This window comes from Pezoporus flaviventris, unplaced genomic scaffold, assembly GCF_033815535.1.
Source record: "Pezoporus flaviventris isolate CSIRO_AGI_PZ_B2104156 unplaced genomic scaffold, CSIRO_AGI_Pfla_v1 ptg000010l, whole genome shotgun sequence".
NCBI classification, from domain to species: Eukaryota; Metazoa; Chordata; class Aves; order Psittaciformes; family Psittacidae; genus Pezoporus; species Pezoporus flaviventris.
The window spans coordinates 3825539-4402254 of record NW_026892558.1 but is presented as its reverse complement, the minus strand read 5'-3'; the positions used below and the strand labels follow the sequence as shown (position 1 = coordinate 4402254).

Below are 576716 nucleotides of genomic sequence, written 5' to 3'. Positions count from 1 at the left end.
AATTTTGCCTGACATCCTGAGGAAGGTGAATAATCATTTGGCCATTAGTCCATGAGTTCCTATGCTAACTCCATTATACTTTAGCAGTTCCTAAACTATTCTCTTTTCAGCTCAGGCATATGTACAAAAAACCATTGATACACACCAAAAGTGAGAACACTTCTTCTTAATGTTGTTTACAAATTCCAGATATGTTAATTTTAGCCAAACTTGTCAGTTAAATCGTATTTGTTTCTTCATTGTTGTGCTCTGTTGAAAATACTTTACCAGAAGAACACAGCCTAGTGACAAACCCAATTTTAAACCTGCCATTTATAGAGAGCAATGGCAACTTGCTAGTACAGTATCATGCCTATGTCAACTGATCAGAGATGTAGTTAGATGTATCATTTTGCCTGTGCTCCCAGTGAGCAAGGAACCACAAACCCATTTTAATTTTACAGTTACAAATTAAAGAGTCAGGCATCTTCATTACTGTGCAGCTGTCGTAAAAACTGAGATCAAAAACAGAACTGAAAGTATCATCAAATCACATCCATATTGGCATCTCACAACTGCAGCCTGATTGTATTGTTAATTAATTCTCTAAATGCACAATAAGCCAAAGAGACAATTTATAAAGCATATTTCTCATTTAATTAGTAAATTAACTTTTTATCTCAAACATTTCTCCATTTAATTAGTAGGTACTGAAGTCCAAATTCACACCAGCTGGAGTTTGCAGAAAGAAAAAATATTTCATTTATCTAGTCAACAACTTTTAGCAGAGTGGTCTATGAGTTCTCTTCTGTTTAGTTATTTATGCTTTGCCATTATAAAGCAGAATCTGGAAATAAAATTTCAAAGATGAGTTAATATTGTAATTCATAAGATCATCTTTGTAATTATTCATGTCTTTAGTTTTACTTAATTATACTCAACTTTTGTACTGCCATGTTACTCACATGAAGTCAATTAAATGTACAAGTGTTTTGTGGACCAGACCCTCTCTATAAATTGAGATTTGGAAATTGCTCTCTGAGAAGTGACTTGTTACAAGATGCTCTGTACTGAGCACATATGGAAATGAAATGAAAATAGAAATTACTAGCTTGAGACACTATAAATCATAAAAGGCTCTGTAGTTTTGCAGACTTCTTTAAATACAGGCAAGTTGCTAAGGGCCAACTTTAACCAACACATTAGATGACCCAACGATATTAGATGCTGGATAGACAACTTTTTCGCACCAGAATCAGGAATAGTTTTATGTTTCCATCATTCTCAGCCTTCACTTGCAGTTACTGTTTTTCTTCCAAAGAACTCAGTTTGTTTCAAACTTACTTTAAAATAAGCTATCTAGGGATTGAAATGGCAGCAGCTTTCTCATACGGAGAGTTCACAGAGCACTCTCCTAGGAAATGAGCAGTTTTCTCCATGGACAGAAATGATGCAAGTCTCTGTCTCTATTTCAGCAGAAGTTTTTCTTAGTCACAAGGGGAGGCAGATCTAGATAACTCTGAGGGATGAGAAATGCTCCACACTTCTCTTGTTGAAGTTGTGCCAGAGCATAGGTTTTCAGAATTTCAGGCTTGCTGAGAAGCACATACATTTTATTTAAGTATCACTTCAAGGGTCTAAGTATTTCTGGATGCTGTTCTAGTTGCTTTTCACTCCTATGAAGTGAGGATGATAGCACTTCCCTATCTCACTGGGTGTTTGAAGTATTCTGGAGTGATGATAGTTATATAGTGTACCACTTTTCCATGCATATTAGGTAGAACTTACTGAAAGATCTTGTATTTCATATATAACAATTTTAAAACATATTTCATGTTCTTCTGACCTTCTTTTTACTCTCTGAAGCAAATAATAATACTTTGGTCCTAATAATATTGTCTAGGAACTCCTGGTTAAGAGGAACCTGCAGTTTCTGACTAGTTGACCTTAAAAGTTGATTTTGCCAGCCATGATTCAAGCTGAAGTAAAAACAAAAAAAAAGCACACTATGAAAGAAATACAGGATTCTGAATCATTCAAAAATATGGAAAGGAAAATGCAAATTTTTTGAGACACACTGCCAACTTAGACTAATTCATTGCTTCTATTTCAATAATAACAAATCTTCAGAATATGGTGTCATGGCTGTTGCTTTATCTTACAACAGATTCTTTCCCTTACAAGAGAAGGATCATGATGATCAGTTCTTTAATGGATATTGACCAAGTCAAGGATTCGTGTTCTTAAAAGTCAAAAGTGCCATAAGAGGAAAATCTTCAGCTATAAGATATTCAAGTCAAACAAACAGAAGAATAAATATTTACAACCCTAAGGCAATCAGACGAAATGCAAAACTACACATCATATTGATTTGTCCAATTCTACAGAGAGAGAGAATACTCTTGAGATTTGAAATACATTTGTCTCTACACATCTACATAGCTTATTTTTTCAGAGAACAGTCAGGGAGTACGGCAGTTGACACACTCTCCAAAATTCAAGAAAGTCAGAGATATCAGTTCAGATCTGCCTTCTAGTTGTTTTCTAATTCTGCTTAGATATGCATCTTACAACATACAAGTTGTGAGAGCCAAGTTTTCTTCTCCCATCTCTATGTGCAAGCTGGAAAGACTGCCCAGGGTCAAACCTGGCACAGGAGTCTTGTGATGTTTCAAGTTATGCTACTTTTGCATTATTCTGATAAAACCATGCAATAGAATTTCAGATTGTACTATAAACGTTATTTTGGCTTGTGTTTTGGTTTTTTTTTTTTGGCCTGCAGACTACTCTGCAGGGTAATATAAAGTAACTAAGTAAAGTAAATTGCTGAGGTAAGTAGCTCGAGAGAGGACGCCTTCAACATCTGAGCGGGGGGCAGATCAGCGTCCAGGAGCCTCAACTCAGAGCGGCGAGAGCCACCGAGGGAGCCTCAAGTCCGCGACAGGACCTGCCCAGGAGCCGGCAGCTCAGCTGAGGCGAGCAGGGACTCACAGGGGGCGGAGCCTGAAGCAGCGGCACCAGCCCTGACTAGTTAAAAACCTGCCCCAGGGAGCGCGGCAAACAGAGCGGGTCGAGGCAGTTTGCGCGGGCAGGCGAGCGGGATGGTGAGCACTGTCGTATGAGCAGGGCCCCGTCTGGGGGCTCTGCTCTGGCTGCCCGGCGGTGGCCAGCGTAGGCACCCAGACAGAGCCGATAAAAGGGGAGGCTGCAGTGCAGAGCTCGGGGTGTAGTGGTGAGGGGAGGGTGCACAATGGACAGGGCTGCACTCGGTGCTCCCTGGTGGAGGCGCTCCTGCAGCAGGGGCTGAGCTGCGGGACGCTGTTAATAGGCTGCGAGATGTCAGGGAAGCTGAGGGGAAGCAGGACTGCTTGCTCCAGGCCCAAACTGTGCAGGGGCCTCGAGCTTCACCTCTACCTCATGAAGGAAAGAAGGAGGCCGTTAACCTGGGAAGCTGGGAATTAGTGACAAAAAAAAAAAAAACACAACAAAAAAAAAGAAGAAAAAGGACAACCAAAAGCAAGGGGCTTCCCCCTAAATCGCCTGTCCCCACGCAGAACCGCTTTGCTGTCCTGCAGGGGGCTAATGAGGAAGCGCACTTGAGCCAGAAACAGCCGGCTGATGCACTGCTAAGGAAGATCTCTACTGGTGCTGCTAGGAAAAAGTGGCTGGTCGTAGTAGTAGGGGACTCTACACTGAAAGGGACAGAAGCACTCGTCTGCCGGCCAGACCCCGTCTCAAGGGAGGTGTGTTGCCTACCAGGGGCATGGATCAGGGATGCGGCAGAGAGGCTGCCTGCTCTAGTAAGTCCCACGGACTAGACCCACTCCTGGTGATACATGTGGGTGCTAGTGAAATAGATAGTAGTAGCCTGGGGAACATAAAGAAGGACTACAGAGCCCTGGGGGAGGTGGTTAGGGGCTCTGGAGCTCAGGTGGTCTTTTCATCAATTCTACAGGATACAGAGGAGGACCTAAAAAAAGCTAGGAGGATTAGCCAGGTTAATAAATGGTTAAAAGGGTGGTGTCATAGTCAGGGGTTTGGGTGCCTTGAACATGGGACTGAAGCTTGTAGGCCAGGTCTAGTGGGGGCTGGTGGAGCTGGTCTGATAAAGAAGGGAAATAGCAGTTTTGGTAGGAGGCTTGCCAGACTGGTCAAGGAGGCTTTAAACTAGATGTGTTTGGGGAGGGGGGCATCATTCCATTCCAACACACCCAGTCAGTTGCCAGAACCTATAATAAATGCTTGGAGCAATGTAGGGATATCCCAGCTGCTCCAGCCAATGAGCCAGCTTCAGTTGGAGCTCGGCTCAGATGCCTCTATACAAACGCCTGTAGTATGGGGAACAAACAAGAGGAATTAGAGATGTGTGCACGTCTACGGGGGTATGATATAATAGGCATCACAGAAACATGGTGATTGGAGTGTTGGAATGGAAGGTTACAGGCTCTTTAGGAAAGACAGGCCTGGCAGGCAGGGAGGGGGAGTTGCCCTTTAGGTTAGGGATAGGCTGGAGAGTATGGAACTCTGTCTGGGGACAGGTGAGCAGTCCACAGAGAGTTTGTGGGTCAGGGTTAAAGGGAATATAGCTATGGGAGACATTACTGTGGGGATCTGTTACAGACTGCTTGATCAAGGAGAACCTGCGGATGAAGCACTCCATAGACAGATAGGAAAAGCCTCACGCTTCACAGGCCCTTGTTCTCATGGGTGACTTCAACCACCCTGACCTCTGTTGGACTGACGGTACGGCCTGGCACGAGCTATCCAGCAGGTTTCTTGATTGTGTGGAAGACAACTTCCTTCTGCAAGTAATAGAGGAGCCAACAAGGAGACGTGCCATGCTTGACCTCGTGCTCACCAACAGGGAAGGGCTGGTTGGAAATGTGACTCTCCAGGGCAGCCTTGGATGCAGCGATCATGAGATGCTTGAATTTGAGATCCTTAGGACAGTGAGAAAATCGTGCAGCAAGCTCACTGCCCTGGACTTCAAAAGAGCAGACTTTGGCCTCTTCAGGAACCTGCTTCAGAAGGTTCCATGGGATACAGCCCTAGAGGGCAGAGGGGCCCAAGACTGTTGGTTAATATTGAAGGATCACCTGCTGCAAGCTCAGGAGTGTTGTATCCCAACCAGAAGGAAGTGGAGCAGGAGGGCCAGGAGACCTCCTTGGATGGATAAGGAGCTCCTGAGGAAAATTCAATTGAAAAAAAAGGCTTATAATAAGTGGAAGCAAGGACAGGTGGTATGGGAAGAGTACAGGGATGTTGTCCGGGAAGCTAGGGACCAGGTTAGGAAAGCTAAGGCTCAGTTAGAATTAAACTTAGCTAGAGGTATTAAATATAACAGGAAGGGATTCTACAGGTACATAGCAAATAAAAAACAGACTAGGGAGAATGTAGGCCCCCTCAGGAAGTTCTCGGGAGAATTGGCTACCCTGGATTTAGAGAAGGCTGAGGTTCTGAATGACTTCTTTGCCTCAGTCGTCACTGTCAAAGGCTCTGACCGCACCACCCAAGTCTTGGAAGGCAGATGCAGGGACTGTGAGAATGAAGACCTACCGCCCACTGTAGGAGAGGAACTGGTTCGAGACCATCTTAAAAATCTGAACGTGCACAAGTCCATGGGTCCTGATGAGATCCATCCACGGGTCCTGAAGGAGGTGGGAAATGAAGTTGCGAAGCCGCTGGCCATCATACTTGAGAAATCATGGCAGTCAGGTGAAGTTTGCGATGACTGGGAAAAGGAAATATAACCCCCATTTTCAAGAACGGGAAAATGGATGACCCGGGGAATTACAGACCAGTCAGTCTCACCTCTGTGCCTGGCAAAATCTTGGAGCAGATTCTCTTGGAAGGCATGCTAAGGCACATGAAAATCAACAAGGTGCTTGGTGACAGCCAGCATGGCTTCACTAAGGGGAAATCCTGCCTGACCAATTTGGTGGCCTTCTATGATGGGGCTACAGAACTGATGGACAGGGGTAGAGCAGTTGATGTCATCTACCTGGACTTGTGCAAAGTGTTCGACACTGTCCCACACGACATCCTTGTCTCTAAATTGGAGCAACATCAATTTGATGGATGGACCACTCGGTGGATAAGAACTGGCTCAATGGCGGCACGCAAAGAGTTGTGGTCAATGGCTCAGTGTCCAGCTGGAGACCAGTAACGTGTGGTGGCCCTCAGGGATCGGTGTTGGGACCGGTCTTGTTCAACATCTTTGTCGCTGACATGGACAGTGGGATTGAGTGCGCCCTCAGGAAGTTTGCCGATGACACCAAGCTGTGTGGTTCGGTTGATACCCTGGAGGGAAGGAATGCCATCAAGAGGGACCTTGACACACTTGTGAGGTGGGCTGATGCCAACCTCATGAGTTTTAACCATGTCAAGTGCAAGGTCCTACACCTGGGTGGGAGCAATCCCAGCCACAGCTACAGGTTGGGCAGAGAAGAGATTCAGAGCAGCCCTGCAGAGAAGTACTTGGGGGTGTTGCTCGATGAGAAAATGAATGTGAGCCAGCAGTGTGCGCTTGCAACCCAGAAAGCCAACCGTATCCTGGGCTGCATCAAAAGGAGCGTGACCAGCAGGTCAAAGAAGGTGATCCTGCCCCTCTACTCTGCTCTTGTGAGACCTCACCAGGAGTATTGTGTGCAGTTCTGGTGTCCTCAACATAAAAAGGACATGGAACTGTTGGAACAAGTGCAGAGAAGGGCCACAGGGATGATCAGGGGACTGGAGCACCTCCTGTATGAAGACAGGCTGAGAAAGTTGGGGCTGTTCAGCCTGGAGCAGAGAAGGCTGTGTGGAGACCTCATAGGAGTCTTCCAGTATCTGAAGGGGGCCTATAGAGATGCTGGAGAGGGACTCTTCATTAGAGACTGTAGTGACAAGACAAGGGGTAACGGGTTAACACTTAAACAGGGAAAGTTTAGGTCGGATATAAGAAGGAAATTCTTTCCTGTTAGGGTGGTGAGGCACAGAAATGGGTTGCCCAGGGAGGTTGTGAATGCTCCAACCGTGGCAGTGCTCAAAGCCAGGCTGGACGAGGCCTTGGGTGATATGATTTAGCGTTAGGTGTCCCTGCCCACAGCAGGGGGGTTGGCACTAGATGATCTTAAGCTCCTTTCCAACCCTAACGATTCTATGATTCTGTCATTCTAACTCCAGCCCATGATTTAGATCAGCTATACCTGTGAATGAGAAAGTCTCCTAAACATCATGAATGAAAGTTGGAGAGTTATCAGTTATGAAGCTTGTACCCAAGTACCCCCCATAACATATGGCAGGCTAGCTACATGAGTGTTATGATCATTTAATTTCACTCTACTGATGTAGTGATTCACTTGAAGTGGCAGAAACACCATTTTCAGTTTCCTAAGTGAAAGAAGTTGCAGTAGGTGCAGAGACAGAACTGATTTCTCAGCAGTTCAGGAAACCGACAGTCCTTTCTCCTCTGAAATGCACTGCTCCAAAAATGAAGGACTAGCAGGAAGTTCCTGAGACGGGGAGAGTGGAGCCAGAAGGGAGGTGTGAGGAGAGAGCTGGATTTACTTCTGTTCTCACCAAGAAGTACATAAAGAATGTGTGAGAAGCGACGACCACTTTTAGTATGGCCTTCTCTGAACACCATAAGTTTTCAGTGATAGTGCAGTGATCTTGGAAAATCTCCAAGGAGGATAAGGTGTTCATGGTGCAACATGGGGTCACTCCCTGCTTTGGCTGAAGAGAGAAGGAGAATGGAGGGATGAGAGCATGAGCGCTTAGGATTATTTTGAAGTTCTCACAGTTGCAGAGGAATACTGGAAAATTGTAAAGCATTGAAAAAGATGTAAAAGAAATTATTCAGGAAATGGAAAACATGGCTAAATTTATTAGACTTTAGAGGTTTATCAGAGAAATTTTAAAGAGATTCAATGTGACCTGTATAGACTAACATGCATAGGAAAGCTATGAAAAGTGAATCTTTAATATATACCTGTCATTTGAAGCTTCATCAAATAAGAAATAAATAAGATGGACTGGTGCTTTTATCTCAAAGGAAGTTTAATGTTAGAACAATACATGTAGATGTGTGCTTATTGTTTAAAGTCTTTAAATCATGACAGAAGGCTTTTATTTTGCCTTATGAAACTGGCACAGAAGCGTAAAGAGAAATCACAGGCCTGAAGAGCAAAGTTTTGGGAGGTGTTTGAATGAACAGTCTTTTTTGGCATTTTAAGTCTTAATTTCTATAAAGCAATAAGTGAGATTTTGATAAACATGCAAGTTCATCTACAAAACTTCCTACACCAAAATGAAAACTTTTCTTGTCCATTGCTTAAAGAAGCTCCTGAATTCATATGAGAGAAAAGGGAGGAAACATTTGTCCATACTTATTCCACAGGGATGATTGGTAATGCCATACATGATCCACCACCAACATCAAGATTTTTAGCTCCCCATTGCAGTGCAAACTTTGTATCTCCAACTCTCCTGGTCTGCAAAAATTATGATACTGTTAGAGAAGCTAAGTGATTTAGTTACTCAGAAGGTACCTGTATCCCTCACCCTGCCACTTTAGACGAGGTTTATATGTTGATGAGACTTTATGGAGCCTTTGAAAGCTTTTGAAAGTTCAGGACCCAGAATCGTACAACTGTGAATGTTCAGAACCTTATTTATGGATTACTATCAGATATTGGGTGAAGGTATTTGTTTTAAAGTTGTGGTTCCATAAGAGTGTAATTACAAGTGTATTTATTTATGTATTTGTTTTATTCCTTAACACGTACCCAGATGGTGGTTTCTTGAAATCACATCTGTTATTGCTAATGATTATTAATTTGTCTGATTTCTATATTTTGTTTTTTCTCCCTTTTTGTATATGCTGAAAAAAATTCTCTTTATTTCTATTTCAGAATGAATTATTGTCGTGGTTTAAGCCCAGCCGGCAACCCAGAACCACACTGCCACTCACTCACTCCCCTGCGAACCGTGCCCCACCCCCTCCCCGCATCCCAGAGGGAGAAGAATCAAAAGAATGTAACTCCCACAGGTTGAGATAAGAACAGTCCAGTAACTAAGGTATAACACAAACCACTACTGCTACTACCAACAATAATAATGATAAGGGAAATAAGAAGGGAAGAGAATACAATCGCTCACCACCTGCTGACTGATACGCAGCCCGACCCGAACAGTGATCTAGCCCTTACAGGTAACTGCCCCCAGTTTATATACTGGGCATGACATGCTGTGGTATGGAATACCTCTTGGTTAGTTTGGGTCAGGTGTCCTGTCTCTGCTTCCTCCCTGCTTCCCATCCTCCCTGGCGGAGCATGAGACTGAGAAAGTCCTTGGTCAGAGTAAACATTATTTAGCAACAACTGAAAACATTGGTGTTATCAGTGCTGTTCCCAGGCTGAAAGTCAAAAACACAGCACTGTACCAGCTACCAAGGAGGAGAAAAATGACTGCTACTGCTGAACCCAGGACAATTATCTAAAAAAAAAGTCAGAATTTCCCATGCAAAGATTTTCCTGTGGGATTTAAACCTAAAGGACTGTTCCAGCACTCAATCACTTTCCTTCCCTGTAAGACTTAGAACATGTTACAAAGTAGAATAGTACATCTCCTCTCCCAGGAAGTTTTTGACTGGAGGAATAAATGACCAGTATAATGCTTATGGTAAATTTGCAAAGTATTTGTTATACAAAAAATGATTTGAACATGGATTCACATGGATTTTACATTCTCTTTTCAAACATAATTTTTTACCATATATATGATGAAGAGGGAGAGATCACACTACTTAACTAACTGGTTAACAAAGTGCACAAAAATGAATTTTAGTTTTCAAGAAATATCTAAACAAAAATGGGCACTATATTAGTACAGGGCTTGGAAATAAGTGAATTAGATATCAAGCACATAATCCTATTTCCATAAATTATTCTTAAATATTTAAACCTAGTAACTGGATTTATGATCCAGTTTATGTGTTGATTTTTCATGGCTTGCTATTAGCGGATAAGAGCCAAAACCAATTTGAGTGCCAGAACCTAGTATAGAATAAAGGTGGAATTTCATTGCCTAAACAGCCAAAGCAAAGCATGTGGGCAGCCGTACTCATCTGCCACCTAATATCAGAGGCATTTTAGCATTTTCTGAGCCTCTTTTTTATGTAATGTAAAATTCTCTTCAAAAGCTTCATATGTAGCCTTTTAATTTGCAACCAGCTGAGGAAAAAACAAGTCTGACAAAGGGCCACTGAACACCAGAACCAAAATCTACATTGCTCAGTCTTTGTGGTCTTAGACATTTGGCACTTTGTTTTGAACAGCAGACCAGCTGAAATAAAAAAAAAAAACATCAAAAAAGGAATACTTAAGAAGGGTTTATAGCTTGATATTTAGGGCATGTTTGAGGTAGATGACAGCTGTGGTTTAAAAGTCTCCCTTATAGAGACACAGTTGCTGACCCTGACTACAGAACTATTGATTAAAAGAGGACATGATCTGGCAGTTTGGTGACTAACCTTCAAACAGAAAAGAAGGGCATGCAACCCTCTGAATTAGGAGACTTGCTGAACATTTTCAAGACAGAGTTCCGAACTTTGGATTACAAGTGAGTAAAGCTGTACTTATGTACTTATCTTGCTTTTTTAGCTATTTGACCAGGGTTGTTTTGGATGCCTTCTTTTATCTCTCCTTTTGCTACATGTGCCCTACTGAGGATTCTGGATTACACTCCAGGACATGGCTTCAAAAAACTACTATGCAGATTTTATGCTACAAAGACCTTTCAGAGTGAAATGATAAAGGATTAAATATTAAAAATCTTAAGAATCTACAAAGGAATCTGCATAGCATGTTACTCTATAACTTTCACCCTGAGGTACACAGTATATGGATCTAAACCCAGGTAACATAGAATCATAGAATCTTAGACATATTTCTAAACTCAGTAACTGCTGTACAAGTAGAAGCAAATGAACTGCTAATAGTGTAAGTTATTATGTAAGCTTAGTAGAGATAGGATAACAGAGCTGACAGAAAAAGTTCTGTTCTTATTTTTCTTTGTCATTCTTCTGCTTGTTAAATTCATATTATATTAACTTTAAGATTCTTATATGCTGATTTTCCTGTATTTTTAAAATCATAGAATGATAGAATAGTTAGGGGAGGAAAGGAACTCAAGATCATCTAGTTCCAACCCCCCTGCCATGGGCAAGGACACCTCATGCTAAACCATGTCACCCAAGGCTCTGTCCAGTCTGGCCTTGAATGCTGCCAGGAATGGAGCATTCACAGCTTCCCTGAGCAACCAATTCTAGTGCCTCACCACCCTTACAGTAAAGAACTTCTTCCTTATATCCAGTCTAAACCTCCCCTGGTTAAGTTTGAACCCATTATCCCGTGTCGTATAACTACAGTCCCTAATGAAGAGTCCCTCTCCAGCATCCTTATAAGCCCCCTTCAGATGCTGGAAGGCTGCTATGAGGTCTCCACACAGCCAGGCTGAACAGCCCCAACTTCCTCAGCCTGTCTTCATATGGGAGGTGCTCCAGTCCCCTGATCATCCTCGTGGCCCTCCTCTGGACTTGCTCCAACAGTTCCATGTCCTTTTTATTTTTGAGGACCAGAACTGCAGACAATACTCCAAGTGAGGTCTCACAAGAGCAGGGTAGAGGGGCAGGATTACCTCCTTCGACCTGCTGGTCACACTCCTTTTGATGCAGCCCAGGATACGGTTGGCTTTCTGGGTTGCAGGCGCGCACTGCTGGCTCATGTTGAGTTTCTCATCGATCATCACCCACAAGTCCTTCACCACAGGGCTGCTCTGAATCTCTTCTCTGCCCAACCTGTAGCTGTGCCTGCGATTGTTCCAACCCAAGTGTAGGACCTTGCACTTGGCATGGTTAAACTTCATAAGTTGGCATCAGCCCACCTCACAAGTGTGTCAAGGTTCCTCTGCATGGCATTCCTTCCGTCCAGCATGTCAACAGAACCACACAGCTTGGTGTCATCGGCAAACTTCCTGAGGGCGCACTCAATCCCACTGTCCACGTCAGTGACAAAGATGTTGAACAAGACCAGTTCCAACACCGATCCCTGAGGGACACCACTGGTCTCCAGCTGGACATTGAGCCATTGATCACAACTCTTTGCATGCAGCCATCCAACCAGTTCTTTATCCACCAAGTGGTTCACCTATCAAATTGATGTCTCTCCAATTTGGAGACAAGGATGTCATATGGGACAGTGTTGAACGCTTTGCACAAGTGCAGGTAGACAACATTAATTACTCTACCCCTGTCCATCATTTCATAGCCCCTTCATAAAAGGCCACCAAATTGGTCAGGCAGGATTTCCCCATAGTGAAACCATGCTGGCTGTCACCAAACACCTTGTTGATTTTCATGTGCCTTAGCATGCCCTCCAGGAGAATCTGCTCCAAGATTTTGCCAGGCACAGAGGTGATACTGACTGGTCTGTAATTCCCTGGGTCATCCATTTTCCCGTTCTTGAAAATGGGGCTTATATTTCTCTTTTTCCAGTCATTGGGAACTTCACCTGACTGCCATGATATTTCACATATGATGGCCAGTGGTTTAGCAACTTCATTCGCCAGCTCCTTCAGGACCCTCAGATGGATTTCATCAAGTTCCACGGACCTGTGCATGTTCAGGTTCTTAAGACACTCTTGAACCAGATCCTCTCCTATAGTGGGCCTAGGGTCTTCATTCTCACAGTCCCTGTGTCTACCTTACAAGACTTGGGTGATGTGGTCGGAGCATTTTCCAGTGAAGACTAAGGCAAAGAAGTCGTTAAGAACCTCAGCCTTCTCTAAATCCAGGGCAGCCAGTTCTGACAGGTTCCAGAGAGAGAGAGACCGCATTGTCCCTAGTCTTTTTATTTGCAATGTACCTATATCATCCCTTCTTGTTACCTTTCACATCCCTAGCCAAGATTAATTCCAAGTGGGCTTTAGCATTCCTAACCTGGTCCCTAGCTTCCTGCACAACGTCCCTCTATTTTTCCCAGGCCATCTGTCCACCATTTATAAGCCCCTTTTTTCCTTCAAGTTTTCCTCAGCAGCATCTTATCCATCCAAGGAGGTCTCCTGGACCTCCTGCTGCACTTCCTTCTAGTTGGGATACAACACTCCTGAACTTGTAGCAGGTGATCCTCAAATACCAACCAACAGCCTTGGGCCCCTCTGCCCTCTAGGGCTATATCCCATGGAACCTTACTAAGCAGGCTCCTGAAGAGGCCAAAGCCTGCTCTCTTGAAGTCCATGGCAGCGAACTTGCTGCACTCTCTTCTCACAGACCTGAGGACCTCAAATTCAAGCATCTCATGGTCACTGCAACCAAGGTTGCCCTGCAGCGTCACATTTCCAACCAGCCCTTCCCTGTTGGTGAGCATGAGGTCAAGCATGGCACCTCTCCTTGTCGGCTCCTCTATTACTTGCAGAAGGAAGTTGTCTTCCACACAATCAAGAAACCTGCTGGATAGCTCGTGCCAGGCCATACCGTCAGTCCAACAGAGGTCAGGGTGGTTGAAGTCACCCATGAGAACAAGGGCCTGTGAAGTGTGAGGCTTTTCCTATCTGTCTATGGAGTGCTTCATCCGCAGGTTCTCCTTGATCAGGCGGTCTGTAACAGATCCCCACAGTAATGTCTCCCATAGCTACATTCCCTTTAACCCTGACCCACAAACTGTGGACTGCTCACCTGTCCCCAGACAGAGTTCCATACTCTCCAGCCTATCCCTAACCTAAAGGGCAACTCCCCCTCCCCGCCTGCCAGGCCTGTCTTTCCTAAAGAGCCTGTAACCTTCCATTCCAACACTCCAGTCACAGGAGCCATCCCACCATGTTTCTGTGATGCCTATTATATCATACCCCCATAGACGTGCACACATCTCTAATTCCTCTTGTTTGGTCCCCATGCTGCGAGCATTTGAATAGAGGCATCTGAGCCGACCTCCAAATGAAGCCAGCTCACTGGCTGGAGCAGCTGGAATATCTCTACATTGCTCCAAGCATTTATTATAGGTGCTGGCAACTGACTAGGTGTGTTGAGATGGAATTATGCCCCCCTCCCCCAACACATCTAGTTTAAAACTTCCTTGACCAGTCAATCAGCTCCATCAGTCCCCAGTAGTCCTGGCCTACAAACCTGGGTCCCATGTTCAAGACACCCAAAACCCTGAGTATGACACCACTGTTTTAACCATTTATTAACCAGGCAAATCTGCCTAGCCTTTTTAAGGCCTCCCCTTTATCCTGGAGACTTGACTAAAGGACTATCTGAGCTCCAGAGTCCCTAACCACATCTCCCAGGGTGCTGTTAGTCCCTCTTTATGTTCTCCAGGCTCCTGCTATCTATATCAGTAGCACCTACATGGATTACTAGGAGTGGGTAATAGTGGGACTTACAAGACCAGGCAGCCTCTCTGCAACATCCCTGATCTGTGCCCCTGGTAGGCAACACACCTTCCTCGAGACTGGGTCAGGCTGACAGATGGGTGCCTCTGTGCCTTTCAAAGTAGAGACCCCTCCCACTATGACCCACCGCTTTTTCCTAGCAGCACCGGTAGTGATCTTTTTTATCAGTGCATCAGCCGGCTGTTCATGGTGAGAGTGTGTTTCCTTATTAGCCCCCTGCAGAACTGCAAAGCGGTTCTGGGTGGCGACAACAGATTTAGGAGGAAGCCCCTTGCTTTTAATTGTCCTCTTCCTCCTTTTTTTTTTGTTACTATTTCGAAGCTTCCTGGGTTAACGGCCTCCTTCTTTCCTCCATGAGCTACAGTGGACGCATGAGGCCCCTGCACAGTTTGGGCCTGGAGCAAGCAGTCCTGCTTCCCCTCAGCTTCCCTGACATCTCGCAGCCTATTGACAGCGTCCCGCAGCTCAGCCCCTGCTGCAGGAGCACCTCCACCAGGGAGCACCGAGTGCAGCCCTGCCCATTGTGCACCCTCCCCTCACCAGACCAGTGCAGGCACTTTCTACACCCCGAGCTCTGCGCTGCAGCCTCCCCTCTCATCGGCTCTGGGTGCCTACGCTGGGGCAGCCAGAGAAGAGCTCCCAGTCCGGGCTCTGGTTAATAAAGCGAGCACTCACCGTCCCGCTCTCCTGCCGGCACAAACTGCCTCAAACCACCCTGCTCGCCGGCGCTCCCTGGGGCAGGTTTTTACCCAGTCAGGGCTGGTGCCGCTCCTCCTGGCTCCGCCCCCTGTGAGTCCCTGCTCGCCTCAGCTGAGCTGCCGGCTCCTGGGCAGGTCCTGTCGAGGACTTGAGGCTCCCTCGGTGGCTCTCGCTGCTCTGAGTTGAGGCTCCTGGACGCTGAGCTTCCCCCGCTCACGTGCTGAAGGAGTCCTCTCTCGAGCTACTCACCTCAGCAAACTTTACCGGCTCAACGTTTCAGATTTTTTTTCATTTACCTACTGTTTTGCCTAATCCAAGATAATTATCACATAAAGGAAATTGGTGTGCTCAAACTAGTACCTGCTAATTTAATTAAACAGAGCTCTATTTTTTCAACCTTTCACTTAGCACACAAAATAAAACACCATTTGATTTTAAGGGTAACCTTGTCAGAAAAACAGTTATCTGAAGCGTTACATTTTTTACAGGCAATTCAGGAAAACCTCCTTCATTTGAGCAACTGACAGAGACAATATGGTTTCCATAAAGAAATATCTTCCACCTCCTGTCATAGGAAGCCCAGTAGTGTGTACATTGCTGCCTCCAGGAAAGCATCCTAGATCTCGTGGTGGTTGTAAACATCATATCTCTCTTTCCAGAATAATGACATTTCCCATCTTGTGACTACAGCCCAAAGACTCCCCAGAGCACTGTGTGGTTCCCATGCACCCCAGACCACCAAAATTAAATTCCCAGGAAGATGAGAAAGCCAGTCAGCAGCCAAAGTGCATCAAAATGCAGGAGGGCTCCATTAGATCACTTGTTTCGTGTAAAATAGCCAACTCTAATGCAAAAGACCAGTTTTTGTACTTAAGGTCAAATATATTGCAAAGTGTATGGGGGAAAGGAGACTAAGCATTTGCCATTAATCTCTACTATTAATCTAGTTTTCAGTATTGCAAAATGGATGTTGACATTACTAAATAGGTAACTGCCAGAACAAGTAACCTACTGGACTAAGGACTTGCTCAGATTACACATTCTTCCTCAGGAACCAGCATGCATCTGGAAGTTCCTTAACTAAAAAAAAAAAAAAAAAAAATAAAAAATCTGAACATTTGTTATATTAAGCCCCCTCTTTTTTAGAGGCTTAAAGAACTCTACAGTAATTTGAATGCAGAAGAAGATCACTGGTGACTTATAGCAGTCATCATAGATAACGGAGCACAACGGAGCAGAGTAGTTCCTGGAGATTAACATACTCAACCTACTCTGATACTGCATGTAATGACCCCAAAAATAACATAGGTCCTTTTGTGAGACCTATCCAATTACCAAGATTTCTATCCAAAATAGATTTTTTTTTTCCCCTTTCAGCAGAGAGGAATTTCCCTCTATGTCTCATCTCATTACTATTGGATGTATTTGTTTGTCATTAATAGTTTTTGATTTTTCCATCAGGAGATATCTGTCTTGATTGATCAATAACATCATTTTTCTCATGATTACTCCATCTGCACATGAATATTGTATCAGCCCAATTCACAAACTCTCATATTCAAACCCTCCTCTATTCTTCAATGACTTGTACGACAGAAGGGGAAAATAGTTTTGTAAACCCTTTGTTCTACCAAATATGGGCTGCTTTTCATTTTTCCTCCATTTCTTCCCATGACAAAGAACTTTTCATTAAAATCTTTTCCTCACAGTAACAACCTACAATTCATTCAAGAACAATAGCGATTTCAGCGCATTACAGTCCCGTCGATTGGCCTCTCTGCTTCATGGCTTGCACAAGAAATAATTTCCTGTGCAAACAAATTACAACAAAAGGAGAGACAAAAGGAGAAGAAGGGACCACAGAAATTTCCTGTGAATCAACCTTAGGTCAGAGCTACATTCAGGTTTCCTGAGCTTTAATACAACCAGCCTCACTGGTTATAATGGTAATGGGGTAGATTTCTGTTTAAGAGAAAATATAACACTTTGACTATGTCCTGATGTTCATGGGTGCTAGCTAACAGATGGTTGTCATCTGTGAAAGTCCAGACACTTTTTCTTATACATTCATGCTGTTAAGTATAAGAAAATTAGGATTTGTGTTTTTTTCCGAAGTACACAATGATTTACAATACATGAATGTAATTTGTTTGCTCAGAAATCTGGACTAAAACATTCCTTTATGAGCGGTCACATCATATTTAAATATATTTCTGTATTTTGCGTGGTTCTAGTACATGCTGTTTATGAACTGGTTTGGAGTTCCTTGCAATGAAAAGTGCCATGAAAGAGTGAAATGTTATAATATTGGACTACTAGTTTACATATCTTACTTTCTGAGAAGTTTTTCATTTAGTGTAATCTGTGTACTGATAGTAAAATTTATGATTTGTGGTATTTTCTGTAAGTGAGCTTCCTTGACATCAGAGACATAGTTGACTTGATCTGTTCACTTCATGTAAGTGTCATATCAGTAGCAGCAAAGGAAAACAAAGCACAGTTTGTGTTAAAGTACGTGGATACAAACAAGATGATCTGAGTTTTGCTACTCTTATTTCAATTGCCAGAGGCTGAATACATGGAGTATTTTTACATTATTCTGAAGAAACAGTGTAATTAGAGGATGATCTTCTTCCCTTGAATATAAAAGTGCATGAGCTTCAATAAAACTGTTATCCACTTCTATGTATGCTGTTACCACAGGAGATCTGTACTGTCTGCTTCTAAGAGGTTGATATGAGTGGAATAGCTAATGGGACATTAGCTCTGCTGAAAAGGACCTGAGAGTTATTGAGGATAATAAAAAATTCTTGATGATGTGAATGTGACATACGATTTTGTAACATGTAAATAGAAATGACATCTGTAGCGTAAGTAATTACTCTAATCTACTGTACACTGCTAGAGTATTGAACTGAAATATTTGATACAGCTTTGGATTCTACACATCAAGAGAAACATGAATAGTCCAAGGAATATTGATAACCAAGATCCCAGGTCTGAAGACCATAGTCCTAGTTTCCTGATGGTATGTAACCTTCCCAGTGGGTATAGCTGATGTGCTATATCCTGGAAGAGGACTGTATGATCCACTGAGCTCTTCAATTCCAAAATCTGTGGTCTCATGTTAAATTCTCTTTATATGTTTTCAGTTTTTTTCTGCATATTCTGATGATATCCCTTTGGTTTTTATTAATAGCTATGTTAATGTTCTTTTGAGGCATCTCTGAAATATTTTTGCATTAAGGAACATCTTGACTACTCTTATTTTAAAGCTTTATTATCAAGTTTACCAATATGTCTTCTAGATTTCATAGTTAATGTGTTCATCAGCAGCACAGACATTTCAATTTCATGATAGAGATGAAATATCTATTTAGCCAAAGGTTTCAGGTACTCAAAGAAAGAAAGAGATGAATGTGGGATTTACAGATTAGATCTGATTACCGAATTAAAAGCAAAACCAGAAAAAAAAAAAACCTCCAACATGTTTTTCTGTTTTCTTGCAGGGAAAAGTTGACTTCAGGTAATTTCCAGTGTGAGCAATTTTTTTTTTATTTTTATTTGTATTTTTATTTCTTTTTCTTTTCTTTTTTTTTTTTCTGTTACATTTCAGTTTCTGTACTTTTTTTTTTCTGAAATTGAAATACATTACAAATTAACAAAGTATAGGAAAAAAAAAATTTAATAATATAGAATATTAGAAATGCTTTAACCCACCTGAAAACAATGATTTCTTTTACATTTCTCAATTCATAACTTCTTCTAAGATTTCAGGGTCTTTCTTCCTGACTTAAAGTTAGCAAGAAAAAGAGAAAGATAGAGGGTGGAGGGAAGAAAAATATAGGTATTTTTCTTATTCATATAATTTGAAATAAGTTTTCCAACCAGTCTTCACCAGACCATCCAGTGATACCCTAAGTAGCTTGGCTTTCTTGATGAGAAATAGGCATCTGAAATCATGAAAATTAACAGATCTGAATGAACTCATGGCTTCATGTGTTGCTTATTGCTTTTGTTTATTAAAGGTAAGCCAAATGGAGAAAATCCCCAAATCTGGGCAATGTGATAAAATGTCTGAAATTTGTTTCTTGGCTTAAACCTTGAAAAATTGCCCTTGAAAAAGGGTGTTGCTACAAGATGAAACACATCGTGGCCTCCTGACTCTCCAAAGAACTTGTAACCATTATAAAATTTCATCAGCTATAGAGCCAAGATTTACGTAAAGTCAAAACTACCATTCTTATTTTATATACTACTATTGAAGTACTCAGGATAGATGCAAACAAAGGTTTTAAAATTTCATTTGTTCCTTTCTAATGCAAATGTTATAGTTATCCTTGTAAAAGCAGATTTTATGGTACATGAACATGAATAGACTGACTTGACTTCGCTAGAAATGTTTGGCACTGAGCCTTATTCATCACACATCATCTGAGGAGTACAGCTTTGTTAACCTCATTGCTCACTATGCCTTATTTTTTCATGTAGTTTAACAGAAGTATATGAAAAGGGAGCAGTTGGTTAAGTTAGGATAATTTTGTTTTCAACTTTCACAGAAATAAAAAAATAAATAATTAAAAAAAGGCAGCCTAGGAAGCAAAGTACTTGATCATATTTTCCCCTTGGAAATAAAACTTTATTAATATTAATATAATATCTTCTTGTTAGCTCTTTTCTAAAATGACGCCCTTTAGGTATATATCAGAAGCTTTGCAGCTACTGCTTGTCAGTTAAATCTGAATATCTCTGCTGGTTTCCCACTGGGTTACCCATTTAAATTATTATTTTATAACCCTATATGTATATATTTATGTAGGGTTGTCTGTGTGCAAGTGTGTGTGTGTGCATGCGCTCTTTTTTATTACAAAAATATTATCTTGCCATGGGATATGAATAAAGATATACATTAATAGCTTATAAGGCCTTCAGTATTTTTTTTCTTTATATGTTTTAATCTTGCATGCTGACACCTCATTCCCTCAGTAACCATCTTGCATGTTAGCTTCTCATGTGCTTTTTAAAAGGCAAATTCCTTTCTGCTTACGGACATTGAGAGTTCTTCTCTATTACTTCTTTGGAAGACAGTGAAAATATTAAAAATGTAGAGCATGAATATAATATCCATTGCTGCATCTTTTTTTTTCCATGAATACAGCTTATTGAAAACTTCACATGAAAACTGTTGACATGTGAAGCTTCGTTGTTTTGGTTCTTTTTTCCTGGAAATTGAAAAAGAAAGAACAAAGATTTCAGCAGGAAAAATTAACCTCTTATGATAATAGGATCCTTGTAACATGAAAAAAAAAAATTCTATCAAGACCTATCTATAGAAAAGATGCTATTTTGAGGTTTCCATGCAAAACCATGTTTCCTTCCTCAAGATAATAATGTGCTGTCAAAAGGTATTATACAATTCATTTCACAAATGTGTAAGATATTAGGTGTGGCAAAGCATTTCTGCTCAGAAAATGCCTCTAACATCAGTGTTTTCTTATTTACATTCTGTAATACTATATAGAATAAATAAATCATTATGAAGACATTAATGAGTAATCTTATATTTGTAAGCATTTTGATGGTTTTGGTTTTCTTTAGGTAGTTGTGTCTTTAGAGTATCTCTATCTGGGAAATGAACAAACTTTTAAAACTAGTAAGTAGGAGAATTAATAATTATCCAAATCTGTTGAACAATAGAAGACTTTAATTTCCCATGGTTCTCTAATAGGTTTCCTCAGGATGCTCTCTTGAGTTTCAGGGAGCAAGGCCAGTAGGGAGAAAGGCTTCATTAAAAATATCAGTTTCCACAAACTGGGTGAATTCTGTGTGGACTGGCTGATGTCAGAGCAGTCTTAACTTGCAGTTTATATACAGTGTACTTCCTGTAGTAAGATCTTCTACTATTGTCAAGGCATCTGAGGACACAGTGAAATTGCTATGAATGTCTGAATGGACTTCACTATGTCTGTGTCATTTCTTCCACTCCAGGATCAAAATTTGGCTTGGTAGTGTGCATAAAGCTTCCCACAAGGTTTCTTCTGCCCCTTACGGGTGTGTTTTCCTCTGTATTCACGTAAAACCTGCATCAAGGTTGACATTTAGTGTGAAGTATAAGCGGAAATTAACCTTAAGGCTCTAATTGAGGTAGGAAAGTGATTCCATAATAAAATCTAAACTGCATCTTGATTGTAATCAAGAAACAGGGGAAAAAAAGATAATACCATTTGGTATTTAATAAAAAGTGACACATACAACTTTAGGTATGTAATTTCCTTGTTTGGTATTAAAATGAAATGCAAAGCATATAAAAAAAAATCTATTCATGTGCCTTATGGAATCATAAATTGCAATGACATTCCAACAAGAGCAGCATGATTTGCCAAGTCAAAAGCAATCATTTTAGGTAAAGGGGGAAAACAAAAGAACTGTGGTCATCATAAACATTGTCAGCCTAAATCTGCGTCTTTCTGCCTCCTAAGTCAACTTGTCTTACTATTTTACTTGCATCTCAAAAAAATTAATCATTTTTATTGATGAAATGGGCCTACCACATCTGCAAAAATGTTTTTCTTTTAGAAGTTATTATATTATTTCCTTTTACTTCATCCTTGAAATGTTCCTGTTGATTGCTATATACCATACTGCAGATAGAGGCGCAATTTCATAATCAACTGATATAATCTAATGAGCATGTTAACCTTCAAAGTAATAAAAAGCATATTTGTATTTAACACATGCTATATCTACTGTGCATTGAGTTTCTTCTTCACCTGTACTTTTGGTACTGGTTGTGTTTTAATTGAGCATGTAATTAATAGGACAAGACTTCTTTTCCCTTTCAACACAATTGCTCATATACGTATCAGTTTGAGTGGTGCCACACACCTTTAATTGGCAATCACTGAAACTTCAGAGTGTACAGCATTTCACAGAAGTGCTCAGCACCTTGAAATTACTGATAAATAATAAAGGACTATGGGAAGGTAACAAAATAAAATGCTCTGTCCATTTGATCACAGCAGGAAGACAAGAGGTGAGATACCCAGTTATGAGCATACCCCAGAGTCTCTGGATAAAAATGTGAGATATTTTGCTACTGTGTTTATGGTGGGAACTAGCCTGTCCTCATGCATGAGGCCAGAACTCCAAAATCTGTTCACCACCAAGGCATGCAAATCACCTACCTTCCAACACTGAGAAATATTTGTTGTTTCAGAGGTGGTGAGGTACAGTGACCAGGATAACAGCCTATGTGCCTGAATGTCTGAACTCCTCTTTCCCCAGTTTGCTACTGACAAACGTTGTCTATGACCCAGGACAAGGGTCAGAAAGTTGTCATGCTTTCCACCTAGCAAGACCCTCGGTGATCTGTGTTGGGACTGATCCTGTCCAACATCTTTGTTGGTGACATGGACAGTGGAATTGATGCTTCCTAAGCAATTTTGCTGATGACACCAAGCTGTGTGGTCCAGTTGATACATTGGAGGGAAGGAATACCATCCAGAGGGACCTTGACACACTTCAGAGGTGGCCAATGCCAACCTTATGAAGTTCAACCAAGTACAAGTTCCTCCGCCTGAGTCAGGGCAATTCCAAGCACAGCTACAGGTTGGGCAGAGAAGTGATTTAGAGCAGCCCTGCAGAGAAGGACTTGGAGATGTTGATTAATGAGAAAGTTATGATCCAGCTTCAGGATATGCTTGCAGCCAAGAAACCAGCCGTATCCTGGGCTGCATCAAAAGGAGTGTGACCAGCAGGTTGAAGGATGTGATCTTGCCCCTCTATGAGACCACGAGGATAAGGGGGCTGAAGCACCTGAAGACAGGCTGAGGCAGTTGAGGCTCTTCAACTTGAGAAAGAGAAGCTGTTTGGTGATCTCATAGCAGCCTTCCAATATCTGAAGGGGGGCTACAAGGATGCTGGAGAAGAACACTTCATTAAGCAGGGACTGTAGTGATAAGACAAGGGGTAATGTGTTTAAACTAAACCAGGGAAAGTTCATGATAGATATCAGGAATAAGTTCTTTACTGTGAGGGTGGTGAGGAGCTGGAACAGGTTGCCCAAAGAACTGGTAAATGCTTCATCCCTGGCAGTGTTTCAGGTCAGGATGGACTGAGCCTTCGGTGACGTGGTCTAGCGTGAAGCTTCCTTGCCCATGGCACAGGGGTTGGAACTAGATGATCTTAAGGTCCTTTCCAACCTTAGCCATTCTATGATTGTATGATTTTTAGACTGCAGGCATCATGGCCTGGCTGTGGTGATTGTGTTGGTACCAGTAATTTTTACCCCTTGCTCTTCCCAAGACAGCTGCATGGGCTGATATGAAGGCAATAAGGCAACATGAAGATAAGGTTATGGCAGCTCTAAGGACTACTTCTATAAAACTGTTAAAACACAGGCACTGGATTCCTAGTATAAAACAGAAACTCTATTCAGTATCCAGCATTTTTCTATATATATATATAATAGTGAATCCACCTGAGGAATACCTGTGCTGAGGTCTCATCCTCTTCATGAAAAAAAGCACATCTTCTATTATACGATTGCTATAAAACTGAGATTATTGAAACAGGAATGTAGAAAGGAATTATACACAGAGTATCTCCTGGACAATTAAGTACAACTCTTCATGAATAAGAAAGTTTCTTACAGATGTTGTTCTTACATACTGAATATGATGTCATTCAGTGTTAGTAATTGCTAAAGGAAAGAGTACTGCATTGAAAAATATCATTCTGTGCTAAAGATGTTGTCAACCACTAGAGGAATATTATGAAATGTAAGAAATAACTGTTACTACTCTCTTCTCTTGTAAGGCCTCTCCATGTTGCACTGATGTTGTGGTATATGGAAAAGATTTTCCTCGTGGTCACCAAGTGTCACGGCCTTATTCATTGCTCCTTCACATTCTGGACATGACTTTTTCAAGATTTAGAGAATATGTAAGATGTCACTATTGCCCGTCTTTTTCTTAAAATGTAGTTTATTGCTTTGAGCCGAATGAAAAAAAAACAAAACAAAACAAAAAAACCCCAAACAACAACTGTAGTGTTTTTCAGGCCTTTAGTGCTAGGAAAAATAACTCACTGAATAATAAATTAACAGGACATGCTGATAAGGTTGGGGCATACAGGGGTTTCTTGAAGAACATTCATTGGTTAGCAGGTTAGATGGAGACCAGTACTAAAATTCAACTGGTTTGAGCTCTGCACCTCTATCTGTCACAAATATATATCCTCTCAGGTCATCTCCATATTTTTTAGTTTCTTAAAGTTTCCTTAAGAAAACAAAGATTATAATACCTAATTCACAGAGGTCTTAGGAGACTTCTGCATGTGATGGTGACACATAGATTTTCATCCCATGGTTCTGGGATGAAAAGTTATGCCTGTTCTGGAAATCACAGAGCTGTTATAATTAACATGAATAAATGTGGTGTTGATTTTAGCATTTCTGTTGCACGCATTGTAATATTTTTATTTGCTTCAAAACTGTGGTTTCAAGAATGAAAAAAGATTATCTGTCCTCTACAGCTTTCACTGCAGTGAAAAAGCAGGGAGAGAAGCAGATAAAATGAAAGTCTAGGTAGCATCGTCTGAGAGAAATGCTTGCATGCATAATCCAAATGTACCCTATAGGCTCAAAAAAAAAAAAAAAAAAGGGGGAAGGGTGTGAGAAAAATCTCAATTCTTATTACTTTAGATGTGTTAAATGTGACAATTTTGGAGGGACATGACTATGAATTTTGAATGCCTGAATTTGGCAGTAAGGTCACACTGCTCCTCCCCTCCAAATGTTGACATGCCTAAGATGAATAATGGTACAATTTTTCTCCATAAAGTCATTAGCACATCACTGTAGGTATCAACTATATTCGCCCCTGTCCTACAGACACCAATTTCTGGACAAATTCCTAAGGGTCCACAGCAGCTGAGAAATCAGTGTACCTCTTGACAGACACTGAGCTGTCAGATTTTGAAGTTACAAAATACTTTCAGATAGGTACTAGCTTTTTCTTCTTATGTATGGTAAGTCTTGCACTCTTTGATCAGTGACCAAACAACAGCACCATATTATAGCAGTAGTGAACACAGATAAAACTTCCAATTGATAAGAATTAGCCAAAACCCAAAAGTTTTCTGGAGGAGAAGAGGAAAAGCCTGTTCCTCTGGTACCTCAGTGGTTTAAGCAGGTGGGAGGAAGTCAGACTTCCTGCAGTTGTTTCAATGCGCTGTCTGCTAAGGTGATGACTGTAGACCTCTAATAGAGACTCACATCCTCCGTCAAGCGAAGCCAACCTGCCATGCCATCTAACATCTATATGGAGTCTCCCAAACAGCTAGCAATTTTTCTCCACTCACAAAGGACAAAATAAGCTATAACTACTGAGAGGTTTTAGTGAGTTGATGTTACTTACATTTTCTTTCTCAGGGGCAGATTAAAGCTGCATTGACCAATTTCTTAGTTGATGGAGCTATCGCTGACCATCATCAAAGGACTGCAAGTAGGCAAGTACCCTGTCTTTCTCTTGAGAGCTAGATGCACACTGCTTTATTCCTGAGTTGTTTTGCTAATCATAGGAGTCAATCAGCACATTTCAAATGTTTTGTGGTAGTTACTAGAGGGAAACTGTGAAAGTACACATTTGGCCTTGAAAACAATATTTCAGAGGCCAGAAGGCATTTAATTCACATCATATTGCAAGGGCACCACATGTTTTGACAGGCCCTCAGAGAGGTAATTCAATGAGCATCAGTTTAATGATATATGATTTAGACAGCTATTTTTCCCTTTTGTCCTCTCTGTGACCCTGCTCTTTCCCCTTTCTTTTCAGTGCTGACACAGACTCACTGTCACAAAGATGTCAAATCTGGAGCCAATTGTGTCCTTGCTCAGAAAATAATATGCAAAGGATAGAATTAAATGTGCCTATTATTGCATAGTTTGCAAAAGGAATTAATTCAGTTTCCTAATTCTATTTCCTTGTCCAAGGCATAGGTTAGACACGCAGGGCCAGGTTTATCTCTGCTGAAAGCCCATCAAAATCAAGGGAGTTTAACATGAAATTTCTTCTATGTACAAGCAGCTATTTAAGAGGACAGAGTAAAGTGTTTTATCACTTAAAATTTTTTCGAACAGTGAACTGGGTGGACAGGTAGATCATGTATTTAAATGTGAGGAGAAATTCTATTTCTAGTTCTTGCCTTACCTCACTGCTGGAAGCCAGAATGGCAATGTGAAAGGCCCTGTGCAAACACAGAACAAAAGGGAACTTTCTTATGCTAGCAAATTCAAAATCTAACTAGTAATAAAAGAGACATTGATTTTGGTTTACTTGAAGTTCAAACAACTGTGGTTCTTTCTTCTGATATGTGACATCATCCAAGGCATAAAAAATTTGAGAGAGGTGACAAAATAACAGAGGAGGAGCTTTCGAATCCTTTCCAGAAGACCTGTGGACTTTGCAGAGTTGAAACAACTACATTCCTATCCTTTCACAGCTCAGCTGCCATCTGTAAGGTGCTGCTCAACCCAAATAAAGATGCTGAATCACGTCTCAGAGTGCAGGCCAGTCAGGATCCAGTATGTTCATACAGGTCTCCAGAGAATCAGCCCTCCTATGAAAGAAAATCTGTAGGCTTGGGAATGCCACACTAAATGATACTATTGTTTACTGTTGAAAGAACATTTGGAAGGAATGGATTGCAGCCACTTCTAGTGGATCTACTGAAAAGCTAAAATAGAGAACCTTATAGATTATGTCCTCAAAACTCTGGCTGCTGTTTTGCTTCTTCTCTGAAATAAATGCATTTAAATGAAACATGAACTGCTCATGCAACCCTGCACTTTTCTTCATTGCCATTGAAGAAAGCATTTGGGCAATTTAATGTTGGTTTACATTGGGTAGCTGACACACCTAAGTATTAATGAAACAGCAGGACGTAACTACAGAAACCTGTGAAAAGAGCTTGTTTGAAGCAGACAAGAAAATGCCGTTTGTAATGAGCTGTGTTCCACATCTTGTCCTTGGCTAGCTTTAGCTCCCAAAATGCCTCCCTCTCTGTATGGCCAATGTTAGCCCTGCTAATCAAGAGTGATAAGCAGCTGCAGTAGAGCCAAAATGTGGAAAAAATTGGAGATTGCACAGAAAACTTTATGTGAGCTTTAATACCAAAAAGGATAACAGTCCTTACAACTGTGACCAGTTTCTCAATGCTTGGTAGGACTTGCAGTGTTTTGTATTAGGAGGTTGTACATTAATTTATTTATCCTCATTCCTGGATACAGCAGATTGCAATAGCCGTGCCAGGAGTTATCTCACCTGGCAATTGAAAATAACATTTCTAAACTCCTTTGACTGTACCAAGTAACTCTCCTTTTAATGATTAAAACACTACACTGACAGATATCTGCATTGACACCCATATTTATTTATATGAATCTCATTTCTAATCTAAAGGCTTTCCAAGTGTTGGTTATTTGATAGACATCTCAGTGTTAGGCCCTTGACTTAGCATTGTAGGAGTTGCCACTTCATCAGCTAGCTGGCACTAGAGTAACAGCAAGCTACTCTGAAGGTGCCTACTTTACCTTAGCTATCCCTTAAGAGGTCTAGACCTGAAAAAGACCACTAACTGCTCAGCCTTATAGTTTCTAGCACCAGGTGATGTCAAGGATGTAATTGTCATCCTTATATTTTCAGGAATTATTGTACCGGGAACTATTCCTAATCTTGTGTTTATCAAGAAGGGATGGAAACAGAGATTGCTCAAGTGTTGTGTCTGCTATGTATCTGTACAGCCTACAGAAGTGTAGGATCACGGACTACAAAATCCTTAATCAGTGTCTGGGAGATACAATCTCAGTGCAGACTGCAAGAGGACAGTCAAGCAATGATTTAAAAATCTATAGATAGACTTGATCACAAGGAATGTTATAGATTTACTATAAAAATAATACAGTGGTATAAATTCAACTATCTTTCTTAGTGGTATATTTAGATAATTATCAAGGAAGCTGGGATAAACTTTACTCTGTTTTCTTGCAGTGATAGTTTTATGGACACTCCAGACTAGGTTTTTATAATCTCTCTCATCAGCTTCGTACAGCAAAGAAGTAATAGCAAGGAAAGAACTGGGTTGTGTGAAAACATCCAAGGCTTTGGGAATGGAGGGAAACAACTACTCTTCATAACTCGTGGGTTTCACCCACAGGAGAGGATGAGGAAACGTATCTCTGTACCTACTAGGGTAATTAGAGATGGATGAGGAACAGGAGACCATAGGAAATTTTTTGACTTCTGAAGGTAAGATGGAGAGTTTTCACTTCTGCCCTTCTGCACTTTTTTCTTCTTTTTTTTTTTCTCAGACTGTGTCAGTGCTCTGTGAGATAGATGCCCTGCTGCAGCTGTGTTGTTTTCAGAACATTTCCTCAGGAGAAAAAAGGGAAGAAAATTAAGGACAATTAATATCCCTCTAAAATTTTAAGTATTATCCTTGTTATTTACTGTGCCTCTGTGTGTAACCTTCTCAGTCTTGATTACAATTTTAAATCTTTTTTCCCTGATATTTGTATCTCCACTGACCTCTGAAAATGACACGCTAATCCACATTTAAAATAAGCTTCCAGGTATCTGGGGAGTAGTGGGAAATAATACTCAAGCACTTCTGCTGAGCTAGATTATGATTTTGATGGCGTCAATGCAATTAATAGTTTCAATACCTAGATACAAAATGCTCTTGCCTTGTGTATCAGTCCACAAAATAATCACTGTGGGGACCCATAAAACCTTATTGTTTGTAGAAGCTAAATTAATGATGCAAAAGCTACTGGCACATGTGATTACATCAGTATGGTGTATGTCAGTACAGCTGGACTAAGATCAAATTAAAGGCACCTCATATCTACCAATTTTCACAAGGTTGGATTTTTTATTAACATCTGTGTTTGTTTATCCTAGGAATAAATATTTAAAAAGCAGGGGCAGGATCTCAAAATTTGCTTCTTTTCCCCCACAGTTTGAAACAAATTCACGCACATTTCCTTTTCGCATAGATTATAATTTTGTGCAAGTTCCATGGACGGGTTAGTAATTAGATGTTTACAGTCCACAAATTTAATGTAAGCAATTACTTTGTGTGGTTTTGATACCTAAAACTAGGCAGAAATCATCAATAATTTTATCATTAGCTTATTAAAAAAAGAATGAAACATTTTTTCTTATTGTTCTTCTTTGTACTGCTTTTTTATCAGCATAAAGGGTAATGGTCAACACCAGCCTCAGAAAGTGTATATCAAATACTGCACATATCTAGAACAAGACATAGTCCTTGTCTCAATGGGATTTCTGTCTGAAAAAAGAAAAAAAGAAGACAGATGATAGAAACAGGAAGGTGCTTTTTACATTATTTTTCAGGTGTAGAGTGGAGGAAAAAACTGCAGTAGCGATACAAGGTAGCAACAAGGTTACTAGACTAGAATCATGGAACATAGAATAGTTAGGGTTGGAAAGGACCTTAAGATCATCCAAGTTCCAACCCCCATGGACAGGGACACCGCACACTAATCCATCTCACCCAAGGCTCTGTCCAGCCTGGCCCTGAACGCTGCCAGGGATGGAGCATTCACAGCTTCTTTTGAAAACCCATTCCAGTGCCTCATCACTGTCACAGTAAAGAACTTCTTCCTTATATCCAATCTAAACTTCCCCTGTTTAAGTTTTAACCCATTACCCCTTGTCCTGTCACTGCAGTCCCTAATGAAGAGTCTCTCCCAAGGCCCTCTTCAGATACTGTAAGGCTGCTCTGATGTCTCCACACAGCCTTCTCTTCTCCAAGCTGAACAGCCCCAGCTTTCTCAGCCTGTCTCAGCTCCACCCCCCTGATCATCCTCGTGGCCCTCCTCTGGATTTGTTCCAACAGTTCCATATTCTTTTTATGTTGAGGACACCTGAAGTCAGTAGTGCATCCCTGATTTTATAATGACCTCAAAAGGCCCAGAATATTAATTTAAAATTAGTTTCAAATGTCATAAGATTCTGATGGTTTGATTTTTGTTGTTGTTTTTGTTTGTTGTGTCTATGTGCATTGGAATACTGGAAAAAAATCTAAGACATTTTCAGCTCCTTAGATATATCTAAATTAAGCAGTGTTAAATCCCCACTGAATCTAAACACTCACAAGAATATGTCTGTCAGAAACAGTGCTCAAAGTTTGATTTTAAATGTCTGGGTCTTATTAGTTTCATTTTTTTCAGGAAACAAAGCTACTTCAGGTTTTTATATCACAATTTTTGCTGCATTTGACCTTTCACCATTTACATTTTCAGCCTACTACAGCCATCCTTATCAGTTCTTCCTAATTGCATTTGCGATACTATCATGTCACAAAAGTTTGCAAATGTCATTCTGGTACCTGCCAGCACTTCAGAACAGCATAATTATTTAATAGCAACCTAAGCAAATTTAGGAGTCCAGCCACTGAGCAATCCTAAGACATACATGCTCCCTATATAATTATACTAGCACAGGCGTTTGTTGTTCTTATGACCGTGAATTATGTAAAAGTCAAAAGTGCATTTGAGGCTAGGCAGGATGGGGCTTTGAATGCTCCTAAATCAAAATAAAAATGCTTCACATGTTTTTAAAGGGAATAATAAAAATGATTCACTTGCCTGCAGTAACAGAGAGCAAGAATTGGTGACCCATGTCCTCTTCAGTCCTATGCTGATATGATTTGGAAAGCAAGAATGAATTGAACTTGGTTCTCCTACACTACTGGACAGCATGTTAACCCTTGAAATGCTGGATAAAAGATGGAACAAAACTTCCATCTCTTCCTCTTCCATTTCAAAACTAGTCAGTCTTCACTTTAAGACAAACTCAAAAGACTGCTCTTTGTGTGGGTGACAGCCATCCCATATGTCGCATGTGAAGGTTGCTGTGGTTCCTGCTGCACCTAATCTTTCAGTCCCCAAACATAAACAGATGATGTAGAATGGCCAATGGGCAGATTAATTTTCCTTAAAAAGGAACATTATTCAAGTTGTTCTGATCAGTCATGGTGGGGTGGCTAAAGGATCAAGAAGAATAAACAAGAGCACATAAACAAAACTTTGGATAGCTGTCATATCAGTCAAATTCAAATGAAAAGCTGCTGAACTGATGTTGGAAGCAGCTAGGACAGAGCTAATAAGGAGTATAAGTCTAACTGTAAAATTGATCCCTAAAAGAGACAGAGAGATCCCAGTCCAAGGTTGAAAATAGTATTTCAAAACCAGGTAGAATAATATGACCTAATGCAGGTGTCATGGGAAATGGACAGGTCTCACCCAGCAGGAAAAGCTCTTTTGTACTCTTCTATTGCACATGCCATGTAATTTCATTTAGGGGTATCTATTTTTATGTGAACTTGCTATTGCTACTCCCAGACAGGATAAGGCATTACTGCTACCATGGGAAGAGCGATATTCACTTTCTCCCTTATTTTATTTTTACTCTGTTTATGCCTGTATAGGGTGAGACTAAAAGTTCAACCATTACAATTTAAACATCTTAAAAATTATGAAAATGAGAACACAACTTTCAGAATAGTGAAAAAAGCAAGACTTAAACATTTCTAACCTGATTTGAGGATGCTTTTCAAATCAGAAAACAGCCATATATATATATATATATATATATATTGACTATTTCCTTGGCTACAAAGTTTAAAGACTCTATAAGCTTCCTTTATTCAATACATGTATTAATTTCCAAATGAGAAAATAACAGGACAGCCATCTCCTATCTCCTCTCCTCTCCTTCTCTCCTCTCTTCCTCTACTCTCCTCTCCTCTCCTCGCCTCGCCTCGCCTCGCCTCTCCTCCCCTCCCCTCCCCTCCCCTCCTCTCCTCTCCTCTCCTCTTCTCCTCTTTTTTTTATCCTGTTCTCTACTCTCTCCTCCTTTGCCTTCCAGTAAATTTATGCCTTTTAACAGTTAAAGGAAAATAAAAGTCTGTTTTATGATTTTTCATCTACATGGCAGACCTAAATGAAACATTCTTCATTTGCACTTTGTCAGAGGATAGATGGAAAGTGCCATCTGTAATAACTGTGACCAGCCTCAGAAGCCTGGCAATGTATATCAAAGGTAGAGAATAAGAGGTGTAAAAATGCCATTACATAATCATAGAATCATAGAATAGTTAGGGTTGGAAAGGACCTTAAGATCATCTAGTTCCAACCTCCCTGACATGGGCAGGGACACCTCACACTAAACCATCTCACCCAAGGCTCTGTCCAACCTGGTCTTGAACACTGCCGGGGATGGAGCATTCACAACTTCCTTGCGCAACCTATTCCAGTGCCTCACCACCCTAACAGAGAAGAATTTCTTCCTTATATCCAATCTAAACTTCCCCTGGTTAAGTTTGAACCTGTTACCCCTTGTCCTGTCACTACAGTCCCTAATGAAGAGTCCCTCCCCAGCATCCCTACAGGCCCCCTTCATATACTGGAAGGCTGCTATGAGGTCTCCATGCAGCCTTCTCTTCTCCAGGCTGAACAGCCCCAACTGTTTTATTGTGTTTAATCATTTTGAAAGAACAACACCATTTAAAACTTCAACTATGAAAGTTCTTAACAGACTTATTATGATTCAGTTCAAATCGTAAGTTCTAGAATAGAGAAAAAACCTCTACTGAAAGCATAAGTGTATATAAATAAAAGATTTGGCCATTTTTAAATATTAGTGACTTCTAACCAAATTTCTAGAACATAGACACGTTCTCTCCATAGGTTTTCTTTTTAAAATAAGAAGAGAGAGAAATAAGCAGGCAGAAATAGACTCAGAGAGGAAGATACTTCTAAAATAAATCCCAAGTTGTATTATTTCATGGCTGATTCTTCAGCCAGTACTAGATGATGTTACAAAATTAGAATAAATGGAGCTATACCAGTTTCCACCATCAAAAGAGCTAGTTCAATGTGTCTTTACACCTTCACTTTGTTCTCCTGGATTGTGAAATCATCTTTTAATAGCTTCAAAAGCCACAGTGCTTGAACTACTGTAGGGTGCATTTGCATTAGAATTTGTCAGAGTTGCAGATTTCCACAGAAATATGGTCCTTGAAGGGGAATATAGACTTGCTTACAACAGAATAACATTCCATGAGTGCATTTAAGTCATTGTGGACTCACTGCAAACTTGCCAAAGTGATCTCTGAGCCAGGAGCGTGTACCTCTGTAGGGGGCTGCATAATCCATGTTGTGTAAGTGGCTACAGAGCTATTGTGGTTTAACTTTACATCTTCCTCCTGCTGAATATCAGTTGCATTTGAAAAAGCAGCATAAGGCCCTTACTCAAGGCTTTTAATAGCAGACAATATACACCACTAGCAACTATCCTCTAGGGAGCAGTGGTATACTTACAGAGGACTAAACTAGGTCATCTTCTCCAGTCACCACCCATAACTTCTCTGCTTCTGTGGAAGGAGTGTCTCAAGGGAAATAGATAAAATTTCAGTATGGAGTGGGCAACTTAAAATGAAATGAAGTCTTGAGAGAGGGTCGTTAGTTGCTTCTTCAGATAATTATGCATGCTTAATAAAACCTGCCTATAGCAAGACTTCCACTATTCCGCATAATCCAGCTTTCCTTAACTATAGACCCTCTGAGAATTAGACATTTTTATATAATCTGATATATAACCTACATATAAGAGAGTTCACTTTCCCCCTTAGTAGCTAGTGAATGGAAAGTGAATGGAAAATAGGAAAAAAGAGCTTTTGTCAACCACATACGTTTAATTATTACGCCATTATTGTGTGCCATGACAATGAAATCTCCAATGTTTTCTCTTTTCACCAGAAAGATATATCAGCTTTTGATTGCAGTATAAAGCTGCTGCAGTATTGTGAAAGACTGCTTAGTTATCCTGTGAGTTACAGGGTAGCTAGAATGCATCTATCGAATACTATCTCATATTATGAAATTTAAACTTATGCCATTTATTTATCCATATTGTTGTATATGAGCAGAAGATGAGTAAGTGTTATTTGCTCTGCAAAACTCCATGGTGTGATATCCAAGGTAATAACTTGGACAGTCAGTGTTCTCTTGGGAGTTATTTCTGTGAACCAAAGTGCAGTTCATGTAAGGTAAATTGTTCCTTTTCACTTTGTGCTGAGTTAGAAAGTTGTTACTTTGGAAGACAGTGTCATAAAATTTAAATATTACTGGCTTCCTTGACATCATGATTCATGAGGCAAATAATGGCACCATTAAAAAAGAGTGAAGTAGTTAGCCCATTCACATGCAGATTCTGGGATTAGGAATACTTAAAATATGACCATCAAACATCAATGAAAATATCTGACTGCCTGATGAATGGTGGGGGGCACCAGAGGTGGGACACACTGTTATCTTCTGTAATGGCATTACAGAAGTTGTCCAGAGGTTAACACATGAGGTGATGTGATGCCTACTGTGGCAGTATTAGGCAAGCTGATGTGAAGTTTCTAAATTCTGAGTATATCATGAAAAATCACAGAGACCTATTCCACTGTTGCCTGCAGCAGTATGTGAAGCAGACATTTCATCAGGCTAAAACCTTTATACTGAGGTCACCATGTAAACAGTTAATGAAGCAGAAACACTCCGAGGATTCATTGACTGAGCACAGTTAGATGTGTTCTGTATAAAAGTTCAATTTCAAAGCACTGAAATTACCTCACTGATGCTTTAACGAAACTGCGGACATTGTACTCCTCCAGCATTAAATGGGGTGTTCATGATTAATTTCTTATTTTCTAAGCGAATGTAACAGTTTGAGTATAACTTTTATTAAGCATTACAAAGTTAAAAGGGGAGGAAAAAGCCTAGAGGTCATAAACTACTTCATACAATTTAGAGTGCAGTTAGGAGTTATTGCTGCACTAGTGCCTGTTAATGTATCTTCAATTTTCTATGGAGTTAACTTTTTTGTCACAGGAATTGCCTTATAACTGGTTTCCACCAAATACTATATCACTGTGATACAACCTAACACCAAGATAGTTTGAGACATAATTCATGAGCCTAGGAATGGATGTTGTATCTCTCTGCAAAGCCACGAACAGCACTGAAGCTAGTGCAGTATTTCACAAGCCGTGGTAACACCATACAGCGCCTGAACAAAGTCATGTCCTTAACACTTCTTTAAGCATGTTAGTATTTCCTGGGAAGTCAAAGGTTAAGAAATCCTCTACCACATTTCCTTTTGCTCCTAAAACAAACAACAAAACCCACAAAAACCTAGTAAATGGAGCACTACTATGAACAGCTAGAGTGAAACTGTTAAAGCCTTTGTGGTACTGATTTGTATTATGTAAGTCACCCTGTGAACCCTCAGGTTGGCAATGAACTGCTTTCTTTCACCATCTTCTCTCCATTACAGAACTAGAAACACACATCCCACAAGAACAGTTCTTTGGGAATAAATGCCAGATGTGGAGATTTTAAGACCAGGAGGAACTACTATGACTTCTGCATAACAAGCCATCAAATTTTTAGAAAATGTCAAGCCGTTAACTTGGTTGTGCTAAAAACACACATTATGCATGTAATCTATCTTCCACTGTGGAGCATGTGAACTGTTTCCATGGTTTTATCACTTCTATTACTCTTCCTAGGAACATACCAAGAGATCGATCCTCACACTTAGGTTCATCTGCCACATTCCTCCTGGGCGCTTGAGTATTATGTGGCTGTGCTCCACTTGAGATTGTTTCTTGAATGTACATTATTACAACAACAACTTCTTTGAGTTTCTCTCCATCTCCAACAGCAAAATCCTTGATGCGCTCTTTCATGAGTAAATGACATTTCCTCATATGTGGTATATATTATACATACGAAAAGTGCAAAAAAAAATTAAAAACATTCTTTAGCTTTAGGGTTTACAAGGAGTGCCTTTGAAATTTGTGAGATGTGTTCAAACAGGTAGTTTCCTGAACTCACAGAGACAATAGAGAAAACTGGCATTCCTATGACTTTGTAAAGACATCCATTAGGTGAAGTACTGCATAAGTCTTAGTGGGATGGAAACTTTAATGATACATGTGTACCTAACAATTTGTTTAAATGAATACTGCTACTCCAGTTTCACTTTGCATGAGTGCACTTCTCTACACAGTGAACAATAGCTATTGTGCCACGATAGGTGTTTTAAGATGGTAGATTCTTTTTCATTAGATCAAGTCAATAACCTTATAATGAAGGCTCTAAATCTTCAATAGATAACACTTCATACTCATTTAGAGAATATAATTCATATATAAATGAATTGACACAGTACAAATTCCAGTATTCATTAAAGGCAACATGAACACAGATTCTACAACAATTTGTTGTAGAAATTAAAATAAAAAAATGATTTTTACAATGACAGTGTAATGTATATGTCTATAATGATGTGTATATATATATATATGTACAAACTTGTACACACATGCCACATCCATATTGCTAAGACATAAAATCATCCGGTAGATAAGTCTCTTATGAATGCTCAGAGCCAAGGGGCAGAAGATTCATTCAGGTCTAGTTAATCAGCATCTTGCTATCCAGCTAGTGCTATAAGAGAAGTCTGTCTCATCTGTTGGTTTTCAACAACGGGAAGGTTTTGATCCATCTGTCACACAATTGCTCTCATTTCTATTTGGAGAAATATGCAATCTGTTACATTAATAAAATGTCTCAAGTAGTTTCCTCCTTCCATGCAGCTCTAAACCCACTTGACAGGTGGATATTTTGACCTGTACATGGTGCAAAGCATTGAGTCATTTTAGTAAGTGTATGTCTCTTCAAAGAAAAGAAAGATAGACACTAATTAAAACCTGGGTAAGTCATCTGGAAGACTGGTAGCACACTCTGGCATTTGTTAACACAATACAAAAGTCAGTAATTATAGTAGTATTGTTACTGCCATTGAAGTTATAACAGCCTGTCAGAGGAGACATTATAAACCACTATATTCAGGTGTTCATAGCGACAACCATAAAAATTAAAATAGAGCTGAAACTTGGCATGCAAGATCTTGGTTTGGAGCACTTTTTTTTCCTTTAACAAATTTGGGTAGGGTATTCTCGTGGCTGCACGTATTTCTATCTAACCTTGGTGTTTTAAATACCTTACTTTGAAATGACTTACAAAATAAGTGGTGATTTTGCTCAGAAGATAAATATTTCAGAATTAAAATTGTTTGAGTTCAAATCCTGTTTCATCTGTTTATTCTGGTCCAAGACATATGCCTTCTGTTTTGGTCAGGTACTTAAATAAGTATTTATCTATCTAAATGTTTGAAGAATTTATAGAAGTAGTCAACTGGGAAAGGTACCAGTTTAGATACATTTGTGCATCCGGTTGTTAATTTCTCAGTTCCTTAGGTCCTTTTTTCAAATCACCACTTATAAAACTGAGGAAGAAAATAATGTCTCCTTTTCTTGGCTCCCTTTTGTTCTTTTACACTGTCAGCTACTTGGAGTAGAAGTTGTTCTTTGCCAGGGTTTATACAGTGCTTGTCCCAGTGGGATTTCAAGCCCCAGTCAGATAAAGCACAACAGGAATGAAAATACCATATAATGGAATGTTTGCAAATATTCCTTGTAGTGGTGGCTGCTTTTAGGGTTTTACTCTCTTATTGTCTGCTAAAATAGGCCAATTCAGCAATTTCTGGCAAAATTAAAGATCCCAGCCCTTAATTTCTCATGGCATGTTAGTTCATAGACTTAATGAAAGAAAACTGTTTACATGTTGTACTTATACCTACATTAGAATGATTAGATACCATAAATTATGCAGGACACCATTAATAAGTTTCATTATGCATCAGATTACAATGTCCTCATTCCAGCAGCAGTCTCTGATTAATTACACAGCAATCACTGCAGAACTGACATTTCTAGAGATGGGGGATTACCCTGAGTGTCCCTTGGTGCAAGCAGTCATTAATATGATGGCACAAGGATTTGGGAAAACAAATCACCCCTGGCTAGAGCAGACCTAAACTCATTAAAGATTAAGTGTTGTATGGATTTAATCTTTTGTTTAAAAAAGTAAACACAGGGAGAATTTTCTTGATAATAGTACCTTGGGTTTTATTTCATCCAAAGAAATATGCTTGTTGCAGCAATGCAAGAAAATAACAAAGTGACTTAATAAAATGCATCAGGTGAGTATAAGGCACTTGACTTCAGACGTTTTCTTCATTGATTGCTTTTCTTCTCCATCCCTTAATACAAATGGAGAGAAGAAAAACTCTTCCCCCCACATGACTCGAAAATCAAGAGTCAAGAGTGAGCCTGGGCCAGGCCGATTATGCCTGTGCTATCTCTGTTATACATGTCCTACAAAGCATCTTGGTTCCTAGCCTAAACTGCATCGACTAGCTTGCATCGATGTGATCCCTAGGCTATGGGATCTGAAGCATGCCATTCTGTTTCATGCCTGCATTTGCCAGCCACAGGAGCTAATTGGTTCATTTTAGATCAAAGCCAATCTGAACTAGCACATATGGATAATTTTCACGCTGGAGCACTGATGTGAAACAGGAGTGCAGATGAAGTCAGTAGTGTGCATGTACCCACCATGTTTTCCTGACATAAAATCTGTGTCAAGTTTCATTTGTTTAGGAACACATTAGGGTGTTCAAATGTTTTTCTGTTTGGCTTTGTTGAATACTACTGTGAAAGTCAAAAGACTGCCTATTTTTTATGTTCATGGTAAAAGCAGAAAGTGAAAAAAGGAAGTAAACAAGTATGAGGTAGAGAAAAAATTTACTGAAAGATTTATCCTTCCAATACTTAGACTCTCAGCTGAATAACCTAAATGAGTATCTTACTCATTGGAAACTGCTTGCATGGGGAATGAAGAGTAAGAGATATCTCTATACGGCAGTTTAGATCTTTGGTGAGTTAAATCATACCCTGGGAATACTTATTTCCCCACATAGCTGCATACTGCGCTAGCAGTGAGTTAAGTGGGATGACTTAAAGTTAGTGACTGAACAAAGAAGACAGTTCATTTTGTCTTCCTAGTGCAGTATTCAATTGCCTGAGCCACTCTTTTATTATGGTATCAAGAAGTGTTAACCCTGTTTGTGTAAATGGACTCTTTATCTGCACTAGTCAAGAGGTAGTACCAAAGGCCTTTCTATTCTGTTTCCTCTGTGGAGAAGAGGGACTTAGAGATATCTCCTACCTTATTTCAACAGTTAGACGTCTTCCATAAAGAAGAAACTTATGTTTGACTACACATCTATAGACTTAGATCAGTCTTATAATTTCTGGAACCCTGATCTATGCTATTTGAAAGCACAGAACCTGTATACAGCAAATACAGCTAGTGATCCTGCAACGGAAAAAAAAGTATTGATTTACTCTTGGTCGTGTGCTAAGTCTTACCATCTTCAGTGAGAGTCAGTTGAGATGACCTGAGTGTTCTCACCTAAATTCTTCAGGAAAGAAAAATGCCACATCAAACTTAAAGTAGATGCTGAGGTTGAAATTGCCAGGGAAACAGACATATTTTAGGATCCTGAAATGCTGCCAGAACATTTAATCCATTACATTTATTTCTTGAAAGATTTTACATAACCCTTTACTGGCCAGAAACTTCATGCATCTCCTGCAGATCACTGCCTTTGCACGCTGTTCAGGAGGAGTGAATTAATACGAAACCGAAAGAAGCATATAAGTGTGTGGGAAGTACTTTATTCCTTGAGAGACCTTTTTTTTTTAATGTAACACAACCAACTGAACCAGGAAACATACCTTTAAATGTTAGCATCTGACACTTGCTAGAACGTCAGGAAATGTGTCCTAAACACGTGTCAGACACGCGTCGGATTTTCGTATTTGTTACCTGTGCTTTTTTAAAGAACTCTTCTTAAATCTCAGGATGTTCTTGATCTTGTTCCTAGTCTTGGCCTGATTTTTTTTTTTTTTATTATTCTTTATATATTCATATTTGTGACCCTTACACATCTCCCAAATATTTTAAAGGCTCTGCTGCATCATATTTGTGGTGGGACTGAAACAGGAAGAGAGGTTTCTAAACAAGCAGTTATTGAAATCCGTGAAGCTCAATCTCAAAAAGAAAGGCTTAACTTTTAAAGTGCTGGTTTGGACACAGAGATAATCTGAGTCAGGGTCTGGCTCATAGTTCCCCAGGATGCCTGTGGCAAAGGGAGGATTTGGAGCCTGGCGTCTTTCACACCAAATGGGCGCAGGGATCCAGGGTGTCCTTTAGTGTGCTAGATTACACTTTTCCTAAGTATAGGTTCAAATAATACTTATTTCCAAACTATCTACTCCATAAACCACAAATAATTGCCTGAAACTGCATTTATAAGCCCTTTCTGAGGTTACAGAGAAGTAGCCAGCAGCGTGGACTTACTTTCCTTTGCAACTTTAATAGAAAACAGAGTCAAACACAAACAAAACTGACAATGAACAAGCCTGAAAAGCTTCAGGATAAAAACATCCTAGGCTACTAGTAATGTTTGTCAAGGATACCAGAGTTCTTGAAAAAAAAGGATCTGCCCTACGCAAAAACTCCTTCCCAACATACCCTGCACCAGCTTGCTGCTGCTTAATCTACCCTCCTGTCTTTGCTTTCGTCTTCATGCTTTCCCTTTGTCTTGTACTTTATCACAGCTAAACAACAAACAATTTTCTTCCCAATAAAAACCTAACAGTAACTCATATCTGGCTTTTTTTTTTTTTTTTTCATTTCCACAGAGTTAGTACACTTTAAATCTTTGCTGCCATCCTGGTTTCATAAGAATGGCGTGCCATTCCTGCTGTCACATTAAACCCCCAGGTTGTCTGTGGGATTTAATATGGGATTTTCTGTGCCAGAACTCATCTAAGCAACCTGCACCATTCATTCCTTTGTAGCAGGCGATGAGTGAAGCTGCTGAGCATCATTTCCCAGCACAGAACAACATTGGGCACCCAGCATGCTGGTGAGAAGTGCAAACTCCCTACTTCTACTTGTCCATAACCATTTCATGTTCGTGGATCTTTTCTCCATGATAACCTGAGAGAAGCAGGCTTCCTTACATCCTGCTGGATACTGACATTGAATGAAGGTAAAAAATTATCCTGTTATTTCTAACAGCTGATGCTGCCGGCCTTGTAGATTGTTACAGTACTTGTAGTTTAGTGGCAATTATGTTTCTGAGACAAACAGCCTTGCTATCTCTATTTCTGTACCCTCACACTGAAAAGGCTCTCAAAGCAAGCTCAGTACCTAAATTTTCACATCTCCACTGGGTGGATGTAATTGCTGACTTCACTACATGCCTCTGTCTTGCTGTGTCTGTTAAGATTTCAGCTTAATCCTTGAATAAGTTTCCCCCTGCTGCCTTCACTTCTTACTCCAGCTCTCAAGCTTATATCAAACATCAATTCAGCCCCCTTTTTTAAATTCATTTTTGAGAGTTCCTGCCTTCTGAGCATTTTTATTGTGTCTCCTATAAATTGGCTTCTCTACAAAATAATGAGTAAGACCACAGTCCTAGCAAAAAAGAATGCAGTAGTGCCCCTACACTTACAGAAAGAGATATAAACTACTGAGGGAGCACTTTGAACTCATTCATAAATTGGAATTTGTCCTTTGATAGTTAGATGTGGTCACTACAAAGAAAAGTTTCACAGGCAAAATGTGGGCTAAGAACACAATAGCTTTTATGTTTCAGGATAAGAACGTCCAAAGGAAGAACTAAATAGACCCAGTGGTGGCAGCACTATTCAGGTCTGCAGTTGCATCCAATCTCTATTCAAACAACACTGGTAATATTAAGCAGGTGACCTCATTATTTTGTGAGTGCCTATATACATATTTTTTCTTTCTATAGGGAAACAAAAGTGTAAGGTTTGTTACAAAAAAATGTTTCCCCTGGATGATGGTAGAGAAATCTCTTTTTAGACTGCATCTTAACCTTTTACTTCTTCAAGCATAAAAGAGATATAAGAGCACTCCCCTGTCTCTCGGGGGTGTTGTGGAGATAAATACATTAAAGACCATGAGGTGTTCTCCTCCCAGATAAGTATTTTAGTCAGTGCCTACAGAACTCCCAAATGTTTGCTTTCTTAAGCTCTGTGAAATTACTGGGCCAAATGTTTCCTGCTGTAAGTTGTCTTACCATTTTCACCTGCTCAAGTGAAATGGGAGTAAAACACTGTGTGTTAGATAGTGTAGTATTTTATGACATCCCCCTGAGGACACTCTCAGTGTCCACTGCAGTGTATGATACGATAGTGCAGTAAAAGTGATGATAAAGAAAGCATACCCATGAGAAAAAGGCTTATCACTACTTCTTACTTGGACTCAGAGAAATGACTAACAGATTGCCCCAGAGAAGCGATATAGGACTTAAAGACATTTGTGTGATGTAAGCTTGAAAGGATCAGAGATGACATCTTCATTGCTTCGATTTTCATTAGCTGCAGGTCGTTAAACAGACATTTGCAGGAGTAATTCTATATGCATAAAACAACTGAAATATTCATTACACACAAAATGACTCAAAATACACTCCAATCATTTCTGGATATGATATTTTTAATGTATAAAGATACAGATGACCAGGTCTTTCTGTCACTCTCTTCTCCCATTACAATACCGAAGTGCACTAGTACTTACAGCCAAGCCTATAAGTGTTGCAACTAAGTTCCTTTTTATCTTTTATGATGTACGAGAACTTCCTGAGTGTACCTGCAGCTCACATACAGGAATCGGCATCCAGGCAATGGTAAGGTTTCAAAATCAATCTCTGAGCTATCAAAAAATAACTTTTCATGAATATACATGTAACCCAGCTTCAATTTTCTTGTACATTTACACTACAACTACAAGCTAAATAACCCTGTACCACTTCTTTCCACATGACTCTTGCCTTAGTCAGTCCAGCTGTAAGCAAAGGAAACTAAAAATTTGCAATGTTTAAATATTCAGTATTAGTGCTACAATTTCCAGCCTGCATTAGTGGAACTAGGGAAAACATGTATGGTGGTAGGGCATTGGGAAAAAATCAAAGATTCAAAAAATTCTTGCAAACAACATATTTATGATTATCAGCTTTCTTCCAGAGCAGCACATGGAAAAGGCAGAGCTGATGATGCCTGATTCCCTACTGAGAGCTACAGACCTTGCACAACAAAGTTAGATCCAGTTTACAGAGCTGTCAGGCAGCAGTAGCAGAAGTTTGTCATGAGGAAGGGAGTGGTATAAATAAAGAGCTTCTGGGTCTCTAATCTCAGGCAGAAATAAGCTCTTTGGGCCAATTTTTTAAATAAGCAGCTAAAGTTAGCAAGTGAGACCTCTATTTAAGCAATTAGATAAAGTGCTAAGAATTCAAAAAGTCTCAAATATATACAAAATGTCTTCAGTGAGAAATTCCCCCGTGTAGTAGCTACATAAATCAGAGTTTTGTTTGGTGGATGGATGTTGAAATATGCTAAATAGGTCTTCTCAATGATGAAAGGACCTAAAAACTTTTGAGGTCTTTTTCCCCCTTTTATTTTTCCAGTGACAGCAAAATGAGTCTATAGAAAATATGATTCCTCTGGTCTGCTTTGGGGGGCTCTAGAGGACTGCAGAAAGTTGTCTTTCCAAGGACTTTCTTAGTGGAACTGGAACAAGTCCCTAACATTTCTGGGGCACAGTTTCCCGTCTGCAAACAGTTCCATCCATTCACTATGAACTTACCAAGGCTACAAGTTCCATACCTTCACTATGAACTTAGAGGCTTCAGGCCTTCTGACATCTAAAACATAAGACAATAAAAACAATAACGAACAGTTTGGTGGTGAGAAGGAGATGCTGGTGCTCTGCCCAAGGAATGCTACATACAGAATGATCTTTGTATACCTCATGTGACTTCAGATAGCAATAAGAAAACCTTTAGTACTCAGTGTGTTGTAATCTGTTAAAAGGTAGATTTGAAGCTCGTGAACTTGGGCGATATGTATTGTATTCATTCGATGCTTGGAATTCTATATACAAGACCAATAATTTCAGATCTCCATCTAATAGGCCTTCTGTACTCAAAAATTGTGATCTTAAAAGCACTTTAGTTACAATGTGTAAGTTATTATTTAGTAACAGAGATAAAGAGAAAATAACACATTTTACAAGTATTAATTCTTAAGTGTTTTCAATAAAGGAGTGTGGAAGAAGTCAAGCAATTACTTCCTATCCTCCTGGGATAAGAAAGCCCAGCACCTCACAGCAACAGCCCACTCCCAGAACAAACCAAAACATAACCTAAATTGAAACGGAAAAGACAAATGAAGAGGGGAAAAATAAAATAAAATTAAAAAAAAAAAATCACATTCCCAGAAGTATTACACTAAAAAAACATCAGGAAGAAAATGACATGCATTTCTATACTGCACAGTGCATGGCTGTGATTTTGCTGTGAGGCACAAAAGACTTGGAGCCTGCACAAAAATGTAAGGACATCAAAGCATATTTCAGCATCCAAATTAGAAGTGATCCCTCTCAGTGTCAGCTGGCATTTGGGTAAGCATCAGCAGCCAAGAAGGGTAAAATAAAAAAAGGAGCAGAAATGGCAGGAGGAGTTTTCTGTTCACTCCTAGAGGAATATAAGACATTACTCTAACTGTGGTACTGGCCAAGCAAAGGCATTTTTCCTCCACAGGAAATATTTCATGTTTCCTGTATATTCCTTTAATAACGGTATTGTCTTACATAACAGAAGCACAAAAACTGCAATTAGAAATGGTGCCTTGGTTCAGTTGGAAATATGGAGAAGACCCCAAAGTTTACTCTGGTGAAATAACCAAGTGTGATAATACCAAAGTGAAGGCACACACCACACCCTGGATAATGTCTAGTGGTGCTTCTATCTGCAGCCCATTCAGAGTATAGGGAAGAGCTTATCAGAGAGCAGTTCTCAAATGCTTAAGATGAAGCAGGGTATATTCATTTAGAGTTGATGAAAACAAAAAACACACAACAAAAAATCCTTTGGCAAGTTGCTATTAGCTGAAGGGCTCTGCCCTTAATTGGTATAAATAATTAACCGGCACTGTGCATGGACGACTAAGCATGATAATAGAGATATTTCCAGTTGAGGTGGAGATTATACTCTTTGTAATACCAAATAAACCAGGCAACTTGTAAGAGCAGGTTGCTTCTTACTGAATTGGACTGGAAATGTTCACAAATCATATTCTGCTAACCAAGACCCTCAGGGCAGATTTTCAAGAACAGAAAACGGTTTCCAGGGGAGTAAAGTAGAAGACTGCCCAGCGTGTGTTCTTAGGACTGGTTATCAGCAGAGCATGTGAATATCGCCAAACTAAAAAGGATGCCTAATCTGGATTTTTCCTGTAATCTGCAGGTAAACACTGTGTGTCGTACAATTCAAAAAGAAAAGTTTTAGAAAAAGATCACAAGACAAACACAAAATCTGCCTTGCATTATGTATAACTCATTCAGATGGGGTTGTATTGTTCTTGTATGAAAGCAACCAGCCTGGTCAGGAGGATTTCCTGTAGTAGCTAGTATTAAAAGTGTACTAGGTCCAATTTATAAAACACAGACAGAGCAGGGACCTCAAAACAAGCTCTGTGAGTTTCTTCCGCAGCCTACAGTGTAACTGCACCAGTGTCTGCTTCCCTTGACTGTGTTGCTCAGTGCTGCACGTCCAGCACAAATGGCTGCAGAAAAAAATCCTACCACTCTGTAACATGCAGGAGTATTTTCCACATCTTGGAAAAAAACCCAGTGTGTTGTTAAATTTTAATCTCATTGTACTGGTTTGTAATCTTTCGAGTCTTCTGAACAGACCTCACTCTGGGCAGAGCAGGTGTGTACACAAGAACATGCACGTTTGTTGTCATGTGTGATGGCTTCTTCATTTCCCAGGTGAAGACAAGACATTGACTCAATGGCATTTAATTAGCCAAATTAACAGTTCCAAGGGCAGTTGCGAAAGCGTAAGATTCTGCCTCAGTGAGTAAATCTTCTTTTCAGAAAACAAGATGTGAGCATTCTCTGTGATATTTATGACACCGAATTTCAACTTAATTTAAATGGGCCTGCAGCTGTTGAAAATTGATTAATGTTCCTCATGCAAAATGGAGTAAAACAATAAGGTGGATTCTGCACTGCATCCAACTTATCCCAGGTAGTGAGAGGCTTTTAGAAAGCTGTGTACTGCTCCTCAAGTCCCTGTGCCACTTCCGTAATGGTTTTGAGACACCTAAGGGCTGCTCCAGATTTCACTTTGTGGCTTCACTCTTTGTGTGAAGTTCATAACATTGACAACCTCTCATGTTATGCACATGTAGAGGCTGGAGAATGTATGGATATTATATAGTGGATTATCTGTTCCAGCTTCGACCAGGTTACAAGGAGGTGCCTTGTGTCTTTCTGTTGAAAGCTGAGGTAGTGCCTGGTTACGTGGATTTCCTTCTCTTTACTTGATGAGCTAAATACCCATGGTTCGTTCACTAGCATTCTACAATTATGTAAGCTAACATGAATTCTCTCTGATCAGCACCATTGTTCACACCCGTACTCCACTTAACTAGAGGATCAGGTATTTCCTAGCTTACTTGAGTTTCTGTGGTGCAACTCATAACTACAATTTTTCATGCATTTCATGGAAATTGATTTTTCACTGTTCTGCAGAATTGTGATACACAGCTTTGTCCTCTTTTTCTTTAAGGAGTTCTCCTTGTTGCTTTGCTTCATTTTTAATTTACATGGTTTTCTTGGGCTATTTGTAATATTCATTCAACACACCCTGTAAGTCATCTCCTCCACTTCTAATGTCTGTCTTGAGTCCACATTTTTCAGTGATCTTCTGAACCTTCCTTCTAACAATTCACAAATAAATAGATATCATTGCCAGTTTATGTTTTCTCTAGACTATACAAGGTAAGCCCCTAAAATCTTGGTAAAAGTGCAATATCACAAGAATGTGGGAAATGAAAGGACCAAAAGCGACCAATGTATTCTGTCCCCACCAATGGAACACAGTCAAATGTGCATCTCCAAAGAGTTTTTGCTTTGACTGTTCTTAAGCACACCCAAAAGTACATACAAAAGAGTAACCTGTAGCCTGTTGCTATATATACTACACAAAACCATGATTTTTTTATTATTTTATTTCCTGTTGTCTTTGCTCCCAATTGGATTATTTTTAGCCTTTTTTATCTCTAAATGTCTATACTGCCAAATTTATGAAAAAGAATTGAAAATAAATATCAACCTTCTCTTCTTCAACCTAAAAAATATTTTCCTACCTTTCCCATATCAGTAATGTTTTCTAAGTTTTTTTTGTTTTTTTTTTTGATTTCTACAGCTTCTCAAAATCTGCTTGAATTCTTATCCCATTGTAGAAAGTATTTGCTTTGTGCTTTTCTGCAGAGCTTCCTGGTACCTCCTATATGACCATTCATACTGAAATAATTCATAGTAAGATTGAATACTCTCTTGGAAGAGACTTCAACTAGACCTCTGGATGCATGGTTTAATGGTGGGCTTGACAGTCCTGAGATAATGGTTGGACTTGGAGGTCTTGAAGGTCTTTTCCAAATTAGTTGATTCTGTGCAATCTTCATGGCACTGCGCTACTGATAGATGAACAGAAGAATATGACTTTTTAAGAACAGATTTTTACTTAAACGGTACTTGAAATGTTCTTATGTGCTTGTGAGAATGCCACAAAGGACTAAGTTTAAAGACATATTGAAATCAGTGTGCCTCATTATGTACTATAAGGAGATTATTTGATGTTTTTCCAAATTTGCTAAAATTGTTGCCATCTAACTTCACAGAAATGTAAGCATTAAAAAATATATTTTGAAAAAAAATTCTGCAATTTCTTTGGTAAATCAATGTTAATATTCTCCAAAACACCTCCATTTTTTCCTTTCAAGGGTGATCAGTATGTTTTACTTTCTTAGGCCACCCAGACTTTCCTGTTTTCTGTAAGTTATTATAAATTATTTAGTGCAGAGATTGCTCTGACTGGTCTCCTTAGTATTGTAAAAAAATACTTTGATTACATTCGGTCTTGAACATCAAGCCATCAAAAATCATTGACCACTGAATCCTTTCATGAATGCTTGCTTTCCCTATAAAATAGCCCTCATCTCTGCCCTTCATCTTTTTTTTTCTAACAAATTCTCCTTCCTATTACTCACTCTCTCACACAGATGTCCTATGTCCTCCATGAAGCCTTACATACTGAGTCCTCTCTGAACCAACCCACGAGGCTGTTGCTGCCCTTCAGGTTTCCACCTGGGAGACACATTTTTGAGATGATTCATACAGAAAACTGACCAATGAACATTCACTTAAGGAAAATATGAGTAGATATTATGCTTACCAGTATCAATAACAGCTTTTCATCATTTTACCTAATAACATGTGTTACAATTGCTGTGGATGTAACATATATCACACTGACATTCAGAAGGAACTGAGTTCCTGACAAGGGTGGATAAAGTTGCCAGTGCATCTTTAAAAGCTGCAATTTTTAATTTGTTTTTTTTTTTTAATGAAGTCTGTAGTCACTTGTCTTTCATGACGGATATTTAGAATGAGATTATTAAGCAGTTAAATTGACTTTCATCTCATGGTACAGCATTCAAATTTCAGTTTGTTTACAGTTTTTCTTATTGCACTTGAAATGATATTTTATCCTCTGTTGACAACAAGCTATTTCTATTTTTGCAGCTCAGCTTCCATGTTTAGAATCATAGAATAGTTAGACTTGGAAAGGACCTTAAGATCATCAAGTTCCAACCCCCCTGCCGTGGGCAGGGACACCTCACGCTAAACCATATCACCCAAGGCCTCATCCAGCCTGGTCTTGAACACTGCCAGGGATGGAGCATTCACAACCTCCCTGGGCAACCCATTTCAGTGCCTCACCACCCTAACAGGAAAGAATTTCCTTCTTATATCCAACCTAAACTTCCCCTGTTTAAGTTTTAACCCGTTACCCCTTGTCCTATCACTACAGTCTCTAATGAAGAGTCCCTCTCCAGCATCCCTATAGGCCCCCTTCAGATATTGGAAGGCTGCTATGAGGTCTCCATGCAGCCTCCTCTTCTCCAGGCTGAACAGCCCCAACTTCCTCAGCCTGTCTTCATATGGGAGGTGCTCCAGTCCCCTGATCATCCTCGTGGCCCTCCTCTGGACTTGTTCCAACAGTTCCATGTCCTTTTTATGTTGAGGACACCAGAACTGCACACAATACTCCTGGTGAGGTCTCACAAGAGCAGAGTAGAGGGGCAGGATCACCTCCTTCGACCTGCTGGTCACGCTCCTTTTGATGAAGCCCAGGATACGGTTGGCTTTCTGGGCTGTGAGCGCACACTGCCAGCTCATGTTCATATTCTCATTGACCAGCACCCCCAAGTCCTTCTCCGCAGGGCTGCTCTGAATCTCTTCTGTGCCCAACCTGTAGCTGTGCCTGCGATTCCTCTGACCCAGGTGTAGGACCTTGCACTTGGCATGGTTGAACTTCATGAGGTTGGCATCAGCCCACCTCACAAGCATGTCAAGGTCCCTCTGGATGGCATTCCTTCCCTCCAGCGTATCAACTGAACCACACAGCTTGGTGTCATCGGCAAACTTGCTGAGGGCACACTCAATCCCTCTGTCCATGTCAGCGATGAAAATGTTAAGCAAGACTGGTCCCAACACCGATCCCTGATAGACACCACTCGTTACAGTTCTCCAGCTGGACATTGAGCCATTGACCACAACTCTTTGCATGCGGCCATCCAGCCAGTTCTTTATCCATCAAGCAGTCCACCTATCAAATTGATGTCGCTCCAATTTAGAGACAAGGATGTCACGTGGGACAGTGTCGAATGTCCAGGTAGATGACATCAACTGCTCTACCCCTGTCCATCAGTTCTGTAGCCCCATCATAGAAAGCCACCAAATTGGTCAGGCAGGATTTCCCCTTAGTGAAGCCATGCTGGCTGTCACCAAGCACCTCGTTGATTTTCATGTGCCTTAGCATGCCATCCAGGAGAACCTGCTCCAAGATTTTGCCAGGCACAGAGTTGAGACTGACTGGTCTGTAATTCCCCGGGTCATCCGTTTTCCCCTTCTTGAAAATGGGGGTTATATTTCTCTTTTTCCAGTCATCTGGAACTTCACCTGACCACCATGATTTTTCAAATACGATGGCCAGCGGCTTCGCAACTTCATTTGCCAGCTCCTTCAGGACCCGTGGATGGATCTCATCAGGACCCATGGACTTGTGCACATTCAGATTTTTTAGATGGTCTTGAACCAGTTCCTCTCCTACAGTGGGCGGTAGGTCTTCATTCTCACAGTCCCTACATCTGCCTTCCAAGACTTGGGTGGTTTGGTCAGAGCCTTTGACAGTGACGACTGAGGCAAAGAAGTCATTCAGAACCTCAGCCTTCTCTAAATCCGGGGTAGCCAGTTCTCCCGAGAGCTTCCTGAGGGGGTCTACATTCTCCCTAGTCTTTTTTTTTTTTATTTGCTATGTACTTGTAGAATCCCTTCCTGTTATCTTTAATACCTCTAGCTAAGTTTAATTCTAACTTGGCCTTAGCTTTCCTAACCTGGTCCCTAGCTTCCCGGACAACATCCCTGTACTCTTCCCATGCCACCTGTCCTTGCTTCCACTTATTATAAGCCTCTTTTTTCATTTGAATTTTCCTCAGGAGCTCCTTATCCATCCAAGGAGGTCTCCTGGCCCTCCTGCTGCACTTCCTTCTAGTTGGGATGCAACACTCCTGAGCTAGTAGGAGGTGATCCTTCAATATTAACTAACAGTCTTGGGCCCCTCTGCCCTCTAGGGCTGTATCCCATGGAACCTTACTAGGCAGGTTCCTGAAGAGGCCAAAGTCTGCTCTTTTGAAGTCTAGGGCACTGACCTTGCTGCACGCTCTTCTCACTGTGCTAAGGATCTCAAATTCGAACATCTCATGATCGCTGCATCCAAGCCTGCCCTGGAGAGTCACATTTCCAAGGACCTCTTCCCTGTTGGTGAGCACTAGGTCAAGTGTGGCACCTCTCCTTGTTGGCTCCTCTATTACTTGCAGAAGGAAGTTGACTTCTGCACAATCGAGGAACCTCCTGGATTGCTTGTGCCAGGCCGTACCGTCCTTCCAACAGATGTCAGGGTGGTTGAAGTCTCCCATGAGAACAAGGGCCTGCGAGCGTGAGGCTTTTCCTATCTGTCCATGGAGTGCTTCATCCACAGATTCCTTTTGATCAGGCGGTCTGGAACAGATCCCCACAGTAATGTCTCCCACAGCTATATTCCCTTTAACCCTGACCCACAAACTCTCTGTGGACTGCTCACCTGTCCCCAGACAGAGTTCCATCCTCTCCAGCCTATCCCTAACATAATGGGCAACTCCCCCTCCCTGCCTGCCAGGCCTGTCTTTCCTAAAGAGCCTGTAACCTTCCATTCCAACATTCCAGTCATAGGAGCCATCCCACCATGTTTCTGTGATGCCTATTATATCATAACCCCGTAGACGTGCACACATCTCTAATTCCTCTTGTTTGGGAAAGAAATTCCTCTTGTTTGGGAAAGAAATTCCTCTTGTTTGGAAAAGAAAACCTAAATTCTCTGCTATTTCAGCACTTGCTACTAAATGATCATAAGAGCATGTGCCCAAAGGTTTTTCTGTATGGCGCATACCTGGCAATTGCCTTTTTGAGCAAAATTTCCAGTCCCAGATTTGATATTTAGATTCCCCACCAGTATTACAGCATTTCCTGCTGAAACCAAGATTTCCTTCCTCCTAGATGTCACACATATCAGCTTTTTGCCAGGCCTCAATCCTTCCTGTGCTCTTTTTCACTTTCTTGCTGTTAGTCATCCAGTTTCAACCAACATCCGCTTGTCTTCACAAAAATGCAGGCCTTCTGAACTGGCTGTTTGGAAGGCTCAGAACTATGATGAGTCATATAAAGAGCAAGCAAACATTCAAAGTTCAATTACTGATAAGGTCTAATTTCATGAGGAAATAAAGCTGAAGTGTTATTGTGCTGTTTAGAATCATCAAATCATCAAATTATAGAATCATAGAATAATAGAATCATAGAATCATCAAATTATAGAATCATAGAATCATAGAACCATTGAATCATAGAAACATAGAATGGTTCAGGTTGGAAAGGACCTTAAGATCATCTAGGTCCAAACCCCTGCCATGGGCACAGATGCCTTACACTAGACCAAGTCACCCAAGGTTCTGTTCAACCTGGCCTTGAACACTGTCAGGGATAGAGCATTCACAACTTCTTTGGGCAACCTGCTCCAGAGCCTCACCAGCCTCACAGTAAAGAACTTCTTCCTGACATCTAACCTGGACTTTTCCTGTTCTGAGCCCATCACCCTTGTCCTATCACTACAGCCCTTGCTGAAGAGTTCATCTCTGCCATTCTTGTAGGCCCCCTTCAGATACTGGAAGGTTGCTATGAGGTCTCCACGCAGCCTTCTCTTCTCCAGGCTGAACAGCCCCATCTTTCTCAACCTGTCTTCACACGGGAGGTGCTCCAGCCCCTGATCATCCTTGTGTCCCTCCTCTGGACTTGTGTCTACTGCTTCAGGTCTTTCTTATGTTGAGGACACCAGAACTGCACATAATTGTCCAAGAGGGATCTCACAGGAAGAAAATAGAGGGGCACGATCACCTCCTTTAACCTCCCTTCATTCATCAAGCTCCCTTCATTTATATTTATATTCTATTATTCACCTTTGTCTAACCTTTGTTCCCTGTCTGTCCGGGGCTAAATGTCAAGCTTTTTGGTCAACAGAACTCCCTGCCTTGACTTTTAAGAAAGTGAATTGTAGGATAGCTGTAAATAAAGGGATAACACAAACATACAGACATTCATAAAGATGTAGGTGTAATAATACTCTAAGAAATATTCTGCAGATGTATACCAGATGTAATGAATTGTCCATGATAATCCTTCCAGTTATTAAAAGAGATTTCATCTACTTATTTATTTTTCTCCAGGGCAAATGAGCCATTATAAAGGTAACTTGTTTTGTGGTTTAATGTTTTCTTCATTGATGTTACTTACAACCTGAAGCCATTATAATGAATCACACGCTCTCAGACTTCAAACATACAGGATAAGACAAACATACAGGATAAGACAAACTCATCCTCTGTGTACTAGAACTTGGTATATGTCAGCCTCATCCTAAGTTGCACACCTTGCAAAAAAGACCCCTCAAAAACCACCCGAGAGAAAAAAAAAGAAAAATAACACAAAAAAATCCCAAAAGCAAAGCAAAGCAAAGCAAAATGACAACAAAACCAGAAAAGACAAAAAAAAAGTGACTGGTCTCCAGCAGTTGAATTCTTGAGTTCAAAACCTAAAATGCTTTGTAGTGATGTAATTGTTCTTTTATAGAGCTGGCTAATTTTGTTGTGGAGAACAAGCGCAGGAATATTGTCTTACTGGGGAGGGACTTGGGTTTCTCTACATGTATTGAGCAGCATGGCCAACTAGGGTTTTTTTCTGTGAAATTATAGGTTATTTTGTGAAAATGTCTATTAGCTAAAGCCCACCAATTTTTTATTTTTTTTTTTTTCCATGTAATGAGGCATTTTCAAAGAAAATTTTCAGCATGAGAGATCAAGTTTGGAATTCCTGATCTTAATGATCAAGAATAAGAAAATAGTCAAACAAAGCAATAGCTGAATAGTTGGGTTAGAAACTTTGGGAAGATATTCACAGTTCTACATATGGTTAACTTCAAACATTTCAGGATTATAGTATGTGTGACTGCTACAACTCCGAGCACCCAAACTAGAAGCCTAAAAGTAAGCACAACAGGCTTCATCACTCACTCAATCTCTCATTCTCATTCTTATGCTTTCTCCTCTCTTAGTACACTGGTTGGAAATCTAGACAGCTTCTCCAACTAGCTGATAACAGGCCATTTTTTAGTGAGAAACTTCATTTTTAAAATAGAAATAGCAATGATTATCAACATGTAGGTATCACAGAAACATGGTGGAATGGCTTCTATGACTGGAGTGTTGGAATGGAAGGTTACAGGCTATTTAGAAAAGACAAGCCCAGCAGACGGGAGGGGCAGTTGCTATTTATGTTAGGGATAGGTGGGAGAGTATGGAATTCTGTCATGAGACAGGTGATCTGTCTACAGTTTGTGGGTCAGACTTAAGGGGAGACATGGGACAGGAGACATGCTTAAAGTGATGGAAGACATTACTGTGGGGATCTGTTACAGACCGCCTGATCAAAAGGAATCTGTAGATGAAGTGCTCTATAGACAGACAGGAACATCCTCATGCTTGCAGACTCCTGTCCTCAAGGGGGACTTCAACCACAGTGATATCTGTTAGAGGGATGGTATGGCCTGGCACAAGCAATCCAGGAGGTTTCTTGATTGTGTGGAAGACAACTTCCTTCTGCAAGTAATAGAGGAGCTGAAAAAGAGAGGTGCCATGCTTGACCTCATGCTCACCAACAGGGAAGGGCTGGTTGGAAATATGATGCTCCAGGGCAGCCTTGGTTGCAACAATCATGAGATTGTCAAGTTCGAGATCCTCAGGACAATGAGAAGAGCGTGCAGCTAGCTCACTGCCCTGGATTCAAGACTTTGGCCTCTTCAGGAACCTGCTTAGTAAGGTTCCAAGGGATATAGCCCTAGAAGGCAGGGGAACCCAAGACTGTTGGTTAATATTGAAGGATCACCTGCTGCAAGCTCAGGAGTGTTGCATCCCAACTAGAAGGAAGTGCAGAAGAAGGGCCAGAAGACCTCCCTGGATGGATAAGGAGCTGCTGAGGAAAATTCGAGGTTAAAAAGAGGCGTATAAAAGGTGGAAGCAAGGACAGGCATCCTGGGAAGAATACAGGAATGTTGTCTGGGAATCTAGGGACCAGGCTAGGAAAGCTAAGGCCCAGTTAGAAATAAACTTGGTTAGGGATGTGAAAGATAACCAGAAGGGATTTTATAGGTACATTGCAAATAAAAGACAGACTAGGGACAACATGGGCACTCTCCGGAAGCTCTCAGGAGAACTGGCTACCCTTGATTTGGAGAAGGCTGAAGTTCTTAATGACTTCCTTGCCTCAGTCTTCACTGGCAAATGGTCTGACCACACCACCCAAGACTCGTAAGGCAGATGCAGGGACTGTGAGAATGAAAATCTTGGGCCCACTGTACTAGAGGATCTGGTTCAAGAGCGTCTTAAGAAACTGAACATGTACCAGTCTGTGGGATCTGAGAAATCCATCCACAGGTCCTGAAGGAGCTGATGAATGAAGTTGTGAAGCCACTGTCCATCATATTTGAAAAATCATGGTGGTCAGGTGAAGTTCCCGACGACTGGAAAAAAGGAAATATGACCCCATTTTCAGGAAGGGGAAAATGAATGACCCAGGGAATTACAGACCAGTCAGTCTCACCTCTGTGCCTGGCAAAATCTTGAAGCAGATTCTCCTGGAAGGCATGCAAAGGCACATGAAAAACAGCAAGGCGTCTGGTGACAGCCAGCATGGCTTCACTAAGGGGAAATCCCGCCTGACCAGTTTGGTGGCCTTCTATGATGGGGCTACGGAACTGATGGACAGGGGTAGGGCTGTTGACATCACCTACCCAGACTTGTGCAAAGCGTTCAACACTGTCCCACATGACATCCTTGTCTCTAAATTGGAGCAACATCAATTTGATGGATGGACCACTTGATGGATAAAGAACTGTCTGTATGGCTGCACGCAAAGAGTTGTGGTCAATGGCTCAATGTCCAGCTGGAGAACAGTAACGAGTGGTGTCTATCAGGGACTGGTGTTGGGACTGGTCTTGTTCAACATCTTTGTTGGTGACATGGTCATTGGGATTGAGTGCACCCTCAGTAAATTTGCCGATGACACCAAGCTGTGTGGTAAGGTTGATACACTGGAGGGAAGGAATGCCATCCAGAGGGACCTTGACATGCTTGTGAGGTGGGCTGATGACAACCTTATGAAATTTAACTATGCCAAGTGCAAGGTTCAACACCTGGGTCAGGGCAATCGCAGGCACAGCTACAGGTTGGGCAGAGAAGAGATTCAGAGCAGCCCTGAGAAGAGAAGGCTGCGTAGAGACCTCATAGCAGCCTTCCAGTATCTGAAGGGGGCCTATAGGGATGCTGGAGGGGGACTCTTCATTAGGGACTGTATTGATAGGACAAAGGGTATTGGGTTAAAACTTAACCAGTGGAAGTTCAGATTGGGTATAAGGAGGAAGTTCTTCACTGTTAAGGTGATGAGGCACTGGAATAGGTTGCCCAAGGAGGTTGTGAATGCTCCATGCCTGGCAATGTTCTAGGCCAGGCTGGACAGAGCATTGGGTGGGATGGTTTAGTGTGAGGTGTCCTTGCCCATGGCAGAGAGGTTGGACCTAGATGATCTTAAGGTCTTTTCCAACCCTAACTATTCTATGATCCTATGTTCATCAGAAATTGTGCAGTTTCAGATGAAAAAAAGTAATTAAAATAAAATCACAGAATTACTGGAGATCTATTGCTTACCTATAACACAATAATGCAGTGAAAAAATTTCCTGGATATATGTCTGGCTTGCTTCAATGTAGGTATCTTCTTGCCTGCTCAGATCCTCGATTCAGGCAAAATTTATCAACACTTTTTCATTTACGCAATTTTTTTTGCTAGCTCACTCTTAATTTGTAATTTGAAAAGTTCTGTGACCATTTGGCACTTTGTTCTACTGAGCTACACCACAGATGTTGAGTACTACCCCTACTATCTGGGACGTCACCTCAACCTGGTCAGTAGAGACAAGAAGATGGATTTACTAGTTTATTTTATTAGTGAAAATAAAAGAGTGGCGTAGACAAGCAAGAATGTTAATGCTAGACTGCTGGCACCCTAAGCAAGGAAAAAGATGTTATGGTCTGAAAAACATTCATTGCAATAGTGTCCTTTGTTTTAAACAGTGGAGCTAGTTGGGTAATTTAATGAAACTAACTTCCTCAAAGTCTTAAGTGCAAACCAGACATAAAAATTATCACTGCCTTTGTAGGAACCTATGACTATGTGAGAGATATTTATTACTATTTTTATTATTTTTGCTCTTGTTATCTAATGCCAATCCCGAGTATTTTTTGGTTAAGTTTTTAATACATGAATGTTACTCCTGCTACTAACAACATTACTGTAACAGAAAGAACTCTGAACATCTGAAGTGTAACACTGTATCCTTTTCTACAAAATCTGAAAAAGCTTTTTATATCACTTTGAATAAAGGCAGGCTATCTTTCTTGCTTTGTACCAATCATGCAATGTATTTACTTTGGGATTAGTAGGTCTAGGGCAATGCCTGGTGGCTGTCAGCCCATTTAAACGTATACTTACTGAAACACTGGTAAGCTTACGAAGGAAAGCCAAATATGGGAAGAAGCAGGCTCAATTGAACAGAAATCCTGGAGTGCTCTGTCCAGTGCCCATTCTGTAAAAAAATAACAACATGTACTTTCATTCCTTTTACCTGTTTTCATAGGTTATGCTCAAGAATGAAATGTTGTCATTTGGAGTAATAAATACTGCATCAAATTTGTCACCTTTAAAGATCAGTGAATGAAAATGAGATTCGTATTAATGTCAAACTTTGAAAAGGTTATTTTTTTAACATTTCAGTGTAAGACCTAATTTAACCTGCCCCAGTCTCTTCAAATGCTACAAATGGAAACTGCAATGTAAAAGCATTCAGTTTGGTGATCTTCTGTATTTGCCTTCATTAAAAGAGCAGAGAAGATGTTCACCAGAAAGAAATATACCTTGCGGATATCTTTCTGGCAGGCTAATTCACTCAAATCTCTTCTCCTGTAAGGACAAGTGGTTTAATGTTCTGTTCAGTTTAGTTCCAGAGGGGTAATTAGTAGGGGTAATTACCAGGGGTAAAACAAAGATAGTAAATGACTAAGAATACCAAATTCCTCCCCCTCTTTAAGGAAGACTTACTCCCTGGAGGCAGGTATGCCTTACATGAAAGCACAAGGAAGATATTTCAGAGACACAAAACACCTGTAAAACTGTTGAATTCAGCCCCTGGAGGACTTCTTCTGCAGAGGATGGTCCCTGAGTAGCATCATGCACTCCCAGCACTTTCTGTGCCAGCTATTCCCAGCCCTCCCATCCACAGCACAGCACCTGCTGGAAGTGTGGGATGTGTTAAATCCTGATATACCTAGACCACCAGGAAGGCTTTCAGCAGTAAACAGTGAGCCACAATGTCTTGAAAAGTGCTATATCTTATTCCAGAGGTATGATGGCTGCTACATGCAGAAGGACATGTAGATAGATTTCTGAGCAGAGGGAGTTCTTGCTGTCACTGGCTAAGACTTTTCTTTGTCTTTTATTTTTCCTCTGTATTTCTTCAGTGGCTTGTAAGCCAGTTCAGAAAGCCCGTGGATAGTCTTATGTGACTTCTGGAAATCAAGCAGAACGGTATTTGTTGTCAGTTAAATAAAAGATAAGCTTTTCATGCACACATTCCCCCCTTCCCTCCTTCCTCAACACACATCACACTTCATCATTTATTTTTTGAAAATTACAGTCATGAATGTTTTTCAGTCTCTGTTTTATAGAACCTGAAAACCTTATTTACTCAAAATGATAGGATTACATTGATTTCAGATGGCATGATACCCATCTTTGTTGTCTGCTTTCAAGCTATAGCTCGAAGGATAATTACTAAACTCGTGTGTTTCAGAAAAATAACCTCATTTTTTTGCCCACTGTCTGCTACCTTATTCTCCCAGGCCCTAGTTCCTTTACTTTGTATTTTGAGCTTTTCTTATATATTTGTCTTCCTGTCAAGATCTGAGGGTTGTCTCTTAACTGATGTTTTAGCATAAAAGTCCCTTCAGTGTCTGGATTACTCCTATGCACTGACACATGATTTAGAGAAACAAAGAGAAGGGCTTTTTGGCTTGTAGCATGAGAACAAGAATTTACCAATTGCCATGCAGCTGCAGTTGATTTTTTTTCTGTTGTGCCCCTGGGCCTCAGTAGATGTTTAGGAAGAATGACATTTCCTGACTTCAGTTTTTTAAAGCCTGTCTTGACTTGGCAGCTCTTGACTTCTAGGCAGCTTTGGTGGCATCTTTCCTGCCCCTTCAGCTTTTCAGAACATTTTCTGTGGTCTTGAAGAACGTTTTCCATAGCTTCTTTGAGATATTTGTCCTGAATTCTTTCCTCACTCACTCACTCCTCTCCAACTTGTTCTTTCTTGCTTATGAATAGGCTCTTTTTTATCTTAATCTTGGTCTTTACCTCATAAAAATCTCCTCCATTCTCATTTCTTGTAAGCAGCACCATGCTCTTCCCCACTCTTTCCTTCTTTAAGGAAAATACCATTGTTTTTGCCTATGTTTTGGTTCTAAGTTTTTTTTTCCCCAACAACATTTAAGCCATTCATGCAGATGTTTCTCATGTTGTAGCTTAAGACACAAGGAGTCAAAAATGAGGAGCCAACACAGCAGGACAGAGATCACACCTGACCTGAAACTGGGACACAGCCACAGTGTGTCCCCAGGATTTAAATCTGCAGGTACGTCAAGGAACACAGTAGAGGCACCCTTGGCCTAGGCTAAATTGACATCAAAAATTGAAATATACATGTAAGGAGAAATTAAAAAATTATAATCTATTTAACAGCAAAGAATTAAATACAAGTGAAAATGAACAAAACCCACCCAAATCCCAACAATACCACATCTTAGTTGAAGTTTGTATTTTGAAATTAACTACATTAAACATTTTTACAGCAAGGAAAACTGTAAAACTGCAAAGTGGAAACTTCTTGAAGTCAGTCCAAGTTAGCTGTAAATCACATAAGTGCTAGAGTAATCAGGAATCGGCAGGAGGAGAAAGAAAACAAATTATTATGCATTTATATTTCACCAGCTCCTTGACTATAAAACAGGCACACTTTTGACCCAATCAGAACATAATCTTCTGTCTTATGCAAAGTTCAAAGATTTTGGAAAATGCTGTTCAAGGAACGAGGTCTGAGGACCAAAGGGATTCTTCATTACCAGAGTGTCATGGAAGATTTGGGTCAGCCAAAGAATTAAACCCGCATGGAATAATACGAGAAAATTGCTTCTGAATCATAAAGTCCATGAACCACTGCCGAGAGAAATATATTGGGCTTTGGCTTCAGTATTTCTCTTGTGTGCCAGAATATTCTGGTATTCAACCAAAGGCTGGAAGATTTCCATTTTCATGGGTTCATAAAGTTTCTTGTTTGTTATTTTGTTTTAATATTACACATTTCCACAAAGCAGAATCTTGTTACAAAAAAAAAAAAAAAAGCCAACCTTTCTAAATACCTTTATTAACTTTACAGTCTTTAGCCATAGTAGACTCTTTTTTGACTTCACTATCCCAGAATTTTATTGTTGTTGTTGTTGTTCATTTTTTCAGCTGTCAGCTTCTGGTTGCTATTATTTTGTTTGCTTTTCTTTGGTTTTTTTTACTATGGAGTTGTTGGAGGTGTTGTGTCATTTGACTTGATAGGCCTGATGAACACCAGAAGTCCTGTGCTTATGGAATACATATATATGTGTCTACAAACACACACTCTGTCTCACATACACGTATCTGTATATTTTTATATAAATACATGTATTTACATGCATATTTCAATTAATGGTATTCAATCTGTTCCAGGGACAAATACCTTCAAATATTTCTTCTGATGTCTTTCTTACCAACAAAACCATCGTAAAAGTCCTAAAATTAAAGGACAAGCTTCAGGCAAGAAGATGCGTGTGCAGCAAAAACTATTACTTACAAGACTGTACCTGCTGGAAGGCAAATGCTCCCACGTTAAAAGGCAGAACAGAGAAGACAATGTATTTCAGTTCTGAGCCCTTTTAACATATCTATCTCCCTTACACACACAATAAAGATTTTTGGATCAAGCTGACTGCTTTCTTTCTACCAGAGTAATCAAGCTCTACATCATTAACCTTTCTGTTTGCCTGGCAGATAATCTGTGAGAGTAGCAAGAGACTACTCCTCCAGGCTTTGGAGGCAAGCCAACACAATTACTCTCACCCTGTTCTTTGAGGTGGCAGCTGCAGTGAGATCAGGATGCAGAAAACAACCATGAAATCAAAGGGTTACAGACTTTGGAGCCAACTCTTCATTCATCTGCCTATCAGCAGAGCTCCTAACTTGGATGACAAAACCTCGCAGCTCACTGTCCATGCTGAATGGTTATGAGCCATCAGTCAAGCAAGGAATGCCCTCACCGAGGTCTAATGATAGCCTCGCTGTCCTTCCACCTGTCTTTATTTGCTGGTGGTGCTAGTAATAGTATAGTATGAATATGTAACAAAGTATGCTGTCTTGCAGATTCTGTTCTCCTAATATGTCTCATTGGATAGTGTTATTGTATAAAGTCTACTGACTTTCTGCCAAATGCCAGCTTCAATTTCTGAAAAAGGTTTTAAGTTCATAAATTTACACACACGGAGGAAAAACACTTCCCCACTGAAATGCCTCCGTTCCTACACAGAGAATATGGCAGCTCTGTCATGTTGGTGAGGGCATAGTTAAGGAGGAGGTAGTTACCTGTGAGAGACAGGTAGTGAGAAGAAGTGACATTTAAATCTCTTGTCCTGGACCTGCAGTTTTGTAGGAGAAGAATAATTTAATTACTTGAAGGCTGTGATATATTCAAAAGAGTTGCTGAAGCATTTGGTAAGAGACAGAATAAATAAATGTATAAAGGGAAAGAAGAATACAGAAAGGTGAAGCAATTTATCCAAGTCATGCTAATCGTGTTGGGCAGAGAAAAGATCCCAGATTCTCTGCATCCTCAGCCTGTAACCCAGTTGCTAAGCAACTCCCCTGAATATGAGGGTGCCCAAAGCGCAGTGTATCAGATGCTGTAACACTGGCACTCTGACACCTTCTGCTTTGATTCATGCTCTATCTGAGGTCTAATAAAGAAAATAAAGACTTACTCATCTGTCTGAGACTTCAGCTCTTTTCTATTTAGGCGCTTAAATGACACACCCAAACTAAGAGGCCAGTAGTACTGTCAGCTCCTTTACCAGCAGAAATTCCAGACCAGTCAGTCTCTCCTCTGTGCCTGGCAAAATCTTGGAGCAGATTCTCCTGGAAGGCATGCTAAGGCACATGAAAAACAACGTGGTTGGTGACAGGCAGCCTGGCTTCACTAAAGTGAAATCCTGCCTGACCAGTTTGGTGGCCTTCTATGGTGGGGCTATGGAACTGATGAACAGGGGTAGGGCTGTTGACATCACCTACCCGGACTTGTGCAAAACGTTCGACACTGTCCCATACGACATCCTTGTCTCTAAATTGGAGAGACATCAATTTGATGGATGGACCACTTGGTGGATAAAGAACTGGCTGGATGGCTGCTCGCAAGGAGTTGTGGTCAATGGCTCAATGTCCGGCAGGAGAACTGTAACGAGTGGTATCCCTCAGGGATCAGTGTTGGGACCGGTCTTGTTTAACATCTTTGTCACTGACATAGACAGTGGGATTGAGTGTGCCCTCAGCAAGTTTGCCTATGACACCAAGCTGTGTGGTTCAGTTGATATGCTGGAGGGAAGGAATGCCATCCAGAGGAACCTTGACATGCTTGTGAGGTGGGCTGATGCCAACCTTATGAAGTTTAACCATGCCAAGTGCAAGGTCCTACACCTGGGTCAGAACAATCCCAGCCACAGCTACAGGTTGGGCACAGAAGAGATTCAGAGCAGCCCTGCAGGGAAGGACTTGTGGGTGATGATCGATGAGAAACTCAACATGAGCCAGCAGCGTGTGCTCACAGCCCAGAAAGCCAGCGATACCCTGGGCTTCATCAAAAGGAGCGTGACCAACAGGTTGAAGGAGGTGATCCTGCCCCTCTACCCTGCTCTCGTGAGACCTCACTTGGAGTATTGTGTGCAGTTCTGGTGTCCTCAACATAAAAAAGACATGGAACTGTTGGAACAAGTCCAGAGGATGGCCACAAGGATGATCAGGAGCACCTCTCTTATGAAGACAGGCTGAGGAAGTTGGGGCTGTTCAGCCTGGAGAAGAGAAGGCTGCGTGGAGACCTCATAGCAGCCTTCCAGTATCTGAAGGGGGCCTATAAGGATGCTGGGGATGGACTCTTCATTAGGGACTGTAGTGATAGGACAAGGGGTAATGGGTTAAAACTTAACCAGGGGAAGTTTAGATTGAACGTAAGGAAGAAGTTCTTTACTGTAAGGGTGGTGAGGCACTGGAATGGGTTGCCCAGGGAGGTTGTGAATACTCCATCCCTGGCAGTGTTCAAGGCTAGGTTGGACAGAGGCTTGGGTGACATGGTTTAAAGGGAGGCGTTCCTTTCTATGGCAGGGGGTTTAGAACTAGATGATTTTAAGGTCCTTTCCAACCCTAACTATTCTATGATTTTATGATTCTATGAAGGAAAAATAACTGGAAAATTTCCAGTGGAAAGAAATGGATTCTTAGAATTGCCAAATCAAAGTCTGGAATCCTTCAGTGGTAGTGTAATTACATGACATGTCTACTATAGCTGACTTCTGGTGATTTTCAGTTGGCAATGAGGAGGCATCCACCAACCTGCAAATATTGCTCATGGGCCCAAAATGACAGCCCAGCCTGTTCTGCAAGACATATAGATCAGGAAGCTGATCTACAACAATGAATTCCACAAGGATTTGTGAGAAAGTTAAAGATCTGATCATGAAAAGGGCTGAAGGGCAAAGAGCAAAGTGGACCAAGCTGCCCTGCTCCCACTAATCGTTCACCAAATGGCTTTTGCTTGTACAGTTTCCATGTGCTGCACTTCTGAATTAGAGATCAGAGATTTCCAGGGCACCATGCTTGCAAAAAATTGAGGTGAGTTAGAGATGAAGGAAAGAAATCATGAAGGCAGAATATGCACTGACAAACTAAAGCTGAGAAATAAGGAATTCCAAAGAGAAGATCTGTCAAAGTCTGGATGAAATCTGGTCTTTGTAAATCTAAACTATTTCATATCTTTTCAGAATTACCATAACTTATGGGCACCTAAACTCAATAGGCATTTTCCTACTCAGCCTGAAAACACAACTCTTTATACTTCTGTATATACTAGCATACAGGCCTGTCCTGAAGAAATAAATACTTGCCTCCCACCAGTTCTCTGATGGCGGTAAGGGTTCTACCATTCATTTTGGACTTGATCTTAGGCTGATGGTCCAGCTGACGCTGAGTGAATTCTGAATGTTATTTCTTGCTCCAGTAGTTATGCATATGCTTACACATGTGCATAGACATGTACCATAGAGGTAGGCCTATATATATATTTGTGTTATTAAGTGAAGGTTGAAAAGAAAATACAAATATTGCACTCATGGGGCTGAAGCTTGAATCCTGCTCTACCTCTTCCCAGATGAAAGCTCTAACTGTCAAGGTGAGTCATGCTTTTTTTTTTTTCTTTTTCTTCCATGGGTCTCAGTACTGCTCAGTACTGTTACTAAGATTCACAGGGACAAAGGCTCAACACATTAGACAGGGCTTGCCAATATCCTTATGGTTAAAGAGATTTTTAAGGCACTGAAGGTTCAGCAGAGCCCAGAATTTGCATTGCCTACTTCCTGGGATGATGATGTGAATGGTGTGTAGTTTTTGCATGCTTACTGTACAGGGAATATGGGCAATTATGTTCCATAGACACACTGGATTATAGCCATCTAGGATCAGGTACCCAGAAGACCAAAGTGCATGCCAGCATTTTAGCCAAGTTATGCCCCATTCAGTGACATAGAGTCCCTCTTTGTGTTTTGAAAAATGTCTTCTCCATTTACCATGAGAATTTTTCAATTACAAGATTAGCTACAAACGACTAAGTGTTGGAATAACTTATCTAGGGTCTCTATCTACTCTACTTGAGCCTCTAAGTAGAAACTCATTAGCTCATGAGGAAGTTAATGGCTTGATGCAAGATTCTTCACCATTTGTCATGGAAAAAGTTCAGCAGACACTGGGAATAATTCCATTTACTTTTAATCTGCTTATGTACTTGACCTTAATCATGAAAGAGCTAATTGTCAGCTTCAGTGAAGCTACACCACTTTCATCAACTGAGAAATCTATCCATGTGCTATATATATATCAGACAGAACAAAATAAAAAACATAAGGCTGAAGGTCAGAAAAATCTTGCAGAAAAATTGTGTAAAAAATAATTTTGTAGAACTAAATCAGTAAATTAACAATTATAAATGTGTTTTATTATTACTGAACTTTTAAATAGTGTTAAAGTGGGGTTTTATTTTTTTTATTTAGATCTGTTTTTAAAGGGTTGCCTTCTTTGTTGTTTGTTGTTTTCTAGGGTCTGCTATTTCCATCCTGATGCAGCAACAACATAACAACGTTGGCTGAAAGCCATCTTGAGAATAGACTGAGCCTTCAACGGATTTTTCATGCATGAATATTTTGAAGGGGCATTTAAATGATGTTTGTGATTCTCACAGTGTGAAAAAACAACATTATCAGGTTTCTTTGATCTCCTGGAAACGGCCATAATACAGAAAGAGTTAAGTGAAATAAGGTAGCTTCTTTCTACTCAACTGTGTATCATTTTCTTCTGTGTTCACAAAGGAGATTTTCGTTCAGCTGGGGCAAAGTGCACACAGTTATTGATGGTTCAAGTATTTATTCTTTAAAATGACAGTTCTGAAAAGTTATTTTTCTCACCACACAGAGTGGGAGAGGAGTGGAAAGGAGGAGATAACTGAAGAAGATGGAAGTGAAATGAAGTTCATGGCTGTTAGACACCATTTCCATTTTAATGACTGCAAAGAGGAGTCTCAGCGGCCAGACAGCAAAGGCTTGGGTGACCATTTGCAGTGTCAGATATTGGGGTACTCTGAGTTGGTGTTCATGATTTGAAGGAAGGAATATGTCTCTTTTGCTCCTTCCCTGGGATGGAATGATACTGCTCCAAGTTTCTGATGTTTCACAATTTTCCTGCTGCTGCAACCTAAGGCTCCAATGAGGTGGAAGCTGTATTGTGTTTGACAGCCTACAAACACAAAAGCTTTCATCATACCTCCACTCCATAAACCTGTAAGTCTGAAAGATAAATATTGATGATTTGGTGAAGGAAACAGTCCAAGAGAGGGGGAGGACAAGTAATAACAGGCTGTGTCAGTATAGACAGCCTGGTTTTGTATGTAGTTTACAGGAATGTGTATGTTGCCATGCTGGGTCAGATCTTTAATCCATAAATTCATAGAATCATAGAATGACACCATCCACCCCAGCATGGCTCTGTGACTTGCCACCACCATGTCTTAAAGAATTTGGGACAGTAAACATAGAACATCACACAGATCCTTATTATCCCTACTAATCAGTCATGCTTATGCCAAAAAACTCTGCAGAGCCTGTACTTCAGAATCCGAGTCTGAGCCTCAGTTAATGACTGCGTTTACTGGTACGTATATTTGTCTCTAGATACATGGCAACCCAGACTGCTGATTGTCTGTAAACAAATATGTGGTGTACAGATTCTGTAATATTCTGTGTGCAGAACATGGAGATGGATGTTTAGCATGCACAACTCTCTACTATAGAAATCACATTACAATGAACTAAACCCAACATGAGCAGCCATGTCCTCAGGGTCTTTTTCCTCCAAAGGTTGTGCAATTTGGGCACAGGCTTAGGAGTGCTCTTCAAATGAAATTTCAAGAAATCTGGTTTTAAAGAAAAAGCTTTCAAATACTTCCCAACAAATATTTGGCTTCTTTATTTGAACTTCAGCAGTTCACATTGTCTGTTTAAATGTTTATTTGAAGTCTCCTTTAGTTTTCACTTTCAGTGTGTCAGAAAGTTCCCTGGCTTAATCACTCATTGTAGAAAAAAAAAAAAAACCACTGTTGCCTTTTATCTGTTTTGAACTTGCTACCCTCCTTAGCTTGCTACCCTCCTTGCACATTCTCTTGTCCTGCCACAAGCTGAGGAGAAGGGAAGCACCTAATCTATCTTCTCCAAGTCATTTATTTTTATCCTTTCATTATGTCCTTTTGTCCCTCTCCTTTCTAAGGTAACTCTTTCCAATCTTTTCATTGTACATGACAGATTTTTTCCCCTTTTTTATTTTAAGGCATGACCAATTTCATTTGTCACAGGTGAGCCTTTTCTGACTTTGATAGAATTTTTTCTTTTTTTTTTTTTTAATTTTGTATTTATGGTACTGTAGTAATACGTCACAAAATTTTCTAGCTGAAATCATGTTTTGATTTATAGATTGGCTGTGTAGTATTTACTGCATCATTCCCCATCTCAGTTCTTATGAACACTCACATCTTGTTTGAATTTTTTCCTTAAAACTACAGCTGCATATGGTGTAGAAATCTGTCTTCATTGATACCCAGACCCCTTTCCTGGGTTGAGACAGTAAATGTAGACCCCTGTCAGATGTACAAGCAGTTTAATTAATTTTTTTCCCCTCAGAATGCCTTACTTTGCATTTATTGGCATTGAACTTCATTTGCCCTCACTTTAGTCCTCACATGGTTTAGCTAAGTCTCTTTGAAGTTCCTCATGGATCTATCTGGTCCGTGCTAGCTAAATAACTTTGTGTCATCTGCAAGTTTTGCTAACCTGAGTATTACCCTATTTCAATATCATTAATACAGATTTCAAACACAAGATCTGATGCAGAACAATGAGGCGAGGCATCCCACTGTTCACCTTGTGCCACTGACTATTTATTCCTACCCTTTGTTTCCCATCTTTCACAGATTTTCAGTCCATGTTTGATGTACTCCATGAGCCCATCAAATAAGTGAAACCATAAGTGTGGTTAAGTGTCAGCACGCTCAGTTTTTCTCACTGCTTTGAAAAAACTTTGTGTAGTAAATACAATGCGTTTCCATCCCTTTCTCCAAGAAATCACCTTTTTATTTATTTATTTATTATTTTTTAACAGCTCTAGAAATCCCTTTGGTAGGCCTAGGTTATTGAAATGTCTGAAAAAGAAACATGTTTGTAGCTATGTAAGTAGTTCAGGATGTCAGAATTTTTCAGATTTCTACTTATAGAGGGACTGTGTTACTTTTCTCTTTGAGTAGTTTAGGATGAGTGGACTACATACAAGATTTTGCACCAGTTCTCATTGTAAGGATGTCACTACTGTCTCCAGAAACAGCAGCACATGAGAAAATTGCCTATTTTTGCAAAAAAAAAAAAAAAAACAACTTTTATTTCAGCCCTTATCTTAAAGAAGTATATAAGAGAATTTTGCAGCATTCCAGACTGCTTTTGCCTAGGAAGGATGCCAAGGAAGGATCTGTGCAGCATGGCTTCTGCTGATGTTCAAGCTGATTTCAACTTTACCTTGGGCTCTGAGGTCCAACGTTATGCACCTGCTTAGCAGGAGGACCTTTTCTGAGCTTGCTCTTTATGTTTCTCAATATCTATTCATTCTTCTATGTGAACTAATGGAATCAAGCTCAGCAAAGGCAGAGGGTCCTGACTTTGGTCATGTAGAGCATCTGGACTGTGGAACCTGGTGTAGATAATGGAGATAGGGTCTACGTCCCACCATTTCAAGCCTCTCATTTCTTTCAGTTTGAACACCTCTGTGCTGCTGCACTGTTTGAAAGCTTATTCCACAGCTAAATTGTTTAGATCAAGTTCATAAAAGCAAACCTCCTACACTGTGGATACTCTTCATAATGAATATAATTCCCCCCTGCTGCCCCAAATGGTTTTCAGTGTGAGCTTAAAAATAAACTGGTTCTGCAAATAACCTTTCCAGTTAAATAAGTTGCCATAATATCAAAAGAAAGTGATGTATGAGCATGGTGAAATCAAATGTGCTTACTACTTGAAAGGGACACTCATAGAATATGTTTAGCTGAGTTCAAGCATCTCTGCTCAGGAGCCTTTGCAAAGTTCTGAGAGAAAGGAGAGTTATTATCATTTGAGCATCAGAGCACTGACACTGAGACTGATCCTACTTCTTCATCTTGGACATCTTATTTTACAGTAGCATTTTACATTCCATTCCATTCCATTACATTTACATTCCATTACATTAAGGAATTGAGTGAGTTCCTCTGATGCTCCTTGGGAATGTGGCTTTGCATGTGATGATGCTTTGACTCCGTAATGTTCATTAACACAGAGCTTACTTTTTAGGTTTGTAGTCACTGTAGCAGCATCTATAAGAGTGGGTTTAATATGTGGGAGGAGAAGTGGTAAGTTATTATGGCAATCTGTAGGAAATGCTGAGGAATACCCCTGTCATTTCAGGTTTTGTCAATTTAACTTTGCCCGTAAACAGGAATGTACTTCCAATTGGGATGTTTAATCATAATACCTCTGTTTCTTCTTTATGAAAACAAGCAAGCTCAGGCAAAAGTCTTTGTATTTTAAAGATGGAATGATGGGAATTAACTGTGTTTTTATGACTAATCAAGTCTTAGATCTACCTTCCAGCATGTGGGGGATCTGAGTTCAGCTCACTCCTGTGCCTGAGGAGGTTCAAAAGTACACTGCTTATCTCCTGAAGGAGAAAAATGTCAACAGCAGTGATTCAGAAAGTCTCATGTTCAAATACCCAATATGTCTGTCGTGTCGACACTTTGCTAAAAAGACAGAACCGATTTTAAATCCCTGCTTCAAAGTAGGCAGGATGAGCTTTCACTAACAGATCTCCTCACTCATCTGAGTGCACAGGCAGTTTTCCTGTCATTTGCACAGGACAAGGAGCATCTCTGGTTCTTTCCTATTTCGGTTGACTTCTTTAAGATGTTCCGCTGAAGGAGAAGGTTAGATGTTTAGCTAACTATTTATAATTGGGTTTAATTTCTGATTTTTCCTTTGCATTTCCCACTAGAAAATTTCAAACACTCCTATATAAGCCTTGTGGCTTCCCTGAACCTAGTTTTAGTAATTTATATCTTATGCCTTCTACAAGGAACCTAAACACTCCAACCCCAGTGAAGTATAAAGCTTTCTTTAAAATTCAGGAAATGTGATTTGTCTTTGGAAACTTAGTGCTGGGTTCCCAAATCACACCTTCAATCACAAAGTAATATAGTGACTTCTAAGACCCTTTTTAGTTTTAGGAACATGTGCTTATCTCTTATCTTGGACATTATGAGAAATGAACGATATATCTCCATTCAGTTTTTGTTGAGAGTGTACTTTTGAATCAAACCCCCTGACTGTCCCCAGTTATTGCATGTTGTTTTTCATCACAGAGGGGTCTCAAAAAACTTTCAGATGCAGCAAAACTGAGTGATGCTTTTCGGGAGCACACTTGGTGCACTGCAGCACCTATTGGGCCCTAATTCACAGGTCCAGACTAAGGCTAATCTGAAAAAAATGCCTTTAAAATCGAAAATGGTTCTCAACAGTAGCAATTTCACTCTGCAGACCTGTTCCTATTGCATAATACTCTTTCATGTATAGACATAATCTTGAAATAGAATAGGTACCTTAGTTTATGTGAAGTGTACTTCATCTTTGTCCTGGTCTTGCTGAAATATGGCAATTCATCTTTCAAGAAGTGGATGACCATGTCTTTCTCAGTGAAAACATGATTACACATCACTCGACTGTAAATGAAAAAAGTTTCTTGTGCAGCCTAGAATGCAAAAATCCATTTAATCTTTTTACTGGGGGGGGGGGGAGGGGAGGGTGGTGGAAATAAGTGCCAGATGTGAAGTTTTAACCAGGTAGTTAACCAATGCTAGTTCATTTTCTATGGGTTGAGAAGTCACTTAATAAAGAATGAATAGAACCAATAAGATTGGCAAAATTGGAAGAATTCATTCTAGAGAAGCTTCATAAATACTCTTTTTTCTTCAGATACTCTTTTTCATCACAGACCTCTTGCCCAAGCTACAATTCCAAAATTAAGAAGCCTAATAAAACATATATAGTCATCTCTCCTTTCTCTTTTATGAGTGAAACAAACCTCTGTGGGATTTTTTTATTTTTTTTCTTTTGGAGAGAGAGAAATTAGACTGAACTAATCAGCATGAATTGTATGGGGAGCATTATGAGTCATCACGAGGAAATTCTGCTTCATCTTGGTTTAAAAAGAAATAAAAAATGAGGATTTTTTAAATTATCAAAAGAAAAGGAAGATTAACTGTGCTCTGAATGCAAAAGCTTTCCAGGAGACCAAATAAGTCTTCTATAAACTGATTTGCCTTTCTGACTGCGATTTAGTAGAGTGACACCTAATTTGTTCTGAGAGTCATTGATGCCTCCAACACAATGGAGGATGACAGCTTGCATAACCTCTCTTTCAGCTTTCATCTCATTTATTCTGTTTGAAGTCGAGTTCCGACAAGAGAGAGGCACAGAATTAATATTACCTTAGATCAGCTCAGTCTCCAGAGGGAGCAGCAAAAGCTTTTCTGGAAACAATAAACCCTTTAAACATGACAGGAGGAATAGGACCTTAGGAGGTATCTGAAAGTATCCATTATTAAAGAAAGAAAAAATATATATATATCTATCTGGGTCACTTTGATTGTGGGGTTGCTTTTTTTTCTTTAACAACAAAAGATGAACTACTGCCAGTTTTACATATGAGGTTTTGGATATTTTGTGGTTAACATCTATATTATACATACATATATACATATGTTTTCTTTTTTGTCATTGTAGCAGATCCCTAGCCATGCATGGTATTTGTTTTGACTTTGAAATTCCCTGCTTGTTTGATCTGGTTCCTTTCCAATTTAAGATAAAAAATCAGGAAGGGAAATTCCCATCACATCTGATAGTTTATAAGGTCAAATTTAATTATTGCAATTTGCATTTAAAATTAATGTAACACTTTAAAACTAAATCAGAGGAAGCCAAAGAGATAATTTGTGCAGACAGCTTTGTAGAAGGAACAAAAATAAAGAAGCATAATTTCTGTGTAGCTGTATACACTTTAATCTGTGGTCTACAGAAGATCAGCAAGGATAAATTGACACAATTCCAATCAAACAGTAAAGCTACACTGAATTATGCTAGCTAGATTCCAGAACCTTATATATGTATATATGTGTCTTGTGTGTGATTGACAAATCAGACACTTGAGGGGAAAACATGTATAGAAAGACAAGAAATGTTGCTGTTTCTCTAAAACCTTCACATCAAACTACAACTAAAAAGAAAAAAAAATCCCTTGGCGTTTTAACAACTAAGAGTGGACAGACTTAATAGAGGAGCTATCCATTAATAAATAATCTATCCAATGGATAAACCTTGCAGCATTTTCTTTTTGTGAATTCTCAGTGGACTTCAGATTTCTATCAGCAGACGTCCAATTAACATGTGAATCATGATTTCATCATATCATATCCTGTCATTCCACTAGGAATATTTTCCTGTCATTCTACTGTGAATAATTTCAGGAAAGTACAGATGACTTAATAATTTACAATTAAATAGTTCGTGTCATGCCGGAGCAAACCATGTGAAAAGAATCAGCGTATTTGCCACACAAACGCTAATACCTCTGGGAGAATGCAGGATGGAGCAGAAAAAGAAAGCAAGTGAGAAGGAAAAGAAGAAGAAAAGGCTATAATTTAATGATAGGACAGTAGAATGGTGACATATAGCAGGACTGTTGAAAAGGAGGCTGATTTTAACAGAAGTCAGAAAGGTAGCATATAAATGAGGATGAAATTGGATAGAAGACAGCCCAAATATGGTTTTGTTGAGAAGGGTGATGTAAAACTTTCCCATTCTGCTGAATACAGGAGAACACTTAACAACCTCAAGGGATGAGCTATAGGCCTGAGATTACACTTGCCTTCTCACTGAACAATTTACTAAATGAATGTCACCTGTCTTCCTGACACCCCCATCTCCCACATCTTCCCACCCCCATTCTTGAAATGCTTTTTTGAATAGGCTTTGATTTTCAGCTTTTTGTTAGAAGTCCAACATTATTTGTGAGCAGCTTTGAGCAGTTCTACATATGGCTTTGTGCTAATCTATTCACTTTGGCTGTGCCATTTATCTTATTTGTGAGGTGTGACCAGCTCCACTGTATTCTTCTCTGACTGGAAAAGCAGAGAGGAAACATATTCTTGTGATCTTAGATATGCTACCATTACTTCTTATTTCTGGATAGGATTCATCTTCCTTAACTTTAGACAGTTATAATACAGATGTTTCCACTGGAGATAGTTATCACTGGCTCTCTTTATGATCTATGAAAAAAAAAAAGTGTTTCAAAGCAGGACTATTCTGTCCTACTGTCTAATTCAAGATGAGGTTAATTTCATTTTAAAACTGTCTATTTTGTCTGTAGTCTTTTAAAAATAAGTATATTAACAGCTCAGATGGAAACATACACAAACTAGATGTTCAAAATTGGGTATTATTTATGCTACACTTCAGGTTGGTTTATTTTGTTAATCCAGGTACTGGCATGGATGCTGAAAAGGATTCTTGAACACAAAAATGAATATATCTCTGCAGAGCGATGTAAACAGACAAAAGGTGACTTTCTAACTGAGATCTGAAATAAAATCCCTCACCTACTAGACAAACATCCCTTGGGAAAACATTCTTCCAGGGTGAGTCATCTTGGAAAAGGTCAAAACTTAGAACGCAAACCCAGTGGAGGACAGATAGGAAAACTTAGTCATTCGACAGCATGTTACAGTCAGGGTAAATCAATTCCTTCCATTGCATTAATTCACTAACGTATGATAAAGGCAAGGCAAAAGATGCCATACATCTCTGCAACCATACTTTAATCTTATTCTTTAAATAAGCATGGAGTAAAAAAGGAGAAATAATGAAGAGTCAATGAAAAAGCAGGGTTTCACGAAGACAAGCTTTATTTCATGGTATGTCTCTGGCTTGTAAGGAAACCTGAGCAATTCTGTGTGTATATTAACAATTCATCTCAGGAGTAAAAGTCACATGAAAAAGTGATGCCTAGTTAGATACTTTCCTGAATGCAGGCTACATTGTTTAGTGGAAAGGTAAATTAAATCCCATGGGAGTTAACTTCCAGTTTACTCCATGTAATGCCTCAAAATAGACAAACAAGTTATGTGAGTAAAAGCATCTTTATATCAAAGGTTATGCAGTAATTAATACATAACAATTACTTCTTATGTCACTCTGAGACAAAATTGATAAAAGCTATTTAATCTGTGGGTGGACTCACAGCCCAGAACAAAATAAAATAAACCCCCTGGCTTCCATGGTTGCATTTCAGAGTACATACAGTGAATCCAAGTTGCATTCTCTAGTCTTTCATCTAGCTTCCCTCCAGAGAATGAGATTGAAAAAGTAATGATAGACTCTGTCTTTCTAGCAGTAACTCTGTGGTTATAGTAGCTCTACAGGACTGGGAAAGCTCGTTCAATTCCTCCCTGCAGGAATTTAGTCTCTTTTCTCTCCTTACTTATGAAGAATTTTGAAATTTTTTTGTGCTAAATAACAAAGCTTCAACAGGGCACCATAAAGTGATCCTGCCCTCCTCAGTTTGTAATAGAAAAGTATCCTATCTGCTATGTTACAAATGAGATTTAGGTAGAAGCATTCTCTGCTCTGTAATCATTTTAACTTTATAAGAAGAAATTAAAGATTAAATTATTGGTCCCAAGGAAAAAAGAATAAAACTGAATGGGTGGATATGTCCTAGAATGTCCAGCTAGAAATAGACAAGCTCTAGCGCTTGCTTTTGATTCTTCATCTAATCCAGTTAGTAAAAAAGTTCAAGTTTATCCTATTTATTATAAGGGTCTCCCAGGAAGCTGAGATGACATTGAAATCGTTATGAAAAAAAGATGAAATTAATATTGGGCCACCCACTTTTTAAGGCTTGTTCTAATCACCAAACTCATGTGAATGTCAAAAAATGACATCTAATTCCTTTTGGGGGGGAAAAAAAAAAAGGAAGTCATAAATAAATATGTTCCAGAGAGATTTGGGACTATAATCAAGATGTGTTACGGTACATCCCAGAGACTGCACAAAGTGCCTAAGATTCAGAGAAGAACAAGATATGAAATGTATTTTCCTGTCTTTCATGCTTCTTTCAAAGCAGTTCTCCACAAAGCGTGTTGGTTGCTTTTGATATGATGACGACCCAAATGCAATACGCAGACACCCCCAGTGCATAACAAACAATTTCAGTTTTTACTGCTGTTATAGGATCTACCTGCAAGATCTGCAGGTTTTTTTTTGGTGGATCTTGCCTTTGCAGTTAGGTAGTCCGAATGCCAAAGCTTCTTCCCAGTTCCTGTATATGAGTTGTTTTTTTACCAGAGAGAAGAGATATAGTCTGAGAATCTTAGGTACAGAGATAGCAACTCACTTGTCCAACATGACAAAGGGAGATAGAAACTTGTGCCTCAGCTTCAACACCATTAGTGTCTATTCTATGATACGAATCTGTATCACTAAGCATTATTCTCAACATCTCTAGCTGGAATGTTAACTCATTACCACCACATGTTGCACGCAGGCTGGTTAATTTTATTTCCTTCTCTTGGCAAAACCTTGGACATACTATTTGTCTCAGAAAATATATGTAATATTAATTATTGGTAGTATTTCATGTCACTGTTCATTTCCTCATTGTGGGGTGAAATGCTTAAATGCATGTAGCCACATTAATTTTTGTTAATGATGTCAATTAGAAAGTGGTTATAAACTTTTAATAACACTGTAACTATATAAATCTTATTGGGGTATTTTCATTAATTTTTATCAGCCACATAATCAGCTAAATAACCAAATTCTTCTGCTGTAAATTTGTCACTTCTGTCACAAGTTCATTAAATAGCATTTAAGGTCTTAGGTAATTTTTCTCCCAAACCATAGAATTAATGACAATCTCAGCCCCTCCCATTTGCATTGAACTGTATATGCCCTTCATAAAATCCTGCCTCAAGTAACCCACAAGTAGAAGGCATCCGTGCCTCTAAGGCTGTTTTTCATTTCACCTCAATTTAGCTGGCTGAATGTTAGGCATTCAACCATAGTTTTTCATCTAGATTCTCTTTATATCCATGCAGAAATGAGCAGCTATAACTCAGTTCTTTAATACCTGTTTTGGAAGTAGGTGATCCATATTTGGGAAAACTGGAAGTATTCGTAAAGGGAAAAGTAAATTAAAGGTTTGGTTTTTGTTTTATTTTGAAAGACAGGAAAGAGTAGGAGTGTTTTATCTGCTGAATCCCAGAAATACCCTTTGGTAGAACAGAATTTTTCAGTGACCTCAACTGTGGTGATTTTTTTCACTTTTTGTATTTTTTTTTAATATTTTTGTTTTACGATACAGAAAATCCCTCAAAAACGCCAAACAAACCCCCCCCAAACATTCTGAAACCAAGACCTGAGGTACTGTGCATGGAATTATGCTATGCTTTTAAATGCTTTGGGCTTCCCTACCCAACCTGCAGCTGTCATTTTGCAAAGGTCTTCAGTGACTTCTCGGCTGCATCTGTCAGGCACGTGTAGATGTGTCAGACACTCTAAAGTGGGTAAAGGGATTTAGATATATCTGTGCTCAGGTATCCAAATTGTTGTAATGAAATGAAATATTTTAACTATCTCAGTTAAATAGCATACTGTGGAATTCTTTGAGAATTCTATTTTTTTGGTCAGACTTCTGTTTTCAGCTGATCAAAATATGCCTTTTAAGGAGGGGTTGGTGGGGAGTTTAACTCTGAGATTTCATCTACCTCTGATTCTGAGAACATGTGGAATGACTCATTTCAGGTGTGTCTGTCTAAAAAGTATGCTCCAAAAGTAGGTGCTGGTGTTGGCAGAGAACTTATGAGATAATGGCTCACAGGAGGACAGATTAGAAAATTACTAGTCTCTTTAAAGCTTAACATGCAGTAACCACCATAAATTAAACAATGCTTTTCTGTGAAAACAAAACCCAGCAACAATTACTCATCAGGTAAAATCCCATAGGAATCCGAGAACTTATAGAAATGAAGGAAAACCTTCTTCTCTATAAAGTATGCGAGACCAAAAATGGTGTTCAACAAATGCAGAAGACAGCTCTGCTTTATCTAACAAGCACTGAAGCAGCAGACTAGTAAGCACAGATATTCATGTCAGAATAAGTGTGGAGAGATTTATGGAAACATGCATTACACGGATGTTGCCTAAAGATCCTCACACAACACTGCCATATCCATGCAAATATGTTATAGACTTAACCTCTCACCACAAGAAGAGCACAGAGACATGTTACCATTATTTTTAACCATGACAACATTCTGTCCATTAGCTAGGTTTCCTCTTTTCCACTCCCACTATCCCATATAATCGCCACATGCAGGCTTTGCATCGTCCTACCTTCAACTGAGAAAGCAAATTATCAAAATTATTCAGCTATTGACACTGTTTTGCATTAATTCAGCCAATCCATTTAACACCTGTAATATGTTTTCACCCTGTGGCATTGTAATATCTTTGTTTGTTAATGGAACAGATATCAGCTTCCAAACACCCCTAGCTCAGCAAAGAGAAATGGAGATATCACAATTAGTATGAATCACAACATCCAGCACTGTTCTGTGTGCCTTGTTTTAACCCAATAGTAATTTTAATAATAGGGTTACATCTGCCTCAAGCAATTTGAGAGATCCCTGTGTTAGTGCCAATTGAGCTGATGTATCCACTCAGATGAATGAAAAACCATACACTAGTATCCATTTATGCCCCTAAAGCAGGGAAGCTTCATTAGTGAAGGTTTCCAACAGATAGAAGGGTTCACTGGTGTGTCCACAGTGTGTCTAACTCCAAAGGTTGCTCTGCCCACACTGCCCAGTAGAGTGACTGTTCTATGGGGTTCTATTGGAAGTTGTATGTTTTTGATTATATCTGTGATTAGAATCATGGAATGGCTTAGGCTGGAAAGGACCTCAAAGCTCATCCAGTTCTAACCCCTTGCCATGGGCAGGGACCCCTTCCACTACAGCAGTTTGCTCCAAGCCCCTGTGTCCAACCTGGCCTTGGACACTGCCAGGGATGGGGCAGCCACAGCTTCTCTGGGCACCCTGTGCCAGCGCCTCAGCACCCTCACAGGGAAGAACTTCTGCCTAAGAGCTCATCTCAATCTCCCCTCTGGCAGTTTAAAACCATTCCCCTTGTCCTGTCCTTACAGGTCCTTGTCAAAAGCTGCTCTCCATGTTTCTTGTAGGTCAACTTTTGGTATTTGAAGGCTGTTAATTAATTAATTAATTAATTGATTGGTTATTCTTCTGAACACATCCTGCAGTAACAAACATTTTAAGTGAGGTATTGGATAGGGAGCTTGGCCAGTGGAATGAGAGCGAGAGAGAGAAGACAGAGTTTCCAGAGCCTGAGTCGAATCTTGGATGGAGCATATTATCCTGGCCATGCTGAAGTGACCTCTCTCTCATCATGACTGCAAAGGAAGCCTGTGATGAACAGGAACACAAATTGGGGGCCTAAATTGAGGTAAATGAGTCCAGACAATAATTACTGAAAGAGCTGCCAGCTCTCAGACTTCTGCTTTCTTTATGTGACCAGGATGTTTATTTGTTTGTATTTGCTTGTGGGTTATCTGGCTTTAATTCAAATTTGGTAGTTTAATATTAATGAAAGAACATATAAAATGTCTTTTTGTGCACCCTCACATTCTGTAATGGGGCACTGACTGTTTACCTCATTAGGAAGCTATATGCATATTTTTTAAGCACCATCAATTACAAATCGTAAACGACTAGCACATAATTGTGCATATTTTCAGATCAAAGCAGAAGTGCATGTGTAAGTACCTGTAAGGTTTGATTGAACAAAGTCACATAGAAGAACATTACAGAACTGAGACAGAGATGTCAAAGCATTTCCAACGGCAACGGCAACCGCCCCACTCATATCAACAGGGGGGAAATGGAAGCATAAACCAAATTGCATCCAAATGATTGCAGTTGAAGCACATGTGTTATGGGAAAGGTTTGAAGTTAACACATGTGCTGATATAGCAATATGATGATGAAGGGAAAAAAATTCCAGCATTCAGTGTCTTTGCAGCACAGATGGTCTGGTTTGCTTTTCTGGCCTAGTTGTTCATTAAAATGAATCAGATGAAGCTGGCTATCCCGTACTGTTAGTATATGTCTCAGGCTTATTATTCTGTGCTTTGCAACAATGATGATACTATACTGCTCACGGGCCAAATAATGCTTTGATATTGATTGCATGATACTCTGGTGGTGGGCTGTCAATGTCTTAACAACATTCAGCAGTGAAATCTAGGAGAGGGTACAAAGCATCAACTGGATCACATCTGTGCCCTTAACATGTTTTACAAAAGCACTTAGTAGATACTACACAGATTCAAAGCAATTATGTGTGATTAATTCAGGATCACAAACACCCAATTTTGGGCACTTCTTTGCCTTTCACATTTTGACAGTATTGAGTGATAAACACTAGAAGAAACATTTTTTATTTTTATGGGTTTTTTTTCTTTTTTTTATGTAGCAAAGGATCTGTATGATGCAAAGAACACAAGAGCTTTCCCTTTTTTATTTTTTTTCTTATTATTTTTCTTTTCCTTCCGAAGAATGAATAACAGTTATGAAGAGTGTGGTGATATATGGTCCTACTAGACAGCCATAAAGTGTAAATTTCCAACATGAGATGCCTGTGGGAAGGGTAGATTTTCCTTCAGCCTCACAAGTCCTACTGGCATTAATGAAGGAGGCATGTCTACAACACCCCTCACTGAATAATTTACATCTGCACAGACAGAAAGTCAGAAGGCAAAGCTGGAGACACATCAGAGAGCTGGCTTTAAATCAAGTCAAAAGTTTGCCTCTGTTTGTGGGTGGTTTATTATTATAAAAGCAAAGCAATGCAAAGTGAAATTAAAGCTATCTTTTCAGCTTTGAGGGCTTCAGGATAGGGGGATTGTGTGGGGTTTACTGGGAGCAGTGGGAAACTAAAATGTATGAGACATGACTGAAAGATAAAGAGAAGTTTAAGAAAGCAAATTAATTGTAAAGTTTGAATGAACACTAAAGAGTACCATGAAGTGAAAAGCAAAGTCAGAGTTTTGGAACTTCTTTCACAATTATTTTTTTTTTGTCAATACAGAGCAAGAAAATACAGGAAGGTAGCTGGAAATAATGGAGATTTGAGAATCAAGTATTATTTTGTGTTAATGCTTGTGATTTGGACCAGCAATTGGAACTAAGCTTTCAAAGGAATTTAGATGCCAAGAGATAGACATAGACAGTCAATGGCATCTTACCAGATTAGGTTCCCAAAAGCATACAACATAAACTGCCCTGGTGGAATAGCTAAGGTGCAGAAGGGGTATTACTCTGTCAATACAGCTAATTCTTCCTGAGCTTAAGATGCACTTTCACTGAGTAACTAGCATTAGCATTATGGCCAAACCTTAACTAGTTTCTTATGGGTAACTTAAAAGTGAATATGAAGCACTCTAGATATGAGTTTAAGGTCCATAGGTGCATAAGGTCCAGATCCCCACAATGTGGCGGATTCTAAGGTTTTCTGAATAAATAACTACTTCCTTCCTGGTTAAGGGGTGAGTGACCTTGGACCTGGAGTTTCTCAAAAGACTTAGGAATCCACCCTTTACAAAATCATTTCCTCACAGTTTGAATAAATGAAAAGAACTCATGACAATACTTATGTAAGCCAAGGGGAAATGAAGCTTGTGGCCACTGTAGATCAACTGACTATTCACATGACAGTTTCAACTAGACCTAGTTTCTGGGCTGCACCCTTTTTATCCACTGAGGAGACTCGATATGCCAGAGGGCATATTGATTGACCAATCTTTGATGCCTGCCCTTAAGCAAGATGAATCATTCTCTACAGCTATTGTTTTTTCCACTGATTGTAGAAGAAATTTTCCATAACTAACTTGATTTTGAATACCAAACCTCCAAATGCCTTTGCTAGAAAAAGAGGTCCCAGGCTGAGGAATCTTTTTGCAGCCAAACTGCTGTGTCAAGGTAGTGTTTAGTTATATTTGTAGGTCTTAGACTTTGTACTGTTGTCCCTTGCTCAGATCTGTTTTTTTCCTGGGTGCTACTGTTTACCCTGAGCTAACTGAAAATCTGTCTGGTAAATAATGAGTCTCTTCCAATTGAGTTTCTGCTGTGTTGGCTGGTTCAGATTTGAACTGTCTGACACAGTCCTAGAGCAAGTTGTCTGCCCTGCATCCCCTATAGTGTTGGTGGTAGAAACAGATCTGTGACAATGATGTACATTTCCTCTGAGGCTTTGTTTCCACTACTCTGTCCCTATTACTCACCTTGCTCTAGCAAAGCTGTGTAAAAGTTTCCATGGCCTTTAATTTCACCATGAAGAAGGGTGAGTTCTATGACTTCTGTTCTCTTTCTACACTGAGAAACAAGAAAAAGTGCCTCAATGAAAAATGGAAGAAGTGACCACTGTTTTGCAAAGCTGACACATCCCACATAGCTCTTTTCCTGTGTTAAGCAAAGAGTCATCTGTTCCCCAGCTAAGTAAGCCACAAAGTGATGCTTTTTTTTTTTTTTTAATACATCTTTTATTTTTTTCTAAGTTACCAAGCTTGGTGATAGTTTAGTTGGAAAATTCACCATCTGAACAGATGGAGGTAAAGTCTTTCACTGAAAATATATGCCTATTGCTTTAACTGATGTGTAAGATGTTTCATTGCTAGATAGGTACCTGCTGAATATGTAAAAATATCATTGTTCTGCCATTATCACTACACCATTATGAAATTATAGAGTGATTTTGAATAAAAGAAAATAAACTTCACAAATCTGTTGAGTGGATGCTTGGCAAATTGTCTGTTCTTAAATCAGCTGCTTTCAATAGGAAGTGGGCTGCCTCCTCTCCATGCAATCCTCTGGTTCTGAGCCAGGAACTGTGGGGAAAAAAAAACAGAAAAGAGGTTTTCAATAGGTTCAGGAAAATGGGGAGGGACATTAAAGTTAAAAAAATAAAACAAAACAAAGCATGAAAATATTGTTTCTTTATTACTCCCTAATTTACTGTTTATTTTTGATGTCACTGTCACATAAGCTTGTCTTCTACGAGGAAAAAAAAAGTCAGTGATAAGGAATCTGTGTGCATTCTAAGTGTAATTTGTGTTATTTTAAAAAGCCTAGCACAAAACAGTCATGCAAGATAGTCTATTCTTGAAATCTTAACCCTGTGTTAAATTCCTTGGAAACAATTTAATAGCCAGAGATAAACGTAAGCAAGACCCCAAGAAGGAAGGCAATCCTTCCTGACACTTTTATGTCTTCTTGCTCCTTGAAGTCCTGCTATGATACATCTCCATAATTCTAACCTCAGATATTAACACCTCTTCCTGAGAACTGAACTTTTTGTCAACCAAGTGCAGGAATTTGGAAGAGTCTGCAGATACATGCCTTCTACTTCAGTTTAGGTATCTTCAGTGTACATAGCTACACTTCATCTAATCACTTTAGATTCCTGCTACAGTTTATGGAGAAAAATAGCTATTTGTAGGAGTAATCTGTCTCAATCTATTTAGTTGTCAGGATGAGGGGGGGTGGCTGAATAGAATGCAGTTTTGCAGAAAAATAGCTGTGAGTTCTGATGGACAAAAGGTTGGACACGGGTCACCAGTGTGCCTGTGCGGTCAAGGTGGCAAGCTGCACCTTGGGCTGTGTAAGCAGGAGAGGGAAGTTTGGGAGTTGCAAGCAGAAGGTGGGAAATTTGATCTATTTAACTTTAAAACAAGGCCATGTTTATTCTTACTGTTTTCTGTAACTGGCTGATGGAAGTGTGTAGGAAAGTTGGAGTCGCACTTCTTGAATGTGTACCGGAGTAGGACTGAGAGTAATAGATACAGGTTGGATGTTGTAAAATTTGGTTATGTATTTGGTAAATATTTTGGATGTTTATAAGGCTGGTCAAGCACCTTTATAGGTCGTCCAGAGTGGTGGTGTAATCTCCTTTGCTGGAAATCTCCAAAGCTCAACTGGGCTATGCACTCAGCAACCTTGTTTAGTTGGGTATCTTGGGAAATGGTTTGGGGTAGAGACTCCTAGAAGTCCCTTACAACATGCCTGAATCTATGATTTATGCCCTAAAAGTATTTGCAACTATACAGAAAGCCAGAAGGCCACAAAGATAATTACTTGCTTTTGTATAAATCTCTCCAAATTCCAATTTTTTAACATTGGCATTTGGGACCACCTTCATTGCTGTGTCTTTCAAAGACAAAATTAATTACATTTTTGTCTCTACATTTATTGATATGTTATCTAAACATCTGCCACTGTACATACAGGTTAATAATATCACTTGTTACTGAAGTATTATAGCAAGACTACAAATAGATATATCCTATTGTGGTTGAGATATAGCCATTTTTCTTTAACCAAGAAAGAAACAAAAGCCTCAGAGCTAAAAATAATGATTGTCTGATATGGCCTCAAACCCCAAGAAAGAGCACACATCTTTGTGTGGAAAGAAACAGTTTAGCTTCTCATTCTCCCAGTGATGAAGAGACGAAGCTATAACTAAGAAGGAAATTTTGATTTTGCTAACTGTTTGGGTTTTTTTCTGAGCTTTTCTTATTGATAGAATCATACAATCATGAACTGTTTGGCTTGGAAGGGACCTTAAAGATCATTTAGCTCCAAACACCCCCTGCCCCCATCCCACCACAGGCAGGGACACCTTCCACTAGACCAGGTTGCTCCAAGCCCCATTCAACCTGGCCTTTAACACTGTCAGGGATGAGGCAGCCACAGCTTCTCTGGGCACCCTATGCTAGAGCCTCACCACCCTCATTTCTTCCTAATATCTAAACTAAATCTACCCTCTTTCAGTTATTAAAGTGAAGGAAATTAAACCAAGTGGGGGGGGTGGGGGGGGGGGGGGGGGAAGTTTTAATACAGTGGCATATTTGTGAAATGTTTTTTCCACTCAATGTAATAACAATACCTAAATTGAAAACATCTGCAGTGAAAATCCTGTCAGCTGTCAGGAATAAATTGTCAGGGCTTGACACAACTTGCAATACCACAGGAATTGTTGTGCTGCTTTAACATTGTTCTTACTGTGTCCCAGAATCTCATTACTCTCAGTGTCTCAGTGAAGGGGGATCAGATAATAGTGGTCAGTTGGAAGGTGGACAATGGGTTTCACTTATGGAGTCATTGAGGTATAGGGGAATCTTCAGCCTGAAAAGTGACAGCCAAGGGGAACTAGCACAGAGGTCTGAAAGCTGTGAGTGGCACAGAGAAGGTGAGAAGGGAAAGACTTTTATGATATCTTCTAATACAAGTAAGGGTATCATATGAGGCTGTCAGAGGACACATTTTGAAGAAACAAAAGCTGTTTCATCATTGGACAACATGCGGTTAAGATGCCATGGAACGCTGTTGGTGCTGCAAGTTGATGTCAGATCAAGGGGAGACTGGGCTCCACAAAGTGCTGGAAAAAAAATATGGCTATTAAATACAAATATCTAGCTCAAGAATTCCAAGGTTCTAAGTTTCTTATAGGGTCTGATATGTTGAAGAAAGTCTCAGTAAAGGCTTGCCTAATCTTACAGCCCTTCCCTTGGTTTCTGTTTTGCCGTAATTGTTAGCAACAATAGCCAGATGGACTAGAATGACTCATTGATATGACTAGCAAGAGGTGCTTCAAAGAAAATAAAATAAGCTTCTGGAAGACCATTATTTGTCTCAGAGACAAATTATGCTGATGTGGAACAGATATTTGCCTTCATACTTTAAAGATTTGATGCATCCTTGAAACACAGCTTCAGTTTTTTGAAAAGTGACAATTTCAGTTATTTCAAAATTAGACAGCAGAGAGAAATATTTACTTGAAAAGTTATAACAATGTGTTCTCTTTCATTTTCTGATTACTGTGGCTTCTTTTCATAAAATAAAACTATTTTAGTGAACAAATGTATTGGGAAATTAACATTAATAGCAGAATATATTTACAGATTAGTGTGTACTCAATTGTTAGCATAAATGGTAAAAAAAGACTTTATTCTATTGGTTGTGGAAACAACTTCAATACTATATCGGCATACTGTTGGTATTCAAAAAATGGGATGAAAAAAAAAACATCCCTAAAATTAAACTTGTAAATCCATATTTACAAGCCTTTGTATACTCTAGAATTTTTCAGCACTGCAGAAGTTCCCAACAGAGTTGAGAATAGCATTCTAGAAACTGGTATGGTACAGGTTTGAGTGGGTTCCTTGCTTTTTAAGCAGGCCATACCATTTCCACAGTGAGTCTATTGGATGGCTTTTCCACAACAGATACCCTGAAACATTCACTTGTTTTTAAAACAGCTAGATATTTTTTTTTTAAGGAGCAGTATTTTAAGGAAAACTCATCAACACTTGTATTCCAGTCATGCCATTTTCTTCTCAATGACTTTTAATTATTATTACTTATTTACTTTTTTATTAATTTTTAAGGTCAGATTCAGATTTTATGGCGTTTCATATAAAATCCCTGACCCCCCCCCAAAAAAAAAAAAAAGCCTGTTTTTTCCATTTTCCCCTAGATATTTCTGTTACTAATGGCTGGAAGTGAAGCCTTTCTTTTGGGGGGGATTTAGCTCATAAAAGGAAAATCTATATGCCTGCATTAATTAACTTAGTTCCCTCTGTTGTCAGTTTAGGAACAGGCAAGCTAGGGCGCAGCTCACTTCGTCCTCTCAGGACACTGAAAATAGATCAAATTAACCATACTTTTTAAATGTCCATTTCTCCCCATTAGCTCTATTAGTTAGACATTAGAAGTCACTGTAGCATACTGAAATGGTGTTTGTTCAATCCCTTGTTATGCTGTTCAGAATGAAACACTTCCACATTTAAAATGTATCTAATTTATTCTACATAATTTTTTATGTGGCATTACAACTGGAAGAATGGGCATACAAAATCCCAAATTGCATTGGAATTATGCTTTTTTACCCCATTTCAACAGTACAATAGCATTCTTTTCACACATACAAGTAATTCAGAATTCGAAAAGAAGGCAGTTGAAGCACAGAAGTTCTCTTAGAGCAGGTACAAGTTAGAAGTAACACAAATAAGGTCTCCAATTTTTCTGTTAATCTGAAAAGCAGTTCCTTTGCCAGAAAATATTATTTAACACCTGCCACCTGTTGGCTTTAATTTTTATAGATTTTGAGTGAAAATCACACTGGCTGTAAAGGATTGATGCTCTAATTTAGCAATACAGAACAGCCCGGACTTCAAACTGGTTCTCTAAAAAATGACTTTTTTCTCTTTTTTTAGTCACTGGATGCAAATGTTTTAATGGACTTATTAAAACAAAGTCAAACACTTCTAAGTAACTTTTTCATGAGTAAGAGGTGTTGAGTTCATGAATGCAATTTTTTGCTTTAGCCAGAGCAGTAAATGACCTGCACTTCTGAAAGTCAAGCTCTGAAGTCTGGATTTAATTTAGCCTTTGCAAAATAAATAGATGAATTGCTTTGTCGTTTCATAAGCGTTAAAACAAACAAACAAACAGATGTTGTTTTAAATGAAAAATAAATAAAACATAGACTCTAAAGGAAACACTTCAAAGGGAATCCCAACTATTTTTTCAAACATCAAACTGGTTCTCTAAAAAGTGGCTTTTTTTTTTTTAAAGTCATTGGATGCAAATATTTAAATGGACTTATTAAGACAAAGTCAAACACTTCTAAGTAACTTTTTCACGACTAAGAGGTGTTGAGTTCATGAATGTGATTTTTTGCTTTAGCCAAAGCAGTAAATGACCTGCACTTCTGAAAGTCAAGCTCTGAAGTCTGGATTTAATTTTGCCTTTGCAAAATAAATAGATGATTTTGTTTTTTTGGAATTTCATTAACATTAAAACAAACAAACAAACAGATGTTTTTTTCAATGAAAAATAAAGAAAACATAGACTGTAAAGGAAACATTTCAATGGGAATCCCAACTTTTTTTTTTTTTTTGCTGTTGAAAACTCAAAAAAAGCTGTTTACTTTTAAATGGGAGTAAAGTGGCAAAATTTCCAAAAAAAAAACTGAAGAAACAATCCCAAGCTGACATTTCCAAAGAACAATTAAGAATACTTAAAAAGAGGAAATAAAATTGCGTCATACCAATTTCATTTCTTTCAACACCCTTACTCATCTGCTGACCACACAGGACTCCACTGTAAATCCATAACAAACACAGCACAAACCAGAAGAACAGCATAACATCCTAAAATTCTTGTTTAAACTGGGCAAGAGGGAGCTGCAGGCTTGCCTTCCGCTTTGGATTTTGCCATTCGAAAATCAGTATGCTAAGCAAGTAATTTTGTTTCTTTGTGTTCCACTGATAAAATATGTTTTTGTTTCCAGGACAGGTGTAACTTCTAGGTCTAATTAATGATTGTAGAAGATATTTTGAACACATTTTCTTTTAAATGTTTCAGTATGACTTCCTAGTATTGCTGCTATTCATAACATAGCCCTTTAATAGCTGCTTTTTATTTTACCTGTTTCACACATCATGTTCTTAATGAAGCCTGTTTTTCAACATCCTACGTACTTGGAACCCATGAGGGCAGATCTGATCTTTTAAAATTTCTTTTCAATAATACAAGCTAATTCAACGAATTATTCTAAACACAGAAAGAGTTTTCAAGATCCTGATTCAGGTGGTTTTTAAGAACACATTATCAAATTCCTTAAACTGAGAGTTAGGGTGTTCCTAAGATGGTTATCTCACCTAAAATATGGTGGATCAAATGACTTGCAGGTAGTGACATAGGTCACATTCAAAAAGGACACAAAAAGTCAAAACTATTGTTGTCCCTCATAACTCAGCCTGCCTAGTAGCCAGCCAAATAAAAATGAAGATTTTAATGAGTAGCTCTTTAGAATTATTGTGGGCTTTTTTAATAGCTAATACCCGCAAAACACTGTCAATATTAAGGTCTAAATAATTTTTCTGCACCAAGATGCTGGTTGAATGCCTTGCATTGATATAGCTTAGTCAGAGCCACAATCCAATTGATATTGGGAACTATAGTCTGTGGAAACTGCGTATTTCAGCACTAAACCAGAACTATTTGTATCAATGAAATGTGGCATGCTTTCACCAAGGATGTCTCACAGCTGACTGTGATTACAGTAATACATATTATCCGACTGGAGACCAGGAGCGAGTAGTGTCCCTCAGGGGACCAGTCTTATTCAACATGTCAGTGACATGGACAGTGGGATTAAGTGTGCCCTCAGCAAGTTTGCCGATGACACCAAGCTGTGTGGTTCAGTTGATATGCTGGAGAGAAGAAATGCCATCCAGAGGAACCTCGACACGCTTGTAAGGTGGGTTGATGCCAACCTTATGAAGTTTAACCATGCCAAGTGCAAGGTCCTATACCTGGGTCAGAGCAATCCCAGGCACAGCTACAGGTTGGGCAAAGAGATTCCAAGCAGCCCTGTGGAAAAGGACTTGGGTGTGTTGGTTGATGACAAAATGAACATGAGCTGGCTTCAGTGTGCACTCACAGCCCAGAAAGCAACCGTATCCTGGGCTGCATCAAAAGGAGTGCGACCAGCAGGTCGAAGGAGGTGATCCTGCCCCTCTACCCTGCTCTCGTGAGACCTCACCAGGAGTATTGTGTGCAGTTCTGGTGTCCTCAACATAAAAAGGACATGGCACTGTTGGAACAAATGCAGAGAAAGGCCACGAGGATGATCAGGGGGCTGGAGCACCTCCAATATGAAGACAGGCTGAGAATGTTGGGGCTGTTCAGCCTGGAGAAGAGAAGGCTGCATGGAGAACTCATAGCAGCCTTTCAGTATGGGAAGGGGGCTTTTAAGGATGCTGGGGAGGGACTCTTCATTAGTGACTATAGCAATAGGACAAGGTGTAAGGGGTTAAAACTTAACCAGGGGAAGTTTAGGTTGGCTATAAGAAGGAAGTTCTTTCCTGTGAGGGTGATGAGGCACTGGAATGCGTTGCCCAGGGAAGATGTGAATGCTCCATCCCTTGCGATGTTCTAGGCCAGGCTGGACAGAGCCTTAGGTGACATGGTTTAGTGTGAGATGTCCCTGCCCATGGCAGGGGCGTTGGACTTAGATGATCTTGAGGTCCTTTCCAACCCTAACTAATCTATGATTCTATTCTATGATTCTATCTCAGTCCAGGTTACATGTGCAACTTTACAGAAATCCCTATATTTTGGGGAAGTTTTCAGTCATTAGTGGGCTATTTATCTATGTTCACTTATATCAGATTAGTATTTGCAGACAGTTGATAAATTTTGAGACATTCCTTCTAGTCATAAATCTAATTTCCTTGGACACCTGTGGATATTTGTACAGAAGCATTAGACACATAGAAGAATGTTTTCCCAGGATGAAATTCCACCTACCTAATTTGAGCTACTTAAAAATCAAGTATTTAATCTAAATTAACTCTTAAGTCTCCTTCTTTAGTCCCTTCTTGAGAGCAATTTAGGCCATGTGGAGATCTGTCTGAGGAACACAGGAGGAACTGACCACTCAAGGTCTTCTTGGTGAGAAAATGTACTCAGCAAACTCCTGGATGCATAACACTAAAAGTTTTCCACTCCCAGCACTCCAAGGGCTCTCTCTGAAAATTTAGTCCTAAGTCACCTTGGAACTTGCAATCAACCTACTTGGTAAAAATTACCCTTTCTTATAAATTCAGAATTTTTAACAGGACCCACTATGAGGTTTTTTGTCATTAGGAAGTAGGCTTCACAGGAAGCCACATAGATAACATTTTCATAAAGACTGAGTCAAGAATTCTGACCAAAATTAATTCCAAGGCTATAAAACAGCAAAACAATTTAGGCAAATCTGCCTAAGCATTTGTATTTTGCCAAAAGAGGGATTTAAGAGGGTGCAACTTCAGGCTCAACTTCTCTGTAGTGGAGTAAATATAGATTGGAAAAAGGCTTTGCAGGAAGGAGGAGAAGGGAGCTCATTTGTTTGCTTATTTGGTTTTTAAGCCAATTTTTTTATAACTGAAAACTGTTTGATCACTTTGCATACTCCAGAGGTCCTCTTTGAATATTTAGCCCTAAAAGTTTACTCGGAAGATGAAACCAATTTGCAGGGTAGATAGCACACAAAAATAACTTATTTCTAATACATGCAGTCTTTTAAATAACATCCTCTATGAGGCACTAAAGCTTTAATATCAACAATATCCCTGAAATGAGGGGAGTGAAAAAACAAAACATGAAGTGCAGAAACTGCTATCAATTCCATTCACAGTGGCAGAATGACTCTAATAGCAGAGACGTTTATGAGTCATAAATTACCATTTATAAATGCAGTGTTTAGCATTCATTTCAATGGACAACATATGGTAGCAACATTTCTGAATAGCTTGAACTGATAAATAGGACAGTGAAGTGGCTCAATTTGTTAAAAAGCTAGCACATTAACTATTGCATGTGGTGGTGGCATGTTTGCATCCCTAACGCTGTCTGTCTGCTTGGGCTTTACGGAAATAGACACTTGCTTTGAATTTATGAACAGGCACAGCCAGTGTATTTTTCATAATGATTTATGAGGAATCACCGTTTGCAGACTGGGTGATCCATCTATGGCTGTATTAACCTCAGTCTTATCATGGCCACATCCCCCGATTTTTAGTCCCTGGTACCCTATCTTGAGAGACTGACTGATTTCTTAGAAATGTTTGAATCTTATTTTTTATCTTTTTAAAGGAATTATATAATGATTTAAACCTGTTCATTATTCCAGTGAAAGTGATTGACAAAAAGAAACTGAAAACTTAAATGAGTTTGCCTCTGGTCTAGTCAAAACTGTAGTGTTGCATGCACATCATTAACAGCTGTTCCCTCTTACCTTATGTAAGGACAGAATTAATTTTCAGTTTAAAATAAAAATCAAATAATAAATATTTTCTTCAAGTCTGAAGAAAATGGAAATGCACTAGTGACTGCACATTGCAGTAGTACAAACTTTGAGTAACCTTTATAGACACTTTGGATTAGTTTGTTTCTACTTCAACTGTATCTAATAACTTTTTTTTTTGTCCTGTCAATTATTTTTGAAAACAGCCTTGACATTTTTATAAAGCCAAGGTACCCCCTTAGGCCTTCAAAATACAGTGCAGATTGGTAGGTGCATAGGCTTTAGAACAGCTGAACAAAAATTAACTTGGAAACTCAATAATTTTTGGGTTTAGTTGTTGTTTTTTTTTTTATTTTTTTGTTTTTTCTTTTTTATTTCCTTTTTTTCATTTTTTAATCTTTCTTTTTCTCTGCTTTTTTCTTTTCTTTCTTTTCAGCTTTTTTTCTTTTTTTTTTTTTTTCCACTGCAATGTACAATCACCTTAACTGTATATGGCCAGTTATTTTAAAAGAAGAGGATGGTCTTTTATATGCAGTTTATGAAATCAGAAACACAGCATAACAGGTTTTTGCATCCTGATAACTTTACAAAAAACTCGTTTACTGTGTTGTATGTGGGGTTTAAATAAAGATTTCTGAGACTGCTTTGAAAACAGACTATCACATAGAACTGATGGGTGGGATTCCTTCCATCCAGCAGAAATATCTACGGGGGAAACCTCTGTCTTCAAGCTTGGTAGGAAAAGATTCATTCTGAAGTAATTTTATAAATCACGTCAGGTGAATTTCTCTTTATCAGCTATAAAAAAGTCTAAAATTTAGGTCAGGCACCAACTATGCACCTATTTATCCTTAATAAGATTATTATGCTTATAGGTGTTCTGTTTTGGATAGAGCATGAATTAATGACAATGACAGATGCAACAATAATAATAGGAATGATGATGATGATGGTGATGATGATGATAATGATAAAAAGAAAGACACAGTGATACCTAAAAATCATAGGCAGACTAGATGCCATTATATTATATATCATGGGAACTTTTGGGGTTAATCAGACATGCTAAGCTAAAACAGTTATGCAGCCCTCCCTCCCCCCACTAAAATGTGAGTTTATTCTTCATATTTCAGGGAAAAGAATAGAAGTGGATTACATGTTTGTAATCACTTGGTAAACCTTCTTGTTCCATTTAGATTTTTAATGGTGAAATTCTTGGTATCTAATGTCAAGATGAGTCAGTCAGAAGACACCTGCCCATCTTTGCAGAGCATCCTTCAAGAAAATCTGCTCCGATAAAGCTGACTTTTCCCCAGGAGGAGCTGAAAGGCTAGGGTTTATTGAATGTTTACATCTTCAAAACCTAGAAATATGTAAGGATTGGATGGCTATTGATTTTGAAGCTGTAATCATTTGAGGAGCAATACTGTGCAACAGTTTAAGGAAACAGCTTAGATAGCTTTTGAATCTCAACTGTTAGAATAAAATGTGCAGAATTCAACGATTCGCATTGTAATTAGTTAAAAAAGCAACGAAGATACGTATTTTGCACTGCAACTGTCTGCAGACTGCTCTTTGTGTTTTCTCTTACGTTTTAAATAGTTTGTGTTGAAATACCAGTCTTTCATGAATGGTAAAAACATGTGAATAAGCCAAAACTTGAGGAAGAAAGTTTCCTAGTGAGTCTGTGTCTGGCTGTGTTAAATTTCAAACATGATTTGGAAATCACCAATATATGCCAAGGTACTCCAAAGGAAATACTGTATTTAAGTACAAGCTTCTCAGTGTCCAGATACACTCACTGGCTTGATTTCCAGAGAAGCTGACCAGATCTACATTTAAACAAAGCCTCTAAGAGATCCTTGTCAGGAACAAAAAGATCAGATACTGAAATACTGATCTAACATCTGACAGAATGAAGGGTTTGGAAGTGTACTTTTTATTTAAAGAATCTGTAATTTTTATTTAAAGAATCTCTATGTCCCTTCACGTTATATTTTTTCCTTCTTGGTTGCCAAACAGTCAAGACAGTATTGTCTCTGCTGGACACATATGCTTCAAGGTGGTATGGAGCTGAGCTCAACCTAAACGTGTGACAAGTAAAAGTCTGTGGAAATGGGACTTTTCTCTCTTTTGTACTTCAGAGATTGCCCTACAGAGTGCTTTCACATTGGCTTAACAGATTTACCACTATACAGCTCATTAGTTCTTGCTATTTCTTAACTGAGCAGCCGGGTAAAACATGTTTAATTTATGATCAGCTTAGGACTGAAATGTATTCTCCATAAAACTTTAAAAAGGAAAAAAATACCATAAAAAATTTTCCCCTCCAGCATAGCCGTTACTAACGAATAATGAACTTGTTTATCATTCCTATTTTATGTCTGACACTTCAGGCATTTCAGAGCCCTCTTCAGACTATTATCTACTGCCCTTCAAACCCTTCATGTTGTTATCCTCTCTTTTATATCAGTAATAGGTTTTAAGACTCATAGTAATGAATGCAAATATAGTGCTGTTTTAGGGCAATAAAATTGTTCTCTAGCAGTTAACTACACTATTTGCAACAGTGAAAAGCATTTTAAATTGGCATTTGGAGAAAACTAGGACATTGGAGCAGAGAGACAATATACGACTGCAGCAATCTATTGGCTGTTACCTAATGGAAAAGTTAGTTCATTAATGCTCAAGTCAGTTGTTGATTACTAAGGGTTGCAGTGTGAATTTTGACTCCTGTCTAATGTCTTCTTTGCAGATAGAATCCCTGTCTAGTTTTATCCACAAGTTTTAAAGAAACATGAAATTTTTTTTTCTCCATTTTTCAATTTTTTTTTTTTTTTTAGTGGCCCTGAGATTGTTATTTTCAGGAAATTCAGCAAGTGTTTTTTTTTTCTGTTTCCCAGGAATCACAATCTGTAGTAACATCTCAGCCCCAGTTCTGCGAAGCATCTGAGAATGTGCTTATTTCTAAGCAAATATATAGATAAGCCTGGTAAGGCCAAAGGAGCTATCCATCCACCTCCTTAGAGACAAGTATTCCATCCATTAGGATAATAGTGTCAGAGTCATAAAGCTGGATTCGGTCTTGCTGAATGCTGGGAAATTGATGGGTAACCAATGCAGATATTTAAATCTACACTGCTTAATGGAGCACAGCACTCTCCCAGCTGGCATTATCCTGAGCTGGTGTGCCCATGAAAAAGAAGAAAAAAAATCAAGCTTCACGATGCAGGAGCTCTGTTTCAGGGCTGGAAGCAACATAAGAGCATTAGAATGGTGCTATGCTCACACTAATAAGCCTCCTTACAATCAGGCTCAGTTGGCAGTGATTCAGATTTCTCTGTACTGTGCTTCATCGCACTGTGCAGATCTATAGTCCCAGACCCTCAAAAGAACTGAACTCTGTGGGAATTAGAAACCTGCCCTAAATGTGTTTAAGCTCCCTCCTGTAAATCAGGGATAATAAATAGCACTGTCAACATCATGATGGCAAGAATAAATACATTAAAACTCAGGAGCTACTAAGTTACTATCACACTGAGGGTTATTTAGTTCTGTTTCTGTGATGGATGGATGAAGTTAAGCATATGTTTTAGTGCTTTCCTCGACCATAGTCAGTGCAATTGAAAACTCTCCTCATAACTGATCTGTCAGTGGACAATTTGTTTCCTGGATAGTAATGTTCATAATTTTGTTAGTGGGAAGATGCGTATGAAGCAGCTTTTCCTTCATTTCCTTTTGAAGATATCGTGTTGATGGATGATTTAATTCAAAAGCTAGTTTGTTCTTGAGGAAGAACTCCATATTCAGATGGCAAATCCTGTCATTTATGCATGTTTAATATCTCTAAAGTGTGTCTTTGTTTTTCCCTCTACCTCTATTGCTGAAATACAACCAGCTTAGTCATTGCTTCTATTGATTATTATCTTGCCTTCCTTGTTGGTCTTTCAGTTCTTCCCTTCATACTACAAAAGCAATCATCCATCTCACCCTGTGCTCAGACTTAACTCTGCGTAACAGCATATCTATTCTGTGTATACTTTCATTTGAAATGTTGCTTTCAGTAAAAAATGTGGTTTTCATTCAGACAGACCTTTCCACAGGAATAAAATATTTTATTTAGATTTTACTATGATTGAAAACACTACTTGCTCTCTGTTTTGCTCACAAATTTACTAAATAAGAGGGGCAGAGAGAAAATGTATCTTAGCTGATGAACATTCTCTAAAAATGTTTAGTAGCTAAATATTTAAGAAACTGAAGCTTTGTAAGTTTGGGCCTTGCAACAGCAAATTCATACCAAAATGTCAGCAAAAATGAAAAATTATTCATGTTATTTTTTGAAATATTTCTTGACACATTTATGATACAATTAGCAACCAAGATATTTCAGAACAGCATATATGGCGGAAATTCTGGTTCTATCATCTATTTAAAATTCAGTGTTTAATTTTGGGCAAGTTATTTGTTTGAGCAGTAACATTGTTGGAAATTATAGAGGAAAATAGCCTTCACAGTATGATTGTTGAGAATTTGGAATTACTATTGATGAAGATAAGGGTATGTATTTCATATGAATTGTGATGTTTCATATGTTTTGTAATGTTTTGGGTTTCTTTTCTTGTAAATTTTATCTGTAGATTTTGGAGTTCCCTCCAAAGCTTGATTGAGATGAGCCAGCAGTGTGCATTCGCAGCCAAGAAAGCCAACCTTATACTGGGCTGCATCAGAAGGAGCGTGACCAGCAGGTCGAGGGACATGATCCTGCCCCTCTATTCTGCTCCCATGAGACCTCACCTGGAGTATTGTGTGCAGTTCTGGTGTCCTCAACATAAAAAGGACATGGAACTGTTGGAACAAATCCAGAGGAGGGCACGAGGATGATCAGGGGACGGGAGCATCTCCCACATGAAGACCAGCTGAGGAAGCAGGGGGTGTTCAGCTTGGGGAAGGGAAGGCTGTGTGGAGACCTTAGAGCAGCCCTCCAGTATCTGAAGGGGCCTATAGGAATGCTGGAGAGGGACTCTTCATTAGGGACTGTAGTGATAGGACAAAGTGTAAGGGGTTAAAACTTAACCAGGGGAAGTTTAGATTAGATATAAGGAAGAAGTTCTTTCCTGTGAGGGTGATGAGGCACTGGAATGGGTTTCCCAGGGAAGCTGTGAGTGCTCCATCCCTGGCAGTGTTCAAGGCCAGGCTGAACAGAGCCTTGGGTGAGATGGTTTAGTGCGAGGTGTCCCTGCCCATGGAAAGGGGGTTGGAACTTGATGATCTTAAGGTCCTTTCCAACCCTAACCATACTATGATTCTATGATTCTATCATGGCAGAGAGAATTCTAGGAACCAGATTAAGGTCTATTCTGAAAGTCTAGTCCATCTGGCAGGTCTACACACTCTAAGAAGAGATCAGCTGACTATTGCTCAGTCATGACACAATGTCAGTAATTTTATTCCAGACCCAAGTTTTCTTGGATTCCCTTTAGAGAAGAATGTGCTGTTTGTGCATGAATTATCTATGACATTTCTTCATGTGCAGTAAGGTGGGCATAAAAATGGACCATTCATCCTGTTTAGACAGGTGGTTCAAGTAATAGGGTCTGGCATAATATAGACAACAGAGAAAATATATATGAAAAACATTAATGCCTCCAGACTTAAGCTGGCTGCCACAAACTCAGTTCTATCAACTCTCTATAGATTTAAGAAGCAAATGTAACTATCACAGACATTCTGCTGCAGAAATGCATAGAGCATCATGGTTGCTTTACAATCATAAAAAGAAGACACCCACAAGATGCTCTGCTTGGAGCCATCTCATGCACAGCAAGGTCAATATTACACTGGAGCACAAAGATCATGTTAAACTTAACTTACTTTACCCAGCTCCTACTTTACCTAGCTCCTGTACCAAACTCCCCAGAACTGCTTAATTAAAGAAAAACATGCAGAGATACTCCAGCTTGTGTCCTCTATGATAATTAAACTGTCCTCTCAGCACCATGAGAAGGTGGCTATTTAGTCTCAAAAAAGCTTTGGAAGCAATATGCTTTCGTGTAGTGCTGTGCCAGAGCCAAAGCTGTGCTGGACCCAGCTGGCTGTCACCGTTTCTGTCAGACTTGATCTAGCTATGAGTGTGGGATTCATCTCACTTAACGTTAGGTGTCTGTGCTACAGACAACTATGCCTCGATTAGTCACCCTTGTCTCCCTTTATAGTCAATGGAAAGAAACAGGCATGATTCACCTCATCCTAAAACAGACCTCAAATGTGAATGAATCATACCTCTACAGTGCCTGTTTTGCTCAGGCAGTGAGAGGAAATGGTGGAAACACAGGCCTTGTGTCAGGAAAAAAATTAGAGCTTGAATGTTATTAAGTCAGGGGAGTTGAAACTAGATGATCTTAAGACCCAAACCATTTTATGATTCTGTATGTTACTAGTACCTTATGGGAAGGGTTCCTGTGGGACATACAGGTAAACAAAGACAAAAAAAAACAAACTACTTATTTATGGTCACATGGCAACTGATTTAGAAACCCAGGAACAAGAATATTACCCAGTTGGGAACAAAGATAAACTCATTGTTCTTGATTTCAACACTAATGATAAACCCCACTGTGTTTCATCAATGAACTGTGCATGTTTACCTACTGCTAAGGAGGAGACCGAGTGTGTCGCATCTCTCTAGTATCACAAAATTAATTGAGCTGAATGAGGTACGAAGAACTTTGTAGGCTTTAACGATTAACCTTAGCCACATCTCTTGTTAATTTTTAATTTTCTTTCTGGTGGTCTATCAAAACAGTGAAGCCTGGTGGTAGCAGTGTCCCATGGCTCCTACAATTTAAGCAAGTTACTTCATTTCTCCATTCACTCATTTTATAGCCTCAAAAAGTGAAATTAAAATTTTCTTTTCTTATGTTGCACTGTGATTTTCACATTAAAACAAGTTTTAGAAGAAAAGGGTGTTATATAATACTATACTGCAGCTGCACTTTCACACCAAATAGGGATAAAGTGCAGCTTTGTCCCATTCAAATGAGGAAACTTATGTAATTAAGTTTGGATATTCACAAACTTCAAGGTTTTTGCAAAATGTTTGCTTCTAACTTATGTAGTATCCACAAGAAGCCTGGGGAGTCCTGTGGTCTAAAATAGTGAAAATCGATGTGTAATGAAAAAGCATCTAAATGAAGCATTCTTCTAAAGCCTGAAACATGAGCAGTTCATCAGGGATATGCAATGTGGTGCCCTCATTTTCTCAAGCTGGAGCTCTTTAAAGCTTGTATCCCCTGCCTTTGCTGTTGACACTCAAATTGACTTTGCATTTCATAATGGTAGTTCCTGTCTTTCTTTCTACTTTATCTGCCGAACCCACTGCTGGGTCTTTCTCAGATGCACAAGAGTCAGGGATAAAGCTGACTTAAAAGGCATCAGTCATTTTGCTAAAGTACACTCCAGTATCAGCAAAGCAAGACAGGAAATTAATAGAATTGGACTGCTGTCATCAATTGCTTTCTTATCAGACAGCTATTTCTCAATTTCATGACAAGCCCCAGTTTTTCTTAGCTTTCAGCCATCAAAATAGCAATAATAATAATAATAATAAAAAATAATAATAACATCAATTACATGGCCCACTCAGAGAAAAACAAGGCCACCCCACAGCACTTTAGACAGGAAAGTAACATTTTATTGTCAGTGAAGGCTATCATCTACATGTAACCTACAGAAATAACCCCAACCCACCACTCCCAAGCTACAGCAGCGCAGGGGCTCTTTTCTGTTGTCCAGTGTCCTTATTTCTTCAGGATTGGCATGGTTTATCTCAGAAATTGGTCTCTAAGTTCACTCCTGTCTATTGAAGAATCAGACACTGCACACGAACTTATTTGAAATGTGAGTGATTTGGGAGGAAAGGCTGCCGTCTGACTCCCCAAACACAAGTGCTAAAGGAGCAGATTTCTACTTTGCAGCTTACAGCAAATTTTATTGCTCTAAAGAAACACCCATTGGTATTCCAGTCCCTGTCTCTGCACATCTACCAGTCTGCCCTACAATATGAGTTCTTCAGGCATTAAATATCCCCCCTCGTGTAAACAGAAAACATCTAGCCTGCATGGCTCTATAACAGAAATAAGTAGATATATTTGGGAGCAGAAAACTCACATGTTCTGTTTTTTGCAAATGAACTGGGCCAAATTGTCCTGCTAGCACCACCATCCTGTATCTGAATAATTCCATTGACCTCAGTTGAGTGTAAGAGGAGAATTCAGTTTTAGCTCATATTCCCTACGGCTGTAACACAGTACATAATTATTGCTGTTTGTTATTTCTATTGCAGCAGAACCTACAGGATCAAATAAGGATCAGGATCCCAGCTGTGCTAGGTGCTATGCAAACATATAAGCAGTCATGGTGCCTGCACTGAAGAGCTTACAACAGTGTCTCTTAGGAGAACATTTCTTCGTCTAATAGACTTTTGCATTAAGAACTGGTAATTACTTAATTCAGCCTAATTTTTTTCCTCTGCTTAGTTTCTTCTATTTCTGCTGCCTAGCCCCCTAGACCATCTTCAATAATTTTCTTTCCTTTACAGTATCAACAGATTTTCACACTGTGCAAGCAATTATTATTCCCCCTCTTGCTTCTTGATTGTCTCTTCCGATACTTCTCTCCCTGTCACTTCCTGCTTTTCAATCAGTTTTGTTGAAAAGAACCACTTCTCTTCACTCTTTTCATTGTTAACAACATTTTCAGATCATTATCATTCCAGCATAGCATGTGAGTTGTGCCTCCTCTCTGGGCCATGATATCATGTTTCCTTGCAGGACTTCCGAAAAGCACATTCACACTCTCTGCTGCAGGTCTTGCCTGCCTTTTGCTATCAGAGAAATGGCTTATTGTCACCCCACAGGTTTCTTTCACTATTATTACAACCTAAATATCACATCTTCCATTTATTGAATGCCTGTTTCAGATTACCTCTTTGCACACCTCTCTCCAGAGGCATTAGATGAGGTTTTTTTCCACTGTTCCAGACTGAAACTCATTTCACTGTTTCCTGCTCATATTTCTAAAGTCTCCAGGTCCCTTTGCATAACTTATCCATCTCTGCTGTAATTCTGCAATGCTCTGCTCAATGGCTGGCACTGGCCTCCACTCCTCTGGTTTACAGACAGTACTGCTGTAGCAGCACAGTGTCATAAGGGAAATTTTTAGAAATGGAATGCTCAGGTTGTTTATTTTTTATGTCACATATAGTGCCGATATAGTGGTCACACTAGCCCAAGAATAAGTTAAGATTCTGTTAAACTAAATTTGCCCATAAGAATTTATTAGAGAAAGAATATACTCCAAATGCAACTGCTTTCTCATCCCACACTTTGTCAGTCTAGAGCAGGGCAGGATAGGAATGGTGAGTTTTTTCCCTTCTTTCTATACATTTTTAAAAGGTTGAAAATTCATCAGACAACTTTTACCTTGTAGGTCATTAATCATATGTTATTGGACATCTCCTGACCAACTGACTTTTCAAGAAGAAAACATGAAACAGCATGCCCAGAGGCAAATGGTTAGAAATCAGAAAGGAAACTCTTGAACTACCTTCAGACAAACTAAAAAGTTTTCTAAAAAACTAAAAGTTTTCTAGGAAAACTAAAAAGTTTTCTTACCTGTTTACTTCTAGCACAGTCTCTCCTCAATAGTCCTTTTGAAAACATTGGATAATGTTCAGTTCGTTTCACATACCTGTTTGAAAACAAGTCATGAATGGATTGGGCATCAGAAACCCTCTTTAGACAAGAAAACTATACCAGCTTTCAGAGATAATAATGGCTTGACTTGCCTCCACAATTTGTCCTGTTAAGAAAAGTGTAGGTGACACTATTACATCAGATGATACCTGAATTTAAGACAAGGAAATGTCACAGTAATGATGTTGGCTAAGTGGAAAGCATTGTAACTTACCATCATTAATACTGGGTCTTTTAATACCAAAATTCATTTGCTAATTGGGCTGCTGTTGTATTTCAGCTCTTTCTAATGAACCATCAAAGAATCAAAGACACTGTGAATGAATAACTTCAGGAAATATAATCTTCTTTTATTTCAGACTTTTGATAAAGTTGCTCCAGTTTAAGAGATCCTCATTCTGTAATTTAAACTTATCATCTAAGCAGACTGTCTTCATATATGTAGGCTTTAACAGCAGTAAATTTAAAATTTGTCAGCTGAGATTAACACCTTCCCTTATGTGGTAAATCAAATTACATCCTAGCTCCTGCAGCGTAAGGGTATGAACATGGATTGTGGCTCAGCTGATGTGTGGTAGTAGTTAAGATACAGTTACTTAACCATGAACGTCATCTCTCAGAGTTTCTTGGCTTCTGGAACACCTGGGGAAAATAATAGAGAAAGCCAAATGACTGCTAATAGGCAGGCAAATTTATTACAGTGCATGGAAGTGGCAAGGGATTGCCAAGTTGTTTTCTCCTACTCTGCAACACACAAAAGTAATGACTGGAAGCAAGTCTCACCTTGTCTGTCTTCAAACATTTTAAGGATGGTTATCTAAGTCAGCTATGTTCTCCTTGCTGTCACTGGGGGCAATTGGGTGTGTTATTATGTAGCTGTGCTATTTTAAAAAAAAGGAATAGATTTGAAGTAATTGCTTAGTGGATGGACTTGATTTTTATTTTAAGTTAGTAGAGTTAAATAAGTTTGTACTTTTGAAAGAACTGGTCATCATTGTGCAGCTGCCCTGATCTTTGGGCAAAATAATATAACTTCTTTACTTTGGGATAGATTAATCAGTTCTATATGTCATAAAGGTATCTTGAAATGATAAAAAAAAAAAACGTTATGAATAGTGCTTAGTGAGAGGAGGTCTTTCATTATCTCCAGACTCTTAAGACACCAATGCATTATTATGCTAGAAGCAGTTTTGAACATATCACTTCAAGAAAGGTCTGGGTATAGTGAATTCAAAAGATAAACAAGAAGGGAGGTCAGAAAAGGTCTAACAAAATGACCTAAACAAAAGATTGAATGAATTCAGGTTGTTTAGTCTACAGAAGATAGCCTAGGGGTGCTGCCGATAGTAGTCTACACATTTGTAGCAGATTGCTGCTGAGGAAGACGGAACAATCTGTTCTTGAAGTTCCTGGCAGATAATTTCAGCAAGAAGAAGTTAAAATGAGAGTTAACGAAACTTGCATCAGTAAAGATCACAAAGCAGTGGAAGACGCTGTCTTGGAAATTTTGGAGTTTCCCACACACTCATCAAGAATGGGTTACTCGGACCCCAGGACTGATATATGTGTATTCTTACTTTGGTAGGAATGTAAAGGAACACACAAATAACAGTCCAAATAATATTAAATATTTTAATGCATAAATAATCTCATGATCTCATCAAAATCAAGATCATTCACACCACAATGCATTGTATAATGTGAATAACACTTCCAAATCTGTTCCGAAGTCAACTGAACCTATATCTAACTCTGTGCATTGTTCCCTGATTGTAAATATCACTATTTTAGTTGCTTGTTCATTTAAATCCAGTCACATTAGGCCTGACCACCTTTTGCCACAATGCTTTTATAGAAATGTTAACCTTCTTTTCTGATCTTGCGTATCATTTGATTTAGCAGGTTTTACTTATTTTTGAACAAAAGCAAATGAAAAAAATTGTTGCAAATACAGTCTTCTCCTTGCCCTGGCCCAATGCTATCACACTCCCATCAGCCTGTTTTTTTGAAGATAAAATCTGAAAGGGAGAAACAATGTGCTCTTAGCCAAGGAGCTGACAGAGAGCAATTGAACCAACCTACCCCCTAACAGGTTGTTTCGGGTTCAAGGTCAATCAGATATTTTCTAGTCAAAGCAGATTCTGAGTCCCTATGTGTAGCTGATCAAATTGCTCAGGATTCTTATCTTCCTTCTGCCTCTGCTTTAAACAGCATGTTTATGGATACTGCAGTGGCCCCTTTTGCATCTAAACTCAGGGGAAGAGTGTCCTTCATCACAACGTCCCAAACTCATTTGTTTTGTCAACAAACCAGGGTGGTTTTGAAACCATTAGGGGAACCGCAGGGAAGATGCTACAAACACAGTAATGTATTATCTGGGGAAGCATTTTAAAGATAGCAAAGGAGTCAGATGTCACTGGGAGATGATGCTTCTTGTTTCTACGGTGAGGGTGAGCTAAAGGGAATAATCCATGAAAAACACCCAGGTACACTCTTTCCCTTTCATTATTCTATTCATCAGATATATCAAGCAGGGATTCAGTTGTTTAAACCTGAAGAGTTTCAAAAATGGCTTGCAGCTGAAAAATAGCATTATATTCTTAGCGTCTGCCTGCGTTGATAAAGCTTGCATTTTTTGTGCAATATCTATTTTGCCACCTCTGTATCAACAGTAATGGAGAGTGATAGTTATTTGCAGAGGGTGTGGAGGCAGTTCATTATTCCCTGTTGTCTTGCCAGCCCAGTTAGATCAGACTTGAAGTAGACTGTAAGAGGAGGCAGCATCTTACTTTTCACTGACTTTCTGTATTTGACCTCTTCTCTGCTCCTCTTGATTTTTCATAATTTATATCTCATTAATGAACACAGTCAGTGAAAGAATGTAGCACAAGATGCAGTTCTGTTATGCCTCCTAACATCTATCTTCTTGATATAAAGTGTAGGTCTTGAAGCAATGATGATTTTCTCTTATTTCTGCTAGGCTTTGCAACAACTCTGTCACCTACCAGTGGTAAAAATTCAGAATAATACTTACTTAAAATAACATCTGAACTTCAGCACCAGAAACAATTCTTCATGGACAGTTTTATAGACAAAGAAAATCTTTTCAGAGGAATGAACAACCTTATATGAGGCAAAGTTTTATAGTCACAAATTCCTTTTTCTGGGACAGATCTTCAGCTCAAGTCATCAGCACTCTTGTAATTAAACACAAGCTGAGCATCTGGTCTGTAAAAATAGTGTTGCTGGAGTTTGATATCTGCTGCATTAAAATAGTTTTCCCCCAAATTCTGTGTAGCTACTTTGTGATCTGAACGTCACACTTTTATTTTTTTCATCAGAAACATAGACTTTTCTTGCCCTTGAATCATATCCCAGATCATGTTCTGTAAGCCTAATACTCTTACTTAGTTTGCACCATAAAATGAAGGACAAACTGTTCAAATTACCAACCACACAATTTTTGATGATGCCAGAGCTAGTAAAAGTCCCAGTGCTGACTGTCACTCATGAGTGTTGGTATTGCAGAGATGAAAAGAATGAAAAGATGATAATTCTTAGTTTTTGCCCAAGACATAATAGGGTATTTCTGTGTATACCATGAAAAAGCCCCACTCATCAATGGATACTGCTCAATTTAGTCACTTAAAATTGCACACATACAAAATCACCCTAGCTTGGAAGCTGTATGTGCCAGACAATCATGTCCACTTGTCTTCTTTCACTATTTTTTTCAGAGTATGTCATTACTTTCATTGTTTATAAAGTTAATTACTTCTCAGCTGAAATGAATTATTGTAATATGTCCAGTCCTCTCCTGTTTTTAGGTAATTCCAGTTAGATCAGAATTTAAGAAACTCTGAGTTCACCAGGCTGCATCTGTGAGCTTACCACTTAATATGCAATGCAGTTTAATTGATCTTTACTTCTAGGATGTTTCATGGTCTGATCCATATTATTTAATATCTGTGGTCAGTACTTCACAAGCTCTACCTTTAGGTACTATTTTACATAATGACCTCAGAAAAGCAGTATCCACCTCATTCCTTCTTACTCCAAATGCAAGGAATGCTTCTTGGACCTTAGGTTTCTCTGCTCTTAAAAGCTGCAAGGAAATGGGTATATTTATATAATATAAATAAATTAAAAAAAAAAAGTTTTTGACATGGTGTGAAAAGAACTCAGATTAATAAGTATTTTTTGGCTCTGGCACTGCATGATAATCAGAATAGGATAAAATAATACAGGGTAGGACAGAAGAGAAATCAGGTGCACAAGAATTTTTTTGGCTTCCCAGCGGCGCAAACATTTCCATCTCACATTCATTAATCTTTCATGAACCTCAAAAAATTGAGTTTATTAAACCACACTGAAGTCAAACCACCCATGGATTTTCAGCATGCTTGTGATTCAGTTCAGCTTTTTCACACAGTTATGAAAAACTTAAATACCTTGCCATGTCTGTGAAAATTTGTAAAGAAATAGAATTTATCATTTTCTGGTAAACATAGAATTAATTTCACAGAAATCAAAGGTTAGTGTTTCATTCTGCTCAGGGTGGTAGAAGTGATGGACTTCTATAATTTAGAAAACATTTAAAATAAGTTGTTTGATTGCTTTCAAAGAATGGGGTGAAATTTGTCATTGTTTCAAGACTAAATATTAATTTAAACTATAATTCCCATTGGTTTTGTACTTGGTTATTAATACAATCCTTATCAATGCTAGGACACTGCAGGAGTTAGCTTTTCTTGGCTTATTTATGTACTCTAAATATATCAGTCATGCATCAAATTGCAAGTACCTTTATAAATAATTTATGGCGGATGAATAATGGATTCTAGATGTCTTAATAAATGACTAATCAATCGTTATAGAATCCCCAGGTCAGAGGTTACTTCTAAATATGGGAAATAAACCACATGAATAATAAGCTGTCCAGAAACCGTCATCCTGGAAGTTGCTTGTAACTGTATAGATAACCATTCATACCTATAATATGCATATAACTAGACTTGATGAATAATACAATAAGAAACAAAATTTAATACAGAGACATTTATTGTGTATGCTTCTGCAAACAATTCATCCTATTCTTCAAGAGGTTCTAAGTCTGGCAAAAACAATGGGAACTTGAAAATTGTCAGTGGACGTAGGGATATAGTTTGCTTCAAACACATATTTCTATTTTCAACTGGTTTATGGAAGACACTGATAAGTTAAAAATCTTTTATAAGCAGTTTCCTGGAATGTGATTAGTGTGAGAAGTGATACAATTTTTTTTTCTTTTTTGCACTGTTTTACTACTCAGGTTTGCTTCAGAGCTCATTTACATTTGTAAATAAGGAAGCCTTATTTCCTCATAAGCAATTTCTTATACTCTATGATACTTATTCTTTAGCGCATATAACTGCTTGATGCACAGATCTACTGCTATTGAAAAGACTGTAAAGAATCAAAAACTTCCAATAGTGTCATATGACTGCAGTCTGACTCCAGACTTGGGTGTCTAATTCATTGGGTATCTAAGGAATATCTTACATGACCATCCTGTAAAACTATGTGATCTTCAGTGTATTACTGCCCAGCAGAAGAAAGGACCAATATTACACTCTCTGGTGACCTTCAAAACCTTGTCCCTGAATTGCAGGTCATATATATTGCATAGCATTCATTAACTACTTTTGAAGGTCTCATAAGAACTCAATAATGAAAAGACAGATATAAGCAGCAAGCTATACGGTTTTGAGGAAGAGGGAAATTTTAAGATTATGATTGGTTGATCGTTTTTCTTCCTAAAAGAGTAAAGCATCTATAAGAATAAATCATTTCCATCATGTTTTTTAATAAGATGACAGAATTAATTCATTGTCCATCTTCTTTTTTCCTTTTTTTCCCTCCAAAATCTGAGCTGTTTCTGAGAGTCTTTAGAAGTAGAGAATTCTTTAAGACTGTTTCAGCACACTAAATAATCCAAAGAAAAAACCTGAAAGACTACTGAATGTGTCAGCTAAACAGTTTAAGCTCTCCAGCTTCAGTCTCTATAGGCAGCAATTACATTTCGAAAGAAAATGTTTTACAATTGTAATTACACATAATAGGAGGAATGCATTTTTTCCCTTTATCTTACTCCCATGGTGAGTCAATTTAATTTTTAAATACAAGAGACATAATTGATTTTAGCCCCAGATTAGTACTGAAAATGATCTATATGTGCTTTCACTAATGGAACAAGAGAATTGGCATTCCTTGGGGACCTTAACCCAACCCCATTCATGGCAACAATTATTAGACCCTGACAGGTTAGCTACTAGGAAGAGGGGGGGCATGGAATACCCTGCTGATTAACAATCTAGTGAAATAATTAATTTTATGCTCTTCTTATTTAATTATGTATTATTCACAAATATATTATTATTAGAGACCACAAAGGGAAGTGGCTGTGTGGAGTTTTGACTTCATCTGTGCTGCTCAGAGGACTTTTGTAAAAGGTTCATGGGAACCTCTTACTTTGACTTGTTTCTGAACATATTTCAAACAAATTGAGAGCTTTTACAATTTCATTAGAGCCTGATTCAACACCCTCAGAAATAGACAGTTTTACACTGATTTTGGTAGGATTATATCAGGCTTCAATGTATAAGACTGCATTTCAATATCGAGACTATGTGTTTGCCTGGTAGATGAGAAAAATGGATGAACAATTGGCAACAATGCACCTTGTTCTGTTTCTAAATTGTTTTTCTTCTTGTGTGTCATGATAGTTTATATCAATCAAAACATGTCTTTTTACAGGCTGTTATAAGAAACAAGAATAGGGAAAGGACTTTAAAATTCAAGTGTTTTGGTTTTTTTTTTCCTAGCTGCCATATCTCCAGTCATTTTAGATGTCAAATAGCTTACTTTAAATAAAATGAAAGTGAAGTGAGTGGGAAAATATTTGTGGCATATGGAAAATGCCAGTCCCCGTGGTTCACTGACCAGCGGCATTATTTATGGGTAATTTGACCCACCTTTAATTTCAAGTGACATACACACATTGGCATATAGACTAAACTACCTTGCTTTAATAATGAAAATATACTTAGCGCTGCTGAATATTTGTCTGTCTGCCAGAAAATAAGATCTCCCAGATATCACCTGCGTTGCGGTTCTGTTAGTTTCCAGTTGGATGATTTCTGGGTTTCAAGATTTGTTTTATACCCTTCACCCTTTTTGCACTAAGGTTTAGATATGCCAGGACTAGTGAGAAGAAACAGCCCAGACTTTCAAGCATTCAGAGCTCAGAGTCAGACTTGTTGCTACTGAGACTTGGTATTTGTGATGAAATGCAATTGTGTTGTAGATTTCCAATCCTTTCCACCATCCAGAGAGTAAGACAGGAAAAGAGGCCTAAAGAAGGTGCACTGTAGCCTTCCCAGTTAAGTTGTGGTTCAGGATGTTCTTGTCACTCTTGTTTGTTGTCCTTCATGCTGCACAGATTTTTGTGTCAACAAATTTATGCAGAATCCTGCTGACCTTGGGCTAGACATAGCATTAGCACTTTGTTCAGCATGAAACTTGTAGACTACATCCTAACTGCTTTCCCTGTGTAAATCCCTACTCTGTTTATACTTCATTTGTTGTTACTGCTTGACTTTTTAATGGTGAATATTGGTATTCTTACAGGCACTTCCTGAACAATGAATGTAATAGTGCAAATCTTTATTCCTTCAGAGTGATGAGACCTGTTATTTGAGAAAGTTCATGATGTTGATTACAGAACTCAAGAGTGAGTAATCTGACATGAGCCTGACACATGAGAACCAATGATGATTGACCGAGAATTGGTCTAGATAACCTTTAAAAGTCCCTTACAACTCCAACCATTCTATGATTCTGTTATTTTATAAAGCTGCAAGTACCATCCTTTAAATGCATTCTGCGTTGTCAGTAAGAACATACATGCAAAGAAAGTGTAATATGTTGGTGAAGGGGTAAATAAAACTGGTTTACACCAAAGACAGCACCTGAGAACCCCTTTGGTTTGTCCTTAAGTGAAAACTCCCTAAGAACAGGAAGTTGCATTGCAAGCCTCTCTTGAGGTGTCTTGAGGTTAAAAAAGCTATATACGGCACTTTCATTCAGCACTATTTTATACCCCTGCTATGACTTTACAATTGTAATTTTTGTGCTGTGTCTCATAAAGATCACTCTGCATCTTAAAGTTAGTAAAACCAACATGAAAAATATGCTTCAGTCTGATCTGGAAAAGGAGCAACACTGTTTCTAGACAAAAAGAGCCAAAACACTGTTCTGACATGTGAGCAGCAGAGATTTGGGAATAAAAGCAACAATACAAACTTATTCCCAAGGTAATGATCTAAGATAGCTTCCTTGAACTGCCGACTTTGGTGTCTGTTTAGCTGTCCTTATCACTTCAGGTGTACTGCAGGACTAGTGAAGTTTCACTGATTTTAGACTGGACTAGACCATGCCTGACCTCCTCAGAGCACAGGAGGAACAGAAGGAAAAGATGTCTTTTCTGTAAGAGCTATATCTGTATAGATAGTAGACCACAGATGTTTAGCATCACTGTGTAAGACTACACAATATTGGCAAATGATAGTGCAGTCTTATATCTGCCCAGTATTTTGAAGGCTGTTGAGGAATAGCCACTGCTAACCTATCATATTCAAACTTTGTCCTCTCAACATGCATTCTAATTGGAAGCAAGCAGCTCCACAACATACATAGCAGCCAACATGTTCAACTCGGCATAAACGCAGCAATTATTAATTCATGGTACTGTCAGCTATTGGTAAAACTCCGAATCAGCTATACGTAGAAAGAGGTATATGCAATGGGCATTTCCTAGATTGAACCACAGCATAAGAGAAGAGGCAGGACATGGAATTAACTAAGAGAGAAATTTCTAAAAATCCAAATATTACCTAAAGAAATGTGGGGATTTTAAGCTAGTATTTATTTTGGGAAATGAAGTGAAAGATTGGATATTTGATTTTGTTTCACTTTTTTCCTCTTACACAGTTTCCATCTCTCCATTACATAAACAGGGAGGAAGTGTTTTTCTATGTGACCATTTTGTTGACTCCTATTGGTTACTTCAAACAGTCACACATTGAGTGTGGCTGTCCTGCCATTCATTTGTTTGTGAAGTTGGTGACTTCATCTTGGATAGATACAAGTGCAATGTTCTGCTTTACAAAGCAGTACATACTGTGGCATCTTTTCTGTTGCCATGGGACATGGAACACTTCCCTTCTTAGCTGGATTTACAGACTCATAGTAAATTTTAATTCTACAGAAAATTAAATGGCTCCTAGAACTGGTGCTGTTTACTGTATTCCCATGTATACATTTGCACACATATCTGTCTGCCTTGACTTCCAAATAAATGCAAGCTTCCTGTGGCATATTAAGGCTGACCAGCAGAGTGCAGCAACCATTTAAGGAGAAGCACTTGCATATTAATCCTTCTACCCGTTGCTTGGACAAAGAGGAGGCCCCTTGAGGCAGATTTCAAGCCAACCTGCACACATATCCCTGTCACCAGGACAAGAAATTCCTCAGTGTAACACTTCTAAAATACTGCAATAGCAAAGAAATGCAGTGCTCTTCATACCTAATTGTGCACTGAGGAGTCTAAAACATAAAAATATGATGATTTTGCAGAATTTGAGAACACAGACAGTGATTGCACATTTTTATATATGTGTAACAATTAAAAGGTCTAGGTGTCTTACTGTGTAGCATTTTTCATCCATTTTTTTATAATGACAATGATGAAGGTAATGATGGTAACTTCAGTACAGTTCAAATACGTAGAGACTCCTGCAATATCAGGGAGACTCTGCTGCTAGGGTATGGCTTCTGCATTCCGGGTGAATTGGACACACCAAGATAGAAGAAGCATGCTGAAAGCATAAGGGTACCAGGCTATTGATTCCAGCCAATGCATGGTAAACAACATGGATTAAGTAAATTCAAATTTAGTAGGTTACTGACTCTTTTTTCTGTGACTGAAAATGACTCTGTAAATAATGTATGCAAGCTGAGAAAGGTTATATGAAGACTGATACCATGCCCTTATAGCAAGACAACTGTCCTAGCTTTTAAGAATTCATTTTGTGTAGTATTTAAGGTGAAGCACAATATTGAGCTAAGTGAAGGTGACTGGTTTGGTGAATCCAGGTGGATGCATACAGCATGATTTGCTGGAGTGGTCACATGTATTGTGAGAAAAATGGGATTTTCTCTGCCCGGTTCTGCAGGCTTGCCTAGAGCAATCCTCCAAACTGGAGAGGACTTACAGTACTGTAGACAGGCCATAAGATTTAAGTACCATTTTCCTTCATATTTGTTTACTGATTGAGTTTGATGCAAGTTTAACAATTGGAAGGAATATAAACGGGCTTTTCAGCATATTATGACAAAGCTGAAGCCATTTAGCAATTCCCAGTGCATCTTACATATCGGTTTCTGTGGAACTCTAGATAAAAAGGTGGAGAATATTTAAAGCTTCCAGTTCTTAAAATGCAGCCTCTGAAATGTATGAAAGCAAACTAGCTCTTTGGTATAAAAAACTTAATAGACATTAAGGTACCCAAAATTTATTTTCTCAAATGTGGGTACATATTATGGACAATGTTAATGAGTAAAGAAAGAAGCTCTCAGATCACAAAGCAACAGGTGAGAAAAAGAGTTTAAGTATCTAGATTCTTTATGCACTCCTTTTCCTTAAAATAGATTGCTTCCATTTACCTAGTGTGTATCAGTTTATCAGCTAAACTTGTAGCTGAATTTGTTCAGAACCCTTCTAGAGGTGTTCATGTTTCAAATTCAAGTATTTGGACTGGTGGTTATTCTTGTCCTCCCTATCTAACAACAGCCTGGTAGTTTTTCTTCCTGTTTCTACCTTATTTGATCCTAACTCCACTGGAAAGTTTCACAGAAGCCATTTCACATTCAATCTGCTGAGAATCAGGTACTTTTTCAGTAATGTGCCCAACTGGATGCAGATAATAGGTGAATGCTGGGCTGACCATAAGGTCACAACTCCAGAAGCAGATGCACTACCAGGAAACTCCGAAGGAGGTCCTCTCCCCTTTTTTCCTGTCTTACATGTTTCCCTGTCACATTATCAGATCTAGTCTAGCATTTCTGAGTGAATCCTGGAGGGGTATATTGCCACCTTCAGGACAAAAATCTCAGAATTAATCCTCTATCATAATCGGACACCATGAGTGTGAAAGAGTTTGATTTAGAGCAATAACGGTACCTATTTATTTAGGACACAAAAGCCTTTATCTAAGATTCAGTAAAGTCCTACTGAATTGTGACTCCTCAAGTGACTTTCAATTATTCTCTGCCTGGTACTATTGGAAATATTTTGTGATAGCATCACCTAACCTAGTGATTATCTGTTGCATTTATTTCTAAGTAGTACTGCATTCTGTTTGCCCATTGATGATTTTTAATTATAATCAGAACTCTCTCACAAGCTTTGATCAATAAAGTGACGGGAAACCTCAGAGGCTGAAAGAGTGAGAAATAATCATTAGGTGTTATTAAAGTGATGGCCAATAGAAGCACATTTCTTCGCAAAATGGCCAATGTTTCGAGTGCTTATTGATTTGCTATTACAACAATTTTGTTGCACTCAGGCAAGCTGGAAAGGAGGAGGAAGAAGAATTAAAGTCAAGGGAAAAAAAAAGAGAAACAGCAAATCTGCAGCTGCTATTCATCTCTTGGAAGGCTCACTTAGATAATAATGCATTCTACTGGACCTTTAGAAAGAAGCCACACTTTCTGAATGTGTTTTCTTTAAGAATTCAGGTTAAATATTTTATTTTAACACTGCCATTGCTTTCCATGGGCTTAGGGAACACAGTGCTAGTCCTACCATGGCATTCCCATTCTGTTCAATGTGATAAGTCTTCAGACAGCTTTGCTGTGGAAAAAACACTCCTCACGCATTATTTATAATAGTTTGATAAGGTGAAGTAATTACATTATCAGATATCCCTGATGTGTTTGAGCAATAAGGCACCTTCATAATAACATATGACATCTTATAATTACCACAAGGCAATTACACTCCTAGGGAAAGAAGGAGGCCAAAATACATGTCTTACTTATACAGTGCCCCCAAGGATGTTATTATCAGGATATAAATAAATAAATACAATGGAAAGAAGAAGAAGGACAAAAAAGCTGACACTGAATAGTGTTGAGCTGTGTTATAATGTAATTCAAGATTTATAAGAAAGGGCAAAGTGTGATTTCATGCTAGGATATGATGTGACAGTTCGAATATCTAAACAGCAACTTCGAATGAGCAAAGCTAATCACAGAAGTTAACCCATCTCCTCAAAAAATCTCGTTGGTCAATCAAAGTAATTTTGTAAATAATCAGACTGGTCTGAGAAATACATTAAAACTGCAACATGCTTTTATTACTCATGAATTGTTGCAGAATATATTTCTAGGTGATTTAGCACATTCATGGTTCTTACTTCAAGGTTTCTCCCTCCTTCCTAATGTTCTTACAGGCCTGTTAATGCAATCCTGGGCATATGATAAACCTGCTACAGTTTCTTTTGTTTTGTTCTGGTTTGGTTTGGTTTGTTTTTTTTCTCCCAGAAAACAATGGAGGAAAAAAACCTTTTCTGTCATTAGTATATAGCATGTTATTTGTCTCTGGTTTATTTCTTGTGCAAACTCTTTCTAAAGAGATCTCTGGCATCTGTTATACTCAGAGGTCCCTCCAATTATCCTCCATTCTCCATGTTGAAAAGCTAAAGAAGTTCCACTGGGGAGTTAGCATGATGATCAGAGTCTTAAGTTACATGGCCTACAACAAGCTTAGTAGCTGGCTTGCTTATTTTGGCAAAGAGGAGGCTGAAAGGGGATCCAGCAGCAGCCTATTTGATGTGAGTTACAAAGATGATGCTGCTATACTCTTTCCAGAGGCAACAAATGCTAAGTTAGCCACAGGTTGTGGTGCAGGAAAGTATTGCAGCACTTGAACAGGCTGTGCAGACCAATTTAAATTCCCCAAGGACTCATTTTTCTGTCTTCTTCCTCTAGTGTTCCACATGCTTCTGGCTGAAGTCAAAAAGCACAGGACATAGAAATCAATTTTGTGCCATTTCCCACCAAATATAGACTGTGTTTTCTCTCAGCTCAAAAGGTTTATGTGTCTTATGTTTCTGTTTCCATTTTACAATTGAACTGAAGTGCTTAATTAGAGGAAATCATGCATCAGCAGGAAGCCAAAAGTAGGTAAATAGGCTGGAGGGGGGAAGGGAGAATCCATAGTGTTACCTAGCAGTGTATGTTGTTCAGACATCACCCAGATAAACAGTAAATCAGAGAGGCTTGTCTGCTTCTGTGCATCAGGCAGAGCATGCCATTAACTTACTCAAAATGACAAATGGGGATAGATGGATTTCAGTTTCAGTTTTCATTCACGAGATGCATTTCACAGCTGTCTCCAGAGTTTCACAGAGTGCTTTGTTTCCCATCAGAACTTCCCTGACAACTACTACTAAAGCTATTTGCACTTCAGGAACTTTAATACTGAAGCAGTTTAGCCAAGTTTCTGTGCAGCATCAGAGCTACATGACCAGTTATGAGTGTCACATAAAGCTCTCAGGGATTTGTGTGAAAACACATGAAATCTGTGGTTGTATGTTAAAAGAGGAATTTCGTAGTTTATATTCATCCAGTTCTCCTTCCTTCTTGATCCTTCTTTCATTTTTTTCTTCTGTCTTCTATTTTCTTTTTCCTCTTTTCCATGCCTCCTCTTTATTCCCCCAGTTCTTCCAATTTCTTCCTTTTTTATTTGTCCTTTTTTGTTAGAAAGTATCCCTGCATTTTATCCTAAACAAATATCTTCCCGAAACAAAATTATTTCTAGAAATGGTAACAAAATCCACTAATGCTTGCTGAGTGCTAAGCACATTGAAAGGCACAGATTGATTACCCTCTACTCTGATTTTAATTTGTGGGTCCAACTAGTGGTATGATTCAACTTATTTGTTAAAGTACATAGACATTGGCATATAGATGACTAAATGTGACCTAAGTGTGCAAGTTCCTGTTGCTATCAGGGCATGATTCAGTAGCCTTAACATAAGCACTGAGTGTTCTTTGAGATGTCCGAAGGCATCCTTCACAACCAGGAGTATCCTATAGATCCTGTGTAATGTCTGGCATGAATAAATCGGATGCTCAGCATGTTTTGAATAGAAATTGGTGCTGTGTACAGGACAGAATCAAGCCCCAAAATATTCCATAGACACTAGAGATCAATCTGACCCCCAGGCTTTCTGGGCTGCAAGCACACACTGAAGCCAGCTCATGTTCATTTTCTCATCAACCAACACCCCCCAAGTCCTCCACAGGGCTGCTCTGAATATCTTCTCTGCTCAACCTGTAGCTGTGCCTGGGATTGCTCCAAACCAGGTGTAGGACCTTGCACTTGGCATGGTTAAACTTCATAAGGTTGACATCAGCCCCCCTCACATATGAAGTAAAGGAATTTAATTATCTTACCTTCAGCTAATTTTTCTAGCAAATTGGCAGATATACACAAACAGTGGGTATTTGCACTTGTGTGAGTAGGAAGACCAGATTCATTTGACACCACTAATAATTGCAGGCATGTATTAAGTATTTGTGCCTATTTATCTATCAGTTGTTTTACAAAATTTAACACTCCTCTGTTTTTTCAGCTTTCCTGAAATGTACTGGTCTTGCACATACACCTACACACTTGGTCTTAATAAGAACTAGAGCCTGAAGATAAAACATTTACATTTTCTTATGCATTTTTTCTCTGGTTCCTTTATCTTTCGTGTTCTTGTAAAAAGAGGGTATCGGTGCCAGTTTAGTAGAAATTATTTTGCGTTATTTTTCAGCTTCTTGCAAATTACTTACTGCAAGAACACACAGCCATGGAAAATATAATTAAAACATTGATGTGAATATGTCTATTAAAGAGGTTATGTGAGGAAGTATTTAGTTCCTTCAACTGACAAAGCTTGAGAGAGGTGGAAATAGTACAGAAGAAATCTGTATGGATGCTCATAAGACTTAAAATGCCTCATAGTTAAGACAACAAGGGTTCTCACAGTGTACTCTTAAAGAAAACAGATGCTGGATTCAATATTTAGTCAAGGAGTTATTTATCAAGTCAAAGGCAACATCTTAAAGGGTAAAGTGTTCTCATAAAACTCTAATAAAAGCCTCAACCATGACACAAAATCCATTACTTTTTTTTTTTTTTATCTTACTACATCTTGTCAGGAGCTTTTTTTATCCAAAGGAGCCTGAAGTTTCTTGCTCTACATATTATTTTCCCTGCTAAAATTTATTCTTACTATGATATGAAAATAGTGTTACACAAATAAAACATCTTTCAAAAATCCCCTTTAAGAATGTTATGTTACTATTAAATATTGCATAAAATTAATGTCAATTAGATTCTATTAAATTTAATAGGTTTTGAGTTATTGAGTTTAATTCAATTTCAATAAATTTCAATTAAGCTCAATTTATTTCAATTTTTTATTAATTCCAGTCAATATCAATTATCTTCAATTAATTTCGTCTACTTGTGCTACATTTTCAGGTAATTCTTCATTACTTTCAACTAGTTTCTATTAATTTCAAGGGGTTTTCACCACTGTTAACTGATTTCATAAGGAATGAAAGTCCTTCTTTAATGTGGGTCTGTACTATTACTACTTGCCCTCCTGCTCTAAATGTCTAAGACAGGGCCAAATGCTCCTATGGTACTTAGTAGCATAGTCCCAACAGTGTCAGTGTAACACTGCTGAGCAAGAAAACGTGGTTTCCAGAGAACTAAAGAATTTCTTGGAAATAAAGTCAGTACAGATTTCACTTCAAGCTACCATGAAGTCAAGATTTTACCCTAATCTTTACAGACTAGTTAGCCTGCCTTTTATTTAAACAATTAATGTTCTCATTTCCCAATAATATTGCAAAACAGAAACATACAAATTGAATTTGATCCTTCAGTGACCAGAAGACTAGCCTGTACTAGTACAGGACATAGTTTAACCTTGTGATGACTGTAATTAAAACTTTCAGGTTTCTAAGTACGTCGTTATTTTGGGTAAAAACAATGATTAGGAGGGAAAAAGATCATATTGGAGTAACATGTATTTATGTTTATAAACAAGATTTATGTTGGACTTTATATAGATGTATTGATGTATTGTACTGTCAAAGTAGCAGTTATCTTCAAGCAAGCTCTGCAAAGTAAGCCTTGCAACCAATCAAATCTTGCAACCAGCATCACCCACCACAAGCTTTTAATTTGTGGCCTTAAAGTTAAATATTCTTTTTAACATTTCTCCAAGACATGATTAATGAAAAATATCAGCAGGCTTTATACCCTAGAAATAAAATATCTACAATATCCAAAGTGGGAGAACATTGTAACATAATTTAGCATCTGGAATACATATCTGTAGCTCAACTAAGTTTGAGTCTTTTCTATCCATAAGATATCCTACCCATAAGATTTTCTATCTCTGTTGTGATGTAAAGCCAGACAGCAAAATCTGGCGAAGAGTCAAGGCTGGTTGGAGGCCTCACATTTTACTTCACTAGGAGACTTTTGGAGAAAGTTCTGAAGCACAAGCATTCCAGTGTTTTAGTGGTCAATTTTCTGTGTTTATTTTAGCCAAGTAAGATAATTCCAGGAAGATACTCCAAAGCTCTCTTTGAGCACAAAGGGGCTGATCATGTTGTACACACTCAGTAACACTTCTGCAGGGAGGGTCGCTTATTCTCACCAGAAACATAAGCCAAACACTAACATCTGGAGCTAGGAAAAAATTTCTCTAAGCAGCCTTACAATTACACAGTTTATTGTCACTGACATCAGTTCTCACCTCCTCCACAATCACCATCAGTTACAGATTCCTGGGTTTGGTGAACCACACCAAAACAGTTCAACCTGAAGTTACTTCATATAGTAGCACAAGCTGCAAAAGATGCGTTAATAGAACTCTCTTTTCAGTGGCTGAAAATTTGAATTATAAAAGCACTTTTCTGCACTATTATATTCAACAAAGATAATAATATTTTTTGTTTATGCAGATCGATGCTCAGAATAAGTTACCCTATTTAGAGCAACTGAGGTAGATCTGGCTCAGTGCCGTTTTTTTCTGAAAACTCTTCCTTTGGACAGTCCAACTCCATGATTATTTCAGAATGCACACATCCAAGTATGGATTGGAATGAAAAATAATTAGTCAGGTACTGGAAATTTGCCTTTCTTTCCAGATAAAGTTATGACATTGGACTGCTACTGAGAAATGGAAGAATGATTTTGGAATCATGGGGAAAAACTCTGCTTTTCAGAACATTTCTGCCAGAAACAAATAAATCAAAGCAAACATGTTTAGAAGGATACTCATTAAAAACAAAAATAAACGGAGGAAAGAAAGCATGTTATCCACTACTGACACTCAGGAAGCTGGTGGGTTTTATTGAATATACACTGGTTTGGAAAAACGTATATCCATTTGCACTATAAAAGCCAATATACAAATGTACTTTGGGTTTAAAATCCCATATGTTGGCTGCTGTACTAATATTGTTTCAAGCAAATTATGTCTTGGCTTCACTAAATGCACATATCTATTTCAGTTAGACTGTTCTAATTTGGCAGCAGATACTGTATTATTTATTTCTGTGGCATAGATCAGGTTATATAAAATTAATAGTTGAACTTCATTCATATGGACTGAATTAAAATGTGTTGGTCAGAATGAAAAGAAGGAGAGAGAAAGAAAGAGACTTGGGTTTGTTTATATTTATGTCTGTTCCAGTATGAACACAGCCCAGTGATGAACAAGTGCTGGCTGCAGCTAACACACATTAATTAAAAAAAAAAAAAGGAAGTGCTGGCATATTTTTCCTCATGAAGGTTTTAATTCACAACATATTGGTTTGTGGAGATACCAGTTTAAGTTCAATTTTGTTTAAAATATCAAAAAATATTTACGGATTTTTAATATCACTGGTTTGCTTTGTTAAGTATGCAAGTTTTAGGCAAAAATTCTGGATTACCTAGTCCTGCTGCCCCAGTCCATACAAAATGTTAATGTTGCCCATGTGCATAATAATCTTGCCCATGTACATCATTTAGAAATCTTTTCCAGTGCTATAACCAACTCTGCCCAGTAATAAAGTTCTTTCCCTACAGATACCCCATCCTGTCCTCACCACCATGGCAGAAAATTTACCAGTCAAGTCAGGATTCTGGCTTGGAAGACAGACAGGAATGCCTATGGAAATTAGTTGTATCATTGATAATTGTTTGCCCTTTCTTATGGCAAGTCATGGATGGCAATCAGTTATTGCACAGCTATGTGGTGCCTGGGACTTACTGCAAGTCTTTGGAGTGGCACTGTAGCTGGTAGTGATTGCTATCAGCAATTGTGCTGGAAAGCCTGAGGCTTAACATCTGTTCTTCCAGGGACCTGATATATACACTTACATTGTCTGCATCTCTGCATGGTGTAAGTGAGCTGAGATTCTGCTCTTACCTTAGATGGTAGAAGACCATAACTTGGCCATTCCTCATGCCTTCTCATAACTGCTGTTTGCCTCTTTCTTTCCACACAACATCTGGGCACACTTGCACTTGGGGTCTACTTTCAGTGCCATCCTGTTCAACATTCAGCCTGTGAAGACTCTCAGATACCGTGGACAAGACTGCCAGAAACACATGAACCAATGTCGTGGTTTAAGCCCAGCAGTAACTCAGAACCATGCAGCTGCTCTCTCACTCCACTCCTTCTTCCTTCCCTGGCTCCCAGAAGGATGGAGAGGAGAATCGAAAGAATGTAACTCCCATGGGTTGAGATAAGAACAGTCCAGTAACTAAGGTATAACACCAAACCACTACTGCTACCACCAATAATAATAATGATAAGGGAAATAGCAAAGGAAGAGAATACAATTGATCACCACCCGCTGGCCAATACCCAGCCCAACCCAAGCAGCGATTTCAGCTTTCCAGGTACCTCCCCCCAGTTTCTATACTGGGCATGACATGCTGTGGTATGGGATACCCCTTTGGCTAGTTTGGGTCAGATGTCCTGTCTCTTCTTCCTCCTGACTTCCCCTTGTCCCTAGCAGAGCATAAGACTGAGAAAGTCCTTGATGGGAGTAAAGATTACTTAGCAACGACTAATAACATCAGTGTTATCAGCATTGTTCCCAAACTAAAGTCAAAAACAGAGCACTGCACCAACTACTAAGGAGAAAAATGACTGCTACTGCTGAACCCAGGACAACCAGTTTTCCCTCTGGATAGCTTTATTCAAATACTACCATTTCCTAAATATACTTCTGTAACTGTTTATTTTCTCAGCTTCACAGTTAAACAAAGACAATTTGTTCTGTCCAGGGATGAGAAAAAAATGGAGGCAATACTTCCTTTCCAATGGTATTCCCATTCCACTGAAGATTACTGGTATTATCCACATGTCTAAAAAGACGGTGTTTCATCATACTTCCCATGTACACTGTGGGCCTACAAAGTGACCTACATGTTTTAGGCTCAACCAGGGTATTATTGCATTTAGTCTTCTGAGCTCTATCTGCACCTTCAAAGAGTGATACATCTGCTTACTGACCTCCACACCTTCTGGCTTTGGTGCCTAAATCAAACTGTAGATAGGTAAGCTACTGCCAAGCTTAAAAACAAAAACCCAAAACAAAACACACCCTCCAGCTGGTGGAAAGCACAACAGGCCATCTGCTGAATAAGCAACTGCTGAAAGTAACCCAGTCTTTGCCGACAGTTGACGTTGATGACTTCTTACATAAAATCAAAAATCTGCTCCATAGTTTCCAAGATTCCCAGTTTTATTTACCCATGTTATCTCAGAGATCGTGCAGGGGAGCTCCACTCCTTATGAACAACTGCTAGAAGGAAACTTGTGAAAGCAGGAGGCAGAGTTTTCCTGGCTACTGGTCCACATTGTAATAGTTGCTTCTGGAACACATCAGCAATGTAAACCTCATCACTTTCAGAGCAAAATGTAAAACATTCTTCCATTGACCTCGCTTTCCCACAATAACACCACATAAAATAACAGAGCAAGGAAAAAAAGTACAGAGAGCTTTATGAGCCCACTTTAATAAATCAATAGGGGGTTTAGATACCACAGTGGTAGCTGCTGTATAAATATCCAGACAGGAAGATCCTGTCCTGGAAAATTAGAATAGGCAATTCCTGAACCTGTTATTGTCCAGCTTCACTTGATGTAGGAGAAAGTCAGTGTTACTTTTTCCCCATTGGCAGAAAAAGTCCTGATGTCTAGCTCTCAACTGTTATAAATAAATAAATCTCTGTGTCACTGATGCTAGCTTGATCTATACCACCCGAGATGTTGCTTGTGTGATCCAGCCAAGAGGAGAACCACAAGTTGCTTGTATTTCTGATTATGAACAGATATAGAAAGAGCACAGTAGAGTTGAAACAATTTTTCATGTCTGCATATAAGTGAAGAAAACATAGGAAAATAGGCAAATGGTGTGAAAGATAGCCAAGAATTATTTCTAGTTCCATGGAAACATTCAGAGTTGTTTTACGGAGTTGATGAGTTCTCCTCTTTTACGGCTTTTGGTTTGTTGGGTTGTTTGGCTTTGGTTGTTTGGATTTTGTTTTTGTTTTTTTGCTTGGTTTGTTTGTTGTTTTTTTTTAATATGTTACACTGATTTTCTTCATTATCCTCTTCTGGGATCATACCGCATATGTAGCTAAATTAACAGGTTATGGGCTAAGACCTAAGGACTAATTATCACATCAGGCCTACAAAACCCATCTCAGAAAGTACAGCAAAACCACTGCATTTCTAATGCATCTTCTCATTACTGTACAATGCCAACTTTTAACTTTGTGAAGGAGTGGTGAAATGAATGCATTTGCATATTCAAACTCAGAAAAATAGCCTTTCCTTCTAAAAAGGGGTCAAGATTAAGATGAGTAGAGGGGATTCCAGGAAGGCAATAAATGATAAGGAAGACCACCGAAGTGAGGGAAAATAGAATGTGAAACATGGAGCATAGAATGGTGTGGGGAAGGTAAGATTGCAAACAGGCAAGACAAAGTGGTGTGGGAATGACAAAAACATGATGGAGCAAGGACAAGGATTCTTACAAGAGTGGGTGATAATGTCAGGAAGGCACTAGGAGAATCACACTAGAAAATAGAAGAGCAATAGTAGTTGCCAGGAATGGAAGCTGTGAAGAACTGAATATAATTGAAAGTAGAAATAGAGCTGCAGTGAATGAAAGGGGGAAAGAAATTAAAATTATGCAGAAGGTCTCAGTCAATGGATTAGCCAAAGTCCAACTTTCCAGGCTGAAAGATGAAAGGACAGAAAAATCTAGTCTTGGGCTTAATTGCCACTGTCATAGCTAATGAATTATTAACAAGTAAATTAAGAAGTGGAGTAAATCCTGTCTCTGTTTCAGCCAGATCCCACTTCTGACAGTCACCAATGAAATTTAAAGCTGTTTTTACAATTCCTTTCCCTTCCCTTATGCAATGGCACACTGTGGTTTGATGGTTTTCTTAAATTTGTTCAAACCTCTCCCATGGGTCCTTTTGGGTGAAATTCTCCCACCACAATCTTCCACTTAATGAAGGACTTGTGGTAAAGCTGTGCTGATGATATACCCACAGCAGTTGCTCCAGTCCTTCCAGGGACCAGCCCAGGCTTAAAGATCATCATTGTTACTATGAATTTATTTGAAGCCAGTGCCCTAAAGGTAAGCTCAATGATGTCAATAAGTGGGTGTTTCCCACTGTCGTGGTTTAAACCCAGTCAGGTAACTTGTTCACTCACTCCCAGTGAGTGGTGCCGAGCTGACAACAATCGAGGTCCGTGGTCCCCCCCCCACCGGGGTTCTTCCCTTCCCCACTCTCGGAGGAACGGGGAGGAGGATCGAAAGAGTGCAACTCCCACGGGTTGAGACAAGAACAGTCCAGCAACCAATGTACACAAATCACCACCGCAACTATCAACTACAACAATGATAAGGGAAAATAACAAGGGAAGAGAATACGATACCACCGGCCAAGAAAACGAGTTCCACCCGGAAGCCCCTGTCCTTCCGGATAACTCCCAGTCACCCCCCACCCCAGGCATGACGTGCTGTGGTATGGAATACCTCCCTGGCTAGCCCAGGTCAGGTGCCCCATCTCTGCTTCCTCCCAGCTTCCCCTCCTCCCTCCTCCCAGGTGGCCTTTGGTAAATGTGTATCCCAATGCTTGAAAGTTCCCCCACCCATCGCTCTCAGTGTAGTTTTTACAGCCCATTGTACCGTTCGATTTTCCCAGAGGCTGGTGCATGGTAGGGGATGTGATATACCCACTCAATGCCATGCTCTTTGGCCCAAATATCTATAAGGTTATTCCGGAAATGAGTCCCATTGTCTGACTCAGTTCTCTCTGGGGTGCCGTGTCACCACAAAATCTGTTTCTTAAGGCCCAGGATAGTGTTCCGGGCAGTGGCATGGGGCACAGCGTATGTTTCCAGCCACCCGGTGGTTGCTTCCACCATGGTAAGCACATGGCGCTTGCCTAGGCGGCTTGGTGGCAGTGTGATATAGTCAATCTGCCAGGCCTCCCCGTATTTATACTTCAACCATCGTCCTCCATACCAAAGAGGCTTTAACCGCTTGGCTTGTTTAATTGCAGCACATGTTTCACACTCATGAATAACCTGGGCAATAGTGTCCATTGTTAAGTCCACCCCTCGATCACGGGCCCATCTATATGTTGCATCTCTGCCCTGATGGCCTGAAGTGTCATGGGCCCACCGGGCCAAAAATAATTCACCTTTATGTTGCCAATCTAAGTCCATCTGAGCCACTTCAATCTTAGCCGCTTTATCCACTTGTTGGTTGTTCTGGTGTTCCTCAGTGGCCCGACTCTTGGGTACATGGGCATCTACATGACGTACCTTCACCACCAGGTTCTGCACCCTGGCAGCAATATCTTTCCACAGTGCAGCAGCCCAGATGGGTTTACCTCTGTGTTGCCAGTTGCTCTGCTTCCATTGCTTCAACCACCCCCACAGGGCATTTGCCACCATCCATGAGTCAGTATAGAGATAAAGTACTGGCCACTTTTCTCGTTCAGCAATGTCCAGGGCCAGCTGGATGGCTTTCACCTCGGCAAACTGACTCGATTCACCCTCTCCGTCAGCAGTTTCTGCAACTGGTCGTCCAGGACTCCATACAGCTGCCTTCCATCTCCGATGCTTTCCCACAATACGGCAAGAGCCATCAGTAAACAAGGCATACCGCTTTTCACTTTCTGACAGTTTATTATATGGTGGGGCCTCTTCAGCGCGCACCACCTCCTCCTTTGGTGACATTCCAAAATCTTTGCCCTCTGGCCAGTCCATGATGACTTCTAGAATGCCTGGATGTCTGAGATTTCCTATTCGAGTTCATTGTGTAATTAGTGCAGCCCATTTACTCCATGTAGCATCAGTTGCGTGATGTGTAGAGGAGACCCTGCCTTTGAACATCCAGCCCAGCACAGGCAACCGGGGTGCCAGGAGGAGCTGTGCTTCAGTGCCAATCACTTCCGAAGCAGCTCGAATCCCTTCATAGGCTGCCAGTATCTCTTTCTCAGTTGGGGTATAGCTGGCCTCAGATCCTTTGTATCCCCAACTCCAAAAGCCGAGGGGTCGACCTCGAGTCTCCCCTGGAGCTTTCTGCCAGAGGCTCCAGGTAGGACCGTTCTCCCCAGCTGCAGTGTACAGCACATTTTTTACATCTGGTCCGGTCCGGACTGGTCCAAGGGCTACTGCATGAACTATCTCGCGTTTAATTTGCTCAAAGGCTTGTTGCTGCTCAGGGCCCCATTTAAAATCATTCTTCTTCCGGGTCACATGATAGAGAGGGCTTACAATCGAACTGTAATTTGGGATGTGCATTCTCCAGAACCCCACTGCACCCAAGAAAGCTTGCGTTTCTTTCTTATTAGTTGGTGGAGACATTGCTGTTATCTTGCTGATCACATCTGTGGGGATCTGTCTACGTCCATCTTGCCATTTTATTCCCAAAAACTGAATCTCCTGTGCAGGTCCCTTGACCTTACTTCGTTTTATGGCAAAACCGGCTTTCAGCAGGATTTGGATTATTTTCCTCCCTTTCTCAAAGACTTCTTCCGCTGTATCGCCCCACACAATAATGTCATCAATGTATTGCAGGTGTTCTGGAGCTTGCCCCTGTTCCAGTGCAGTCTGGATCAGTCCATGGCAAATGGTAGGGCTGTGTTTCCACCCCTGGGGCAGTCGGTTCCAAGTGAACTGGACACCCCTCCAAGTAAAAGCAAACTGTGGCCTGCACTCTGCTGCCAAAGGAATGGAGAAAAATGCATTGGCAATATCAATCGTGGCATACCACTTGGCTGCCTTTGACTCTAGTTCATGCTGAAGTTCTAGCATGTCCGGTACAGCAGCACTCAATGGTGGTGTGACTTCATTCAGGCCACGATACTCTACTGTTAGTCTCCATTCTCCATTAGACTTTCGCACTGGCCATATGGGACTATTAAAGGGTGAGCGGGTCCTGCTGATGACCCCCTGACTCTCCAGTCTACGGATCAGCTGATGGATGGGAATCAGGGAGTCTCGGTTGGTGCGATATTGCTGCCGGTGCACTGTTGTGGTCGCAATTGGCTCTTGTTGTTCTTCAACTTTCAGCAACCCCACAGCAGAGGGATCTTCTGAGAGACCAGGCGAGGTGGACAGCTGCTCAATTTCCTCAGTCTCCAAAGCAGCAATACCAAAAGCCCATCGGTACCCTTTTGGGTCTTTGAAATACCCTCTCTTGAGGTAGTCTATGCTGAGGATACATGGAGCCTCTGGACCAGTCACAATAGGGTGATTTGCCATTCCCTCCCAGTCAGGCTGATTTCAGCCTCCAGCACAGCCAACTCTTGGGATCCTCCTGTCACTCCAGAAATATGGATGGGTTCCACCCCTTGACAGCTTGATGGCATCAGGCTACACTGTGCACTGGTATCTACTAGAGCCTTATACTTCTGTGGGACTGATGTGCCAGGCCATCTGAGCCACACAGTCCAGTAAATCCGATTGTCCCCTACCTCCACCTGGCTGGAGGCAGGGCCCTTCTAATGGTCATCACAGCGTTAGACACTTAAGTTGTGGTGAAAGGGATTATTCTTCGTTATCACAGGAGCTGGAGTAAAATCAGCTCTTCCATTCCATCTGGGAAACTGCTCACAGAGACTGAAGCCGTAGCTCTCATGGGACGATCAGTCTTCGCCCTTGCTCCCCTCTTCAGTTCACTCACCCGTTCCTCCAAAGCTGAAGTAGGTTTTCCATCCCACTTTGTCATGTCTTCTCCGTGATCCAGCAGGTAAAACCATAGGGTACCCCGTGGCGTATACCTTCTGTATCTCCTCTCTTGAACAATAGGACGCCTTTTGTTAATAGCTGAGACGTGTGGTGGTACACGTGAGGAGCTGCATAAATCAGATACATCGTCCCTCAATTGTTTGAGGTCCTGGGACAGTTTTTTCACAGCTGAGATGATGGAAGGGGTGAGGTTGTCTTCGAACTCTCGGAGTTTATGAACCATTTCATCCACTGTTAGTGGTACTATGTCATTCCAGGTCACTGTTGCCAATGAATGGGCACCATTCACCTCGTGCCCCACGTTGGGCGCCAAAAAGAACTGTCGTGGTTTAAACCCAGTCAGGTAACTTGTTCACTCACTCCCAGTGAGTGGTGCCGAGCTGACAACAATCGAGGTCCGTGTCCGTCCCCCCCCACCGGGGTTCTCCCCTTCCCCACTCCCGGAGGAACGGAGAGGAGGATCGAAAAAAAAAGTGCAACTCCCACGGGTTGAGACAAGAACAGTCCAGCAACCAATGTAGACAAATCACCACCGCTACTATCAACTACAACAATGATAAGGGAAAATAACAAGGGAAGAGAATACGATACCACCGGCCAAGAAAACGAGTTCCACCCAGAAGTCCGTGTCCTTCCGGGTAACTCCCAGTCACCCCCCACCCCGGCCATGACGTGCTGTGGTATGGAATACCTCTCTGGCTAGCCCGAGTCAGGCGCCCCATCTCTGCTTCCTCCCAGCTTCCCCTCCTCCCTGGTAGAGCATGAGCCTCACAAAGTCCTTGATCAGGGTAAACATCACTTAACAACAACTGAAAACATCGACTTCACCAACACTGTTCTCAGGCTGGAAGTCAAAACACAGCACTGCACCAGCTAACACAAAGGAAAAATAAACAAAAACATGACTGCTACTGCTGAACCCAGGACACTCACAGATCCCAGTGAATTTTCTTTTCTTCTCAGAGCACTTCCCATACAGATTAAGGAAAGGACACTCAACTAGGATCCCACTTTCAACACTTTTGCCAGAAATTCATCTAAAACTGCCGAAACTCAACAAACTAGTACAATATCCTTATCACGTTTTGAAACACAACTGTTCATAACATTGTTCTAATTTCAGCTATGGGCACCACATAGCCCTCTGTCTTTTGGGTGATGCTTCTACGTAATTTTCCAGAGGAGACAACGACAATCCCTTTCCTCATGCCTCTAAGAAAGAAGTAGATGGCATCTTCCAGGGTTTCAGAAGGTAAGAGATGAGCATACAATTATTTTCTTCTCCCTCACTTCTACTGCATGATGAACAAAGTCTCAGTCACATGACATAAAACTGAGAAATCCCATCCCATCCCCTGCATCTCCAGCCACAATTTGGTTATTGATCCTGCAGAAGATAAGGAAACAGATTATAATTTTTATATTTTTTTAAATAGAGAAAAAAAAAGGCAAAAAAAAAAACCACAGGCTCCCCTGATCTTTTTAGAAGTTTCCCAGAAGAGAACTTTTTATCTAAACACCAAAAATGTTCAACTGAAATAAATATCTTCTGTCTACATTTCATTTTGCTCATTTTAGTCAAAACCACTTTTCAATTGGTGTTTTCAACAAACATTTACTGATTATTTTTGGCTTATCTGTACGGCTGCATATCCCTGCTCCCATAAGCCTGGTATATACATTATGTGTGCTTGGCAAATAGTTTTCATTGAAAAAGTGCACAGAAGATATTGTTCAGCTGGTCCTTGAGGTAATTCAGGCAGGAAAAAAAAAAAGAGAAATCTGCAGAGTCTACCACACAAAGGCAACCAGAATATACCACAAAGAAAAAAAAGATGCACAGCCAGATTTAGAAAAGATGTTAAACATGAAGAGGTTCTGATGGATGCATAAATATGACATAATTAACCCAGAATAAGATCAGCACTTATGGATCAGCAAACACCAAAGAGAAGAATCAGAGAGTCTGCTACTTCTCTGTTTAGCCTGCTGGGATCTGTTGCAGCTTGTGAATGCTATGTGTTTTCTTCAAAAGGGGAGAACACAGCCCTGAAGCAGTCACTATCTGATTATGCTGACCTGAAACAAAGCATTGCTGTTGTCAGCTCCAACTGTTTTGTATTTCGGTTTTCTCCTTGCCAGCTTTGAGAGCAGCTGTTTTCTCTCTTCCCTGGTGTAAATCAGGAGCAGCTTCAGTCAACATAATGCCGTTTCTCTGTCCATCATGTGGTAAAGATCTAATACATTCTTCCTCATGGGATAGCAAAATGCAGCCAAGAGTATATGTTGGCCTTGTTTTCCTTCCTTTTATACCAGCATATGACTGTTAACATACGAATTATTCTTTTTATGAGTAGCAGCTCCCATCTAGATGAAAATAAAGAAGAATCATCCCTGTAGGGCGCATTTTTACGTAAGCACTCTAATGTGAAAGTAATTGAGAAATAGAGTAGGCAGACATGGATTTAGGTATTTAGGAGCTAGGAATATTTTTCTTGCGTATCAGTGGGACTGCTGGTATTGATTGAAGCTAAGGGGGCTAGCTTACTCCAGGATTGAGGAGAAGACTGCTCTGCTGAAAGCCAAGCAGAGCTGACCGTGTCCTTAGGCCCTCCTGCAAATGGACTAATCAGTGAAATCTCATAGCTGACTCAAATACACATATTCTGCAGCTCAGGTAAAGCTCTCTCAGACAAGACACTAGTCTGCAGCTCTAGTATGAAATTAACACCATATTAAACACCTCTGCATACTGCCATAATGCATAAAAATGTGTCTTCTGGTTTGGAAGACTTGAAAAATCTGAAGCTTGAAACTTGTCCTTTCTGAACTGATTTCACAACACGGTATCAAGTCCAGTCTGATCTTTTATCAGTTTCTCAAGTGCTACTTAAGAACTTTTCAGGGGCAACCAATTTCTGGCCAGCTTCAATGCTCATTTACAGCTGGGTGAGGGAAGTCATCTCATCCCCTATGCATTAGCTAGTATACATACACAACTAATGGTAAGGATATAAGATGAAAAGACGAGTATTGACCAACTCAGCTCACATTTCTGCCATCCCTCCTATGTCAGGGTGACAGAAGACCTACTGTGCACCAGAAGACCTAACAGTAAGTGGTGCGAGCTGTCTCCTGCCCTGTCACACATAATTCTGCTCTTGCTTCTGTTTCTTTGCTGACCCCTTCCCAGGGTATGAGGCCCTGCTGCTTGCATCACCTCCATTGCAGGCGGGATGGCGGCTTGCTGTGCGGAGCAGACACCAGAGGGCAGCGCTGCTTAAGGCATCGGCTCATTATGTTACTGTGGGCAGCTGGGGCAGAATTGGCAGCATGGGCAGCACGGGTAGAATGGGTAGAATGGGCAGCAGGCACTGATGGAGAGAGACTTCTGCTCTCCCTAGGCAGAATCATGAGGTGAAGACGCACTGTGCCAAATTGCAACACAATAATTTCTTTGCACATCAAAGAGCTGCTCTTGCAAGGAACCCGTTGTCATGGTCTGACATGGTACAAAAAAGATTCATTTTAGGGATGGCTGAGATAAAGAAACCACACATCACTTAATTTTGCAGTGGGGGAAAGCTAGCAGATGGTTTGTGAGCCACATACTGATCCTGCTATTCTTCACAGTATCCACATGTAGTCTGAAAAGGGAACAACATTCACAGGTGTTAAAAATTATTCAGTATAGTCAAATCTAATACTGGCTGCAAAGAGTCATGGGATTATCTTGCACTACTGTCTGACTAGGTAATAGAATGGTTGAGAAAATTTAATTTCTACTAATAAAGAATAAAGCACATGCGGAAAAATAAAACTGTACATAGCGATGGCTTCAAATAATCTTTGTATAACTGTACTTCATTCATGCATTCTGAATAGCATGTTCAATTCTGATCACACTCTCTTGGAAAAGATATAGTAGAAATGGAAGAAATAGAGAGAAGGTGGCAAAGATAAAGACATGAAGCACCCTCTAGAAAAGTAAAAGAAACAATTACGGTGGACATAACAGAGATCTCTGGAATCAGGAATGGTGCGAAGAAACTGAAGAGGGGAAATAATTCAGCTTTTCATGGTACAATATCTGCAAAAGACCCAAGGAAATGATCACAGGAAACGTAAAAGCTGGGGAGTTTTATTGCTTGTTCCGGTTGGTTGGTTGGTTTTGATTTGTATTTGTGCGGGCTTTTTTTTTTTTTTTTCTATACTGCACATTGAACTATGAAACTCTGCCACATAATTTTCCAGCAGTCAAGAACTACACATGAGTTCAAAGAGTAGATTAGACATCCATGGAAGTCTGCACATCAAGCAGCTATTAAACACAGCAGCCCATATGCGGTTGACAGCCCAGTATCCTTATAGTATTTACTGCTGGAAAATGGAAAGTTGTCCCAGGGAATCACGATGCCTTTTTCTCACACCTGTAGGCTGTTCTTACACTCTTCTGGGCATCTGTTGTAGCTACTATTGGAAACACTGTCCTGATGAATGTTTGTCCTGATCCATATCTTACATCTTTGTGTTATGGGGACAAAAAAAATCTGACTAGTCTAGCATATTAATTTAACCTGGATCCTGCTGTTTGCTTCCTACAGAAATCATCTGGTCCCGCAAAATCCTGTGACCAACTATAACTATAATTTGCATAAATGATCATACTAATTTGCATACAGTTGCTTCCTTTGCTTCCTTCCCTCAGGGACTGACAATCTGTTCCCACTGCAGTAAGTTTGGGATTGGCTTAACACCTCGCACTCTGAATTATATAATTTCACTTCTCTTCTGCATTATTTATTTCTTACATTATATCACACTGCTTTTAAGGCTGAGTCAAGTCCCCACCTTACCAAAGCTCCAAGTCTTGTTTTATAGATACTTCAATAGTCCTTACAAGGTGTAGTAACATCAGCAGAAAGGATTAATAACTCTTTATCCTTCTGATATAAATCAAAGCTTGCTTTAACTCAAAACTGTAAAATACTTACAAACAAGATGTGAAAATATTGGGTATAAGGCAAATATTCTCTGGCTTAATCTACCCCTTCATTTTTTAAGTTGCCTCAAAATTACTCAAATGAAACTTTTAGGAAAATGAACATGGCAGGCACATTAGGTTATTTAAGCCACTTCTCTCCCTAAAAAATAAAACTTCCCAATTCAAGTGGAAAATATATGCAAACCAGATCTAGCCCCTATTTCAGTTTATATTTAACTTCCAGTAAAACACAGAATTTTTTAATGGGGCACTACTAAGACTACTGCAAACAAACAGACCATTATTGGTCTGTTCTTTAGGGTGCATAGATGGCTGAGGAGGATCAGAGCACAGATCTGTCTTCTTTACGTCAAGATGTGGCTAGTCTTTCCTCTGTGACTGCTGTCTTTTACTCAGCATGATTTTAGACCTCTAATACCAAGATTACAGAAGCTGCCCCAAAGGGTATAATAAAACCCTATAATAGGTTGAATTTCAGACTGAAAACTCTAAGATTAGAGCTACCTGTGCTTTCTTGCTGCACAGCACTATCAAGAAGCATTTACCAGTAACATGGATATCAACACTCAACTGAAGATTAAAAGCTCCTGTCATAGAAGACTGCTCTGTATCACTGCAGCTATTTTCTGGTCATCAAACACCCATCATAGAGGAGATAAAGTCATTACAGGGGTGGGTACAATTAAAGGGCATTTCAACAATAGCAATAGAAATTTTCTGGCTTCTTTCCTGATGAGAGGAGATTATGTAGTTCATGCGACTTCCATACAATGTCTGAGGGATATTATGTGAAGCTGTAATTGAGGGATGGACTTCTATTAAATTACTGTTTCTGTGTTCCCATTCATTCCCTTCCAGTAACACCAGATTTGGGACTTTTGGACTGATTTTTCATTGTTTCAAAGCACATGCAATTGTCTTCAGTGGGACTGCCTTCTATGATAAGAATATTGTGGAGTATATATCCCAAATCCCTCCTCTGCAGGTATTCAAGCACCAGTACTGAGATGTGTGCTGGCGTAAACCATGTGAAAGAACAGAGTGAGGCTTGATCCCCTTCACAGGCAGCGTGAGTGAGGCATGAAGTCACTGGTCACACAAGCCTATGAAAATGTATGGAGCAAATACGATTTGGTTAACAGCCAGCTGTATATTTTAACCACCAGGCAACCCCTCTCTCCCATTAGAAGGTACAGTCATCACCTCTGCAGAGCTAGAGTATCACTAAAAAGAGACCAGCTGAGCTTCCCTTCTGTTTCTTTTAGATGTGCGATGCTGTGAAAATACTACAGGCAGTGTGAGCTGGTGCTTGAACAGAGCTCACAGAGCCATGAATTAAAACATGGCATTCATTTTAGCTCGTGTGCTACAAGCCATTGCATAAAGAAGAAACCCACAATGATAAATGGACTCCCTCTGTGGAAATTTCTGTGACGGGGGAGAGAATATTAAAATGTAGTAGCACTTTGGGATAGCATGGTCAAAATGGGACAATGATTGGTCAAGTGCAGTACTAGCCACATGAACCATAGTCTCACTTTAGGTCATCTCCAATCTGTGCTGCATATCTTCTATAGGGTGCTTTTAGTTCATGATAATCACACTCTCTGCAGTTCCTTTACTGCTATTATAAAATGCTTTTATGTTGGGTAGATGTGTTATTTATTATGTGCTAGGAGGAAATGAAGTTGGTAGTTCTGAATGTTGAACAGCAGTTGGAGCTGAGCTGCACAGTTCCAGGTCCCAAGAACTCTGTCTCCTGTTTCATAATAATAATAGTGATTTATCCCCTGTGCTATTAAGCTGTTTGAATGACTCCATGCAGATCTTGGGGCCAGCATTTTATTTCTGTCATGTAAGCTGAAGCTATAATAACAAGGGCTGACTTTCTCCCTTCCTTTTCTTTCTTTTCTTTCTTTCTTTCTTTCTTCTTTCTTTCTTTCTTTTCTTTCTTTCTTTCTTTCTTTCTTTCTTTCTTTCTTTCTTTCTTTCTTTCTTTCTTTCTTTCTTTTCTTTCTTTCTTTCTTTCTTTCTTTCTTTCTTTCTTTCTTTCTTTCTTTCTTTCTTTCTTTCTTTCTCTTTCTTTCTTTCTTTCTTTCTTTCTCTTTCTTTCTTTCTTTCTTTCTTTCTTTCTTTCTTTCTTTCTTTCTTTCTTTCTTTCTTTCTTTCCTTCTTTCTTTCTTTCTTTCTTTCTTTCTTTCTTTCTTTCTTTCTTTCTTTCTTTCTTTCTTTCTTTCTTTCTTTCTTTCTTTCTTTCTTTCTTTCTTTCTTTCTTTCTTTCTTTCTTTCTTTCTTTCTTTTTTTCTTTCTTTCTTTCTCTCTCTCCCTTCCTTCCTTCCTTCCTTCCTTCCTTCCTTCCTTCCTTCCTTCCTTCCTTCTTCCTTCCTTCCTTCCTTCCTTCCTTCCTTCCTTCCTTCCTTCCTTCCTTCCTTCCTTCCTTCCTTCCTTCCTTCCTTCCTTCCTTCCTTCCTTCCTTCCTTCCTTCCCCTCTCTTTCTTCCTTCTTTCTTTTTCTTCTCCCTTCCCTTCCCTTCCCTTCCCTCCTCTCCTCTCCCCTCCCCTCCCCTCCCCTCCCCTCCCCTCCCCTCCCCTCCCCTCCCCTCCCCTTCCCTTCCCTTCCCTTCCCTTCCCTTCCCTTCCCTTCCCTTTCCATTACTTCTTTGCTTCCTTCCTTGCTTTCTTCCTTCCTCTCTTTCTCTCCCTCTCCCCACATGTTAAATGATTCAATACGTCTCATTGTTATAAGAAACAATTGCCATATTTGCAGTTCACTGAAACTAATCAAGGTGTTAGGCTGCTTCTGACTACACTGCACTGATTTTTTCTTGCTTATTTGTACCACACTGTCCTGGGTTCAGCTGTAGTGGTCCTTTTTTCTCCTTCTCTGTAGCTGGTGCTGTGCTGCATTTTTGGCTTTTGGCCTGGGAACAGTGCTGATAACACTGATGTTTTTAGTTACTGCTCAAATGTTTACTATGGCCAAGGACTTTCTGAGCCTCATGCTCTGCCAGGGAGTAGGGAAAGCTGTGAGGAAGCAGAGACAGGACACCTGACCCAAACTGACCAAAGAAGTATTCTGTACCACAACATGTCATGCCCAGGATGTAACTGAGAGTTACCTGGAAGGGCTATTTCACAGCGAGGTTGGACTAGGTATCAGTAGGTGCTCGGTCGGGCAGGGTGGGGCGAGTTATCGGTCGGCAGGTGGTGAGGTGTTGTATTCTCTTCCCTTGTTATTTCCCTTATCATTATTATTATTGGTGGTAGCAGTAGTGATTTGTGTTATACCTTAGTTACTGGACAGTTCTTATCTCAACCCATGGGAGTTAACATTCTTTTCAATTTTCCTCCCCATCCCTCCGGGAGCAGGGGGAGGGCAAGAAGGGGGGAAGTGAGAGAGAAACTGTGTGGCTGACAGGCTGACTGTTTAAACCACAACATGATGTGATCCTGCCCATCATTTAAACTCCACTTTTTTTCTGTATTTGGGATGTATGTTTACCTCAAAAATACAACAGAATTAGCATCTTTCTAAAACATTTCTGTGCAAAATTTAGAAAATTTACATAACTCTGAAATTTTCCCAGAATGCTTCAGACTGTTGCAGTTTTCCTTGTCTGACCTAGTAATTTACTGCATTTTATTTTAATTATTTTACTTTAAACATTTAAATTTTATTTTAAACCTCCTTCAGGATAATGTCCTTAGTTGGACACTTCTTACAGCTACATATTTGTTGGCTCATGCCCCTCTCCTAGTGACCCTTTTGAAGCTACTATTATGGACCAATTGAAAACTTATTTTATAATTGTTTGGGTATATTTACAATAATAAAATAACCTGGTGTAAATTTTGTTCATTTCTGGCATTACACTAATGCAGCTCCACTGAAATGGGACTTCCTCCTGAACAGCATTTTTTCACATTTTTGAACATATATGTTATACCTATTGTCCCACATATTTTCTGAGTATTGAAAATCTGTGATGACGTCAATGGTTTCAAATACAAAACAAGAAATATAAGACAAGACTGCAACTTTAAACTTACCAGTGAGATGTTCTGAGTCTAAATTTCCAAATTCACTAAAAAGAAGTTGAAAATTATTAAGAAAAAAACCTAGCATGCTCCCTTCATATTAAGTCTTCTTTAGTATTTAATTTTGAAATGTCCATAGATAATTTATAAACATATTAAGAAAATATGAATAGGTCGGTTAATTAATAGTTAACTCTGGCCCAGAGTCAAACTGGTTACTGTTAGCTATGATGCTAACTACACCTGGGTGGTGTTTTCTGCATCAGTCCTTTTTTCTTTCTGTTTTCTTTTTTCCACAGAAAAAGGTGAAACTGCTGAAAATTGGAAATGTATGATGATTTTACAGGGAAGGGTTTTTTTTCTTAAACTATAAAAGTAAGGCTCTTAAACAAACCCGGACACAGCATTTTGTACATGTTTTCCAATGGCTAGAAAGAGCTTTTGGTTTCAACATTTATACATTTCTAAATCTTTTAAGATAAAAGATGTTCACATTTGAGCATCAATCAACCCGATGTACATTGGGTGGGTTTCAGCTCATCCTAACTTCAGAAGCAGGATTCAGCTGAGGTCTAAACAAATCTGTATCTGTGTACGTAAGGAAGTTCCTGATTCAGTAAGGAGAAGTCTGGGGTTTCATTTGGTTGCCCAGACTCCACAAGAAGGATCTCATGGTGATATCTGGAGATGTGAGTGAGACAGCTTCCCCTTTTGTAAAGATTGTTTTCTCCATAGCTGAGGAATACAGATTACTTCATTCTTGCAATGTATATGCCACCAACTGTGCAATGAAATTCCTTAAATTATGATAAAATTGCTCATTTCCTGAAGTGAACACAACAAACTAACAGGCACAGTAATTTTTAGTAGATCTGGATTCAATTCAATTTTCCAGATGTTCGCCTGTAATCAGCTTAGGAACTCAAATCTCAGAACGGTGCTATTCACACAACAGCTGTTGCAAATTTTTCTTTTGAATCACACCAATCTATGAGTGGATTTGTTTACAGGCAACCTCAGTGTTACATGAGCAACTGAATGATTACATTAGAAAAAAAATAAATTTCAGAAATGTTCTTCTGACCATTTACGCAGTTTTACTTTTATCATATTATAGCTCCATTTTTAAGGATATTTTCTCATGAATTAGTAAATTTAGGTTTTTTACCAGTCAGTGAATTTTGCCATTGAATTTCATTTTAAAAGGCTTTTCTTTTTTTTTTTTTTTTTTTTCAGGCAGCTTCCTTATCAGAAGGTACTGGAAAGAAACAGAAAAGCTATCCTGCTTCAAAGGGTATAATTAAGAGACTCACTCAGTCCAGCAAAGACTAGTACGAACTTTAGTCTGACCCTGTATAGTTCTGGCCCTTAAATTATCCCCGTATACAGAACTCTGTAACCTTTATCTGATTTCAGAAAAAAAAACCAAACCAACAAATAATCCAACTCTTCTCTTGATAATTATTCCAGGGGTTATGTATTTTACCTGTGTCCAACCTCCTGTTTGACTTCTGCTGTGTGTACATACATTTCATTTCTTATGCCTGGATTTGTTTGACTGAGTGGCCATCTAACCTTTCCTCACTCATCCACCTCATGTAGCTGGAGAACAATGCAATTCATGGGTGTTTGGTTTTATGCATGCAATTTTTGTCTAACATTTGCTGCCTAAAAGTGTTTCATCTGAACTCCATCTATATTCAATGGAGAGAAAGGTAAGATAACTTCTTTTCAGTTTTAAATATACTCTTTGATTCCTTTAGATTCACCTGCATTTGTGTCCTGGGTATAGGAGTGTAAAAGCTCAGCTTCAACCGTCTTCAGGCAGCTACATCTGGATCAGGTTAATTCCTACTTGGGTTTGTATGACTCAGACTTGCATTTTCTAAAACTTCAATTCCTGCTGCAGCCAGAAATGACTCCCCTCGGGTTTCCAAATCTAGGCTGTCATGTATGAGCGGACGTGGACACGTGAAAATAGTACACAAAAAAATACTGCTGAACAAATATCATGCATGGAAATACAGAATCATAGAATCATAGAATAGTTAGGGTTGGAAGGGACCTTCGGATCATCTAGTTCCAACTTGCTTTCCATGGGCAGGGACACCTCACATTAAACCATCTCACCCAAGGCTCTGTCCAACCTGGCCTTGAACACTGCCAGGGATGGAGCATTCACAGCTTCCCTGGGCAACCCATTCCAGTGCCTCACCACCCTAACAGGAAAGAACTTCTTCCTTATATCTAATCTAAACTTCCCCTGGTTAAGTTTGAAACCCGTTACCCCTTGTCCTATCACTACAATCCCGAATAAAGATACCCTCCCCAGAATCCCTATAGGCCCCCTTCAGATACTGGAAGGCTGCTATGAGGTCTCCATGCAGCCTTCTCTTCTCCAGGCTGAAAAGACCCAACTTTCTCAGCCTATCATCATATGGGAGGCACTTCAGCCTCCTGATCATCCTCGTGGCCCTCCTCTGGACTTGTTCCAACAGTTCCATGTCCTTTTTATGTTGAGGACACCAGAACTGCACACAATACTCCTGGTGAGGTCTCATGGGAGCAGAGAAGAGGGGCAGGATTATCTCCTTCATCCTGCTGGTCACACTCCTTTTGATGAAGCCCAGGATACGGTCGGCTTTCTGGGCTGCGAGTGCACATTGCTGGTTCATGTCCATTTCCTCATTGACCAACATCTCCAAGTCCTTCTCCACAGGCCTGCTCTGAATCTCATCTTTGCCCAACTTGTAGCTGTGCCTGGAATTGCTTCGACTCAGGTATAGGACCTTGCACTTGGCATGGTTAAACTTCGTAAGGCTGGCATCAGCCCACCTCACAGGCGTGTCAAGGTCCCTCTGGATGGCATTCCTTCCCTCCAGCGTATCAACAGAACCATACAACTTGGTGTCATCGGCAAACTTACTGAGGGTGCACTCAATCCCACTGTCCATGTCAGCGACAAAGATGTTGAACAAGACCGGTCCCAACACCGATCCCTGAGGGATACCACTCGTTACTGGTCTCCAGCTGGACATTGAGCCATTAACCGCAACTCTTTGTGTGCAGCCATCCAGCCAGTTCTTTATCCACTGAGTGGTCCATCCATCAAATTGATGTCTCTCCAATTTAGAGACAAGGATGTTGTGTGGGACAGTGTCGAACGCTTTGCACAAGTCCAGGTAGATGACATCAACTGCTCCATTCTTGTCCAGTTCTGTAGCCCCATCATAGAAGGCCACCATATTAGTCAGGCAGGATTTCCCCTTAGTGAAGCCATGCTGGCTGTCACCAAGCACCTTGTTGATTTTCATGTGCCTTAGCATGCCTTCCAGGAGAATCTGCTCCAAGATTTTGCCAGGCACAGAGGTGAGACTGACTGGTCTGTAATTCCCAGGGTCATCCATTTTCCCCTTCTTGAAAATGGGGGTTATATTTCCCCTTTTCCAGTAATTGGGAACTTCACCTGACTGCCATGATTTTTCAAATACGATGGCCAGTGGCTTCGCAACTTCATTTGCCAGCTCCTTCAGGTCCCACGGATGGATTTCCTCAGGTCCCATGGACTTGTGCATATTCAGGTTTTTAAGATGGAACCAGATCCTCTCCTACAGTGGGCCTGTTTTCATTCTCACAGTCCCTGCGTCTGCCTATCAAGACTTGGGTGGTGGGGTCAGAGCCTTTGCCAGTGAAGACTAAGGTAAAGAAGTCATTCAGAACCTCAGCCTCCTCCAAATCCAGAGTAGCCAGTTCTCCCGATAGCTTCCAGAGGGAGCCTATGTTGTCCTTAGCCTTCTTTTGTTTGCAATGTACCTATAAAATCCCTTCTGGTTATCTTTCACATCCCTAGCCAAGTTTAATTCTAATTGGGCCTTAGCTTTCCTAACCTGGTCCCTAGATTCCCAGACAACATTCCTGTATTCTTCTCTGGCCACCTGTCCTTGTTTCCACCTTTTATAAGTCTCTTTTTTCCCTCGAAGTTTCCTTAGCAGCTCCTTATCCACCCAAGGGGGTCTCCTGGCATTCCTGTTGCACTTCCTTCTAGTTGGGATGCAACACTCCTGAGCTTGTAGCAGGTGATCCTTGAATATCAACCAACAGTCTTGGGCCCCCCCGCCCTCTAGGGCTGTATCCCATGGAACCTTACTAAGCAGGTTCCTGAAGAGGACAAAGACTGCTCTCTTGAAGTCCAGGGCAGTGACCTTGCTGCACGCTCTTGATCAGGATCTGCTGCAAGATCTGAGGGTCTTGAATTCAACCATCTCATGACCGCTGCAACCAAGTCTGCCCTGGAGTGTCACATTTCCAACCAGCCCTTCCCTGTTGGTGAGCACGAGGTCAAGCATGGCACCTCTCCTTGTCAGCTCTTCTATTACTCGCAGAAGGAAGTTGCCTTCTACACAATAAAGGAACCTGCTGGATAGCTCATGTCGGGCCGTACCGTCGCTTCAACAGATGTCAGGGTGATTGAAGTCCTCCATGAGAACAAGGGCCTGTGAGCGTGAGGCTTTTCCCATCTGTCTATATACTGCTTCATCCAGAGTCCTCTTGATCAGGCGGTATGTAACAGATCCCCACAGTAATGTCTCCCATAGCTGTTCTCCCTTTAAGTCTGACCCACAAACTCTCTGTTGACTGCTCATGTGTCCCAAGACAGAGTTCCATACCCTCCAGCCTATCCCTAATATAAATAGAAACTCCCCCTCCCTGTCTGCCAGGCCTGTCTTTTCTGAAGAGCCTGTAACCTTCCATTCCAACACTCACAGTATCACAGTATCACAGTATGTTAGAGATTGGAAGGGACCTCGAAAGATCATCTAGTCCAATCCCCCTGCCGGAGCAGGAACACCTAGATAATGTTACACAGGAATGCGTCCAGTCATAGAAGCCATCCCACTATGTTTCTGTGATGCCTATTATATCATACCCTGGTAGACAGTGCATCATCTCTAATTCCTCTTGTTCTTTCCCCATGCTACGGGCTTTTGTATAGAGGCATCTGAGCTAAGCTCCAACTGAAGCCGGCTCATTGGCTGGAGCGGCTGGGATATCTCTACATTGCTCCAGGCATTTATTATAGGTGCTGGCAACTGACTGGGTGTGTCGGGGTGGAATGATGCCCCCTCCACCCACACATCCAGTTTAAAGCTTCCTTGACCAGTCTGTCAAGCTTCCTACCAAAACCACTCTTCCCCTTAGAAACAAGCTCCGTCAGCCCCCAGTAGACCTGGCCTACAAACCTGGGTCCCATGTTCAAGACAGCCAAACCCCTGACTATGACACCACCCTTTTAACCATTTATAAACCTGGCCAGTCCTTCTAGCTTTTTTAAGGTCCTCCCTTGAATCCTGTAGAATTGATTAAATGACTATCTGAGCTCCAGAGCCCCTAACCACCTCTCCCAGGGCCCCGTAGTCCTTCCTTATGTTCCCCAGGCTGCTACTACCTATATCACTAGGCCCCACATGGATCACTAGAAGTGGTAATAGTCCATGGGACTTACTAGAACAGGCAGCCTCTCTGCAACATCCCTGATCCGTGCCCCAGGTAGGCAATGCACTTCCCTTGAGACTGGGTCAGGCCAACAGGTGAGTGCTTCTGTCCCATATGGAGATGATATGGATATGTCTCATATGGAGATGATTGTATTTGAGGGATTGTCATGTTTGGTACCAACCTCTGATTTATAGTCATCTCACTACTAAGGATTTACAACTAAAAGTCTAGCTAAATGTCTAGCTAAATGATCGTAAGCTTTTTTGTAAGGCAGAAGAAAGTTAAGTTTTTGGACATACAAGGAAAATACCACATGGTCCCTGTTAATGGTATAATCCAAGCAATTAAGCATGCAAATTCACTATATGCTAGGTATGCAATCTTTGTATGAAGTAATGGAAAAGTTTTCATATCAAGTGGTCTTATGAGAGATTAATGAAGTTAGGTGAACTTTCCAAGATGCCTGGAGAGTTAGTGCTTGACAGCATTGTGTGTCTGGTGATATTCTAATGCAAGTGTCATACTAATAGATAGACAAAAGTAAATTAAGTAGAATGTGAAGCGCAGAATCAGGGGAGTTGTTGGAAAGGGCTGTATACAGAGTGAAAAGATAAAGCTATCTGAGCTATAAAGTATCTTTAATTTATCTAAGTCAAAGGTATATGGAATATGATAGTGAATTACTCATATTTGTTAAGATTCCTACTATTTACACTATTAAAACTGTGTGAAATATAATAACAAAGAAGGTCAAATTTGTATCATGTGAGTTTTGCTGTGTCAGTGTTGAGTATTTCCTCTAGTATTTTTCTAAATTTTTGTGTGACTTGCTGGAAGGTTGAATCCCCTTCAGAGCAAACATTTAATTGACTCATCCCATCTACTTAAACAAGACCACTCTTTTCTCACATTTCAAAGCAGTGAGAACTCTTTTTCTAATACATTCAAACATAATAGTGGCTTTTCTTAAAGGTTATTAGGGTTTTGGTGTTTTTTTCCAGGGCATTTTTCCTGTTTGACAAATTGTGTTATTGAATGTCTTACCTGTTGACCACTTCCTTCTGCTATGTGGAACTACCTAGACTTTTCTAGATTGTTTCTTCTGTCCTTCAGACCTACTGTTCATGTGGACAGCAATTCTTTGTTCTGTTATATGAGACCACAGAAATTTGGTAAAGGACAAAGACTTCCTGCTTTTTGAATGAGTGCTCCTGAATAATCTTCACATGTAGGATTATACATACACACAAGCTTCTACATACATGTGTGTTACACTGAGAAAACTACAGAAAAATCTGCAGCTGATAATAACATTCCTCCCATGTCTGCAGAATAAGACTGAGACTAGAGAAGAAATACACTGCAATTAAATAGACCTGATTAATTTTCACAAGGAGAATTTTTCACCATTGAGGATTTTGGTTACTGTTGGTATAGCTTTAATTTTTAACACATGAAAGTATATAGAAATAACTGGAGCCTGCTTTAAAAAACACTGGAGTAATTAAATGAGGCTGATTTGATGAACGTTATCATAGGCACCGTGGCTGCTGGGGACTGAAGTTGTATCTTCCTTTAATAAATTGATGAGATAAAGGGATGTTAAGCAGAATATGATGCATTCAGTTCAGTAGGCAGTAACTGGAGCAATCAAAACTCATCCAACAGATAGAGAAAACTGTATGGTGTGTGTAATACACATGTTGAACTCACATCATACTCCCTCCATTCAATAAAAGTTGCCTGGAGACATCATCAGTGAAGTAGCTTAGTGTCATTCAGATGTGACATAGCTGACACACATAACCATTTGTGGCTACTGGCGAAGACTCATTACAGCTGCTAGGATGTGCCCATGCCTCACAAGAAGAGATATTTCTGTCTTCTGCTTTTTTAACTCTTTTCCCCCTTCTTCTACTTCTCGAATTCTCTAGCTATATTTCCATCATCAGATCTCTTCACTTATGCTCAAAATCAATCATTTTCCATTTCCCCCCATATATTTTGCCTGACATCTTTCCTAAAGATGCATTCTTTGCATTGTGACCATGAAGCTGCTTTTCCCACTCCACATCCTGACCTTGTTCACAGCCCCACCCCTGACTTCTTACATTTGCTTTTGTGCTGTAGAATGACCATTACAGTATAACCAAACAGTATGATTTTTACAACAGAAATGTTGCTTAGATAGTGAATACAGTTAAGTACAGCAAACTGTGATTACAGTCAGTATCTTCCCTTCCCCTGATTAAATGTTGGAAATGAATGGAGCCAAATGAACCCTCTTTGTCTAAATAAAGCCGTGTTAAAAGCACTGATTTATTGAGCTATCAGAGGGCTTTGTTTGTAAGATTTGGGGGTTGACCGACTTTTGCTGTATCCCACATACTGTTTCTGCCAACTGTGTAAACCCCTGGTTGAAAGCTACAAAACCTGAAATCCTGCTTTCTGGTATTCTCTGCTCTCTGACAGGTCTACTGAAGGATGACATACCCTGGAACCCGATTTTTCAACATGGGATGAACCCATGGCAATGCACTCTGAGGCTGAAGGGTCTTCATCCTGTTTTTAGTTATGAAGTCAAACCACCAAATAGATAAACTGGTTGAGGTCTCAAATGATGGAGAAACCCTGTCAAGGCCCTTCAACACCTAAATTTGGTTTGGGTCATTGCCAAAACCCAAATAGTCAAAACCTGCCTCAACGTAGAAATTGCCAAAATCCAAATAGTCAAAACCTGCCCCAAATAGAAATCTTGCCACCTCTGGTGTACTCTCATTTAAGATAGCTTGTATTATGTGCGCAAAATGGTTATTTTGTCCATATGGTTGATGCATGCAGGTGCCATCTACAACAACTAAGTGGTTAGTGGGTGCAATTTAAGGGCTGAATTGAAAAGCCTCTGACATGAATGAAAAACAAATTCTGACAGGAATCAGCAGTTTTGTCTTTTCTTTTTTTTAAATCAAATTAATACTCTGATTTTTCACTGAAGAAAACTGGCAATTTTTTTCAGGATTCTACAGTGCACAATTTCATTTGAAAATCACAAGGTAGAGGGTATTTAATGAGCAGCTAGCCTAATGTTATAGACTCCCTCTCTTCCTTGAATAACCATTAAATAATTCAATGTCTCAGTTTTCCCTTGTGAAACAGAGATAATAACCCTTCCCTTACTAAGATATGGAGAGTTGCAGTTAGAAAATACATATTATTCTTAAAATGCTACGGGGGTATAAGGAAATATTTTGGGTAAGCTAAAACCCTGTCCCAAGCTATAAAGTCTAGTGCTTCATCCTTAAGTGGCATTGTTCCAGTGGAAGACTATTCCTTTGCACAAAATGGCCACCAGAAATACCTTAGACGACCATTCTCAAATCTAGTGGTAAAAAAATACAAATAAATCATAATGTCATTCCAGACAAATCTACTGTTTTTCTATAGGAGTGGCTTTCATGAGAAATCAGAGCAAAGGGAGGTGTGTAATGTATTTCTCAGTATTAATAACTGCTTCTTCTGCTTACACATAACAAAGGATATTTTAATCACTGTGGTAATCTCTTTCTTTGAAATGAGCATCTTATATTAATCTTTGGACAAAATTGTAGCAATTATTCTAAAAATCTAGAATATAAAAGAGTTATTAGAATTACTATTGAAAACAATAGGAATCCTTATTGAAACTATCATATTAAAGCTTCCATTTGTTTATTTCTTTTTACAGGAGCTCTTTATTTTATATCTGGAATAGTATTTCCCCAAATAAAATTGCACCATGCAAAGTGCCATAATGATTTCCTACATTCATTTCCAGAGGGGCTCCTGCTAGTCCATAGCTATAACTATGATGAAAAGGGCCTGTGGACAGCCTGTTGCAATAATGCCATCTCCTCATCTATCAACCCAGCAGATTATATGAGTAGCATCTCCTTTAGAATAGAAACTCAGAGATGTAATAATCAATGAGATCTGGCATGCTGAGTGCCCACATGAAACCACTGCTATAAAGGATGCCAAATTGTTATTGCTGTACAAAATCTATGGAATTGTAGTCAGCAGGCCTGAGGAAGAAAGGCATTAAAGGTTGGCTGATTATTTCATTGATGGTCTCTGTTTTTAGAGTAATATATGACATTATAGTGTATGTTTCAGAATTTCCTGTTAGTTTTATGCTGTGATTTCATAATGCAAAAACTTTAGGGACCAAATCAGGGACAGAAGCACAGAAACAACCTAGTCCTTTCCACATTGGTTTTTCCTCCCTCTATACCAGCCAAATGTTGACAGTACAGTTGTGTTTGAGATGGATCAGGAAATTCAGCTTTCTCCCTCTGGATCTGAAGGCATATGTCTTTTTATTGTGTTAGAGTTGTTTGTAGTACTGGGGTTTTTAAACCAGACCAGTTTCTTCCTGCAGAGTGGGTATAAGAACAAGCAGTCAAAGGTGGAAAGGAGCAGCTGTAACTCCTTAGTCCGATATTTCCTCCAGAAGTCTCAGATTGAAAACCTACAGAATGTATTTTGGTCTGTTCTTAATCAACCTAAGAGCAGACTCATTCTCAATAAGCTCATGTCACTCTTCAGTGACTTTGGAAGAGACAAAGAACAAATAAGATCTTAATTTAGCAATGGCTTTTGGGGGCCTTAATGAGGTGAGATGAGATATATCTGGCTCTTACTTGCTGATGTTAGAGATACCAAGGCTTCCCAGCTACCCAAATTCTAGGAACAGGATCACATAGGCTGGATAGAGTTAGCTAATCAGCAGTATAATAAAAATAACAACATTCACACATTGGAAGGTTATAGCCTCTTCAGCTTACTGTATTGTTTTTATAGAGAAGACAGTTGAATACTTATTAGCTAACTTACAATTAGTAACTTCTCGTAAGTATGAGCTTAGGTCTTTGGCTAGCTGCAGTGTATTCGTTGTTGTAGGCGTGCCTTATATTTTGTCCCAGTGTTCCTGTAAACTTAGATCTGTTTCAATTGTCTAAACAAAGCAAGTGAAAGAGGTTTCATAATTATACCCAAGAGTGCTAAGATCTGTGAAAAAAAATTCTTTTATATATTAACTGCATTGTTGACTTTTATGTATTCTAAAGTATTGCTTACCTTTCAGCACATGAAATAATACTAGAAGTAAGTTAGGTGATGATCCAAGATGAGTCCTATCCCAGTGTTTAACTTAAATATGTCTGAAGATACCATAATTTCCTGAATGGACAGATACAGCCCCCTGTTGCAGCAGACACTAAAGTACATGTCCCACAAAAATGACCATCGTTGTTGAAGGCTGTAATAATTTGTGTTAACATGGCACCTACTATTTGTATCCTCAGAGATACAAATACAACCTGCAGTGTTTTGTCTGTAAAGTAGTTTTTGGACCAATAGCTCATTCACTGACCCACATTGGCTTTTATGAGGAGCAAACTATTAGAAGACATTTCAGTTCCAGCTTCATAGTCTAATATTAGATAAGAATATTTAAAATGGCTAGGAAAGGCTTATGTTCATAGTCTGAGGTTGGGTTTTGAAATCTATACAAACTCTCTCTCCAGGGAGGCTGTGTAGAGAGCACCATCCTTTCAGCTCACCCTTGAATGCACTTTGTGCAAGCACCTGCTTTTACTGTAAGCATGTTATTAATGGTCTCTTTTCAAAAGCAGAGATAGTACCATGGAAAATGTTCTATTGATTTTTTCCCTTTCCCGGTCCCTTGTTTCAATCACACTCGTTTGAATGGCTTTCATTTTTAGCAACAACAAGAGGTTCTTCGAAGAAACGTGGTGTCTGGGTGCAGCCTTAAATAAAATCACTGCTCAATTTAAGCTCTGAAAAATACTATTGATATTTTAATAGAAGATTGGAGAACCGATTGCTAGTTCAATAGTAGCTACAAGGAGTTTATACATAGGAATCCTGCACAAGGATCATTTTATTTCTCTTGCTGTACATTTTAGCAGAAAACAGCAGTCTAAATCTTGACTCACTTATTACATGTCAAGGATCTCAAGAACATGGAAATATTTCATTGTAATTCTCTAAAGTGGAAATGCGCACTGAGATACATGTGCACAGAGTGCAGAACATAGAACTGCAAATACTATTCAACTATATATTTCAATGTAATAATATTCATGCAGAAGAATCTGCAAGTCATAGAATGTGCATATCTGGAAATACAATTTCTCTTCTGACTTTGGTTACCATTGTTATCAATTACTTAATCTTGACTTGGAGTCAAACATATGTTTTCCAAACATTTTTGCTTGTGACCAAAAAAAGAACTCATGCCCACTGGTTTGGAAGCCTCTAAACTGAGGATCCAAGTGACACAAATGCTACACTGAATTTAGTGCTACATCAGCATGTAGTAAGAGCTTAGTAATGTCAGCCATGAGTGAGTCTCACAGTGACTGATATTTCATATGACAGAGCTCCAGGAACTACGGGATGGTGTGAGAAGTTCTGCAGAAAGGAAAGGCGCACAGGCATTCATAGAAAGGCAAGATAAGGCAAGATGGGTTTGCATTTGTGGAAAGGAATGTGAAAATATATCATGAATACACTTGCTTTATATATATATATATATATATATATATATATATATATATAAATAACTCCTGTCTTCTAAGGATTCATCATCTTTTCATGGTGGTGTGAGTTATATCAGAGTGATTCGTGTCAGCACCTCGGGGGTCCTAGTGATCATTGCAGTCTGTGTGGAGATGGAATCCCTTGTGATCATTGTGCTATGTGCAAAGGATATGATAAGGGTACCAGTCAATACCACAGTGAGGAGGAAGAAGAAAGAAGGGAATAATACCCCTGGGTCAACCGCAATATTCTGCAAAGAAATGTTTTGTTCATTGTTTAAATTGCATGAACGTTCTTAGAAAGGGGGGGGGGTAGGTAACTTAGAGATATGTCCTGTTACAGAACATTGTGAAATCTGTGCGCTGAACAAATAAACACATAAGGAGTGGAATTTATGGGGCTAAGATGGCAGTCAGACTTCTGATAGACATAATATTTCTTCACCTGGAGACAAGACCCCAACAAAAGGTGAAGAAGCTGGAGAAAAGAAGACAACAAGATTGGCTGAAGAAGCCCGGGAAAAGAAGACAACAGGATTAGCTGAAACCCAAGAAGCCCAGGAAAAGAAGACAACAGGATTGGCTGAAACCCAAGAAGCCTGGGAAACCAAAAAGTATAAAAGACTATCCCCGGAAGTTCTCCGTGTGCGTCTCGGGTGGAGCGGAGACTCCCCGGCGCACCCAGCACTGCTTGCTTATTGTCTCTCGATATTAATTATAATAAAAATCAATTAAAACAGATTGGATAGGTTTTTATAACAGTGGTAACTAAAAAACTTTACCTCTAAATAAATGGTATAATTTTTCAGAGACTGTGAATAGAGAAAATGACTGTAATACATACTAGAAGCTGTGATATGAGCCAGAAGAGCAAATTTAAGTAATTGAGCCAGAAGCACAATTATATTATGCATAAAATTTACCCAATATTGCTCATATATACCCATTTGACAAATTCTTTGGTTCTCTAACACCAAACAGTTGTTTTGGACTGAATGCTGAAAATTTAAGTTCCTAGTTGGAAGCCAAGGCACAAATTGAGGTAAGGGCAATTACGCTGGCTTGACTTTCCAAATTGTTTTCAACCAAGAATATTGATTTTTCCTTTCATTTCTAGGAAAAGCATCAACTAACTGAAAAAAAACAAACAAACAAAAAAAATCCTCCATGAAGTGCAGTCTTTGTATTTTCAACCCTTTGCCTATAAAGACATATATTTATCTGATGGCTGCTTGCCTTCTTTAACTGCCTATGGTTACCAGTGTGAGCTTTGACCAAGAGCTGTTACATTTTTATTTCAACACTATGTCCTACATTAAAGTTGGCCATAAGAGAAAGAGCTGTATAGGATACAACTCCCACATGGGCTCCTCCTTCACACCCTGGCATTTTTCACATGTCAACAATGCTCAAGTGAATGTATCTTATTAAAAAAGAATCAACACCCCCTTCCCAAAACACAGAAAGTTAAAGAGGAAGGGAAAAGATGGGGGAAAAGGGGATGGAAGGCAAATAAAACAAGCTCATGCCTCTTCTGGTCACAATAGGTGATTCAGATGTTCTTCATGGCTTTAACTTAAAGATCAGTTTATGAGAAATTGATTTAGACGTAATATGTAAAACAAATATATGTAAGGAAGCCTGATAGAGGTATAAAAATTTAGTTCCTTAGCAACACTCACTGCTTAAAGCCCCTTTCCTTTGCCTTGAGTATGCTCTTGCCAACCTGATCATGCCCCAGATTTGTTCCCTTACTTCACTCATGGTCGCATGGATGTTTACAGCCATAGTTGTACACTGCTTCCCTTCTCACTACTTGCTTAGCATGCTGAAGCTCTAACACTGATGACGAAGAGATAGTTTCAAGTAAAAATGCTTCTTTTTCACATTTTCTAACCTAGTTTCCAATTTTACAATCCCAAATCTTATTCTGCACTCTACTACAACAGGTTCAATTTCCCCTGTGCCTTAAATCATGTTCACTTGTTTCAAGAACATACGGTAGGAACTGTCCTGCGTCTCCTCAGAAAGCAGTGAATTAATGCACAGTGCAGAGCAGTCAGTGCTGAACCTCTGCTATTCAAAACATATTTCAAAACTCTCAAATTAGGATAGCAAGTCACAGCTGCAAGGATCAACTTGAGAACTGGTGGCAACAAGTGCCAAATCTGTAGGGAGCTGCTGCCTTCAGCAGATGAGTACAATTCTCTGTAGAAGTTGAGACTATTCAGATATGCTACAGTAACTTATTCCATGCTCCTAATGAGAACTTCTTTTCTTGCCTTTCATTGGCAAATGACTTTTGGCCTGTTAGACAGGCTTATTTACTTCACATAACTCTTCAATTTCTCACATCATTCAGATCGACAGTTTATCTTTGCTGAAAAGCATGTTCAGGTCTTCAGAAAATTATTTTTTTTTTTTTTTAGCTCTTTGGTTCTGCTTAGATTTTGTTCGCCTGCACTTTAAAGGACATATACTCAGCTGTAAATTACTCAGTGTAACTGTAATCTGTGAGCAGACTAATCTAAATTAGAGTGGCTGCATTGAGTACAATGCAATGGTGTTTCCTTACTTCTCCTGAGTGTCTGTCTGAATATTTCAAGCTAACAGTGTTAAACTGATTTATGTTAGCTGAGGCATTTATCACCTGGGAAATGCATTCCATTGCTGCCCTAGATTTACGGGTTTCACCTTCCTTACTGTAAACTCCCAATGTGCTCCATGTTCCTTACCTTGTTCATATCTGTTCTCTTGATGCAAGAGACAAAACCACAACTTCTTACTCAAGCTGGCAAATATTCTAGTAACATCCTATAACATTTAATAGAATTCTATTAAATGGCATGGCACTTTGGACCTGTGAAAGAGTTTTCCTTTTCTCTTCATATTCTTTTCCAGGTCCCCTTATGTGTTTGAAAAATACATAAATGAGATACAGTTTTTCTAAAGATAGGCACTATTAGTGTGTGCTGCTGAACTCCTTTTGAGTGCAACAACCTAGGAATAGTAGGTCTCTGAAAAAAAAATATATGATTCTTGGTTGAGCTTCCACAAAATCAGCAGTGGGTCTATGATCCATGTAAATACCAGAAAAAAACAGTTCTGTAGTTTTATGATCAACAACTTTGCTACAAGTTGTCAGGAACCTGAGGATACTAATAGATCTCAATTGTCCTGACCAGGCTTACAGAGGACTCCACTTATCACAGCTCACAGAGCACCCCACTTATCCCAGCCTCAAACCCTTCTTCCTTTAGTAAACTCAGACCTGCACTGTAGTTAGCTCATCTCCTCCATGGACACTTTGTACATAAACCATGGCTTCCCTCCAGCCCCAGGCCAGCCCTTTCTCTTTTATTCCTGATGAACCCTGGCTGAACCCTTGACATGGTTCATCTCCTCTCCATGTCCATGGTTGGTGACAGACCCTGTCACTGGTCCCCAGTTCTGCTTGCTATGAGGGAGCCCATGAGACTCCCTTATCTTCCACTAGACGGGCTTGCTCAAAGCCTCATTCAGCCTGGCCTTGAATACTGTCAGAGGTGAAAATTAAGTTAGAAATTTAAACAAATTGTTCTGCTATGAGAAAACTGGATGTTTTCACTTTATATTAGTTGTTTCTTCAAGGCACTGAATCTCCTTGAAAGTTCTTCACATCAACCAGAATTTCTGAATCTTGCAGTTGTCATTGACAAAAAGAGATTCTTTCACAGCTTTGAATATAAAGGTCACCATCCAGTAAAGGACATCTTTCAGTCTTCAAATGTAGAATCTACCACTTTGCTTGAAATGCAAGCATTTCATTTAACTTTTACTCTAGGCACTGAAAAAGTATCTGAATCCAGCTACAACAGCTACTAGCATGGAGGGGAAGGCACCTCACTGCCAGAATGAGGGGAGGACAGGAAGAAATACCGGAGCAAGGCTGGCCTTGCTCTGTCCACTAAGAAAGAAGTTGAGTAAAGTACGCAGCAGCCCTTGGGAAAGGTGAAGCAACTTGGGAGCTCTGAGAAACATCTAATACTGGATTCACTGGTTTGTGTTGCATCACAGGGGTGAAGTGAGAGGTCACAGGAGCTGCTGAGGGCTTGTCATTGCCTGGATAGTGAAGAAAGAGGATTGTTTCAAAGGTAAGGGTTAAAAAGCAAATGTAAGATTTGCTTTGCTGGCTTTGCTGTTCCCTAGTGAGAGATCTTTCATAACAGAAGTAAACAGTGTCAGTCATCACTGATAGTGATCTGTGTCTTTTCACCTGTTTCACATTTAATTGCTGATAGAGGAGTCAGACTCTCGGCCATTGGGCCAGAACTTGCTTTCATTTACGTCAGTTGAAAACTGGAGAAAGTCCACCAGAGTCAATATAAATTCCTCCAACTTTGCAAGAAAGGTCTGCAAGGTGTATTTGGCTTACAAACACAATAAGTGAAGGACCAGAATTGTTGTGTTTTTACATGTATTTTCATCCTGAATAGAATAAGCAGTTGAAATAGTAAATATTCCATGGGATGAAAGCTTCTTAGAAATTATATGGAAGTGAAAATATTAATTCCTGGTAGTTTTGATGTTAGCTTTCATCTGTCCAAGCAGTGTTGTTCTTCATGGGAGTTCTATACCAACAGCTGAACATCTCAAATACCATGAAGTCTGGGGTCCTCCTCTGCACCATATCTGTCTGTAGGTGCACACCCATTTATACTGCCTAATTAGAGCTGAAAAAGTGGAACTCTGGGGATAAAAAACATTAGTAACCAAAATTATCCACCTTTACTGGAGTTATAGGATAGTAATTGTTTATGCTGAATTACATTCAGGCTGGAGGAATTTGTCAATGGCAATTTTTTCTCTGGACCAACCCTATTTGAAAGGGCAATCCCAGTGGCTCAAGAACACTTCCTTCCCTTTCTCCTTCCAATCCATGCTCTGCTAACCTTTGTGAAGGTGGCATAAATCACTCTGTGGTTAGATATGGGAGCTGCTAATAGGGATGGCCGTTAGGATGACACTGAAGAGCTACAATATGGACAGATAACACCTCAGGACTTCAATCTCATCTGAGCTCATCAGCTCATTTCTGAGGCAATTTCACTTTAATTAGGTGTGTGAGAAGAGTCTCAAAGCTTTTACATGTAATACTGGATGAAGGAAAAGCCTTTAATAATGGAAATTATAACACTTATTAGCGGAGCATGTTCATGAAGAATGGAATTGTAACTGTTACTGACCATTTTACACTATTTAATCCTCACTTGTGTAACTTGGCAATGCTGAGCTGAGATCAGGCTGGTGTACAGGATGTCTGGTACTTTACAAGTCATCTTTGGAAGGATGTTTCAGGCCCATCAAGAAAAAATACCAGTCAGCTATATGAAGAGTGGGAAAAATTCTGCCTCTCTAGGCAGTAACAAAACACACTCTAATTTCAGCTGAGCCAGAATTTTGACTGTTAGCTTTTAAATCTCTAAACATTAAGTTTGTTTCTGTGCCTACAAGCCCTATCAACACCAATAGTGAGCCTATGTTTTTGCAGTCAGAGGAGATGCTAATTTTCTTCAGCCACTCTTATCTGCTGCCAATACTTCCCAGAATAACAAAGAGCTCAGGAGAACTTATGTTTTACTTCTTTCTAGTTTCATTGGGAAAAATTGGTCTTATAAATTTTTTATATGCATGTGCAGCAATATCGACTTTGACTGGGTTTGCTCACTGACACATGATCTTATAAACTTATGATCTCCTGGCAGATTTGACCAGAGAAGTTGTTACTGCTTCATCCCTGGCAGTGTTCAAAGATAGGTTGGATGAGGCTTGGAGTAATCTGGTCTAGCTGAAGGTGTCTGAGAGGAACAGAGGAATATAGTCATGGAGGGCTATGTCCTTTTCAGGAAAGACAGGCCAGCCAGGCGGGGTGGTGGGGTTGCTCTTTATGTGCGGGAGCAACTACAATGCACCGAGTTCTGTCCAGGGACAGATGACGGGCGAGTTGAGAGTCTGTGGGTGAGAATTAAGGGGAGGCTGGCAGGGGGGATACTGTTGTAGGTGTCTGTTACAGACCACCGGATCAGGGTGAGGAAGTTGACGAGGCCTTCTACAGGCAGCTGAGAGCGGCCTCACAGTCACAGGCCGTGGTCGTCGTGGGGGATTTTAACTTCCCTGATGCTTGCTGGAAGGACCACTCGGCAACCCAGCCACAGTCCAAGAGGTTCCTCCAGTGTATGGATGATAACTTCCTCCCGCAAATGGTGGATGAGCTGACCAGGAGAGGAGCGCTGCTGGTTCTCATCCTCACTAACAAGGAGGGTCTGGTCGAAGCAGTAAGGGTTGAGGGCTGCCTTGGTTGCAGCGACCACGAGGTGGTGGAATTCAGGGTCTTGTGTGGTAGGACTAGTAGAATAGCAAGTAGAATTGCAACCCTGGACTTTAGCAGGGCAAACTTTGGCCTTTTCAAGCAATTGCTAGGGGAAATCCCATGGGCAAGGCTGCTTGAAGGTAAAGGGACCCAAGATAGTTGGTTGACATTCAAGGATTGCTTTTTCCGAGCTCAAGATCGGAGCATCCCGATACGTAGGAAGTCAAGGAAGAGGGCCAGGAGACCTGCGTGGCTAAATAGGAAATTGCTGGGTATGCTCACGTGGAAGAGGAGAGTTTACAGGTCATGGAAGGAGGGGCTGGCCACTTGGGAGGAATATAAGGCTGCTGCTAGAGGATGTAGGAAGGCAGCTAGGAGGACTAAGGCCTCCTTAGAATTAAACCTGGCGAGAAGGGTCAAGGACAGCAAAAAGAGCTTTTTCAAATACATGGCAGACAAAACTAACACCAGAGGCAATGTAGGCCCACTGATGAACGGGATAGGTGCCCTGGTGACAGAAGATACAGAGATGGCAGAGTTACTGAATGCCTTCTTTGTCTCTGTCTACTCTGCCGGAGGCAGTCCTGAGGAGCCCTGTACCCCTGAGACCTTAGATGAAGTCAGGTCAACGGAGCGGTTTGCCTTAGTCGATGAGGAATGGGTTAGAGACCAGTTGAGCAATCTGGACAGCCATAAAGCCATGGGTCCAGATGGGATGCACCCGCGGGTGCTGAGGGAACTGGCGGAAGTCATTGCTAGACCACTCTCCATCATCTTTACCAAGTCTTGGGAAACGGGAGAGGTGCCTGAGGACTGGAGGAAAGCAAATGTCACTCCAGTCTTCAAAAAGGGCAAGAAGGAGGACCCGGGTAACTATAGACCGGTCAGCCTCACCTCCGTCCCTGGGAAAGTGATGGAACACCTTATCCTTGGGGCCATCTTAAGGCATATCAAGGATAAGAAGGTTATGAGGGGCAGTCAACATGGCTTCACCAAGGGGAAATCATGCTTGACCAATCTCTTAGCCTTTTATGAGGAAATAACACAGTGGATGGATGATGGCAGAGCGGTGGATGAGGTCTACCTTGACTTCAGCAAAGCATTTGACACAGTCTCCCACAGCATCCTCACAGCTAAATTGAGGAAGTGTGGACTGGATGATCAGGTAGTGAGGTGGACTGTGAACTGGCTGAAGGAGAGAAGCCAGAGAGTTGTAGTCTATGGGGCAGAGTCTAGTTGGAGGCCTGTAACTAGTGGAGTGCCTCAAGGGTCAGTACTGGGACTGGTATTATTTAATATATTCATCAATGATTTAGATGAGGGAATTGAGTGTACTATCAGCAAGTTTGCTGATGACACTAAGCTGGGAGGAGTGGCTGACACGCCAGAAGGCTGTGCTGCCATCCAGCGAGACCTGGATAGGCTGGAGAGTTGGGAAGGGAATAACTTGATGAAATATAACAAGGGAAAGTGTAGAGTCCTGCATCTGGGCAGGAACAACCCCAGGTTCCAGTATAGGTCGGGGAACGACCTGTTAGAGAACAGTGTAGGGGAGAGGGACCTGGGGGTCCTAGTGGACGACAGGATGACCATGAGCCAACACTGTGCCCTTGTGGCTAAGAAGGCCAATGGCATCCTGGGGTGTATTAGAAGGCAGGTGGTTAGTAGGTCGAGAGAGGTCCTCCTTCCCCTCTACTCTGCCCTGGTGAGACCGCATCTGGAATATTGTGTCCAGTTCTGGGCCCCTCAGTTCAAGAAGGACAGGGAGCTGCTGGAGAGAGTCCAGTGCAGGGCAACTAAGATGATTAAGGGAGTGGAGCATCTCCCTTATGAGGAAAGACTGAGGGAGCTGGGTCTCTATAGTTTGGAGAAGAGGAGACTGAGGGGTGACCTTATAAGTGTCTATAAATATATAATGGGGGAGTGTCACGAGGATGGAGCCAGGCTCTACTCAGTGGCAAACAATGATAGGACAAGGGGTAATGGGTACAAACTGGAACACAAGAGGTTCCACTTAAACTTGAGAAGAAACTTCTTCTCAGTGAGGGTGACGGAACACTGGAACAGGCTGCCCAGGGAGGTTGTGGAGTCTCCTTCCCTGGAGACATTCAAAACCCGCCTGGACACATTCCTGTGTGACATTATCTAGGTGTTCCTGCTCCGGCAGGGGGATTGGACTAGATGATCTTTCGAGGTCCCTTCCAATCTCTAGCATATTGTGATACTGTGATACTGTGATACTGTGTCCCTGACCATGGCAGGAGGTTGGAACTGGATGGGCTTTGAGGTCCCTTCTAACTCAAACCAGTCTGTGATTCTATGAAATGTTGCTCACCTTTTTTCTCCTACATTCTTGAAAATTTTCCCTTGAGTCACTGTAACTCTGGGGAATTGTATATAGTGTATTTGAATGAAAATGTTATCCATTTTAGTGAAGGTATCAAAGACTAACTGCTGAGCAAAAGCAGCAGATGGAAAGTGTGCATCTTGAAGATATGTTTTTCCCATAAATGTCATTGTGATTGTGGTACAGTCAAAACTCATTCCTTACCAATAAGAATAACTGAAGTGAAAGTCCCTTGGTCCCGCCAGATTTTAGAAAACTACTTGATGCTGCAACGTGTAAGTTCAAGACATTCTGGAAACTCATATGGGAAAACATCATTTCTTTTTTCCCCCAAACGACCTAAACTCTAGATGACCAAGAATCTATGTGGCAAGTTTTCTTCTATGCAGGAAGACTGAAATCAAGGTGCATGGGAAAACCATAGTTCTTCACGTATGACAGCTGTCTAGTCTTAGGGGTACAGTGAATTACATACTTATACAAAGGCCCTGCAGCATCTCTGTGAAGTGCTCGTATTATTGAGCAACATCAAAGAGGATGAAGCATAGCACATATAAAACTATTTTTGTTTGTTTGACTCTGTCCTGTAACTGTATTACTTGGGTGCAAAAGTGCTGTTTTAACATCACAGAAACTCGCTCTGGATCAAAATCAAAATTGATCTTTCACCTCTAGGAAACTCCAAATAAAAAATAAAAGGAAGTGGGATTTACATTTAATCACTATGCTGTTCCTTAGTGTCTCTTGCTGTCAGGCCCAAGTATCTGTAGTGTTAACTGGGGAACTGCCTGCATACCTATAATATTTTTGATGTACTTTGCCTTAACGTTTTCTAAGCGCTGTGCTTGCTGCAGAACTAAGCCACTAGTCTGGCCTCAGTTCAATGTAGCCATATGCACATACACTTTCCTTGTATCTTTTACTTTCACAGCTTGTCTACATGGAGAAGTTAGATTAGCGTATGAATTTACAACACACTAGCTACTACGTATGGTTGAAGCAAAGGCTACACTGAACCCCATGAGATACAACTTTGTGTTCACTTTCCTGGCTGCCATGAGAAGCTAAAATTAGGGATAACTACAGCAAAACTGCTCCGTTTTACATTTGGTATTGCTCAAGCCTGGTTTATCAAGATTGTATGGAAGATGGCTTTAGCTCCTGTTGAGATGTTCCCCTTTCTTGAGAAAACTCAAGTTACACCTGTAAATGTCTGCCAAGACTTAAAGAGGGTTTTCAAATGATGTTGAGGACAGTGTTGGAAATAAAAGTGCCATTTGCACTTGTTATGCATAGAAAATGTGATAGTTGCATTACTCTGAGCCTGTGTTGACTGTAGAAACTACAGAGGAAGTACTGCAAAGACTCAGGAGTGGCACTTTTAGAAAGGATTATATGCCAGAATTATGTACTGAGGCATTTTCCATTTGAAACAAATGGGAGTATCTTGGAGTCATCTGAGTTTAATGATGCTAAGATCACCAAAAGGTCCACTTGGGCAGTGTTAACAAACTAGCCTGGAACAAAATATTTCTCAATTTCCAGCCATTCTAAAATATACATATCTTCCATACTCAATCATGAAAACAAAATCAGATCTGCTTTTAAGGGACTTAAATAACAAAAATGTCAGGTTTTATTGTTTTCTTTTAGTTAATTTCTACTGTCCCAGATGGCAATTCAAAAGCCCTGTTGAGTCCTATTTATGCTACAGCCCACCTAGGAAGATCTGTGTAAGCACGCCTGCAGAATCAGTACAGTGTAACACTTCGTTCTGGTCCATTTTCTGTGAAACCATGAAAGTGAGAAGAGATGTAAGTCTCTATTTGTATGTTGAGCAACATTTCAGCTTCATTTCTTGAAGTGCTGATTCAATAAAGCTCCAGGCTGGATGCACAGAAGCAGCTTAAATTCCTGTGTCTGTTATCACAGGCTGCATTCCTGTTGAACTAGTGGTATGATTCCAAGTAGCCATGGATTTTCATGGCAGGATTGAGTCTCGTTCTGATATTCTAGATTTTTACCTTTTTCATTAGAACTTCCTGAAGTTTTCAGAATCTTATGGCTTTGTCTCCAGGCCTTCCCCCTCTTCAGCTTTTGATTCTGTCATGACAGGGGGGGAAGATGACAATATTCCTTAGAACAGTTTAGGTGCCATATACTCAAGAATTGGCAAAGTTCTTCATTCCTTGGAGACGAAGAAAGGGACAGCTGGAAGGACCTAGATGGTTTCTGACAAAGGTTTTTCTGTACCAAAAACTACTTCTTGAAGAAAAAACCAAAAACATCCAAGGTAAGTTCTGTAAAACACATGATACCGTGGTTAAATGGTTTAAGGCCAGGCAAAGTAAATAGATGAGAGATGGGTTAGCTCTACTGCTGCAGATGGGATGTGTATTATCTACCCCAGTAATGGATTGAACTGTCCCAGACACACAAATTCTGGAGAGCTACCAGTGACAGCCACTGAAAAGTTGGCTGTAGCAAATCTGTTCATACTTGAGAGCATTTACAAGCAGTTGAAGGACATTACAGTCAATTGATTTGTATAGTGTAGACAACACCTGAAAATAGCCTTGGCTGTCTGGAGTGAGTCGTTCTGTGTTTGTTAGTTTTGTCTTTAGTTACTGCCTCTTTTATATGCCTTTTGTGTATTGTTCATCTGGAAGTTGAGTACTTTCTTGCTTACTCTGCCAGCTTTTTTTTTACCCCATTACAGGGTCACCTACGAAATGCTTTGAAGGCTTGACTCACAGGCATGGAACGAAATTTGTTTCAGGTGATAATGTTTCCCAGTAGGAGAGTGTTTGGATTGTTGGAAAAATAGTTTGTTATGAGAATACAAAATCAGTTTCCAGGATGAACAAGGGAATTGTTTGTTCCTTTGCAGTGCAGAGTGAGCGAGCAATAGCCTAAGGGCATCAACTCTAAATCAGGCTGAATAATTCCTTACTTTCATTTCAATGTCTTCTTGTCTCCATCCAGCCCACCTCTGAAAAATTATTTTCCTTATTATATATATAGCTGGTGTCTGGAAAACTAAGATCAGATCGCAAGTGTGTGTCCTGGAGATTTAAAATTGGGTAGCCATGTTATATGAGCATCTCTTGAAACTGCAAGGATGGATCATAAAGAAAGAGTACCTCCTCAATGAGCACAGCATGATCAGGACCAAGTGGTAAGGGTGTGACAAACCTCCGAATGAGGGACAGTGAGCAGCAACTTCCCATACTTCCTGCAGCTGAATGTGATAAATCTTATCTCTGGGATGGTTCCTTTAACTAGATACCATGACTCCTCTACTTATATGGGTCATATGTGAAGCATATGCCTACTGATACAAAAGGCCACCATTATTAGACTTACACTAATGTTCTTTTTTAAAAACAACATATTGAAGTTGGGGTTATACTCAGCTAACTGAAGCTTACCCTTTTTGTACTCTGGGCATTAGAAATTTCACCTGCTTTTTTTTCTTATTGACTTGACTGAAACACTTATTTGGTAAGCTTACTCACCTTTCAAACTTGCCAATGTCTACTTCTGCTTGCCAGGGGAGATAGACTGATTTTTCGCAATATGCACAGCTCAAATCAAAAGCATACTGCAATAACAGCTGCTACTAGACAGTGAACTGGGGCCGTGTGCAGAATCACTCGTAGCCCACTCAGAATTTCACCTCCTCCAGCACTTGAGATTAAAAGCAGAGTCTGAATCTGCAACTAGCCTAAACTTTATTTAAATTGACGGAATTTATTTGGGACCAATACATGCAGTGGACTAGCTATCGCCTCTGGCATAGGTGCCTGAAATTGAGTAATAGTGTAACAGATGTAGTAGTAACTTTCCTGTGTCCCAGCTGCCCCACTATAATCACCTGGCAGCTCCTTCAGCCAGAGCACTTGTGAAGAAAATATCTGAGATATTGAATCAATTTTACATATTTTTCCAGAACATAATTTCCTCCCTAGATATTGCTCAAAAGCAAATAGCCTCTTGTTAAGTAAGAAAATAGGAAAGAAGGTGGCAAATGCTGGCATTGCTGAGACAGCAAGTGGCATTGCCTATCAACCAATAGGAGAAATATTCACCTACCTTTAGAATTGTATGGTACAGCTGTTTATAGCTGAGCTAATTACCTCTTGTTAAAGCAGAAATAAATATACTTATGGTATAATTCATCTCAGTGACGGCCAAAAAGCCTAAGTCAAGTTAATTAGACCCTAAAATTTTCCTTTGATGAAATGTCAAACATAAACCATACTGAATCTGAAAAGCTCATTCAACTTCCAAGTCTATCCTGCACACTTTTCTATACAACCTTTCACGTTCTTCCAGCAGAGATTCACCAAGCAACTTCTCCCCTTCCATGTGAGTTTCCAATATGCGACTAATTGATAACTACAAACACTGTTATCAACTTTGTAAATCACATAGCAACCATGTGCAAGAGTGAGTTTGAGAAGATTGTTAGACTTTCAGGCAATATTGCAAAAAAGATGTATTATCAGGGCCCTATTTACCTATAAAATATAAGGGATGAACTGAGGTGCTTATTAATCTTCATGGTCCTACTTGGACTCACTTAAGATGTATCTTTCTCCACTTCTTCACATTTTCTGGATCTGGATTCTTTGAGCCTTCTTGGTTACTTAAAGAGATATGAGTCCTACATGTCTTGCCTGAGACAGACTTGATATTTGACCCTTCAGCAGATGGAAGGGAAAAGTCAAAAAGTTAAATGATATTGTTAACCACGCAATGATTTTCTTTTTCAGAATCTACAGAGGTTTTTTTAAGAGGACTGTTTGAACTGCAGTCCAAATCATTATAACTTTTCACAGAAAGATATGGCACAGAAAAAAATTTTGCACTGGGTCTGTGTTGCAAGGTTTTGGTAGCAGGAGCCTACAGGGGTGGCTGCTGTGAGAAGCTGCTAGGAGATTCCCATGTGGCCTACGGAGGCAGTGTCGGCCGTCTCCAAGAAGGACCTGCTGCTAGCCAAGGCCAAGCCCATCAGTGACAGTGGTAGTGCCTCTGGGACAACGTAGAATCATAGAATCATTAGGGTTGGAAAGGACCTTAAGATCATCTAGTTCCAACCCACCTGACATGGGCAGGGACACCTTACGCTAAATCATATCACCCAAGGCCTCGTCCAACCTGGTCTTGACCACTGCCAGTGATGGAGTATTCACAGCCTCCCTGGATAACCTATTCCAGTGCCTCACCACCCTAACAGGAAAGAATTTCCTTCTTATATCCAACCTAAACTTCCCCTGTTTAAGTTTTAACCCGTTACCCCTTGTCCTGTCACTACAGTCTCTAATGAAGAGTCCCTCTCCATCATCCCTGTAGGCCCCCTTCAGATACTGGAACCCTTAACATAGTTAAGAAGGGGGAAAAAACACAACTGTGCCACGCCGGTGACAGCCAGAAGAGAGGTTTGAGAATACATTAGAAATCAACTGTGCAAACACCAAGTTGCTCCAGGTGCTGGAGAAGAGATTCCCATGCAGCCCATGGTGCAGCCCATGGTGCAGCCCATGGTGAGGCAGGCTGTCCTTCTGCCACACAGGAAGGTCCATGCTGGAGCAGATATCCATCTGCAGCCCACAGAGTCTGTTTTGCCTGTAAAAGTAACTGGTGAGTGATCTCTTCCTGAACTTATCTTGACCTATGAGCCTTTTGTTATATCATCTGATCATCTAAGGAACCTGAATGTGTGCAAGTTCATGGGACCTGAAGGTCCTGAGAGAACTGGCAGATAAAGTTGCTAAGCCACTGTCTATCATATTTGAAAAATCATGGCAGTCAGGTGAAGTTCCCAACAACTTGAAAAGGGAAATATATCTCTCATTTTTAAAAACTGAAAAGTGGTGACAGACGCTGTGAGGCACAGGCATATTTTGCTCACAGAAGTTGTGGATGCCCCATCTCTGGAAGTGTTCAAGGCCGGGGTGGATGGGGCTTGCAGTAACTTGGTCTAGTGGAAGGTGCCCCTGCCTGTGGCAGGGGGGATGAAACTGGTTGATTTGACGGATGGACCACTTGGTAGATAAGGAATTGGCTGGATGGCCACATGCAGACAGTTGTGGTCAATGGCTCAATACCTGTGTGGAAACCAATGTGAAGCAGCGTCCCTCAGTGGTCAGTGTTGAGACAGATCCTGTTCAACATCTTTGTCAGCAATATGGACAGTGTGATTGAGTGCACCCTCACTTGCATGATCTTTTTCTGGTACCCTACAGGAATAAATTTGACCTTGTTTATGTTTAGTTCCATTAGGTATACCAACAAAGCACTTGAAAAGGACATTTTATAGTAAATATTTTGCACGTCCCAAGTGTAACTGGCAATGAAAATGGAAATTATGGTGACAGATGGAAAATCCAGGATAAAGTTTACTAGTACATAGCCTAAAGTGTTTGTCTATGGACATATATACACACTGTAAACAAAGCAATATATACACATAAAGTAGAGACTCACATAATTTATTGACATAAATTCTGCTCCTGAACCTTCATGTTGAGGATGCCGGTACATTTATGTTTCTTTACTGACTAAACTCATATTTCGGTATAGTTCTGTACAATACTATATAGACTGTGCATTCAGGTGGATGTTAATTGGATGTTAATACAGATTTCAGTAGTTTCCATTGCACCAATTAGATGTGACCTTTTTAACTGTGTTCAGCAATAAATTCATTACAGGCCAAGCCCATATTTGTTAGTCCTCTGGGGAAATGAAGCTATAATATTTTTTGTGGAAAGGCACTGGATTTCTAATGTAATGTCTGTAGAACTTGATGCATCTAAAACTTCTTGAGCTTCGTTCATCATTTCAAGGAGGAAAAACACTAATCAAATCTCACAGCATTTGCATATATAATCCAGTAATTAGATGAAAGATTTCTCTTTGTAATTCTAGAGGGCAATAAGACAAATTATTAAAGAAATTTGAGAGCTGTCTGACTAAACCATCACCAAGATAAACAGCAACCCTATTATTCAGAGATTTAATTTACATATATGAATGGCTATGAAATAACTTCTCAAAAAATTCAAGATCTAAATTAAGAAGCCTTTTATTCTGGGCTTGAGCCAGAGCTTACAGGAGTTAGTGGATTTTTTTTATATTGACTATAATGGGCTTTGAATCGGGTTATAATAAAAATTTTCTCCAAAAGTGAATGAAATGACTGCAAATTGTAAAAGCTCCTCATAGTTTTTCTAGAAAGGCCTCCAATATTTATACATTTCAACATCTTCATTCAAAGAGAATCTCTCATTATTGCTTTTCTTCTAGACTTTTTTCATTAAGGTGATTAAAGTATGGCCAACATGCAATTTCTGAGAAAAGCAAGTCACAATTTCATTTTGGCTTGAGACCCTGGTCCTTATAGGAATCTTCATGATGGCAAACCAGAAGAGGCGTGACTAGATCCTCAATTAATATATCTCTACTGTGGAAGAAGAGCAATGCTGTAGGAGAGAGATTACACATACATATCATTATTTGCTTTGAAATCCTCTAAGCCTTGAAGTTTCTTTCAATAAATTGTTCTTTCATCACGGCAATTTTCACCAAGTTTGTGCAGCATTATATGGCCTGAATAAAATATTGCACTATCACAAATTTTTCAAAGCACAACAATACATCAGTGGATAGCAGTGATTGAAGATGATTTTTAACTTGTTATAAATTAATGCTGCTTTTCTAATGCTCCATACTGAATGGCACAACAAGCCTTACTGCTTACTCACTTACTTACTTGCTTACACTTTACAGTGCAAACTCAGAATGACTGTTTTTACCAGAAATCCTGACTGAAACTCAAAATGATGACATCCTCGCAGCAAAGAGTACCAAAAAAAAACCTGTGGGAATGCCAAACTAACACCTTTAGGCTGTGTGATGTGAGTGGATCTGGGTGATGTCTTAACACAGTGCCTGATAGTGGGTGTAATTACTCTAAGCTTTTCCTACCTCAGTTCACAGTGGGACTAGCAGCAGTGATTCCAGTGTGTCACGAGGCTCCATTAATGCATTGCAGTTATGTGTTGCGGCAATTGCAGACATGGAAAACAACAGGGAGATGCTCTATCCATGCTATTGCACACTTCAGGTAGATTAATTTCAAGTATTTATGTATAAACATTTTATTCCTTCTCAGCCATTGTGATTTTAATGCAGACGTGTAAAAGATACATATAAAAATGTATGAAAATGAAAAGAAACAAAATGTTTTCCTGCCACTTCCCAGAAGGAATAGTGAGAACTTCAGCAAAAAAAGGATTCCTCATAAAAACTTCAGCAGAACAGCACAGACTTAAAAAGATAAAGTTGAGAAGCAAGAGCAATAAATCCTAGTACAGGTGTTGACCCAGGCAGTAAGTCTGCTTCTGTCTATCTATCAGCTGTATACACAACAAGGCTTCGATGGGGCTGAGGAGGAAGCAGCCTGAACTGTCTGTCACCCTCTTGAACTGCGACTTAATAGGCAAGATTTGTCTACTTAGGCTGTTACAAGTTAAGTGTTTAAAGTCAGTGAGTAGATCCCTCAGGTCCATTTACATTCTGTGGAGAAAAATAGGCATCTTCAGAAAGCAATTCATTGCCATCTTCCAAGATGAAGGATCAGTCACCCGCTGGGTGTGCCGATTTCTCCCTATTCAATTTGAACACAGCCTGGACTGACTAGCTCACACTTGCATTTTTAATACTCATACAATCAAATGTACGTAAAGAGTTCTCTATCAAGGTAGACTACAGTACCAACAGTGTCTAAGAACCATCAGGAGCCAGACTGAACTTATCCAATAATTACTAAAAATATTGATCTCATCTGAGAATCTTCTTTTGTACCACTACAACATCTGAAGTTATTAACAGCCTGATGTTTTAAAAAATCACAGGGTTTTAAACTTGGATTTTTACTTCAGTGCTGGTTGGGTTTAGGGCTGTTGCAGATTCTAGGGCTTTTTTCCACAGCCCACATCCTGAATCTTTATTTTTTTCATAGAATCATGGAATGGTTTGGATTCAAAAGAACTTTAAGATCATTCAGTTCCAAACCCCTGCCATGGGCCGGGACACTTTCCACTAGACCAGGCTGCTCCAAGCCCCGTCCAAGCCTTGAACACTGCCAGGGATGGGGCAGCCACAGCTTCTCTGGGCAATATGTTGGAGGGACTCACCACCCTCACAAGGAAGAATTTCTTCTTTATATCCAACAAACATTTCTTTTTAAAATTACCTTCTTGGAGGTAAGAGACCAAAAATAAAAAAAAGCCAAACACAAAAAACACTAACAAAACCCCAAATCAACCCCACTTTTATTTCATATGACACTCAGGGAAATGGTACGAATTAGCAATAAGAAAAATATCCACCTCCAGTATGCATGAAGATTTCTATTTCCCCATTAGTTGTACCTGTTTTATGTGTGGACTTCACTATGTAAATCAATTAAGAATCTAGAATTCTACATCAAAAAACACATTTTTCAGGAAAAAAAAAGAGCTTAACAAAACCAACCAAACAGACAAAAAACCCAACAGTGGAGGTTTGCCAAAAGGAGGTTTATTCCCATTTTCTGAAGATCTTAGTAATTAATCAAATTATAGTAAATGCTTACTTAGATACGCTGGTTACTATAATGCATCTAATATCTGCAAATTTTCCTTTAAGAATATGATTACTACGTTTTAGTGCAATTATGAGTGCCTTGGAAACATAGTATTTTCATTACCTCTTCATCTCTCTGATCACATACATGCATTTCGGGATGCCTGTTAAGAAAATCTAAGCAATATCTTTCAAAAGCAATAACCTTTTGAACAAAAAAAGTGCTCATGAAAAAGGCACTTAAAAAGCCAACTTTCTAAATACTCAAAACAAAGCCAGTTAAAAAATTACGTTGAAGGAACCTGGCAGGGTTTGAATAAAGCATCCTATTTGGGGGAACTATTTATTCCTCTGTACTTTCTCTACTAGATTAAAATCTTGGATTAAAATTTTACTTAATGAGAGAACAATTATAATTATTCTTCAGATTAGTTCAAGCAAACTTCAGCTTTGTCCTGGGTTCAGCAGTAGCAGTCATTTTTCTCCTTCTTGGTAGCTGGTGCAGTGCAGCGTTTTGACTTTTGGCCTGGGAACAGAGCTGATAACAAGGATGTGTTGGTTTGGCCAAGGACTTTGTGAGCCTCATGCTCTGCCAGGGAGGAGGGGAAGCCGGGAGGAAGCAGAGACAGGACACCTGACCCAAACTGACCAAAGAGGTATTCCATACCACAGCACGTCATGCCCAGGATGTAACTGGGAGTTAGCCGGAAGGGCTGGGGGACTGCAGGGTTGGAGGAGGTATTGGTCGGTGCTTGGTCAGGCTGGGGGGGCGAGTTATCGATCAGCTGGTGCTGAGATGTTGTATTCTCTTCCCTTGTTATTTCCTTTATCATTGTTATTATTGGTGGTAGCAGCAGTGATTTGTGTTATACCTTAGTTACTAAACTGTTCTTCTCGATGCTCCTCTCCATCCCTCCGGGAGTAGGGGGAGGGAAAGAAGGGGGGGAGTGAGTGAACGAGTTACATGACTGGGTTTAAACCATGACAAGCTTCTTTCAGTTTTAGGAGTTTTCCTTCTGCAAGTTCTGAAGCTGCTGTAAGAATCAAGTATTATTTCAAGGCAGTCACCTGGGGTGATTGTTTATGTTGGTATCGTGGTCTTGATCTGAAGAATCAAGATGACTGATAGGGCTTAAACACTTAACAGAACACTGAAACAGAAGTGGGATTCAGGTACAGAATCAGAAAACTAAGTTTTGGTGTCTATTTGTAAAGATAGTTATGTCTAAGTTCTATGTCATATCTGTAAGTGGCAAGCAATTCAGTTGATTAAATATAGGTTTAAAGAGCCTGTCTTGATGATATCTTACTGTATGTTAGTTATCTACAAGTTATTGCTAGATGCTTCAAATTACATTCATACACCCATTCACTCCTAGAATGCCATTTGGAGATCATGCAAAATGTCCTAGAACTTCTGAAATAGTACAAGATGCCGGTCTGCATGAGAAACTGAGATGGTGTCCTGAGATCTGTGCAGTCCAATGGACCATTGACCAGCCACTAGGGACAAGAGTAGTGCTCAAGAATTATTGTCCAGTGTCAACTGATTCTTTCTCTAAGCTCTATTGGCTTTATTGGTTAGCTTTCCATCAACTCCAGACTTCTAAATAGATGGCACATAAATTTCAACCATCTAAATTTAGTTTCCTAAATCTGCTTTTGAAGCCTGCCCCATGAGTCTCTCTTCTGGAATAATCCAGAAGGAACACCTAGTGCAAACACTAGCAAACTCATATTCCCATGATTTAGTATCTCACCCCTGTGAAAGCAGGTTAAGTAGCTCCTGCATCTGGGCAAGCTTGAAAAGCAAGGCAGCTCCATTTACACTGCATTGCATTTAGCAAAAATTCACACTTTGACCCCATCTTCACAGAGCCATCCCAGTCTCCGCTACTATGGTCTGATTAGTGTGACAAAGCCAACCAGGGAGTTCTTTCAAGGTCAATATAAGGTGAGGGTAGGGTTGTCAGATATAATGGCCTTTTATATTTGCATTTCTGTACCTATGGCTCTCTCTCACCCATATTCTGAAAGTGAATTGTTGCTTCTTACCTGTTTGTAGGAGCCTGGATGGATGACTCAAGATCCAGTAACAGGGTCATATTATTAACGAGAAGAAAGAAAGCAAAGGACAGGAGTGACAAAAGGAGACAGATTGAAACTCAGGAAACAGTCTATTAAAACTTGGGATTTTTTTTTCTTATTTTTTTTTTCCTAGAACTCTAGGCCCAGGTTCTAACATCAATTTTCTTTTATATTGCATTTATTATCTTTCTGGAAGCACCTGAAAATAAAATCTTACATATATACAGTCCCTAAAATAGGGTTAGAGTTGTTTTTAAAGAATGCTTTATACCTTCCAACACTAGTCAAGTAAAAGCCATGCTTCCCCCCATGATTCATGGTTAATAGCATACTTGCTTTAGACAGCTTTATTTATCCTACAATAACATGAAAAATGTGCCCCAACTGGCTTTATTTTTAGCCAGTTTTATGTTGGCGTTTCTTTAACAGCGCAAAGAAGGAGGGGTACAGGGGCAGTCAATAAAGAAGAATGTGAAAATGTGTCCCTCTATAAAAACCAAGCCTGAAGTTGCAGTTGGACTTTGGCATATGTGTGGCCTATTATTGCCTTCTATCGTAATCAGCCTTCTGGCAGAGCAATAACATCAAGGTGTTGTTTATACACTATAAAATTCTAAAACGGCATTGTAAAGATTAGCTGGAAGGTGAGGATTGTTTTCAGGGCTTTCTTTTTTTCCTTTTCCTTTCTATTCTTGCAACAAAGAAATACTGCACATGAAAATTGTTTCCCTCAGTACTTTCAATTGCTCTTTAATGGAAAAACTATTACCTGCAGGGATGCAGTATGGCCCATGGCCTAAAGGGACTAAAAGATTTTGGTTGAATACTCAGTTCTGCCACAAATATGTTTTGTGATCAAGGTTCACATCACCTCTCTGTGCTTCTTACCCCAGGCAACGTTTGATGCAATCAAGAGTTCAGGCACTGAGAATCCCAACAGCATTCGTAAGATCCAGTGCTACAAACAGTTAAAGACCGCAACATAAGGCCATCGAGTAGTGTTACCAAAGTCACAAGTGTAGACTTCCTAAATTGGAAATAAGTTCAATGTCTCTGAGTAAGTTCAGTCCCTTGTGTATACAAGGTATGTAGCTGTTCCTTACAACAAATTAAACTGACAGTGTTCGGTACCTCCTTCAATTAACAGACGTCACCATGATCACAGGGGCAGAAAGATCATTACACATGAGCATGGAAAAGATATTTACTCTGTGCTTAACTCAGCTGCCCACAGATTAATTCTATAGTGCCACTTTAGATAAATTACGGAGCTTAGGACTTTGCAGAGCTCACAAGTACAGTGCAGAAATTATGGGAATTCTTCACACTCCTGGCGTGACAGGCAGAGGAAAACCATGATACAGACATAAAACAACATGAAATTAAATATATATGAGTCAAGTCCCTCACTTCTTCTCCAGCATTTCATACATAGTGCCTGCTGCTTCTGTCATTACGATCACTTCTTAAGATGAAGACATGAAGCTCACTTCAAATCCGGCATTAGAATTTTTAAATTGACAGGTTGAAGGGTCTGAGTTATGTCTTCCAGATCACTTCACCAAAATCTAGAACTGGGGGGGAAGAAATAGAGTTGGAAAGTCACAATTTTAATTTTCTTAACACTGAGTACCATTTTCCCAGACTTCCTCAATATTTTCAACCATCCCTAAAATACTTCCTGGGTCCGAGCTGGCTTCTGAAGAGTACTAGAGAGTGGGAATGTATTGAAAACCTTAGTTGTTTTGTTGAAGAAGAAATTAAGGATACCTTTAAATAATCTTATAGGAAAAGATGGTTTATTAATTCTTTTATATTAATTATCATTATTACACTTCCTTGTGTTAAACGTATAAAATGATTTATAGCACATGGTGCTAAGACACTGGTTTCAAAATCTGGGTGCTTCCCCTGCCTCTAAAAATCCCTCAGCTGCATACCGCTGAGTGCTGGGAAGATGTACCAATTAAACAACCACTCAGCATTTGTTCTGTTTATTATATTCTCTCCCAGAACAATTGTTACTGATCACTGTCAGATGCAAGATACTGGGTTAAAATTAACTTTGGTTTGGCCTAATGATTTTGTCCCTGTGCAATAAATAACTATTTCCATGACACGAAGCACATTAACATGAGCAGGCTTTATTCCTACCACCTTCTTCTGACCAGGTTAGCAACTAACCACCTTGCAGGTTCTTGTTTACTCCTCCCCTCGTGGTGGGATGGGGAGGAGAATCAGAAGAAAAAAAGGGAAAATCCTTGGATTGAGATAAGAACAGTTTAATAATCGAAATACATAGCAACAACAACAAAAATAACAACAACAACTTTTTTTTTATTCAGTGAAAAGGGAGACAAGGCAAAGAGATAGAGAAATAAAACCTAAGAAGCACAAGTCATACACAGCATACTGGACATGATTTGCTGTTGTATGGAATATCCCCTTGGTTAGTTCAGGTCAGGTGTCCTGCCTCTGCTCCCTCCCTGTTTCTTGTGCCCTTTTCCTCACTGGCAGAGCATGAGCAGACTGAAAAGGCCTTGATCAGGGTAAGTGCTACTGAGCAACAACTACGACACTGGTGTGTTATCAGCATTGTTCTCAGACTAAAGCCAAAACACAGCACTTCACCAGCTACTAGGAAGAAAATTAACTCTATCTCAGACAAACCCAAGGCATGGGGAAAGGATTGGGATAGAAGAAGTCTCAAGAGGTTATTTAGTTAGGTCCTACTATTTCTAAACTATTCGTGGTAGTTGTTTGTCTAACCAGTTTGTAACAGTCTTCAGCAGCATGCTGGTGTTCGTTGCCCTAACAGCTGAAACATTTTCCTCACCACAGAGCTATGTCTCCTTTCTTACAATTTAAGACCAGGCTAACTCTCCTACCCTCAGTAGACATGGAAAATGGTTTATTCCTGCCTTCTTTCTAACTGCTTTTCTCCATGTTTTAAAGCTTTTGCAGTTCTTTCTTGTAATTCCCTCTATTATCCAGCACTCTTATGCTCATCCATCTTTTCTGATAGGTCATACCTATAGCTCTCTTCTTGGTTTTTTATGGGGAGCTGCTTCACTCTTCACGCAATATCTGAAGCCCCGAAATGGTGACAATACCATGGCTAAAGATTTATGCCATTTGAAGGTTGTAGGGGAAGATGGCACTGTTTGCATATTTGAGAATCGGGGTTGCTTTTTTTTTTGAGTAGATCTAATTGAGCCACTAATTTCTGTGGGATTCTTTCCTTCAGCAAAATCAAATCATGCTAATATTTTTAGATGAGAAAAACCAAGTAAACAATAGCCAGATCAAAGAAATGGACTAAAACATTAAAGAAATTACCAGATATCTTATATTTTATTATCACCACCATCACAGGGCATTAGATTTCAGCTCACACATTCATGTTGTAATGGGTGAGTTATGTTTTGCAGCTTACATGTAGTCCAAGCAGTAAACACCAAGAGAGATGGCAGCATTTTAATTAAAATTGATAAAGCCTCTCTGAAAATTAGTCTGGGGAAAACACAGCCTGTAGAATACAGAGCTGCCAAGTTTTAGCTGGAGGCTGAGGCAGGGTTTGCAGGGACTGGAAAGAGCCTGTACAGGGCCAGTGGGAGACTGGAAGCAGAATCACACTGGTACAATCAGTTCTGCTTTATGAAAAAGCACTCAAGGAGAGAAAACATCTTTAATTACCAAACTGCCATCATGTGCAAACAAAAAGGCATTGAAGAGCTGGCTCCCATGTCATATCTACAAGGTACAAAATTCCTTAGCTCATTCTGCATGATGATGAAAGGTAGCTTGGCTTCCTGTCCCTTCTGTCTTCTGAATACTGGACACTGTGTTCTCTAGAGCAGGAATAATCCCCCATATAGTATTAATGTGGCCTAAACTGTAACTTGTGTCTACCTGCTCTATGTCCTAATAATAAGTGGTGAGGTTTGAACCTAGTGGGGAAGAATGAGATGTCATGTGATAGGACTGTAATGAAAAGGAGTTATAGAATCATAGAATCATGGAACGGTTTAGGTTGGAAGGGACCTTAAAGCTCATCCAGTTCCAAGCCCCTGCCATAGGCAGTGACACCTTCCACTACAGCAGGTTGCTCCAAGCCCCATACAACCTGGCCTTGAACAAAGCAAGGGATGGGACAGCCACAGCTTCTCTGGGCACACTGTGCTAGTGCCTCAGGACTGTCACAGGGAAGAACTTCTGCCTAAGAGTTTATCTTAATCTCCCCGCTGGCAGGTTAAAGCCATTCCCCCTTGTCCTGTCACTACAGGCCCTTGTAGTGACAGCTTTCTTGTAGGCTCCCTTTAGGCACTAGGAGCTGCTCTAAGAACTTCCTGGAGCTTTCTGGCTGAACAGGCTGAACAAGTTGTGTGGGAAGGTCTCATAGCTATGGATTAATTTACTCAGCCCTGGACATAGCATCATAGTCTGGAGATTTTCCCAGCCATATGACTGTCTCATCTCTTCTCACCCTCAGTGTTAGCTGCTCTGAAGATATTTCCTTGTCGGAAACATCCTCTAAACTTACTTCAACTCTCATCAGTGGGAAAGGACACTTTTGTTATCTTCTGCAAATGGAAAGCTTAAGGACATGAAGAAATTTACTGCTCTATGTGTAATGCCACCTCCCGCCTTTTGTCAAAGCTGGTTCAATGGTTGCGGTACACACCAGGAGACATGTAGGGACTGGGGTGGGAAGCAAGGAGAGACATGTTTTGCCATCCCTACTGCCTTCGAATTTCCACTCATGTGAAACATCTCTTTGGCAGAAACTCACAGTTGCTGTGCAGGAGCTTAAGGCAGGAGATGTGTGCAGGAGGCAAGAAGATTGGCAGTCCAGAAGCATCAGCTGTGCTATAAAAATTATGCTAATGTACTAAAATGGCATTTATTTGGAAATAACTTCATCATGTAATGGAGGACTGAATTTCTTGGACTCTTTAGCTTTTTTTGGTGTGTGGGTCTCTTTCACTTACCCAGCTCCATCTTGACCTAGTTCTCAGCCTTCACCTACAAACATCCAGAGCCAAGTGCAGAAGATGGGAGTTGTGTTAACAGCAGCCACCAGTTGGCAGGAATAAACTACCTGCCCCATTAAAAGCCTGCCACCTCTGCCATCAGCTTTACAGAAACTATAAATCCCAGTAAAATGAAACACTAACAGCTGCCTGTTATTGCATATTGTGTCCTGTATTAATCCGTCTGTGCTGTGGTGAAGTTTACTGGGAAAAAAAAATAATCACACTTTACTCCCTTGCCAGAAGCAACATGTGCATCTGGAGAAGTTTTCCCAATGAGCAAAAATTGGATATAAAGCCATATTATGAGGAAATCGCATTTTATCTCATGTTTCCCATTCTTCATGAGCAATTATTCATGTGTATGCATGGGTTCTTTAGACAGCATGTGCCTGTGTTCTTGACTGCTTGTGACTTCAGACCAGTGCTGGCTTTGCAAAGAAACTGATTGTAGAAAAAATTCTAAATAAATAAATAAATGAAAACACATTCACCCAGAAAAACTACACCATCACCAAAAGAAAAGCCCCTTCTGTCATTACATACACAGTAGCTCTGCAGAGAATAGCCCGTCCTTTGTTGCTATCCAAAGAGACATTATTTTATTTGACACCCATGGAGCTGCACAAATGAGAGTCAGCAGGCATCAAGCCTTCCTCTTGGAAAAAGTGTTGGCATCTCCCTCCCTGGCACATCTGGTGAGTTTGAATGGCATTCATTGGCATGGCTTTGCAAAATTAATTACATTGCAAAGCCTTGTCACAAACAATAAACCCTTGTGCCAAACGCTGATCTTTTGCTTTCTGCCAGATGTAATGCATCTGCTTCTCTTTATCAGGTTTAATCCTATTTGGCATCAGCAGTGCAGTAAACAGTGCTGTGGAAGTTGGAAACTAAAAGTGGAAGTATGCAAGAAGGCACTGTGAACAGAAGTAGAGGCAGAAATGCTATGTGGTTAAGACACTTGGCCTGGAGCATCTGGAAACATGACTGCGTGAGAGCCATTCCTCCTTAACTGTCTTTCAACAAGCAGCAATGTGGGATAGACCTACAGCAAACCACTACAAATCCTACTGAATGGACTTGGTGTTAAGTGTCCTCATTTCCATACCTAGTTCTCTCATTGATTTTACTGTATAATCTGACGTAGAAAGATACCTCTCAATGCTGTCCCACAAACCCAAGGAGGACACAGTCCTGAAGGAGAACTGAGGTGCAGACAAACTCCCATCCCATTTTCCTTATTAGAATAGTTAGGGTTGGAAAGGACCATAAGATCATTTAGTTCCAAACCCCTTGCCATGGGCAGGGACACCTCACATTAAACCATATCACCCAAGGCCTCGTCCAACCTGGTCTTGAACACCACCAGGGATGGGGCATTCACAACCTCCCTGGGCAACCTCTTCCAGTGCCTTACCACCCTAACAGGAAAGAATTTCCTCCTTATATCCAATCTAAACCCCCCCTGTTTAAGGTTTAACCCGTTACCCCTTGTCCTATCACTAAAGTCCCTAATGAAGAGTCCCCCCCTAGCATCCCTATAGGCCCCCTTCACATACTGGAAGGCTGCTATGAGGTCTCCACGCAGCCTTCTCTTCTCCAGGCTGAACAGCCCCAACTTTCTCAGCCTGTCTTCATATGGGAGGTGCTCCAGTCCCCTGATCATCCTCGTGGCCCTCCTCTAAATTTGTTCCAACGGTTCCATGTCCTTTTTATGTTGAGGACACCAGAACTGCACAACAATACTCCAGGTGAAGTCTCACAAGAGCAGAGTAGAAGGGCAGGATCACCTCCTTCGTCCTGCTTGTCACGCTCCTTTTGATGCAGCCCAGGATATGGTTGGCTTTCTGGGCTGCAAGTGCACACTGCTGGCTCATGCTCATTTTCTCATTGAGCAACATCCCCAAGTCCTCCTCCACAGGGCTGCTCTGAATCTCTTCTCTGGCCAACCTGTAGCTGTGGCTGAGATAGCTCCGACCCAGGTGTAGGACCTTGCACTTGTTATGGTTAAACTTCATAAGGTTGGCATCAGCCCACCTCACAAGCATGCCCAGGTCCCTCTGGATGGCATTCCTTCCCTCCAGCGCATCAACCAAACCACACAGCTTGGTGACATCAGCAAACTTGCTGAGGGTGCACTCAATCCCAGTGTCCTTGTCACTGACAAAGATGTTAAGACTGATCCCTGAGGGACATCGTTCGTTACTGGTCTCCAGCTGGACATTGAGCCATTGACCACAACTCTTTGTGTGCAGTTCTTTATCCACCAAGTGCTCCACCTATCAAATTGATGTCTCTCCAATATAGAGACAAGGATGTCGTGCAGGACAGTGTCGAACTCTTTGCACAATTCCAGGTAGATGACCTCAGCTGCTCTATCCCTGTCCATCAGGTCCGTAGTCCCAACATAGACGGCCACCGAATTGGTCAGGCAGGATTTCACCCTTAGTGAAGCCATGCTGGCTGTCACCAGCCACCTTGTTGTTTTTCATGTGCCTTAGCATGCCTTCCAGGAGAATCTGCTCCAAGATTTTGCCAGGCACAGAGGTGAGACTGACTGGTCTGTAATTCCCCGGGTCATCCATTTTCCCATTCTTGAAAATGGGGGTTATATTTCCCTTTTCCAGTCATCAGGATCTTCACCTGATTGTCATGATTTTTCAAATATGATGGACAAATTATGCTATGTTTGTGGCTAACAGACATTAAAAAATCCCTCAGTGATGCCAACAGTGCCTCAGGCTGTGCTCAGGTATTTGTCTCAAAGCACTACCACTTCTACTGCTGCTGCTTAATAACCAGCCAGTATCAGGGTCTCACCTCCAACACAAACCTGAGGTGCCTCATCTTGCCCTCATCCAGTAAAATGCCCAAGTGGGCCTCTAAGATACAAAAAAAGAAAAAAAAAAGGAAGAAACCAAAAGCAAAAGTGAGAGCCAATTAAAACCCTTATTTTGGGGCACATCAGAACTCTATTTGAGCAATTATTTAAATTATTTGTTAAACCTAAGCCAGAACTGGATGGGCTCAAAACCAAACTGGATCTCCCTGCCACTGTCACAGGCAGTGGTCTTGAAAAGAGCTGTGATTCTGCCATGCTGGAGTACTCAGTGTTGTTATTGCTGTTACTCCCCTGCAGCTCATGAGGGCTTTTATTTATAGAAATGTACCTTACTATAGAAATGACCATGTTCTTCTGCTTCTATGCTAAGTATATTTTCAGTGGTGCACATGAGTAAGCCTGTGACCCCCCTTAGTCATTAAACTTCATCTTTCACTGTCCTTGCTTTTGCTGTAGTGCAACTGGGATTTGAGGTCAACAGCTCAGTTTCTCTTAAATTCCTTAAATTAAGCAAGCAGTGGTATGGTTGGCACTACTGAGAACACAGAAACATTGGTTGGATTTTGACAGCAGACCAGGAAAAGTATTCTAAAGTCACTTCCTGGTGGGCTTTGTGGTTTCTAGTGATGTCTTTGTCAAATGGACTTTTCACTTTCAAATATATTTTTCGAGAGGAATAATTTATAAACAGTTCAAGGTTAGCAGTTTGTGACTGGTGTGAATTCGAGCTAAATCAAAATAGCTTCAGTCACAGATGAACTGGAACTGAAGTAAAATTTACTGGTTCAATGGTCTTCCCTCCATGTGCATTGAAATCAAACCTGTATGACTGACTGAAAAAGCAGAAAGAAAGAAAGAAGGAATGAGGAAGCAGGAGACTGGATTTTAATTTGCCTGCCTAGTCTGAAATTCTTCCTCTATCTCAGTTCAAGGACATTAATAGCCTCAACTGCATGATACCTCTCTCCCTCCTACCTGAGTCAAAACTGTCTGTAGGACTTCAGAGTGTGGACCGCAGTTTGGACTCATAATTGCTATGTAACATCACAATCTTACCTTTATTTAAGCTTTAACAATGACAGGACATTTAGGAAGTTGATAATTGTTTGAGATACCCTTCTTCTCTTCCCATGTTTGAGTTTCAGGGATCAGTCACACCTTGGGGGTATCTACAACAGTTGTTTCTGGTAAGCCAATCCAGACACTTTGGGAACAACCCAGGCTGAACTCTGTGCCCTAGAGGACAAATAGGGCTGAATAAAGTATCTCTAAGGGCCTCCATCTTTGTTGTCAAAAGGAAAGTGCCAAGTTAAGGGATAGCAGAAATTAGAAAAGAGAAGTTTCCAGAAGCTGCAAGAAACAGCTTATTATAAGCATCTTAAAAAGCACATAAGACTGTCTTTAACTTTGAAAAGTTTAGTTTTGGAAGCTAGCCAGAAGTTTGCCAGTGATTATTGCAAATCAACTTCTTTGCTCACCGTATACAATTTACTACCACCTAAATCCTCTATTCCCTTGACAATTTATGTTTGGTTTGGAGTAAAAGAGTTGGTAGTCTTCAAGGCCCAGTCTAAGCCTCCAAAGGTCTGAACTCTACTGTCGTCTGTGTGACAAAGTCAGCAAGGAGCAGTCACTTGTAGCAGTCATGGTCATGACCTATGAGGGTTACCCAACACAATGGTGTGTAAAGATCTTGACTGTAGGGTTTTGAGATTCTGCAATAAATACACATGACACTGAAATTTCTGTGAATTTGTTTATTACAAATTATCACAAAACTACTATTAGTAAAACCATATATATATAAAAATATATGTGTATGTATTGTAAGCAACTGCAAAATTACTACTAGGAAAACAAGTATATATATTACAATCATAAAGCAAATGAAAGTATATTGCAAGTTATTACAGAACTGAACTAGTAAAGTGGCTATATAGCTATGAACCTTTGCCTGTGTGCATGCCTATAAATATATGATGTGGAGTGTTACTGGTACAAAACGCACCAAATGGCTCCCAGAATTTGGGCTAATCAACAACAGAAAAGTTTCACTTCAAAGATGACCTGCATCATGGAGCCTGGAGTCTGCAGGTATCCCCATTGGGGGTCAGGTCTGTCTGAGCGATCTCATGCAGGGTCCTTGCAGAGAAGCTGATTATGGGTAGGTAGGAAGTGGATTTTTATACTTTTTGGTGTAGATATACATGCTGGTGTAGGACATTAGCTAGAACAGTTGCTGCTGAATCGTGTTTTCCTGGAAGGTCAGTTTGTTGTTAGTTTCTTTGTCCTGTACCTATCAAGGCTTCTTTGTCCTGCCAACAACTCCCACATCAAGGAGGTTTCTGCTGAGCTTAGCAGGCAGGGGGCCTGGCTAAGGATACATCTTTCTTTGTCAGTATGTCTACCTGCTAGTCTTTGTAGTGGCTCCATCAGCACTCTTCTGAGCCTGTGGCACACAGTAAAAACCACTTTGATCTCTTTCCTGTTAAGGAAGTGTTTTCTGGGCCTACTCTTCTTTCCCCTGACTTTTGTGAGTTTTGGATATAACCTTGCACAACTTCCTAAAGTCTTTTTGAAAGCCCAGATCTTGCTGCAGAGCTCTGTGGCAACTGTGTTCAGGGATTATGGGCACAAATAGAATTTTGGGATGGTTCATGTTTTCTCTCTCACTGGCCTTCCGTAAGGAATGAGCAGTCATGAGTTTCTGGGGGGAAGGTTAGATTTTTCAGTCTAAATTCATATTGTATCTACAATTGTGAGTTCATGAACTACCACCAGAACTGATAAAGGTTAGTACAACTTAAAAGGGAAATCCTTCATACTTTTACTGATATTATTAAACAGACAGATGAGGAAGCTGCAACCCACTTTGTGACTTTTTTATTTGACTTGTGTTAATGTGCATGCAAATTGATTATGGCAATTGCACAAAAATATTAACTCATCCTAAAACAACAGGGTCGTTAAAAACAACAGACACCCGCACTTGAGATCTGCTTCCAAGGAGAGAAAGTGAAACATCTTCTGCATAATCTGACGAGTCATAGTCCCAGTTCTTCACACTTCCATTTTTTCTAACACAGTCTGTTCTTATTATATATTTTTAAATGATTGCATCTGTACCCAGCTGAACTGTGGTATTTTCCTCTTTATTAAGTCTTTTCTGACATTAACCAGGGCAAGATAATGAAGAAAATCAACACAAAATAATTGCAAATAACTAATATATTCTGTCAGTGGCTTTCTTCTGTCTGCCATTCCCTTCATGGACTCTATTTATTCTCTGATTGTCCTTATTTTTCCACCTTCATTTCTAAAAGGTTTTGTCCAGGATAGCCTGCTGCTCCTGTCAGTTTTACAAGTTAATGAAGAACATAATAAATAGTTTTTCTCTTCCTTTTTTTCCAATTTTTCGTCTTCCACCTTTACCAAATATATCCTACCTTTGCACTAGAAGGAAACAATTCTGAAGCATTCTTAATTTCATCCAATTTTTTCCCTTTACCTTCATTTAAATTTTGATTCTAAATCCATTGAAGAGCATGAGGATACAACTAAATCTCACTGAAGTCAGTAGATATTCATACTCTGTAAATTGCAGGTTGCAGTAAGCTGTATAACTCAATGTATCAATACTTGATTTCCCTGTTGTCACTTTTAGACCTCTATATTTCACTCAGCATTGTTAGCTATACAATTTTGTTGCAATAACCGAATACCTTTAGGAGCTACATGGCACAGCACTTACGAGGTTTAAAGATTTCCTCTTCCATTGCAGAAAAGTTAATTGCACTGGGGCTCTGCTTTGCCAGCAGCAATTAACACAGAAGCTGAAAATACAGCTTAACATTCTGGTCCTGTGCATGTAGTCTGATTTGTTGACACCTATTCAAGTACCTGCTCTCCCACATCTATTGTTCCTTCCTGAAGTGCTGTAGAGGTTGTTACAACAGTTTGCAAACACCAGAGTTTTATTTCATTGCTATGAAGCATTGCAAGTAGAAGGCGAATTTAGAGTTATAGAAACATGTTTACAACCGGGCAAACTCCACCTAGTTCAGTTATACTTGAGGAGCATTAAAACACAAGCCTAATCCCTCAGTTTACATAAAACTGCAGATAGGTATCAATTACTCTACCTTGCAGAAAACAAATGAGCCTTTGACATTTGCATCTGTATAATTAAAATAGTACTTTGAGAAAATAACTTTCTTGTTATTGTGATATCCAACCATCAGTTTCTAAACAAGAGACTAAAGAAAGTGGCAGGAAGAAGAAAGGAAGAGTGTTGGGATCCCTTATTCTTGATGGTAAAAATAGAACTGATTTTTTTTTTTTTTCAGCTCTAATCCAAAGAAATCTTTGACACAGATAGCATGGCCAAAACCCAACAGCATTGCATCTGCCTTGGGTAACCATTAGAATCCACATCGTACTGCTGTGATCAAATTCAGAGGAGACATGGACAATACAATAAAGTATCTTTGATGTTTTTTTTACTTTCTTACCAGAATACATATTCTGCTTTCCTGAATAGAGTTGATATAATCTTGCACTTTTGTACTCACAAAACAACCTCTTTCAGGCAGTATCTGTATCTTTGCCTTCAAAACCTCTTGGAGAAAACTTCAATGGTATTTGCCCCATACTAGAGACAGAGAACTGTTGTATAAAGAAAACTAGGGATAGATTTACAAGGAAGGCTTAGGTTTCACCACTGTAATAATTAATTTTAGGCCATCCTTAACCTGTTCCATCCATTTGCAAAAGCAGAGGTTCACCAGATTAATGTAGCTTACCATGTAGGATGCTAGGCAGGTGCATAAAGAGAACTGTACTCTCCTACAATCCATACTCATATGTTGGCCTTTATGCCTTAATCCTTGTTTTAACTTTGCTGGAAAAAAAAAAAAAGAAAGTGAAACACAGTCCCCATGTTTTAAAAAAATTCACATTATCTCTCAAAAATATATACATATATGTATATATTCTTATTAGTCTTGTTATTTGTGCAATAACTGCTACCTAGCTATCACAACAGCTATAGTCCTAACCCCAAACCAAACATTAGCATTATCGCACCACTAGCCCCTGTGGAAGTTTCACAGATTTTAACCTGTTTCATATTGTTTAACTTACAGTTTTCTAAGTCCAACATTTATGAAATACATGCCATAGATTCTGTTATACTTTTCAACTCCATAAGTGTTTGACTCCTTAACTCCTTTAACTCTTTACATTCCTAACACGATGTGTCTGATTTCCTTTGCATTCAGCATCCAAAATCACTACTAGCTAAACCTCAACATAACAGTAAACTAAGGAAGTGTTACTTCTTTCTGAGAAATAGGTTAGTGATGTAGGTTACTTCACAGAGCAAACTAAAATGGCAGAAAAAAAATGGGAAATTTGACTACAAAGTCTTTATTTAACCTATAAGAATATTCTTCAGGAAAAGGTGAGTAAAATGAATTAGCTCCATGAAAATAAGAGCACAGCCTCTGATGGCTGGAGTTAATAATCAGTCAGGAAAATGTGGGACATTGAAATAAAAAGTCAGCATTCAAATGTTGGTAAAATTCAATGGAATCAAGCTGCTAACTCTCACTTAAGCTTTTGTAAATATTCCCTGAAACTGCTCTGTAAGCAGCAACATGTCAGATAGCTTTTACACAAGACAGAGGCAAATTCAGGACAATGCCAACTGGGCAATTGCAGGGTTTCAGTGGCATAAAACTGGGGTAAAATATAGAACCTGGTGTTCTGAACTTAAGACAGGATATAATATCAATATTTCCACTGAACAAGCCATAGTTTCACCACTTGCACCTAAAAATGTGAATGAAAAAATAAGGCTGCAGAAATAAAGGGATTCTGTGGGCAGAGGAGTCATATGGGTTGTTGAGGACTCCTTGATGATTAACAATCGCTGGACAGACCCAAAGCCTGAAATGACCAGACAGACCAGTGTCCAGTAAGTGACAGACCATATAATTACCAAATTACAGAGCATAAAAACCACTGACTGCTTCCAATTATAATGTGAAAGGGCAACTTCACAGTTGTGCCACTTAGTAGTGCTGGGAGAGGCAAAGGAAAATGTGTTAAAGGCCTAATGAGGTGTGTGGGTGGAAGTTACTGCCATAGTTTATGGCTGTTCAGGTTGTTAGTTCCTACAGTGTGTCATTATTCGAGAGAAAGAGGGAAAGGGAAGGAGGCATGGATGGGAGGATTTGTGTGGGAAGGCATTTTCTCACTGGGCTAACTACAAGATTTGTTTTCCCTTACTTCTTCCTGAGCAGATCTGACAATATATTTTAAAACAGCCATTTAAGTTTCCCAGACAGTTTCAGTAATTGATTCAGCATTTTTACAATCCAGAAGACATACTTGTTTATTTTAGCAGGCTGGGGAATTGTTCCCTCGAAGCTCTTAAAAAGCACAACAGGGAAGAAAGAGATAGAGGTCTCAGTATACCAGCAGGAACAGACAGCACAGGAGGACTACTATATAAAACGCTATATGAAACTCCAACCCCAATGACAAAATGTCTTCCCAGAATGGTCAAATTTTATCCATTCAGTAGTGGGCTTGCACACCTGTCCATTTGCAAGCTTCCACCTTCAGAGGGTACCTCATGCAATGGGGTGCTTTGGGACCACTCACCTGTAGAGCTGGGGGGTACAATACCAACTGAATTCCTGTGTTTGAAGGAGCCACATTGCTTGCAAGCTCCCAGGACTCACTTAAACCATATAACCTCTCTTCTTGCATGGCCCACTGCATCCTCCACTTTATTGCAGCCCACAGCACCTTGTCACGCATAGTTTACATCTGAAATGATAGGGAATTAACCATAACATCCATCTTATTTGACAGTCCTTAATTTGGAAGACAAACCACCTCCTGAGCAGATTCATTGGGCTTTCCAAGAGATATTTGCAGTTTATTCTGTGGACAACGGGACTCTCAGCATTGTTTCTGTGTCTACCCTCAAGAGGTGCAGAGGTCAGCAGCCTGACTCTGCAGAGGCTGTGCACTTTGTAGAGAAACAGTCATAAACAGCTATTTGGTAGTTCGTGAGGACACGACAGTATCAGCCACTTGAGACACCTTTTAGACTATTCAGCCCCACTTGGGCTTCCAGGTCTAATGTACTGGGGAGCCTCTAAACCCTGAGTTAATAAGAAGTATCTGGCATTAAAGAGGATAGCAGCTGTAAAAAGGCACATAGTTATTGTTGCCATTTTCTTACTTTTCAAAAAAACTGAGACCCTGCAAACCCATAACTGTATGTTGGATGGGGGAAAGTGTCTTGTTTTTACTGAGGAGCAGTATTAGAGATTTTCTACTTTTTGTAGAAAAAGAAAGAATGTGGTTTATTTCTGGTTTGGACTCAAAATACTCAAGTTTCTGTGAGATGAGCCAAGAAGAGAAGTAAGCACCCTGCAAAAAATTTAGATGACATTTTAATACAATACCAACTCAAAAAGCACTTTTACAGCTAGCTTTCAAGTTCTACAGACAAACATCTCCTTGCCCCTTCGATCCTTACAGACAACGTTGACCCCAAGGTAATTACTCATCAGGTTTTAAAAGGGAAATCCATACATTAGGCCTTCCCTTCCCCTACAACATCAAAGTGCCAGGATCCAGTAGCATTCTCAAATCAGTACTAACTGACAGGATCAGAGCTCCGGACACTACAATTATAGTCACATTTCTTTGAGGGAGAGGTGGGAGAGCTCTTTGTGTGCATTGTGGACAAGGATTACAGCATTCAAACCCAAGGTATCCTACCGGATTCAGACATGTTTTTACCACTTCACACCAAGGTTTCTTAAATACATGGTTATAGTGGGCAAACTCTTGCTCCCCTGCTTTCTGCTGCATGAACAAAAGCACAAAAATCAGTAGGCCCCAGACACCCTGGAGTCTCACCCAAGGATGATCCAGGGACCAGTGCCTGCTTCAAGAATACTTATTTTATCACGTATTATATGTACAATGCATTAAATATTCAAAAATAAGAAAAGCTTATTTCCCCCACCTGCAGTGAGTATGTAAATCACTCTGCTGGAGAACTGTACTCTTATTTATTTTCTGAACAGCTGAACAGCTCAAAATCCTTCCCTTGAGCTGTAAGAGGAATCATCATACAAAGCACAGTTCAGGAGTCCACCGAAGATGCTTAACCTGGATCTGCCAATGCCTCTTCTGTGTTTCTCCACCAGTCAAGTATATTTTATTTTCCACTAATATAAATGGTAGATGTTTCCCTAATTAATACACAAACTGCATATTCTTTTCCTTGTTTGAAGTGTCACAGCTTAATTCCTACACAAACAAGAGATTTCTTGATTTAGAAAAATTAGATTTTTAGTAAAAAACAACTGTGTTCATGCAAACCTTTCCTGCTTATGTCATTTCACAGTATGCTACAGCATATAATTTTGCATGATGTGGCATATCATTTTGCACACTATGGCTATCAATATGCCATGTTGTGATACCATGAACAACACTGGAACTAGTGTTTTCCTACCAAGAAATCATGTCAAAAGAAAAAAAATAAATCATGTGAAAAAGTAAACTAAAGTGAATTTTTAAAGTTCTGAGCTAATTTCTGTCTCTAGGTTGTTGTCCTCTTGGAAAACTCTTTCCATGGAGACAGTGTGAAATTATTTTTATTCTTAATTTGATAAAATAACTATGTCTAACAGAAAATTATCAGGAGGAGGAACCATTCACTAAAGTCAGACAGAGCATACTTGTACCTCTGGAAGCCATCCTGGAAGAGGAGGAGTAAATACTTCCAGGACAGTTGCTAAGTATAATTCGGAGAAGCAAACGAGCTAAGGGAAATATTTTGCTTATGGTGCAAATTCTTCAGATATAGTTGAATGTGGCTTGCTTTTAGACCCTGATGAAAAGTGGTCTGAGACTTTTGTTTATCTTGGCTTTGGAGACAGAGGTTAGGTAGACGCTTCTACATGTAGTGACATACAAGGGTCTAAGAAATGTTTGTCTTGAAGAGAGGGTGCTTTGGAAACAGGTTTAAGTTTAAGTCCTAGTTTCAGTTATAGCACCTACACATGATACTTTCTTCTTGTTTGACTGACCTTCTTATAGTACACGACATTGTGACTGTTCACCCTGCAGCTGGGGAAATGGTGCCATACCACACACTTGGAGAAAAGGTGTTTGAATGGCCTTCATGTACTTTCTGAGGAGAGAGGGGGGATTTTCTGTTGTCTGAAATCCCTGAAGAAGCATATGATCTGTTCTGCAAAGATTTTGACATGGATCAGAATTCTGAGGTAAAGCACTGAAAAAGCAAAACCCATTACAGCTGTGAAGGAAAGATTTTGTCATGAGATTTGAATTACACAGGGATGCAGTATAAGTCATTCTTTCCCCAGTTTTTTTTCCTTTCAAATGCTATAATCCCAGAGGAGCAGTGGTGCAGGGAACGGAGGTAGCCTTGCGGTCATGAAAACCTTTTTATTGGATAAGGGAAGAAACTTTTCATAAAGGAGTGTCTTCAAGAGAAATTCTTCAGACCCTTTGAACTACACCAAGCCACTATATTTTATTTTCCACAGGGAAAAAAAAATGCAGCTGCATGTACGAGTTAATCTGGATTTACTTTTGCTTCTACAGGAAACTCTCCTGTTGGATGTTTGAAAGGGCTTGCATATGGTGGTATTTCACACTAGTATTTCATAAAGGAATACAAGTAATTCTTTCAAACAAAAAAAAATAGCAGAAAAATAACCAGTTTTTTTCTTTCTCTCTTACCCACACTTCAGAAATCTCACTTTGACAACACAGGAATATATCACAATTTGCACCGTCTAGTATCTACTGTTCTTCAGTACACTAGTCTTTAAAATCTCCATACTACTGAAACACACATCACAGCTCACATGGCCTAATAAAACAGCATTACACTGAAGTGGAAATCATACCACACCACAGTTATGTGTATGGAGGACAGGCTGCTCCTAGACCATGAGCCAGAACAAGAACTGGGGCTTGTAATTTACAATGAGTCCTGAGTGTCAAAGATGAAGAAATGTTGATCTCTTTAAAGTTAGAGAAAATGCTGCCTATTGAAGTCTGTTTATCTTCCTCTTGTAGATTAAAATTGTATGTGTGCCTTCAAGACAGGCTATTGTCTTATCTACTTTAAGCCACAGATAATAAGATTGTTTATAAAGTACATGTACAAACTCTCCTCTGGTTCTTTTTCTTCTTAACTCAGTGATATGTCACATTCTTTCCAAAATAAATGCCGTGAGGTATCCTCACATCTCTTGCCTCCAATGTATACATGTACCACAGTAATAGTCAGATATTTTGGCTCCAGTGTGCCAAGCAAGATTTAGCATTCTTTACAGAATAGATAAAATTAACTTTTCCACTTTTTCAAAAGTCATATAGCTATGATCAAGCAAAAGATGCTCTTTTTTTTTTTTTGAGACATATTTTTCCTACCATAGACAAAAGTATGATAAAAAAAATTTATTTATTTTCTCTTTGGCAGAATATTGAACACTTCTTTCTTAATCTGTACACAACACTGGGCAACACCAGCCATAGATCATAGACTCTTTAACTTATTCCTCTTTAACAAATCTGAACACTTGCTGATCACCAGTCCTGTGTGCACAAGGGAAATTATAGACTCTGCTCATAATGCATATTTAGACAGGAGGGATTGTAATGTCACTTTTTCCTCTTATATGCAACTTCTCCTAATGACTCTCAGGAAGGCATTGTTTAAAATACAGGTATATCTAGGTTTATTACTGCATAGAGCTGAAGCAGCGACAAGTTAATGCTTAATTATTTTGGTGGGATGCAATTTTAATTTCATATGTGACATAAAAATTAGACCTGGAAAAGTCTTACTGAGCTATTCAGACACTCTTTTATTACAAGCAAGAAAAAGGAAAAGAAAGGAACCAAAACAAACCACATGAAGTTTCCACAGGAAGCAAAGAACAATCCAAACTGGAGCAAGCCTGCCAGGAGAGACTCAAAACATTTGAAACAAAATAAAGATAAAACAAAAGGTGAAAATTCACTTAAACACAAGTGCACCAATTAATTTCCAAGAAGTCTAGAATTCTCCTGAAGCATACCAACAACTCAATTAAAAGGAGTGGCAAACAGAAAACACTGCACTGTAGGTGGGCTTAGACAAAATGTGTTTGACTACTGCTTATGTCAAAGAATACGTAAAACCAAACAAGCCCCAGGCATTTATTTTTAATAACATGCTTAGAAATTAAGGTATAGGAAAAACAGAGAGAGATAATCTTCAAATGGTATTAGGTTTAGACAAGAGAAAACTATCCTGTTTCCACCTCTGACAAGCAGCCTTTGAGGTTGCGGGTGAAGAATTAACCCTAACTGTGCCTCAGTTTCCCATATTACAAGCAGATAATACAGGGTTTAACATCTGACTTTTAAAGATATGTCTCTGAGTCATTTGGAATGATAGATATTGTCTATGCTGCAACTGTACAGTGCCAGGGACATTGAGGAATTCAATCATCATTATTGCATCTATGCAGTACCAAAAAGAAAAGCAAAATATATGTTCAAATTTCCTATGTCCAAATCTCTACTATCAATATAGACCATTCTTTTCCTTAAGGCAATGCATTACTTTTACAGTCATCAACATACTGCAGTTGAGCTAAAACCCCCAGGAGAAAATAGTGCCTCTGTGGCACTTGTTAGCATTGCTTTTCAGATATCAAATAAAATTATCAGGAGTGCTGTCAGCAATTCTAAATAAACTTCAGCAAAGCTGGAAAAGAATGGTTAAAAGAAAATTAAAACTTCATAACCTGCTGAATTTGAACTAATGTCATCACCTGCTAAAAATATACACTTGCTCTAAATAGAGTGGATTTGTTTCCTACAGCTCTTCAACACATTAGCATTTCTAATGGTGTATGCATATTTGCATAGCTGATACTCCCCACCCTTTTCTAAGAAAAAGATCCCAATTTCACATTCTGGTCTGCTGGCAAAATGCATTCTGTAATAGATAAACCTACCCAGATTTCACTAGAAGGCAGAAATCCATCTCATCCTAAACACTGGGCTCCATTTGGGGGTGCAATTCCTCTAAGTTTCTATACTTTTTTCCCCACTTCTCACTTCCAAGAACACATTAGAAAATAAGGTGCATGGGCAAGATGATAAATAAAGCAAACTTGCCTCAACACACTTGTTCATGCTTGAGCTCCTCATGTCTCTCTAGCTTGACAGTTCCTACAGTCCTTCTTTCCTGTGCAGTTTCAGAAAAGGGTAGATGATTGCCCCATCTTTAGCCAGCACCACAGCCACTTAGCTGTTGCCTAGGTAAAGGAGCTGACAGTCTGACACTCCTCAACTCACAGATACAAAACTGTGCAAAGTGTTCTACACTGTCCCGCACAACATCCTTGTCTCTAAAATGGAGGGACATTAATTTGATGGATGGACCACTCTGTGGTTGAAGAATTGGCTGGACAGCCACACACAGAGTTGAGGTCAATGGCTCAATGTTCAACTGGAGAGCAGTAACGAGTGCTCTCCTTCAGGGATCAACGTTGGGACAAATCCTATTCAACATTGTCGGTGACATAGACAGTCGGATTGACACTCTCTCAGCCAGTTTGCTGATGACACCAAACTTTGTGGTTCAGTTGATACGCTGGAGGGAAGGAATGCCATCCAGAGGGATCTTGACATGCTTGAGAGGTGGGCTAATGCCAGCCTCATGAAGTTCAACAAGTTAAAGTGCAAGGTCCTTCACCTGGGTAGGGGCAAACCCAGGAGCAGCTACAGGCTGGACAGAGAAGAGATTTGGAGCAGCCCTGCGGAGGACTTGGGGGTGTTGGCTGAAGAAACATCAGCCAGCTTTGCAGCCCAGAAAGCCAACCATATCCTAGGTTGCATCAAAAAAAGCACGACCAGCAGGTTGAAGGAGGTGATCCTGCCCCTCTACTCTGCTCCCATGAGACCTCACTTGGAGTATTGTGTGCAGTTCTGGTGTCCTCAGCATAAAAAAGACATGGAACTGTTGGAACAAGTCCAGAGGAGGGCCATGAGGATGATCAGGGGACTGGAGCACCTCCCGTATGAAGACAGACTGAGAAAGTTGGGGCTGTTCAGCCTGCAGAAGAGAAAACTGCGTGGAGACCTCAGAGCAGCCTTCCAGTATCTGAAGGGGAGCTACAGAGATGCTGGGGTCGGACTATTCATTACGGACTGTAGAGACAGGACAAGGGGTAACAGGTTCAAACTTCAACGGGAGAAGTTTAGATTGGCTATAAGGAAGAAGTTCTTTACTGTGAGGGTGGTGAGGCACTGGAATGGGTTGCCTAAAAAGTGGTGAACGCCCCTTCCCTGGCAGTGTTCAAAGACAGGTTGGACAGAGCCTTTGGTGACATGGTCTAGTGTTAAATGCCCCTGCACATAGCAGGGGTGCTGGAACTAGATGATCTTAAGTTCCTTTCCAGCCCAAACCATTCTATGATTCCATGATTCTATTCCTCTCCTAGGGATCTTTGATGCCAACATACAGGAGAGCTGTTTGCAGCACCTTCCCTAGAAGTTCTGTTTTAAAAGAAAAGCTGTATCCTTATTCTGGTCTTTGGAAGAGACATAAACACCCATCACCGAAGAATGGACCTAAGCTTTGAACCAGCAGCAGAGGTAGATAGATGTCTGAAGGCCTGAGCAAGGCATCTGCAACTTGATCCTGGCATCAGGATGCTCCTGGCATCACAGCGGTGGCATCAAGTGCAGGCTCTTCCCCGTTCTCTGAATGACATCAGTGTGTCGAAGGACCTACATCTGCCAGGCATTATATAAGCAATTCATGATGTAAATGACCTATGTGGTTAGAATCAGGTTTCATGATGCTGATCATGTTAATTTATGGTTTGGGTGTTGCATCTGTCCTCTCTTCGGTTCTATGTTTACCTATGCACAGGTCTAATGCCAGGGTTTGAACTTCTCTCCAGGGGACCAGGGCTGAAATACGAGACTTGCACAGCATCAAGTGTCTAATTCCACAAAATGGGAATTTTTTTCCTAAACTACTGAAAAGTAGCTGGCTTGGACTTTTGGTTTATACATAAGATCCATTTGCAAATGCTGGAAAGGTACTTACACTTGAATTACATTCTCCTTCATGAGTTGTGCTGTTTGAGTTGCCTAGGTGTGTTGCTTTTTTAAAAATAAATCTCTTTTACTGAAATTAAGATAACTACCAAGACCATGAAATAAGAAAGGAGACTCTAAAGATACTTGGAAGTGATATATTGCTAATGGTATGAGGTATGTAAACTTTTACAGAAGTGCTTTCACTCAGACATGAATTATTGATACCTGCTGTGGGTAAAGTGAAAAAAAAACAGATGTGATAAACAGTGAAACTGTGACAAAAAAGAGTTTTATTGTTTGTTATTTTATTGTTTATTATTTCCCCATTTACAAAGATGATGGAAACAGCTGCACCCATCTCTCAACTTCAGTAGAAATTAGCCTGAAAAATAATTAGAATAATTTAATCCTGGCAATGTTTACTGAAGCTATCTGTAGAAAACTGAGCTGAAACTAGGTCTCTGCAACCTTCCTATATCTCCAACTTTTCCCACATTGAAAAAATACCATTGGGTCATGAACCAGGAATATGAACTGACAATTAAAATGTAGAAACCTCAATTAGAGCAAAAGCTGCATTCCTGAACATTCTGCAAATATGTAAAGAGAGACAATTCAGGTCTTTGCCTGCATATCCTCTCTTCTTTCCTCTTTAACATGAGATTAAGGGAATACCCACTAAAGGTGGATTTAGAATCTAAAACATGTTAAAAGAAAGTGTATTTCCATACAGTGCTCTGAAAACGGTGGCGAAAATTCCCTCGTCTATTACTAAAGTCAAGAATTTCAGAGGTTTGCAAAGGGTCTGTCATGTATTTATATAAAATATTCAGAGTTCTGAAGGGGTCAAAGCTCTTGCGCTCCTTTGTGTGCACCAACTTTTAAACACTGAGAATCAAGAAGAAACTTTCTCTGCCCTCTGAGCAGATTTTGCCTTAATTGCAAGGTCTCTGGCCTTTCAGAGCAGGTGGCCCTGGCCCCCACTGGATGATCATACAGCTGCTGCTTCTGCTGTTTTTCAGTTTTATCGTCCTTAGAGAATAAATTGTTTGCTTGATGAGCTTCAGCCTTTTAGAGCTGCATGTATAAAAATGCTTGAGTATAATATGTTCTTCTTTACTGCAAGAATTGCACAGGCAAATAATCAGCTGGAGCACTGATGAGGTATTTGCATGCATAATTAGATCACTTGTATGCACAGTTTTACATGCAGCTTGAACCTGAGCCTGGCAACTATAAAACTCCAGGTAACACCATTTTAGTTGAGTTCCTTAGGACTGGTATCAGCCTTTCTCTGTTTAAGATCATTATCTGCACATCAATCTTTTTAGGAAAGATCAATAAAGACACAAAGATATATTCAAGAGACATGTCTGTATCTGGTGCTCCCAGAATGATGGGGTCTGGGAGACTCTTAAATCATTAATTAAACCTTTGAATTCTCAGATATGCCTGTATTCTGCTCTGCCTAAGCCTAAGGGTTATAGTGGACATTAAACTGTCTAAGACCCTTTAAAGTATAACCTTTAGTGTACTGCCCTGATACAGACTGAACATATGTTCTGGACAGTCACACTCCACAGAAAATATCTGTTTTTTGTAGGAAAGCTTGCACTTTACTGCAGTGTTAGGTTTTTCCAGTGTGCCTTACAGGGAACTGGCCCTTTACATCTGGAAACAGCCTTTTAATGGCTGCTTTGCAAAGAGCTACAGTGTCTGGTTGGTTTATTTATTGTAGTAATTTTTTTATACTTGCTTACCATCCTTTTTCCTTCTGATTTCTTTAAGAAATGGCACACATTGGCTTGGGGAAGCAATGCAGCCTACAGGGCTGAACACTAACTGAATGAAATGGAAATCTTGATTTTCTTCCAAGGCTTCTGTGTGTTGTGAGTCATTTCACTTCTACATGCCTCTATTTCTAGCAGTGGAATGGATGATGTTATATCATTTTTAAAGCACTTTTGAGATATCTTGATGAAAAGTGCTGTGCAAGAATTAGGTAATATTTCAGTTTGCATCTGCAAGCACTTAATGGTGTAAGATGCAAGTTGACTGTGACTGTATTTGGCAAAATCCATTCTTAGCAGTTGTTTCTCCTCCTCAATTAGGAAAACAATTAAAGAAAGTGATTAACCTCCCTTATGCCGTTGATTTTATAATGTGCTCTAATGTTCCCCTTTCTTACTGAGCTGAATTATCCTAATAATGTTTAATTTCTTTTTATATGTGAACTGTACTTATGGGTCGAAGCATTTGTATTGAACCTTTAGAGGTCTGATACAAAACATGCTTAGATTAGTAAGAAGATTCCAAATATTTCAGTGGGCTATTTTTTTCTTTTTTTTTTTTTTTTTGGTGCTGGGGGAGGGATGTGGTGTTGACTTGGTTAAATGATCTAAATGGAGTTATAGCCATACTGGAGTTTCTAAGATTATTTTGGAGATTTTTGTGAATAACATTTGGGCAGAGCAACATCCTGCTTCTTCACTTTCTATCCATTATTTGAAAAATTTTCAAGAAGATTAAGAATTTCCTCCTGTAGATTAACAAGCACTTCAGTGTGGGAAAGAGGGAAAGTCTGGTTTTGTATAAAATATGAGATGTCTATTAATAAAATTGCATAAATAGCAGGCAACACTTCCTTTCCTTAACAAAAGTGTTCAACCAAATTTTAAATTATTAACTTCTTCTCAACTGTTTTCTTAATCCTGTCCATCTCACTCAAAAATCCTGTCAAGTAATCCCTACATCTATGATTTACTTGGAGCTCAGCTAGAAGTGTAACTTGACTTTGTTGAATTCAACATTAACTTTCTATTTTCAGTGAAATAAGTATTTATTTTTATTATGGTTATTTATTAATGTTTTGGGGGGTCTGATCAACTTCAATGTATTTCCTAACATCCCAAAGCCACAGTGGTTGAAATAGATATAATCTTGTCATGGTTTAAGCCCAGCCAGTAACTCAGAACCACGCAGCCACTCACTCACTCTCTTCTCTTCTTCCCTCCCCGGCTCTCAGAGGGGTGGGGAGGAGGATTAAAAGAATGTAACTCCCAGAGGCTAAGAGAAGAACAGTCCAGTAACTAAGGTATAACACAAAACCACTACTGCTACCACCAGTAATAATAATGATAAGGGAAATAACAAGGGGAGAGAATACAATTGCCCACCACCCACTGACCGATACCCAACCTGACTTGAGCAGCGATCTAGCCCTTCCTGGTAACTCCCCTCAGTTTCTATATTGGGCGTGATGTGCTGTGGTATGGAATATCCCTTTGGTTATTTTGGGTCATGTGTCCTGTCTCTGCTTCTTCCCAGTCTCCCGTGCCCCTCCTCACTACCTTTACCTGTGTGGGAATAAAATTTGTGAATGTAAATAGAGGAATGCACACTCACTGTAACTTTACGTATAAATTCAACAGTCCAACAGAACTAATTATTTATTAAAAGTATATAGAAATTTTCTATAGGAATTATATTAAAGGTGTATGCTTTCTTTATACTGTAGAGCGACAGCAAAAATCCTGTGAAAAATGAAAGAGTCCTTAGGTATGTGTTTCTTTCATATGGGTATGTTTTTAGGTTCCTAATAACAGTTCACTTTAACAGTTAACATGTATATCGACCCATGTGTTCCACAGGTTGGTATGTTGTAAAATAATCTTCTTCAAGGTCTCTTTTCCTCTTTTATTGCCTCTATCTAATGAAGAAATAGGTATTAGTAACAGAAGCATGCATCAGCATTTCTGTCATTCTCAGTAGGCTTCCTCTCCTACAGAAATATCTCATGGATTTAACCGCTGTAATGCTACTGCATCATCTTTTCTCTTGACGCTGTTTAATCCCCTGACTTTTTCAACGTCTCTTCTGTGTCATGTTTTGGAAATTCCTTTGCTTCCTGTATCTTAGAAATTGGTGAAGGTGTCCTCTGTTTCTTTTGAACGTTTTTTATTTCCTACTCCTTTCATCAAAGCAAATCTGCACTTAAGTGGCTGAAATGTTTTCACTCGTGATCATCTATCAGTTTGATTTTTACAGTAATGTACAGATTCCCTGTTTTTAACATAAATCTCATGATGGGGAAGCCTAAGTCCAAATTTTCTCTTAAATAATGTTTTAGCTCACATATGTCTCCAGGATGCTGCCTTGTAATTTAATGGTGGTAAATATGGATCAGAACTTCACTCCTAAGTCTGCTAAAGCATCTTTTTAACATCTTTTAAAAATTATTTTTTCATCATTCTTTTAGAATGTGGTTAAGGCTCCAAGTAAGTTTTAATATCACACCATCTTGCAAAACATTAAAACTTGCAGCAATCAGATTATGGTCAATCATTGCTATGATTGGTAGCAAATACAGATTTTATGTCTGAGATTACATGTTCAGCTGTATTCTCTAACATCGTAGACCATAGATCTAATTTTACACATACATTTAATCTTCAATGTAAGAAAACCTTTTTTCCTTTTTTATTTCCCAGCTATTTTCATAATATTGCTCTCCTTATGGGAGCTTGGCTTACTGACTTGTTTCATTTGTACTTCCTTTAGCTTTTCTTCTAGCTTATATTTCTCTCTCTTCATATGTATTTGATTATATTTTTGTTCTACCTGAATGGTCATAGCATCATATGCTCACGTATGAATTACGGTTTGTGTATATAGCCTTTTGCATGTATGTTCAATATCAACAAGTTTTTAATATGTGAATAAACCCTACAAAATCAAATTAAGTTTGTACCATCATTATTTAAAGGCCAGGCTGAACAGAACCTTGGCCAACATGGTCTAGTGTCAGGCATCCCTGTGGTGGTGGGTTGAAACTAGGTGATCATAAGGTCCTTTCCAACCCTAACCATTCTATAGTTCTATAATTATTATTTATCTGCAAATGCTCAGCCTAAAAGTTGTAAGATATTCACTAGTGGTTAAGGGAATGTTTTGGTCATTGGATGTGGCTGTCTTGAAAAACAGATATGGTGTAACATCTTGTGGGAGTTCTACTGATCATCTCAGATGCTTTATGTGCATTGCTTCTGAAATCTTTTCATTAAGCATATGTGTGTCTGTGAGTGTGTGTGAACACTCCAGTTTTTTGTTACTTTTCTGCAATGCATTTGCTTTACAAATAAATAAAGATCTGTCTAAAAAAAAAGCACTGCTTTGATATATTTGCTTCCTCACTATATTTGATAGTTCACATTACTTGAATTTTATTTGCATTTTTGAAATTTATCTTTGAATATTTTGCATGTATTTTGTCTCCAGGTATATCTTTTGCTCCATGTTTCAATATAAAAATTTGTATTTGTTCTGGCCATAGTGTGCATCTATGACATAGATTTTTAAACATTTACATCAGAAACAAAAGACAAATGTTTTCTTCCTTTTGGGGATCTGATCTGATCAGGAATTTCACAAACCCTGAAGAGTTGCATGGTTTACTTAGCTGTAGGGAATATATTACAAATCTCAAAAGTTTCTTCATTATTTACATTTTCAGGTCAAACTGTTGCTTTTCAGACCTTTTTTTAGGACTGCAGTACTCTTTAAATGGATTTAATGCACTCAGGTAACTTTTTGGTCTTCAACAACTAAGTACAGGCTACTGAATGCATCCAGTGCTCTAACCCACTGACAGCAAAATAAGCATCTGGAGTTTTAAGTCAGACTTTATAGTGATCGATGTTTATAACCAAACTGATTAACTGGGTTAATCAGTTCCGGATGAAAGTAGGCTTATGATAAGGACAGAAAGATTTTTTTCACAGATAAGGTTTCCCTGAACCCTATCGTTTTACATGGACTTGAAGATTTCACTCTTGAAGCAGTCCTTCTGTAGAAACTTAAGGTTTTTGTCAAATGTCCAGAGCATTTGCATGCTTCATTTGCGAAGTAAAAGGTCTACCTCTTGAACTACAGCTTTGAAATCCTGCAAACATTTCAGACTGCTGTTTTGAGAGATTTTGTCTCTTATGCAAAAAACTTTTAAGTAACCAAAAGTCCCTACACAATGCAGAGGCTGTCCTCAATTTAGAAAACAAAGACGCCCTTTCCACAGCTGTTACAGAACGTACAGAGAGGCTGAAAATAGATCTACAAATGGATGTGGAGATAAAGCAACTCGGTTCTATTAGCACTAAAGGGTTGTTTGGAACTTCTTTCATTTATTAATAAACCCACCATCTTACAAAGCAGAGCTTTGATCATTTTTCTGACAGACTGTAGATTTCATTCATTTAGACTTCATTCATTCTTGTGAATTTTACAAACTAAAAATTACAGGTTTATGCAAAAAAAAAAAGTCATTGCACTGATATTCACAAATGAGCTGGTATTCAGGTAGAAACAATATACCTCTTGTCTTTATTTTGGTTTCGTAGGAATTAAATTGTGCAATTGCTCCTTCTTTTGCTGATAAACCTACAAGGAGAATCCAGTTCTTGGTAAAAGCACTGGATACATATGCCATTCCAGGTTCTACAGTAACATCCCACATTAACTTTGGATAATCCCAAATCTGTAACATTTGATCTTCTGATAAATCTTTTACAAAGCTAAAATCATTAGTGTTTGTTCTGTATCTAGGTAATGCATGAATTATGGAAACATAATACTAATAGAGTTATTAGCCTTCTTACAAAATTTCAAAGCCATCTGGAAAATGTATTTTTACATTGGATTAAAATGAGCTCAATCTCCCTCTCCACTGCTGGGAGAGGCAAATGTTTCATAGAAATAAATCAATACTTGTTGGTTTAACTGTTTCTGCAGTAGGGGTGACATTCCCTGGAAAGAGGGAAAGCAGGAACTTTGGTTTCCTACACCAGGACAAGTTTCAGAACTATTTGTTATTTTACAGGGATCTTACTTGTACTTTATTCAACTTTGCTATCAGGGTAATAAGGACAGACAGACTTTCAGCTGAGATAACTCTGCAGAGCTCCACTGAATACTGAAATTTGGTCTTATGCCAGTTTACATTAACTTGAAGATAGGGCCTTCAGGTGATAAGTTTTTAGTGGTACCTTATTCCCACGGTACAAGGAGTCCTGGCCATTAGCAGGATCTTTACCGCTATTGGCTGGTATTATATTTCCAAAATTATATTCCTGTTACAACATTAGTTATTATAACTAATTTGAAACATCAATATAAATACATCTGGAGTGGTATGCTCTGGAAACCTAATCAATATGGTATCACATTAAACAGTGACAGAGAAGCAAGAGAAAAGATATATAATTCTGTGTAAACAAGTGTGGTGGATGTCACATAAATAACTCAATCAGAGGTATAAAATGGCACTACCTTTTCTTCCAAGTTGTCAAGAGGCTGTGCTGTCCATGGATCTGGCCTAATTTTCACTCTCAACTTGTTAGACCTTGTAGTTAACGCTGCTCCTTTTCTACAAGCCAAAAAACTGCCTTGTATTTATCAGACACCATTTATGACACCACTACCTACTTTAGCTGCCTTTCAGCAGGCATCTTACCTTAAGCTGTTTGTCTTGGATCATCTGCAGATGAGGTGGCAAGTCCTCTGAAGGTAAATTTGTGTTGTGTCACCCTCAACTATAGAAAGCATCAGATGCACGCCTGTGGTTAGCAAAATCTAGCTGGAAGATGCATCAGCTGTACTCAGACTGTATTCAACTGCTGTGTAAATTTAGGATGGGGATAGACATGGTGAGTGCAGAGCAGAACTGACCAGACTCACTGTCCCCATTCTGCCCCTTCACCAAATAATTAAAAACTCCATGTTATGCAAGTATGACAAAAAGGGAACCCTGAAATCCCCTTTAGTCATAGAATCATAGAGTTGTTTAGATTGGAAAAGACCTTTAAGATCATTGAGTGAAACCTTTAACCTAGCACTGCCCAGTCCACCACTAAACCATGCCCTTAAGCACCGCATTTACACATTTTCTACACATATCTGTGACGCCACCTCTTCCCTGGGCAGCCTGTTCCAGTGCTTGAGAACCCTTTTGGGGAAAAAATTTTCCTGATATCCAATCTAAATCTCTCCTGGTGCAACTTGAGGTCATTTCCTCTCTTTTTACCACTTCTTACGTGGGAAAAGAAACTGAAACCCACCTCAATACAACTTCTTTGTAGAGAGCAATAAGGTCCCCCTAGAGCCTTCTTTTCTCTAAACAACCCCAGTTCCCTCAGCTGCTCTTCATAAGACTTGTTCTCTACACCTTTAACTAGGTCATCCATGATATACATGCCCCAGCCTCCACGACTACTAATTTAGTGGATCACGTTTCTCCTCTTATACAATCTTTTCATTCTTCCCACCAGTTCATTATTTCCCCAGCTGTCATTTTCATGAAACCCACAGTTGTTAAGCACTGCTTTGATAGAACTTGTTTTCCTGTGACACCAAGGAATAGCATGTGGGATCAGTCTCCCTCTGGCCATGCGTGACATCAAGTAAGCAACACCCTGTAAGAGATACAGAGTTTATGTAAGGACCAGTGAGATGTGAGTTCGACCTGAAAGGATTATCTCACGCTCACATGCTCACCCCTCTGACAGTGTTGAGATCACTGGGTCTCAACTATCCTTCCCCACAGGGAGGTGGCTGCTGGCCCAACAAGGTCAGGCAGAAAGCCATGCTGATCCATGCTGTTCCTCCAGTTACATCTCAGATGACCCTGGCCAGGTCCTTGGACATCACTCTACATTTATCCCCACACATCTCCCTAATCTCCAGGATCTTCCCCCACTTCATGGATCTTTCCTCCCACCAGGATCTTTACCTTCTACTTTCTGAGTCTGCTTTTTCTTTTCAGGAACACTTACTTTTTTTTTTTTTTTGGCACCACCTCTTCTTTCCAGGCACCCAACTTTTCCGCTCTAAGCTGTGTGCAGAAGTACATCCCTTGAAAAGCCTCTAAACTGGTGGATCTGTCTCATGTCTCCTTATAGAATCATAGAATAGTTAGGGTTGGAAAGGACCTTAAGATCGTCTAGTTCCAACACCCCTGCCATGGGCAGGGACACCTCACACCAAACCATATCACCCAAGGCCTCGTCCAACCTGGTCTTGAACACTGCCAGGGATTATATACTGGAGAACTCAAGAAATGCCACTTTTGTTTAGTCTAGCCTGTACCAGGTGCAGCTAGCAAGCAGTCTTCTGCCTGTGAGTTCAAAGCTAACTTTGGACATTACCAGCACATCCATGATGTGTATACATATATATATAAACCTAATTATTTATCATCTGTATTCACACTGGGAGCTTATTCCTTGGAAAAAGACTGAATGGATATAGATAAATATGAAGTAGAGTAAAATGAATCAGTATTTGAAATCACAGAAGTTCAATTTTCTACCCTGGACCAAATAGTAAAGACACTACAAACAACAAATGGAACAGGTTAAATCCCTTAAAGAAAAACAACAACAACAAAAACCGCAGAAACAAACAAAAGAAAGAGGCATGTTTAATTATCTCATCTAGATGCCTCTGGTCTGAGCCATACCATAACATTACAAACTGGACTCAGATCTGCAAAGATGCTGTGTACCAGCAGTATCCTTGGGTGCTAACAAGACAATTTGTTAGTGCAGAGGCTAGAAATATGTGCATATTCACAGATTTGGAGCCATATGCACCAGTTCCTTTTGTTTTGCTTTGTTTTCTCCCCAAAACTACAATCTTTCCTTCTCTTCTACTCAGCCATTTTTACTGATAGAAGTGGCTTATTTTCTGCTCTGATCTCTCCTTCCAGTTTCAGAGCCTTTCTTCTTGAGGTGTCACAGCAATGCAAAGGTTAAGTCCCCTCCCTAGGCAGAGAGGCACTAGAGGTGCTTGAAAGCTGTCAACAATTTCACTGGGAATCTTCTTTTCACAGTGAAGGACCCTGCATGTCAAAGCAAGCTGTTCAGCAGCTTGGATTCAGCCTACTTGATCCAGTCTGTTTACCCTTTAGGATCGCTTGCAGGGTGGGTGTTTTCTCTGCACTTAATGCTGGCCTCCACTTAAAATGTTACCAGTCTGGTAGAGCAGGTGTGTAATTCATTTGATTGTTGCACTAAAGATAACACCAAAAGGCTCAATGTAAGTGTGATTCTGTCAGCTGAAGATGCCTTGCTTCTCTATATGGCTTATTTTGATTTCCACAGCAGCCCTGTTCAAGCAATTACCACTATTATGCTAAGTGGGAGCCCAATTACAGAAACCACTGCACTCCCTAGCATCAAGATGACTCTTTCTCATTTTACTCTCACATTTGATCCAAAGGGTTTTAGACCCTGATCCAGCACAAGAATATTCTTCAAGTTAAGTATGTGAATAATTGTGTTCCATTTTGGGAACTCAGACCGTAAGTATTTTCTTGGATAATAACCCCCAAGATACACTCAGTGGTACTGTTTTTCCATTATAGAGCACTGCTGTGTGACCAGGTATTATTTCTTCAACAATAAGCAACCACTTACACAAGCAGCTTAATAAAATAAATTAATTAGGCTATTTAAATTTTGCATTTTGAATTGCAACAAAAAATTCTCCTTGAATTTTAATATCATCCATTATGCTTTATTGCTAGAATAGTATCATCTCAACTACCTTCTTTATTACAATCTTAACATGGAATCGCAGAATCATAGATTCATGACATTATAGAATCACAGAAGAGTTTGGGTTGGAGAGGACATTTAAAGGCCATTTAGTTTGCCCCCCTGCAAGGAGCAGGGACATCTTCAACTAGATCAGGTTGCTCAGAATCCTGTTCAGCCTGATCTTGAATGTTTCCAGGGATGGGGCATCTACCACTCCCTGGACAACCTGTGCCAATATTTCACTGGCCTTCACCCTCATTCTAAAGAATTTCTTCCTTATATCTAGTCTGATAATATCAGCTAATACAACCATACAAGTCATTAATTCAAGCACAAATAATTTTTGCTAGATGTAGGTGGTCGTGGCAAGGTGGGAACCTTTTTTTCTAGTACTCTGTATCACTGGTGAATCAGCAGAGCTTAGGCCCTATTGTGCCATATACCTTCTGTCTTGTCTTGATTTTACATTCATGTCCATGTTAAGCGTCGAATTTGAGTATCTATTCTGTCACATGCGAGCTAGGAGACAGTCTCTCCCTTAGTGGAGACCTGAAGCTCAACTCTTCTGCTTCAAATTTCCAGAACCATTTTAGATGTCTTAAGATATCTTTCTGAGGTGTTTCCATGGTTTTATTGGATATTAGCACAGGTTCCAGGTGACAAAGCTTTACTGAGCCTTTCCTTAGCAGCATCACAAAAGATGTGATCCTCCTCCCATCTCCACAAACAGTTTATTTTAATCTGTGCTTTTCAGGTAAAACGTTACTAACTGTGGGTACTTAACATGGTTGCTGTTAGAGTAGTATAGTGTGTGCTTCCCTGAGTGTCTCCATCACATGAGGTAAGAGAGTAAAAGATGGAAAAGATGAAAGTCAGATTTCCCTTCCATTGCTTCTTGTCCTCCTCCTCCCCAAAATATTACAGTGTCAGACTTAATTTTCTGCAGACTGGGACTTAGATCGTAAAGTAAGGTCCCAGTGTTCAATGTATGGGGCAAAAGGAGAGTTGAGACACTTTAGAAGGAGATTTAAATCAGCCAGCAAGCTGAGCAGTACGTAGCCAAGAGCTTCCCAATGGTTCTTCTACATATTGAGCAGGTAACAAATCTCAAATTCTCCTTCACAGAAGCTTTTCTTTATATTTCAAGGAGACACTTCTGCACACCAGGAAGCTGCAGTTCAGAGCGTTCTTCTGCTGGTAGATGCCTCTGATCTTTCCTTCAAACAAGTGAACCAGATACCTATCTCCTCTTTCTAAGCATGTAAGGGAGAAGGGAAAGAACAGCTTGTGAGTTAGAGACTCTCAGAGTGAGAAGGGAATGTCTTAGTCTCTGATTCTGCCCATGTCTAGCCTGTTCTTGGAAATAGATGTCCCTGTCAGCTGCTAACTGTTCTGAGAAAAGACAGTTCCCACCCATCAGAAAATATAATTTTGGCCCAGAAAGAGCTTAAGGGTTAACAGTATTCTCCTTTGAGGGAAAAGAGAAGTTTATAGCTTATGTTCCAGGAAACAGGATTTTACATGCAATAGTCATGTCATGAAGAAACATATTTGAGATACTAATGCTACAAGAAGAATTTCAGACTGTTATATTATATAAAGCACTTTGAGATGGGAGAATACACGTGCTAGCTTAGATAGAAAAGCTCTAGATTATTGATTGAGACACTTGGGTCTGTCCCTAACTCAGAAGCCTTGGTGATTGTGATATTCCTGCTTCAATTCTCATTCAGTGAGTAACACAAACATAAATCCAAGCCACACTGAATAATAAATCATAAATTCACAAAGTCAGTTGAGTGCTCTGATAGAAAAATTGTTAGAGTCAATCCCCTGTGCAAGCAGTCTCAATAGCTTTTCAGACTGTTCTACTCCCTACCAATGTGTTTTCTGAACAGGAACGAGAGATAACTGAAGGCACATCCCTTGCTTCACACTACAGCTACTTAAAACACAATATTTAGAATATTTAGAATATCCATTCCCAGTGAGTATAGTGATTTTATTATTGCAGTACACGGTATCCATCCTTGTGCCTAGAAACAGAATTCCTTGCTTGTGTTACATACTCCATACTGATAACAGATGGTGGCAATTTTTTCTGTAGCCTCAGTTGAATAGTTTCATGTTTTGGAGAGGGAGTTCTGTAGTGTTATTTCTGAAAAAAACAAAGTTGTGAAGTTGCTTTGTTGTTTTTTTTTTTCCAAGCTGAATGGAAGATATATTTTTTTTTTCTGCCTTGTAAATTCTACATTTTTTGAATGTAGAACTCAATAAACCTTTTCTGACAGCTATTATGGTTATTTTTTAACTTAAGCAGTCATTTATTAACTGAATGTATCTGGCCAGCTCAAATGACATTCTTTTGATATTGTTTGCATGTGTTCTAGTCTCTTTTTTAATATGTATCCTAAGAGATAATGGTGGTCTATAAGATTTTCAAAATCAGGTCATGTTATATATATCACATGGGAAACATTTATGGTAGATGGCATGATAGAAAATGGACCTTGTTAGAGCATCACGTTAGGTGATTACAGTTCGAAATGCATACAGTATTATCCCCCATAGATGATTAACCCACTTTTAAGGGGTGAAAGGTGTTACTAATTGACCTGTTCACTGAACTCTAGAAGGTGTTTGGGAATGTGCATATACTACAAATTATGATTCTACATCATTAATCATCCGAATCTCCTTCATAACTCAGTAGAAGTGGAAATCAAAAGGGAAGAGGCTAACAGATGACCCATTCTTTTACAGGTCCACAGACATATTACAATAAGTAAAATTGTTCAGGGCACAATTCAAAAAGAAGTGACCTTTCTATGTGTTTCCTGTCAGATTTAACCATTTCTCCCTTTCCACCACTGTTTTCTTCACTGGAGCTGCAGTTCTTTTCATTGCTTAGGTTACTTACCAACATCCTATTTCCCCATTTCAGGTCTCTCCTTCCTTTAACCCTATTCATCCTTCTCTGCATTGTGTTTTAATTTCATTCTACCTATAGCATATGCCACATAAAGCTGACTGGGGTGGCTGTACTTGTGCCACTGTGATTTCCAACCAGTTTCATTTGACAGTTCTCAATATGCAAAGCAGCGTAGGTAAAGGGATGAAGAGCAAAGAGTGTACATCCACATACAAGTGGATAAGAGGTCTTCATCAGCTCGGGAAGCTTGGTATAGGGTGCCCATATACTCCCCCGTGTACTGTTACTTTTTTAATGCATATCTATCCTTGTGCACTTTCAGAAACAAAGTATAACCACTCAAGCATATAATAGATAAGGTAAAAACAGCAGACTGAAACTAACTGAGCTATTCCTCCAACAGAAATGCAAGAGAAGGGGTTATTAATATTCTTCCTAGAGGCTTTGGATGTGCTCTGATATGTTATGAGAGATCTGCACCTGTACCCTTTGTGAATATTTAAGTATATTTTATTATGGTGTCAGGACACAGACTTTTGTTCTGTTTGCTCTGCTAATGGGATTTAGCTTCAGCAAGTAATGTTCAGCATGAGTTCTTCTAAAAGATGCCTGTATGGTTAAACTATGTTAACTCAAATGATGAGTTAAAGACTTGACTGAACACTGAGTGTTTCTTATGAAATAATCATGACTTTGAGATGACAGATAGACTTGATTTCCTGAATTTCCAGCTGAGATTTTCAGCAGGAGCTTCATTAGACAGATATGAGTTGAGCCTGTTGTAATCCAGATACAAATGAATTTGAAAAACTGTTCTAACTTAAAACTTTCATATCTGAATAATTCAGATTGCCTGATTGCTCCCCAAACTAACATCTTCATTTTTGTTTTGATGGCAGAAAAGAGTTGAAGTGTCATATTGTTGTACTGCGTTTAAATAATTTCAAGAAACTTTCCCATCTAATCAGAGAAAATCAAATTCATATGTTTTGAAGATGAACAAAACTGTACACTTTTGGCAGGCGAGTTTGTTTGAAGACTGATTCTTTCCTCCAAACATAGCACAGGAGATAGATTTGCATAGACAGGATTTAAGAGAGGATGGGTGACTGAACCCTCTGAATTTTTATAGTATACAGAAATGAAGTATCTAAAGTCATTAACCTGGCTTTAGCCAATATTTTGGAGATGGGGAAATCAAATTCATGGGTCTCTGAAGGATCTGAATCTTAAATGTTGCTTAGAAAGTTGATAGTACCTACAGTACTCTTCCGCAGATCTTGAGCCATCCCATTAACCTTGATTCCAAACAGCTTAGAATTTAGGAGGCAAATTAGGGTATACAGCTCTGGTAGATCATCACCCCTCCACACCCCACTGAGTATTGCCCAGTGCAAGGTTTATCTTGACTCACAAGATACATTAGTGGGTGCAGCTATGGTTCTTACCACACCATCCTCAGCAACATTTTCACATCTTGCTATAAATTCTATTGTCATAGGTAATTTAAATGTATATTTAAAAAAAATTGTTTTAAAGCACAGTCTTATTTAACTATGTTGGTTCGTATACACATATGTATATTTGATAGGACAAGGGGTAATGAGTTAAACTTAGGAAGGGGAAGTTCAGGTTAGAGATAAGGAAGAAATTCTTTACTGTAAAAATGGTGAGGTGCTGTCACAGGTTAACTAAAGAAATGGTAAATTCTCCGTACCCTGGCAGTCTTCAAGGCCAGGCTGGACAGAGCCTTGGGTGGTGTGGTGTAGTGTGATGCATACCTGCCCATAGCAGGGGGTTGGAACTAAATGATTCTATGTGCAAGAAAGGACACAGTATATGCATCAGTTTAGAAGTTCATGCCAGAAATCCTATGAGATGGCTGTATAGAAACATTTTACTTAGTAGTATACCCAAAGAAGGTAAAATGGAAATCTTATCAGGTTGTCCAAATGTGTGATGTAACACAACTATACATGGAGCTAAAAGAGACCAAGATCCTTCCTACAAACACTTGCCCTTCTCTCTCAGATGAGCAGCAGTTAATGACAGTCCTGATAGATCCTTGTTTAGATGCTCTTCAAGACAAGCAATGATGAAGACTTACAGATCTCCTAACTAATGCATGCCAGCATTTCACCATCTAGAGCTTAAAAGCTTCTTTTTTGTGTGTGTCTCCTACATGTCACTTTCTTGTTTAAATATATTTGAAATATTTTGTTATTTGACTTTCTCATAACACCCCAGAAAAACTCATTAAAAAACCCAGCCAGATCTGTACCACACTAATTTTCTTATTTCACCTTCTTTATCTAATGATCCCTTAGCACAACATAAACAGATTGCCCTCACCATCTACAGCTTCTCTGGAAACACTCCCTTCACTGGTGGGCTGCAGTCAGCCTCCACCTAACTTATTTTCCTCCTGTCTCTTTTGCAAAGAAAAGAAGAGGAAAATGTCATCTTGTTTCACTTTTTTACTACTGATGCCCTTCTGAGGACAGGTGTGGTGATGTTCCATAGCCTTCTGCTGTCCCAGTCTGGATATTTAACTAAAGCAGAATTGACCTGATTTTAAGTTTGGGAGAATACAGCAATTCTAAATGTCTGTCCTGTGATGGGCAAAAGTATTTCAATTTTAAGAGGGAGATTGACCATCAAACCACCTCATCAGTCATATACAATACATGCCATAGAATTACATACACCTTCATACATTGAAGAACCCAATTAATTGTATATGGTTAAGGCATCTTCTGCGTTTGAAGCAATTCAAACATGGAAATATCTCTTTTTCAGCTAGCAGTTTGTTAAGCACAAACTGTGGGATATACATAAGTGTGTTTCTTGTATCTAATTTCAAATCTATTGTATTTTAACCTCAGCTTTATTTCTGCTCACACAAGCCTGTTTCTTGTGAGGCACAAAGCAATGTAACGTAAGCTTTGAAAGGTTCAGACAAAGCTTTTCTAATGAACTATAAATCATCACATAGCTCTGATATTTCTACAGGAGAAATCTTCCTGATGGGAAGCAAAAACACAAGAAAAAGAAGCCTAAAACCAAAGACATTCTTAGACACTTACACAATATTGCTGTGATTTTCTACCTTCTCTCTTTCTTCCACTGCATGTAGTTGTATAACCCTACTTTAGCCCCAGATTTCTGAAGCACTTCACAGGAAATGAGGTCCATAATTATGCTTATCTTTGTACAGAAAGACTTAGGGAAATGGAAGTGAATGAAAAATCAAGGAGTTTGCTATCAGTTAGATGGATTTTTCTAGAAGGAAAGATTCATAAATTCATAGGATATCCAGTCTGTATTTTAGCTGGATGCCTGTTATCCCTTGTCCTCCTGATCTGCACCACCAAGAAGAGCCCTAATCTTTGAATTTTTGGTAGTAACTTTTTTTTTAAATCACATTTTATAAAAATTTTCATATAATGGATCTAAAAGCACACTGCATGTGCAATCTTAATGTGAGATCTAGCAAATACATAGAGAAGGAAACTAGGTCTACCTAAGACTCCTATGAAGTGCTTGAAGAGTGTTTTCATAGAGAATATTGATGATGACAGGGTTAGAGCTAGCCCTAGACTCATATCACAGTTAAGATAATGGGTGTGTTTGTATCCTCATTCCCTGAAACTGAGTGATCATCACATCCCATTTTTGAGATATATAGAGGAAGAATGAGTAAGGGAGTTCCTACTATTGCCCAGCATATCTGATGCCTATGAATAAAGGTATTCTGACATGGCAGATCCTGTCACAGCTCCTGTTTCATGAGACTGGGGGAGACCTATGGGTAGGACAAAATGTGTGATGTAACACAACTATATGTCATAGGTAGGACTATATGTCCTACCTATGGGTAGGACAAAAGCTAGGTATGGTCTTTGCAGTGAAAAACAGAAGGAAACATAGCTTGCAGGTAGTTTTAATAGAATTGTTCTCTATCAGGCTTGAGAAAGTGTGAAAAGCTGAAAAAGAACCAAGAGGAAAGAGCAAATAATAACAAAAAAAAAAAAGCAAAAGAAAGAGGAACAAATGGAAAAATCTGGGGGAGAAATGCAACAGACAAGGCTTCCAGCCACGTCAGACATTGCGTATTTTGCATCTCACCCTGAACACATTGCTATAGACCCTAGAGTACCTTCCCAGAAGAAAAGCCTTTCTAATGCTACCTAATTAGAAACCACTTTCTTTTCTTCTCTGTTCCTTGTCTTTCTCTGGTGTCTTTATCCCATTGTCCAACACCACCTTCCACAGCTGACTGACTCTACAAATTCTGTTGCAATGATATTTGGCATCAAGCTCAAGTGAATAAAGAGAATGCACGAGGTTATTCAGGCAGGTTGTCAAACTACTATGAATGTCATATCACAAAAGAAACAGGGTTTTATATTGAAAACGTAGATTTGGCCTACTCTCTAACTTGTTTATTACATTATCTTCTTCAGATAAGGAATTTTTGTTTTATCTTTGCAATAAATTCCTGCGCGCTGAGTAGTCTAACTGAAGTTATGCCATTTAAGGTATGGAAATATGTAGGTTGAATCCAAAAGAAGAAAGAAAGCCAAACAAAAAAGTTTTTGGTTTGGTTTGGTTTGTTTTTTTTTAATCTGGTTTGGTTATAATTTTCTAATTTAATATTTCTAGTACCTGTTCAGCTAAAATGTCATAATCAAAACCTAAACTGTTTTGGAAATATAAAGTGTAAATTTAAAAAATCCTGTACACATTGATGTAATAATTTCAAGGGAGATAAAAACACTTCTTAATTTCAGTCTATTCACCCTTTCAGTAGATACTTCAGTGTGTACAATAAGAGAAGCAAAATGAGCAGGAAGAAACTATATTTTAGTTGGAGTAATTAATACAGTCCAAAAAAAGTGAGTCAATCTGTAAGCACACAAGCCTTCTTTCAAAGCTAAAATAGAAGCAAAGTACTTCACTGATTACTATGATATTATTTGCTAGGTTACCTGAACATTTGTTCATTCCTAAATCCCAAAATTCTATGCTGAAAGATTTCTCAGAGAGTATGGTTTCATTTTAATTGTGTTGTCACCGCTGAGTGTATTTCAAAGTCTTGCTTATTTTAATACTAATAACGATTTCCATCTCACAATTCTTCTCTTTAGCTTGAATTTAAATTAACTCTCAAGAAAATTAAAAAAAAATAAGTCAAACTTTGAGACCTATTCTAAAAAGCATCAGCATACATTCCATACTTTTTCTGCTGAAAGCATTTTCTGAGTAAAAAGGGAACCATTTTGCAAAACTGTGATTTCAATAAAATGAGCTAACTCCATGGAGTATTTTCATTGAATCATAGAATAGATAGGGTTGCAAAGGACCTTAAGATCATCTAGTTCCAACCCCCCTTTCCATGGGCAGGGACACCTCCACTAAACCATGTCACCAAAGGCTCTATCCAACCTGGCCTTGAACACTGCCAAGGATGGAGCATTCAGAACTTCCCGGGGCAACCCATTTCCATTGCTGTCACTGTAAAGAACTTCCTCACAGTAAAGAACATCCTCCTAATATCCAATCTAAACTTCCCCTGGTTAAGTTTTAACCTATTACCCCTTGTCCCATCACTACAATCCCTACTGAACAGTCCCGCCCCAGCATCCCTATAGACCCCCTTCACATACTGGACGGTTCCTCTGAGGTCTTCATGCAGCCTTCTCTTCTGCAGGCTGAACAGACCCAACTTTCTCAGCCTATCTTCCTATGGGAGGTGCTCCAGTCCCCTGATCATCCTTGTGGCCTCCTCTGGACTTGTTCCAACAGTTTCAATAGTTCCATGTCCTTTTTATGTTGAGGACACCAGAACTGCACACAATACTCCAGGTGAGGTCTCACCAGAGGAGGGTAGAGGGGCAGGATCACCTCCTTCAACCTGCTGGTTACGCTCCTTTTGATGCAGCCCACGATACAGTTGGCTTTCTGGGCTGCGAGCTCACACTGAAGCCTGCTCATGTTCATTTTCTCATCGACCAACACCCCCAAGTCCTTCTCCACAGGGCTGCTCTGAATCTCTTCTCTGCTCAACCTGTAGCTGTGCCTGGGATTGCTCCAAACCAGGTGTAGGACCTTGCACTTGTCATGGTTGAACTTCATGAGGCTGGCATCAGCCCACCTCACAAGCATGTCAAGGTCCTTCTGGATGGCATTCCTTCCCTCCAGCGTATCAACTGAACCACACAGCTTGGTGTCATCAGCAAACTTGCTGAGGATGCACTCAATCCCACTGTCCATGTCACCGACAAAAAGATGTTGAGCAAGACTGCTTCAAACACCGGCCCCTGAGGGACACCACTCGTTTCTGGTCTCCAGCTGGACATTGAGCCACTGACCACAACATTTTGCATGCAGCCATCCAGCCAGTTCTTTATCCACCAAGTGGTCCATCTGTCAAAATTATGTCACTCCAATTTAAAGACAAGGGTGTCATGCGGGACAGTGTCAAATGCTTTGCACAAGTCCAGGTAGGTGATGTCAACTGCTCTATCCCATCCATCAGTTCTGTAGCCCCATCACAGAAGGCCACCAAATTGGTCAGGCAGGATTTCCCCTTAGTGATGAAGCCATGCTGGCTGTCACCAAGCACCTCATTGATTTTCATGTGCCTTAACACGCCTTCCAGGGGAATCTGCTCCAAGATTTTGCCAGGCACAGAAGTGAGACTGACTGGTCTGAAGTTCCCTGGGTCATCTATTTTCCCTTTCTTGAAAATGGGGGTTATATTTCCCTTTTTCCAGTCATTGGGAACTTCACCTGACTGCCATGATTTTTCAAACATGATGACCAGTGGCTTAGCAACTTCATTTGCCACCTCCTTCAGGACCCATGGATGGCTTTCATGAGGTCCCAGGGGCTTGTGCACATTCAGGTTCTTAAGATGATCTTGAACCAGTTCCTCTCCTACAGTGGGCGCAAGGTCTTCATTTTCACAGTCCCTGCATCTGCCCTTCAAGATTTGGGTGGTGTGATCAGAGTATTTGCCAGTGAAGACTGAGGCAAAGAATTCATTGAGAACCTCAGCCATTTTCAAATCCAGGATAGCCAGCTCTCCCGTTACGTATCTTCAGTAGAAGCCATAAAAAGAACCTATAAGAAACTCTTGCTTAAGACATTTTCATTGCCTAATTTTGATGTCTTTGCTTCTTCCTCCACATTCCCACTAATCAATCATTAAAATGGTGGTGTGTGGATGTCACAGTAACCATTCAACCTGTTTTTATCAAGTATGCCCCCTCATGAAACTGCTCATTTCTGCGAGATTTGTGTGGATCAATACAGCAGAAAGTTCACAAAAACACTAAAGAGAGGCACCAATCAGAGAGATGTCAAAAGAGAAAGAAAGTTTGACAACATCAAGATCAATCAGGGGCTGTTGAGCAGAGCTTGTCAGCTGTGATTCATGGCACATTGTGTGTTGCTGTCATCTGAAAAGTGCTTTAGAACTTTTTAGATCACTGTGTTAGAAATTTTGTTTAGACTCTTTTGTTGTCTTGAAATTTAGTAGTTACATGGCCCAGAGTGAGACCGGAAATTTTTTTATTTTTTTTTAATAGGAAACAAAGACCTGGTGGTGGCATGGCTAAGTAAAACTCTTACATGTCTACATAAAGAATGGGATGCGCTTCAAAAAGCTTTAGAAATCTCTGTTTCTCAACTCCCTCATGCAATGATTAAGCTGGGCCACTGAAAAAGTGATATACATGAACGAATGTTCTGAAATATGGGTACATTGCTATGTAATGGAGAGGTGGCATTTAACAAGTTCCCTTCCCTAGCTGGGGCTTCCCAAAGCACAGAACCCTCTTCAGTGGGGGAGACTTCAGTGCTGTAATAGTGACCTCTGCAGCTTCAAACATTCTCAGAGGAACTCCTCAAGTATCATAGAATCATAGAATAGTTTGGGTTGAAAGGAACCTTGAACACTGCCAGGAATGGGGCAACCACAGCTTCTCTGGGTAAACTGTGCCAGCGCCTCACCACCCTCACAGGAAAGAATTTCTGCCTAATATGTAATCTAAATATACCTCATCTCTACTTACCCTTGCCCAAAGCCCCTCTCCAGGTTTCTTGTAGCCCCTTTAGGCACTGGGAGCTGCTCTAAGTTCCCCTGAAGCCTTCTCTTCTCCAGCTAACAAGCCCGGCTCTCTCAGCCTTTCTCCAGAGCAGAGCTGCTTCAGCCCTTGCAGCATCTCCATGGCCTCCTCTGGACTCGCTCCAACAGCTCCACATCCTTCTTGTGTTGGGAGCCCCAGAGCTGAATGCAAGACTGCAGGGTGGAGTCACTTGGCTCCTCATCCATGACCAGGCAAAGCTCCATAAAAGTTGGACTGTCCATAAATCATGCAAAGGAGTACGTCAGTGATACTGGCAGTTTTACACTGGGTATAGAAGCATCTCTCAAAGTGGAAGGAAGCGCCTTCAGAAAAGCCAGAGGGATATGTTACCAAGATACCTTTGGGAACAGACAGAGAAACAGAGTGAGAGGATATGTGCCACTTCTTCAAAGCCTTTTCAGCACTTCTTTATTCTCCTAATGTTGTTTTGTTTTTCTTTTTTCTAGGGAATGGAGTACCCAAATTTTGTGCATGGAGAGTCTGTGCCATGGTTGCCAACAGAGACAGGCTGAAAGTATCAACTGGCAGCATCCCAGCGAACATGTCTTCCCACTGCTTATTCAGCAGTTCTGAAGTAGGTCCTTTTGCTACTGGAGGAAAAATGTCTGGAAAACTCTGATGTCTTTTTCAGTTAGGCTATGATAAATTATGGATTTTAATTGAAAATATTAATAGCTGAATTATCTATATCAATCTGGACAAAGGTTTTACATCTGCTGTGCTCTCTAACATGCGCATGATGGTAAAACAATGTTGCATAGACAGTGTTGGTAAACAGACACTTGTACTTTTAGACCCACTAGTCATTGTCCTGATACTAACAAAGAAAGAGATTGTAAGGTAGGGGCATTTCTGAGCAGAGAAACCTTCTTTCCCAACTGACCTACAAAAGACTGTCACTTTCTTTTGCTTCCCTGGGTAGTCACTAAAGTGATCTTTCCTAAACCTCCTTAATTTGTATCCAAAGTAAGTGAAAGGCTTTGTATGCTGTGTTCAAGATACGTACATTAGTGTAAGATCAGCTCATAAAGGTAACCCAGGCAAACTTGCTGTAAGTACTGTACCTTACCTTCTTTGCCCCAGTAAAAGCAGCTTCTTGTTATCATTGGTGTCCTTGGCTTTCTCATGAGTCTGGAAAAGTATTTCTAAAAAATCATATCTCTTTTAAAGTACTATCTTGCTCACACGTGGTAGGAAGCCATTCCCTTTGTTAGTGTGGTGACAATGAATTTCTGCTTGACCAGATGACTCAGAGTGGATAGAGACATCCTGAAGAGATGCTGTCCTTAAATCTATAGAGATGGGGTATCCACAACTTCTCTGAACAACCTGCCTCACCACTCTCATGCTAAAGAACTTTTTCCTTATATCTAACCTATACCTACTCTTATTCAGTTTAAAGACATTACCCCTTGTCTTATCACTACCTGCCCTTGTAAGAACGACTTGCAACAAATGATAACATAATGGTCTTTAAGAAAGAGTGGGAAACTTGGCCAAATATGCATGCCCAAGGTAACCCTTGGATGATGGCAGCATCACAAGTTACCTGCTCTCGGCCTCAGGCCTCAGCAGGTAAAAGTTTGTGCCAATCTGCAGCACAGAGTCTCATTCACTGCCTGCCTAAAACTTCCATAGAGATTTGTCAAACTAAGTTTAAAAAAACATAGTTTAAATCAAAATAATCAGGTCACAGAAATCAGTTGTTATTCAGCTATTGATTGTCACTTTAGTTTGGTGTTACTTTGAACAACGTCCTGACATTCAAAGTGATGGTTGTATTCAAATTTCCATTAATTAGATCATATAATGTTGTAAGTATAGTTGCATACAATGACATCTCCTTGTTGCATTGGACAGAGACTCTGTAGGCTACCTTCTGTTGTTACATCTCCAGAAGTGGAATTTTCTACAGCTATGTGTCTTCCACTGGAGAAATTTGTGCTCTGAGATTGGAGAGTGCAGTCTTAGATGCAGAGAAAGGGCAGAAAGTGTTCATCTGCATCAGATTCCCAACTAATCTCAGTTGATCATCCTGAATATAATCACTGCATCTGTGGTATATTCAACTCCAGCTATATGTGTGTAGCTGTCAGATTTATTTTTTCTTTTATGCATTACATAAGACACATTTTTTTCCCCATGCTAAAATTGTAACACAACTGGGCTTCTGCTTGAGGTGTGGGTGGCAGTATACCAGGTACGTGAGACAAATGTCAGATTAGCTGACAGTTGTATGCAGTTTAACACATTAAATACACTAATTTAGATTTAATGTGCATATCAGAGGACTCTATAATATTGGCACAGGAAATTGTCAAAAGAAGATATTCAGGTATGCTGTACTGTTCTAGCTAGACACTGATCAAAGAATAACAAGGTTTTTTTAAAAAAGGCAAGGATTACAGAGGTTTTGATTACAGGGGTCTGTGTCAGAAATTAATCTTCCTAATTCTCGCTAATTTTTTATTTTTCCCAGCAGTGATGTAGAGTTGTAAAGCAAAGCAATGTTGCAAGAACAAAAGTGCTCCATAGGTCTGCACATCACATCCCTGTTGGCAGGTTTGTCCAAACAGGTGCGCCACACCAGTGCACTCTGTTGAAAAAGACCGTTGACTGGGACCTGTGGCTTATCCTTCTGCCAGAATTTACAGCAAATTAAGTCAGGCTGGTAGTTTCAGTAGTTGCAGTAGAATGGATGTGGGAGAGAGTACTGATTTAAGCTTTAGATACATCACCCTTATTTGCTCAGTTTCTTTGCCATTTTAGTACCTTCCTCTAATTACCTTCTAATTAAGCTCTCCTAGATGTTACACAGAAGCTGTTCTTCTCTCTTTGACCGTACTCTGGTCAACACGATTTATGGTGGCCATCTTTACATTGTCTCATGATCCTCTCTGCTGTGTCTCAGTTATTATCCTCTGTTGTGAGTCACATATGCCCAAAGCCCACTGCTGCAGGCAGTTGTCCTGGTAGGCTGCCATCATATTTTGGGATGTGTTATTAAACTTTTATGTTTTATTGTGCCCAAAACAGGAAGATGAACCTTGGGTTTGTCATAACTTTTCAGACTCTGGATGTTTTTCTGGGTGTAGACGTCCTTTGTTTACAGATAACCCAAATCTCTCCTATGAGACCTGGTTCTGTCTTTTTAAAAAGTACAGTTCTTTGAACAAAACTCCTAATGCAAAGTATAATTAAACGGTAATTTGAAGTGTTGATTTAAAGCCTCAGGGTAGCTCAGCTATCCTAAGATTAGGTTTTAGGCTATAAATTTCATTTTAAACTACTGTATTTTTATCTAAAATCTCAAAGTCCTTGAGCAGGAACAGGCAGGGCTGTTTTGTTTTTTGCTTTTCATTAGACTTTAAATTACATTGGGAAGGAGGACAGTTATAGAAGGTGTTCGTTAAAAATGGAAACACAGGACATGGAAAGGTGAGAGGGCTATCCCAAGATCATGAAGCAGAGCAGTACCAGGTCTTGCAGCAAGCTGGTTGCCTCAGATGTGCTCTCCTTTATTATGCTGTTGTGACTCAAAACTTTCCCTCTCATCAAGCTCCATAATTGTCACTTCTAACCTAAGGGTTTATTTAAAATCAGCTTCCATAATCATTTTGATTTAACGAAGTGAAGAGCTGACAGGAACTTCATCAACCCTCTACTTGAATGAAACCTCTCCATTAAATAACATAGGGATTTATGCTGAGTTCAGCAAGTGACGGGGCAACACAGAAAATCTAAAGTTTTCCCTTTCCAATGGATCTGTTTTTAAAAAACCATCATCAGTATATTGACAACTATTTCAGATTTCCTTCCCAGCTTTGGCAGTTTCTTAGCTTTCTTCATCAGAGTTGCTTGGTCAAACCTGCTTCTCCTTTCCTCTGAGGGAAAGTCATGTTACTTACAGCTATAAGAGCACATGTGCACCGCTGCGAGAGGGACTTGACAATAACACCACACTGCTTTGCTCACTTTCCTATTTAGTGTAAGGTTTCATAGGTTTCTGTTCATTGAGCTAGATCCACAGCAGGTGTAAACCCCATTCACTTCAGTGAATCTCTGATGATTTGTGCCAACTGGAGATAGGGTTTCACTGAGTTTTGTGTGCAGATGTTTCCAAATAGGAAAGAAAGTGTTCAAAGCAAAATGAGCAAAACACTGCTTGCCCTTTCTTTGCATTGGCTGTGCTTGGTTTTGTTTCATTTCAAAAAGCCTTTCATACCTAAATGTCATCAGCAGTAGCAAAAACATCCTTCAAAAACTAAGATGACAAATTGCTAAAACGGAGCTAAGGATTGTCCCTATAATTGCTGTTATTCTTGGGTTTAACTCAATTTTATCCTTACTGACTGATACATAAATTAGAATAACATATATACAGGAAGGAAAATGTGAAAATGGATAAGGTTTTTCACTTTTCTTGGTAATGTGTATCTCTGGAAAGCTAGAGTGCTTGTACATGGAGACGGGACTGGTCAATACAGCTATCTACAATATAACTAGTGCACTTTATTCTCATATATATATTGCCATTCCTTATAGGGCCTCAGACATTCCTGAGGCGTCAGGCTCCTGAACAGTACTGGGCCATAAATGTTTTTACTATTTCACTTCTTCCTTTTGTTCTGTTTTGTCTGCTTAGACTGGAAGGTGGAGGATTCTCTCTTGCAAGGTGTGTATAGGATCCTAATATCACATCAGGGTCTGAGACACAAGACAGAATAAGGGATTCTAAATAAATTTAGATAAGTCCATTGTAACCCTTCTAATCTATTTTCCCTCCACCATCTACCCCCATGTTGTTATAGTTATTTCTTTTGCTGCTTACTGTTTCCTCTGCCTACAGATCTTAGAGCAGCTCCTCTGATTCTTTTTTTGAATCACTAATCATAGAATCACAGAATGGTCTGGGTTGGAAAGTACCACAAGATCATCCAGTTCCAACACCCTGCCATGGGCAGGGCCACCTCACATTAGACCATGTTGCCCAAGACTCTGTCCAACCTGGCCTTGAACACTACCAGGGATGGAGCGTTTTCCACTTCTTTGGGCAACCCCCTCCAGTGCCTCACCACCCTCACAGTAAAGATCTTCTTCCTTCTATCTAACCTGAACTTCCCCTGTTTAAGTTTGAACCTCTTACTCATTACTGATCCCTGGTCTCACTATTCTCTGCAGCTTTCTTCTCTCTATTTTAAGTCAGGGAATGGAGACGAAGTGGGGGAGGGACAGGAAAATCATACAGTCCAACTTCTATAATTTCATGTTTTTACTGCTTGGAATGTATGATTCATGCACTTCCACATTTTGTCCTCTTTCTTTTTTTCTTTTTTTTTCCTAGATAGACTAGCTTTAATGATCATAAACCACTGCAGCTAGGAAGGGAGCAGGGCCTTGCCAGCACTCAGCAGTCCCAGCCAAATCTCCCCTTGATTGTTTAGATTTCTTTTCAACTGTACAAAGTTCCTAGGTAGGGTGGAGGGAGGAAAGCAGAGGCCCAGTAGTCCAGGTTCCTACAGCAGTCTGGAGAAAGGTTTTTTTTAAGGTGAAATTGTCTTTCCCAAAAGTCTGCCCTATCACCATTCATCATTAGACTAGTTTTACAGCACAAGAGAGTAAAACAGTTTTCTTCCGAACTTCTAAGACAATTCCTGTCTGGACTAATTGAGCTTTGCTCCCAGTGAATTAAATTTGGTGACTGCTGCTTTTGGGTGGTCTCCAGCTTCCTGGCTATTCCCCAAAACAGCCTGAGCTGACCTGGTATGTGAACACAAACACTTAGAGGTGCCACTTTTCAGAATGGATACTTGTGGTCACCACCCTCTGCTTGTTCTTTATTCAGTATTGCCCTTATGCCTGGAGCAAAGAGTCAATATAAAGCCGCTGTATTCAGTAAGGACAGAATGTCATCTATTTTTCTCTGAGTCTGCAGAGAAAAAGTCCTTTCCTTCTTAACATGCCTTAGAAATCCCCATGAACACTCCACATCACCTGCAGTTTTAGTTTGTGTCTGTCCTCAGAAGGCCAGGAGTCTTGCAACGATTCTAGCATGCAAGAGGAAAAAAAAAAAGCCCCAAACAGACCAAATGCCCTTTCTCTCAGGTCTGTTTTTATCCTGCTGCATGCACATTCCAAAGGGGCATATGCTTTTGCTTTTCTCAGGAAATGTAGGTTATCTTCACTTTCTAAGTTTTGTTCTCACTGCTTTCCTGAAGATGTATTTTGTATTAATATCATTAGAATCTTATCCTATGGACATCTTGTTTAATACTTCCTATGAACTGTTTGTTACAAAAAAAGTCACCTGGATTCAGATTTCTTCCTCCCCTCACAGAAGATTATGCCCATGAAAACCTTTTTTCTTTCTTCTGCTTTCCTGTGGGCTCCCAGTGTGTAGGAGGCTGGACCTGCCATGTATCTGAGTATATACTGTATAGGGCTTTGACCTAATTCCACATGGGTCTTGCCATGCACATTCACCTACATACCACTCTAGCCGATCCATTTAATTCCTCTGGTGTACCAGATGTTCCCTGCATTGTGTTCTCCCTGTGTGGATTTTAATGCAGAGCTCTCCTTCCTCCCAGGCTCAGACGCAGCTGTGAGCTGATAGAGCTGCCTCTCCCCACTGCTGTGAGCTTTAATCGGGTTCTAAAGTTTCATTATCAGAGTGATCCATTCTGGAAGTTATTTTATGCTCCCCAAGCCCCAGGCAAGTCCTAACAACCTTTTTTAATATTCTTTTCTTTTTTCTTTCCTCCTTTTTTATTTTTTCCTTTCCCTTTGATGATGTTCTGCAGGTGCTTGAGCAAATACAAGGCTCCAAGGTCTGCATCTCCTAGGACTGCTGCAGCTTTTAGCTCTCAGCCACCATTCCAGGATCCATTCTCCTTTTCATGGCCGACAGCTGGTCTTTTTCAGGAATCGCTGGCTCATAGTCAGGGAACTCTGATCATATGCCTTGTAAGATTCTTAGTGACTGACATCATTTGCCAAACACCAGCTTTCATTGACAGCTCTTTCTGGTCTTTCCAGCTCCACAAATACTTGGCTGCCAGGTATAACTCCCCGTCACTAAAATACAACTTTGGGCTCCATCATCACAAAAGTGGGTGCCTGAGGATGTAGCTGGAGAATGTAAAAAAAATATTATTTGAAATTTTCCCCACAATTTATGTGCATGTCATCTCCCTGAGGTCTTCAATAGCTCTTATATGCTACGCTAATGCAAGGCATCATTAATGAATGCATGCTAGCTAATGAAAATGTAGTGATAATACTGTAGCTAACCCTATCACTGCAATTATTGTCTATAATAATTAGTTTACAGATACAGGACTATACTAGGAAATGTGACTGCCACTCCATTTGTCTCAGAGGATGGAAGAAAACTGTAACTCTTCTTTATGTGGTATAGATTCTAAGAATTTGCTGCCAAAGGACACTGGTAGATGGTTATTGTCTCCTGAATGTCATGATTTCAACATGATGACCATGTATTAGGGCAAAGTTAAATCTCTATCGTTTCACAGTTTGAATCTCAGCAACCTCTTAGTTAAAAAACAGAGGCCATTTAGCAGAAGCAGTGAAAGGTCGCTATTTCAAAGATGTCCTAAATTTAGTCCTTGCTGCTGTGATGACTCATCCAGTCATATTGCACTGCAGGAAGTAATGAAAAAACATCAGAATAATACGAAGTAATTCCCTGCTCTTGTAACATCTCTCTGGCTGCCTGTTTTCCTCAGCTCCTTGGCCTATAGACTCCAGCCTTGACTTCCTTCTGTTCTTACTGTTTATTTGCACCAAAGTATTCACAGATGACCACGCCAGTGTGAATAGGTAGGTAACAACCAGATGGCCTTAGTCCCTACCTACCCAGTGAATCATCATGGTCTAAGCACACAATGATAGACAACAACTAAGTATACAAAACACAAGGGGGATGAACAAGAGGTAGCAAAACGGTTCATGCTCACTCTGCAGGGCTTAGATTTTAACAAGAGGAAACCAGCTTGTCATGGTGGAACATGTTTCCCAAATCAACACTGACCAGGGCCAAGGCATCCATCCATACCATGACATAGAAGTGCTGCATGGGCTCTGAAACTTCTCCAGCTATGTTTATGCATCGTTGATCAAACTCTCAGTTAACGTGTAAAGCAGCATGGCATAAGCATAGCCAAAATTGCTGGTTTGATTCACACTCTCTTGATATCTCTGAAAAAAAGATCTATCCTGTGTAAAGATAAAGAGCCAAAACATAAGTAGACACCTAGCTTGCAGCAGGTGGTCTATTTCTTCCATATTTTGCCAGTAGACTAATTACTGTTGCTCAAAAGCATGGCATTAATTCAATTTTTTTTTTCCCTTATTGGAATAAAAATCTAGAATGTTATAATTTTCCAGATAATTGCATTGGAATTTACAAGGAGAAGGAAGCCATTAAGACATAGTTTGCCTCATCCTGTAATAAGATCATCCAGAACCTGCTGGTACTTCTCAAGAGTCAGTTGAGTAAGAAGTTGAGGTACCCACTCTTACATGCTTTAGCTGGGTAACACTCTTCCTTAAATATTAGCTGCCTAACTTCATTTTCTGACTTTGTAACCAGAGCTGCCCATGGAGACAGAAACCATTCAAAAAAGCTCATTAGGTAGATCCATTTCTGTGCAATAAAACATAACAGTGTTCACCAATATTTTTAGTAATGTTCTGTGAAGGAAGAGCAATGGTTCAGAAAATATTCTGCAGAACAATTACAGCTGTAATTACAACAATCATTCTTGAGAACAAAAAAACTAGTAAAATTTTCTTATTTGAATTAAATTTAGAATTTTTTTTCTTTAGCCAACTTAAACCACATCCAAGAAAAGACTATTCACTGTTAAATTTCTAGTATATTACACTGCAACTACCTAAAAATAACATCTCTTTCCTGGAAAGGGAACCTGAGCTCTGAGCATCTGTGACCAGTTCTCACCTAAATATGGCTGAAGACTCCTTAAGATGTGAATTCTGGAATAAAAGGGAAATTAGAATAGCAAATTTATCCCTAAAAACTCTGGCATGCTGTTTCTGCTGTGCTGTCACCAACCCGAAAATTCGTTACGATGTTCTTTTTTATACTTCAGGTTAAAGTCATAGTGCATGTCTGACCAGCTTTAAATGAGATGCTCTTGGTTGAATAGGCTTGTTTTCTGAGCAAGGCAGATTTCTGTTAATCTAAACTTATTTATTTCTGCCAGATTCATAAAGCCATAGAATATTTTTGATTGGAAAGAACCTCAGGAGACCTCTAGTCCAAGCTGCCCAAAGTAGGGTCAACATTTAATTCAGTCCAGTTTGTCAGGTGTTTCTTCAATTTGGTCTTCAAAAACTCCAGAGACAAAGATTGCACAAACTCTTTGGGGAACTTTTTCTAATATTTCACTGTCCTTCTGCTGGGAAATAATTTATTTGTATCAAGACAGAACCTGTCATTAGCTGACATCCGTGCATCATGCGGCTCCATGAAGACTCTGGCTCCATCTTGATAAATTCCACAGTTTTTGAATTAGCAGTTCAGTGTGGAGAGTGATAAACTTCTGCATAAACCATTTAGTAGTTGCAAAGCAAAATGTTTTGATACTTCTTTTCCAAAATGGCATATTATCACTAAGCATATGAAAAAGAAAAGGCAATTGTACAGTTTGAGTCATGTGAAACGTTTAATTTAGCCCAAAAGGGAGTGTTTTGTTTAGCTGTTTTTCTGTTGGACACTAAATTGAAAAAGTATATATCCAAAAAACTCTAGGTAAGATCTATGTTTATGGTGATTTAGGAACTGCTGGTGGAAAATTGGTAAAGTTATTTTCTGTTAGCTAAACAGAATAATACAACCTTCAATCTACAACTATGAAGAGCTGTAATTTGGAAAGCACAACATGTGATAGAAATGGATTATGATGCTTTTCCATTCAGATGGATGACTTCACTGTTTCTGTAAGCCTTGCCCTTTTAATGTGGATTTAATCATGTTGGGCATCTAAAAGAACTAGGTTCTTTTCAAATTGAAGAATGCACAGTGTTTCCATAACTGACTCTCTTAATTGCTGAACAAAGGGTAAAATCCTTTCCTGCTTTGGATTGGCAAGTGCTTTCATTTTATGTATGTAGTGACAGAATGTATAGACTTCATGTCTGGATATAGGGATAGAAAGTAAACTCTAACATACTTTGAAGTTTATAATAGTGGCACTGCAGAGGTTCCTCTTTCTGTACCACTGCAAAACTGCTTCAGTTTCCTCACACTCCTTCCTTTATCCTGGAATTGAAGCATTTTTGCTACAAGTATCTGGTAGATAATTAATTTTTATTTATCTTTATTACATATTACAAGGTCAATGGATGATTTATTTTTCAGAGCTGGAATTCTCCACCTTAGAAAATCTGATAGAAATTACTTTCCTGGCCATTTCCTTAGTATAGTAATGGCAAAGGGAATATAGTAGCCATTGGCTATGGAAAATAGTGAAGCAAATAACATTGTCTGGATTTTTAAGAAATTCTTAGAAAGAAGACAAATGTTTGGCTCACTTTTGGTGTTCCATTCAGGGCTAATACTGAAAGAATCTCCAGTCAACAAAGAAAATAAGTGAAATACCTAAATTGATTCAACTCAGAAACTGATATGAAGAGGTGAGAAGTAAGGGAAGGTTAAGGAAGGATGTGTGAGTGTCAGGAGCACTGCTGGAGTAACTTGGCAGGCATAGCCTCAGTTCCTGGATTTTTCCTGAGACTTCTTTTCCCTTTATGGCTACCTCAGGAAGTTACTACCCTCCTTGACTTTAACTATGTGCAATGTGGAGACAAGAAGACCTGGAGGATAATCTACCCTATCCAAAAGTAAATATGGTAGATCAGATCATGGAGAACTCTTCACTCCTTTGATTACAGTGGAAACTTCAGTGATTGCTCAGACAGGTCAACTCACTTTTAGGTGGATGCTATAGCTACCCTCCCTCCTTTGTTTTCTCAATTACTCAGAAGGTGAGAATAGCACAGAGGAGGTATGACAGAATAAACATGAAAAATTAAGATAGGTATGTCAATAAGGGCTTATTGCTGTGGAAAAGACATACTGTCTCTCTCCAATGCCAGTCTGTGTTGAAGGGTACAACAGAAGCACTGTTATTCACACTTGCTCTTTAGGGTAAGGGTACTACTTACTCTTCCTAGTTTAAACGTTACAGCCACAAAATGAGCTAATAAATTTCTGGCTGACAAGTCTGACAGTGCAATAAGTAAAAACAGGAAAGCATCTATTACATATTACCCTGAATTTATCAGCTCTCCTTCAAAAGGGGAAATAACACAAGGCAAATTGTGGGAAGTTTTTTATCTGCTAGAAAAATATGCCCTGTGCCCCAGTCAAAAAACAAGCTGTTGTGAAGTAACCACATTATTTAAAGATACAAGTCGAACAGGAAGAGGAAAACCAAACAAACATGGCTTGAAAATTTCCCATAAGTGAGTTCTGACAGTCAGAGTGTAGTGATGGACTTGCTGACAGAGCTGGGGCTTTGGGGAAACCATAGGCTTTTCTAGTGCCAGAGGGCTGGGAAGGGGAATGAAAGGGACTCTCTTCTCTTTCAAATATTTGTCTCTAGCCATATATTTCTGGTGTTTGCTTTATTACTGTTTTTCAAGCCAAAGCAATATGTCATCAACTGAGATTTCATCTCAGATTCCAATGTGAGGTCACTTCCAAACATTGAAGTGTGTTTGAGATACCACTAGTTACCAATGCAAGAAACCACAGGCAGGATATCTTGGTGTGGGCACACACATTTAAGCCACGCTCCTTTGAAGCACTTCAGTCCATGCATAACTTTAAGCAGGTGGAAATTTAAAACTGAATACCATGTAGGATTAATGTTTTGATCACTGTGGGCCTGGCAGCTGGTGAAATGGGTGATGTGGAAAACCTGTTGGCTGAGGCCATTGTGCACATAAACCACATAACATGAACCCTGTCCTCTCAGAGGTTTAGTGATGGAAAAGGCGCCTGGGTTGCTAATATGCTATAGGGATGGCACCACCTTTCACTCCACAGTCTATTTTCAGGGTGACTACTGAGCTCATATTTGAAGTCACACTCCTTATTGCAACGCTGAGGGTTATTTTTTATCTTTTCAAAACCCAGCCCTCAGAATAGAAACGTTCATAAGCATCAAGCTGACAAGCACTAGCACTTGTTTGCTTTCTTTTACACAAAGACATCACTTTGCAAATCTCAAAGATTTGCAAACCGTTCTTGATGAATCATCCTTCTCCAAAAGAATGAGATGCTAAAAAGTGTTTTCTACAGCACCATAGTCGCCAGTTCACTTGCTATACATTTTCCTGCATGCACAAGCCTCTAGCATACCTTATTTAAAGTTAATTAAAATAATATTTTATGAAATTTATAGGCTTTCAGGTCAGAAAAGGCTCTTATAATAATCACTTATCTAACTACATAACATTACCCAGAGAATCCTGGATTAGATGAGGAAAATTCTTCCCACCTGCAAAAGAAATAAAAAAAAAAACAAATCAGCTACTTGTCAGTGTAGCATATCTTATGTAAAAGAACCAGTCCTGATTTTAGAGTAAAATGATAGGGCATGAACTAATTCTTGGCAAATTACACTGTTTCAATAATTTAGACTAAACTTAGTTCCAAACTGAATGTCAGATTTCCATCCAAATTCCATGTTGTGTTCCCATTTTACTTCCATCTTTATAATGTTGTGATTTTGGTATCCGGTTTACTATGCTTTTCTGTGTCTGTCAGACTATCATAACATTTATGCATTAATACAAAAACCCTTTTCAAATTACTGCTAGGATTATAGTCCTTCACAGTAAAAATCCCAGCTCTGTAACACAATGAATATAAACTAAATATGCAAACAGGTATTTGGCCCAGGAATTGAGGACCTAATCAAGGTCTTAAAAACACAGTACGTAACATGAATGCTAGATTATATTTTCAAAAGGCACTGGAAATCTCGGTTTACTTTAGAACTGATTTTGCCAACAAATTTTTTATAAGTCTATTTGTTTCTAGGGAGTCTTTCTGTACTTTGCTTCTAAACAGAGGTAAAGCCATGCAACACAGAACAAAAGATCATCAACCTCCTGACATAATTACTTTACTGAGAATTCTCTTATTGTATGTTTTCCCATTTGTTAGACTGCTCTGACAAGATGTATTGTCATGTAGGACCAAATTAATACACAGGGAGACTTTGTCACTGAAGAAATACAAGCTGATTTCTTTTATTATGACCAGCAAGAGAGCTGCATTTGCAGTACAAACAGCTACAGTGTTCTCTGAACTAATATTCCTGTGGCACATGGCTAGCTCGTAGTAACCTGGATTCTGAAACTGGGGCAATGCACTTATTTAAATCTTCAGGGAAGAAACTACTTCAAATCCAGGTGCTTAATGGTAGAACCATGTGTAAACTGAAATGCACAATATACATTCATCCTGTTATTAAAGCAGCACTTTAAAAGGAAAAGAATGAAGAAAGAAGGTTGTAAGAAACCTCAAGAATTTTCATCTTACTAACAATTCAAGTACTGTGGATGATGTTACTTATGACCAGGATTTTGCTCTTGAAACTAAGCTGATACTAAAACACTTCTTAAAGGAAAGATAAACTCAGACCCCAATGTTAAGAAGCCAGAATAAAACAATCTAGTCCAGTACCTCCACTCTGACCCTGCCTCAGGAAGAGATGTAAACACATGCTTCACTATCCCTGGGTGCACTAAGTGCCCTTGCTGCATGTTTTCCTGTCAGATGCTGCAGAGCAACACATGGGCAGAAAGTCAGAAGCCACAGAATAATATACTCAGAGCAAGTCTACCTTCCCTGCAATCAGGTGGGAAGAACATAAGAGAATTAATAGTTAAATTCTGTAAAATAGCATAAGGTTATCTTGATATTATTGATATAATTGATAAGGTGCATCAATTATACCTAAATGGAAAAGCAATGGAATTCTGATTAATTCCAGCCTTGTGATACTTGCCAAATTTTTCAGCAGCAGTGCAAAAACACATAAGCATTTGTACAGTGGTTAATGCTGTTTGAATCCCAGTCTCAGTGATTCATCCGAGATGAACTACTTTACGTAGTATTTATCTCAGATTCAGAAGCCTTGGAGAAAAACTGCTGAGACAGATCTGATAACATGAGATTATCTTAAATAATGCGTCTGCAGACTCTGATTAGAGGTGAAGCTGTGTCCAGACCAAGCAAATCTCTACTTTCTTTTTCACTCTTTTCATTGCTTCCTTCTCCTTCTGACAGAGGAAAAACAAGATAAAAATATTTTTTCATGGTATTTTGGCACTTCTGTTTCCTGTTGTGGCCAGAACCTAGAAGTTAAGAAATTTGTGATTAAACCAATTGAAGTAGTACAGGAAAATTCAAACAGGAAGCAAGATGTAATTTTTTAAACAGTGAGGGCAATTAATCATTGCAGCAGCTTTGCCAGTGGATGTGGTGGATTTACCATCATGCAAGTCTTTGAATCTAGTCTGTCTTTTCTTCTAAGTGTGATTGCTCTAATTTAAGGTATTGATTTTAACACAAGAAACACTGGGTAAAATACTCTGGTTTAACTGGATTGTTGCAATGATCCTCCCCAGTTTTAATGTTATGAAAATCTTTAAAAGATGTATTTTAGGACATGCTCTTTTGCAGATAGAGGTGAATGTATGGGATGGGAAGAAGAAAGGTAGATATGCTTTCAGTATCTTCAAGGGTAGAGCACTCCACTAAGATAAAGACTGACAGGATTCAAGACTTGGCCTCAGGTCAAGTATGGGTAAGGACTGAAAAGAGCTCACTTGATAAACAAGCATTCTCATCCATGTTCAATTTACTGGATTCACCTTTGCCCAGGTGCCCAGGTGGCACTGACTTCAGGACAGAGTCACAGAATCAGAGTTACAGAATGACTGAGGCTGTGAGGGACCACTGGAAGTCATTTAGTCCAACCTCACTGCTCAAGCAGGGCCACCTGGAGCACATCGCTTAGGATTGTGTCCAGAGAGTTCCTGGATATCTGTGGGAAAGAGGCTCCACAACCTCTCTAGGCAGCCTATTCTAGTGTTCAGTGATACTCACAGTAAAGAAGTTCTTCCTTATGTTCAGGCAGAATTTTCTGGTTTAGTTTATGCCTGCTGCCTATTGTCTTATTTTCTGACACCATCAAGAAGAGTCTGAACTCATCTTCTTAACATACTCCCTTCAGATACTTATACATATTGATCAGTTCCTCCTGATCCTTCTCTTCCCTCCCTGGCAGTGTTCAAGACCAGGTTGGATGGGGCTTTGAGCAGCCTGGTCTAGTGGAAGGTGTCCCTGCCCATGGCAGGAGGTTGGAACTGGATAAACCTTAAGGTCCCCTCCACCCCAGCCCATTCTATGATCTCATATCTTGAACAAGCCCAGCTCCTTCAGTCTTTACTCATAGTAAGAGATGCTCTACACAATCATTCTAGTAGCCCTTCACTGGGCTTGCTCCAGAAGCTCCATGCCTCTCTTCAAGTCATGTTAAGAAATGCTGAATAAAAATACACTTTGCTTTCGGATCCATAGCTAGGTGCCTGGCTGATTCCTCTCCTGGGCCTTTACCACGGCTAGTTTAGGCAGGTCCTTGCTGGTGGCTCCTATAGATTTCATAGGCACCTCTTTCTTCAGTACCTGATAGCAGGATCCTGAGCTTCTAAGTCATGGTTGTATATCCCACAGGATACTGGGCCTTGGATAACTGATGCAGTTTTTAACTTTTAGGTCAATAATTACTAGAACTATACTTTTGGAGGTATTTAAAAGTCAGTTACTTCAATAGCAGTTAAAAGTCTTAGCTTTGACACTCCGTGTCTTAAAAGTTATAAAAAAATACACCTTCTGGTCCATAGAATACTGACTTTTTATCTTGTTATAATCTGATCTCTTTGGGTGGGAACCTATCTGCAAATACACATGGAGTTTGCATGAATTGTACATCTATAGTTAGCTCATTGTGAATGAAAGATTCACAATGAATTGCCCCTCTACTCTGCTCTTGTGAGACTTCACTTGGAGTATCGTGTCCAGTTCTGGTGTCCTCAACATAAAAAAGACATGGAATTGTTGGAACAAGTCCAGAGGAAGGCCGCAAGGATTATCAGGAGACTGGAGCACCTCCCATGTGAAGACAGGCTGAGAAAGTTGGGGCTGTTCAGACTGGAGAAGGCTGCATGGAGACCTCATAGCAGCCTTCCAGTGTCTGATGGGGGCCTATAAGGATGCTGGGGAGGGACTCTTCATTAGAGACTGTAGTGACAGGACAAAGGGTAACAGGTTAAAACTTAAATGGGGGAAGTTTAGATTGCATATAAGGAAGAAGTTCTTTACTGTAAGGGTGGTAAATTACTGGAATGAGCTGCCTAAAGGAAGTTGTGAATGCTCTATCCCTGGCGGTGTTCAAGTCCAGGTTGGACACAGCCTTGGGCGACGTGGTTTAGTGGGACATGTCCCTGCCCATGGCAGGGGGGTTGGAACTAGATGATCTTAAGGTCCTTTCCAACCCTGACTATTCTATGATTCTGTGATTCTGTGAAAGATGTGTTGGGATAGAAAGCCTCCCCAGGTCTTGAAGACAGTTCCAGTAAAGAAATGCACACCTGCATAAAAGCACCCCCACCCGTGCTATTTAATAGAGGAAGGAAAGACTTTCATTTTTACTAGAAAAAGAAATACCTGTGTCTACTCTCAGGGAAAAATAAGAAAAGAAAGAAAAAGTTTTGTGCTACTCCATGGAAACATCTGGGTAAAAGAGAACAGGAGGTGTCAACAGAAGTCAAAATAACAACTTGTATCACATGGTTTTGATGTGAATGTTTTTGACACATTTATCATACTTGCCATTCTGAAGAAGCAAGGTTAGTTGTATGCCAGGTAAAAAAAGAAGCAGTTAGAGACCTTTCTTTTTAGAAATAGTCAGCCTCCCTTAAGGAATCTAAATTGCATTTTTGAGCATAGTAAATTAGCTGTAAATGCAATTTTATGGTTGTTCTAAGGAGAAAATGTCGGTGGAGCAGGCTGTAAGAAGAGAGAAAATAAGCAAACTGAGAAATAAAGACACAGACTAGTTTTAACAGGAGCTGAAGAGCTCTATAGTAAAAGTTTCCTCTCATCTTTCTGATCTTGCATGAAAGGCACAACATTTATTTTCCACCAAGACTTTCTTTGTGGCTGAATGTTTCTTTTTACCAGCTTTGAAGCCCAACATTTTTGTGAGAACTCAGACCAGAAATATGAGCCAAAAGCTTTCAGAAGGGCAAACTTTTATAAAATTATTTGCACACAAATCTATATAGTACCTATCTTCGAGGTGTCTAAACAGCAGGCAAAATGCAGAAATAACAGTATATTAGTGACACATGGGGAAAGAAGTGTTTTCAGACTTATGGTCATGAGCAGAGAGTATTGTAGCCAAATGTTGTGCGTCTGCCTATAATCTAGGTTTAAAAATCCATGAGATTCTTCATAGATGAAGAATAGAATCTTGCAGATAGCTTGAGTAAGAAACACAAGTTACAACATTACCATGAAATAAACAAAAATGAAAGTGTAAGAACTAAAGCCACCTAAGTGATAGCTCTCCTTTGGCTCAGCTTTGGACCCAGGCAATGAACTCTCTCCAAGACAACTCTGCAAAACAGAGCTCTCTAAGCAGCAATGTGGATGTGAGCCAGTCACTATTATATAGCTCCTGGGCCAGAAACTGGTCCTTGACTTCTTTTGTTCAGCAGTATAGACTTATCAATGACTCACTCAGGTATGAATAGCTCTCAGAATCATTATTAGCTATGTTTCCTTGCATGCTTTCTGTTTAGAACTGCCTTTTCATTACTAAGAAGAAAAATGAGTTCCTGTGAGAGATCTCCAAACAGGCTGAAGGTTAGCATGATAAAAAGGCTTAGTAAAAGCAGTCCCTGAAAGGAGACACTGTAGAAAGGGGCAGAAAACTGAATGAAGGGATATAATGGCTAGTGTCAGAGATGGAATGGGGGAGAGAGGATAAAAGGAGAAAGCATTAAAATTCAAACCTCTGACACCGGAAACTATTTAGCAATGAGTTTTTCTTGGTAATGTAACAAGTCCAGCATTTCATGTGGCATGTTTCTATATTTTCCATCTGGCTACTATTCTACTTCATTAAACTTTATTTACCTCATTACTACAGTATCCAGTGAAGAACTACACATTTCTCATGATCAAAGAAGGAACTATACCTTTCTCATGATCAAAGAAGGAGCTTAACTCCTTAACTCCTTGTTGTTTCTTTCAAGCTCTTTTGTGAAAAATACTTCCCTTTTACACTACACTCCCCCCTTTTTTTTCTTCTATTAAAAATGGCAAAAAGGATGCATTTCAAAACTGAGTAAGTTTGTTTTCCATTTTTTATTTTACTTTTGATTTCATTTAAAGAAGTGGAGTTTAAACAAAATTCATGACAGTGAGTTCTACTTTGTAAAATATTACATTTGGCACCTGGGAGATTTTTTGTCAAATACCTCTCTCTTCACTCTGATGTCCACAATGTTGGTGCTCACATTCAAGTCAGTTGCTCTAGAAATGTCGTCCATGCAGTCAGTGGAGGTTGCAGTGTCTTTCACATGACCTGAGTTTTGCATGTATTTCACAAGAAGAGTAATGACTTTGTTGACTGTACTGACCAACCTTCTTCCAAATAACAGTGCAGTCTAAGAGAGATGTAAAAACCTACAGGTGACTTAGGTACCTGAAGCTAAGCCAGATGAGTCCAACCCCCCCTTCTCTTAGGTTTCCCTCAGGAATCAAGGAGAAGTTAGAAAGATATTTGGAGTCCTATAATTTGATCTGGAGATGCTTATATCTTCTTATAGCATGTATGGAGGTCCTGCAGTGACTATTCTGCCTTTACAGACACCCTTTAATATTTGTTTCTCCGACAACTGCAGAGGAAGGGCCTTGATTCAGTTCATTTAAATGTGTGAGATACTCATTTTAGTTGTCAGCAGAGAGGAACATGTATTTCTGAGGTAGTTCAGGTCACAAGTGGATTTGTGTGTGGTAGTATATGGGGAACTAAGGAAAGATATACACCAGGGAAAGCAGTTCCTAGTAGTGTCTGAAATGCTCAAGTTCAGGTGTGCACTGTGCCAAACAGGGCTGTGTAGCCTGTCACTGAAGCAAAACACCCTGTCCAATAACTGTTTTTAACAGCAGCCAGCAGAGGAAACTAAACTTTCAGACAAATCTGTCTTAGAATCATAGAATCACAGAATAGTTAGGGTTGGTGAGGACCTTAAGATCATCAAGTTCCAACTCCCCTGCCATGGGCAGGGACACCTAACGCTAAACCATGTCACCCAAGGCTCTGTCCAACCTGGCCTTGAACACCGCCAGCATTCACAGCTTCCCAGGGCAACACATTCTGGTGCCTCACCACCCTAACAGGAAAGAACTTCTTCCTTATATCTAATCTAAACTTCCCTCATTTAAGTTTTAACCCATTACCCCTTGTCTTATCACTGCCGTCCCTAACGAATAATCCCTCTCCAGCATCCCTATAGGCCCCTGTCATGGTTTAAACCCAGACAGGTAATTCGTTCACTCACCCCCCCCCCCCCTTCTTTCCCTCCCCCTACTCCTGGAGGGACGGAGAGGAGAATCGAAAAGAATGCAACTCCCACGGGTTGAGATAAGAACAGTTTAGTAACTAAGGTATAACACAGATCACTACTGCTACCACCAATGATGATAATGATAAAGGAAATAACAAGGGAAGAGAATACAACACCTCAGCACCAGCTGACCGATAACTCGCCCCCCAAGCCCGACCAAGCTCCAACCGATACCTCCTCCAACCCTGCAGTCCCCCAGCCCTTCCGGCTAACTCCCAGTTACATCCTGGGCATGACGTGCTGTGGTATGGAATACCTCTTTGGTCAGTTTGGGTCAGGTGTCCTGTCTCTGCTTCCTCCTGGCTTCCCCTCTTCCCTGGCAGAGCATGAGGCTCACAAAGTCCTTGGCCAAACCAAAACATCGCTATCAGTTCTGCTCCCAGGCCGAAAGTCAAAACACTGCACTGCACCAGCTACCAAGAAGGAGAAAAATGACTGCTACTGCTGAACCCAGGACATTATCCACCCCTTATTCCATACCATTCACGTCATGCTCAGATCCCACATTTTCAATATACCATCACTCTTATCTTAGTGCACTCTTATCTTAGTGCACAGACCAGTCCCTATAAAGCTGCTGTGTCCATCTGGTCCATGATGTCAGGCTCCATCTCTTGTAACAGTCTTCCAAAGCAGGAGAGACTGTGTGCAGTGTTCACACTCATGAATAACTAGGGCAATAGTGTCCATGGCTAAGTCCACCCCTTGATCATGAGTCCATCTCTATGTTGCATCGGTGCTCTGATGGCCTGAAGTGCCATGGGCCCACCAGGCTCAAAATAATTCACTGTTCCCTTCAGCAGTTTCTGCAGCTTGTTGCTGGGGACTCCATACAGCTGCCTTCCATCTCCGATGCTTCCAAAGCACTGGAGGGGCCCAGTGGACTAGATACTTGCCCATACTGTTCCACATGCCCTGCCACTCATGACTGTCCAGCCTTGGGGAAAATCTCTTGGTCCTCCTATATTGTCGTCTAACCCCAGACAAGACCCAAACCCGACTCTGCTTAACTTTTGAGATCAGACAAAACGGTTGTGGGTAAAACACAGTTTGTATGTGTGCCAACATGCTGATCCCCATCACAATCAGCAGGCAGGTCCCAAGGATACCCAAAGGCCATTCAGAGCCTTCAGAACTCTCAAACGATGCTGCTGTACTTGTCACTGGGGCTGGTGTAGCTGCTGTGCTTGCCGGCTCTCCCACCACCGGCTTCTCTTTTCCTGAGTCCAGCTCTTCCTCCTCTGCCTTGCTGGGAAATGCTGCGTGGTCTCCTGCATCCTCCTGGGGCTCGGCGGGCGGCTGCCGGGGAATGCTCTCGGCCGTCGCGGGGCTCGGCTCCTCCGCGGGGCTCGGCTCCTCCGTGGGGCTCGGCTCCTCCGCCGCCTTCTCCCGCTGCTCGGCAGCCGCCTCCTTCCTCTCCTCGACCGCCCCGACCTCCTCCACCGGCAGCCGTCCCCTCGCGGCCTCCGGCCCCGCTCCCGCCGCCGCTTGGTCCCTGGGGCCGCTCTCCCGGGCCGGTTCGGCTGCCGCCGGCTCCCGGGACCGCTCCCCCTCGGCTCCCCGCAGCCTCAGGAAGATGGAGAGTAGGGTGAGGGCCAGGACGGTGAAGAGCAGCCGGACGGCCAGGTACAAGTCCACGGCCACGTCCGTCCCGCCCTGCTGCTGGAGCCCACCCATATTACAAGCCATTGCCATAAAGCACAGTGAGACAAGAACCTTAGCCCAAGCCCCACGCTTGATAAACACTAACACAGCAAATACCGGCTCTAAGTAAGTTACAACGGTCTGAAGCTGTGAGATCAAGAGAAACAACTCTGAGAGCCAATAAATCAGCATTGTGATGAGTGACTATTAATCTGGTCAGATCTGTCGTTATCTCAACCCTTCGAGCCCCACGCTGGGCGCCAAAAACAACTGTCGTGGTTTAAACCCAGACAGGTAATTCGTTCACTCGCCCCCCCCCCCCCCCCCTTCTTTCCCTCCCCCTACTCCTGGAGGGACGGAGAGGACAATTGAAAAGAATGCAACTCCCACGGGTTGAGATAAGAACAGTTTAGTAACTAAGGTATAACACAGATCACTACTGCTACCACCAATGATAATAATGATAAAGGAAATAACAAGGGAAGAGAATACAACACCTCACCACCAGCTGACCGATAACTCGCCCCCCCAGCCCGACCAAGCTCCAACCGATACCTCCTCCAACCCTGCAGTCTCCCAGCCCTTCCGGCTAACTCCCAGTTACATCCTGGGCATGACGTGCTGTGGTATGGAATACCTCTTTGGTCAGTTTGGGTCAGGTGTCCTGTCTCAGCTTCCTCCGGACTTCCCCTCCTCCCTGGCAGAGCATGAGGCTCACAAAGTCTTTGGCCAAACCAAAACATCGCTATCAGTTCTGCTCCCAGGCCGAAAGTCAAAACACTGCACTGCACCAGCTACCAAGAAGGGGAAAAATGACTGCTACTGCTGAACCCAGGACAGCCCCCTTCAGATACTGGAAGGATGCTATGAGATCTCCACGCAGCCTTCTCTTCTGCAGGCTGAGCAGACCCAACTTTCTCAGCCTATCTTCATACAGGAGGTGCTCCAGTCCCCTGATCATCCCCGTGGCCCTCCTCTGGACTTGTTCCAACAGTTCCATATCTTTTTTAAATTCAGGACACCAGAACTGCACACAATACTCGAAGTGAAGTCTCACAAGAGCAGAGTAGAGGGGCAGGATCACCTCCTTCGACTTGCTGGTCACGCTCCTTTTGATGCAACCCAGGATATGGTTGGCTTTCTGGGCTGCAAGTGCACACTGAAGCTGGCTCATGTTCATTTTCTCATCCACCAACACCCCCAAGTCCTTCTCCACAGGGCTGCTCTGGATCTCTTCTCTGCCCAACCTGTAGCTTTGCGTCAGATAGCTCCAACCCAGATGTTGAACCTTGCACTTGGCATGGATAAACTTCATAAGGCTGGCATCAGCCCACCTCACAAGCATGTCACGGTCCCTCTGGATGGCATTCCTTCCCTCCAGCGTATCAACCGAACCACACAGCTTGGTGTCATCAGCAAACTTGCTGGGGATGCACTCAATCCCACTGTCCATGTCAGCGACAAAGATGTTGAACAAGACCAGTCCCAACACTGATCCCTGAGGGACATCATTGGTTACTGGTCTCCAGCTAGACAGAGCTGCTGACCACAACTCTTTGCGTGCAGCCATCCTGCCAGTTCTTTATCCACCGAGTGCTCCACCTATCAAATTGGTGTCTCTCCAATTTAGATACAAGGATGTCGTGTGGAACCATGTTAAACCCTTTGCACGAGCCCAGGTAGATGACATCAACTGCTGTACCCCTATCCATCAGTTCCGTAGGCCCATCATAGAAGGCCACCAAATTGGTCAGGCAGGATTTCCCCTTAGTGAAGCCATGCTGGCTGTCACCAGCCACCTTGTTGTTTTTCATGTGCCTTAGCATGCCTTCCAGGAGAACCTGCTCCAAGATTTTGCCAGGCACAGAGGTGAGTCTGACTGGTCTGTAATTCCCTGGGTCATCCATTTTCCCCTTCTTGAAAATTGGGCTTATATTTCCCTTTTTCCAGTCGTCGGGAACTTCATCTGACTGCCATGATTTTTTAAATACAATGGCCAGTGGCTTAGCGACTTCATTCTCCAGCTCCTTCAGGACCCATGGATGGCTTTTATGAGGTCACATGGGCTTTTGCACATTCAGGTTCTTAAGATGCTCTCGAACCATATCCTCTCCTACAATAGGCGCAAGGTCTTTATTCTCACAGTCTCTGCGTATGCCTTCCAAGATTTGGGTGGTGTGGTCAGAGCATCTTGCTTCACAACAGATAACAAAACAGCAAGATGCATGTTTCCAGTCTCTGACTTTCAGTATGATGATGCCTCTCTGTAGCTGGGATGTAATTCAGGGAAAACAGAAGGAAAAAATTGCTCTATTAGACTTAAAATGGTGTCTTAGAAATATTAGTCATTAAATAAATAGCAGTGAATATTGGATTTTACTAGAGAAAAGAAAACAGTCCCACTTGCAACTATTTAGGTCCCAATCCCAGTATTCATTCTGTGTAAAATGTATATCTATGCACATGATCCTATATATGTATATATGTATAAATTACATATTTTTAGAATTAATAAATAATATATATTAATGTGTACTGCATACAAATAGTTACTGATAATAATACTACTATATTAACAGATCTCATAATATATTAAAAATGTTTTAGCAACAGCTGCCGGTTTTAAAGTGAAGTATGGATTGCCAAAAGAAAATAACTAGCAATGTCAAATGTAATTCGAAATACTGAAAAATAGAAGATTCATTCTCATGATACTTGAATCCTTATGAACTTGGTTATGGTCAAGTGAGCAAAAAAGAAGATGAGTCTCTTGACATTTCCTTGGAATAAAGTCAAAGTTGTGTTTTCCAGTGAAAAAAAAAAACAACAAAACAGAATAAATGATAAATTAAATGTATACATTATCAAGAGGTGGCAGAACTGGAGTCTGGAGATATCTATTCCATCTCACATTGTGGTGTGGATCTATTTTCTGTGCCACTTCATGTCTGAGCTGAGTTTTTGTATTGCTATGGCTACCCTGCATGAGTTTAGGGTAGCACCTATGTTCTGTCCCACCAACTTCCTTAGCTCTCAGCAGATCAGAGCAGACAACAAGCATCAGGCAGACATAAATGTTATAGGGTGTTACCCTATTAATGCTGCTAATTGCTAGAGGGAAAGGTATTCCCAATCTGGAAGTTTCGCTGTGAGATCAACACTACTGCATTTGAACATCCACTATTTTTGTTCCCCAGACCTCTTAAGCATCAGATAACATGAGTGACCAGCTATACAAAGCCTTTTGATTCCTTTCTCTCTCTATAGGAAGAAAACCTCCTAAGAAATAATATTTTGAACTATTACAAAAGGGTTTTGTTTACTGCTGATCTACAAAGACAGGTAAAGAGAAGTTTTGAGGCTCCTTGACTGGGAGAGGGACTGGAAAGGTTGTGATAACTCTCAAGGGTGAGCTCTGTAGCTCAGAGCCAGCTCACTGTGGTAATCTTCCATTTCCAGCATGTTTGTGCCTTTTGAAGGGACCTCTTCTGAGGTGTGTATCACTAATACCTGGGATCTTTCAAGATGGTAGTTAGAAATGTACAGCCTCTGGCCATGAAATATACCTACCTCGATCAAACTTTTAGCCTTTCAAAAACTGAATTAAGCATGTGCCAACTATTGTAGTCAAAGTTCCATACAGACCCACCACTCCCCAAGGGGAAGATATCTTCATGTTATTTCTGTGAATTGTTGCCACAGAACATCTTTTTGCCTTTGTCAATCAACATTTGTATTAGTTCACTGAACTCTTTTTCAGGCATTCCCAGATAAGATTCTTGCTTCAAAATGATTAGAAATGAAATCCATTTAACTTAGCTTTAGCCAAGAGTGAGCTTTCCATGTCAAGTTAACCAAGGCTTCCAGCTGGCTTCCTGAGACATTCGAACATTTTGAGTAAGAATACACACTGTTGTGCACATGATCTTTCTGGTTCTACATTAATAAAGAAAAATATTTAATGCTAGAGACTAAAGGTAAACATAAATTCCTTTTTAGGGCTGAAAAAGAAGAATCATTTCCTTGTTACAGAATACTAACAAACCTTTGTTCCTGTGGATGAGGCAGAATTTTGTCTAGAAAAACACAGGCGACATATGCAGCTAGAGAGCAAAACCTCTTTTTTTTTCATAATTACTTGATACTTGAGTAAAACAGCTTGTTTCTAACGGGATGCTCAGCCATGCAAGGGTTAATGGCTTTTCTCACCACCTTCCTTTACAACTTAAAACTTAGGAACATGTGCACACTTATGCATGCAACAAACGAAGCCACTGCTTGCGTTATAATCTCCTTAGGGATAGCCAACTGAGAAAGACAAATTTAGCAGTGTACTTTTGGCTTTTTTACGTAGTGTAATGCCATTAAACTCGTTATCATGTAGGCAATGAACATTACAACAAAATAGTGATGCACTTTATTAGCTGCCTGACTTTTTTTGAGAGGAAGCACATGTCACATTTGTTTCAGACAGCCGCATCGGGGTCCCACAGCTATGATTAAAAATGTATCCTTTGTTCAGCTGCATCGGAGTCAGTTTTAGCCTATATACACATTTCGTTAATATTTTAAATAGGAAAAACAACAAAGAGAGCAGAAATTAACAGTTGCTGAACTTCTCCAATTACCGCTAATCACATTTACACCCTGGGGTTTGCAGAATTAGAAATCAATTGGTGGCTTCCCCTTTCTACAGCAGGCAGTAAATGTGGCAATTTAGAAAAAAGGACTAGAAGACATCTCAATTCAGCCTGGATACCCTTGTAAATATCCCCCAGTGAATATATTACTCTGGTGTTTAATGTGACAAAGATTATACAGCATCATTTACTAAAATGACAAAGCATTATGTGTGATTGATACTGGAAAAAAAAATGTGGCATCATTCCTTTTTATGAATAAACATATTTTTCTTTGCATTGAAACTGACACTTTCAGAAATTATGTCCTAAACAAAACTCTGCAGTGAAGTCTTCCTGAAACATTTGATGGAAAAACACTTTTTCCTTTCAAGGTCATGAAAAATGAGTTCTGAGAAAGAATGCTCCAAAGAAGATAGCCTCTGATTTGTTTAGTGAAGGCAAGAGCACTTTTCACAGCATTTGATGATGATTTAGCAACACCATATTGGTTAGAGGGTTACTGTCAGTGTCACTTAGTATGATATTTAATTGAAGAGTTTCTTCTTAAGTGTTTAGATGATAAACTCAAATTGGCCATGTACATGTTTTGAACATCATAAATGATGAACCAGCAGGGTCAAGCAGTCCAAAGCTCCTTACAATTCCTTAATCTGGGAAAATCCTTAGCAGGGGGCTGTCAAAGCACATTTTGCAACGAGTGCACCTAAACACACATGCACTCATAAACATATGGCTGCGAAGTTAAGCTCATATCGACTGTTTCTAATTGAAGGTGGAAAGAAAGGAGATCATCTTAGCAGAAATCAGTATTTGGGGAGAGAAAATAACCCTGTGGATATAAGGGCTATTGAGCACACAAGCAGGAGGCAGGAGAATAAATTATTGTGCCCAGCAGAAGGCTGAAATGGAGAAAAATCCTCATCTAGCTGATCTTTCTGTTTTTTTTCAAAACAGGGGTGAAAGTCCTATGCATTTTAAGAGAATATGCAGTCTGAAAGATTTTTACAAAGTTTATCTGTGCATGTGTTTTCACTCTTTACTGACACCATGAAGGAGAGTAAAGTGAAAAATAATGCTGAGGTGAGGAGGAAGAATGAGCCAACCAAAACTTTCTAAGCTTGAAATTCAGTTCATGTTCACATTGACTTTAAGCATAAAACTGCAGAAAACTTCATTTGAGCCATTTAAATATTGCTCAAAAATAAAACTTCATCATATTGCTTCTCTTACACTACACCATTAATATGCTCATTGACAAAATTCAAGGGATTTGATCTACACATGAAGCCGTAAAGTATTAAGCTAGTTACACGGTTTTAGTGCTTTTTATCAAAGCAGTTGCTCAATGAACAGTAGTGACATCTCCAATAAGGTAACATGCATTGTAGGTATTCATCTGCATTCAAGGAAATATTTATCAAGAATACTCTTATTTTGAAGGCTGAGATTTTATGTGATATCTGAAAAAAAAAAAATATATAACTGACCTTTTGTGAACTCACAGAATTTGAGGGTCAGTTTCAGAAAAGCAAAAAATTCATCAGCACACTTACTGACTTTCTACCCCTATGTTATGCAAAAATAGTGCTTTTTCCCCCCTTAAGACCAAAATGAGATTCTTGAAAAATATTCTATTTTACTTTTTAATAGGAATTGAATAAACTGCCACTGAGTGTACTGAGGGATTCTCATTTTTAAGACTAGACATTGGATCCATGATAACAGTTTAATAACATGCATAGTTACCTGACTTTTCTTAATCATGTGCAAAGTATAAATAAATCTCAGAGAAACCATTAAGTAGTTTAAAGTTAATGATGTGACTGAAAGTTCAGAAGTTTACTCAGTCTAATATGTAAGACAGTTTACGTTTTTATCCTTATAATGTCGTCTCCATATGTCTCTTTTTGTATTTTTTTTAAGTCTCTTTCATACTGTCTGTGACTCAGGAATGCGATCTAAAATTCAGGTGTGAACCATTTTGATGATACTAAAATTAAAATAACTAAAGGAACAGTTGTGAGTTTATTATATTAAAAAATTATGAGGAAATATGGATGTTTTGAAAAGTATATCTATGTCAGCCCACATTAGCTGTTTCCACGATCTTTGCTCTCAGAAGAGGTCCCACATTCTACCTTAAAATTTGGGCCAAGCTCTGTTAATACATTGCCTGTATTTGAGGAAGAGCTCATGAGTCTTTTTGAATCTCTGTAAATCTAACCTCTGCAAGAGATTTCTTAACAGAATTTTAGTTTTCTAAGAAATATCTTATGCTGTTAATTCAATTTTCACATCTGATATTGACAAAGATGAGGAGAATTTTTCTTTCTTTTAAATTACCACTTGAAATCCATCTTGTATCTGTATTTATTTCATCAGCCCAGATGACACTGAGGTAGTTGCTCCTTAGTAGTTCAGCACCTGCTGTTAGTAGTTCACCTAAATATTCAAGATGAGAAAATGCCTCCAGTAGCCAGCTGGTTTATATGACACTGTCATTTTTGCAAATTTAGAGAGAGTTCTGGATGCATGATCTGATACATCCAGATCATGTATGTTCTGATACATGGAATGATACATCATGTTCTGATGTATGATTCTGGATGTATGATGTATGATACACATATCATTTATGCTGGTCATCTAGAACCTTTGTCTGGTTGTTTTGCATAGCAGCTGAAGAGTGCTTTGCAAAACAAATAAATACCATGAGGTCATGTGTGGGACAAACTTCTCCTTCCACCCCAGTATTTATATGAAGCATTGCTTATAGGCTGGGATTCATCTCACTTTGGATTAAGTATCTAATTGTCTAATTCAGAGTTTGACATCTAGGCTACCGCTGTCATCATGGAGGTAAAAACATCTGAAGTCTTACAGGCATCTTGCTGACATGGGATTAACTGCTCCATAAATGTGTCCTTTCTAGATGTCAAGAAACTGGATGAAATGAATTAATGCATATAAGTACCTTACGGTACATACACGGAGGGGGTTTTTAGTTGCATTTCTGTCTCTTACGAGAAATTATTAACATTGATTCTGGAAGCATGTCCTGCACCATGTCTGAGAGCACTGAGATGTTTGGCCATTCTTACCTAGGAACAGGAGCACTGGAATCGGCAGCCAATTATCAAGAAAAATCCTTTGAACTCGTGAGTTTGATCCTGGAAACTGGCAGAAGTCTGAATGAGCTCACAATCCCTGTGGGAGGAACACTCTTTTACAAAGCTTGGGCTGATGCCATTGAGGACCATAGACATGATGACTGTGTTTTGTTAATGACCCTACTATTCTCTTGGGAGCAATACTTAGTGAGTATTTTAAGTCATTATTCTTTCTAGTAGTAGCCTTATTATTCATATTTGGAGTTACAGAAATAAAATGCTCAAAACTTTAAACTTCAGTTAAGAAAAGCTTGGGAAAAAAAGTTTTAATCCAAAACAAACTTTTCTTTTTCATCAATACAAGGTGGTGTGCTGTTCACAGTGTGTCTCTAATTCAATATTTTCATTTTATGATACTGTGTCCCTGACCAGGGCTGGCACTTTGGCAAGATTTTTCTGTTCTTTTTGAAGGAGGTTCCAGAATGGTCAATAAATAAAGCTAACTATTCTCCAGAGATATTAGACTGGCAGATTTTACAAGCAGTAACTTCACACACGATCAGAGCTAGCTCATTGCATGGAGTACTAGCAATCCTTCTTTTATCTTCAAATCTTTTGAGCCAAGTTTCCATTATTGTGACACACATCCCTCTCCTCCCTTTTGCAGCTTTTTCTTCTACTATATACCTTGAGAAAGTGCCTGGAGGCACAGAAGGTGTATGCACACAAAGTGATGGAATGAAATACAGATAACGTTCACACCAGTGCCAATCTCAGCAAACACATCCTTGGGGGTAAAGGAACTTTATGAACTTGTCCCAGAACTGTGTAATTGAGTGATTGCAGATATATTTTAGCATTTCTAATTTTTATGAGGCCAGCTTCTGTGTTTGTGCTGCTGTGCATGAGTTAGACAGCACATTAAAAGGTACGATCCATATCCTATTCATCTCATAGCCCAAACAGATAGGTCACTTGCAGGATAAATCAGTACCTTGCCCTCTTCTTTATGGAGTCAACCTCTTTTCCTTTAGTAAACTGGGAACAGATTTCTTGCTTGGCTAATTAGCTTTAGACTGCCTTCTACCATCACATCTTCAAGCATGCCCCTCACATGTTAGGGAGATAATGAGTACAGACTTCAGATTCTCTGTGTTTTCTGGGTAAAAGAGCTGAGATAGAGAAATATTAAGGTTAGAGTTTGCTATACTAGCTTTAAAAGTCTCAGAGTTAGATCTCTGAGCTAGTAATTTCAGGCTACCTTTATGTTCATAACGCAACTGCAGAAGGAAATTATTTGACCTACATTATGGTGGGATAAATATTCTTCCCTCATTTTATTAATTATACAAATTTATTATTGATAGAGTGTAAATACATAACTATACCATGTGTATAAAAAAATGTCATCAAAGCAAGTGTGCAAGTGAAATGGTAGTTTATATTGCTAGAGACTATTTCAAAGTAGACCCTTCCTGATCTAACTATTTCTGTTAAATTTTACCCGTCATTGTTCTATGAGTGGAAAAGTATACTTCTGAAATGCATCTTAAAGTGGGGTAACTTAATCCATTAGGATTAAGACAAGCCAAAATAAAGTAGGTGGGATATTTTTTGGTGTTGCTATTATGATTAGCCATTACAAAGGAAAGGAAATGTTGGCAGGTGCCTTGGAGAAGACTTGGAGAAGTCTAAGTGCTTGCATGAAGCACCTGCACTATAAATGACAACACAATAAGTACTATGGGATTCACCTGCACTGGAAAATGAAGCTCAGTCAGGACCACATGGGCAAGAAAGGAGGATGCCATGAAGAGCCTACATACTAATTGTTATGGTCTTTTACCCTCCAAACTAGGAAGACCACTAGCTCTCTTAAGAATTGTCCCATAATATTTAAATTCCAAAATTCTTCACAGGAAGTACTTGAGACAGTTTTTTGCCAATAGTCAGTATCACATCAGGGAAAATTTTAGTGTGCCAGTACAGTTTTCACTTGACTGAACCTGAATTAGCATAAACACACTAATGAGAAAGAAAAATTAAAATGCAAGCATGTTTTGGAAAGATTTGACTTATCTACACAAATTCGTCTTATACTTTTCACTATCAATTTAAAACCTTATATTACGTCTCCAATATAGTCTTACTATTAGTGATATACTTCTTGGAGATAAGAAAATGACGACAAAGATATGATGCAACCTCAAAATGAAGTTTGGAATTGAAATAATTTCTCTTTCAAAAAAAAACATATTTTAAATCAAATTCCTTCCCTTTATCCACAGGCTTTCTTTAAATTCATTATCAGAAATTAGTCATTCTTGAGGCACAGCACACCCTGTACTATGTTGACTACTTGTCTAATAAAGCATGAAACAGACGGAAACAAGGGAACTGAAAAGTGGAAAAAAGCCGGTAAATAAGGAAAAAATATGAGACATGGCTAGTAGAAAGTGAGCGTGATCAACCCAAAGATTAAAAAAAAGAAAGTAAATCATAAAACTGAGGAAATAACTGATTCAATGAGAAAGAAAAGCTTAGGAAGTTTGAGTGAAGGAACAAGTGATTGAATACAACTAAGTAGCTACAAGCATCCTTAGGGTTAGTCTGGTTGTTGGAAGAAGAGACCAGTATATGGGACATTAAATAATATTACAGAGGGAACAAAGTAAAAAAAGAGTAAAATGAGAAGGACGGAGAAAAAGATCATGTTGGAAAGCCACTGACTGTAATCCTTGATGATAATATTAACAGAAAATGAGAGGTCATTATTCATTTGGAGGTTAAAGTAGCTGACTTCAGAGATTCACAATCTCATATTTCTAACTAGCAGTATTAACTGGTAAAAATGCTTTCTAAACCATTACTTTTAAAGTAAAACATGTAAAATATTCACAAGACACTATCAGAAAAATCCAGAAGCCGCTGTCTTTGCTAAAGGAAATGTAGACAAAAAACTGACATCATTATGATATGTGAAGACAGAACTATGTTATGCTACTGTGTTAGAGATACATAACTAAAGCACAACTTCTTTGAAACCTGATGATTATAGGCATGGGCCTAAAATCAACATGAGACATGTTTAGGTTGAGACCTAAATTAATTTGGCTTCCAAGTTTCTCTAATGTTAAGCTTCATTAGAAATCGGGTGAAAATTAAAATTAACTGGTGATGGAAACTCTCTTTTTGTCCCCCCCTCAGCTCAGTTCTCTGTTGGATAATATGTACTCTTCTTTGAATAAACAAAACCAGGACGCTGTGAAATGGTTTGCCGCATGTGAAACACAAAGGCCAGCTACGTATTAAATCTGCAGGGATTGAAGTGACCAAAAAGGCCACTCATCTTGAACCTTCATCAAAATCTTGTAATGTTTACAAATGTAGACAAAGGAGCTTTGTTGCAGGCTACAGAGGAAGAAACAGGAGCCTGTCTAACATGCAGGAGTCAGGGAAATGAGAGACCAAATGGATTGCTAAATGTTACCATGAAAAAAAAAAAACAGAAATATGGCAGCAATAAAAAATGCAATTTTAAAAATTATAACAATAAAAAAGCAAATTTCTTTCAAGTTAATTCATAGAATCATAGAATAGTCAGGGTTGGAAAGGACCTTAAGATAATTTATTTCCAACCCCCCTGCCATGGGCAACACCACCTCACACTAAACTAAAAACTAAACTAATTCAAACAAAATCTAACTTAAATCTAGATTCAAGAGTAGAGACTTCTAAGTTAGGTCCTTGGTGTCTTCATTCATTCCAGCAGCGTATTTTCTATGCCCAAGCATTTTGTAAAGGGCCAGAAGTGGTGTTAACTGGCTGGTGGCCTGCTTGAAATGGCTTTGAGGCAATTATAAAGTTTCCTTAAAAATTAATATTGGAGCTTCTAGGTCCCATAGCTCCTTTCTGCTTCCTTGTTGAAGAATTGTGCCAGAAACCAACTGCACCATCCCCTTCAGAAGCAGGTGCAACAGCCCTACAATAATCCAATAAAAATCCTATTAGCTGTGTCTCCATGACATTCCCGGTATCCATGGGACCCACAATATCTTTAACGCAGACAATAAATCCAGACCACTTCCTCCTTCAATTGCTCCCAATATGGCTCCACTCCTAGCACTGTTCAGCTAACCTTTTGTTGCCACATTTTCTCATGAATGCTGAATCACTCTCTAATCTTTACAATGAAACAAGTGGAGTCCCCACTAAGTGAAACACATCAGTCAGATTTAGTTATCCAAGCGCAATCGCATCCAGGTGCATTGCAGTGGATTACAACCAGCAGAGACTTGGCACGGACTGTAAAAATATCAGTTCCATGCCTGCTAAGGTTGGGGAAAGCTTTGTGGCAATTACTGTCTGACCAAAACATCCCAGGTTAACCCTGAAGTGGCCAGAGAAGAGAGTATATCACCAGTTTAAAAGGACGTATATATGTGGATAAGGAGGCATACAGGGAGTTAAATCAAAATGGTGTGACACTGATGCCAGCAGAAAGTCTTAACCAAAAATCCAAACAAAAGCAAAGTAAGGATAAACACACAGAGGAAGTGAATTGACAATGCCTGGTCTTCCTGGACCCCTTAGGAGCTATGGATGCTGATGGAGGTTTGGTGATTTACTGCTTTGTTAATCACAGTAGCTGAATCCAATCCATGAGTTGACTTGTGAGGATACAGGACAGTGTGGTATTGTTAACTGAAAAGGAAATTTATTGTTTGAATCTATCCCTGCTGGTGGTCCAGCTACCATCTCTGCATGGCACTGTGGCAATTCTCAAGGCACCCCCGCTGCTATTAGAAGGGCCTCAGTGAGCAGTTCCCATGCACACCAAGATCAATACACCACCAGCTGCCTTCATTACTGAGTCCTCAGGTTATCTGAAAGGCACCTGTATGAAAGGGGATAAGAAGAAGAGCCTAGAGTGTTTACAGACTATTTCAGAGGCTGCTCTTCCAGAGCAGCAGATTATAACCCTTCATCCCTGCAGATCCTGAAGACCCAGTGGCTAGCAATAGATTTGCTGGTATGGAAAGTAAAGTTGCAGCTCAGTTATTTGCAGCATCATCTCATCCTCTCAGAAAGTTTAAAATGAAGAGTGCTGGGATAATGGATTTGATCTCTGTGTTTATATTGATGCTTAATATGTAGGAGAGGTGAGTTTTAACATGTAATTAAAAGAACCAACAAGTGATTGTGAATGACTTAGCTAAAGGACAGCAATACACATAGACAGGCTATTCAAAATTCTGTGCACTTTGTTGTGATTTAGACTACCTGTTTAATTACTTTTTTATGGCTGGCTGCTTAGAAATGCACATTGTTTATAGGCCTATTTCCATACAGGTCATTAGCAGCAGCTCAGCATGAGAACAACCACCTATGCATGCAGAAAGGGTGGAGGGGTACCTCCTGGGGCAGAGGTATATTCCCCTACTACCTCTTAGGTGTAATAATGCTCCTAGGTGTAATAATGAGCATTGTTAAATATGCTCATTATATATGGTCAATGAAGTTGTATCTGTGACTACAGGCACACAGGCTGTGATTATTTATCCAATGGGACTACCTTGTGGTGCTACCTATCCTGCTCTTACCTAAACCAGAAAGAAGAACCTGCAGCAAGAAGGTCATATGGTTCCTTGAAAATAAGTAGATGGCTGGCTTTGTGGGCTGCTTGTATTTTCTGTTTGAACACAAACATGTATGCAGAACAAAGAATATATAAATACCACCTCAGTGTGGAACATCAAGTTTTCCCAGGTTCAGCAACAACGTGATTATTGTCATTTGTCAAGCCCATCTATAAAATGGAACAACTTGTTGGTTTAGCAAATTGATTTTTTTTTTTTTTTTTTAAAAAGCATGGAGACCTATAATTTAAAACCTACTACACATTTGCACAGGAGGTCAGAATAGATGTCACATGGAAAAATTGAGATGTGGTTTTCTATCATTACAGCAGTAACAGCAGTTTTCTTACAAAATGCTTAAAGCAAAAGTAACTAATGGACTAGGCGCTGCCTAGGCATCTAAGGGGACAGACTCAATTCCAAAAACCTTCACAAGCTGAGACAGACAATCAGAGGGAGTGAAGATGAAGAGAGATGTCAGCAGCAAAACTGGTTTAAGCAGATACACAGTGCCTGCATTGCTGAAATGCTAGAAGATGTTCTCTGTGGATCAGAAGACAAGATCAAACATACTTGGTCAGAAAGGCCACAATTCTCATATTGCCAGCAATCACCTCAGCAAGTCCTTTCTGAGGGTGTGTGGGTTCCATTTTTCTCCTGTTAGAGGGTACTCCTGGTCTTGTTTTCTTATCTGTAGTTCCTGTTATATCTAGCCAAAACTTATATGTGGTCAGCTCTTACATATTTCCCTTGCAACTGTTGCCTTTTCAGTTCTCTTTCTTTGCTCCTTAGAGACTGCAGTCATTTTGCTGCCACGTTTGTTTTTACTGGGCTAAGCAATCCCATGAGATTTCACCTCTGCTCATTCAGTAGTTCCTCTTTCTGAGAGCTCCTCTGATCTCTTTGCTAGTCCTGAAGGCCCCCTCTGCATCACTTTTGGACTTGGATCACCTTCTTTGATCACAGATAAACCAGAAATACACATCACTCTAGTCCAAACTACACTGACATCTTGAATTTACTGTAATCCAAAGATTTTCCAGGATCCATTTCAGCTTTTAGGAGAGTGTTTTCTACCACCCTCTAGCTGCAGCATGTGCTCTGTATGTTGGGAAGGCAAGAAGAAACTGAAGGAAACTGCGTTGGAATATAGGGTAATGGGAGGTCGAAAGTAGTTCCACTTTTTGCTATTTTTACAGATAACAGCACATTTTTAGTGAAACCCAGAAAATAACTCAGGAGGGAAGAGGCAAAGGCTCTTCCTGGCAGCTTGTTGAGTGGTGTAGTTGGGTATCTTCACGTTGAAAGAGGAAAGGATTCTGTGTTTCTTCCTTCCTTCTTTGCATGCTTGAATGTGTGTGTGTACGCATGTGTGCCAATGATCTCTTATTAGAGGCACTGACAAAACATGTTTGGTTTGTTCTATATTACTTTGCTGAGCTGTGGGGTTACTCATTGTTCTGCCATTTATGCTGAGGGGACAGTAAATCTTGGCACCCAGTGGGTTTGGAATTCATGGGGAGAAACAGTTTGAGTATTGTTCGGGTAAGGTCTTCACATGTCAGTCAGTCAGCATAGTGTTTGCTCAGGGTTTGTGCAATATGGACCATTTTCGTGCCAGCTGAAGAGTACACAGGGACATCCATGGGTGCATGTGACAAGATTTCCAAGCACGCACACAGTTACTGTGTGAAGTTCTTTGAGAAATCTGAGTATGAAAAGTATTGATTTGTTGGAAAATATTACATACCTAGCATGTGGAATGTGCACATGTGCAAAATTTAACTGCTTTCATGTCTTCCCATCATGCACAAAGATCAGTGATACTTTAATGCTGACATGTTTACTACAGCTTTTAAGTACGTACACATTAAAAAATAAGAAAAGCTCTTTGATTATAGAGATTTGCAAAAGTTGTCAAATAATAATAAAAATTCCGTATCTGAAATTTTACATTCACAGTATCATTCATCCTGATGACTTTTCAAGTTCATAGTTCTTTTTTTTTCATAGCTGGCTTCTCTGAGTCCCATCTTTTCCCTCCCAGACACACAAAAAATTAATATCCCCACAAGACATTTCTTTAAATATCCTGCCAAATGTTCTTCAATACTGTTCTTTCATTATGCATTCTTTTAAGCTTAATATAATCTTAGAACTCACCATTTCCTAATGGGTCACTAAACCCACCTCTCTGACACAGTTCGCATCTAGTGAACCCTTTCTGGCTTTCCAATGATGAAATTTTTGTGCTATTCTGCTCTGCTTGCAGTAGAAAGTTGTTTCCTATGGCTGTTCTTGTCTGTACTTAAACAACAGGAAGATGAAAAGCAACTAAACTAGTAAACACAACCAAAAGATACAGGGGATCAAATATTTTTATCTGCTGCACAAAAAGAGTATGACATAACCTATTGAAAATAGGCCAGAAGTTGAATTGTTCAGCTCAACATCTCATTAACTCTTGACTTGTCAGGTAACATCAGGCTCCCTAAAATCCCTAGTTAGCACCTTTGGGAACTCACCAAAATTACCAACAATAGGCTTTGGAATTGAGTTCCACTGAAAGAGGGTAGACACATTTATTCAAAACACCTCCAGGGAACCGATGTACCTTCCAAATCATATTAAATATTTAAGGACTCAGTTTAGATTGGAAAAAAAATAAATTGGTGGTTGTCTTCTCTGACTGAGGACATTAAAACACATAGAAGTAATGAAAATAACTTCTGAGAGAAATATTATTTTCCTTTCACTTACTCAGGATGTTCCTACTAAACATCTTCCTCAGTCAAATACATTTTGGTCCCTTTTACCACTGTATTACATTCATTCCTTTGCAGCCGTCTAACAACTAAATCCTATCACATCCACCCTGCTACATAATGCATGTTCTTATGTCATGGTACGTACACAGTTAGGTCTGGGATATCCACACTCTTTCCTCTTCCCATTTGAGTGGAGGTCTAGATCTGGTAGTCAGGGCATAAGAATATAACATGAAATGTAAGAATATGAGGTCAGTCCAAAGGCTTATCTAGACTATTATCAATCTGCTTATGAAAATATTTTATATCTGAAATATGAGGCAGTAGAATAGTACCTTCCTTTTGGTATAACCCCTATTTTCCACTATCTTATGAACTTTCCAAACAGCAGCTTGTTTCTCAATGACTATTTTCCTCCATTTCATGAACTCTTTCCTTCAGAGGGTGAACTTAGAGTAAGTCAAGAGAGTCACCATCATCAGATTGGGATTTTCCCATGCATACAAAATGAATCCACATTTACATTGCAAAATAACTGGTCACTATACATATCACAGGAAAAACCTGGCAAACAAAACCCATGGCAAGATTCTTTCCTCCTGACTGAAAATATCTGTGGCATCGGTATCTATCTGTACAAGTTTTCTCATTTCCCATTACAGGTAAATAAAATCTAACACTATTGTCAGCAGTGTTCAGGGGCAAATTCCTCTGACCACATTTAGGCATAATTTCTGATGAGATGAATTACACCCTCAATTTCATATTGCACTCAGATGGTGGCTAGATAATGGGAACCTAGACAGACATATATGCACCATAGACACCTCAAGGCAGGAGAGAGAAACTGCAACCCTAGTCTCTAAACACAGTATCAGCTCCTCAATAAACATGAGATTTTTGAAGACCAACCCTTGGTGGAAAAATGGAAAGTTGAAGGCTTCACTTCCTGAAGTTGTTACACAGGAAGGGGTGAACAGAGAGGATACTGAGGTTCATCTCATGTCACCATGACACACAGCATTTAACCAGCCCAGTAACAAGCAAATCACCTTCAATTCTCCCCTATTAAAAATAAGCTAAAGTGAAATGACTATTCACACAGTGATTTTAATGTGTGGCTAAATAGACAGACATACACTGAGGAGCCAAGAATTCCCTTTGATGAAGCCCTGATTTCCTGAAGTTGGCTATGGAAAAGTTTATTTTAACCAGCAGCCAACAGTACTAGTAGTTTAAAACATTTGGTTTAAAATATATAGTATTCCAGCAACAAGTATAAACTATCGAATGATGTATAAAACAAATGGAAGGAGCCAGATGTATATTTCCTCTGTTTACCCAATTTACTCACTGTTCCCTGAAATTTGTTAATAATAAAGCCCTATTCCTCTCCCTCTTCCCATATGCCCCATTACTAACAAATAATGAGACTTTAATACTTTAATTAATAACTTCTGGTAAGTCATTTATCATAACATTAAGTAGCACAAAGACCTAATTAAGCTGCTTAGTGAAATTCCACCATAACAGATGCCTACCTGTTCATACCAAAGGCACCCAGGTCCTTAAGATATAGCCAAACGTCTTAAGCATCTTCCCTTAAACAGCAGTCTTCTTCTGGTGGGATTTTTGTGCTTTGTTGTTTTTGTTTTCATTGGTAATGCTGCAGTCATAAATAAAGCTGAATGAGCTCAGAAGAAAGCAACTGCTGAGCAAATTTGCTTTTATGGAATAAAAATACAGCCCAAACTTCTACTTTAGAATGGTGTCTCAGCTTCAGCTTCAGTTTTCTTTCACCAGGAAGTGAAATTTGGCAGCATCCTATGATGTTCTATTTAAAATCAGTTCAATTTGTGGGAGGTTTGAAAGGCAGACTCATAGCTTCAGCTTTAATAAGGTGGTTCTTTATCTCCTTTTGGTTTAACCTGAAATTCTTCTTTTTCCACATTCAAAACCAACATACTCAGAAGGGAATCCTTTGCAATTTTTCCTATTACCATACCAAGGCAATCCTTCCTACTCCATGACTTAAACTAATCTTTTAAGTATTTGGATTTGAGGAGCAAATACTCCTCAGGGCTACTGCTGTCAGAACTACTGTATCATTTTTGCCTTTTCCCTGAAATAAATGTCACCTTGGTCACTCTAGAAAAGACTCCATGAAAAGCAATCACTATGTTCTTTAGAGTTCTTCATATTTATTAAGGACAAGACGGTAATTCCTTCTATGATTAACTGAATTGTGTCTACATATTCCAGTCACTGGAAGCAACTGTAATATTTTAGGAGTGGAACTGAAAAAACATAACAACTGAGAGTGTTACAGTGGGCTGTTTCTTATCTCATCCATGTTCTGGACTTTCTACAAGGTCTTCCTGTTTATTTCATTGGGAGTTAGTTCAGTCTTTAACAGGTTCAGTACTTGAACATAAACATTAAAAAGTATTCCTGAACAAGTTATACAGCTCAAATAGCATTTTCCTAACCAAAGCTATCAAGCTTTTTTAGTAAGATATCTATCTTGGTTGCAAAGTTCAATCTTGGCTATTTAAAAGACATTTGTCTGAGTCAGTTCTTGAGTCAAACTATAAAGTAAATCTTTCCTGGACCTCAGCAAGTTTCCAATTGTACAGCTTGGAATATATCTGATCAAATTCAGGTACTGAAAATTGAATTAACCACTTAATTTCATGTATCTGCATTTACCATTTACTTTCTTGTTGGTGGAGATCTAACCATTATAGGTTTAGGCAGTTCATCTTCCTGTGCAGACATCTTCTATAGGATGAGTTGAATCATGCCTTTTATTCTGCTGACTACAAACTGAGCTAAAGGTGGCTGGCTTTGTGGATGCCCTTATGTAATCAGATGGATGTCCCTGCTGCATTACAGGTGCCACCCCAGTATTACCCCTCCAGCCAGTGGAGAGAAAGAGGAGCTTTAAAATGCAGTCCATCAAATCTTAAAGACAACATTTAAAGTAGATCAGATGGATCAGGTTTTAGAATGACCTGTGTCTCTTCATTGACTGAAAAGGAGCTTGAAGAAAATAGTTTAATTACAACTTAATTGTCTAAAGCTGACTTTTTTGAGGGAGCAGTGCTAGGGTAGCCCAGCAATTTCTTGTGCTGAAGGCAACATGGAGCTGACTGTCAGAGCCAGCGCTGGTCTCCTGCTCCTTGCTAAGGCAATCTCAGTGTTGGCACCAAACAGACCTCCATGATACCAAGTGACGCTGGATTCTGGTTCAGGGATCATGTGCAAATTAAAGTAGTTTGAGAGGGAAAGGCCTACTGATTTTTTTGTTACCTGAGTAGAGATTTCGGCAATCTGATCTGATTAGATCTTCCTCTGAGCTGAAGATCTGAATTCCAGAGATTCCTCCTAAATTGTATTACCCTATAACTGTAGATTCCAGTCCACTGTTAATTGTGTGCACCTGAAAATTTTGCTTCTTCTAGAAAGGATTATAGTTGATTACATATATCTTTTTCATTGGCTGTATTAATTAGGTTAAGAAGCTCAAAAATACCCCTGTTTTCCTCCCTTGGTGCATGAAAGACAGTTTGCTAAAACACAGATTATTACTTTTTAAGTTGAAATTTATGTTTGTTTTCTTTCCTTTTCCATCTCTGTGACTAAATACATGTCTATACATCTGAAATGTATATTCAGCAATTTACAGGGCATTAATACTTTGTGACTGTTCATTTTAAGTTTGAGATAATTTTACTCATACTCATGATTGTGAAAAACATGCAGCAGTAAGTTACTTAGACCAGTTGACAGCCTATTTGAACATTAAAAATACCCACTGCTTTTGCAGTAACTCCTTCAATATGCAGAGAACTTCTTGTTTTGTTTAGACCATCCCCTAATATTTCAGTGATAATAACTAGACCGGTGACACAGTCAGTACAGTAACACATATCATTCTTGCTCTCATACAATTGTTTCAGTATTATTAGTGAAAGGAAAAAGCAATCTGCACATATAGAAATCTCAGTTACGCACACAGTGTGGCGGAGACTCACAGTTGTTACCGGCTACACATCATTTCACTTGCTCTTTACACAAAGTAGGCTTGGGGTCATACATCCATAGTATTTGCAATATGCATCCATAACTTTTCTGCTCTACAAGACTGAGGAATATGTTCAAACAAAAGGTAGGAATCATTTTTTTTCTTTGATGTCATGGACAAGAGTGCTTTAATAGCTTTAGGCTGAAAGAGGGGAGATTTAGAGTAAACATTAGGAAGAAGCTCTTCCCTGTGAAGGTGGTGAGGTGCTGGCACAGGTTGCCCAGAGAAGCTGTGGCTGCCCCATCCCTGGCAGTGTTCAAGGCCAGGTTGAATGGTGTTTGGATCAACCTGGTGTAGTGGAAGGTGCTTCTGCCCATGGCGAGGGGTTGGAACTGGATGAGCATTAAGGTCTCTTCGTTCCCAAACCATTCTGTGATTATATGATTCTATGAAGAGCAAAGAAGAGTCCCTTCACAAGCTCTCAGCTTCCTTGCTTTAGGACAAAAGTATGGGGATGACCTCCTGCTAGGTACATGCAATAGATCTTTTCAGCTATAACCTTTTGTGGCAGCACAATAAGGAATAGGTTGTTGCCTCGATCCTGGTGGTTGGATATATGAGAGTGTGATCCAAAGAATCCAAGATTTGCACCTCTAAAATCCAACACTGCAGAAAATTTGCATCAACTTTTCTTTCCTCCCTCTTTCTTTAAAACATAAGGAGAAAGGGAAAATTAAATTACTATTTCTCAACCTTTGAAAAAGTTGGATGATATTTTCAAGTTTTGTTACACAGGAGGTTGAAAAAGCAGATATTTTAAGGTCTGTTTCTGGTCTTAAAATCTGGTATTTTCTGGTTCTGTCAGAACTGTAAATGAAAACTTGGATTCATTCTCACATTTTCTTGACTATTCAATTAATGTCGAATCTCTTTTTTTTTTTTTCTACACCTCATATTAGATTTCTTACATTTGGCTATTATTCTTTGTTACCACTACAATATTATTTAATAATAAGAAGAACTGTTGGAATTACTATCCAATCAAGAGATGTTACAAAAGCAATCAAGCCCGAGACCTTATTTCTTACATACCTAATTATATTTTATGACATCAAAAATCAGAAGTCTGCAAGGTCTCTTGTCACAACCCTTAAAAAAATAACTTGCTGCTAAGCTCAGAAAAGACGGGGAGGAAGGAGGGCCAGGGGAGCAGGAGGAACACTGACCTTGGGGGGGTGGAATCACTTTAATTGAAAACAGGCTTGAAAATTGTCCCAGGACAGTCCCCCTTCCCCCTTCTTTTTTCTCCTTGATGTGTGTGATCAAATATATTGAGTACAAAAGAGAAAAGTAAAAAAGAAAAAGACCTTTTCCCTTCCCATGGGGTGAGTTCCTGACTTTGTTGCACACTTGACAGCCAGCCACCTATGCTCAATAGGGCTTGTCATCACTGAACCTCTGAATTAGCTGAGACCACATTTCTCTCTTTTGGCTGGAGCCAGATTGATTCCTCCACACTTTAAAAGGCTGTGTTTCACTTTCTGGCACCACTGGCCGGGTTGCAAATCATAAGCACAGTAATTAAAGAGCAAGTTTCTGGATATTAAGCATGCTGGGGAGGAAGAGTCAGATACAGTCAGATACAGTAGGAAAGCATGAGGGGCAAAGAGAACAAGGCAGAGACCAAATGGGCTTTGAGAAGAATGTGACCATGGGACTGCTACCTCCTGTTGAATAAATGCTAATAATGTCACTGTCTTATTACAGCATGTCTGCTGCACTACTGTGGAGCACGTCTTTGTTTTACTCCTTTTGGGGTTAAGTAAATGCAATAGGTTTTGGAGGGAGTGACCCACATCTGCATTAGCAGGGCTGCTTACAGAAATAGCATCTATATAGATTCTGCCCATTACCTAAATGCACAGGGGAAAAGCCTCCTTTGTGTGTTCTGGTCTTTGCAGCAAGAGGCGAGCCAGCCTCCGTGTTCTCGGTGTGTCCAGCAGTAGGAAATCATATTCCATCTCGCAGTGTTGTTTTATTTTGATTATGATTATTATGGGTTCAGAACACACTGGCAGCAGCTGGCCTTTCTCCTCTAATTACCATGCATGCATGCTGCTCCCTGTGCTTGCAGAATAAAGAGCACTTTGTTCAAGAGCTCCTTCAGCCTTCCCCTGCTGCTTGCTGCAAGCCCAGGGAAGTGTCTCTATTTCTTATTCTCATTTACCTTGAAGGTCTACACCTTAGATTTGTCCAGGCTCCAGAAAGACTGAACGCACTCCCCAGCAACGCAGCTCCCTGTGGAGGCCAGTGGTAGTTAGTTAACCCGTTTGTATCCCACCTTCCCTTTTTCTCATTTAGAGAAAATTAGTATGGACCAGACTGAAAGCCAAAAGTCCAGCAGGAAGGGGAAAAAAAAACAAAAACTTATCTCAGGAAAAGATAACTAATAATTACAAAAAGCTTTTAGCTCATTGGAGAGACTAATTTTATTTTTTTTCCCTCCCATGAATAAAGAACTCTATTTTAAGGAGAAGGAGTGCTGAAAGGTTACTGAGTGACTCCAAGAGTAATCAGTGTCTGCTTACACTATTGACTTGCATCAGGCTTACAGAGCTCCTTAGCTCAACTGCAGACCGGAGATAGCTATGTAAACTCCCCTCCCAGGTGTTCCTCAATGCTATCAAAGGCTAAAATCCAGCCCTGCCCCCCCATCATGCCAAACACCGAAGCTCCTTTTGGGAGGACTTTTAACCTCTTCTTTCAAGGTAGCATCGTGTCTGCAGTGGAAGACAAAAAACAGTCATGCAAACCCAGTTGTACATTGGCAGAACAGCCTCAGAAGTTCCTGAAAGATTGTTATTACCCATATTTCACAGCACTTTGTATCACTGTGACCTAGAAGCTCAGATATTCACCTTTGACCCAAGCATGATAAGAGGCATAGACAGCATTCCTCTGATTGTTAAGGTGGAAGAGTTACGATGGTGCACTGAGAGCAAAAGAAGGGGTAGCCCCACCATGATTTAGGATTTGTAAGCTCCTTATGATGAGAAGAATTTACAATGAAAGATGTTTTATCATTGGGAGCTAAATCTTCCTGACAATGCCAGCTTTGTGCAGCAGTGGAATGGGCTTCCTCAAGAATAAACCTAGCAGGATGTGTCCCCTTGGGATCCTAGTACTGGGGAGGAAAATCAATGATTATCACAAGAGCTCTTAATTTACATGCCAGGCAAGGGGCAGCAGCTGAAAGAAGAAAGATGATCTAAATGCTGAGTTGCCTTTGTTTAACTAAAAAATATGATGTGACCCTGATTTAGTTGTGTTAGAATAATAGTTTTGGTAGGGATTCTTGACCTGTGCTAGTGAGGTAGGCTGATTTACTGAAGCCTGATTTGAAGGAATGGAAGGGATGCCCCTAAAAATAGTAAACCCAGGGTAATAAAAATAGTGTATTGCACACAGACAAATCAGTGTAGGGTCGTTGGGATCCAGCACTTTTGTACAAGAAGATGTCTTGTACCTGTTCTTACCAACATCCAGAATACAGTCCTTAACCCTGCAAAAGACACAAACCCTTCAAAGTCCTTGAGGAATCTGTATTTAACTTCTTAGTATCCTCCATTTTGACCCTAGAAAGGAGGAGGTAATTCAATTATCTGTGCCTTAACTTCCCACTCTACTATTAATAACAATCACAAATTAATGTGATATTTTGTGCCTGAGATTTGAATTGTGGGTCTTGGGGCCAAGGGAGAGCAGTAGGTGTTATACAGCCTGACTTGAGCAAGATCATGACACTGTCTCCCAGAATATACTTACAGCCAAATTTCTAAGATATAAACTGAATAAACAGTCTATGACAGTTGTGGAAAATTAAGTGGATTGCCAGGCTGACTGGATAGTGGTCAGTGGTACAAAGTCCAACACTGGCCAGCTGCCAGTGATATGTTTCAGGGATTGCTACTGAGGACAATACTGTTCAAGCTCTTTATTAACAACCTAGGCAAGGGGATAGACAAGCTTGATGATACCAAGTTAGATTCTGATATGCTGGAGGGCAAAGCTTTTATTCAGAGGCATTTTAACAGCTTGGAGAAACAGGCTTGCAGAAACTTCACAAAGTTGAGCTTATCTGGGATAAGCTAACCCCATGCAACAGGACAGATTGGGAAGATGACTCTCAGCAGTCTCTTCCAACCTGAATTATACTGTGACCTAATCTACAGGTAGCCTTTCGACCAGTAAAAAGAACCTGGCCAGGAGTGGACAACCTCTTTTTCCATCCAGATAGCTAGTTCTAATTTTACTAATTCAGCTGCCTGAATCCTTTTGCCCTTTCAGAACGTTCAATATAAGAATAATTACCCCCCAGGTACCACACAGCTACAAGTAATAACCATTAATGTGGATAAAGGGCATTGAGTTTCAGGCAGGGTTTAATCTGTGAGTGCAATGTATAGTGTGTTATAAACCTCTGCATTTTATCATGAAACAGATTGTATCTGTACGGTAATTATTGTAACTGATGGGTGGTAATACATATTGTGCTGGAATTTAACCATATCGTGCGTATAATTACATCTGTGACAATTTCCTGTCATGAGCATAAGCTTTATTGCCTTCAAAACACAGCTTCAAACACTGGGTGACAGGAACAGTTACAGCTGGTAGGCTGACACCTGAATTTTCTGTGGTTTATGCAGCAAGCCTGTCTTGGGAAAATACATATTACATGTTTCCGAGTTCAGTGTCTTCCCCAGTTAAGCATGAAGCCTCATTCCCAAACCTCAAAGTCAAGCTTTCTTGCTCAGGTTCACCGTAAGTCACACATCTTCAGCTACATTCTCTCATCTTACCTGTAACTGTCTTGCACATAGTATCATATTACAGAATCATGGAATTGTTTGGGTTGGAAGGAACACAAAAGATCATTTAGTTCCAACTTTCCTCCCATGGACTGGGACACATTCCATTAGAGCTGGTTGCCCCAAGACCTGTCCAACCTGGCCTTGAACACTGCCGGGGATGGGGCAGCCACAGCTTCTCTGGGCACCCTGTGTCAGTGCCTCAGCACCCTCACAGGGAAGAACTTCTTAATATCTAACCTAATCTCCCCTCTTTCAGTTTAAAGCCATTCCCCCTTGTTCCATCAATACATGTCCTGTTAAAAGCCCCTCTCCAGATTTTTTGTAGGCCCCTTTAGGTATTGGAAGCTTCGCTAAGGTCTCCTCATATCACCACCCTAATTGGATGAGTCTGATTCACCCAACTGTACTGCATCCCAACTAACCAGATGGATGGTTCCACCCAACTTACCGTATGCTTGACTGTAATACAGAACAAATACTCCACTTCATATACCTTGTAAAAAATCCCCAACCCAACAGTTCCTGTCTCATTTGCAGTCCCTGAAGGCATGGTGTGTGGTATCACTATGCTCTGGAGACAGATGATGTTCATTAATGACAGGCAGTTTTCCATATGGCTTGGGGTACACCTTTTTCTTTTCAGCTTCCAGAGGCCAAGCCAGGTTTAAACTTATATATGACCTAGCCCTCCATCTAGGTCATATATGGGATAATAAACGAGGTCTTGCAAAGATCTGGGTCTCATGGTGCCAAGTCAGGCTGCAGCAGAACCAGGAGCACAAGAGCTTTCTGTCCTCTGTCCTGGTCACTTCTCCAGTTCCAGGCTCCTGCAGAGCCGTCATGAGCAGAAGAGGCACAATGAAAGAGCGAGCATTTAGAGATACAAATAATCTACATGCAGAAATAATGCTGTAAAAATATTTTTCTTTTCTCTCTCCTGAATGATGGTATAATTTTAAAAATTGAAATGAACAAGACTTCAAAAATATTTTAGTTGGAACCACAAAATAATTCATTTTTGATGATGTAAGAGACAGTATCTGGCTTTTACATAGAGAAGGTAAGAATGTACGAATGAAATATATGCATGTACAGGACATAAGATACCATATTGGCATTGTTAAAAAAAAATAGTATTTTGTTTTGAGTAGTCAAAAATCTATTTAAGAAAAAAAGTCAGTGGAATATATTTTTATATTCTTGAAATGAAAATTTTACCTGACAACTGGATATTCCAACCCCTGGAATATTTATTCACTTTTGGTGAAACTGTATTTTCCAGGAGACACTATTTGGTTAATAAATTGTCTGAGAGCAGAAAAAAGCAGGTGGCAGGAAAATGGTCGTGAAATGGGTGAAATCATGAAAGATGAACATCTGTATTTTTGTTGGAACCGAGGCTTTTTCTACCCAGCTTAGTCCTGTTCACTTAGGTACACTCCTATAGGTATATAGGGGTTTCTTTTTTAATATTGTGGGTTTTTTTAGCAGTCTAGAGTTTCAAATGCACAGTCCTTTCCTGGACCTGACTCAAAAGATCAGGTTCAATTCTTGTACATGTTCAAACCTGGCTGTGTGTTTGTGCAGCTGGGGATTGCTCACTTCCCGGGCTGTGCACCATGATCCCCTCCTCACTGATGTCAACAGCTCCCTCCACTGCCTTCACCAGGAGGTAAAGGTGTCCCTCGCTTCATTCAAGGGCAGAGCTCCTTATGTTCAGACATGCAGACAAACATCTCACAGGCTTGTAAAAATGTGTGTTTAACTATTCAAGGCAGACCAGCCATTTCTCAGTACGAATGCACAATTTGACTTATTGGTTATTTAATTACCAGAAAATTGTGGTTTCTTTATTAAAACATTAACTTTGACAAGGATGTTATTATATAAATAATCATGTAATTAAAGTATTTGCATTGTTTAAACCCACAGAAAAAAAAAAAGACCGAGCTAGCAACTGATAATTATTTGCTATAATTTGCCCATTAGGTTGCTGGGAAATCTTTAAAGTTAACATAATGTCATTATAAAGATGGGTCTGAGCCATAAACCTTAGCTATCAGAGCAGATCTGAATCCCATCATCTGTAAAGCCTGATGGTTTTCAGATTCTGCTTTTATAATTCAAGTAACAATAGATCCAAGTCCAGCACTGTATATTCATCTGAACTTCTGAGGTCACAACAGAGAGGAGAATTTGCATTCTAATAAACAATTTTAATACGTAGCAGAGCCTAGATAATGTTTTTAGGTATGAAATAGTCCTTGAGTGACAGTATACATTAAAAATGACAGTAAATTTAGGAGATTACTTGATACAGAATCCTAAACGTAAAATGTCTATTAAGCCACAGAATTAGTGCAAGGCAACAAGTTAAGGTCCTCCCTCAGGCGTCTTCATGTATCCCAGTTTTGAGGCTTGTTCTAACCTCCATTGAAAACAGTCATACTCTAGTACCAGATTCACCACTGCAATGGAGAAAGGCTTTACAAAAAGAATAAAAATAAAAGAGAAGAAAAAAGAAAAATAAAAATTCCCACTGATTTCCTCCCCAGATTGCCAGGAAGAGGAATAACCTCATCAGCTGCAGACACTCATCAGAAACATTTGACTCTTCTGCAGATATTGAACAGCCATCTGGTGTCAATGGCATTACTGTGTCAGTGGTTTGGAATAAAGTACATATCTGTACCAGTCCAGAAGTCGTGTTTACCCTTTCAACCTGAGAATATTTTGTACACAAAATGCTCATGTGGAAAAGCCAGCTTTAAGCTCCCCTCAAAACATAGCTTTAACCACACTTTACCTCAGCACCCATCTTTAGGACTTAAGTAAGAAAATAGATAGTTTAATATATATATGTGTATGTGTGTATGCATATTTATATAAGAATGTATATTTCTATAAGTGCACATGTATAGCTCATAAAACATCAAAAAAGCAAAAGTCTGGAAAACATGGGGAAACCACTAATCTTTGTCAGAAGTAGTGGAAGGAGGTTTTGCTAATATTAGGATTTGGGGGGGGTTCTTTTCATCACTATTTTTATTTTTCTTCAAAAACAGTATAACAATCAAACAAAACCACAGTTAACCAGCCTTCAGCACAATATGTCATGAACTTAAAAATTAAATTAAGCTAAAATAACCCAAAATGACCTATGATGGCTCCCTGGTCACCTGCAATAAATTACTTGCACACACAAGAGCCTGCATGATCACGTTATAACAAATAAAGCTGGCTGGAGCCTGGAGAAATTGTCCTGTGTTTCTCAGCCTGTGGTATATGGACTGCTGAGTATTTGGACAGTGTCAGGATAGGGTCTGTGAAATGACTGCTAAAATTCTTGTAAGATCACACAGTCTTATGAAAATAAGAAAAAAGAAAAAATAAAGAGCAAGAAAAAAAACAAGAAAAAGAAATAACTGAGTCCTCAGTATCAAACCCTCTTCGTAAAATTTTTCTGTCATAAATAGAGCCTGGTGGAGTAATAATGCTGCACAAGATGATCCTTAGATATGTTATTTATTTATTTATTTATTTCAGGTTTTTTTTTTTTCAGACAGATTATTTGACATGGATTTTTAAAGTTTGGAAAATACTGATCTATCCTGCCCTCAAACCAGCTTCGTAATTATGTGACTCAGAACCACTTTTTCTCTCTGCCAGCCATGACCACTGAATGCTTCTGATCTTTTCTTGTTAGTACTTGTCAGGGGATCCTCAGAAGAAAGTTTCATCTTTCTTTTATGATCCTTACCCCAGAATTATACCACCCTGAGATAAGAGCTACCAACTGGGTTGTTTTTTTTTCTGTCAGTCTTCGTGGTTTTACCCTTTAGAAAATAGAGCAAACATGAAAACTATTACCTTTCACTAGGAAGCTTCAGAATATCTGTAACATCATTATTATCATGTATGAAATGGAAACTATCAAATACAGCAACTGACTTGTGATACAGAGTAAGGGCTTCCTGTTCTTCTCCCAGATTTAGTAGCAATGTGGAAGGGAAAGAATGTAGATGCAAGAATGAAACCTACACAAAATAAGGTTTGTGATTGCTATTCTAGCTTAGTCTGTGATGGGAAACACGCTCTCTGCATTTTTTGCTATCTTCCAAAATGCCTTTGGAAGCAGGGATGTGAATCTGAAATAATGAGAGGTTTTCTTGAGAAATCATGTTTTAAATAAATTATTAGATGCCAGTGAGGAAACATCACTTCACAGCTAGTAAATCAATGGTCTTTTGATTCAGGCTTCGTTGAGGAAGGTCATGTTATGCTAAGGAACAGTAACTATGAGGATCTAATAAAAGCCACTGGTGTCTCGTTGGTTGACTTGGCAGCTGTGGAAACACAGTGACCTTGCAGTAGAAGGTGAGAGCATGAGGCTGCACCCCCACAAAGACTTAGCCAAAGGTAGGTTTATTCACATGAATGTTTCATTGTTGACTTAGCAGCATTACTCACAGGAGCAACATTATTCATGTGCTTAATGACTGAAAAAATCACATTTTCATAGCCTAGCTCACACCTTTAACCAACAGCTTGCTCCTTAGAGTCCAATACTTCCAGCCTTTCTTTTTGCTCGATTTTCCAAAATGTAGAGACATTCCAGTATTAACTGGAAAAACTCCAGGTATGAGAGCCAAATTTAAAAGGACATATCATTACCAACCAGCAGGACTACAAGTGTGTTAGTAAGTAAATATATAACTAACCTTAACCTGAAGTCTGAAATTATCCCAAATGAAGTCCATGGGGCTCCCTGAGGGTCTGCCAGGCTGGAAGCTGTGACTAGATGGACTATGTTTATGGATGTGGCTGTACATCCTCTGCACCAGGAGTGCTCAGGTATTTGTTACAATTAATGGCTTGCTCTTTGATGGCATCTGTCTGTTTCCAAGGTGAGAATCACTTGGAAAGCCAACATAATGTGGTACCCAGTGTTTCCTACCATCCCCATTGCAAGAAAAGTCCACTGTGATGGTATCCGCCTCAATCACACTAAGAAGCTCAATCAAAAAAGGTGGTGAAATTATTGGGAAAATTCATGTTGATTTTCCTTGACTTTGGAGCAGGCTGTTAAAATGCGTTAGAGCTCAGAACAAGACTGTCAAATGATATACTTCCAGCGGGTGCCATTAAAGCAGAGCAAATACTGCTTGTTACCAAGAGCTGACACAAATCTTCCCATTGAATTTAATGGGCTTCAGATCAAAAACCTTTCTTCACTGTTTTCCATTTCAGCTACAGCAAGGTACTACAAATACAGTCTTATCTTGAGAGTACCTATTTTTTAGCACCAATACAGGTAAGTCAGTGAAAAGTTGCTCACTTCCTTCCTTTCAATAGGAAAAGTGCAGGGAACATTGCTTTATCCCAGTATTAAGCAATGTAATTCTCTTGGCTTCTATAAACAGATGCAAGTTTACATTAGATAAGCTTTATTATTTAATCTACCTAGCTGGAACAGCTCCTGTACCCCCCCCCCCCAAAAAAAAAAAAAAAAAACAAAACCAAAACAACAAAAATCACACCACCTCATAAAGAATACATTCAAAAAATTCCCTGCACTGATGGGTATATTTCTATGAGCCTTCCTCCATTTTCCATACAGATATGTACATTGTGTAAGTTATTATTTTTCCCATGATGTCTTGCGTGTAGAAAATGCAAATCTCAGGTATTAATAATAATCATAAAAACACCAAACCCTACAATAATAATAATTATGGAACCAATTTGACATGATGGCAGCAATAATTGCTGTTGATACCTGGTGAGTGTAAAAGTCTTGCTTGTTTTATGAGCCTGCACACAGTGTTAGTCCTAAAAATAAGAAATGTTCTTTCCAGCTCAGATTTCATAAAGAAAAAGAATTACATATTTAATTAAGATTTATGGCATTCAATAGGACTCAGCAAGGATAGAAAAACTGCTTCAGAGTGTAAAAAAATAACAGTTAAAAATGGGGAAATATGATTAAGTGTCTTTAATTCCTACTGCCTCCTTTACGGGGTTTCCGATGGCCTTAGGCAGAAATAGGCACTTATTGTCTTTAAAATGGCATTATTCTTGGCATAAAATGTTTATAGATCAAGATGAAACTCGTTTTTAGAAATAATAACACTGGCATGACTTGAAAGGACCTTGCCTTTGGATGAGAAAAAAAATAAACATATATTTAGTTTAATGGAAAAATATACTTACAGGGAAACACTTCAGAAAAAAGAGAGTTTCATGATGAAATATATGAGTTAGACATATAATACTTATAAGACCAGGATGATTTGCATCTTGATAATGTGAAGATAAATTTAAATCTCAGTTCAGCCTTAAAATGGAGATAATGATGACCCTTAAATGGAGAAAGAGACTTTGCAAGGAGGTCCGTTAACTATTTCTAGGCAATTGCATTGCTTGGGTGGTGAAAAGCTAGGAAAGGTAAAATCCTTTTAGAGCTTAGACTGCTAAGCACCTTTTTCACAGTTTTAACTGCAGGAAGCAGTAGATGCTCCTAATTACTGATAGTCAAATCCTGGGCTGATTCTTTGCAGCCACAGTCTTGATAGCACTGCAAGCCAAGCCTGTACTGAAAACTATAGGATTAAATACATGACTCCTTCATTAAAGCTTTCCCATAGCCCAGGTCCATCAGCCAATTTGAGGCAGAGATTTGCGTGGTCTCACATGGTTCTGTTGCCCCAAGGGAAAAATTACATGAATCCACATCCCGTCACCTTTGTCAAAGTTTGGCACTGGTCAGGGGTTTTATAAATTGGGCTTACAGCCCAGGTCTGTCTCCTGTGAGGGAAAGAGTAACAAGAACTAGTATTTTTGCTGGGCCCTTGATCCTGCAGCTTTAATATCACAAGGAACGGCGTTCGCTTGAATACAATTGCTCACACAGCTGCATGCTGAGAGATGCAAACCTGGATTAAAATACAACGAACCTCAGCCAGGAAACATGGTTCAACATGATTGAACTAGGAGGACTGATGAAGCGCTAACCAGTTCCTTTTGATCTTGCTAAATCTTTAAACTGCAAGTGGTATTAAGGTACCCTCTAAAGCTCTACATCGTTTCAGAAGCATTTGTTAGACCCCTTCAGCTCAGGAACTGTTAACCATTCTCCAGCGATGTAAGATGGCAACTTTGACTAGGTTTTGGGATTGGATTATGGCAGTAATACAGATGGAGCCTGAGGAAATGCAGAAAAATAAAATAGCAGCAAGAGGCATATTTTCTCCCATCTGGCAAAAGTGTGTTCCATTAAAAAGTATTTCATGCAAATTGTTAACATCTAACTTCATCCAAAGGACATCATAAGATCCTAACGAACTACATTCTTTTAGCACCTCTTTTCCTAACCAATAAGGATGAAATACACTGGATGTTCAATTACTTGCCCCAGGAAACAGGCCGGAATACTATTTTATAGCCTAAAAATGAGATCCAAAATAAGTCCAATTCCTTGGGTAGATATCATCCCAAAGCCTTCAAAGCATCAACTGAGACCTCAGGAAGGTTTCTACATCTCAAACCATCAAGATCCCAACGCCCAACATTCAAAACTAGCATGGCAAGATTCTCTAAGAAGATCTTCTCAAATGTATTTCATCAAGTGGACAGTCTGTACTGAACCTCAAACAAAAGTTCAGGGGTAGGCAGACTCTGAAAATTCAGATCTCCTTTTATGTGAAGCACAGCTCATCTGAAGTATGATGCATTAAAGGGCCATTCCAAACTCCTTAGCCGCACCCTAGAGCATGACTACTAATTTGGTTATTGTTGTCTTTTACTGATAAACAAGTCAACCTTTTACTTGACTTTCACCTTCTTTAAACAGTCGTCTAAACACTGACCTTACTCTGGCTTGCAAATGTACATTTAGCTCGTGAAAATCCCTGTAGGATCATGCTGCTCAGTACCTAGCACTTACTAAGGTGACAATTAGATATTTCTTATTTATCAAGAGACACAAATTTCTAAGGAAGGAAGGTCTGGAGAAAAAGGAAGTGGGTGAGCATGTTTTCTTTTGATCTGTAACCTCAACTCCATCACCAAACTAAACTTCCCGTACCAAGAGCAGACATGACTGGCACAATGAGCTCTAGAATCTCAGAAACAGATTTGGAAACTCCAGAACTTCAGCTTTCTGCCTCTCAATAACACAAGACAGACAGCTTCAGACACCTATCTGAGTACTCAGTGGGACGAGGCACTGAAAGCAGAAGATTAAATAAAACTCATGTTTTCTATCTCTGCCTCTGCAATATATCCCATCCTGTTTTTCCCACAATGTTTTATTCCTGCTTTTCCCACTGTTTATGTCTTAGAAATGATTAGAGGTGAGTTGTTCATCCCTCCCCTTTTTTTCTTTTTTCCCAGTTGATCTACTGACCATAGAGGAGACTTAAAAAAAAAAAAAGACAAAACCCCCAAAACTCCCAAAACACAGAAGTACACAGCACAAGATCATTGCTACAAGCTAAAAATACAAGGAGACTACAAAACAGCCCAGCTCATGGGCTTCTGTGATCACACATCTAAGGCAGATCATTAGCATTTTAAGGAGTGGGTGATTCTTGCAGCCTCTCAGTTAAGCATTGTAACATTAACTGACAGCTTGTGGGAATCAAGGCATTTTCCTTACATATGTAAAAATAAAAGTCATGTAATAGTTACAAGTTCTGCACTCCAGGGGAAGTGGGCGACATTAGCACAGGATAATCATATGGCTGAGACTAGGAGTCTTATCTTCTCCTTTAGAGCTGGCTTTTCTGGAAGCAGCAGTAGAGGCAAAAGCATTGTTATAAACCTCTTAGTAGCCTCCTTCATGATGAAAGGAGCAGAGCCTGAAACCAACGTGGGCACTAATTTGATAACTACAACAAATGATAGAAGGAGATAGAAAGGATGCTGCTTCAGTCTGCCAGCATCATGGTCACTTTGAAGTATCTGCTGTGCCACCCTCCCCTACTTGTGATGGGAAAGGAGGCTCAAAGAATAAAGTGTTTTAAGCAAGGTGTTAGTGATGGGCATTGGAAATGAAACTGTCAAGTCACTATGGAGAGAAATTCACACTGAAGATGCTGGTCCAAATTCCTGCAAGTGCATATATTTTTTACAAGTTCCTGTAAGTATGGGATTTGAAACTTTCGGTTTACTGCATTTTTGAAGCACAACACCTTGCTACACATACATTGTATTAGGCTTTATTGGTGAATTCCTTTCACTTAAAGCTGACATTTGGCTTCATCCTTCTGATATGAATAATACAAATTTACACCACTTAGTTGTGACACAAGATCATACTGACGTGGGTGGGATATTCAGCTAAATCCATGGTTAATTTATGAGTTCATGTTTGTGTGAAAAGGGAACTTTTAAGACATTTCCAAAGTCTGACTTTATTTTGGACTCTTTTTGCTAACATATGGCTGCATCTAAACTTTGAAAATACTTCAGAATTTATGACCAATTTCCTTTAAATGTACACTTTCAGCAATTTACATTGTATTCAGCAAAAGATACTACTTTTTTCTGAATTTTACCTTTCTACTATATTCACGTATACTTTCTCAAAGTGATCACCATCCTCAACATCTTCTATGGGGACTTAAGCTTGCTGATAACGGAAAAACTGTTTAGCCTTAGTGCTAAGGTCTCAGCAGAGATTGCAACTAGGAGGTGCCCCAAGATAAGCTGGTGCCTTTTCCCCAACTCTATGCAAGGAGATGAAGCCACAACTAGATCTTATAATACAACTATGCTCTCATGAAGGTCTCTGCTGCAATGTTCACTCTCTAAACTTGCCCGTATACAACAAATATTCAAACCAAAGGTGTTTAGAAAAATGTCACATACCTTTCCCTGATATTTAAATGATTGTTTATGTCCAGAATGCATTTTTAACGGATATGATTTTATTGAGCAACTCAAATATTTGAATTTTTTTTAGAAATTTGTTTCTTAAAAAAACCCCAAAACTCATCAGCCCTGTACAGAAGGTTGGAAAGTTGATTCCTGATTCTCAGGGTGGTGGGGAAGAAAAATAAGGAAAAAAGAAAAAAAAAAAATTACTTGTGCCAAAGAATACGATCTAGTTTTCAGCCCTCAAATGGGAAAATAACTTTCTAAAAACTATGGTATATGAAAAAGTGAAGAAGCATCTCTTTTAATAATAACATTTTTGTATTGCAACATTATTAGTATTCCAACAGCAGAAAGGTCTTACACAAGAATTATATTTATTTCTCTTGCCTTTCTTGACCTTCCTAATTAATAGATCAAATCAACACAACCCTGCTCCAACAAGATCACTCCACAAATAGCTTCTGTTTCCTGTATCTCCTTTTTTCTAGCTTGTAAGCATTGTCTCTTTTTTTCTTTGCTTGTAAAAGACAACCATGCTCCAACAGCATGCAAACACACAGAAAATAAATGTACAAAATTTAGAGTGATACTTATAGGTTTGTCCCTTCCCATGTGATTTTGCTGAGAATTGTACTTCTGCGATTCTCAGGTACTGACTGCTGTTTACCCATGGAAATGATATAGAGGAGAGGAAAGCCCTCAACTCCAGAGACAGTGATATCAAATGATACTAAGTACATGTTATTAGGAAAACTTGGGTTTGTACATCACAGATGAAAGGATTTTGCATGTTCCACTTTTGAAACTGAAGTGAAAATCACAAACAGCTCCTAACTTTGATTTTTCTGTGATAAAGTAGAAACTGAAAAGAGGAAAATGGAAATCAAGAGCTGATCACAGGAGGAACAGTGAGAGGTGAGAAAGCCTTCACAGAGGCTCTCTTGAACCTGTTTTTCCCAAACAGAGTGAAAAGAGCTCTGAATTGGCCTCTGAGGGCAACTGTGTTGAGCACGGCATGCAGAGAGAGCCTGGGAGAGCAACCGCACCTCATCTATATTCACATTTCCGGCAGTCTCCCCACATCATGTGACTTGAAGTAGAAAAGCTCCTTCTAATCCCTCCCAAGCCTTGCTGCCCTCTTTCTGCACAGCCACCCAACATATGCATCTTCTACCACCCACTCTCTCCCCAGAGAAGGAAAGGAAAATCACTGCATTGCTGCCATACAGAATGAAAAATATTCTGCGATTATTCAGAGAAATGAATTTGTAGTCAGTTTTTCCCCTGGAAAGCTTCTTTGTGTCACTGAGGACCCTAAGAGGATAGTCCCTTCTTTGTTTTTGCACTCACTTTTAGGAAGCTTTAGCCTGTTGAAAAGCAAACCTGCAACGTAAAGTCACAGACACTCACTGAAGGAAAAATCACATTCTTATAGGAGGCTAGCTATGAGCCATGCCCTCTTCTTGAACTGACTTGTTTATCTGTGCCTGGGTTCAAGTCTTCTGGGACACTGAATATCCCCAAGATCAACCATCAAGCTACATACAGGGGTGCAGTACTCAAAATTCACACCGTTGGTGAATAATGAAGTAATGCAATCAGGAAGCAGGTGACTAGTGTAAGTAATAGATGCAGTGTGTGTTTTGAAGTCTTAGCAATGAATGTCCCCCACAGCCACTATATGAGCTATTCATTACTTCACAGATTGTTTTCAATAATGAATGCATGTGAGAATATTGTGACTGGCCCATTAACATTTCACAAAACAGAAAGAGCATCGTACAACTAAATAAACTATACAGCTTAAATGATTCATTCTGATCAGTTATTTTCTATAGAAAACTTTAAGCAGCTGAGATCACACCTTGTTTGTATAAATAAATACCTCAGTACACAGTTGTTAGGTTTGATTTATTTAAATATGAAAGAAAACTTTTGAGAAAATGAGGTAAAATAGGAAGGTAAAGGAAAAGCATTTCAGGTGATGTATAGTAATTGAGCAGAATTACATGATTCTGCTCAACAAACATCCATACATCTAGTGCAATATGTTTCACAAGAAGATCACTCCTAACACTCGAAGTGTCTCTGGCAGGCTGTGCTTCTCAGCCTGGATGCAGTGCTCCAGCAAATGATGACTGACATTTACATAGCACCTTTCACCTCTAGATCCCAAAGCACCTGACAGATTGCTTAAACTGGTTACAGGCTCTGGGCTAGGTTCTGCTCTCTGATGCATCAAGGTAAAAGGAAGGACCCTGCCTTTATAGCTTGGCCGTAACCTCAGTTACGTTAGTGAAACTCCACTGACTCCGGCATTCTTTATTCAAGGGTAATTTTACCAGTCCATGAAACTCCACCAGTTTTACTACTTTTTGCTTCTGCACTGCAAGTATGCAGATGTCAAACAGACCAACCTCATTTGTGGATGACTTTTGGCAAAGAAGTAACAATGACTGTACTTTTGCAAGGATTTTGAGTTAATAACATTGATCTGCTAATCAATAAATCCAGCTTACAGGCGATAAAAGTTACTGAGAACATCAACACCTTATAACTGGACCCTTAAAATATGTAGGTTCAGTCTAATCTCAAAAGGTAAGAGCCCGCAATCCTGAAAATTGACAAATGTCATAACTCCCATCACCATCAATTGACATGAAGATCTTGAGGATCTTATTCAACCCTGCTTTTTTGTGGAGAGGTGTGAGTATTGCAAAACAAGAAGAAGATCTATTGACATCTCTGCACTCTGAGATTTATGCTGTGCAATCTTGCACACAACGTGATTTAGTCTTTCTTTCTGCAAAAGTACAGAGCATGTTGTTATAACATAACAGATTGCCCAAAAGTTGACCTTAGACATTAACTAGAAACCTGAGGACTAAGCCTTGTGCCAGACCACCTGACAGAAACAAGCATCTATCCAGGCACAGAAAGATCTCATAATATGGAGTAAGATGCAACTAGATGCGTGAACAAGGGTACAAACATTTTGCACAAGAATTTGTGAGTGTAAGTGCCTAGATTCATAACTCACTTGTGGGAACAATTCACTCACATCCCAGAGATGGATCAATGAAATCTGTCTCCTGTTGTTTTCTTACATTTAAATGACATCTACGTAGAAAACGTATCTGATTGCTTGCACAGGACAATATGCATGCCATTTACAAGGGATGTAGTGATAGAACAAGGGAGAATGGCTTCAAACTGAAAGAGGGGAGGTCTAGATTAGATATTAAGGTATTAAGAGGAAGTTCTTCCCTGTGAGGGTGGTGAGGCACTGGCACAGGGTGCCCAGGGAAGCTGTGGCTGCCCCATCCCTGGCAGTGTTCAAGGCCAGGTTAGATGGGGCTTGGAGGAACCTGCTCTAGTGGAAGGTGTCCTTGCCCATGGCAGGGGGTTGGAACTGGATGAGCTTTAAGGTCCCTTCTAACCCAAACTCTCCTATGACTCTATGATAAGAGGATGATTTCAGAGCCTTTAATATGACTTATAGCCATGCTTCCAAGTGGTCCAACAGAAAGAGTGGTATCAGTATTCTTCCAGGCTTGGTCTTGACAGGAGTATTTGTCATACATTGCAAGTCCTCATCAGGGCTGTATAAGTAAAAACTTCCCTGCTAATATTCAATACACACATTAACTGTTGCTAATCATCATTGCTCTGCATATGACAGCGATTGATATCTTTGTTACTCTGATCACTGAGAGATAAACCACACAGCTGCAACAACACTTGCTTGGAATCCCCGAGTGCCTTCTAACAGCTATGGCTGAGTTAGCCAGTTGTGCGTTTAGTCATATTGCACTAAAATTTCTTCCTAAGATTAAGAAAAAAGACCAAGGGATCAACTCCAAAGGGCAAAAGAACCTTAGCAGGTAAGGGCAGATGGCACTTAAGCCTCTTTTCAAAGTTGCCTATTTACTTTTGGATGCTGCTACTTAATAACATTGATGGAGAAAGAGTTAACAGAGACAAGTGATTATTCAGTGGGTCAAAGGCCATTTCCACTTTGCTCCTTTTATTTACCTGAGACAAGATCAAATCAAATTGGAGCTCCTAGAAGAAGACTTCTAAGGGAAGCTGTTATTCACAATTCACGTACTTGGTATTCACACAGTCTTCTCAAAATCTGTAAAAAAATGTTTGGCTGAACGGACTGCAACAAGCCATGCAATCTATTGTAAAAACAGGGGCTCATGGCTAGTTTTCCTGGAAGCTTTTATTCCTTGAATTGGAAAGACCTTATGCCATGTTTTAAGCCCAGACGGTAACTCAGAATCACTCAACATTCACTCACTCCACCCTCCGGCTGATACCCAGCCCAACCCAAACAGTGATCTACCTTCCCAGGTAACTCCCCCCCAGTTTATATACTGGTTATAATGTGCTGTGGAATACGCCTTTGGTTTAGGTCAGGTGTCCTTTCCCTGCTTCCACCCAGCTTCTTGTGCCCCTCATCACTGGCAAAGCATGAGAGACTGAAAAGTCCTTGATCAGGGCAGGTGCTACTGAGAAAAAACTAAAACATCGGTGTGTTACCAGCACTGTTCTTAGACTAAAGCCAAAACACAGCAGTGCATCAGCTACTAAAAGGGAGAAAAAAATAACTGCTACAGCTGAAATAAGGGCACCTTATTGAGTCTAGAGTCCCAGAACTCAAGCAAGTGAAATAAAGCAAAACATTTGTTGCCAGAACTGTATGTATTATATTTGACAAAGAGGAAAGGTAGCCCACTTTCACATAAACATGTACCGAGGAATAAGATCAATTGATTCATAGCATTTCCCAACAGGAAATATCCTCTATTCTATTAACATATTCCACCCTCTTAACGAAACATTGGATTTACAGGTCCTACTCTCAGTTTTCTAACATATTGTCTTATAACTTTGAAAATGTTAGCAAACCTGCTGTAATATCAGATTTTTTTTTTCCTTTTTGGGTTGAACAGCATGCCTTAGCTCAGAGCAAAAAGGGGCCTCATTCCTATTAGTGCTCCAGTAAGACTTAGAAACCCCATTATATTTACAGGCATTAGTGAAATATTGGAATACTAGTGTTTGTGCTGGATGCAGAAACGGATGTTCCCGTGAATCCAAAACCTCTCTTGAACGACTGGGAATCATCTGTTTTCCAGATGCACATTTCTAGGGTGACTTCATGTCTACAGCAGGCCGAATAATAGAAATCCTGGACTCAGTCATGCTTGGAAATTCAAATCTTGATCCAAAACCAAGTGATGTGGTTTGGGACCACCTTCAGGTTTTACAGGATTTGGGCACTGCAGGTATCTGCTGCCAGAGTAAACATGGGAGGCGTGGGAAGCGGTTGAGAATGAGAGCAGAAGCCAGGCTCCTTTGGGCTGGGCTGCAAACGCAGCTCAGGACCAGGTTCACTGGGAAGCACATCAGGGTCTCTCACTGGGCTGGTGTGCAGTGATGTCGCTATGCAAGCAGCCAAGCCGAGCTGTGAAACTTACTCAGTGTTGAAACTCCACCCCAAAAGAGTAGGCACTGAAAAACTGAGCTCAATGAACCACAGAGATTTAGCCATGCTCTGGAAGTATTTGGACAATGGTGTTTCACTCACTGGAAAGAGAGGCGGTTCTCTGCATGCATTGCTTGGACTTTTAAAATCCTGGACTGAGAGCAGAAAGATGAATTACAGACGAGGAGAAGGCCTCTGTGGGCCAGGTAGGCTTCAGGTTTATTTTCTGTCTGTAGCAGATTTGCTATAGGATATGGGTAAATCCAACAGAGATCACCTAGTTCTCTATGCCTTCATGTTTCCTCTGGAAATAATGCAGTTATCTGTATCTGTTTAAATATGAAAGTTATTGACATCACAGTGCCCAGATAAGTCCCTCAGGCTCCAAGACCTGGGTGCAAGTCTGACCATGTGTCTTTCCAGACTTCGAGAAACTTATGTTCCATCACAGTTAGGTGGAGAAAACCACTCAGTTTAACCGACAGTGAGAGGTCTCACATATCTTTGGTTCATAAAAGCATGCTTTAATAGCTTGGAATTTCCTTTTTATTAGATTTTTTTTTTCCCTCCTTCCCTTGTTTTTCTCTCTCCCAACTCACTTAGTAAATTAAGTCTTATATGCTTCTGGATGTAATGGTTTTAGAGATTAGCAATACAATGACTAAATCGAGTTCAGGAAACTATACTGAGATGGATCTTTAATCAAGCTGTCCTGAGGATAAGGTTTAACTCTGATGTGCCATGATAAATATGGCTTGAAACATGACAGGGACCACCAGCCAGGAATAACAACACTGGAAAATAGTCCACGAGTCTTTTGTTTATTTGGCCTGGTTGTGCCCTATGCCTTAGTTATATACCCGTCTGGTTCCAGGCATACCCAGATTTCCAGCCCAAAGAATCACAGAATGGTTTAGGTTGGAACAGACCGTAAAGCTCTTCCAGTTCCAACCCCCTGCCATGGGCAGGGACACCTTCCACTAGAGCAGGTTGATCCAAGCCACATCCAACTTGGCCTCAAACACTGATAGGGATGTTGCCAGTGCCTCACCACCTTCACAGGGAAGAACTTCAGCCTAAGAGCTCATCTCAGTCTCCCCTCTGGCAGGTTAAAGACATTCTCCCTTGTCCTGTCCCTACAGGCCCTTGTCCAAAGACCATCTCCAGGTTTCCTGCAGCCCCTTTAGGCACTGGAGCTGCTCTCAGGTCTCCCCTTCAGGAGCCTTCTCTTCTCCAGGCTGAACCAGCCCAGCTCTCTCAGCCTGGCTGCGGAGCAGAGCTGCTTCAGCCCTCGCAGCATCTCTGTGGCCTTCTCTGGACTCGCTCCGACAGCTCTATGTCCTTCTTAGAAGACTTGAACCATGTGACACCTAGTTTCTTGGCAATGACAGCACCAAGGAAGCTCTCAGCATCTCTACTATTGTTTCATAGCCTCATGCTTTTTTTGTGCCTGAAGAGCACTAGAAGTTATTTTCATGGAAAAAGTTTAACCAGATAACTGTGATAATGTTATTAGCCTCTAACTGGTTCCATAGAAGAAAATGTTATTACCCCACTTAGCCCCAGGAATCCCGTAGCTGTTGATAGACTGAGGTTTCCAAGAAAACCAAATGTTTGAGACAACCTTGTCACAGGGGTGTTTGTGTTTTACACCCAGAGATATCAGTCATTAGACGAAGGGTCATGAAATGGATAGTGGGGACAAATCACCTGAGAACATGTGTATCAGGAAATTCTTTATAGGGTAGAGAAACATGGCCATGGGAAGAAGCAACTATGTTTCAACCTCATTTTTCTACCTTGAAAGGTCATGTTAGACTGACAATGGCATTTTCTATCCTTCCAAAGCACATGTAGGCTGAAAATGGCATCATCTTGCCTGAGGGAGCTTTATAACACTTCGCTGGTTTTGTGGCACTCAGTAGTACATAGTGGGAAAACTGAATCAGATGAAGACTTACCCATCACCAACAAAACATCAGGCCTTCCAGACCCAACATGAGGTACAACCTGTGGTGTTTTCCACAGCCTTTTTCTCACCCTGTTTCCACACCAGAGGCCAGCAGAAACCATGAGAAGATATTATTCAGACAAGGAACACTTTCCTACGTAGTGCCCTTGCTCATCCCATGCAAAACTCAGCACATGCACCTGAGACAGGGTGATACTTCTGCTGCAATGGTAGAGAGAAGGTATGGATGGTACAGCTCTGCTTTCTCCATCACTTTTGGGTTCAGCAGATCTCCAAATTGTACCTTTTCCCTGCAGCTGTAGCGATGCTTTGCAACACAGCAGCTCTGACTCCAAATGATCACAGCTGGTGCATCGCTTTGAGCTGAATTGGTGAAAGACAGAGTAAATAACAGGTTATTTCAATGCATCTTTTAGGAAGAACTCATGAAGATTATTATGAAGGAGCTGGAAAGACATCACTGGAGTCTGCTTGTGGAGCTGACAACTGAGCGATTGCTTTCTTTGATAACTTTTAATCACTGTGTTTTCTACTTATGCAAATTGCAATAATACCCTTGATGCTCTGGATTTCTTTAGCATTCAGGTTTGTGGCAATGACATGAAGATTCAGAACTGGATGTTCATCTGCCACTAACTTATTCCTGCATTGAAGATATATTACATTTGGTAGTGACATACATTGATTCATGTCGTACATGTGTCATCAGAACATGCATTCAGGAAGAAACATATCAAAAATGCCACTCTGGGAGGCTTCATCCTAGTTTCATCATGCTTTAGGATTTGCTTGTACTGCAAATTGCAGGTAAGCCCCTGCTCTGTGTCTTCCCCTTTTCTCCTGACCAAAAAAAAAAAAAAAACAAAACCATCATAGCAGCCTAATTTATCCTTTATCAAGCTTTCTGTTAGTCCTCTATTGTAGAGAACAGGCAGAGCAAGCCTGTGTCTGCCTGCAGTATTCCACATAAATATGAATCTATGTGTCTAGGTGGGCATTTCAAACCCAAGCACTTTCAAGAGAGGAGTTTTATAAATCTCATACTCACTAGGTGGTACAATAGGGTTTAGATGTCTAAATTACCATGCTGGTTTCCGAAAGAGGATTAGAACTCCTAAGTCACTTAGGCAGTTTTGAAAATGCCATGAAAGATCTTTGCACAGACACAGGTGGATATCATTACATGGTACAATATCTTCTCATGAGTGACATGGAAAGTACCTATTTATTCCACTCTGGCTCCATCATGGGATTAGTCCTTATATTACAGTTACTGGTGGTTTATCCAGTTCAGCCTTCCATCGGTTTTCTTTGAAAGATGATTTAATAGGCCAAGGGACCATAATGCTGTCAGTAACTGTGGTGCTATTAGATCATACTGCCACTAATTGAGACTTAATACATCCCCTTGCCTAAAAGAATGTATTGTGGGTAATTTTATCTTGATATTCAATCTAAACTTTCCATCTCATTACTCCCAGCCTTACCTACTTTAGCCACCCTAAATGATTACTCTGCCTGTTTTCACCTATGATAAAGATGTGGATGGTTATCATATTCCACCCTCTGCTCCTCTGGCTGTAATTAGCCCAAGGTGTAAAATGAGCTGGATTAGCTCAGGTCACAAGCTTGGCCTAAAAGAGAAGGTCAAAAGGGGAAAGGGGAGCACTCTAATGCAAGGCTGGACTCTGAGTAAAAGTCAATCCAGCATCTGCCCTGCCCATGGCAGGGTGTTGGAACTAAATGATCTCTAAGGTTCCTTCCAACCCAGACCATTCCGTGATTTTATGATCCTATACCCTATAATCTGTAACACTGACTATTTTAATCTGCTCTGTTTTTTTCTATTTATGTGTCTCTTTCATTCCCAGTTACTTGAACTGATAGTAGGGCATATATATTCAGCAATGAGGATGTTTGTCTGGCCCAGGCTTTGCAAGGTTTTGGGAAACACAGTATAAACTGAATTTTTATGGTGTGACACAAGAGCTGTCAGTGCTAGCAGTGTTACAGGAATAAACATGTCAAACTTAAGTCAAGGTTCGTACTCAAGCATACACTCTGAGATTTGCGCTATGCATTCAGGCAATCTTCACAGGTCTACACCCTGGTTTGGAAACACTGGCATGCAGGGGATTTAGTGCATCATCTCTCAGACATGGGCAGAAGGTGCTGAAATCAGCAAGTGCTGATACTGAGTAAAATTAATTAGATCAAACTTCAGCAAAGAGGTAGAGTTAAGACTGAGCTCATAGACTATATCCCCCAAAACAAGGGCTGCACAATTTCAGGGCTCAGTTTTCTTACCCACACACTGATGTCTGTTGGCATCTGAGATGTCCTTCAAGGCCAGGTTGGACCGAGCCTTGGGTGGCAGGGTTTAGTGGGCGGTGTCCCTGCCCATGGCAGGGGGGTTGGAACTAGGTGATCTTGAGGTCCTTTCCAACCTTAACTATTCTATGATTCTATGACTATACCACCATTTTTTTATGATTTGTTCCAGAAAAGCAGAAGTCCTGTCCCATATCCTTCAGGTCCCTGGAGATAGCCCAGACACTCTTTAGCATCTCAAAAAGCATTAGAAATCCGTATGTGGATAACTATATTAGGATCACTGTCACACTACTGCTACAATAATAAATGCACAGCTTGAATTCAAATCCTGGATGCAAATCCTTTCTTGTCTGGAGCTTTTTAATGTGTTGTGGGTGGAGTTTTTTAACCAGAGTTTTTATTCCATGGAAAATTCTGAAAAGACATTTTTCTAGAAACTCAATTTTGAGTCAGAACAGATTTGAAAAAAAAAAAAACCAACAATATTTCTTCCTGTACAGGAAATGTGTTATCTGACACTTCTATTAAGTATAAAACTACTGTTGGGTCTAGGAAACAAGGTCCTTCACTCAAGAAAAACAACCAAAGTTCCACAGTGAAATGTCAGACTAGATTGAGTGCTTTTGTTCTGTTTTTACATACCACAGGTGCTCCTGTGAAAGAAAGCAAATTTAAAAGAAGCAGAAAAGCAAATATGGGAATGCAAGATGTTGGATCCAAAGCAACTGGAGAAAAGATGAGCCAGAAACAGTATCCAGAATTCAAACCAAAGGATACAAAGGTCACAGAGAGCCAGTCCTCAGGGTGATGTAAAGACCAAACTTTATAAATCTTTGCAGCTTGCAGTGTTCTTTTCTGCTTCTCATGAAGCTACATCCCTACCTAAGCATGAGATAAATACTACTGTGACCAGCAGCAGTGTTCCTCTTGACAGGCGATGAGCTGGTGGTGCAGCATAGTAGGCTGGTGATAGTGTGGGTGAAACAGTTTTGTTTTATGAAGTAGACACTTTCTATCCCCATCAACAGAGTTTTGGCACTGTCCATATGCGGAAAGATGATGCCCAAAGCACACCAACAGAAACTAAGTAGGAGGAGATACAAGGTTAGATCATCATAGATTGCACAGCCGTAATGTGGCAACCAAGGACGCCTTTAACCTCACAAATAACACAGAGGAGAAAAAAACAATTTCAGCAGGGTTTTCCTCAGATGTGAATTTAGAGACAGTACATCATTAAACATCCATAGACTGGTGTAATCGTATGTGACTATCTGTGGATTCACACCAATGAATATGCTGCTACCTCAGTTTTCGCAACCATGCTGTTTCATAGCAGGATCTCAGAGGTCATGGGTGTGGCTCTGCTTGTGCTCCAAATGTCTCAGCCTTGGATGCTGAAAAGGGGTGTGAGGAAAGAGAAGAGATATTGGCACATGACATGGAAATCACCCAACTTCTCTGAGCTATGAACATCTGTTGAAGAACTCCAGCAAGCAAGGTTTTACATTTGATTCATAGTTATGGATAAATAATGAAGGAGGTGAGATAACCTGGAGGTTGGACTGTCCAACATTCACCAGATCTGGAAATAATAATGTTCATTCTGCTTCTGTAACCTTAATCCTGCCCTTAAGACGATGGCTGCCATTCCAAAGGTTTTCATCAAAAAAAGTACACATTTTAATTGTAAATCCTGTTATAAGATTATCTTTTTATTCTGTGGCTAAAGGTCAGAGTATATTCTGGCAGATACAGGATTGTGAGAAACAAGGGTGCAAGCAACAGATGCAGTGAATACCTAATCAGTAAATTAAGGATAAAAAAATCCTACTCTTCCTTTTGTGGGCATGATTCCTAGCACAGTCCAAATCCACAGTGGTTCCTTTGGAATCCCAAGAGAAATGCAACAAAAACAATAGAAATTATTAAAGAAGACTAATTAAATGGTACAAATTGTGGTCCATTTGTCACTAACCTGGGACAGTCAGGAAAAGACACTGGGTTTAAAAAAAGGTCCTTTTTTTGAGGCATCTGCACCCATAGGAAATTCCACCCTTCCTCCCACAGGATCAGGCTGCATGGTATCACATGTTTGTCACTTCCAGAATGGGTTACTGCAGCTCCTGGCATTCAGTGACAAATGAGAAAACAATGTACAGGGTGCAGCTGATACACATCACTTCTCCCCACTTCCTGAGGGGTGAAGAAACCCTGAACACATGAAGCCCATGTACCAGACCTTCCACTCAAGTTTTCAATGACATTTTGAAAACTAGTATGTCCTTTCCTGAAAAACAAACAAACAAACAAAAACACCTAAACCCAAACAAAAAGAAAAAACCCAACAGAGTCATACCTATTGAAACTATGTATGAATTCGTATTTCACTCATTTAATTGATTTGATTGCTTTGGTCAGAAAAGGCTTATCTCTTCAAATAAAAATCTCTCATTTTCATATTCTCTAATTTCCAATTTGTCAAAAATTAAGTACTAACAAAAAGAAACACACACACTGAATTGAAGTTAATCCTCCCCTCCTGGTTTACCATTTTGGTGGGAAAAGAGCAAGAAAAAAATTAATAGCTGAATAACCTCAAAGAAAAACATTCATATTGTTTTGAGAGGTTTGGCTAGCAGATCACGTTGATTGCTCACAAAGCTGTAAGCCAAATGTAAAACGCAAATAGTTCATCAAAACCAGATACCTCAAAGACAAACTCCCAAATTTTTAGCTTTTTAAACTGCATATCCCTATAAAGGTCTAAGGCAGGAAAAGAAATCAAGTACTACTTTTCTTCTTGTTATACCCAAGGTGTAAAATGCCTCTTTTTAAGTGCAAGGAGAAGACTTACTATGAAATAAGAGATCTGCTTCCCCACAGCAGATGAGGACAAAGAACCTCAGGTTTGGGCTCTGCTGTTGGATTAAAATCAGATAGGCTGGATTCCACTATGGATCAGGTCAAGGGAAGGAGACAACTGGAATTCAGGCTGTTGCAAACCTATATTTCACATAAGAAAAGCGTATTTGTACACCTACGACTAGTACACGTCTCCTCATACCTTGTCTGTATTTGGATCTGGATCTTGTGTATGTGGTACACAGGATTGCTGAGCTCCTCGCTGAGGCATATCTTCTCCCTTCTCTTGGAAGATTCCATGTTCTTGTGAAGAGTGTTGCTTAACGTGAAAGCCACATCTGGTGACCACCCTGACAAAGAACCTGACAGCAGATTTTGTGACCTACTAAAGAGACTTCAGGAAAATGAACCTCTAGAAAAAAAATGATTGAGGACCTCTGAAGCAATGCCAGCAAATTCAGCTTTGAGTGGGGAAAAAAGCCAAACAGCAAAAAAGATTGAAATACACCACTGAGATGCCTGGAGGCCATCGCTGCTAAATCACCACTTGCTCTTAGCTGGCCATATTAGAGCAGGAAAGGAGTTTTTTGTCTGGCTTTTTTATTTTGTTCCTGCCTTTGTCTGCCCAAGGGGTTTCAAAACTGTCCTCTCAGATCTGGCACTTGCTGTATACAGTGTCAGCGGGTGGTGGAGGTGGTGACAGTGACCTCTCATGGTCCCTCTGAGCCCTGTTTTTTGAACGCACTCCACACAGGGCTCAATAGAAACTGCTCTGGAGACAGAATGATGCTGGGAGCAGCTGCTGGCTTATTAAGGGGTTTGTCGCGCTGAGAGCATGACACCGCAATGCTGGAAGCAGCCTCAGCTGCCGGCAGCCTTTGTGGAGGTGTCGCTTCAGACATCCCCAGCTCTCAGAGGGATGAAACCAACCTTTTTCTTCTCCTCGGGCCATGGTTTTCTGCTGATGATCCTGCCTGTAAGTACTCCTGTGCTCCCTTTGCGCCAAAGGCAAGCCTGTTGCCGCCAAGCTAAAAGCTCTTGGCACTGATTATAACAGGTCATGCTCTTCAGTCCGGAGTTCACTGGTGCAATTATTCATGTTTTAGCCAGGATGGTGCCTGACACATGAATGCCCCAGCTCTTCACAGCCAAAACGCAAAAAAAAACAAATCAAGGGAGACTCCTGAGGGGTCCCTGTCCCTTGAGATTCTTGTCCATGAGTTTGCTGTCCATCCAAAAGATGGATTTTTCTGAACTGCTGCAAAAACATCAGCACCAGCAGCAGTTTCTGGGCTTTCTGAGAATCATGAGCTTATTTGTTGCTGGAATGTGCCTTTGAGAAGGATTTCTACTGCTGGTTACTGAGTTTTTTAGGAGCTTTTTGTTGGGTTGTTTTTTTAACATGGGAAAGTTTTCCAGTATTGCTGGAGAGGTTGTTTCTTGAAAGGCTTGTTGTGGTAAGAAATGGCTACAGCTGGAATTAGAGCACCTAAAAATAGCAATGATAGAAATAAACAAATACTATCACTCCAGCCACATGACAAAGTAAGCTTAAGATAGAAGATCCAGGGACTTGACCTTAGACTTCTCTCTTCAGCAGAGTCTAAGCACTGACCAGTCATCGTCATAGACTTTGTGTGGGACACTGCATTGTTCTGTGGGATCCTCTCCCCACTAAAATTCCTAAGAACTGAGTGCTGTCTCAGCCAGCCAGACGTGCCTGTGTTTGAGAGACTCTCCATTAAGCATCCTTGTTTGCATATGCTCTGATGAATAAGAGCTTTCCTGTTCTGTCTCAGTGGGAACTGCATTAAAACCTTTTCTGTGACGTTCTCCCTGGCCTCATCCACATACCTGATTAGGCAAGCAAGAGAGCACTTCAGGCTCTTTAAGAGACATCCACTGAATATATGAACTAGCCTAAAAGCATTTTGGAGGCCATATGGGCCTTAATATTAAGTTTCACAGGCCAAGTCCTCATCTTTTTGACATATCTGGCCCTTCTCCTAGTATTCTTTGCCAAAAATCATTATTCATCTAAAATAGCTTCATCTCCACAAGGCTGTATAATCAATATTGCCAGGTGCTACAGGGGCTAATAGTGCATAATAACTTCTGGGACTGTTCTAAAGTCCATTGGGACACTAGTGAAATAAGATCTGATTTGGTATAAACAAGGATTCTGCCCTGGATTTGCCGTATTTGTGGAGATGAAATGTGTGATGTCCATGTACAATTGTTTAAAGTAATCTCTGTGCAGTATTGATCATGGGTCATTTGTCATGTGGGCTTAATGAAGGCACAAGACACCTCCCAGAGACCAAGGAGGCAATTCCACACACATAACCAGACAACAAAGCCCATGTGACAACCGCCCACTAAATTAACTACTCCTATTCTTCTTCTTCATGGTAATGATGACAAAAGATGCACATCTCCAGGGAATGAACTCTCCACCTTGCTTGACCCATCTGACAATCATAGGACTCAGAAAGTGTCTTCTCAATAAGGTCTTCTCAAATAAAAGCCAACATCTGACTAAAGGTTGAGAGAAATCAGGCATAAAAGACTCAAGTGAAAGATTTCGTCTAGCAGAGTTAAAATAAAACACATCGTGTCAGGCACATAGGAACAGGCATATTATACACTCAGGAGCACACACAGGCATCTCTCTGTTGCACACCTAAGACATGAAAAGCTATCACATAAAACGATGTATTTTTATCAGCCATCCCCATACCTTGCAGGAATTTCTGCAGGAAATCAACTTTACGCTGCATGAAGCTCCACCCATCCAGATGATGTTGTCATTTCCATGGTAACTAAAGTACCTCAAAGGCAAAAGAACAGATGGTGACTGGAGAAAAAAATAATCCAAGGACCAAAAGTGAACATATGCAGTGCAAGAAAAGATATTAAGCTGTGGGCAGCTATTAGGTTTATTATCACTTTCAAAGAGAGACCTCGATAAACTCAGTCATGGCTCTGCAGTGAGGAGTTGTATAATCAAATCAGCTGTGCGACAATACCAGTCTTACAGCAGCCCATGTTCCCTCTCCCTTCCCCTTATACAAATTTTGAGAAATAATTGTCCTTGGTCCCTTAATGGCTTGTTTTGCTTTAAGGACAACAACAGCAAAAAGAGGCAGAAAGAAGGTCTTGCTCGACTGACCAATGCATTGAGATCAAAGTCTCCAGAAGGGAGCAAGGAGTATGTGGTTATACTTTCCTGACACAGGCTGCAGTAGCCAGGGGAACAAAACTGCACATATACAACCTGTAGCCCACAACATCCAGCTCACGTGTACTCTGTCTGGCTCCTGTACTTTGGATTTACATGCGCCATTACATGAAGGATGTGCTGGCAACTCAGCAGCAATTTGGAACATCTTTAAAATTAGGTTAATAGTTATGACACAGTCTTTGCTTGAATTCCTCTGGAATTAGTCCATCTTTGTGGATTGCTGTCAATCAGAAGGGAAACTTGCAATTTACATAGGACAATTTGTTCTGTGTCAGCTTTCTAAGACTCTGAGCAAGGCAAGTGTAATTTGGGAACAGGAGCTGTGATGGAGAGAAAAAAAAAAAAAACGTATATTTTTAGCCTGCTCTCACTAGAAGTTTTCTGCTCTATATTATATAATTTATTTGAGATGCAAAGTTTTGTCAAAGTGAAGAAAGTTAAAAACGCATTCTGTTACCTAAACTCCTCACAGCTTAAGGTGCACAGAGCTGGAGTAAACTTACAAGTGACAAAAATTCATCTGTGAATCTCCTTGCCTGTAAAATAGGAGCTCCTCAAGTCCTGCAGATTGTGTGTAAACATTTTCCTGTGAGACTATGAGCTGCTCAGACCCCCCTGTAATCAAGGACCAAGGTAACACCCAAGGTAGCTGCCTGCTCTTCTCAAACAATTTCTTATTGTCGGTGACTTTTTACCACACACGCTGTTAGTCTGCATTTCACTCTTAATGAACAATGGGACTGCACAAGCCTCTCTCAATCACACATGCTGCTGTGTGAGCACAATGTTGCGCAGCTGGAGTAAGAAACGCTTCGTCACTTAATATTTTAAAGCATAACCAAAGAAATAGAGGGAAAAAAAAAAACCACCATAAAACTGTGTTAGTATATTAGATTATACGGACACAAGCAAGGCTGTTGGTGCTGCTGATTTCTTTCTGACTTTCCTCTCCTTTCTTTTCCAAATTCTAAATATGGAGCTTCAAATCTCTATTGCTGTTAATCCTTTCTCCAGCCTAAGGAGCCCTTGCAGACAGATGCACGGACATCACTGCGCTCGCAGTCAGCGTGAGACCTGCCGGCAGAGGGCAATGCTTCATGGCTATTCAACCAAAACCACTGGAAAACCTTCAGAAATCACAAGGGGTTCGTGGGGAAAAGGGATAAGAAAAAGATGCTTCTGTGCAAGAGAGAAGGGAGCACTATAACCGTGCAGCAAAACCCATCCATGCCAGTCCCACACAGCCAGGAATTTCTTCCCAAATTTAACTGGCTGATAAATTCTGAGATAAGAAAACACTGATAAATGGCCAAGGTATGAATTAAAAAGTTGCACTGCACAGTCCCTGGAGCACGGGGAATCAATCAGCCATCGGTTCTGCAGGCCCAGCACTTCTGGCCTGATTTTCCCAAGAGATGGGGAGTGAGAGTCACTAGGGCTGATGCCTGACACTGCTCCTTGTGACTCAGGGGATCTCTGCACCACCTGATGCCAAAGCTGGTTATCATCAAGAGGGTAGCACGGAATAATAACGAACAGGAAAAAAGGGAGAAAAGGCAGAATTAAGTATCCTGAGGTTCTGCTGAGCATTATAAATATAATCTGCTTCCTACTGTGTGTGCTACTGCTTACTGTGTAGAGGCTCAAGCGTTCCATAAACACATTGACCATACTGATGCATAAGTTGCCTGTCCCTTAGAAGAGACCAAACACAGATGACAGAGGCTTAATATCAGCAGTGATTCTTACCTAATAGTGCGCCCTGGCTTTGTAGGTTCACATTCTCACTGTGCATGGGCTGGCAGAGGTTAGTTCACACACACGATGCCAAACACCCTAAGTATATTTGCAAACTCTTATTCAGATAGAGCTTCACACTGAAAAGCGATACACCTTGTTCCTCATGTTTCTGTCTTCAAAAGTTTCAGGTGTCCCACAGCAATGATAAATAATTTAAGGATATAAAGCTTCCATATGTGGAGTTTTGCAAAGCCCTAGGAGGAAAGGAGCAGCTAAAATGATTTATGTTTTAGATAAAGAAGGCATAGATACTGAGAACTGGATATTCTCCATATGGATATTATCCATGGATGGATATCCATATGGATATTATCCATTGCCATCTGAAGAATTTTACACATTACTAATAGCATGTGAGCATGCTCATTTTTTTTTCCTCAAAATGATATCTGAGGCCAGCCTCAGCTCACCTGTGAAATGGACCCTCTGACTTCTGACAGTACCTCATGTTCTTTGTTTCCTACTGTGTGACTGGCCCGATTAAATCATACAGAGCAAAGGAGGAAGACATTTTCATATTCTCTGAAGGGTTTTAGTATGGGGTTTCTTTAGAGAGGGGAAGTATACTTCATATTTTAATAAAGCCAAGGTCATTCTGTCGTTTTTCTTTGTTTTTTTCATGAGAAATAAGAATTATTACCCTTTCCATGGGACTGAGAACATACTTGGACAAGACAAATAGAATATTTCTGGTCCCATTAATGTTATCCATGCCTAACAAAGCATCCCAATAAAATGCGATGGCAAACCCATCCAAGAACAGCCAATTCTGTCACACTTGGAGTACTGACCTGGAAGATGTGGTTCAGGTATCTGCTGTGATTTGGACAGGCTGGAAATGGTAGTGATGATATTCCACAGCGCCAGTGGGATCTTACCATGAAGGTGAGGCTCTGTACCTTCTTATGCCAAGAAGTCCATTAGGGTTGGAGAAACTTTCTGAGCTAAATCCAGTCAGACCAAAAAAAACTCCAATTTCAGTGATTCAACAATTTCTCAGGAAAATTCATTATTTGTCCTCACCTTATGGCAATGTTTTTTCAGCCATTGTATGGCTGCTTTCAAGAAGGAGTAGTGAGATTTTGCTTGGTACTCTAAGGCACCTTTAGTGAGAACTGTACTGTGTACATGCTGGTCTCAGTCAAAGTTCATGAGACACATGGCTCTTCTGCAAACTAATCTCAAAGCTACCCAAGCCAGGAAGGACAGTCTAGGCTGTTTAGTCTGGCTCCAGCCTGTCAAGGTTATCAGTGTTTCAGCTCGGCTTACATTAAAAAATACTTTTATTTAATTCAGTTGAACTTTGTCACCAGCAAGGAACAAGTCAAATGTAGAATTGCACCAGAGCAACACCTTGCCCCAAGGTGGACCCCAAAGCTTTAAGTGAGGTCTTTCAATTACAATATGTGGACAGAGTTAGAAATTAGTTGGATTTACAGTCAGTGGGGGTCACTTAAACTGTTATGTAAGCAATGCTGAAGGGAGAAATGTCCTCTGCCCTGTTCCCTTGAGAAATTAGGTGCCTAACTCTGGTCCCTTGGGTTCATGTAATTTCCTCGCCTACACAGCATGTTTCCCCTAGAAGCAAATCTATTTCTGATAGCTAGGCATAATTCTTCAGGCATATGTCCTGCAAATAATTTTCTCCAGCCCTCAATCATTTTTTGTGGCTCTTTTCCGTACCCTCTCCAATTTTGTCACCATATGTTTTAAACTGTGGCTGTCAGACCCATAAACAGCCTCTCAAGTTCAAACTTACTAGTGCCATACGCTACAAGTCACCTGGCTGCAGACCCAAGGTTTACATCAGCACTTTCAGATGTGAGGGTCCAACTCAAAGCTGGCACTGCATTGCTGGTCCAGGCTTTTGTCTGTGTTTGCAAGAAGCATCTAATTGCTACTAGCATCTTTGTGAATTAAAATGCATTTTGTTTGGCCAAGCCAGGCAGTGCAGTTTGCTAAATCAGGACTCCTTTTCTTTGCTGCTCCACCAACCATAAAGTCATCTACAAATGTCATCAGGAGTAGATGCGTATTTGCTTCCAGATCACTGATGAATAGCATAAAGGAAAACTCTAGTAACACTCCTCTTCAACAATTACTTTCAAAGGTCTGTCAGTTAGGCAATTCTTATTTCTTGTCTGCTCTTGTCTTGAACTCAATTACTTTTGCTTGGCTAAAACATATCTTCTAGGAAGTTACCCAGACTCCAACCTGAAAATGTCATGAGATGGTGATTTTTACCAATCCTCCCATTAAGTTTCTGCAATGATTAATCACTATGAACCATGTAAGTCTCCATTGCAATGTGTTTTTTTCCTCTGAATTTGACTTCTAGTTATCAATTCCTTTTATGACTTTCCTAGCTAGATTAAACAATTTTTTATACCTGGAATTCCCAGGCAGATACAGTATTTCCATTCACTCCTTATCCTAAATTATGTAGCTTTAAATTACCTCCTGCTGGTCCTGGGCTTCATTGACTGATGTTATATTTCTGCTAATGTGTTGTGCTTCTTATTCATGTTACTACTTCTATATTATTTTATATACCCTTATATATATATAGGTACGTATATTCAAGGCTATATATACGTATATATATGCAAAATTGAAATCAGTATGAAAACTGTGATTGAAATCCAGACCACCATGTATCAGCAATGCACGTGAGAATCCAGGATAGGCTTAAATGATTATTATTAATTAATTTCTTTGAAGTTATTATGAGGGAAAGGATTTTGTGTGCCTATGAGATCAGAGTTACTTTTTTGCTCTGGAAAGACTGTGAAATACAATCACAACTGTAAGAGCAGTAACAAACTGGTGGATGTTGAAAGAGCTACAGCAGGCAAACATTCAAAGGTTTTCGAAAGGACTCTCATGTCTGAGCAGACTGAGCAAAGGGCAGGTCTCGGTCTTCTGCTGGTGTGTCAGCAAGCACTGCATCACTGAGCCTTACAACTTTTGTTTGCTGCCTGACTGCAGAGAAATGTTTAGTCACTGGCTCCATAGGGGCAAGAAAGCTGCAGAAAGATCTGGTATGTAAAAAAATCTGGACTTGAACTTGATGCTCCCATGCGGTCATCTCCCACGCTGTAATACAACGCTGCTAAGATACCAAGGTTTTCTTCTAATTGTCTTAGTTGAAAAATTGGAGGCAAAATCTTTTTTCTTTTGTTCTTGGGTAGTGATGAGCATGGCAGTCTTTGTCAATATCAAAAAGAAGCTGAGATATGGATAACAGTAGTCTGCTAGCAAAATAATATATAGGAGAAATTGTTTGGGGATGCTGAGGGAATAAATATCATAAACACATGAACAATCAACCAAAGGAGGGGGTTTGTATCTTCTAAAATTGATTTTGCACTTGGTTTCCAATCCCTTGGCCCTGAATTCTGATTCTTGCCTGCCATTGTTCACATAACAGTGTTGAAACTCGATACTACATGTCTGAGGGATTTACAAAATAAAAGGGCAACTCTAAAAATCACTGTTATTTCTATTTTGGGGGCAATTGTTAAACAGTTTGACTTCCAGTTCTTGAGCAAAAAATGGGAGGCTTGGCATACATTTGCATTTTGCCCTGTTTTCGGCTGTCTTACGGCTCACCTCTTACATTGTAGTGGGATACAATGAATTGCTAACAACTGTATGTCTGAGTTTACATGTGTGTACATAGATAAAAAAGTAGTTGATTCATAAACAGATAGATGTATATATAGGCAATCTTCTATGTAAAGCTCAGAAGTGTGCTAGACAGCCAACACACTACAACACATAAGAAAATTGATCTGATTTGTGCAATCAAAACAATTGTAAATGATTGCTTTTAATGATTTGTTTGTAATTTTGAATCATATTAAGTGTTCCCAGTGTTTTACTGGGCGCTTTTCAATTCATACTTTCTTTCACATTAACTTACAAATCATCCAATAATTCTGCCTAACTTTAATTTATACCTTGAACCTAGAAAGACATACTTAAGACGTATTTAACTCAATATGCTATTCATATAAAAAAAAAACAACAGTCTCATGGCCTTCATTAAAAAACATCTGCCTGTCTCGTGCAGTCAAGGTTACGTACAGCTTGTTACACACAAATAGAAAACTCATATCAGGTCTGCTGCAGGAACCAAACCAACTTTATGAATACCAAAGTATTTTTTAAGTGAAAAGAACAAAGAGAAGGAAATTTTCTTTTTCAGATTATCCACTTACATTGTATGAACCCCCTGACACACAGAGACTCTAATGGAAGAGATTTTTTCTTACAAAAGAAAAACATTCTAGATCTAGAAGATAAAACCATAGCTAAGAAAACCTTTGATGTAAACCCTGATCCACAATGATTTATGCACACACAAGGTGACCATACAATGAAATGGGTCTTTTTCTGCTTATGATAAAGTTTATCCTGACAGGTCTTTTCAGGGTTTGAGGTGTACAGGTAACCAGGTGTGAATTTTTTGCCTAGTTATACATATTTTAGGCAATATACATTTCCTAAAAATAATTTTGGGCCACTCAAAACTTCCTTTAGTAGGTTTGAGGCTTTTTTTATGATTTTTTTTCTACTCCCCCCCCCCATTTTAAAAATAAATGAGCATTAAATAAGTCATTATTTTGATTGCTTCCCAAATTGAACTTCTCAGTTTGAAATTATTTAAGTGGGGCTGCTTAAATACATTTGTATATACGTATACTTTCCAGAAGAAAATAAATAAAAGAAAATGAGCAAAAGCTCACAAACCACTTTTTATCCCAAGCTTATTAAATTTAAACAAAACACTATTTTCTAAAAAAGGAAAATAAAAAGTGATGTTTTTTCTTTTTTCTTTTTTTTTTCCTTTTTATATTTTCACCCATAATTTGTTCTTCTGTGTTAATCCAATCAAACTAACTATTTCATAATCATGTGTTGGCTTATTCCAAAGAGGAAGACGATGGCCAATGGAGCTCTTCAATGCACAGAGTTTACCTGGTGAGAGTTTTTGAAACCAAAAGCCAGAAAAATGTCACTGGCAGCTCTGCCACGAAACATTGAAACTATTTCTTTTTGTTTCATTCAGATAGGAAATGACACAATATAGCTCCAGTTGGGTGATTTAATTTAAACAAACAAGCCTCCCTCCCATGCCAAATCACTGATTCAAAATGACAATTCTTATTTGGTTTCAATCAGAAACATCAACATTTTCAGTGTGACATTTCTGATTCAGAAGTTTTTGAGTTGTGTGTTTGGGATGGAGGTGGGGGTGATCTGTTGGCCATTTGAGCTTTTTGGTGTATTTTACTGATTTGTTTGTGGAGGGAAGTGGGAGGAAAGGACCATGAGAGAAGGATGGGAAGAGCCTGTTGCCTCTACCCATCAGTCTGGGATTTGTAGGCATCATGGCAGACATATGCAGAGATCCAAAGGGAGTTAACGGTTTGGTGTGTTCTTTACCTAGGAGCTTTACCCAGAAAGGATGAGGAAGCATGGTGGGGCTAAGGGGACAGACTCACCCATGTAGCTGAGTCTGCTGAGGGTTGATGAGGGCTATGCTGGCATCCTGTGGGCTGCGTAAAGCTCTCCTGCTCAGTTAGCCTGAAAATGGGATCTGTGTCATAGATCTGTTGCCACACTTTTGAGGGATTGTGGCACTATGGCTGGTGGGGTTCAACCTAGGTGGTCCTTGCATCAGGTCAACCCTGAATTCAGGTCACTTGGATAATGGCCTGCAGTTACCAATTGCTCAGTGCAAAGGGGAGAAACCTGGTGTGCTTTGAGCCTCCTGCAACACTGCGGGACAGGGATTCCTGTGGCACCGTGGGATATACTCACCATATATCGAAGGGGTGCTCTCTGCTTCCCCCTCAATACGACCTTCACTTGTAAGTACACTTCCTCAGCTTCACCCCACAAACCCTCCCTTTCCTGGGGGTTTCTCCTCATCCCCTGTGTGATTTAGTCTCCCCAGAGTCTTAATCAGGTCCAGAAAAGGGCAACAAAGCTGGTGAAAGGCCTTAAGCACAAGTTTGATTAGGAATGGCTGAGGTAACTGGAGGTATTTAGTCTGGAGAAGAGAAGGCTTGGGGGGGAACCTTATAGCTCTGAAAGGAGAATGGAGCCAGGAGGTGTCTGGTTTCTTCTCCCAAGTAGAAAGCAATAGGATGGGAGGTCATGGCTTCAAACTGTGCCAAAGGAGGTTTAGATGGACGTTAGGAAAAAATCATTCACTGAAAGAGTGGTCAGGCATTGGAACAGGCTGCCCAGGTCAGTGGTGGAGACACTGTCCCTGGAGGCGTTCAAAAACTGTGTAGATCAGGCCCTCAGTGACATAGTTTAGTGGGGTCTTGGCAATGCTGGGGTAACAGTTGGACTCGATGATCTTAAAGGTCTTTTCCGACACAGTTGACTCTGTGACTCTGTAACTACTCAGGCAAGACAACAATTTACTCCTGTGAATAAAAGGTCTGCCAAATCAGCAACCCAGGTGGCAGCATGATCTAGACCACTGGCAGAGCAAGGGTGGGAGAGCAAAAGCCCAAGGACTTGTATTTTGCACAGCTCCACTGGCCAGGAGCTGAATTTGTGCTGTATTTTGGGTACTGTTACTGCTTCATACTGAAAGGCTGGGGATAAGAGTGGCCTTTAATCCTTAAAATAGGTGTTGGAAGTCCTTGCTTATGTCCCTTAGCCCCAGAGAGGGATTCCTCACCTCTGCTATGAATAGCACTCACTGGACCCCCAAAATCTCCCACACAGGTCATGAGCCTGAAGGGGCTGTGCTGTGCAAAGGGTATTTGTTCTTTTGGGGGGGGGGGGGGGGGGAATAAGGGAGGAAAACTGAGATTGGAGTGGGATAAATTCCACTAACCTGAATTTCACCTTCTTTGCCTTTTCTCCCCTGCCCCCATCACTGCTGCTGTTGTGTCAGGTAGTGGCACTGTTGAGTACATTAACCCAGGGCTGAGCATTGCAGCCGCACCGAATGTGTGGCTGTGCGGCTCTATGTGTGTGTGTGTGCGCGGCTGATCATTACCATTTATTCCCCCCCTCTGTTTCCCTCTTTCCCTCCCTCCCCAGTGCTGCAGGACTCCGTGAGAGAAGCAGAGGAAAGAGACACGGACCCATCAGCCCCCAGATCTGCTTAAACAAATCGCCGCCCCTTGCAAGGGAGGGAGAAGGAGAGAAAGGGCAAAACCAGATCCAAAGACAAAATAAGACAGAGAAAGGAAAATCCAGCGGGGAGCAAAAAGCAGCCCCCGGACGCACCCTTTCGAGGCTGTACTTTCAGCGAGGAGAGAAGGGGGGGTGTGTGTGTCTGTGTCTGTGTGTGAGCACCGATCCCGGCCCGTTAGAAAGAGGGGGTGTTTCCCCCGCCTCCCCTTGCCCTCCTCCCCTTCTTCCCTCCCTTTTTCCCTCCCTCTCTCCCTCTGCGCGGCCCGGCGGGGGGAGCGGGCGGCAGCAGCCCCGCATCCCGCCGGAGCTCCGGCACCAGCTAGGGCCCGCTCCGGAGACCAGAGAGCAGCCGGAATAAAGGGAACAGCTTCCTCGCCGCCAAACCAGCGCTGTTCTCGTCGCGGGGTTTTGCTCTTTCTTTCTTTTCTTGCTATTTTTTTTTCTCCCCATTTTTTTTTTTTTAAACTCCCCGCCGGGAAAAGCAAAACCGAAAACGCTTCTCCCCCTTCTTCTTCGCCCCGCTTCAAAAGGCACCCAAACAACCAACAGCAACAAACAGAGAGCAAAAAATCCCCCTCCAAAAAAAAAAAAAAAAAAAAAAAAAGAAGGAAAAGAAAAAGCGAGAGAGCTAGAGACGAGCTCCATCGATTTCAAATCCAGGATTTTATCCAGTGCATTGATTTTTTTTTCTTCTTTTTTTTTTTTTTTTTTCTCCTTCCCCCCGTCCTCCTTTCTTTCACCCCCCTCCCTCTCTCCTTCTCCTCCTTCCCACCTTCCCCCCTTTTCCTTTTTAATTTTATTTTGGATCCTGCTAAAATTAGCCGGGACTGCTCTGGGTGTTGCGTGTTAATTTGATTTACTCCGGGATTCCGGCTTCCAAGACGCCATTTTCCCCCCTTCTCGCTCTATCTCGCTCTATTTATCTATATCTATCTATCATCTATCTGCCGAGCTATCTATCCGTCTGTCTGTCCGTCCACCTTCCTCTCCCCGAGTGCCTTCCCTCCTCCCCCTCCGCCCTCCTCCCTCTCTGCTCTGCGTGTGCTGCGCGGCCGTGCGCTCCCCTAATCTGACAGATGAACACCGCCATGGGTTTGCCGCAACACAAGCAAAAGCACCTTTGGGGGCTGTGGCGAGGGATTGAAACCGGGATCTAAAGAGAAGACACAAGAAAAGGGGGAATCCGAGGGAAAAGGAAGAAAGAAGAAGAAGGGGAAGCTGCTAAGAAGACCCCAGCTGCCGTTTTGGGGATATGGGTTAGTAAAGGGGGGGGGGGGAAGGGGGGCCACAAAAAACCTGAGCCATCGAGGAAAGGTCTGTCTGATGATCCGGATTGCGGGAGGGTCTCACCCCTCTCTCTTTCTCTCTCTCTTTCCCCCCCTCCTTTTTCTCCTCTGCATGTAAAAGTTAATGTCTTCTCCTTTTTATCGTGTTGTGACTTTGCAATGGCGCGGAAAGGGCTTTATTTATTGGGGGGGATATTTCTCCGCTGTGCAATACATGCGAGTTCTCTTCCTCTCCGACCCCTTCTCTCCCCATGCTTTGTGGCTGGTGCTGCTGGGGGAAGCGTGTTTGTGTGGTTGGGAGGGTAGAGGGGTATAAGCCCGTGCTGCTTGGAAGGGATTGCAGTATTTTGTAGGAGTTTTCATAATGTATTTACCCCCTGCCCCTTCATCGAGGCCGCTTTGGTAGCCGGTATGTTTCCCCGACAGTGCCGGGGGTAGGTGGCAGCGATGTGTGCGTGTGGAAAGGCGGGGGGGGGGGGGGGGAAGAGTGTCGTTCACCCCCCCCACCGCCCCCCCCAGCTTCTTAAATTGCAGGTTAAGTGGAGCTAGAGAGCAACATTGAAACCTTATGGGGATTTGTGTGCGTGTGCCCGAGTGTGTGTGAGTGTGCGGGGTCTGCGCTGGGGGAAGTGGGGGTGCTCCTGGGCGGCCCCGCGCTTGTTTTGACATTGAAAAGGGCACACAGCTCCGAAGAGCGGCAATTTGCAGGAGGCAAGAAGTGTGTGGGGGTAAAGGGTGGAAAAAAAGGGGGGGGGGGTATTATTAACGCGGAATCCCCCCTCTCCCCCGTGCTCGGTAAGGCGCGTTAATAATGATCATTTATAAGCTGGTGATTGCCGCCCCCAGGACCCCGGTGTCCTCTATATACCCCTACCCGCCCACCCCCCCAACGGGTGGAAGTGGAGTTCAGCTTTGGGAGGTTTGAAAATACGATCTTGGGGAGGGGTGTAGTGTTGGATATTATTAGGGTTGCGGGGGAGGCAGCCTGCAGCTGCGGGTGGCTATTGTCACCTCCAGCCCCAGCACAAGGCTCGCTGCCCACCTTCGTGCTCACACTCACGCCCGGACCTCGCTGGGCTCCCCCGGGGGGCATTGGGAGATCGCGTCCGTCCGTAGAGTCAGGAGCCCCCTCCCGCCCTTTTTTCCCTTGTGTGTGAGTGTGAGTGAGCGTTCATCACACCGGTCACTGTGTGTCCCCTGCGCTGCCTTGCCTCCGTCTGTGTGTATTTATGTGTCTAAAAAGGCAGTTGAGAGAAGGATTTCCGATTCGTTTCCGCTTCAAATAAACGGCGCTGATAATCTCGGGCCTGACGGCTGATGCTAAAAGGGCAATTCGCCGCCTGGAGACGGACCCTGCGGGGGTAGCTGTGCATTGGGTACCCCCACAGCCCTGTAACTCCCTCCCCAGAGGACAGGTTCTCCGTCTCCGGGAGGGTTTATGGTCCCTAGGGGTCCCCATTGGGGTGACGTGAATGCGCACTGGGGGTGCATGGGGAGGGGATGGGAGGGTTAAAGGAGAGCACTGCCCTTCATGCTGCTGCTGAGGGATGCCTAAAAGGGCCGGAGGTGCTGGGAGCGCGGCGAGCAGAGCCGGGCACTGGGAGGAGTCCGCCACAAGCAAATGCGGCCGGCGGGGAGGGAAGGAGGGAAAAAAGTAGGAAGGGAAAAGGAGGGGTGGGATCGGGGGGAAGCCGTGCAGGGCTTCTCCCCCCGCCCGCGGAGGTGTTTCATTAGCCGCCTTGCCGCCTTGTGCCCCCATCTGTCAACCCGCGAAGGGCGAGCGGAGAGTTGAGCCCGCTAGTCCTGGGCGAGTCACCCGGACCTTCCCCATCAGCAGGAGCATGCCAGGGGCAAGGGGCAGCTGGCAAATCCAGCCCGGCGATGGGGATTATGGACCCAAATGGGAACAATTATTGATCAGGCTGCCCCTGCAGCCAGGACTAACTTGGTGCAGGCTACAGTTGTGATATAATCAGCTGTCTAACGCTGGGCAGCGGTACCACGAACTGAGGAAACAAGTGTCTAGGACCTTTTATCCCGGACGGGAGGGCAAAAATGCCCATCACGGAAAGCGTGCTAGCGGTCGCCTTACGCACACACATCTCTGACCCTCGCTGAGATGACTCCCCTCAGTCAGAAGCTCCTTCCACTCAAGGGTGAAACTTTTCTTTCTTCTCCATTTGGTTTGTTTGTTGTTTATTGTTGTTTTTGTTTTTTTTTTTAGATGAAAGGAGTTAAAAAAACCCGCACAAAACCACATTCTAAACAATGAAGTTGTACTTTAATCTCTGCTCTGAAGGGTTATGTAAAACCAGGGTAAAAAAAAAAAAGAAAAAGCAGGAACACTCAGTGAATGAAGGCTTCTCTTCAATCTCTTATTGGCTTTGTTTGGTTTTTGGTTTTTGTTTTTTTTTTTTTTTAACTTCTCAAACTTTTAATTGAAACCAGATATCTATTGAGAAGTAACTGAGCCAAGAAAACCTCTGTTTTCTCTGCAACGAAGGATGGGGAATAAATAATTTTTTGCTGATGTTATTTCAAGTTGTTTGAGCTCTTTGGTTTCTGCCAAAAAGCCCAGCATAGATTATTAACACATTATCATTTTAGGAGGATGCACTCTGAAATGTAATAAAGTGGTGTGTTAGGTTTGTGCAGAGCCATAAACTATGCTAGTTGTTGGCAAACAAAAGAAACAGTGGCCGTGATTTATTATTAATAATAACCTAACTGAGCTATTTAGCTTGACTTGATGTTTACTGTGCTTCTCTACTGAGGTTGCTTAGTATAATTTTCAATAATGTACTGTGATTAAGTTGGGAACTGTTCTTTTTTAACGGCTCCTTTTGCCACGTGCTTAATTAACTCAAGGACTTAAATGCTTGAAAAGGTCCAACCGTCATCTCTTGGCTTTAGATGCTGCTTAATCACCTCTTCTGGTCTGTTTTGACCCAGCCTTTGAGCTCCTTTTCCCCAGCACTCACATCTCTTAGGTGTAAGTGCCAGCTTACCAACAGGACTCTTGTTTTCCATTACAAGATTTGGCTAATCCCAGTTTCAGTGACTTTTTTTTTTTTTTTGCCCTCTCAGTAGGACTCAATTGCGCACACATAATCTTTCCCTTCTGTTTTCTTTCCCCTTTGGACAACACCCTCCAGGACTGAAAAAGTCTTGCCTTGTGCTCCAAGACTTGCAATTACACAGCAATTTTGACTCTTGACCCAAGTAGTAGCAAGAAAGGCTATTGTCTAATGAACCACGTAAAAACAGTTCTGGGGTCCAGCAGATTGCTGTGATGGAAATGAAAGCTGTCCCACTGAACTGATGACTGATTTGTTTAGCCATATGCCTAGGCGGTTCTTGCTCCCTGTTAACTACCCGTCTTTGGAATATCCGTGATCTGTGGGTCTGTGATGATGCTGAAAGGCAGCTTTAATAACTGCCAAAATGTGCTCCATGAAGCATGGTCTGCAATAAGGCAGCTGAATAGGATTTCAGAAAATTCAGCGTGCCATTTTGGCCTACTATAACATGTAGGTACACAAGGTTTCAAGCAAGTGAGTTTCGCAATTAAACATGCATTTGATTGAGAGACAATGGTAGCAAACCTGTGCGCAAAAGAAAAATAGGTGGTCAGATAAAATCCATGGCAAAATCTAACCTTATTGTTGGGAAGTCCAGGCACTCTTAGGGCAGCAGCAATCCAAGGTTTAGGTTAGTCCAAAGCAATAAACATGGGTGTCTATGGGAGAACTTTAGCTGAGAAGATTCCCAGTGTTTTGCTGCAGGTCTTGTGGTTTCTACTGGGACTGGTTTTGCTGCTGTTTATAGGTTCTTTATTTTCTCTCTTTCTAACTTGTTAAAAAAAAAAAAAATACAGTTTCCTTTCCCGTTACCTTTGTTGAGGAAACAAAATGAGTCATCCTTTTAGGAAATTGTCATCTTGATTAAAGATGGGCTTTAAAACCCCTCAACTGCAGTTTTTAGCCTGGAGGGACTGTCAGAGATGAAAATTATTTCCAAACTGCTTTGCCTCCTGATAGAGGCAAGAAATCAGGTTGCAAGCATGCATCATTAGCACAGGGCTTCTGAGATGCTCTCAAACCCTTAGTGACAATTTAATTCTCCTTCTCCGAATGTGAAGGCTTCACTTGATGTGGCTTTTAAAGTCCATGAAGTCTTCAGACCTGCTTAGGGATCTGCTGGATGCTAGGAACAAGGGCAGCCCCCCCAACAGGCACCTGCATTCTGCATTCACATTTAGTGGATCATGGAGAGAGCAAAGAGAGGAGAAACACAAAATCATTACTTAAATTGAGTAAAAGCAGCCAGAAAATAATGCAGCTTGTCTTTCAATGTGTGAAGGAAGTAGGGGATTGTAATTTCTGTTTATCATCTCTTGAGAGGGAGCAGAGTTAGAGACTATTTTGCCCTTTTTGAGTTGAATTTGCTTTGCAGCACAGATTGTCCAAACACAATGATGAGCTCTTACTGTAAGCTGTGGGGCAGCTGGAAATGAAAAGCAATCTTCTGACATTATTTCATTTAGGCTTTTGTTGTCTTCTATGAAACTGAAAATTTCAAAGAGTTCCTGGGTTACTTACCCCTTTCTGCAAAATGCCAAATCAAAGCTCTGGACCTCAAATCCCCTGAGGGTTATAAGGAATTGATCCAGGCTTCATAATGATCTTTACAGCTCTAGTTTGCTTCTAAGTCTAGCAGGGATCTTTGCAAGGTTTCAGGCCTCTGTATCTCTATCATATTTGCCTGTCCACACAACCTGTGTGTCATTGTCAGTGTGAGACAATGGCCCTGTTGACTTTGAATATGAAGGGGAAAGTGATGGGGTTGAATCACAAGTAACAAAACAGGAAGGTAGTCAAAGAAGTACTCTGGGAATGCAGTCACTAGTATTGTTCACAGATACCAGGGCTGGGGTTTAACCTTGCTTATGAGCGGTGACAGTGGTGGGGCTTGTGTAGCTGTCCATCCAGCACAGGGGCCTTTCAGGATAAAAAGGAGTACAGTGGTAAGGATGAGCCTGAGTTGTCTTTCTTTTGTAGGGCTGATGAGCCTAATGGACTTTTTTGAAAGCAAGCTCAATGTGTGGAAAAGCAATGCAGGAGACCAATCTTCATGCAAACATGAGGTCAGAAGGTGGTGGAAAGGCTCTGACCTGTCTTGGTCAAAACCACAGTACAGCTTGGCCCAAGGCTTGACTCTGCAGGCGCATTATACATCTGGATGAAAATGCTGGCAGAGTTGGGTGCTGGGGTTGCGGCTAAATGCTGCTGTGGCGTGGTTTATGAAGCTTCTTGCTACCTCTCTGGAGTGAAATCCTGTTTCTGCAAGGGCTGATGTACAGTCTGGGACAGTTAAAGGCTCTGTGATTGTGGCAGCGATGAGAGGAGAGTTTCCTCTACTGTAGCACTGTGTCTCCTGTAATAGTGCTTGGGAAAGCTGTCCAAAAGAATGTGTGGTAGGCAAGCGTGGGGTAACCCAGGACTCACTTAAATACCTCAAAATTAGAGATAGGTTAAAGGTCGGAAGCCTGAAGTGTTATGCTACTTTGAAATTTTTGTTAGCCTTAACCTTTAAAACTGATATATGTTCATGTATACAGTGAATCATTCTGGTTCTGGTCTGGTTCTCCATTTCAGCAGATGGAGAAGCTGGTTTTAAGATGGGAGGGAGAAAATTATGATACTCAAACTACAGGTCAAGCTGCAAGGTGTTACAGGCATGCCTCTCCTCCATATGAATCCACATGTCATGAATAACCTAATGATGTGATTTCTGAGACTTGGACAATGGCCTAACTTCCCTGTGTTTTTCCAGACACAGTGTATTCTGGAGTGATACTGTGAATCATGCCCACCTCTCCTAAAGTCCTGCTGAATTTTTGGCTTTGGAGAATGCAGTGGGGTTTCTACCACAGCTCCTCTGAAATCGTATTAGTTTGCTAGACAAGGAAATTCTTCCTATAGCTTTTAATTTTTTCTTAATTCTTTTTCTCTCTAAAGCCTTCCTATGGAGCTGTATAGTGGGGATTCAGTAGAATTCTGTACAGGGAAATAATTCTCTGCTGAATTCTTCAGTTGTTTTTCAGAAGGGATCAGACACATGAAGCTTAACTGGAGGAGTTTAGTGTTTGGATGGGATTGTGTACATACAAAGTCTTACAGCAGGCATCAGGGCAAAATGTTATTACATATGCCCATTGTTAAGGTTGCGAAACAGTTTGAAATATTAACCTATATATTCACATCCTTGTAACTTCCATAAACCTTCTCATAATGGGCTGAAAAATGTCATGCTTTCTCTTTGCTAGATGGCAATTTGAGTAAATTCTCTCCAGCTGTCAGTTGTCTCTTTCCCCTCCCCTAATATATTCAGAAAAAGTGAAAATGGGGCAAGAAGGGGAAACACTTTTCTCTTTTAAATTATTCTAACCACACGCTTCTAAACAGGGCAGGAGTGTAACCTGTTGGACTTTGAGCTGATAAATGCATATAAACTTAGGGCTTGTTGAAGGTCTCTGTCTTCTGTGGTGCTTTGGGCAACCTGGTCTAGTGGAGGGTGTCCCTGCCTGTGGCAGAGAGTTGGAACTGAATGACCTTTAAGGTCCCTTCCAACCCAAACCATTCTGTGATTCTATGATTCTGTGATTCTATGATTCTATGACTATGATTCTTCTGGGAAGTGAGGGGGACAAAATAATGGAGTTCATGGTTTCTGATGCCTTGACAAATTAAAAGTGTCAATGGAGATTTTTTCATCTGTTGGCTTAAAGAGAGAGGCATGTAGTTATGAATCCTGATGGATAAGTGTCATAAAAGGTATTTGCTGTAGGTGTTGTTACGTTAGATCCCACTTGTCACAGGAGGTAGTCGCAGAAACAGGGGTCTTGCTCCTTCATTCTTTTATCAGAGTTAAAGACACATCTGCTCTTAAACCATGATGCCCTTTAAGTGTGGCTTTCAGGACAGAACAGTTTCCTCAGGCTAAGCTCAGTAAACAGACCTCGCAGGGCCTTTAAGGAAAAGATTGTGTGAGCAACAACTGAAATAACAAGAAGCTGCTGCATGGACCTAGGTAGGAACGGGGACCTTGTTCATACATGCATCCATCTCCAGCTGGGGAGCAGTGGCATAGATGCCTCAGGGGTCTCTTGACCCGCTGGAGCCCACAGACCAAATATTGATTGGCCGGGACCTAAGTGAAAGACACAGATTAGGAAACAGTGACCTGAATGCCATCAGCGGAGAGAGGGTGCATCCATGACTGATTTGACCTTGGATTTCCAAATTGTGACCCCATCCCAGCCTTTAACATCTTCCTGAAGTCAGTGGTATTACAAGAGAATAACAACTGAAAGTCTTGGGCCTGCTTGAAAAGATATTTCTGTCGTGAATCCACTGCTCCTGATCGTACTTGCTGCTTTGGAGTCTGGTGTGTACAGAGAGCACAATGAAGTGGTTCAGCTGGACAGGCATTTAGGACGTACAGGTACTCAGCAGGCTCTTATCTCCTGTCTGACTCAACTTCTCCCAGCAATTCTGTAACCGCTTCGTCTTCAGCCTCATTAGAGGCAAAGCTATTCCTTTCCTTTGCCAATAGCAGCTGTTGGTTATCTCACCTTTATTCCTGGCCCCAGGTCTTCCCACCGGCGTGCTCCTGACTAACGTTTAATCCTCTTGAAGTTGCTGTCCCAGCACTGTGGGCTCCTCTTTGCTCTGTATGCATCCAGCCACATCCTCTTGTGTCCTGGGCTGCTTTTGCCTCCTGCTTTTTCTTTTGCAACCCATGAAGCTTTAAGGGCATTGCTTGTTTTGCTGACCCAGATTCTTTCTTCCCTCAAAGCCAAAAAGATTGATAAATTCTGCAAGGCAAGGTGGTCTCAGTGTCTTCCTCTAAATACCCCAAATAATTGCTCTTCTTCTTGCATGCCCTTTATATGCCCTATTTTCCCACAGCTCCCCATGATGCAGGGAATGCTTGGTACGTAATACAGCACCAAAAAAGACACTACTGCTTACTCAGCATGGAAACACACAGTGCAAGCCTGCATGGACATAATCCAACCTTTCTTATTCCTAGCCTCATTTGAAGCATGCAGAATTGAGTAACATGGGATATGTTGTTCGTACAGCTTCCAGACTGGGCACAGGATAGACTCTGGACTGAAGCTGTTTTGATTCTCCTTTTGCCATCACTTACGACTCTGAGGAATGGATGCTGAGCCAAGACTTGGTGCATTCCCTGTCAGATGTGTTGTTGGTGTATGTGGCACACGTGCAACTGAAAATGAAATAATGGAGGAGGGGAAAAAAAATAAAAGGAGGAAGGAGTCCCATGGCAGCAGCAGTAAATAAAACCAAATCTCTCATTAATGATTTATATAGAGAAACCATTTTCCACACGTTTCAGGGTGCAGAGGGAAATGTTTGATCAGAGGGAGAAGGAGATATTATTGCCATACCATTACAGTGTTAGAGGGAGACTACTGTGTCTGATGGCAGCTCTCCAAAAGCAGAGTCGATCTAGGGAAGTTTGGTAACACAGATTATGGAATTGTACAGGGTTTTACTTTTTGTGGCTGATCTCTGTGCCAATAACCCTTCTCTAAATACCCATAAAACTTTCCATTTGTAGCCTGAAGTGGCTGCCACTACCTCCAGGATGGTGCACTTTGCAAGAGCTGGCTAAAACGAAACAGTATTTCAGGTCCCCTTCTTGACACTTTTCCCCTAAGAGTTTTGTGACTGTTGCTAATGGAATAAGTTTTATCTGTGTGGTAGCACACACTGCTGTACCCGTCAGAGTGTTTGGCATCTTGGATTGTCTCAGGAGTCACCTTTGATTATACATCATGCTGAGAGTGCTGATGTTTGGGAGTGCAGCAACCTGTTGTTGACCTGACATAGGCAAATCTCCTAGCTTGGCTTTTTTCTGTTGTAATGAGATGGAGCAAAGCTGGCATCTCATTCTGTTTTCTAGTGTCCTGGAGGCCTAATCTTCACAAGAATGATGGGCAAAAATGACATGCCGACTCTTGATGTCATTAGGATTAAACTCTATTCCTTGATTCAGAGTTGTAAATCCAGTGAACTGAGCCCATATTTAGAGCAGTCCTGCAGTGTTTGTCTTGGAGAATCCAAGTCAGAGGACATTGGTCCTTTAGAGAACTTAAATCAGCATGAGGGGCTGTTTAGAGGTCTGATGACCATACTTCCCTCCCTGACACCCAAATACAGCTCTGGGTTGTGAGTGGGTAGATTTATAAAACCTTAGCACAGTTCTCAGCCAGGAACTTATGAAAGTCCTTGGGCAACATGATGGCCATCTCTCCTCGTACTGCAGATGGGTGCTTTGCTACACTGGCTGTTGCCACAGCTGTACCTTGGGCAGTATTGCTTTTATGGGCCTTGTGATTTATGGCCATGTCAGTTGTTTAATCATTCAGTTGGCCCTCCCTTCAGCACTGCACGATAGTTACTTACTTACATAGAAAGGTGACTATCTGATCTAATTATGGAGTCTCAAACCTAATTATGGAGCCAAATATGATTCCATAATCTACTCTTAATGTCTCTGTGTTAAGAAGACAGATACACACATGTGTAATATCCACATTTACATGCCTCTGTAATTATGGATATGCTAGGGCTCTCATTTGTTTCTGCCACTTTATCTTAGGGGGGTTGCTTGCAGCTTCATCTGTCTGTGAGAGATCTTTGGTTCTGGCAGCGCTCAAGGCCAGGCTGGACAGAGCCTTGGGCGACACGATCTAGTGTGAGGCATCCCTGCCCATGGTAGGGGATTGGAACTAAATGATCTTAAGGTCCTTTCCATTCTATGATTCTGTGATTCAGTTTATCTCATCTTTTTCCCTCCAGTTGGCTTTTCTTGGCTCCCTTTGCAGGCATTTGGCATGCTGAGGCAGAGACATTGGTCAGTCATGCTGGTGGAAGTGCAGAGGGCTGGTAGCACTTGGACTCAGTTTGATCTGTTGGAAAAAAGGGAAGATTACATTTCTGTTTTTATTCTGTTAATGGCCATTAATTCTTGCTCCTGTTTTTCACGTGGATAGACCACACCTGGCAAAGCTTGCATCCTTTCCTTTCTGAGAAAGTCCTCACATAACCCATGCAAAATCAGAGGCAGAGGTGGAAGGGCTGGAACAAAAGCGGTGTTGGAGACAGGAGGACCATGTGGAGAGGAAACACCTTTCTTCTTCTAATTCACCCAATTAACGAATTACATGCCTTAGTTAATACTTTAATAGGTAATCTGTGGATTACAGGCATTCACATATGGTCATTCCACTCACAATTATCCTTATCAGTTAAGGATCTCATGCTGTATCTGTGTTATACCCACGCTTTTTTTGTGTCTATATCCAGGTATATATTACAGATGGGAATTTTAGCAGTATGTTTAGAATTGTTTTGCATTAGAGAGACTGGTTTGCCTGGTGCTGGAGATAGAGGCAATATAATATATCCCAGAAACACAGCATGCCTATGATTGGAAGGGCCTCTGAAGTTCGTCCAGTCCACCACGCTGCTCACCTGAAACAGGGTGCTCCTGATTGTGCCTGGTTGTGATCTGGACATCTTCAGGCTATCTCTGATTCTTTATTAAGAGACAAAGTTCATTTGTTTTGCTTGAAAGGGAAGCCCTTCTGCCTTATTTCTGTTCTGATTGACATAAGTTGGGTGAAAGGGAGAGGGTGTTTCCTATGGGATCTGTAGTGTGGATGAAAAATATCTGTCACAGTCATTCTTTTCAGCTCCTTGCCAAAGGCAGGTTGTTCTTTCAGAATGCCATCGCCACAGGAAGCAGCTAAGACCGTGGTCCAAAGATGCGATAAATGTAGCTCAAGGGCTCTGAGCAGCAAATTAAATACACTACTGGTGCATGATACTGTTCCAGTATAAACTCATTCTCCTGGTTCGAATTTGTTCAAAGACAATTTGCAGTGACTTAATTTTATCCCAGCAGACTTTGTATTGCATCATTCTATGTCACTTGTCTGAACCATGTTGGATTTTTACCCATCCTGCCTTTAAGCTGGCATGAAGAAAAGGGAAAAGGCTTAATTCTCACTTTGTGTGATCTGGTCCATTTGATAGAAGTGTGTGATCAGATGCTTGTTCCTGATCCACACCAGACTTGTGCTGCTGGTGATCTGGCAGTGCACTGACCATGACCACAAACACACTTGAAATTTATTTTTTTTTTTTTTGTAAAGCAATAATGAAGAAAAAGTTTGGGGCGTCTTTTTTTCTAATTCCTAATGTGGGTTAGCTCAGTTCAGCGCAGCTTGCTGTGTGCCAGGCTGCTGGGTTTTTATGTCCCATGATGGATTCTGGAGTTTCACTGACACTTCTCATAAAAAGCAAGTTTCTGACCAAAACTTTCCCTCGGGTGTAATGTGGGTTGTCCATTGGCCTCTGCCCCAGAGGCAGCTGCATTTCAGTGGTGGCATATATAATCAAGGGAGCAACCCGGGAGTCTTTGGAGTGAAAGGTGATATCTCACCATTAAGTATTGCTGTATAGTCTCCAGTGCTTTGTGGTGAATGGTTTTAAAAAGATGGAGTGTAAAGAGGCTTCCAGGATTTCTGATATTTTGCAGAGATAAAGATTTAACAGTATGTCACATGAGACAATGTGAGATCCCAAGATAGATGTGAGGTTTGAGAAGATGTGAGCTCCGCTTCATATTTACTATGACAGTCTCGACTCATGCCTCAGTTTATGCTCACTTGAACCTCTTCAATAGCATTGTTTTTTCTTTTTACATCTTAAGGCATTTTGGACTCCATTGATAATATGAAAACAGCCTCAGTAGTGAAAGTTATGGCTGGGATAAGTGTTATGGGATTTGGGTAGCATTTCTTAATATTGCTTGAAGGTCTCTGCTCGTGCTCCTTGTGCTTGAGCAAATTAGGAGAGCAGCAAAAATGCTGGGCAGCTCACCTAGCTTGCTTGCATTTGTCTAATCAGCATTTGCTTGTTACTAATATAGTTGCTCCAGCCCTTAGGGCAAATGCCATGCCAAGTATTATGCCCACTTAATTTCATGGAAAATCCCAAATAGGTGGATTTCTCTCCTGGACTGTGGGTTCTCACATCTGTGTTTGTCCTCAGCAAATTCTCAGTTTAATCACTTTATAGCCCTGGCATCTGAATACTTGCAAGCATGAGTAGTTGTCTGAGGCAGAAGAAAGGAAGTTATTCAAAACCCTTAATGGCAGGCATCTAGTATAACCCCAAGGAAGGTCTTGTACTTTAGGCCTTTGCTTCCAGAAGTGTTTGAGGTGCCCAGAGGAGCTGATAAGGAACAGAGGTAGCAAGGCTGAGCACACAGGCATTTGATTATTTCTCAGTACTTATCAGAGGAAGCACGAATCTCTCCCTAATTAAGAGCTAATGCCAACTTGTGTGAAATCTGTTGTCATGCACCTGTGAATTATCCTCCTCAAATTTAACTTGACTGCAGGAAGCCTGCTGGCTGTAACACTTTCTCCAGGAGCTTAATTCAGATGGTAAAACACCTCTGTAGCTGTTTATTGAACAGAGCTCAATGCTGGTGAGGCCTCAAAGGGCAGTTTAGGTGAACACAGTCTAGACAGCCCCCATCTCTTCAGTGCTTAAAAAGAAATAGAGGTCTCCTGGAAAATCCACTTCCTCCCTAGGTTTCCAGATCTGCACATTGCCAGCTAAGGCAGAAGAGCTGCTGGAGGAAAAGTGTTCATCACTGTCCCTTCAGCGTTTCTGCAGGCAGTCTACAGAGGGGAGAAGGGGAGGTTTCCAAAAGAGGTTACACATTCAGAAGCCTGAAGTGAGGTTTCCTAATTAGTCAAAGCACAGATAGCCTGCCCAAACAAGAAAGACAAGTATGATATCCCTGCACCCAAGTCATTTAACTATTAACCCTGGAGGAAAATAAGGAGATACCTAAAACAATGACCCAGTTAATTCAGCATAGTGTTTGAGCGCAGGGTTATTTGTTGCTACCTGCGGGTCTGGTGATATCATCATCTGCAGGCTCTCAGCAGAACAGGAGGCCAATATTTTTAAGTGGGATTTTAAGGTAGATTTGGCACTAACTCACCTGGCAGTAGTGTAAAGCAGTGACTTTAATCTGTTGCTTTCTTTTACTGACCTGGAGGCACACTGCCAAGCAGGGATGAGTGTTTGGGTATCATGACCCTGAGTCTGGGTCCAAGACCCACAGCTAGACTTTGGAGCAGAAACCTGGCTTTTTAGCCACCCTCCATAAAACATTACCCTGTGACTCAGAGCCTAAAAGACCCTTGCCAGTTCAGAGCAGTGAGTTTTATTTCAGATCCCATTCAACACAGGGTCCCAGGTGGGTAGGTTCATTATACTGGTAGCTGTGGTTCCTTCCCTGAACCGTTGGTGTCTGCGGACTCATCCTGCTGCCCTGTGTGCTGAGTTAAATGCTGTCTGCCAGAAGCCTTCTTTTTCTTGCCAGCAGTGAGAGAGGTTAAAAACCTGTGGGTGGAGGCCAGCACAGAGTGCCCATTGTACATGCATGCATACCAGAGCAGTAACTCCCTGGAATGCTGCACTGCCGAGCTTTTACCACCTTGTGTTTGTGTTGTAGCCCAGGAGTGTGTGTACATTGTGTTCCTCTCCAAGGAGATTAACAGTGATGTGAAATGGCAGCTAAATAGCACAGCCTTTCTACTTTTTTTTTGTATTGGACTGGTTGGAAGAGGAAGGTAATCCTGACTCCCATCACCTCTATAGGTGCAAAGGAGAGGCAAGGTGCAAGGTTGGTCAATTAGGTGGAGCAGCTCCTTGCAATTGTGTGACTTTAACATACTAACTGCGTTAGTACTTCGTGGCTACCACACGGTAAACACTTGGGTTCTAAACTATGTCAAGGCATTAACCAACCCACCCTACAGTAGGCTGGAATGAAGTAAGCTTGATCTTTGTTTCACAGGTGGTGAAATGGAGACTTGCTGAGTCAAGGCAGCTGTGCAGGAGACCTTGGGTTTGTTAATTCTTCAAGATCACCTTAAATGAGACAGTGGCAGCAGCTCTGGGAAATGAGTCTCCTCCCTATTGCCAGAGGATGTGCAACTGAAGCATAAGTGTTTTTCTGATGTACTTCTATCTCTTATGAGCTATAGAAACCACATCTAAGGCCAGATGGCGATTCAAGCTCCATGATAGTTCTTTCCCTTTTTTCTTTTATGCTTGAGCTGTCATCTTGTGCTATTTGTGGGAACTTTATTTGAATTTGTGTCTGATGGGACCTGGTGGAGGTCATCCAATGATTTCATGGAGCTCTAGGATTCTTAGGACTTTCCATTAGTAACCATATGTGCCAGGGTTAGACAAGTGACCTATGGCCACACTTCAGCAGACATTTGGATACATAACTAATAAAAGGCACTTGTTATTCATGTTTTTTTGAATTTTAAGATCATGCAAGTTATTTTCAAAAAGCAGAAAGAAGCCAGTGGTACAAGGACATGTGATTTTTGTTGGTGAGCTGTACTTTAAAGTAGTCTACACTGATAATGCTGTTACGATTTGGTAATACTTAGCAAGATCACTTTTGTTTCCTCTTTATGATTTATTGCCACTAAAAATCACCCAGGATATCCCTGCCTGTGCTCATATTTTGCTTGAATTTGCTCGGGGGGGAGGCGGGCGTTGGCAGTTTAGCAGAGCCAATCTCCCAAACAGGGGGCTACTGTCAAAGAGTAGGTCTGCACCTTCTCCTGGCAGCGCTTTCGTGTTCCCTTCGCTGTATGCCAGAAGTGATACTCCTCTAACCCACCAGGGAGCTGTTTCTGCTAAAGTAGCAGAAAATACCTTTGTTTCAGTTTGAGATACTCTTCTGCTAATCTTGTAGACTAAACTGTCTCGCCATGATGGGGCATGGCTATGTAGGGGATTTTAGGGAGGGCGTACAAAAGCACCTCAACACCTTTAAAACAGCAGCTTTCTTATGTGTATGTGTTTGGTTTTTTTTCCAACCAAATGTTTGGTATTTGGCTTTTTATGCCATCGGGTGGTACATATTTTTCCCTCAGTTCAACACTCAACTTTGGCCAAGGCTTTGTGAGGTCCTGAATACAAATCCTTCCATCTCAAAAGGTTCAGTCTGTGATGTTTTAAAGAAAAGTTGACAGTTAAAAGGATGAGAGCACAGTCTTAGTTTCACTCAGGCCTCACCACCATAGGTACCCAGGGGCATGAGGAACTCTGGAAAACACTGGGTTTAGCTTTCCTCCATCACCCTCTATACTTGGGTTCCTGATAGCCCCGCAAGAGGCCCCACTGCATCCTCTTGCACTTACAGCATCCCAGGTTGTGTCTCGGCCTGCAAGCAGTGTGTGCCTGGCCCAGTTTGTAACAAGTAATTCACCCAAAGCAGAGTCCCCGCAGGATACTGGCAGCCAAGGGCATCTCTGACTTGGGAAGCAGGGAAACAGGGGGTTTGAAACTCTGCATCCTGATTCATAGGACAACACCATGGTTTTTAGTGCTCTGGTCACTGGGTTATTGTTTAACCTGAGGCAAACGTCTGCCTCTATTTTTTCTCCCTCTGAAACCCCTCTGACAGCAAGCACTTTGAAATAATAAAGAGGTTCGTGGGTGTGGAGAGCTGGCTAGCTCCTCATTTATTTCTCAAGTCCAGTGTGAAAGGCTTTTGCATTTACAAACCATTAGTATTATTTTTATATACATATATATCTCCATTTTCATCAATTTACTATTCCTTGCTTTGCAATACCAGATCCAGTTCTCTGAAATGCCAGCCAGCCTTCATTCCCATTTGCTTCAAGGAAGGTCCTTGAGATGCTGCAGGGGAAGCCCAAGCATGCCCTGTTTCAGTCATTTCCACACTCACATTTGATATGTATACACATGCTAACTTCCTTTTTTCTTCTCCTTTCCTTTGGCAGTGGCAGATCTGGTTTCTTCTGAACAACTTGCAGCCTCTGTGCGATCCGGACGTTGAATTCTGTCAGACAGATACCATTTGCTCCCTTGGATTGTGCCTGCCCGTGCTCTCCTCATCCCCTCCTGCGCTCCCCTTCCCTCTGATAAAACTCCAGGGCGTTGCTGTATTGCTATGGAGCCCAGGGAGACTTTGGGCAGCTCCCGGCAAAAGGGAGGCGAGGCAGACTTTCTGCCAGCCACTGTCACCTCCGTGAAGCCTCCTCCTGCATCCAGCTGTACAGGGGAGACGATGCTGCCCTCAGCGGGCTCGGGGAAAGGGATCGCGGTGAGCAGTGAGAGGCTGGAGCCTGAGGAAGAGGATGAGCTGGGTTCTGGAAGAGACGTGGATTCCACTTCTAATGCAGACAGTGAGAAATGGGTGGCGGGAGACGGCCTGGAGGAGCAGGAGTTTTCCATCAAGGAGGCTAACTTCACGGAGGGGAGTTTAAAGCTGAAGATCCAAACCACCAAGAGAGCTAAGAAGCCCCCAAAGAACTTGGAGAACTATATTTGCCCTCCTGAGATCAAAATCACCATCAAACAGTCTGGGGAGCAGAAGCTTTCCAGAGCGGGGAAAAATAGCAAAACGGCTAAAGAAGAGGACAGATCACACTCCAAAAAGAAAGTAAGTCCTATTCTTTCCTTTTCTAACTCTTTCTCCTGAACACAGAGGGAGAGAGGATAGGATTAAACCTGCTCAAACAATTCATGTCCGAGACATAACCTTTGCAAGGCTTATAAATCCCCGCTTGGCTGAAGAGGAGGTAATAGAGAGTGGGTATCATCCTGTACTGTGGGGATGGTTTTGAGCTATCCTTCAGATGAATCAATTCAGAAGGGATCAAAAGTTCAGCTGGGCCTATTCTATTTTCATGTGTAATTGAGATTTAAGATTAATCATTACACGAGTGATAAATGAAGGAGCCCACTTCTGAACTGCTTTGTGTCTAAGCACTAATGCTCAAGCCTTTTGCGGTTAAAGATTTCAACTACATTTTTAAAATACAGGTATTTGCACAGTGAACAATTGAATCCATTCCTGTATACCGGGCAAAGGGCTCCATTATTCTTGATTACAGCATTGTGCTAGCAACACTATAGTTATGCTTCAGAAAATACTTCCATTACAAGTCTCATTTTCTCCTGGATGCATATCATTTTCTTGAAATATTCTTCTGGAGAGAAATTTTTGGTTCTTTCAATTCAAGTAAAAATTGATGTTTTTATTTTTTTTTCATTTAGTCAAGGAGAGGAAGAGGGAGGAAAAAATATTTTTTCTTTTTATGACCTTTGTTCAGGAGCACTTTTTGTTTTGCTGTTGATTTTTCAGCAATGTTGTCCCCTACACTTTAAACAAACTTAGTTTGTGTGTTTTAAGCAGCACTGGTGTGGGTTGGGATACCTGGTGACTATCATGTTGTTTTGGGTGTAGTGGTGTTTTCTGTCCTAGGCGTTTGACAAAGGAGCTTTGGTTGGGTTGAGGCGTTATCATAGTACAAATACTTCTCCTCTGTTTCCTTAGTAATACGTGGGCATCATGATGAGTTCAGACAGGAACACAGATCTGATGAAAGACTCATGAGTATCTCCCAAACCTGGACAAATCCATCACATTCAAGTAGGCGTCCGCTGGTTACAGCTCAGGGCATGACTTGGCTTTCCTACTCATGCAGCTTAGATCCCTCTCTGTGCAGAAGATCCCCACTTCTCCCATACCTTATACACTTGATGGGTGCTTGAAGGGCTACTCAAAGCCTTGAGAAGGTCAACTGCATATGGCTCTCCTTGGAGACATTGTCCTTGGCAGACTGACTTAGATGAGAATTCTTCTAACTCTTAATCACTTTTTGAAACATCAACATTTTCCATTGACTCAAGGGAAGGCACAGGGAGGTTAACACTGCTCACTCTGGAAGTACTTCTAGAAGCTGAACATGAAAAAACAACACCCCGCCCCCCAATTATTTTTTTTTCTTAGAATCCAGCTAAATGGCATACTGCATAGAACAGCAAAGTTTTGAGGCTGTAAAATACTGAGAAGAGATTTTCTCATCTACTGAGAAGGATGGACTGTTATCTTAGCACTGAGAGATGTCTTACTTCCACTTGTCTTTCCTCCCTGAATACTTGCAGAGGTCTCAGGAGAACTAGCGGTTGTGTGAGACTATGCTCATTGACAGCAAAGGTGTCACAAGCAATTCCTCAATGGCCATACAGGGAGAAAAAGACTTGCAAACCACTGGCTACCATGCATGGACTGTGGAGAATATTACTTCTTATAAATCAGAGCTTTAATTTCTGTTTATGACTTAGTCTGTGGAAGGTACATTCATTCTTTCATGCGGACATCCAAAACGGTTAACTGAATGGAGAGAGAAGTTTTACAAGGGCAGGCAGTTACATGCCAAAGGGGAATGGCTTTAAGATAAAAGAGTGTAGATTTAGATAAGACATTAGGAAGAATGTCTAATCTGAATCTACAGGTTGCCCAGAGAAGCTGTGGTTTCCTCATCCCTGGCAGTGTTCAAGGCCAGGTCGGACGGGGCTTGGAGCAACCTGCTCTAGTGGACGGTGTCCCTGCCCATGACAGGCGGTTGGAACTGGATGAGCTTTAAGGTCCCTTCCAACCCAAACTAGCCTGTGATTGTATGAATAAAGTATAAGAAATCTATGTGCAAAAAAACCCAACCCCAGCAATAACAAAAAAAACACCTTGTAGTGTGGTTACACTCCGGGTGAGGCTTTAATTACAGAAAGATAAGGTGTTTGAAAGAAACAGATCATGGCCCAAATGTGCCTGCATCCAGTTTGCACTTGTGCTGTGAGGTCCGGCCTGGCTGGTGCTGTGCTCACACCCTGCGCATAGGCTGGAAGCGTTCTGGGACAGTGCTGGCCTAATCTGGCCATTAAAACAAAACAAAACAAAACAAACCCCAACCCAGCAGGTGGATGCTCTGAGCAGATGGGGAGAGGGCTGCTGCACCGGCACATCCATTAGCATAACACCCAACGGCTGCTGTGCGGCAGCTGCTGGGCCAGGGCCAGGGCAGAGGAGTCGCAGTCAGCGATCTGGAAGACCCCAGTGCTGTAATCTCAAGGGATTTGGTGCCTGGAGACCTGCAGCCTGCATGGTGAATAACCAGGATGGTAAATAACCTGCATCCCTGCAGCTGAAGGGGTTTGGTGCACGGCTGCCTCTTAGCTTGTGGGTTGCAGCATCAGGCTTTGGCTGTGAACATCTTATATCAAGGGGTGATGGAAGGCATTACAGAAGAAGGAGGTTGGAAATTAGTGTGAGAAGGGTTCCAGTGCTCGCAGTGAGATTGCTTTCATGGCAGTTACAGCAATTTTGAGGGGAAAATAGTTGGGATAAATCAGCAAGTTGAAACTCAAATGGAACTGAAAATGTCTGGTCCACCTGTGGGTTTCCCTGGGAGAGAGGAGCATACAAATGCCTACTGCATGTACTTGATTCTACCGGTTTGGGTATTTCAGAGTTAGGCTGTTTGATTCCCTGTTGCTTTAATCAGCACAAACTCAAGAAATGCAGCTACTGACAGCAGCAACAGGGAGCAAAGAACTAAAACTGTGGGGCAGATCATCAGATGGCATCGTGCCACTGTCCCCTGTGGATTTTTGCCAGAAGAGTTTGGCTCAATGGACCCATTTCCCTTGTGCATGGGAGCAGCATCATTAATTGAATTTACCACCTTGCTTATGGATGCAGAGCATATATACAGGCCCCACAGATCCCTGTATAGGGACAGAGAGCTGAGCATAACCTGAACTGCAAGTGCCATGCTTGTGTCTCTGGTGGGTGGGAGCCATTGCCACCCTTGGAGCCTCATGGAGCAGCACCTGAATTTATCTTTCCCCTTGAAGAGGAGCAAACTGTTATCAGGACTTGAAAAATCACTCAAGTTTGTTGCATAATAATTTCAGCCACATCTTTGGTAGTCCCCAGTGCTTTGAAATACCACTTCAGCATTCTTGCAGGAGTTTCAATACACACAGCACAGAGGGCAAGTAATGAAAACATGGAAGCAATTTAAGTAACAGCATGTGGGTACACAAAGAGCTGGTAATGCCAGCAGTGTAAAAGAAGCCTGTGAACTGAGGATAGAGCATTTATTCAGTGGCCACTTAGGGAGAAAGAAGATATGCCTGTTCCTAAGTTTTCCAGTGCTCTGCTAATTAGGCAATAGAGGCTAGTGCCTGATTTCTAAAGTTGTGGTCCAGGGAGTGGTGGTGATTAGAAGGGGTCTCTGTGGAGAGCCACAATGCTCATGTGCTGAAGCCTATGATTTTTTGCCTTTGATTCCAGCTGCTACACTATATTAAAAGACATAAACATACATTAAATACTTTCCTCATGTTGCTTTTCCGTGTGAGCAATCGCCCCGGGGATGTTATGCGATCATGAATGGGAGGGGAGGGAATCCAGGAGAGGATCTTGCTGGGTGCGGTTGCTGATGCCCTGGAGCGAGCGGGGAGGAAGGCAGGGGATGAGAGTGCATCAGTGTTGGGAATCTCTGCTCTGTCAGCTTGAATGCTTGGCTACAGCCCAGTAACTCTTGGGGTTTCTTTTAAGTCGTGACCATGCCAAGTTTCACATCAGCTTCCCCTTCTAAGAGTGAAGGTAGTTTCCTAACCCCTTTCTGAGGGCTGCTCGGTAGGTAAATCGTAGCTTGGGCTGTGTCTGTGGTCACTCATGCAGCAATTGGAAAGTGCACAAGTGTTCTGTAAGCATTTGCTCTTATTTCAGCCCTTTGGTGCCTGGGGTTGGAATGGGCTGAACCCTTGCCACTTCTAAACCCGCAAATGGCTCCATTCTGTTTAGTCTGATTGGACAGTGAGGGAAGAAAAAAGCTGGGAGACCAAAGGGTGTCCTTCTGGCACATTGGGAAGCCCCGCTGCCACTGCTCTCCCCCCGGCAGCAGGGTTGCTCGAGTCCAGTGTCCTCAGCATCACCAAAGGTGCCTTTTCCTTTGGATAGAGAAGCATGCTGTCAGTCTGGAGAGGCACTGAAATTATGGCACCAAGGCAATGAAGCAATCCATCAGCATTCCCTGCCTGTCATGTAACATTTAACAAGCCCCAGATGATTAGTATGTCCCTCATTTTATTTCTTCTTTTTTTGTTGTTTTTACTTTATTTTTTCCCCTCCATCCATTTGCTGCTCTACTTTCTTGTGTCTGCAAACACTTCATTTTGTTACCCCTTTGTTTCTTTCCAAGCATACCCTGACAAAATTTCTTTGGAGCTTCCATCATACGCATAACGTCCTGCTTCGGTGGATGTAAATTCTTTTTATTTTTTAATTATTACACTGGAGGTTTTTTGAGAGCTTGGGGTGAGTGAATAAACTTTATTGCTGAGATATAAGCAGCAACAAGTCAATGGGAAATAAAGCTTCCTTGTGTGTAGTCAGAGGAAACTCTATCCTTGGATTTTCTTGCAATATATCTAATTTTTTCCCCCATGAGTTCCTGTAGGTATTTGCTGTTTCTCTGCAGGAAGCGACTTTTCAGTTCGTAGTCTTCCTTTCCTCTGCCCCACACACTCAGCTTTCTCCTGTGGTTCACCTTTCTTTGAAGACTTTCCACTTCATATGTTTTCCCCTTTGCACCCCTCCTTCTTCCAGATCATGAGGACTTCCCTCGTCTACTTCCCCCTCCTTTGCATCCCTGACTGCACATTGCACTTACCCTCCAGGTTCTCATGTGCATCTGCAGTTCTTGTTGGATTACCCCTGTGCTGGACTCCTCTCTCTTGTGATTTGTGTGCATGATAATCCAATTGCTCATAGTGCATGTTTATTCCTCTTTGCTAAGGGCATCCCCATGTGAGATGTCCTCTGAGTCAGTGCTTCCTGTGTGATCCCAAAAGTGCCTCCAGAGTTGATGTAAGTGCTTGCTCCCTGTACTGCCTGTGGCTTGGCAAAAGCAGGGGGAAGGCACTTGCACATTTCTGGTGGTACCTGCTTGAATTAACAGGTTTTGATTTACACCTCATTTTTCTTTTTTTATTTCCTTTTCCCAGAGGATGGAGCCTCCATAACCCTTTCAGCCTGAACCCATTTCTGTTCTTGTTTGGTTCCCGTTCTTGCTTGGCAGAACCTTGAGGCTGCTCTAATGATGCTGCTACCTGAAGCTTCTACCAGCAATGTAGACCTCAGCCTCTACCCAGGTTATGAAATAAGCCTCAGAAGTTCCAGTACGATATGGAAGTTTTCTAGTTGCATTTGAGGTTAAACCGGCTTTTAACCAATTGAGAGACTAATTCAGAGTTGCTTTAACAGGCATGAGGCTCCTGGCTTTTTTACAGTCTTTCTACACAAACATATGGGTGCAAAGCTACACAAACTCAGCTCTTTGATATTCAACCCAGGTTTCTTCTTGGCTAGCTTTTCTTTCTACCCCATTGTTAAGGGCATAAATGAAACAGCTGCAGTTTGGTGCCCTCCCACCACAACTACCTCAGGCTTCCCCAAAAAACAGAGCAGGAATGAATTTGTTTATAAGAAGCTCAGATCTTAAGAAACCAGTTTTTCTATGAGCTGAGAACTATTCAGCCCCAGTTCATCCTGATCCTTGAAAGCACTTGAGGTGCCCAGACTGTGAGCACTCACACAGTCAACTGGAGGAGAATGGTTGCTCCTGAAGGTAGTTCAGTCCTCCCTGTGAAGAGCAGGGAGGGCTGGATCCCAACTCTTACGCTTCCTTCTCCAAAGCCTGCTGGAGCAATGTCCGCCCTGCATCATGTCATAGATATTCTGTGAGAGGAATAAATCTCTTCCAGCTCAGTGCTCTGCCTGAGCCAGATGATGCCCATCTTTCACTGTCTGCTCCCATGGAATTGTGACTTTTTTCTTTTTTTGCATGTAGTCAAGTATTTCTTAAAGAAGCAAACGCCTGGCAGTGAAGGGCTGGGCTGGGGAAATCTAAGCAGGCTTTTACTGCTTTAACGCGGAGTGCCAAATGATGAAGACGCGCTGTATTTGATTAGCTGCCATATGACCAGGCCTTGTGGAGGCCATCTGTGTCAAGGACAGGTTTTGTTTTGCAGCAGTCACTCCCACAGCTGAGTTTCGATGTCCCTCTGTAACATTTCCTTGTTTGCTTGTGCTGGGCTGCTCTTTTCAAACCCTGACAAAATGTCCCAGGGGCTGGCTTTAGGGTTGAGGAGAGGCTTCAGGGAAGCAACTGGGATCAGTGCAGGGAAGCTGAGGGTCCAGCTGGATGTCCCATAGTTCCATCACAAAACCACAGAAGGGGATGGGTGCTGCTCCCAGCAGTCTCATAAAGACTTGGCCAAGTCAGTGCACGCTGGTTATGTTTCGAAAGCACTGTGGCCTCCGGGCTAACAGAGATGGGCTGAAGACGCGACACGCTGGCATGTGCACCCAGAGCTGCAAACATCTCCACTGGTTGTGTCTTCATTAGTGGAGTTTTTGGGATGCACAGGGCTGTCAGTTCTTCATGCACATGCTCACATTCCTCCAGCATCAGCTTTTACATGCAGTGCTCCCTCTCCTCTCCTCTCCTTCCAGGCATGCCTGACCACAGATAGCTTCTGATTTATCCCCAGCTTTTTCATCTTCAATCCCTTTTCCACACACACACATGCACACCCAGCTAGCTCCCTCAGGTCAGGTCTAATTCTTCACATGCTTCAGTCCCAGGTAGGATTCTCTCTGCCCACATTTCCCATCATAGGCAGTGGGGCTGCATGATGGACTCATCTTGAGTTAATTCATGTGGAAAGAGGGGTTTCACCTGATGCCCTCAGCTTGTCTTTTTTCTTTTCTAATAGGACTGAAACCTGTGAAAGTTGGTTTCTGACCACTTGCCTCTTATGTGGCTTCTCTGGTGCCTAATGATGAGTGAACTTGCTGGCCAAGCCCTCTTTGAGAACCCCTCAGGAGTCCCTTTCTTTTGGCCATCAAATGATTTGAATAAAACTTTTTTGAATATCATATCTCAAAGATTTCTGTTCTTAAAACAAATTGGATCAAAATTGGTTAAAGTGTTCCAAAAACATGGAGAAGGGGATCAGGCAGGCAGGCAAGGATTTTATTGTGCATTCACATGCCCACAAACACAGTGTGATCATGTTAGCCTTGTTTCCTTAGGAAACCAATCTAAAAATATCTAGAGTAAACATGCTTTGTTTTGGTTTGAAACACCAAGACTTTTCCAGCTCTTACAGTTACTCCATTTGATATATGACTCCTGAGGATAAATTCAGTTAACTATGTTTTTATAAAAGTGTTATTTTCCATTTCTTGCTCTAACATGAATTAGACCAATTGCTATTGGATCCTTCATTTTAGGACAAGAAGTGCTATTTCTACATCGTTGATTGTATCTGGGCTCCGAGCTTTAGGCAGTTGCTATCAGGAAGGGGATTCCCAGGTCATGGTGCATGCACCATGGAAGCAGGATTCTGGTTCCAAGTAGGTTGGTCAGCCTCGAAAAAAAATCTGCTTCTCCACGGTGGTATAAACAGAACACCTTGTTATGGTCTGTGGGCTAGCAGTGAAAGGGATAGCAGAAGGGATAAGGTGTCTTACTACAGAAATGAGAGCTGTGGCTTAGGCTGTGGCCACTGTGGAAGATAGCATTGCTGAAGATGAGCACATGGTCATTCAAGTTTGACAGTCAAATGCAGGTGTGTTTGCAGAACTAAGTGTGTCTCTATTACTCTTGTTTTAAGTTGGTGTTTCATGTTCCTGTTGTACATCAATGCCTACTGTTGGGAGGTCCTGTATGAAGGCATTAGGAGAGCCTGCAAGAAGTTCACAAGCTCTGTAGAAACAAACAGGAGGAGAAATAAAACCATCTTGTCTGTTAGTACACTATGTGAAATAGAGTGATGAGATTAAGTGACTCACTCAAGGAACCTGTTGCAGGCCAGGGTAATACTCAGGTCTTTTTCATTGAGCTGAGGTTGCTTAAGTATGACACAAATGAGTCTCCAGGTGGTAGCTTGATCTTCAAGCTCTGGGTACACAGCCCTTCTGGAAGCCAGTCTTCTACTTGTCATTGAAACTGGTGAATTTATTTCAGAATTGTTTACTCTCTGCATCTTCACTGATAGCTTAAACGTGAAATTTATCTCAAAGAAGAGTTAGACCTTGATGATGAAATGAGGGGGTGTAGTTTTGGGGCCAGCATGTGATCAGTCAGTCCAGGTGTCCTTAATAGTCCCTTCTGGTTTGTAAATCCCCAAATATAGGAAGAGTCAAATAAGGAATATTTACTGGAGGACTCATTATCTTCTCATCAGTTTCTCATGGCTCTCTGTCTCACCTGGGTGGCAAAGTTTGTAGAGAGAGATGGTATCTTTTATTGACACCGGTGTTACAACAACCCTACCACTATAAACCTGGGTGGTTCATTGAGGAATTTCAGCACTTTGCAGCATCCTAGCTTCGTGTGAGCCGCTCTCCATCCTCACGGCTGAAAGATGAGAATCAGCCCTGAGGGGATCTGCGGGTAATTTTGCCTTGCCCAATGCTCTTAAGAGGAATGCGGTGGCACAATCGAATGAGCCAGAGGCCACAGCCCTGCTCTTCTTGCTGATGGCTCTGTCTGAGGAGGAGAGGACTGAGCAGTGGACAAGGAGAGGGTTGAGCGGTGGATGCTCAGATGTGTCACCACCTGTCACGCCCTTGCTTCACCGTGGGACAGTGTCTCTGTTTCCCCACATGGTGCTTCTGTGAAGAGGCACTTCTGTAACGCACTTGGCAATTGCTTCCCAGGAGGTTACGTAGGAAGTAGTTTCCTCATACCTTCGAGGTAGAGCCTACCCTGTAATTTCTAAATGGACTCATTTTTTCAGTAGTCTCCACTGTGCCCAAGTATATGCTAAAATATTGTGCTGGCAAGGGTGGCTTTTACCTGCTTTACTCCCAGGTGGATAATTTGATGAAAGCTCACCGTTAAGACTAAGCAAAATAGACCTAAGGCAGATATTTTTCCACTGGGGTGGAAAAATCCCCAGCACTAACAGGGACCTGATCAGCCCTCATTTCTGCCTCCCACCAGTCTTTTCAGCTGCAGGGACAGTCTCTACATCAGTACCTTGCCTAATCTATATTACTGGGGAGCTTGAAGGCACTTGTTTTGTTGCATCTTCTGCTGGGAACTAATGGTACTGGGTTGACAATCTGTTTTACCTCTTACACCCTGTGTATGTGCAAGATAGATGGGGATAATCAGCTTGTCTTGCCTGTTTTCTGACACTGCATTCACCACCACTCATCTGAGTACTCTTCCCAAAGACAGCCTCTCACTTTCCATGGGATACTTTTCTTTAATAATTTGTGTAATCATTAGGACAAATTCCCTCCAGCCTTTTCTCTCCCTTGTCTTAATTCCATTGCATTACTTGTAATTATACCCCTGATTTGCAGAAGTAGTGTTGGGAAGCCTGTTTCCTTCTGGGACTGCAGCACACTGGTGGCAAAAGGAGCTGGGAAGAGTGTGATAAGGAGGGATTGATCTGTCCTTAGGTCATTGACTCTGGGCGTGGGCAGGAGATGCTATTAGTCACTCAGGGACAGTGACTGCTGACATGCTTCATAGGAATTGTGAAGCACAGGGCAGTTCTGTGGGAGGGTAGCATGTCCTTTGCTGTTCCCAGTGCTTTGGTTTTCAGATGTGGTGTGTATCTAAGTCATGTTTCATCTTTGTAGGCAGCTTTGGTGCTTGGCATGTGGAGCCCTTGGGTCTGCTTGGGGCATCCTTGAAAAGAGTGGGAATTTGGCTGATGATGTCATCTGAAGGGAAGAGGATGTTTTAAAGAAAAGAGAGGGCAGTTTGAATTGGACACCCAGATCCTTAGCCTGATAGAAGAACTGACATTTTTCTGCATCTGCAGGAGTTCAAATTAATGATGTGTACATAAAACTTTGGTAAAGTTGCTAGTTACTGCCTAAATAAGCCTTTTCCTATTATGCTGTGAATTTGGCTGCTGAACTCCAATTTCACCTGCTAAGATGTTGGCATGGGGGAGTGTCATAAGATATTGAAAAGGTGGGATGGAAATGTAGAGAAACCCTATCTTTTTTCAGGCTGTCTGGTCTGACTTAAGCTAATAAAGCTTAGCACAAGCTTGTGGGGTTAAAGCAGCTGAGTGCTGGACATGTGAGTCGATTCAGTCCATTTTGGACACATGGCTTAATAGGCCTGTGTGAAATCCCTGGGTCAGAGGCCAGCCACCATGCCCATCTTTGTCACATCTCGGTGATGTGTATCCTGGCAGATTTTGCTTTTTGTTCCCTCCCCAGCATGGAAAGAACCATCTGCCGGGTTGGCTTTCAGAAGAATTTTGAAAAATACCAATTTCCCTTTGTTGTGAGAAGCGAGGGGGGGGGACATGGGACAGAAGGGGGAAGGAGAGACTGACCTAAAACCAAGCCAGTATTTGCAGGGGTTTTAGAATAGCTCGTATTGTGTTTCCTACTCCCCAAGGAAGGGTTGTCCTCTTTCTTCTTTTCTCTTTGATTCGATTCCCTGCCACTCTGTGAGCAAGTCAGAAGCTGCAGCTGCTGCTGTCAGCTGGGAAGGGAGTCCACTTGTTTAAAACCCATGTATTAATCCCTGGTTAGAAAAAGTCAAAATGTTTGATGTTCTCCTTATTCCCCTTTGCTTGCCTGCATCTTTGCTGCCTGCCTACCATCTTGCCACTTGTGTGAAAACACAGGTAAAGGTTGGCCCCAAACAGACTTGACAAAGAGCACAGGCAGGATGATGGTCTGTAAATAAATAAATCCAAAGACTGGACAAAGAGACCAAATCTAGTTTTTAAGAGTTGGGAAGGAGTCAGAAAGGACATCAAGTGTGTTGTGAAGTCTAGGGAAAAATTGTAGGGGCCTTTGGGAGTTTTTATCATGGCTGCTGGACACAGATGGGTAGAAATGTTTGCTCACTGGGGCTGTGCTTTGCTCCCAAGGAAAAGCTGGCAGCCCAGTGGGAGAGGAATTTAAGCAGTGAGGTAGGGAGAAAGGAAGATCTGGACTCTGCCGCATGGAGTTGGCCACTAAGGAAACACTGGAGAAGGTCTGATGGGTAAAGCAGAGTCCTGGGGGACTCAGGAGGTTTATCATCAGGTGTGATGCCACAACCCTGAAGGGTGAATCCAAAGGGTGTCCTGAGTTTGAAAGGGAAGAGAAGGAAAGAGTTCAGATTTTGACCATGGCTTTTCCCTCAAAATACCCTCCTATCTTCCTAGTGTAACAGGAGAATGAATTACCACAGAGATCAGGAGAAAGGAGTTAGATGATGGATGGTGCTTACAGAAACTTGAAGGCAGTGTCCTGTAACTATCATGTCTGAACACTACTGAAGAGCACTTTTCAGCACTTCTCTAAGGTCTTTCCCAGTTTGCCAGCAGAAAATCAAGACTGACAGAGGGGTCTCACCCAGAGTCACTGAGAAGGCATCCTACCTTCAACTGCAGCAAGGATCTTTATGCCACCACCATGGCTTGGTACATCCATCAGGGTCTCACCACCATCCAGCTCTCCCCATCCACAGGCTGTATGGAACAACTGGGAGCCCTGTGGATCTTCCTTGCCACCCTTTCTCAGATGTGGTGGTAGGGGCACACCAGCACTCACCATGGCATCGCATGGCATGGGGAGGGCTGGCAGCAGCCTTAAGCTTTCATTTGGGCTCCTTCATGGTGATCTCTGCTCCCCATTCTGGGCTGTGGGAAGGAGCTGGCAACCGCTGTCTCTCACCCACCCTGCCCCAGTCCCTTCCCTGCTACGGCCCCTTGTTAATAAAGAGGCGTAATTGGGAGCCCTCCCTCCATCCCTTCTGGTGTGAGGCCATTTGTGTGCAGGAGGAGGAGGGGCAGATCCAGCACTGGAGGGGATGGCAGCAGGGGAGAGAGGGAGAGAAAACTCTTTTGTTTGTTCAAGTAATTTAGGCCTCAGATGTTAAATAGAAAAAAAAAAAAAAAAGCTTGATCAATGATGGTAAAGGTGTGCTTCTGGCACATAAAAATATCTCGATAGCACTGGGAAAAAAAGTGCAACAAAGAGCATTTTTCTTTTGTTTCTTAGGTTTGCCAGGAGAGATGCAAATCGTTAAAAAACCAAACCAAAACTAAACAAAACAAAGCAAACAACAAAACCCAAAAGTAAGATCAGTTTCTGCCCTTCACCAAGATCTCTGCATCCTGGCACTGTATTTAGCTGTGAAGGACTAGAAACAAAGTGCAGACTGAAGGCTGTGTCAGTTCCTGGGTGTTGTTGCCGGGTGTTTGCTTTGTGTTTGCTCCACTTAGCCAGGCTGAAGTGAAGCATAGGAGATTTGCTGTTTTTTGCAGCTAATGAATTTCTCTTCTGCTTTATATGTGCTAGCACATTGCCTTTGGAGTCAAGACTTTCTATTTTATGTGCACTAACACATTGCCTTTGGTGTAGAGATTGCAGCTCTCCTATGCCTCCCATTCCTTCTAGAAACCTCTTTTTTTTTTTTTAATGGGAATGGAAAATCAAAAGAAAAAAACAACATTCTTCTGTTCCTTTAGGTTCAGTAAAACTCACCTCTAAACCAAGTTGAGGGGCTTAAACTAACTTGAAAGTGTCTGCTGTGTGGGCTTTACTGTTGAAACTCTTGTCTTTCAACTGTGTGAAAGTTGTGGAATAATGCACGTGGGACAGGCAGAATTTATTTATTTACTTTTTTTTTAAGGTAGAGGATAGGGTAGTGGTGTGAAAGAATGAATTAGTTATGGCAAATCTTATTAGTGTCCATTGTAGGCAGAGAAGCAGAGACATGTGGGAGCACTTGCAAAATTGTCCCTTTTTTATTCAGCTTTGTAACCGAAGCAAATTTTTTGCAAAGTGTAATTTATTTGGCAACTGGCGGGGTGTGAAAGGTGTGCATATATGTAGCAAAAGGGGGAAACGGGGAATGCAGTATTGGTATTCCATTGAAACTGATGCGCGATGCTTTGTTTGTCAGGTTTTGGCAAGGCTTTTTGCTTTGAAAGCCATTCAGAAAGGATTGGAGCAGATGGCAGGGAGATCCTGTTTGTGTTATTTTTGGACATTCCCATTGAAAGTCTCAGATTGTTGTCCTTTTTCCCCCCTTCCCTCAGTCGTGTATGTTTTTCTTCCTTCCTTCCTTTCCCCTTTCCTTCTTGAGAACATGTGTTTTTTTTTTAAAGCATATATTATTAATAACACAACATCACCTAAAAGCAGCTTGTGCTTCTGTTGAACCAAGCTGTGGATACTTTATTTCTGTCTGCCTAGATTTGGAAAAAGTCTTTTCCTGAAGCAGTATGAGCAGAGTCAGGAGGGCAAGTTGGGTAGGTGATGGGAAGTCAGGCTACCATTTTGGTGGGTTCAGCTCAATAGCAGCACATTTCCCAGTAGATCAGCAGCTGTATTAAGCCTGAGCAGCAAGTTTAGATTGAGGGCCTCTGATACAACTTCAGTGACTTGCATGACATGTGCTCGTGACCTCCATCCTTTTTTAAAGCACTGTGGTGGAGAGGGCCAGCTATAGATAGACTGGAAACCTGAACTATGCCCTGGCTTTCATGGTGGTCTTCCCATGTCACTGGTGAGATTCATTGGTCTTAGGCAGCTCGGAAGGCTTTTGTTCTGCCATCGTCTGCACCCAGATTATGTTGGGAAGAGAGAACTTCATTGCCTCTCATTCCTTGTATAAGCAGTTTTCCCAAGCAGTAATTTAGTTTCATGTAACATCGCTGGAAATGTCTTCAGTGCTTTTCATGTGGAAGTCTTCACCGAAGCCCTTCACAACCTTTGTGCAGGCATTCCAGCAAAGCTGAGCCTGGTCCAACCAGTTAAAGCACTTGGCTAGCCCAGGTCTATCAGCGAGGCTGTGCACACACAAAGACGGGAGGTCTTGGCTGAAGCAGGTATCCTAAAGTTTAGGTGATTCGCCTGAAGCTCATCCAGATGATTAAATCTATTAAGCTAAGCTGGAGGATCTCGAGGAAACAAGCTTTCTCATACTCATTTTGTCAGTAGTTATTCCTATTTAGAAGCAGATATTTAAATCCTCAAATCTTTACATCATCTGATAGTAGAGGTACTTTTGCACAGGAAAATAGTCTACAAGGACACAAGGCTTTGTCCCAGAAAAGTGAGCAAATAAACTTTTCAGTCTTTAGTTTAGAAACTCTAACCCTTTAAGACAGTTGAGTGAGTGCAGGTTTTAGCTGAGTTCGAGGTGACGTTTCATGTTGGTTGTAAGATTGCTTGAACCTGTGTATCCACATCCTCAATTATATATTTTTTTAAACTGGTGCAGTGAGGGAATCTACTTCAGAAACTCCCATTTCTTTCTTAATTGAATGAAAGCTTGGAAGTCTTTCACTTACATTGCACCTGAGTTTCAGTATTGTAGCTGCAAGAGAAGTCTGTTCAGATGATAGCGAGTGACCTGGGATGTGTGGTAACACTTGGTGTACATTTCACTGGCTAGAATAAGCTGCTGAGAAGTAAAAAAACTCCACCAAACCAAACCTCACCTTCCTCTTGTTTTTACCTCTTGCTGGACAGTTAATGTCCTCTTGGCAGGATTTTTGCTCTTCAGTGCTTTTATGCTTGACTTACTAAAGTTTGGCAGCTCATTACTGTTACCTACTGGAAGTGCCTTCTGTTCAGAGGACCTTCTCTTGCATTGCCCAGTGAGGGTTTCCCTTCGAGAGCTTGCAGCGATAAGTGCTTTCCTGGTCTGGCACGTTGAGAAAGGAGCCAAGCAACAGTCTCAGCCTAGACAAAAGGCAAACTCGACCTACTGTTTATATAGTTACTTAAACATGATTTAACCTAAATAATGCACACTGTGACTTGGCCAGGGAAGATGGGGAAGGGGAGGAAGAGGGGCTTGTTTCTAATGAGCCAGGAGACAGCACAATTAATTACATATGAAGGACAGATAACAGGCAGTGAACTGTCTACAGTGGAGAGAAACAAAATACCAATGTGAACAATTAAAGCATCCATGTGACAGAAGGGTCAGCGATTTCTCATACAGCGGGTGGCTGGGCATGGCCCCTGGAGAGCTGCAGTGGATGCTTGGCTGAGCGGCTGGACAGGGGGAGGACGTCTGGGCATGGGTTTTCTTGGTCTTCCACCATCAGAGTTGAGCAGGCATTTGTGAGGCTGACAGGCTGTGCTCTGGGCATTATTTTTATCACATGCACTTTTGACAGCAGAACTGCTAGGTACTTATCTCAGTGACATGCGGGACAGGGAGAAGAGCGGTCAAGGCAGGAGAAGAAGAGCAAAGGCTCCATGGGCAATTAGGTGCCTGCCTCAGGATGCCACTGTCTGTGTGGAGGAGAGACGAGATGACAGAGGCCTTCCTTCTTTTATTTTTATTTAATATGTGTTTATTTTCATCATCATCTTCCAGACGTAGAAGCACAAATCCCAGCTGCTGGTAATCAAATACTTTAAGGAGCATGGTCAGAGATTTGCATCCTCTCTGCTCCCTCCCTTCCCCCCCCCCCCCCCCAGTTTGCAATGGAGTCTGGCATAAGTTATCCCCCCAAACACCCTATTCATCCTCCCCTCCCTGTCAGCCTGTTCCACAGTCAGCCCTTGGTTGTAAAGACTTGAAGGTAAAGGCTTATGGATTAGCCTAGGGAAGGGCCAAAGGTTAAATGAGCAGGGCTAGCAGCATGCAAAGGTCTATGATTGAAATATTTGCTGAATGCTGACAGGCAGCAGAATAGAGGCAGACAAGTGGCAAATTCCTGTTTTCTCCCCTAATTGAGAAACTATTTTGAGTGATATTCAGGCAGGCTGCAAATCAACACTCTGGGAAAGTCAACCAGTTGGGCAGGGGAAGCAGGAAAGGGCTTCAGTGGAAACATCATTTGTGCTAAATGCGTCTCCACAGACTTTGCACTTGGACTCATGGAAATCCCTGGAGCCTCATGCTTACATTTAGTCATCATTTTCCCCACACAACTGCCGCATCACAGTAGTCCCCCTCTGAACTCAAAATGTCTTCTAAGCAAAATTTAACCCGTTCCTGCTGTCTTTTGAAGCCACAGTCCTGCTCTGTAAGTCTAGCTTTTTGCATGGAGGCACTGTCATGAAAGGTCTGGGTGTTGTGAGGATCCAGCTGTCATCTGCTGGTGAGGAGGGAAATGAGCTGTTTCAGTGCAAAATGCAGATGAGATTTGATGGTGTGTTAGTAAACATGACAATTGCTCAACCCTCAGGTATGTCCACTTGTAGTGTGTATAATACTCACTCATAATACTGTGTTTCAAGCCCAACTGATGTGTGATGCCTGTATGCACGGACAGGGCTGTTGCAGTCATAATGGCAGCAGAGGGAGAGAAATTATGTTTGTCTGGTGCATCGTGGGTTGGCTGCACCAAGTCCTGCCTTGGCCAAGCCATTCAGCATCCCTTGCTTACTCTTGGGTGTGGGTTGGAGGCTCCACTGCACTTAGGAGAAGAAAATTCCAGCCTGATGTAACAAAAAGCAGTTATCTGGCCTTTCACACCCTGCATCTTCCTCTAAGGGGTGATTTAAGCCTGCATATCCCCTCTGCCCTTAGCCTTCTGCCTTCCCCTTCCCCAAATACTCCCTCTAAAGCTGATAATGTACTGAGAAGGTTTCAATTAGAGTAATTTCCTTCTTACTTAGAGATCCCTGGTTAGTTAAGGAGTGGGGGAGAAGGGGAAGAAAGATATAAAGAGAAGCAGTTCCTTGAACCAGGAAGCAACATGAGGGTCATTGGAGATTTTTTTTTTGCTTCTACGTGCTCATGTAATAAAACTCAGAGACTGGCTTATAAGCTGTTTTCTGGAGAATGCCATAGCTGCAGGAGGGGAAGGTTTTGGCAGGGGTATATCCTATTCATGGCCAGCAAGTTCTGTTGCATTCAGGTCCTCGAGGTGTTGTGTGCTCTTCAAGAGGCAGTTGGGAACATGTTTTGTAGTCAGTATGGGCTTGGTTAAAGCTTCAGCATTCATCAGCAGGTCCAACACTTTGTTGCTAAGCAAAGGGAAAGAGAGCTTGCTTTGCTCTTTGGATCATCTTCAGGTGAGGTATGCTGAAGTTTGCCAGGGTTTGCTTCCACTGGCCTTGCTCTAGAGCTGGACCTGGAAAATGAGTGAGAGCCTTGCAATGGGAGTAGGCAGCACAGGCACTCTGGAAAAGCAGGGAAACTGAGGTGCTGACGTGCCTCCTTCTGCATAATGCTCTGTGCCAGCATGAGCTGAAAGTGAAGCCTCCATCTCATTCAGCCACCAAACCATCCTCCTGCCTTTAAATCATGGGTCTCTCTTGACCTTCCCGTACTCCCCTCAGTCTCTGCCTGCGTTGCACAAGTGAGAACAAAGTGACACTTGTTTGCCTCATCCAGAAAGCTCACTCAAGCAGGTGATTGTCCTGCCTCCTCTTTCAGACCCAAAACAAAGTGTTGAAAGTGTTGTCCTGGGATGTAAAACATCCTGTATATTCCCCCCAGGGACTGGATTTTTGCTTTCTGAGTGCAAGTGGCACTGAGAGGAAAAGAGGTCAAAACAGCAGGATAAGGGAAATATTCCCAGGTGCTGAAATCAGGAGACAGATGCAAGCACTTGTCCTCTGCACTCTTCACCAGGCAGGGAGAGAGGGAACTTTAATGGCTCTAGCTGCAATTGCTAAAGAGCTAATCCTTCTTTTGAACCCTGCCAGAAAAAAACTGAACAAGAGAAGTCAATCAAAATCAGTTAAAAAAATCCTCACTGTTTATTTGTTTTGAGGATGTCAAGAGGCCAGTGAATCTGAGACCATGGTTCTCAGCTGTGAACCCCGTTCACCTCCAAAAGGAAAGTTTTATTTAATCATGAATATTTTCAGCACATGTGCTGCATCACATTTACATTAAAGTTTGGGGCTTAAACTCCAAAAGGGTTGAACCTCAGAACCCAGGAGCATCCAGTATGCATGCCAAGGAATTGGAAACATCAGTTTTGTGCTTAAAATGAAAACATGAAGCCATTAAACTTTCTCTGTTTTGATCTCCTTCTCTGCAAATAAGCGATATGACAGCACACACCATCCTCTATGATAAAGGAGGTAGTTTGTAAGGTCTACAAAGCACTTTGAAGCCCAAAGTGATAGCTAAGTGTCATTTCATTTTATTTGGCCTCTTCTGGTTCCTATCAAAACAAGAGAAACACAAAAAGACCTTAAGTGAGTGAGGCTTTTGGGTTTTGTTTGAATTTGAAGCACCGAAAATGATAGGGGGGAGGGGGAGTGAGACAGGAAATATAAACTGAAACTAAAAAGGAGACTTGAAGAAGGCTGAAGAATCTCTGCCACGGTGTCTTCAGCTGTAATGGTCCGAAGATTGAGCTCACCCCAGAGTGGGAAATGTACGTTGTCATGCAGGAAAAAGGGAAGAGCTTCTTTCAGGGGACTGATGAGTCTGGTCACCTCAAAAGTTTAAATTTCTAAAATAATACCCATAATATCTACCCCCTTCATTTGAGATTTTTTTTTTTGTGGGCAGAGCCAGACCACTTTAGATACCCAGTTTCAGGGTAAACTGAGGCACAAGGCTTAAACTGAGTTGTCAGAGGTTACTCATACATGACATTGCTGTTCTAAAAAGCTTAAATTCCACAATTTCCAGGTTGCCCCTTTATCTTCCAGGCTGTAATGTTTCTCCAGGGTTGTCTACTCAGCCTTGCTCAGAATTTTATGCTGAGAAGAGCCAACTTCTAACCAGAAATGTAGATATTTGCCTGTTCACAGAGGAAATTTATTTTTTAAACTCCCTACATGTGGTTTCTGGTTCTTGGTGGCTCATTTCTCTGGAAGACCCCCTCTCTCTTGCCAACCCCATGACACAGAGTTTCAGTAAAGAAGTAACCAAAAACAACTGGGTCTGGGTAAATGTCTTGTTTGGGTGTTTGTAATCTGACTCAGCAGCCCAGATCTTAATCTTTATCTTCTCAAATGAGTGGGTGAAAGGGATGGGTGATAATAGTTCAAGGAAATGCAGTTCCTAGCATCTGGAGCTGAAAGGAGGGATGTTATTTTGGAGGAAATTCCACTAATTTTGTGATATTATTAATTTAGTTGCTTGTCTTCTTGTTGTAACATTTTGCAACCCGGATAGCAGTTCAGATTGCTCCTGTTTTCTACAGGATATTTTGCTTGTTTGGAATTACAAATAATTTAACTCTACTTGTTAACCCTCAGGCACACACAGTAAGCATGCTTAGGTGAAAGTGAACTAACAAATGTTAAAAAGATGGTGAAGTAGCATGGGTAGGAGTTGAAGAAAAGGAAAAGTTTGGTAAACTTTAAGCTTGACTGGAAAAAAATGTCTCTCAGACTTTGAATGAAAAGAAAGTTGTCCTTGCCTTCCACAAAAGTACAATTCTTTTGTCAAAGCATGAAAATGCTCAGAAACTGGAGTATTTTTTCATGCTTTAGACATCCACAAAAAAACCCACATTGCCTTCAGGGAATTGAAATGAAAATAAACATGATTTTTTTGGACACGTTTGGCTAGACAAGAGAGATTATTTGGCTTATATATATATATATATATATTCTTTTTTAATTTAAACTGACACCATTATTAAACCAAAATCAAACTGTAGATTTATAAACATCCAAGTTCCTCCCACTGGTTTGATTTGGGGGTCTTTGGAACTCCAGGAAAACCAGGGAGGAGGCTGGCTTTGGTGGGCAGCAGCTGCAGCCGCTGCCACCGCACTGCCCTGGCCCTGCTGTTCTGCCTGGGCCGACCCTGGCCTTTGCTGAGAATTAAAGGGCTTTCGGTCATGCTTTGTCTTCTTTGCCGCAAATTAGGCTGTCTGGCTGGCTGCTCGCTATCTCCTCAAGCTCTCCACTGATTTGCCTATTACCACTCTGATTCCTGTAAGTCCAGCTCTTGCAGGAGTATGGAGGCATGGGCTTAGGTCCAGTTTTAGTGGATTTGTGGCATACTGTGACAAAGCCTTGGGGTTTGCTTTGAATTTCCAACCCAGGTGCTGAGACAGCTGATATGGGGAGTTCGGGAAAGCAAATGGCCTTGAGGCACTCCTCAGGGTGAGAATCACAGGCTAAAACAAACATTGCACCCACACCCATCCCCTTCATGGCTAGGAGATGTGAGACTCTCAGGATGGAGGGGCTCAGATCTTCAGGCTGCTCTCATATCTGACTCTTCATCCTAGTGATGTGGTTGGGCTGCCTCAGCCAACGAGTGGCAACATGCCACAGCAATAGTCCCTGAGTGTGTTCCTGCTGTTGCCAGCATGATTAGGCACGATAAATAGCACTGAGGGATGCTCCTCTCTAAAGGTAAGAAAAACTCTTTGTGAGGCCAAGATAGTCAAACAATCCCTTGAGTTTTACAACTAGTGGTCTTGTACCTGCTGGAGGTTGACTTATCTGGATCTTGACAGACCTGCTATGTCTGGATTAATGTTTGAATGGGAGGTCTTTTGAAGGCCTTAGGTTCTGTTGGCATAAATCAAGGAGCCACAGTTGAACACCTTAGGTATGTTAGATTAGAGATAATCCTAACATCAGTTTGAAAAACTTCTCTCAAGCCCGTTGGAGATATAATGGAAATGTTTCTTAAATATGGGCTGAGGGAAAGAATTGCAGAGATTTAAAGGGACTTTACAAGTACAAAAAACTTGCAAAGGGAAAACAAGTCAAGAACCTCAAAATTTATCAACATCAAACCACTAATGTAGTTATGAGAGGATAGCATCTTCCCTTAGCCCAACATGTAGATGCAAATATTTCAGAACCTCATTAAAGAGAGTGCAAATGTGAAATAAGGTGTGTCTGGAGTGGTTTTTGAGCTTAAAAGCTCCAGAGATGTGAAAAATGGTACCTGCTGCTCTTTACTTGCTGCAGATGCCATCCTGAGAATGGGTACGTTGGGGATGTCCTGGGGATTCCACTGACAGCTACGAAGTGGGAAGCATCCTTCCTCTCTTTACAGAATGAATTAGTTGGTTGGGGAGAAGTTGAGACCCCAGGGGGATTTGCAGTGTTCAGGAGTCAGCTTGGATGTCATTAGCTCAGTGTTGGTGGGTCCCAGCTCCCACATCTCAAAAAAACCCTACACAAATAATCTCAACACCACCCCTTTCCCAGTTTTCCATACTGTATCCCCTTCCCATTGAATTTATTGCAGTTCATTGTTATTCCTAACTGGGGAATTCTGATTTAACGGTGTTTGGACAGATTGTGCTTGACACCATTCCTCTTCTGTCCTATTTCTGTAGAATAATGTAAGATGATCTTTAGCAAGTCTCCTTTTGTTTAAAGGAAACTCCGAACGGAGGAGTCAGATTGATTGCTGGCTCCGTGGGCTTTCCTGTTCACTGGAACATCTTCCCATTGTAGTAACATAAAATGTAAAGACTGAGGAACTTGACCTAGCAAGTGCCAACTCTTGGGAATACAAATGCTCAGCTGTAGGAAATACCTCTGTTGCAGCCATGCTGTGGGAGGAATTAGGTAGAGGATAATGGATGGGCCGCTGTAAGGTAGGTGGGAATGACTCCACAGAGGTGCCTTGTGGTGAGGTCATAAACCACAAGAGCATGGTGATGTCAAATGAAACCTTTGTTGGAATTCATCCCTCAGAGAGGACTTGTCTCTGGCTCTTGTTACTGCTGCTGCTTTTAATGGTTCCCAAAGCTGGATTCCATACTGCAGATTTGGAAATGCTGCCATGTTTCTGTTTTAGGTGAACTTCTGGTTTTGGTTTCCATTGTCACGTGGTATTTTGCATTCACAAAGCATTCCTTCCTTTCCAAAAGATTCAAGTGGACTTCTTGGATGGGGAAAGAGTCATTCTCTACTGCTAGGGACCACAAGCCCAACTGCTGGAAAAATCAATGCAGCCTTTGCTTTGGGGCACCTGTTGCCATGCTCTGCGTGTTACCTACCTATGTGTGCAGATGCAGTTGTAGAGAAACGGGAAGCCTAATATAGGCAGTGCTCATTTGGCTCAGTGGCTGCAAGCAGAGGAATGATCATGCATTAAATCTTTCAACCTGCTTAATTTTGCTGAGCTGTAGAGTCAGGTTGCAATGGGAAAACAAGCGTGAATCAGGAGGTACTGTCTTCATGCTAGATTGTCTCTTCTCATCCATGTGTTTGCGAAGGACTCAGGTGTAGGCACACAGCTAATGGAAGGGTTCTTTCCCTAATGGTCTGTGCAGCAACACCTTTCCTTCTGGGAAGCATCTGGGGCTTCTCTGTGCCTGCACGCAACCCCTGCTGCCTCAGAAAGAGGAGGTCTGCTCTTCCTCCCCAGCCACCTCTCCCCAGAGGGGCTTCTCCACCATGATCTTATGGAGCTCTAATGGTAATTATCATCAACTCATGGCTTAGTGGTGTCTGCCTGGAGATGAAACAACTGTACGGCTTTTGATACCTATCTCAGAGCAAACCATGTGGTTTTGTGCACATGCTTCTGTGCTACTCACAGTTTACACTCTGCAAACAAGAGCTGAATTCTGCTTCCGTTTCTTGGAGGTACATACATACAAAACTAAGTAACAGGACTGGAATGCTGTTAAATTTCTTATCAGCACATACACCAGCCTATGCGTGTGTATGCAATGTCTCACTGAAATTAAAAAAAAGAAAGAAAAAGAAGTAAAGGTTGAAAAAATAGGGTTTTTACCCTTTTTTCATTCTGTTGTGTAAATGGCTTGGTTGCTGTCCTTTTTAGAAAACTTTTTCAAGTTAATCTGTTTTTGTTGGTTTTTTTTTAGTCTTGAAATATTCATTTCAGCTTTAAAAGCAAACACAATTTGTATTATTCCCACAACTTTGTTTCCAGACTTTCTCCCCACCCTGGCACAACCATTTAGTGATGATAAGCCATGCAGTTTCTTGAGCTACCTTCTTGTCTTTTACCTTTAAAAAAAAAAAAAACAATATGTGTGCCCACCAACTTGCAAAACTTTCGTGTGTTCAGAGAAGCAGTGTGGAAATAACGAAGTATTTTGGGCTCATTTGGGTTGTCTCTTCTGGTTTGTTTCTTTTCTGCAACTCCCTCTACATTTTTCCTTGATTTTCTGCCTGTGTTGTTATCTAAAAAAAGAAGTGATTTGGAAAGTTAATGAAAACTGAAGACCAGCAGCACAGTTGTCATACACTGAAGAATCTGGGTTTTATTTCTCCAGCCCAGTTCCAGGAGCCGAGGATCTCTCTTCGCCTTTTCTGGCTTGAGATTTCTCAGAGGCAAACTCCTTCCTGGAGCGTGGTGCCTCTTTGCCAGAGGAACAGCACCTGACCTGATCTTTCTGAGCAGGTTAAATAAACAGGACTGTGTTTGGGTTAATTGTCACTGGTTCTCCATTACTGATCTATCTGGGAGCCTGGCCAAGGAGCAGATGCTAGAGACAGCATCATCACCTCCCTCCTTGTCCTCATTGTGTCTGGCTTTATCTTTCTTCTTCTTCTCCCCCCACTCCTTTCTCTCTCTTGCTGTCTTTATTTTTTCTTTTTTTCCCTATTTTTTCTTTTATCCCTTTGGCTGAGCAAATAGGCCAGATGGCAGTGAGGGGAGCAGACAACAAGTGAGCCATGGCATATGGGCAGCCTGTTTAATTTTGACTCCTGTTGGGAAGTAGTTTGCAGGGAGATAAGTTACAAAAGCAGAGAGGATGAAGAGTATGTGTTGGAGGGGAAGAGCAAGAGGAAGGGAGACCTTTTTGGGGATGAAACAGCCCAGATAAGGGAGTCTGGCTGTGCAGGGGACAGAAGCCCTGGCTGCATTCCTAACACAAAACAGTAAATTAGCTGTTTCCGTGACAGTTTGTGCAGGAAGTCTTGCCAGCTGCACACGGGGAGGAAAGATGGAGTTGTCTGTCCTAAAACAAGGAGGAGGACGACATGCCTCCGATTTCCATCTTGCCCACCCTCCCCTGGGCAAGCTCCAGCCAGTCTTAGGAGCTGGGATGAGGAGGTGTTTGTCCAGCTGCAGACGAGGAATCATGCTGCCCTAGATTTTTATCTGTGCATGTGACTGTATATTTTGCTCATACTTTTCTATGGGTGTCAGTGGGAGATCATTCACTGTAGACTTCTTTGATTAAGAAGGCATGACTTTTTAGGCTTTGTTACAAAACTAAGCAAAAAGTTGACACAAAACAAAACGAAAGGCAGCTTAGCAGTAATGTAGTTTACGATTAGTCCCCTTTCTCCTTTCCTTTTGGTATTCATTTTTCTCTCATGTTTTGCTTTTTTGGATTCAGTATGTTAGCTGTCAACTTCTTGCTGTCCATTCACATCATTCATGCATTTCGGGTTTTGCTGACTGAGACCAAAAAGGGTCTTGCCTTGAATGTATTGGTTTAAGAACAAAATTAAAGTTAATCGCACTAAATTATATATAAGTGAGGATTCCTGACTTCATTCTGATGAACTGGGACTCTGGGATACAGTGAGAAAGAGTAGGTATACTTTTTTTAGTTTTTATAAGTGTGTTTATTTTGCATCAGAACTTAAACAAAATGTAGTTAAAAGTGTGTAAACAATTTAGGAACTTGAGAAGTTTTATTCCCATTGACGCTCAAAGAGATTGGGGTTCCTTGGTGATGGCTGTCACCTCCTTCACCCAAGAAGCATTTTTAAAAATCTCTCTTTTTGGCCAACAATATCCAAATTATTTTCCTCCTTGCTCCTTTTTGTTGGGCCAGTCATGGAATCCCAATACAATCATCACCCATGTGGACCATTCAGAGCTCTGTGAATATTTTCAGAATCCTGATTGGCTAAGTGGGACTCTGGCTTGATGTGCCTGTGGTTGGGATTCAGCTGAGCTTCATGCTTGTGCTTGGCAGGGTGGGAAAACTCTGAAAACCAATTAGCTCTGGAAGTCTCAAGCCCTCTTGGCAGGATGCAGATCCTGAACTGCAGTTGCACTGTATGATTGCACAAAGAACTTTTTATATGACATTAATTCTGCAGAAAAGTTCTCATTCACCAGAAAGTCTATGGAGAAGTGATTATGCATCACTGGCTTGATGGAACAGAATTCTAACTTACAGCTCAGGCATTTCTCCACTGATTAGTTTTAACATGAAATAGAAACGCAAGCTTGTGATTTATTGGTGAAATATTTAAGATAGATTATTAAATTATTCAAATAGCTCAGTTTAAAGCATGTGAGCAAAAAAAAAAAAAAAGGGCAGCTCAGTTTTCCTGAATTTGAAAACATATTTTTGGAATCACTAGATATCTGAAACAATAAATGCTACATCACTGTGAAGATAAACTTATTTTAAAATAAAGGATTTCAACCTTATTATTCTCCTGATAAACTTAACCTTGAATCTTGCTCTGTCTGATGCCTCCAGACTCTCTTTTGTCTGCAGTGCTAGATATTGTTGCAGCCCTCCATCATTTCCTACCTCTCATCTATCACATATCTGGGCACTCACCCAGCCTTGCTGTAGCTTTCCTCTTCCTACAAATTCTAATTGAGAAGCTTTTTGCTTTGCTGATGATAAACCAGGTGGAAACTTCTCCTGTCATCTTGCCTGGGGTTCATTTATCACCTTATCTTGTCTTTCATATAGAGTTGATCTTCCATCCTATCTTGTGCTGGAGAAAAATCTTGTTGAATCTGCTATAGTTGTATTTGCCCAGTTGCCTCTGGCATCTGTATAACATTATCACTAGGTAAAAATAGAGTTGTCTTCTCAGAGGAGGAGGTAGGGATCATGCTTATGATCTCTAAGGACTCCAGAGGCTTGGCAACAATAGTGTAGTATAGTGAAATAAAGGGTGAATAAAGCAAAAAGATTTTTCATGCAGCCTTAACCTAAATTTCCCTAACTTTTGTGAATAAAATATGCTGGAATTGCTGTATCCTAAGGAACATTTATTGTTTTCACTCTTTGTGAACCCGAGTTTCTCCAAATTTTGAAAGAGGTCACTAGCACCCACAGACGTGTCTGTTCTGAACGTATGAAAGGCAAAAGCGATTAGACTTTGACACATCCTCAGTGGAAATGCATGGAAACTGTGCATCAGAATCTGCAGATGGCTTTGAAAAAAATCACCCTTTTCACTTCATCTGCTCCCATTTCAGCACAAAAAGGAAGAGTTTTTCATGTCTGACCTCCTCTAGCAAGCGCTCCATATTGGGCTGTGCAGCTGAGGAGGTGAAAACTTGCAAGGTCTGACTCTTTCAAACATGTGGCAGCTGAAAAGAGGATAATTAGGACAGGCAAATCCAAACAGTACTCTTGCAAATGGTATTTATCTTTTGTGTGTGTGTGTGCATGTGTGTGTCTATATTCTACTTCTCCACCTGCCTTCAAAGGGAAGCTGATAAAAAGGATTTGCTTGGCCTTTTTGTTGCTGTAGGGGAAAGGGTGCCATTTGTGTGTGGTGCTGCAAGACAGATGCTGCAGGTGAAACTACCCCAGAAAGGACAATCCTACCCGGAGGGGGCAGTTCCTGGAACTGAAGAACTTCATTTTCTATTTCTCCTCTTTGTGGGTTTGCTGTGCCATGCACCACGTCCTTTATGACACACAGGAGCGGGCAAAGGTTTATGGAGCAATCAGCTCCAGCAGCAGCAGCAGCAATCGCAGAATGCTTCAGCCTTTTGTAATAGATTCTATGTGTGTGTGAGCTGAGAGTATGGCCAGGAGGGAAGGGGCTGTGAAACATGGGGCTTTTCTTTTCCTTTTTTTTTTTTTTTTTCCCTTGTAAAGAGTCTGTCTGAATTCCTTTATGCTTTTCAAGTTCAGGGATGAGAGATAGCGTGTGTATGTGTGAGAATGTGCGCGCGTCTCTGCCCATACAGTTGCTTAAGTGGGAAAAAACCCCATTTGCAGTTCACACAGGAGGAATTTCTGATGGAGACAACAGTGCTAAGCAGAAAGGCACATCCTGATCTCTAGCAAGCGAGGGGCACGCTCGCGCACACACACACACACACACACACGCATACTCTCCGAGCCCTCTGCATAATATGTGCAAAGCGCTGCCCTTTAATGAACGTAACCTATGGCGGCTGGGATGCAGCCGGCCAGACCTCGCCATTAATAAACTGGGAACATTCTTCTCCTTTTTAGTCCCTTTCAATGCCAGCCCTGTGGTTTGATCTCCCTTGAATGCTGCTCCCCCTCATTTGGGGCTCCAATTCTGAGAAGATTTGGCGCATTGTTTGAGGTCGCAGGATGTCGGATTGATTTCGAAGCTTTTGTATTGACTCCGGGCTTCTGAATGAAGCTGTCATGTGTGTCTGTGGTTGGCTAGCAGGCTGTCCGGCTGCAAGCTGTGCCTTCCTTTGTTGTTTAGGCCTCATTGAGCTGAGGGAAGAGGCTCATTTCAGGGTGATTTACCACCACCCAGACACCAGCTGTCTGTTGTACTGCCGCTTGCCTCCACCTTGGATTCAGTTCTCATTTGCCTTCATTTCCCCCCTTTTCCTCTCCCACTACAGTAGTAGACTGTAGGCACTTGGGCACCAGTTCTTCAAGACACGTAAATCACCCTGACAGAACAGCTAAAACCCATAAACGCTGAATAAAAGCAGCCCTGCAGAGAAGGACTTGGGGGTGTTGGTTGATGAGAAAATGAACATGAGCCGGCTTCAGTGTGCGCTTGCAGCCCAGAAAGCCAACCGTATCCTGGGCTGCATTAAAAGGAGCATGATCAGCAGGTTGAAGGAGGTGATCCTGCCCCTCTACTCTGCTCTCATGAGACCTCACCTGGAGTATTGTGTGCAGTTCTGGTGTCCTGAACATAAAAAGGACATGGAACTGTTGGAACAAGTCCAGAGGAGGGCCACGGGGATGATCAGGGGACTGGAGCACCTCCTGTGTGAAGACAGGCTGAGAAAGTTGGGGCTGTTCAGCCTGCAGAAGAGAAGGCTGCGTGGAGACCTCATAGCAGCCTTCCAGTGTCTGAAGGGGGCCTATAGGAATGCTGGGGAGGGACTCTTCATTAGTTCATTAGGGACTGTAGTGACAGGATAAGGGGAAATGGGTTAAAACTTAACCAGGGGAAGCTTAGATTGGATATATGGAGGAAGTTCTTTACTGTGAGGGTGGTGAGGCATTGGAATGGATTGCCCAAGGAAGTTGTGGATGCTCCATCCCTGGCAGTGTTCAAGGCCAGGTTGGACAGAGCCTTGGGAGAGATGGTTTAGTGTGAGGGTGAGTGTTTCCTGCCCATGGGAAGGGGGTTGAAACTAGATGATCTTATGGCCTTTGCAACCCTAACTATTCTATGATTCTATGATTCTAAGTTGTTCTTCCGAATATCGTTTAGGCACCCATGGGACTTCTTTTAGGGTTCACTGTTGCAGTGCTATAAGCCTGTTTTCTTGGTGATAAACTGAAGTACTGCCCCTAGGGAAAAAAATCCCACATAAAACCACCATGTTCTTCTTGGAATGTTACTATGTAGCCCATAGTGAAAACCAGTAATGATTTTAGTTAAAAAAACCCCTCTTAAGCACAGTGGCAGGACAGGGGCCTGCCTTGTGCAGGATGTTGGGGATGTGGCTGCAAGTGTGCTCACCAGTCTTTGAAATGTTAGGATATATGAGTGGATGGAGAAGGAGTCAGAGAAGGATGGCATTGCCTCCCTACACTATTGTCATTTCCTTAGGAGGCACAGTCCTTGTGTTTATGAGGTATCATGCTGGAGAGCTGTTTTGGTGGCATAAGACAAGAGAGGAAGAAAAGGGAAGAGGGTGCAAAGGGCTGCTCAGCTCAGCTTCACAAAGCTGTTTCAGGAAGAACATTGTGAAGAGCCAGGCTGCTTCTGCAGCTGCACTGCTGATAAAAGCTTTGGAAAGGCCATGCTGGAAGACGTGTGCTTTTCCCCAGGTTGCCATGAGCCAAGGCTCAGCTATACTTTCTGCACCTCACATTTTCATCTGTTGGTGGGAGATATTTTGTGGGTATTGCAAGGCAGGAGAGATGGAAGAACTAAAAGCCACAGCCAGGATTGGCCAGTGAGACTTTCCAGGGGCCAAGTGGAGATGAGTTGTGTCAGTTCCTTGGGGGTGAGGCCAGTATTTTCGATGGCTGCTGCTAAAAACTGGAACCGAGCAGGTCAGAGCCCTGCTGAACCTGCAAGCGGCTGCAAGGTGCATGGCTCTGTGCCCACCTCTCCAGCTGATATTCGCAGCCACAGCCTTGGGAAAGTGAGAGAAGATGGGATCCTCTGGTGAATCTCAGCCAGCTCCTCTGGAGCACAGAGCCTGGCAGCTCCACAGAGGCCCGACAGTGCCATGTGCGTCACGTCTGACTCCTTTAAACAGGGCTGGCAGCTCCGTCTGGGACTTCTCTGGGCAGCCCAGCAGTGCCGGGGCTCTCCGCAGCCTCCAATCTGCGAGTGCCCCTGGCGTCCCCCTGGAGCTGCTGGCGTGAAGCGAGTTGAGACTGTCCCTCATTTGACTTCTGGGTAATGCAGTTTGGTGTTTCTCATCCACAGGCTGTGAAAACTGGCAAGTGATCAGCTCCCGTCACCAATGCAGCTGAGATAATTAAGCCTGTTACTATTTTTATTTTTCTTCTTTTTTATGCAAGCTTTGGTCAACTACTGGAGCCCATGGTGCAAGGAGGAGGGTAAGGCCACCGAGACTCCCTATGAGCGGTGGGAAAATGGAACATATGTGCTTTGCTCTTCAGTGCTCACCGAGACACCTTCTTGCTCTTTGCCTTTGGGAAGGGAGATGTGTGATGATGGGTGGGAGCCAGCAGAAGGCAAAGCAAGCCTCTCCATTGAAAGCCCTTGTGCATAGCTGCTTCTAAACTAGAAAATCGTATCAAGAGCAGGCAGCAGAAGATCATTTAGCAATACATCTATGAGCTCTGAAGATCAATGTACTTCTCCTAAATCCTTTCATGAAAACACCACAAAACATGGGATTATGCTCTATAAATTAAGACCAAACACCTACCCAGTGAGATGAAGCTTGTCTCTTTGCAGTGTTCTCCTATCGCTCCTCTGTAAGCATCAGGCACTGGTGGATGGAGGAGGGACGGATGTATTAGGAGGCAATAACCACAGCAGGATAGATTGAGCGAGGTGTTTTAATTTCTTATCAGACTCTTTGGGCACTAGAAACTGTAAAATAACATGCAGATAAACAAACAAAAACTCACTGACCCTTAGCACCCTGGAGGGCTCTGTTTCAGATCGCTGAATAAAAGCTGAAGTTGCATATGCATGTTTAATGTAACACAAGGCGTGTGCTGCAGAAAAGCGTGCTTTCTTCTAATCTGGTTCCAGACAAGCATCCAAACAGAAGCCCCTTTTGCTATCCCCGCTGAACTGCTTGGTGTATGCAAGGAAACCCCTGAATGACAAGGCCTCCATCTGCTCTTGAACGGAGTTGCGACTGGCTGCAAATGTTGTCCATATGCTTTTTTTTTCCTTGCCTTTCAACTTATCTGCCTAATGTTAGACACCTATCCCTAAATTAAGCCTCTGCGCATAATAAGCTTTCCTAAAAAAAGGTGGAGGTAGTAGCTAATTCAAGCAATGAGTATTAGTAGAGGTGTGTCTGCAGATGGAAAAGGATGTGGGGGGGTTATTCATCCAGTGCATTGCTTTCACTTACTTTTTTCAGGAAATGGAAAAGCCCTTGCATTTGTATCCTGTCAGGGAAAAATTAAAAATTATCAAGTTTTGGGTTCATATTCCCCTCTGTTCTTGATTTCCCAGGTGGTTATAGGCAGCATATTGCCATTTCTTTCTGCTGGTGATGTTTTCAGCCAGACAAGAGAACACGGCCATGGTTTGCTGTGAGCTCAGGTTGCATGACAGAATACCCTAAGGCAGAGAAGGGCTTTAAAATGGTAGTTTTACTTTGGTTTGTGATGTAAAAAGGGCTGGAGTATCTTTTTCAACAGAAAGACTTTACAGTGAATACTGAATCAGTAAGTCATGTATGGAAATGGTTTCCTAAACACAGGTGTATGTTGTTGCCATAGGCACCGTAAGGTATCCCAGCTGTCCAACAGCTGCCTGTTAGGAAATGTGTGGGTCTTTCTTACCTCCTTTTGTATCTCTAATTTGTTTCATGTCCTGTATTGTGTCTAGAAAGTCTTCTTTGTTTAGACAGACAAGTATCTCCCTGTGCCTCAATTTCATATCTCTACTGTAATAATTTAACACTATTGCCTTAAATTTTACTTTAATCACTTCTTTCTGGGAAATGTTTTTTGAGTTTAAGAGATTACAGACTAGGACTGCAGTAATGGGGCAAGAGCAAAGTACCTTTGATAGGTGGGAGTCACAGGTAGAGGATACCAGTTGGAAGTAGTCCCCTGAAAACCTTGAAGTTTGACAGGCTACAGTCAGCAGCCCACTGAGAGTTTTGGTTAGGTATCAGGTGTAGGCACAGACTTTTCAGTGTCTTTTTCTACTCAGGATCTCTTTTGAAAGGCAGAGAAAAGACAATTTTTGCACATTATCTGACCTTGCTGGGACTTGTAAGATGCTGGGGTCACCACATAAGAGACCTCACCACACCTGGCAGGTTGCAGGCACTTCTGAGGTGACCAGAAGTTTACCTGCCTCTTTGTAACTCCTGTCACCAAGGGTCACCTCTCCGCTGTGCCCTGACATTGAGCAATAGCTGCAATCCCTTTTAATCCTGCCTTTTCCCTTCCTGTTCATTTAGGGCAGAGCACTTCCACTTTGCGAAACTCATTAACTGTTTTAGTGTTAAAGTCTCCTTTTCTATATAAATTCATCCAGCTGAAATCTCGTGCCTCTTTGTGGGTGCACACAAGCAGATTCTCACTCTGTTGCCCAGCAGATGCTGAGAGTGTTTTTCAGCTGTGGACAGCAAAAGTCTGAAGAAAAGGCAATGTCTTTATGTGTGTCTATAGGAAAAAAGTAATTGTGATGGGTTTGTGGGGACTCAGTTGGCTGTGCTACTGTTTGAGTTCAAGGGCCATTTTGACCAAACCTGGAATCCCAGCCCCTTTCTGCCATGGTGATTTATCAAGACGTCCAGGTCTGATATGCTCCAAAAAGGTTTGTTGAAGGACCAAAGCAACTCTCATAATCCCCAGGAAAAGAACCATGTTAACAAAAAGGGCCTTGCTGCTAACAGTCAATCTGATGGGTTGTCAACCAAAAGAAGGTGTTAGGCTCAGTTTTCCAAACTGTTGGTTATAGGCAAAAAGAGAGCGAGGGGACCCTGTTTCTTTGTAAATTTCTATTGGCCCCAGCATGTTATTGATGTTGCAGGGTCTGCACCAGCAGTGTTGGGTGAGGGTGGGCTATTGGATTCCTGGCAAAGAATTGTCAGTGGTTATATGGACCTCATTATATGTAATCATAAGGGCAAGTCACACCTGTAGACTTTATTTCACTAAATCTTTACATTGAAAGCACGCAAGCACTACCTTGGTGAGGGTGGGTAGAAATGCTGGTAAATGAGCTTTATCTCAAGACACTCCTGTTTGGTAATTGTAATCTCTAACTATGATAGACTTGTTCCTATTCATGTATGCATATGAAGATATTTGATTAAAATAATGTTCCTTTTCAGCATGACTTGCCTGTATTCTCACTGTGTTTTTCTACATGCCTTGCTTCCCTTCTGTCTGTGCTTATGTGACATCCTTGATGCTGTGATTACCGGGCTTTGGGGAAGTCTTCTTGATAGTTTGGAAGCTATGATGCTGTGGAAGGGTATCTCCCAACAATGCAGGATGAGTCCACAGGCTTCCATAATGCCCTTTCTTTCTCTGCTTCTGGTCAGAAATACAAGCCTCTTGTTCTTCAGTGGTTCAGATTGTGCTAATATTTTTCTTGACTTATCTCTTATAGGGAAAAGTCATTGGAGATGCGAAACTGCTTATGAGTTGTGGCTGCAGAAAAGGGAAAAATGCTCAAGTGAAAGACTTGGATCAGGTCAGTCAATATGTACCTTAACTTGTGGAAATAAAAGAATGTGTTAACATCTGGTTGATTTGAACTGTGCTGTTGTATATCAGCATTCCTGGACACAAACAAGAGTCCTTGGCATGGCTGGCAATGGTACAACTTTAGCGTTTTTGTATTTGTTATTTGTCAAGAAACCCTCAAGCAAGATCAGGATTCATTGCACTAGGAGCTGTTAATGCCCTAACCTGGCTTATTCCCATCTGGTTTATTTATTCATGAATTCTGTTCCTTTATAAAAAAACATTCCAGGCAATGCCTTTCTTAAAGAATATTGCACTTCCTTGCTGGCTAAATGCATGAAAGCTTTGGTCTCACACTGTAGCTGCCTGGATGGGCAGTAATTACAGAGAAACATGCCTTTTGCCGCATGCCTTTGTTCTGTAAGTGTCACCATCACGAGAACATTGAGGTTCCTTATGATAGACATGTAAAAACTTGTTCACAAACCAATGGCCAGGATTCAATATTCATTACTTGGAATGAATAGTCCCTTATTCTAAAATTGGTCAAATTGATGTCAGTGGGATTACTTGTAAGGTCCAGTAATTGCAAGCAAGGTGGACTGCACTCTGAACAACAGGCAGCTGGTGGTCTCTTCCAACCTCCTACCATTTTGCCTCTGACTGTACTCCGAGCAACAGGTAGCTGGTGGCCTCTTCCTACCTTCTACCATTCAGACTAGCCAAGTTTGTCCCTGTCAAGTTTTCAGTTATTATGGCCTTGTGGCTTTGTATCTAAAGAAAAGTTTAAATCCAGAGATCATTTTCTCCAAAAATGAAACAAAAGTTTATTTGAGCAGAAACATTTTATAAATATTGGTTCATCTAATGTAAAATGTGATAGTGAGAAGCAGTTGATCTCAAATATCAAATACCTTTGCTCTCAAATGTACCTTGTGAGCAACCTGCGACCATGTACAGGCGTGGAGCAGATTCAATGTCCACAAAGCTCCAGGAACTCCTGATAATTTACTGGTGGGAAAAGAGATGAATTGTCAGGAGGAAAAAATGTTTTTCATTTCCAACCTGCATGTTCAACAACCTTAGCTAATAACAGTATCTCAGAGTCTCATTTTGTTAATGTCTGTTACTATCTATCTATCCTTCAGTAGGTTCTGTTGTGAGGAATATTGGTCACACTTATAAATGCTTTGTAGCATTGATTCGTTCAGTAAATTTTTTTTTCTTTAATTAGTATTTTCAAAATGACAAATTTGTTGTCAGCTATCCTATCAGTTCACCATCAAGAAAAGGATTTGTATTACTTTTATTTAAAGAATAGCTTCCCATTCTCTCAAATACAAGCTTAATTTTCTCATGTTGATGTTCAAACACATCAGGAAAAAAAATTTAGAAATTAACAATTTCACCCATTTTAGTCTATTGTATTTTGATGTACTCTGGTTGAATCACTCTTGATTTATAACAGGACTAAAGCAGCGCTAAACTGCTTTTAGTAGAGATTAATCATTAAGTGGGAACATACTGATTGCAGAGAGGTTTTGCAAAACACTATCTTTAACAAACCCTGAATGTGGGACCTAAAACTCACTGGTTGCTATAGTTTAATTATAGGGTAGGTAACAGGTTTTGGAGTCAAAAAACATCCCATTCTCTTTTATGTTTTCTGGCGCAGTGATAAATTATTCTTTGTGTTTGGTTACTTTCTGAAATACAATTTTTGAAATCAGGTGTGTTGACCATCTCAGTAAATCTTTTTTTGTTGTATCAGCCAAACTATGGGGGAAATGCTTACTCCAGAGGCTGTAAAGCTCATTTGTTGTGCCCCGACATGGTCTTGTCTGTATTTCGACAGGAGGTTGATGGGGAGGAAACTAGTATAGGAGGGTGGGTGGCAATGCGGAACATTTGTCTGTGAATGCAGGACCTCAGCTCATCTTATAAATTATCCCCTGGGACTTGTAGATAAACACAGACTTCTATGGTGACATCGGCTGGGAAAGGCAAACACTTTCCAATGATTGTAGGGTAATCCTTCAGGACACTAATTGCCAGAAAACCGAGGAAGCATTATTTTAGGAACAGCTTGTTTCACTTTGTGAAGGGGAAAAACACTGCACTGGATTTAGTTTTATTTGCAGAGCTTTATCCCCCCCCTCCTGCACTGCGCTGTGTCTCAGATTTTAAAGGTTTACCTTCATTGTTGTTGTTAGGGACTTTTTCTGTTTCCTCTTTTCTTGTCATCTTGTAGTGGGTTTTCCTGTGATGCCTCTGTAAAAGTGTATGAAAATGCAACTTAGTTTTAATTTTCATGAATGTACATATAAATAGGTGTGTGGAGTTTATACCATTAACTATTGAAAGTTTTGGGACTAACCAGCTACTTTTTGGCTGAATATTTTTTGTGAAAGATAATGCTTTGCCAAGATTTATTTTTTTTTTCCATTATTTCAAGTCAATTTGGAAACTAGCAAAAAGTCCTAGACACACTGCCGCACCAGTGAAAATCCACAGCTGGACCAAGTCATGACCCCATTGCTGAGGATTTCATTTACTGGCATTTCTCCAGTAAGCCTCTAGAAGAGACAGCACCTTTACCTCCTTCATCTGAGATCTGCTCCCCTGAGCCTGGCATCCAAAGGCACCTATGTACATGGTATTCTCCATGGTGCAAGTCACCGGAGTGTAAATCCTGGCGCCAATGCTATTGATGGCAGACATCCAAACAGTCTCACATGGGATTGGGATTTCACAACAGTCACAAGGAACCCAACCTTTATGTTGGATTTGCACCAGAGCAGGAGAGGGGCTGGTGGCCTGTGTTGTGTGGCCTCCAGTCTAAATCAAACCCTACAAGATGAGGTGAAAGGTTAAGCAGTGTAATGTAAATCCACCAAAAGCTTTGAAAACCTTGAAGAGAATACAGCTGAAGAGCTTGCGTTCCATCCTCCATGGATGTTCTTGATGAAGCTTTGGGGTGGTGCAATGGGATGACTGAGAGGAGTTGCCAAAACAGGCTACTTCTTGGCAGCAATCCCGTCATGTCCTTGCTTGCCATTGGCACTGTTTGCCAGATGTCTGTGTGCTTTGTGGGAATGAAATTCATCCATGCTCCAAAGCCCAGAACCAGCTCTCTGCACCGCAAACATCCTACTGTAATTGTAAGGTTCCTATATGCTCTTCAGAGTGGTTTTTAGTTTCCCAGTAATTTAGGCCTCCCTATAAATTATTATACTGTTTCTTATTGTTTGAGGTGAATGTTGCGTAAGAATGGCAATCCTGAACTATGATTTCCTTGTGCAAAGTCATATATTAACATAAAGCAGGAAAGATGTTTTTTGGGTAGTAATTTAATTTGTGTACTTTCTGAGGAAAGAAAAATGTCATTTAAAAACAGGGAAAAAAATGTGCAGGTGGACAATGCACATATTAACACTACACATAATGTTGAGAACCAGAAGTAGCAGAGTACTCCATATTATGAGCACATGCAGCTCTGCCTTCTCAGGGTTTAGTTTTGTTTGTTTTCTGTTCCTTCTACCAAAAAGTAGGCAGCTCATTATTGTTTAACTGATCTTGTCCTTTGATTTTTTTTCTTTTTTCTCTTTGCTTAACTTTTCTGGTGGCTCGTGTGAGCTTGAGTGTTACTGAGAAGTGAGGTCCTCCTGTCCTTCTGTGTGTTTGTTTTTGGTTTTAATATGACAAATGTATGCCTTTTCTGGAAACGGTATCCATGCTGCAGAGTAATTATTTAGTCAATGGTGGATCCAGCTCATGTTGTCAAGGATCAGATTAATCATTATTAATCATGACCCCTCCAACAGTAACCTCATCCCTTGCCTGAGTGTTGCTCTTTATTAAGAAGTAATAGCTATTAAGGGATTGCTGGGCCACTGCTCTCATTGCACCGGCACAGGGCTCAGGACTTCTGGCAGGAGACAGGGGAACTCAGTTCAAAACTAAAAATAGACACGCATAGTTCACGTCCCAGAAATGAAATAGGCAGCTTCCCCTGTGGGCTTCTTCGGCCTCATCTGAGTGTCCTCTTTTCCCCCTGAATTCTCCCAAGAGTTTGGCTCTTCCCAAATGTTGAATTCAGTGTTGGGGATGAAATAATCTCTCTGAAACTTTTTTATTTTTCTGCTTGATTTCTTTTTTCTTTCTTTTTAGCTTAGTTAGATCCCAGCGTAAGTATATATATGCGTATAATGGATGTGCATTCCTTGCAAGGATCGGGTTTTAAGGTCTATTCTGGTGGTTGTAGCAGGTGTCAACAACTGACAAGATGGCAGATGAGCTTTGCCGTCTGGGACTCCAGTTGTACCAAGTAAACCCCAAACCAGCCACCTTTTTTGAGTATTTCTGGTTTCCTTGGAAAAAACACTGTGTTGTTGAGGTAAGCATGCAGCACTGTTCGCCTCATGTGCAAAGTTGTGAGGAGTCCAGCTTCACACCCCAGCTTATTGGACAGGGGATTGTAGCTCTGCATATATATATATATATATATATATATACTGCTAAGAGTAGACAGTAGTTTAATTCATAAATTCATAATTATTCTGGTTTTCCTAGCAGTACAGGTTCTTTTTAAGAAGGTGAGGCAGTGCTATCAATGGATGTCATCATTATTTCAGCAAAAGCACAGTTATGTTAAGTACTGGATTGCAACCGTTTTCCCCAGCCCCACCCCCACGCCTCCCCCCCCACTCCCCCAAATCCACCTTAACTACTTTTTTAAATGTTTTCATTGTGTGTATGGAAATCAAGGGAAAAAAGTCTTTGGAAGAGAGCAAAGGAAAGAAAAACGTCTTTTGTCTCCATCTAGCTCTTTAGTACCTTGAAGACAGCAGCCGAACTTTGGAGGAAACCTGCCACACTCTTTTGATCTCTGCCAAAGCTGTTGTGGGAGTAACACTGTTTAATGGTTGAAGGAATTTATTGAAGAATAAAAGTACCAGCAAAGACAAAGGGACCAGTACAAATTATCTGGTAAACCGCTGTCAAATTTTATGTGCTCAGGGCTACTGGTAATTTCCCGTCTTAAAAAATAAAGGGGGAGTTTGGAGGGAAGGGAAGGAGTTTGGAGGAGAGAGAAGGAGGGTGAAAAGTATATAAATAAACCCTCCTCTTTAAATAGCTAACTGGCCTGGCCTGAACTGTGTCGGTGCTAAGTTCTTTTGGCAGCCAGCACTGTAATATCTGTTGAGGGTGTAGTAGAGAGCTGAGACCAGGTTTCAGAGAATCTGCCTTTGCTTCACTGGCTCTCCCTTGCATTCTTCCACTTGTCAGCAAGAAATGCACTGAAGCACAAAATGAGGGAGTGCAAAGGCTCCCGCACTCCGTCTGAGAGAGTCTGGCTCTCACCCCCACGGTTACTGTTTCTCTCTGCTAAAAGAAGTAACAGTAATAAAAATAAACTGAAGTATTGGGTAACTTGGAAGTACGTGGGTGGAAGAAAGCAGGAGAGAACTGGGGGAGTGAAGATATGCTGTCTGCTGTCTCCTGCTCTGAGTTCATGGTGGAATTTGAATCTGGAAAAAAATAATTGGATTCTATACAGGTTATAAAAAGCTAACACAACAAATAAAGTACAAAAAGAGAGGATGTTAAATGTCTGAGGTGCCTGGGCAATAAAACATCCTTAAAAATATCTTGTTCATTGAATAAAGCAGGCTAGGTGATCATACAGTGAACATGGGACAATAGAAATCTGTCCTAGAACATCCAATCATTTGAGATACATACAGCACCACTGATAAACACATCCCTTTTGGCACTGGTACCTATAAAAAGCAAATGCTGTGGTTCTGCTATTACTCTCATGCCATCAATTTTACTTTCCAAAATACTCACTCTGTAATACATCTGCATCTTGTTCCTGCTGCCTGTCCAGAGTGTTTTTCTCCCCGTGATATGAGTGTTGGCCTCAGGAAGGTGAACCACCTTTCATTTGCCATTCACCCACCAGAATTTTCTTGCTGCTGGTAGTGCTGTAGGGGGAAAAAAGTGTTCTACATCTCAGAAAACTTTTTTTTTTTTTTTTTTTAACCTGGGAATCTCTTCCTCTCAATGGAATCTGGTTGAGGACAAGAGGTATTCGAGTGAGAAACTCACCAGCTGCCTTTTCCCTGGACCTCCCAGTTTCATACAGCAGTTGTGCTTTGGTAATTGCTGAATCTAGTGCTAAGCATCTGTATTCCTGGTGGCTGGGAAAGTTGTTTGGTTTCATTCATCTGTTGTGTAGGATTGAAGCAGCTGTGAAATAGAAGTTGGGTGGGTAAGTGCCCATTCTTGGGATTTATGTAAGTTTTAGAGGCATAGTGTTATGAAAGAAACTTCCTAAATGTAAGCTTCCAAACAAAAGAGGTTGAGGTTATGGGTGTCTTTTGCAAGTTCAGCTGTAATAGGTTTGTTTTGCAGTGGGTTACACCTCCCTTCATACAATGCCATTGGTAAGCTGACATTTCTAATGACCTTTTGTAATCACTTATTTCCTTTTCTCACTCATTTTATGAATAGTCTTGTACTCACTTCAAGAATTTCCCACCTTGTGTACTCCTCTTGCAGTTCATATTAACTTCAAAATGGGTTGGGCTTCCTGTAAAGTGAAGCATAGTGTGGACTGAAGCTCAATAGAGCCTTTCCTTTCTGCAGGAAGGGAGGGGGGAACCAAAAAAAAAAATATTTTTTTTTTAAAGGAAAGTCTTCAGAAATGGCAGTCAGCATATCGCTTTTTTTTTTTTTTTCTCTCTTTTGATGCAGTTCTAAATGTGTGCTTTAACAAAGTGCCCTGCCCCTATTCAAGTTGTAAAACTTAGGGCTCTGACCTCTTCTAATGACTGATGATCCCATGACACTTTCCCTCCTGAGTTGGAGCATGCAAGTCCTAGTGATGATGTTTTGTCCAGGCTTTCATTCACGTTACGTATTCTGCCAACTGGACTTGACCCTGTGCCTTCAGTGGGGTGCATTATTCTTCACTTTCTGCCCTAAATTGATGTGTACGTGTATTGCCACCTTGCATTGACGGGCCCTTCGTTCCACTTTGAGGTAGGTTCATTTTGGTGGTGGATGAAGGGAAGCTGGACAGTTTGGAAAAGCAATTTGAGACCCCACTGAACGGAAAGTGCTTCAAATGTGAAAAAATTAGTGTTATCAATTGTCATCGTCAGCCTCAAATCCTGATTTTGAAAGGGTTATTTATACTCCTCAAAGGCAAACAAGCAAAAAGAACTAAAGCAGGTGAAGAAAATGCTGTCTCATGTCATTTCAGGCTCCGCAGTCCCAGGGAGCACTAGTAACTATTTTGTTGTTTTCACTGATACGTCTACACAGGCAAAGAGAGAAAGAACTGGAAGAGAGAAGCTGCACTGCTCAGCTGCTCCAAGCGATCACATGCCCTCCATGTTACCAGGTTACCTGCTGTGACAGAACTCAACCAGGGCAGGGAAAACATGTAGATGAATAAGAAAAAGACATAGCTGAAGATTTGGACTTGTCCATTTGGTTGTAAGGACCATCTCGCCTCATCACTCTCTGGCATTCTGGCTGCATTTTCTTCTTTTCCCACTCTGTTGTTCTCATTTTTCTTTAGCAGATGCCAGTGTGTGAAGACACCATGGCAGGGTCAGTATCAGTCAGCCACCTTTCTGATGACAGGTGCCACATGAATACAGATCTTATCTCTCTGAGATTCCTGCAAACTGAACGGCCTGCTCGGAACTGCTGAGAGCTGTGAGGAGCAAGGAAAGTGAGAAGGCTTTGTGGAGGGTGGCAGATGGAGATAAGGACCTGCTCGTTGGTTGGAGTGTTGTGCTTGCAACTTTGTGGTGCACTTCACACTTATCTCTGCATGGGTGCAAAATGCTACCCAAGCAGTATGATGGTAGGTTGCACCCTCCTTCTGCTCACATTGTACCAAAGTCATTGTCAGGACAAGATGAAATTCAGGTCTTAAACCTCAGCAGGTCATCTGTGTAGAACTGTATAGAACTGGATTCAGCAAATACTCAGTCATAACATGAGTTTTTGATGGAAAATTCATTCAGTTGAATTTCCCAGCAGCTCAGACCATGACTCTTCTTGATTTTCTTGTGGGAGCCTGTTCTGCTGTTGAGTTCACCATGCTGATAAGAAGATTTTTGTGTTGCTCCATCTATATAGTCTTCTGTTCCTTATATCCTTTCACTCTTGTCATGGTTTAAGTGCAGTCAGTAACTCAGAATCACGCAGCCCGCTCGCTCACTCCCCCCCTTCCTCATTCCCCCGCTCCCAGAGGGATGGGGAGGAGAATTGAAAGAATGTAACTCCCATGGGTTGAGATAAGAACAGTCCAGTAATTAACGTATAACACAAATCACTACTGCTACCACCAGTAATAATAATGATAAGGGAAATAATAAGGGAAGAGAATACAACTGCTCACCACTCACCAATACCCAGCCTGACCAAGCAGTGAACTAGCCCTTCCAGGTAACTTTCAGTTTACATCCTGGGCATGACATGCTGTGGTATGGAATACCTCTTTGGCTATTTTGGGTCAGGTGTCCTGTCTCTGCTTCCACCCAGCTTCCTCTCCTCCCTGGCAGAGCATGAGGCTCAGAAAGTTCTTGGTCAGACTAAAGATTTGAGCAGTAACTAAAAACGTTGGTGTTATCAGTGCTGTTCTCAGGCTGAAAGTCAAAAACACAGCACTGCACCAGCTACTAAGAAGAAGAAAAATGACTGCTACTGCTGAACCCAGGACAACTCTCTATTATGCCCCATTTTGTAAGTTTCTTGTTTGTGCATACAAGTCTGGTTTGGTGAAAGACATGGCAGCCTCAGATACCTGTGTACCTTGGGTTTAAAGTTTCCTCACGTATGTCAAAATCAGTTTTTAAAACATCACCTCCTGAAAAAAAAAACACTCTGAAAGCTCTGTCAAATAAAAATGTAACCAAAATGGTCTTTGTAGAAGAGGAAAACCAAAATCCCTTGTGCAGCAGAGAGATCATTCAAGCTATAGTTTGAAAGTCTTTATAGCAGGTGGAGGAAGAAATAGTTCAGTGTCCATGGAGTCAGCTCACCCTTCAGAGATGCTGGTTCAGACCCTCAGTCTGCCACAGGTTTCATACACAACCAGACACGTGGTTTAATTCCCACAAGACCTCTGCTCTCTTTATAAAGCAGTGAAAGCAGCATGGATATCCTTCATGTTAAAGACTGGGGAGTACTTGGATATTAGTGTGGTGAAGGCCTTGCCTGAGGTAGGTTAATACAGGCTTGAAAAGCAGCATGTATCCTGCTAGCAGCATCCTGACAGAGGGTTGTTTTATTCTTTTTTTTTGTTGTATCATAAAAAGAACCAGACAAAAATCTGATCTGAAGTAGGAAAAAAATAAAAGAAAAAGCCGTATGATTCCCTGTAGGACTAAATCGCCTCTGCAATGGTTCAGCCTGGAGTATATATTCACAGCTGGGTTATAAACCCTCAAAACCAGACAACATAACCTTAACTAACACAGCATTACTAAGGCACTTCTGTAATGGGATCATTCTGCTATGGCTCATGGGCACATTTTAAGTGTCATCAATCTAGTCTACAACTGGAAGATGTTAAGTGCAAAACCATTTTAGCAACTGCATCTTACATGCAGGAATGATTGAATATTAATGGCTTTTCTCTTGTTGAGAAAAAATACAGAGAGGAAAATGAAAAGCCACAGGAAACTTCACTGTCCTTCACATCAGGTAGCGAAGTTTGTTTATGGAGGGCAGGAGGATCAGTTTAGCCGCTGAGTATTAGTGTAGGCGGCCAGGAAATCCGCTCTTGTTCTCTAACGCTGATGTGTTCTACAAACTTAGCCAAGTTATTTCACCTTAGTTTTCCTTAACCTTATCTCTTCAAGGACGTGAGTTATTTGACAGAATAGTTATTTCACTCCATTGTTGGAACAGGTTAGGTTCTACCTGCACAACACTGAGACTGTGCAAACAGGGAAAAGCTATTGAAGGATGAGGCCCTGTCTTTTATCCTACCAAAGATGCCTATCATGACTATTTTGGAAGTTGATGTCAAGCCCTTTAAAAAGAGCTCAAAATGTTTTGCAACTGAGTGGGAGATGTGATTACCTTATCCTGAAGCTGAGGTCAGAAAAAAGGATAAAGTTAACTTTCACAACCCTATGTCCTTCTCAGTACACCCTTGGCTGCTTGGTCTTTTACCTTGTCACGTTGTAGGCATGGGAAAACTTGTGATAATGATCACAATAATGGTGTGAAAATTCCCATTTGGATATGGATACTTGTTTTGTCTATAGGGCCATGACTTGAATACATGTCTGGAGGCTGCCTGAGTATCTAGGTAAACAGGGTGATAAGGAGATGGTAGCCACTTTCCATGAGCTCTGTGTTCCCTGGTGTTGCAAGGTTAGAGCTGTTGCAAGCTTTTTGCAGGGCCCTCCTATGGTTTGATTTCAGATGACTGACTGATTGACATGTTGTTGAGGCTTCTATACTTCCCTCCACTGGCAGTGTCAGAAACAGAGGCTCTGATTTGAACCACAGCTATCTTTGTAAGGAAGTCAATTGAAGTATCTCTTTCAGCATTCTCCCCAGAGGTCAGTGGTTGTACTTAGAAAAAAAAAGAGGGAATGATTCCTGATGAATAACAGCCTGCAAAAGCTTTTATATTCCCTTTTTATTGTTATCAAATCATGCTGAAGAGGCTGCAAGGCGAAGAAACTCTCAAGCTTCATTTTGAAGAAGCTGCTAGGATGAAGGCAGGGCATTTCAAAATCAATACTGAAGCCTGTATTCCAAAGAGCAAACGGGAGAGTCATTATAAGCTGCTTTACTTCTCATCTCTAATTCTCCATATTCATAACTTAAGCCCTGTCATTTGGATTTGTCCTCTGTGGCCTGCAGTGACACCAGGAAAACTCCTTCTTTCTAATTTTGTGGAAAAAAAACCCTGATGCTGCAGGGTAGGATCATATCCCCACTGAAGTTTAGGGCTTAAATATTTCATGTTGGGAGCCAGATTTTGCTGTCTTCTCCCCCTACCATTTGTACCCCTCCTCCCTTGTCTGCTGTTACACATCTTTCCTAGAGGCTAGGTTACAGCCAGTGTAATCCCAGAAAGGATGCTGATACAGCCAATCCTGCACATGGCTATTGCTCTGTCCTTGGAGGTGCCATTGCTAAATCTAACCATAGGCTTTTGGTGATAGGAGTGTTTCAGTTAGACTGGAGAAGGCTATAATCTAAGCACCTGGTTTTGCCACAGTTGGGTGCTATGTTGTATCACCCAACTGTCTGCTTATTTTAAGTAGCTTCTAAAGGTCTCTTTATTACTTCTTGGTTTGTCTTACCTTGGCAACTAGAGCATCATAAATAGCATTCCCTCAATGGCAATATTTGTAATTATGAACTGGAAATGAACCTCAGACCTGACTCAGCCAACCCAATTGAACTATTCATAACACATAAAGGACTGGGGTTGCATTAACTAATGGCTTTAAAACAAAGGAAGGTTTCCCTTATAGGTTGTTTGGAGAAGATACCACAAGTTCACATGCTATTCTGTTAAGCAGCTTCAGAAGAGATCTGGGGGTTTGTTGGGTTTGTTTTATTTTGTTTGGGAGTCAGAAATATACGCAGAGGAGGTGGTGTTACCTCCAGAAAAAATACAACAACTGTAGATTCAGGAGAAGCTAATGAACAGTGGTTGACTTCTGGCAAGCCCAGGCAGTCACAGCTTGCTCCAGCAACACGGTATCCCTGCGCCTGCATTCATTGAACTGGACTTGGGATCACATGATATTCTGCTGGCAAGTTTAGGAACGAACTTTGATGAGGACCCAGTGCTTTCTCTCATCTGCTAAGACCTTATTAAACCCTACTACTACTTCTTCTCACTCCCCTCTGGACTTTGAATTACACTGTAGTGAACATAGCACACGTGAGTAAGAGCTTAAGGTCTTGCTCACTTGGGTGGTCCCATTAAAAACACCAGGTTTGCTGTCTTGGCTGCAGAACCATTCCAAACATTGCTGTTACTTTTCTCCCCACAGCGTTTCTCACCTGCCTCTTCTTTTTTTTTTTCCCTGTCTTTTTTCATGCCTAATCTACTAATACACATTTTACCCAGTTAACTTTGGGACCAAAATATTAACTGCACAGGAGGCAGCTTTTCTGAAGGTTCATAAAATATGTATTGGAGCTGGGAATATAAAATGCTCCCATTTTGTAGCAGACAAAATGTATAAAGTGCTGAATGAAAACTGAGAAGGACTCAACATAAACCTTTGAAAATCACTGCCAGTTTCAATGTGTTGTATTTATTTTGACTTGGAAGGCTCAATCCGGTCCAGATGAGGTCATTTGGTTGGGAGCACACGTGTCCATATGGAGCCAGGAGGGAGGGAAGCCTGTAGGATGCTACAGCTGAGGTGTTGAGCTGCCAGGGAGCAGAGGGAGGAGTGGGACAGGCAGCCCATCAATGTGTTGATCCTGGCATCAGAGCATAATGGTTAGGTGGAGGTGTTGTAACGTTTAAGTTGTTTTCTTTTAAGGCAGGTGGGACAGTGTAGCTTTTGTATCCTCAGCTGTTTGCTGGGTGGGGTAAGTGGAGGCAAAACCTGACGTGCTCTAAGAGTTTGGGGATGGGGGAATATATTTAGTAGGGGTGTCTTTTGTTATTCATATGACTTCATGCAGCAGAAAGCCTATTTCTTTATTTGCACAGCTCTATTTTTCAGCTTGTTGTCTTTAACCCTTGCCCTCTCAGCACCTAATACCTGCTCAACACCATTTTACTTTCTCCTTCCTCTGATCCTGCATCTTATCTTACTCCTCTCGTCAACAAGATTAATAGCTTGGCCATTTGTCTCCATGAAATCTCACTTCTCTCTCCTGGAGCTCCATCTCTACTGCTTGCTGTTCCATCCCAGCAGGTGGGAAAGGCTCCTGTGTCCTTGCCAAGAAGCCCCATTCTCCCCGCTCCCCACCTCCCTGCCAGGAGCCTGTTTGCCAACACTTTGCACGAGGAAGCAGCCTCTATAAAAATAAACCATGCTGAAATCTGAGAGACAGAAACCATGCCAGCCTCAAACTTCATTATTGGTAATGGCAACCTATTTGATTTCCATTTGCAAACAGTAGCCTGCATATGTTCCTCACCATGTAGCCCATCTCCCAGCGATGTTTTCTGCACAAATTCAGGTTCCCTGTGCCTGGTGCTTTGTCTGGTTTTGGGGTTGCTCTGAGCTCTGAGCCACAAACACCTCTACTTCACAATTAATACATGGAAAAAGCTTGTTAAGTTACTAACTTTAATTGCCTGCTTACTGTCTGTTAATACAAGGTTGCCATCTGCAACTGGCTTGATTTGATTCTCCCACCTTTTCTACCTTTCTAAGATACTGCTCCACACAGATGGATTTTATTGCTTATTTACACCAGAATGCCAGCGCAGACAGACCTGTATTTCCTTTTCTTATCCCTAACACATGCTGCCACATGGCATTGCTTGGGGTTGGATGGCCATGCAGATGCCACACTCTTGCACCTCCAATACTGTATGGTAGTTACAGCATAATGCTGTGCTAAGGATTTATGATGGAACTTGATTTTCCTTTTCTCTGAAAAAAAAAAAAAGGAAAATGGTGAATGGGGAGAAATAAGATAAATCAAGCTTTGTATCAGCAGGGTAAACACTGTTTTGCTGCCCTCTAAGCCCACGTGGGCTGCAGATCCATTTCTCCATCACATGCAGAGATAGGGTTCTCATCTGGGCCGTACAAGAACTGGCAATGTCCAGGGGCCCCCAGGAAGGCTTGAGGTGGGGGATGCATCAAGGGCCTGAGGAGGAGCTGCCTGTATTGACTTTCACTCGATTTACTGAAGCAATTGAGTTTGTCAGTGAAATGTGAGACAGGCTCAATCAGCTGTCACACTGAGACACTCCTGTCACTACTGTCAATAGCGTCGAGTTTCTGATCCTTTCTCAGATTAGCTCAGTGCCAGAACATCAAATGAAAAGCTGTTTGGGGCATGGGGAGGGGAGAAACTCTAAGCAGTTACCTAGGAATCAGTTTACAGACTTCAAAGTGCTGTCAAGTTTATTCTGATGGCCTATAGCAGTGCTCAAGGAGCAGTAATGCATTTGGAGTGTAATGTAGGCTCTTCTCTTCAGCCTCATGCCCACTGGCAAGACCAGGAGGCAGAGACAGGAGAAAAACAGGGGCATCTCTTCTGGTGAACCCGAATGGCATGCAAATGGCCTGCCTCCGCTGGAAGTGCTGCTCTTTAACTTGATGGAATAAGTTGTTTTCTTATCTTACCTTTCATCCTGAAGGACTCTTCTCCATTTCTCTCAGAATTGAAATGAAGCCTTTTGCTGGTAGAGCTAGGTCATTAGAAGGCATCACCCCCAACAATAGGGCAGGAGTGAAAAGAAGGGGGACAGGTTTGTCATGCAGAAACGATGAAGGAAGAGAGAGGCAGGTCTGGCCAGCCCGGGTGAGCAGGTTTTTGCAGGTCTGGGCCTTGAGTGTGAATTTTTTTGTATAAAAATTCAAGAGCTTTGTAGCCCATTAAGTTGTTTCAAGACCTTCTCCTTGAAGTTTAACTGCTGGATCTGAGGCAGCCTTCATCGAGAATGTTTCTGTCATGAGGGATGCCAGTATAAATGTCTCTGTTTGTGGGAAGAATAACCCATCAGGAGACCTTTTTTAAAAAAAAACAAAGAAAAAAAGAAAACCTTCAAGGATTTAAGAAATCTCTTTTCTCTGTTCCAGCTGAAACAGCTTATGGCAAGGTGAACTCACCCGTTTACACAGGAGCCAAGAGGGTAATGTTAATCCTATTAGAAAAATAATCTATTACTAAAAAATAAAAATAATAGGGGTGGAGAAGGAAACCTTTTGAGGCAGATTCACAGACTAATTCCTGTTAAACATTTTGCTATCAATACATGAATTATAAAGATTACTGTTTTCCTTCCACTTTTGTAAAGAAGTGAAGAAAGGGAAAAGCCACATTCTAGCATTATTGCTAGAGGGTTGTGACCTTTAGAGAATATTCTTGGGTTTTGATGAATGCTGCATCAAAGAGTGAGGCAGAGAGGATTACCTTGCACAGGACTAATCTAGATTTTTTCCCTGAATGAAATTATAAGGTGTTTCTAATTTTTTTCCTTATTACCTGATTCTATTATTAGGTTACTTTTGACCTCAAAACATCAAAAGGTTCATCTCTTCCTCATTCAAGATCACCACTATCCTTCCTGAGTAGCAGCTGTAACTACATTTCATTGTTTAATATTTAAGCAACCCCCTCTCCAAAACAAATCATACCTTCCCTTCTTCTTGGCTGCTAACACCTCCAAACCCAACCCGGTTCAAAGGACTATGTAGGTGATTTTTAGCATCAGAGGCAGCCCTGTTTGCTTCTCCTGGTGGCATGAATGTGAAAGGGCCACATAGAAGTGCTGAGAAAGAAAACAGACAGGAAAAAGCCCCACCGCATTATCCTTTCTCCACGAGTATTTTGAAGCAAATGCTGGATACATACCTTTCCTTGACCTTTTCCTTAGATTAGTGGTATAGGCAGCTGCTGTGCTTGTATTACACATTCCAGGGACTGACTTGAGAGCAAGGTAGTTGTATGTGTGCGTGTGTGCACCCATGTGTGTTTGTTTTTCAACCTATCGACCAAAGGACTTCAATGCTGGGTTTAGCAATTTATGTTTTTCCGTAGTTTCTAAGGGAAGGTATGATTGTTTGTGAGCTTTGTTTATGTCCACTGGGTGACAGGAAACCCAAGAGCTATTAGTGAGTTCATATAAACTCTGGATGTGAGGTGTGAATCTCTGGCCATTTGTGTTTAAAAGCTTTCATTAGGTCTGAGAAAGAGGAAGAAAATAAACATTCCCCTGCTTTCTAGCTGCAGAGGGTGAAAGGTTTCCAGCCTGTGGACTGCCAGGACAGTATAGATGCCTACAAAGCGAGAGATAGGAGGAGAGATAAAAAAAGTTGAAGGTTTTTTTTTAAAAAAAAAACAACACCCAAAACCCAAACAAACAAGCAAACAAACAGAAAAACCAAACCAAAACCCAAACCAAACAACCAAAAAAAAAACCCAACACCCAAATAAAAATCTTAAAGCTACTGCTCAAGTTGCATTTTGGTCTTTGTTTTGCCAAGCCCACATTGAGCTGGTTGGCGTTTCTAAATCCTGGTGGAACAGATCAAGCCCAACATCCACAGGATTCATAGGAGGGGTGATGGCTCTAAGAAAAACTTCAAGGTAGCTCTAACTACTCCAGCTAATTGCATCCAAGCCAGCAGAAAGGGACTAGGCCAGGGGATGAGCTCACCTGCACCCCCACGCCCCCCCGGTGCTTGACCTCTCTTGCCTGGGAAGCCAAGTGGGTGGTTGCTGCTGTAGGCAGATGCTGCCTGCTGCGTGGAGATGGGCACTTGGCTGCTCTGTGTCACTGCAAGAGGGGTATAATGTCATCAAGCTGAGAGCTGGCCCATATACCCAGCTCTTCCTCATGATACACAGTAAAATGGTTTATCTCCCAGTGTAATGTTTTCCTTGCCTCTGCCCATCTGTGGGCTCCTTGGGGCAGGTACTTCCCTCTGATCGCGTGTTTGTGCAGTGCCTAGCTGCAGATGAGAGAGTAATATAAATAATAAGGTTAAAAGTCACTCTTCTTGAGGGGAGGTGAAAAGGGAACGGAAACGGAGCTGCTACTCAGCTTCCTGGCTTTTCCTGGAGTCAAAAAGAGAGTGCAAAGGGTATTGCAGGATATGTCAGAGTATTTAGTCTTGAATCATTTGCCATCCTGTTTTTATTCCCCTGCAGATATATTTCAAAGAAAGTGTTTAGATGGAGCTGATGAACCTGATTATAGTTGAGGTTGCCTGTCACTTCCCATGATAAGTCCTTGATTTGGATATTTGGGTTGTGGAAGCTCACAGTGTTTATGCTGAAACCTCCCTTTCTGTATGCCAGACTCACACCAAGTTAATTTCAGAAGAGAGAGATTTTCAGTGCATTGCTAAATCCATGCTGGTTTCCATAATTTTGGAAGATGACTCTTATTATTTATTTTTTTAATCTTTAAAATGCCCTATTCCAATTATGCCAGTACACACCAGCCCTTAGAAGTGACAGGAAGCTCTGAGATGAAGTGTCCCCATGTACTGGGAACTAGCCAGGGTGCTGCCTCCTCTCCTCCCTCAGCACCAGCTTTCCCAGAGAGTCAATGTGCCAGTGGCATTCCAGCCATCTTTCCAGAGACAGCAATGTCATGGAAAGAAACCAAATGAACAGGGAAGGCAGCAAGTGAGTTACAATGTCAGGATATCAGTGAAAGTGTTGTATTGTTAATAGGCACAATCTCAGGTCCAAGAGAAGTACTGCTAGATGTATGTTCAGGTTTTCTGTTCTAGTGCTTTCAGGTGATGCTGAAGTAGGCTTATGGATGAGGTTTCTGGGAAAGTGAATTATCCATTTGACTTGGCTGGTTTTGTGTTTGTTTGGGTTTGGTTTTGGTTTTGTTTTTTTTTTATAAATGTGTCTAGGGTTACATGAAAGTTCTTGGGTCCTGGTGTCATGGTTTAAGCCCAGCTGGTAACTCAGAACCACTCAGAACAGCTGCTCGCTAACTCCTCCCCCTTCTTCCTCACCCTGCTCCCGGAGGGATGGGGAGGAGAATCAAAAGAAAGTAATTCCCACGGGTTGATAAGAACAGTCCAGTAACTAAGGTATAACACAAATCACTGCTGCTACCACCAATAATAATAATGATAAGGGAAATAAAAAGGGAAGAGAATACAACTGCTCACCACCTGCTGATCGATACCCAGCCCGACCCAAGCAGTGATCTAACCCTTCTGGGTAACTGCCCCCAGTTTATATACTGGGCATGATGTGCTGTGGTATGGAATACCTCTTTGGTTAGTTTGGGTCATGTGTCCTGTCTCTGCTTCTTCCCAACTTCCCCTCTTACCTGGCAGAGCATGAGACTGAGAAAGTCCTTGGTCAGAGTAAACATTACTGAGCAACAACTAAAACCATCAGTGTTATCAGCATTATTCCCAGGCTGAAAGTCAGAAACACAGCATTGCACCAGCTACTAAGAAAGAGAAAAATGACTCCTACTGCTGAACCCAGGGCACCTGGTAAGTCTGCATCCTGTTATTGGTAATTCATTAACAACTGATTGCCAGAAGAGCAAGTCATTAGCCCCATGGACAGAAAGGCCCCAGAAAGGATCAGTGGCTGAACAGCAGCATGTCAATATTGCTGCTACTTGTGTTTTGACAGCAGTAGTGGTGTTGTCTCTGATCCCATCTGTGCACTACTGGGGTGCTAGAGAAGTTACAACTAGTAACTGGGCATTAAAAGTAAAATGCTACTTCTAGTTTTTCAGTTCCTCCAAGTCTCCTGACCCGTATTTCTTCAAGATGTGGTACAGTGATGTTTTGGTTGAACAAGAACTCTTACTTTTCTTCTGTAATAATATGAGGGTATTTGTTTCCTACTCATTCTTACTTTTCCTTATCTACGCAAGATTATGAGCCAAGTTATCCCTTGATTCAGGCAAGCCTTTCTTGGACCACTGAAAGTCATGCTTGAACTCTGTCCATCTCCAGTCTTGCTAGGTCACCCTGGAGCTTTTGTCTGACTGAGTTCTGTGGTCCAGTAACAGGGGTATCACAGCTTCTTGATCTTAGAGACCTGTGCCAGGAGAAATCCATTAGCAATCGTATTAACAGATTCCTGTTACTCAAGCTGCATAGCTATAGAAAATAAAGTTTGCATCTATGTGTGGACATATTTACATACCAATATGATTATGTCTATGAGATTTCAGACTTAATGCAAATTAATTTAGATCTTTCTCTCAGATAGTATAGTTTCTCTTGAATAGTCTAATAAGGGTTAGAATTTTCATTCCCCAGTATTACATTTACTTCTATGGAAAGGATGCTTGCAGGATAGCTTAAGGAAAGAGCATGTTTCTCAGCTGCTCCTTATTTTACAGTGCACTTCTTATTCTTTCTTCCTTCACTCCATCTCCAGCAATAGTAGCAATTTGTCCTTCAATATCAGCTGTCATTTACCCAGTAACAAAAAAGGCGGTGGAGCACTTTTCATTTAATCTCTGCTGTCTCAGTATGCAGCAATGAAAACCTTTCATTCTTGCAGTGCCAAAGTTCCTGACTTTCCTGATTTGTTTCAGTTTGCTCGAGCATCAACATTTGAATCTTTACCTCCTGCCTATGGTATTCACTTAGCACTCAGCTGGGTCCAGGAGTAGGAAGGATGGTTGGTTTGCATGGGCTGAGTTTTGTTTTCTGACCTGCATAGCCAATTCCTGTAATTTTTAAGAGTGTTGTGATATGAGGTCTGCAGTGGTTTGTTTTTTTCCCGTTTGTTTTTGTTTTTTGTTTTTTTTTTTCCTTTTAAACATCTGCAGTGCCATAAATGAGTGATGAGGCTTTAAGTCCCTGAAACTCAGAAGGCACATAAATAGGATCTAATTGGTGTTATTTTAAAGCTAATTCAGTGTTTTTAAGGAGCTTGGCCCCGAGACTTCAAATATTTTGACTTTTAGCAGTATTAGCAACTCCAATTATAATGCTGCTGATAGTGGCATACATGTAAGGATGATCTTTAATCCTAAAGAGGGTATGATTCACCGCCACACAACTATCTCTTCCAAGTTGACAGTTGCAACACACTCCCTTTGTAAAAGCTGGGCTGGGTCCTCTTCCTATATCTCTGATAGGGTATATTGGCGTATTTCTCTGTGTCCTTCCAACACTCCCAAGACTAAATGTCTAAAAACTAAACTACAGATTTTTATGCTTTGTGGTTCTGATGACACCGCGTGCTTTTTTGTATTACATACAAATGGGAGTTTTACACTGTTTGGCCTCCTTTTCCTGTAAAAAAAGACAATGATGTTTTTCATTTTTGCATTCTAAAATAGCTGTAAAAAAAAAAGAATGTTAGGCTCTAAGACAATATTTAGAAAAGGAGTGACCTCAGATTTTAAAATTCTTTTAATCCAAAATCGCCAAAAATACTTCCATGGCTTAAAAATTGGCTGAAACTTGTTTTGAGGAAACCACATAAAAGGGTCTTTCAGTTTTCATGCTGGATTCTGAAATGCTAGAAAATACTGGAGCTATATGTCAAAGATCTTATCTTCAACGACAAGACTGACAAATTATCACTTGATGTAGGCAGTGGGACAGTAGACGTAATAAATTGAGAATTCATGGGAATCCTGTTGCATTTGTGAGAATTAGCAGTAATGCATGTTATTCCTAAAAAATCCTTCCCTGCTGAGCAGGTCCCAGCTCCACCAAAAGCAATACAGCAGCCTCAAACCAGGTGCTGAAAAGACTTTCTTGATCTCCCTGTGATCGCCAGTGCAGAAGTTGACCTGGCAAGAGGAATTAGCAGGGACAGAGAGAAGAAGATGGTTTGTTTGCTTCTTGCTTGGAAACTGTGTGTGGCTGTCAGGGCCGATGTGTTTTAGTGACACTCGAGCTGCTGTTCCAGCACTGCTCCTTGTGGGCTATATGCTCATCTTTTATCAGGAGGATGCTGGCGTGGTGAGAGACAGTCTGTCCATAGAAATTCAGCTCAGCATTGCTGCACAAACATTTGGAGGACTCAGCTCTTTTTAATCTTGCCTCTCTGAAGATCCTTTTGCCCATATTTTCTTTTTTTTTTTTTTTTTCCTTCTTCTTTTCTGAAGGCTGAGAAATGCCTCAGGAATGCACTTTCTCACTCTCCTTTCCCAGGACAGCTCTCCCGTTGATGTATTAATTAGCTGGAGCACTACACACTAACGAGCAACTGCAGGCTGATTTCGTTAAACATTAATGCTTAACTAGAAAAGCAAGAGCTGTTGAATATACGCCACTCAATGTCATCCATGTCCAAATGTAAAAGAAGTTAGGAGCTGAACTGCTGGTGCTTGTGTTTCCAGAGGCAGCAAGAAGGGCTGAGTAGCACACATCCCTTTTTCAGAGCTTTCTGGGAGCACCTTGACCACAGATACATTTCCATGCTCTTCTGATTACCTTTAGCATTGATCCCATCCCTTTCTCAGGGAGCAACCCTCTCTCTCAGACAGATGGATCAGCAAGTTCTCGTGCACATGTTCTTTTTTTCAGCCTTTTTCAATACCTTTTTTTCAGTGGTTAGGTCCAAAAACCAGCACAGGTCTGCTCCTTACCCACTCTTTAACCACAAGCAAATGGTTAAGACAGATGTTTTCAAACATGAAAGTTTCAAGTCGTGTAGTTACAACCCAGTGCAGTAACCTAAATTAGTGGTTGTCTTCATTTCTATCGACCTTGCTGGATATTTTAGGCAACCCCACTGGAAAATATTGACCTTATCACCACTTTGCATCAGTTTACCCTTGGAGGAACTTGTTAAGACTGCTCTTTATACCTCAAGGCTTGTCTGTTACAAGGAAAAATATCTTGACTACCACATGAGAAACTTTCAGAGTGTTTATTTGTTCATTAACCAGCTGGAAATGCTGCTGCTGAATGTGGATCAAGTCAGACTCTCCTGCTTGAGAAGCCCTGCTCCCCCTCTTCTTCACATGTGTTCCGTTACAGCCTGGCTTTGCATGAGCTGTTGCTGGTGGCACTTCCCTTTCATTTGCATGGGCAAAAATGGGATTTTGTATACACCATCTTAATAACTGTCTACATGCAAATCAAGCACAGAGTTTTGCATGAGTTTTTATGCTCCACTGTCCAAAGGGTTCCTAGGCATAGGCAGCTTATAGGATACAGTTCAGGATCTACAGTAGACATAGCAGCTTTCCAACTTGGTTTCTGTCTCCACCTTGTCTCCATTATAATAATAAAGACACGGCAGCCAGTATTTTTCCTTACTGTCCAGCTGTTTGCATTATGCAATTTGATTGCAATTGATAATTCATTAATCATTTCCTCTCATGGTTAATATTTACCCAGCTTGCTACTGTGCAGCAAGGGTGACAGGAGGGGCAGGAGCAGGAAGATGAAAGATACAGCCAGGGAAGAACAGAATGTATAGAAACACCAAGAAAGGGGCTCTTTTTTTAAAGCTTTTGTTTTTTTAAGGTGAATATTTCTGTAGTTGTGGAGTTCTGCCTTGATTTTCTTAAGCCAAATGCTCTTTGCTTGTCATTGTGGCATCCTCAGGTCTATGGAAAAGGTTTTTTCTGGAGCTCCAAACACAACCTTTTTCTGATTGAGGAAGCAAGACAGAAAGGGTTACTGCCGCCCAGTTGGGATTTTGTGTTTTTGTTGGGATTTTTTCGGTCTCCCAGTGTGATGTTTCCTCAGACCATGCTTAAAAGCCACTGTGCTTGATTTCCCCTCTAATGGCATTAAGACTGGAACTGGAGCTGTCTCTGTTGCCTGGTCCTCCTCCTGCCCACTTCTTCAGACATTATGTCACAGCTCCCAGGGCTGCTCTCTGACTCCAGCCGGCCTCCCCAGGGACAGAAACAAGGTTCCCTTCCCTGTGGCAGCAGCAGTGCCCACATTTAAGAAGCTGCAGTGCTGAGCCGTGACTGCATTAGTTCTGCTACATTAGAACAGAAGCAAAGAGCTTAATTTAATTCACTGGCCTGTGTACCGACACCTGAGGGCCACTAATTCACTGTCACGTATTCTCAGTGAAACCAAGCTCTTTAGCATTCAGATTTTCTTTTTTCTTTTCTTTTTTTTTTTTTTTTCTTTCAAGAGCAGAACCTTGCAAAGCAAATGCACATTTTCTAGGACTGAAGAAAAACATCTTCCTGTAAGGATCATGGTAGGTCAGGATGACTCACTTTTGCCAGTGTCCACAAGGGATGGAAGATCACACATCTCTATTTTTTTCTTCTTTGAAATATATAAATTGATCCCTGTTCTTTCATTTTATGATAAGCAACAGCAATAAAAAAGTTTATTCACAGTGACATACAAATGGCCATAAAACATTTATTCACCACAGGCTGTATTTGAACATCATTTGAGGGCTTTGAGCCTATTAGATATTTCAACCCACTCTGTCTTCACAAGTTATAGGATCCAGACCTGTAGCAGCCTTTGCTCTGTGGTAACTTCCAAGAATCAAACCTTGCCTATGTTGTTTGTGCATAAAGACCCATTAGGCTAAATTAATCCCATGGGTAAATGTACAGACTTCAGCAGAATGTTATTAGGGATAAATTAGGCCTATTGATTTTTAATAAGGTTCTTACCTGAATAAAGAAAACAGAGTTTCACTTCTGTTCTGGTCTACTGTTCTTCTACTGCAAGTGTCATCATATGCACCTGCTTTGACCCCAAATTTTTAAACCTGTAAATTTGATATTTCAAGGAGGATTAAAAAATATACTCCTTTTCTCCCTGCAGACTTTGGACCATGCCTTTATACAGACACATTTCCTAGAATCTACACATTTTTGAGCACCTTTTTTTTTGAAAAATAAGTGAATAGGCTGCCTGAAAAATTACAGGGTTCCCATATTTTAAGGCTGATCTCCAGAGAACATCCTCATCACAAGGGGTTTTCTCCATGCTACTGAATTTCTAGAGAAATAACTTTGAGAAGCACCAGCATGGTTTTTAGAGCTGATATGCCCGAGACAAACCTGTTTCATACCTACGGTTTCTAGTGTCACCCCATCCTGCAAGCCTTTAAGTGGACAGTTTGCAGCAACTCCACATGCCCGGGTGACATGTCCATGGACCAACTGGTTAGTGGTGTAGATCTTAAGAATAGGGGGATGTGATGAATCCTGTGCTGTTCCCTGGGAGGATAAGATGTTGCTGATACCAGCTAAGGAGAAGCACAGCCAAGTATCCGTCTCTGCAGGCGACTTTATCATCACCATCAGTGCCTCTGATGACCATTGGGAGGATAGAGAAAGGCAATCCTTGAAAAATAAATTTCTATGCCTAGAGGTTTGAAGAGAAATCAGACACCTCAGATTGTACCCAGGCTTCACTGGGGAGTCAATGTATTCCTTAAGCAATATTCTTGAAATGGTTTTACCTCCTTAATCTTATTCCTTCCTGACCCACCTGGGGCTTCTCTGGTGCTTCCCATCCTGGATGGGACTTCTCAAAGAAGTCTCGAACAGCAATGCTTTCAAGCACTTAGTCTCCATCTCTTTGTAAAGAGCAGCCCTGACCTTTAAGAGGTAAATTTGGAGGCTTTTTCTGTGACCTGTGATGCTCAAGTAGTGGTAAGTTTTAGCCTGGCTTCCAAAGGGTGCTACTCCCTTAGCTGATGAGATCTGGTTCTGCAGAGATGAACCTATCTGTGTGGCTCATCAGTGGCATTCAAAACCAAGTGTGACTTGTGATGCCTCATCACTGTAGTGTCATTCACAGTGACAAGGGGTACGTATGGCTACTGTCCTAATACTGTCCTGTATGTCATCATGTGATCAGAGATGTTTGTGTTCTTGGGTGCATGGTTAAGGAAATTTTGCCATTAGAACCCTGACTCTCTGCACCGATTCCTGCTTAATTTGCATTCTTTATAGTGATTAATTTATTTTTATTTTTTTTTCACTATGAAAAAGCACTCATTTATTTCCTGAAAACTAATAGGTATCTCTCAGCTGGGAATGGAGTTTGCTTAATAATTGGCTGGCTTGGTTTTAACCACTGATCCAAGTGGCAACATGTCTGCAGGCTCCTGAGTCATTATTTTGTGTTTTCAAATGTATCTTGCTAGTAGGAGAAATATTTATACTTACTCAGAAATGCCAACAGGGTTCTCTGTGCCCTTCTAGTGCTTGTGATGGCAGTCAAGAGTTTGAGCACAGGCAGTAATGGCTTCAAGTCTAACCCTGTCATACTTCTGGAATATTTCTTGAAATGTATTTCTTTTACAAGATTCTATTTAATTGTTAGTTTTAATGCATTTAGGGCATTTTCACTATGTGCATTATCATGGAGAGGGATGCAAAGATATCTTTTGCAGAGGTTAATTACGTAAGATTTCCTCCTTGTCCCCATTCGTGATTTCAGGTCTATGCGTTTAACTTTAATCTTGGTAATCACTTTAATTCCTGCACTTCCATTGGCTGTGGTAGGGAACTAGGATTTTCTGGCACTTTACATTGCAATGCCTTGTGTAGAATTTCATATCAAAACTGGAAGGAAACCCAAAATATTTAAATTGGCATTTTACTTTGGAAAAGCAATCCTATAGGAATATTTGTGCAGTGTTTGCTGCAAGCCCTTATTTAAGTTACATGAAACACCAGATGTAAACTCCTTACAGGCTCAAGTGTGGGATTTGCAACCTGATTCTTCTTTCTCATACACACGTCTTCCTTCTCAGAAAACGCTACAAAACCCTTCACAGAACCTGTCATCAGCAGCAGAGATAAGGAATGCTTCAATGCAGAAACATACCCTAAAAAGGGAAAGGCCAGTATTGACTCACAGCAAAGCTTCAGCCCTTTAAACTCACCCCTGGACAAGAAGAATCAATGCCTCTTTTAAAGAAAGTGCCGCTGCTGTTGTATGGCCGACAGTTAAACTATGCTAACAGTCATATATTTTCTATTCAAAACTGCCTGCATGTATATAAACACAGGAGGGTTTTGTAGCTGTATATGTCCAGATTTTTGACATGCGTTGGTGGAGCCAGCATAGGAAAGCCTATTTGGGAGTTAGGAGCAGCTGTCCTAATGGAATACTATTGACTTTAGTTACATCAGGGGCTAAATATAAATCAGGCAGCAACATACAGTGATGCGTCTGACAGCCAGGACAGAATGTGCTGTTCAATGGGCAGACGGATGGACGTTGATCCTGCGCAGATGCTCCTTTTAGGATGGGGAGCTCTCTTGCACTCTATCGCCTGGCACTGATATTCCCATAGGAATCCTGTTGCTGGCCACCCAGGCTGTGGATCCAGCCCAAGGGGGAGATGTGGGAATGGTTTGGATGCAGGTCTCTGATGGTGCCTTCTGGCAGCATCAGTGGTGTGGCGTGGATTTATACACAGTGAAGGGCTGATCCCAGGAATTACACTCAAAGCAGCGAGGACTATATTTTATATCACTTTGCCATGACCTCCCTCTGTTCTCATCCTCTATCTTACTGTTCCTCCCTCACACCTTTCCCGCTGTGTTTCCTTACGTGTTATTTCAGATCGTAGATTGCACCCCTGCTTCTGACTTCACACCCCCCTTAAAGTCATGCTTTTGAAGGCAAAAAATCTGCATTTGCAGCAGCATTCTTCAAAAGTCCTTTACTGGCCTGGACCAAAAAAAATGGTTTGTGTGTGTCTAAGCACTCAGCAGGAGGGTCTGTCCCTATACTTGCTTTATGGAGAAGGCACATGGAGATATCATCTCTAAGATTTTATCTTGGTTCTTTGGGGCTGAAAAAGCTAAAAAGGAACCTGTTCTTTCTCTTACTGTGAATGAGGATGAAGCCTTTCAACATTATTGCATTTTAATCTTTTTTACTTTCCCATTCCAAGCCTTGACTGCTATATTTAAACTGGGAGAGAACCAGCATTGAAAAGGATGCTCTCATCCTGACAGGCTCTATGGAGGGGCATCACAGGGCTACAGCATGTCTCAGTGCAGAGACGTTAAGGAGCATGGAAGATTTGGTAAGCCACAGGGAAGCTAAAGGCAATGCCCAAGGTGCCCAGAAGTTCAGACAGCCTTTTGTATTTTCCTTCCTGGGAAAGAAAGCCCAAGGCTCTTGTATCATAGGAAGTGACAGTTTTGAAGTGCAATTGGCTTGATAGTACAAATGCACTAGATTTGTGATGCTTTGAGAGAAAGAACGTGTGGCACATCCCCTTGTGGCTGCATTTTGAAATCTAGGTAATATTCACAGGCAGGACTTCTGCAGTCCATTATGTTTCATGGTTGCACAAACCATTAAGGCCATGTTTCCCATCCTTTATGCTTTCTTCAGAGCACAAGTTAGAGAGAATTATCTAGTTATATGTGCAGTGGTTAACACAAACCGGTATTTCTTGCAAAAGACTGTTTAAAGACTTCAGGGTCATAATGTACCCTCCAGAAACCCAAGTGAGGGAATGATCATGGTTTCAGGATTCTATTTACTTTCTTCTTTACCATCTGTAAGGAGTCTGGAATATTGTACCTTTATTTTCTCTCTTACATCTAGTCCTTCCACATATACTGAGCATACACACAACCAAGCAAACCCAGGAGATGGGGGAAAAGGCTGCAAATATTATTCCATTCGGTAAATTCTTATTAGAGCCCTTTACAATGCTCTGAGCATTACTTCTTTTGATACATGATTTTCATTGCTCACAGAGGAGAGTTGAACACTCTCCTCCCATTAAGTCTTTGAACAATAATTTTTTGGTTTAGTGTATGAGGAGCAAAGCTGTGCAAGTACATTGTCCTCTTAGATTTATAGTCCAGGAGATAGGTCAAAACCCTGAGACACTCTAAAAATGATATACTCTTCAGAGGCCTGGGGGGCAAACCTGGAATATATATCCTAGCATGTCTTGAGCCACTCTGGGCTGTGAATGTGTGGCTGCCTTGAGCCAGTCCTTAAGCAATGTCATGGCACCATGGGTTAGGGAGAGTCTGAATGGGAAGGATGCTGATTCTGGGAGGCTGATATTACTCTGACAGTGGGGATCAATAGGCCAAAGTCCCGTGGCAGTTCTGATACCATCAAGGGCATCCCTCCTTTCATTAATGAGTTTTACAAGGTAGGGAGGTGCATCTGATGCTGTGTGAGGCTCCTCCAGCACTGTTACTATCAGCTAATGTGATTTCAGTGCCCACAGAGCAGGACTAGGAGCTTCATCCATATGAGATGCTGTGCCATCCTCTTCTGTGGCCTCAGCCGAGCATTGTTGCCAGCTCCACCATAAAGGCTGGACCCCTAGCTGAGCCTCACCACTGAGGCTGCTTCACCCCTTACTCCGTTTTTATTGTACCTGCACAGTCAGCTGCAGCAAGACACACTTTGAACCGCCAAAACTGGAGTTACAGATGCTGGTTTCAGAGGCAGAAAATCCACCCTTCTTCCTCCTCCCCAGGTCAGACCTGGGGAAGCCCTGCTGTGACTCTGTAGTCAGAGTGCCAGGTGTGAGTGAAGCCTGCACTGCACTGGGAGGTCCCTTCAAGTCCCATGGTCCATCAACAAGTCCTCTGAGTCTTGAAAGCATCCGCTGTGTTGAACACGGGGTATTCAGTATCTTCAGCCCCTGCTGAAACAATATGGCCCTTTCCAACGTCAAGCACCATCAGGACTCACCCTTGCATGCCCCAGTTCATTATATTGTGGGAGCACCCAGATCACCCCTGAAATGAATGATTTTTTTTTTTTTTTTTCCGTCCTAGAAGCAATCACTAGTTAGATATAGAATTTGAGAAAATCAGAGATAAACAGTTTGGATTTGTTACTAGATACAGAGCAATTCTTTGCCTGCTTGTCAGGTGTCCTGAAACGTGAGAAAGTATTAGAAAGAGTCCATTCCTTGCAGAAGTTGTGCTTATCTTCTGATCTGTATTTCTTCCCCCATCTGTCTTATATTGCTTTTATCATCCTGTTATCAAAGGGCTTCAAAAGAGACCAGCAGAGCTTGGCTCTCATATCCGCTTGACATTCAGTGAAAGGTTTATGTTGGTTTTCTAGGAATGCCAGAGAGGTTTAAGGCAGAAATAAACCACTAAGGGTTTCTTTTTTCTGGTCTTCTAAGGATTTTTCTGTATACATGGAGTGAGATTGTCAGAAGGGCTTGGTATTTTCTGTCACTGCTGAAAGATGAGATGAAGCTCCCATATTCCCTGGCAGTGGGAGCAGACTCATGCAGGACACTCCTGAATATCCTGCTCTCATCTTTCTCGTTCAAAACCTAACCCTTGGGTAAGATTATCTAATAAAGTCTTCTTAACTTACATCAGCACTCTTCACCACAGCAATGACTGTGTAAACCTCATAGTTATACCTCCAGTATGCCCAACACCACACACACACGCACTCTTTTTTAGTTTTCCTCTCCCATATCCATCCATGCTGGCTCCCCTACTCCCATGCTGTGTTCCCTTTTGGAAAGAAAGAGAAAGAGATGATTTGGCTAGAGACCTTACATTGAAAGAGGAAGGATGAGAAAATGGCTTGAGCAGGCATGTGTGGCTGCTGTTAGCGTCACCAGGATGCTCTTGCCATTTAGTGCAATTGTCCATCACCTCACTCTGTCTCCCCATCCCAGACGATCCCATTGTTAAACTAGGCTGAATGGGACCAAGATATCAGGGAATACATAATATCTACAGCTGTCACCATGTCCATTCTACTTCTACAGTCCTACTTTGTGCCTGCTTTAGGCATTCAGAGAGCACACTCTGTAAAATGTCCTGCAAGCTTTTATCACACCTTGCTCAAAAGGACATTTTGTTGACTTTAGGCACTCATGCCATAAGCAAAGCATTTGTAAAAGTTAAGATATGATCTTACTGCTGTGTTGTGGGTTTCTCCACTTTGCTTTGGAGATTATATGCTGGAAATCATTCCCTAACAATCATGAAACTGGTGCAGTTTGCAAGGGCTTTCCCAGTCTTGAACACTGGGCGTACTGCTAGAACACAGCTAAAGCTGGAATGAATTGAAGTGTGTCCATTGTATGGAAATATCTGTGGCCTGTAGCCTGATGCAGTACTAATTTTGAGATATTCCAGATGCCCCTCAATGGTTAGAGCACCCTTAATGCTCTGCAGCTGCTGTGTTTGGGAATAGCTCTTGTTGCCAAATTCCTTCATGAATAAAAGGAAGGATACTTAACTGGTGTACAGGGAGAAACTAAATATTGGAAGTGAAAGTATGAACATGAAGGAATTGTGATTCACCATCTACTTTTACCTAATGTTACATGATTATTTTCTTTCTTTTCTATGTGCCCAATTACTATCTTTCTAAAGCAATCCATTGTCACGTTCCTCCAACACTCAGAATTAAATGAATGCAGCAGATCCCCTCCCCACTCCCACCAAAGCTCCAGACCTGGATGCTCCCATTTTTAAATGTGTGGGCAGCCTTTGTATCCATTTGCCATCATTTGCACTTTCCATCACGTTTGGCTTGCTCCAGGGAAAAGGTCTGATGCCAGGATTTCTGCTGGCTGAAACAAGGGTGAAGTTCTGGCCTGATTAGTATCAATGGCAAAGCTCCCAGCGACGAGTAGGAGAGCAGGCTGTGATTTAGAGTACTTGGAGGATAAACGCATAGCAATATAATTGCTGCCGTTGGACAAATACTAAAGTTAAAGATCAACAAGCTGACAGCTATAAATAGCAGTGGTTTCCTGGTTCTTTTATTTTAATCACAATTGAAAATTAATTCCTTTCAGGATAGGTAAAAGCACATCACCTTCTCTCCTGTAGTGAAACTTGAGCATTTTGTTGTCTTAGAATAAATATTACCTTCCTAACCACGTTGTTGTGTTGGCATGCTTTATATTTTCCACACGTACAGACAAAACCTGTTAACATGTTAATGGATTTGTTTGCTTGTCAAGGAAAATTTTCCCCCCTGCAATGACAACTTCAAACTCATGCTGCAAAAGGGTAAGGCAAGCAGTCACTCAATGGACAAGCACAACACACTTCTCCCAGCAATAACGACTTCAGGCTCAAGTCGGGTGCCTTGCCACTCTGATCTGCAGAGCTGCTTTAATCATGTTAATGCACTATCTAATTACGGCAAACACTGCATATTATTCAAATTAAAAATGTATTTTGCCATTCATGTAGTCAGTTTGCAGACGTTTTTACGCATTCATTTTTTCTAAGCCGAATGCCCTGTGGTAGGCATTGGAGGCTGTGTATCACCCCATTAGCTAGAAGGGGAGGTGGATGATCACATATAGTGGCCACCTGACTTGGGAAGTGTTTTACTCAGCACGCTGTTGGAAGGCAAATGGTTTTTTTGAACCAAAGCTGTCTCTGAAAAATCCTCTGTGAGATGCAAATCTAAAATCAGCTCTGCTGGCTTCAGAGAATCATAGAATGGTTTGGGTTGAAAGGTACCTGAAAGATGATCTAATTCCAACACCCCTGCCACAGACAGAGACACCTTTCCTTAAAGCCCCACTTAACCCAGCCTTGAACACTGACAGGGATGGGATAGCCACAGCTTCTCTGGCAACCCGTGCCAGTGCCTCACCAGCCTCACAGGGAAGACTTTTTTCCTAATATTTAATCTAAATCATACCTCTCCCACAGAGAGCCTGACAAAGGGCACTATGTGTCCTCCTGGCCAATGCTGTGCAGATCTATCATGACTGCTACCAATCTTCAGAGGAACTGACCCATGAGGAGACTGAGAAGGAGAAATAACACACCATCCACTTCCCCATTAATAAGGCAATTGTGACCAGTATGGTCTTGGTTGTGCTAGTTTGCTTGCCTGGGGTTGCACCCACCTTGAGAAAAGAGAGGTTTCCAGTCAGCAGCTGATCAAGAAGCTACAGTTTTGATGATTCAGGCTCTGATCCTTTCCTCATGGTGTTCACCAATTCTTGCTTTATCAAAAGTTGTGCTTGCTCGGGGGCATCTCCAGTGGTAGGTGCCCAGCCCTTAGGTGGGTTTCATCAGAAGCAAGAGGCTGCCACTAGAGTGGATAACAATCCCAGCCCAGGTTACCAAGCTGGTGAGCCTGCAATTGTATATCAAGGATATCTAATTAGACAGAGAAGTTTCTGAGATGGTCCCAAGCTGGAAAGTATTCCCTGAATCTGGATCTGTGAGACTGTTGGGATCATGTCCTGATATGCTGGGTCCAGTGAAAACATCAATAAATAAACACTGTGATTTTTCTATCTTTGTCAATAGTAAAGGAACTGAACACAGTACATACTAATACTAATAATACTGTCATATTTCCTCTCTTTGCTATCAGAGACACAATGTGGCTTATATTTTAAGAGTAGGATCACATTCAAATTATTCCTTATGACTATATACAGTAAAAAGATTTACTTGGATATTTCAGTGCATACCGCACTTTTATTCCACAGTTGTGGGTTATGGAGGAAGCTACTGGGTGGAGTGAAAACCTAAGAGTACTTTACAGAGCAGCTTAACAAATGACGACCCAGAAAAGGCTAGACAATGCCTTGTATATCAGTAAACAGATGGATTTTACTGGCAGAAGCGAGTTTTTGTGTTCAGAAATGGGAGTTGTGCATGCACTTGGCTCTGCAGTTGTGTAATTGAACCCATAAAATTCTATCTTTTTCATTGTATTAGGCATTTATAGTTTCCTTTGAGAAGAGTTTCTTTTTTTTTTTTTTTTTTTTTTTCATTGTTTTCTGGGATGAAAGGGTAGATGCCTAGGCTTGAATACTTATCTTGCTCTATTATTCTTTTAATTGCCTCCCCATGCTTCATTCACTATGGAAAATTACAGTGGAAAGGACTTCTGTGCCTTGGGATTTAATTATTTTAAGGAACACAAAGAGTTCCTTGAGACAAATCATCTTAGGTTTCAACTGTCCCAGGTCATTTGTTTGTTTGTTTTTCCCTGTTCGGTTTGTTTAAGTTTCTGGGAATGGTTCTCAGTCACCATCAGCTCCTAGATCTGGACTAGATAAGAGGAGCTGGAGAAGCAAGGATATTCATATTTACTAATGAATTCTGAATTTTAACCCAGAAATACCATTCACTGGTTTCAAAATGGCTTGGAAGCATGTATTTTGTAGAGGTGAATGTGAGGAAATGGCTGCTCTTGAGTTCATGTGTTGAAGGGTCTCTGCTAGTAATCATACATAGGTGATGATGCAGTGGTGGTAACTGGCTTTAGATACCCGCTTTGTATACAAAAAGCTTCAGGAAAAAGCTCTCTGTGGTTTTCTACGATTGTTATAGAACATCTGATTCAGAGCAGACAGCTTACAAGTAGCCTGTTGGCTGCTGTATTTATATCCTGCTTGAATCTTAAAAATACTGATATTGATAAATCAATTATTTGATCAAACGTTCCAAATATATTTCGATAGATTTGGCCACACATGGTGCAGGTGAAATTTAGGATTGATGGTGGAGGAGAAATTTAGGCTTAAATGGCACAAGTACTGGGTAATGTGATCTTCAAACAAAAAGGAGAAAGAAGTTGCTGCCCAAGCAAATAAATTACGGAGCTGTGATGAAATAATTTCATTCTGAACAGCCTTTGTGCAGAGCAGAGGGAATAAAGTTGCTGGAGGTGTATATTGAGCACTCTGCACAATGTGTGAGATACAGCACCTTAATGGACATATCATAAAGGGAAAGAAAGGTCATCAGTTCATCTGCTCCAGTGTAGGGATTTATGGGGTTGTGCTTCCCTGGGGAAGGGGAAAAGGGAACGCGATCCTGCCATACGGTTCATGCACCTTATTGTAGCCCTGCTCCATATCAGTGCATGCAGATCACCGGCGCTTTGGAAAAAACATGACTTCAGGGATTTTTTTTTATCCTGAACCCTTTTGCTTCCTTTCTTGACAAGTGACAACAAACCAAAAAATTGTCCAGGAGGATGCTAGCAGGATGCTTGTCTCCATCACCAGGACCTTTGGACTGTCTCCCATGCTCCCTCCCCTATTCCTCCCCTTCCTTGGTGCTGGACTTGTGGTCAAATGGGTGCTGTGCAATTTGGATGCTGCTAAAGGTCTGTGGCTGGTCTTTGTTCTGCCCGGGGACCTCTGGCCATTGATCAGGGCAGACAACAAAGTGTGTCAAATGCCCTGGCTGTGGCTGGGGAGGACAGGCAGTAAATTTAAGCTATCTCCTGTAGCAAGAGGCTGGATGCTTAGTCACACTTGAGCGCCTGGTAGAGTGCCCCATTTGATAGTGTAATACTTCTTACAATATGTATGGCTAAGAGGTATTTATTACTGTGTAAACAGTGCTTGCAGAAGGCAGGTCTCCCCTTTTCCCACACCTTTGCCTCAAGGTGTGGGGTCAGCTGGCTTAATCCACCTCAGGGACCAGGGGAAAAAGGACACCAGCACGTCAGGAGGCACCTGAACATGAGCAGAAAGCTAAGTAAATTACAAGTATTATCAGTTTCCATCACATTTCCGAAAATCTGGGATGTCTCAGGGGCTCTTGCTGGGCCTTCATCTTTGAGCTCAGATCCTATGGCCATGATGACTCCATCTCCAAGGAGAAAGGGCTGGTGGATCATTTACTGGGGACCTCAACTGGGTCCCAGCAGTGGAGACTGTAGGTGGCTGCACCCATTGCAACCTACTTCTGTTTGAGGATTTCAGAATACTCAACAACCCCCCAAGTCTCAATTCACAACTGGGATGAGAAGAGATGTCTGTAGGGGGGTTCTCACGCTTGACGTGGTTGGCTCCCACCTATGGGAGTTATGCTTCTTCCAGGAGACTGTGTAGAAATGTGTCTTATGTTGTAAGTAAATCCATTAAAATGGAGACACTGAGCAATGTGGATGATAATGATGGGTATGCACATACCTGGGCCTATGGACTTGAAAACTAGGGGAAAAAAAGTACTCCCCTAACGATGAACCTGAAGTGTGGTCCAAACATAGGACACAGGAAATGCAAGTAGAGACAATGTATCCTGCTTTTGGCCCTGACGCAGAGCCAAATGCTGTATCTAAACTTCTCACTCTTGAATATGGTGTTGAATTGGGAAAAAAATAAACAGGAGTGTGAGCTTTGTGGCTGTGAAACTGTGACTGTGAAAACTGGTAGCATCTTGCAGTGCTTGAGGAGAGGAATAAGGACCACAGCCTTGGAGGCAAGAAGGGGTGTCAGTGCAACCTTGCTTTTGTAAGGTCAAGTTTCTGGTGGACCCACTGCTCCACCACCTCCTTGGGGTCCTTGGCACAGGAAACTTTCTCTAAGCATAGGTTTTTAGTATTTCATCCTTTTGGAGATGTATGTGGTTTGGGTTTTGGTGTTCTCCCTGGCTTTTGATCATTTTGTTTATTTAACCAGGATTATTGGTATTGCAGCCTCCAAGAGTTTCTTCCTCCCACTCTGTAAGCAAATAGTTTCCTTTGCTCTGGTTATTGCTGCCAGGTAGTTGAGGAAATAATACAAAAAAAAAAATAGTTAAAAAACCCAAAGAAAATCAGGAAACAAATCATTATTTTGAGGGTAAGGGAGAAAAAACTGGGAAATTCAGTTCAGAATGCTCAGAAATAGGAGAAAACCAATGACCAAAGAACAGCCAGACACATGGATGGGGCAAAACCAAACAAGTCCTTCAAAGATAATGCTCCTGGAGAGGGAGTGAGGGAGAGCTCTGGGTACACTTTACCACTTTACAACTGAATGCATCATCTGCCTCCATTCCTGCCTGCATGACAGGGATGCAGGCAGCAGTGAGTCCACTGGCAGCTGCATACATAAAGCACCCTGGTAGCACCCTGCAAGGGCTGGAGGGCTCTGCAGGAACCTCAGGGCAGAATCCAGAGAGGGATCTCTCATGTCTTTCTCCTCCAACTTGCTCACCCCATAGAGGCTTCACTTTCAGTGTGGGAACTGTGTGAGGGCTACTGCGTCCACTGACAGCAAAGCCTCTTAGTATGAGAAGGACCCTCTAGATGATGCCTTGGTCACTGGGTATAATAGATGGTGTTTTTAAAACCTCTTAAGAGTACTGTTCCTCAGTAGATGGTGAAAGGCAATTCCTCAGGACCACTGGGTTACAGGAGGTTGTAAAATTGCTCCTCCCCATGCATATATTTTTGATAATGCTTTCACTGAGGAACGTTCCCTCTTTTTTTTTTTTTTTTTTTTTAATATAATTGCTGTGGCAATCAGTCTATTTTTTTTTCCTTGTTTCCCCTGTCTTATCCTCCCCTTTTCACTTTGACCTATCAAACCGTAAGTCTTATTTCAAGCTGATGGGGAGGCGTTAAATGAGTGGCTGGGCCACCAATTTGAGGGAATTGATGACCTTTGGGACTTACACTCTCAGGAGTCAAATGGTAATGTTGTCCTTCAGGTTAATTTCATACATTACATAGGGAAAAACCTAGAGCTTTCACTGAACTCAGGGTCAGTGGGATGCAAACAAACTTTGGGCATTTAAAAGCTGGTTTTGAAGAGGACAATATAACAATGCATAAACTCTCAATTGTCTCTTTTTGTTGCAGTTTTACCCTCTAAATTTCTGTGCTGTCCTTCAGGTAGCCATTTTATGTTTGCCTTCTGTAAACTTTTACATATAAATAATTGTCCTAAAGTAGGTATAGATAAAAATAGATAGATATGGAGTTACAGATAGGTAGATAGATAGACAGGTAGATACATAGATAGAGATATAAGTGTAGATGTAGGTATAGATTGTGTAGATACGTATATATAGATATAGAGATATAGATATAGAGATACAGAGATGGATAGATGTATAGATACAGATATAGAGATATAGATGTATAGATACAGATATAGTTAGATTAGATACAGATACAAATATATACATCCATTTTTAGTGTTTCCCATACTATGGATGCAACCAGAAGGCAAAAGCATGAGGTTCATGGGGCTTGGAGTATGATCTATTGGCACAGCAGGCCAAGACCTACAGATTATCCCATGTGTCCTGGAGATGGAAGGCAGCTGTATGGAGTCCCCAACAACAAGCTGCAGAAACTGCTTAAGGGACAGTGAATTATTTTGAGCCTGGTGGGCCCATGGCACTTCAGGCCATCAGAGCAGAGATGCAACATAGAGATGGACTCATGATGGAGGGGTGGACTTAGCAATGGACACTATTGCCCAGGTTATTCACGAGTGTGAACACTGCACACAGTCTCTCCTGCTCTGGAAGACTGTTACAAGAGATGGAGCCTGACATCATGGACCAGATGGACTCAGCAGCTTTATAGGGACTGGTCCATGCACTAAGATAAGAGTGCACTGAGATAAGAGTGATGGTATATTGAAAATGTGGGATCTGAGCACGACGTGAATGGTATGGAATAAGGGGTGGATAATGTCCTGGGTTCAGCAGTAGCAGTCATTTTTCTCCTCCTTGGTAGCTGGTGTAGTGCAGTGTTTTGACTTTCAGCTCGGGAACAGAGCTGATAGCGATGTTTTGGTTTGGCCAAGGACTTTGTGAGCCTCATGCTCTGCCAGGGAGGAGGGGAAGCCAGGAGGAAGCAGAGACAGGACACCTGACCCAAACTGACCAAAGAGGTATTCCATACCACAGCACGTCATGCCCAGGATGTAACTGGGAGTTAGCCGGAAGGGCTGGGAGACTGCAGGGTTGGAGGAGGTATCGGTCGGAGCTTGGTCGGGCTTGGGGGGCGAGTTATTGGTCAGCTGGTGCTGAGGTGTTGTATTCTCTTCCCTTGTTATTTCCTTTATCATTATTATCATTGGTGGTAGCAGTAGTGATTTGTGTTATACCTTAGTTACTAAACTGTTCTTATCTCAACCCGTGGGAGTTGCATTCTTTTCGATTCTCCTCTCCGTCCCTCCGGGAGTAGGGGGATGGAAAGAAGGGGTGGGGGGTGAGTGAACGAGTTACCTGACTGGGTTTAAACCACGACACCATGCTACTAATTGTTAATAAGATTTTCTGCCTTCCATGTTTGTTATAGCCTCCTTTCTGCCCCATCATATTCTATTTATGGAAGCCTCTTCAATGCACAGCTATCTTGTCTTCCCTTTGCTTCACGTTCAAAACCAAGCACCTCAAGCTACTCAATCAGTTGGTAGAAATTATTATTACCCCCGCTTTTCTTTTTTCCTGGATTGCACTCTCTATGGAATCATAAACAAATCATCAGTAATGGGTATTTATTCCCCCCTGCACCCATGACCAATGAGATTGACATTATGAGTCCTTAGCTGCTAGTGTTTATAAAATAGTTTAAAACCTGTGGGGTCCATTCAGAGCAAAGGCTACACTTGTTTTTGTTGGCATAGATTTTGATGAATCCATCCTTTTTTTTTCTGGGGGAGAGTCCAGTGATTCCAGAAATTTAAAAACCCCTGAAATTTAGTCTCACAGATGCAAAAAGGGATTGTCTATAGCACAGGTATGTGGAGAGGAGAGAAAACTGACCCTAGCATGTTTGCAGTCACTTCCCCACCTTCATCCACCACTGGCTCAGAGGAACACTAACATGTATACCATTTATATAGCCCCATACTCACACTTGTGGGAGACAGAAGCAAAAAAGCTGTATCACAGAACAGCACCTAAATTAATTACAGGAGTGATGCCCCATAGCTCAGGCACAACCAGAGGCTCATGCAGTCATATACCACTGCATGGTATATGGTTTCAAAACCCTGCTCCTAATGTCCCCACAGAGCATCCCTCAGCCCGCTGGCTGCTGGCTCAAGGCAGCATCTTCTGCCATGGGTGTGCAGAGCAGAACAATGCCAGCGAAATTTTGGGGTGACCCTCACAGTCCTTCTAATGGGACAAGGATGAGGTGCACAGAGGAGATGGTGTTAATTTGAGTTAGTTTGGCTGATTCACAGTGATACTTTGGCTGAATTTGCATCTGAATCTAAGTATCACAGTATCACAGTATGTTATAGATTGGAAGGGACCTCGAAAGATCATCTAGTCCAATCCCCCTGCCGGAGCAGGAACACCTAGATAATGTTACACAGGAATGTGTCCAGGCGGGTTTTGAATATCTCCAGGGAAGGAGACTCCACAACCTCCCTGGGCAGCCTGTTCCAGTGTTCCGTCACCCTCACTGAGAAGAAGTTTCTTCTCAAGTTTAAGTGGAACCTCTTGTGTTCCAGTTTGTACCCATTACCCCTTGTCCTATCATTGTTTGCCACTGAGTAGAGCCTGGCTTCATCCTCGTGACACTCCCCCTTTATATATTTATAGACACTTATAAGGTCACCCCTCAGTCTCCTCCAAACTATAGAGACCCAGCTCCCTCAGTCAAAGGTGTGAACTTATTTGCATGCTTAGCTAAACAAAAAGTGGACATCTCTCCCACCTCAGTTCATAAAGCTTAGGTCAGGTCTCTCTCATCCAAGAAAACATTGAATTGGTTCAGCTTTATTGCAGTGGTAGGCTTGGTCCCTGAAATGATGCCTGTCTGCAGGAGAACAAGAGTACATTGACAGCTACTTAAATAGATAGTGTTCAAGTGAAAAGAAAAAAGTCATCTGTGGAAACTATAAGGCTGTATTGCTTCCAAATACGTGGCTTTAAATTGTCTGCATTGGGCTCACATTTGAGAGCAATGAGAGGTCTGGAAAGAGAATACCAGATAAGCATTGCTATCACTGGCAGATCAGGAGGTTTCTCCTTCTTAACTCAAAGTGTAGGGTAGCAATTTAGAAATCACTAGTTGAGGACCCAGCAGGCACAAATTCCTCACATTAGCACCCCAGGGAACTCAAATCCCTGCAGCTGATCCCACCGTGGGATTCCTTAAAGAGGGTTGACCAGCTCCCTGTTGTTGCCTATGTTTACTATATCAAAATGTTCCTTTACCTGGTGGCACCTCTCACTGGGAAGGCTTCGTTGGGTGGTGAAACAGCAAAGGGTTGTGCCTCACTTTTCATACCTAGTATTTTGCAGTATTTAAACTGGGAAGGCCATACCATAAATGCTGTGGTAGGTGCAGCAAAAAAAGTTACATTAATTGACAGGCGAGACCATCAGATGTTTTGAGAAGGGACACGAGTAGTTCTGTGTACTACATCTTGGGGATCCTCGTGATAATTTTTTCACCTCAAGCTTCTGAGTGATCTTTGGGGAGCTCAGAAATCAAGACCTAACTACTTTCTCTGAAAACAATTGAGTTTGCCAGTCTTTACATTATCAGGTTTCAGATACTGATGAATTATTTGTGAAGGTCACATTGGATATATGGGACACCATTAACACCTGCCTCAGAGGGAAGCAAGCCTTCTGTCATGAAATTTCTTTGAAAAACCGTTTATTATTGCTACTGTTTTCAAGGGATATGTCGTTCAGTAATGTTTGGTGAGTGCTGGGTTGGTCGGTTGGACGTTTGTGTTGCATATTTCACTTCTGATAGTTCCTGGCTTTGCATTAGAAGACCTTCAATCTGGACATATCTGACAAGAAAATATATCTGAAATCTCTCAGTAGCACTTTATAGTTGCTTCAGATAAATAAATGAGGACTTCTCTTCCTCGGACCCTGATGAGGTAGTCAGTGGCTTGCAGCAGATAAATGGATTGCTATCTACACAAAAATGACAAGTATCCTTCAGGCCCAGGAGAGGGAAATCACTTACTTCAAGGCCACTGAGATTTTATGAGCTAACAAGGAATAAATATTCAGCACAGTTTTCCCAGGTGTTATTGACAGGCTGGTCTTTTTCCTCAATCTAAAAACAAACAAACAAACAGAAAAAAACAAACCAAAACCAGAAAAAAACCAGCTTGATGATTATTATGTTTTGTTTTCATCTTATTTCAGTTTAAATGTAACTTCTTTTAAATGCCAGTGACTTGTTTATTTCACTTTGAATTGTCATGTCATGGAAACTTACCTTTCATTTTCAGGCAGAGTCTCAAAACTCAGTATCTTGTTTAATAAAATATGAAGAGTTTATGCTATCTGTTTCTCCTGGCTTGAAAGAGCAGTCTTTCTGTTACTGAGAAGACAGGTAGAACTGCTAAGAAAAATGAATATTTTTTTTATCTCTCTCTCTTTGCTAAGGCACTGGACTAGGGAATGAGAAACGTGGACAGAAATCCCAGCTCTGCCAGACTTTCTGGGTGGCCCTGGTTGGATTAAAATGACACAACTTTGCATATCCTAAAGCCATGTCACATCTGAGACAGCCACTGTAGGTGTTCTCTGGAGAAGCTGATTTGTTGGCTATAGATGGAGTCTGTAACCAGTAGACATTTGGATGTCTAAGACAAAACAAACCCTTGTCTTCATAATTCGGTCCTTCTCCAGACTCTCTCTGTTAAATGGGAATAAGAATCTTTCCTTTATACGCATTCTTCTGGAACCAACTCAGGGCTTCTCTGTCTCAGCATATGCTGGCCGCTGCAACGATGTTTGCATCCCAGTATAGGCCATGAGGTCTCACTGTCATTTCACACAATAACAGTGATAACACGATAACATGTATTGTACATACATGCTATGCATGTACTATATACAGTGCTAAACTAACATATCCTTGACATCAGTTTCAATGCATTTCATGCCTGAAATTTAAATGATAAAGTGTATGTGAACATCCAATCAGAATCTAGACATTAGTGTGGAATCCTGTGGATACTTTGAGCCCTGTGCAAATAAGATGCTTACATGGATGTATGAACATAATGCACAATGCCATGAGACATAGAAATTAGGTGTAGTTTTTGATTCTGAAGTATTAGGTGTTAAGACACATGTTGTCTAAGCTGTTGGAATGATAAGTACAGTTTTATTCATTTTTAAATGAAGTCCAAGTTTTCCAAGTAAATGAATGGCTGAAAAGGTGTGAATTTAAGCTAACAACCTCATTCATCATGACGGCATCACAAGAAACTAGAAGTTTTACAGAAACCTGCTATGTGTGCCCCAAAATGCTGAACAACAGATCAAAGCTTTCCACTCACTTTTTCATGGTAAACACAATTGGGGGCATGCAGAGGAGTTGCTTTTAATTTGTTTGTTTGCTTTGGACCTGTCCTAATCAAGGGCTTTTCCAAGCTGCTCACTTTCTCCCCCTGCAAAACTTTTCAGACTCCCTTGTGTTTGTCTCCTCTTTCCTTTTATTTATTTAATTTGTGAAAAGAACCAAAGGGGGTCCCCAATATCTCATCGCCTCAGAGAGCTGGTTTCTCTACAGGGCTGCAGATGCCGGTCAGAAAGGACTCAAACAGGCAGCGGTGAGGCAAGGCAAGTGTTATCAATCATTCAGCATGTTAAAAGAGAGGAAGGAGAAAGAAAAAGAGGGAGAGCGAAGGCGGGGAGTGTGGTGGGGGGAAAAAGCCTGGGGTGAATTGAAGGAATTTCCTCCCCATGGTTGCTGAAGGGAGTGTTTTTGGACATCTGCCCAGACACATGCCGAGTTAAAGAAGCAGGATAAATTCTGGAAGAATGAATGGAGGGAGAGGAGGGGTTGGGAGGACGGAGGGGAGCATGGGCTGCGGAGAGTGATGGCATCTACGGGACAAAGGAGGTCTGTGGGGGGAGACCACAGTGGCAGTGTCTGTGTGTGTGTATGTCTGCATGTGTCTTTGTTTTCTTTTTCCTGCTGGATATTTCAAACATTTATTTGTTGTAGGGTATTATCATACAGCAGTGAGACCTCTTTGTTGGATAGTGAGAGGTAGGTTGTTGTCTCTTGAATCTTCTATATTGCCTGGAAGAGACAGGTACATGAGTGAATTGAAGTAACCAGGCAGGCTGCATCAGGACTGGTAAACACATTTTGAACAGTGAGTGATGCAATGCTTTGAGCCAAACTTGTCATAGGCTTTCTCCATCTCCTGGTGTCTCCAGGCAAGACTGAGTGACCTTCAGAAACATTCATCAAACCAGGCAATTTTTGAGTGTGATTCAGAGTGTTGATGGACAAAATTGTGATGAACAAAATTGTTCTGTCTGCAGCAGACCTGGCATGCACAGGTCATGCTCTGAACCATTTGTTCCCATGCCTTCTCAATCCCTGTGGTCTTAGGGTGTCACTCTCTTGGTTCTCTCAGTTTAGCTGTTCATCTAAATGCTCTCTAGCCCTGTTGGAGAACAAATGAGAGTTAAGACCCACTCAGATAATAAGGCAGCCAGCAAACCTGGACTGGCAGTAATCCGTGACCAGAAGAGCCATGGATTGGTAGCAGTAACTCCTTCCACATATCTGATTCAGCCAAAGTTTGTCCATCTTCTTGTCTCTGTTGGGCTTGAGCTATGTGTCTGTGAGCTACTCTGGGTCTGCATACCATCTTTTATACGCCAGGGTAGATAACCACCAGGTATTCTGTGGATGTTCTTCCAAAATCAGTGGCTCTGGTTGTGAGTCCAGTTTCTTGAATCCAGAACAAGAAATATTAAGAAATGAGTGCAAGATGCAGATTTCTTAAATGATAAGTGTTTGGTAAATGAACTGACTAATTAACTCACTGAAAGTTCAGACCACCTGGAAGCTGATTTTGGCCAGATCCCAAATTGAAGTTTGATCTGCTGTGATGTCACCAGTCAGTATTTTATCAGCAACATGTTCATCATGTTGTCTACTATCTTTTGGTCCAAAAAATGATCCAATCATCCACCACAAAGGCTTGTCTACAAGTTTCTGCTCTCTTTTCTATAGGCAGTGACTATTATAAGGCTGTTCGAGACACAAATTTTCTCCTTTTGAGATTTAGCAAGTAGAAGACTCAAGAGCATGCTTGATCCATTTGTTATAATTGTTGTCACTGTCACCCACGTACAGTAACTAAAAATATTTCTGTTGGTGCAAATCATAGTTAAATTGACCTGGTGGAAATAGAGAATATGCTTCTTCCCACCTCCAGAAACAGATAAACAAAGAGGTGTCCTCAGAGCAGCTCAAAATATGACATTTTGATCATTCACATAGAACAAATACTGGCTTAATTCTTTATTGGGTAAGTTGTTCTAACCCCTAAGCTAAGCTCAGAGGAGCTAAGTTTGAAAAAGAAACATGAACAGCTAAGGTTCATGTCTGGAATAATCATTATCACAATTTTGCATTGGAATGCAGTGGCTTAAAAAGAAGTAGTGGATGGCAATAGCAACACTTACATTTTGACTACACTTAGCCTTTGTTGAAGCTTGCACAAGTGCATTAATTCAGTTGTTTCATTTATCTTCAGTGTAAAACCCCTTGTTTGGTAACAAAAGATCCAATTAGGCATTCGAATTAGTTCATGTTTTGTGCAACTGAAATGCAGTTGAAATACAAAATACAAAATCAGAACTTTAAAAAAAATGATGCTACTGGGAGTTTTTGGGATCCAGACAAGCCAGACATTCACCAGATGTTGATGGGCAAAAATATGCACTGAGCTTTTAAATACTGTAAACTGGAAAACTTGTAGGGAGACTTGTTCTGCTCCCAGGAAACAAGGGCACTTGAGGCTAATCTAGTCTAAGTCCTGGACTGGAAAAGTTGGGAGAAGTGCAAGTCAGATAAATGGATAAAACAGTTAAGCAGATCCTTTGTGTGAAAGCTGGGACTTAAGAAGGTTCCGACCTGTACTGTTCTTCCAAGGCAAATCAGTCCTGTGTTTCTCCAGCCATCACAAGGGAACTTTTAGGAGCATTGGCTTCACTTTGATAAAGGTTATGAAAACAGTTCAGTCAGAATTTGCAGGTTTCACTTTTATTCTTGTGGGTAAAATCAGGTGAGCAGCAATTTGTATTAGAACTTAGAGACGTGCACACCATGATTATTAATTGAGCATTCCTCCTTGGCATTGTGCTTGTTGCTCTGTGTAGAGGTGGGACTCAGAGTCTGGTTCCTTCTGCTGTCATGCTCCCAAAGAGCAGGATTTTAAAATTTAGGTTTACTTCTGTTTTGAATGGAGATGAGGGAAGTCTTCCTCACTCACTGTTGGAGCTGTTCAACTTGGAAGCTGGGAAGCATCCTGTGGCTTGTGCAGATGTGCTATGCCACCTGCTACCAGCCCTGTGACAAGATTTCAGCCTCCAGGCTTCTTGGCCTTTTCTGGCCCTTGGCTTTATATGCAGTTCATTATAATAGATAAAAATAAGTGGGAAAATAGAAGAGAACATTCAGAAAAGACAATTTAGCTTTAAAAAAATCACTTATCTAGAACACAGGTTTTTCACAGGTAACACTTGGAGGGCTGGTCTGTATAAACCAGTAAACTTATTGTGCCAGGACAACACTCTATGTTTTATCAGTGCAATATAATAATAGTTAGTCATATATACCTAGATTACACACAACTCTGTGAATTATGATGCCTTTAAAGATAATTTTTCCCATTCTCGTATAACTGCACTCTAGAGGTGTCTTTAGCCTAGTATAATTCTATCCATGTAGTAAAAGCAGTGCTACTTCTTCATTGTGGCTCATCCAAATCTATCTTTGCCTTAAGGCAAAGATGACCAATTGGTATGTGAGGTTGCACAGTATGTTGTTTAACTGGTGCTAAAGAATTCTGGGTGGTCTGTGAGTCAATCTGTCAGGTCTATTTTGTGTGTGTGTAAGACGGTATAGATGCAGACTGCATCTACCTAAGGTTTACTAATTCATTGTCATAGATTCATGGAATGGTTAGGGTTGGAAGGGACGTTAAAGCTCATGGGCAGGGACACCTTACACTAAACCAGGTTGCTCCAAGCCCTGTCCAACCTGATTTGAACACTGCCAGGGATGGGGAAGCCACAGCTTCTCTGGGCACCCTGTTCCTTTGTCTCACAACCCTCGCAGTGAAGCTCTATGCATGATAACCTGGGAATAAAAGTGGCCCCTAGTACAGAAAAGTTGGTCACCCCTTCAGAGCAATGACCCAATGTATATCTTCTGTCTGGGGAAGTTAAAGAATACTGCTTCTTGAGTAGAGGTGTTTCCAAAACAGAATGATACTATACTCATAAATGAATTTGTACATTCATTCTTTCCTCCATGTTTTCATAGGGGCTGGTTTCGTCTCATGAAGTCAGCATCCAGATCTATCCAAATAAATACATATTACATTATGGCTCACTCCCAGAATGGATCAAATCATATAGACATCCCTGCTCGCTCTTTTTTCCATGTTGGTTGACTCAAAGACTGAGTCCCAAACCCATGTTTACTAACTATGACTAATATCTAGCTTAGATATAGCTATTCGGTGTAAAGAATAGGCTGGCTTCTGTAACCAGCCAGGAGCCTGACCTGCTTGCCCAGAGATCGGGGTTGACAGTACCCTTTGTCAAGCTCTGATTACAACAGTGCTGGCAAAGTCATTGTTGTGTTTGGCTCTTGTTGGTTTATGATTTGCTCTGCAGTGCTATACACTGAAATGAAAAACATGTGGTCAACTCACACGCTCTGTTTAGACTGGTTACACAAATAGATGATATTATGCAACCCAGACCTGCAATCTTATTTCTCCCTCTTCTGAAGCATTTTATATTTTGTTTTTAATCAGTTTGGACAGACGGCTGGACAGCTTCCAGGTGCCATTTCTCAGATGGTGAGTTTTGTTGCTCGACCTGCATAGGTCAGCCTACCACCACTGCACTGTTTTGCAAGAACGCCATGTGTATTTTTTGCTTCCCTACTCATGAAGCCGAGCAGCACTAGCTCATGCCAAGACACCAGCTGTGGAAGTTGGTGAGGTTCTCCCTTAAGCACAACGAGCTGGTTCAGGCAGCATGTTTAGCTCACTTATTTGTTGGACTTTTCCCATCTGACATTGCAGGCTTTCCAGCAGTCAAGGCAGTGCTGATCACCCTCATTCCCCAGCTCCATGCAAGTCTGCCTGTCGCTGGCCACTTACAGGGGATGGTCTGCATCAGTGAAGCAGTATGATGCATCACAGCAGAAGGATTTCCAAACAGGATTTCTAATGGCTTTGCTCCTATCTTCCTTTTCAATGTGCTTTTGGTAAATCACTCATACATGCACTTCACCAGGCTTTCTTTTCAGCTTCAGAGTGAGGAGGTTTTCTGAGCAGAGTGATGGTAAAACATTCAACAACACAAACCGGCAGCACTACCCACTGGCTTTCCACCAGGCCCACAGCAGTTCACAGTCAAGTTTACTAGTTCAAGCTCTGTTAAGTTCAGCTTTTAATTAAAATACATAATTGAATGCTAGAGACCTCATTCTCTGAGAAGGGTACCATTACAAATGCCTGTATCTGACCTGGATTGCTCAAAATTGGCATATTGCCTCTATTATGTTAGAGATGGCAAAACCAAACTGACTTATCATTGTAACTGCCAAGCAGACAAAAGACACTGTCTTCATCCCAGATGTAAAAAATTGAACCAACACTCATTGGAGTTGACTTATTTTATATGTAAGCTGATACAAAAGCATAGCGTGACAGCAGGAAGAGCTGTTGAATGCAAGCCTCCACATTGTCACATCAAATCATGCAAGGCTGTCTGCAAACAGACAAGTGGGGACAGTGCTGGATGGGCTGTCCTAAACTCCGTTTCTCTCCCTCCTTCTCTTTCATACCCCCAAAACAATTATTGCCACTGTCCATGAATTAGAATCATAGAATCCCAGACTGGTTTGTGTTGGAAGGGACCTTAAAGCTCATCCAGTTCCAGCCGCCTGCCACGGGCAGGGACACCTTCCACTAGAGCAGCTTGCTCCAAGCTTCTTCCAACCTGGCTGTGAACAATTCCAGGGGATGGGGCAGCCACAGATTCTCTGGGCAAAGATACCATTAGGTGTTATTTGATCTAAATTCCTTCTTCTTTATATATGTGTGTATTTCTGTTTGCACACATATAAGCAGCACTTAATATATAGGAGTTAATGAAAAAAAAAAAAGTTCAGTGCCTGTTATTTCAGGAGCTCATGTTGTGTTTTTTCCACTGTCCAGTTTATGCCTCCTTTATAAGGATTTCCTCTTTATCCTATAGCAGACTTTGCTGTAATCCTGGGCTTTGCCAGCTGAGATGGAAAAATGGCTCCTTTAATTTGCTTGGAAGTGGTCCAGTCTTTGGGGTAGCTCTGGTTCATATCTTAGTAATTTTCATGCCTTCACATGAATTTTTAAAATGGGAAATACCCTGGTGAGCCTCTGGATCTTTCTCTGATGGCTGGCAGCTTCCCTGCAGCCAAGGAAACCTCATACTTCAAGCCACAAGGACCTCCTCTTCCATTCAGTAGATGAGCTTGAGTTTTAGCTCAGAGGTTCAGGCGCATACATGTGTGCACATGTACAGGCACACACTGCTTGATTCACTATTTTTCTCGTCCCCCTTTCACCTATTAGTGTCCTTTGAAGGATCAGGTTGCCTTGCCAGTGGAAATATATGAGCTCGCTGTGTGATATAGCATAACTGCAACAGCAGATCATATAATTTCCCCCCGAAGGCTTGTTGCAGACTATGTCGAGTCATTTGTATTTATGACAGCTTGGGGGTGATTTAGTGCGACCTCACTTTGATAAAACCCATTTAGAGCTCATAAATATGGGTGACACACTGCCTTCTCAGCTAGGATTTTAAACTGAGAGTACATTTGCATTCCCATTGAACTTTTATTGTTTGGGGGTAAGAAAGGGAAGGAGAGAGAGAGAACAGGAAAAGGAAAGAGGGTGCGAAATGCAAAAGGGCCTTTGAGAAATGAAGGCTGGTGCTGTGCTTAGAGCACCTATAGCTCAAAGCACCCATGATGCTCCCTCCTCTCTGCCATCTCCTCTTGGTGGGGTGAGACTCTGGTCGCCACAAGTGAGTCAGCCAGTAGGAGAAGGGGGTTCTCTACATCAGGAAGAACATGAATTTAGCACTTAGTTTCCACAACAATCAAAAAAAAAGGCTTTCATATGCCAGCAGGTTTTCTTTTAGCTTGGGCCTTACTGTTGTGTGCTGTATTTTTAATTTAATTTCAAGGAGACATGTCCGGAGTATATTTATATTCTGTAAATAGATTTATAAGGAGGTAGGCAATTTATGGCCAACAATAAAAGATACTTAAGCCCAGAATAAAGATGTCAGATTTTATGCACTAGACTTAAATTGATCATTGATGGAAGAAAGTAGGAAGACTGTTCTTAGAAAACAGTATTTTTTTCATAATTTGTAAAGCCCAAAGGAACCTGAGCATCACATGCCATTGAATGTTACATAGGGATTAGTATCTTTATTTTTTAAATGAGGATTCAAAAGATTTAGTGGTTTTAATCTCTATAGTCCCTAACAGAGACAGAACCTGGACCTAGGTGGCTGTCTTGACCATCAGGTCACCAGTCAAAGCACTCCCTGCAGCCTTGACTTTCCTGTTCTCTGGTTTTCCTTCCCTTACCCAACCAGCATGCATCAGTAAGAATGACTGGAAACTGTTCTTGGTAACTGGAAAACTAATCTAGAGCATTCAATATTCCAGTAATTTTTAATGAATTAATTATTTATCGCAGGGAGATGATGACCATGATACTTAGTTTTGTGTGTAAATTTATTCTGTTCAGGGGCTTGATATTCAAGGCTGTGAGTTACCAAATTAAACTAATGTCCTGGGTTCAGCATAAACCATAATAACTAACCAAAAAAAGGTCTTTTAACAGCATCTGCTTACAACGCTAAGTATTTTTCAGGGGTTTATGTGTGTAGAAGCTTTAGATTGTGATTTAAAAGCTTAAACAATGGAGACACTGGCACAGGTTGCCCAGAGAAGCTGTGGCTGCCCCATCCCTGGCAGTGTTCAAGGCCAGGCTTGGAGCAACCTGCTAGTTTGATGTTTGCAGCAACAAATCCAATGATTTTTTTAAACAATTTTATCACTAAAAATGAGTCATGTCAGAACCTGATTAGAATTTGTATACAGTTAACGAGAATAGCATTGTGCATGGTGGTGGACCAGCTACCAAAGCACAGATTCAGAGGTGGGATTGAATACAGAGACAGGCTTTGAAACTGCAGCCCAGGTTTTCTGTGTTAATCTCAACTTCACACACACCTTGTGGCACCATTGCATGGCTGTCCCCCTCTATGTTAACATCAAGGCTCTCACCTAAGGTCTAGCCAACTGAATCCAGAGGAATTAAAAGGCAGTGTGCTTTTCATTAGGCAAATGAAAAGAAAATCACAGTCCCTGCCCCGAAGATTGCACACTGTAATCAATGGCAGTATTAATGAGAAACTTCACTGCACTCGGAGGAACAGTAAAACATGCATGATGGGACCCCAAAGACAAGATAACCAGTAAACTACTTACTCTGCTTCAGCTTCATTACCCATTAAAGCAGGGTAATGGCACTTACCTTGCCCCACCAGAGATTAGTTAGTCATTGCTAGCACAAAAGTTCTGGAGAAAAAAAAAAAAATAAAAGAAACTTTCTTCCAATTCTTGTCTTAGTGAGATTGGCAGCAGGTGAGGATGGGACCCAGGTCATGCCTTGTGGCTCCAGCCACTGTTCTCATTCTGGAGTACAGGGATGCTTGTGCCTGGGCTCTTGTCTTATAGAAAAGCAGCAATGATGGGAGCCTGCAAGCTCTGGGATGATCTGGCACATGCTTCCCAGCACAAGGGGAAGGATGGAACCGATTTATTAGCCTGGCCTTTCACATTTGGGGTTCAAGTGTGGTTTAGCTCCCAAGCAAACATGTTCAGAGATTACTGGCTGCTGCCCTACAGACATTTGGCTGCTCTGCTGAAAGTGGCTGAAACCTCACTCGGCAATCTGTGCCATGGGACGGGTCCACGGCTGACAAAACAGAGGCATGGAGCAGAACTGACACTACCATGCAGGGAGGCTCGTGCAACACCTGTCCACACTGTGCCTGGTGCAAGCCGATGCCGTTTATCTTTACAAGCATTTTTATTAAAAGTATGTCCTAGAGTAAACAGATTTTGTGGTGCGGATTTTTTTTTTTTTTTTTCAATAAATGGTCTGATTCATCTCTGCTGACTCAAAGGGCCAGTCAACAAGCCCTCTGAATCTTTGATCTGTTTTTCTACTTAGCTGTTCTCTAAAGTCTCAATTTCCTCTCCTGTCATGCTTTAGAGAAGGGGGGGATATGCAGCTTAGTCGCCCAGTTATAATACAATTATTTGGTGCAAGGGAACTTTTTTTTTTTTTCACTTGAATAAATTAGTTGTTAATTAAAGCTTTTTGATGTAGTGCTAAAGGAGTTATATTTGATACCAACAGCTGTATGCTGTTTGATTTATAGTCCTTTGGGGTGGTGTTGGTTACAACGATCCATTTCTCTCCCCCAACCAAAACACACGCACACACTCACCTCAAATGCCATTAACTAGTACTGTGTTTTCAATTAGAAGGAGAATATTTTTGCTGTTGTTGTCATTTCTGTATACATCACTTGAAAATAAAAGATCAACATATCATCACCTTGGCTATTTCCCCCATGGTATAGTCCTGTAGGAGAGGCAGCAAAGACATTTGTGATAGTGACAGCATAAAGGCTCTGCTTTGGGCTGATGGGTTGATCCTGAGCATGGTTCCCTAGTTTAGCACATTGCACCTGAAAACAGGTGTTTGTGTATATGGCAGAGGATTTCCTTTCAATGCTCATCTGCTTAGCTATGTATGACTGATTCTCACCAGGCCAGGGACCACATGCCAAGGGTATTCCTGGAGGATGTGGCATCCCAAAGGGATGTCCTGTAACATACTCACTTCCCTTCCTCACCATCAAATTGGAGAATGGCCATAGAAAAGCACTACTGGCTTTTACCTATTTTTTCATGGCAGTCACGCATAGGTTAAGAGCTTTGCTATATGTGGTGCTGTTTTAAACTGATTCCCAGCACTGCGTTCATTAGCTGTAATAGAGGTGTTTGGGCACAATGTGTATTTCTTCACACTGTTTTGCAGTTCGGCTTCTGTGCCTGGGAAATAGCAGTGGGACATCCCAGTCTTCTGGGCTAACACACAGGATGTGTTTCAGAGATGATCTAAGCTCAGATGAGCAAAGGAATAGGAACACCTTCCCATGCAGAGGACAGAGAAAGACCTGCTTCTCCCAAGTATCCCTACCCCAGACAAGGCTGTCCTACTGCTGTCATTTGTGTTAATCCAATATCGGGGAAAATGGGTCTTAATTAATTGCCTTCCACTCCAGGCTCAAGAGGAAAACCCACTTTGGAACAATTTTATGCAATCAAAATATGCAGGTCGTGAGGCTGCTGGCAGAGTTCCCTGTTTGTGAGTAAATGAGTGCAGGTTTCCAGCTCTCAAGGGTGTGACCTGGGTTCAGCAGTAGCAGTCATTTTTCACCTTCTTAGTAGCTGGTGCAGTGCTGTGTTTTTGACTTTCAGCCTGGGAACAGCGCTGATAACACCAATGTTTTTAGTTGTTGCTCAGTAATATTTACTCTGACCAAGGACTTTCTCAGTCTCATGCTCTTCCAGGGAAGAGGGGAAGCCGAGAGGAAGCAGAGACAGGACACCTGACCCAAACTAGCCAAAGGGGTATTCCATACCACAGCATGTCATGCCCAGTAAATAAACTGGGGGGAGGTACACGGAAGCACTAGATCACTGCTCGGGTCGGGCTGGGTATCGATCAGCAGGTGGTGAGCAGTTGTATTCTCTTCCCTTGTTATTTCCCTTATAATTATTATTATTGGTGGTAGCAGCAGTGATTTGTGTTATACCTTAGTTACTGGACTGCTCTTATCTCAACCCGTGGGAGTTACTTTCTTTTGATTCTCCTCCCCATCCCTCCGGGAGCAGGGTGAGGAAGAAGGGGGAGGAGTTAGCAAGTGGCTGTGTGGTTCTGAGTTGCCGATTGGGCTTAAACAGGGTGGGAGAGGTATTTCTGAGAGATGGTAGCTGAAGGTGTGGGCTTTTGGCAAACAAGAAAAATCAGAAAACAGAGTGGCTTCCTCCTGTTTCCTGCTCCATCCAAAGAGCCTGACTGTCACCATGGCCTCAAATCCTTTCTATATCTTGAGTCTGAGCCAGAGTTTAAGGAACTGGAAGATGGTGAAAATCACTTCCATTGAAGATAGGTGGCTGGAGAGGAGATGCCTGTGTCATTTCACCATGTCCTTTCTTTGCTTTCAGTGCAGCTGTGTTTCATCCTTTCCCTGCTATCTGTCTATTATTATTTTTCCCTTCCTACTACCTTTGCAGTAATGATGGGGGCAGCAGTGCCTACCTACTTAGCTCAGTTTCTGGAGTCCCACATATATTACATTTTTTGCTGTACTTTTCTGGTGTGCATATGTGGTGCTTTTTATGGCTGCGCGTTGTGGACTTTCCAGGAGGGGTTCTAGGCCACTGAGATTGGCAGGAGACTTTGGGAATGCCCATACACCTCAGTGTGATGGCAAATATCTTCTAGTTTTAGTATTACATTGCTTGTTCCCTTTTCTGAAAAGGGCTTATTTATCTAAGGATCAGTTTAATATTCGAGTCCTCAAAGCTGTAGAAAATGTTTTTACTACATTGCCGAGGGACTTTCTGTTTGCTCTATAATGTGTTGTTTTGGTAGGACCCACACAAATAAAGTATTTTAAGCTTCACGAATGGATTTGATAATGGAGAACGAAAAGAGAAAGATTGCTCATAAGGAGTTTAATTTTATGTATCCTTGACAGTTATTTTTCAACTTTTGTATATTTTCTACTTTTCATTCTTGGGTTTAGTTGGAAAGGGAAAAAAAGTGGTTATGAAATGGGGAAATTAAGATTTTGCATGTATATGGAAGAAAACATGTATTTTCAGTTGCGTGCAAGTCATCTGCTGCCTGGAAACCAGGGTGGATATCTTATGGATGTCTCAGTTTGCCTCATTTCTGCAATACTAATTGAAGACTTTAAAGGAAGAATATCTGACCTTAAGTTAATACAAAGCAGCAAGTGCTCAAGAACTGGAATAACATTTTTGCCAAGGATCCAGAAAAGCTATCCTAAGATTCTCTTTGCGTAATACACTCTTGTGATGCTTCATACAAGTTCCCAGCAAGGCGCTATAGTCTTCTGAGCTAGATGAAGAGGTGGTACTACTCTACTGTTGCTACCATGCAGACATCCTAAAATGCTGGCTTCTGAGACATTTGGAGAGAAGGGACAGAATAAAAGATATGTTAGCTTTGCATGTTTCTGCAGGTGTATGGAGCCATCAGAAGTTACTGGTGAAAAAATTAATAACAGAGTGAGAGATGTAGAGGAAAAGCAAAAAGGGAGAGTATGAATGTCAGCAGTGAAGATGGCGAACCTATTAGCCCAAGGCAAGAGAGGACCTGTCTATCAATGGCCGTTGAAGGGGATGGTGAAAAAACGTCTGTACAGTTGGGAAGGTGACAGGGGAGGTCAAAGAGAGAGCCAGAGAGGAGCAAACAGGGATGATGAGGAGAAACCACATGGTAAGAACCAGGACAGACTGCACAGCCATGGCTGCACAAAGCCATTAGATAAGCTTGCTTGAGAAGAAAAACTTAGGGTGTGTAATTTCTCCCTTTCCTGCATAAACAGCTGGAACATTTGGTAGGGGGTGTGTGACAAGGCAGCAGCAGTGACTCCTGTATTTGGGTTACTTAACATGCACCACTATAATATGATTTCGCAGAGTTTTGGAGACCCCCTGGTTTTCTCACCTATGAAGACCAGCATTTTTACATCCCTAAGGTTTTCCATTATCAAAGGTTCTCATGACATCTTTATTTTTGTGGGGGTTGCATTTGTTGGTTTGGTTTAGTTTGGGGTTTTTTGCTAGTTTCTTGGATGCTTTTTTTTTTTTTAAGAAGCTGTAATATCTCTATTGTTTGAAAAAGAGCCGTTGAATTTTGGCAGGGACAAAAGTTCTGCAGCCGAAGACACATGCCTTTCCCTTCTCCCATGAAACCCACCTCCATTCTGGCTGAGTTATGAGCTGTGCAAGATCACCACTCCCCATGTCTTACTTGTGTTTCTCAGCAAAATGTTGGCAGCAGGTCAGAATAATAACTGAACAGGATTCTTCCACAGATCCATACCCACAACACTGCCAAAGCAAAAATAACAGAAATCCTGAGGGCTTTGGGTGCAGGGGGAGCTGGTGTCTCACCCCTTGCAATCTCCCACTAGCAGTGGTTTTAGCAAGTCTTGCCAGCCAAAGCAGTGCATCCCTCTGATGACCCTCAGTGAAAGAAAAGATGGGTCCATTTTTTGAACCTGTTTTCTGTGTTCACACTTCTGAATCAACCAGCTAAAGAAATTGGAAGTGCCAGGTTCATCCTCACAGGTCCAGCCATGATGTGGGTTGGGGTCCATAGGTGTTAACGCCATCATGTGAATGCCTTTCCTATGACATGTGAGAGAGTGCCTTAGTCACGCTGCTAGGGAGACACCCACTGAAGCAGAAATAAGTTTGCACAAGTAGCTGTAAAGTTGGGAAATTCATGGTTTTTTGATAGTCACAATCTAAACCTCTTCTTTTATGGCAATAGCCAATGTAATAAACGCACTGACAGTGTGTGTATCTATACATATGTATACATATTAGATGATAGACATCTGGATGGCCATATAAGCATCACCATATGGCATGTATGCATGTTTAGACTTTATAAATGGAAATTACATTTCGCAGTGGTACAGTGCAGAGCAGCAGCATAATCCAGCCTTTTCTGAGAGGCAAATCTAATAAAAATGTGTATTTGCTGACAAACACAGGAGAAAACTCCATGATTACATACATGCACAAGGTGCGGAGCACATTGGTGATGCTTATCAAGCAAAGGCGGCCACACGCATCCATGTTTGCTCCTATACAACCTCTTTATTTCCTTTTGAATAGCAAGGAGGCTGTCCTTCCCCAGAGCTGCAGGCTCTGTTTCTGACAATGCACAACCACGCTGCTCGTTGGAGTGCCTGTCATTAAGCAATGTGCTGATTATTCTGGCAGCTCCGCTACTCAAGTCCCCGTGGACAAAGTCAGACATGGAGAGAATTGAATTTCACCAGGGATGGGGCTAAAGGTCGTTCCATGCAGTGGACAGCTGTTTCTAGTCAAATCGAAAATATTGCTCCAAGTGTTACCAACAGAATAGCTGATAGCTCTGTTGTCAGTTCATTTACACTCGCATCCTGCTACAAATTAAACTGAAATTGTGGTTCGTTGAAGGAGAGGGAAGTCTGTTTTCATCCAAGTGACAATTCCTTATATCACCAATTTCCAAGTGCAGCCATTATACATCATTGCTAGGGCTTTTCACAATTTCCAGTGATGAAGATTTAAGGTCCTGATTTTCTGCCATGGGCAAAATTCCCCTTAATACCTGCTCTCATCTTCTAATCTCAGAGGCTGAAAAGGAAATGCAGAGCTCTGGTAACTGGCCTCTTTTCTCAGCTCTGCTCACAAAGAATACTCTAAAGTACAGAATTGTTCCGTGACTTCTCCCACATAACAAGTTTTCTTTTTCCCTTTTTCTTTTCCTATTAGTTTTTTTTTGTTTGGTTGGTTGTTTTTGTTTTTTGTTTTTTGTTTTTTTTTTTTGTTTTTTCCTGAAGCAGGACATTCAAATTCAGACGGGAGGAAAACTATGAAATATCTTGATTCTGCTACAAACTATTCTGCATTGAGGTCGGGTGTAGCAGAAAGAGCAGCTCAACAGCACTGCTCATATGCCAGTGTTCATCTCAGGCCAGCACAGCATCTTCCCCTGAACCCAGTCCTAAGTCTCTCCACCAGCAAGCCAGAAAATACCTTCTGGGCAGAAACATAGCCTTTCTCAGCATCCTCACTGAGTCCTAGCAACTAAGCTGAAAGCTTGGAACTTGACCACATTTGGAATATACTTGCCCCAAAATATTGATGTTAATTAGCTCATGTTATGAATGGCTTAAGTTAGACACCAGCTGCAATGGGGCATTTTGATTTTGGTTGTGGCTCGGTAATTAGATGCACATAAGCTGGCTGGGGAGCTGTCAGTCAGCAAGCAGCATTTTTCGTTGCAGGGTTAGGAAGAAGAGCTTTTCTGTGTCCTATCACCTGTTTTGCTTTGGGTGATGTACCAGTGATCAAACAAGGTATTAAGCATGAACCAAAGTCCTCCCCTCAGCCGCAGCTGTGGTGGCTAGTGACTTCAGAACCTCTCTTCATGCAGCTGAGCAAGACTTTTTTATTTATAGTGCAAAATGCTCCTTCATGTATATAGTGACTGTTAATGTTAGCATCATTATTCCCTTTGGTCTGTGCCAGCTTTCACCCTCCTCTCTTAACCTACCATCAGTGCTTAGAGTGGAATTTGGAGGAAAATGTGTCCGATGCTGTCATGAAATAAGTTAGAACAACATTGATGATAGAAAAGTATACACAATTCAAATTATAGGTGAGTGAATGTGTGCACCTCTGGAGGTGTATGTGTGGTATTCTCACTTACATCTGGGCTAGCTGTAGTAACCACAGGGAGTTACCTGTTTCAGGCATTATCTGTGTTAGGAGGAGAGGAATCACTGTAGGGAGTCCCTGGCGATTTTTTTGGATGGAATTGTCTGGGTTTTTTTTTAAGAGGTGAGTCAGGAGGTAAATCCTTCTTTTTCTCCCAAATCTGGGAATATAAGAATAAAATAACCAGACAGAAACTTTCTTTAATGTGAGGAAAGGCCGAGAAAGTAAAGAGACAGCTTGACTTTTCCTGACACAGAGACTTTATCAGCTCCATAAATACAGGGCATATGCATGTAATGGCTGACTGCATCTCAGATTGCAATACCAATGTTTTAAAAGCGTGCTGACGGAGCATCTGCTTATTTCATTACTCCTCCAATGTCTTTGCAAGTAAGTCATGCATTATACAGTACCATCTCTAGCAATGCATGACCGGAGGGGATAGTCTGTAAAAATTGCGGATGATACATTGCTTTCCCTTACCTTCCAGGAGAGAGAAACATAAGGAATGATGCATTCAAATAGTAGGCAGAATTTGCAAAATAAAAACCTGTTTGCGGTGCACTAGGATTTACATTTCTTTCTAAAAGAAAGGAGAACTACTCTATCTCATTACTATGTGAGCTGGCTGCATGCACAGCAGTGCAAATATCATTTTCAGTAAACTCCTGCTCAGAAAACATACTGAGGGATACATTATTAGTCAGGTGAAAAAGGAAGCATCATGCTTTATTAGAAAACAGATATGGTGGTGAGTTACAAGAGCTTGTGATGAGCCTTGACATTACAAGAGCAATTTTGAGGAGCCCAGGTACAAATTTAACCTGGTCCTGAACTCAGACTAAGCTTTCCTGTGTCATCACCATGGCAGAGGAGGTTCACAGTAGTCACACTTAATTAAGGTTTCCCTTTTAGACTAATTAAAATGCTGGATCTCAATGCCTTGCTTTTTTTAGCAGGGTTTGCACTTAGTAAGGGGTGAATGTCTCAGATGTGAATACCTATTTACCCCCACACCATTGCCTTGGCTCAGTGTCCAAAATTCACCATCCTTAAGCACCCAGACATGTAGACCTGCGTATGTCCACTGGCTTTCCTTTCAGTTCTCCTACCTTCCCTGGCCATGGGCTTATGAGCCAATGTCCTCAGGAAACATGAGTTTGTTGTGTTTGCTTGGATACCTACTGGGTTGTTTATAGAAGAAGACCCAATGGAAAAGCTGTTTGTCACTGAAGAAAGGGACCTGAAGGGAGGATCCATACTACTGTGTAACACTGTGGTAAGTCAATATTGGGCAATAAGGCATATTGACCCATCTACGTGTATATCAGTTTTAAGCCTATTTTTGGTCAGAGAATTTAAAAAGCTATTAGCTGTCAAGATGTTTATGTGAAATGAGTTTCTGGGCCTCTGTCCAGTTGTTCATAACCTCACTTATTTGTTATACACACAAAAAACTAAAAACTGTGCCTGGATCTAGTAGATGTAACAGGGACAAACATGTTTAAGAGATCCATGGAAATGACTTCGAATTCTGGAGTACACAGGGAGGTGGGCAGCAAAAGAGTCTTAGCTTTATAGGCTTTCCTAATTAGTATCCATAGCCAGAGAAATACCTTAAGACATTTTCTACAAATATTCCTTAGCTGTTGGGGTTTTATAAGCTTGCTTAACTTTGTACACATTCTCCCACCATCCTGTCATGTTTGCTCTTGACAAATATTCCAGCAAACAAGTTTGCAAGCAGGAGTGTTTGTGAAAGCTGTTAATATTGAAGAATATTCCTGAATAGTGCCTTTAATATTCCTACTGGAGACCTGCTTCCAGGGGTTGTGATAGCCCACTATTCAGGAGACAAACATCGGCATGTCATGCAGATGGTTAACAGTCCATGAATTGGGAAGAGATCAAGAAGAGTTTTTAGAAGAGAATTTCAAATACATATTTTTAGGCAAACAGCAGTCTGGTAATAGTTCACAAATCAACAAGCTGAATACATCAAATGTCTGTCTCTTCTGTAGTGCCCTGTTTCTGGGATTTAAGGTCACTAACAAATTTTTAAAGCAAACCCCAAATATTTGAGATGCTATTCTCAATTTCAATCTGGAAGAAAATATATGGTTTAATTTATTTTTTTTTTTTAATCTCATCTGTTTAAAATAGTTTCCATAATGTTTCTTATTGATCAATCTCTAATTAAGTGCCTCTTACTCTTGACTCACACTTAGATGAGTGATTCTGAAGGCTTTTCTTTTTGTGACAGCAACGAATAAGTTGATGGTTTTACTAAGCTTTCCTAAGTGCACTATTAAATGGGCAAAACTTCAACAATAAACAGGCTGACTGGCTCAGTGATAAATTGAAAAGAGGGATAGGTGTGTATTTTCAGGCAGAAGAATCATCATGGAAATTGTCTGATTGCAATGCACTTGGAATAGGCCTACACAGAAAAACACTTCAGACAGGTACTAGACATTAGCTGCTCTTAAATCAAGAGATTGTGCTTTGGAAAAAAAAAAACCAAAACAGTTGTCTCATCAATGTCTGTTTTGTCCTAAGGCTTAGCTAGGATGTAAGCATTCCCGATAATGTTGGAAGCACAACCTGTAGGCTTTATTTAAAAATCTTGTAAGTTCCTGTTGTCATCATGTCTTACAAACAGGCTTAATATTTTACCTTTCCCCTACACGAGAAAATTTATGGGCAATTAAAGATGCAAAAAGAAGAAAGAAATCCTCCTTTACCTTTTTGTCCAGGGTTGGTGTTACTCTTAAGTACTGAGTAAGAACAACTGAATTCCCAATTTTTTCTTCTGTTTGCCCTGTCAAAGGATCATATTTGTGAATGATAGTTTCAGGTGAGGGTGTATGGTATATTCATGGTGTTTATGTCCAACAGTAAGTGGGACTGAAGTTCTCTCAGTGGGTTGAAGTTCAACCCTCTGTGTTTTCAACCTGCCAGACATCAGGGCACACTGGCAGTTCCAAAAGATAATTACAGCTTCTGAGGTTGCCAGGTTCATCACTGCATCCATTGAAAGCCTTGCGTTACTGAGCTGAAGGTGAGGCTCAGGGTGTAGAGTGGTTTCCCTTCTGTGCTGCTGGCTGGCTCTGACCTTCGGCAAACCCGCACCTCTTCTCTGTGCTGTGCAAATAAGATAGTAGTATCTGTCTCACAGGGGGTGTTAAGAAGCTTAATTCATTAGTGTTTACAAAGTGTTTCTAGATCCTCAGATGGACGGCTCTATAAACAGACAAAGTATTACTAATTGCCAGCTTACACTGAATTGTAATGTGAAAATAAGTATGGCTGGAAGAAAGAGGAGCTGAATTTTCTGATGAGCCACATCAGTCTAGTGGCTTTCGGTTAAACCCTTTAAAGTTTGATTTCTCATTACCATAATCTTAAAAATCTCCATTTGACCTTCAGTTTATTTTGGGGAAAACCAGAGCACATCAAAGTCTGTGAATGGGGCTTCCCATCCTAAAGAATAAATCATAGGCTTAATTTGGGTAATTATTCCTGAATATATACCATGAGTTTATGTTGCTTTAAATGAAATGAAACCTGATTTACAGAATATGACTTCCACGGTGCTGTTCGATTTACAGCAAAATATATTAGAAAAATAAATCTTCTACATCTTTACATCCAAGGAACATGCCATGGTGTTAATATTCAGAGCAATTCTAAGTGTATGGGTGGGTTTTTCTGCTTGTATGGTTTAGTTTCATGAGGTTTGTCATCTTCATTTAGCCCTGGCAGGAAAAAAACAGACTGGTTTATTCAGTCCTTTCCACTTTCTGAATTTCCTGCAATTCCACAGCAATGTCGTTCTTGGTCTCCTACTTAAGTTTTTGTTAGCTTTTTGGAAGATATCAGAAATCGGAATAAGTTGGGTAACTTGTGTTGCTTGTATTTATAAGTTGTGCTGTTATATGCATTTTTCTGCAAAGCCTGATTTTTAAGAACCTAGCTCTGTAATAGGCTTCTCCTAAAATTAATCATAGAAATGGAAAGAAACGTAGTGCTCTTTCACTGTTTAAAATACACCACATTTTATTTTTTTTCCTCAAACAACACTGTTAAAAAGGTATTGAATAGCCATTTCCCACTTGGCCTTCAAAGGGTGAAATCCTCATCTGGTATAAATTGGCGTAGCTCTATTCAAATCAGAGCGACTACATTAACTCACTCCAGCTGAGGCTCCAACTCTTAAAAAGCCAGTGAGGAGAGTTTTGCACAGGATGGATTTTTGGGCTGAGTGGAAGGTTTTGCTGTGTAACTTAGTTATGTGTCTAAGTTCAGGGCTGTGGGAACCTGTGTATTTGACATCTGCAGCATAGACAGCAAATGCTTTGGCAGTTCAAGTTAATGCTTTTGAATTCGCAGGCTGTTTACTTTCAGCTTGAATGTGGATTTGCTTTCAGGCTCAATGGGAAATCTAACATAAGAAGTAATAGGACCAGCCATCTGTCCGAAAGGGTATGAGAATTCCTGGTTTTGAACCAATAATAGAGATCAGGGACAAGTTCACTCCCTGTGTAATCTCTGGCAAATTATCAATGTGTTCCTTGGATTTCCAACCTGGGACCCAATCCCTCTGGTGCAATGTGAGCCAGCATAGACTTAGGAGATGAGACTTGTAAAATGAACATGGTCAACATCCCTTTCCAATGGTTTTTCCTACAAGCAAGTTGTTCCAACCCTTTCTTCCTTTGCTCTGATTTACAACTCATTTTGGCATATAGACCTCACACCTGTGAAGTAGTCCTCTCCATTGTCGCTGAAGCCTGTGATCTCAGGGGAGCAGTAAACAGCACAAGTGAACAGGAACCCCCATCTCTCACCAGCATTTCCTGCAAGTAAATATCAATCCATATGTTAGTCACAGGCAAGAAAGTGGTGTAACAGCTGGATGTATTGGGTTACTTTTCCAAAAAAGCTCAGGGCCAGATTTCTCAACTGTTCAGCAACCACTCTTGAAAAGGTCAAGATTTTTTACTTTCTTTCTTTCAAGCCAAAAGTTAAATCCATCCTCCCCCCCCCCCCCCCAATAAACTAAGATGCTGTAGAAGAGCCAAGTTGCAACAAAAATGATCAGCATCCTGCAGCTTTTAGCAGAACACAATGAACAGATTTTGCAAAGAGCACAGCATGTGATGGGTGATGGAGCTGCTCCCAATATCAGAAATGGGGACATGAATGGGGACTTGGGCTTCCTCTACCTGTCTTGGCCACCCACAAGAAGTGCCATCAGCTTCAATGAGAAAATACTTTGATTATATATACTGTGCAGTCCAGCAGGCTTTGCCCTTGTTTTGGAAGCCCCTGTAGCATAAACTCTTGGTCATACATTTTCCACTGACTTCATCCACTCTTTCCATTGACTTGGATAGAGTTATCCTGATTTATACCAGCTAAAGATCTGAGTCATGATCTCCAAACTGCTTGGATAAGCTGCAGATTGTTGCTTGAGAAATTAATAAATAATAGGAAAGACAGGAAAAAAGACTACAAGAAATCATTAAGGAAGAACATCATTTGGTCTTTAAAGGAAAACATTCATTCTTTATTACATGTCGAGTGAATGCATGTGCTTTTAACCTTCCCGGGGTGAGTAGTCCAGGGATGTAGGATGTCTGACAATATCCTTAAAAGCACACTGGCCTGATTCTATATGCATTACACACTGAACAGCATTACTTAAAATTTCCCAGTGTAAATTCAGCCAGAGATCAAAACCAGCCCTGCAAAGCCCTGTTTGTCCAGAGGACTTAAGCAAAACATACCTCTTTCATCCCAAAACCACCATCCCCTGGCTATTTTACCTCAATTATACTCTGATTTAAGAAAACTGGAGGGCACTGAATAATGTTCAAACTGTTTTCTCTCTTCCTTTTCTTTCAAATCAGGGCTGCTGCAGATCTGATCAGTTTCAAGAAACAAGACTCTATTAAAAGTCTTGATTATTTTTATTAATTCAATAGTATTTACTGACTAATAACCACCCAAGGCTAACAGGCTCATTTGGACTGAGAATGCTGTGATCTCTCATACTATCCATAGGAAGAATAGCTAGCTTATAGATAACTAGTGTGCTTGCTCTTGTGAGTCCTCACTTGGAGTATTGTGTACAGTTCTGGTGTCCTCAACATAAAAAAAGACATGGAACTCTTGGAACAAGTCCAGAGGCTGGCCCTGAGGATGATCAGGGGGCTGGAGCACCTCCCGTATGAAGATAGGCTGAGAAAGTTGGGGCTGTTCAGCCCGGAGAAGAGAAGGCTGCGTGGAGACCTCATAGCAGCCTTCCAGTATCTGAAGGGGGACTGTAGGGATGCTTCGAAGGGGCTCTTCATTAGGAAATGTAGTGATAGGACGAGGGGTAACGGGTTCAAATATAACCAGGGGAAGTTTAGGTTGGATATAAGGAAGAAGTTCCTTTGTATGAGGGTGGTAGGCCACTGGAATGGGTTGCCAGGGAAGCTGTGAATGCTCCATCCCTGGCAGTGTTCAAGGCCAGGTTGGACAGAGCCTTGGGTGATATGGTTTAGTGTGAGATGTCCCTGTCCATGGCAAGAGGATTGAAACTTGATGGTCTTAAGGTCCTTTCCAACCCTAACTATTCTATGATTCTACTATTACAGTGTGATAAATCAAGGCCTGTAGTTCTCTCTTAGGGGAAGTAGCTTGTTTTCCATCCAGTTTTCAGGTAGCCTTCTTTTGTTTTAAAGTTTTCCATAGAATCACAACATCATTTTTCCTTATTCCCCTTGTATGTGTGCAGTCATGAGAAGTAGGATAGATTGGAATTAAATAAACTCAGTCTAAACTTCAAGTCAGAGACTTTGTGGGTTTAGGTTTTCCTTGGAACTAAAAGCAGAAGAGCCAAAACAATTCATAAAAGAATAAGACCTAAGCTGTTTTCATGGTGTTTTTGGCATGGGCAACTGCTCTGAGAGATACTGGAAATCATGCAAGAAGGGTCTGTTCGTAAGACATTTCCAGCCCTGATCTGAAGACGAGGGCTTTAGATAAGCATCTGTATGCAGGGAATTTTATCCAAAACAAACCACCATTTCTTTTGTAGCTCACCCATCACCCATTGTGATCTCCCCTTCCACATCTCTCCCCATGCACTTGCACACGCACTTAAGTTCTTTGAGCCATTCTACAAGCTTTTCCTTACCCATAAAGTTTTAACTGCCTCTTGAGCAGTGATGAAGGCTATGCAGTGCCCCATGCTGCCCAAAGGATTTCCTCTCCCAGCCTTTCTGCACACGTTGGGATTGCTTTTGTCCCCCTTCTTCTTTGCCACATCTTCTCTGTGTTTTGCACGATTGTTTTCTTTCTGTTCCAGCCCAGAAAAAAAACAGTATCTTTCCCCCCCCCTTTCCCAGGCAGTGTGGGTGACAGAAAAGGAGAAATCAGCACAGTGTCAGCAAGAGTTTAGCCCCACAGCTGGGACTTGAACTTTCAGCAGTGAAGCACTGTGCTGGGTCACTGCACTAAAGCAAGCCAGATTGATATGAAGCGCTTGCTCACCCTGGGAAGGGAAGCATCAGTAGCCAGTTGATAAAAATCTGTAGGTACTATCTACTGTGAGCTCACAGCTGTGAAAGCTGAGTTTTTCCAGGGAAAGATCCACATGGAGTGTGTATTTACTGTTGTAACCCCCAAAACGACACAATATTTTGTGTGCTTGCTCCACTGGTGGGATATAGCACAGGGGCAATGTAGGTTTTAGAGCTGTTGAAACTGGAGATGGAGTGTGTGGACTCAATGTGCTGCATAATGTGTGAGGTTTTCAGCTCTGAAGACCCGAACGATCATGTCTGCCAAGAGTTAATGTGCTTAGTAAGAAGATGCTAAAATATTCTTTCCCACTCCAGTTTGCAACTGAGAACTTGTTAGTCTGTAATATCTTTTATTTATAGAGCCTTTGACTCAAAGGATCTGAAAGTGCCTCTATCTGGGAGTCACTTCAATGATACTCCAGGCAGGGGTGCTTCTCTGCGGGAGTCTCTGGCTGAGGTTTCAGTGTCTGCTTTGCCATGGACACATGTGAGGGATGTAGTCTGCCTTGCCAAATGCCAGCACTTGGTACTAAAGGCTGGAGGGAAAGGCAGAAACCCACCCTAAGCCTGAAGAATAGCAGAGAAAGAAAACAGACATGTAAACCGTCTGGGAGAAAGGATTCAGATGGACACCAGCTGTCTTTGGAAGCAGATGATGGCAGGAACCATTGCCAGTGCTGGATGACATCCTTATACAATAGGCCAGGGACAGTGAAACCACTACTCAGAAGAGGGGATCTAGTGGCCCTACCTGGATATTGCCCTTTTCACCCCAGCCAGCCTGTAGAAAGCTTCAATGTGGACCTTGTGCATGGGACACATCCCAGTGGCAGAAGTGCTCTTCAGGGCACAGGCCCGAGGCTTCGTTTACAAATGCACATTCACATGTCCCTTAATGAGTGCAGTCACAGCAGGGCATCTGCTTATTTTAAGTCCACTTCAGTGCCTGCCTATCAGCTGCTCCACATGCGGCAGCTGGTGGTGGCTGAAGGACCAGCTCCTCCATGTGGCTTCTGGCAGCTAAAGGGTATCATCCAGCCCTCTGTTTCCCTCCCGTGTTATACACTCAACCCAGGGAAGCGAGAGTCGGACCAACTGATGAGTTTATGATTCCAGCCTGTGATTTCTGCTTCATCCACAGCCAGGCGAGATTTTGCCAAGATACATATTAGGCAGCTGCTGAGGACACTGTTGTTTTGTCTGTACCACCCCAAGCATGCTGTGTGTCTGTCTGTCTCCTGGTCTGTCTCTGCGACCTCACTTTCGAGATGACTGTGCTGCTATTCCCCAAAGAGGTCAGAGCACATTTGGTGAGAACCAGCCTTTTCCTGGCAGTTTTGTTGGGCCTCCTGAGGGACCCAGCGGCAGAGGCACTGGGCCTAAGACACAGCAAATGCCCATCTGTTTCACTGCCTTCTAACTCCCATGGCTTCCAAGGAGTCCTGATGTGTTTCAGTGGACAAAGCAGTCCAAAGAAGCTCATAAAAAGCCCCAAGGACACCAGCGGCTGCGTATGGGGCCATGGCCTGCTCTATGTCTCCAGTGTGGTTTGCAGCTTAATGCACTCATACCATCATGCTAAAATCTTCTCTCTTCCCTCCCAAGCTATCCTCATCATCAGCATTATTAGATTTTTTTTTCCTCAGATCTCTTTCCTCCAGGCACTAGACAAGGTGCATTTTATACCACTTTATCTCCATCATGCACATGTCCACGTTTCAAACTCTGGTTTAATTGGAGTCACATCGCTGGCTGCAACTTGGCTCTCTCGGGTGCTTTCCATACAGAACATGCATTTTTTGCCTCAACCTTTTTCTGTCTCCCAGCCAAACCTGTCTCCTCCCTCCTTTGTGAAAGGGGCCGGGGGTTGCATATCCTTGCATGTGCAAGAGTTGTACTGCGTGCTTTTAGGGTATCTCTCACTCTCTCCTTCATCCTCAGAGAAGAGCATACATATGTCGCACATATGTATGGGGTATTTTTCCCCTCTTCTTGGTCCATTCACATTTCACTCCCTTTGGCACTCCATCTTCACATGCTGCTTTGGATTGGGGGATGGGAGTGGGAAGGAGTCCCTCTATGGACAAGCTAAGAGGGAAAAAGGGCAAAAAAGAAAGACAAGCCAAAAATGAAAAAATAAGAGAATAAATATTTGGGAGGAGGGCATTTAAGAGGAGCGAAAAACAAATCAAAGCTGGTGCCAAGCTGGAACCAGCAGCTGGTTGCCAGCACAGCAGGCTGAGAAGTTGTTAGTGGAAGTGCTCAGTGCCATGTTTGGGTTGCTTAAAAAAAAACCACCCTACCTCCCTCCCTTGTTACTCTGGCTCTGTTTTTCTGCCTGCCCCGCAAGCAGGAGGAGGAACTGGGTTGCCAAATGTAAGCTTGCAGGAAGTTTGCATGTACAGCAATGACAAGGGATGCAAACAGAGTGTGTTCTGCCCCTTGACACGTGCGTGTGCACATGCATGAGCAACCCTGAGCACTGCAGTTTAAGCAATTGTGAGTTGGTTGAAGCTGCTAGGTGTGTTGTGGGTGCAGTGGTTCTCCACTCTGAGGAGATGCCAGTGCATTGGCAACCATGGCATGATTTCTTTTGCCAATGTGATGGGAGGAAGTGGGAGGGCTGTGGATGAAGGAGAAAGGGGTGTGTGTGGAAGGTTGTAACGCTTGGCTGGAAAAATTTAGAAGGATACAAAGGAGAAAGTGATGAAAAGGGGTAGTGGGGAGGGGAAGGAGGCTGTGAACTGGATGCTGTAGAGGTGGAAAGAGATTTATGTTTTCAGAGTGGTTTGGTTGGGAGTAGGCTGTGAGGGTGTGCGGTGCCACAGGCAGGGCTGGGGGTGCTGCAGTGAGGCTGGTGGCCCCATCGGTGAAGCGGCGGAGCTTAGTTTTCTTCCTGTCTTTTTCCTCCTCCCTCCACTGGGTGCTCGGAGGAGAAGGCAAGACAAAAAGCTGAACCGGTGCCAAGAAGGAGCTGCAGCGACTCGAAAATGGCACTCTGCACCGCACTAATATTTCGAAGCTGGGCTGCGCTGAAGAGCAACGGAACGTGCCAGGAATGAGAATGGCTGCATCCACAGGGCTGCTAGCCAGGCTCAGGGGTGTTCCCCCTCCTCCCTGCTTCCCCTTTGGCTTGTAAATGTGACCCTTTTCTTCTCCATTCACCGCTTGTAATATTTAGGGGTTCTTGAAAAGAGAGTGGAGCCTTGCTGGGGACTTAAAGTGGAGGGGGGACAGAAGGTGGACAGCACCTCGAACCCTGAGTCTGGTTCAGTGTGGCAGAAAAGCTCTGCTTGTAGCCAGTGTCTAGCCCATGTGTGCTTGTTACAGTGCTCACTGGAAAGGATTATAAGCAGAGAAAGGGTGAGTGTGCTCATCCCCTCCTGCCATGTCCATATCAGGGAGGAATTTAGATTTTTCATTAATTTTAGCTCATGAGGAAGAGAAGACTTGATTCCCCGGGAGTTTCCTGATTGTTTTCTTGTTGCCACTCCTTCCCCCCTCCTCACTGTCCTCCTCCTCTCTCCATACCCATAAGGCTGCTCTCGTGGTTCTGTATCCTGATGCAAGGTTACTTGTAGGACATGCAAATCTCTGCAAGGTGCAGCGTCACCTGCATCTGTGCTCCCCTCCTCTTTCCATTTGCTGAGGGGCGAGGCAACTTCCAGGCGGCTCCATGGCTCAGCTGAGCACTTGTCTAATGCAGTGTCAGTGCTTCGGTTGCAAAAGCACCTTCCTGCAAAGCCTGCCTGGATAAAACAAACAAAAATGTCATACACTGCTGAAACTTCAACAGCAATTTATAAGGTGGATTTATTTGTAAGGGATGAGCTGCAGTTTTGTTGTGGTATTTGTTTAAAAGGAAAGGTTTTGCCCTGGACTTGTCCTCTCTTCCTTCTATTCACAGGCTAGGAAAAGGCACATAAACATACCCTTTTTTTTTTTTTTCTTTTGTAATGGGGTTTTGATTTTTTTTAAACCCTTTTAAATTATTACCAACATAAGCATTTCTTGTAGTAGTTCAATAGTTGAAACTGAATGCAAAGATTTTCCACCACCATATGAGCATGATCCTGTCTGGATTGTTCCCTTCCAGATCTGAAGTTTTAGGTAGGCTTTACAGAAATTAGAGGCTAGAGAAAGAGAAAACTCCTGCCTTTGGGTTTGAAAACAGGTCCAGATCCTGTTTTAACAGCAGTTTTAGCACTCACACAGCCAGTAGGTCAAGTTCAAGGAGACCTTTCTAAAACACAGGCTGAGGCTCATTAACTTGCTGCATCTCAAAAGCTTGTGGGTTGTTGGGTTGTTAGCTTGGCCCAGTTTGTAGTCCCAGGAATGGGATGATTTCCATGACCATTCTCTCACCTGAAGACCATGCCCTAGTACATATCCAAACCACTTCAAACCTCACCTTTGGTTTCAGACACATAGACCTGGTTTTGGAAAACCTAATTCTGTTCAAGCAATGCTTTGTGGAAATACTGTGATAGTGGGTAATTTAAGGGGACTTAAAGGTGTTATCCAGCCTGCTCTCCTCACATTCTTCTCACAGCTCTTTGCAGACTGATGGTCTTTCTTCTGCAGAGGATCAAAAGCTCAGTCCCAAATTAACACTGTTGGGAGGTGCACTCATTTCTGAAGTGATGCCAGCAGGTTTTGTATGGAGTAAGATGTCTGCAGTGACTGACCCCTTGCTCTTCCTCAGCCCTCAGGTGTGCCTTGTACCAAGTAGTTGCCGCAGCTCCACTTGGGCTTATACAGAGGACATACTTTCGTCTCTTCTTGCTCTTTTTATTCTGTTGCAAATGAAGGGTATGTAGTGCTTGGCCCAGAGAGCATGAAGAAGCCATGACAAAAGTCATCAAAAGGGTTAGGTATGCACCATGGAGTAATCAGTGTATGTTATACCTTCCACCAAATCCTACCTGTTCTTCATGAATAAGGTACATACGTAAAATACATGGGTTTGTATGCACACATATGGTTGTTTTTTGATTTTCAGTTGCCTCTTTGGACTTAATGAGATAAGCTGTGTATTTAAGCTACCATCTTCACCAAGGACACATACCATCTAGACTTGTCTGAATTTCCTAGAAGTCCTTGCTGATACTTTTGCCTGCAGCTGCATCTCTTTCTGTAGTCTCAACCTCCTCCTTTTTATCCTGAGATACTTGACTATGGATTCCAGCCTACAAAAGCAAATGTCAAGAATGGGGTTTAAAGCCCACATCAAAGTAAGCAGAGGAGACCCTAACCCACCATGAAGCTGCCCAAGGTCACAGCTCATGCTTTCAGATGTGGAACCAACTTGTATTTACTACTGATTTAGATCTCGTGATACTTCAGTTACCAAATAACAATTCCCAACAGATTTATAGAGAGGATACCAAAGGTACGGACAAATATGAATGTAGACTGGCAGCATCCAACTACACAAAGTAGCAATGTGGCGTTTGATACTCAGGAAGGTAAACTGAGGACAGCAAATGAAGATATCTTCCTAAACCTTGATATATCAGAACGCAAACCTCTTCTGTGTCCTCAATATCTTGACAATGCTCTGGAGTAACATAGCATGTGTAACAGATCTTGTCCATCTTGTGACAAAAATATTACTCTTGGACTTTCTAGGTGGTCCAAGTAAGCCATCTGGGCAGCTTGTTCATGCTTTCCAAAGAGCCCAGCAAGGCATTGACAAGGCAGCTGAATGTCTTTGATTTTATTGCTCCTTGTGTCAAAGCGTTGTCTCTGGGTGTATTTCCCTTGAACATGATGTCTCATGAATCTCAAGTTGCTTCCTTCAAATCCTTCATTGTTTTAACACTTTATAATGGGAAACATTGTCAGCTTGGAGTTGTTATGAGAGGACTTGTGTCTGAAAGGGTTAATCTGGAGGGTTCTTCCAAGGCTTGTCTTCCACCCGGTCTGACCACACCTTCTCCACTCCTAGTCTTTCTTCTTTTTGATCAGTAACCTCGCATTTCTGTAATCTACATGTGCAAATGCTTTGCAGTCACAGTCCAGTAGCTGGGTTAATCTCAGACCCCTGAAGTGGCAGATGGTTGATCTGTTGCTGATTCCAGTTACAGCAAATAGTGCCACCTATTATCTTTGCACAGGCTGCCGTTTAAAAGGATGCCTTGGACAAAATCAATGAAAAGCAAAGCAAAGCAGACACACTCTGATCTGAGTCACCACAGGTGAAAATGTAAAATATTTCACCTTTGTGTGAATGGCTGCAGAGGTGGAGAAAGAGGGGAGAGGAGGTGAGAAGGGAAGAAGGGGAGAGGAAGTTCTAATTTTCATACCAGAAGTGTAGGAGCACAGGGCAGAGTGAGTTTGCTGCAGTCACGATGTTGAATCACAAGCATTTACCCTGTTTTAAATGGTTTTGCAATGTCGTAATCCTTGGCTTCAGCTCCCTGCTTTTAACTGTTAAACAAAGCAGGCGGGTTGGCATCCTGTGACACCTTCTTGCTCTTCCCAAGCTTTTCCAAAGTGGGCTGTCGTAGGAATCCATGGCATCATTCCCTGCCATCATAGCTCATTGTATGCCCTGGGGCTGCTGGGGAAAGCTGGGATGGCCCTCTAATGCCAATATGCTTACCAGGGCTACTTGGGAGGGGAAACCTATGTACCTGTATGGGTTATGGAGCTTGGGGGACCTTCCAAAACTGAGTAGTGCTGAAGGTGAACCCTAGCACTGGGTGTTCAGGTGGTGGTGGGCAGGGAGTAGGATATATGGAAATGGAGAAGGGCAAACTGAAATTTTGGATGCTTGTGACCGTTTTCTGTGCAGTCATTCCCGCAATAAAGGTTTTCTCTTTTCTCTTTGCTCTGGGAAACTCAACAGAGTCAGATGAAGAATCTGGGACGAGACTGTGGGTTCCCTGTGCAGAGTGCAGTGACAAAATCCGTGAACAAGGTAAGAAAAAGGGTTTGTGGCTATGAAAGTTTTTGTTTCTTCCTTTTCCCTTTCCAGACCATTATTGCAGTTTTGGACAAAAAAAAAAGGTAGATGCATGTAGCACGGAAACTGATATTTCAAGTGCTAAGCAAAAGAGTCTAAAAAGAACAAGCTAATTCTGTAAGGGTGGTGAGGCACTGGAATGGGTTGCCCAGGGAGGTTGTGAATGCTCCATCCCTGGCAGTGTTCAAGGCCAGGTTGGACAGAGCCTTGGGTGAGATGGTTTAGTGTGAGATGTCCCTGCCCATGGCAGGGGGGTTGGAACTAGATTATCTTAAGGTCCTTTCCAACCCTAACTATTCTGTGATTCTGTGATTCTAAATCAGGCTTCTTTTTAATTCATGCCATTATGATGGTTTGGGTTTCAGAACAGTTTGCATTGTATCCAAATGAGCTGCGTATGAATAATTGTTACCAACCTCCGGACACCAGGACCTAATTAGGATGTATGAAAGAGCCTTAAATAGGACATTTATGTAGTGAGCTTCCATATGTCTCCTCGTACAATTTATTTGCTTCACTCTATTGAGATATGATGAGAATGAAACTCCTAGAACTGCCTTTGACTCTGAAGCTCTTCTCCTCATCTCCTCTGCAGTTATAGCCCACTATTAACTGGGCTATTAATAGCCCACTATTAAGCAGATAATACCTATTTTCCTGTGTTCTAAAAGAAAAAGCTACTGTACTGCTATTCTTACACCACACTGCCCATGTTTCTCTGTTTCTGAGTTTCTGATGGAAATAGAATGTGAAATGCCAAAACGGGCTAAGAAAATATAATGCTGTCAGAGAAAGCACAAAAAATGTTAGTGCAAGATGATCTTAAAGGACTAGTACCTACAATATCTACCTCAAAACCCTGCTGAAAGCTAATGTTGTGATATTTCAGTCAATGTATACATGCAGTTTGAAGTGCTCTATGTTGGTTCTTTTTCACTTTCTTTGTGCTAAAATGTGAGGAAGGGAGAAAGGTTGGTAAAAGGCTGACTGAGTTTTGTCTTAGTTTTGAATATTTAGCTCAGCCTGGGCTAACATGATCTCTGGTATTCTCTATTCATGTTATGTTGCAAGAAATGATCTTTCAGAGTGGTTTCAGCAGGTATCCTTTATTTTCAAACACTTTTTTACATGTATGGCTCCACCCCATGCTTCATGTGTTCTGCTTCATTCCTTTATTCCTATCTTCTTGAAGTCCTGAAGTCAGTGAAACTTAAGTGTACAAACAAGTGCCAGTTTCTACATGGATGATCTTTAATAAGTGCTCAGGGTTTTGTTTGTTTGATTGTTGGTTTTCTTTTTTTTTTTCCCAAATCAGGCCTTATTTAGTGAAAGACGATTCCACTTGCAATGATTTTGTTTATGATAATTCACATGCGTATTCCCTTCTAGGAGTTGTCACTGACTTCCAGAAGGGAGGTTAGTGCTGGTCCCCTTGCAATGATAATTATAATCAGACCTGTCAGCCTTCACACAGTCTGTGCTTATCACTTGCATTTAGGAGGATTTTTCCTGAAGCCTATTACCAGTGCTGCTTCTTAGGGAAAAATAGTCACATTTTTTTTCTGCTAATCTTTGACGGCTCTCAGCTTTGAAAGCCCAGAGAAGAGCAAAATGACTGCCAGTTGCTGTTAAAGGGACTGTCTGTTGCCCCCAGTGTAGGGCTCTGCATCTGGAGAGGCGGGGAGTGGGTGAATAGTCTGGGAAGTGCTGAGGGGTTTAATTTGGTTGTGACAACTGTTTAGGTCTGCAGGAAATGCAAACTGATGTTTTTTCCAATTATAATGCTCACAGAAACTATCTCTGCAGACCTGCTAGACAAGGGCTTCAGGTGGCAGGTAGCTGTTTGCAGTGGTATCCTCTTTTCCTACTGTTTTGGGCAGCAATCTGTGTTTTTGCCCACGCTGAACCTCACAGATGCAAGATGGGCAGAGAAGAGGCTGTAGTCATTGCTAGGGGAGATGTATGGCATTCACTGACCCACTAGTACCTGCACACTGCAGTAAAGGAGTGACTAACCGGACAGTGCGATGGTGTTGGGTACATTTTTGTCCATTCCAGGATGTTTGAAAATTGTCCCCTCTAGTGTTATTCACTGGGAAACACATCCCCCCATTTACTAGATCTCCCCACATTTTCACTCCATTATTCCTATTAATATGATGGTAATGCCACTTTCTTTGGGGTTTGTTTTTTGATAACTTGTAAACAAAAAAAAACCCCGAAGTAATTTTCACCATTTCATTAGTCTAAATGAGTGACACATCTTTAAGTCCCTCCTACATTATCACCATCCTCTTTGTAATGTCCTCAAAGATTTGCCCTGCCTTGATTTTGGCAGAATTTGAGGGTGCCCACCACTTTTTTAGCAAAGGAAATGGTGGAAGAGTGAGAACTCATGTCCTCTGCACTTACATATTTACAGTGTGCAGGGATATGATCTGCTTTTTTTTTTATTTAAATTTGCTGGGAACTAGAAATTTATTTATCAGTTGTCACTCCCTGAAGGAACACAAATGCTATATAGCAAAGACATCATCTATTATACAAACAGATCTGAAGGCTTTGCTATTGCATTCCTCTGGCTGCTGCATGGAGTAAAAAAGGCCTTCGGCTGAACAGAGACAGAATGATACTTAGCTGTAGCATCTTATGACCTTTTGATCAGCTGAGATCTCAAGCCATATTAGTGGACAGATTATGATGTGATGGAAAGAGGGCCAGGAATAGCCTTTTTATCATGAGATCCTTCCTGTGAAAATCCTTCTTTGGTATATTCTGGTGGTTAATCACTAGGGCCAGGAAAACAAGGGAGTGAAATATTGGTACAGGCAATCCAAATATGCTTGGGTTTGCCAGCTACAGTTGGATATTACAGTTTACAGTTTCTTCCTAATATTCTCCTACCTTCCTGTTTCTATCAAGGTTGTGGGTGACCTTGCAATATCACTAAAACCTCCATTTTGGCAGAAAGATCTACACAAAATGGACCCTGAGTCCTGGGACTACAGTCCCCAAATTGAAGGTATGCATGTGGTGAACATGGATATCTGACTGCTAAGAGGAACATTCACATGGAAATGTGTCTGTCATTTTTGAGATAATAACAGCAATGCTTAAGACTATTTCAACTGGTTTTAGTAAAAAAAAACCCCGATAACCAAACCCCATGTTTTAAAAAATGCAGAGCGCTGATAGTATTTATCTTTTTACAGAGCTAAACAGAAACAAGGACAGCTTTTACACTGATCTTAACCTACGTGCCTGTGCAGGATTACTCCTTAAACTTTGCTGTAGGTTTAAATTAGCCTCCTTTTTATGTTAATGGCCAGTTGGATCTTCAGCCTTCTTGATAACTGGGCATAAAGGAACATCCATTCATTGCTGACTGCACATTGGCAATGGTTGTGTGAAAGTTTGGTCTGTCTGCTGTGTCCACTTTTGGAAAGAAGGAAGGATGGACATGCGTTTGTGAAGTCTGATGTAAATGCATTTGGGTCTATCTGAGCATAAAGCCATACCCACGCAGTCCATGCTGATTATGAAGTATGTAGCATAGCCCTATATATGATTAACATGGGGTAACTGAGCTGTAAACATTTTGCTTCATCTAGAAGACAAACCGTTCATTTTCCCATTGGAAAAAAGGAAAAGGGCTGGTGGTGTGTGAATCCCAAAGTGCTGTCAGTGTAGTGGGGAAGCTTATACACCAGGTCTGGAGAACAATAGAAGGTTACGGAGGTGGAGGAAATTCACAGCAGAACACTGTCTCTTCATATCTCCCCCAGCCTCTTCAATCAGGTGCCTCCTGGGCTTCCTACTTCTCTTACCTTTTGCACTAGATCATAAGGTATTAGATTCTGTTGGCATGAAGTCATCCACCATCCTCCTGGCATTACAGGTTACTAAGACAGGGAGCGGCCATTGAAGATTGAGGTTGTGAGCTCACATGGTAGTTTTAGCTGCCAGGGACACAGAAGTGTTCAAATAGGAGATGGATGGAGGCATCAGCTGCCTGACACAAGTCTCCTGGCAAAAACAGGCAATGCAAAGGGTGGATGGCAGCTTTGATGCTGCTTGTTCACCAAGAAACTGCCATTGCTGAAATACAGCCGGCTCACTAACATAAAGTGCTCCCTCTCAAGCTCCATCTGCAAACCACAAGTTGGTTGCTGCACAGATAATGCTTATGGATGAGTATTGTCACAAGTGAAGCCGTTCAAAGGAATGGCTTCCTCTGAATGGCTGCCAACTGAGAGTAAGAGCTCTGAATGGAGCTTTGAAACCTTTCCACTTTGTGGTGTGTGTGGTTGAGAGGGTGTAGGTACAAAATGTTTCCTCTGCCTGCCTTGGCTGCCTTGAAGTTCTTGGGTCCTTGTGGGGTTGCCCGTACTTGGGTGACACCATGCCAAGATCTGCCCTCGTGGTGTGGGTTTGTGTGCTTTCTCATAACTTGGAAGGACTCCTAAAACAGACTCTTTGCCTTGGGCAGTTTAGCACAAAAGTTCCAATAGGACATATAATGGTCCTCCAATGTAGTATGGTTAGAACATATGGCAAGTACTTGAGGTGAGATGCTTTTTGAGGGGTAGGAAATTTAAAATCACATATGTTGAATATGTAGTACCAAGCTGATGGCAGTGATGTGGGATGGGAAAGAGAGGTCACTGGTTTGTTTATGAAGTTAAGTCGCCCATATATACCATCTTTGTCATTTTAAACACATGACAACTGGTTCCTTGCAATTGTTCTTTTATTGCAGACAGCAATAATCTCCAGTTTCTCACTAAGTAAGAATGATTTAATGAACCAGCAAAAGATTATTGTTGCAACCAAATTTAAAGCTATAAAATTCCCTTCTCCTGGCTGGAAAGAGATGATCTTGGACAGTAAAAGAGGAAGAAGGACATATGTCATACTAGTGTCTTAGGCTGTATCTGTCTTAAGCAAGTTAAGCAGTGTCTGGGAATGTTCACAGGAGTGTGACAGGGTATACACAAACTACTAGACCAGTGTCCGTGTCACACTTTGGTCCACAACAACTAGCAAGATCAGGGTTCATCCCATGAGCTGTTTGCATTTAGCTGCTGCTTTAGGGAAGTTAAGACATGGTTTCAAGCAGAGATGCAAACATGCGTGCCAGTTGGCCTCAATGCCTGGGAATATTTCTGGGCTGATTCAATTTGCTAGTGGCTGAAGAAGCTCAGGCCCAATTGAGAAGCTAGACTGCATCATCCTAAACTACTAACAGTGGAAAAGGGGTGCCACCATCAGAAACTAATTCAGCCTCCCTTGGTCCTAACTTTCCAAATAGTAGACGGTTGCTAAGGCATCTAAACCCACAGGCTTTGACATGCTGATAGCAGAGAAAAGGCTGTATGATCCCAGAAAAAGTCTATGTATAGTACAGGTAGATTTCCTACATATTTATTAGTCACCTCCCCTGCCTATCCAAGCTTGGATAAGAGAATAAAGTCATTGAGGTGTGCTTTCCTGCAACAGCAAGTGCCACCCATTATTTTCCTATGCAGAAAGTATTTCTTTCTCCCTAACCATAGGGAGGTCCCTTTTTTAATAGTTTCCAGCCATAAGATTGTTTTTTTATATAATTTCCTTTTTGTGGTTTGGTGGTTGATAGTTAAATGTGTCCATAGGAGAAAATTGTAGACTTATGTCTCATGGAAGGATATAGCATTATGTCTTTCAAGTATAAGTAAACCCTTTGTTCAATAAAAAAAGTTTCATTTTGGGTTCACCCCATCCAAATACATGTATCTACCTATTTTTTGCACTGAATCAAAAGCCTAAGTGGAAAAAATAACTTTGGCTCAACTACTGCAGCCAAAGTGTAATATTTCATTTCTTTTCGTTCATTGAAATCTGTTCATGCACAAAGCGATGTAATATAATATATGTTTAAACACATCAAACAAAACATTTTTCCTTCAACAATACCTCAAGTGTTTAGTCACAGTGGGGCTGAAATTATTGATTGAATTTGGCACATATTTGAAACATGACCTGAGTGTGCAGGTTTCAGTGAAGAAGGTATTTTCCCCAGGTATTTCAGTAAGTCAGATAAGTAAATTATATTTTTGACACATTAAAGATGTTCGATTTTAGACGAAATAAGAGATATCCCAGTGGTGTCACTGAAACTCAATGCCTTGCATTGCTTGTTAACAACTGCACATTTATTGTTTCAGTGCCGTGGTTTGCTATCAAGTATCAATGCACTGTTACATATCAAATAATCAATAGTTCTGTCAGTTGAGTATCCTCTGGCAATAAAATACTACTGTTAGTATTGATCCACACAGAAGAAATCAAAGCAGCAAACTTTGCAGAAATTACTTGCTAGCACCCTGGCTTTTGCTTGCAGAGCAACCAGCTCGAAAATAGCTACAGAGTGCTATGCCCAAGGGACCAGCATTTCTGCACACCCTCCTTCCATGTATAATAATGAGCATGAACATAAAAACAAGGGTATCAAGGCACATTCGACCTGCAGATATGGTGCATGTAGTTTCATTTCAGCCTTCTGTGGTTTCTTAATGCAGCAAACCAGCTGTAAAGAGTGCCGGTAAAGTCTATCTGCATCAGCTCCGGTATCCACCTCTAACAGTGCAGCACAGCACCCTGGCTGGCCAAACTCATCAACATCCCAGTGTACTTTTCTTCATGGGAAGAGTGAGTTGGGCTGTGGATGGATAGATGACTTGAGACCTCCATCAGTGTTCTCCAAGCGTAGTGGGCAGCACCATCAGTGAAGGCTTGTTTGGTCTGCTTGCAGAGGTGACTTCAGGATCAAGTTACCAGCTGTGAATAGGAGTCCCGCAACATTGAGGTATGCTGGCAGTTCCAAGAGTATGTGTTCTTTGCTCTCCTGCCCCCTCCATGCTGCCAGGTTGCCTTTGGAGGAAGAAAATTTCATGCTCTCCTTTCTGACAAGTGCATTCACACACACTCCCCTGTAAGTTTGGCGGCCTTTGCCATTTCTGTAACAGCTTTGCAATGAAGCTGTGAATGAAAGTTTGGCACATTGATTTTATGATTGTCAGTCTTCCTAGAAGCAGCCTAGAATTTCTTTAACTAAAATACAAGCATGATTTCCTATAAGCTCTTTTCAGATTTTACTACATCTGGATAAATTAAATCATTATTTATCTATGTGCCACCAAAATTAGCTGGCACAGTATTCTTCATATAGTCCTTTTCTCTTGTATTTGAGCAGTAGCTACACTACAGGATGCTCCTGTTTCTTTAATAAGTAAGTGGCTTTACTTCAATAAGAGTGCTGGAGTAACCTGGATGTTAGCGGAGCATAACCTAGGTGAGAATAAGTGAGGACATCTGGGAATCTGGGTGAAGGGAATGGCTCCACCGTGACGCCATAGCCAGAAAAAGGTGCAGGACAATGATGGAAATGTCAAACCAGGATTGTCTGATGGCTGGAAGGAGTTTGTGAGAGCCACAAAGTGTCTGCCAGCTAAGTATATGATGTTACAAGCTTAGTTATATATTTCAGGTGATCTTTACCCCCATCATCAGAGGTCCCCTTTCTCCCAAGGAGCCAATTTATCAGCCTTATCCTTCTGAGAGCTTCAGCTTACCTTCTGCATGGCAAACCATTTAGCAACTGGGAAGTGAATCACAGGACAATGTCTTGGGAAGTCTATGTGAGGAATGAGATGCATATTATTTCTTACTGGGAGGAATGAAGGTCAGGTTTGACATGCTCAGAACAGTCCAAGTTGTAGGGGAAACACAGTGCAAGGCTCTTTAACTATTGGGGTTTCCTAACACCCGACTTCATATCAAAGATTACATTTCCACACTCTTTCAGAGTGAAGAAACAAAAATTCAGAAGCTCCTCTAGAAACAAGTATGACTTAGGGTTGCTCAGGGTTGCTACTTTGCAAAAACACAGAGTCAGAGCTGAAGCTGTCACGAGTCATGGCTGCGTACTATCAACTAAAAGAGGTGGTGCCATGATTGCATGCTCTTCTAAACAATTATTCCCTCAGCATTATCACCTCTTTTCTGTAGAGCCTCAGTGGCTTACTTCAGCTGCTTCAACTGAAACCACAGAAGATGTCATCATTTTCTTTTCACTGGCTGGTGAGTGAATAGCCATTTCTGCCCTTATCTCCTCTTTTAGATAAAATTCCTCAAAATGCCATCATTGAAGTTCAGAGGTCATTGGTGACTTTAAAATCCCCTCCAATTGCCTTAGATCAAACCCAAAAGAAATAAAAATCAATATAAGAGTCAAGAGGCCACGACACCAAAACGATGTGTCCAATGCAAGCAGCTTGCTGGTTTCAGAGTGCTTCTGGAAGCCATCTGCTTGTTTGAATTTGAGGATGTGACGCTTTTAGAAGTCAGAGAAAAGAAAACAAACACACACTCAACTACAGTCTTCAGATATTCTGTTTGATAACAGGATTCTCTTTTTTTGTGTGTATTTTCTTACAGCCTCAATAATGTCATGTTTTGCAATCATACTGTCAGCAGGTGTTCGTGGTGCAGAAGTAACACAGTGTGTAATTCTCTAATTTTAATAAAATCTTTTTGGACACTCAAAACACTTTCTCCTAGCCCCTCTTCATAAATTAACATCAGTATTGTTAACACTCAACAGCACTTCATTTGTTTAGATGGTTAATGGTTGGACTTTTTTAGCTAAAAAGATACATATTTTTTGGTGCTACTCCTATTGCAACTCTGTTGTCTCAGCCTTGTCCTAAGTAAGAAAGAAACTGATCTTTTTATGGATGGCATTAACTGAGACACCAGTAACCAAATAGCATTTAAGAGCTAAATTTCCCTTTTATTCTCAAAAATGGTTAGGATCAAAGCACCAAGAGGCTGAACCCGAAGAGAGAAACTTGAACTCTTGTATCCTTCCTGTCGACAAATAAAGACATTACACATTCCTTCACTGCCAGTGCGACCCCTTTAATCAACTGCATGTCCACAGTGAAGATGATATTGTGGTAGTCCATAAAAATCCCTGTCATGGTTGGAGCATCATGAAGTGAATATATTATTGTTCTTTGCCAAAAGACTGTATTGCATTAAAAGGTGAAGTCATGAGTTGAAGGGCTGGCAGAGGCAGGCAGCAGCAGTGGGAAAAGGTTTTGTTGTGCCTGTTGACATACCCAGCTGTGTCCATCTGTTACTGGGGCTGGGTGCTCCACACTAAGAGAGGTTTGCAAGAGGACTGTGGACAGGGTTGGTGGATGTGTAACAGGAGCCCTCCGTTTGCAGGGGAGACTGCCTTGCAGGAGAGATGAAGGTGTATTAGCAGGAGTTGTTTACTCTCTTACTTGGAACTTGCTTAGGGAAAACATTCTGTCTGGATTAAAAAAAAAAAAAGTTATATATGAATAAAGCATTCATAAAGTAATGAAAGCTACATTTTCATCAATTATAATGGACTTCACTAAATACTGGATATTTACCACATCACAATGTTTATCTGCATGGCAGTATTTCCCCATGCTTAATAAAAGGGAATAGTGGGAGTACTGCAGCAAATTTAAGCCACTTCTAGCACTCAGTGTAAGGACTTCAATGACACCCACATTACCTTGGCTGCTTTTTATAGCTTCATCTTCCTTTATGTGATGATACTTGGGGTTTATGTCATACTTTTCACGCATAAATCTAAGCATCTCACAAACCAGGGCAAGACGCATTTCAGAGAACAGAAAAAGCACTAAGTGAGATGACTTGGTTGTAGCCACAGAGCAGCACTGCTGGGAGAAGACCTGAATCTTCTTAAATCCCATCTCAAGAGTCCACTGCATCTCCAACAGAAAGTTTTACCCCATTGTAGGCAGGCTTCTATAGGGTGTGAATCAAAGTTGCACCACAGTGGGATAAATAGAGTGGGCATCTCTTTGCTGGCTTCTTGAGGTGCTGGATTGATTTTCTCTGAGAGAGTCAAGCACTCAGAAGAGATAACTGGAAGGGAAAATACTCAGTTAGGTAGATAAATCAAGTATCATGAGTCTGCCTGTGTTTTCCTTCTGTTTTTATCACTGGCCATAGACTGCTGACTCTTTCTAGTGGGATTTTCTGTAAGTCCTGTTTGGCATGGAGAAAGTAAAAGCTGACCTCCCTTGTGTTGGATTTGCCTGTTTGTCCTCTTCTGGCATCAAATTTGCTTTGAAGGCAGTTTAGGTTCAGTTTTCTAAAGCTTAATAGGACTCACCAGGTTCTTTGCTGGCATCTGGCAGTAGCAGCAGCAAGGACTTGGGAGGCACAAATATGTGAGGGCAATACTGTTAAATCTGTGCAAAATCTGTGTCACTGGGTCACCCATAACTAGCCAGTTGTTTTGGGTGGAAAGGCACCTGTTGATTTAAAGTGATCCCATTCCCCAATCCTGTACTTCTGGGGGAGTTCAAGAAGCCCTGGAAAGAAAATGGTCCTGGAAAGGAAAACCTGGCCAAGAAAACGTCTTTTTACTCCTGGACAGGATGTCTTCTAAGGGGCTGTAGTATCAGACACAGGAGTAGAGGTACAGAGCTGAACCTGTCTCTCAGCACTGAGTCAAACTGCTCTTTGTGATGAAAACAAAAAAAAAAAACACCATTCCCCAATTTCATATACCTTGAGAAGTTTTGTGAGGCTTTTAATCAACACTGTGGAAAGACTTAGAAGCCTCTTGCTGGAATTTCCAGGTCCATGCAGGCCTGACCTACGGGGGAGAGAGAGCTGGCTTTCTAGAAGAGGGTTCAAATCAGAGGATGAGGATGTTTTGGCCAAAGAGTCTGGCAAGTTGAAGTGTTTCCCAAGCACAGACACTTAGCCATTATTAATTTTTTTATCAAAGAGTGTGAGAAATATGTCAGAGGGTTCTCACATGAGCATTTGTGTATGAGGGAAGGCAATTTTACCTGCATGGTGGCTAAAGCTCTGAACCCACCTTTTGGAGACATCACCAGATGCAATTCTCATCCCTGTGTTTACCATTTAAATTGCACTACTATAGGTGCTGCAAGTATAGGGCTGTTTGGTAGTGTTAGAGTTGAAATCATAAGAAACTAGGAGAATACAGAGATTGAAATGATTCAGCTTCCCAGATCAGACCTGTGTCTCTTCATGCTTCTCCTGTATCGCTCAGTTTATGCAAAGCTTCATTCCCATGTCATGGCCAGTGGACAGAGCCAGGGAAGCACATCCAAAAATTTCTGTCTGTAGATGCAGTCCTGATACACTCCAGAAGGAAAAAAAGAGCAGTCAGCTACATGACAACTGAGCCAAATAAGTGTCTGAATAGTGTTTTGAAAGTGAACATGGGCTGCATCAGAAATTTTCCATCAGCTGTAATAACGCCAATTACTTTGCCAATTGCTGATTCTGCTGTGATTTGTTTAGTGCAGTCATGCTTCGGCCTCTTGCCTGGGCTGATAGGCTTTGTTTATGCTGACTGTTCATCTGCAAAGCTTCTCTCTCTTTTTATCCCTCATGCTTTCTCTTTTCCCTGTCCCCAGCTCAGAGCACAGTAGAGCCTTCTTCCCCATGTGCTCACTTCCAGCCAGGGCAGGACATCACCAAAGGGTGATGAGTTTCTTGGGAGCAAGAGATGCTGTTGTTGTTCCCAACTACCCTGTCGTTGCAAAGATGATCTTCCCCTTCCCCTTTTGCCACCAAGTTTAAAAGTTCAAGAATCATCCCAAGAAGCCAAACAGCTTCTCAAGAAGCAGGCCCTTGGGACCTGCTGGCTATGGTGGCTCTGAAGCTGATGGCTTTTGCCTCAGGGAGAGAAAAAGGGACAGCTGTCTTTACAGATAGCAGAGGCACACAAGGGCACAGCGAGTCTCTTGGAAGGTTAGTGTGAGATTTTTATTATTGTTTACATTCAAGTCAATGGAAATTAATGGGTGCATAGCCACTTTGCTCAAGAGCTGTGATTCTTCTCCATGTAACTCGGGAAGAGGGCTAATCATGGGCATTTAAGGAATGCATCTGGCTGACTGACAGCTTGAATGTGAACTGCTGTGATATCTTCCAGAGATTTTGAAAGCTGAATGAATTCCCTTCCCTCGCCACTCTAGACAAGACTGGGGAGGGTTGGATGGTATTTCCTTTGTCCTCCTACGTGAGAATCCAAGGGGTGGCTTCACCTCCAAGGTGTGTAATGTCTTTCCCTCCCTTTCACCCTCCCATAGCACCACTGCCTTCTCTAGAGTCCGAGTGACAGCATATTTTGCACATACCAGCTTTGCTCCAGCTGCACGGTAGTTTTGCTGGCCTCAGGTTAGCTTTTCCTCCTGGCTTGTCTAGTCAGCCAGCTCTAGGGTACAGGTGCTTGGAGGGCACTACAAGGGCCAATAGCAAAGCCCATAATAGCACTATCCTGACCAAAACAGGACTGTGGGCATTTAAGTACTGATAAACAGTTCATGAAAGGCTTCCTTGAGTATTTGGTTTACCCTGGCCTTTCAGTCCGAGGCAGCCAGTGAGATAACGTGAGCACATCCTCACCAGTGTGCAGCAGAACTTGTTCCTTTGCCTGGGGAAGGCAAAAGAGATTCCAGAAACATGATCTGCCATGTCAAGTATCAGCTAACGGTGAGGTTGTCAGGTCTCTATTCATACCCTGCTATAAGTTTCAGCTTTGCAGCTGACAAATATATCATAGAATCATAGAATCACAGAATACTTAGGGCTAAAGGGATTTCAAGATCATCTAATTCCAATCTAGCAGGGACACCTCACACTAAACCATCTCACCCAAGTCCCTGTCCAACCTGGGACAACTGCCAGGGATGGAGCATTCAAACTTCCCTGGGCAGCCCATTTCAGTGCATCACCACCCTCACAGTAAAGAGCTTCCTCCTTATATCTAACCTAAACTTCTCCAGTTGAAGTTTGAACTCGTTACCCCTTGTCCTGTCACTACAGTCCCTAATGAAGAGTCCCTCCCCAGCACACTTATAGGCCCCCTTCAGATACTGGAAGGCTGCTATGAGGTCTCCACGCAGCCTTCTCTTCTCCAGGCTGAACAGCCCCAACTTTCTCAGCCTGTCTCCATATGGGATGTGCTCTAGCCCCCTCATCATCCTCATGGCCCTCCTCTGGATTTGTTCCAACAGTTCCATGTCCTTTTTATGTTGAGGACACCAGAATTGCACACAATGCTCCAGGTGAGGTCTCATGAGAGCAGAGTAGAGGGGCAGGATCACCTCCTTCGACCTGCTTGTCACGCTCCTTTTGATGCAGCCCAGGATACAGTTGGCTTTCTGGGCTGTGAGCGCACACTGAAGCCAGCTCATGTTCATTTTCTCATCAAGCAACACCCCCAAGTCCTTCTCCACAGGGCTGCTCTGAATCTCTTCTCTGCCCAACCTGTAGCTGTGCCTGGGATTGCTCCGACCCAGGTGTAGGACCTTGCACTTGGCATGGTTAAACTTCATGAGGTTGGCATCAGCCCACCTCAGAAGCGTGTCGAGGTCCCTCTGGATGGCATTCCTTCCCTCCAGGGTATCAACCGAACCACACAGCTTGGTGTCATCGGCAAACTTGCTGTGGGTGCACTTAATCCCCCTGTCCATGTCAGCGACGAAGATGTTGAACAAGACCGATCCCACCTCTGATCCCTGAGGGACACCAATCCTTACTGGTCTCCAGTTGGACATTGAGCCATTGACCACAACTTTGCATGCAGCCATCCAGCCAGTTCTTTATCCACTGAGTGGTCCATCCATCAAATTGATGTCTCTCCAATTTAGAGACAAGGATGTCATGTGGGACAGTGTTGAAAACTTTGCACAGGTCCAGGTAGATGACATCAACTGCTCTACCCCTGTACATCAGTTTCATTCCATAGCCCCATCGTAGAAGGCCACCAAATTGGTCAGGCAGGATTTCCCCTTAGTGAAGCCATGCTGGCTGTCACCAAGCACCTTGTTGTTTTTCATGTGCCTTAGCATGCCTTCCAGGAGAACCTGCTCCAAGATTTTGCCAGGCACAGAGGTGAGACTGACTGGAGTGTAGCTCCCTGGATCATCCATTTTCCCCTTCTTGAAAATGATGTCATATTTCCCTTTTTCCAGTTGTCGGGAACTACACCTGACTGCCATGATTTTTCAAATATGATGGCCAGTGGCTTAGCAACTTCATTTGCCAGCTCCTTCAGGATCCGTGAATGGATTTTATCAGGTCCCATGGGTTTGTGCATGTTAAGGTTCTTAAGATGCTCTCAGACCAGATCCTCTCCTAGAGTGGGCCTGAGGTCTTCATTCTCAAAGTCCCTGCGTCTGCCTGTCAAGACTTGGGTGTTGTGGTCAGAGCATTTGCCAGAGAAGATTGAGGCAAAGAAGTCATTAAGAACCTCAGCCTTCTCTAAATCCAGGGTAGCCAGTTCTTCTCATAGCTTCCAGAGGGGGCCCATGTTGTCCCTAGTCTATCTTTTATTTGCAATGTAATTACAGAATCCCTTCCTGTTCTTTCACATCTCTAGCCAAGTATAATTCTAACTGGGCCTTAGCTTTCCTAACCTGGTCCTAGCTTCCCAGACAACATCCCTGTACTCTTCCCATGCCACCTGTCCTTTCTTCCACCTTTTATAAGCCTCTTTTGTCCCTGGGAGTTTCCTTAGCAGCTCCTTATCCATCCAAGGAGGTCTCCTGGCCCTTCTTCTGCACTTCCTTCTAGTTGGGATGCAACACTCCTGAGCTTGTAGCAGGTGATCCTTGAATATCAACCAACAGTCTTGGCCCCCTGCCCTCTAGGGCTGTATCCCATGGAACCTTACTAAGCAGGTTCCTGAAGAGGCCAAAGTCTGCTCTTTTGAAGTCCAGGGCAGTGAGATTGCTGCATGCTCTTCTCATTGTCCTGAGGATCTCGAACTCAACCGTCTCATGATCGCTGCAACCAAGGCTGCCCTGGAGCATCACTTTTCCAACCAGCCCCTCCCTGCTGGTGAGCATGTTGTCAAGCACGGCACCTCTCCTTGTCAGCTCCTCTGTTACTTGCAGAAGGAAGTTGCCTTCCACACAATCAAGGCAAATCGTTTCACCCACAGAGTCCTTTTCATCAGGCAGTCTGTAACAGATCCCCACAGTAATGTCTCCCATCGCTGTTCTCCCTTTAATGATGACCCACAAACTCTGTTGACTGCTCACCTGTCCCCAGACAGAGTTCCATACTCTCCAACCTATCCCTAACATAAATAGCAACTGCCCCTCCCCATCTGCTGGGCCTGTCTTTTCTAAAGAGCCTGTAACCTTCCATTCCAACACTGCAGTCATAGGAGCCATCCCACCATGTTTCTGTGATACCTAATACATATGCAACATACTTTGCTGCTCACAGCCCTTCTTGTCACCAGGAATTGTTAGAGATCCTCTGTATGTGTTTTCAGCCTTCACAGCTCACATTGGCCACAAATAGACACAAATCATATGAATTGCTGGCTAACATCAGAGAAATATGGGAAAGGGAATTTGTGGGGAAACTGTTTAGTAACCCTAAATTGGAAAAATTAAAGCAGACTTTGGCTTTGACAGATGAACACACTGGGATGCAGTTCCTTTTCCAGCAGAGTCACTGCAATGGACTTCATTCCCCGTTGCCTGACAGTTTATACAGTCCTCCAAGCTGCTACAAAATGAGAGTGGGTCTGAAATCTCTCCTCACACAGTCCAGTAGTAGTATTTTACATCCACTTTGTATTCATTGCTGCACAGCTGCCATGGACACCAGGTGCAAGACATATTTTCTTTGTGGGAAATGGAAACACCATGAAAAATAATATTTCCAAGTCATAAACCTACTTTGTTACCAAGTTAAAAATAGATGAGAACATCTCCTGCCTCCTGTCTTACCTGCAGGACAGCCTAGCATTAAAAGTTTATTCGTGAACATTTGTGGAACAGCTAGCAATTCAGCAGTCACTAAATCCATACCATATTCAATTAACCTTCAACTAAACTGAACATCTTTAATATTTTGAGGGTACCAAAAGATTTTCATTTCAGAAAGCAGGCAAATCAAGTTAGGATTAGTATCAGTATCGCTAGCCTTTTTTTTATTCCTCCCCATTCTCTGAATACTTATGAACTACTATTGAGGGATTATGACATAGTAATTGTGCATATGTTGCAACATAATAGCTCATCTGGAGATTTAAAATGGCAAAGGGATTATAAAGCTAGAGATGGCTCTGTTGGTATGGCTGGCTTGGTGTTTATTTAGGGAAGGACCCATTATCTGGCTATGTTGGAGTGGTGCTCTCAGTCCTGACACATCATGACCTGCATCTAAGGTCAAAGACAGGCAGGTCTCTTTCCTGGTGTTTAATTCAACTTTTTTGTAGGATCATCTGCTGTGTAATAGCAGTATTAGGAAAAAGAAATAAAGCCGAATTTGTTGTCAATCTCATTAGGGAAACCTCACAGTAACATTAAGTCAAACCTAGTGGGTTCCTGTCAGGGCACATTTTCTGACACTGAGCAATGGTATTTAATAGAGGTCTCATATTGAGTACTGCAGACGTTGGTTATGATAAACTGTGGGGGTCTTTGAAGACATTTCTTCTTTGGTCCAAACCAGCAGTATATTCTGAATAATATAATAGTTTTGAATAAAAAGAAAGCTAGAATACCAGCTGGTATGATGGGAAACAGCACAAGGTAGTGAACAAGCCATAAGAATATGTTCTAACTCCAGCTAGTATCTTGTAGACATTTCTTCATGTGTGTATTCTCATCCATAAAATGGGAAGATTAGTAATTCTTTATCTTGCAGAGTTAAAGAGCTAAATTAATTACTGTTTGTGAAGCTAATTGAGATTCCCAGGTGTGTACGTTTGGAACATTCTAATTCTTATTATTTCCACTGAGATTTGGATCCATGTAATTAATTTGCTGTATCTGCAAACAGGTATGCTCTCTCAACCTATTTGAAGGCATTCCTCATGGAATTGGCCTGTGCAGAGCTTTGTGGCGTTTGGCAGCACTGGCATTCAGGGCTGACCCTTCTTGCAGCTCTTCTACCTCACCTCAAGCCTGCATCCATCTCTTTGTATGGCTGTGCTCTTTATTCATTTCTGCAAGTGAACAGAAACAGTTTAAGGAAACCATCCCTATTCCAAATTTATGTACCATAATAAGTTATTATGGTAAATTCTACTTGTGTGTGTGCAGTCGAATAAAGCCCAGACATGGATTATGTCCATTCCAGGGAAGGAAAAGGTTTTCCAACAGCATTTAGGTTTAGCCATCAGCCTCTGTTGGGTTCAACATTAAATACATTCTCATGCGGTGTGTACCAGTCACATACTGTTTCAGTTTACACTCACCAGTGCTATTGAGCTCAGTAATTCTGAGTTAGATCAATATTTTAGAAAAAGTCAATAAAAGCTACTGTTGTCATTACTGAAGATTCATTTGTCAAACATCTCTCCCACTTAAAAGTACCACGAAAAAGTAGTAGAGCAAAAAACAACTACTAAAACGGTGCTGGTTTAAAACAAAACAACCCTCTAAGATTATGTAAGAGCTATAGGAAGTATATTTATTTATGAATGTGGAACTATGTCTATTCATAGTCTGGGTTTCTGTGTTTTTTTATTTCTTTCCTTTCATAAATAAGCAATAATTGGCATTGAGACATTCAAAGGAGTGAGTTTTAAGGATCTTGAAACACCAGCAGCTTTGCCAGAGGTTGCATCTTAGAGAAACTAAGTCAGTATGATCTGGAAAGCCTGGGGAAGTAAACAAAAATAATCAAGTCAACGTGTCAGAAAAAGCTTAGACTGAAGTTGTGCTTCTTAACCTTTCTTGTACATAAAGCTCAGTGGAGATCAGCTCAGTGCTGGGAAAATGGTTTTAAGCCAGCTGAGGTACTTTGCAGTGGTTACATCTCTGTTGCAATAGGAATAGAGAGGTGTAGGCATTTCTATTCAATTACCCAGTCAGTGAAACAGTCAGTCTGATACTGTGTCCATTATAATCCATTTTAATGCTGGGACTTTTGTGTTCTCATAATCCTGGAACAGTCCTTCAAAATCCGTATTTGCCAAGGCAAATATATTTGGTCTAAAGATAACTGTGAGATTCATTTTATACATCCCTGGATGAATAGGAGGCTATATTCAAGTACATGTTTATGTACTCTGAGACACCTGAATATCTTCAAAGGTCTGCCACTACATCTCTGAAAGGCTGAAGAGCATTGCCATCAGTGTCTCCTTTGGTAGGAAATGTGTGATTAGGGGGAGGGAGTTAATATAATAAATAATTCTTTAATCTTCTCTATGTCCAGCTTGGACTTGAAAATAATAGAAAAGCAGCCAGGGTGCTTTTGCTTGTGAAGTGTTTTGCTGGCTTTCTCCATGTTAGTTAATATGCAACTGGAAAGAACTGAAATTTTAGACCTGCATTTGCAGGATTCTCCAGCATTGCTATCAGCAACCTCCCAAACTGATCTATTCAGTTGGTCCTTTGATGTGCAATTAAACCCAGGAAAAAAATAGCTTTGTGTAATGTATAAATAGAAAAGAGGAGAGATAAAGGCAGTGTTGAAGTTGCTTGCTGACAGCTTGGCTTCTGAACTTTAAAGGTGCATGCCACTACCTCTGCTTAAGAATGAGTCCTGAGAAATGTATACTCCTTCCCAAATTCCAGTCCCCTGAAATTTAGCACTTTATTTACCTTGCAGCTACTTTTGTTCAGTTAAAAAGCATTAAAAAAAAAAAAAAAGCCCCATGAGGCTGGCTTAATTTATCTTACTGGCAAAAATGATTTCTTTTTAGAAGAATATGACGGCTGCTCTCTAAGTGCTGTTATTAGATTGTTTTCCTCTTTATCTGTATAGAAATAACATTCTTGAAGGAAGCCATTAGTTTACCCATTCTTACTGATGAATAGTTAGCATGTGAAATATAGACATCTTGTAGAAGTTCGGGGCACGTAACGTGTCCTTTGAGCATCAGGGATAGGCAGCCAGGCACATTTTGATTAACTGGATAAAACTGTGAGATAATCCAAGTGGAAGCTACAGTATGTGAATGAATGTCAGCCATTAATGTTTGCCATATCTGAAGGCCTGACTGATCTCTTGCCAATTTTACACTCACGTAACTCCATGGCTGAAGTGGAGCTATCCTGCTTTACTTCAGCAGGAAACTGATTTCACCTTCTGGAAGAACCAAAGATAGCTGGTGCCAAAGGATGAGGAAAGCCATTCAAATTCAGGACTATGAGGAAGCCTATGGAGGAGAAAACAGGAATAACAAAGGGTACAATTATCACTGCAGTATTACCTGCTTTAAGAAGGAAAGCCGTGCAGTGAGTGCATCCCCTGTGTCCTGTAATCTGCTCAACACTGATCTATTAAGTTCCATCTTAACTTTTGTTTGGCTCATTGTCCCCTCTGCTTCTTCCAGCATATACCCTAAATTTATTCATACCCTCTTTTCTTGTGCTCTCAGTGTGCAAATGAGCCTAAGCAGCTTTCTCACCTCCCTGTTATTAAATCTGTCATATATCCATAGAAAGAAAATGTCTCTGTCTTGTTGGACTCATACAAGCCAAGAGAGGTTTTCCTCTTTTGAGGATCCGAGTGGCCAGCTGCTTGTGTGACTTCCAGCTGGTTGCTCCTCATCCTGCTGAATTACTACAGGATGTTTGGAAACTCAAAATATCTTCCCTGATAATCTGAAAGCAAAACTGTAGAGAGTATTGTGTTCTGAAAATCATGTTCTGAAAGGCCAACTCTCCTTTTTGTGAAGTTGCAATGATTTTGGAAGAAGATTTTGCCACACATGGTTTTGTGGCTACCACAGGAAAACTTGTGACAAAATCCGCTTGCTTAGTTTTGTGGCTTTGCAGATGCACATAAAAGTAGGTGTCATCATCACAATGATAACCTGAGAACAGGAGGTTGGTATCTCTGGTGATAAGAGAATGATAGAGAATAGGGAGAGTTCAGGGCTTGAGACTGAACTCATTTCTAGATACATATACAAAGCAGTAATAAATGAGCTACAGTTTATTACTGGGAGAGCATCAGATCTTCCAGCTGCTCTATTAGGACTTCAGGCCAGGATATTTCATTATGGCATGGCCTCCTCCTTTAAGCAGATTATCACACTGACACACTGACTGCTGTGCCCTGCCAGTGCCCTCAGGCTTTGCTCCTTCTCCTTTTCTGGTAGTGGCCCTGCCTTCCATAGAGGGAGGAGGCTGGGGCTGACAGGAGGGATTGCTGTGGGCAGAGGGGTTTTGTCTTAGATTAAAAAAAAAGGAATAATCTGTGTTTATGAGAATGGTCAGGATTTCATTACTATTGTTTTTATTTCTCACACCTGGGATCTTATAAATAGGGAGTCTCTCAATAATAAAAACCATGGCAAGCATGGAGAATGGCAATTTACGTAGCTAAACTGCTTTCTTCTTATTAATTCACCGATATGTGAGCTGCAGAGAGCAGAGTCATAGTGGGGGTCACCCCCATCCTCTTCAACCCTGCTCTTCCATGCACAGTACTGGCTCTGAATACACACATGCCAGGGTGATGCATCTGTGCCCACTCCCATGGTTGCCCTTCAACACCCTTCAGAGGCAACATATCCTTGAGCTGAAGGTTCTGGTTCACCCCAGCAGGATTACACGTGCTGCAGTGTTACCTTCCAAGGGTGTCTTTGTCAGGTGAGAGCAAAATGCTCCTTTTGCTGTAGAAAAACCCTTGGTCTGTGCTGCTGGAGGTGAGCCATCGCTTCAGGGCTCCCTTTCCAGAATGTTTATTTTGTCCCACCACAAGCTCTCCAATTCTTTCTTGAAGTGAATTTCACTTTCTTATACTTTTTGAGAGGGAATAATAGTCCTTATGAGGCTTTGAAGTGCACTGTAAGCATTGGGGTCATGGCTAATACAACTATTACACGGAGAAAGGCAGCGAGAGTGCAAGAAAGGCATGCTTATATGGTTTTCCCAGAGAGAACTGGAGATTGTTATTTAGGTTTTTGTACTGGAGAATTTGTGGGAAAAAATATTGCATTGCCCAAATAAATGCTTCATACACTGGGACTAAATTCACATAAGAATTTTGGCTCCAAAAAATTGAGATAGGAACTCTGGAAAATAACATGGAGTGCTGCTATTTTCCAAGGAAATGTTTTACATTTTCTTATTGAAATACATACTTTATACTGAGAAAGATGGAGAGGGTAAGAAGGATGAAAGAAAGGAAACATAAATGAGGTGTTAAAAGGAAGTGGACTTCTTTTTTTTTTTTTTCACCCAGAATATGAGAAAATACACCTCCTGAGCTATTTTAGGTAGATTTTTTTTTTCTCCAGATATGTACTGTTCCTTCAGCTCTTTTCCTAGATTCTGTCACTAGCTCCAGTCCCAAATTGATGTGTGACCTGAGGCAAGTGACAACTTCTGTGTGACTTGGCTCACCCTACTGCAAACCTGGGGGTTTCAATGGGCTTCATTCATTAAACTTGCCCATCTCCTTTTAAAGCTTGAGGTGAGGGTGGCACTTTCTACATGCAGCACTTGGATAGAAACTGTCAGTCCTACCTGCTGTAATGAGACTTTTCTCCTAGGGAGGACATCAGTGTATATCCCAGCTGCTACTGTCACACATACACAGCTTGCCATATACACTGCAAAATATTCCTAGAGGCACATTCCTTCAGTCAGTTTTATGTCAGGAGTCTTCTGATAGTATCAAAACTGCGTTCCCCTAATGCAAGTTGATGGTAAAATAGGTGAAGGTATTTTGGAAAATATAAGGCAATTATTCTGCATCAGTGTTAAATGTCTGATTTATGCTGCTGCCTGTTATATGGTACTTCAGCCAGACAAGCAACAAAGTCATTGCCCCTGTGGAAGGAGCAACATGAGATGGACTATTTGGGTATGAAATAGGTACTGGAGTCTATCACTGCAATGGAAAGCAGCAGTCACGCATCACAGCATGACATAATTTTTCATCATCTTCTGTCAGCTGAGCTGTGATTAAGGTGTTAGCAAGATTGTCAATTGTCAGATCATAAAACTGATCATCAAAGTTGCACTAAAATGTGCAAACCTTTGAAAACAGTCCAGGCTTTCACGCTGGTTCAACACTGAAATGACTGGTCTTCAACTTTCACTTCTCACAATTGGAGGGAGATGATGTGCAAGCAGCACCCTCACGCCCCACATGTCCTTACTGTGTGCACTGTATCCATGTATCCATGTATCCATGGCATCTTAACTCAGCAAGACAGATACACATAGGGATGTTCAGGTTTCCAGGTCATTTCTTAGTGGTGTTAGTTTAGCACAAAAAGTAATGACAACGGTTATGTGTAACAGGATTAGGTAATTAACCACTAACAAAACAATGGTTACTTGAACTAACAAGCATGAGAAGAAGTGAGCTGAGGAGCGTGACCTATAATGGAAGTGAACAGCAATGCCTCTGCAGCAGCATTTCTCTGCTGCTTGTATTGAAAGAGCACATAGACATTTGGAGAGTAAACCAAGACCTGCTCTGGTCAGGGAAGCCCCAAGGTGTTTGATCTACAACCAGCTAAAAATGCAGCAAAACTTTGAAAGTGCATTTACAGCTTTCTTTCCCCTGTCTGCTTGCTGGCACAGAAGGAATTACGAGAGAAGGGTTTGAGTCATTACTGTGGTTTTACTAATTTACAGTTGTTCCATGCACTATTTTTTGACATTTTATGGATCCCTAAAGATCCACAGGCTACTCCTCGAGAAACCTGGGAAGACAAGGTGGAATATTTGTACTTCATGTATCACTGGAATTCCTTGATAATGCAGGAAATCTGGGAGAAGGAGAATCATGGACATTGGTGTGGTTGCAAAAAGAGCTGTCTTATTGCAACAATAAAGGTTATTCTTTAAACAAAATGAGACAAGTCTGAAGTTGTTGTGCAATGAGTGCACTCTGCTCACAGGGAAAAGCATCTCATGCTGCACATACACCCAGTTCCCTTCAAGCAAAGACCACACAGCCAATGGGTTCAGGCCAACCTTTCCAACAAGAGCAGTTGTACAGACTTGTCCATCATTCCTCAGTCTCCCTGGAAGGCAGCAAGGTAGAAAGATGCAGCATTAGAAAGGTGATCATTTCCCTGCATTTCTTTCCTCCAGAAGAACAGATTCATTGAATGTAAGAAATGTGTTGATAAAACTATCCTGTTTGTCACTATGCACCTGCTCCTCCCAGCAGAGCTCAGTTCTCTGAACACCTTGTGTCTACTGTGTTGTGTTATCCCTGCACCTACCATGGAGAAGTCAGTCCCTGAATCACTTAAGCAATGTGTTTTTGGTAAGGCTGCGTTACACACTGGCCACACAGCTGAGGAATGTAGGTATTTGGGACTCCTCTGGAAAGACCCTGCTGAAACATCTCAGGGGTGTACTGTACTAAGCATAAGCCTACCACCCCCAGGGTTTGGCAGAGAGCAAATTCCTTCCAGGATTATAGGATTAAGAAGCTGAAAAGTGATTCAAATTCTTCATTAAACAGGAAAAAAAGAGAGAGAGAGAGAGAGAGATGAGGGGAAGCTCTTCAATGCCTGCATCACTCGACGTGTTTTCCTTGTAATTAAAGGAAGTTATTGAAAAATATTTGAGGGGATTAAATGCTCAGAGTATATGTGCCGATCAAATAACACAAGAGTCTGCATTCTTCCGAGTAATCAATGGAGTGACTTGAATGGAGAGGTTCAAAAGAGCACAGTTATTGTTAAAGTGCCATTGTAGTAGCATTTACCATACTGTACTGCAGGCGGACAGGCCCAAGGGTTTCCCAGCAGGGAAACTTTGCCAGAGCTGAAGACCCAAGGATCTGCAGTTTGTAGGTGGGGATTTCCACAACTGTTAAATTTTCAGATGGGCTTTTCTTCCCTTTCTGGCCCTAACCTGAATGCAGAAAGAGATGTTCCTGATTTCCTGAGGAAGGCTTCTTTGGGATTATAATTTCATTTCTCTTTTATGCAAGCGAAATAGGAAAGGAAAAGCATGTGGACAAGAAAGGTGTGTAAGAACTGAGCTCAGGACATCAGAAATGGGGGGACTTCTACTGTAAACAGGGACTGTACTTACCGTTATTCTTTCCTGTGCTGATAGCTTAATTGCAAGAGGTCATTATTTAACCAACAAAACTTGGCCCCAAGGTTGCACCTGCATCTTTCCTCCTGCTCTTCCATACAGCCTGTGGGCAAGACATGTAACCTTCATAGCTACATTTTCATTTTACAAATAAGCAGATTAATGACATCCTCTTAAATTCCTGGGTTTAATTCATGGTTGAAAGGTGCTTTGAGATTTTCATATGAAAGATGCCATATAATTGCATAGAGAAAGATTATATTTATTCCTCTTTCAATATATTTTTAAAAAGAGATTTTAATAAAGTTGAGGGAAAAGATCTCCTCTCCTCTCTTTTCCTCTCGTCTTCTTTTCTTTCCCCTCCTCTCCTCTCTCTCTTTTCTTCCATAGTGTGGGTAGGCCTATAGTCTTCTAAATTTAGTGCAACAAGTTACATCCTTGCTTGAATATAAGGTCATAATAGTACAAAAGATATGGCCATCTGGGGAGTGAAGCATAAGTCTGGTACTAATGCTTGTCACTTCTAGAGGATACTTACTCTCTAGAGCTGTGTATGATAGATGTCTTATAAGACCAAGCACAAGAAGTCACTGCACCCATCCTCCCTAAGGCAGGACTAGCTTTACCTCAAACCATTCAACACAGGTTCATCTAATTTGCTCCTACACATGTCCAGCATTGGTGAGTCCTTCAGGTGATCTTCACCGATATGTAACTATCATTACCATTTACTTGTTTCCTTTAATGTCTCATACGTTTTTGTCACATCGGTTTCATTACATTATTTCTTACACTACCTGCGGTGAACACTACTGCATTAGTTCCTTTCTCTATGCTTTGGCCACTTCTATTAAATCAGTCTGGAACTTGATCCAGCCAGGAAATGAATCCATTTCAGACACCCCATTATCCTCATGCTTTTGTCTTGCCAGAAATGTCTAGATCAGGACGCCTGTTTCCCAGCCAGTCACTTCAATCCTTTTTAGGCACTTAAAAGTAAACTTTCTTACAGAGAGCTTTAGCACACTGAGCACCTAAACTGAAGTTAGTGGATGATCTGAGAGCAAGTCCTGTTTATTTTGGCATGTCTCTGTACAAGTAAAAGTCTGATTATATGTATCTGCTTTAAAAAAGTGAAGATAGAAAGACTATTTTTTTTTTTATATATATCTTTCTTTTCTTTTAAAATATTTTGGCAAATCAACCATACATCTTCTCACTTCCTCCTTCTAAAAGCTAACCAGATGGCATATGCCAGCATCAAAATTTCCCACTGATCATTTGTTTATCATTCAGTTACTTCAAGCATGTAGTGGAAAGTTTGAACTGACACTGGGGTATGGTATTTATTAATAACCAAAAGTATAATTTAAGCAAGTTGCCATTTAAAAAAATCACAGTCCAGTATACTTTGCATGGTGCAGTGCAGTACCACTAGGTGCTGAAAGTTAGCAGAACTAAGTACAAAATGGGGTTTGGAGTCCTGTGTCTGATGTTTTGGAGGTTAATGGAGTAGATATTTTTGTAACCTTACAATCATGGTTAATAAAATAATGGTTGGGGAATGGGTGAAAGAAGTTTTTTTAAAATTTTTATTTGTTTTCTTTTGATTTTCTTTTGGCTCCACAGGCATGCTTAAGCAAGCACAATCTCATGATCCTGCAAACAGCAGTTCCCTTGGCAAAGTGGTTTGGGATGGGTTTGGAGAGCTTTAGTTAAAAAATACATTTGCAAAAAAATAAATTGTCAGAGAGTAAATATTTAACTTTTCCATTTGTTTTCTTGTTTGCATGGAGTGTATATGACAAACCTAAGTCATAGCTGCTAATGTTGTAGGTAATATCAACAGAGCTATATTTGGAAAGGAAATTACTCGGACTGTCATGATTTTGCATCCTTTTTGTAATTTCTTCTCCTGGATTGATTTTTCATGATGACACTAAAACAGTCCAACTTGCCAGGCAGCTCAGAGTGTCATACAATAAAGTGCAAGTTGTGGAGTTTTGTATACAAAGAAATTACCCACAGAAAGTACTCACTAAAATGAGAAAAGCAGAATAAAACCTATGACCAGAAGTTAAAACCAGACAAGTACAAGTTACAGTAAAGTGCCAAACGTTTAAGAGATTAAACCAAGTTGGTTCCTGGAGACTTTTCTGCCTTGGAACATGATAGGAGGTTTTGCAGAATATGTGATTTATTTAAACTTTACTGGACTTGATGCAAGTAGTAACCAGAGTAATTGTGTGGTCTGTAATGTAAAGGTGGTAAGGCTAGATGAAATCTACCTCACTTACTTTTGGTCTGTGATCAACAGAGAGACTTGTTTCAGTAACCTCTCAATCTCATTTTGGCCAATACAACCTGGCATCCTAACGGACATTGCCCTATGTCTTGGAAGTATCGGCACTACAGAAAATATACACTCTGTGCAAATAAAACATCAGCTTTTTACTGTTTTGGTTTTTCATTTTTTTTTTTTTTTTTTTTTTGCATTGGCATAAGGCATTAGTGAGCTATGCCAGGCTGTAAAGTATATGTGAAAACCATTAGGAGAAGGCTTCTTTAACCAATGATACTTATCATGATAATGAGTATTAGGCTTGGTAGTCTAGTAACAGGGTCAGTGCCTTAGAGAGTAACTCATTGCAGAGTGCCAAGTAAAAGGAAAGTGATTAACTTGAGTTTCCAAGGGAAAATGAGCAGTCCACAAGTTCAGCACTAGATTGTCTGTAGTCGTGCTAACAGGCTTTGTCTCTCTTTCCTTTAGCAGCGGGAGCAAAGTCACTGCTTGGATATGTGTCTTCCTTGTTACTAAACCCATTTGCATTGGGAATTGCTGAAACAGAGAGAAAATCCAGTGATCTGAGCAGGAGAGAGACCCAGGATGCCCTAAGTTCTCATGCTAAGGTTTGGCAAAGAAGTTGGCTCCTGTAATTTCCTCTTCTCCCTGCAAAGAGGTTAACACAGTAATTATTCTATGTAACAAGATCTCTGCATGCTTGGCAAAAGGCCAGAGATTCATCCAAACTTGTGGGCTTACTTCCCTGATGTTCAGGCCAATGGGTGCACTCATGCTGCACAATGAGTTGCAGATGTAATGATCTCATGCGCTACATTGGTAAAATGCTCAGAAATGTTTACCCTGAAGTCGAATGCAAATGCAAAAAGACGGGTTGCCTGAAAATGCAATCTGAACATCCAAAAACAGAATCACTCCAACAACCCCCTCAAACCCCCAGTTTAATCCTTTGCTTTGTTGCCTCATCTTTCCCATCTGTGAAATGGAAACAATTCCACTTAGCTTTGTCTTGCTTTGCCCTGAGGAACTGGAATGAGCTAGACCTTTCAAAAGGACTTTGAAGGCAGATTATTGTTTTTCATTACTATGTGCAACACTTCCCACCACAAAATGATATTTGAGAATAAAGGTACAATTCCGCTTTGCCAAAAAATAAATGTTAACCTTCCACCAAAAACATCTCACTGCTTTAATTGTGAGATGGAAATCGTCTGTGTTTGACAGAGCCATTTGTAACCTTTGCCAATGCTGTGTGGTTCTGTACTACCAGTCTGGATCTGGTGTATTTTATTTTTTCCCCTACTTTCTGTTGCAGATTATGCGTTGTGACTTTGACCTGGGACATTTCCTTTCTTCAGGAGGATTAAGCTCCAGTTGTTTTTCTGTGAGCAGTATCATTTGCAGCCCAAGAAATATGATTTCCTTCTTTTAAAATGGGTCAGACTCTTTTGGTTTTTTAGCCACAAACAATGGAGTTCAGAGAAAAATCCAGAGGCATACAGACTTGGGAGCCTTTGTGGCTTTTGATATGAAACATGCCTGTCTAATGCATTCAGTTCCTTGCCAGTTGTGAAAGAAATGTCTAAAGTTTCATAACATCATTATCAGTTGCACAAACTGCTTGTCCTTTTAAACTAGGTGCTTAAAATCTTCACTTGATTGTAGTAAAGCATAGTCTATTTTTATGCTTGAACAGGTTTCATTTTCTAGGATGGTAGAAAGAAGGTAAAGATTTAACTTTTTAATTTTTTTTTAATAGGAAACAAGTAACTCCATTTCAGATGTCTGTGCCTTGTTCAGGGCAATTAAAGATTTCATGTCATTTGATATTTTTTTGAGAAGCCTAGGAATTGTTTATGAGTTTCTACTCATGTTAAACTCTATTTCATTTTAACCCCAGGGATTTATTCTGGGTTGAAGTGCATGCATGTATGAACTAAATCACAGCAACATTGCTATGTCTCTTAGTGCAGAGATCTCAAAGCTCTTATTCATGTGTTCATTTCTCGTTTCTTCCCTGTGAGATGAGTATGGTAGTTGTATCATTTCCAGAACTGCAAGATCCATATGCAACAAGCCATACCTCTTCCTTTCGTCCTTTCTAATGGGTTTTACCTTGAGAAGACAGGAGAAGAGGCTGATACACGCACATAGATCTTTGCAACATCCAGTTTGATGTACTTTGTTTATAGCTCAAGAGAAGGGATGCAACAGAGGCTGTGTTTGATAAAGGACACTTTTAGCTGGTTGAGCAGTAGTGATTTCTGTTTAAATGCTTACAATCCCATTGGTTTCATCTGGCACAGTTTCAGTAGCCTAGACAGGTGAATGTCTGCAGCTCAGAATCATTGATGGCCTTGGTGCTTTCTCCAGTGAGGTGTGAGATGTGGATTTGAGAGACAAAGATCTTCAATTCTGGCTCATCTGTGTGATCCAGCTAGCAGGCCTTGTGCAAGAGGTGAAGGGGTATTAGCACTTTGGCTGTGCTTGCAAAGTGGACAACCTTGCTCAGTTCTTCAGATAAAAGATAAAAGATTAAGATCTTTCTACCAGTTTAAGATCCCAGGCTGTAGATCTCAACTGAGACATTCAGCCCTTCATGGGGTATTTTTTTGTAGCTTTGGATGCTACTGGCACTCAACAAAGCCCCAGAAAAATTAAACAAAATCCAAACAGAGGAATGAATGCCACTGTGGAGCTCAGATCTAAAATGAAAGTACGTTGCTGTCTCATTTCTAGGAGGTACATAACTGGGACAGCTTGAGTCCTTCAGTAATAGCTGCAGCCCATTATGTGCCAGACATGTCTGTTATAGACTTGATAGATGAACAGCATGATGGCTGTGGCAGGTCAGCTCCTGCAGGAAGGATACAAAAATGTTTGTGTATTTTAGGCAGATGGAGGGATGGATAACAGAAGCATGCAGGGAAGCAGGTAGTTTTCTAATTATCCGGAGAAGGCTGCTCACCTTCACAGACCAGCAGAGCTGGCTTAATGGAGCAACAGCAGCTATTGCACCAGTTGAGGGAACAGCAAAGCTGCCATGGCAGCATCTTCTCCTCAGGGGATCGCAGACAGGATTCTGGTCAAGCCAGCCCAAATTTCTCCTGTGCTTGCCACTGCCTCACTGCCCCTCCAGCTGGCTACAAAAGACAAAATCCAGCCCATAAGCTGAAATAGAATAAATATTAGTTAAACATTTACAGCTCTTCAGAACTTACAAGCAGTTGCAGCAGCTGTCAAGTTGGGAGATACCTCTTCCGGTACATCATGTAATCCAGCCAGTGTATCAAGGATGTTAATGGTGAGACTGGCTGCAACCACCATCTCAGGGAGTGAATAAAGTGATCAAGTCCAAAGTCATATCCCACCCAGGTGACTCAGAGATGAGAACAATCACAGAGCACCATAGATGGACAATTTCAGTATAGGTCTCTCTAGCTGGTGAAGGTCTTTCCTCCCATGTAGTCCATGAAACACCACAGGAAAAGGGTTTAGCAACGTCCTTGATGGAAGTTCAAAAAGTGCAGAAAAAGGCTATGGACATTTTTTGTTTTTTTCTCTGAGATGGTTCTCAACCTATTTCTTTTTAATAAAGACATCATGTAACATTCAGTTTTGTGGCCTCCCCATTACTCTAAAGTAGCTGTGTCTGCTCTGCATTAATCATAAATTTCTTTGGCTGGAACATTGGCCTTCTGTGTAGACACTCATAGTAGAATATAGCAGAAAAGTAAGTGATCTTTTCTCTTGTTTAATACTGCTTCTCTAGCAATTGATGGTATTGACCGATGTTGCTTATGTTTCCAGATATTCTCTGTGATGGGAGAAAAAAGCCATATTCAACTAAAGTGGCAGCTGTATCAGATGCCAGCAAATATATATCTTTACTGAATTTAAAGCATGATTATTCTTCTTTTTTTTTAAAGTATCTCTTTCAATGTTGTCATATAAAAATAGATTATATGTATTACGTATCTTTTTCCTAACATGATTGAGATATTGCAATCAGAATTTTCCTTACCCCCTCTGAATTCATGCAATAAAGTATATCACAGCTGCAGCCACATGAGGACATGCTGGATGAATCTACCTTTAGTAATTAATTCTCATATGTCCATAAGCATAGATAAATATGGCAGGGATGGATCCTGATCATAGTCTTGTTTCAGTTGGTTAGATGTAATTAAGCATTATAGAAACGTGATTGCTAAAGTAAAATATATGCTCTAAGGTTTACTCATGTAGATTTTGAAAGTCAGTGAACAGAATTTGCAGAAATACTATTCATATTTTCCTAAGAAATATAACTTTCAGCCAAGACAAAATTTGGAAATAATTATGTGAAAATACTTTTAAAAAATTATTGGCCTAAATAGGTAGAGCATCAACTGGAAAAGAAAAAAGAGCTGACAGTAGTCCTTGTAATTTCAGGAGCCTGTATGATTTAAGAAACTAAGCTTGTGCTGTGTCAGCATTGATTTTTTTTTTTTCTTAACCTACCTTCAGAGATCATATTTTTAAAAAAAATTATATAGTCAAATGACCAAATCGGTGTAGTCATACATTCGCCCTTTTAACGTACTTTGAGATTCTTCAGAAAAGTGCTACATGAAGACTAGACATTCTTGTGGCATATATATTTTCTGTGGGAGTGTAGGGAATGAATGCCCACACTGCTGTAGAACTTAAAAAGAAGGAATAATTTAGCAGGACAAAATAAAATCTAGGAAAAATAGATCAAGAATTCTGTGCAAAAAGCAGCTGGATATGATGAACAAAGGTTTAGCTACTTTTCATAGTGACAGATAAGTAATGAGGTTGAACTGCTGTGATATTGTCTGGAAATAGAATAGATGACATTCTTAATAGGCTCAAATTGATTCTTAATAGTTCAGACCATCTGCTGAAACTGTGGAATAATAAAACTAGTACTTTTATTATGACCTTCATTTAAAGCACACTGAACACTCTGGGAAGGTATGTGGATGTTTCTAAATCTATGCTTTGGTTGGACAGTTTGGGAAAAGTAATCTGCACAGGGTTTGAGGGTCAAGCTGTCATGATTGATATAAAACCAAACCGAATGAGGTTTCAACTCTGTCTTGCAGGTGTTTAATAATCTCAATATCTACTTAAGCCAGCTTCTCAAAAGCTAAATGTATGAAAGAGCATATATGGAAAAATGTAGTAGTAATAATAGCAATTAGTAGTAGTAGTAGTAGCAGTAGTAGTATTTGGAAGGGGGTGTGTATGTACACGCACACATACAGTATCTTCTCGTGATTATTCTATTCACAGAATTCTTAGGTGACCATAACATCCAGAGTGATTTACAACATCATGTTCTGCTCTAGACATGCATAGTGATAACAAGATGTGTTAAAGTTGCGGAGTCTGTATTGACTCCAAGTCATTCAGTTTCAGGAGTATTCAGTTTGAAACAGGAAAAACAGAGCACACAGTTGCAGTAAATATGAAGAGAGTACAGCAAGATAACAGAACCAAAGAACAGGAGACATTAATACTTAAGGATGTCTCCTGTTCATGTCCATTATGAAATAGTTTGAAAGGCATAAAATTGGCAGGAACCCAATTGTTTCTAGGTGCATGTGGAAGCTGATTATAGAACTGCTTTCTGCATGATATGATTAACTCCATCTAGCATCTATATATAGCCGTGGGAGTTTTTTATATGGAGATATTATCAAGTATATTCTTTCACTTTGACTGTAGTAGGTGGAACCCTGTGAAAGTAAAAACCTGGACTATCATTTCTGTTATTTGATTGTGCTGTACAAAGTGAAATAGGCTCCCCATCTATGATAATATAGATTATGGCAATCAAAGAGAAGACAGACATTTATGATGAATGGCTATTTCTAGCACATTTAGTGATTTCCTTGTAAAATCAGAATCATAAAAGCCCAGACTGGTTTGTGCTGGAAAGAACGTTAAAACTTATCCAGCTCCAAACCCCTGCCAAAGGCAGGGATGCCTTCCACTAGAGTAGCTTGCTCCAAGCCCCTGTGTCCAACCTGGCCTTGAACCCTGCCAGGGATGGGGCAGACACAGCCTCTCTGGGCACCCTGTGCCTGCACCTCAGCACCCTCACAGGGAAGAACTTGTGCCTGAGATCTCAATTCAGTCCCCCCTCTGGCAGGTTAAAGCCATTTCCCTTGTCCTATCACTACATGCCCTTGTAAAAAGTCCCTCTTCATGTTTCAAATGTTGCGGCTTTGTATCCAAAAAAGGAGAGAAATACTAATCCTTCCATTCTTTTGCTGCATAATGCTGATGTACAAGTGAAAAAAGTGAAGCCCATCAAAATTTGTCTTAGATGGCGACTGTAAGTTCTTGTCTGTTGCAACACACATATATTGCAATGCCATGGGGCCCAACTCAGAGACTGGAAACCTTTTCTTTTGAGGGTAGTATAAAGAAAACAAAAGGTACTTCTTCATTATTAGAAACCAAGCACTGAAGATAAAATTTCTTCTCTTCAACCTGTGTTTGCCCCATTGCAGTAGAAAAGAAACTAGGTGTAACTGAAGGTGGCAGAGTGCTAATTGAAATCCTGGGCTTAAAAGACATTCTCATAAATCATGGAAGTGGAGATCTGCTCCTATAACTGCTTTGTCTCTGTTCTAGAGCTAAGTCAGTTACTTGTCCTGTCTGTCTTTTAATTTCTCTGTTCTGTATGGGTGTTTAGAAATATTTATTTAAAGAGATGCAGAGACATAATTTATTAATATTTGTAGCATTCTTTCAGATCACTGGTAAGCTGGGGTATAAAAAGACGTTGGTCTTATTAAAGAATGTCTTTGTTCAAGATAAAAATGAAGCAATTTTTCTGCTAGGTGGGTAGCAGTTTGTACAAAGATCTTTATTTTTGAAAGGGACAAAAAGTGGACCACTTGGACTTCAGACCTGGTGATCTGAAACTGCATCAGTGCTTCCATAGAGGAAATACAGCAGTCTCTTCAAAGTAGCAGAAGAAGACACAGTATTAGCCAAGGCTGAATTGGACCAGCACTGTTTTTCACAGTGATAGTGGTTAATCATTAGAATAAGGGGCCAAGGGAAGTGATGAATTCTTCATCATTTGATCTCTTTGAGATTGAAGAACTCTCTGGAGGAAATATTTTAGACAAAAGTTATTGGGCTTAACAAAAGAGTAACTAGGTAAAAATTAAATCTCTATGACATATAAAAGATAGATGGTCTGCAAGTCCCTCTACATGTGTGATTCATTTTACACAACTTTAGATGTCTGAAGTTAGATGCCTAAGATTGAACTGGTCACCCTGGGTTCCCTTTTTAGTCAACGGTAAGAAATAGGCATCTCCAGGGAGTAATCTATTTGATATGCCTTAGATGCAAGTTTTAGTTCAATGTGAATTGTCCTCTGGGGTACCTGGTTTTCTTTGACTGTCAAGGAAGCCTACAGTGACTTGTTCATTTTCAGGCATGTCATTTTTAGATGCCCAAGGAAAAATGCATCCCTTTGTGGGTCACCTAGGAGTTGTGGAACAGCAGCCCTTAATTTATAGGACAGAGGCCTATTTCATGATAGTAAGTGCTTTACACCATCTATGAGCCAGATACTGCTCGCTAAGTTGCATTCCCACCTTGGTGAAACATTCTATGTTTTGAAAGGAAGATCTGAGAAGATCACTCTCATTCTTTAGGGGCACAGATATGGGTAAAGCTGGGCTAGATTCTGGTCTGAGTTACTGTTGTATACAGTCTCAACAATCTCATAGGTTTTGATGGAATTAACATGCCTTGCGTCTTCAGAATAAAAGAAGAAATGAGCCATTTTTACAGGATTAATGCAACTGCCATAGCAATTTGATGCTTTCTGTGTAAGGAATGATTAGATGAAAGGTGGATCTGGAAAAAATGCTATGCATCACCAAGCATTTATAAAGCAAATGCTCTTGAGAAAATCCTTGTTGAGCATGTGGAGACAGTGTTAAAAACACTTTCATCTTTCCTTTCTTCCTGTCCTGTAGTCTTCCTGGCGCTGCTCCAAATTCATTTCATCACTTGGTGTTACTTGGTTTAGACCTGTGCCTCTTTGTATTCTGTTAATAGCGAACTCCTGCATAGTGTATCCAAATTCCTCGAGTCTAACCTTGTCGCTCAAGATGACAAATTTGTCATCATGCCAGAGGTGTGCTCTGAGCTTCTTGGAGCAATGCTCAGCCCACACCTGACGTGAGCAACTGTGGTGTTTAAGACAGGGGTTTAACATCCTTAAATGCCCTTCCTTGTCAAGGGAAGAGGTAGGAGCTTCTGGCAGGTTCCTCAGCACAGGACAGTTTGTTGTCTTTCTGTGGACCACAGGGAGGGACATATGGCTTAGATGCACCAGTGATGTTCACACTGCAAGATAGCTTGAATTGGTGGCGGTGCTGATTCATCTTGGACCACATATTAGCTACAAAGCCTTGGAGTGAATTGGTGAGCAGACACAGGATTCTCAAGGCCAAGTGAGTTTATCACTCTACATAGTTGCAGAGGAGTCAAGTATGGCTATACAGCAAGTCTCAGTCCCCGCCAGTTGCCTGTTATCAGGCTACCTTCTTGTGGTCTGTTATCTTCCTGGGTTTCCAACTCTTGAGTTTCCAACAGCTGCTGCCGTCCACCTAATCAAATGCAGAACAATCCTGGCATACCTCACTGGTGTGGAAAAATTTGAATTCCAGAAGCTCTGTGAAGTAGAGGGGCAGTGTAAACATGTGTCATTGCAGATGCTGTGCCCAGACTGGGTCTCTGCACCACTGACCCTGAAGATAGCAATATGTTGCGTATATATCACTATGCATGCGCAGCCTGATGTTAGGAGCAGTAATGGTGCAACCAGATGACAGGGGAAGGAATGGGATTATCATTACTACATGGCTTTTTTTGATTCTTCGCCCTATGCAATTTGCAGGCTCCCATGGTACTGTACCACAGGCTGTTTAGCCATTCTTCAGTTCTCACTCACTGCTGCAGAGAAATCTGATCCTCTTCAATTATGGGGGACATGATACTCTTGCCACATCCAGCTGTTGCTGACATGATGGTATGTGCATTGCCTCAACCAGCAGTGAATTTTCAGTCTGCAGTATCATGGTTGAGGTGAGTGTTAACCTGTTGCTTTCCTTGGAGACATAAATCTTGCTGTGACGAATTTTTCTGTGCAAAGGTTGCCCCGAGAAACAGTTATTGTACACTGACCTGAACTGTGGATAGAGAGGAAATTTTGCACTTGTAGAGCTCGCACATGTTTTCCGCTTGTAGAAATTCACCGTCCCATTAAGCAGAGGCCTTTCAGTGCAGTTTTCTCTCCTGCATGACACACTCCTACTGACGTCAACAGGATCTTCACCTGCAGCACAGGTACAAAAAATGCCTAAGGGGTCTCTTCAGAAGGAAATAAACAGCTGAAGCTTTTAGGTTGGCCTGTAAGACGCTGGCTCTGAAACAACCCTTGCTTTTCCCACCTAACCGGAGCTCACTACAGTCTGATAAATTCTCAGAGGTGCAGAAATCTGTTTTTGTAACCTGAAAAGTCTGGCTTTGTTTGGTTTTGAACTGGGATTGTTCATGTTTTTGGTCACTGAGATTGTACTCTTCTTCTAACAAAAAAGGAAAATTGGAAAAAGTGATATTCATTAGCTGGCTTGAGGATATTAAAGTATGGAAGAAAACATCACTGCTCCTCTTTGAGTAGTAGTTCAAGAAACATATATCTTAGAATCATAGAATCACATAATCATTTAGGTTGGAAAAAGCCCTTAAGATCGTTGAGTACAACTCTAAACCTAATAATGCCAAGTACACCACTAAACCATGTCCCTGAGTGCCACATCTACATGTCTTGGAGATTCCAACATCCTTATGGATACAGACACCACCATTCAGACTTCTTCATGATGTGGGATGATTTCTTATTGCTACCTGCTTTTCTGCCTCAGATGCATCATTGCTACCATACTGTGGGAAACATTTTCTAAGATAGAATAGCTTTTATCCTCTGGTGGTGTGTATGTCCTCTGAGGTGTTAACCCATCTTGGGAGACTTAGAAGATTTCCTGTAGTCCAGGAGGTACTTAACACTGTCTCATAATTCTCAGCTGAGTGCCTTACATCCTGAACCTCTGCTGCACCTGAAGAACAGAGCTGGGAGCAGGGGCAAAGAAGCAAGAAAGATTTAATTTCATCACTAAATGAATTGGTTCCTATTCAGAAAGTTAACATTTATAATGAGGATTTAAGGATCTAACCTTTTTTTCTTTTATTGCTAATAAAAGCTTGAATCCAAAAAAAAAAAACAGCCTTCATTCACTTAAAAAAGTTTCCCAGATACTAATACTGAGTAAATGAGTTGTTTATTAATTCCTGAGATTTATTAAACTTCGGAGCACAGGAAATCTTACACCAGTCAAGGCCTGAGTTTTGTCTTAATATGAGGTTCCAGTTACTGACTGTATTGGCTACAATCACCAGACTACACCAGATGCTTCAAAGGAGCATTCAAGGAGCCACGTATTAGATGGTAATCGGAGTTATTATTTGCTCATAAGAAAAATAGCTACTTATCTACCGTCCCTGCTCAGTGTTTGGCTTACATCCTCAGACACGACAGTTTATATCTTAGTAAGCACAGATATTTTATTGTGAGAGCAAATAGCCCCAAAAGAAGGAACTGGAGCTTGGGAAGTCTGAGTGCAGAATTATCCCCTGATAGGACAGGTGACGTGGACCAAATGACATAATCTTTCTGCACTTCCATTTCCTCACCTAAACACCATGAAAGATCTTCATAGTTGTGACATTCCTGAGATCTAGAACTGTGAGAGAAGAGCAAGGAAAGGTTAAATGAAAAATCAGGCTTGTATCTAGAATATGAGCAATTATTACAAGGAGTGCCTTAGATCGAGTACTGAATTAAACCAGTTCCAGAGAACAAAATGTGCTGTTCTGTTTTTTGGACTGTGTACTCCAGGCACTTGGCAGAGTTTGTGTACAAATTGATGGGTGTGCAATCAATTTGGCTGTTTATCCCATGCAGTCTCTTAGGTGCAAATCCTCCACTTATTTCCATGGATCCTTCACTCAGCAGGGAGAGTAGTGCACTAAAAACTGAAAGAAAAATCCCCCAGGCAGTCACTTCTGATGATACTATTCACTATTAATGTTTTAAAAAGAGGAACACAGAAGTGCAGACAGAAAGGCCTTGTTCTGTTCGTCTTCCTGCAGCCGACTCAAGAAATTCTTATGTATTTCTTTTGCAAAGAGCAAGCTAGGAAACAAACGACAACTGAAGACAAGAAATGGGTTGCTCACCCAGGGCTTTGTTTGAAGGTCACCTTGCAGTTCTCAGTGGTTGAGAGATATTATTATTCCTCTTTCAGCCTTTTTTTTTTTTCCTTCTTCATCTGCTTCCTCCCTTAACCTAAATGACAATTTATAACTTTGTGGTTTGGTTGTTCTTAATGGGAGCATTGAAGAATTATAATGCACTGAATGCATGTGACAGAGTGTTCCTTCCTCCTGCGCTCAGCTCCCTTCCCTGTCAGCTGCTGTGGCTCTTCATGTTTAACCACTCCCAGCTTTCAGAATATATTGGTTTCCATTCTCAGACCTTCTTTGACTTTTCTTGCAGCTGTTCATCTCACAGCGTGGTCAGTGTTTGCGGAGTAGATCGAGCCCACCTCTAAAACTATATTAGCTCTTCCCCCCCCCTTGCCTCTGGAAAGGTCACGTAGCTCCTGGGGTTCCTGTGCTCACACTGGGAGGTATCAGGAGGGAGAAAGGTAAACCATTAATAAAGGATAAGTGAAGCAAACTGCAGAGTAGCAGGCTGCGGTCCTACAGACTGTCAGAATTCAGCAGATTCAAACTGAGCCTTAAAGATCTTTTAACGTGTGTTTGAGAAGGTGGTGGGTAAAAGTTGCAACACAGTTAAAAGCACCCTCTTGTCATTTGAAATGGGAAGGGATGTAGTAACGCCTCAAGCCTCTGTGTTTGCTTTGGGTTTGTTTTTGTTTATTTTTTGCCTTTTTTTTTTTTCTTTTTTCCTTGATTTTAATGAGCTGGTGTCTAATTTAGGGGAGAAAAGGAGTCTTTCCTTAACAACTGTAATATCTCAATTCTGTTGTGAAAGGCAATGACCACTCGGGTACCACTTCAGAGGGGATACCCACAGCCTTCTGCAGTGGTGTACCAAAAAGATAATATCTGTATGTATATACTCTTCTGGGCAAGGAGTTGCAAGCTCAAAGTACAAACAAGCTTTTGTGAAATAAGATTTTGCATGACAGCCATCAAGGCTGGACAAAAGCAACTTTAGGTGCGTAGGCTAAGCACAAAGTGTAGGCAAGCCTTAATTTAGAGTTTCACAGATTAGGTTTCATTCCACTCCTGCATAGTCGCTGCATCTAGTGGAAGGACACAGCTGCTAGAATATCATATAGAAAATGCTTCTGCACCAGCGTGACTTGAGTGGTTTCCTTTGGAATATTCCATTGTAAATTCTCCAGCCCTTGCAAAATAAACTGATGAGAGAGTTAAATGTCTCTTTCCTACTAGTATTAGTTTCTGTGCAAAACATAAGTGACTTTGTAGATTGTTATTGACTTTTGAATGGGAACTCCTGTGTTGGAGTGGGCTTTGTGTACGGCATTTCAGGTAAGAACTGTACTCACAGTCTTCCTTAGGAACTGCAGTTATAAAATATGCAAAAGAATCATTCATATATTTTAGGGTAGATCAGTAATCAGAAGTAATTTTGCTAAAGTACTTTTCCATTTTCAGAATGATTTCTAAATGCTGCCTAGCACTTTACAGTCTCGGCCAGGAAAAGCATATGTGGGACAAAGCAGTAAGTGCTTCTTGTAGTTCATAAGGTGTTAGAAAATCTAATAAAAATAGAATAGAAATGTTAAATATTCATTATACTCTTACAACTCTTCTGAGAGTTGGCAAAAGGCACCAAAATATTCCATTCAATAACATCCCGAATATATGCGTGCAGTCTGTTGTTTCAAGAACGTCAAAAACTGTGTAGCAACTTTGGTTCATCCATGGCAGTAGTTTAATATTATAAATCTTTACAGAAAAAAAAAACACACGTATAAGCTCACAGATACTCATTTCAAATCCTTGTAGGATTAAAAAAAAAAAAAAAAAAAAGCAAAAGCAAGATAGCACATAGAAGCTAAGAGGGAGAATATCACCACGTATATTTATGAAATACTCCTTCTTTTGGCCCTGACCTTTAGTTTTCACTTTGAACTAGTATTGCTCCCTTCTGAGCACTACATATTCTGTATGATAAGTAATAAAATGGTGTGCCATCAAGAAACATGACAGTATACATGCCTGGAGTCCACATAATCCCTTTAGAATAATTGTGACAGCAAAAGACATGAAATGTGGGCATCTGATGGACTGGCTAATCCCCTTGAATATTCTTAAAGAAACAAGCAAAGGAAAAACAAACTCCCAAAGAAATAAAACTAAAGCCACTACCAGTAGTCCCAGAAGGTAAAGTCTTATCCTAAAACCAGTGACCATTGCAACCCAGTCCATGAATCATGGCACTTAAGCCTGAGGAGTCACATTCCATGTTGACACAGACCTTCGGTAGTCCCATTAAATGTAACGGGGTTGCACAAGATGTAAGTCACTGTAAAATATGAACCCTGATCTAATTTCTTTCCCTGAGATTAATTACTTCAATGCTATTACTTATTTCCTCCCCCTCTAAAATCCTAGTAAAACAGAATCTTTAAAAGCAAAGTATTTTATCAGTACTCTTCAAAGGAAAGCTGCTGTTAGCTTTCTGTGCATTTTAAAACTAGAATTCAAAACACAGGAAGAGGTTTCTTGTTTGAGATATTAGCTCAGAAGTGGGGTTTATTGGACAACGTACTCATAGTTGGACATACTTTAACAGTGAACTAAATACGCAAGTACCACATATGTGTGTATATATTGGAGTATACTGGAAAATTACATATGCATTGTGGTGAAGAACTAGTGGTCCATTGCATTATTTCCATGATAATTAGCAGACAGATGGCCCTTCTGATGGAAAAACTGAATTATACTTGTGAATATTTAGTAGGGACCATTGTACCTATCGCAAGACAGTGGATTGAATGGCCTAAAAGGTCCTTTAAAATGTGATATTTATGACTCAGTGAATGGTGGAGTTCATGCCACTAACGAGAAAGGATAACACCAATAGTTTAAGCAACCTGCAGATATGTCTATGTGTGACAAATAGAAACAAAATACAGTAAATCTGCTTGTCTTTACCTTTTTATTATTTTGTTTGCTGCTCCTAGAAAGATCTCCTTTTACCTACCCAGCACCAACCATAAAGAAAATAAATGTCCTTCAAATCTTGACCATTTTGTTTGTACACACATAGATAAAAAATTGCATTGAGCAACATTCTGCCTTGCACAAATGAGGGTTTTTTTTTAAACTTATTAAACTGTCAGAGGTATGTTTTGTAAAACAAAATCATATGTTTATATTTTGAAAGTAGATAACAAAGTTAGGGGCTTTGTAACACCACAGAAAGGATTATTTATATTTCATAGTTTAATACAACATCTTTTTAAAGATACTGTGGTAGGTTTTTTTCCATACATGTTTCCCTAGGTTACCACTGAAGACATTAAATATTGGACCATCACTTTTTTCCATGCTGAGCCCTTCATAAATGACCACATGGTACTGAAAAAGTACTAAACACCCTCAAAACTGTTTAAAACAATATAAACCTGGTTCATCTATAATATACATGAATAATCAGACTATGAGTGCTGGGTGGTGGTTTACAGATTTCATCAGTATGTATTTAGGATGACTTGCATAACTGATTCATGGTCTCATCACCCATGATTAATGTGCTGTAAAGTTACAGGAATGAAAACATCTCACAGGCAGTCAGTGAAACCAGGGTCCTTGCAGGAAAGAGCACTATGTGACCATGTAATTAAAGTCCGTATTATGAATCTGTTTGCAGAAATGGACTGAGCTGAGGTCACACTCAAAAACTCATTGAGTCATGAGATCTTTCAGGTTCTTGTCTTTGCCAGTGTACCAGTTTTAAGACAAGCTTTTATGTAATTTATTATATATACTAATTATATAACTTATACAGATTAATGTCATTGCTTAAAAACTCACATGCATACAAATCTGGGGAAATACTCACAAGTAGTACACAGTTCCTTACACATGCTAGTTTGCTGTTCTTGTATTAGTGATACTATTTCAACTAATTTTATGATGTTATTGCCCTTTGCTTTAGGGTGCAAAGGGTTAAAGCAGTTAATTCAGTGAAATGTGTGTGTCTTCACTGTATGCAGATAGCTAGAGAAGACCTGAACTAAACCAGACCCCTGTTGCAGTAGGCACTGTGAAAGATGGGTCCTGCTCCTCAGTTTATAGGCTAAAGCCAAATTGTGCTTTATGCAGCAAAAGAGTGGAAGGATTAGTATTTCTCTCCTTTTTTGGATACAAAGCCACAACTTTTGAAACATGAAGAGGGGCATTTTACAGGGGCATGTAGTGATAGGACAAGGGGAATGGCTTTAACCTGCCAGAAGGGAGACTGAGATGAGATCTTAGGCAGAAGTTCTTCCCTGTGAGGGTGCTGAGGCACTGGCACAGGGTGCCCTGAGAAGCTGTGGCTGCCCCATCCCTGGCAGTGCTTAAGGCCAGGTTGGATGGGGCTTGGAGCAACCTGCTCTAGTGGAAGGCATCCCTGCCCATGGCAGGGGTTTGGTACTGGATGAGCTTTAAGTTCCCTTCCAACAAAAAACAGTCTGGGATTCTATGATTTTAGAGTCTTACCACTTCCTAAAAATGCTGGTTTTATCCTTAAACTCCAGCCATTCCCCCTGGACCTCTAGAGCACATTAGGTTTTTTATTGGCCTAATCACCCTATGGAAGTGTGTCTTCCTCTTCCTGACCATAAAAACACCTCTGGATGACCACCAACTACATTCATAAATCAGGTATCTGGACTGGGGTGTCATCCCTCTCCTACTAAATCTATTCTTAAATGCCTAAATAGGAGCTGACCTCTTCTGGTGTTTTGGCTGATAATGATCAAGTTTCTTGCTCAAAGTCAAAGAGGGTATAAGAGGTCTTCTAAATACCTACGCAGTGTCTTACACACAAAACCTTCTAACCTCTGAATAAGCTTTTTCTTATCCTTTGGGCTTGATTTTCCAGAAAGTTAAATATGCTTCTTTATCAATAGTTTAACAGCACTCAGTAGTAGATATACACTTAGGGAGCAACAGTTCAATGACTCTTCATGGAGATTCCTTCATTTTCCTTTCAAGGGGAGGGTGATAGATAACATAAGACTTCTAACAATTTTAAATATTTGAAATGTTGAGCACATGAGAGAAGGTGAAGAAGGGACAGTAGTAGTGAGCAGAAAGCTGCCCACTCTCTGATTTCAGGTAGATCCACAGGACTACCCTACCGTAGCTGGAAGAAAGGCTAATCCCTGGGATCATTGTATTCACAATCCTGCCTTGTGATCTTTATAAATCTCTTTCTGAACACAGAGGACGAGCATCCTAGTAGGATTGTCAAAATGCTTTTTATATGAATGCTTGGTTGAAAGGGAAACGAAGAACTGTGAAGTGTCCATGAAGAAGCAACCATTTGAAGTTTGCCTTATGAAAGATTAACTTGCATCCTACAGTTTCTTCCTCCTCCCTCCCCCCTCCCCCCCAAAGGCTCTTTTTAATGGGTTATGTTTTAAATGCACATTGTTTAATTATTTATGCATCCTGAGCCTTATTTTCTGTTTGGAACTTTTGCCGTGGCACTACCCTTTTTATTTCACACCACTGAAAGCCCACGCTGCATTGTGTACTAAACAGCATCTAAAGGTCCTCTGGAGAATACACACAGCAAGTGTGTAAGACCTGTTTAAACGTGTGTCTGAGATGGATTATTTGCTTGATTGCTTCGACTGGTAAGTCAGAGAGCATGGCCAATCTAGAAGCATCCTGGAGAAATAGCTTCAAACCCAGTGCAAAAATTGAATTTTAGTATGTGTATTGTTTTAATTACTTGAGTATCTTCAGATGGGTTTCCTAATGCATGTCTCCTGAAAGTTACATATGGATAGGAGTGGTTTTAATAGCACTTGAAGCCAAGCAAAAGAATAGGGAGAGAAGAATCACAGCAGTCTTGAGTGCTGCTAACAAGTCTCATGTTATCTACGATTGATTCTTGTTAAAGTCTTTGATAATGCAAACATAGCCCATGCCCTGAATTAATGTGACTATATTTCTAATACAAGAAAAGTCAAGAGTGGGATCCTTATCAGATACTTAAATCTGTTAGAGACTCATGAACATGGGTTCATATGCACTGCAAAGTACTGGTCCAGAAGCTCAGTGTAGTTACTGAAATCCACCCTTGCTCAACATTCATAGCCTTGGTTTTGCCCCTTATAATCGTCAGAGATTTCTCAGGACTGTGTTAGAGTAACCCTGTTTTGATTATGTTCTCCAAACAACAGAAACTCCTGCAGTAATGCAGAAACATGGAAGAGAAGAATGAAAAAAGATTCTTGATGTCTCTCTTCCTATCATTGCACAATTGTTCCCTGTAGTATTTTTTTCCATTCCCTATTATTTTTTCTAGTCCTACATTTTCAAAAAATACATTTCCTGTTGCATTTGTAGGTTACCCCATAGCTTAATACATCTCAGTCTCAGCAGGTTCTAATATTAATCCTGACTTTCCTTTCATTTCATTCCTTTCCTCCTATTTGCATTGTGAAAAGCCAGCCGTCTCTTCAGCTGTTGATAGCAAAGCGCCAGGAGTGAGAAGGGGAGTTTTGCTCAATCTTTTGGCATTCAGTGGATTCTGTTTTACAATGAGACTATGCTGATGATATTGATTACACGTGCACTTGGATGTAAAGATTAGCTTAAAGGATAGATGCCCTCAGTGTTTAGTGTTGCCCCCCTGGGGAAGGAAAGTTTCTAGATCAAGTCAAATCTGACTTTATCTGAGAGTATACTGCAATCAGACATCATCCCTTTCCCATCTGCAAAGTAATCTGCAGAATCTGGGCAAGTTTTCTCCAAGGGAGATGTCACGGCCTATTGCGAAACAACTCTTCATTTTCCAAAACACTCTTGTAGCTCAATCTTTCCCATACATGGAGTACACAGCAGTAGTGACACCCTCTCTGTATACAGAGCTTGTGAGGGGGTTTCAATTGTTGGTTTTTGTTTTTTTTTTTTTTTCCTTCTTTTAAAAGAAAATGGGACCAGGTATTTTGAAAGCGCTGGTGTTTATTCCAGGAGAAATCCATCCAGGTCAAGTGAAACGTCAACACCTACTTCTCAGTAAACAACTGTCAGGGTTTTGAGTAAATGAGGGCTGTGTGTGTGGGTGTGTGTGTCTGTTCGTTATTTAATTACTCCATGAGCCTCTTTGTATCCCTAGTAACCTTCATGTTTTCATTTGAGTCACACCACAGCTTTGCAGTTATTTTCCCCAAACCGTTGCTGATGCTGAGACAAGATTATTAGCAGCTTGGCTTTGTCTGCTGGTCATGTTACTGTAGCATGGGCAGAAAATTTAAACAGGCACCTATGACCCCGCTCGTATGCTTCAGAAGGGATTTTGTGCTGCTCTGAGACTCCCTCACTAACTTCTGGCTTGAGCCTTGCTCTCCTGAAAGTGACGAGCTTCACTTCTTCCCTATCAGGATATACTGGTTGGAAAGGAGAATTTTTAGCTTTTCTTCAGTTCATTAACAAAAAGCACTGCTGTATTAGATCTTGCTGCTTGCCCAACATATAAGTAGGCATAGCACTTCAGCTATACTTTGCAGCTTGTTTACTGGTGAGAGGTGACAGTGCCAGACAAACCCACTCACCAGTGCAGAGATACCTCATGTGAGTCCTGGGGTTTCTGCCCTGGTGGGATTGGAAGCCAGATCACTGGAGATCAAACTATGTGACCCACTCTCATTATTTTCTTGAAAAGGGATTCTCATTAAGATATGTGTTCTGTGGTGGGACAGGGCCTTCAGAGAAAGTGATGAGCTGAGATGCTAAAAACTTAATGAGTTTCATCCATGTTTTTGTTTTTAAATTAGTGGTTTTTAGCTTGTTTTTGTTTGATGAAATAGTGCAGATACCCTCATTTCAGCAGGGCCTCCCTAGAATTGGAAAAAAAAAAACTTAAACCTCTTCCTTAACTAAAATGATGTTTTATGTAATACTAGTAGAAGCATCTGCCAAATTCATGGTTCACTTTTGCCCAATAATCACACTACAGAAGATTGTCCCTCATGTATCAAACACCAGACGATGCTGAAGCCACTGGCAATGATCTCCTAAATCAGTTAGACCATACTTGCTTCCATAGTCTTTCGTGTTTTCCAGGTAAAATAGCTAGAGGTGAGAAAAATGATAAATTGGTAATTGAAAGAAAGAAGAGGGGACATGAGTTCTCCAAAGGATGCCCATGTAGGGGCAAAGGCTTGGTCCAGCATCAAAACCCACTGACCATGTATGTAGTGAGATTCCTACTCTCCCCACTCAGGTTAGATGCTCTCTCCCTAGCACTTTTCATAATGTTATGCTCTTTTTTTTCCACTTTGCTGAACCTGTAAGCCTTGGGAACAGTTAACAAGAGTCAAAAACCCATCTAAGGTAGAGTATGCCTACCGCAAACCACATTTAATGACAGCAGAGGAAAACCTCTCTAGTCTCACAGCCATTGCCTGCACTTGGCTGAGAAAGCTGAGGAATGCACTGCTCATTAAAGGTATGGTGATGGGATGAAGCCTCTCTGGAAGCACCATGGGTGGAGCAGAGGTGCTGTTTTTGGGAAGAACCTATAGAAGAAACAGGAGTAAAGGATGCCCAGAGGTAATGGTGCTGCTCTGTGGTCAGCGAGCAGCTGGCTCTGTTGCATTCTTCCTCTGGTCTGCTGCTGTACCCTGTGGTTAAAAGAATATCTGTAACTCCAGATGAGTAAACCTCGAAAGACAAAACAAAAGTTTGAACAAGAAGCTAGAAGTGTAGTCATCTGAAAAAAAAACATGACCAGCGTCAATCCTGGAAACAGATTTTCTCTGTTTTCAAATGTCTATTTGTGAAATGCGTCACTTTCCAGGAGAGTACAAGGAAATGCTAATTCTGTTAACTTACAAAAAAACCCTGGGTTTAAATTTGAATTGAGTCCATCAGTTTGTTATTTGGTTTTGCTTTCAAAATAGTTTTATTTGCTGAGAAACAGTGAAGAAAAGGTACAGAGACTGTAGTGTATCCAAGATTATGTCTTTGTTCTTCCATGGTTTACCTCAAAAAGGGAAGAGAATTCTTTTATTCAAGAACAATTCAGATTGAGACTTTGTGATCTTACAGCTTGATAGTGAGGAATGAAAAATTCTCTGCTTCAGCCAGGAGGGACGACATTAGAAAACCCCCAATAAATATCAATTTACTGTTTACTGTATTCAAAATACATTTTAAAAGAACTTAAGGATCTCAACACATTAAAAAAAAAAAGTGGAAATCTTAAAAGCTTTGTCAGGAACAGATTTGGCCTCTGCATATTCCATTGATCATGAAATGTTTCCAAAAGATTTTTGTAAAGGCACAGTTCAGCCCTTTCAAGTCTGATGTGGAGCTGCAGAAAATGGATTAAAAGTGTATTATGGGACACTGACGTAAACTGGGCTATATTCATCTTGCCTTCCTTTAGGTGTTTAATTTAGGTGCCTGAATTAGCTGCTCAAGTGCCCTATATAGTCAGCAGAGTGAGTTAGAATGCTCTGATATCCTCTCTGGAGTTCTCATGGGCTGTGTAGGGAGCCCAGGCTCCTGAATCAGGTGTTGGTCAGTCTGGTGTCCAGAGCCATGCCCTGCCAATACTCTGCTGTGATTGATGAGCTACATCAAGCTTTAATGCAGATGGGTCTGGAGGGCCAATTTTTGCAGTATTTCAATAGACGTCATTCCAAACCTGTCTCATACCTGACAAGGTCACTCCAAGCTACAGTCTTGGCAACAAACAGCTGTCATGTGGAGGAAACTTAGATTTAAATCCTGACATGAATTTCTTACTTTACCTCTGACTCTAGAATTTACTTTATGTTGTTTCTAACTGAAAACTCTGCTTCAGGAGGGCAGGAGCTGAAAGCACAAAAGCTTTACTTAATTGCAGCCTTTTCCTATCTCTCTCAAAACAAAAACCTGTTGAGCAGCAGACAGCCCTACTGAGCTGTAGCCTCTGTCTGAAGTGTCCCCTCATTTTCAGACAGGAGAAACACGACAAGTCCGCAAAGGAAGGAAATCTAATTATATTGCACATGTTCTAATTTAAGTTACCGTGGGTTGCTGGGAGTTTGAGCAGCAGAAACACAAGGTCACTTCTTGCTTGCAACCATATCCCTTGCTTGATGAGAAATGGATAGACCTGATAGCTTTTCTTGATGTAATTACCTCAAGGGTGGATGGCTGGGGATCTTCCCTAGTCTGGGGTTTCTTTCTGTGAGACCAAAAAAGCACCCTTCTTCAAAATTAAACACCCACCAGCACACTCAGGTGCATGCACACAGGTAGAGCATTGCAGGTGTGCTGTGACTGCAGATGCACGGAAAATACATTTTAACATCCCCACAAAGCTAAAGGTCTTAAAAAACACTCACTCCTGGGTTTGCAGTGTAGAAATCATAGTCCTGTATATCTTAGACTTCCCCAAATCCTAGCTGTCTGGCTATGAAAGTGTGCCTGTTGTGCAGCAACACATACCCTTCTTTGTCCTCGTTTGGCAAATGGGGATTCCAGTTGGGTTTGTGATACCCATTGCCACTTTTAATAGTATGAAAAGACTCACATAGCAAAGGATCAGATTTTTTGCACTTCAGCAAGACATTAGTTTATTTCAAGTCACATTCATATAAATTATAAATTGTGTTGGGAACATTGACTTGGGAGCTTGGTCACAGGAGCCTTCATAGGCACAGACAAAAGTGAAGGTAAGAAAACTTGAATTCTTCTACTGGCACTGGTGAAGGGATATGGAAAGACCTTGGTGAGCCTTAGCATTTCCATCTGTGGTGTGCAGAATAATGACTCCTGCTTCTTTCATGAAGTGCTTTGAGGTTTGTTCAAGATAGACTTCAGATACCAACAAGGTCATTTTGTTTCAAGTGAATGATGGGGAGATGTGACAAACTTTTGTGACTTGTTTATTCATTGGTTTATACCCCACTGCCACGTGTAAACACACAAAAACATTGTTTCTATTTTACAAATTTTTTTTCATATTTTTACAAAATATTACTTCATATATATCCATGGTTTCTGGTGGAGAAGGGTATGCAAGTTGAAAGAAATTATTACCTGTTCTGGATATATTTACAAGGAGATGCCACCAGATGGAGGGTGTTTAGTGATGAGACTAAAAACTTAATTTTTAATACCTACTGCTGCAGTCCATCCACCTGAGTCCTTGTCAGTCTGACAAACCTAAATATGTCCCTGGATGTCGCAGGAAGAATTTAGGCCAATATTTTTTATTATATCTCTTGTAGTGAAGCCAGTGCAGAGCACTGGTTTTTCTTTAAATATTCCCTTCATCAGTAAGCGTAATGGCAAAATATGTCACATGTGGGGAAAAGAGTGTCAGGAAGCTTTATATCTCGTCTCTCTTCATCTGTGGAGATATTATAAGTGCAGGATTCTGGCACCCTCAATTATGCCTTACCAATTCCAGGAGTTAAAAAAAAAAAAAAACAGAAAAAAATTACTCTAATAAATCTCACAATCTCTAGTCAGGGAAAACCTGAATTCTCAGGTATCCATAACAAGCTGAGCAGTCTGCAGCAGCAGAAATTACAAGTGCTGCACACTGAACTAAAATCTCTGGCACTTTAAAGCGCACATTTTCCAGCTTTGCCCTTTCCATAGTATTCCACAGGGGCCACCCATCACAACTGCTGATAAGGTCGTGTGCAGGGTGGGTGATGAATCTGCACTGATTTCAGAAGGTTTTTCTTAGATATGCATGTATCCTTGAGAGAAATCCTTAAATGGGGACTATGCAGAAGTGTATTCACTGTGTAGCAGAAAACAGAACAAAGAGGGGAAAACCACAAAAGGAAATAATGACTATTGAGTAATGAGTAAATACTTAAAGTGTAACAGATTTTTTTCTCCCATTTTAAGTATGTTTAAAGCAGTCACTGAAGAGTCTTTTCACCAGTGACTTTGACATATGCAACCTTTTTGTACAGTGGTTAGAGATTTAGCTTTTGCTCTTTGTTCACTCCCTCACCCAAGAAACCCCCACGCACCCTTTGGAACACGAAGTGTGACATTTGGATTGAGGCAGAGACCTCCAGCAGTTCAGTGGTTTGCACTTGGGCTCATGTTTTGAGACTGTGATGCAGCATAAAAAGCAGCAGAGAAATTTAAACCAGAAAAGGCAGAATCAATACATTCTTCCATACTTAAAACAGAAAAAGGGCAGTAACAAAAAGCAGCCAATGCCTAAAACTGACTCCATGGTTCTTCATGTTTTCAGATCCAGGATGCTGTGATTTCCTGCTGTTTTACAGATCCAGTTTTGGTATTGGGCTTGGTGCCTCCTTTTAAAGTTCAGGGCCAAATGTCAGTTATTTGGTGGGGACGAAGTAAGTCTGGAGGACTATTTCACATACAGTTGCCTGTCAAGAGTCCATGTTTGAGCAGCACAGAGGAATGACAACGGGAATTGCAGTATCTTCCCCTGTGCCACCCTGATAGTCTGAGTTTCATGAGCTGATGGCATTTGGCACCACTTGCCCTTGCAGAACCACATGTGGTACAATGCTGACCATCCTTGTTCCAGGGGGAGCCACATCTCACTGGGCTTGTCAAGATAGAAAAGCCTTTCCTAGTAAATCAACTGTGTTGTACCAGTGGGACATGCTGCTTTATAGCAGCACAGAATATGGCAAGTGAAATGAATTGTTAAAAATGAGAAATATTCTCTTTGGTGCCAAGGATGAGGAGGAATTGTTGGGATGAATCCAGAACTAAGATATGTCCAGGGATGGAAATTATTCCAGGGGAAGAGGGAAGAGACTCTCAACAGTGAGATTTATTACACTGGGATATAGCTTCCCAGAGGAAGGGCTTGAAGACACATTGCTGGAATCGCTAAACACCAGGACAGACAAAACACTGAAGGAAATATAGAGAGGATACAAAGAGGAAATATAGAGAGGATGGACAAAACACTGAAGGAAATATGGAGAGGATATATATAGCAGATTTTTAAGGCTAGAAGTCATTATCAAACCTCCTGTACGACTCATACCAGGGGATTAGCCTAAATGTATTCCTGTTACAAGTCCAATAGCCCTAATGCCTAATAGTTAGAAAAACATCCAGCCCTGATTTAAAAGTAACTTCCAGTAATATAGAATCCATTTCTATCATAAGCTGTTCTCATGATTATTTATATCCCTATTAAAAATGTGGGCCATATTTCTCATCTCAGTTTTTCTAGCTTCAGCTTCAAACCCTGTACCTCTGCTAAACTGAAGGACCTTCTTGTAGCAGTCTTTTCCTCTGTATTTTTAGTCCCTTTGACATGCACCTCAGATGCTTTTAGCACCAGTTTTACCTGTGTTTTAGCCTATCTCCCTCTACTCAAGTAGCTCTTGGAAACACTTGTCTTCCGCCTACTCTTCTCATGCCAGTGCTTCAGAATAAGTTACATTTTGAAAAGAAAGAGAGATAACTTTCTCCCTTAGCGCTGGAGAAAGGCACTTTGAGGTCTGAAATGTGTACTCCCTGCTTCTGATTTACCCTGTGTGCCAAGCTGCTGGGAGAGGGAACTGTATCTTCAGTGTCAGTATTTTTATAGAGTTACTCAACTCGAGCACACAGTCAGCACTTAAGAGGAAGCAATAACAGGGTTGGGAATAGTTTTGCTTTGTCAACATGTGTAGAGCAAAGAAACGTACTTAGATGAGTTACTAGAAGAAGGGCAATTAAAAGGGCAATGCTCTGAAGTGCTGGCAGTACCGCACTACCACTCGGTCTAGTCTTGATGTCTCCATTCCTAAGGGGAGCCTGTGCACAGAAATCATTGGATTTCTGCACAGTTTCAAGAATTTAAGGGTTTCTTCAAAGCAGATCTTCGGCATAGCATAAGCCAAATTTTGACCCAGGAGAGCTACAAGCTTTGCTGTTCCGGATGCTAATGCCGGGCCTGAATTTATATTAAAACGCTTTCCACCTGCCAATTCAACCTCATGGGTGAAAGACTGGGGACTTAGTAAGCTGAATTTCACCCTTCATTTCTTAGGTAAGACAATAGAGAAGTTTGGGGGTCATTTAAGCACAAAGCTGCACTTGGGGTGCTTTTCAATCTTCTTTTCTAGACCACACTTCTATGCCCTTTCTTTTTCTGGTCTGTGTTGCTGTTAATTTTGAGCAGTGATTTTTGTTTGCTGTTGATGTTGCGACCATGAGATGGTCGAAATCGAGATCCTCAGGACAGTAAGAGCATGCAGCAAGCTCATGCACAAGCTCAGGAGTGTTGCATCCCAACTAGAAGGAGGTACAGCAGAAGGGCCAGGAGACCTCCTTGGATGGATAAGAAGCTTCTGAGGAAACTTCGAGGGGAAAAAGGGGCTTATAAAAGGTGGAAGCAAGGACACGTAACCTGGGAAGCTTACAGGGATGTTGTCCAGGAAGCTAGGGACCAGGTTAGGAAAGCCAAGGCCCAGTTAGAATTATCCTTGGCTAGAGATGTTAAAGATAACAGGAAGGGATTCTATAGGTACTTAGCGAATGAAAGACAGACTAGGGACAACATGGGCCCCCTCTGGAAGCTATCAGGAGAACTGGCTACCCTGGATTTGGAGAGGGCTGGGGTTCTTAATGACTTCTTTGCCTCAATCTTCTCTGGCAAAAGCTCTGACCACAACACGCAAGTCTTGGAATGCAGACGCAGAGACTGTGAGAATGAGACCCTTGGCCCACTGTAGGGCAGGAACTGGTTTGAGAGCATCTTAAGAACTTTAACATGCACAAGCTCATGGGACCTGATGAAATCCATCCGCAGATCCTGAAGGAGCTGGCAAACGAAGTTGCTAAGCCACTGTCCATCATGTTTGAAAAATTGTGGCAGTCAGGTGAAGTTCCCGATGACTGGAAAAAGGGAAATATAACCCCCATTTTCAAGAAGGGGAAAATGGATGACCCAGGGAATTACAGACCAGTCAGTCTCACCTCTGTGCCTAGCAAAATCTTGGAGCAGATTCTCCCTGAAGGCACACTAAGGCACATGAAAATCAACAAGGCGCTTGGTGACAGCCAGCATGGATTCACTAAGGGGAAATCCTGCCTGACCAATTTGGTGGCCTTCTATGATGAGGCTATAGAACTCATGGACAGGGGTGGAGCAGTTGATGTCACCTAGCTGCACTTGTGCAAAGCATTTGACAAGACATCCTTGTCTCTAAATTGGAGAGACATCAATTTGATGGATGGACCACTCAGTGGATAAAGAACTGGCTGGATGGCAGCACACTAAGGGTTGTCATCAGTGGCTCAGTGTCCGGCTGGAGACCAGTAACGAGTGGTGTCCCTCAGGGGTGGGTGTTGTGACCGGTGTTGTTCAACATCTTTGTTGCTGACATGGACAGTGGGACTGAGTGCGCCCTCCGTAAGTTTGCCGATGACACCAAGCTGTGTGGTTCGGCTGATACACTGGAGGGAAGGAATGCCATCCAGAGGGACCTCGACACGCTTGTGAGGTAGGCAGATGCCAACCTTATGAAGTTTAACCATGACAAGTGCAAGGTCCTACACCTGGGTCGGAGCAATCCCAGGCATAGCTACAGGCTGGGCAGAGAAGAGGTTCAGAGCAGCCCTGTGGAGAAGCACTTGGGGGTTTTGGCTGATGAGAGCTCACAGCCCAGAAAGCCAACTGTGTCCTGGGCTGCATCAAAAGGAGTGTGACCAGCAGGTTGAAGGAGTTGATCCTGCCCCTCTACTCTGCTCTTGTGAGACCTCACTTGTAGTATTGTGTACAGTTCTGTTGTCCTCAACATAAAAAGGACATGGAACTGTCGGAACAAATCCAGAGGAGGGCCACGAGGATGATCAGGGGACTGAAGCACCTTCCATATGAAGATAGGCTGAGAAAGTTGGGGCTGTTCAGCCTGGAGAAGAGAAGGCTACGTGGAGACCTCATAGCAGCCTTCCTGTATCTGAAGGGGGGTTATAGGGATGCTGGGGATGGACTCTTCATTAGGGACTGTAGTGTTAGGACAAGGGGTAACGGGTTCAAACTTCAACAGGGGAAGTTTAGGTTGGATATAAGGAAGAAATTCTTTACTGTGAAGGTGGTGGGGCACTAGAATGGGTTGCCTAGGGAGGCTGTGAATGCTCCATCCCTGGTGGTGTTCAAGACCATGTTGGACGGAGTCTTGGGTGAGATGGTTTAGTGTGAGGTGTCCCTGTCCATGGCAAGGGGATTGGAACTAGATGATCTTAAGGTCCTTTCCAGCCCTAACTATTCTATGATTCTATGATTCTGTGATTTATGTATGTAGAAGACAAACCCAAACTTGATTAGAGCCTTTAATTAATGCTGCTGTACCTTAATAAAACTGTGGTAACCCTGGTGCTGTCATTGTGAAAAGGTTTGAGAAAGTCTTTAAAGTATAAAATCAAGGGACAATTAAATCTTGGGTTCAGCTCCCAGATAGATTTCTGCTGGAGATTCACACTTAATAAAATACAGAAAATTGCATTTTATAAATACTGGTAGTGGGGGACTGGCATTTAGAAGAGAGAATCACTCCACCAGAAAACTCACTTCAGCAAAATGATATAGCCCAGTTGAGCCCCTTTTATGATCTGAGAAATGACTGGTTTTATAGCACACTAAATAAAACCTGCTATTCGAGCGGGAGGCTTATTAGTAAAGGTGTTTTTGCCATAGCTGGGGAGGGAGGGGAGGAAAGAGATAAGGGGTGAACATCAAAGCAGAAATACATGTCACGCAGAAAAAGCACAGCTATGTATCCAAAATACGGTGTCACTCATCATCACTAGCATTGCCACAGAAAATCCTCTGGCATGATATTTTTTTGCTGTTGTTGCTCTAAAATATTATTGCTAACCTGGTTGAATTTCCCTCAGTGGGAAAGGCTTGGCTAGATGTGTGGTGGGAAGCCTGCAAAAATACTTGAGTGGAAGAGGCATCTGCAAGGGGCTGAAACCGGGGGACGGTAAAATCAGTTATTAAGGAGAGCATTCAGGTTTAGCCAGGGCAGCTTGTGGTTTTGCTGCTGCCACAAATCACTGCTGTTATGGTCTTGAAAGGGAATTTGCAGGTGGACTTTAGCATCCTTGTAGTCTATGCCTCAGGCATTCCAGGGCAGTGTTGATTGTCTTCAAACCTGACTTCCTCAAGTGTGTAAACTAAAGTCACCTAATTGAGGACTAAAATCCTCAACTCAGCCACAGGAGCATCATCTGCAGTCCAGAAACAGATGTCTGCCATGCTGTTGACATTTTCAGCATGTGCAGCAGATTTCCCCAGTTATCACCTCCTGGGGTTGCTGCTGGTTCTAAGGAAAAGGGTGAGGGATCACATTTTGTCTGCCAAGAATAGTGAAAATAGGCACAAGTGGTGGGCAAACTGGGAGGATCAAGGTGTTGAAGCTCCACTCATCTGGCAGCCTTTTGCCAGTGGGGCAGGTTTCACTTGCATGCTTGCTGGACATTTCAGATGACTGCATGTAGTGCAAGAGAAGATAAGTGTCCTCCTGTTCTCTTCCACCAGAATATAATTATTTTACTGGTGAAAACAAAAGAGAATCCTGCTTGGGAAATTGATCTGAGACCAGCTTTTTGAGAGAATCTAGAATATGTCCTATCTCTGGATGGTACACCCCACATTATGTGCTGGCTTTCCACAAAGAATGGGGACTTTTCAGCATGTACCCAGTTGAGCCAGAAAATTGTCACATATGACTTCTTCAGGCAGTTTTTCCAAAGGAAACAAACCTCCCACATTTTGCTGCAGATCACCGAAGTTCATCTATTCAGGGCGAATTTGATGAAGACGATGCTTTGCCTGAACTCATGGCACAGGGCTTGGATCTTAATGAAGGGAGGTGGAAAGATGCTGTATATTTCACCTCTCCTCTAAATTTTCATAACCCAGCTACACCAGATAGATGTCCTGGGAGATTTCTGGAGTCTTTTCTAATGCTGCTGTACATGCAATACTTCATGCTAGACCTCAACTGCTATGAGGATGCTTTGAAAGAATTAATCTGCCCATCAGTAACTGCTAAATGAAGTGCATGCTAAAAGAAAGATGAGCTAACTGACTGAAGCTCACAGCTTTTATAAGCTTCTCTAAATGCCTGTTTTTAGGTGAATTCAGCATCTCCTTGACATTTAAGGACTCAATTTATAATCAAATTATTTAACTCTAATGGAAAGACTCACTGGCCCCAACGGAAAAGCCATTTACATTTCCCCCACCCCTTGGAAAAAAAGTATTCAGGGAAACACTGCAATTCTTATACTAAATGAAGGATAAAAGAAATCTTTCAATGTAAAGTAAGCACTGCAGGCTTTTCAAAATCATAGGAGAAACATACAGTGCACAGCTGCTCACATGCTTATTTCCAATTTAGTAATTTGAGATGTGCTGGAGCTTTGATGCCCTAGACAACACCGCAGACCTTTCAAAGATGATTACCGCTTACCACTCACATTTCTATAGGTACCAGTCCATCTTGAGATCCTTCTGCAGTTTTATTTGGCCAAGTCACTGTACAGATACACATTGCCCTCTACAACTTGAAGTTACACAGCAAAGTGGAAGAATTAGGATGAGATAGAAACCTGGATGTGCAACGTCATAGTTACAGACTGGGAAGAGCTAGATAGAGCTCTACAAACAATGCCACTTCTGAAAGGATGGAAGTATGTTTTATATATGCATAATTAAGCCTTAATATCCCTATTACTAAGTTCATTAGTAAGGCTTTTGGACAAACAAAAGCATGCAGCTTAGCAAAGACAACTTGCTCTGCGAATCCTGGCTTTGTGGACATAATGTCAGAAGTGCTTGCTTAAATATCTTTGCACTGGCATGAGGCCAAACAAGGACCAAATCAGGGCTATCTCACCTGATGAGTGGACAAAATTGTATGAGTCCCATTGTAGTCCACCTTAGCTGATGCCCGACTGCTGTCTCCCAGGTGCCTAAACTGTGGCAGCAAACTGAGTCATAATTAAACCCAATATTTAAACTGCATTGTTATGTCGTGGTGAGGGGCTCTTTGTTGGAGAAGACAGAAAAATCCCATTGTTTGGAGTCCTCCCAGACGTGGTGCTTAATGCAAAGCCCTGAAAAGAGTAGGGTTGTTTAAACATTTGATAAAGAAAATATGTGTGTAGATGAGTCTATGCCACTAGTAAGGAGCAGATCAGCTCTCAGCACCAGATCCTTCCTTTATGAAATTCAACATGTTGCAATTTGCCTAAGTGGAATCCTCAGTCTGTGTACCTGGAAAATGAGAATGTCTGAAATCCAGCAGAAGATTGAAAGAGTGTGCATGTCATCCAGTTTAAAGCTGGTAGCAGAATTAATCTGGAATAACTTCTGAATTTCTGAACTATTTAGCAAATGATGATGCTTTTACCAGGAATGAGTGAAAAATTACACTTTGCAACCATGTGAGCACCTTTGGACCCTTCTGTGCATTGCTTTGTCTTTTCCTTAAAGATACCTTTGAGAATACCTATTTACATAGATATTCTCAAAACAATCATAATGCAAAAGCCTGAACTTCAATTCATCTGTATTGACACAATTACACAAATATCTTTAAGGAAAAAAGATCTACATAGCAATGAGGGTGCAAAGCTGGAAGGACCTCCAGCAGCTTCAGTGAAGATCCTCCTGATTTGCACAAGACTTGCACCAGACTGCAATGTTTGCGTTCAGTGAATGGACACAGACAGGTGATGCTTTGCTTCTAATTGACACACTCCCACCTCACACTGTGTCTTGCTCTCAGGAAGTGCCCCTGTAACTTCATGTTAATTCCTGCCTCTCTTTCAATGCCTCACAAACAACCCTTACTCATGTGAATGTGGTGGTGGTTGGGCTTCATGATATTGAAGACTCAGGGAGCTGGGGAAGGAGTAAACACTGGGAGTGATAAATCTGACAGTCTGATCTGAAAGGTTCCCTTGTTTGGGATGATAGTGATGAATTTTATCATCTGATGATTTGTTTTCCATTAGTAATTTAATTGGTATTAAAGCCTCTACATCAGTTTTCAACTAGATTCAGTGAGGTTTCTTAGAAGACACTGCTGTTGTTTGCGCTTCCACTAAGTGTCATATGCTGGTTTGAAATCCCTCCTCCCTGGTTAGAGTCACTGAAGACCTAAAGGACTTCCTGAAACCATTTCAGACACTTCAAATTATGAAGTGACTTGTCTTGATCACAGGCTCCTCCTGTGAACTGATCTCATCTCATGTTGATGACACCTCAACCTATAAGCCATCAGGCCAAAGTTCAATTTCTCTGAACCTGGTGTCTCCTCAACTTGGCATCTTTTCTTTACAGAGCAATGCTATCTCAGGAAGGCTCAGTGCATTCACCAAAGTACATGATATATCTCCAACCTGTAGTTCTGATTACAGCCTTCAGGTGAGCAATTTGCAGCTCTCCCACTGGGACATGAGAGGAAACGCTCCATTTTGAGCAAAAGTATAAGCTGAACCAGGATTATTTATTCATGTGTTGGAGCTAGTAATCTTAGGGTTTTTTTTCTCTCAAAAGCTTTTCTTCTTCAGTAACACATTTTCATGCATGACTAGGAAGCAGAAACTGAAGAGGAAGCTTTTTTCAAGAGGAACAAATCACCTGGAGCTTCTTCAGTTTTTTGGAGCTCTTTTTTGATGGACCAAAACAGAGTCTAATTTTTCAGGGGATGGGTGCCTGTTGCATTAGCCACTTAACCTCAGTGCCACCACTTTTATTCATTCAGGCTTGAAAAATCTTAGGTTGACCTTTTACTAGGCACCAAAGGTCTGTCATCAGCATTGTCTGGAGTACTTTTGAGTATATGCTTATGCTAAAACAGGTATGAATTCAGGCTTGGCTTTGCTCTGAGGTGGCTGGTTGCAAGGAAGGTCCACTTTGCGTTCGATACCACTGCCATATCAGAGTGTTGTGCCTGAGCTAAAATCCTTCTCTTCATGGCTTGGAGAAAATGCCTTGTGAATAAGCATCTAGCTGACCCAGATGACAAGCAGAGCAAATGGCCACAGACATCCAAGCACTCACATCTTCATCCCGTGGATTTCCAGTGAGATGCCAGCTCCCAGTTGCCAAAATTGCTACCAAAAATGACTTACAAGTTTCTAGACCACACATACAGTGTTTTGATGAGATTTGTTCTCACTGGAGAGGCAAGGGTGGCCCTGAGATAAAAGCAACCACTTCCCAAGACTCTAAGTTACATTATTAATTTAGGAAAGCTTTCCTCTTTTTCTTTCCATTTATTTATTTATTTATTTTAATTTTATTTTCAGCCTATGAAGAAGATAACAAAGGATGGTATGTCCCCAGAGCACACTCTGATGTGTCACTGTGGATGCCAATCCCTGCAGACGCTCCCGATGTTATTAATTTTTAAAACAAACTTGCTGATTGAGGTTCTGACTGCCTTTAAATTGTCTCTACAAGGAGACTGTGTACTAATTAACCCACAGAAACAATCAATGATGTACCTTTTTCAAGTTTCAGGGTGATTAGAATATGAAAATGAAGAGCACAATGGTGCAGATGTTTTAAAATCACAGCAGACAGCAATTAGTGACATGGGAACCAGCTGCTTATCTCTCCAGATAAAGCCTCTTAATAGGGAATTACACTTGAGGAGCCATTACACAGATGGATCTGCGAATGATTTAAAGAGGGGGCGTTATAGTATTGACTTTGATTTGCAAGCCGGATTCTTGACAATCTATATGTATGTTACCTCCTAAAAAAAGGTGTGTTTAGAGAAGGGGGTTTCATCCCCTGCAAGCAGTCAGATTTTTTTTCAGGTGGTGGGTTTCTCTAATTATGTATTTTATCATTATTTTTAATTGTCTTATTATTATTATTTTATTTTATTTTACTAAGCTCTTGATTTGGTTGCTGGAATCTCCTCCCACTTCTTGCTTTGGGACTGGAAGCAGCATGTGGATTTAGATAGAAGGTCAGACAACGGATTGGGGAGGCAGAGTGGGACATCCAGTAGTTAAATGTAAAGAGTCCCTGAGGGATGGATTCTGCTGCTGGGTGCTGCTCATCATGGGAATGATGCAGTCTCATCCTCTCAATTGCAAGGGCTGCATGCCAGAATAAAGCTGTTATAAGGAGTAAACACCTCTGCAGGTGCAGGGTTGCAGAGGCCTGGCAAGTCAAGTGTAAACAGTCCCACCTCCTCTGCTCTCTGGCCAGTGCTCTGCAGTTGCTAGTACATAGAATGTATCCTGCTCATAGTTCTGCACACTATTGCCAAAGCTGAGGGCTGAAACTCATAGGATTCAGCATATTTTGTTTTAGTCTTAAGAGTTATCGTGTGCTAGATCATGCTGCTTGAACTTGCAGTTACAAAAACTATTAGCTTCTTTACGTATATTTCATATTCTTTAAAGGGAAGACGGGATCATTACACGCTTAGCACTTCCAGGAAACTTAATATCAAGAGAAATATTGACCAAGTCTGGTGAGATGTGATAAAATTGCATGGGTTCACTTATGCTTCTAGTTTCAAAAGAGAAGAAGGGACAGGCTCCCAGTGCAAAATAGCTAGCTGCTGAAGAAAATCCCATCTAATGAAAGGGCAAACTACAAACAGAGGCAGGCATTGAAGTCTGAAGTATTTTTAGGGTCTCATAAACTGAAAAGTAAATAAAGCTAAATCTTTCCGTTTTCATGAAAAAGGCCGCTATTCTTGGTGCCATTCCTGGCTGTGCAACCTTTACAACCGGTGCCAGTGTCTCACCACCCTTATAGGGAAGATTTTTTTCCTAATATCTAATCTAAATCTCCCCTCTGGCAGTTTAAAGCTGTTCCCCTTTGTCCTGGCCATACAGGCCCTTGTCCAAAGCCCCTCTCCAGATTCCTTCTTGGTCCTTTTAGGCACTGGAAGCTCCTCTAAGGTCTCCCCAGAGCCTTTTCTTCTTAAGGCTAAAATAGTCTGTCTCATAGGAAATGTGCTCTAACCCTCCAGTCATCTTTGTGGCCCAACATTAGGACCACTGAGATCAGACAGCAACCCAGGTGGATGTACAGAGACCCAAATACACTAGGCTGCATTACTTCAACTGTTTTAATAGTGCTTTTAGGTAAACTGTCTCTCTGTATATATTGCAGCCAGTGAAAGCCACCCTGCTGCAGGCAAATGATCTCTGGTTGCTGTAGAATTGCTTTGGAGTGATATGGACATGTCTGGCAAGCTAGAGCAAATAGTAAATGTTATGCTGGAAGAACTAGCATGGGGAAACTCAGTGGACTGTTGTGTGCTTAGGCAGATACACCGTTTTGACATCCTGTAGACTGGTCATTTTTTGAATGCCTGTTGAAATCTAAGTGCTTATCCGTGTGATTAAATGCCTCCAGAGTTGGCACCTTTGATGACATAGACATATCTTTCTCATGAATTTTAAGATAGATGTTGTGGTGGCCCGTGGTGCTGGGGTAATGACAAGGCTGTCATTAGGGATATGTTGGAAGTTGCATCATCATTTTATAATGTGCAGGCTGAGGAAATGAAGCTAGAGGACCAAAGCAATATATCAGCATTCATTGCTGATATATAGCTGGCCTCGCAGTTTTGAGCCCTTATTAATAGCCTTAAAATATAGAGCAGAGATTATTGTTCCTTTTAAACCAGAGATCTCTCTCTCTGTGGTGCACTTGGAGGTGTCAAGGTGTTGCTAGCATGTGATGCTTGCGCTTACTGCTGCAAACCTCTTTCTTTTTTATTTTTTTCCTTCCAAATGAAATTTTTCAGGTCATTTCGTTTCATAGCTCAGCATTTTGGAAATAACATGGGTGTAAAGAGTTCTTTCAATGACAGCCCCAAGGCTAGGTTCTGTGCAGAAACAGCCTGGCCATGCCTTGGTGTGAGTTCTGGGGGCCATGAGAAGCCTCAGCCTACCATTTCCAAATCAAGGTACCTCAGGAAGATGATGTTTTCATGTGAGGCTTGCATAGGGGCACCCACTTCCAGCACAGTGGGAACTCACCAGGGGATGGCCACCTTCTGCACAACTAACTCCTATGACCTACTGGCAGCTGGAAGCAGGAGAAGCCCCAAATGGCTGAGGTAGAATGAAGATCATGAGCTTTCTGATCAGTTAAAAAAACAACCCAAAACCATAAAATTCAACTATCAGAATTCGGTGCCAGTGCTGCTGAATTCCTTCCAACCCAACCTGGCATCATCCCAAGGATGTGGACATGGGTGGGCTTCATCTTCCAAAGGAGGGCATCAGCGACATGGGTCATGGCTGCTGCATGCTGTGTGGCTCACTCATGGGAGGCCACTGTGAGAAGGAGCAGGAGGAGGAGGAACAACTGATTCATTTCCCAAGGGCTGTTTATGCTTTCGGCTCTTTTCTCAGGCTGAAGAAACTGGGTGTCACTCGCCTGTGACATCTGCAGCTCCACCACAGCTGCATGCTTTCGTTTTCTCACTCACAATTCCTGGAAAACTCTGGTTTCCCTGAATATGGCTGGTCCATGTGCACAACAGCTGAGCTATCCGCAGGATTTAATAGTCCCTGATTACTCCTCAGAAGATGGACCAGAACAGCTTCATTGTTATTACCCATTCCAGAAAAACCACATGCCCATTTTTATATGCGCTTGAAGGATATCTCAACATCAATTTGCCAATAACATGTATGTTTACTGGTCACCAAATAATGCGCCATGGGCTTGGAGGTGTTCAGCACTTTTCATATCCCTCTGAAGTTGCTCTGAGCTGGGGTAGCCTCGTTTTCTAGCTCAAAACCCTCTTATGCTGACAGTCTCCTTGACCCAAGGCTTCTTTTGCAAACACCTCAAAAAGGGATCTAACATAACGCTACTAGAAGAAACTCTATTGTACCAGGGTGTTTTCAGAAACATGAGACACTTAGCAGTTGTTTCTATTGTTCTTTCCTTGGTTACGCATACATTTCAAGTGTCTCATCATTTATTTGGCACTCGGGTCAGTGTCATTACAGTTTGTTAACAACAGTTGTTTGCAGTACTAGGTGTGCAAATCAGTTGCACAGTTTCATCCAGAACTTTACAAAACATCCTCCTAAATTTAACAGGAGAAAACAAATGGGTAAAAGAGGTCAGTTAACTAAGGTAAAAATAATAAATATTATTTTTTTCTTTCAGAGACTTTTCAAAAGGTTACAGCTGCAGCAAATGCAATTTCTTTAACTGAAGAAGGCCCACCAAGAAGAAAAAGTAGACTTTCTTTTTCTCTGTAAGAGCCTTCAGTATAATTCTGCCCTTACTGTAACCTCTGCAGCTTGAAGAGCTTCTGTCATATTAGAAATCATATTGAAAATATCTCTTACCAGCATTGCAAATAGCTGATTATTAAAATGAAAAGAGAGTAATGCAAATCTTGAACCTTCCAAGTGTGCCTCACACACTCGATCCTATGCATATGATTGTAAGCACTAGGTTTGTAGAGATGACTTCTACATGGAAATTTTAGCAAGTAAATCTTTGCTGTCTCTATATTCATACTGAAGTAGACCCACAGGTTTTCCTCATTTGTTGCAACTTCTGAGATAATTCTGCATTTTTTCTTGTTTACAACAATAAGCTTAACTGCTGCTGTTTTGCATCAAGTTCTGTGAGGGATTATTTTTTAGGGAAAAGGGATTCTCACCAGGAGGCCAAATTGCATCATTCATCCATTGAAAGGAAATAATTTACTTCTGTTTTAAATTAAAAATCAATAAATATGTTTCCTTAGAAATTTTGCTTTTGTAGAAATATTTCCATTGTTTTTAGAGTGGAAAACAAAACAAAACTTGTTTACAATGCATGAATCTAAATACAAATTTGAGTCAAGTATAGGAAGACTTTCTAAAGGCTCCTAACCCTTACAAGGGCATGTGTTAAGAAGAGTTGTCATTTGCTGTACAAATAAAGAGCTGCAACCAGGGTTATGAATGGACTGATAAACTAATATTTTATTTTCTATTTATTTCCTGCTACCTTCCAGGTTTATGAAAGGCCACAAAAACATTCTGTTCTGCACTACGATCCCGGCCTCCAACAAGACTTCACCGGTGACACCTTAAAATCAAAGCACCAGCAGAAAAGTAGCAACCAGCACCACCTTGACTGGTCAACAAGCTCCGACACTGGTTCCGCTTCTCAAAGTTGCTTCATGAACACAGAACCCAGTCGAGAAGCAATTAGTGCCACCAAGGTCTCCACTCCAGAGCCAGGAGTTTCTTTCAGCAAATCCCAAGCAAAGAAGTCCTGCGCCAGCAGCACGTGGGGGCAGCTGTCAGCCAGTAGTAAGGAGCTTCTCACTTGCAATGCAGTCCCATCACCGAACAACATCAGCGTGGCCACCCAGCCCAGCAGTGCCTCTGAGTGCAATGGGCTTTTGCCACTTGGTGATCCAGAGGGAAGCATGCAGTTGGAGGTCCCCGATCAGCCCACTGGGAGTACAAAGAAGAAGTCCAGCAAAAAGGACTTGTTAAGTCAAACGATCCAAACCACAGACATTGAATGGGTGAAGAGTGCTCAGAAAGCATTTGACAGCAAATCCCATGACAGCATGGAAGGGAAAAAGGAGTCTTACTCGATGGAAAGTCTATTGGATACATCACCCTTGAAGCAGAATCCCACTTCTGCTAGCAGTTGTGAAAGTGACACCAGTCACGTACGAATTACTATCCCAATAAAGTCTCCAACAACAGATGCATCTGGACACAAAAGGAAAAAAAGGCAATCCACAAAATCTTCTATGGAGAAAACTATCCAGGAGAAAAGCCTGCCTCGTGGACTTGCTATGAACAGTGAAGTAGCAAACAGGACTAGCTCTCAACCAGAAGGAAGTAAAAAAGATCTTAGAGCCACAAAGCCAGGGAAAGTGATTGAAAATGAGTCCCCCTTAGTAGCTATTGACAGCGGCATGCTCACTGACAGAGCTTCCCCCAACAGTGCCACCAGAGTCAGAAAACCTGTGGCTCTGACATCCACTCTCCTGCCCACTGATCTTCCCACAGCTGGCAAATTATCTGAGATCCAGCACCCCAAACACGTGACTAAGCGGCGATGGACCTGCAGCAAGCCTAAATCTATCCTTCGGGAAACCTCCATGACGACGTCTGAGAAGCTGATGGTGGAGCCTCCTTCAGCCTATCCCATCACACCATCGAGCCCTCTGTATACCAATACTGACAGTCTTACTGTGATCACACCTGTCAAGAAAAAAAGAGGACGACCAAAGAAACAGCCTCTGCTCACTGTTGAAACCATTCATGAGGGGACCTCCACCAGCCCAGTGAGTCCAATCAGTCATGAATTTCCAGGAACAAAGAAAAGGAAAAGGAGACGGAATCTGGCTAAGTTGGCCCAGATGGTCCCAGGAGAGGACAAGCCCATCAATGAGCTCAAGTTTCACAAAAAGGTCGGGAAGCTTGGGGTCTTGGATAAGAAGACCATCAAGACCATTAATAAAATGAAGACCCTTAAGAGGAAGAATATTCTGAATCAGATCTTGTCCTCCTGCTCCAGCAGCATAGCTCTGAAGGCAAAAGTGCAGCCACCATCTAGTGCTGGGCCAGCCACTATTGATGCCAGACTAGGGAAGCAGATCAATGTCAGCAAGAGGGGGACTATCTATATTGGCAAAAAACGGGGCAGAAAGCCAAGAGCAGAGCTGCAGCCTCAGACAGAAGAACCTAAGACAACCATCAAGCACTCAAGGCCTGTTTCCAGCCAGCCAGAAAACCCAGCAGTGCCTTCCAACCTGCAGTCACTTGTGGCATCGTCACCAGCAGCTATTCATTCGCTTTCGACACAGTTAGTTGGGACTAACGGCAACCTTAGCCCTGCAAGCACTGAAACTAATTTTTCAGAGCTAAAAACTATGCCAAATCTTCAGCCTATTAGTGCTCTTCCTACAAAAACCCAGAAAGGAATGCACAGTGGAACTTGGAAGCTGTCTCCACCCAGGTTAATGGCTAATTCACCTTCCCACCTCTGTGAAATAGGTTCTCTGAAAGAAGTAACCCTGTCTCCAGTAAGTGAGTCTCACAGTGAGGAAACCATACCGAGCGACAGTGGGATAGGTACAGACAACAACAGCACTTCTGACCAAGCTGAGAAAAGCTCAGAGTCCCGCAGGAGATACTCCTTTGATTTCTGCACCCTGGACAATCCAGAGGCTATCCCATCTGACACCAGCACAAAGAACAGGCATGGTCACCGGCCGAAACATCTCATTGTGGATAACTTTCTCTCTCATGAGAGTATTAAAAAGCCAAAGCACAAGAGGAAAAGGAAAGGCCTGCAGAACAGAGACGACCTCCAGTTTCTGGCAGACCTTGAGGAACTGATCAATAAGTTTCAAGTGTTCAGGATTTCCCATAGAAGTTACACATTTTATCATGAAAATCCATATCCCAGCATCTTCAGGATTAATTTTGATCACTACTACCCTGTGCCATATATCCAGTATGACCCATTGCTCTATCTTCGCAGGACCTCTGACATGAAGTCTAAGAAGAAGCGTGGTAGACCTGCCAAAACCAATGACACCATGACAAAGGTGCCTTTTTTACAAGGGTTCGGTTACCCTATTCCCAGTGGGAGTTACTATGCACCCTATGGAATGCCTTACACATCAATGCCTATGATGAATCTTGGTTACTATGGTCAGTATCCAGCTCCTTTGTACCTGTCTCACACGCTCGGAGCGGCTTCCCCATTTATGAGACCAACCGTGCCCCCACCCCAGTTCCATGCAAGCTCTCATATGAAGATGTCCACCACTGCCAAGCATAAAGCGAAACATGGAGTACACCTGCAAACACCTGTGGGAATGGGTCTTGGAGACATGCAGTCCTCTTTGGCTCCTCCAAAGGTTGGAGGAACAAGCCTTTCAAGTGGCCGACTTCACAAAAGGAAACACAAACATAAGCACAAGCATAAGGATGAGCGGATATTGGGAACTCATGAAGATCTGAGTGGTCTCTTTTCTAGCAAGCCCACTGGCTTCTCTAGCCATGCTATCAGTGAAAGGCTGAGTGGCTCAGATAAAGACCTCTCCTTGCTGAGTGAGAAAAGCAAGCATAAGGAGAAGCAGAAGCACCAGCATTGTGAAACCGGACACAAAGGCTCAAAGAGTAACTTTGAAGTGGATACACTGTCTACGTTATCACTTTCTGATGCTCAGCAGTGGACACAAAGTAAAGATAAAAACGACTTAAGCAATGATCCTATTGACTCTTGCACAAAGAGATACTCTGGTAATACTGAGAGTAATGGAAGGTCAGAGTCCCTGGATGTGTTTGGTGAAATGAATTCCTCAAGTGATAAGCGGGACAATGATTCAAGTGGGAATAAAAGAAGAAGCTTTGAAGGGTTTGGAACCTACAGGGAAAAGGACATTCAGCCCTTCAGGACAAATAGAAAGGATAGAACTACTTATGATTCTTCAGCCTCTTCAGGTAAGGTCTACTTTATTCTATTTTACCTTTTTGCATTTAAATTTTAATGCTGAACAAGAGGTGCTTGTCATTTACAGCAAATATTTTTGAGCCAATAATTTCTCTGGCTTTTTGTATTTGACTCATTCTGCATCCAAACTTTGGGGGGATTGACAAGAACATTGGCCGTGCATTGTTGTGGTGTAAGCCCAGTTGGTAACTCAGAACCATGCAGCTGCTCACTCACTCCCCCCCTTTCTTCCTCCTCCCACTCCCAGAAAGATAGGGAGGAGAATCGAAAGAATGTCATTCCCACAGGTTGAGATAAGAACAGTTCAGTAACTAAGGTATAGCACAAAACCACTGCTGCTACCACCAATAATAATAATGATAAGGGAAATAACAAGGGAAGAGAGTACAACTGCTCACCACCCACCGATACCCAGCCGGACCCGAGCAGTGATCTAACCCTTCCAGGTAACTGCCCCCAGTTTATGTATTAGCCATGATGTGCTGTGGTATGGAATACCCCTTTGGCTGGTCTGGATCATGTGTCCTGCCTGTGCTTCCTCCTGGCTTCCCCTCCTCCCTGGCAGAGCAGGAGACTGAGAAAGTCCTTGGTCAGAGTAAACGTCACTTAGCAACAACTAAAAACATTGGTGTTATCAGCGTTGCTCCCAGGCTGAAAGTCAAAAACACATCACTGCACCCGCTACTAAGAAGGAGAAAAAACGACTGTTATAGCTGAACCCAGGACATGCGTTAAGCCAGCATCAAGCCCAAACCTCTTAAAGTCCTTGAGCTGTTACGCAGCTTTTTTCTAAACTTTTGTCCAGCCTTTGTTTATCTCTCATAGCTTCTTGCGCTTCCTCCAAAAATATCACCATTGCAATCTGCAGCAGCAGCAATTGTAAATCCTGTTGGCAAGGTAGGCATCCCTCTTATTGGTGTCTAATATCATGGGGTGGTAGTCATTGCCCAGCCTTTGGAAGAACAGCCATGGTACTGAACAGAGAGTCTGCTGTGGCCCACAGTGTTCAAAAGCCATTTGTTGATGGCATGGACCAGACATCTGGGAAGTTGTGGAGCTGGATTGGTGTCCCATGACTGTTGTGGTGTACTGCTGATCCAGAGGGACCCATCATGATGATAGCTGGGCTGAGTGTATGGAGACCCTAGGTATAAACCTAGTGTAAATCTGTTGCTTCTAGCCAGCAGGTGTTACGTAAAGTAATCATCCTGAGCGCTGAGTGGCTGTGGGAAGGGACTGGTGTCCTGGAAACAATAAACCCTTTACAATTGACTGAAAAGTTTTGAGACTCATGACTTAGATATATAAGCTGAGTAGATGAAGAGGGAGGAAGCTCCTTTAGATTCCTAAGGACATCTGTTCCTTTCCTCCAGAGGGGAAAAAAAAGGAATCTGACTCTTGTCTGAGAGACTGCATTGTACTTTACAATAGGGAACTGCTTTTGTGATGACACAGAGGCAGGTGTTTTGCTGCAATATAAATGAATTTAGCTTGGGAGCAAGCCCAGAGCTCCTGCACCATCAGATATTTATCACAAAGCTAGATTTCACGCTTGGTTCTGGAAAAGGGTGAGCTTTACAGCACCAGCTTGTGGTGGATGAGATTCTGATGTGCTAAAAAAGAGCTACAAAGAGATGTAATTCATAGCTTCAAAAATGAAAAGAGAATCATCTGAGAACACGAAGGGAGCAGAGAATTTATATAACCTGCCAATGAAAGGCTTTTAAGTTTTTTATTGATTTGTAACTGATTGAGATCCAAAGGCTGTTCATACTTAAGCCACCTAGACATTTCCATTTCCTTCACTGAGAGCAGAATCAGGACTGTAGCAACTCTAAAATGAGAGCCATGAAAATACTCAGTTTCATGGTACTGTATTATATCAGACCAATTGTGACACCTGGAAATATCAGAAAAGAGACTGAATTCAGTCACAGGTTTTACAGGTTTTATCAGGATTGCTGCATGCCTGATAGAGAACAAAACTATTCTCTACCAAGTGTTGTGGTGCCTATTGCACCACATTGGAAGTTGTGTCTAACTGACAAGGGTTAAAAGTCTTCAAAATTTTCAGCAAGCCTATTTCTCAGCTTTTTAGTGGAAGTTGCTGATTTCAGAGTTTGATAACACTTGGATTTGTAGCTTTTTTGCTTTCTAAACATAAGATGTTTTCTATTTCCCAATTTAATACATTTTACATTGGTGTAACAAATTGTTCAGACAAAATTCTCAGAACTGCTGAACCCAAATGAGTTTTCAAGGTAGGGGTATGATCCCCACCATGCTGTCTTGGAAATAGAATTAGTAAAGAAAAAGTCCATTTGATGTTATTTTCCTTCAATTTATTGTCCATGATGATAAAAACATAAGGTGGAGTGGTAGAACTTGCATTAGGAACTCCATCAGATTTGGTGTTTAAACTGGTTCTCATTTAAAACTAAAATTATTTTTATTTATTTCACTTTTCATGATTACAACTGCACATTGTTCCCCATAACTTAATCCATCAAGTCACAGATTATGAACTGGCTTCTTCATTGTCAAGCTATTATTTAGATGTAAAAATCATCAGCAGTTAGCTAAGAAGAGCTAGCTAACCAGAGCCATACCTTGCACTACAAGGGAAAATACTAAAACTAAACTCTGCCAAGAAAGGCCTGGAGCCAAGACTGCTCATTAAAGCTTGGGAACATCTGTCTGCTTATGACTGTCTAAGATCCCAGTGCAGCTTTTTTTCCTCTCTGCCTTTGACCTTCGCTGGGATTCCCAACAGAGGTCTGCACTTGAGTCTAGCCATAACTATTAACCGGTTCCCACTGAGGAGAGATTAAATGTTTCCATGATAACCTTGACCTTCTTTCTCCTAATTCACCTTGCATTTTCTTGAGGTGGCTAAACAGCATTGACTAATCATAAAAATAAAGGTAAAAGAAAAAAAAAAGCCCTAGGAGAAAATACAGCTCTGTCCCAGGAGGCGATTTCCATAGCTTGATTGCTCTTGACATTCTGTATTTGTCATCTTTCACAATATAAAAATAATACATAACAGAGATAAGAGGAGACATCCTGAATATTCAGATGAAAGCTGAAAATAGATTTATATCACAATTTCAGTGTTATTTTTAGTGCATGGGCATTTTGGTATGATCGGTAACGCCATTTGCAGCTTCATTGTATGTTGCTGAAGATGAAATATGGAGCAAAACCCACCCACACTCAGTAGAAGTATGTGTGAGAAAGAGTGATGAGAGAACCATTTAGTGCTCTTTGGTATTCAGGCGTTGCAGTTTTTTTCAGTGTAGTGTGCTGGTGCCAATGTCATTGTATTGTTATTTTTGTTATTATTATCTGTGTAGTACTAGTCATTTCTGAAAAGATTACAGTTCTCTAGTTCTATGTAGTGGTCATGCATATGGTAGAAAACAGTTCTTCCATGTAACCTTAAAGCCTATGTATGATTTTATAATCCAGACAGATTAGTATGTGAAGGGAAGAGTTGTCCCTCTTACTTTTGGGAGAAGCTGCCTGCAGTTCTGGCACAGGAAATCTGTATTGATCTGTGAAAGATCCCATTAAGAGAGTGCCACTCTCCACCTTGGTTGGTCATAGCAAATGTCCATTCCCTATACTGGACTATCCCTGGCCATTCATTAGTGGGGACCTTTTGTGCTTTAGCTCATTTTAAGTCTCTTGGGACCTCTTGGGGTAAAAAGTGCACTGTTAATGCATATGGCTATTCCCCCAGTGCACTGCCTGTTTCTCCACCATTGTCCTGGAGAAACTGGAGTCCTTTTAATAAACACTAATTAGTAATTCTTCCTACCTTCTTTCCCATCCAGTCCCCATGAACTGTTGCTTTTGCATTTTTCTGAAATTGCTATTTTTGTGAGATTCATTGTGCTCACCTAACCCTCCTGCATTCAGAAAGACTAATTAATTAAAACTAAATAAACACTGCTTTCCTATTTGGCTGATGCAGAAGACTAGTCCAGTGGCATTAGTCTGGCCTATAGGGAAGGATACAAGAATAAGCGTTTCAGATCCTGCCTTGCCATAGTCGTACCTTCACTTGGGCGCAACCTAAACTGAACTTTCAAGTTGTGAGCACCAAACATTGACTCGCCTGACTCCATGCTTCCAGAGGTATGCCTCACGGATTTGCAAAATCTGGTTGAAGTGCCTTCGGCACTTTGTGACCTGAGGCACTGCACACAGCTGGATGGATGATCCTTTCATCTGCTCTCTAGTAGTTACTAAAGCCTCAGGTGAGGGACCCAGGGAGAGGCCACAGATTGGTGCCACAGCTGGGTTGGGGAGATGGAGAGCAGAGCTGTGTTTTACAGAGCTCTTTATAGCAAAAACTCCACAATTCTTTGTCATATATCTGCCTGCTTTGGCCTCATATATGATGCTGAAGAAGAGACTTGTACTGCTGATGAGCAGTCTTGATGACATAGCTTGTTCCTTGGGAAGAAGCAGAAATGGTTACCTCTTCCTTATTTCCTTAGATGGGCAAATGAGGGAAAGCTTAACATTTTAAAGTGCATAGACAAGATGGCAATTTGTGTATATGACCTGTGGGGCTGTTCGGGTTGGAGAAGAGAAGGTTGTGTGAAGACCTCATAGCAGACTTCCAGTGTCTGAAGGGAGCCTATAAAGATGCCAGAGAGGGAATCTTCATCAGGGCTGTAGTGATAGGACAAGGAGTGATGGGTTCAAATTGAAACAGGGGAAGTTCAGGTTAGATAAAAGGAAGAAGTTCTTTACTGTATGGGTGGTGAGGCACTGGCACAGGTTGCCCAAAGAAGTGGTAAATGCTCCATCCTTGGCAGTGTTCAAGGCCAGGCTGGACAGAGCCTTTGGGGACATGGTCAGTGAGGTATCCCTGCCCATGGCAGGGGTTTGGAACTTGATGACCTTGAAGTCCTTTCCAACTCTACCTGCTCTATGGTTCTATGTCCTAGTTACAACCATTGCAGGCCAGGGTGTACCCAGGGGTTAAGCAGAGGTCAAAAGTCACTATATGCAGGATTATATTTCTCCCTGCCTTGGTAATAAGACTAATCAAGGTCTGTGCTATCTCATGCTTGTGGTATTTCTGTCTCTTGGTTGTTTTTTTTTCTAAAGATGATTATACAGGCAAAGATTGCCTTGCTTGCATATAGGGCATCATGGCTCAAAAATCAGCTAATAAGTACATGGGTTTCATCAGATGTAGCGTAGACACCGTGCACAGTAAATTTACAGGAATATGAAGTTAATCATATGCAGCTATTAGGAAGGTAGTAATCACCCATTGCTGAAGGCTGGATAGTTAGCATGACAAACATGCTTTACAAATTAATGCTTAACTTACCTACAAGCCCCCCACACCTTCCCCCTTCAATATCCAGCAGTGTTACAAATTAATTTCTTCTGATTTGACCTTTCCTCCTCAGCTAGTTTGTATGGTGCTAGTTTAACTCTGAAAGAATAAGTACCAGCTTTAGATGGAGGATGAGCATCATGCAGTGAGTAGTTTTTGGTCCTATGACTTAAGTGGGAGAAGAGAGGCTGTGTCACGAATGTGTACGTACTCAAGTTGCATTTAGTAAATGCACAAATGTGCACTGTAGTTGTTCGAAGTTTTTTCCAATGTCTTTATCTTAAAAGTGCCCTTGTTCCTGTTAAAAAGCCTCACACTGGGTGATTAAACCTTCCAAAAGAAGAGTAGGAGGAATACTGGAGGAAGGGAGGAGAAGTGACAATCAAACAGATGAACAGCATTCGTCTGATGTCGGTACAAACACACATATAAGTAACCATGCCCTGCTGAGGAGTGTTATCTATCCAGATGAGATTTCTTCTCTGACAAAACTCCCCTCAGATGGATGGAATAGGCCATTGCCACACAGCATCGAATAAATCTCTGGTTCGTCTTCTCCCAGAAGTCAAATGCTTTAGTGTGATTTAAAACAGGGCTTGCTATGAGCAAAAACAAACATGGTGAAATATTGTCAAAGGCACCACGAGTTCTGTTTTGATTTGAGGGGGGTGTTGTTTGGTTTGTTTTTTTAAGGAACAGCATATACAGTTCTGGACCATTATCTTGAAGCCTTAATCAGCCAGTTTTCAACTGAGAAAGTGTCTGTATTTCAGTAGTGGGTGAGCATATTTGTTATTCTCAATGTGTATGGAAAATGCAGGTAAATAGGGTTACCCAACTGCCTCATTAAACAACCTTTTCTCATTTTTGTACAATAATACTTTCCAGGTTATTTTTAATAACTCCAGAATGACAGAGTTGTTCTTTATTCTGTAGTGAAAAAATTATTTCAGTAACAGGGGAAACAGTGGTCCAACACCATATTCGATGACCACTTCCTCATCTGACCACCTTAGAGACAAAATGAATGTCTCTGCTGGCTGGGTCTTGCATATATGTACACATAGATGCATCTTTACATATTGGAAGAATGGAAGAAAATTGAAAATCAAGTAATGAATGAAGTTCACTAGATATCAATTCAAACTCATGTGTAAGTCACCTTGGTTTCTTCAGTAGTGGTATTTGGTTGAACAGGACCTAGGTGCCATATGGCATTGTGTGCACAAATGCGAGGCAGGCCGATGCATGATCAAAAGGTTGGAGACTCATCTTCCATATCATAGTTTTCTCTTGTCCGCAGAAAACTGTCTAAGTAAGTTGCAGTAAACCTCAGTGCCTGCCTGAGAAAAGGGGATAAAAGCAGATTTCTGCTTTTATCAGACCACAGTGAGGTCTGATACACATCGGTGCCCAGTGAACGCAGCTTGGGAGCAATGGCAGTGCTTGAAGTGGATGGGAGAAGAGCCAGACATGAAGTTCACTCACTGAGGATGTATGCAGTATTAGTCACCCTCCCTTTCCCCAGCTCTGCCTCTGCTGTCGTTTCCTCAGGTGCCCGAGGCTCCTGCATAGCTTCAAGCAACTCCAAAAGTTTTCCAGCTGCAGTGTCAGTAAGGGGGCTGTGCCTTTCTGCTGTGTCCTGTGGTGAGGGACAGGCACTGTACACTTACGGGGTGAATGTTTGTACCCTCTGGCCCATAAAAGTCAGTATCGGAGCTTTACAGAACGCTATTATTTGCAAATAAAATTACGTTACATCAAAACAGATGTTTGGCCCCCTGAATGCTTAGGAGTACAACCAAAACTACTGAAACTACCTCCAAAAGCATTATCTGCCCCCCTTAAGATAAACAGCCTTTTTGTTGCTTTCCACTAAATCTTCCGCCAGTCCTGGGGAGAGGAGGCCAAGCAAGCATGACTATTTCTCCATTCTGCCAGTGGCGTTTCCTAGAGGAATGGGCTGATGAAGGATAACAAAAATTATGGGGAAAGTAAGTCAAAGCTTTTCTGGAAAGTGTTTTGACCAAAGCATTTGAAATACAGTGATTTTTGTTGCTGTTGTTGTGGGTTTAATGCTACCACTTGCTTACTGTGCTGCTTCCAATGTTTGCACTGACCAAAGAGACAAGAAACAAAAGGGAAGCTGTAGTGGCAGAGGGAGCTGGAGTATTTACCATCCAACCAATCTTTTATTTCCTCTCTTAATGATTGTATGTTTATTGCACTGCCTGAGGCTCTGTACAAAGTCTTTTGGACCGGTGATGAATTAATCAAATGAAATGCTATGACCCCTTTGGTTTTTGGGAGTGTTACAAGCCTCCCAGCACCCTGCCTAATTTCTGCCTCTAACTTTGCTCTCTGTCCAACAGTCAGGCAGTTCTTCCTTCACAACTTGGCAGCTCCCAGCTATTTATCTTCTTTCTTTCTGGACAATGCCAGAATGCCTTGTTTGAAGTTTTTATTTAGACCACTGCTGGTTTATGGAGTTGTGCAGATTCCACACTGGGTGTGCAACAGCTTCGTGTCAGACACAATTGGCTTCTGCTGGGCTCTTAGCTTTTAAAGGCACTAAAGAATCATGGCCATATTCTCATCTAGGCCTGGTGTAAATCAAATATCTCTCCATTGAAATCGATGAAGTTGACTTTTTGGAGTGAAGTATTAAGGTGAAAAGAGATTGTGGGACTGGGAGGTCTAATTTGTGGCTTCACTGGAGTCCTTGAGGCTGTGCTCTACCTGCTGGATACAAAAATCAGCCTCAGTTCAGCATCTGTCAAGATTTTCTTAGGTTGGAGGAAGAGGGTTTGTTAAGATATCGATATGTTGCAGCCTGGATACTTGTATAACTGGCAGTTTAAGAAGAGTTAGAAGGGTGCCATAGCTCTGGAATGTATGAAATACTATTTCTTGCTCAAAGGCAGTGATAATCTAGGTTAAATGCAAGAGGTCTGTTCAGATGCATGGAGGAAGTAAATCGGAGCAATGGCTTTATCCTCACTATTAACCCGCTGGTCAACATAACCTAAAGCTGGCCATAGGAAAAGCTGAACTCAAGATACATGCCCATGAGTGGGATAACTCAGGGCAACCTGCATCCTGTCCTACTCAACTGCAGAAGTGAGAGTTGGGGTCTGTGACCTGCAGAGCATGATCTGAAGCAGCTTCTTCATTCCCACTGCCTGCCAAGACATTTATATGCATGTATCACAGCAAAGGAAAGCTGTAAGAGCATTATCCCAGCTGCTTTAGTCTGCCTGCTTGCAATAATGATGCTGAACAGCAAAAGGAGTAAGAATGTCTTGTTTTAAGGCTTCACCAAGAAGTCACAATACTTCTCCTATAGATCAAGGGCTGAGGGAAGGGAAAGCTTTGACTGCCCATGGAGGAGTTTTTAAACAACCTCAATGACTTGAAAAGACCCAAGGAACTCATAATAGGAATTGTTAGTGATTTGTCATTGAAAACATGCAGCTGGGCATGGGTCCCCATAGGATTTTGCAGCAGCACTTAGTCTGACCAAGCTTTCACATGGGGTGGTGCTGATTTCAGGCATCTTCAGGAGTGTGTCCAATGCAGACTTAACTGTCAAGGAAGGGAAGGACTAGATGGCTCAGAGGGATTTGCTAATGAGCTATCAAGCCATGGGTCACTGGTTGAAATTTAATCTTCGGGAACAGTGACAGAAAATCAAATCAAAGTGCTGACATCAGAGTGATGCTGGAGCAGCAGTAAAAGCGTTGCTGATGGCTAAGCACGCACAGGCAGCTTAAATAAACCAGGAGCAAACTGTGAGGAAGTTGTCTGGTTGATCCCAGTTGCAAGATACAGCTCAGCCAGTTTGTGGTATACCTATCAGTAACTTGCTTGCCTTAGTGCAGTTGTTTGTGAATGACAACAGCTTATCTCATAACAGAATCTGACTCAAACTCAGGGTTATATAGCACTATAAGCAGAGTTGCGGAGACACCTAGGTAGAATTTGCTTAGCAGTGTCATGAAATGTGAATCAGCAATGTACCACAAAGCTCAGTAGTTTGCAGTTATGGTGATGGAGCCTTTTTGCTATTAGGTCCCACACTGAGAACAGTAGTGATAGCTTTCCTGTTCCTGGGCTCCCGAGACAACTTGATAGTTTCACAATAGCTTTTTCAGGACTGGGGAGGGCCCGTAGTCCTAAAGGTGTAAACCCAGCTGTTATGGTTTACATGGTTAGCAGAGGAAACCATGTAATAAAAGGAACAAGGGCACCCTCAGCAATGGTAACACTGCTGTGTATGGAGGTCAGCATGCTGGGGCAGGCAGGCTTGTGCTGACACTCCTTACCCCACTGATGTGTTCATTGACCTTTTCATTGATTTTAAGGTGCAACTCAGCTGTCCTTCATCTGCTCCCAGGCAGGCAGGCTGAGGATACAGTCTCTCCAGATGGCATAGTGCTGCTGTTTCAGCTCTGTCTTTGGCCTTCATCACCTCCAGCGTAGGCAAGAAGAGAGCAGTAGTCAGCATTGTTTTCTGAACCAACTATGATTAGTTGACATAAAGAGCACTTAAGAAAGTTGACACAGCCTCTAAGTTGCTCAGTTTGATTTAAAAAAGAAAAGAAAATATCCCTGGACTACTCCAGGTTCTCTGTGCTGCCTCAAGTCTAGTCTGCGCCAGTAAAACCTTGGGCTCATCCCAGAACTGGGACCTGGTCAGTTAGAGAATGTTTGTCATTCTGATATTTATTTATTTTCCATTTAAAGAAAACCAACTCTGGGAGAGCAGCAAGTTAAAAGAAAATAAAATAGTTAACTCCAGATTCATGAAGATTTCCTGTTTTGCTTCTTAGCAAAACCTCAAAACCACTTTGAACAAGTTTCCCACCTCAGCTGAGGGTGGAGTTGTGTACACCCCACACGTGGCCCCTAGGAGAGCACCCAAGGACAATAGCACATCTCCTTTGGCACATGGTGGGGGCAAACTTATTGCTAGTAGGGCAGTCAATACGTGCGCCTGTGCATGACTGCCCAAAACAGCTTTTGACTGAGCCAAGTACATTGGAAAACCTTAATTTTTCTGCTTCCAACAGAACATACTGAACAACTAGAGATGTGGCAGACAGAAACTGGAGGCATTTGATAAAGAGATGCCTCTTGAGATGCGAGGCAGATATTGGCTGTTGTCAGAATGATGGGCAACCTGTTGTAATATCATTGATTTGATCTAGTGAGCAACATCTTGGTAAATAAGAAGAGCAGAGAAATCTATTGCACTGAAATTAATGGTTATTGCCTGATTTCCTGTTAAATGAATTCACTGCAATCTGAAGCAATGCATACATTTTGCAAACCCAGCATTCTCTGGCTCCTATACTGCATCATGACATTACTTTAGGCAGTAGAGAAGATCTTATTTGTGATATAGTGTGCTGTGGTAGGTAGTAAAATAGGTAGATGCCTGTGAACTCTGGATGGAGCTATGGCATTTGGGTGTGTGATTCTAAGTAACAATAAGCAGTGCTTAACATTTCCTCCCACAGTAGAAGCATACCCATTAAAAGTTTAGCCAAGTCAGCTGTGTAAGTTCTTGCATAAAAAGACAAACTGCTAAAATGCTAATAGGAGCCACTCTTATGTAAAGAGTGGGTAGAGCAGGATGCATTAACCCAAATCCTCCTTCTCTACTGCTAATCGTGAGAGAGTCTTGCTGAGATCAAAGAAACCCCTAGCAGGTAAAAATGATAATAAATCAGTCTCAAGCTGAGTTTCAGGACTCCTTAGTCTTCTTCTAGGCTGCATAGTTTGAAGAAGTTAGTGAGTGTGATTTAGACTATCAATGAGTCAACTTAAGTCCCCTTGAGAATGAACTGGATGTGTGTAATTGCAGGGAATGGCTCAGTGTGCTTCTTCTGGAGAAGAACCTACATCCTAGTGAAACTGAATGTGTATACAAATTTGGACACTGTTTCAGACTCAAAGTGTATCTTAAGCACATAAACATATAGTTTCACATGTGTTCAGTGACTGACAGCTCCTGGCAGTCCATCATGACTCATAAGTGGATGAGGAGCTGTTAATATCTCCCAAAGTGTTGAAAAGGCCCACTTCATTAAGTCATGGCCTGACAGAACCCACCATTGACCTAGCATGGAACACATCAGCACAGAAATCTGAGGCATAGCTATACTGATTTTGTGGGCCAAACCGGAAAGAAAGTATATGCCTCTGAACTGCTTGTTGCAGGCTGGTTTGTGTTCCCACAGATGACAGCCGAGAGTGCCTGGAGTGGGCACTCCAATCTGTGCTGTGCAGCACTTGATCCTGATCTCCACTTGGCAGATCCTGATCTCTCTGCAGCCCTGGCTACAATTATAAGCACTTCTGAAATATTTTTTTGTTGTTGTTGTTTTCCTAATGCAGACACCTAAATAGGGGCTTTTCTACAGCCATCTACTTGCTTTGTGCTCTGGAAGTGACAGGAGGGATACTGGGGTTTGGGGACTTGAGGCTAGCATAGCATTATTGCACCAGGTCAAGTTGTGGGTGCATGTCCACATTGTGGGTGGAGCAGAGGCTGGAGCACATTGTCATCTTGGCCATGGCCAGCTTTTTTTTTGGATGGAACAAATGACTCCCAAATAGCCAGCTAACATGTTCAGACTGTGGAGGACCTGATGCCAGGATAGAGGGGATGGACAAGTCAGTCTGGCAGTGTGGAAACACCCACACATTCCTAAATGGCAGTTAACCCTCAGGCACAAGAGAATGCCTGTTCCCTGGCCTAACCCAATTCATGGCATTTATCTGATAGAACTCTAAAGAGATTTACAAACAAAAGACCTCCCCTTTCACTGGGCTGAAACTTTCTATCTTCTTCATCTTACACAACTGTTTTTTAAAAAGTTCATCTTCAGCAGGAAGAGACAATGCCTCCACTCCAGCCTTATCTGTATTCTGGTATAATCTGGGCAAGTGGAAATGCTGGGATCAGACCCCATCAGGCTGGACATTCTAGATCTCTACTTTTCTATTTTCTGGATAAGTGCTCAGACCTTGTTCTTCCTCCTGCCATTTATCCCACAACACAAGTGCTTGCCCTTTAGAGGGAAATCCGTATTTTGATTCCCATGTAAGCAGGATTGCACACTGTTGAGCTTTGAATTAAGCACTTACTCGGCTACACTCATGAGAATAGTGTTTCCTAGTGCCTACATTTGAGTGGCTGCACATGTAGTGCAACCACACTAAATCACCTTGTGAAGGACCCACAGCTCACCCTTCTGTTGATGGAGAAATGTGAATGTCACTTGGGTGCTACTTCAGAGGCATCTGAAAGCACCCGTTAAACGCATTCCTTGTATAGCTTGCATAGGCATCTGCCTTAAGTGGTCAGAATCATTCTGCTGGAGCCAAATACTGATTTTCTTTTTCAGATTTTGCAACAAATAAATTGAGTGCCTAAAGCAGGCAGTCTCAGTTTAGCCTTCAGGGTCTCCACATTTACTGACTGAAATAATGATATAATAGTCCTTGCCCAATTCAAAGACCTGTTGCAAGGTTTTAATTAATACTGGCAAGGTTTTGAAATGCTGGAAATGAAATGAGGTCTATAAACGAAGTGTATTATTGTGACTTGACTGCACTTTCTACTTCATTATCACACCCTGCCTGAGCAGAGAGCAGGGCAGCTGCATCCTCTGATTCATCACAAAGAAAACCTCTTAAAATGCGAATCGTATTGATATATTTACACTGGTTGAAATGTTCCAGGGAAGAGACATTACTTCTCATTCCAAGAATGCTGGCCAAAGTGCTAGAAGCTTCCCCCTTTTCCGTCCCTCTCAGTATTACCCCACCTATACTGGAGTGCTTAGTCACCCAGCACTCAGTGTTTAAGCGAGGTGTGCCAGAAGGTAACTGGAGATGTGAGAGCCCTACTAGGATTTGCAGAAGACCTAATTACTCCACAGTGGCAGTGTTGGCTAGCACAGGTCCTCACCCTGAGCACTGTAGTTTCCCCAGGTAGCTACTCCCCAGGTAGTTCCAATTCTGTAGTATGATTGATGTTAATTATAGCCATGCAGTTTCAATGGTGGGCAAGAAGCCCGGGAGAAGTTGGTACCCCCGAAGTCCTTCTTGTACTTAGTATCAAATTACCACAGAAAACTCCTTGCACTAAGTCCCTTGGTAGGTCATACTGCTTCATCAAATTACAAAACAGCTCATTAGGTTCCCAGCAGGTTTAATTTTCTCTGTATGTAAATCCTCAATGAAGAATGCTATAAACTTACTTGCTAAGCACTTTGCCTCCACTGCTGTGTGAAACACAGGCAAACACTGCACCATAAAGACAGAGAGGGGAGCATCTACCATAAAACAGTGTAACTCCAGGTGATGCCACTAAGCACCCAAGGGATGCTGCCATTGACCTAGCCACCTCAGGAGCACGTGGCTGATCAGCAATCCAAATAGCTGGGTGGTCCTACCAGCAGGTCCTCTGCTCCAGGAGCAGCTTTTTTACATCCATAGCATGCTACTGTTGCTCCTGACATCGTACAAAAGGGCCCCTGGCATTGCCTCCTGGCCTTCATGTGTTGTCCTACTAGTGTTCAGTACACTAAATTGAACCAAACGAATGACCATTTTGTATTGATCCTTACCATAGAAGAATAATTACTTTTCCAACCCTTTGCTGCCTCTAGAAAGCATCATGCCTGCTGTTGTCATAGTTGTATCTTCTGCCTTCATCAAAAGCAGAGTTTACGTTTGACCCCAGTGGCAATTCCTAATTCAGGGGGTAAGAGATGCCTTGAAGACCAAGTAAAATTTTACCAATATAGACTTTTCATCTGTCAATAGAGATTCACATAAACCGGTCACTTAAAGTCAAGTTCAGTCAGAAATGAATGTCACAAGAATGCATCTCTCAGAGTTAATAAGCCAATGAAGTTTGTGCCTTTTTTACGTATGCTATTAGTTATTAAATATTCTACCTATTTTGTACATGGTAGTGTTCAGCAGTAAATTTCAGACAGGTTTTACAAGAGAGGTCAGTATCTTTACCCTCATTTTATGGGTGGATAAACTAAGGTGCAGGGAGGTCTAATGCCAGAAGGTTGGTGTCAGAGCAAGAAACAGCTAATTGTGACAGACTTAAATGCATCATTGTGAATGCATATCAGTAATTCTTATTACAGCACCAATCACAAAGTTATTCACAGTTACCAAAGACAGAAATAGAGCAGTACTGACCTCTTCTCCAAAGATAGAGATGTGCTCCCCAGAGATTTTTTTTTCCCCCAGAACTCACAGATGACTTAAGAAAGAACAAGTGTCATTCCTCCACCTGGGTGACTATGCCCAGAGCAATAGAAGTAATTTTTAGGATATGGTTTCCCTCCTATTTACATCAAGCTACTTGTAGTGCTTATTTCAACACAATTGCCAAGCGATTTTATTTTTAGATTTTGTCAGCATAGTATCATTTTGTAATTCTTGCTTTGTGTAAACCAAGTGAAAACATTTCAATGGGAACATAAAATTCACTGGAAGAATTATTGCTGCCTTGCAAATACATAATGGTAGCCTAAGAAAGCAGCGATCTTCTCTTTCTTATAGCCAAAAAATGCTTCAAATCTGTAAAGCATCCCCAATATTTTACTTCAAAAGAACAAATCACAATTTGTGTTACCTTTCAGTAGGAACTTTATGTATTTTCCAGCTCTTAAGAGGTTCCTTAGGGAGTCTTATTTTATCCAAATGACGTTGTTCTCTTGATGACTATCATACTCCTAAAGGAAAATTTGCCAGTGGGCCATAATCTTGATTTAAAAGATCCTAGAAAATAATACAAAATCGAATGAGAAGCTGGAAAAAAAAAAAAAGAAAAAGAAAAAAAAGGAGGAAGATGCTGTTTGTGAAATTCACATAAACAAGAAAAATCCAGGTGCCATGAAGACTGATTAGCCACCTGCATTTCTATAAGCATGTGCAGCTTGATGTACTACACTTCTGTGTTTTACTCAATTATTGTGTTTCAGAAGAATGTAATAATAGCCACACTGCATCTAACTCATCTGATATCCCATAGAAGGAATGTGGAAGAGAAAGCATGTAGAAAAAGAAAATGGCACACATGGGGCCTTCCCCTGATTAACAGATTGGCTTTTGTCCTAAGGGATCACTTTTTACATCCTTTCTTTTTCTCTCCCAGTGTAATAGTAAATACTCTGACCATCTACACTTTGGAAACTCATGGGGTGTTTTTGTCTTCATAATACTTTCAATAAATCCCACCAGAGGAAGCAAAAGTTGAAATGTGACCAGCCATTTAGGAACAAAAATATTAAAGATGAGAACCCTCGTGGAAACCAGCTCCAGAGTAATAGCAGTGATTTATAAAATAGGAGTCTCAGAGGACAGAAACTGTGGGCAGGGCTAAGATTTCAGTAAGGACGCATCCTGATTTACACCAAGTAGGATCTGGGGAAAGATACTTTTACATTGCCTTCAACCTTGGGTGTTGCCAAAGGAGATGAAGTTTACAAAGAAAATACGTTTATTCATTAATGGACAGTTATCTCTAAGGAGGAGAGAAACAGTTGTGTAGTGGTGTGCTGAAATCTCGCGCACATTTTAGGGACCAGAAGACTGTGACTAGCATTACAACAGGTAATTACCCTAAGTGTGGGTTCTTGCTTCCCAAATTTCTGTTGTTCTAACTAGGATTATATAAGATACTTTAGAGGCAAATTTAAAGAAATAGATTTTCCGGACTGACTGCCAACAAACCCAGAAGAAACGTCTAACAATGTGCAACTTATGAGTGCCTTTTTTCAGCTATAAGTGATATTTTTCAGGCTGCAGAATGACATTGCTTCATCCCTTAGGATCTCATGTGCTTTTGGGTTTGGTTTTTTTGTGTTCTCTTTTTTTTTTTTTTTTTTTGTTGGCAGGGCTCTTTTGTTGCATAATGATGATATATTTATTTTAAGTTTTAATTTGCAATGTTAGAATAGGCCTTTGGTGTCTAGGAGAACTCATGGCTCATTCCTCTTCAAGAAAAAATATTCCATTTTTAACAATAGCATCTTGCCAAATTTTAAGTAATTTACCGAGGCTCTACCATGAACGTATTTGCCCATCACCTATTAAAGACATCCACTTTGACAGTTTAGGAGGCATGAAGAAATCACGTTGGATAATCATGTGATGGGCAGTATTGCCACAATAAGTATAAAGGACTAAATCTTCATCTTCTTAAATTTCTTCAGTTAATATTTATACAGATCAAGACCGCATTCTCTCAGCCATGCTACAGAGAAAAAAAATGAATTAATAGCTCACCATCTACCCCTCTTCATTATCATTTGTCAGTTGATTTTGTCAGTGGTGCAATACCACCTGCTTTCAGTGTGAATTTATTCTCCAAAACACTACTCAGTTCCCTCTGAACTAGCAAATTGCTGAGTTTAAAAGAAGATGCCAGGGGATGCCTACATGCAACAGTACCATTTTTCATGAGAATTTTTTTAATGTCAAAAAACAATGTGTATCTACAAAATTTTGCACAACCTAACAAATGACCAGTTGACACTGTGCCTCTAATTGTCCTCAACTGGAAGCAAAAATGCCGCCTGTGAGCCAAAGCTGATTAACGCTATTGGTTGATAGATTTTCTTTTTTTTTTAATTTTAAAAATAGGAGCCAAGGGGGAGCCATAACAGCTCTGAACTTTCACAAGGACTGCCTCTCCTTTAGGGGAATTTTGATTTTTCCTGCTGTTTTGTTTGTTTAAAAAAAAATGGTGATGTCTAATCTTCAGGAACGTACCTCATCATCCAACCCACAAACTGTTGGCAAAATAATAACCTACACAGAATGTACTGTTAGATTTTATTTATTTATCTTTTTTTTTTTTACTTCTTCCTGTCAGAGGTATAAATCACAGCTTTTTGCTTTTGCAAATTAAAGTATAGGCTTTGCACTGGATAGTTGGCACTGTTTCTTCTGGCCAAATGTTCCATGCTGCTTCCAGAGAAACTGTGGACACTGAGTTGGCTATAGTTTGTCTTTGAACTCATTCGCAAAAACTCGGTTTTTACAGGGCTTCAAGAAAAAATATACATCTTTTATTAGGTTACAGTTTAACTCTTTTGTACGCAGAATTGCTGCTGGTAATTCTATTTGGGTTTTTCAGGGGTTTTATTTGTCTGAGTTTTTGCTGTTTATTTCTTCTAGTTTACATTAATGATATCCTGCCTTAGAAGTAAAAAAAAAATTTACATTTCTGATTATCTTTGTGAGCTGAAAAGGACTTTAAATCGAAAATAGTTATTTTGCTAGTTGTTTGCAAGACTGTTTCAAATAAACCATATTAAACTATTATTGAGTAAAAACTTCCCATAATATTTCCAGAAGTCTTCTCAGCTACATGTTGACCTTTACGTCTTTGTAACGTAGTAAGCAGTGCTATCGTTACAGCTTTTCCTCTTAAGTTGTCGATAATGTATTTCTACATAGCATAGAAATAAGAATGCATCATGGCATCTGTCCTTGAAGCACTTGCTGATTTTGCCTGTCAAATATAGTTTAAAATTTTGATCAGCTGAATGTTCGCAAGGAATAAATAAAAGTTATTGGTGTGTAAAACATTACAAGTCTTGTTTTAATCTTGGACTTTGCCCTCTAGCATCCTTGTACTGCTTTTTTCTGCAATGCTTCCTTTCTATTGATGTGATGCCATCTTTGGTACTCTAACAAAGGGCTATATAAATGTTTGGAACCCAGAACAGATGTTTCTGTACAGTTTTCATCCAGTTTGCCAAGTTCAGGCATCAAACAAGATTCTGACCACTTGTGGTTACTGCAGATAGGATGGTCTTTTTCTTTTTCAAAGGGCACGTAAGTGTGCTGGGTCCAATGATTTCCTGTCTTCTGGCATCCTACCATGTCTTCTTTACTATACCATAACGTTTCTCAAGCTTGCTTTTGTTTCACTCTCATAATTGGCTTTGTATATCCACTGACTGATCTGATTTTCCTATCAAGATAGGGCTGTTCACTCCAGATTTTCACTAGAGTAACTGAGAGGAAAATTTGGTCCGTATGCTCTGTAATAAGATATATCATCACTGTCAATATTTTTCTTCTTCCCATCACTCCTCTGCCATATGGCAACTTCACAGGAAAGAACCGAACTGCATATGTTCTAAGTAGGACTTCTTCATTCCCTGCAAAATTGACGTTGGTTTCATTACCATTCAGATTTAAAAATGGAGGAAGTCCTTAATCATTTAACTTTAGATTTTCATCTAACTTTAGCCACCTAAAAGATAGGCAACCAGTAGAAACTAGTCATCTGAGCTCCTCCTCCAGTCACTGGAGGGAGGAAGAAACTTTGAAACGGTGATGCATTGCATCAGAAAAAAAGAGCTGTGGAGAAATTTCACTGGAATGAACATGAGTGGAAATTTATTCAATATTCACTGGTCTAAATGTTGTTGAACCGAGGAACTGAGCTACAGACCCAAAGGCAACGTCTGTGCTGATGGATTGAGTGGGGACAGGAGATGATGTTGCTGAGGTTGCAGCTTTTCGCCTACTTCATGGCATATTTTGGCCTGTGCCTGGTAAGGTCTCTCCACATAACACCTGAGCATGACCCAGTGAACATCATGAGCCAGGGATGGTTTTCAGTCAACAAGACACAGATAAGGCTACCTTGTTTCCCTGGTAGGAAATTTAGCTGTAGTAAGACAAGCTATGGCATCCACTTGCTTTCAGGGTCAGAGGGTAGATGCTGGCTCATTTTATTTACTGTTGTAGACATAGCCAAAGAAGTGTAAGCAGTGAAGGAAGCACCATAAAAGAATTGTAAAGAAAGTATAAAAGAATGAAAGATGAGCTGAGAGTTTTTCTGAAATTGGGACTTGGGTACAAGTAGCAGCCCATGAGACAAGGGCTGCTGTTAATGAGACTTTAATTATTAAGCAAATTTTAAAGACAGTCCTTCCCTGCACTGGTGCTAGAAAGTGACTGACAGTGACTATGGGAAACATTATTTGTAAAGAAAGACTTCCAGGACCCCACCTAAGTGACTCTCTGAAATCAGTCACTCCACAGGTCCCCTTGAAGCCATCATTAGGAAACTGATCTTCAGCGGGTTTGTACTCAAGAAAATGCCTAGTGTCACACAAGTGTGTCTGCAAAGTTTCTGAGCTCTGCTTCCTAGATTTTAAGACTTGGGACAACCCTGTCTTAAAAACACTCACTGTTCAAAATAAAGTAACCAGATCCAGCAACAAGCAGTGAAAAGTGTTTCAGCCACTTTCAACCACCACCGTGAGACCCAGGGACCATGGGATAAATTCAGATGAATAACCCTATTTCTAAGTTTTTTTCCAGCTAGTATGTGCGTATTGCAGACTTTTAACTGCCAGGCTATTCATTTTTCTGCACTAATAGTTTCCCCACTAGCTGACTGACTGGTCTCCCTAATGTGTCGCACCAATTTTATTAAATATGAAAATAATTAATGTTAAGAATGAGCCTAGAAAGCTCCTCATCTCCCACATTGAGTCTTGGTGCCAAGTGTCTGGCTGGCACCATCTCCAGTATTCTGCAAACAACATCTGCATGAGCTTGTCAGTTGTGTAATTCATAAAGTTAACATAAGTGACTGCCATGATTTGCTGAGCAGCACTGATTAGAGCTGTTTGCAAGAGGGAGGCTTTGCAGCATGTGGGAGAAAGAGCCATGCAGTGGCTTTTCCAGGAAAAGGAAGGGGTACCTTGGGCAGGAGTACATCATTTGCAGGAAGGACTTTGAGGAGATTTCCTTCTCCCCCCAACAGGATTCCTCCTGTCCCAGAAGTGATTAATGATGCATCCCTGTTGAAATGAATGCTGCTGTGATGAGCTCAGAAAATGAGTGCTTTGGAGGCACCAAGCTGGAGAGGGACAATGTGTCAGAGAGACAAGGGAGTCCAGAAAGAGCATGACCAGCAGGTCAAGGGAGGTGATTCTGCCCCTCTACTCTCCTCTGGTGAAATCTTACCTGGAGTACTGCATCCAGCTCTGGAGATCTCAGTACAGGAAAGACATGGATCTGTTGGAGAGGGTCCAGAAAAGGGCCACAAAAGTAATCAGAGGGATGGAGCACCTCTCCTGTGAGAGGTGATTATGGACCTGTTCCATAGGAGAGGTGTCCTATGGAACACCTCTTACTATGAGGAAAGCCTGAGAACTGGGGTTGTTCAGCCTGGAGAAGAGAAGACTCCAGGGAGACCTTATTGCAGCCTTTCAGTTCTTAAAATGGGCCTATAAGAAAGATGGGGAGAGACTTTTTAGCAGGGCCTGTTGTGACAGGAGAAGGTGTCTTTTAAACTAAAAGAGGGAAGATTCAGGCTGGATGTGAGGAAAAAATTCTTTAGAATGAGGGTAGTAAAACACTGGAATAGGCTACCCAGAGAGGTGTGGACACTCCATCCCTGGAGATATTCAAGGCCAGGCTGAATGTGGCTCTGGGCGTTGTGATCTAGTTGAAGATATCCCTGCTCATTGCAGGGGGACTGGACTAGATGACTTCTGAAGGTCCCTTCCAACCCAAACCATTCTATGGCTCTATATAAGACCCCAGTCCCTGACTGACCTCACGTCTTGTTGCTGCTTTGCACAGTCTCCAACAAATTCATTAACATCTTTGCTCATGAAAAAGAGGTCAAAGGTGCTTTTCCTCCACCCATGAAACTCATGCGGTGCTGTACAGGAAGGCAGAGCAGGCAGCAGGCTGGAGCCTTGTGACTCAAGTGCTATTTGCTCACCAGGAGCACCATGTCACTGCCCAGGAGGAAAAACTTGTATGGTAGAGCTGAAAAAAGAGCAACATTTCACTTCCTTCCCTTTTAGGACAAGTATATTTTATGTATGCTATCAGCAATTTAGCAGACACTAGACCCACTTTTCCTGTCCTTTGCCCCAATTTAGTGTAGTTGATTTCAACTGATTCAGGCTGCATTTTGACATTTCTCATGTCAACACTTTCTTAAGTCCATTTTTTCAAAAGCATATAAAGTTATTGTCAGAAACAGTGAATGCATTAATCTGCTTCTAGACAGGTACTAGGAACATCCTTGTTTGCTGTTTATGTTAGCCTTTGGCTAAGCATTGGCTGTTGCTCAATGTCTAAAACTTTCCAAAGAAAACAGACAGCAATGTGTAAATAACTAAACCACACATGTGTAATAGACACTGAAATATTATGTGACGGGTCAAACTTTAGTTAGGTTAAGTCAGGCATTTAGAGTAATCCTTCTTTACTCCACTTAAATGTCACATAGGTAAGTCATGACAGCTCACTTGCTGCCAGGAAAAGCTTGCATTATCCTCAAGAATGAATTCAGGAACTCTCAGGAAGCTACCAAGTCAAATGAAAAACAGAGACAACAGTCAATGGCTTAGAGGCTTAAGCAATATGCCTCAGATCAAGTTTAGCTGTAATTTCAAATACCAGCAGGATCATTACCAACCTAATGCAGATCTATTGAGTACTTGGCTGTTTCCTACAGGCAGAACAAGTCCTTTGAGTGAAATCCAAAAGAATTAGATCTTTTGGTGGTTTAAAGGCTATTAAAAATCACAGGATATTTTCATAAGGGGAGGAGTTTATTATTCGTATGCCCTTAACCACAGGAGCCCTTAAGTCCTACAAATACGCTTTCAGTTTCTTATTGCAAAAGGAAGGTGGGAGAGGAAGAGAGAATGAAACTCTCCAATGATGTGCTGTATCTTGCAGAATCTGTACTACTGCTATCACTGAAATATAAAGTCACTGTGGAATTTTTGCAGTGAAAGCCGCAGGATGTTGTTCCCAGAGTTACTGTGCCACTGGCTGGGCTACAACCCTGGGTACCTACTCCGTGTTTGTAGCATCACGGAATGGTTTGGGTTGGAAAGAACCTTAAGATCTTAAGGTGTCCCACATGCAGGGACACCTTCCACTAGAGCAGGTTGCTCCATGCCCCATCCAACCTGGCCTTGAACACTGCCAGGGATGGGGCAACCAGAGCTTCTCTAGGCAACCTGTGCCAGTGCCTCAGCACCCTCACAGAGAACTGCTAATGTCTAATCTAAATCTCCCCTCTTTCAGTTTAAAGCCATTCCCCCTTGTCCTAACACTACATGCCCTTAGTGCAGAACTGTTTAAGAAGTGTAAGAAAACCAGTGGAAAACGGTATGGCAAATTAATCACAGAGAGCAGCCACTATTTACACAGAGAATGAGGGATGTTATCCTGCTGATGGAGGGCAGAAGGGTCTCTAATGTGAAGAGAAGTGCTGAGATTCAGCTTCAGACTCAGACACCTGAATGCAGGCAAAGGGATTAAAGAGCAATTCAGGAGGAGCGCAAAGGAAAGCTGAGAAGGAAATGAAGGTATGGCTGTGATTACCACAGTGCAGATGCTCCATTTCTTAAAGATTACAGCTCAAAACTGGGTGCCTGTTAGTGTGTATTCACACATAAATCGCTTGGCTTGATGAAAAGATACTCAGTGAAATGCATTCCCGATGCTTAAAATCTAAGGATCTCTGTATTATGATTTATTGGTGGTCTGTATTTCCGTCTGTCATGGGTAGACCTTCAGCATTCCCAATGTCAGTGACTCAGTACTGCTGATGCTGGGAAGTGGGCACTGGTCCAGCTTGGAATTCTTCAACATCCTTCTATGAAACACTGGCAAGATTCAGAAATGCTAAGTGGCTCTCCCAAACCTGGATTATATCTAGCAATAGGAGTGAGGTCTCCTAATTCACTTTCTTTAGCAATCAGTTGATAACATTCTCTTGCCTTTGTTTAATGAGCCATGATTCTGAAACTGAATAATGTTGGAAAACTGTCAGAATACTTAAAACATCCAGTAAAGTTATGTTTAGTGGATCATATAAGTTTTAATTTATTTTTTATTTTAGCTCTTTATTGAGACTGTTCACTCCAGTAAAGAAAAAAAGCGCAATTTGCATTTCCCTTTCAGATTCTGGTGGGAAACACAATATTTAAATTCTTAGTTTGGAATAACTCTGCCTGAACAAATAATGAAACAGAAGAACAGACTTATCTGTGAAATAAAGATCTTGACGCATTTTGTGAAAAATGTTTGAAAGATCAAAACATTGCAGGTTTCTTACCATCACTGGGAATTGGAAAATAAACAGAATTAGCTAGAAACCTGGCTGAAAGAAAAAAAAATTCTAAAGAAAAAAGAATTCCTTCTAAATGCGTTGTTCTCTTTCCAGTGGTACATTAAGCCAAAAAATTACACTGCTGCTGAACAAGTAATTTATACCAGAACAAATCAAGAGTTTTGACAAAGATGAAGGAGAGGTTTTGTGTTTAGAGTATCATTACCAGCAAAAGGCTTCAGAGCATCTTCCAGTTTTAATTACTTCAACAGCATGGAAAGCAACAAAGGAGAAGTTTGAACTATTTTGCATGGGTTGTGAAATGTCAGAGCTTTATAACTGATATAGTACATGGTGCCTACATGGCCTAAAAGCCTGAAGATGCGATCCTTTATTCCAGAGATTTCAGACAAAATCTCATCCAGCTTGATACTCAGTGAAAATTGCAATGTAATGGATTTTCAGCCTGAAATGAGTTGGTTTGCAGTTAAGATCCTCTTGAAGATATGACCAGTGATTTGAATCAGCATGGAAGTTGCCTGTCATTATGGAGGCAGGCTAGATAACTAGTTAATGTTAGATATATGCCTTTTAGGTGGCTGGAATATGAGGTAAATCCCACCCTCCCTTACTTCTTTCTTCATTTTCTGTGCTGAGCACCATCCATCTTTGCAACAGCACCATTGAAGGTACCCAGCAGAAATATTTTATAAGCTCAGTTGGCAGAGAAGTCAATGAGAGCTTCCACTGTTACTAAAACATTATTCTCTAGGTAAATGATCCTGAATCATATTTTAGTGTTTGATCTTCTTCTCATCCAGTCACCATCCAAGCAGTTTATTACCACTGACTTCCATGCTGACTTTCATTTGCCTAGAGTAACTTGCTATAATTTTGGGTTTCCAATGAGATAACTCCCAAAGGAATTTCTGCCTGAAGGAAGGATGAGTTTTCAGGACTAGGTTTAATCAATGATAATGTGGGATGGGAGCTTAGGATCATGCTTTTTACTTGGACAGTCACTGTACCTGCTTTCCAGCATGCCTTCAGCAATCTAGTGCTTTTTAGACAAATACAAAGGCAAAAGCCATGTCTCTAGGGAAATGGCAGACTGACTAGGTGGCATGTGAATGAGGAAAACACATTGTGTTGCAGCAAAAGCCAGGTAGTTAAAGAGCAAAATATTGTGTTAGTGTCATGCTCTGGCTTGTCTTAGCCAGCAAATTAGCTGGTATTTTGTGATTCTGCTACTCAGCAGCTTAAACTTCCACTGTTTGTGGCAATATGGGTGGGAAGTTAAGCTTTAAAAAATTAGGGGTTATGAATGGAGACCCTCTAGCACACAAATATGACCTGTCATGATGTTTCCCCAAGAGAGAAGAGATGAAGCAATATTTTGTTGCTGGAGTGGGAGGAGAAAACACTTCTGTTGGAGGTTCAGACCAGTCTGCCCCTGCTCCAGCATGATCTCTGAAGCCTCCCAAGTGAATTGCAGCCTTGTACTGACTTTAGAGCAATCTGTTACTCCCCATTGTGTATGTACCTTGCTAAAAATCCATAACTGGTCTTGCATCAAATCAATGTTCACAGTCAACGTTCATCTAAACAAATTAAATAAAGCTAAGAGCTCTGAAGATCCTCTTGTTTACCCCATGACAAGGAGAAAGACTCCCAAATCTTCTGCTCCTGACACCTTTGTCAATAAAATCTGCAGATTGCACAATATGAAGTTGTTTTATAATTCATCTCCTTGACAATAACAGAACCTTTGAACAGGAGTGCTTTATGTGTTTATCACAAGAACAGTGCTCAAGCAGAAGCTGCATCAGTAAAGTGCAAAACTAAAATTTGGTTCTTGAACATTTGCATTTCAGGCAATTCTTTTATGTAATAAAAAAGATCAGATTTGACTTTAAAGAAGAATTTATATTTGGCTGGCAATTAGAACACAAGTAAGAATCACAGGACTTACTAGTTCATATATTCCATTCTCCTTCCACTACAGGATCATTTTTCAGACCTGAGGTCTAATTTCATTATTTCAAAAGGACAAAACATCAGACTTACAGAAAGTAATGTAACTGCTGCAGTATTCACCCTTTGAAGACAATTTGTAGGCAGTACCCTTAAAACTACTGGCAAAATAAACTGCAAGCAGAAATGATGGCAACTGGGTATCTATTTTGTTGAGTAGAAGGTGGTATCAGCTCACCTTCCTGCCCTAATAATATTCATGGCTGTTAATGAGCACATAGTAGGGGATGATTTAAAAGCTGTGCCCCAAATGTTTAATATATGTGTCATTTATTCTAAGTTTACAGTTGCAACTAGAGCTGTTTCAATCTGTTATGCAAATTCTGTGCTAGGTTTTAAAATAAAAGCCAAGCAGAGCACTTAGGCATGAAGTTTCATTCATTTCAGTAGAAAGTTATATGTCAAAATCCTTGTCCTAGGATATAGGTGGGTGGATTACATGTTTAAGCATTGATTTCACATAATTTAACCTTAAAGAAGGAACCCAAAGTTGAATTTTAAAACCACTCTTAGTATTTTATTAATCTGTCTCTGAGAAGAACTCAACTGATTGGTTTGTTTTGAATTTGAACTTTTATCCTTACCTTTAATATAACTAAGAAAGAGCTGTTTTCCTGACAATTCTAGAGCAAGGTAATAGAACAGAGAACTCTGTTTCCAGTTTATTACTTGGCTGAAGATGCAGGAAAATGACAAAATGCCTGGGAATTAATGGAACTGACGCTGACACAGCAAAATAATACTTTGCACCTCAGCAATGTCCAGCCAAAGACACAGAGGTTTTGGCAACAGTAAGCTAACAAGAGGTAATGTTTCCTCATTTTACAGGTGTATGAGGGAGCCTTAGAAGTATCAAGTGACTTGATTATTTCCTATGACTAGTTGGAAAAGATGGAAAAATTATTTATTAGTGTTTTTTTATAATCATCGATAGCTGCATTGGTGGAGGAGCTGAGATTCATAAATTATTTGAAGCTTGCGGGTGCAGCAAAGCCATGTGCACATGGTATAAAATATGCAACAGAGCCACTGCGTACTAGTGGGTTTCGTATTTCAGTGGGACCAGTCTATGCTTCAGATGTGTCATTATGCTTCATAAGGAAGTTTTGTTCTACTCTTGAATCAGCTCACATTGTTAATGTGCTCGTCAGCCAACTCAGAAGGATACACAGACAGCTGCAAGGAATCTAATTAACATTTGACTACAAAAGAAGAAATTACAATCTACTGTACTATTTAATCTGTCAGCGAAGGTCTGGATTAGAAATGGGTTCCGTATTTCTCTGTAGCTTTTCTTCTGTTTTGCTATAATAGAATCATAGTCATTAGAGGTGGAGAAAACCTATTAATTTATCTTGTCCATCTAGTGTTGCTGCTACTTTTACCCTTTGGATGACCCTCAGAAAAAGCCTCTCCTCTGTATTTGCCTCCATCAAACATCTGCAGATTGTTATCATCTCTACTTTCAGTCATCATTTACTTGGCTTAAGCAACACATGTAACGTTTCCTGGCAAATCAAGGCTTCCATCATTCTTTCTATGTTTTCTCCTTAAACACCTTCCAGTGTGCCAGCATTATCTCCAGCATGGTAAAGAGTGCTCTTACCATCCAGAAGAAGTACCTATATTCAATATTAAAATCTACCTACTATTTAGTTTAAAGTAAAGGAATCAAAGTCACTCCATGCTTTTTTTTTTTAATAAAAAAGAAGGAATAATGGCATTTCTGTATCATAACTGCTTTCTAATGCATAGAAGAGAGGGTGAAAGAATTATAAAGCATAGTTTGAAAAGGAGTAGCTTTTCCAGATTAATCTGACTGTTCAGAGGTTGTTTGTTTTTTTTTTCCTGAATAAATAGGAACAACAAATTGTTTGGATCAGAGAGAGCAATTGTGTTGACAGCAGACATATGAATGATACTGTTTTTACAGATGGACTGGTGAGAATCAAATTGAGGCTATTGATCTGTATTTGTGTAGGATTCTGCTAAACAGAAAGGTTTGAGGGCTTTGCCATGAGCAGCATGGGTCATTTCTCCACCTAGGAAAGGCAACACACTCTGTTCCTGTCATACACTTTCCATTGCTACTGCAACCGAAGATGCCTAGTCTCCAGAAAATAAGAGCCCTTCTGTAGAGATGGCTGTAATCCTTTACAGATATGACTGAAAGTCTTTCCTCTTCCTCAACAGGCACATGCACAAAGGTTAAATCTTTTGAGGCAATATATCAGCAGACTGCAAAAAATCTGAAGTGAACTTTCTGGCTTTATTAGCTTTGCATCTTCTGTTTAGTGCAGACTGAGAAGTGTAGGAGGCAACAGTTAAGTCCTCAGGTCTCAAATTGGTTACTGCCTTTGGAAGAGTGTAGAAAGAAACACAGATCTTGTTTACAGAGGTCAGTTTTGGGTCTTCCCTTTCTAGACCTGCGTTGCAAGTTCTCATTAATGATAGATGAATTTGGGAATCTGAGTTGGTGGAAGCAAGCAAAGAACTTTGTCATCATGGTTGCTGGTGAACCAGGACCATTGCCAGCGATCCACCAAGAGCGTGAAATTGCAACTACTGGGCAACAGGAGAGTGCAACAAGCGTGAAAAGAAGTACTTACGCTAGTACTCCCTTTTTTTCTTTTTCTTTTTTTAAAGTATATGATTCATGAATGTCATTTGTTGTTACAGGAAAAATGGTTTTATCAGCTGAAACTGATTTCTTTCTTGTTTGCTTTGATATTATCAGACTTATGTAGAGGGATCATGTTTCAATATGACATCTATGGACTGATGCTAGATAAGTGCGAAGTATTTGTACCTTCATAATCAGTTTCCCCCATATGTAGAGTAACATTTCCCTTATCAGTGAATGGAAAAGCAAGGGAGGCATCTGATTTCTAAACTTGAAAATGTATCCCATTTGCCTTCAAGTCACTATGAGAGGGAAGGGGAGAATGTACTAACCTTTACCAAGCTTAGATAAAATTGTTTAATCCCTTTGCTTCCATCTTCTAATGTTCTAACCTAGGAAAACTGTAAGGACAGAAGCACTGTTTTCTTCATGCATGGATTATTCTTATTCATGTTCACTGTTTCTTGATAAGCAAAAAATCTACAGCTATAGCATCTCCTCATGCACTGACAAAAAACTCTTAAGAACTTTATTCACTTAAACAGAAAACTGTGAACTCCCATTTTTATTTTATTTTTCTTGTTGTTGTTATCAGGAATAAAATCATTAATCTTCAGTCTAGAAAAGATGAACTTCAGGAAGACAGCAACAGTCTATTGCAGTTACAGTCATAGTTCTTTACTGTTGTCAACAGAGTTGCATTGCCAAAAAGGTCAGCAAAATACAGAAGAGCACTTATCCATCCCCATTCTGGTTTTTAATAAATTTCTAAAGCTGGGAGATATTGTTCTCTTTCCATCTGAGCTCAGTCATGGAAAATACAACTTTAACCACTGACGTCTGGTGAGAATGACAGTTGGAACAGAGTTGCCAGTAGGAGAATTTGCTGAAGCTCAGCACAGATTTAGCTGTCACTGATAACAATGCAAAATATATATTAAAGATGGGATACGGGAAGCTTTTCATAATTACTGTGTTCACATATATTATTTAGAGGCTGTGGGGTAGAACTGCCAGATTCTTTCTCATTAGATTATCACTGGTGATACGGTGTAACAGTGTTAAATCAAGTCAGTGTAGTAGACAGTCTTGAACATACAGATCCTAATGAAATAAATGTCTTTGTCCTAGAAAGACATGTAGCATGAAATATCCTTAAATTAGAAATGAAATAGATTTCAAACCTTTTTAAACTGCAAAAGAGATATAATGATAACATCATGCAGGTCAGGGTTGGCCCAATAGCAGATAGAGAAAGCCAAAACACAGTCTGTGGAGGTATCACAGAATCATAGAATAGTTAGGGTTGGAAAGGACCTAAAGATCATCTAGTTCCAACTCCCCTGCCATGGGCAGGGACACCTCACACTAAACCATATCACCCAAGGCTCTGTCCAACCTGGCCTTGAGCACTCCCAGGGATGGAGCATTCACAGCTTCCTTGCGCAAACTGTTCCAGTGTCTCACCAACCTTACAGTAAAGAACTTCTTCCTTATATCCAATCTGAACTTCCCCTGTTGAAGTCTGAAACTGCTACCCCTTGTCCTATCACTACACGCAGCCTTCTCTTCTCCAGGCTGAACAGCCCTAACTTTCTCAGCCGATCTTCATACGGGAGGTGCTCCAGTGCCCTGATCATCCTCGTGGCCCTCCTCTGGACTTGTTCCAACAGTTCCATGTCCCTTTTATGTTGAGGACAGCAGAACTGTACACAATACTCCAAGTCAGGTCTCACAAGAGCAGAGTAAAGGCGCAGGATCACCTCCTTCGACCTGCTGGTCATGCTCCTTTTGATGCAGCCCAGGATACAGTTGGCTTTCCAGGCTGCAAGCGCACACTGCCGGCCCATGTTCATTTTCTCATTGACCAACACCCACAAGTCCTTCTCCACAGGGCTGCTCTGAATCTCTTCTCTGCCCAACCTGTAGCTGTGCCTGGGATTGCTCCAACCCAGGTGTCGGACCTTGCACTTGTCATGGTTAAACTTCATAAGGTTGGCATCAGCCCACCTCACAAGCATGTCGAGGTCCCTCTGGATGGCATTCTTTCCCTCCAGCTTATTGACCAAACCACACAGCTTGGTGTCATCGGCAAACTTGCTGAGGAAGCACTCAATCCCCCTGTCCATGTCAGCGACAAAGATGTTGAACAAGACCGGTCCCAACACCGATCACTGAGGGATGCCACTCGTTACTGGTCTCCAGTCCAGCGCAGTGAGCCTCCTTCACGCTCTTCTCACTGTCCTGAGGATCTCGAATTCGACCATCTTGTGATAGCTGCAACCAAGGCTGCCCTGGAGTGTCACATCTCTAACGAGCCCTTCCCTGCTGGTGAGTGCGAGGTCAAGCATGTCACCTCTCCGTGTCAGCTCCTCTATTACTTGCAGAAGAAAGTTGTCTTCCACACAATTGAGGAGCTTGCTGTATTGCTTGTGCCGGGCCATGCTGTTCCTCCAATAGATATGAGGGTGGTTGAAGTCCCCCATGAGAACAAGGGCCTGTGAGCATGAGGCTGTTCCTATCTCTCTGTAGAGTGCTTCATCCACAGATTCCTCTTGTTCAGGCGGTCTGTAAGAGCCCTGAACAATAATGTCTCCCATAGCTATTCTCCCTTTAACTCTGACCAACAAACTCTCTGTTGACTGCTCAACATCAGCAGCAAACAAAAATCACTGCTCAAAATCAACAGCAACACAGACCAGAAAAAGAAAGGGCAAAGAAGAGTGGTCTAGAAAAGAAGATTGAAAAGTATCCTCGGATGGATTTCACAGCATCAGACAGACAGATTTCTTGGTATCAGATACCAAGAGAGACCTCTCAGCAGCTACAACTATTTTGTATTCAGAACTGGATGAAGCTTGCATAAGGCCACGTTTCTACACATTATACTGCAAATTGGTTTTAAAAAGGTAAACAACCCTGAACTACAGCATTCTGCAGAACTCCATTAGAATGAATTTTTAGCAAGGTTATGAATTTTCAGTAATTGCTATGGTAATCCATATTTAGCATCTGCAGGATTACTTTTAATCAGCTCTGAGGATATGATTTGACATTGTTCATTTATGCTTCAGCATTTAACCAGTTAGGCTGCAAAAAAAAATGCCATCATTTGCTGGCTTAATTTAAAGCCAGTAACAGTAAACTGAGGGTAAGAGGGAGGAGGGAAATTTGGTTACCAGCAAAAACTGAAGAAAATTACCATGTACTCCTTTAAAAAAACAGCGCTCATTGGATCAGTCATTGTGATAAGAAAATGAGACTTTGTTCTGATCTATTGTATCATTTTTCCTCCATAGATCTCAAGGCCCTTATGCATTCTGAATCAAGAGTGGCACGCATTCTAAATACTGCTATGATTTTTTTTTCTTGTAGTTTTTAAAAACATCCCCCCTGTTTGTGTGTTGTGTATATTATTTCACTGCTGCAGTCTTCCTCCTAGACTTTATTGCTTCTAATCATGTACTAGGACCAAGTCAGTACATTAGTTTTGCTCATAGGGATGACACTTATATCAGAGATTCTCCAAGGGATACACTGGGGGTTTGCCCAGACAATGGATATTGAGGGTGCTTTGCAGTTAGATAATTTTCAACCAAGTGGTTCTTACCTTTTGGCTTTCCGTTGTGGATTTTATTGTGTTTCCTGATAGGTAGAAAGGTGTTGGTGTACACAGACTTGGTCACAGCTAGTCCATATACCTGTCTGAGAGTATATGTATTAATAATTACTATTGATCAAGAGCTTGGTGTTTATTTCATAGTTCAGTTTCTGTTTTGGTGTCTATATGTGTGACTTCAGTTAATCTTGATGCAATTTACAAGGCATCAAACAGCAGTTGCTGCTGGGGCTGTCCTCAGGGAAACTGGGTCTGAGCTTTACAGGCTGAAGAGGTTGTTAAGGTCATCTGTGGTGACCTGCTGCAAAGTGCAAACCAAATGCATCATCTGAATGCTCCAGCACAGGAGAGAGTGACTTTTGTCACTATTTAAATCAACCTTCTTAGCTTGGTGTTGAATGAGAGAAAATAGTCCTACAAGGCATAAAAGTGCCAGTTTGAGAAGGATTTACCTTTTTTCTAGTAAATCTCCACTGTTAAAAGTTTGCCTCTTGTCATAGTTGCTTTTCTTCTGCCTCTATCCTTTGCTAAGATGGGAGGGCCTCATTCAGAGCTGATAATGTGGAAAACAAGTTCATCTGTGGCAGGCAGTTCTGAAGTCTTGAATTCAGATTTTCACTTTATTTATTAGGAAAATAAACTTTCACAGTAGTAAATCGAGTCCTCAAGCCTTGCTATACGTAAGGTCAACAAATCCCGACACAAAACAGGGGGAAACTGAGTACTTACAAGATGCCTCATTTAAAAATCACACTGTTTGATAAAATATAAGTAGTGGTTTAGTCTATATACAAGTGTATTCAAGATAAATTCCTAAGTGCAAATTCAAGTGGCCCCCTCCAAGGCTCTCCTGTGTTTTTAATGAAAAGGTAATTGAGCTTAATGATGAGAAAAAAGCTAAATATTTTTTTATCTTCAGCAAGGACAATAAATCCTTAACAGAGCAAACAGCCACACTGTTCTGCAGGCAGCCTGCATTGACCCTTACTTCAAGATCTGAGAAAAGAGCTCAAAGAATTAGTAACTGTTTCAGGCTATTCTCATAACAAGATCATCTCCACTAGCAACAAGAATGGCAATATTCTCATTTTCCAGAGGCTGTTTTGTAACCATTGGATGGGAACAACTTTATGATAACTGCAACAGCCTAGGAGAGGGAATATGAAGTTGATTTTTAGCTTAAGGCATCAAGTCCAGTGAGCTATCTGCATGCAGCACCCTGTGAATTGAAAATGAGTAAGTCTGAGGCAGACTTTGATTTTAGTTCACAGCCTCTGATTTTTATTAGTATTGTCAGTGTGTCATTGGCTAGGTACAGATGGTTTGAAAGAGATATATTCAAGGAGTTCTTGAATGTGACCTTATCTAAATTTCTTTTAATGCTCAGCAAATGTCCTCCAAATTTGAATGTCTCCTTTAATCCACATTGTTCCCGAGGCTTTTTTTCTCCCTCAGCCCATAAATGAAGAACATAAAGTGGTTTTTCTGCTCTACTCCTGAATGTCCGTCAGTTGACTGAACCAAAGATAACAAGCATAGGACTACAATGCCTTTCAGATGCTTCTGTGGTAGGTGCTAGTATCAGGTCCTGGATAACTACATAGACATGTTCTTGCTCCAGGCAAAATTAATAATGCAACAACCATTAATATCACTGAGAGCCAGATTACGCTTTTAACCAGACAATAAAAAGCTTCTAACCTGGCAAAATCCATTGAGAAAAAAGCAGTTGTCCAGTATCCAGGTCAAGATGATGATTAAATGGGAATTGAAAATGTGCTGGATCTTACCTGTAGTGCTGGCAAGGCATGGAGCCCTGCTGCTGCCTCCTATTGTGCCTCTGCCATGGAGTCCTCAAGGAGATAAGTTGTGGGAACATACTGAGGCACAGCTGGCATGAGAAGTCCTGTTTGCCAGATACTGCGCTGGAAGGCACATATCTGGGGACACTGTTCTTCCTCTGGAGCCCAGGCATGCCCAGTGTTTTTTCCCCTTCTTCAGCATTGTTGTGGTGGGCTAGAGTTTAGTCTAGCTGATGAGTCTATCTTCAACATGTTTGCATGTCTCCTGTATTTGTACTTGACAGACCTTGAGGCTTTGGTGGAGGCAGAGGCCTGCTGAAGCCCAGGGGTGTGCAGGGTAGGAGCTGAAAGCTGGTGAGTTTTTGTAGCAAGGCAGAGAGCCTCATTGGGAGTCCTTGGCACAACAGCAAAGCTAAGGAAGGATTCTGAGAGCATTTGCAATGTGTAGAGCAGAAGCCTACACAGGACCTGGGAAGACCCAGAGATGAGTGAGATTAAACAATACAAAAATGCCAGCAAAGAACACAGCCTGGGGAGTGTTGATCAATGAGAAATTGAACATGAACCGATTTCAGTGTGCACTTGCAACTCAGAAACCACCCGTGTGCTGGGCTGCACCCCCAGCAGTGTGAACAGCAGGTCAAGGGAGGTGATCCTGCCCCTCTACTCTGCTCTCGTGAGACCCCACTTACAGCTCTGTGTGCAGTTCTGGTGTCCTCAACATAAGAAGGACATGGAACTGTTGGAACAAGTCCAGAGGAGGCCACAAGGATGATCAGGGGGCTGAAACACCTTCTGTATGAAGACAGGCTGAAAACATTGGGGCTGGTCAGCCTGAAGGAGAGAATCTGCATGGAGACTTCATAGCAGCCTTCCAGTATCTGTAAGGGGTCTACAAGGGTGCTGGAAAGGGACTCTTTCTCAGGAACTCTAGGGATAGGACAAGATGGGATGGGTTAAAACTTAAACAGGAGAAGTTTAGGTTGGATGTAAGGCAGAAATTCTTTCCTGTGAGGGTGCTGAGGCCCTGGCACAGGTTGCCCAGAGAAGCTGTGGCTGCACCGTCTCTGGCAGTGTTGAAGGTCAGGTTGGAAAGGGCCTTGAGCAACCTGGTCTAGTGGAAGGTATCTCTGCCCATGGCAGGGGTTTGGAACTGAGTGGTCTCTAAGGTCCTTTGCAACCTTAACCATTCTGTGATTCTATCATTCTATGAAACTGCAACACGGGGTAGTACTGCAGTATGCTAAGATGGGTCATCTGAGAATAACATTGTTGAAATGGGAGATAACGGCACATACAGCAGGCAATATGCTGTCATCTTTCTAAATGCACCCTCAGCCATGTACATAACTCTGGTGCCACCCACTACTGCAGTGCTACTGCGGTTGTTTCTGGGATAGCAAGTAGGAGCTACACTGGGTGCAAGAGGGCAGTGAGGTGGCCCAGAATGAAAAGTGGAGCTGGTTGCACGGAGAGGAGCCATGTGTGGGCAGGAAACATGGGGTGACTTATTGTGATGAAAAACTGTGAACACTATTCAAGACAAAAAAGAAAAAGCTTTTAAAGGCCTTCAGGCTCCAGCAAGCAACTTAATCACAAGCTCAACTTCAGGCATGTATGTGACATCAATAAAGGCTGCAGGCTCAGCTCCCATTTCCAGCAAGTCCTGTTTTGATAGGTTTGGCAGGCTAAAACTCTAATAGGGGAAAATGCCTCTTTTATAATTTGAAAAAGTACTTCATGTAAGTGAGAATGAAGCCCAAGTGGACTCAGTCTGTGCTGCTGGACTGGAGCCTTGAGTGCAGGCTCATCACAGAAATGCCTGTTGCTCAGATTTCAGTGCTCATTTCTAATCCATGAAAATGGTGTGGTTTTCATGCACAAGCCTGCATCTTTATTCAGCAATACTGCTGGGCTGTGCTGAGTTTTCTGCATTGATCTGGTAAATGGAAGGCCCCTTGCTGGCAGCAAAGCACAAAGTCTCTGAGCCCTGAAGCAAATTGGAACAAGGCGACTCAGGCAAGCACAGGCTGTGTCCTGTTATATACTGATGTATGTTTATAACATAGATGAATATGTGTATACAAGTATTTGGTCAGAAAACATCCAGATATCTACAGTCTTCCTGACTTTAGGATATTTGGGGTTATTTATTCATTTTTTTAATTTCAAATTATTTCCAAAAAGAAAATTGGCATGGAAGTACTATAGACCAAATATATGCAGGCTTGTGTACGTATAAAAATGTAACATTTAGAAACCCGGAGAAATGAATGACATTCTTAAGCATAGACTAGTGGCCAAGAATAATGTTTGTACATGGGGCTGAGAAGCATGCAGAATATAGTTTTTCATCAAATCATGGAAATAAGTGATAGAAAAGGCCTGTTAGATCATCCTGGCCATTTCCTTGGAGCCAAGGTGCAGGAGAAGAAACAAACAAAAAAGCATTAAAGCCATGAAATGTCTGTTTTTGCAGATAGTGCAAAAAGAAAGCTTGTGAGAACCGCTGCACATTGTGTTTGAGACCCATCAAAGCTGACGTGTAGAAAGAAAAAAAGAACTTGGAGCTGTCTTTAAATGCCTTTGGCTTTTCCTTTCTCACGTAACAAGTTTTCCATAAACCTCAATGTGGAGGTTTCTTATCTTGTTTCCAATGTTGAGTGATCAAGAATAAAAAAAGGGAGATAATTACTATGACCCTGACGCAGCATTTTATGTATTCAAAGAATTACGTAATTCTGGTAGAGACCTTGTGAAATGGATATGTAAATCTGCTATACTTACAAGTGCTTTATCAGTGTCAGTGGATTTATCAAAGAGACTATTGCCTTGCCTTCCCTGAGGAAGGTGAAGAGGAGGTGAAGTGACTATGAAGGCCAGTCAGTGAGTCAGTGACCAAGCCAGGATAAAATTCAGGATTTTTTTCTGAGTTTTCTGGTGGTTTAGTGTTGGACACTTTCCTGTATAGCTCTGAAGGGAGTATCTGAAGACACCGGTTCTTTCTAACCACCATAGCAGAGCAATTCTGTAGGCTGGGCACACCTGCACTAACTGCTAAAATCATTACTGTCTTCCCTAATTAAGATTGGCATGCTCCTTGCTGCTAGTAATATATCCCTGTAATGGATATAGTGTTAAACATTTTGAAGTGGCAGCTGAAAAGGTTTCAATAGTGTCCACTTTGGATTAAGGGTCTAAATTTTCTTGAAGGTCTTTTATTTCTTGGCTGGTTTTGATCTTTTGTAAAAAATTGTTGGCAATGCAACTATTGACTTTCAAAGAGAAGGATGAGAATTTTTTTGGTAACCGTAATGATTTTATCCCATTTGTCTTCGTTTAATTTCAAAATGGAAACCATATCTTTAATGCTAATTAGGCAGCACATTTACTTAGTCTTCCTGTCCTCATGTAAATAACAATTAGCAATAATTTAGCAGTTGTACACTCTGGCATCTTCTAAGCCATACCATTGTATACCATTCCAAATTCCTTTGCATTAATTAGGATCATAAGCCAATCAGCACTAATTAAGAGGAAAATAAGTATAATAACAAATGAAACAAAGCTAGTGATTTGTATCTGTTCAGTAGTTCTTTACTCTCTGCAGTTTATCAAATAGTTGTAATGTGCAGGAACTTCTTCTAATTGAAACTAATTATGAGGTTTCCCCTGCTACTTGGAGACTCATGTTCAAATCCCAGGAAGCTCATTAAATAAGTAACAAAGCTGGAATCTTTAGCACATATTGTAACTTGGTTCACATTAATTAGCACCACGTTTTGGAGACAGAAAGAGGCTGTTCACCAACAAGCGCTACCTAAAGGGACATTAGATAGGGATTTTTGCAGATCTAAGAAGCTACATGGAGACCTGAGCCAGGTATTATCAGATATAGATGAAATATCACTTATCTACCTCAAGACTCTATGCTAAAAATAGTACTTTTGCAATTCAGACCATTTTGACCCCGTCTTAATGTCTGTTGTTATTTGAAGCAAGCATCTGGGAAAATGTAGGTACTTAAATATACAGTCACTACATGTGAAGGTTATTTCTGTCTATCGGTGACTGTGTCATAAAATAGCATACATTTTCCACTGCTGTTTTGGATATCATTAGCACCATTTCACTTTCAGAAGTGGGCAGCAATCTAGATGCCAGGATCTTTTGCAAATCCCAGGCCTATTTAACAGACTTAAATTGCTACATGATATTTAATGACGCTAAAAATATGTATGATGGTGTGTGCCATCTCTATTCAGTTATATGTAGTAATTTAAAGGTCGGCATTCAATAAGCATTGAATACGGTTCCAGGTGGGTAAAAGAAATCCACATGTATATAGTTTTGTGCCTTCTCACTACAAAGTCACCTCATTTTAAGCAGTTTTCTGTACAATCTAATGAGACAGAGCTACACACAGATCTTACAACAGGCTGCTGCCTTTGCTGCTGTACTGCCACTCTCAGTCTTCATGGACAAAGACACGCATGACCTGATCTTATTGGAAAATTTCACATGCCCTGAAACCAGACTGAATCAGAATAAATCACAGTCTAGTTTGTGCTTACACGCTATCCCTTTCCAGCTGACATTGCTTTGAAATTACTAATTAATTGACTAATTAATTAAAATACTCTAAATGTGGTGTAGTAACTCTGACATCTTGGGTATTTTGTAGTTTCTGGTTGTTCTTTGACTTCCCAGATGTGTGTGTGCAGATTGTCAGAGATCTCTTGCCCCACCACCAGTGTCCGCTGCTCCCCTTGGATGTGTGAGTTTAGGCCAAATGTCAAGCACAGACACATGACCACCCTCCTGAGATATTACCCAGGCTTTCTTCCTGCTTCTGAAGACTGTCTCTGTGTATCTTGCAGACAGGACAGCCAAGGTTCAGGGTCCAGTGGTTACTGAAAATGAGAGATGGATCCCATTTCAGACAAAGCAAGAAATATCCTCATGTAAATCAGGAGGAAAGAAGTGCCAGTACCCTTATGCCCTCTACGTTTCCAGACAGATGCTTTTCACTCAATGACTGGTATAATTTGAAGTCCTATATAAAGAGTACTGAGAAAAAGACCACAAAGGATCACTGCAATCTTCTCGTGAAAAAAGAGACCTTATGCAACTCTGAAGCTCTGAAAAAATGTGAGATCCAAAATTACCGATAATATGCCAAGTGCCTCTTCTTGAAATCTGATGGTTACCAAATGGAGATATTTCCAAGGACACAGTAAATGTATTCATATAGGCAATCAACAAATCAATATGTTTTTTTCCCTTGTTATATGGTTGATACAACCAACAGACATGCTGTACGGAGCCTGCAAGTTTTTACTGTGGGTACCTCAGAGGGTATAGGGATCCGTTCTATTAGAATACATCAGTGAGTCAAAGGATTTCCATTTCTGAGTGTTAAAGCCTATCTTTAGTAAAAACCTTTACTGCTTTCCTGGATATGAGAGAAGTGATGTGATGGGAGGTGTCTCCAAAGGCTGCTTTAATCACCTGCCTTCTTCTAATGCCACCTTCCAAGAAGCAGAAGGAGCATGGCTGATGTTACCCTTTTAGTCACACTAGTTGGTTTTGATGAAGAAATTGAATAAAACCTCTACAACTGCCCATGTTTGCTTTCTACTTTCAAGCACCTGGGGAAGTTATACAGGGAAAATGGCTACAACAGGCTCCTCCTCTTCCCCTTGTGCAAACTGGAAGCTTCAGTATATAACAAAATTAACATAATGCTCTATTTTCTGTGTTACGACTCTAAAAAACAGAAAACAGGCAATGTTTTTTTCTTAGGAATATATCAAAACAGTTTAATAACTGGAGCAGCTGGTCCTGCAAGAAATCTAGGACTTGCTGCTAGTAAAAAGTACCATTCTTCGCATGAAGTTTCTTTATCTTAAAATAAAATGCTTTCCAACTAAAGATATACAAAAATTAAAGTGAAGCTAAATTTGATGTTTCCAATAGAAAACATACATGTCTAAAAAAAAGTAAAAGAAGTATAAAACTGAGTTTAATGTAAAATAATATAATTATTGAATTATCTCAGCATATAAATAGCTTGTTTCTTAGAAACCCAAAAATGCACAAGTGAGTCTGTCCAGTTTCTATGGGCTTAGAATAGAAGAGTGGACCCTAGTAAAAATTAACTGGGAAGACATGCTTTCAAATCCCATGCAGACACAGCAGAAGGTCACCACTGTATTTGTTACTCATGAGAACTTCTAGTCGTTTCTTGATGGAACTCTGAAGACAAAAAGAGTCAGGGAACCAAAGTTTTAATCTTCAGAGATAACCAATTGTGCACATAAAGAAAAGGGAAGAGAAAAAGAGTGGACTTAGGGTTTTACAGTCCTTGTATTGTGGGGCAAAAAAAAAGCAAAACAGCAGGCCCTGGGATTTCTTTTTTTTTTTCTTCTATTTTTTTTTTTTCCATGTGCCTTTCAATCGTTTCCAATTATGACCTGCAAAGAAGTGGTTATAACAACGGCAAGTACTTTCCTCTCTTTCAAAGGCTTGATTCAGTAAAATCTGTAAAATTGTTTGACATCTTAGTCTGAAAAAAACATGAAATAACAAAAAATGAAGTGAATTGCCACCCCTTTCTTCTGTAAATGACCTAAGCAGGCAGGTTTGTTACCCTTGAAATCACTGGGGAAAACCTGGGACATCTCTAAGGCAATTCTGCTTTTAGCCTCAATCTGAGCTGGAAGGGGTTAAAATCACAGTGATTCTTACCTTCAGCAATGGAGAGGGGGAGAGAGGGAAGGAGGAAAAAAAGTCAAGAAACAAATGCAGAAAAAAAAAAAAGCCTTTTTTTTGTGGAAAGGATTGGCTTCTGATTTCAATTATTTCTGAGTTGTAAACATTTTCAGGGACAAGGAATTCCTTTGCATACACATACTGCTATTTGCAAAAACCAGGGCCAGTCCAGTGGAATTTTGTTTTTGTCTCAGCAGAGTCATTCTATTCATTTGGGAGATTTTATTTAATACTCTGGTATTAATGACAGTAAGAAATTAAACAGTTGTTTCACTCATTTTTCTTCTTTTCAGTGTGTGTGCCTTTCTTCCCACCACCCCCAAGCTCCCGTATATTTATAATTATGTTTTAAGACCGTAAATGTTTCCAAAGGTAGTGCCAGAATTAAAATACTGATTGTTATTACAAAGTGTGGGTGGCTTTATCCTCTCTGTTCGGAGCCTCCAGGTTTTATCTGCCTTGCTTCAATCCTCGTTATAAGAGTGGAATCCAGGAAAATGAACTCATTTAAGGGAGAAGCAGCTTGACTCCTTTTATGCTGATTATGATTATTGTAGTCTGGAGAGACTACCCCTTAACAGGTAAAACCAAAAATGAAGGGAAGAGAAAAAAGCTTTGAAAGCTTACATTTTGATGCAATAAATCAATCAAGCAGGCAGACCCTGTCTCCCAGGATCATTTTCATCTCATCTCTCCACTGCAAGGAATTTACTCCTTTTTCATGCTGCCATGATGGAGAGGAGAATCAGATCCTCATTCTCTGCCAAGCATGTTTAAAGCAGAAAGATATTTTTGTAGGCTGCTGTGGCATATCCCAAGCCCTGCTGTCCTTTCTGCTGCATAGAAGGAGTGTGAGGCAAATGTTGCACATTGCAATGGGTGCAAGGAAGAGGAAGGGAATAATAAAGGCAGTGATGTCTGCTTGTGAGTGCCATAGATTTACAGCCAGCACGGATGCAAGGAAGAAGGGTGATGTGTGCACCATTTAGTAGGGCTGTTTTGCAGGTGAAGGATGTAGGATTCTGGCTAATTAATTTTCATTACAAATTTCTGCTGCTGCCATGGGCAGTTGCAGCACCTAAAATGCAGCACTTGTAGCTGTTCAAGTCTCCTCAAATCCAGAAGCACTGGCCAAACCAGCCCAGTATGGTGTGAGATGGTGGATGAGGAAAGGGCCAGTGCAGCTAGGTCAATGCAAGCAGTGGCATCATTCATCCAAAACCATTTATCCGTCTACTTCAGGTTGGGCTGAGTAGCCCCTTAAACTCTGTTGGTTATCATCACTAGCTTCTGCTACTGATAAAAGACTTGCTCCAAAATCAGTGTTTCTGCTTGTAGGCAGCCATGTACTTAAGTCTGATGAGCCCCATTGCGCTTTCTGGGAAGGAGGCAACAAGAGGTGCTTCTGAGGCAGGTTTGTCCTGACTGGGTGATAAATTATTTGTATAGACCGGGTGCTCTGAGGGCAGCTCACCGGCACTACAGCTTTTAGAGCTGAGCTAGTCTCCCTCTGCCTCTATGTGCTGGCAGAACAGAGAGAAAACTCATTACATGCTCTGAGCACTCCCCTGGGAGGTGTCAGGTTTTGGTCCCCCTGAGTCTGAGAATGGGTTAAACTCATATTCCCATTTTTCTGGGTAAATGCTGATGGAGAATGTCTTGCATTCATGAGGAATGGGCACTGCCAGTGTGGATGCCAAAGAGGCTTTGAAATGGGCAAAGGTGCTGGAGGATGAATTGGAGTCCAGACGTTTTTATTCTCCTTGTTTTCTCCTGGCTAACTGGGACAGGGGATCACACTTCAGAGATGCTTTTCTCTGCACCCAACCAGGAAATATAGAGGGATCAGCCAGTCCAGAAGCACCAATTCCCACTTAACATATGAGTGGTAAGATTAGCAGCACTGTATCGACACAGCTTTCCTGACCCTTCCCAATGGTTTCTTCCAAGTAAAGTCTTGCAGGACTTTCCAGGAGCCAAGCACCCCTAGAATATTGTCATTGGATCACCTGACTACCAGAGGGAAACTGAGACACAGCGACAGAGCGATTTGCTCTACGAGCAGGGAAACTCCAGAGCTGCAACAACCAGAGGCTTCCCATTCTTTTCTTTATCCATTAATGTGATTCTTTGTAATCATTACCATTTCCCCTATATTTGAATGAAGAGGGTCATAAAAGTTTAGCGCTATCTGACTACCTGCTCTCTGATTATTTGTGCTCGTATATGACTACTATCGATTTATTATCGGCATGGCACTGATCTGAACTTTGAGTTTACTGCTCTGTGAAAACACAGTAGCTACCCAGTAATGCAGTTATTTCGGCAGGAACCCTTTTTTTCTGTGAGATAAGAAGACAATTGTATCTGTTTAGTGCTATCATAAAGTTGTGCTAGTCTCTGAATAAAAAGGAGTCTCTGCTTGCTGTTAAGCAGCGAGAGAGCAGCTTAGCTTTGAAACCAGGGTTTGGATGAACCCAACTCTGTTCAATGAATAGGTGGGTGGCTTGCATTTCTGATATATATCCATTGATCAGCAGAACTTTACTGGAATCAGGAGGTTTCCCAATATGTTAAAAATACTGACAAAAAGTCAGCTGCAATCTCGGGTCATTTTGTACTCCTCTTCTGTGTAGGGCAAAAAATTTTTGTGTTGCTTCAGTCCTTGTTCCTTCAGAGCTCTTTGAAACATGGCAATGTGTTTTGAACTCACAGCTATGCAGTCAGAGTCTGTCTCTGGCATTTTAACTTCAGCTGTTTATGTTCCAACTAATTAGCTATAACATGCTGGAGTGGGGATTATACATTAGATATGTTATGACTCTTTCCCTGTGCTGTAGTAAGTGGCAATTCTCCATCAGTGACTTGAAAGTGCAAGAGCTGCTTTTTTCCAACTTTTCTGAGGAAGCAAATATTTAAGCTAAAGACACTTGATTTTTCCTACTATGGGTTATGGTGGGTTTTGATTACATTTTCTGTCTCAAAAGCTATCAGTATATTCTAAACACATGTAAGTAAATTCTCAAGTGAGAGCAAAAGTGTTTGGGAAAGTTTGTGTGCCACCCAGACCAGAGGATGTGGGCTGGAAAGAAATTATGTGGAAAAAAAAAAAAGGAAAGAAAAGAAAAATCCATATTGCACCATTTAGTCTTTTATATACAAAATAGTCTGGAATCCTGCTGAGCCCCCTGACTTGAGATTGGGCTCTGAGACCTCTACTAGTCCATTAAAAAGAGAAGGAATATTTGCAAAGACTGGGCAAAAGCATGCAGCTGTGCTAACGTTTAGAGGTTCTTATAACTCAGGTTCTGGTTTAGCAGTATCTGTAAAATTAACAGCTTCAAGTTTGGATCATCCATAGGAGCAGGGAGTCTGCTGAACACATGGGGTCTTAGCACATAATATTAACACTTGTCTGTGGAGAGATCACACAGAGAGCTGCAGATGGTTGGGTTTAAGCTGTTCCTGGGGTGCTGAGGGCATTTCTGCTGTGCTAGGGCTGGTATTAAAACCAGCATGGTTCAGGATATGGGGATGCTGTGAACTTCCAGTGCCGTGGTTTGTTGGACTAGTTTTGAGTCTACAGGCAATCCTGAGGGACCTGGCCATCTGCAGCAGCCTCGGGCTTTCTTCTGGTGCTGGCCTGCTTCTTTGTAGGTCTCTAGGCAGCAGAAATCATATGGCTGAGAAAAAGGTTTCAGCATTTTATAGTTTCCAGAGAACAGCATTGCCAACTGCCTAAGCACTCGTCATTTCAGATTTCCCCTGCACTGGTGATGGGAAGTGAGAAACCTGATGACTTCCTTAGGATGAGCTCTGGGAGTAGGGAAGAGCTCAAAGGGAGAGCAAAGTCACCCTTGCAGCTTTTCATTTCTAGTTTGCGATTAGAGGGTGTTATTTGTTGCTTTGTCTCCTTGCCCATTTATCCACCTGTCTGTTTTCACATCCACATCTATCACATTGTCTGTTCACAGTGGTCATGGTGGTCCATTTTTGATCTATTTAAATTGCAATAATGTTGCAGCCACAGGCTATGTCACATTATTGTCAACTCAATGGAGCTATGTATGCGGCAGGAGGAAACTGCAGTGCTCCACAACTCAGAAGCTCAAAACCTGCTTGTTTGGAGGGAGATACCCTTTGCCCTCTCTCTTTGGTCTCCCTTGAGGGCAGTGAATGCTTTTTCTCACTGCACCTTCAGTGAATCCCTAATGAATAAAAAAAAGGACACAAAAGACCTAATTTGCTACTTAAAACTGGTTTTTTCCCCTATTGCCCAAGGGCCAAAGACAATGTTTCCTTTCTGCCCGTTCCATGGAGATTTACCTGATATTTCTCAAAACCACACAAATTTCTGAAGACAAAAGGATGAAAAAAAAAAGCACAAAAATACCCGAAACCTCTTCAGGGGTGTCTTGATGTTTTTTTTTTTTCCAACTGATTTCCTAGAGCAGAGCCTCTCACATTGTCAGAGGAAGGGTGTAGTAGCCATCCTTACCCTACATGACTTAGGGCTGCTTTTGAGCAGGTGCCATCCGCACAGTGCGAAAGTGGCCACCTCCAACATGCGCACATTGCCTTGGCAAATGTTTCTTGATTAGGTCAGGTGGCAGACCCATTTGCCATGCTGCGCTGGATAAATTATGGGCTTTGGCCTTCAGTCCCATGAAATACATGAGGATTCTGTGCACGTGTTGTGTCTCTAATCCCCGTTCCCTCTCAGCCTAGAAGTAGCCTTGATGTCTTTATTTAAAAACTTAATAGCATATTATTTATATCCAAACCCTTTGTCTATCCCTGTCTCTATCGGAGAAAAATAACATGGGAGCACTAGCTTTTTTAATTTTTTTTTATTATTACTATTCATCCAGCACAAATTAGCCACTTAGTAGGCAAGTAGCAGAGGGTAAGTTTCTGGAGAGAAGGTAGCACATCGGTTCAAGGTCAGATAAAAAGTGGATCTGAGCTACTGCGAGTTTCCTTTGTCATGGCCAATAAGAGGAACTGGAGCCAGTTTTCTTAAAGCAGGCAGAACTTGCTTTGACAAAGAGAGCCACAGAGACTGAAAAGAGGTCAGTGAGTAATGCGTCTTAGAGCCAGGACAAGGGAATAACAGCACTGACTGCCTGCAGAGGAAGACAAACAGCAGTAGTAATATGGGCTGCAGCAATATCGCTTAACTGTTTCCAGCACAGACCTTCCTAAAAGGCTGTTGCCCTGAACAGGGCAATGCCAGAGCCAGCCCAATCCTCGCACTTCCCCCAGAATCTCCCCAGACACAGAAGCATGTTTGCTGCCATTGCAGGGAATGCTGCACAGCTTAGGAAGAGGCTTTTTGTGCCATTATAATTAAACCCATTATTCTCATACACTGACAATAGTTAAGATAATCTAGGTCGTCACATATGGACAGCCTGTAAGGGTGCTCATGGTAGCTGTGGAGAGCTCTTTCCACAGCTAAATCTTACTGTATAATGTCAAAGAGCATGAAAGAATTTATGTAACATATTTACTTACAGAAAGGTGCTATGTTCAGTTTGCTTAGGAGTTAGTTTTTCATCTGCCTTTGTAAGCAGTGACAAGCCTGTAGCAGGAGGACCAGGTCAATGATCCCTCAGAAACATTTCAGACAAGCATTTGAGCATAAGTTCTGCCTTTATACCAGCTTTTAAAACCCCTTATTTTTTATATTCCATATACATGTGTATATATTTTACATATGTATATCCATCTGTATATATACGTATATAAAAACAACCTTTCAAAAGTGCCTAGAGCCTTGCTCATGCAGTCAAGGGTCCTTTAAAAGCCCTTTTCTGTAGATGCCTGGCAGCTTGTGAAAATCTCTTCTTCCAAATTAAGCACCCACAGCACCATCCATCCCACAACAGCAGACAGTTCTTAAACCCTCTCCGTCAAAAAACAAATCTAAATTAATCTAACATCAGGAGCAGCTCATACAAGGAAAACCTAACAGACTTTGAAATAATATTTCCTAGTGTCATGATTTCAGCTGAAACACAGTTAATTTTCTTCCTTATAGCGGTATAGCTGTGTGGTACTTAGTTGCTGTCTGGGGTTAAACCACAACACCCAGAGAAGTTGGGGAAGCCTAGTAATTTAAGGCTGAATGGATTAACCTATTCTGGGATGGCTGGAAGGATGGGCTAGACAAGCTAATATGGCTTTTCCGTTTCTAATATGTCTGACCTAAACTTGGACTGTCAAGACCCACCAACGCAGGCAGATATGCTTTCAAGGAACACACCAGAAAATGAGGAACAGCACTATTAGTAGACAGACAAGTCATAACCACAGGATCCCTGGACATTCAGTTGTGGCTTTTTGTCTTCCCTCTCCAACTTCTGTGCTAAGACACTTTGGTCTCCAAAAGTAGCAAGGGATCAGGCCTCCTATTTCTGACTGACATCATCTTGTTTGGGAACTTGGGAAACAGTTAAAGAAAGAAAAGAAGACACTATGGAAGGAATACTGAAGAAAAAAATTGCTGGAAGATCAATGTATGCCTTGTTATGGTGCAGGTTTTAAGTAAATGACAAATAATCTCACTCCAGGCAGGAAAAATAAACTTTGAGTTGAAAACATGGATGTTAAGTTCAGACATGACTTGTTTTTTCCTCCCACTTGTCATGGTCTGTGGAGTCTAAGTAAACAAAGCATTACTTAATTTTCATGGTGACTGTTGAGGATATAAATGAATCTAAGCCTAAGAGTGTGTACACACATATATATTTATTTTCTTTTGCATTTCAGTTTCTGTAACCCAGACTCTTTGGGGAATCTCTGTTACAATAGTTTCATCATTTTTCCCTTCTGAAAGGGCTTTGAGAATAAACAAATGATACAAATTGTGTCAGGTTAGCTTCAGGGATGAGATGGGATCCTTCCAGGAAAAAAAAAAATGTCCATAGGGTGACCACATCAACCAATCACACTGACATTCCCCAATTCTGCATCTTGTGCAGAGATCCAGTGTCAGAGATTTGGCATAATATCCTTTCAACACAAGTCAGCCGACGATTTCAGGAATAATAGAGAGTGAGAAAGCTGTTCTTAGGGGTAAGCAACTTTTCTGTAGACTGGTAGCTGGTTTATCCTTTGCAACGTCTAACTCTGGTCACAGCCTTCCTTCTCTACCGCATTTTATATATTGCAAAAGAGCAAGTCGATGTGATTCTATGATACTATAACGTTTACTCCCCTTGGAGATGACCACAAACCAGGTCAGCAGTGGAGTGTTTTTACTAAAAGGAACGAACTCCAAGCTGAAGTATAAGGATTGTCCCTGGGAAGTCTCTGGGGGAAAGTAATAAGGTGTTACTCTAAAAGTTTTTTAATTACATTTTAGATTAAGGGGGTGGTATATGTCACACTGGTAAAGACTATTCTATGCGTCACTCAAAATCCATGAAAGTCCAGTTGAGCTGCTGAGCTCAAAAGTCAGCCTGCATCGTCTCTATATGTCCATGTAGCTTAAACAGGAAAATATCCATTTTGTCTAACAGGACCTGGTCCCTCATGGACAGTTTCTCCAACTTCTTGACTCCACCATGATTTTGTGAGTGACTTTTCTTGTGCTTATTTATGAGTGCAATCAATAATACTTCCTTATACCACCACCATTTACATTAATATCTTTGTTTCTTCCTGAGCGCAGAAGTGCAAGACTTGGTGTGGCTCTTCCAACTTGATGATACATAGAACACACCAGGCATGTAGAGAAAGTCATGCTGCTCTTATTGGAGGCTATAGGGGGTGTAGGACCCTATGAACATAAATCTTTAGGGTTACTGAATGGAGAGCTGATTTCTTCCACAGCCCCCCAGATAAGCCCTTCACTGAGGCCTCCTTCTTCTCTTGAAATATCACCTAAAGACATTGATCCTAATGTCCTAGCAATGCCATAACACCCCAACTGTTCCAACACTCTCAGGCATCAGCAATTTGGAGAATTAGTAATTTATTTTTTTATATATTTACAGACATTTAAAAGACAGTTTTCATTGTGCTCAACTTGTTCTTTCATGCATTTCCAGGGTGTAATGTTTCTTCTCACCCCATCTCTGTTTTCTTAAAATCATCTTACATGCTAAAGACATCATCACTTATTTTGAGAAGTTTCTACTTTAAAGAAAATTGTAGTGGAATGAAATTACAGCATGTGAAGGCTGCAGTAGCTGACAGCATTCTCTTGTGTGGCTTCTCTCTTTGCATGGTCTGGCTGCATGCTGGGCAGAATAGGATGCTCAGGTTAGCGCCCAGACTTCTCGTGAAACTTTTCCTTTTTTTTTCTAACACAATAGCCTTCAGTCAAACAAGTAAATTATCTTGTGGCTCTTCCTTTGTATCTGGACACAGCTCCTTTGTTTTAGACTGTTGTCATTCTTGTGAGTTTGTTGGGTCCCTCTTCCAGGGAAAAGTAGGGGTTTGCCATGTTTCTACCAAAAACATTCAGTGGATCTACTGGGAGATATTTAAGAGTTAGGAAGTTCAGGTCCCTAAGGAGTAATTATTATTTCACAGCCCATGAGGTGCTCTCCTTCAGTGCTCATCTATTAACTCTTCCACTCAAACCCAGGTTTTTTTTTTCTTCATGTTTAATTTATTACACACTTAGTAAAGTGAAGATCCACAATTACCAGCAAAAGTGTCACAGAGGAGTAAGTGTTGCAACTTGAATTATTAGAAATTCAGTAGATCCTGTGTATTCCCCAGAGTCCATGCTCTAGGTTCCTGCTATGACTCGCACTAAGACTAGTGCACCATTTCCTTTTGAGGTCTCATTCAGCAGTAGAGATTAAGGACTGCTTTCTTTGAGATGATGGAGGCTCATGACAACTGGATAGGTCAGTAATTACAGTCCATGGAGAGGAGTCAGTGGAGTCTCCATGGTGAGGTACACATCTCCAAACTTGAAGTCTCAAGCTCTGTTCATACCCATCTAATGTTTAAATACTTTCAGTTAGTTGATACTAACCTACCTAAATGTAGGAGCAAAAGCACAAATCCTTTCTGCTTGGACTAGATAAGTTCGTCATTGGGCACAAGGGAGTGTAGTCACCAGCTTTATCCCTGCCCATCACAGCCTAAGCTACCTTCTCCAAGCCAATACATTAGGATCGCAGCCCATCCCAAACTGCCTGTGTAGCTGTGTTGTGTGTGCTGCACAATTGTTGTATACCTCACACCCGCACTTTGCTGGTATACCAAAGTGATTTGAGCATTTTAAACTTTGAAATGGAGGCAGTTGAAGTGCAAATTCTTCTTGTTGTAATGAAAATCTAAGATATATTATATGGCATTTCGTTTTCAAGTCTTGTTGTTTCAGATCCCTCTGTATCTTCCCCTATAGTCCATAAAGCAGATTTGTTTGTGGCATATATACTGTGCTTACAGAGAGCACTGAGGCTTAAGCAGCTTTCCTCGATGGCCTTTGATTCACTGAAACTTGCCCTGGGACACATTACAGTAGCGGCTGATCTACTCCATCCCTCCTTCTGGTGCTGTATATTTCCCATATCATATTCCTCAATATTATTTCTGGCAGATGTGCAAAGAGGGCGGTAATAAAAGCTCGTTTGTACGATTATGAGTTCATTGCCTGTACTCCAAAACAGTGAAAAACTAACGTTCAATAATTCACTTTTGCAATCTGTCGTTATTTTGATAACGCTTCAAGCAAGGAGCAGAAATGCCGAGCAGCTTCCAGGCAGGGAGAATTAGCAAGGACAGTGTCTTGCCTGCAGTGGGAAGCCTCATGAAAACAAGAGTGGGTTTGAAGCTGGAGGCCTTGGGAATCAATAGAGGATTGTTTGCATGTGGGGCCACAAAGTGCTACTGCATTCGAGGGTCAATTTGTCTTACAGTTAAAAAGTGCATTTTTCAGAGGCCTGTAACATGCCTGTTTCTATTTGCAGACAGCAAATAATGTGCCACACAAGTGGTCTGTGAGCTTTTGTTTTTCCTTAAAGGAAAATGTATGTGATGAGGGAGGAGGGAATTAGCAAAAACCTGGCACTGCATTTCAAGACCCATGCTTTTATTTTTAAACCGCACTCACTGAAGTCCTGCTTAGCCTTAATAAATAAGTTTCTCCAGCCAAATCTTTGATGTCATGCCTGAAGATTTAGCTTCACAACTCTCCCTCCATTTAGTGGAAACCTTTCAACTAAATAGACATGCATCAAGCTGATGAAGCAAATGTTTAGTTTACTTTAGTTTATTCATTTAAGGCCCAATCCAAAGCACACTGTAGTCAACAGAAATGCAGTCAAGAGTTTAGTGGACACTGGACCATGCCATCGAGAAAAATGTCTTTATTAAACACATTCCAGAAGTCGGGGGAATATTTAGACAAGTTTCCTTACTTACCCTAAATTCCTCCCTGTCAACACAAGTATGGACTTACGCCTCATGTTTTGGGTTGGGTGTGTTGGTGGTTTTTTTTTCGTTTACAAATCAAAACTGAAGAAGCAGATGTTCTGATGCTGAAAACCATGCAGTAACGAAGACTGCTGTGTGCTAGATAATCACAATATGCTGGTAAAGATATGCAGATGCAGGCAATGGAGAGGTGCAGGCTCTAGATGGCTGATACAGGGCAGGTAAATATCTTCCCCTTTCCTCATTTGTGCTATATTTTCTGTAGTCTACTTGAGGATCTTTATGTAGTCTACTTGAGGGTAAGGTGATTAAAATAATTATTCATGACTGTTCCTTGCACTATGTAGAAGGAACATCAGGAATGCTGAAGGTCTGCAGTGTTGTCTTTCTCTGTGGTTCAAATCAGTTTTTTATTCCTCAGTGCCTGTGCTAACATCTCATGTCAATGTACCCTGCTATGAGGACGATGATCCCCTAGGACCAATCGAATGGACCTGCAATTACTCTTTATGTCTTCAAATTCACTAATTAGAAAGATTGTTTGGTGAACTAAATATTCTGTCTTTATCTCAATGATAGTACTGGTGTAATTCAGAAAGTCTGCCTTTAGATATAGTGTATGAGTTGCCTCTAAAACTTGAGAGAAATCATAATACGAAATCAATAGGATAGCTTAGTTCACTCACTAGAAAGAAAAATCATGTTTCTCAGCTCCAGGGGTTTTGGGTAACCACATCTGTTAATATATGTAAAATGTTTTGCACTGCTCAAGCAAATGGCACCGTAAAACACATGTAAAGCTATTGTTAAACTCCAGGATTTAGATTAAACAGGAACTATATCTGAACTGCCACTGGATGCTGTTTCCCAGAGCCAAACCTTGAGTAACTGCATTTTGCCAAGCAAAAGCTCCATCTCTTACCTTGCTGACTGTTCCCTGGGGACGTAGGGCCCAACAGCAGAAAGAACTCCCAAGGTGGGCTTGGAGAAGATGTTCTGAGCTGCTCTCAGCTCAGTGCCACTCTTGTGTCTCTTTAATGCAGTGTGGTTACTTCATAGCCCCTGCCAGCTTTCCCACTGAAGATAAATAAGTCAAACAGACAGGGAGAGACCTGTTAAAGCTCAGTGCTCCATCAATCCTTCGATGGCACTAAGACAGATCTAGAGGGTCTCTGCTGCTGCACCATGACTGTACTGCCCTCCTTGCTGCTCTGCCAGCATTGCCTCTCTGGACTTTATGAAATTGAAGAAATTCCTCCAACAACCTTGCAGTTGTACTTACCAGGTCTGTTCCTCCTTTGTGCCAAAGCTGCTTCCCCTTCAACTAATGGACTTTAGTAAGTCTTTGAAAAGGGCAGTTGGATTTAATGGCATGCAAATAAAACACATATAGAAGGACTGAGGAAAGCTAGAGCTGTACAGAAGTAATAAATAAGGCTATTATAAGCAACAAATAAGGCTTTTATTGTCTCATTTTCTGACCCAAAGAAGTGCAAACAGCCTCAGCATACTTTCATTTGATAAACATCATTTCTTCTTTAAAACAAGGACTTTTTTATTCATCTTCATATTACTTGTTATTTTTGCCATCCCCACAGCTCCTATTACATACAGGGGAAACTAAGTCAGGAGAGTGCAGATCAGCATTTGCCAAAACAACATCAGTCACCAAAACACATTTTATTATCTGGATTGCAAAGATCCCTGCTATCATCTGCTTCTCAGGATTTCACCAGACACCACAACTGACATCTCCCAAAATCAGGCTGCTTATTTTGTTGCCTAATATCAGGAATAGGTGATCTACGACTTCGCTTTCTTTGATTTCTCAAGATGCTTTAGGAGCAATGATGCCTGTACCCTAAGTCCTAGTACTGTCTGTGTTCAGCCTCTTTGAGAACCATTCAAAGCTGGAAGAAAGCAGTAACATTAATAATTTGCTTTCATTACTGTAACCAATATTTGAATAGGAATATGTGTTAAAGTGAAAACAAGGACTGGAAGCTTAAAACCTGTCATCCATCCACCCTTCCAGCCGTTGTGCTCCCAGGGTGTGCTCTTAATCCCAACACCAGTCTCCAAATCCACCACAGTCTTGGAAACTTGTCCTTTCTCTCCCACCCTTCTCATAAGGCAGCCTTACTGAGCTGTTGGGCATTGGCACTGGTGCCCTTCATCTCCCACACTGCCTGTTTTACACACAGCCAAGACATGGGATTCTTCTCTGCACGTAATTCTCCATCACCTCAAGGAGAGCTACACATTACTGAAGAAAAAGGAAATCCAAGGTGCAGAGAAAGCCGTGGAAGACTATTCAATCACCTCCTGGTTTTGCAACACCTATCTACCCTCCTTTTCCCCAAAAATCTGTCCAAAAAAAATAAAAATCAGTGATTATGCTTCCTGGTTTTAAGCTGATTACTGTTTGCAAAGTCAGTCGTGGGAAAACTGGTTATCAACATACCATTTCTGATAGCTTCCCCATGGGAGAAGCAGGCATGGATACTGCTCTGCCAGCACTTTATTCTCACAGAATTGAACCCTGTGGGGTGCTGTGTTTTCTTCAAAAGTGCTGAAGAAAAACAATATCGATGGTGCTAAGGACCTGTCTGGAGGCATTCAGCACCTGGCAAGATCAAGCTACAAGTCATGCATCTCCTTCCTTAATAAAGATTGCTTATTTTCAGAGAAAAAAAAAATAAAAAGAACAACTCCATCCCCAAAGTATGTTATCTTTGAAAAAACAATCTTCCTTTGCAAGACAGGCTGTAATTGAATCCCAGCTGAATGCAGCTGCAATTGGGGTGAGATGCCAGCGTCATGAACAGCATCTGGAAAACCACAGAGAACCGCGAAGTGGAGTTGCATAAGCTAAGAAGCTCTCTAAAATATAAGCATGTGCATGTGTGTATGTGTGTGTGTGTGTGTGTGTGTTTGTGTGTAAGGGTTATAAATAAAATAGAGAACGCTAAACAGATGATCCAAGGCTGGAATAGCAGCAACAGAGAAAATGGCAGCTGAACCCTCAGCCTCCCAAACCCTCTGGCTCAACAAGCATCCTTCAGCACCTTGTGAAGATGACCCTCCTGCATCTTTGTTCATCATACCCTGCTTCTGAGTGAGAGCCCGAGACTGTTTACTTCTTCTCCCCATCTCTCCAAGGGATATGATTCACACATTTTCAGATTTATTTGAGCAAAATGCAATAAATATGCTGCTTCAATTTTGACTGCTGGAATGTAGCCAGGGTTTTTAATGAATCTGGCCTGTGCTATTGAAGTGGTCCAGGATCTCAAAAGCTCTGGGCACTGCTAGATTATACACACAGACATACACACACATATCTCCCCCCACCTCCCATTCCCCTGGGGCTCTCTGAGTCACATGCGACTGCAGGTTTTTTAGATTCAGCTCTGGTTAAAATTAGCAAAAGCCTTTATTATTCAAAAGGAGGAAGGTTTCCTATCACAGCTGCCGAGAACTGCCATATTTTTCTTGGATTTGCTGCACCGACCTATTATAATTTGGCTTTATCTGTTATTCTTTGTTTCCCTAAAAAATAGTAGCAAGGCTTGGTCCTGTCAACACTGAATTTTAATTAACAGCTCATGAAGATCACTGCATTAATCTGTAGTTGGACCATCATGAACTGTTTTTCTGTATAACTGGCATCTCTAAGGTTTCAATCTTTTATAATAATGTTTTTTGTAACAAGGTTCCATCAGATGTCTGCTGAGCAAGGCATTAGTTTTGCAAGCTGGACTGAAAGATGAGTTTCAAGCAGCTGTAAACACCTTGATTTAGTTAGCAGAGCAGGTGGAAAAGGGCTTTTGCACCAAAATCTGAAGTCAAATACCTCAAGTGTGGTTATATGAAGTCAAAAGCCAGATTCATTCAATTAACAAGCTGTGTGCATTTGAAAGGAAAACAAAAACAGGAAAATGAGTTATGATATGGCCCATGTCAACTCAGCAGGAAGGCTTTGGCCAGATCCCAGGAGACAGCAGACCAAAATTGCCATGACCCGTGGGAACAGGCCTGCTCTAGTAGAAACACTGTGCCACTGCTGGAGCTCCACAGTTCCTAATGGGTCCAAACCAAAGTGGAGGTTTATTGCCAGGGCCACATGGAAAAATCAGAGGATGTCAATTCTCCAGTGCCTCCATCTGCGGATAATTTGTTGAGCACTAAAATTCACAAGGAAAATTTTGTTTTAGAAAGATGATAAAGAGAACAAACAAAAGACAGGAAATTAAAATTTATGTAAACATAGGGGTTCCCAGAGCAACTATAAATGAGCCACATTGCATATATAGATGAAGACATAAAAGTTAATATCATGTGCAGCAATACCATACACCACGTAGGTACTCTTGGGACCATGTTACATTTGCTTCGGGACCCATCATTTTGAATGGTTTGACTTTTATGCTTTTAAAGCCTCAAACATAACATTGCCCTAATGCCACCTGGGAATAGGGCATTTGCTGTTTATTTGTTTGTTTGCCTAAAAAGGGAAAAGACCATTTGAACAGAATGAGACACAAGTCATAATTCTTCTCCCATCACGTATCAGAGACAAAAGTTGCAGCTTTCAGCCTAAAAATTTCTGAAGAGTTTTGCTGGGGACGTATTTCTCTACACTGATTTAGTTCTCACAGGGTGAGATGGCAAAAATGAAGAACAGCTCTCCTGTTGAGACAGGGCAGCGTCTGTTCAAGTGATGAGTTACAGCACAATGCAAAGTGCAAGACTTTTATCTCAGTAAATGTGGGAGGGCAGAAGGGATTGACTTAGCCATGTAAGTTTCAGATCTGAAATACCTAAACCCTTGGAAACATGCCTTCAGCTTGCTCTTCTATTTTTTGCAAGTGGTTATCCTGAGTTTGATTCTCTGCTCCCTCATGCAGTTGTTGACATCAGTAACATGGGTGTAAAATGTCACTAGATCAGAAGGCAGGCAGCATTCACCTTGCATTTGTATTCATGACTATACAAGGAAGAGGGCAGCAGCAGGTCAGGCCCACTGAGATCCACAGAGATTACTTTGTCGATGTGGGATGTTTATGTTCTGATGGGGTGTTTTATAATCGACTCTTAAAACTGTGCCGCAGCCTATTTGTTCTGGTTTCATGGCAGAGCATATTGGAACAGGTAACAGTTGTGGCTTTTCAGAGACAGGGTTTTTTTGTTTTACTTATTTTAGGCAAGACATTCCACCCCCCCTCTTAAGCTTTTTGCTAAAAATCTTTCAAGATTTCCAAATCTAAAGTGTTTGGTTTAGGATCAGACCTGGCAAGCGTCCTCTGGGTTGTCAGGCCTGCTCACCCACTGGTGCAGGCAGCTACTTTAGTGCTGGTGCTTTCCGAAGCCACATAGCAGGGACTGCCCAGGAGCAAGTGCCCCCCCTTGCTGTCCACCAGTCCCAGCTTCTTGCCACAGCTTCTGATTTGTAAGACCATGACACGCGCGTCCATCACAAAACCTTCTACAGGCACCCTATCCATGTCCCCTACTGTAGTGGGTGGATCTTCACCAGCTGCCGGACACCCACCCAGCTACTCTCTCACTCCTATTCTTCCACAGGAGGAGAAGATAAGGTGAAAAAACATGTGAGTTAAGGTAAAGACAGCAACTGGGAAACATAACAGGCAAAACTTGCAATAGACATTGCGAGTCTCTGAAGATGTTGTGATTAATGTGTATCATTTCCAGGGAAAATGTGAGCTGTGGGAAGGAACAGGTACTGCCCATGATCAAGGTGCACTGGTGCAATGAAACCATGGCTTATACCCCTTGGTCATCAGCACCACCTACTGGCACCTTCATCTGGTGGGGGCCTCTGTCCAGCTCCTTCCTGACAATGCAAGGCCAGGCTATGTGGTGCCACCTGGGGAGTGGAACCATCTGCTTGTCCAGCCCCTGTGCTCCTGAGGATATGCACTGCTTGCACACATCCTGCCAATAACCTTGACATGGTGGCTGTAATAGGGAATTGGGTGGGGGAATGGGAGGGTGAATCTGCATCTCCCACTGACCTGCTATGAGGTGGTGGGGAGATGCTTTGCCTGTGATTCATGTGGCCATACTTCTGAAAGTTGGATATCTGGTTCTGAGTTAGTCAATGTGGGTAACTCCAGAGGCAGTTAATCGTACTCAGACACAGGCATCTACCCCAGGTGGAGTGAGATGACCTCTGGAGATGTCTTCTGTCTGTTGGTCAGCTAAAATCCTAAAATAGCTTGGACTTCACTGAGCAACTTGAAAACATTCTGAGTGCTTCCGTTTCCCATTCTGCTTCTTGTTCTTCCTCTTTTATTTACTTTCGCTGTTTAGTGATCTGCTCTGTTTCTCACTTTTTATGTCTACTGTGACTTTTACAGTGAGACCTCAGCCTTCATTGAAGCCAATGTTTCATCTAACTGAAAAAAAAAAAAACAAACAAAAAAAAACCACCAGAGAGTAATATACTCTTTGTGCAAAAGTTAGGGTTTTTTTTTCCCCAATTCACGTTCAGTTGAAATAGCTCATTTTTCCTGAAACGCAATTGAAATGTCATTAGTATTTTCATTAGCATGATGACTGATGATACAAGGCAGGCAAGTAGATTTGGGGACTAGGCTGATAGATTTTCATGACGTTTTTGTAAGTCTGCACTAAACACATGCCAAGTGGTTCCAGATAATTTAAAAAAACAGAATACTTTTTTATTTTTCCCCTTTAACTCCTGGAATGAGAAACAGTCGCATGGTTATGCAGAAATAGCACAGCAAGTCCTGGAAATGTACAGCAGTTGCTAAACATTCTTTTTCTTCATTGAAACAGTTAACCTTCACCAGTGAAGATGTTTTACTGATTTGTCTTTGACACTGGGGCGGGGGGGAATGTCCCATCTCTGAGGATTCATCTCTGTAGATGAAATTACTCTTATGCTTGTGGGGAGGAGAGAAAATCCTGTGGAGAAACAAAGCTTAAGACCTAATCATAACTTAGGCTGCCTTTAGAAGATTTATTGAGAGGTTATGCTGGATTTAAGTGATACACGTATGTAAGCTATCATGATGGTTTTGCTTCCCGATCCTTTTCCTAACACTAAATGAACAGTGAAGAATGGATAAACAAGAGGGGAGAGGAAATGTTAAGTTTAGTTAGCTGTCTAATCATTCTGAGACATTTTGCCCTCTTTGCTTTTAGTTTGCTTCAAACACAGATGAAGCAAATTATGCACTTTGGGTGGCTTGTTCTTGTATCTACTGGATAGGTTACATATATTTGGTTGTTTCTTTTGTATATAATAGCATTTACAGAGCTGTGTCCCTTATTTCTTGTGTATTTTTCTTACCTGCAATTTTGAATTGCTAGGTTGTTGATTTTTTTTTTTTAAATTCTGGGGTTCTTAATGCTCTGTTTTCTAGAAGAAAAGAAAATGTATTCACTTCTTTATAATGCCAACCAAAAGACTGTTGTCATGGGACAGAAAAAAAAAATAATCTTTCTTCTTAGGTAACAAATCTACCCTAAAGGATCAAGGGTAATTTCCAGCATTTTAAATTTACTGCACGTATACTTTGATGTCTTGCATTGCAGCCATTTTGCTTCCCATTCAGGGAAGAGCTGACAGGACATGTTTGTGCTGCTCCTTCATGGGTGACAAGGGGATATTTACAGTGATATTTCCCCACCCACAAGAGACTTTGGGACAAGCGAAAATGAAGGCTCAGGGCTCAATTCATTTGCCCACACATAGTTGTCAATTGTCATTTGAGATGCCTAGGATATCCTGCCTGGCCTCCAGCTGCTCTTGCAGAAGGGCAGAGGTCTTGCCTGAAGCCTTTTATCATATCTGCCAGCCTCCCTCAGATGTTTGAAATAGCTCGGGGCATCTCAAATACGACCAGGTGCCTGTATAAAGCTTAGACTCCTGGCCCAGGGATGTACCACCCACACTTGAGCCTCTCCATCTAAGTGGGAAGAATTTAAACTTGAGAGATGGTTTGGCCACAGAGCTTCAAGGGTGGATGGATCCTCCACCTGAATCTGGGTGTCTACAACATAAGATTGCTATGTGAGTTAGGTTTCTTAACTTTCACTGTAGTCAGTGAAAGTTTAGCCAACACTGCCTGGAAAGTAATTAATTTTGGACTAAAGTAAACCTCGCTTTTTCAGATGAAACACTCACTCCACTCACGACGCTATCAATTTGATCTCTTCTGCTTGTCATGGCAGCTCAAACACATAGTTCTTATGTAGACGCTCATGTTACATCCATCTAAAGTTAGATGAGATGAACCCCACGTTCCTTCAGTTATTGAAAGAAAACACCATCAGGAACGTGTAAGTACAAATCCATAGATTTATTTTCACAAACAAATTTAAACTACTGAATTTGATTGAGCTGTTTTCCTGGGCAGTTGTCCCACTAAGAGAAAACAAGGCCCGAATGCCTTTTCATGCCAAACTGCTAAATAAAATCCCTTTAGACTTCTTCCTCCCAGAATACTAGTTTTTCTGCAAAAATTCCAAAGGCAGCTTTTGCAAACAATTTTCAGAAATTGGGACTTATCCTTGAGTAAATCTGTTCTGAAATATGGAGCGCTGAGCAAATAATCTACATTATCAACTTAATTTCAAGCATAAAGGTTGGAAGGCCTGTACTTGACGGTTTATTGAAGTTTACTGTTTTTCCTAAAGTTTTATGGCCTGACTAAAATCTCAGTCAGGGTCATAATTTCATCAAATTATACCACTGTTAAATCTTTAATTTTGGATAATAAAATTCTGCCACCCCAGGAAAGCAACCATAATTAAAGAAAATCTTTGCTTGTATCATCTTTACTCCTCCATGACAATATCTCAGAGTGGATGTTTAAAGGGAACATATACCCACCCTGATATATCTTTCTGTATTTTGTCTGCCTGGTGTTATAAAATATGGGGATAGCAGTTCATTGGTTGAAGAACCTGAAATATCCTGTTTTGGCTCCAATAAATGTGAAAACTGAAGACAAGGTTACACCAAAGCTGTGCAGAAAAACACTCTGGAAATTTAGAGCGGCTCAAGCATAGACATGCAGCATTCAACTTGATAGCATAACTCCAAATGTCAGTGGTTAAGAGCATTTAGGGTTTTCCCAGTATGCTCTTTATTCTGGTTCTTGTCAATCTGCTTTTTCACACATGTCTGTAATAAGCGATTTCCCTCCTCCAGCTTCCTTCCAATCTTTTCTTTGTCTCGTATTTCCATTTCCCTATTTCATACCACTTTGCACTCTTCACCTCTTTAACCTCTTCTTCATCAGTCAGTTCCCTTCTTGTGTCTATAGTCCATGGAGGCATTCTCTGACCTTATTACATGTGGTCCCTCTGCCATCCTTCTTATGCTGTTATAGGAAGCAGTCTCCAGCAAGAATGTTAATGAAAACCACTCTCTATAAAGTACTTCCTTCAGAATTTTCCTTTGAAAAAAAAAATAGTAAACCTGAAGATTTTACACTAAAGTTCATATCAGAACAATGGCATATCACTGAGGTTTTTAACAAGATCCAAAGAAAAGGATGAGTTTCAGGAAAAAATCTGGTATCCAGACCTATCTGTTTTTCTCCAGAGTAACACTGAGCTGTTAAAATACTGTGATCATTTTCAGATATTTGACTTGTTTCCAGAATGCCATTAGAATAGGGCAACAATTACAGTCCTGTATACCATAATACTCGTTAACTGTTAAATTTTGTGTTGCTGAAGTTAATTGGCAATAACACAATCTTACCTATGTATCTGTTCAAATAGATTTCAGTTTTCATATTGCAGTCGATTGCTGTGGTTTTCAAAATGAAAAGTAAAAAATACCCCAAAATCTATTGATCTGAAACACAGAAAGGGAGAGAGAAGAACAATATATGCACCCCCCCGTGCATTATTTTTCATCTCTAGTGCTGATTAAGCAAGCACTCATTTTAGTGATAAATCAGCATTAAAGTGGGATGGACTCAGATATTAAAACAAAGCCAGCACAAGACCTTCTAAAAATAAAACCTCCTCCATTACAGTCTACTAGATTGCAGAGTATGCAGGGACTTCTATTAAGTGCTGAGAATTTACTTCAAATGCATGTTATACTCAGAGTATTTCTCATTGTATGAACTGGGGCATAGCTTATTATCAATAAAAAAGAAAAATGAAAGGACTAGGCTGCCCAGGAGACAGAATGCTAACTTAGAAGACAGCAGTCCTGGATGCTCTTATCAGCAACATGTCTCTCAGCCCATCCTCATCCCACGTGCCCCCAGGTGCCTACTACCATGGATTAACTGCCTTCAGTTGCAGCTGCAGTGGGTAGAAAGGTGTGGGAAAATTCAGGTATTACTGGACTAAATTCGATGGTGAAGGGGCCTAACTGATACTCTTTTCCCTCTGTGTAACAGGATGGGCAGCTGGGTTTGAGCAACATCCCTGGTATGGTTTACTTTTCTAACGCAGACATCACCGCAGGACTACTTAAACTGGTGTAATGCAAATATAACATTTTTGTTAGAAACAGAAAATATCAGCTGAATTTGCATCTTACAGGTACTGTATTTTGCTAAATGCATACACAGGAAAAACAAAGCCTTACCATTTCTGAAGCAATACTGTACTGTTTTCTCTCAGCAGAGGTCTCTTACTCAAACTTGCTCAGCAAGATTTTTGCTAATTATGTTGCTAACTTCTCTTAAATTTCATCACTTTTTGTACACTGGATGTGCCTGAAAAATGACTCCATCATGACACCAGCCCAACCCTTGTGTCTTATTGTCCTACCCCCACTAGCAACATGACTGTTCTGCCTGTGCTTCATGCCAGCAATCTCCTACCAAAGCTGTCAGTGTCCCATTTAATCTGTGATAAATATGAACTGCTCCCAACTCCATTTGCCTAGGGGATATCAGCTCTATCTGCCACGCTTAAAAATTATTATCCCTGTTGTTAAGAAAAACAACAACTCAAAACACCACCCTTGACTTTTCTCATTACTTACAGACTGAAATTTCCCCATCTGTCTTTTCTCAGCTGTGCTCTTGAGAAAGAAATCCTATCTTCCCTTTACTTCCTCCCCAGTGAACATAGCCTCATCCACTATGACAGCTCATCTTAGTGTGACTACTCATCTCTAGGTAGTTCCTCGCTCCTAGCTGCAGGTCTTTCTGCTTCTGCCCCTCAGCATAGCTAATGTGTTTTTGTGCCTTTAAAAAGGGCCTTTTAGCTCACTCTTCTAGCTAACTATCCTCCATCAAACACTTATTTTTCATTTAACTGCTTTAAAAGATTTTAATTTTTCTTCTTACCCATCTCTGAGAGAATTCAGTTCTTCATCACTGTGCATTAAATGATTCATTCACTGAGATATTTAATGGCAAATTTCATTTCTCCAGCACCATAGGTTTCTCTCTCTCTTGATTCTGTCAGTCTCCAGCAACTGTAAACGGTAACTTTCTGCTCAGCTGGAAGTTTCAGGCTCTGGGCAGGAAAAGCCTTTGACTCTGAACCCATCAGCAATCCTCTTTATCTTAAATCTGTGTTCACAAGGCTTGGGATCCTGGACCCTTTGACTCTGAATTAGTCTTTTGAACTTTGGAGTTTTTCTCTCATTAAATTTATTGATTGCTGTCACCAGTATATAACTAACATGTTCTTCTACTTTGATCCAACTTCTTCTGGAATCCTCACCCACTTCCTGCCGTGACAAAATTTGGTGGTTTCTTCCATGACATTTTCAAATCCCAGTCACACTCTGTTTGAAGGTCTGGGGCTTGGAAAGGGCATGCAGAGGGGCTGGAGGAGATTGGGCAGGAGCAAACTTACAGCCCCCTTGGGTTACTGCCTTGTACTGCCCTGGAATATGAATTGTTTCCACCAGGTCCGTTAAATTATCGTCTTTGAGTACATGAGGGACTGAGCTTCCAGACACACCTGACTTCATCTGCCATGACTGAGGCTGCACCTCAGCTATTCCTCAGTCCCCTGAATCAGACACCCTCTGGAGAATGAGGGAAAGGAATGAGATAGAAGATCCATGATTCTTCCTGTACCACTGCAGGAAAAAGCAATCCCAAAGCAGACCCGAAAGACAAAGCTCAAGACTCCATCTCCCAGGTAGTCTAATTCATTGCAAATATGGGCTTCAAACAGGCAAGAGACTGGCCTTTTGAAATTTCAAATTACAGCTGATCATCCTCTTAGCCAGAGGGGCAATGGTGATCTGTGGCTTATCTTGATGATGAGCAAAATAGCGCTTCCTTGCCCTTTCCTCCTTGGGTTTAGATCTTTAATTCTTTCATCAGGTAGCTACGTTGTTTTCAAACATTGGATAGCTTTGTAGGCTGCAGATTCCTGAATCCTACAGCTCCACGGAGCCCTGGGACCCACCTCCCACAAGTGGAAGATGATCTGAAGCCTCAATAGACAGCCCCAACGCTGTATATAGCAACAGCAGCTGCTCTGCTTGTTGAAGTAATGCCCTGTGAGGCTTCAGGTATGCAGCAGTTGCCACTGTGCTCCCCATCAGGAAACACAATTATCTTCACAAAGAAGTGAAGAGTAATACTTGCATTTCTTGAACTTGGGCGCAGAGATTCACTCAAGTAGAAACGAATGGCAAGATGCATTTAACCTCATTAGTTTCAGTAGGGATGACTTTGTGCAATCCATCAGTGTACAGATACATTAGGGGAACTAAACTATTTCCACATCTCATTTACATAATGGATGGGATGTGAAATGAGTCCTATGGAAGAGAAGCACCCTGGAGGCACTAAAGTTTATCACAATATGTAAGAGTTCTTTTAGATCATTGCATTAAATTTCCACTAACAAGATAACAAATTAATTGTCTGTATTACTGTACTAACCCAAAGCAGATAAAGTGTATGATTTCAGCAGAGGAAGGCAGCTGTTTAAGACAGCTTGGTGGTTAAAGGAGGAGGCAGAAGAGATTAGTATGTCTCCCAGCATTTGCATGCCATGATGCCAGTCCTCCTTCTGCCCCTTTAAGAAATCTGGTTCTTCTCTAATCTGATGTAGGACTTGAGCTTTATTAGTGAAGTGAGGGAGAATGAGTAAATCAACTGTATCAGACAAGCCTCAGGACATCTGGAAATTGATCATTCTGCAGAAATAAGCACTCTGTGTTTATTAGCTGGGAGTTCATCACTATCGCTTCTCTTTATCCAGCTCCTAAGAGATTTCAAAGCTATCATCATAGCATTAGCTCTTCTGACTGTGCTACTGCAGATAAAGATCAGAAGATCTATCTAATGATAGCTTTCTCAGTCTTCCTCTTCTTTCTCTAAAGATATACTGATTAAAAAAAAAAACAGAAAAATAGCTGGAATGAAATAAAGCAGACTCTGTGTCTTAACTTTTTGTGTGTTGGCAATAAGAATACTTTAAAATTATTATACAGGATCTTGGTTTTATTCAGGGAGACACATCCTGCAGAATAGAAAATCCCTCACAGAAGAGGTGTAATTTGAAGTTTCTAATGTGGTGGTGGGAAAAGGTATACGGTAAAAGGACCTAAAATCATAAAGCAGTGCTGTACATTGAAAGTACCGTTATTTTTAAATGATAATACATGTCAAATAGAAGCCAGGAAAATGAATTCCATAAGTTAGAAGGGTAATAATATTACCTTAAGAAGAATAATTACTTTCCCTAACTACATTTATCACATAGTAATTCAGTTCTCCCTTCTGGAATATGATGCAATGCCAAATTTTTGACTTATTTATTTAAAATCAGCCTTAAGAGAAGATTCACTCAGATACAAGGTTTCTTCTGGTTCTTCATTCAAAATGGAGGAGCTATCAAAATGCAAATAGCACGAGTAACTTTATGTCCAGATGCGCATCTCTGTACAGCTGCATTGTGTAGCTACATCGTGCAGAGACCCTGGGAGAAAAACTGACTCTAAGAGTTTTCTGATAACAATGGTCAGATGCATAAACAATTTAAGTATAGCTGTGGATCTCCAGAAATATGTGGGGAGTATGAAACCCAGTGCAATGAATTCTCTAAAGAAAATCTTCAGCTAGCAGAAGCTTTGCTGAGGTCAATTTTTTATCAGCTGGTTTTCTCTGTTTTCCAATGGCAAATCAACATTTATTACCTCTTTTGAACTGGCAAGAGTTCCAGCCTGAGTGTACATTGTTCTAGATTCTGTATACAAATTAAACAAGAAAAGCTGGATATTTTTCCATATTGAGTACAAAATGAGACAAAATAGATTAATTTGGTAATCAGAGTAAGGATGATTTAACAGTAAAGCAAGAATATCTAACCCATTTGTACAGAACCTAGCACAATGGAGCTAGACCACGTTATCTTGCAACCTAAGTTCTTAATAACAACAACAATAATGACTAGGCCTTTAAAGCTAGTATATTAATTATCAGTCAGGGCTCATAAGTTGCTTAGCCAGTGAATGAAGAATTCCATACATCTTAAAGAAAAAGACTTGTTTCATATCAATACTGTGTTACCTTATACGCAGGTTTTCTGCCAGTCTGCCCTGAACTAGAAGAGTGCTTCTCCTGATTCACCCTTTTAATTTGTTTATTTGATTTACTATTTACTCTATGATCATTAGGATTATTCATTTAGAATCATGCCATTATTGGTTTAGGTTCTTGATAATCTCCTTCATGTCTGCCTTTGTTTTTTTAAAGCTGTCCTTTCCCTTTGCCCTTTCTCATTAAGCAAATAATGACTGATTTCCTCCTTTACTGTCCACTGCTCACTTGCATGTGTATGCAGTGTTGTCTGTGCTATTAGTAGGGCTCTGGAAAGTTAAGGTATAGGTCTTTCATGGGATGAAGCAAGCTTTAATTTGGAGGAAATCCACAAAGGCAATACAAAAACAGACAGACAATAAGTAAGATCTGAATCAGGCCACCTGTATATACCATCTTGTTCTCTCTCTGGAGCAGGAACCAATGATAAAATACACTGGAATCACATATGTATCTGTCTGAATTTTAAACTCTGCCCTCCTGTCCCATGTTAGTGTTGCAGATGATTTATTTTTACCTGATTCAAAGACTGAACTGGGGAGTTCTCTTCTGTAAGGCCTTCTGAACAGAGAACCCCAAATGAAAAGAACAAGTCCTATAAAGGTGATGATACCATGTCAGCAGTCCATCACTCAAGGGACAGACCTTCCACTACTGCAGCGTGAATCACAGCCTTGTGAGCTGCACCTCTGCTGGTTTCCTATGGTGCCTCTGAGGCTCTGTTTGCATTTTGGTATCTGTGAAAGAAATCTGATGGCTCTTCCTTATTGTCCACTCCAGATCTATAAATTACTCCTGTTCCTCAATTTAGATGAGCATTTCAGTGGGGTGAGTGATACAGGCTGAAGAAACCAAGTGCCTTAAACAAAAGACAGATGGCTGAACCCATGATTCACCAGCAATGAGCTGCAGTTGGGCCATGTAGACTTTGAAGTAATTCATTACATTTGTATCTCTTCTGTAGGGGGAGGATTTTCCTCAGTGATTTGTATGACCTTGCTAAACCCAGATAGGTGGTAATTGAGCAGCAACTACTTCTTCAGAAGAAACAGAATAAAAATATTGAAAATATTGACTCACCCCTAAGGCAGTAAGCAGCACTTTGGTCTCTGACCTTTAAGCATCCTAGGGTAGTCAATAACCTGGCTGTTAGATGCTGTGCCTGACACTGATTTTGATCTGGGAGTAGTTTAACCTTGAACCAAGATCCAAGTAACCAAGGCAACAGGAAGTCAGCCTCTCCATCCAAGGACTGGGAATCCATAAATCAAGGTCCCTAATGCAAACACTGTGTGCAGGTAGAGATTTGAGAGGATAAGTGGTTTGTGAGGGATTACCTTTGAAAAAATGAATGACTGTCCCTTGGTATGTTGAAGCACAGCTTCACAGAGGCTTTTTTTTTTATCAATAAAGGTCGACAGGTTACAGCTGCATGTTTTCATAGGGTTCTTTATATAGGCCCTTCAGTTTAATTAGAACCAGATGTGGAATTCATGAGGTTGTTAGCATCATTATGTACCCTCTACACATGCATGTATGTTTATGTGTATTGATACATGTAGCCACATACGTACATTTCTTCTGCAAAAACTATATTCATGAATAAATAATGCTGAGGCTCAAACTCCATATGGTGTGATCCCATAAGCATAATTACCTAGTCAGATATCCCAGTTATTCTATGGGACACTGCTTTATTCAGTGTATAGCACTCACCTAATGAACAGCTATTTGGCAGTTGAATTTTCCTGTTGCTATTCAGTGTGTGACATCATATCTCATTTATTTCACATTTCTAATCCTTCATATGAATAGAAAAATGTTTCATGAATGCTGATAATTTTATTTTTGCAGCATTGCTCTTGAGATGAGGGATATATTATTGTTCTCATTTGCAATAGAGAAGCTGAGCAGAAAGACATTGAAGTTGAATAGATACCATTTCAGGTGCTTAATACTGGATTTTAAGCTCTGGAAGGATGTGGTGTAAGAGAGAGAGATTCCTCTGCACATGTCCACCAATCCATGACCTGTAATACTGACTCACTCCTATTTCTGTACTCAGACAGGTTGTTGGTTGACAGTCAGATGAACATGAGCCAGCTTGTGCCCAGATAGCCAAGGGCAACAGCATCCTGGCCTGTATCAGCAATAGTGTGGCAGCAGGGCCACAGCAGTGATCATGCCCCTGTACTGGGCACTGGTGAGGCCACACTTCGAATCCTGTGCTCAGTGCTGGGCCCCTCACTACAAGAGAGACATTGAGGGGCTGGAGTGGGTCCAGAGAAGGGCAGCGAAGCTGGTGAAGGGTGTGGAGCATAAGTGTGATAGGGAACGGCTGAGGGAACTGGGCGGTTTAGTCTGGAGAAGAGAAGGCTCAGGGGAGACCTTATCACTCTCTAAAACTACATGACAGGAGGTTGTAGTGAGGTGGGGGTCAGTCTCTTCTGGTTAGGGAACAGGTGAACAAACAGGACATACACAAGTATATGGAACTTGACAGGGTGGACCCTAAAGTGTTGAGGGAACTAGTTGGCATCGTTGTGAGGCCACTCTCAGTTATTTTTGAGCGGTTGTGCTGACTGGGAGAGGATCCTGAGGACTACAAGAAAGCAAACGTCAGTCCAATAAGGGCAAGAAGAAAGACTCTGGGAACAATAGGCTGGTCAGCCTCATCTCAACCCCTGGGAAGTTGATGGAGCAAATAATCCTGCAGAGCATTTCCAAACATACGAAGGAGAAGAAAGTGATTGGGAGTAGTTAGCCTAAATCTATGAAGATAAATCATGCCTGACCAATCTGATGTTGTTTATTTTGACTTTAGCAACACTTCTGGCACTGTCTTCTATAAATCTCTCATATACAAACTGATAAAATACAGGCAAGATAAATGTACAGCTGAAAACTGTCTGAACTGCTGGGAGCAAAAGATTACAATCAGTGTCACAGAGTCCAGATAGAGGCCAGTCATTATTGATGCACCCCAGGGTTTGCTAAGGTGGCCAAAATTACCTAAAATGTTCATTAATTACCAGGGTGATGGGGTAGAACGCACTCAACAAATCTGGAGAAGATACAAAACTGAGGGGTGGTTGATATTCCGGAGGGTCATGCTGTCCTCTAGAGGGACCTGAAAAGGCTGGAGCAATGGGCTGACAGGAGCCACACAAAGTTCAATGAGGGCTAATGCAAAGTCCTGCACCTGGGGAGGACTAATGCCTTGCACCAGCACCTGTTGGGGGCTGGCCATCTGGAAAGCAGCTTGTCAAAAAGGCTCTGGGAGTCCTGGTGGACATCAAGGTGATCATGATTCAGCAATGTGCCCTTACAGCAAGGGAGGCCAACAGCTTCCTGGGCTGCATTAGAATCATTACCAGCATATCAAAAGAGGCAATCTTTACCCTTTATTCAGCACTGGTGAGGCCACACTGGAACACTGTGTTCAGCTCTGGGCTCCTCAGTAAAATAGAGGCATGCACATATATGAGAGAGTCCAACTTTCACTTGAGCCCAACATCTCCTTAAACATGGTTAAGGGTCTGGATCACCTCTCCTATGAGAAAAGATTGAGAACTTTGGACTGTTCAGCCTTGGGACTGAACCTGGTACTGATCAGCCTGGAGAAGAGAAAGCTCAGGGGGATCTTTTCGATCTGCACAAATATCCGATGGGGGAGAACAAAGAAGATGGAGCAAGGCTCTTCTCAGTGATGCCCAGTGACAGGGAAAGAGGCAGTGGGCACTCAAACACAGGAGGTTATTTCTGAACCATATTTTACTGTGAGGATGACCAGGTTGCACAGACAGGTTGTGGGTTCTCCCTCCCTGCAGATACTCGAAAATGGCCAGTCTAGAGAAACCTGCCCTAGCTGACCCTGCTTAAGCAGGGTAGGAAGGGTTAGGTGTCTCAAGAGGAGCCTTTCAACCTCAATTGCTCTGTGTTTTTTTGAATCTTCATGTAATGTAATTGCCAGACTCTGATGTGTTTTATCTGAGGCCCAGGTGCAGATTGAGATTTGAAAAGAGAAGGAATTTATGGAAGATTATCTTTGGAAAATGAATGGCTGTCCTGGGTATGTTGAAGCCCAGCATCAGAGAGACTGGAAGAGGTTTTCATAAGTTGTCAAAGATTCAATAGCAATTCTGCACCCTAGCAGACTTCTATGGTCTCATGAGAGTAGGGATACTGGATTTTTCCAAAGCAGCACCTGCTAGGAGTTTTGTAAAATGGGCAAAAATTCCTGCAGTCTTATTGTAAAAAAGTGACTGGGGCATTTTAGCTGCTTTTCCATCTGGTAAATTCATATAGGTACGCATGCAATATGTATACACACACATGAACTCACACAAATATTACATATAAATAGATGCATACACATTCAGGAGTGTTAGAGATGTATTATGTAAAATTTTAATCCAACAGTTAAAATTTGATGTGTTTATAAGTAAACAACATGTGTTCAAACCATAAGAGAGTTTGAGAAACATTGTTAAGGGAGGAAGCTCCCATCCCTGAGTGCATAACTTTTATTTTTCTGATATATTTGACCTCTTTGGTGTGTTTCTACTACTTACATATTCTGCATTACAATCCCTAGGTAGGAAAAATGTGTGATAAATTGCTCTTTTTTAAAAAACTCCTTCTCTTTGGTGAGTTGTTAAGTAAATTTTCATTAGGGAGGGAACTCGTAAAAATAATGTACTTTAGACAGGTAACTACATATTGAGGCTGTTCCTTGTGCGTGCTCTTTACTCAGATGAAACATCCACTGGGTCAGGTCATTAGAGATGTATGTCTGTGTTGGAGAATAAACTACCCAGGGAATGACAGCCCCACTAAATAGAGATATGAAACAGATCTCTATATATGTATCAGGGGGTGTGTTTGCTTGGAGAAGAAAAAGTAGTAATGTGGAATTATTATGTTGGCTACATTGTTTATAAAGATCCATGACTGTGTGTTCTTAAGCAAAATTATCAAAGCCAAATAACAATTATGATCCCTGCTGGTATCATGACCATACTATAGACACCTACATGCGGAAATATAGAAATAAATTCATCGGCATAGCGAGAACAGCAGCTGACTACTCCTTTCCAGATATTCCCCAGACATGTAACTTCATCAGTATTCATCCATATTTTGTTTCTTCCCCAAGGAATTGCAGGTCCCCACTTAAAAGCAGACCAGACTTCACTTCATGGTAAAATGGAAAGTTCTGCCTGTAACACGATGACCAGAAGGAAACCAGCAGCTGTTGACAGTGTTGCAATGACAACTCCAGTGTTATCTCTTCTACCTTCATCATCAGCAACATCTGAAGCAGGTAATTTTTTTTCCTCCATCCCCTCTATTTCTCCCCCATCTCCTTCCTTCCGGCACTGCAATGAACAACATATGCTTGACTGTTCTTCCTAATTGGAGAGGTAACTGCAAATGTGCATATCTAATGTGATAATCTGGCTGCAGTTTTTCTTATACTTTCTTATTATGGTCCTGTCTCGGCATATCAGATCTATTTTATCCACATACCACCATTTGTGAAATGAGAACACAAGTAGCACCAACCCGTACGGCCTAGCAAGGGACACTGAAGCAAGACTCCTGGGTTCCTTTCTCAGCCCTGTTGTTCATTTATTTGAAAATTCCCGTCCCTATAACATGAACACAAAGAATACATAATGAATAGCTAAGGAGAAGCTGAGATTTCTTTCTGCATACTTCAGTGATTTTAGCATAATATTCTGTCTTGCAAATGGGAAATTGTCTGGGGCAATGAACAGTGATTTAAAATATATCAGAATAAATAAGTCAGAATAGCATGTTTTTCAATCGAATTATATTTTGTGCTTCTATTTTGAATCAGATCAGAAGGATGATAGCTCTATACAGTCAGAAATTGAGCCAAGTCATTCAAGTATCATCATGCCTTTTCTTGGGTATGGTTAGAGAGGTTAATTTTGCATTGTGTCTTAATTTCCAGTGAATGAAGAACCCACAGTACTTTACCTTATGTGCAAGTATTAGGAGTCTCAAAGTTTTGTCAAACCTTTGATACCGCATTCACAAAATACATGTGTTTCACTGAGTCATGGAATTATCACATATTTAATTATTCAATTTAATGTGTTGTTTCAGTGCACTCCTTTTGATTTTCCTCTCATTTCCTGAATGAATATTGGAAACAAGTAGCATCTATAAAGATAAATTTTTATATTAAAAAATCAGGATTCTCTGTTTCATCTTTCATACTTTCCTAATATTTAAACTCAGGATAGATTTTCAGTGCAGCAGAGAATGAAAGTACACAAATATTTTATGATCAGTTTCAAGATGAAAGTGTATGCTTGACTGTATAGTTCATTCTTTCCATTTTCAGAAGTCTAATTAAATTGTTGGTTTATCTGTATCCCAGATGTTGAAATAATTTAGTTGAAAACTGAAAGAAACTGTGTTAATGGGAAAACAGGACAGTTCTATGGGTTTCCTGTAATTAATAGGGAGCTCTTTGAAAAGTCCTTCTTTCAAACCAAGTCGACAAACTGAGCCCAGCTGTTGAACAAACAGTCTTCTCTGTGCCATGTTCTGGCAAGTGGCCTCAGGCAATTCTGAAAGGATGGAAAATGACAGGCAGTAAGAAGGATTTAAGTACTACAGACATAACAAAGCTATCCAGAATAAAGTTAGGGGACTGATGGAGAACTTCTAAGGGGTTGTTCAACACTGCTGTGCTGGAGTGGGTCCTCCAGCCTGCTCTAAGCTATTCTTGGAAATGTGTATTTTTGGTAGAGATTTCTCTCTTTGCCTCAGAAGCTATTTCCAGGTTGTATCAATCCTGAGTGACTTCCTGGCATGGTCTGTGGCTGTTTCAATTTGTCTTTGTGAGATGGAGCCTCACTGCATCTGTGTAACCCAGGGACAGGAGAAACACTGGGCCTCCGTGCCTTATTTTAACTGTGTAAAGTTGTGTTTTAAGACTAATGTTAGTTCTTGTTTGTTTGGGACAGCTAGGTGAGGTTGTTTGGAGGGTGGGAAAATAAAGGAAAAGTAGAAGCACCTGTGCCGTGTCAAGCATTTCTAGTTTCTCTTCACTTTGGCCTGTATTTTGCTAAGTAGCTTCAGGCCTTCACAAAGGCATTGCATGGCCATGCAGCCTGGGAGATAACAGGCTGGGGAGATGACTGTTCCCGTGCAAAATCTGCCTACCTCCATGTATCCCCAGTACCTGGATCTTGTATCATAGAATCGTTGAATCATAGAATAGTTAGGGTTGGAAAGGACCTTAAGATCATCTAGTTCCAAACCCCCTGCCATGGGCAGGGACACCTCACACTAAACCATGCCACCCAAGGCTCTGTCCAGCCTGGACTTCAACACCGCCAGGGACGGAGCCTTCACAGCTTCTCTGGGCAGCTCATTCCAGTGCCTCACCACCCGCACAGTAAAGAACTTCCTCCTTATATCCAAACTAAACTTCCCCTGGTTAAGTTTGAAACCACTACCCCTTGTCCTATCACTACAGTCCCTAATGAAGAGTCCCTCCCCAGCACCCTTATAAACCCCCTTCAGATACTGGAAGGCTGCTATGAGTTCTCCACGCAGCCTTCTCTTCTGCAGGCTGAACAGCCCCGACTTTGTCTTCATACAGGAGGTGCACCAGTCCCCTGATCATCCTCTTGGCCCTCCTCTGGACTTGTTCCAACAGTTCCATGTCCTTTTTATCATGCACCATGCTGTATGATACCCGTAGGAGCACATTCCCTCTTTCGTATGCCTGCATGTATAGTGTTACTACTCCCCACTTCCTCTTCAGACCCTTCTATATGAATTCCACTAGATAGAGCAAGACAAAAGTCTTCCTCCCAAGGCAATATTTCCATGTGCAAGCAGCATAATATGTGCAGGAAGAGAACACGGAGCCTAAAAAAAATGCAGAACAATTTGGGTACAGGGTTGGGCAGGATCTGTCTGCATAAAATGGAAAAGATTAGTACTTAGCTTTGGTTTTCAGCAGAGCAGTATATCACATGGCAATATAGGAAAATATTTTATATCAAAGATTGCTTACCAAGAGCTTCCAGATGAGTTAGTAACACCTAATGGCTCTCACTTCAATAGGGGTTTATTTTGGCAGATCTCCCTGATATTTTGTCATATGCACACCTCATCAAATCTCCCCCTGCAGACCCATCAAACTCTTTTCCACATAGTCTCCCTACACCAAATGTAGAATCAGATGTCCCTGATTCTTAAAAGTTAAAATAATATTAGGTTTTTTAATATCTCCTTTAAAAAGCCTGACTTGAAAGCATATTATTTATTTGATCCATGCATTCTGACTATTGACAGACTATGTAAAACAACTCAAACACTTTCTAGAGCTTGAAAGTCCAGAGGCTTGCTAGGAAGAAATGCGAAAGTATTAGTAGTAGCTTCTAAAAAGCTTCTGGAGAAAGTCATAAACACCCCAAAGCATTTATGAAAGAAAAATTAATGCAGTTAGCCAACATAGAACAACAGTACAGGTTTTTGTTTGTTTTTTTTTTTCTAAATGAAAATAAGTATTTCATTCTGAAAGGAAAGGGACTATTGTCTTGAAAAGTTTTATGAGGCAAAAAAGCATCCAGTGTGAAGTAAGACACTTAGAGTGGTCAGCTTATAGATCTAAATGTAAATGTAAATTCCCACTCATAATTGTGTGCATATCAGTTAGTTTTGGAGAACTAGGCAGTTTGGAAGAAAATAGATGCCTGTCTTTGTTCTACTCAGGCACTGCCTACTCACCATCAGGCTCCACTGGACACTCACCCTGCGTGAACTGGACCTCTTGTGTGCCTCAGACACCTGTTGGATTTGGCAGGATAGGCAGTAAACCTGCATCTTTCTTATCTAACATCAGGGTGTCAGGAGGATATGCATGGTCACCTTAAGTTGCATTGAGTTCCCATTTAAGAAATGAAGATCATGCTCTAACAACTATACACAGCAGATCTCCACTGACTGCAATGGGCTGGTAATAACTGCAGAGACAGCCAACTATAGCTAAATTCAGTAAATCCATAAAATCTTTGCAGATACTTGGTTAATGCTGTTTTTCATATTCATTTCCTGTCCTTTGGCTTGCTTTCTTTCCAATGAAAGTTGAGAGTAATGCCAAATCTTATGATTTCACCATGAACCTTGCAATTTTTCCCATATTTCTGCTAGATTTCTCATCTTCAAGATTTCCATCATCAGCTGAAAAATTTCAGTTTTACTTCCTCGGAAAAAAATTGCATCTTGAATATGGGAATTTTCAAAAAAGTCTTGAAAAGGTACCCTGACAATAGCAATAAGAGGCAAAAGGTGGAGAGTGAATATGAAGAGTGTGCCAAATATTTGATTTCTTAAATCTTCTGACCTGAAGCTACTCTCAAGATCTGAGGGGGACTCAAAGAAGTCAAATATTTAGAGCTGGAAATACTGGGACTGTATATGTCAACCACCACTGGGGCCAGATGAAAATAATCCTTTAGTGTGACTGCAGCTTAAGCGTTTTTTGATCAGGTGACTGAGAAATAGCTCACTGCCACTTGCCCTAAGGGTTCTTGCATCCATACTTTTTAGGGGTGACCTACTTGAGAGGAATCCCGTGCAACTGATTAGCTTCTGAGCAACTTCAATATTTCATTTCCTTTCTCTTTTAATTTGGTACCAAAATGACTGCATTCCCCTTTTCTTTTGTTCTCTGTGAATCACAAACTGCAAATGGGTTTTATTTTTCTTTTTGGTGTGGGGAGTGGGTTACATATGGGAAATGTACTTTGTTTTGTAATTAATGAAAACCAGACTTTGGGAAGTTGGCCATCCAGGTCTTTTATTTATAAGAGAGCATATGCCTGTGTTTTGTTTATGACTCATTCTTAATTCTTGCATTGTAACTTGGGTTTGTTTATGCAAGCTCTTTGCTGAATCCAAGCAATGGCGGTATGAGAGCCAATAATTTACGTTCTCCAAGAGGGGAGGCCAGTGAGTGAGGTTTGTATGCTGAATCTGTCATAGCACATAGTGAAAACAGGAGATTCTACCACTTGACAGCTCCTGGTTATCTGCAGAAAATGCTACAATAGCAACTTGATTAAACTACCACTACCAGTTTAGCCTTAGCCATGAAGGGAGTGATAACCTCCAAATGAACCTTTCTAGAAATCTTGGCTGCTCTGGAAATTTCAAGGATTTCAAACCCAAATGACTGCTTGACGGTCAGGTGTAAATTAAGTTTGCAAGTAGAGGTGGGCTGAGGTTAATTCAGTAGGATGTTTTATTCTTTAAGGAAAAGAAATACTGAACTCCATAATTTCTCTTCCAACAGTGCAAAATAGATATGTTAGGAGTGGAAGGGAGCACTAGCTATTGCAACAGCAGAATTAATACATTCTGTTTCTCTCACAAAGTTACTTTTAATCTGTGAGCAAATCCTCAACTCTAGACAGATGACACATTCAGTAGAGGACAATGAGACAATTTAAGAAAAATGAGCAAAGTCTCATGTCCTAAGCAAGTGACCAGGAGCCAAGAAATGTTGGGTACTCTTTCCAGCTCTGACAGTGACTCACAACATGACCTTGGCAAGAGATTTAACTACTTTGGATTCCGCTCAGGTCTAAAGTAAGTGATCTGAACCAAGAGTAAGCTTACTTTAGGGGCCATTAAAGTCAATTATATGACTGAGTAGTTCAAGTTAGTATCTGCAGTGATGATAGTAAAGAAGCCCAGGTAGGGGTTAATGAATTTGGCCCAGGTGAAGTGACCCACACAGCTAGTCTGTGCCCACCAGTTTCAGTAGCAAACTCTTCCATACTAACTGTCATCCATGATAAGTATTAAAGGCTGAGGTGAAAACATCAGGAGTATATTCTTGGGCTATAGAAAGTTTAATAATCACAGTGGGCCAGTATGACAGCTGTGCTAAGCAGTCTTTCCTTCCCTCCCACTAGAGGTTTAGAAATGAGAAGCAAACCCATGGTGAAACATTTCTGTAGAAAAGCTTTGTTGCTCTAGAAGTGGAGAGAGATGAAGAGAAATCTCTGAAGACTGCTTAATAGTCAAAGTATTGTTTTCAAGTAGGACAGTAAAAAAAAAGGTAACAGCAATTTTTCTGGGACTCTAATAAATATTCTTTTTACTTCTTTTTAATCATTTTTCTATTCAGAATCCTGTCTTACAGCCATCACTTCTTCAGTAGTAATATTCAGCCTGCTAGGCTTGAAAGTATTCAGTCTTCCTGGTGCTAAAAGCATGCAAAGGAGAGTTTCCATTCACTGTTGTTTGACCTACCCCTGTTTCTCTCCTTGTCTCCCAACAGCCAGCTCACCACTGAAGAAAAGGTTCAAGCGCCGTGAAATTGAGGCTATCCAGTGCGAAGTGCGCAAGATGTGCAACTACACCAAGATCCTGTCCACGAAGAAGAATCTGGATCATGTCAACAAGATCCTGAAAGCCAAGCGGCTGCAGAGACAATCAAAGACAGGCAATAACTTCGTCAAGAAACGGAGAGGGCGTCCTCGGAAGCAACCCCTTTCCTTTGATGAAGACTCCAGAGACCAAATGCCAGTTCTGGAAAAATGCATTGACCTTCCCAGCAAAAGAGGTCAGAGACCGACACTCAACCCTTTGATACTGGAGCAAGCAGCCACTCAAGACACAATCATGGCCACCATTGAGGCTGTCATACACATGGCTCGAGAGACGCCACCCCTGCCGCCTCCTCTTCCTCCTCCTCCTCCTCCTTCTCCACCTCTCCCTCTGCCCCGCACACCCCGGGTTGGGAAACGAAAAAGCAAGACCTTGCAGGAGGAAGAGGAAGACATGAAAGTGAAGCGGCACCGGAAAGGCAAGGGGAGCGAAAATGAGGGCCTTCCATAAGGCCAGAACACCTCATAGGATAGTGGGGTGCTAGTAGCGGGGCACACCAGACTGAAGGACTGGAGGAGCACAGTCCACTTTGCCCCTGCGGCAACAACAGACTTTTTCATTTCTTCGGCAGCCAGAACCCATTGTGGATATCTGTGCCAGCCGGGATTCACATCTTCCTCTTCATCGCTTTTGCCTCAGCCCCCCCCCAAAAAGTGGGGGAAAGGCTGTGGGAAAGGTTGGGGATAAGGGGGGAGGGGGGTGTGTTTCAAAGTTGGGGATAGCATCTACTTTACACAGTTTCCAAAACTAATCAGCATCTCAGCATTGCTGTTCTCATATCATACCTGGAGGTGGGAGGTCATCCTCGCAGAGAGCTGAACGTTGTCACTAGAGCTGCGTGCTCGACTTTGATTCTGTTTGGCGGGCCAGGTGAAACTAAGAGTAACCATACCATAGTAGAAATCACTGTAAAAAGGAAAAAAAAGAAACAAAAAAAAAAAAAAAAAGAAAACCACAAAAAAAAAAAAAAAAGTGTAATTTTCTCAACTGTGATCTTGGTTATAATCTGTTTGATTTAATTTTTTTTTTTTCCAGTTTTATATACCTACCAGGCTTTGGGTGAGCATAACCCAGAATGCCTGACTCCTGCTAGAAATATATTTCTTTCTCATTTACTTGCCTAGTTACAACTAGCTGCAATATAGGCAATAGAAAAGTAGAGCCTTACACGTGTGCACACTCATTCCGAGTGCTATTCCAAGGAACAACAGAATATCACAGCATTTAAAATAAGGTGTACATGGATAGCACGTTTCTATGAAGCAACTTGGCATTTTCAATGGCATGTGAAAAAGAGGTCGTGAATCAACCAAGTTGTTTTCATGCTCAGAACGTATGACTAGAGAACAGCAAGACATTTCTGGGGAATATAGCTATAGTAAACGTGAACAAAATCACCAAAAAAAAAGAATATAAAAAAGATAAAAGATCTAAAAAAAAAAAAAAACCCAAAAAAATGGAACAGAAAAAATAGAGTAAAAAGACAGGGCCCAAACCTACCAGTTCTTGCCACCTGCAATTCCCAGTTAAACTGACGGGAATCCCAGGATCCAAATAATTTGCATTAGGTAGCAATGCCTTGATATGTTCTTTTGAAGAAAATAGATAAAGTAGATTGTTTAAAAAAGAAAAAAGAAAACAACACCTTATGGAAAATAGGTTCTTTCTTGGCAATTATTTCTTAAAAAAGAAAAAGAATAAGTGTTCTTATCTGAAAATAAAAATAAAATGTTCAAAGGGTATCACCACTGCAATTGTATTAATGCCACTTTGGATATGTTTTCCAAGTTGTGGTTGCCTTAATAAACTGAAAACAAAAAAATAATTTTTTTTGTACATACTGTAATTATAAAGCTCTCAGTCTGCATGGATGCAAACTGTGTGTGACAAATCGTCTCTTTAAATGGTCAGTTCAAACTGTACATTTCTCATTCGAGTTGTACGTTAGCCATCAAGTTAACTTGAGCAAAACATCCAAGCTCCATTTCCACAGCCCAATTAAAAAAGTTTAACTAAAACAAAGACTGAATGTGAAACTGTTCCACTGCAGTAACAATGCTTTAGAAAAGAAGCCGGTTATTGAAATTTGAAATAGGTACTTTTGATTTTATTTCATTTCTTTTTAAACCCTTCAGTATACTCAACACCTGTCATGGCAAGATGGATATTAAAATGAGAGGGGGGAGGGAAGACTCCAGCAAGCAAGAGGGGATAGAAATTATTTAATGATTCACAAGCCAACTGCTGTTCCCTTTTTTGAGAAATCTTTGAACTGGCCTATTGCCAAGAAAATTTCAAATAGCAAGATACTAAAAAAACATAAACAAACAAACAAACAAAAAAACAAGGACAAATCCAATAAAAAAAGTCCCCACAAAAAAAAAAAGTGTTTCTATTCTGTTATTTATTTACAAAAATCATATCAAGACTATGGTGTTAAAGGGACACTGTAAACATACAGCTCATTATATTTAGAGACTGATTTTTCTTCTGTGATAGCACCTTAGGTTATTAAAACTGAATGCATTTGGTGTTTGGATTGGGCTGGGGGGGCTGGGAGAAGGTTGGGTTTTGGGTTTTTTTAAAGGCTGGAACAAACATCGATATTTCCTTAAAACTGATAAGAGGGATTGCAGAATTTTGTTTTGAATTTATTTTGCATCATTCATCATACTCATTTGTGCTTTTTGTTTTCCAATTAATGCAGCTTAGAAATAAACTGGCCGGTCGCTCATTCTGTTACAAACAATTTTGCTTTTCAGTTGTCTTGAATTAGCACAGTGTTACTGACTGAAGTTGTAGGCCTGCAAAAAAAAAAAAAAAAAAAATGCTTAAACCTCTTCAAGCTCTTCCCTTCTTCCTTAAAAAACAATGGATGGGGTTTAGTTGACTCAGAAATCTCCTTTTTTCCATTTCTCCTATGGGCCTGAAAATAGGTGATGGTGTCACTTAAAATGCAAGAAAAACTATAAATTTGGTATTCCACATAGCCTATAAGCTGAAACTAAGCCAGACAACAACATATCCTTAGTTTTACCTTTCGTGATTCTTTTATTAACATTGAAGGACATTTCAATGTGGAGCAAGTGGAGCAAAAGTCTGAAAAAAAACCAAGCTCTGTCACTGAACACCCGTCATGGCTTCAAGATGTGTCAGACCTCACAAAGTGCCAATAAGGTCTGGATTTGGGATTCCAGATGCACTGGGATACAACCCACCTAGGGAAGGATCACTGGTAGGGAAAGGCTAATGCCTCTCATGTTCCTGAGGTTGCGGAAAAAAATGCTGTTATCCTTCCAAAAAAGTACTATTCAAAATGCTGTTAGAGGCACCGCACTTAAGAACAGCATCCACTCAGAGGGTCCAACCCAATATATGCACCACTGAGGAAAAAAAAAAAAACAGAAGAGGTTAGAGAAACTAAGGGTACAAGACTTGGTAGCTGCCAGCTGTCCGTGTAGGATGGACTCTATCCAGATGCCCAAGGTTTGTCCAAACAGCAGCCTAGTGCAGCCAGCCCTAGCTGGCAGAAAGATTAGCTTGTTAATTTGTATGAAAGCAGGCTGAATATACTGTTAGATGGCACTCAGAATTTGTGTTCTGCATGTTGCATAGTCTATAAAGATGATAAGCAAGTTGCTGACAGAATAATATTATAAGGCGATGTACTACATGCAGATCATAAAGGATTTAGTTTTAGGGCTTAAGGCTAAAATCCCACCCCTGCATTTTATTACCCAACAATATTCCAGTAATGAGCTTTTTGATTTACCACTACCACCGCCACCTCTAGGAAGATTTACCAAGGAACTCTAAACTCTCTCCACACATTTCCAAGAACTGTATAAAATTGGGGTGAAAGCCCTTTTGCTTATTAAGACCAAAAATAACTTTCAGACATCTCTACTGGGTCACAGATTCACACATCTTAGTATGCTTCAATAAAAATGTGAAAAACATAAAAAGACCACATGGCTGTGAGCCACATGAAATGGGTTTATATCCTCTCCATGGGTCTTGTTGCATAGTTGTATTCCTCAATCCAGCATAAAATGAGGAATGGGGATAAGCATGCAGAGAGAGAGAGGAAAAAATACACAAGCCCTTGTGTCTCCAAGAACTTCATACTGCCAAATTTTTGAGCCCTTTGATATCAAATTTTCTGTGAAGCACCTTACACGTTTTTGGGTAACCATCATACAAAAAAAAAGAGAAAAAAAAGAGAGAAAAAAGGTATAACGAGGGTATCCTACAGCATGGCCCATGACTGCACTTGATAGCAATGCTTTGGACCATTTGTGTAGAATATTCTGTTTGTGTTATTACATTTTTTGGGTAGCGTCTGGTACAATGAGGTGCTGGTTTGTCACTAGGGCTTCTGAGTGTTACAGCAATACGACGACTAAACAGGAGTCCCTGTTCTGTACACAAGGATTTCCCCAACTCTTATTTTCACAGGCCCTGATTCAGGACTGCGCTTAAGCACATATAAGTAGCATCCTGAAGACTAAAATGAACAACAAAAAAAAGACAGGAAAAAGGAAAAAAAAACAACAACAAGATGGTTTTCTGAATGGAGAAAACAAACATCATGCCTTGCAATGCCTCTTCCTTCCATATCATCCAAAAACTGGGGTGCAGCAGTTCTGAGATAATTAGAAGCACATTTCAACAAAGAACACATATTCAAGATCTCCTTAAGATGCCTGCCTAGGCTGTATAAAACACTATGAGTAAAAAAAAAAAAAAAGAAAAAGAAAAAAAAAAGAGTAAAAACATGAAAAGAGCTGCCAATTGGACAACATGGGGAAGCAGTTCAATCCCATGTTGCTTTGTTTTACTTTTCTTTTTCTTTATTTTTTTAAGCTATTTCTTAAATAATAAATGCACATGAAGTGTTAAATATGTATATACTGTATTTCAAAAAAATTAAAAAAATCAAACGAATGGGGCACAAGATTGTTCTATAAGTCGTGCTGGCTAATTTTTAGTTTGTATTCATAAGTGGTTTTTAAAAGCCTTTTTTAAAGTGTAATTTGCATGTTCTACTTTGATTGTATGTAAACATATTTTAGAGCAAAAAAATGTATTTGTATTTTATTGAATATAGAGGCAAGAAAAAAACTTGTACATTGTTTGAAATGTTCTTTTTGTAACAGTTTTTATTCATGAAGCATTTTTGTACATTTAAAAATGGATATGGACTTGATGTTCTTTGAGGCTTAGATACATCTGGCATGCTTTAATGTCATGCTCCTTCATGATCTTAGATGTTGGTTTTTAAACATTTTTTTCTAAAACAAAGCTCAGTCTTTTCGCTACCAAATCAGGTTAGCACACTATAGAGCACTTAACAAAAAACAAAAAAACAAAAAAAACACAAAAAAAAACAAAAAAAAACAAACAAAAAAAGCCAAAAAAGTTAATCCTATTCATATGTTATTCATTGTGTGAAATTAAAGGAATTCAATTCAGTCTAACATGAGTTGTGAATTCTTTTGTCTTATTTTCCATCTGTTTTCCATCACTAAGGAGTTTAATAGCTTTTGGGATACTAATACCATGCATTCACAAGCCCTCTTTATGGTAATGGAGAAAAACATGCTTTGGTTCTATTCTTTTATTTTTTTATTTATTTTTCTTTTCCAGAATATCCTTGAAAGTTAAAAACGGACTGTGCCATGGACCCCATGGACAAAAGGGGGATTCACACTCTGAGGCTGTGCTTCTCACCAAATGAACCGAAACTTCTCTGGTCCAAATTGTGTCTCACAGCCACCACTATGGTAGTGCCACCCAGGTGGAGTTTCTGCTCATGAAGCAGATGGAGCATCCCTTTCCAGATCCCTGCAGAAAAGGGAGTCCCAGGGCTGGGTTATGGACAAGGGGGCCAGCTTTCTCATCACTCATCATCAGAGATGAAGGGCTGTAGGCCAAGGGGTATTTTCCATTCTGTGAAATCTCATGCTGTGACTGTGGGACTGAGAGCCGGTTTTAGCATGGTTCTAAGTTTCTTTTCCAAGTTGCTGCTGAGAGTGGTCAGCTGCTGTTACACAGCCTCAGCATCCACAAGTTCCTCTGCAGCAACATCAGATTTTATCTTTCCTCTCCTCCTCCACCACTTTACCCAATGGCTCAGCATCCTCCACATGGAAATTAAATCATTTTCCTTGAGGAGACAGTGATGCTCAGGCAGGGTAGATAACTTAGTGTCCTCTCATGTTCATCCCTTGTGAACCTCTGTGGAGTCGGTTGGCTTGGTGAGACTAACTCAACCAACTGCAAATATGGCTCTTCTGACTACTGTTTTCACAGCTATTGCTTTATGTTACTGTAACAGAGCTGCTGTAAAGATCTCAGTCATGATGGGGCTTTTTAATTTCTCCTTTCTTTCTTTAACATGTGCATAACTCCAGCTTTTCACAACAGTTGCAAAAGCGCTGACATCTTCACTTACTGTTTGTATCGGGGCGTGTGATGTATAAGCTACCGGTCTCCAAATAAACCACATTTTGCAAAAGGCCTGTGGTAAGTCTCCTTTTGAAGCATCTGTGAACTGTCAAGTTTTGGGCTTGCTGCTGCATTATCTCAGGATTGATCTCCCCTCCCACCAGCTCTTTTCTGAGATGTACTTCGCATCGCCACTGAGCTCCTCTGTACTTTGGTGGTGTCACCCTGCCTTTGGGGGTTTTGGGTTTCTAACACTTGATGGAGAGCAGGCACAAGGACTCTCTCTGCAAGGTTTTCATGTTTTCATTACTCTGATCTCTTTTTTTTCCACCAGACTGCTGACACTCTGTACAGTGCCAGAGCACCATAGTCCTTCACCAACCTCCTCTTGGGTCTGGAGGATTTTTTGATCATCATCCCCATCTGCCTTCTCAGACCAAAGTCAGGTTCTTGCTAGGATGGACCTGTAACTGTTTCATCTCTGGTAACTACTCTAGCACTGTCAGTTCCTATGGATTAAAACTCCTATGATGAAAACTGCTGAAAGTCTTAGACAGAGTTTAGAAATTTTACAAGCTCTGGTAGGTTGTAAGTTTTTTTAGGTACTCTTTAATGAGGTGTTGTTCCCTTGCCTCATTTTGCATGAGTTCACTGTTTTCCAAATTTACTTAGAGTACTTCCATTATTAATCCCCTCCCTGAAATAATCATAGAATCATAGAATCATAGAATGGTTTGGGTTGGAAAAGACCTTAAATATCCAGTTCCAACCTGCTGCCACAGGCGGTGACACTTTCCGCAAGGTCAGCTTGTTCCAAGCCCCATTTAACCTGGCCTTGAACAATTCCAAGGATAGGGTATCACTAAAAATAATGAAAATACCGTGTGTGTTGTTTGGAAACAACTGTCATCAAAAATAATGTTCTTTTCTGATTATCCTTTTTTTTTTTTTTTTAAGCATCCTTTGCTCATAGAAACACTGAAGCTCCACTCAAACTTTGTTTGCTCGTCCTCCACGTTATTGGAGTTTGAACTTAGGAGAGCATTTCACGCTCACCATCAAGGAATGGGTAAGATGAGCACAGTCTCTTGGGTCAAAGTGTGGTCTTAATTCAGTTTTGATTATGGAATTTGGTCATGTCCCCTGGGATAAGGAGGCTGACCACGGTGACCTTAACTCATCCTCAGCTAGTGGAGACAAGCTTCAACTTTAGCCTGGCTCTCCCTCAGGTACCATATCCCACCAGACTCCAGAGTTATCGCATGTGTTGAATTCATTTTGTGTCAAGGAAATTTTAGTTGATGGAGATGCCTGCAGCCTGTATGCAAGTTGTGTGAGCTCATGGCAGCATTACTTGCTATTCTGTATCACAAAGCATGCCATAATTTTAGAACAATTCTACTGTTACTGTGTAAGTAGAAAACATTTTCCAATTACTTTGAAGGGATCAATGACAAGACCCTACTCAAAGCCCTTCAGTATTTACCATCTGGCAAGTTCTAGAAAGCAATGGGAAACATTGGATGGGAACTTAAAAAATATATGTTTGGTCTTTGATGAACAATTAATGAGCCACATGACAAATGCACTGCATAGAGGTTTCGGAGCTAGAAGAAAGTATATAGAAAATATATAGAGTGTATAGAAATCACAGTGAAGTGTGGCATATCAAACAATCTATGAGGGTTTTACTGTGAGCTGCAGGAATAAGTGGTGTGAAAGCACCACAGGAGTTGTAAGAGGAGCTTAACAGAATGTTAGCACAATCATAAGTCATTTCATTATGACAATTAACTTGCTGTATAACACAGAGCAACCCCCTGGTTCACGTTCTCAGCTTATGCAGATAAGCACTGTCAGTTTCAAATGTATTAAAAGAGTTTGCAGGGGCAAAAGATCTGTTTTCGTTTTTCTTATGGAAACTATTCATCCCAAAGTGGCTTTGGAGTGCTGCTAGTAATACAATGTAATACAAACTGCTGTTGTTTGCTGCTTTTAAGAAGCATCATATTGAGAATGTAGACCTTTGTGTAAAATCAAATGATAGGAAAATGGGTTGAGCAGCACTTGTAACCAGGTCAGCATGGTTTTATAAGAGCTGTGGTGGAAACAAATGGGTAAAAGAAGTGGAGAGTCTTTGGGGAATGTTGAGACATTGTTTTCGATGTATCAGGAAGGTATTTAAGTATTAGTGTGTACTTCTTCTCACGACTCTGTTGCACTTCAAAAAAAATTCCAAAGAAATTCTCCAGGTCTTGGTATTATGGAGTTCATCAGCCTTGCATAAATCAAGCGTATAGGGAGCCCAGTGTTTCTTTTGCAGCACTTGAAACATGTTATCTTTTATGGCATCTGTTTGCCTAATAGGATTTATACCCTTCTGGATCTCCCCTGGTCAGTGATGCAAATTTCTTGTCTGACTCCATTCCACTCCCACACATGCTCCTATCTGGCAGTTCTTAAACTGCCTGCCCCACAAGTGTTACTGGTAAACAACACTTCAAATGAATCAATAGAAGTTTTGTCACTGACTCAGAGGGAACAAAATTCTCCACCACATCTCCTTGATTTAGCATGCCACAATGCTATCTGTGGAATCAAATAGCTTATACTGTCTTCTACTTTTCCTGGACCAATATTCTATTTATGCAACCAGAGATCAAGTATACCAAGTAGAACAGTTCAAAGGGGTAAACTGTGAAAGCCTCTGCAAGGCTCTGCAAGAAAGAGAGCACATGAAGAGCATCTGTTAGTGAGCATTTTCAGAGCACATCAAGAACACGATTATAAAAGGGATGAAAAGTGATCTCTGAAGGAAGCGAATGATGATGTGGTAGAGCTTTAATGAAGACAATGACTAAGGAAAGCACTGCTTAGTTTTCTAGAAGACATGGGGAGAAGAAATAAAGCAGCATACTTGAAGAGGAAGCAATGAGTTCAAAAATACAAAAGGACATTCATTCAAGTAAGGAGAAGGGAAAGGAAGACACTGGATATGAAGTTTTAGGTCATAGAGTACAAAAATGGACCTTGCAACAGAAGATTGAAGGGGCTGCCTGCATGTTTACTGTGACTTTATTGCTGTTTTCTAAGCTGATGCAGAACTCATCATTTATTCTCATTAAACAGCTACCATCAGGGCATAGCTAACGACCATTAGTCTCCAATTCTCTCTCTTTAAACTTAAGATGGGTAGGTAGCTACTGCTAGAAGTAAAACTTTATTTGCTTGAATTAATGATATTTACAGTTTCCCAAAATCCAGGGTACGGGTCAGCAAATGTCAGCAAAGGCTTGATAGTAAAAACAACAGCTGTACAGAAGTCTGCTTACAAAGATGGGACTTCAAAGAGATGCCCTCTCTGATATAATTAGACTTAGCTTAATCTACTTCAAAGATATTACAGTAATGTTTAGGTGCTGTTGATCCTGTAGTTTCTCATGAGAAGAATTTATGCTGACTGAACATCTACCCCAAGTATCTGAGGGTCACATACTTCCTTCTGCTATGCACCTCAGAAACTTGCTTTCTCATGGGGATGCCTGGTGCTTCATGCCCAAGAACAAGCCATTGTGCATCCCCATTTGTTAGAGGACGCAACTGAAACACTGAAAAAATGAAGCTCATACCATCCGAGTTGTTCATTGCTATTGGGTACTTCCATTTTGAAGCACCCGATATATACTGTGTTTTCCACGTATTTTAAGAGGCCATATGGCTAATTGAGGGGCCTCTTAGAGGCAGACTTTCCAGAATGTGGATCTTGGTGATTTTTGTAGAAGTGTGAATAAAATAAAAAATTAAGAATCTGGCTTGAAGCCAGGGTACCATGAGAAGCTTTTTTGTTTTGCTATGTTTTCAAATGGTGGTTCACTACAATATTATCTCCAGAATAGCTAGGGAAACCCTGAGAGACCGGATCCTATCAGCCATGAATTATAGGATCCTTACTTTGCTTTTTCTTCCTGAAAAACAAGGGGGATCAAGGAGGCACTGCCTCTCTGGGGTCTGAATTGCTGTCACCTCAATTCAAAGTCACATTAGCACACACTTCTGGAAATCTGGGATGTAACATAAATAAAAACTTGCATTTATTATTTGGTTTAATCCCACTGATGTCAATATGATTTAAGCACTTTAAAATTAAATAGATGATTAATTACTGTTACATGAACAACTGACTTCTAATTCCAAAACCTAGTCCCAGTTGCCCAAACTGAACTTTAATGATTTTTTGAGTGCAAATAAGAATTGATCAGTTCCTGGTTTTAAAAATCTCACAACGTGTTCTTAGTCCCAGGTCTCAGTTTACCATGAGTAGTGCTTGCATACATTGGAGGACTATTTGTTAGCATTACCAAAAAGATGTGAATTCCTTGAAAAAAGGTGCCATATGTACAAGAGAACATCCTTACTGAGACTTTCATGACAGGACATTCTCTCTGAGTCAGCTTCTTCATTTCTTTAAACCATGAAAAATGAGGCCTTGTCATTTACACAGCAAAGTGAAAATGAGTCTTTAAACCAGGGAGAGGGTTTCTTTGTCCTTCTTTACTGCAGCCATATGTTTCTGTCCACCCTTTATTACCTCAAAAAAATAACATGAAATCCTTTCTTTTTTCAGCTTTCTCTAAATAGTTCTCAAGCAAATCTGTTCACATTGAGAATACTAATTACATAGTTTTGGATTGGTCATGTATTTATATCTTTACTGATAAGGGTGTCCCAAAACCTATACCTGTCTGGTTTGGCTGCTTTGGTATTTACGTTATGCCCAAGCAAGTACATTGTGGGTGAGTACTGGAGTGAGGCATAAACATTGTACTCCATCTTCCTGGGATTCAAACACTAAAGGGGAAAATAAATATGAAAACCTTGACATTGCAAGAGAATCCTGAATTCCTTCTTTCTAGGTTTCTAGATGTGCGTGTGTGGGATTTTTTGAGAGTTATTGCATGCAGATAAATCCAATGGCCTTTTCCATGCTTAGCCAACCTATGTTTCTGCCTCTGTACCAGGAAGTGGTAGGTCTGAAAGACCATATCAAACTAGTACATTGAGTTTCCTGCACATCCTGCTTTATTGGAGGTTAATTCCTTCTGACGCATGCAGTCTGCTGCTGCCAATTAAGTCAAATGTATTTTATGCTTTATTTTTCTGTTGCCTTACAGGCTTTTGTTGGAAAATATTTAATAAATAAAACTTGCCAAACATTGTTAAATGACACGGTCTATGATTTTGAATAAGCACTGAGACTCTAATGCATCAGAAGGGTTGAGAAAGGGGAGGAGGAAATCTGGAATGACACCCAGCTGGATGCCAACCACACAGTATCCACCCGCTAACCACAGTGTTAATCTTTTGCTAGAGGACTGTTGCAAAAACAGGACCCAGATCAAGCACGGAGTATAGAGTTGTTTCTCATGCACTGTAATGTATTATTTTTTGGTAGAGAAGGATAAAAAACAACTGCACTGGGAAGCAAATGGACTTCCCCACTGCACTCCCATCTCTGCACCTCACATTTTCTGTCATCTTTATCATACTTTATGATTTATTCCTAGTTTCTGTTTCCATGTGGGAAGTCCGAGTAGTCTCTCTTTCAAGCTTCAAAGAAACAGCTGGGACTGCTGAGGATCAATATCTGATAAAAGAAAGCAGACTTACTCAGAGTCACCTGAGGCACAAAGATATCCAAAACATGTGAATACCCATCAGGTTCTCAGAATTAGTAAGGTTTATTTTATTATTATTCTGTGATCATACTGAACACTAAGGTACTGCTGTGGTAGGAGACATCAGTGAAGTTCCTGGGGGAGATATTATTCTAACTGGAGAAGACGCAGTCGCAGGTTGGAAGCTGAAGAAATAAAGTCAAGATGATGAAGCATGCCAGCATAGAATCATAGAATAGTTAGGGTTGGAAAGGACCTTAAGATCATTTAGTTCCAAACCCCCTGCCATGGGCAGAGAAACCTCACAATAAACCATATCACCCAAGGCCTCGTCCAACCTGGCCTTGAACACCACCAGGGATGGAGCATTCACAGCCTCCCTGGGCAACCCATTCCAGTGCCTCACCACCCTCACAGTAAAGAATTTCCTCCTTATATCCAATCTAAACTTCCCCTGTTGAAGTTTTAACCCATTACCCCTTGTCTTATCACTACAGTCCCTACTGAAGAGTCCCTCCCCAGCATCCCTATAGGCCCCCTTCAGATATTGGAAGGCTGCTATGAGGTCTTCAAGCAGCCTTCTCTTCTGCAGGCCTGAACAGCCCCAACATTCTCAGACTATCTTCATACAGGAGGTGCTCTAGTCCCCTGATCATCCTCATGGCCCTCCTCTGAATTTGTTTCAACAGTTCCATGTCCTTTTTATGCACACAATACTCCAGGTGAGGTCTCACAAGAGCAGAGTAAAGGGGCAGGATCACCTCCTTCGACCTGCTGGTCACACTCCTTTCGATGCAGACCAGGATACAATCGGCTTTCTGGGCTGCAAGCGCACACTGCCTGCTCATGTTCAGTTTCTCATTGACCAGCACCCCCAAGTCCTTCTCTGCAGGGCTGCTCTGAGTCTCTTCTCTGCCCAACCTGTAGCTGTGCCTGGGATTGCTCCAACCCAGGTGTAGGACCTTGCACTTGGCATGGTTAAACTTCATAAGGTTGGCATCTGCCCAGCTCACAAGCATGTCAAGGTCCCTCTGGATGGCATTCCTTCCCTCCAGCGTACCAACCGAACCACACACCTTGGTGTCATCGGCAAACTTGCTGAGGGTGCACTCAGTCCCACTGTCCATGTCAGTGGCTAAGATGTTAAACAAGACCGGTCTCAACACTGATCCCTGAGGGTCACCACTCGTTAGTGGTCTCCAGCTGGACATTGAGCCATTGACCACGACTCTTTGCATGCAGCCATCCAGCCAGTTCTTTCTCCACCGAGTGGTCCATCCATTAAATTGATGTCCTTCCAATTTAGAGACAAAGATGTCATGCTGACAATGTCAAATGCTTTGCACAAGTCCAGGTAGATGACATCAACTGCTCTACCCCTGTCCATCAGTTCTGTAGCCCCACAATAGAGGGCCACCAAATTGGTCAGGCAGGATTTCCCCTTAGTGAAGCCATGCTGGCTGTCACCAACCACCTTGTTGTTTTTCACATGCCTTAGCATGCCTTGCAGGAGAATCTGCCACAAGATTTTGCTAGGCACAGAGGTGAGACTGACTGGTCTGTAGTTCCTTTGGTCATCCATTTTCCCCTTCTTGAAAATGGGGGTTATATTTCCCTTTTTCCAGTCATCGGGAACTTCACCTGACTGCCATGATTTTTCAAATATGATGGCCAGTGGCTTAGCAACTTCATTTGCCAGCTCCTTCAGGACCCATGGACAGATTTCATCAGGTCCATTGGACTTGTGTACCTTCAGGTTCTTAAGATGGTCTTAAACCAGATCCTCTCCAACAGTGGGCCCAAGGTCTTCATTCTCACACTCCCTGCGTCTGCCTTCCAAGACTTGGGTGGTGGGGTCAGAGCATTTGCCAGTGAAGACGGAGGCAAAGAAGTCATTAAGAACCTCAGCCTTCTCCAAATCCAGGGTAGCCAGCTTTCCTGAGAGCTTCCAGAGAGGGTCCACATTGTCTCTAGTCTGTCTATTTGCATGTACCTATAGAATCCCTTCCTGTTATCTTTGACATCCCTAGTCAAGTTTAATTCTAACTAGGCCTTAGCTTTCCTAACCTGGTCCCTAGCTTCCCAGTCAACATCCCTGTATTCTGCCCAGCCTGCCTGTCCTTGCTTTCACCTTTTATAAGCCCCTTTTTCCCCTCGAAGTTTCCTCAGCAGCTCCTTACCCATCCAAGGTGGTATCTTGGCATTCCTGACACGATACCACCTTGGCACTCCTGCCACAAAGATGTTCAACATCTTTGTTGGTGACATGGACAGTGGGGTTGACTGCACCCTCGGCAAGTTTGCCAATGACACCAAACTGTGTTTTCAGTTGATACGCTGAAGGGAAGGAATGCCATCCAGAGGGACCTTGACGTGCACGTGAGGTGGGCTGATGCCAGCATTAGGAAGTTTAACCATGATAATTGCAAGGTCCTACACCTGGGCTGGAGCAATCCCAGGCACAGCTACAGGTTGGGCAGAGAAGAGATTCAGAGCAGACTTGTGGAGAAGGACTTGGGGTTGCTGGTTCATGAGAAACTTAATATGAGCTGGCAGTGTGTAGAACTCGTAAATTCTAAATAATTCCAATGTGATGCACAATGTGATCTAGTTACCAGCGCAAAGACCTTGGTGAAATGACCACTGGTTATGCAGCAAGAGAGCTGGCTCTGAAATCCTAAACGGTGTAATTATGTATTTAATTATGTCATGTGAGGGACAGAGTCGTGTAATCTGGTTTTAATGTTGTTATCTCAACTAGTATCTCTACACCCATCTGTATTTAGGTTGACTCTGGCTTAAAGATTTTTGAGCTTTGCTGTTCAATAAACGTGCATGATGACTCACAAGCACATTTAGAACTGCATCTTCTCTCATAGGCAATCTGTTGGACCTAGAAGTAGAATGCCATTATACAAATATACTTTTGTAGTGATCCATTATTCTCACTCTTATTTTTACTCCTTACTTCTTGCTTATGTATACTCCACATATCCAGTCTTTTCAATATTTTTTCCTCTCCTTTTCACCCCTTTTATCAGTTCTAGTTTCTTGTTTAAATCAGTTTATTTTAGTGTTGTTGAAATAAGCAGCAAAGCAAGAATTGGTTGTTCTTTTATTCTGGCCCATAATTTATGTTTGAGATACCTAAAAAACGGCATTTATTTGCTACATTTGACCCCAGTTTTATCTCATTAGTTTATTATCTTCTGTTTCTATAAGCTGGTTACATTTTTTGGTACCATTTCTATAGGAAGAAATAAAAAGCTATTTTGGTGTATAATTTGTGACCTTTAAAAATTCTTTCTTGATTTTTGAAGAAAAAAATTAGGGACTTTCATGACTGTAGAGGTAAGGAGAGAGTAAAATTTGTAGTTGTTTTCTAAGACAGCTGGTTGGTAGTGAGTCAAGATTGAATTATCATCAGGACACCAAGAAATATTTTATGAATATTTCTGTAATGTTTAAAGCTAAAATGAAAATACAATGTCCTTTTTAAAATGGAGAATGGTCCCATGATATAGCTCAAAAATAGGTCTGAAATATTTTATCACTCTCTGCTAATTACTCTGATCATAACATTCAGTAGTATATTCATTTCTGTCCTGTGCAGCAGAATTGCAAGTTTGCATATAATAGGTGCCCTCCAAAAATTTAGGCCAGGAATCAGCACAATGAAGGTACAGTCATTTGGGGAAGGAGAGAGCTTTTGAACAATTGCGGTGATAAACCATGAAATGCCTCGGGGGGGGGGGGGGAGGGTGGGTGTAGCTGTGGGCTATATCTGTCACAGGCCTGGAAGACATTCCAGTCAGGTAGACACACCTGGAGACAATGTACTAGCTGAATCCCTGTAAAGCCTATTTTCCTCTTCTCCAGTGCAAGATGAACAGAAGCTACAAGGAAGAATGAGAGGCTAGCAGTAACCCTGAATATGTAAGGGGACTGCATACACAGGGTAACATTTTCCTAGAGGTGTAACACACAGAGATGTTTAGAGATGTTTCCAAAGGTCAATGGAAGAAAGAGGGTAAAGAATTTATTTGGTTAAATGAAATTGAAGCCTACATGGCACAAGTGAACGGGAAGTCAGTTCATCAGCCTCGTGTATCCCTTAAGGAGATCTGACAACATTTATTAAATCCTGACATTAAATAATAGTGCTGAATCTGCAATTATATTGAAAACGGTAAATTCAATTTAAGGGAAGGAGTATATTTGAAAGCTCACTTGGTGTTTTTTTTTTGGTACATGTAATTAAGAAGATAAAATGCCTGTTAAATAGCTTGTTGTTCAGATTGAGCTGTGTCAAGCTAAGAACACTCTCAGAACATTGCACAGAATCACACAGTACAACAGAGATCATAAAGAAGGAACAGGCACTTGGTGAAGATGTGGGGGTTTTGCTCCAGTTTCATAGATTTTATTCATTTCTGTGTTACCATTTGAGTAATTTGTATTAGTCTTTTCTTCATTTCTCTGTTGTTATTTGCATAATTTGTATTAATCCTTCCCAAAATACTTGGTTTACAATTTCATTATACTGGAAAATGTATATAGTCCTCCAAAGAGCAGTGGTAAACTTAGAAATACCAAGTAGCTGCAATTTAGTAGAGGAAAGACTTTGGAAAAAAAAAGATGCTGTAAACCTATGTTACCTTCTGCACTCTTCCACAGGACAAATTATATAAACCTGGAGAAAATCTAGAGTAGTCCTGGCACCTAAGTCCTTGTCAAGGTACCCCCTTCCAAACCACCACTTCATCCTAACTGTCGTTTCCATTGGTTTTAGAAGCTCCCAAGATTTGCAACACTGCATTTTAGCACATCTACGTTCACAGGTAAGCTCTTTCTCCCTGATTTGTTTTAGTGGTCTTTTTTTGTGGGGAATGATGGTTCTATTATGTATCTGTATGAATGGATGTCTGTCAGAGGAAGTTTTGTCTACTCCTTTCTTTCAAAGCATGGATGTCCTGTGGCATGTCAAGAAACTTGAGTGTGAGTCTGTCATTTCTTTCCTGGTGGAAGAACACAGGCAGCAAGCTGGTGTATGAACACATGGCATCAGCTGCAGCTGCTGTTACTG

The 576716-nt window shown here is 41.0% G+C and overlaps 1 protein-coding gene across 5 annotated transcripts; it reads left to right on the top strand.

Annotated features, from left to right (window-relative positions):
- The first annotated feature begins 293508 nt into the window (after positions 1–293508).
- SETBP1 (SET binding protein 1) lies at positions 293509–562254 on the top strand. 5 transcript variants are annotated; one of them, XM_061450572.1, is made up of 7 exons: positions 293512–294025; positions 310017–310678; positions 343883–343966; positions 415374–415445; positions 479249–482714; positions 553210–553377; positions 559396–562254. In XM_061450572.1, exons 2-7 carry the CDS (start codon positions 310187–310189, stop codon positions 559953–559955), a joined length of 4842 nt encoding a protein of 1613 aa, XP_061306556.1. In that variant the 5' UTR covers positions 293512–294025; positions 310017–310186; the 3' UTR covers positions 559956–562254. The 5 variants fall into 5 exon arrangements, with proteins under 5 accessions (XP_061306559.1, XP_061306556.1, XP_061306558.1 ...); XM_061450575.1 differs by lacking the exons at positions 553210–553377; positions 559396–562254 and adding an exon at positions 483550–483815 and having other exon boundaries at positions 293509–294025; XM_061450574.1 differs by lacking the exon at positions 343883–343966.
- The last annotated feature ends 14462 nt before the right edge of the window (positions 562255–576716 follow it).

Bases quoted from the DNA above. Each gene is read 5' to 3' on its own strand.
- SETBP1 (XM_061450572.1), top strand. From the start codon at position 310,187: ATGGAGCCCAGGGAGACTTTGGGCAGCTCCCGGCAAAAGGGAGGCGAG. The intron at 343,967-415,373 runs GTCAGTCAATAT...GAAACTCAACAG, and splicing joins AAGTGAAAGACTTGGATCAG to AGTCAGATGAAGAATCTGGG. The intron at 415,446-479,248 runs GTAAGAAAAAGG...GCTACCTTCCAG, and splicing joins TGACAAAATCCGTGAACAAG to GTTTATGAAAGGCCACAAAA.